This window comes from Candoia aspera, chromosome 7 (genome assembly GCF_035149785.1).
Source record: "Candoia aspera isolate rCanAsp1 chromosome 7, rCanAsp1.hap2, whole genome shotgun sequence".
In the NCBI taxonomy this organism is placed as follows: domain Eukaryota; kingdom Metazoa; phylum Chordata; class Lepidosauria; order Squamata; family Boidae; genus Candoia; species Candoia aspera.
Window position 1 is genome coordinate 81,675,831 of NC_086159.1, and position 486,461 is coordinate 82,162,291.

Below are 486,461 nucleotides of genomic sequence, written 5' to 3' on the forward strand. Positions count from 1 at the left end.
AGGCAGAAGTTTCATGGTTCAGACAGAAGAAAAACTTCACAGGATCCTCTCTATGAGCTGAGTCATGGCGATTTCTGTCTTGCATCAACCTGTTGCACAGCACAATCCTCCCCCTCTGGTGTCCTCCTGGACTACAATTCCCATAGTACCCAGCTAGGATGGATGATGGTTGATTGGAAATTCCCAGAATTGTTGTTGCTGGAAAGCCTGGGGTAATGACAAGTTTTGGAGGACTGGAAATTAGTTTCCTTTGGTGGAGAAAGCTCTGGAGATTTATGGTATATTTTTTTCATGCTAATTGCAGGCACATTATTCATTAAAGGTACAGTAGGAGAAAATGTAGAAGATGCATTCCAGAAAAACAGGAAAAGCTATAAGCAGAGCTGGTAGCATCATATAGACCAGTGTTCATCAACCTTGGCAACTTTAAGACGTGTGGACTTCAACTCCCAGAATTCCCCAGCCGGTATGGCTGGTGGGGGAATTCTGGGAGTTGAACTTTACACGTCTTAAAATTGCCAAGGTTGAGAAACACTGATACACACTCATCCAGAGTAATCAGAATAGCACCAGTTCACTACACATTAACAACTTTCTTGGCCTGGAGAAATAAACTATTTTTGAAAAGGCGCATTTCCCTTTAGCGTCTGATGTGTATCTGATCCGTGTTTTGTGGTTTAAAGTATTTTCAGAATTGTCGTTTAGATGCTGGAGCTCCCGAGTGTGGCATCAGCTCAAAGCAAACCTTAGATCATGATCCAATCATGAGCTTCACCTTCTTCCATCTCACATTTTCCATAGAAAATCTTTTCACTCTTCATAGCCTTTTGAAGCGGAATCAAGTTTCCTTTGATTCAAGCTGGACTCTTGGTAACTTCCAATGCGTGCCCACTTTTCTCTTGGCAACAGTACCTTCATGATTTGTTACATATACCCACTACGAATGGAAAGCCAAGCTAGGAGTCAACACTAAGCAGGCTTGGATCTGGTTAGTACTTGGGTGGGAGACCACCAGGAAAACCAACAGTTCTAGCCAGACAGGGAAATCCTTGTAATCACCAGGAGTTGAGCAAAACTCAGAGGAGACGTAACTCTAATGGCCAGCTAGATCAGATTGTAAATGGAGGTGGATGCATCTGTGGGGGCAGGGTCAAAAAAGTCACGATGGCCGCTTCAATTGTGCAGTTCTGGCTGCCACTTTAGCTTTTTCCGCCTTCCTCCCTGCCAACACCTCTTATTCCAGCCTCAGCCGCTGTGGTTCCTCTCCAATTCGCATAAATGAGACCAGTCTTCAATCCCATTTAAATTAAATGTCTCTGTGAAAGACAGAGCAAGGTCTGAGTTCTCGCAATCAGACAGGGCCCTGCTGGCTTCTGGTTCTTTATAAAGATGGCCCTATTAATTGTTGGAACAATTTTTGTTGAATTATGTCTGATCATAAGGCCTCGCCATAGATGGCAGCATCTGCAGAAACGCTGGAGAGATCCACGAAAGAAAACGGATCTCGGCGTGAACAATGGGATGCCAGTTATCAGCCTTTTTAATCAGCCTCTTGGCTGGGCTCCCCCTACCCCAAAGTGACCATTTAATAGACTGGAAGGGGGGGGGAAATATTATTTTCCTGGCCACAAAGGGGGTTTTAAACCATACAAAAACCCAGACATTCGATTCATTGCCCGCAGACAGGTTCCGTCAATTGCCAGCCTCTTTGGAAAAACGCTGAATGGAAGGTGAAGTCCCAGACGGAGGCCCCGGATGCCAAGGCGGCAACTGGTTGCTTTGGAATTAGCATTTCCGTCTGGTCCCCGGTGCCAAGGGCTGGTTTTCATGAGGCTGATAATCGATGAGCAGAGCAGGCAGAGCCACAAAGGATGTTCCTGGCAGCGGGCGGAGGGAGCAGGGAGGGAGAGGCTGTCTCTGCCCTCCGCTTGGGAAGGGCGAGGGGGCATTGGGAGGGGGCTGTGGGCGAGGCTGGGCGGGGGGCGCGATGGTGCTTCTGGCCCTTCTCTCCTGGAAGAAACCGTGTGCGGCAGGCCTTCCTGCCCATCGCCAAGGAGGGTCCTGTTTCTTGAAGGACCCCAAAAGGCAGTTGGGAAAGCAACCCCCCCCCCGAGTCCTTCCTTTGGGGGGGAGATGGGCGGTGGTAACATTTGATAGATAAATAAATAAATAAATAAAATAACCCCCCCCCCACCAAATAGGAAGGCTGACGCAAAGGGGTTTCCTGCTTCGTTTTCAGCTGGAGGACGTTCGCCTCGCAGACCTATTTCTGCCAGGCTCGACTGCTGTTGTGGTTTGTGACTGCCACAGAAGATCCTGCTCACCTTGACAGGACTTTTTTTTAAAAGTCTGCTTCACGCAGCAATCTTGTGGGGTCGTTCCCATTCTTTTCCTTTGACTCGCCGTCAAAATTTCAGCAGTTGCAAACCTCTGCAATTTGAAGAGGATTGTGCGGGAGTTTGAGGAGGGGAAGGAAGGAATTGGGTTGGGGGGGCTGTTTACTCCCAACAGTCTTAAGTTTAAAGAAACCAGCACTAGAAACCATGTATGTAGACATGTCCAAACCAGCAGCATAAAATCTCTGAAACTCAACGCATCACTTCAGAGTTCTCCCCTGCATTGCCATAAGAGAGGGCTGGCCTCCACTTGATTGGCAGTTTCTTCTTCAATGAAGACCCTGCTCGTGATGAGAGGTCCGACTGAAGACTGAAGGAGGAGGAACAAAGCTGTAGTCTAGCTTTGAACCCCACCCCGCCCCCATTAGAAATTTGAACAGGCTCAGAAAAAGAGTGTAGCTAATTCAACAGAGAGGTGATATGGCACCACCAGCCATGAGCATCTGCAGAAAACAGCGTTTTTCTCAAAATGGCTGGCTGGGGATTTCTGGGAGTTGAAGTCCACGCATCTTCAAGCTGCCAAGGTTGAGAAACCCTGCTTTAGGGACTTGTACGCAAGTGCAAAAGGGGCAGAGTTTACATCACAAAGTCGTGATGCATGTTTTGTCATTCCCCAACTTGGCCTTCTCTGCAGACACTCATGCCACCAGACCATCTTCAATAACGCAATAAGCCATCCTTGACTTACTCAAGGACTTACAAGGACTTACTTACTTACTTACTTGCTTGTTCTTACTCAGCAGCAACTGAATTGGGGGGTGGGATATCAAAACATCAAGATGCCAGCTGCAACAATGTGATCATAGCCCTGCCCTTTTTGTACACGTCCTAAACAGATTTCAAAGAAATAATAAAAAATATTAATCATTACATGGTTCAACCATTAGATTCTGAAATCCTTAATTATACAAGTTAGTGGAAGATACCCAAGTTAACTGATTATGTGCAATTGAGTTGTTTTCAACTCCTAGTGACCATACAGGTGGATTTTCTCCGTAACAGTCTGTCCCTAACATGGTCTCTCTGGTCTTTAAAGTTAATTATGAGAAGGTAATTTATACCTATGGATCAGGGATAGTGATGACTTTTCTGGATGGATGGGGCGGATGGATAGACAGACAGACAGATATAGATAATGTAGTTTGAAAAATTCAGCTAGCTTGAGGCTAATGCTCTGAAAATATATTTTAATTTGATAGAATTGGTGTGAAATCACTAGAAAGGTGGTTTGAATTCACACAAAAAAGGTGGTGGAATATCTTCTATGTTTTAATGTAACCATAAAAGAGATGCAACAATATATAAATTTGACATTCTGAAATTTCTTGTTTGCAACAGATTTGTCTCCGTGTGAGTCAAATGTTATTTATGTGTTAAATATGAATCAGGATAGCCTTCCTTGAGCCTAGAAAATGTAAGCAATTGAAGCAACTTCCCAAAAATTCAGGCATGGAAATTCAGAAGGATCCAGTCTAGAGAACCTGTTGCTTCAAGCTATTGTTTCCATGGAGACAAATGATTTCCAGCAATAGACATGATGCAACCATAATTTGCAAATTAAGAGCGAGCTGCATTTTTTAGCCCCGAGTTTTAAAAAGTGAAAAGGCTGGCACTGCGGAATTTGAACAGCCACTCGATATTTGCAAATGGTACCGATGGTACAAACAGGGTTTACCTTGTTCCTATTCTTTTTCTTGGTGTTTATAGAGAATCTAGAAGTTTATCCAGGATCATGGGGCACCCGGGGAACAGGGGGTGAACAGTTGAGATGGTGGCTGCATCAAAGCCCTAGCCCTGTGGCCCATGTGTCGAGGCTGCCATCTTGACTTTTTGGACCTGCCCACCCACAGATGCCCCTGGCCCTGTCCTTCCTCCAGTCTGCCTGTGTTCTCAGGCACCCACTTCAGAGAGGCCTCCCTCTGACACTGCAACAATTCCAGTTAATGCTCTTTGGGATTAGAAACTGGAAGCAAACTAGGAGGACGTGGACAATTTTCACACCAGAACTCTGCTGGTGATGGGATTTCCCCGCAGATCAGGATCAGAGCAAATATTTTTACTCAGTCTGGAATCCGGGAGAAGCAATCAGGTGGACTTCAACTCCCAGAATTCCCCAGCCAGCACATGCCCCGCTTGCCCCCTCCCAGTTGTGGCCCTGGTGTGGGTATAGAATTGCACACTCGGAATTGTTAGAATGAGAACCAAAATCAAAGCAGCCAAGGTATATTAAGATGCCCTTAATATAAATCTCGGGTGAGCATCGCATGCAGTTTGGGTGAGTATTGCATGCAACCTCAACAAGACTCTTTTATTTATACAGTATATGCATTTATTTTGCCATTTTTGTAGCCCATAGTACAGGGTATGGGCCACAAAAATCAGATAAATTCAATAAAAGGAACCCCAGGATGAACACCACAAAACAATCAGCTCGGTTTAAAAGCTGGGCAGAATAAATTTGACCACTATATGAAATGTTGAGAGGGAGGAGGCTGCCCACTCTTCTAGGGGGAGAAAATAAATGGCAGGGGGCACAACAGAAGAGCTGCTGCCTGATCCAGGTCCCCCCATGGAGGGGTGACTCTCATCTTGAGATGCTCTTGCTGGCCTGGCAGAGCCCTGATGTTACGGGATGCTCCACCATAAAGGATACTGTAGGTCATCACCAGCACTTTGAAGTGGGTCCTACCAGGAACCGTGAAGTTATTTCAGGATTGGGGCTACCTTGCAAGGGTGGGGTTGTCCCACCCACTGTCTCACTACAGCATTCGGGACCACTTCTGGGTTGCCTCCAAAGGCTGCCCAGTGAGGAAGGCCTTACCGTAATCCAACCTAGAAAGGGGGCAAAAATGGACAGTCAACCTTATTAGTGGAAAGATGGGATGTGAGGCTTTTTAGCCCAGAGTGAAAGAACAGGGAGAAGCACAATAAATATGTTCCCATCTCTCAAAATGTTAGAACTTGTGGTCATCCATTAAAACACAGCGCAGAGAGATTCAGGAAGGATTTCCTCATAAAAATACATAGTCAAAGGGTAGCGTTTGCTGTCGTCAAAGGTACAGATGGCCACCAACTAACTGATTTTAAAAGGAGACTAGGCAAGTCCAGGAAGGAGCAGGGAGCATCCCTTAATTACCAGCTGATGGGGAGCAGCAGTGGAAGAGGGCAGTTGGGTTCTGGTCCATGCTGGTGGCCAGGACCATCATCTGCCCTGCTTCTTGGCCACACCCTAACCAGGATCTGCCATGCCACTGGTTTGCTGAACCTGCTCATCCACTCAGCACCTGCATTCAGGGCTAGACACTGAAAATGGCCTGTTGCACAACATCCAGAGAATTATCAGAAAATATTAGCCACCACTGCTAAACAGAATGGCCATGGATCGCTGGCTACCAGACCACTGTCACAAATCACCAGGCAACCGTTAGATGGCAGCAAACAGCCTTCTGATTCCCTTTACCGCCACCTAGAGGTCTTCTGTGTTTTTGAAGCCTAGATATGGTATGAAGGCATGGGCAAATTCCATCCAATTGACCCAGTCTGACATCCAGAAGGGATGGGAATTCCTTAGCCCAAAAGCCAGTTAGCTTCCAGAGTGGCTGTAAGGTTTCCTTTTTATTTTTGTTTTGTGCAAAGGATTTTTTTTTTAAAAAAAGCAAAATGTACATGTAAGCCTTTGTTTAGACCAGTGTTTCTCAACCTCAGCAGCTTTAAGATGTGTGGACTTCAACTTCCAGAATTCTAGGAGCTGAAGTCCACACATCTTAAAGCTGCTGAGGTTGAGAAAGTTTAGACTAAGGATCTCCAAACACAACTGCCCCCAAGTGATCACCGGTGACATCGACAACAGATTCATTTGCCTTTTTTTTTAAGCTCCGCCATTACAAAACGCCCCCCCCCCCGCTAGTATTGTTGGCAATCAGGGGCATCCATTGGAGGGGAGGCAGGTGGTCAAGAAAGTCAAGAGGGCACCCACAGCCAAGCCCCGGACGTTTCTAAAGTGCACCGCGGCTGTAAAAAAGGGTGGGGCTTTGATGGCATCGTTTTGGGCGCCATTTCGACTCTTTTGACCTCCCCCCGCAGATCCCCCCGTTGGAAAAAGAATCTGGGTGGAAACGCGCCCCATCGCAGCCTGCATATTTTAGGGCCGTGCGGGCGAGACCTGCAGACGTCGGTGGCTCGTTGCAAACAGATGGCGAGTGAAAGAGTTTTCGGGAGGGGGGGGTCAGTGGCCTCCTTCTTCCCCCCACCTCCACCGGATTTCAGGGAGGCCCCCGCAATCCTCAGAAGAGCGCGGACCGGCCGGCTCCGTCCTTCTCCCTGCACCGCTCCGGCGCTTGGAGACGGGCGCGGAGAGCCGTCGGGAGCCTCCCGCTGCCCTGCGGCACAGCGCGGGGGTTGCGCCCGAACGCCGGGGCAGACGCCGCAAGCCCGGCCCCCCTTTCCCGCCCCCCCCACCCGTCTGCGGGCCCTTGGGCAGCCCGTGCGCCGTGTGAATGCGCCGCCTCCCCCGCCCGCTCTCCCCTCGCGGGCACGCGGGGCTTCTCCGGCTAGGCCGTCTCCACGGCGTCTGTGTTGCCTCCCCGCGGGGCCGGGAGGGACAGCCGGAGAGCGGGGGGACGGGGAGGGGGGCTTTTGTCCCCGCGCCCGACGTCCCGGGCGCTGCAGCGCGCAGCCGGGCGCACGGACGGGCCGCGCTCCGTCGGGGGTGGGGTAGAGCGGCGCGTTGCCAAGGGGGGAGGCGCCCCGCGCTGCCCCAGGCCGCGTGACCGTCTGCGGGCGGGGGGAAGGGGGCGGCCTCCTCGCCCTGGCCTGACACCGGCCCTGCGGGAGCGGACTTGGCGGCCCGCCCGGCCCCGCCCGCGATAAGAGCCGCGCAGGAGGCGCCCCCGGCGCGAGGGCCGCTGTTTAGTCTGGGCTGCGCAGCCTTCGCTCGGCAGAGCGGGCGCCGCGTCGAGGGCGCCGTGCCAGCCCGCAGCTGCTGCCGCCGCCGCCGCCGCCGCCGCCGCCGCCGTCGAAGGGCCCGGCGAGGGCGCGGGGGGTGCCGAGGAGGCAGCGGCCCGGCCTGGCCAGGCTCCCGCGGCGCCCGGGAAGCGCTGCCCCGGACCCCCCCCTTTCCCCGCCCCCGGCACGGGGGGATTAAGCGAGAAAGCCGCCCCTGCTGCCGGGCCGAAGCGGCTGCGCCCGGACGTCGCGACCCCTCCGGCTGCTACCTCGCAAAGGACGGCGGGGAAGCGCCTTCCTTGACGGGACGGGCCCCGAGCTGGGCGCCTGGCTGGGGGGCCCGGGGGCGGGGAGACAGCGAATGGCGTTTAGGTGGGCAGGCAGGGCCCCTGCAGCCTTTCAGGTTAAAGTTGGAGAAGAGGCCAGGTGGAGACGGGGCCGGACGTTGTCCAGGAAAAGAAGGGAGCGGGGAGGCTTGTGGAGGTCAAAAAAGTCAGGAGGGTGGCTGCAACCGTGCCCCTGAAACCCCGCCTCTTTTTTTGTGTGTGGTGCAGGCGTGATGCACTTAAAAAGGGGTGGGACCTCGGTTGCATGACCGACTGCAGGCACCCCTGGAAGGGAGCAGGCTCAGCGGGCTCAGTTTTTACACAGCCCCCCCCCCCCCCGCTTTTTGGAAGCAGTGTTTCCTCTGTGAGAAATGGCACAAACGTTAACTGCCTGTAGTGCGCCGTCCGTCCCTAGGCTGATCTTTTAAAATCGAGAGCTGGCACTAAGAGCACCGGGAAGGTTCCCCAGGAGGCCAGGAGTTGTGATGGTGCAGCTGAGCCTCGGAGTGGACCCTACCAAACGCTCCTTGTTTCCAAACCGGGCCTCCCTTAGAGGCCCTTCCCCTGCGCCCCCCTCCCGTTGTCATCTGGTTGCAAAATACAGGGATGCGTTAAGCCTGCAAAAAGTTTGGGACTTCTCAGAGAAAAGGGATGGTCTCCAAAAAGTCGTTGGCTCTGAAAAACCTCCCACTGATTTGGGTGGAGCGCACAGCGGGATGTGTAGGTCAAGGATGACTTTCTGTAAAGCCTGGTCTTTTTTGGCCAGGAAATTCGGCTTTTATAAATGAAGAGAAGATTAAATGGATTTTCATCAAATGATGCATTTCCTAGGCCTTGGTGGAGACATACGAAGCATACCTGAAATCCAGCTTTGACCCAGAGACTGTTCCCCCAAAATCCTACATCCTAACACACATTTCAAGAATGCAACTTTGTCTTCTTTCCATTTTAGACTATAAAAAGATGAAAAGGATATACTTTGCATCTGAGTAGGTCCAAAAATGAAAGTGTGTCCCAACCGAGGCAATTCCATTTGCCATTGAATGTCTGTTTGGAAAAATTAGTCTCTTATCTCAGAATGAAAATAGCTGCACTTTTTACTTCTAGAAATGTCTTTTTACAAGCGTATAATAATAGAAGAAAACTACGGTGAATTACACTTGCCTTATGTGTGTGCAAGACAGAATGATGATACTTTTCAGCAGTGACCCCTATTGTAAATGGAGTGAGAATATTTGAATGTAGCCGTTTTATCAGCACATTTCTTTTTTTCCTTTCCTAAACAGTGCAGCCACAGGAATGCCATGTTACAAGTTTCCATTTCATAAAGGAAGAAAAAAAATACTGTAAATTCTTGTTCCAGTTATTTGGAAATGAATTTTATTTATTCTCTTTAATTGATTTGCAAATAATAGCGTCTGAGGTGACTGTTTGGTTTTCACCATCAAGGAGAACAACTCCAATTTCGAATCTCCACAGAAATGCAGTCTAAATAGTTTAATTTTGTTTATTAAATCCCACTCATTTCACGAACATTTGTGTACATGTGAGAAAACTTTAAAACTCATCAGCATGTAGCTTTGCAAACTTTTTCTCACATGTTATTCAGACTGGGGAGCCAAACTATGATTATTCTTTAGGCAAAATAATTTCCAGCTCTTTTGCTAATCTCTGCTTCACAGCCACAACTGAACTTGACATGATGTCTGATTGCTTGTTTTAGAGGTGCAGCCAACTCCACAAATGTGTCACTACCAGAACATATTATACAGGAATATCTGGAATTTTGCAAGGCACTGAAGGATTTTCCCACTTTTTTGACCTTGCATTTCCCTGAAATATTTCTACGACCTCATTTTCTTCCCCTGCTTTCAGTCAAAGAGCACATAATGGATTGGGCAGAATCCTTGTGATCTTCATCAGGATCTTCGTGACCCCTGCGTGTACACATTACTAGATTTTCTGGAGTTACTTCTGGGGAAAAGGCATAATATAAAAACTGTTGACTTTGGAGAAGAGCTAATTATGGTCTAAATGACTGATAAGGCTCCTGTAGTCTTGTAAAAATCACTAAGATTTCTTGGGAGAAATTGATCAAAAAACTAGGTAAACAGCAAACAGTTACCTTTGATCCTGAATTAGCTGGGCTGAATAATGGATGAGGTAACTTTAGCTAAATTCATTGCAAAACTTGGTTAAGCCACTCTGGAGTGGGCAAAACCCTGTAAACGGCAGCATTTTTAACTCTTGCCTTTTGGAATTAAAGAGAATGTAAATAATTATTGGTGGGGAAAGAACCCCCTTTTTTTGCAAGGATCAGACCAAAACAATTGCTTTTGAATTCCCTGTTCACTGATTTTGTACGATGTAGGCCATCCCTTAAAAAAAAATCGTTATGATTCTGAATAAAATATAATGGAATCCTCCTGCTTTTGTCATAGGGAATTGAAGTAACTCCGTTTTCCTATTGATTATTTACGTATTTTCGTCATCAAGAAACTCTGAGGTGGTACAGTGGTTTGGACTGCATCTTAAAACGTATAAAGGACGTTATATCTCCCCACCACCCTGAAATTTCTGTTAAAACTAAAAACCATTTTAAAGAGCAAGGGAAACAGAATTTACAGCATTGGCTGTTATGCAGACTATAATTTCCTATTGTGGATGCTGCAGCACTTTTTGTGCAAAAAGAGCTGAAGTTCATAGAAATCTGTTAAACCTACAGCGTAATTGATCCTTGCACCCTATCAGTTTTAATATGAGCTGGGCCTTGGACTGCAACAAAATTGTGTACCCAATGGAAGAGCTGATCAGACTGTAAGCCTACATTTCCTGAGTTCCTTTTTTATCATGTTATATTTTAGGGCAACCAATTATAACAAGGCGTTTTTAAATGGACAAAGGGAAGCGTGCTACTTTTGACCAGGCAGTTTTTATAAAGTACTGCTTTTTTTTTTTTTACATTCACTAATAATTTTTGCATACAGTCCCTAGGAAGGCTGTGAAGCTGGCGACCTTTTTGGCATCTAAAAGAATACATAAATGGACTGCCTCTGTAATTAATGGACCTATGAAGAAAATCATCACTGTCTGTGCATTTGGCTCTTTTCCAGAATAAAAAATTAAATAATACCCAGAAAAGCCTTATAATTAAAATTGTTTTGAATATCAGTGATAATGAAGTCAACTCATTTAGCATTCAAATGTTCATAATACATTTAAATTTTATTCATATCCTTATTGTTCCATCAGTTGAAGTGCTTTTTTTAGAGACCTCCCCCCCAAACCCATATTACAGTATTTTTCTAAAGATAAACCAACAATTACTTCCATGTATTAATAAAACTGTAATGATCAAGTCATATTTGCATCATTAAATACTCATGTTTTTTTAAGTCTGCTTGTTAAATTCCTGGAAACCTGGATTTGTTTTATTATGCTGTAGGATGCTGAATATGCAATAATGATAGGCACTGAATTATCCTTTTTGTTAAAATTGTAACTGGACACTGAAACTAAATCATGGTTTGATACCAAAATAATATTTGAATTTTAAAAACCTGTAATTGCCACGATTTTCATCAATATTTGCAGTTAATTTTGTGGCATATTTCCTCGAAAAAGCGTGATGGATGGACTAAACTGATTAACTATAATATGAATTCTGCAGTAAAATATTCATCTGATGTTTTTTGTATTAGATGTCTAAATTATCACTGGATCTGGGTTTGCTCAGGTTACCCGAATATCACACATGCAGTTTGTGCATGCAAGTTGGGAAGGGGAGAAACATGCTGAACATGAGACGGTAGTGTGGCAGATTTATTTCCAGTGAATATGGCTAAAATGAAATTTAAATTCAGATACACTGAACGCATCTTGACTGGAACGAGATCGTACTGTAAGCACCCTTTTCCTTGTTAATGGCTGAAAATGGATTTAGTACAGTGTAGGTCATCTTGATCAGTTATTTCCCCCCACTTTTATCTGTTTCTAGTAATTGCACAAGGATCAAAAGGTTGTGGACGAGTGCAGAAGGAAGGTTAATCGGCTGATATTTCCGTACGATGAAACCCACGCTGTTACCTATTTCTGGGTGAGCCATGCCTTGTTATCCAGACCCAATTAATATTTAATTAATAAAGGGCACCCTGGCTGTGAAAGGTGAGCTTTTAATGGTTAGAGCAGTGTTTCTCAACCGTGGCTAGTTTAAGATGGGTGGACGTCAGCTCCCAGAATTCCCCAGCCAACTGGCTAGGGAATTCTGGGAGCTGAAGTCCACCCATCTTAAACTTGCCGCGGTTGAGAAACACTGCCTTGCTCTGATTAAATGCAACCTCTTCCCTCCCACATTTCTCTCCCATTTTTTGGTGGTGGGGTACAAGGTTGGAGAAAGTGCAGCTTCCAAACTTATTTATTCCTTGAATTTAGTAGCATCTGGCTGAACCAGGTTTTCAAGACTTTTTCTAAAATACCAGGTGATCCCTGCTAGTCCTTCGTGGTGAAAGTGGTTGGGATATTGTCATTGTTCTCCAAAATTCTTGTGGCTACTTGCTTGGGAAAAAAGGTCTGGATACCAGGGAAGGATATATTTTCTCCCTGTGGGTTTTTATGGGTGGGTGTTTGGGGTTCTTGAAAAGTTTAACAGGGATTGTAGTGAGAGAAGGTCTTTTTCGGGGGGGCGTTTGAGAGAGTTAATGTTCCAGTCAGAAAGAAACAAGGTAGCCGATCAAAACCAAAGGACAGATGGAAACTGGGCCTCGCCCAAGAAAGGGAAACGAAGGAGGCCCAAAGCTGCTTGAATATTGACTATCTATCAATAGGATTTGCTTTCGAAACACAACTGTGGTTGGAATTTTGCAGTTATGGCTTCCTTGCTGTTTAAAATAAATACCACATTGCAGAAATTCCTGGCTTCTGGGAATTTAGGCTGACCCTGGTTTTGAACAGCCTCCTGGATCAGGCATGGCAGTCCTCCTGGTGAATTTGTCCCTGTATGTCCAGCATTTTAAATAGATAGTTTTCAGCAGAATTGAATGGTTTGTATTTATTTTATTTTGATTTGTTTAAAAGCTGGGGTGAAATATTTCCTGTTGTTTGTTTTAATGCAGCGGGGGCTATCTGTTGTTGATTTTAAATGCACACTGGAATCCACTTTTACACAAAAGTGCCATTCCTAATTTTTAAAAAAAACAAACAGCCAGTTGGGTTTGGCAACAAACCGTTTCTAAAAATTTTTGTTCCTCAGCGATGTAAGAGGACAAGTAACAAAAACGAGAACAGTTTGGTGAATGAAGCTAGTTTTGAATTGTAGAATGTCCTGGCCACTTCCTGGGTCACCACAGGCAGATGTGAGTCGTAAGCAGGGGCATCTGGGGCTGGGGGAGAGAGGAGGGTGTCAAAAGAAGTGAGGATGGTGGTTGTGACCAGGTGACCAAAGCCTCACCTCTTTTTCTCATGCATTGTATGTGCAATGCATGTAAAAAGTGAAATGAAGCTTCAACCATGGTCACAGATGCCATCTTGATTCTTCTGCCCCCCCAACGCTCCAGGTCACAGGATTCAGCAGTATACACATATAATGAATATTGTGAATGTAGTTTTGATACTTGTACAAAAAGAACACATTTCAGTTCTAATTTAGATTGTACATACAACAGTCTATGCTGAGGTTGTGGAGCCATTTGATATGAGGAACTTGTCAATTGAAGTTTGATTTTTGTATGTTTGCAGAAGAAAAAAGTAACGTCCATTATAAAGCTGAACATTATATCTGGATATCCTCTTTCTGGCCATTTCATGGCATGATGTGGGTCAAGTTGACTTTTTCATGCTTGAAAATCTTGGCCAGAACCTGGCTAAATGCCCTCCCTGTGGGCTTTCTAACTGGTCTTCCACATAGGTTGCCCAAGATGGTGGTCATTTCAGTGACCTTCTAGCCTCTGTTCCACAATGACCACAGCTACGGTTCTGACAGCTTTGCTAGTAGCTAATATTGAAGAACAGAACCAAGATCAGGCCTGCTCAGTTGTGCTAGACTTCCATCCAAAAACATCAGCCCAGCAATAGGCAAACACAAGTAATGTTTCTTCAGGAGCCCAGCTGAGAAAAAAACTCTACTGGTGAAACATGTAAACATTTCAGCAGGGTCAACAAACCATCTTTTCCCTTTCCTATAGCCTACTGCCCTAGCAAAATCTGTTTTTTTTTTAAGGATTGTGGTTTGGTGATGAAAGACTAATGAGGTTAACCAAAGAGTGAAGATACCTGTGAAAAATTTCAGATGGGCCCAAACTGAGCCCAGAAATAGCTCCTCCAGATCATTAGCTATCACTGAAGATGGGATATCTTTATGGAGCACTTGTGTTGACACCCAAATTAATCACCCATACTGGGGTGCTCCTTCTCAACTTCTCCTCCTTGAGGACGGTAGCCATTACTTGTGTGAATGTGTACATTGGAAACTGTCCTAGGTTAAAAACAGCAACCAAAAACTTTAAATACATAAATAAATGCAGATAAAATTCTACTCATAATGGATACTCACCACCACCTTTCATAATTTATTCAAAGCAGGGTCAGTACGATAGCAGAGAAGAGAAGGAACTGGGCTTTCCTCTCAGTCAACTACAGTGTATAGCTTTAATTCAGAAAGAATTCAAAACTTCCATTAAAGGGCTGATTCAGAATCCCCCCCCCCTCTTCTACGTCCACTACAGTAAGTGACTTCTCCTTTGAGTTGGTCTCATTTCCTGGGACCCACAGGACTATCTAGGTTTCTTGGTATCAATATGAAAGTTCTTCCAGCTGTCCAGTCTAGCCTACAGTCCCTGGTAGTTCCCCGTTCAAGGATTAACCAGATCCAGCCCTCCCAGCTCAGAGTGTTGGATAGATGCTGCCTTTTGCTTTGATGGTGTAGAGAGTAAGGAGGATGACCTTGGCGGAGATATGCAGGAATTGTTACGTAGGCAAAAGGGGCTGAAATATTTTTTAAATCTAGAGCCACAAGATAACATTCAGAAGCAGTTCAGGCAGATGTTGCCCTGATTCTCTAGAGCAGTGTTTCTCAACCTTGGCAACTTGAACATGTGTGGACTTCAACTCCCTATGCTGGCTGGGGAATTCTGGGAGTTGAAGTCCACACATCTTCAAGTTGCCATGGTTGAGAAACGCTGCTCTAGAGTATAAAAAGGACAAGTCCAGCACAATCAGACTTGCAAGGTTCTGCTATTGTAGACAATGTCAATAAAGTAGGTTTAGCCTTCCCATAGAATGGATTTCCTGGTCTGGTCTACCTTGCAGGGCTGAGAGATGGGCCTTTTTTTCTGGCAGTCCTAGCAAAAATGCACATAGGGGCCCCCTGCCTTTTCAACAGGCTGCGTCCAGAACCAGCCATCCGCACAACCGACACCAGCTCATGGCCGATTGTGAAGGCCACGGCTAGGAAGGGATTCTTGAAAGTGCAGCAACCTTGCTGGGCAGAATAAGGTTTGGGATCGAGATACTTTATCTCCAGCTCAGTCTCAGACGCATGCTAAGAGAGCAGCCCTTCAGCACTGGAAAGATAGATTTATGGCCCCAGTTAGACCTGATGCCACTGGAGATTTATGGACGAGTTGCTTCCAGACATGATCACGGATAGACACTTAGAATGAGATATGGTAAGCTAAGATAAACCTTTATTGTCACTTCACTATACACCAAAGTGCACATTGAAATGAAATTTCGTTGCATTGGTGACCCTGTATTGAAACTGTTGTGTAAAACTTCATATATATAAACCCAGAGACAAACATAGAGGAGAGGCCCTTCTATGCAGCATATCTAATTCTTGTTAAAGTTGTGGTGTGGCTTTCCTCTTTTTCCCTTTACTTTTTTTGTTATTGTTTTCTTCTCTTTTTGTCCTCTTTCATTAAATATAGAAGAAAAGAATAAATGCCTGAGAGCTATCGAGTGAATGGATGTGAGGAAAACTCCTGAGTTTTGAGCTGGCTGACGTGACTGATTTGATTTATAACTGATTTTTCCTTCAGAATCATAAGTATGTAGTTCTCCCCTCCTCTTACTTCCCTGCCGGAAGGAACAACCCTGTGAGGCAGGCTGGACAAGAGTGACTGGCTCCAAGTCACCCAGGGAGATTCCGTGGCCAGAACCACACTCTCCTTGGCATCGGGCATCCTAAAAGGAAACATACAAACAAATACTGTTCGTGTATCAGAGTATTGAATTACTTTTAATTTCAACCTTTTAAAAATTAAACCTGGTTATGCTTTTCATTTAATACTTAAAATCCATTTCAAAATGTAAGTGCAAGCTGAGAATCTTCAGGCAAAAAAAAATCAGCTTAAAAATTTTTGCAAATTGCCCTGTTTGTTTTGAGCCATTAAGAAGAAGATTTAAAGTGTCCTTTTCTTAAGCATGGGAAGTAGTCAGAATTAAATGCAAGTGGGTTCAGTGATGTCTTCCTTCCGATGCCTGAAGTTTAAAAAAAAAAAAAAAAAGGCCAGTGGTTGTTCCTGGCTATGGAGAACAGCTCCTTGTCTGATCTCCCTCCCTGGGGATATGACCCTTTTAATGCTCTTTAGTTAATGTATTGGTGATCTTTACTTAGGCAAAATAAACAGCACTGATCTTTACAAAGAGGGGGTCATGCTCCGTGCATTGCCCTCTGACCCCAAGGCTATGGCCTTTGTTCCCTTCTCAATGGGAATTGGTCTCCAAGGGCCATCACAAAATGGAGAACTAATTTGGGCCACGTGCTGGCATGAAAGGGGAAACGTATCAGGATAACTACAGTGAAGCCTCTTCAGGGCTAACCTGGGCACGCACGGAAATGCAAGGCACGGCGTGGTCCACGTTCCCTGCAAATGTGCGTTTGCTCCGTTTCAAGGTTACGGACGGATTGAGGAGCCTAACATTTATGAACAGCCTATTAAATCAAAGGGGGTTTTATACAAATGTGGTTCATACAGTCCATGGCGTGTTGTCCTTTTTGATGAAATGCAATCTAAAATTTCTGCAGATGATGATGATTATTATTCTAAATAATCGCCTTGAATTTCAATTCTATCACACCCAACCATCCAGTTTAAGCCCTCCCCTAGAAATTCAACCTCTTATTGAAAGAGAATTGGGATGAGGGGTTCCAAAAACGTGCCACGTTATCTTTGCTCCTGCACAGCCAAAAGTGCTTGGTAGAAGCAGTTCTAGAAGGAACAGAAAAACACCTTTCTCTGAAGCTATGAGAATCTCCCTATGCTCTTCTGCTATCATATATCATATCATATATATCCTATCCTATCCTATCCTATCCTATCCTATCCTATCCTATATATCATATATCATTATTATACCCAGATTGACTTACAGTGTATTTAAGAAGATCCACATTTTAACATCAGTAACAATTTGTCTACAAACAGCTTGCTATGTCAGACTTTCATAGGCTTCCAATTTGCAACAACCACACCAATAATAAAAATGAGAACCGTCTTGAATTGCAGGAGTTTTATGCCTAAAATTATAAAAGTTACTGAGCTGTTGCTACTTACATTTTAGTAGTTTTCTCTGAAGAATAACAGGCAGCTCAAAAGTTGGGAATTTATTTATCCCGAAATTGTCTTATGCCCCGTGCCGATACTGTGGCAAAACATATGAAACCTGCACTGTATAACATATAACACACAACCGGTTTCTCTTTTTAACTTTTCTTTGTTTCACAGTATCACAGTTTATAAATAAACGAAAGAGCAATTTTACCATGATAAAGAAAATAAAGATTCCAAGGAAAACTTTTTGGAGGAGGAGGTGCTAGAAGATGTATGCTATAAAATGCAATCTTGTTCAACTATATAGTTTGAAGAAAGTAATAATCAGAAATAAAAACTCAATACGAATGAATGTAATTTAAAAACAGCCAAACTCTATTCCCTATTTTCGCCCAAATTAATACAAATGAATGTTTAAGCAGTTGATTTAAAATTAATAAAAATGCTGAAGCTGTTGATTTAAAAAAGCAAAATGAGTTTTTAAGTGAATATGTTTTATAAGAGAGTTTAGTTTGCTCTCACAAAACGTAAGAAATATTGACATTCATTGCCTTGTAGATATGCTTTTATATATATACACACACACATACATACATACACATTTGTATTTCTGAGGCAACAGATTCTTGTGCAAGCTTTTAAAGTAGCTAAACTGAACTGCTGCTCACTAAATGGATAAGAGAGTAGTACTTTCGTTTTCTACACTGGAGAAGTTCGTTACATAAAAAACAAACAATATTTTACTTTGGGTAATGTGCTAAATGTTTTTGTTGAATGTATTTTTTAAAACCATGAGGGAGTTAATAAGAAATACAATTTTTAAATTCAGAAGTGGCAAAAATTAAAAACCTGTGCTACGGGATGCGTTGTCATCCAATATAAACCTCCTTGATTTAAGCAATATCTATAACGGCATGGCATTATCTGGGAAGCCTGCAAAACTCTTTTACTTTTTTAAAAACATAAATATTAAAAATCTTTTACTTTTATAGGGTGAGGGGGGGGTTTTTTGCAAAAAAGATGAAGAAAGACCATCATTTTTAGTGCATTTTGAGACACCAGACAAACTCTATAAAATTATTCTAAAATTTGGGGAGGTGCATTGCGGCTCTGCAGATTCCCAGCGCAGCACTTCAGTCACTGTGCAATCACTCAAAAGGCTCTCAAGAAATTCCAGCTGGTTGTATGTCAATATAGCCCTAGTTTGGACAATCTTAGTTCTAAAAGGTGAATAAAATAAAAAAAAACAGAAAAACAATTGTGCATAATCTGGCACTGGAAAACCATACATAAATGGTTATAACCTTGGGGTTGTGATCCCAGAATGCAGTGGAATTTTAGGCAGGGGTGTCCGTGTGGGAGGTCAAAAAAATCAAGATGGCAGCCATGATAGCATGATTGAAGCCCTACCTCTTTTTTAAATGGGGGGTCAATTGTGGACACTAAGTGTAACTTAGGAAGGAAACTGGCCAAATCTCAAATGCTACTTGGTGTAGGGCAGTGCTGGCTGGGGAATTCTGGGAGTCGAAGTCCACACAGCTTAAAGTTGCTGAGATTGAGAAACAGTGGCGTAGGGTTTTGAGCTTTCAACCTGTTCACCAAATTGTTCTTGATTTTTACCAGAATAAATAAAAAAATGTTCAAGAATGTACAGCCAGAATTTGCAAGAAACCTAGATCCATTTTAAGGTCTGAAGAGTGCCAAATTTCACAGACGGTGGTGGAGGCACTCTGAAACTATGCACCTTTAAATTCTGATCTTGTAAGAAAAACACCATAAAGCTTTTGTTCAAAGATAGAATATAATGAAAATATTGATTCCATACTTCGGAGAAATGGAGCAGCTCCCGCCTTGAATTAATATTTACATGCAAGTTCAAAGCACAACCCCACTGTTTATTGTTGAGGATAGTTAAATTTCCTACTTGCAGTTGTAAAATCCCCTCCTAAGTCTTTTTTTAATTTTTTGCCAAAGCAAATGAACTTGCTTGCAACTTGCATAGCGATCTTTGGGGCTTGTTTGCACCACCAATTGTATAAACACAATTACTGCAATTGTGTTTGTGAGTGCTCTTAAACAAGTAAGTGGTGCATATTTCTATAAAAATAATTCTGTAATTAAGTCTGATGTTTTGTGTTAGATTCTTGAGATAAACTACTATTAATCAGATTTAAGAAATGGCTATGTAAATGGGTATATCTTGTCAGAGAACATGATCTTGGCTGACCTCAAAGAAATGAATCAGCCAGGCCTGATTAATCCTTGGATGGGAGACCACAAGGAAATGCCAGCGCTGTAGACGAGAGAAGGAACTTGAAAAAGATACATCCTAGAATTCTAATTTTTTCAGGGATGCCTTAAATATAGAGAAAAGATTTTGTTTTAATCAAATGTGGAATAATAAGGGTAATAATAACTACTACTACTAAATAAAAGTTCCTTTTCTCTGGCAAAGATACTTATGCACTTTCATGGCCATTTCATATGGCCTTAAACATTTATGCCATGATACATTTATTACTTTTAACATCACCGTTATAATAGGCACCATCATGTTGTTTTCATTTAAGGAAGTATCATAGTCATGGAGGAAATCTATCTATTGCTCACTGAGGGGTTGACTTAGACTTGATGGCACCTAATTAATCAATCAATTAAAATTAATGTGGACTGATTCCACCTATCTTCTAAATGCTTCCTTAAGAATATGTCTGGAAAATAAATATATTTACTTTGTTTAAGCCCGTTACCTTATATTGAACCAAAATGCTGTGCATTTGAATCCCAATGTTGCAATTTATTAAATAAATTACATCGATTTGCCTACCCAGGAGAATCTGCAAGTGGGGGGCATGGTGATACGTTCAAAGCCCACCCCTCTTGCGAGCACATAAAAAGGGGCAGGGCTTCCACCACAGTGGGGCACCTGCCATCTTGCAGATTTTCACACATACACACACCCTGAGCCCTCTCCCAGTTTTAACAGAAAAGCATCACTAAATCATGTGACTTTTGGAAAAATTAAGGCCACCCTCTTGACTGAATTTAATTGGTCCATGATATCCGTGGGGCTTGACCAAGGTGAGTTATGGGTCCAGATTGCACAGATGCTCTGCTGCCTGTGTCAAAAGAGCAGAAATGAATTTACAGTCTCAGAAAATTCACAACAGACATGAATTCACAGTTTGAAGGAATTCAGTAAGACTTATTGCTGAGCAAACAAGTTTATAATTGCCCTAGAAAAGATTGGCTTAGTCCAAATTGCAGCGAAGATGGCCAACAATGTTAATTTGAGGAGAAAATAATGGATAGTTGTCCTCAACATCTAGGTATCAGGTGTCCCAGAAACAGACTTCAGTGGCAATATTTTCTACAACTTGTGATTTTTTACAATATTTGACCCCCTTCACTGGGTTCTAGCCATTATTGGATAGAGAATATTCAATATTCCAAGAAATCCTGAGAAAGTGTATTTGATCATCCTTTTGACTCCTTGTTTATTAATTTAATGCATTTAAATTTATTTAAAAAAGAGAACACAAACTTGTTAAATTTGTTCAAATTTAAATCTAGGAATTAGTGAGCTAAAATTAACACACACACACACAAAATATTCTTAATGATTCCCTTTATTTCCTTCCATTTCCTTATTACAGGTAGAATATTAATCTAAATTAAGGACAATTTTTTACATGTTGCTTTCCAATATTTTCATATACATCCATTAACAGACCTCAATATTTATCCAGAATTTGAACTACTACAGTAAAGCCCTTTCCTACTATACAGCCCTTAAAAATGGTATAATCAGAGATTATAACTAGAGGGGTGTGGCAGAAAATAAATAAATAAATAAATAAACGTGGCAGAACAGCCCCAGCAACGAAATCGTATTTGTTACAAGCTCTTCCTTTATGCTTTTCCTTAAAAAATAGGGCAAATACTTTCAGAAATCTTTATTTATGAGTAATGCCATTGAAATTAATGGGGCTTACACAAAAAGAAAAACATTCACATTTACTGACACACAATATGGTCTTTTTGATACAATGTACAGTAATATAATACAATACTATTAGACTTTAATCTTTATTAACCCTTCCATTAAAAAAACAAAAAGAGTTTGAAATTTTGTACTTCACATAATTCATATTACTTGATTTCTTTTTAAACATATTATGCTTGACTTTTCAATAAAATATGAGATAGATCCAACTTGGAATTTTCCACTAAAAACAGAAGAGGAAAAATCCTTTAAGAATTTGCAACTCCTGTATGTGTGGTTTTCCTAAACAAAACTGTTTCATGTTTTAGTTTACCAATTATATTACAATGCCTATATATTTTTCTATGTGTACAAGGTAACCACGAACACAAAATATATTAATGCTGCTGCTTTGTACGAAGATGAAATGGAGTTTGGCCAAAAATATGCAGTTCCGGCCCAGTTTCTAATTTTGCCAAAGACAGACACCTGCAGTTAAGAGGTGAAGGTATCAGCCTAACTATAAAAAAAGATTTAATTCAGAAAGACAATTCTTGTATATTTTATATTTTCTTCTCTTCCCAAAATTCTGATTTCTAACTTACTCCTTTCTAGAAATTAAGACATTGACAAAAATTCTTGCCAAATATTTCATTGTCTGCAAGTAATATATAGATAATATAAGCTATATAGAAAAAACATATTTCCTTTTAACAACTGTGAGAAATCAGGGGCCCAAGAATGAAATACATAAAATTTTTCCACTAAAACGTGAATCACTAAAAGCTCCCTTTTTAAAAGGCATCAATGTAAACAAATGTGTATTCAGTATCTGTTGCTTAATTGATTGGAAATACATTTTAAAGCATGGCTATCCTCAGTTAAGGAAATGCCAGGGGCCTTCTTAGCAGACAATCACATCCTTTCAGTTTCAGTTTTGAAACTGTATCCCTGCTTCCTCTTTAAAAAATGTACTAACAGGGCAACTTCGTAATGACAGAAAATCTCACGGCTCAGAATTATAGCAAATATGAGGCACAGATTTTCTATGTAATAGGTACGTGAAAAGTAGAGAGCCAGAGGGCTCTTGAGCATGACAGTGTGTGAAAGTTTATGCAGGCTTGCCTTGATTTTGTGCTGCACCAAACAGATCTTCAGAAGACAATATTAGTTTTAGTGGCAGCCAGCCTTTTGCAAAGGTGAAACTTCACTCCATTAGACCCCTCATTCTGTGTTTTGCTTCTTGGAGTTTGCTATTAATATTAATCATTGACATGGAAGCCATGACAAAATACGGGCACCGTCCATTGCAAGCCCTGTTAACCCATTTGTTAAAAACGAGCCACTGTCTTCTTGCAGGAGGAATTAATAATGGTGCAAGATGTCAACGTGTCCGACATGTGAAGCTTCCTTTACAGCTCACTGCCAAGTTTGTTATGAAACATGAATGTTAAACATATGGGGTCACAGCCTTTCCATGTAGCCACTTCTGTAGTTTACTGGCACCTGCATGGAAAATGGGGATTCTGACCTTACTGTATTTCCTACAAACACTGTATTTCCTATAGGTACTATTTCTGAAAAAATTTACTATTATCTGAGGACCAACTCAAAAAGCAGAGAAAAGTGCAGCCTGGGGGGCAGAGGAGAGAGACAGACTGACTTACACACTAGATATGCATTGACATATATTTTATATTATTCAGAATAACAACTTTGGCCTTTTATGTCATTTAAAACCCAAACTCTGAAATGCTACACTTAATTTTTGCCATTTTAAAGGTTATATTGGAAACAGCATTTAGTCTACACATAGGAGACTAAATTAGGACAATTATGGGATAGAAATATATACATTTAGACAGGAAGACTGAGAAAGTGCCTTGGATTATTTCAAAATAAACTTCATAATGGAAATAGAGAAAATGAACAGTTTTTTAAAAAAGCATAATGCAATTTTTAAAAATTCACTGTAATTTCTAAATGGTCAATTCATTTTTTTAAAAATGCTCATACTATACAACATTTCTTCAAAACTAGTGTGATAATTATTCTGATTTTCCACAATGACCTAATGTTTGGATGCTATAATTCCAAGAGATAAAAATTGGAGAATAGTTTGGAATAGATGCCTATTTTGTAATTATAATTCTTATTGGGAAAAAACGAAGTATTTTTGTAATCCTCCCATCGTAAATCATAGGATTAATTTAAGGTTTTAGAAGAGGTGAAAGAGCGCAATTAATATTTTATTTTGCTGACCTGTTATGAGGTGTTATATTTAATGTTACACTGAATTGATTAAAATTAACTAGAGGGTAAGAGATGTTCATAAATTAACTTTCAAGTATTAGCTATTTAATGGTATTGGGATAGGTAACCTTTGCATGTCTGTAAGGTTTAAAAACAGGTGACATAACAAATTATCAACTTTTCATCATTTGCAAAAATTAAATCAGAATTTCACAACAATTCCACTAAAATTGTGGACTTGAACTTGTCAGTGGAGATTGTCAGTTAAGCTAACACTACACAAATCTACAGCAAAGCAGCCGACATAATAATACAGACCATATACTGGATAATCCAGTGTGTTCATAATTATTTCAGCATTTAGGAAAATGTGATATAACACAGTAGATTTTTCTGTGTTTCAGTGGCCTTCAATGTTCATGCATCACCTAAAGAAAAATACTGAAAATACTTGTGGACGGTGGAGGGGTCTCCATGTTAAAAGAAGGAATTAAAAAGAAAGAAAAAAGCAGAAATAAAAACTAGACAAAGGAAGCTTCGTGGGAAAGCAAATGGCGAAGATAGACTTTTTTGTATATAGCTGGCAAAGTGCCTTTTTTAAAACAGAAGACATTGTCCTCATGCACCGTCAGGCTTGTAGCTTTAAATTTCCTTCTCTGTGCCAGTTGTTAGACGTGTACCTTTTGTGCTTCGACCAGGAGTGACAACTCGAGTTTTCCTGGTTGGAAAGTTGTGCAGGTGGACGTTGGGGCCAGGTAATTTCAGCTGCAAATTTACCGAAATGGAAAAGGTGAAGAAGTAGTAGTTCTACTGGGAAAAAACAGAATTGGTAGGCTTTGGGCTCCTGTGAGTTGTCAAAGAGGCCGTCAAAATGCGCCTTGAATTAAGACTGGCCCAGGCCGTAGTCTCCCACTCCTTACGAAGGCGCATTTTAAGGAGAAGTGGCACAGAGAAACGGAGGGAAAGATTTGTCGTATTATCAAGCCAAGCCAGCAACCCCCGCGGGGAACGGCATCCGCGTGCAAGCACCGTGCGTGGCCCGCGCCGATGCCTTGGGTTGCAAGCCCACACTCACACCTGCGATCCCTGTAAACGCGGGTAGAATTGCACTGGGCATACCTTTCTTTGCACACCCCCCGGCGAAGAGTCTGCCCAAAATGCGTTCCCAGGACCGAACGCTGCAATTATGTTTCAAAAGCGCCGGCGGGTTAATCAGGCTCCGAGCGGGCGAAGCCTCGAGGGTGCGCGCGCGCGTTATGTGCGCGCGGGCAAGGTGCCTGGGCATGCAAGTGCGTGAGAGCCCCTCGCTTCCAAATCCACTAATCGAGAAAAATTGGCTATCTATTTATAAGGAGAAAGTGGGATTTCAATTGGTTGATTGAAATGGCGAGATGTGACGCACGAGGACAGTTCGATGGGTAGAAGCGCGGAGGTCTGCCAAAATAGGCGCACCGAGCAGCGGGGCGTGCGCGGGTGTGCAACAGTGCAAGGGGCGAAGGAAGGAAGGAAGGAAGGAAGTTGCCAGGCCTTCCCCGCGCTTCTCCCTCCAGCGAGCTCAGGCTCGCCGCCGCCCCCTCGGGCCCCCGCCCGGCCAGCCCCGCGCCCGCTTCCCCCGCGTTCTCCGAGGGCGACCCGCGCCCGCCCGGCCGCCAGCGCCAGCGCCAGCTCCCCGCGAGCCCCGCCCGGGAAGCCCGCGCTGGAACCGCCGCGAGGCCGAGCGCGCCCCACCTCGAGAGGCCGCGGCGGGTCTCCGGCGCGCGCTCCCGCTCCCCGGCCGGCGTGCGGGCGCGGGGCGAGGGCCGGGCGCGGGGCGCGGAAGGAAGCGCCTCCGCAGCCGCGGCGGGCGGGAAGTCGCTCGCGGCGCGGGAAGAGCCGAAGTTAGGCGAGTCGCGGGGGGACGAGCGAGAGGGCGCGCGCGTGGCCGGGAGCGCGCCTGCCCGTCCGCCCTGGAGGAGCGGGCGGGAGTCCTCGCTCGGGCGGGGCGGCCGGGCCGGCGGCCTCTCCCCGCGGCGGGCTCGGGCGGGCAGCCCCGCGCGCCTTCGCAGCCGGCGCCGGCGGGCGGGGAGCCGCAACAGCGCCCCCCGCGGGCCGAGTCCCCGCCGGGGACGCCCCTCGCCTGCCCGCCGGGTGCCCGGCGCGGGCCTTTGGGCGCGGGCCGGGCCGGGCGCCCCCTCCCCCGGCGGCACGAGCGGAGAGGGGAGGCCGCGTCGAAAGCGGCGCCCGACTCTCCCGGCCGCGCTCGGCTCCCCCGCTGGTTCCCGCGCGCGGGAGCGCGCACGTGTGAAAGCGCCTGCTTCGACCCCGCGCCGGCCGCACGAGCCCGCACAGTGAAGCGCGGCGACGGAGGCCGGGAGCGCGGCGGCCGAGCGGAGGGCGCGGGGCAGGGCGCCGCCGGCACGGCTGCCGGGGCCGCGCGGGGAGGGCGGGGCGAGCGAGCGTGCGTGCGTCGGGGGGGCGGCCGGCTCGCGGACGGCCCCGGGCAGCAGCGGCGCCGCGCTGCCCCCCGGTCGGCCTGACGTCCGGGCTGCCTTCCGGACAAGACCCCCGCTTTGGCCGGCGCTCCCCGTCCCCGCTCCGTCCGCTGCGACGGGGCGCCGCCGGCCGGCCCGGGGCGAGGTTCACGCGCGGGCCACGCGGCGAAGCGTCCCCACAAGCACCACACGGAGCCGGGCGAGCGCGCGGCGCTGCCCTCCGCCCCCTCCGCAGCCCGTCCTCTGGGGGCGCTGCCGCCGGGGGGGGCGGGCAGGTGCCAGCTGCTAGGCGGGGGCGGGGGGGTGGAAGACGCGGGCAGAGAGGAGCCCCCCCGGAGTGGGTCTGGGGCCGCGGTTCCATTTTGTCCAGCAAAATGGGCGAAGGGAAAAGTTTCTGCGGGCATCGCAAAGGGGGGGGTTCTGTCTGTCTCTTTCCCCCCTCTCTCTCTCTCCCCCCCTTTCCCCTTCCCTCCCTCCCTCCCCTCTCTCTATTTCTCTCTCTCTCTCTCTCTCTCGCCTTCCTCTTGCCTCTCCCCCCTCCCTCCCCCCGCCTCTTGCATTATTCAAACTGTCACTGGTGGCTCGGAGGACATTAGCATGCGCCAGGCACGCCGTTTGTCTGTTTGCTAACATTCTTCATTCAAGACTTGTTAACCGCCAGGCAGGCTTAGCGCGCCTGCCTCGCCTGCCCCTGCTCCGCCGGCGCTCCCTCTCGCCTGCCAGCCCGCTCGGCCTCGCCTATCGCTGCCGGGAGCTGGCAGCCGGGCGGGCGGGCGGGCGGGCGGGGGGCGCGGGGTGGCGGGGCCGAAGAGGCTGCACCGCCCTGCTGGGTCAGCACTGCCTCCCCTCGCGCTCCAGGCCTGCGTACGCTCGCGGAACGGCCGCGCGGCCGCGGCGCCTCTCGCCGGAGGGAACCGCAGAGCGGCGAGGCGGGCGGGCGGGCGTGCGGGCCGCCCTGCGCGGCCGCCCTCCCTTCTTCCTCCTGGGTAAGGCTCGGCTTCTTCCTTTAAGCGCCCGCGGCTGAGCCGGGCGGCGTTCCTCCTGGAGGGCGATGCCCGCGGGAGAGCGGGGGCGCCCGCCGCAGTCCGAGAGGGAAGTTTCGGCAGATCGGAGGAGGGGGCGGCCGCTCTCCGTGGGACCTCGCGGCCGGGAAAGTCTCGTCTCCCGCGCGCGCCCGCCCGCCCCGCGCAGAGGCGACGGAGCCGGCGCTTTCCTCCCGGCGCCGGCTCCATCCCTGCGCCAACCTCCCTGCCAAGCAGCCAGCCGGCTGCCCCGTGCGAGAGCGCCGCGACGGTCGACCCCCGCCTTCGCTCTCGCGAGGGAGCGCGGGCGCCGTTGCGGATTTCGCTGCACCTGAAATTACCGCGGACCCTTTCCTCCACCCCCCCACCCCTTTTATTTTGGTTTTTTGTTTTTGCCACCAGCCTGTCCTCTGATTCTCTTGGGTAAATGCGGTGGAAGAAATGGCTTTTAGCAAATGGATCTCTTGCCCAGGTAGGAAACTGCTTTGAATTGCACGACTTTTGCTCTGACCCTGTTGCGGCTGCGGTAGAGAACTTTTGGCGCTTCCCCTCCGCTATTACTGCGATGAAACGCGAATACAGACTTTGCAACAGAAAGGATAATTTCTTCCAGTCCTGTTCTTCGGGAATATAATTTCATGGCAATCGCCTTTCCTTGGGAAGGACAGCAACGGTACATCTGTGTGGCACCTTGTTAGTGGAGGGAAGAGGGGATGGATGCGGCAATTACTGAAAGCATTTAAGCATTTCTTTTTTTTAAGTGTAAGTGGATGCAGCATGTGCAAAACAAAGCGTAACTAATATATAAATATATAGACGGAAAGGAAAAAAATCAGCACTTAATTGCTGCACACCGGATTTTTTTAGGTTGGCACATGGAACATTTGGGTCTGGTGAAAGAAGGACAGTTTTTTTTATTGTTGGTGCATCTGTTTTTGCATTTTACTAAATTTAATTTTAGAAAGGCAAAAATATTAAACTATAAATGAGTGGAATATAACTAGTGAAGTCCACTTTAGGCACAGATTGCTCTAAACCCTGGATATGGTAGGGATGACAGTTCGTAGTAACTCTGTATTCTTTCAGTGGTATCTAAAATTGAAATCACAGCTGATGTAGGAAGGCTATTTATCGCTGATCATACTATGATTATCTGGGCATCAAGATAACATACCCTCTTGGGATAAAAGGTAACAGAGATTTCTGACACAGCTCATGGCATCTCCGTATAGCTACTAATAAAAGTTTAGGTATTCTTTAATCTCGATGACTTTTTTAGCACTTATAATAGCAGCATATGGTCATCAAATTATACGACGTGATGCATTGCCCATACCTGAATATCTAAAAACATATTGCTGTTCGTTCAGTATTTGGGGCAGGATGGTCCTTGCTGATGGTTGTAGTAAATGTTTTGTTGAGGGTGTGTGTGGAAGCATTTTAAAGGATAATTATATCAGAACTTTAATCTTTAATTTTTGGTAAGACTAGATTCGGCAAGAAATAAAATGCCGCGTACACCATGCATTTCTAAAAGATGAGCAAAAAGAAAACTATGATTATTTATATAAAATTCGAAGCTTTATACCATTCTACAGCAGTGGTGGAGTGTACAGTCTCGCTTCATACAAAACTGTTGAAATGTATAGAAATTAAGCCTGCATAATTTTTTTGGAACTGAATCCTAAGAAATTATTATCAGGAATTAGGGTATTACGTTTGTGTGTGTGTGTGTGCACGTGTGCATGTGTATAAATTTTTTCTTTGTATAATTTTGCAAGATGTGGGCTTTAGAGCTGGGGGTGCAACTCTTTCAGGGGCTCTGCACTCCTTTGCGAATGGCTTTGTCCTTTACAATGGCTTGGCAAGGAAATAGACTGAATGCAAAACCTGTTTCCTTGATGAAAACCTGCCAGTATTGCAGATGTTGTTCTTTCAGGCCATGGAGGGGAAAGAATTCTGTGTGAAAAGGCCCCACGCGCACGGGGCCTACGAAGAGAAAGATTCCCCTGTATTACTTGCCAGCTGAAATAAATCGATGCTCCTACTTGTCTGTCACACTGTAGCCAAATGCCCCTTATATTACAACACATACAGTATGCGATTCAGCCTTTTTTCAAGCTCCACTCTTCTTTATCCATTTACCTTTAATGAGTGGATTTAATTACTCATTTCTCTTCTTCATCAGCTGATCAGAGGGATTTTGGGTTTGAAAAAGGCTTCCCCTTTTTTTAATAACTCCTAGAACCATTATGGGGAATTGCGTGTCCTGTTCCCCAGTTGTACATGGTTGAATGTCTCTCTGGTCTGTGTCTGCATGGAATTGTTGTTTGGCACATGCAATTTGGTTCCTCCTAGCAAAGGACAAGGCATTATACGTTGACGCCCCCCCTGCCCCCGACAGCATCAAACAGTATAAGAAAACAAGGCCTAGACTGACCACGTCACACAAACGGTATGTCTCAGTGATGACCGATGTAAGTCTCTTTCTGCAATTATTAGGAAAATAGTACTTTCATTAAATGAAGTACAAGATGGCTTTGACGGGACTCCCTCGCTCCCTCCCTCCCTCCCTCCCCAAATTAAGAGATGGAGGTTTTTTTTTAAGGTTCCTCTAAATCATCAGCCCATTCCTCTTTTTTTTTTTTTTGCAACACACACACGGACACACAGGCACAGAAAATGCAGCAACGTAAGCAACCAAAACGTTCTGCAGAAGTGGGAAACCCAGGGCAGTCTTCACAATTAGGTTAAAATAAGTGAGTTACTCCACATAATCTGTAAGGTTGAAAGCAAGGGAAGTTCTTAAAACAATGCTCTTTGTTATCCATATTTTTCTCTTGAAGCAACTTGGCATTTTTTAATTATTTGCATAGGTATATGCCACAAAAAATAATTATAACCACCTATACATGCATTTATATTCCCAGCAATATTAAGCTTTGAAATCTGGGTTTTTAGTCCCCTACTAAACTGCAATAAGGTAGAATAATTTTGAAAATTATGGTAAGACATGACTGCTAAGAGGTGACCGGTAATGCTCTGTTAGATGTGAACGTATGTTGGACAACAGATGCAGTATATTGTCCCTTAATTCTCCCTTTAAATATGAGTGTTAGTTCATAGCCGTAGTATTATTTCCTTCCATTTTTTTCTTTCTTGATTGTATAGTTTTAGTAAATAACATTATTACTTCATTATTGTTTATTTTTGATGTTATGAAAATATATTGAGAGCTCTTGCACCGAAGTCAAATTCCTTGTATGTCTAATCATACTTGGCCAATAAAGCTATTCTATTCTATTCTATTCTATTCTATTCTATTCTATTCTATTCTATTCTATTCTATTCTATTCTATTCTATTCTATTCCATTCCATTCCATTCCATTCCATTCCATTCCATTCCATTCCATTCCAAAATGGGTTTTGAACTTTGTCTGTACCATTGGATCACCATGCGTTGTCATGGGTCCATAGGTGTCCAGGGGTGGGGGTGGAATGACATCACATCATGAGAACTACATGTCTTCTGCAATGACATCATAGCATGCGTAATGTCATCGTAGCTTGCAACGGATGCGTATGAATTGATGGGTCAGATGTTGTTATGTGTTTAAGGAACGCGAAATGGAACATGTGCTCCTGCATTGAAAAAGTCGATCTGAACGTTTTCTTGATGTCAGAAAAAAAATTTAGTAGGATCTCCTCTCCCAGTCTTACATGATTGGTGTGAAAGGGGAATTAACCACCATCAGGCCAAATCTGGTTAGGTTGTATTCGTTGCTTGACAGAATGGATTGGCACCATTATCCCAAGCACATCCAGTGTAAATCTGAAGAGAAAATGGGATTTATTTATTTATTTAAGAAATTTATATGGCCGCCCAACTCGCTCAGGTGACTCCAGACAGCTTACTCACACTTCTTAGTTGAGCAGCCGGCTTTCGTTTTGTGCACGGCAACCGTATGGTACGTTTTTGGCAGACAGATGAGAAGAATAAGAGAGCCTTGTCCAATTAGAAAGAGGGTTTGCTGTTGTTAATACCCTTCATGAGTATTAATAAAGCAATAGCTGGTCAACAAATAGTGTAACAGGGAAGGTTGGATAGCTGGATTGCTGGCTGAGCGTGCTCCAGGGCTTGCACAGATTTGCAGCATCTTGAGCACAAATTCATGTCAGTTTGTGATACTGCAAGCAAATCTTAGCTTAATGAATCAGCTTCTGAAAGTAAGCTGGAAAATGCAATAACAAAGAACAAGATATTAATGGTTGGTTGTTACATGTTGATTTAGGAATAAATTACATTAATCTTACTCCGTTTAGGCTTGAGCTGGAGATTATTAAGATTCAGTTTAGTTACCAGAGCGCCTGCTGGTATTGCGAGCATATCACAGGGAAATCCAGCTCTCTGTCTGTCAGTGGCTTTTATAAAATAGCTGGCCACCATAAGGGAGAGCATCTAGCCACCTTGGCTGATTTTTAAATAACGCTAAGCAAGTTGGACCTGATTAGAACTTGGATGGGAGACCACAAAGAAATCCCAGGACTGTGGAGTTGAATTACCACCCTGGAAGACCCTGGCAAATCATTTCAGGGAAACTAGGTGGTGGTCAGCAGGAATCAAATTCAACTCAGAGACGTTACTTTAAAGCAGTGTTTCTCAACCTTGGCAGCTTGGAGGTGTGTGGACCAACTCCCAGAATTCCCCAGCCAGCATGTTGAAGTTGAAGTCCACATGTCTTCAAGCTGCCAAGGTTGAGAAATGCTGCTTTGAAGAGTCAGCATCCCTTTCGCATCTCTGGGATATTCTTCCAAAGGACATATCAAGGATCGGACATTGCTTTGTCCGATCCTCGATAATTTCCCAAAAGACAGTAATAAAGACTCCAGACTGTTCCGTGGACATCTAAAAGAAGGGTAGGAAATACAGTCTCATTATTTCAAAAATTACCTCTGCATCTCTTCACGAAGAAAGGGCCCAAGTGGTTTTACATCCACTTACAAACCGTTTTGGTTTTGTATAAATCATCGTCGTGTTTGGTTCTTATTCATGCGATTGGGATTTGAGGCAGATCATGCAGTCTTGCCTTAGGAAGCCTTAGGGAACATCCGCACAAGAGGTAGAGGTACAGTGGGTAGTTTTGGTGGTTTAATTGTTTAAATAGCGACATGTAGCGAGCTAGGCTGCCAAAAATCATGGCAATTTTATTTGGGAAATTTTCGCGGATTTGATTTCTCTGAGAAGCACAAAAAGGGGCCTGTTGCAGATATGATGCTTCCTTACTGATGTATTTATGTCCTTGTTTATTTTATTACCGCATTTATATAGCCCCCAATCCAAGTGATTTTAGGCAGGTAGTTCTTGCTTAATTTTTGTTAAAACCCCATGCATAAAGCAAAAACCTTGTTTAGCTCAGGTCTGTAGCATGGCAGCTGTAAAACCCGCTTCTTATACTAAACAATAGACAGATCAGAGAAGGGAAATACTTATTTTTATTTTTTATTTATTTATTTATCTAATTTGTCTCCTCCCGTCGGGGGACTCTGGGCGGTTTACAACAGTCGATTAAAAACAACAACCATAAAATACACAGTATAAAAATACAATAATAAATAATATAAATAAAGGTAAAAATAAAGAATCCAGGTGGCGAAAGAAGCTAAAACAGTCTAGATATAGAAATAGAATAACTGTAGTTAATTTCCTGAGGTGTAACACTTAGCCGTAGTTACTGCAAACCATGCCTGCGTGTTCTCTTTTACACACCCTGATTAGCTATTCTGATATATATAATTAACAATGATTAAAGAAAATCAATCTTGGATGAATGCATCTGCCTATGTTGCATTACTGATGTTGCATGAGAAGGGATGAGGCAAAACCCAGGGACATTTTTTTGCAAATGTTTCCAGGCCAAAAGGACAGCCGTGTTTTGTCCCCCCCCTCCCCCCGCCTTCTCCAATGGGCTTGAAAGAGTCTGCAAATGCGGCGTCTGGGGCATTGCCAAGGCAACTCGGCTGATGCTTCTTGTCCTGGCACGCTGCAGCTGTTCCGTTGCCTGCCTTTAGAACCGCCAAACGGGGCATCTCGACAACCCTGGGGTATGATGCCGCTCACTGCATGGGGCAGACCAGCCGCACTGCGGTGCACTAAGACAACCAGGGAGCCCGGAAGCATCAGCCCCGGGAAACTGGATCCACTGGCTGGTGGGGTGACGTCACCCCTTCCCAAGGTGTTCCCTGACTGGCTAGGATCATCCAGGGATTAGGAGGGAAGCCTTAACAAGCCAGCCAGGATCAAAGGCCAGTTGCAGTCAGGCATCCAAACAAGGAGAGGTGGCCCCCCCGGGGGGGAGTTCAAAATGTGGCTAAGGCAGTGGTTTTTTCTTCTGTTCTCCTACAGAAAGGTTGGGGGATGGAATCTGAAGCATCACCTGGCTTATCATCCTAAGGCTGGGATGGACACAGCTCCAAGAAAGGGTGGCTGAAATGCTTTGATAAGTACTGCAGTGTTGAAATTAGCAGCCCAGAAAGAGGCAGCGATGGATGGATGAGTGGGTGAGTGGGTGGGTGGGTGGGTGGATTCATGGTCCCAGTCCAAAAAAACCCAGACAAAATTTAAAGCTACACACTAAGCCCCGGGTGTCCTTAGGGTATGGCAAAAAGAATCAAACTTCAGGGTGCACGTAAAAAAACGGGCAGAACTTAGATGGCACCATCATGGGCACCATCTTGACTTTTTTGACCATAGTACGGATGCCCCTGTGGTAAGCCAAGCCTGCACCAATTAGTAATAAAAAGGGGGCCCCAGTGGATCTGTAGCTCTTCCTGAGAACTTCCAGGATGGTGCAATTGCTGGTTGATCATAGACATTTCAGTGACATCTCGGGGGGTCCTCGCAGGAGGCACTTGGCCTTGGACCCCCTTGGCGGGTTGCCCGTGATAACGGCACTGGTCCCCCAGATGATCACCACCTTTGGGTGCATAGCCAGACCCAGAGTTTGCGTTGGCAGTTCACCAGCTGCATCACTGCCACTTCTGAGTCTGATCGCCCAAAAACTTGGTTGCCTTTCGGACCAAGAGGCTACAGACTTTCTCCCCCCAAGACCAAAAATAGGTAACTGCTGAAGAAGTGGCCCAGTTCCTAAAGATGCAGAGAGTGATTTCTTACTCAGTTCAGAAATAGCTACGAGTTATTTGGATATCACAAAGATCTAACCCCGTGGTTCTCAACCTCGGCCACTTGAAGATGGGTGGACTTCAACTTCAGTGCTGGTTGGGGAATTCTGGGAGTTGAGGCCCACCCATCTTCAAGTGGCCGAGGTTGAGAAATGCTGAGCTAACATCTTACTGGCTTTTTCTTACTGGCTTTTTCTTTTTCCTGACCTGTCTTCTTTCCTCTCTGTCCAGCTCAAAGGGAGTTTCACCCTTTTTTCCCTGTGGCGTTTGGGAATGCTTAGCTTTACTTTCTGAGCTCCGTTTATTCTCATTTGACTTTGCTGTGTGCAATTTTCTTGTCAGCTTTCTGGCAAAATTAGTCGAAGCCTTCCTTTCCTTTCTACTGCCCCAAGGCCTTCTTTCTAAAGGAGGGGGACCCTCTTTCAGACAAGAGGGGCGTTCAGTGTGTAAGTGTGTTTGCAGTAGTGTTGTTCAGGTGTGTGCTGGTGAAAAGGCACATCTGAAACCTGATTTTGACATGAGGGTTTTGCAATGCTGGTAATTTCTTATGAAGGATACGTGGCCTAGGATCCTAGTCCAAAGTAGATTTATTTAAGTCAGATTTAATGACGTTAAGGGGATGACTTCATCCTGGTTTGCGCAGGGCATATGAGATGATCGTGTTCGACTTTTGTTACCTTTCCAAAGCTTGTTGTTCCTTTAAGTTTCGTGCATAATTGTAGGTCACCACTTTTTGCTTTTAGGCTTTTCAATGAATTAAAGAGAAGGAGAAAAACCATATTAAAATTTAAAAACATAGTGGTTCATCTTGACTTGTTGCTGTCTTGACTTTGTTTGACACATCTCTGCCCTGTAGACACCCCCAGAAATGGGTAAACAAATCTGGCAATTGCCTTTTGTTGTATCCCCCTAGATTCCCATAATTCTTTTTTTTTATATAATTCCGTGCTTAATTTAATAAAAAAGGAATATATAACATAACATTCCAAAATTATATAATATTCCAAAAGGCATAATATATGTAAATGTATTAATTGTAGGCTAGGCTGCTGCATTACCATCTCTTCTTCACAGCATTGTTGGTAGATAATATGGCAAATACTGTAAACCCATAAATGCACAATTCAGTGTTTTGTTTAGGCAAGTCTTCTGTTACACCTCAAGTTACAAACAAATGTAAAGCAGCAAATATAACCCTTTATATTCTTGCATTTGATTAAGCTATTATTATCGCAAATATATCAACTTTTTTTCTCCCCTTTCTCCATAGTCCAAACTGAACACTATGTTAGTTGTTTCTTGATTTCTTGATTTTATTTATATTTCAAAGTTCATCACTGCCCATCTCACTCAAAGAGTTATGTTAGTTGTTGCTGTTGTTGTTCTCATTGCTATTATTGTTGTTGTTGTTGTTGTTGTATTTTGGAATCAGCATTATATTCCAAGAACATCTGGAATCGTCCTACAATTATTCAGTTATGTCACAAAGGTCATATTTTTCTGCTCTTCAGAGGTGGTTTTAGAGGCAGCAATCATTGATGGTCTTTTGGCAGGCCAAAGCACATTCTGGTCTCAAACCCTAACCCAGACAGGGTGGTCCTCCTGGTCTTTCATTGACCTATTAACTATTATAAACCAATAACCAAAGCACGGGACCTGAATGTACATATAACTGCAATTTTTCCACCAATGCTTGCCTGATCACGATGGTGGTTTTTAAGGAATGCTTCCTCTGTATTCTTCACATTTTTAGCATTATCTTCGTCGGTTATGCGATACCTAGAAAGAGGACAGAAGTACATTCAAAGAGAAACGGGAGTCTAAGGGGAAAGTATTTTCATTATTAAATCTACAGCGTTGTGTAGTCCCTGAAGACCCATTTCACATATCAAATTGTTGGTTGTTTAAACAGGGTTCTGTATGTATGCATGTGTGTACACACACACACTTTTCACTCAGGAATTTTGGGTGAAAAAAAAACTAAACATAGGTCAAATATAAAATGTGCCCTCAAACTCCAACTTAAAAATCATGCTTAAAGAAACAGAATATCTATTTATGAATAGCTGAATATCTATCTATTCTATCTCTATTCTGTCTCTACAGAATGTCTGTCTGTCTGTCTGTCTATCTATCTATTCAATTTATATTGCCACCCATCTCAGACTAGTGACTCTGGGTGGCTAACAACAGTATTTAAAGAAACAATATCTATTTATAAACAGAATATCTATTTATAAATGTTTTTCAAACATTTATTTTCAAACATTTTAGACCCTTTATATGCAGCAAAGCAAAAGAGCTATAAAACAGTACAGGAGTCAAGTCATGAAAACTTAACTGAAGGCTAAAGGTTGAATGAAATGGACTTGAAGACCCTGGGGGAGCCTTTCCGGCGGTAGAGTTCAGAAGAGGGTCCCGTAGTCAGAAAGGACTACTCAGAAGTATTCAAGGATGGAGATTTTCCTCTATCTGTCCAGATCTCAGCTTGCTTTAAATGAAAACACCAGCACTTTGGACTGGCTCGGGAAACAGAAACAGGCCCCAAACCAGTGGGTCTCCATTACCTGTCCATTTATCAACCTAGGAACCTTGATTTCAGTGACCTTTGACAGAAACCACCGTTATTCCCAACGTCTTTTGAAGACTTTGCCAAGATGGAGCGTTATTTGTGCAATAAAATCAATCAGGTTACCTCAATGCAAGTTTAACTGCTTAGGCTGCATTTGGTTTATTATTAATATTATATTCTTTGTGCTTATCGATGGCCTGTTATATATCCCTAGCATTTGTCAAAATGCTAGGAAACCTTTGAACCTAAAGTTCCAAGCAAGACATCTATGTAGCTTTTTGTTTTGTTTGGCTCAGGGACGGTATTTACCCAAGCATTGTTTGTTTATTGTTCGACAAATTCAGTTAGAAAATATAACAGATGTATCTTAATGGTTCTCCTGGATATCATCAATAGTGTCTAGTGTTGGAGCTCCGTTCCTGGAATAGATCCGTTCTCAGTGGAATGACTCGGTTTATGAGAATTAACTCATTTCGATGAGCAAAAAGTTTTCTTCTCTTCCAACTTTGACAGTCATGGATGTCACTCAGCAGGTTTACCGCTAAGATATTTATAATACGCATTTAAAAATGCATCTGTAGATGGTTATGCCCTCTGTGTGGTCTTAATCTGTAAGTGAGCTGCACACCATGTGTGGAACCCAAGAACTTCCTTTTTTAGAAGCAACGATTATGTACATGAGAGTAGAATGTAGTTGCCAGAATTCTTAATGTTTAGGTTCTGAGATGCCAGGGAGAACCTGGGAAGATACTCCATGGCAGAGAAATCCTTGGATAGAAATCTTCAAAGGCCCAGCGAGGGTCAGAACACAGTGGTTTGGAGGTGTGATAGATTTAGGAAATTGGGCAGCGCAACAAATACAGAAGTGTTCTAACCTGTTGGTTCCACCGCATCACTCTCAGATTTTTATGGCTTCCTACAAAAAGGATACTAAACCTTGAAATGTCAGAACCGACTATGGGAAACACCAACTCATGGGATCTGGAAGCTTTAAGTCTTCATGCAAAAGCAGCACAGATCAACATGGAAGGGGCTCTGCACCTGTTTCAAAGATGGCATCACTACAGTGACAGCCTCAAAGAAAGCTTCAAGGCATGCCTTGGGTATTTTGAAAGATTTAGTATCACTCACCTCCTCTCCCAGAGTTAGACCAAAAGTCACTTTATGTGTGAGGAAAATGGTATTTCCTCTGAAATTTACTACCCAAAGCAAGTAATTCACTTTCCTTGGTGTCAAGAGAAGGTCTCTTGACTACCAAGATGTACTCAGTAATAAAGTGGACCACAAAAGTGGACCACCTCTTGGCATGTGGTTAAGACTGGGGAGTTAATCTGATGTTTGTTAGCTGCTATCAATGACTGGCACTGTAAGTTGGCTTGCAATGTCCACAGACAAGCCTTTCTTTTTAATGCCATCAGTGCGATCTCTCTGCGGATTAAATGAGTTATTGATTTGACAGACATACTCTGTTTGATGGGACTTCGGATTTCTGTGCTCACTGGTCAGGCCTTGCGCAGTGATGCTGGTACTTGTATGTCTGGGAAGTGTTACGGGATCGGAGCTGTTCCTGCTGAAAAGTCCGGAGGTAGCTGGCCCAGAGGCAGGGGCGTCACGTATTTCTCTTTCAGCATTTCAAAAATCCTTGCTTGTCATCATACTTCCAAAGTTTGGTGGTGGTGGTGGTTTTACGTCTTATTCACTGGTATTTTTATGGAAAGGAGACTGCAGTTAGAATCACAGCCCTGGGTAGAAAAAATATAGCGGGAATAAAAGCTTGGAGTTTTAGCCCAATTATTATTGTTTTAGATTTTGCTATGCCCATAACTGCAGTGAAAAATGCTGTCTGTGAGTGTTATCTTTTGGGCTGAATAGACAACATGGCGGGCTTAGAGAAGTCCAGCATTTATTTTTAAAGAATGCTTCTGGCTTCCTCTGAAATATCCAAGTGACTGGTTCTGCTCAGCATAACAACAAAAATTGACTTCAGCTTCCAGGGTAGTCCACGGTGGGAAGAGGAATTTAAAAAGTCCACAATGGAAGCTTTGCTCCTTTTATGCATATGTTGCACATGTGAGGCACATAAAAAAGAGATGGGATTTCAATCATATGATGGCATCCACCATCTTGACTTTTTTGACCCCTTCTCCCACAGAGACTCCTGTTAACTCCATTTTTGTGTACAATTAGATTTTTTAAAAACCCAGACAGGCTGCCCCCTCGCATTCCTTGCATAATTCATAAAAGTGCCATTCTGAAAATCAGTTTGCCTCTGCATTTATGCTCCATTCTGACAGCTTAATCACAACACTAATTCAAAACAAATAGGCCCTGTTTTACATAAGAGCCTAAATCTCTTATAATTGATACCAGATCTTGGAAGAAAGATTTCAACTTCTCCTCACCACGTGCTCCCAGTTGAGAAAGTCTTCCTTAAGTTACGTATCCAGTTATACGTATGTCCTAATCTGATGAATCTTTAATATTAAATGGTCCTTTCTGGAATGCTGTCAGACTTAATTTTAGATCTTAAAGGTATTTAATAGGATTTTTTTTAGAAAATGAAAAATTAGCTTAGTAATAAGTCAGATTTATCTCCCTCTCTTTTTGTAATATATGATAAGCTGTAAGCCTGAAATTGAAAAATAATAGAAGGGCTAGTATGTTAGTAACAATGCAGTTAACTTGGAAGTGAGCTTCACTGAATGGGATTCATTCCTTAGGACTGAAGCCTTAAACTTTTTTTTTTTTTAAAGAAAGCATGAGGTCAGGTTAAAAGAAACTCAGTAAATCTGAAATTTGAAAGATGTTGAAGGAGAGCAGTGTTCGTCTATGGAAGCCAAAAATCAGAAGGAGTTACCAGACTCCTCCTGATATTTCATAGACTGCTTTGATATAAATATCTATTTCAGCTGCTTTTTCATTTATTTTTAAATAATTGGAGTGATAGCATATCCTTTCCCAATGACTCAGGAGAAATGTAAATACACAGATTGTTCCACCTTGTCCTTCTTTACCCTTCACTACTAAAATTCAGCCATATAAATGTGCTCTTTCCTGAAGATTGACATCTCAGAGAAAGGAATGCCAAAGTAATCAGAGAGGCAATTTGTTTGAGAGCTGTTTTGATCCATAGATGCTGTGCTTGGTCATATATTCCCAACTGATCTTTGAGGCTGTGCTGGAATATAGGATTATTTGAGAAAGCCTAGAGGTTTATGAAGGGAGTCCTGGACACCCTGATGAGAATGGGGCCAAGTTGTTGGCCAGGAGTGTTCATAAGATGTGGCACCTTGGCCTATTCCAAGTTGGACCTTCAGCCTGGCTGATGGAAAGCTTGAGATGGTGCCAGAAACTGGCAGAGAAAAAGGAGGGTTTGGGAAGGAAGGCTGCATGAAAGAAGGGACCAACTTGATGAATGCTCATCGTCATTACGTGACTCTGGGTATTAAATGCCTCTTCAGATTCACCCAGTTTGTGGCCATTGCATTGAATTTGGGGTTCAACTCAACCCCAGTTGGGTAGCTTTCCCATGCACGGCATCTGAATGTGTGAAGGGATGTTCCTGTATCTCCTATGCGTCAACAGAATGGAAGCCTGAGATAAATGACTTGTTCTCTTACAGGGGAAAGAGAAAAAAATGTGCCACAGTTCTGGGAGGGCTTGAGAGAGAAAATAGAGAGACTTCCGATAAGATCCATTATTCTTCATTACTCGCAAGGTGGGAAAGGAGTGTTAGAAATATAAATGGAAAAACACGCAGCACTTTGGCATGAAAGGGGCCTTGGCAAAATGACAGCTCTCCCTCAAAGGAGCAGCATGAGCAAGCTGCAAACAATGAGAGTGTCTCAGGCGGTTCGCACTGGAGGATTTATTCTTCAGATTGAAATTTATTATTTTTGCCAGAATAGTTCTTTGCATTTATCTGCCTGCTGTGGCACAACGCCATGGAAAGGGTAACAGATTGATGAGGCCTTCAGATGTGTTTGCTGCAGGTGCACTGGAATTAAAGGAGCACCAGTGGAAGAAGTCCGTACCAGACATGGTCTGGTATGTTGCAACTCTGCCCTTCCTACGTGAGTGCTACTAAGCAAAGTGCAGGACACTGTATGGTGGTCACATTGTGGACACAACAAAATGCATTATTCTTCCTTCCTGGCAAGGGGATTCCAGGGGAGGAGGGTCAAAAAAATCAAGATGGCAGCTGCAGTCAAAGCCCCACCCCCTTTTTGCATCCATGATGGGTGGAGCCAGTTTGGCCTAGTGGTTAAGGTGACGGGCTAGAAACCAGGAGACGGTGAGTTCCAGTCCCGCCTTAGGCACGAAAGCCGGCTGGGTGACCCTGGGCCAGTCCCTCCCTCTCAGCCCAAGAGCCAATCAGGCGTGGTATGAGAATTCTAGTCCCGCCTTAGGCACGATAGCCGGCTGGGTGACCCTGGGCCAGTCCCTCCCTCTCAGCGCAAGAGCCAATCAGGGGTGGTAGGAGAGTTCTAGTCCCGCCTTGGGCATGAAAGCCGGCTGGGTGAACGTGGGCCAGTCCCTCTCTTTCAGCCCAACCCACCTCACAGGGTTGTTGTTGTGGGGAAAAGAGGAGGAGGAAGGAGTATTAGGTATGTTCGCCACCTTGAGTAATTTATAAAAATAATAAAGGCAGGAGAGAAAATAAATAAATAAGAGATGCCCCCCCTGTTGCTTGGGATTCCTAAAAGGAGGTGGGAGTTGTAAAATATCTGGCAGGTTGGTTAAGGGCAAGTGACATGTAACTACAGACATACTTAATACAAACATGGTTGTGACAGGCAGAAGATACAGGCAGAATCTCGTTTTACTATATCTTCCACAAAGGGGAGAGGGGAATAGCACTGCATTTTTTAAAAATGCAAATTTTTACATTTTTACATTTTAATTTTTTTAAAAAAATGCAGTGCTGGACTAAAAATGTGGCTGGCTGGCAGTATATAACCATTTTTTAAAACAATTTATCATGTATGTTGCCTTAATTATTAAGGTGAGATAGATAGAAAGAAAGAAAGAAAATATAACAACTACAGCCTGAAATAACTGGGTTGGTTATAATTACTCAGGCAGTAATCTTTAAAAAATCTAATGATAACTGGGAATTACTGTACACAACTATCTGTACAGGAACTTGTTTTTTATGTATTATATCCCCAAACTACCTTTACATAACATTCACTGAATTCAGTTATGTAAACATTTTACTAGTTTGAAGCATACATCAATTTTCTTACAAAAACTGGATAACTTTGGGCCCATCTTTAAAAAAATAACTGAAGTTGCTTTCTTATTCATATTAAAACCTTGTTGTAAGTGCCATTGTCCAGCTAGGTGGCAGCAGTTACCTGACCTTTGTGGATCTCAAGGAAGTTCAACAGGATTAGAGCTGAGTGGGCTTTGGGTGGGAAACAATTCGGGAATTCCAGGGTTGAAGTTGGGAAGTTCAAAAACATTCTGGAAGAACACAGTGGCAAATCCTTCTGTACTTGTGGCCAAGAAAAAAATATGGATGTGTTGATGAAGTCACCAAGAGTTGAATTTGACCAAAGGAGGCCACATTTTTAAAGATCCATTAGTTGAGGAATACAGATCCTTCCACAGGGTAATCAGCCAGGCTCAATGGTCTTCTCCGAGACAGGCTGCAAAAACAGATTTACACCTCCTTGGAGAACCAGCATGGCTTATGAGCTGCGCCTGGTTGGCTGAGTGGTAGGATTTGCTAAGAGTGAACATAAAGACCAGCGTGATCCTTTGAGGCCTGTTTGACACATGGATGGCGCTTGCGAGCACTTACTGACTCATTGTTGCACCGTGAACAAGCAGCTTTGAAAACCATCCCAGATTTTAAAATGATTTGTGGGATAACCATTCTCTGGTGATTATCTAATTAAAAAACACAAGTTAAATGAGGGATAGTCTCACATCAGCCCATCTTAAGGGTTACTGAAAACTCAAGTTGCATTATATATGAATATGCCCACAGAGAATATGATATTATAATGGCCTGCCGGTAATTGATCTAGAAGCACAGCCTGAGCAAAATAGAAGAACTGTATATTTAATCCTGCCCTGAGATATTAGAATTCCACGTTAAGCAAGATAATTACAGTAACTAACTGGCAGAATGACATCATACTACGTAGAAGTTGAAACTTGCATAAATCTACGGTTTTTTAAAACATGCAACCGATGCCCTTTATTTATTTCACACTTTTACCGAAAGATCCTCATCCGGTGTTAATAAAAGTAATCATTCATTTGAGAGTATGGCAGAGAGGAGTTGATTTGCCCACTTGGTTGGAAATGTCACCCCAGCGTCTTCCAGTCTGGATGTTGAGTATAGAAAATGAGTTCTCAGGAAAAAGAATTAATTTGTTGGTTGGTCTGGGTGGGTTTGGAAGCGTTCTTTATATGAGGCTGAGAGAGGTCTTCTCTTGTTCTCTGAGAATCCTCTTTTTTTATGGACTTTGGCTGTCCATCTGCACCCCATCCTACAAACCCTTTGTATCCAGGCAGTCAGGACAAATTCACATTTACACCATTTGCATCAATTTCCATCATTTGCATAATTGCACAAAGGACATGCTTTTGGATGTAATGACATTTGGCTTTATCAGACACCCCTCCACCCAGAATGACCCATTAAATCAGGGTCCGACAGTATCAAATACCCCGGTTTAAATCCTGTCTTTGTTCCTTAGACCTTATTGATCTTTCAGTCTTCCATGATCCTCGGATAAGTGCGAAACAAGGATGTTGGAAGAAGAGGGTTGATGCCTGGCAAGGTAGAGTCCTGAAGGAGCCAAGGCACCCCTTGAAAGTGTCCCTATAGCAACGAAGCAAAGGGTTTCTTTCTGATGCATTCAGTGGATTAGCCCTTCCTTGCCAACAGATACTTTCGTTACTTCATGTGGGAGCACGTACCTCCCTCCATCAACACTTCCACTCCAGTTAGATTTGATTGTTTCCTTCCCCACGTGTAAACTCTTGATGTTTTCCTTTGAAAACCAAAGGCATGTTAGGGCAGACCTAAGTAAAAAATTAGTCCTGGGCTGACCTGGAACTAGATCCCCTTGAGCTGAAAAATAATTTTTTTCCCCACAGGAACTTCACGGGATTGTGCTGATGGAAACTTCGTTTTTTCTATTTTCACAACAAGTGGAGGTAGATTAGGCTGAGAGCTTGAGCTCATTATCTGAATTCCATATCTGTCATGAGCAAGGATGGCGAGCAGGGGGCTCCCATCCAGACTGTCAAGCGCATGCGTAGCACTGAGGAATTAGGTAGCCATTCAAAGAGACACAGATCGGGACCGCCTTAACCTTTGGGGTTTATATGTCTGGGTTTTTCCCACGCTTCTTCAGTTTGTTAGGATTCCTGTTATGTACAAGCAATAAAACATTAGAGACCAGTTCCTTGTCTCAGCGTGTTTCCTGGCAGTTAGGACAATATCTAAGTGGGGATCTGAACTTCTTCCTTGGCCTTGTCCAACACTCCAACCCCTGTACGATATTGGATCTCTTGTTCGCGTCATCTTTTAATGGGTTTCTGCAATCAGTGCATTGGAAACCAGACTTGGAAATGGTTGAGAAATATTGCTGGGTTTCCTTAAATCCTGGGATTAAGGCTAAACGTATGACCCAGGGAGCAATCCTGACATCAGAGAGTTTATCCACTTTGAAAGATGTTAATCACGTAGTTTATGGACTTAATTACAGATACAAAATTCAGATTTTCTGCTTTGCAGTATTTGATTATAGACAGGGTAGAAGTCTATAAACCTTGCTTTATGTGGATGGGTGTGTTTTGAACTCTCGTTCCTTTGGTCAACCTTGTGCAATACATAATGTTTATTAAAATAGGATATTTGTATACTAACATGTTGTTAGAAGCCAAAATTTAAAAAGCAGGATATTCACTTTCCAAGAATTTCCCCCCCAGACTTTTAAAATGTTGACAAAAATCTAAATACCTAAGGACAAGGATCATCAGCTTGTGGCATGGGTGTCAAACAGAATTATGTGGCTGTCATAGATACTGTCAAAATTGGAACTGAACTGTGCAACCAAGCGCATTTCAAGAATTTTTTTCCGGCTTGCGACATGACATGTCATAATAACAGATTGTTAACAGATATCTAGTAGTCAAGGGCAGCATTTTTCTACTTATTACTGCTGAAATTACGGCCTTCTATTTCTTTATCGGCCCTAAGATGTTCTCCTAGACAGCAGAGCATTTCAGAAATCACTTTGCATTACTGTGCATGAACAAAAAACACGTGGTTTTGCTGATGGTACTGAAGGAATCCCTAATGGGTTCTCTTTATGGGCACAATGGATCTCCACAAACAGGGATTCATCAACCAAAACCAACAGTTTTGTTTTGTCTTTAGCCATTTTAAAAGTGAAAATGTCTTTGTTCAGTTTGGTAAGAAAAGTCTGCTTTTTAGGATTTTTGAACAGAGAATAAACAGTCCTAGCATTTACAGATATATACTTTGTCTAGAGAAGAAAGATCCTGGTTAATTTTTAAATTAGTTCTCTTGACAGGCAGTGATTTGTTCCTCATGAAATACCATTCAGAAATCCAGACTTTTGATGTAGCTCTGATAAGGTAGTCGTGTGGATATTCGGAAAGCTAATGTAGGAACAAAGGCAGAAATCTGCCATGTTTAAGAACTGGTGATTTGTCTAAGCATCTAAACCAGTGTTTCTCAACCTTGGCAACTTTAAGCTGTGTGGACGTCAACTCCCAGAATTCCCCCGCCAGCAAGGGAGTTGACGTCCACACAGCTTAAAATTGCCAAGGTTGAAAAACACTGATCTGAACCTTTAAAAATGCTGTTTTGCTGTAGCTAAAAGCAGGAGAGTGCCTTGGGGACCATCTTAAAGCCATTGCTCAAAAGTGGGGAGGGGGGTGTTGCAATTGAAAGACCCCAGGCTCAAACTTTAAGAACTCCAGAGAGATTTGATCCTGTAGGCCACGTTCAGCTGAGCATACCAAGACTCTTCTTGAAACAAAGCAGCTGCCTAGATTTCTGCAAGCTCATACACAACATCCCAAGATCTTATTTGAAGAAGAACCACTGCTCAGATAACCTCTTTATGCCCTTAATATTGGGAAGATGTTCCCTGGGCTTTTAACCTGTCCCCCCCCCCCCCCCCCCGAGCCTGGCTAACATCTATCTGTCCTCCTGGATCGTTGCCATAAGAAGTATGGGTGTTATTTTTCCCACACCTTTGCTATTGATTTTATTTACTACAGCGATATTATTTTAGAGGCTTATGACTTATTTTATATGATGCTCCTCCATGAACATTTTTTATGAAAGGCAAGCTGCAGAGAACAGTTATATAGGTACAGTTACTGTATATTTAAGAAAACTGGTTCAAGGTGAGATGGCATGAGCCTCAGGAAAATGCAATATGAGAACACTGTTTTATATTCCACCCTGTGTATGTGGTTCACACGCCCATAATTTGCCTTCATCTCCCAGGTCAACACTGGGCCTAGGAGGGATATATTCAGCTAGACTTTCCAACAGGTATGTTTTCCCTGATGGCTTCTTAGAATTTGTACCTAGCTGCATCTGGAGATAAAGCTTCTCAAAATTCTTCCTAGTCACATGGCTTCCGAGCAGACTTTCGTTTCTTCTGCCTCCTTTTTTTTTAAATTTCATGAATTCTTTTTTTACATAATAACTTGTTTAAATTTTTAAACAAGAAGGATAAAAACTAACAAGAACTAATATTTAAGAGGGAGGAAGGAAGGAAGGAAGGAAGGAAGGAAGGAAGGAAGGAAGGAAGGAAGGAAGGAAGGAAGGAAGGAAGGAAGGAAGGAGCAAAAAGAAAAGAAAGAAAAAAGAGGTATAAATTACTTCTGATTTTCTTCTACATGCAGGCAAACCCTTTGGATTCTGAAGGAATGAAAAAAGACTTAACTCTCCATTTTGGTTGGTAAGTTAACCCATCTCCTTAGTCCTCCACCCAGTTGGAGACATACACAGCAGTTTGAATGAAGGGAGGGAGTTAATATGACTTTAAAAACTTGGCAGTTTGAAATCCCTTTAAGGAACCAACATTTTCAAATGTTTTAATCTTCAGAGCCTAAAACAACATTTCTATTGATGGCAAACTCAGATTTCAGAACTAATTTCCGGTTTGTGCATTGACCTTTGCTCACGTCATACGCATTAAAAGGGATTTTCCTGGTTTTATCAGCTGTATATTTATCCATGCTTTAAAAAACAAACTAACTGAGAAATACAAGCCTTGGATCTGTCCAGGATTTTTAAAAACAGTCCCAGCTATCAAAAATAAAATCAAAGGTGTGTTGTCCCTGTCTACAAAGCTAGTGCAAAGCTATTATACATGCCAGTTTTAATTTGCATCAAATTTGGACTGTTGGTTGATACTGCCAACAGTGTCAGTGTGGGAGGGAGAGAGACAAGTGATGTCATGACATCATTGCACAAGTGACATTATATGTGTAATTTGCGCAATAATGTCGTCATTCCCCAGATGTCAGTGTGGCTTCTAATGTGCCTGTAGTTACTGCCTGCTTCTTGTATTATAAACTTCACAATGTTGAAATGCATAGTTTAGATTCATTAGCGACTGAACTTTTAGCACAATAATCTAGCTTTACCCAGAATTGTTAAGAGTCGAAACTCAAGGCCAGGAGGTCACTGGCTGGAACTGACAGATAGATTTGATTTGATTTCCTTTATTTCTTGATTTTATTACTGATTTCCTTTTTTATTAAAGTGAGTATCACTGTGAGTATGAAATTGGAGATGGTCTATACAAATAGGCCACGCAAGAAAGTTCTGCTTTAAAGAAGAACTCTACCGACCTTACCTCCAGATTAGAAAATAAACGAAGAGATGCTACCTCTTAGTAAATATCATGAAGTAGTAAACGTATTTCTTGATACATCTTGCTGGTTTGAGCTTGAACTTACAAATAGGGGAGCGCAGGTTTTTCAGAGTTCAAAAAGGAAAAAAAAAGAATTGGGTAATTTGATATACATCCCAGTATTTACCTGAGTTCAGTTGCATCGTATCCGTGTAAAACAAAGCAGGGTGTTCAGTTGCTTTACTGAAACGGACATCCCAGAATGAGTTTAATTGAGATTAACGCCATGGGAATATATAATGCGCATACCTGTGATGCGTTCCTGTGCCGTTCGAAACTCTGCAACAAACGATATCGCTTAAGTAGTACTGCTCAGGTTTGGGACCGTGTGCTGAAAGCTCGTTCTCCTTTGTACGGCTGAGAATTCGCTGCCCAGCAATACAGATGGAAAACGAGCAGGACCATTTCAGCCAATTCCCTGTTGCAAAGCCTATCGCTTCAATCTAGGCTCGGTTCCAGTACACAGGAAATGACTGAAAATCCTATTTTGTTCGGAGGGAAGGATATAACTGCTGGAACATTAAGTACTCTGTGGAACATAAAGCCTGAAATGCATATGTGATTGGACTAACTGGATGTAAAGAAAGTGCGTGGTTCCATCCAAGCCGCACCTTAATTCATTCGCCTCTGGAAGGAAGTGCCTTTCTGCTTAATGCGCGTACATTTAAAGAGGTGCACCTGTCACGCTGTCAGTGCGTGCCAGTTCGATGCCCCCAAAACAGGGGAAACATGGAAGCTTTTGGATCTTGTAATAATTCTACTACAGTGACTATTGGCTCAGCCTGGAAATGCATTTCTGCTCCCTCTCTGGAAGGTATCTGAGCAGGGAAACCTTCATCCATTCACCTGTGTTTTTGAGAGACTTCAGCCATAAAGGACATGGCGCTGCTGTTAATGCAGCCTTGTAATTGTAGGTGTAGGCAAGCGGTAACTAGACGGACAGTGTTAACTTGTTGGATTTCAGATCAGGATTACGGGCCTTACAGAAGGTGTGGCTAGATTCTTGGCTACTGCATTGACCTTCTTCAGAGGCCTGTGTGTGAGTAGCTAAAAGGGAATAATTAACTGGGGGGGGGACATCTGGACAACCTTGGTTGGTCTTAAAAAGGGGCTAAGCAGGGACAAACAGCTGGAGCTTCACTCCTACCATCTGGGCTCCATCTTGACTTTTTGACCGTGCCCTGCGGACACCCCTGCCCCTGTTCATTTGTTTGTTTGCTTGCTTGTTTGTTTATTTAATTTTTATCCCGCCTTTATTATTTTTATAAATGCTGTACCTTTTCTTGTACATGTTGGTATTTCAATCTTTTGACTTGCTGGTTTGGGACAGTAGCTACAAAGAGGACAGAAGCCCCAAGGACCATACAACAATGTGTGACCTTCAATGCACTATTGATGTAGTCCCCCAACACCTGTCCCTAATGTTTTAGGGGCAGGAGGAGGAGGAGTTGGGATTTCCTACTGTGTGCGACTCTCCCTTGGGTTGATTAGTTCAGATGTTTCATCCCCTTGGTTGTCTCTTTAACACCGCCATGTCTGGGAAGGTGCCAGTCTTGTTACACTCCAGAAGGATTTTGGTGGGGAGGACCCCTGTCCCCTGTGGTGAGAAACCTGCCTTGTTAGCATCTGTCTCTTTTCTCACGTAGTTCCTTGCTGATTTCATCCATCTGGTTGGAACGTCTCACCTCCTGCTCCAGAGGAAATCTTGCTGTTGCAGCTCATGCCTTTCAACATTTTCTTAGCTTCTTTTTGGCCGGCTTAAAATTTCCACTCGTTCCTCATTCATGTATGACCGTGGTTACCCTATAACCTACCAATGATCCCGAATTCCAGCAGTCTCTTTAGCGATGATGAAGAAAGGCCTACTGTTATGAGTCTCCTGATCGTTTTGTTTCCTAAAATGACATCTTTGATTTCAGTCATTGTAAATTGGGTTTCTTGATCTACTTATGTGAAATTTCAGACTGATCTGACAAAATCAAATTAAAAGGCCCTGAACTGTTCACATGGATACTTCTATAATTATTAATGACCCAAGACCAGTCGTAAAAGCCAAGGACAAGAAATGCACTGAATGAAAATAAAATTACACAAAATCCTGAAACAGTTTTTCAGATATATTTCTGTCAAATTTTGCTGAAAGCAATTAATGTGCTTTATTCGACCTTGCTGAGAAATGAAGTTCTGAGCAGCAGTTGGAAACAAATGCCCGAAACTTGTGACTGGGGTTGGTAAAGTAATTAAAGAGTTTTCTGCTCCATTCAAGCCTGTGGTGCCAGTTGCCGACACCATTGTACTGAGCAGGCTCAAACACAGTCTGAAGCTAAAATCATGCCAAGGCCCCCAGGGGTATCCCTACAGGGGGTACTGCATCACCATGTGCATCAAGGCACAGATGAAGCAACTTGCGTGCCTCAAATGCTGTCGTGCAAAATACAAAATACAAAACTGCATCCTTTGGGGCAAGGCATTATCTCAGGGCCCAAGAGTAACCAGATGGGGTGAAGGTTGCATAAATCCCTCACCTCCTTGGGTCTGCCTAGAACCAACTACTTTTTGGCTCTGAGAACAGCTGTTTGAGAGTCCAGCAGTGTCTGCAGGGAGTGGTCAAAAATGCCAAGATGGTGGCCATGATGCCACCATCAAAGCTTTTTTGTTTTTTATGCACATTACACCGTTATGAGCACCATTTTTGCATTATTGAGCACACCCCATGGACACCCCCAGAGAGTCTAAGGAAGTAATTTTTAAAATGGAGCTTGTTGAGGGAAGAGACTGGGAAAAAAGGAAATCATAACATGCACCATAGGGACGTCTGCTGGAACTAAGTGACATCATGCATGTCATGATGTCATGTGGAAATGGTGCAGATTACATTTGTGTGTGGCGTCACAATGCCCATGGTGTTTTTGTGGTCAGACACTTCCCAGCACTAATCACAGAATAATATGGAAGAGAAAGCTGCAGCTTCCATTTGGCACCACGACATTCATTGTGTATTGACTGCTTGTTGGTTGTTCTGATTCAATACAAAAAAGTCTTTATGGACATCTCACAAGTTGGTTTGAAAGATGACTTTTGCTTAGTGCTAATATTTTATTTATCATATGGCACATTCACATTGTAATTCAATAGAATAAAAACACAGGAGATAAAATACAAGATATAAAATACAGAATATAAAATTATAGACCTATGTCTAGATTACAAATACAATTTTTTGCTTCATTTGTCACAGCCAGGAAATCAGCGAAATCTCCGTTATAGGCTCTGTTTTGGCACTCTGTCACTATATGTTGGATAGTTTGTTTATCAGCCCCACGGTCTCAATCTGGTGATGTCATTTTGCCCCACTTATAAAGGACATCAGCACATCTACCACAGCCCGTGCGGATTCTGTTCAATGTTGTCCATATCGCACAGGGCTGATCAAATCCAGATGGTTTCTCTGAGATGCAGGGTAAGCTTTGACATTGTGGAGGACAATTTTCTAGCCAATTCTGTTTCTACATACTGTGGACGTTGAAGTTGTTTTCTGCAAGTGATTTAGCTTGTAGAAGTGCGAATAGAATTTCATTCTTAAAGCAAAACAGTTTTATATGCAGTGGAAAATGAATTATTACCATTACTTAAGCCTATTTATTTTCTGACAGCTTCAGAAACATGGAGAGAAAAGTAAGCAATACAGTAAGGATACCTTTTGCATCTCAGAAATTCAGGGGTAAAAATCTGCCCGTTGGAGGTGCAAATTAAGATTGCCCTGTACTGGCTCATGTTCCACAGAGCCAAGAAGTTCAGCACTTCCCCCACTTTGCTATGCTAGCTAAGTCGGCATCTCACGCACAAGTTCCACAATTAATAATGATGTTGTGTAACAGGAATATCCACCCGAGAGCCCATATGCCCCTCCACCCCCCAACACTGCCAAAATTTGGTGGCAGTGTGGTTGAATGCAGGTGATAGATGTATTTTAAATTAATTCTGGAGATGGGAGTGCAAGATGTGAATGTATTGACTGCTTCTGATCTTCTTAGCCCTCAAAAACTGGGCACAAACCAGTCCCCAAACAGCTGTTCCTGGCCATGGGGAAGCAAAGAATCTTAAGAGTAGTAATGACAGCAATTTAAACCTTAACATTCTTAAAAAAACAAAAAGAAGGGAGAGAAAATTCAGTTGTTTTCTTACACCCCAATAATGTCACCACATCACCAGATGGTTTTCTGGAAGTTTGAGATCCTTGATCCCTCAAACATTCCCTGCTCCCATTGTATAATGTTATCAACCATGTTGCTTGCAATAGGCCTCCACAGTCCCAGACTGTTCCTTGGTCTTTTGAGATCCAGATCTAGATAGGACCAGCAACGTTGCCCATGCTTTTGTGGTCTCCTCGTGCCTTGTGAAGCATCTAGGTCCTTGGTGCTCCCCACCAATGACCTGGTTCTGTGTGGGCAGAAGCCTTAAGTCTGGCCTTCCACTGGGAAGCTGCTATGACTGAATCTGCACATCCAGCTGTATGAGAGTTGAATTAGACTTCTCAACAGTCACAAGTATTTCCTCATCTGCCTCTTCAGAAAAACAATAGCCACATCAAGTTCAAGCTCAGGACGGGGAACAAAAGTGGGTTTTCATTATTAGATTTGGTGGAATCGACTTTCACTTCTGCTTTCAGGTACGATCTTAAATCATGAAAAGGACAGTTTGAAGTGATAGGAAGTACATCAGGAAAATAAGAGTTCGGCCTGGGCATATCTGGATGTTTTCTTGAGTAGAAGCATGAACTAGAAGAAGACACTAGAAGATCAGATTGGTCCCACCAAGGAGCATCTGACTTCATTCAATATTTCCCCTGTAAAGTGGTAAAATAATAGTCATGTAATAATGGAGTGATGAGGATCAACCAAAGAAGGTCACTGATGGGCTCACAAAGCTACTTGTGGCTGCAAGCGTGAACTGTGTAATAATGGGAATATATTAGGTCAGTGGTGTCCATGGAGGGAGGTCAAAAAAGTTGTGACACGCTTGAAAGGTGCAGGGCTTTGTTCATGCCGTTGCAGCCACCATCTTGAATTTTGCAGCCACCCCCACAGATGCCCCTGGATTGGGCTTCATCCTGAGGGAAGGCATCACACGGGATCTTCAAGAGTTTGGCAGGCAGCTTCATCAAAGACTTCCAAGCCACTGCTTGGATCTGTTTTGACATTTTCCTAGGAAAAGGGGGCCATCATGGCTGAACACTGCATAGCCACTTGTACTAAAGAAGTAGAAACCAGAAATAGTGGGATCTCAATGACCGAGTTCACTAATGGTAGGGAAAGGATTAATCTCGTATCTGGGGCAGTGCAGTGATGTTCCTTAAAGCATCCTTTTCTTTGACCCCATATGAATGAGCAGACGCCATTCAGCTGTATGTTGAAAATAAGAATAAAAACAAGGCACTAGACTTCTTACTGAGAGCAAATCTGTTTTCGATTTCTTCACTGGTAAGGGGTCCCACAATAGGGACGTGGTGGTGCTGCGGGTTAAACCGCTGAGCTGCTGAGCTTGCCGATCGGAAGGCCAGTGGTTCCAATCCGCGTGACGGGGTGAGCTCCCGTTGCTAGTCCCAGCTCCTGCCAACCTAGCAGTTCGAAAACATGCAAATGTGAGTAGATTAATAGGCACCGCTTTGGCGGGCAGGTAACGGCGTTCCGTGTAGTCGTGCCGGCCACATGACCACGGAAGTGTCTACGGACAAATGCTGGCTCTTTGGCTTTGAAACGGAGATGAGCACCGCCCCCTAGAGCTGGACACGACTGGACTTAATGTCAAGGGAAACCTTTACCTTTACCTAAGGGGTCCCACATCTGAGGGGCTGCAAAGAAAAGGACATTGCATCTCCAAACATTTTGGCAGTGTAGGCACTCGTGTTTCAGGCCACCCACGCACCAATCGTCATCTATTTGTTCGGGAAAAAAGCCTTCCTACTGATGATCATTTCAGGGTGTTGTTTTTTTTTAATACTGTCAACAGTTTGAAAGAGCTTATGTAGTGGTGCTCAAATGGTCTGAATTTGTGAAAGCACAATTAAATCCTGTTTGCCAGCTTTCAGGAAAATGTAGCTTGAGTGGAAAGCTACAAAGCTGACGTCAGAGAAGACGCCAACTGAAAATCACGTTCATCCCACTCTGCTCCCAAAGTCAGACTGGACTGGGAAATGTCCTTTTATCTAGCTGTGGAAAGAAAGGGTTATGTGGAGTCCCCGGTGCTGTCTGAGCCTTATTGTATTCTTGCAGATGTTTCATTGCCAGGCTAGGCAGCATCTTCAGTGTGAAGAGGGAGTGGGCCTTGCTCTCTGTTTATATACTGTCCAGCTTCCTGGACTACTGTCCTACTGTCCAGCAGAAAGGATTATCTAGACCAGTGTTTCTCAACCTCAGCAACGGCAAGCTGTGTGGACTTCAACTCCCAGAATTCCCCAGCCAGAATTCTGGGAGTTGAAGTCCACACAGCTTGAAGTTGCTGAGGTTGAGAAACATTGATCTAGACACATTTTATTCTCACTCCAGGCCTGGCTGTAGCAGAGAACTAACCTTGGTTCCTTCATTGATGACCATGCCTTAAAGAAAGACCAGGAGAATGCTGTTGTATTGACTTCCCTGGCTATCTCAGCAGGACATGACACCACATGTCGTGGGACATTCCTGGGGTAGTTCAGTGGACCACAGATGGGCGATCCTGGGACTCTTTGGCTCCATTCCCATCAGCACCAGGGAAGCATGGCCAGGGAAGTGCCTGCTGGCCCACAGTGCTTCAGATTAGAGTCCTGCAATTTTTTTGTTCATTCTCCCCTTACAGGGATGTCCTTGGGATATGGCCAGAAAATGGCAGTTGTGGTGGTGCAATTGAAGCTCTGCCTGCTGCTTATGTGTGCTGTGTACATCATATCCCACGGCCACCCCTAGTACTGAGAAACGGCGTCTGAAGATGTGGAGTTCTGGAAAGGTTTCCATGATCACAGCTGGCCTTGAGAATGTATCTGGTTTACATATGAAGGAAATGTGCCAGTCGGTGTTGCAAGGGGATTGCAGAAATGCACTGAATTGTTTCCTCTCTGTTTACTCATGGTGCCACATGGGAATTTATGGAGCTCATCCTGTGTAATTGGGGAATGCAGGGGTATCCGTGGGAGATGCCAAAACCTGCTTGGTGTAAAAGGGTAGGGCTTCGCTCACTGTGCTGTGCCTGCCATCTTGCAGATTTGGACACACATACAACACACACACACACACACACACACACCCTCAGATGCCCCTGGAGGTTAGGGGGGCATTTGTTTTTGCATATCCATATCTAGAATGACTTGGTTGAAACGGAGGTGGGTGTCCTGTGTTTTTAATAGGTGAACAAAAAAGGGGGCTTAATCAGCTGCATCTGGCAAGGCAGATTTTGCTTATTCTACAAATCTATTAAAGAGTCGTTACGAGATGGGCGGTAAAGAAATGCAAAAATACATAAATAAAGGTTCAGGGGCTCCTTCATTTTTCTATCTAAGCAAACACAATTGCATGAATCCCCTGTTAACTGTAGAAAGAAAGGAGTTAACGCTGCATGTGTGGAATTCTCTGGGGGTCATAATACCCAGTTGTAATTCAAAGATATGGGGGGAAGAGTGTATATTTAGTTCACTTGTATGCACTTGTATGTCGGGGACGCGGTGGCGCTGCGGGTTAAACCGCTGAGCTGCTGAGCTTGCCGATCGGAAGGTCGGCGGTTCGAATCCGCGTGACGGGGTGAGCGCCCGTTGCTAGACCCAGCTCCTGCCAACCTAGCAGTTCGAAAACATGCAAATGTGAGTAGATTAATAGGCACCGCTTCGGCGGGCAGGTAATGGCGTTCTGTGTAGTCATGCCAGCCACATGACCACGGAGGAAGTGTCTACGGACAAACGCCGGCTCTTCGGCTTTGAAACGGAGATGAGCACCGCCCCCTAGAGTCGGACACGACTGGACTTAACGTCAAGGGAAACCTTTACCTTTACCTACTTGTATGTCAGATGAGTCTTCTGCATTAGTTAGGGTTTTTTATGAACAATTTTTATTAAAAGAAGATTTTACAAAGATTTAAAAAAAAGATTTAAAAAAGGAAATAGAACAAGATTATAAAAGGGTAACAGAGTGAGGAATAACGAAACAGCAAGAAAAAGCAAGACAACTAAAGACGCAACTTCCAATCTTCTTTGCAGCAGTTACAAATGTAGCCATTACCATCTCCACCCTCCCAAACTGCATATTATAGTTCCCTTCTTCCCATAAACAAACCTTTATAATCAATAAATCCCGAAATCAGCAGTTCATTTTTATCGATTTTCAGCAAAAAGTCTATAAAAGGTTTCCAGTCTTTTATAAAAGTAGTTGTAGTTCCCTCCTTAATCAGACAAGTCAATTTCGCCATTTCTGCAAACTCGGCCATCTTCACAACCCGTTCCTCCATTATGGGTGTTTCTGTGGTCTTCCGTCTTTGTGCATATAATAGCCTTGCTGCAGTTACCATAGACAGTATAAAAACCAGTCGTCCGTGAGCCTTTTCTAGTTGAGGGTCCATAAGTCCTTATGAGAAAAGTTCCAGTTTCATCTGAATGTTAATTTTTAAAACTCTGCATCACCATATGTATTTGTGTCCAGTATCTTTTTGCTTTTTCACAAGCCTGCCGTGCATGATAAAATGTCCCTTCATGTTTTTCACATTTCCAACACTGCTTAGAAGTACCTTTATACACCTTAGACAGTTTTCTTGGTGTCTTATGCAAACAGTACATCATTTTTAAAAAGTTTTCTTTTAAACTGTAAGGCAATGTGAATTTCAAACCTTTTAACCCCATTTTCTCCCACTGACCCAGCTGAATATCATAACCAAAGTTCTTGGCATTAGTTAATAGTTTTAAGTTGACTTTTACTTAACTTTTCCACACAGTGTTAGATTTGTCAAAGTCCATTCATGGTAGCCCATGATCAAAAATTATGTGTGAATCAAAAGAGAAAATAACATATACACAAGTATGGCTCATTCTTCTTTACCTAACTCAGGATATGATGAATCCAAGTGCATGCCTAACACCCACAAAGCAGCTTCCTGAACCCACAGTTTAATATGTCTTTAATTCTTTTTAAAAAGTTGGGTTTCCTAGGAAGAATGCCCCATAGCAGGCCAGTTCTAGAGCTCAGTTCTGCTTGGATCAGAGTTTTTCCTTGGCACCAATTTGGGCAGGTGGCTAAGAAAAGCTTTTTACTGTATTGGCAGTGCCAGGTGCTGTATACCTCAGTAATATTAAGATTAATATTCTATTCTTGGTCTGCTAGGTCCTGACCGTCTCATCCTTTCCGTGTGGGCTTCCAGATCTACCCACAAAGATCCGATTGCTGTCATTGTGCAAACCTGAGGTGGTTGAACTGAAATACTGTGTTATTTTTAACAGCTCTGATGTAGGGAAGTATGTCTTGGAGGTGTTCATTTCTTGAACTTCAGGATATTTGGTGCGGATCCCAGCTTTGGGGTAACTGTGGTCTTCGTTTTTTTAAATCAAATTTCTAACACCTAGGGCTTCAGGAACGTACATGAGAATACAATCCATAGAAAGACCAGTATAAACTATGGTAAATTCACTCGTCTACTATGCCATTGTAGAATTTCAAAGAGTATTTGTAGTTTAATACGAAAAATGCCGGAAAAGGTGAGTATATGAGTTTGGAAAAGCACATTTTCTAAATGGATTATAAATAAGCAGGGTTAATTTGTTCCGTTTTTGGCTTTATTGATCAGGGATAGTTGTGATCTGCTCACTGTAGGCTCTTAGAAAGGCAGTTAAGTCCTGGCCCTTGACCGGGTCAAGAGGAACAGAGTTCACATTTTAGTTTTAATTGCCCTTTAATTGTTTTTGTTGGTTTCAGTGGTGTGTGTTACTTCTTCTTGCATTTTTGTTTGATAATTTTTTGAATGCACTGTTGTCTCAGTAGGGCAGCCATAAAAATGTTCTGATAAACAGACTTGAAACAGTCAGGGGTCTTGCTGAAATCCTCCTGTCCTAGAATGCATTTGTCTAACCATGGTAATAATCCATTTTTGTACTTGCTGGAGCCAATGGGAGGCACAAGCCATCTGAGCATGGATTTAGCCCAGGCTGGAGATGGGAAATCCAGTAACTGGGTTACTTCCCAGTCCAAATGGCACTGTTTCCAGTGTGTCCAGGTAAGAGGAAGGCTGGATGGGAATCCAAAGGCAAAGGCAGACCGCCATTCCTGAGAATGGCTCATACCGGGGCCAGGGGCTCAGCAAATTTCCACATAAAACCCTTCCTAAGGAGGCCTACTCGCTTCATCAATGTCCAAAAAGTCAATATGATGGCCACAACCACTCAATTAAAGCCCTTTCCTTCTTTACATACATTGATTGTGTGGCTGTGGCCACCATATTGACTTTTTGGACACCCCTCTGAGGAGATCCCTGTTGATATGCTTCAGATTGGCCTATCTAGTGCTTTCATAGCTCCAGACTCGAGCTGTGCAACCAAAATGCAAGACAACTTCCTCCTCCTCCTAGCATTTTCCCACTATCACAGGGTTGGCTTTTCGGATCCTGAAACACCACTTTGCCCAATCGTCCGCATCCTCAGAGCACAGGCCCTTGATTTGCATGTCCTCATTGATGGTGTCTTGCCATCTCTGTTTTGGTTGTCCATGCGGCTGCCGGCCATCGATTTTAAGATAGTAAACTATTTTGGCAACAGTGGAAGGTTCCGCTCTAAGGACATGTCCATACCAACGAAGCCAGCTTTCTCTCACCTTCTCTGTAATTAATGACACGCCTAGTTGCTGTTGGATGGCGTCATTTGTGACGTGATCGAGCAGGGAGATGCCTGATATCCAATGGGGCATTTCCATAACATGGGGGCGGCTCTCTATACCCTTTGTTGCTGCCCAACACTCGGTTCCATACAGTGCCAGAGGGCGAACGATCGTCTTATAGATCTTAGATTTGAGACGGGTTGGTATTTGTTTGTCACAAAGCACACCAGTGAGTTCTCGCCAGCGCAACTAGGCCGCATCCACCCTCGCTCGCACATCACCGCTGATGCCACCGTCACCTTGGAGATGGGAGCCAAGGTACCGAAAGATATCCACCTTCTGTAAGTTTTCTCCCAAATGCAAGACTGAAAATGCAAAATGGAACATTGGCCTCAACTGGGCTGGGAAGAAGGTGCTAAGCAGGGCAGAGTCCCAGGATGATGATGAAAAAATGAAGACACCCTGGACTGGAGCAATGCTCTGGGGGTTTTACGGAGGTGCCCAAGTGATTTTCATGGCAACAATACCCAAGTGCCTTGCAACTGCCTCCTTCCCAGTCTATGATAACTCTTTTATTTATTTATATATATATATATCAGTATTTTATATATATATATATCAGTATTATGGGATGCGGTGGCGCTGCAGGTTAAACCGCTGAGCTGAGCTTGCCGATCGGAAGGTCGGCGGTTCGAATCTGCGTGACAGGGTGAGCTCCCGTTGCTAGTCCCAGCTCCTGCCAACCTAGCAGTTCGAAAACATGCAAATGTGAGTAGATTAATAGGTACCGCTTCGGCGGGCAGGTAACGGCGTTCCATGTAGTCATGCTGGCCACATGACCATGGAAGTGTCTACGGACAAACGCCGGCTCTTTGGCTTTGAAACGGAGATGAGCAGCGCCCCCTAGAGTCAGACACGACTGGACTTAATGTCAAGGGAAACCTTTACCTTTACCTACTATCAGTATTTTATTTATTTAGATAGATAGATAGATAGATGGATAGATGGATGGATGGATGGATGGATGGATGGATGGATGGATAGATAGATAGCAGTATTATATATATGGGAGCATCAGGCAGAGCACCTGCTTTATGTATGAGATTAACAGAGATGCCAGCAAATTCTCCAGCGCCGGGCTTGGAAAGAAATTGGGTTGGAGGTAACAGTATGTTCTTGATTCGGCTATAGTCCCATCCCAGAAGATGCAGCAGAAAAGGAAATCAGGAAAAGCATCTGAGAGTGATGCAGTTTTACAGGATACGGACTTTTGTAAAAGTTTAATTCTTAGATGATGGCCATGTGCATGTGATAGATGTTCTTCCCCTTTTTCACATGTGATGCACATTAAAAGAGGGCAGGGCTTCAATCATGCAGTCACAATCACCGTCTTGATTTTTTGACTGCCCAGGGACAAAATTAATTTTCCCTGTGTTCCTCATCCCTTTCCAGATATTTTCATCTGGCAAGTAATTTTTATCTGTCTCCCTACATACAGACCAATGTTTTAGCCTGGTACACTTTGCTATCCATCAAACTGAATGTGATTCACTGCAGTGTTAAGAGGACTTAGCAGATCGGCTAATATTTTTGCTTTCCCTTCCTTGGGAATGACAAATTGGAGACGTCTGCTGCAATACTCATTCTAGTCCTCTGTTGCTCTGCCAGGAAGGAGCCGCTGGTCTAGCAAAAATACATTTCTCCTGAAGGCCCAGGGGAGAGTGCCCCTCCCATGAATTGCAATCCATTCACCACTGTGGGAGACATCAGAATTAAATGCATCTATCCAGAGAAGCCCTGGGCCTGATTACCTCTGCAGCTTAACAGTATTAAAGAGACCCTTTCTGGGTTCCATCTTACCAGTAAAATGTTAGGGTACTGATGTTACAGAATATAATTATATTAAGCTGACTTTAGGTTTGGTTTTTCTGAATTTTTGGCAAAGATGTCGATCTGATTTCAGCCTTGCCTGGCTTCAGCTGCAGGAATATCCTAATATGGATGTTTTAATTAATTGGTTGCATCCTGTTGCTGAACCACCTACTCCCTTAGGCAGGGACACAGAAAACGTGTGTGTTTCATAGGGTGTCCTAAACAGGAAGGTAGGCTTTGTGGCCACCCGTCCAGAAGACAGGAAGCGAAGTTTCTATTTGCGGCTTTATTCCCACTTTCCTCTCTGACCTTTGGCAAGTCACTTGATAGCTCAATCTCTCTGTTAGGGCAGCTAAAAAATTGCGATAATTATACCGTGTGCTGTGTGGGTATTAAAAGTTCCAGCAATTCAAATTTGGGGGGGGGGGGAGGAATGCTTAGGTAAACAATTTTGCAGGGATACAGGAATACCATCTGGTGGCATTCTTTGGGTTTGGACTGCAAAGCTGGTAGAGTCAAACCAGAAAATGCCAGTGCCTTTAGATAAGAGAGTGAGATTCCCCCCCAATGGAAGAAATGGTTTTCTGAAAGATAATGGGTTCAGTGGATAATGGTTGCAAGTTCCATCTTCATCAAGTTCAACCCTGTAAAGTTTCCTAAGGTTATGGAATATATAGTATTTTCTCCACTGAGTTAAAGTCAGCTCCTCCATTTTTGGTTGGCAATAATACAGAAATGGCTGGCCACTATTCTCTTTCAGAATCCACTCTCCACCACCACCCCACCCAGTTTTTTAGTCTGGTCCAGGGTTTCTCAACCATGGCAGCTCGAAGATGTGTGGACTTCAACTCCCAGAATTCCAGAATTCTTGGAGTTGAAGTCCACATATCTTCAAGTTGCCAAGGTTGAGAAACACTGGTTTAGCCTATTTTTCCCTTGACATTAAGCCCAGTCGTGTCCGACTCTAGGGGGCGGTGCTCATCTCTGTTTCAAAGCCGGAGAGCCGGCGTTTGTCCATAGACACTTCCTCTGTGGTCATGTGGCCGGCATGACTACACAGAACGCCGTTACCTGCCCGCCAAAGCGGTACCTTTTAATCTACTCACATTGGCATGTTTTCGAACTGCTAGGTTGGCAGGAGCTGGGACTAGCAACGGGAGCTCACCCTGTCACACGGATTCGAACCGCCGACCTTCCGATCGGCAAGCTCAGCAGCTCAGTGGTTTAACCCACAGCACCACTGCATCATATAGGTTTAACCTATAGTCCCAGGGAATTTGTGGTGGTCCCCCATCTAAGTCTTAACTTGTTGAGCTGCAAGTATATACCTGGAACATTTGCATGACCACATCACTGCATGCATTGTCCTTGTGTCCCTGCGGTTTCCTGCAGATGCCTGGTTTTTTTTTTTCCAAACACAAATCTGCAAGAGGCACAAAAAGCATAGATGTTGAGAAATGTGGTGCAGAAGCAGTGCGGTGATTCAATGACATCACAGAAGGAGATGTGGCCAGCATTTGGGTCCCATTTTTAAAAATTTGGTCACACCGCCCTCTTGACGTTTTTGATGCTCTCTCCTGAGAAGTCCCCCAAGCTGATGCCAGTGATGGGCATGCTATTCTATGTGACATAAGAGTATTCATCCTTTTTGTCTCATCCATACCTCTGTTCCCTTTCAGGTGTATTCCAGGCAAAAATGTTAGGCAAAAATATTTGCCCATCTCTAGAATGGGCAAAGCTTTGCTTGTACTGTTGGGGCTGCCATCCTGACTTCTTTGACTTACTTCATTTGTTCAATTTATATAGCTGTCCATTTCACATACAACTCTGGATGGCTCACACAATTAAATAACAAGAAACAATTACAAATAAACAACTAATAAAAACCATTAAAAACCAGTTAAACAATTGAGTATCCCACACTGATAGATGAGTAGGGGGCTGGATAAAAACAGGAAGACTGGAACAGGGAAGAATAGATAAATAAGTTTGAAAGTTTTCTTACTAAAATTCTCTTTAATGGAAGAACCTTCATATTCAGACATCATCAGGGTGCCTTCCTGATGTGTGACCGTCAACTCCCAGAATTCTCAAGAATGACCATGCTGGCTAGGAATTTTAGACATCTGGAGGGTGCCTGGATGACAGTTGTCAACTCATTAGGGATATTACTAGGGGATATTTCAACTCCTACATTCAAGTTGACTGTAGATGGAATAAGGGATAACATCCCAGAGATAATTCCATTAAGCTTCTCAAAACTTGCTTTCCCTCAAAAGCTCTTTAGATGGTTCAACATCTCCATCCTTATTTGAAGTCTATTTTAGACCAAAATTCAGTGGGAACTCTTCTGGTTGAGCATGCCACCAGCAGATAAGGGTAGTGGATAACTGAACAGGCCAGATGTTCCAGTCGGGCATGTAATATGTCTAGTAGGGGAAAAAGTCCAGATGGCTAACAGCAATGAGGTATTTCATGCACAACAGGGATTCTTCCATCAGTAAATCTGAGTTGCATAAAGCTGTTTTCATTTCCTCGTCATACCTAGCCCATTCATAATGTTTGTTTGCCCATTGTCCTGAGTTTCGTCTTGAACGTTTAGGGGTAGGGGATAATAAACAATAATTCAGTTTTACATCACATTACCTTGTATGCCTCATTGTTAGTGTAGATCTCTTGAAAATGATTCTTCCCTAGCTTTCCTTTTCTTGCTAAGTATGTTAGTATTGAAAACGTATAATTGAAAGAAACTTAGGAAAGTTCTTCACTTTTAAGAACAATGAAAGGAAATCAAACCCATTTGTGAATGTATTATTAATAGTAATAATAGTAGTAATAATAATATCAATTGTTTCTTGGCATGCAAGTAAGTTCTTATAGACTTAATCATCCGATTATGTTTCCCAGTGTCAAGGAGGCATCATTAAATATCCATCAGGACGGACGCAAAAGGCTTTTTCCCCCAATAGAGCTATAAAATGTTGTCTTTCTCAGTGAATACAAAATAGAGTCCACCTGTAATAACAAAGCAGGAAAATTCTATACATCTATTTCTGGATATTTTGATGGCAGTTTTCCAAACCCTTGGAAAACTGAAGTAGATGTCTTAGCATGCGTTATTTCTTCTTAAGATTAAAAACAGATTGTTCTCCTAGTGAGTTTCATTAGGCATCCCAAATAGTTCTATAAGCATTAAATTACTTTTGCCTTTTGCTTCCTGTTTGAGCTGTTGTTACCCTTCCTTTTCCTTCTTTCTCTCCTTCTTAACATTCATGTGCTGCTTGTGCACAGGTTTGCTGGCAGTTGCATTTCATATGAATGTACAAAATCAAGTTGAACATGTAGAAGGAAATCACACTTACCCTGCCATGCAGTTCTCCCACATGTGTATGGGGGTATTTCTGTCTCTGAATCATCCCAGGTAAACAGAAAGGAGTTTGTACGTGGCCAGGAGATCTTCCTTCCACCTAGAAAGGTCACTGCTCCAATCTTCATTATGCCACTTAAATTTGCTGTAACCTACTTTGATAGTGATGGGGATAAGAAATCATTAAGGCTAAGTATAACTGGAAATAGTTATGGGAAGCAGGGCCGTGCAGTGTGGCTCAGATCCTGAGGCTGTCCATTCTCCAAGGTTGCACCTCAGTTTTCAACATCTGTGCAAGGAGGGTGGGGGTTTGCAGAGAGAAAGTCTACCCATGGAAATCTCCATGCCAGTGTTAGAGGTGGCCCTTACGGGCAACAGTTTGAAGCAAGCCAACAACCAAGAGCTTCAAGGAACAAGCCAGGAACAAGGGCTAAAATACCAAACAGGAGGCATGGTCAAGGAGAAAGTGAGATGTTAAGACTGCAGAGCAAGGGCAAAGTAGAACAAGAATGCCAGCCACCCAGAAACTTCAGAAGTTCCTCAAACAAGGAACAAGGAGATCCCCCCTAATATCTGTGTGATTCCCACCCTGTTGGCATTCTGGAAAGCCGGGGCTGTTCTCCAGGCCTTGGAGCAGGGTGGTTGGGGCCCCTGCTGGATTGTGTGGGTATGGTTAGCAGAATCCACCATTGGTTCTTATTTTCATTTCTTTTTTCATTTCTTTCATAATTATTGTATTGAGTTTTTATTCTGTTTGGTTTTATTGTACCTCACCTGGAGTTGGGCAGTGTCTAAATCAAATAAAGTAATAAAGTTAATATGGGACGCGGTGGCGCTGCGGGTTAAACCGCTGAGCTGCTGAGCTTGCCAATCGGAAGGTCGGCGGTTCGAATCCGCGTGACGGGGTGAGCTTCCATTGCTAGTCCCAGCTCCTGCCCACCTAGCAGTTCGAAAACATGCAAATGTGAGTAGATCGATAGGTACTGCTTCGGCAGGCAGGTAACGGCGTTCCGTTTAGTCATGCCGGCCACATGACCACTGAAGTGTCTAGAGACAAACGCCGGCTCTTCGGCTTTGAAACTGAGATGAGCACCGCCCCCTAGAGTTGGACACGATTGGACTTAATGTCAAGGGAAACCTTTACCTTTTACCTAATAAAGTTAATACAGTCTTCTATATCCTTGTTTGTGCTTAGAAGGATCCAATAACCAACCATGGAAACAGGAATTCATCCAGAACAGGAACTTCTTTCATTTTTTTTTCTAAGCAAAATTAATAATTTGAATGGGAATAGGTAACTGCGCCATTCTGATGTTTTGGATTACAACTTCGATCAGGCTTAATTATTATGGCCAGTGGCCTGAGATTCTAAAATTTGTAATTCCAAATACCTGGAGGGTACAAGATAATCTGTATCAGAGTGAATGATTGGATTAATATATCAGTACGTAAGTACAACTCATGCAGTTAAGATTTGGATTGTGACTAATTAGACGTGACCAAATTGAACATAACATGACTGAGGGCTATTAGTTAAGAGACTTTCATTAGAACATTAAATAAGTTGATAAAGTAAAATCAATTCATTATATAGAATTCAAAAACCAAGTTATGTATATAAATGACCATGGGGAACAGCACTGCCAATACACGGAGAATAAATTGGCCACAACACAATTTTCCCTTCCAGACTAGTGGGGAACAAGTATTTAATTTGCATGGAAGGAAATTGTTTGGAATATTTGGAGATACTGCTGATCTTATTGAAGAAAGAAGTGGGTTCCCCTCTTTCAACAGTGTCCAGAAAGTTGTTTTGAACACTTTAAAAAATGCTAACAGTGTTCCAAACATGTTTCTGCTCACTTTGCTTCTTTAGGTACTAAAAGAAGAGTATCCCCCACCCACTCACACCCATACACATTTTGTGTAGTTTAGTACTTGAATTCTTGGAATGGTCTCCTGGCCCCCAGGATTTCTTGCCCTCTTCTCTGAAAAGTTGGATCAACTGACTCTCCCCTGGCTGGATTTACATGTATTTTGTTCTCAGTTGCTATACAGATGAATGCCAAACTGAGTTTTACTTTTCAATATTTACACACACACACACACACACACACACACTATAAAAGAGAGAAAGGGAATTATAAATATTTGTAGGCATCAGCTACTGGCTGTTATGATTCTCCCAATGCCAGATCCCAGAAAATGTTTCAATTTACTGTATATTCTCCTTTCTGTTCACTGACTAGCAATTGGTAATTGCTAGTAATAATCCCTGGAGATTGTAACATACTACCATTAGGATGTAACACGATAAAATACCGGACCAGATAAAAAGAATTATAAATGAAGCAAAAAACTAAAGGAAAGGTGGAAGAATGGAATGGAGTATGTGTAATAATGCTACTTTTCAAGCTCTAAGTTGGGAACCAGTTGATCTCAGTGTTTTCCACCTGCTCAGCAGATGTTCTCCAGGGTTGCAAATCCTCCCACTCCTTAGAGATGCCAAGAATTGAGTCTTGGCACGCAGGCCCACAACCATTTCTTCTCAGAGTTTCAAGGGATACAGTCCAGAAACACAAACTTGCTTATTTATGACTTTTTTGTGGGAGGCTGGATATATGTTGGAGGAGAGGTAAATGGGACTGACTGAGTGGTCCTGGAGTTATGATCAGTTTTGTCTTCTAAGCCCATGCTGATAGGTAGTCTCCTATTGAGAATTTTAGCAGCTGTCTCTAAGACACTTCTTTGGCTTCTGCCAAATTTCTTTTCTGGTCCTCTAAAATAAGAACCTTCGAAATGTACCTCAAATTCAGTAGCCATTTAGGTTGTGTGACTCTTCGACACAACACATAGTGTCTTTGCTTATGTAAGATACCTACATAAGCACCTCTTTTGGTGATATCCCTGGAGTTCTGGTGTTCAGAGCTGTATCACTTTTGCAGCTAACAGCTGTTGGCAAGCAGTTCACTCACAAATATTTCCTGTTTGAAAAGACAACTTCTGTGATCATGTCATATATGTGTTAGATACCAAACTTGCTTTGAAAAGTTGTCAGAAACTACAGTTGCTTACAGAAGCCAGGTTGTTAACTGGAAAATACAAGATTTATCATATTACTCTTTGTAGTTTCCTGATTTGCCTCTGGGCAAAGATTTTGATCTAAGTAGCCTTAACTAGTTTGGGATCCAGCTGTCATAAACAGCTATGTCACCATTGCTTTAAATTAGTTCAGGTTTGAGAGAGAGAGACAGTTAAAGTTCTATCTATCATCTTTCTCTGGAGGATGGGCGGATGCTATCCCGACCTTCAGAATGTATGAGATGGCCGAGGTAGTAGGAGACTGCAAACTCAAAGTTTTACAAAAGATTGGTCAGAATATTAGACGAGATGGTAAAGTAGCTGATTGGTGAGCATCCAGAAAGGAAGTGTTAATTATTAGGAGCCGCTTGGGTGCCCAGGAGGAAGATAAGAAAAGCAAAGTCAAGATGGTGGCCACACAGTTGAAGTCCTGCCCCCTTTTTAACCAGCATTGTCTTAATCCATATCCAAGTTTCAACTTTGGAGTGGAGGAACTCAAACGAGGGCAGAGAAGATTCACAAATTGAACTTACAGGAGACACAAAGTTGCAAGAAGTATGAAGATTGTCCTGGAGACAGAATCAATATAGAAAAGGTTCCTCACAAGCTAAAAGGTGATACAGAAACCAACAGAATTAAAGTCAGCACACACAGATGAAAATTCTTCCTCTGAGGTACAAAGTAAGGGTATAGGATGGGTTAGACCTCTGATTTGAAAAGAAATCTGTGTCTTAGGTAATAAGCTGAATAGGAGCCAAAATCAAGCCATTGTGGCTGTAGAAAAAATGCTGATGCTGACAGGGAAATATTTCTCCTAGCCCAGCTGGACAAGTTGCATCTGTAGTTAGAGCTTGGCTCTGAAAGACTGAGAAGGTTTCTTTATCCTGGAGAAGGGAAGATTAAGGCAGCCAGGAGGCAAAACAGTCAAGAAGGTAGCCACAGCAGGACATTTTTTTATGCACATCACATGACGATGAAACAGATTTTGGCTAAACCAGGAACGGGCCACATTTTTCAGCCACAGGCTCCACTTTTAATTTTTTTTTAAAAATAATGGCCTCCAAGGCACGCAGGAGCCATGAAGGAAGCAGGCTTAATACACTCTTTTTTTCATGATTTAAGGAAGACCAAAAGAATAAGCAACATAAGACCACATTTTGCTGCTGAAGTTCAGTGCTGCGTTCAGAGCCACAGAGGAACTTCCAGAGTAGATTTTACAAAACAGCTGATCACCTTCAGAGCTGGTTAGCTCTTCTTACAAAATGACACAACCAGCCATTACAACGTCGTGGTTCCTGTCTTCAAGAGGGTATGATAAACATTTAAAATGTGGATTTGCAGGAAACGACTATGAATGCACAGGTTTCTATAAGCCTCTGTCATTGGAGGGTAGAATTTTGATGTGGACAGGGGCACGATCAAGAGCATTGGGTGTAGGAACTGAAACCATTTATTTTACATACAATAAACTAGGTTGCGTTATACTTAGGGTGATTACGTCTGTGATCTAGGATTGGCCTGAGATAGAATGGCATTTCCTATGAACACCTTCACCTTCTTCCCAGCAATTTTTCTGCAGAGGCTTGAAAGAGCAAGGAAAATGTTCTCACATTCAGAGTGAAGGCAGTGCAGGACTGGAACGGTTGCCCTCACTCAGAATTGGCTTTGTGTTGGGTTTCTGTGCCATCCCTACACAGCTGACTCTTAGCGGCTATGTGCTTTTACTCCTCCTAAAAAGGAGACTAAATTTAAAGAGAAAATGGCTCTTTAACCTACCAGCCACAGAATGAAGAACCTTCAGCAAAAAAAAAAAGGAAAACAGAAGTGAAAAATGTGCAAGTAAAAAGTTAGTCCAAAGGGGTTCTTTTTGCTGTTTTCTCTGTGGAAGCACCATTTCTGGCCTGACCATGCAAAGTCGGTTGCTGTCAGGAAATACCAATATTGAGCACATTGAATATACTAAAATAATAAATGATTGGCATGCTAGTTTGGACACAAGGAAGAAAAGACAGAGAGAGAATGAGCTCTTGACTTTTGTTTGTAAACTGTACAAAATTTTATTCTGAAGTTGCACGGTTCTGTGATTCCTGATATGCATGGCTTGCTTAGTTACCCTTAGATTCTCAGCGGGGCAGCTGGGTTGAGAAGCTAAGCAGGGTCAGAAAGGGTGATTGCTTGGAAGGGGCACTCCAGGGAAATCCCCAAACTACTACTATTGCTGCGACAAACTCTACATGGTCATATCCATGACGTCACCAGGAGTCGAGGTCTGCTTAAAGGGATGGAGAGAGAGATTGATAAATGGAGCTCAAATTGTCCTGGTATCATCCCAGTGGGGCTATATTTTTGCTAGTCTCAGTTCATAAATGTGCATTAAGCTGAAAAAGAACAGGGAACATCTGGAAAAGCCCAGGAAGAATATTTATGGTGGGTTGACACTTCGGATGTTCTAGCAAATCTAGTTATTAAGTCTTTTGACATAAATCATACCCTTTCTTGGCCTTGCTCAATTTGTAAGTTAGTAGTAGTTTTATGGGAGGGGTTACCGCTCTGGGAGCGCAGAGTTTTACCGGAGGGATTGCATGGTGACTGCCGTGCTGTGATCCTGCCCGGAGACAAAAGAAGCCTAACAAGGTCAGAGGTCAGCGTGATTCGTTGACATGAAATCAGAAATAACAGCACATTGGAGTGAATCTATAACCATTTTGTAAACACGGCAGCTTAGGACTGGGAAGGCAATATTTAGAGACAAGGATTGATATAGAAAGGCACTGTATGTGTGAAATCTCTCCATATTTCCACCTTCCTGCACTCCGTTGTCATATGTTCTGGGTGCCGCGCTGCATGAAGAAGGACACGCAGTGATGCAACCTGTGCGCATTTTGTCTGGTATCTTTCCTTTGTACTGCATTATCTTTCACATCGAGTCACCATTTCTTGCCTTTCTTGATTTGGAAAGTGGGAGTAAAGGACTGATAAACAGGTAATGTTGAAGCTGACTCTTGAGCTTATAAAAGCATTTATATATGCGTATTAAAACGGTCTTCAGCAAAGGATCGTTACCTTGCCGTGGTGCTGGAGCTTGAGCACCTCAATGATGCCATGAGCTAAACCGTGAAGGGCCACCCAAGACGGGAAGGTCATGACAGAGAGGTCAGACTAAATGCGATCCCTGGGGAAGGTAATGGCAACCCACCCCAGTATTCTTGCCGTGGAAACTAAATGGATCAGTACAACCAGAGATATGTCGGTATGCCATCGGAAGATGAGACCCCCAGGTCGGAAGATGGTCAAAATGCTACTGGGAGGAACAGAGGATGAGCTCAACTAGCCCCAGACGTGATGACGCAGCTAGCTCAAAGCCGAAAGGACGGCTAGCGGCCGACGGTGCTGGTGGTGAACGGCGAATCCGATGTTCTAAGGATCAACACACCATTGGAACCTGGAATGTAAGATCTATGAGCCAGGGCAAATTGGATGTGGTTATTGGTGAGATGTCAAGGTTAAAGATAGACATTTTGGGCATCAGTGAACTGAAATGGACTGGAATGGGCCACTTCACATCAAATGACCACCAGATCTACTACTGTGGACAAGAGGACCACAGAAGAAATGGAGTAGCCTTCATAATTAATAGTAAAGTGGCTAAAGCAGTGCTTGGATACAACCCAAAAAACGACAGAATGATCTCAATTCGAATTCTGGGTAAGCCATCTAACATCACAGTGATCCAAATATACGCCCCAACCACAGATGCTGAAGAAGCTGAAGTAGAGCAGTTCTATGAGGATCTGCAGCACCTACTGGACAACACGCCTAAAAGAGATGTTATTTTCATCACAGGAGACTGGAATGCTAAGGTGGGCAGTCAAATGACACCTCGAATTACAGGTAAGCATGGCCTGGGAGAACAAAATGAAGCAGGACATAGGCTGATAGAATTTTGCCAAGACAACTCACTCTGCATAACAAACACTCTCTTCCAACAACCTAAGAGACGGCTTTATACATGGACTTCACCAGATGGACAACACCGAAATCAGATTGACTACATCCTTTGCAGCCAAAGGTGGCGGACATCTGTACAGTCGGTAAAAACAAGGCCTGGAGCTGACTGTAGTTCAGATCACGAACTTCTTCTTGCACAATTTAGGATCAGACTAAAGAGATTAGGGAAGACCCACAGATCAGCTAGATATGAGCTCACTAATATTCCTAAGGAATATGCAGTGGATGTGAAGAATCAATTTAAGGGACTGGACTTAGTAGATAGGGTCCCGGAAGAACTCTGGACAGAAGTTGGCAGCATTGTTCAGGAGGCGGCAACAAAATACATCCCAAAGAAAGAGAAAACCAAGAAGGCAAAATGGCTGTCTGCTGAGACACTAGAAGTAGCCCAAGAAAGAAGGAAAGCAAAAGGCAACAGTGATAGGGGGAGATATGCCCAATTAAATACAAAATTCCAGAGGTTAGCCAGAAGAGATAAGGAATTATTTTTAAACAAGCAATGCGTGGAAGTGGAAGAAGACAATAGAATAGGAAGGACAAGAGACCTCTTCCAGAAAATTAGAAACATTGGAGGTAAATTCCAGGCAAAAATGGGTATGATCAAAAACAAAGATGGCAAGGACCTAACAGAAGAAGAAGAGATCAAGAAAAGGTGGCAAGAATATACAGAAGACCTGTATAGGAAGGATAACCATATCGGGGATAGCTTTGACGGTGTGGTCAGGGAGCTAGAGCCAGACATCCTGAAGAGTGAGGTTGAGTGGGCCTTAAGAAGCATTGCTAATAACAAGGCAACAGGAGACGATGGCATCCCAGCTGAACTGTTCAAAATCTTGTAAGATGATGCTGTCAAGGTAATGCATGCTATATGCCAGCAAATTTGGAAAACACAAGAATGGCCATCAGACTGGAAAAAATCAACTTATATCTCCATACCAAAAAAGGGAAACACTAAAGAATGTTCAAACTATCGAACAGTGGCACTCATTTCACATGCCAGTAAGGTAATGCTCAAGATCCTGCAAGGTAGACTTCAGCAATTCATGGAGCGAGAATTGCCAGATGTACAAGCTGGGTTTAGAAAAGGCAGAGGAACTAGAGACCAAATTGCCAATATCCGCTGGATAATGGAAAAAGCCAGGGAGTTTCAGAAAAACATCTATTTCTGTTTTACTGACTATTCTAAAGCCTTTGACTGTGTGGACCATAACAAATTGTGGCAAGTTCTTAGCGGTATGGGGATATCAAGTCATCTTGTATGCCTCCTGAAGAATCTGTATAAGGACCAAGTAGCAACAGTAAGAACAGACCACGGAACAGCGGACTGGTTTAAGATTGGGAAAGGAGTATGGCAGGGCTGTATACTCTCACCCTACCTATTCAACTTGTATGCAGAACACATCATGCGACGTGCTGGGCTTGAGGAATCCAGGGCTGGAGTTAAAATCGCTGGAAGAAACATGAACAATCTCAGATATGCAGATGATACCACTTTGATGGCTGAAAGTGAAGAGGAACTGAGGAGCCTTATGATGAAGGTGAAAGAAGAAAGTGCAAAAGCTGGTTTGCAGCTAAACCTCAAAAAAACCAAGATTATGGCAACCAGCTTGATTGATAACTGGCAAATAGAGGGAGAAAATGTAGAAGCAGTGAAAGACTTTGTATTCCTAGGTGCGAAGATTACTGCAGATGCTGACTGCAGTCAGGAAATCAGAAGACGCTTAATCCTTGGGAGAAGAGCAATGACAAATCTCGATAAAATAGTCAAGAGCAGAGACATCACACTGACAACAAAGGTCCGCATAGCTAAAGCAATGGTGTTCCCCGTAGTAACATATGGCTGTGAGAGCTGGACCATAAGGAAGGCTGAGCGAAGGAAGATCGATGCTTTTGAACTGTGGTGTTGGAGGAAAATTCTGAGAGTGCCTTGGACTGCCAGAAGATCAAACCAGTCCATCCTCCAGGAGATAAAGCCAGAATGCTCACTTGAGGGAACGATACTAAAGGCAAAACTGAAATACTTTGGCCACATAATGAGAAGACAGGACACCCTGGAGAAGATGCTGATGCTAGGGAGAGTGGAGGGCAAAAGAAAGAGGGGCTGACCAAGGGCAAGGTGGATGGATGATATTCTAGAGGTGACGGACTCGTCCCTGGGGGAGCTGGGGGTGTTGATGACCGACAGGAAGCTCTGGCGTGGGCTGGTCCATGAAGTCACGAAGAGTCGGAAGCGACTAAACGAATAAACAACAAAATTAAAATGGTGTTTGAAGGTACCTTGACTAAAACTTTGGAGCCCAGACACAGCCAGGTGCTGCCACAGCAGAGAATCCAACACTGGCCACACCAACGCTGCAAATAAAGCATCACAAAATATTATGCAGCTTCAGAATAAACCGTCCTACTGTTTACACGCTTATTTAGAATGACTTGTATTATAACGAAAGAGAAGAGAGGGACAAGGAGCAGATTTGCTTTGTATTTCCTGTTCAGAATGTTTTTGATCTCTTATCTAAAAACGGCCTCTGATTTTGTACTGTTGCTACTTTTGCAGAAAAGTGGACAATCAAGGAGGATCACTGCATCTCAATACATTATATTTTACCATATTTGATATTGTACTTGTTATTATCATTGCTTAGAAGGTACAGGAGAAACATTTTTAAAGAAATTTAGCTTCTGTTTATATAGAGATGGATGAAATACAAGGCCAATGCATACCATTCTTGGTTTTTCACTTGTTAATCACTAGCAGTTGAGTGATTAATTCAGGTCCTTGAGTTGCCCTGGGATTGGAAGCTGGCTAATGTTCTTGGTTGTCCAACCCAGGGCCCAGATTTTCTGACAGTGTTTCAAGGATTGCTTTGAAAGTGGGGAAGTTTTTGTTTAAGTTATGGTATTTGTGTCATGGCATGATGATGTCATGAAGGGTGTGATGTCACTGTGGCTTCTACTGGATATCTTTGGAGTGGTGCTGATCTGATAGAAGGCTATCAATGACACACAACTCTCAAATGCACTAAATAAAAAAATAAAACACACAAAAAAGCAATAAGGAAGCAACAGTGTGATGGGAAATATTTCTTGTGCGCAGGAGGATATTATAAGAAGTCCATTTTGATGAACGCTCAACCGTTGTAATAGCAGTTATACAAACTAAGGGGAGATGAAGTTCCAAGCGGATGGGTGGCTGTTTTTCCTGTGATGAAATTTGTCCAGTCTTTCATTTGGTCAGTGAAACCACTGTTTCTGATTAAAACAGCTGATCAATTCCCTGCAACTTTTCAGTGGAAATTTTGCAGAAGTTGACCCGAACCTGCAAATTCCCTTTGAAATTCAGCTCAGTATAGTTCGCTCCTCTGAGAGGAGAGACACCCACATATATTCCTTTAGGGAAGGTCTTCGGAAGATTGGCAGGAATTTCAGATTGGGTTTGAATTTCGCTTTAGAATGATGGTGAATGACGGAATAATCTTGCCCCCACTGATGAGGCAAATGCTCTGAGACCAGCCGGATAGAAGGGGCAAAGGAGCAGAAAACTCTCGTTCTTTGAAATGTGTCTCTGTTTCTTCATCAAGGCTAATATTTGCTGTGCTTTTATTTTACTTATGTTGAGGGAAGAGTAACAGGTGTGATTTTCATCTTCCACTTTTTTCCCCAAAATACACTAATAGATTTAAGGTTTAGTGAAAGATTGCTTCTAATTCATCGGATTATGGGATGGGATTATAGGGAGAGAGGGAGGGAGGAAGATAAATGAGAAGGATAAGGGGAGGGGAGGAGAGGGAAGGGAAGGGAAGGGAAGGGGGAGGAAAAGGAGAAGAGGGAGGGAGGGAAGAAGGAAGGATAAATGAAAAGGGAAGAAAGGGGAGGGAGGAGGGAGGGAGGAAAAGGAAGATTAATGAGAAGGGGAAGGAAGGGAAAGGAAAAAGAAGGAAGGAAGGGAAATAAGTGAGAAAGGGAAGGAAAGGAAGAGCACTGTTTCCATTTGGAGCTGCTGTATGCAGTATTTTCTGCCTGATAGAAAACAAAGACACCCTTAAGTTGAGCTTGACTCCCAGTGACCTTGCAGTTCTCTTAGCAACAATATCAGAGTGGTTGGCTGCTACATCCTTCCTGTCTAGTCTTCAGCTTTTCAAGATTAGCCAAGATTGGCTAATGCTGCCTCCTGCTTAGTTCCCATGTCTTATTCTTTGTAAATATTACAAGAGGAACTGCATTAATTTACTGTCTTTCCAACTGGCTCACTAACACTGCCCTGGACCTTTGTATCAGCCAGGGATGTGTTGTGCAAGGTGGTGCTGCCCTTTTGATTGTGCACTTGTACTGTTTCTTCATTTTAACCCTAGTTGTCTGGCAAAGACCTGGTATTGCTTTCTTCCATTTTAGCTTGCTTTTCCCCCCCCCCCCTTTTCTTTGCTCTGGTTTGTAAATGAAAGTTGGACGTTGCTTTGGTTTTGCGGAACAGAAAGGGCCCGGTGTTTACAAATGCATTTCTTGGGCGTGCTCCATTTTCATCCCACGTAGAGTTTGCAGAGGACTGAATGCAGGAAAGGGTCCTACCAGTTGAATGCTTCCTTCACTAGAAAACACAATACATAAGTCTGTGGATCCTGGGTGGTGCCTGCTGGCATCTAACCAGTATTACCTACTCGGCTGTGAACAGCTCCTTCTACCTTTCTTGAGACAAAAGGCTCAGGGATTCAATGGTCCACCTTCTGCAAGCAGAATACGTTGCTCTGGATCATCCCACCTTACCTTGATACACCCTGGAACTACATTTGAAAATGTGTGCAAGTGCATATGTTTGGCACAGGAAAGTTGTGTCCCAATGTGTTTCAGAGCACTTCCTGCAGATATTCTCTGCACATCCAAGCGCATGGAACTGCGCATTGTGATTTCCCTGGAATTATGTTTCCTTTCGTTGTTTGAAGAGCATTGTGAAAAATGGAGGACAGAAATAAAAGTAAAACCATTTCTGAAAGTGCTTCCCCCTTTCCCCTGAACTTTAAATTGTTCTCCATGATACTCCAGTGAATGGAATTTCAGCTCAGCTTGCTGTTTTGTTTTGTTTTATCATTTTAAAATGGATGCAAAAGGTGCAACCAATAAGCCACATGTGGCCCACCTGTGTCCTTTCTGTGTCCCCTCAAAGGAAGGGATGCAAAATCTTTGGCCTCTTTTCTACATTTTCTAAAGTTCGGTAGAGATTTTGGGGTGTCTGCAGTGTGTGTGTGTCTGTGTGTGTGTGTATCTAAACAGTGAAGATCATGGCCATGGCAATACCAATGCAATCAAAGTCCACCCCTTTTTATGGGCCTGAATCTCACCCACGCAGACTTCCAACCCATCCTGCCTTCCATCCTTTGACATGCTGAGCACTGATTGGTGCAGACCCCAGGCTGATGGAAGTTGGGCTCTTTTGTTTTAAAGTAGTAAAAAAATAGATAGAATGGGAGCTTTTGAATGAATTTTATGGATCTGGTTGTTGACAGTCCTTCTCTTCCTCTCAACCCATGGAGGTCCTCTCTTTGGACCAAGAGTTTCATGGTCCAAATGCTAATCATTACACACCTTCTCAAGAACTTGGAAGCTTGCCTCCAGACTTTTTAATTCAGGCCCAACTATGGAACTGAAAAAGACCTTCATTTTGCCTGCCGGTGCTGCACTTGGAGCGTGCTCCTTTGCATTAAAGTAGCACAAATTGGATGATTTACAAAGCACCTACCTTGGCTCCAAATATACAGAATCTGACCTCTGGACTCTGGAAGAGTATCAAAGACCTTGGCAGGACATCAGACGGTTTCTTAATATAACTTTCCAGCTATTTGTGGAAGCCCATCTCAGTGTTCCTGCGGGTGGGGCTGCTGGCCAGGCTGGGGAGAGGTGGGGGCGGCAGCTGAGATTTTCATCCTCTTTCCGGAAGACATTTCAGCCACGCAGGCCTGTGATGCGTCTTGGTCTGCTTTTATAACTTAAGGAGTCATTTACTCAGAGAACTTGGAGTCGTGGCGGGTGGAGGAGAACATCTGGAAGCGAGAAAGCCCAGGTAGAGTGCTGGTTGTGCCTTGTTGTTGCATGTTCCTTTTGTCGCCACAGAGAGCCAGGCTGAGAAGACGAAGCAACCGGTGTAATTGGTTAAGACTCGGTGTATGACAATAGCAAAGCAGGTGCACAGGGAGGCTCTTCTCGCAAATAAGCCTGACTAATTTACCCCTTTGGAAAGGTTCTTGCGGCACAATCATCTACTTGGAAGAGGACTTAGTCACTAAAATTGTTTAAATGCAATGAAATCTGTTATCCAGAATAGAAACGAGCTATATTAAGTTAAACAGAACATACTGCTAAGTGGGTGGGTAGAGAGCTGGGTTGTGAGTTTAAATTCAGCTGGCTGGGAGTACTAGCATCATAAAATGTTATATTATCAGTCCAATTTTTTTTTTTAAAAAGTTCTCCATTATAATTACATAGATATATACCCATCCTACTATTCTTGCTGGGTGCAAGCAACATTATGCAATGTGCAGAAAAAGATGAAGCTGCAGTTTACAGGGAAATGAAAGGCAGGGAGACAAGAAAGGAATCAGAAATTTAATTAAGAACCAAATCTAGTTTATACCAACATCACTTGCAGTGCCTGTCCCTCCTTTTATCCATGCAAGATAACCATTTTTACTTAAAAGTAAAAAACCCTTTAGACATTTTAAAATACTACTTTCTTTAGTAGGGGAAACGTGAGCACCTTTCTATGACATGGAAACTTAATTGCACTTAACTGTGGCTGAACAATACATTTAATTTTGTAACTTGATCTCCCTTGATTCCTTACTATACCTAATATACCTAGAATAGATATATTTTACTTGTACTTCAGTGTCCTTAGCATTTGGAATTTCTTAAAGAAGAAATCCAGACCCGCTTCTTAGCAGAAAAGGTGTTCTATTTATTTCGGTAAGATATCTGGGAATACATATTTGGGTGACCCAGATAAAGATTTTCACTGCTGTTTACACTTGTCGGGCATTTTAATGGCCAGGCATGCAACGAGTTGCCATTGGCTGGTTTCAGAAAATGCCATCAGGGTCAGATCTGGTTAGTGATTGGGTGGGAGACCACCAGGGACTTCCAGGGCTGGAGAAGTTGACGGAAGAGTTCCAAAATCATCCCAGAGGAAGAGAGAGGCAAACCACTTCTGTAAAGTTGCCAAGCGGTCATGGCTGTGCCCACATAGTCCATTAGTTCAGCTGAATATCAAAGGAGGTAGATTATAAGGGTTGTTTTTTTAACCAACAGTTCAGATACTGTTAGGAGATAAAAACTTCCAGCTGAATTGAAACATCTTAAAGCAAAAAAAGTCCCAGGCAACAAGATCTCTAAGCGCTTTTGGTCCTCCATTGCGCAATTTTTGTTTGCAGCAGTATTGTAAATGCAGTGAAAACGCAGTATCCGCCCAGAGTCCCCTTTTTGGGAGAGATGGGAGGTGATAGAAATCTGGAAAATAAATAAATAAATAAATAAATAAATGTGCCCATTCGTGTTGATGGAACAGGAAAAGGAGGCCGCAACTGAGAAGACCGTGGAGAAGGAAGTAAGCCTTGAGGGTCACTTCTGAGACCTTGGAATTGCTGCGTCCAGGACGTCCCACGGGGTCGAACGGATCTGGGCTGCAGAAAGATCCACTGGAGGGCTGCAGAGCGATACCAGACAAGTGTTGCTCTCTAGTGGTCCTCTGGATTTTTGCAGCCCCGAACTGGGAGCCCAGCTTGTAACTCTTGGGAAAGTTAGGACAGTAAGGTTGGTGATCAGTGAGAACAACCAAATAGCTGAACCAGCGCTGAGTGTTGGGGAACCAATTATGGCACAAGTGCCCACCCCCGAATAAGCGAAGTTTCATTGTTTCTCAGCAAAAAATCTAAACACGCACTCGGGGAAGCCTGGATTTTGGGGGGGCAGGGTCGCCCTCAGTTTATTTGTGTGTGTCAAATTGCAACATTACAATTTCCTCTACTGTTAGAGAAGCTTGACAGCGTTACCGGAGAGCAAATGAGAAGGGAGTCTCTTAGGGTTCTTTGAACGAAAACCAAGAGATATATTATTAAAGACCTACAAAAGTAGTTTCAAAATGTGCCAGAGCAGGTATCTTTGGAGGCCAGATGGTCTCGGAACTCACAATAAATCAGTATCTGAAATAACAAGATTTCACTCATGTGTGAACTTACTTTGAAATCAACCTGTGTAGGACTGCATGATTCTTGTTCTTACTTTGTTCCTGCTTCTTTTTTAAGTTTGTTTTCTTAATTTAAAACAAAGAAGTATTTTCAAAAAAGGCAATGTCTATAAATGGACAGATAGTTACTGAAGTCATACAATTAATGCTCAATAAAACATCAGTAAAAGATAAACCATGCGGAGCAAAGTACAATGAGTTGTTTTCATGATATGAAAAAGTATAGAGTTTTGAACTTAGTGCCAAAATCTCGACTATATTATCATTTTTAGATGTTAAATAAAAGAAGACAAACACCCCTAAATATAATACAGATAAATATTTTATTTGTGACTTTCCTCTTCTTTGTACCCCAACAGATTTGCAACACCTATTGACGTAAACTTTAGAAACTGTACTCAAAGTCTTTTTATGTTTTTTTTTTAATTTAAAATATTTATATAGCTGCCCATCTTGAACCAAACTCTGGGAGGCTCACAACCAAAAGATAAAACAGCAATAAAAATATTAAAACCAATAGACCTGGCACCACGTCTGGAATGTATTTTTTATTGAAAGGTTCTGGAATTATACCTAGTAAAAAAATTGTAGTTTCATTTTGAATGTGATCCTTAAGGTTCTCTGAATAGGGCTGTGTATTACTTTTGTGTCGGAAAAAGCCACCAGCAACAGATCACTCCCCTCAAAAAATAGGTTCCCCAATCATTTCCCTCAAAAAAAATTTTTTTTTCCTTGGAAAAATGTCTATTACATGTAAATAAGTGAACTCATATTGTGGTCCTATGCAATGGATTGTTGGTCAATCAAAAAGTGCCAAAGTTAGCATGCAAAAGGTTTCCTGGCAAATGTTTGCAGCTCTATCAAAAGGGTGGGGGGAGAGGCTTCCTGAAACCTTGGGATGCTAGAAGACTTTGATTTGGAAATGGAAAGCGGTTTCATCACTTTTGATTGAACAGCTTTCAGTCTCCAGATCACATCTTCACACATGTCTGCTGGCATTTGGTATCAGTCCAGACTGTCTTGTCATACTGAATCAGTTAAAGGGATGTGACAATTTGATGGCCTTCAGCACTCCTGCAGAAGGTAGATGTTCCTTCTTCATAGTTGGTCAATGTGAAAGAGTTTGCCAGCCAAGGCAATTAATAGCACTTATATTGCAAATTTTAGGGGTATGTTTATTTGAATTTATGCTCCGTTGTAATTGACTGAGTCTCAGTGGCTTACAAATAAATCCAACTACAATTGTGTATTTTGTAGAAACCATGAATGATAAAATACCTGTATATGGGAAGCTGGAATTGTGCTCTCTCGTATTCTCTGGGCACACCATGACCCTCCCCTTTAGCTCCGTACCTTCTTCAAGTGGAGTCAGGAGGTCTGAGACAGAGTTGCTTTTGTTTTATCTCAAGTCTGGTTCTGAGTCTGGGATGTGTGCTGTCTTCTACAGCTCTCCAGGCAATCAGAGACCCTACAGTAAGTCTCTGGTTGATCAAAGAGTTGGGTTCCCATTTTGTCCAGCTCACTCACTTTATCCAGTGCAGTTGAATTGCTCAGTCATCAAATTGAGGGACTTGTCTTCAAATGAGAACAGTGGGTGGCAATCAGGGCATTGTTGGTTTAATTCTGTATGTCATGCTCTGGGTATCTCGTAGCACTCTTTTGTAAGCTTTCCGAACCATCTTAGTCTATCAGCAGCTTGGTTCCTCTTCTTCCAGATGCTAGTGGGGGGTTCTGGGAGTTTTCACTTTATGCATCCGAAGAGCACCAGGTTAAGCAAGGTGTGGGCTTTGGTGTCTCAGGAGCCAACCAGGGGTGGCTTCTCTGACAGAATATGCCTAACATTGTGATATCCTGACATAATTCATTGATGTTTCAGTAATTCATAAACAGTCTAGCGTTTGTGGGCAAAGCAAAGAGGTGACCAAATTTGTAGATGAAAGCAAATTATTTAGGATTATACCTGTCCTATCTTAGAGCAAAGAACCACGCTGAGACAGTCTCTAGGTCTCTAGTGTTTATTGAACTACTCTAATAGACAGAAAATCCTGCCAAACTGAAAGACTGTGGGAAACCCACACAGATAAACCCAAGGCTGGTCTGCTCTGAGTTTCTTTGAAGGAAGGTTCAAAGCCTCTAAACTATGCGTGTGTTTTTCCCCCTGGATAGGGGCCCCTTCCTGCTCACCATCAGTACTCATGACAGTACCCCCTCAAAAAGGAGTGGGGGAATAACAAGCATATCCAAAAACATCTCTCAGAAGTTTAATGAGCATTAAAATGGCAAATGAAGTTTAGCCTAATCAAACATAAAGTAGTGGCATTGGGCAAAGCATCTTCTTCTGTGTAATGATGGGGAAAGCTGAAGTAGATCAGGAAAAGATTTGGGGGCCATCTGATTGGCCACAGTGGGCACAGAATTTTTTTTTATTTTGATAATACTATCTATCTATCTATCTATCTATCTATCTATCTATCTATCTATCTATCTATCTATCTATTTTGATAATACTATTTTTTAAAGGAGAAAATACTACTTTTCCACTTTAAAAAATAGTATTATCAAAAGATACCCATCCAGAAGCAAGCAAACAAAACCAGAACACACCTGTTTGTATAGGTGTGGGAATAAATGAGACAAGTCATAAAGAAAAGAGTAAGTAATTGAAACATCCAAATGCAGTGTGCTTGCCCTGAAGAAAATTTGCACTGACCCAAACATGCTATCAGGACAAACCTAATATAACTAAGAAACTGTGAGCAATAAAAGTCTTCAAAGTTCTTGTTTTTCAATCAGTGCATTCTGAATTTTGCAGCCTTAAATACCACTGACACAAAGAATAATGTTCTTTAATTTTTCTGTGTTTTGCTATAATAAATCTGGAAACTAGTTACAAGAATTGAGCTAAATTCTTATGTGTCATCAGTTTAATAAGTCTGAGAAATGTAGAGAATAGTGAGTTCTACTTACTACTTACAGCTACATCAATCAATCAATCAGTTGCGTTTTTCTCAGTTTCTATATGTTTGACCAGAATTACTAGCTAATTGAGCTTCACACCAGAAGCATCAAGATGTGCTCATTTGCCTGCATCCCTTCCAACATATTCTAGGAAGATTATAATTCATATAAATTGAAACTTTGATTTAATTAACCATTGGGGAAAAGGTTGTACCTTACTTCCAAATGTCTGCTAAATAGATTGACGTAAGGCATGACGTTTGTGTAAATCACATAATCAATGTTTTTAGATGATTTGTGACAATTTGCATCATTTGTGTAATTACCAAAAGGACCTAGAAATGTCATTTGCATAATTACACAAATGACCTAAAAACGTCAGTTGCATAATTACACTAGTGGCATAAATCAACACATATCACATAAATTACGATAGTTGTCCAGATGGACTTGTCTGTAAATTTGTGGGTGAATTACAAATGAAAATTTGGCCTGTTGCATCTCATATTTGTTAAACTGATTTCACTGTAATATATTTCAAACAAGTGTAGTGCTATCTATGGATTATCGTCAAAGTCATTTTTTGATGTCTTAGTAGAATAGATTTAATCAGGATTCTCTGCCTCAAAGAATTCTAAACAGGTTCACAGAGTTAAAATCCCAAATTATCTTAGAGTTTTTTGAGACAGACCCTTTGGGGTGTAATGTCAGAAAAATTATAATATAATATTGAAGATATTCCATTAACTGAAGTAGGTGAACTTCCTTTTCTATCAAAAAGGTATCTCCTTGCTTGAAATATGTATCTTCTTGCTTTAAAAGTTCACAAATTGGAGAGAGGAGGAAAATCAGAAGTCAGTAGCTGTGTCATGAGTACTGATGGTGAACAGGAGGGGGCACCTATCCAGGGGGAAAAATGCACGCGTAGTTTAGAGGCTTCGAACCTTCCTTCGAAGAAACTCAGAGCAGACCCTCCTTGATTCTTGGTTTATCTGTGAAGGTTTCCCACACTCCTTCAGTTTGGCAGGGTTTTCTGTCTAGTAGAGTAGGAAAATAAATCACTAGAGACTCAAGTGACCGTCTCAGTGTGGTTCTTCACTCTAAGATAGGACAAGCTGGTTTCCAATTATTCTGAATTTCTAGCATGGATTTGAGATAGTGGATATCAGTTTTTCAGAATCAGGGACAAATTATATTGTGTTAACAGACAGAGAATCAAATGTGCTAATTCAGTTTGAATCTATTGGCCTTTATTTAATGTCCTTATAATCTGAATTGACATTTTTAATTGAAGCAGTTAATATAATGTTTCAAGGATAGTATACCTGAACATCCATTTTACTCTTCTTTGGATTGTTTCTATGATCCTAGTTTTTCATATTTAGAATTATGTATAAATAAATAATTTTTCCCATGTGTGAACCTGAGTAGTTTCCAGCAAACATTTTTTAAAGACTCTTGATGTAAAGTCTTTGAGGAATGATGAAGACCGATTGATTCAGATAATTAAGAGTAGATGTTTTACCTCATTTTAAAAAATATGCATATTCATGATAATTTATTAAAGATATACATATTAATAAGAATTTATTAAACTTTGATGCCGCCCAACTATCAACGACTCTGGGTGTCTCACAACAAACAAAGAAATTACAATAAAATCAGTACATGATAAAAATAAAAAATGGCAAGAAGAATTATTCTTTTGCTATTGTTAGAGCATGAAAAACCCATCTTTGTTTTGAAAATGTTTTCCATGCTCTAACAACAGCAAAAGAATAATCTTTAGGAGATGGAAAAATGCTATAATTCCAGATATAAAGGACTGGATTTCAGAGATGTGTGATTTAGCAGTTTTTGAGAAAATTGTATATTGTGTGAAAGCAGTGAAAGGCACCTGATTCTTTTGGAGATTGATGACTTCCTCCATCTTTTAATATAAGGTAAATTTAGATACCCTTGAGCCGAGCTTAACTTCTGGTCACTCCATGGATACGTTTCTGGAATTTTCTGGGCAACAATAGGTTGAAACAGGTCTCCGCCCATTCAGCTTGCCATCTGCAGCCTCGTCTGCTTTCTTGAAACAGTTCCTAGTTGGGTCAGCAGTTCCATTTAGTACGGTATTTTAAAGATGACAGGATCGGAAGCTAAAATCATCTGGCTTGCATATCACTTGACATTTTCAGGGTTAGATGTTGTATTATTAAACATTATAAAATAATGTATTGGTCAAATATTGTCATAAAGATAACTGGACTGTAGTAAGAGGTAGTTTAATTGCTGAGAAGGTGAAGGTGTTAGGACTGTTAGGATTTAATATGTTAAATTAATAGAATAGTCATTTAGCTTTAGTTGATTAATCAGAAGAGACAAATTTGCATTAACCAAGGTCATTTTAATCCCGAGGCTGCAGCGTAATAGCAAACTTTGTTTGTTGCGTGAGGTCATTCTGGTTCTGATGTGTTGGAAATTGAGAAGGAAGTGTTAAATATGAACTTCTTTTCTTGATGTTAACTTTAGTCCATCAAACTATGAGGTAGGTATTCTCTACTTCTGTGATGTCATGATCCCACAAAACAACGCGAGTGTGACTCCTCATCAGTCAATCAAGGTTTAGCACCAGAAACAGCTATACCCCTTCCAAAAAGTTATGGGACTTGCGTCATAATATCTTCAGTGAGGCTTACTTTTATCAGCTCTGTCAACAGGTGGATTATATTTACCTCATCTCTTCCATGCAACCATCGCTTTTCCATTTCAGAAGGCTGAAATGCAGAATAACAGATAAAAACACACACAATCTCTGGATGCTCCAGAGGTGGTAGATACTTTGCTACAGGCCATATCAGAAATCACTGTCCAGCCAAGCTCGTCTGAGAGGCGCCATCACTCAAGACGCCCTCCTGGGTCGGCGTTGCTTTCCTCTTTGCCGGCGTGAGCCTGCTGTGTGCCTGACGAGGCAAAGCAGGGATGAACTGCGACAGGGTTCTCATTTTGCCCCTGCGAGCCTGATCAATTTTTTAAAAAATTAATGGACACCCCCCACCCCCGCTTTAAGCTACACCTGAGCCCCTGAGGGATCGTGGACCACAGCTTGAGGGCCCTGAGCTAAAAAGAGCTTAAAACTTCCTCACGGTTGCAAAATCAGACACGATTAAGCAGAGGCATTGATATTTAGCTGATCCATTAGCCACGGAGCGTTCCTAGCTAACAAGCCGACAAACTTAAAGCGATGGCAGCCCTAACAAAAGCTTTAGATACAGAGCGCCGGAGACTTCTGAGGACGTTCCGTAGAACTGAATGGCCAGTCAAAGCCGGAGAGGCTGGAAACGAAATGGAAAGCGCACTAGGCATAGACCGTTAACATATGGGAAAGGAGGTACTATCGTACTTCGTAAGGGGCCACCCAGTCCAGGCAGCAAAAACCTGAGGGGGAGAGATTTAAAACATCCAAAGAAACCCTAACCCTGATGTACTCACTAATAAAGGAAGACTGGGGGTTCCTATCACAGTCTCCAGGATGGGCCAGAACCTGTGCACCAGCTGTAGCTGGGTGAAGGCCCTCCTGGCCATGGTCTCCACCTGCCCATCTAGCAGCAGTTCTGAACCCACGTGTCTCCAGGTCCTGGACGTGCACCTTTCAGAAGCAGGTTTACTTCAGTCATAGACTACCTGAACCACCCATTAACATCTCCCAGCAGCTTCATATGAATATTATTTAACTATTTCCCTCTAGATTTTGTAAAAGTTTTGTCAAAAACGGGAGAGAGAATACACAGAATTATGGTTCTACAAGATGAAAATATTAAAAGGCCATAAGCTTTTTGAATGCTTCAGATTGTCGCTGGGCCTCATTAGGGATGGAGAGAGAAAAACAGAATCGGTCTATTTTCGTGTCTCCTGCAGAGGTTTGAAGGTCATGGAAGAAAGAATGGTGAAGGAGGCTTGCAGATAGTCTTGGAAAACTCAGGAGACATCCAGATTTTCCACCATGTGAAAGGTGGAATCATGTTCGGGGTAGCCAATACTGGAGTTTCCAGATGTGGAAGAACTGAATTGGGAGCTTCCAGAAGTTTATAACCAGACTTGGAAGCCATTTCTTAAGCAAACGGCTTTTAGCTACAATGATAATGGAAAGTTGTTTGGTTTTAGTTTCAAACGTTAACAATTTTCTTCTTATGGATATTATGTCATTTTATCCACAACTGAGAAAAGCGTTGAAGACATGGGAAATGTCTTCAAGTGTCAGCCCATTTTAAGCTCCCAGTGGGATGAATTAATCTGAAATATGCATAATCTTAATTCTTGCAGGCTTTTATAGCATCTTGTAGATCATTTCCACACCATGTTCTTCTCAATACGTCACCTGAAGATCTTGTTTAAAGGCTACCTCAACCCACATTAAGAAGGGCTGCATCATTGTGATACTGTAGATGCATCAATATACCATTGTGATAGCTTATTTGAGGTCAGACTACATATTTACTCATTTTTTTCTTCCACTGTCATTTTTGAGGGAAGAAATATCCTAGGTATCTTATCACAAATGAGGTCCATCTACATGAGGGGTCAGCGTAGTTCCCTGTTAGAAATCTTACCATTTTTTTCTCCTTCCCCACCCAAACATCTGGTTGCTATTTTTCTTGAAGGGACTGTTTACTGCAAACAGCTGGGGGGAGCATTTTTTGGCAAGAATTTGGGCATGAGGCTCACTTTGGATCAGGTGCTTATTCCAAATAAACCACTTCTTTCCTGAAAAAAGGACAATTTAAATATCTCTCGAAAACAGCACAGGATGTGATTTGCCTCAAAAAATACATTTTATTTGTGCCTAGGTCAGTCACTGCCAAATCCTTGATATCTGATGCACTGAGATTGACTTAATGCATTCAAGAGGCATTTACAGATATTAGTCTGAAACTAACCATTTGAAAGGGACACATCCTTTTCCAACGTTAGTATTATTTTAAAATCATGAGTATTTTTGCACTTGTTTTTACATACATGTATCTTTGAATTTGAGAGATAAGGACTTGCTCAACTTTATGCAAAAAAATATCACAGCTGATCAAGAATTTAGCAGAGTATCTTTGAGGTCTAGCCTGTCACCCGGTTCGCTCCATTTCACTGTTTTGGGAATAATGAGGATGCTGTATTTTGTAAATATTCTACAATGTAAACTGTTCTAAATATTCTATAATGTAAATATTTTGTAAATATTCTAAAAAAGAAAAAAATCACAATAAACGAATCTTTTTCCCATTTCTCAACCCATTCTCTTTTTCTTTTCCTTTAGGGACATCAGAGTTTTTCCGTTTTTTTGATGATAACCCCCAGGAACAAGACCAAGTTGCACCCTTTGTAGGATCTCTTCTGGAGTCAGGTAAGTCAGCTACTATCTGGAGGTTAGGATTCAGAATATTCCTAGTTTATTAAAATTATTTTTAAAGATAATGCATTTTTATTTTATTATATTTGCAAACTGCCCAGTCAACAGGACCCCTGGCAGTTAAAGGAAATAACAAAGAAACTATAATGAAGTGACTATGGGCATTTACAGGAGGGGGGTAAATAAAGTAGAGGTGGTATCCACAACTGATGATCATAGCCCCATCTTTTATTTACAGGACGTATGTAGGTAGATAGATAGGTGAGCCAGTCTGGTGTAGTGGTTAAGGCTTCAGGCTAGAAACCAGGAGACCGTGAGTTCTAGTCCCGCCTTGGGCATGAAGCCAGCTGGGTGACCTTGGGCCAGTCACTCTCTCTCAGCCCTAGGAAGGAGGCAATGGCAAACCACTTCCAAAACCTTGCCAAGAAAATTGCAGGGACTTGTCCAGGCAGTCTCCGAGAACTGGACACAATTAAATGGATTAAAAAAAAGGTAAATAGGTAAACTTTATTACCGTCTTTGACCAGCATATGTATTTTATGCATATATACATAAAATTCTACATTGTTATAGATATGTTGTGTGGGACTTTGGTCATGCAGCCACAGCCGCCATCTTGACTGTTTTTACCCCCACCCCCACAGCCACCCTGGTTGAACACACTAAAAAAAGGCAAAGCATTGATTTTCATTTTGTAAAGCTTGCCACTGTAACTGCATTAACTAAGTCACAGTGAAATGAAAGGGATTTACTTCTAAGTAATGGGTAAAAGAGTAGAAATGCTGTCCTGGGGGTACTGGCTGTAAGAAAAAAAGCTCACCTGTCTTTTCTTGGACTGCAAAGGAAATCGAGGGAGGATGAATTAGACTGTGAGGCTTCCTTCATCTTTTTTCCTAGCCGTTCCTCTTGGCCAACTGCTGTATTCCGCCATCTTGTTCCATAGTCCAATAAGCAGAATGGAGCAGCGAAAAGGTCCGTAATGTTACCTCCATGCAAAGTGGCCTGCTTTTCTGTAGCATCCCATGAAGAAGAATAGCCACAGAAATACAAAGCAATTAAAAACCCTAAAAGGCGTAAGGGGATCTTGATCATTCGTAGATTTATTGGGTCATAAGGTTGCAATGAAGTGTTTGATCCTCAGCAGGTTAAAATACACAGTGAGGTACGAAAGCCATTGATGGTTGTGAACTTAGGAGAGATTTATGATTCCAGGGAAGGAATGTTTTGTTTCGAAAGAGAAAAAAGGAGGTGTGTTCGTTTGTTTGTTAAATTTGCTAGGCGTGGATGAAATAAGCTAAGGATGGCATCAATCTAAGTAAGGCATAGAATGCTTAGCAAATGGTTTGGCTTTGGGCAGGGAACAATATAAGGATGTGTGATATCCTTTTGGTTTTTAATAGACGTGTGGATAAATGTGCTTGTACAGGTGTACTGTTTTGGAACATAAATGTACATGTACCATTGTATGCAGATGGCACTGTGGTGTTGGCTGAGAACCCAAGCAATCTGCAGCAAACGTTAGCTGGGTTGCATATTGTAATAAGGATTCTGGATCTAAAGATCGGCGTATCAAAAACTAAGGAACTTGTGTTTGGGAAAATGAATTGAATGATTGTAAATTATAATGGTAAAATGTTTCTTAAAGAGGGCAGTACCAGTGGGGAAATGAGAAGATAAGTAAATGCTGGTAGAATGCATTGGTACTCTCTGGTGTGTTGCAGGAAGAAGTGTTTCTTGTCGGGAGCAAAAAGAAAGCTTTCTTCTGTCACTGTCTTACATGAAAGTAACATTTGGTACATTAGGAGAAACCTGAAAGTAAATTGAATGCTTTGGGAATTAGGTGCTTAAGAAGTGTGCATGGTAAAAGGAGGAGAGAGAAGGTCAGGAATGAAGGGGTGCTGAATGGAGGAGGTCCGTGTACAAGACTGAGTGACCAGGATGAATAAGAGACATTGTGGTGACTTGGTAGGAGAGGGAGAGTGAACGAAGATCACTTAGCAAAACAAATCTATGGAGGGAGGGTGAACAGGGGGAGAGGAAGGGGAAGACTAAGTGTGTTGTGGCTGGGCAGAGCTGATGAGATCCAGTAAAAGAAAGAAGTGGGACAATCAAGCAGCAAAGGTTTGAAATGGTATGTAGATGTAATAGAAGCTGGGATGGTTTACAACAGTGTTTCTCAACGTTGGCAACTTGAAGATGTGTGGACTTCAACTCCCAGAATTCCCCAACCAGCATTGCATTGCTGGCTGGGGAATTCTGGGAGTTGAAGTCCACACATCTTCAAGCTGCCAACGTTGAGAAACACTGGTTTACAAGGTTCGAAAGAGATGGGAAGGAACAGTTAATGGGGTTGGTGTAAACTATGCTTAGACTTCATTTCCTTCTGTCCTGTCTCCTGCCTTTAATTTCATTGGCTTTCTACTTCTTACCCCATTGTGCATGTTGCATAATGCTTCTTATCCCAGAAGTTAATAACTGTGCAATTGGATTGTGGCAGCCTGGAGGCTCTTCCCACCTCTTAAATCAAGGAGAACCAAGGGGAGGGGGCTGCAACCTTGAATTTCCTTCTCACTTCTTCCTTCCTTTCTGGGCTGAGCTGATGCTCACGTGACGGCGGTTGAATATGTTCTTCAAGGCGGCTTTCGTACTCTGCGGTTTGTTTGTAAATCTCTGTAGACGCAGATTTATGAGGTCTGTCTTGGGGCCCATCATGGCAAAGTCAGGCAGCCACAAATAGTTTGCTAGTTTCTCTCCCACTCTGGTTTCGCACTGGAAAATTTCATAGAATAAAGGTTTTATGGAATCAGGTCAACAAACTTACATGAACAACATGAGCATGCAGAAATGTTGCCTAGAAACCTAGCATTCCTAAGAGCTGATGGCAGGACTTGATGGACTGTGTCTGGGCAGAGAAGTTGTGCCTGATTAAAGCCTGGATGGGAGACCACAAGGAAATCCCAGGCTAGACCAGGAAGGTGAAAGTTATCCCAGAAGAAGGCAATGTCAACCTTCTTAGCGACCAGCCTTTCTGAACCTTCTGACCCTGGAGGAACCCTTGAAATATTTTTCAGGCCTCAGGCAACCCCAGCACAGTCAGGCTCAACTATAGGCCAGAAGTTACAAAATTATTATATTTGTTTCATGTATAGGTGTCAGGAAAGAGGGCAAAGAACCACGGTGGGTCAGGGATAGTACTCTAGTATTTATTGTCCTACCCTAATAGAATCCTGCTAAACTGAGACAGAACTAGCAAACTCTGATGGAAAAACCCCAGAACGCTAAGGTGGTCCCTTTCTGATTTCCTTGGCTGGGAGCCCAGGGATTTCCACACTGTGCATGCGCTTTTCCCCCTGGAGGGGGCCCCCTCCTTCTTCACCAGTGATCCCCATAACAGTAGGCCTGTCTAGATGCATTAACAGTGCTCTTGAACTAAAAATAAAGAATGAAACTTACCTCTTTAATGTGAAGTTGCCCAAATTTGAAATAATTTTTTAAATACATGGTGATCTCCCAGGGAACCCCTCATGACCTCTTGTGGAACCCCAGGGTGCCATAGAACCCTGGCTGAGAAACCCTGTTATAGATTGTTGCTAAAGAAACTGGTGGAGAGGGGGGTCTGAAAAATCTCAAAAAATTAAGCAGGATCAGATCTGGCTAGTAGTTGGATGGGAGACCACTAGGAAATCACAGGATTGTAGAACATACTGGGAAGTAAGAACAGAGTCCCAGAAGAAGGCAAGCACTTTGGTGTTGTTGCCAGGAAATCGACCTGGCCTTGTCCATGATGCCACCTGGAGATGGCCTTACCTTTAATTCGCTTCCCTTTCTGCCTGTTGCAAGAGAGAGTCCAACTCAGACCCTCCCAGTGATATTCTCACCTTTGCTCCTGGCTTCACTCTTCCAAGTAGGATAGTCATCTCTGCAGCAAACAGCGAGAGTCTTGTTGTTCTTGACAAAGGTATAAATTGGTTTCTAAAGCAACTGCACAGAATATGAGCAAGATCAAGTATTTCTGTGATGGTGTCTTAAGTCATACTTTAAAGGGAACATAAAAAATTAACATTTAAAATGTTAGGAAAAGCTGTGAATGAAAACAGATGCATCTTGGAATCCTTTTACGAAAAATCTTTAAAAAAAAAAGCCCTACAGAGCAGAATACTGCATTACTAACACAAAAAGCAAAATGGACTGCAAAGATGTTTTAAATCTGTTGTGCTAAACCATTCATGGGGAATTCATTTGAAATTAGAAGTATCAAAGCCCAATGGATGTACAAAATAAACAGCCCTGGAATATCTTGCATTTGATCTGTTTGTTGCTATGAAAATATTGACAAAAGGCAAACGAATGGGCTTCGTTTAGCTTTTATTATAACTCAGCCAGCTCTGGGGCTTTTCTTCCGAAAGGCAATGCTCTTCCAAATGTGAAGTTAACACATTCACTGCAGGTCTGAAGCCATGGGCCAAATGCCGTCCTGCAAAGGGCATTACAGAAGTCAGACACAGAAATCGCCATTCCGTGAAAAATACTCACCCCCCCTTTGGAATTTCCTAAAGTTTTGTGTATCTTTGCCACTGGACGTTATCTGAGTTTGATGGTGCTCTGTGTGGGAAATAGCACCCTTGATCAACAGGTCTCTTATGTTTTCCCTTCAGCCCGGAGGAATAACCAGCTGTATCCATGGTTCATCGAGGGCACTGTCTCACAGCCCTGTTAACGTGCCCGTCCGTCCTTGCCTTGGCACAAAAATGCATTGTGCCCATGACTAAGTTTTTCTCTGCCTCGGCCATGAAGCCACACAATCCTAGGGCCTTAAGGACACCGGCTGGTGGATTTCGCGGCTCACCGCCCTTGTCACCTGCCAGTGGGAAACACGACTATCATTTTTTTCCTCCATAACCGCAGCTTAGCTGCTTTTTGTGTTTCCCCAATGAAGATAGGTCTGTGAGTCTTCTGGAAGGCTGCTATTTCATGTTCAGTAACAAGGAGCCCAGCTGATGGGCTGGTAAGGGGAAGCAAGGAAGAGCTTAGAGCACATTGGTAGAGCCATCTCCCACATCACCCCGTATCCTTCCTACACCCCACTAAAGAATTACCCCGGGTTTTGTTTTGTAGACATAGGAACTTCAATATTCTGGCAGATTAATAGAACCATGTCAAGATCAATATTCTCAAGTTAAATAATAAACATATTTAAAACAAATTAAAAGGAGGATTGAGGTGATTTGGGACCACAGTAAGCAGGACAGGAAGATGAGCCCAGGGACCTTCCTTTGGTCATTTGGTCAAGAGGCAAGAAGCTTCTAAATGGTATTCCTAGATCTTGGTGTGGGCAGCCTGTGGCCCAAGGGTGGCACACAGCCCTGGAAACCATCTCCCGTCTCTGCCCTGGTGGATCCAAGCAAAGGATTGAAAGTACAATGCTTGCAACACCAGGGAAGGAAGAGTGGGCTTTCACTAGTGCTAGTGGCAGTAGAAACACAGGAATTTGGTCTTCTTTGTGGAGGAAGAGAGAACTGAGTGAGTTTCTCATGGCTACCAATAAAGATGAAGATTACTAGAGGGCAGAAATCTGAAAGGGCACAGAATGTTCCCCCAAATAGTCTATGGATGGGTGGATGGTGTAATGAACTGATGGAGCGATAGAGCGATGGATCAATGGCAATAAACTAAAGTCATTGGCCATGACTAATGGACTATGACACTCCAGCAGGCATGACAAGCTCCAGTCCTTCAAGCTTAATTTCTGCAAAGATAGGTAGGAACATCCCTGTGGTTATGCGGTGAATTCCACCCTCTGTCCAACTCTTAGAAAGCAGCGTTCAGAGCAGGATTATCTGTTGGGCACAAGGGATGCAGAAGGCTCCAAAGGGCTGCTAAGAAAATATTACTGCCCCCCCCCAAAAAACCCTGAGATGTCTTGAAAGTGAAGACTAAAAATAAGACCTGTACTACACATATTTCTCTTGGAGGCCAGTCATTATGGAAGTACCTGGTGGAAACAGAGAATCCAGCCTTGGGTGCATTTCAGGGTGTCCTGAAAATTTTGGAACATTTGCAGGATGTCCTGAAAAATTGGAGCTGGGTGTTATATAAAAGGGAAGGAAGCAAGCCAGCAATCACCAGTCTGTTTTTCTGTTCTTGGGTAGGAGAGTACAGGGATAACACAGATCCAATCGTGAAGGACAGGCTCCTGATGACTGCAGTGGCCAGTTGGGCTACACAGCAGGTGACAGTATCTGGCCAGCAAGGTTGGAAGTTGGCCAGGACTGGGCTGGTTTGATGGGAGACCACCAGGGAACAGGTTACCTTGGGAAGTCAGAAAACATCTGGGAAGGAGGTCACGGCAAACAATGTCTGTGTTGCTGGCAGGAACACCATGTGGGTGTGACCGTGAAGTCTCCAGGAGTCAAGACCTGCTCAAAAGAGATTTTACTGTTACTTAGCCAAGGACAGCTCAGAACTGTAGACCTCTGACCATTGCTTCATAAACTTCACACCAGGCCCCACTGTAAATTTCAGCTCCCCCAGTACCTAAATCTCTTTAGCGGAAATTGGCTGTACTTGGAAGATCGTTCATGGCAGAGCTCTTTAGAACAAGAATGCAGCTATAAACACAAGGTTTGTTCGCAGCAGTGCACAGAAACCAAGGTCTTGTCTACATCTGTGCCAGGGCTTAAATTCTAGGCCTTTTCCTCTGGCCTTTCCGAGTCAAAGGCCTTCAAGGCAGCTTCTTGACATAGCAGTTCTCCTTAGCCTAGGAACCTGCCAGATTCCGCCTTTACCGCCTTCATTCCTGCAACACAAGCACCAGAAGCGAGAGGTTTGGCCGTGCTGTGAAGACCAAGCCAGGCTTTTCTTAACATTTGTCTTCAGCATCTAGACCAGCCATAACCTTGAATTCTGCTCTGGACTGAGGAAGTCTCCTCTCCTGTCTCATAGCAATACAGGAATAATCTCTCCTAGGAATTCTTCTTAGCATGTTGCTAAGGTTGTATCTTGGGTTTCAAGTTCAGAAATCAAGGCAGCTGACTTCAGTTTTCCACCCACAATATTTTTCACTGAGTTCAGAACTCCCTGTTGAGCATATCACAACATGGGAGTAAGTTCACCACCACCACCACCACCAGTGAGTCCTCAGATCTAGAACATTAAGTCCTGGCTGTTAAAGATCCCTGTAGCTATATTTTGCCAAGGTTTGGATTTTTATCTTTCTTCCTTGGAAAGATAAACAATACCTGAAAATGTTTGAGAAAAGGAAGTTGTTTCAAGCATTTATTATTATTTTTTTTCAGTTTAAGATAGACAAGAAAGAGATACTGTGCTTTGAATTAGTTTTGGTTTTCCTGTTGACAAATCAAAGGATTCTTTTGGTTGCTAAAGCAACTTTGCGTACATACTTGATTATGGGAAAAGGTTCATATGAAAAGGCACTTTAACTCATTACAGTAACATCAATACTGTGCTTTTAAAACATCAGATTGTTACTTTGGGTATCTTCTGCTTTTTCAACACTGCCAATTGCCTAATTTGCACATTGCTTAGAAAATAGCAAATGTGAATATCTTTGACCATGATGTGGCTCAAAATTCAATCTTTTGGTGCATTCTTCCCCTCCAAAAACTGCATTCAGTGAGCAGTTTACTCAGTAAAATATGTTGCATCTGAGGACCTGGAGTTTCTGCTTGTCCAGAAGATCTGGTAGATCTTCCTCCTCCATGTTCCTTTACTCAGGGAATGTCATCTCCAGAGATCACAGAAGCAAGTCTTCTGAATCACGGTCCCCTTTCATGGGGCAACGTTGCACCAGCTATCTGAAAGGCCTCACCCCTCCTGGTTTTCAGAAAGGCCACATGGTCCTTTCAGCAGGCCTTCAAGACTGGATCTTGTTTCCTTAACAGTGGACAGTTGTTTTCCTGGGTTTGGTTTATTTCAGTAAATATATCTCAATTATGGCGCGGTGGCGCTGCGGGTTAAACCGCTGAGCTGCCGATCGGAAGGTCGGCGGTTCGAAACCGCGCGGCGGGGTGAGCTCCCGTTGCTAGTCCCAGCTCCTGCTCACCTAGCAGTTCGAAAACATGCAAATGTGAGTAGATCAATAGGTACCGCTTCGGCAGGAAGGTAACGGCGTTCCGTGTCGTCATGCTGGCCACATGACCCGGAAGTGTCTACGGACAACGCCGGCTCTAAGGCTTAGAAACGGAGATGAGCACCGCCCCCTAGAGTTGGACACGACTGGACTTAATGCCAAGGGAAACCTTTACCTTTACCTATGGCTATGCTAGCATGTTTTACTTTTTACTGTATTGTTTTTAACTCAACTTACATAGCTTGGAATGTACATCACTTAGAGTTTTTCACTACATGCCCGACAAAATGAATAAATAAATTTAGTCCAATTCATATCGATGATATTTGTTAGTTGCAAATGAGATTTCAGCTTTCAGCATAATTTAGGTTTCCCAGATTTTTCCTTTACAATGTATGTTGTGGAATTGTTTTTAAAGTAGACCAGTTTTGAAAGCATCTCTCTCTCTTTCAAGATAATGTTCCATGTGTAAATTCCGACTTTATTACATTAGCTTAGACATTTTTGTATGATCGTAGATATGCCTTTCAGGGAGGTCACTTCCTTAAAAGAAATACTGAAAGGAACCTCTATTTTTTGGCACTTGTCTCTGATAAAACATCACTTGGTTCTTATTTTCTCAGGAGATGAGCGAAGCTGGATTTTAAAAGTAAATGAGCAACAGGTAGAGAACATCTCGGTTTGCGTGTGCTGCATTTTTATTTATTTTCATTTATGTATTAATTAGATTTGTAAAAAGATGACTAATACGAGATTTATAAGATAAAATAATGGAGTTCTCAAGGAATGGTAGATGATGTACAAAAATAGGCTTCTTGTGATAACTCATTCTTTTAAGCACAGAATACCAGCACACTGTTACCAAGAAGGCAAGAGCTGCTGAATCTATTGTAGCTGCTGTACAATCAGATTCATTGTGAAATTAAACAACCCTCTCTGTAGAATTTCTCCCCATCCTTCCCAAGGTGAGCTGTTTAGGATCTTGCAGCAGTTGAAAAGTTTTCAGCCATGTCCGAGGAGAAGGATGTTCCTTAGAGGCGCTTAAGCTTCTGTGAAAAGTTGGTACTTCTGTGAGATGTTAGAAGGCAAATGGAAGTAAACCTACAGACGAGTGAAACAAATTAAGAGAGTGCAGAAGAGGCCCCTACCACTGCCCAACTTGTAATCCTCCAAAATCCGGTCTACCAGCTCATGCACTGTGGCAAGGCAATGCACGGATTGTGTTTGGATTGTCCTTTGTTTGAATAACCGTCTTACGCGATACCTGGGGACCTCAGCAATTGTCCTTGAAGCTTCTAAATTCGGTATTTTTAACACATCTGCACTACACGTCTCTTGAACAGCCTTCAGTTTGATGGAGGTTTGAGCAAAGTGCCCCTTCAAAGCTGCTCCGTGAAGGAGTGTTGCAGTGAACCTGGGGTTCTCAGAGTGGAGCAGACGCATTGCTGCACTTGGCCTCACTTCTGAGGCCTTCCCTGACGGTTGCCAGCTTGTGCAGGAGTTTCTTTTAGTCCTCCTGAAGATAAATAGCTAGCTGACAGCACTGTTGGCTACTGGAACTACGACTTTCAGGAGAATTGCTTCCCTTCTGTGGAACAAGTGCCTTGTCAAGGCAGAGCCAACCCTGCATGGAATTTTACAACATATTTGGTGTAACTTTTGTGCAAGTTGTGGTGGGTCACTGGTACCTCAGACCCTGGGATTCAGAGATAATAGCCTGGGAGATAAAGGTGGAGTTAATGAAATAGCCATGGCCTAGCTGTGGGCTGTAGGAGCAGCAGACGGCAGTCAAGGTGTAAACCAGACTGTTCCTTTGGGACATTGGGTGGTTCAAGCAACGGGCGTTCTTATCAAGAAAAGCTGAAATCGGCTTCACTCCTGCAGACCCTGGGATCTGCTCTTAGTGACCCTGGGAAAGAAAACATGAGTTTGCATCCCAAGACCAGCTACTCTGCAGGAAGAGAGAAAGACAGTGTATGTGTTAATCAAGCAATCATTCCTCAAAAGGGTCTTGACCTTCAGTTAATGTTTCCATGTACTTGACTTACATTTCAGAGTTTTATGACTTCACTCCGTTCCAGATGGTATTTCGGGATTTGGGGGTTTCATGGCAAAGAGTAAGTTTTGACAGAACAGCGCACAGCGTTTCCACCTGTTGCAGTAGCATTCCAGCCAGAGGGGGGAACATTTAAAAATATACAGGGACATTTTGTGTGCTCAAAGAGGCCAAACAAGCATTTTGAAGCTGGAATTCTTTAGAGCGCAATTCCTGGGGAATGTGTGGTATACAGACGAACCCATAAGAGACCACAATGGAGCCAAGTCTGCTATAATGGGGCCAGATACTTGCTCTGCTCTGATGGGTGTCCCACACGTCTGATTTTGCACCATTTTAAAATCATTTGTACAATTCATATGTTTCCATAAATGGCTTTTTCCTCATTTTTTTTAGGCGTAAACACTTGGGTTTTTTCCTAAAAGCTTTTGCTGGCTATTCATGACCACAGTCTGGATAGACTTGCTCTGAAATCTTTTTATCAACTTGCGTATAGAAAGGAAAACATCTTCCCACCATACCAAAATGCTTTTTCAACAGTGTCCTGTTTTTTTTCCCCACTGAGAAAATAATGCACAATAGCTGAATGTTAACCCCGAGATTCAATGTGTATGCAAAGCTTAATCAATAACATGTGTTTGCCCTGTTTTTCCAATGCTTGCAACATTGACTCTTCTGGATCCTTGGCTTCTGTATGTTTGTTAACATTAGAAATCTGGCAGAGATGCAGCTTCAGAAAGTAGGATTAGATTTTGTGTTTTAATGGCTTCCTTGGTTTATATATTTGGAGGTCCCATTGCTACATGTAATCTTAACAGCTATTGGACTCTAATTAGACAACATTTAGTTAAGAAAGACTTGATTATGCACAGGAGGAGCACACTAATAAGAAGGAATATGTTTTCTGTTATTCAAGATCTTCCAATTCAATTCCTGACCTCTTCAGAAGATCATGATAAAAAAGAGTTGAAGTCCCTGAAGAGTAGGTGACAGTCTGAATAAACAGTGTCAGGATAAATGGTACAGCTGTACATGTTTCAAAAAGGATTTGGAAGAGATGCTTTCGAATGTACAGCAGCACTACAGCTCATTAAAGCAGCTGCCTCTTTTCCCAGGATTGTGCATGATCTTGGAAAAAAAAGTGGGTGCTTTAAGATATTGCAGAGAGGGGCTACAGGCATGCTTCCAAAGTACCTTTTGTAGATAAAGCTTGAAATGTTGCATAGCCCACATGTTTCCCACAGTGGGAAACCTTGATTTAAAAAAGGTTTCTGGTCACCTCGGTTGTGTAAATGCCTACAATCCTTATTTCAGATCTTCAATTAAATATGCAAAGATCTTTGCAAGGAGCAATGTACCTGAAGATTGCCTTTTTATTAAGAGATATATATTAAGCCACATGCAAGTGAATATTTGGATGAGGCTTGTGAGGCAAACTCAAGTCAGTTTTTTAAAAAGTTTATTTGACCTATAGCCTGGCCTTTAATATTGAGACTGCAGAAATGACTGTTGAAAACAATGGACTGGAATTTATTTATTTATCGAACTTTATCACCGCCCATCTCCCTCCCAAGGAGGGACTTAATCATAGACATCAAGTTCTACCTAGACATTGACCTCATAAGTGGGAGTCGTTTTGTATTCAGTAAGTGTGGTTATTCTTTTCATTTACTTTGCACAAAACACTAGTACCTAGATTCCTGAATGTGTGAAAGACTGTAACAATCAAGGTCTCTCTTACGTGTGGGGAGAAGAATCAGTGAATCAGCTGATCTGTATCTCTGGGTTGAATGCCACCATGACTTTCCTTATATGATGGCAGATGAGAAAGATGCTTACTTATTCCTCCACAATAGAAAGACTGTTGTTAGCTAGTTAAGTCTAGAACTCAATCTGAAGTTCTCTGTATAGACCCAGTCTCCTCTGTCAACCCACAGATAACCTTCTTATCTATTACTTTATAGTAACATTTATATTTATAGGATCAGATGCAACAGGTATGTAGGGTAGCTTCATCATGATCTGGCAAGTTGTCTGGATAGTCAGGAAGCCCACTCCTGTGAGTTGTGAAGCACATCTCTATCTTACTTTGTGCTGGGGTTTTGGAGGCCTGTTCCAAACACCTACAGGAAGAAGGAACCCTCTGGAGCTTACTTACTGATTGAAGGTAGTCATCCTTGTCCATTAATTCTAACAAGAAATTTTGGGGACCCTCCACCAATCTGTTACTAATGTGATTGCACAAATGGCTAGGAGTTTAGATGTGCCACCCACTTTTGGTCCTCCTTTCCATTTGCTTCCATCATCTGATCATCAAATCTCTAACATGTGCAGAGAGAGACACAAGTGAGGGAAGGGCGCTTGGAACCCAGTTCACAGATGAGAAAAGAATGTGGAAGGAAGTCAGCAGTGGAGAAGAAAAAGGATGAGGCCCTGAACTGCAGGACTGTACGTGGATGCTTTGATCTCAGTGAGTGATTGGTCATCTGTTGGTCACAGCTCATAGGCCTTCTGTTTATTGATTGCTTTTCTAAGTACATCTTTTCACAGTCATTTCTTAAACACTTAAGAGTAACATTCAGTCATGAGCATTGTCTCAAGGCTACTGAGGTATGGGAACACTGGACTAACTTAAGAAGGCCCCAGTAAATCCAGAGCTTGGGTAAGATTTGAACTGGGTATGTGCCAGACCAAAGCTTTTTCCTGTTGTGTTATGCTCACTTTCCTGCAAAGTGTTGACTCCCTGCCATGAGGGCAGTTGAAGGATGGGAGACAAGATGACAGTGAGAAAAAGACCAGCAAGATTGTTAAGTGGACAGGAGGCTGCATACAAAAAGCAGGCTAGAAAAAGAGGACTGATTCATTTATTTACGTCGACACCCCACCCTACATTGAATTTCCAAAGGTGCTTGAGTGAGGGAATAATTTTTATATATTTATGTATGCATATGTGTGTGTGTGTGTGTATGTATATATATATATATATATAATCTGAGGAAACACACCATGGTTTCTAGCTTTGGCATGGTTCAGGGCAAAATCAAAGCAGTAGAAAGATGAAGGCAATGCAACATGTGTTAGATGGATTAATTATACTGTACTTTTAATTGTGTGTGTGTGTGTATTACATTTCTATCCCACCTTCCCTGCATTGCACTCAGTTCTCTAATGAGTTCACTCTAGAAGGTCAGGCAGGGGTCTTGGTGTGCTCTGCATCAAAGATAGATCTTCACAGATTAGCCTTTTTTATATGATGATGATGATGGTGGTTGGGTTAGCTTGTGCCAGACTCACAACCAGGCTGAGGGCTCACCTCAGTAGAGACTAAAAATAAGCAAGGGAATTTGGGTCTACGTGCAACTCTTCCAAGGGAGGTGTTCCTTTATCGAAGGCCTGAACTGGATCAGGCTTAACTACGCAACATTTTGCAGGATATTGATGAAAAGGAGGTTCAGGTTGGAACAAATTTTCCTCCTATTGTTGGTCATCCACAGCTTCCTTACTAGTCTGAATCCTCCTTCAGATTATTATTTCCCTCCTTCGGATTATTATTTCCCAACAGAAGACAATTAGGCCCAGGGGCATCCAGAGAGAAGATCAAAATGGTCAAGATGGCAACTGCTCAACTGAAACCCTGCCCTGTTTTTACGTGCATGTCTCTCATTAGGCACGTAAACAACAATTCACGGGGTTGAACCTAGGAAGATTTCGAGCAAAACCTTGCAGTACATCTCTACTGCGTATAAAATCTTTTTTTCCCCCAGTAATCTAGTCTCAGGACTTGATCACTTTGAACTCATTCTCATAGAGTCGGTTGATGCTGGCAGAGCTTTTGTACAAGTGTGCCTCCCCGTTTTCGGTTGCACGCTTCCACTTCTGGTTCGGGTCGTGAATAGGAAACTACCTTGAATCTTATTAATTTTATGGGCCACTTTCACATGGAGATCGGCTTTTATTTAGGGGATCTGCCTTTATTCTTGACTCTGTTGTCAGAAAGGTTTACTGAGCAAAAACAGAGAAGGTATTATGGGAAGAAATCTAATCAATGCTGCAAAGAGAGACCATCCTCAAGTATCATCCTTCATGGCTGGGTGCCAGACTGGAGGTCACTGTGAGGTTATCCTGTCTGATTTTCACAAAAAAGCCCACCCGAGTTCTGGGGGGGAAAGAAAAGGGTCTTGGCAGTGGCATCCATGTTGTAACAAAAGCCTTGTTCAAATACGTTTCTGGTCTACAGACACACCTGTCATACACATGCATACACCTGCTCCAACAGTGAAGCTGTGCGTCCTGTTTTAAAAACACTTTGCACGTCTGTCTGCATTCCCTTCCCTCAGCAGTTGCCCAGCACGCAATGGAGAACTGTGTGTGTATCACACCTATGGGAACTAAATAAAGTGGCAGCCAGCAGGTCCCAAGCAGTGATTTTCATGTTGGCTCATTTGAAAGGTTCATTGATTAATCCAGAGGTTGCTCTGCAAAGATGTATTTCTCTCTAGGACAAGAGTAATCTCATTTTATAATCAACCTGATCCCAAACAAAATTTAATTTTACAATACTGAAACTTCTCACCATCAAGTAAAGCCACAGTGAGGCTGTCTGTAAACATACCTCTACACTATCTTTAGATAAAAGACCCTCAAGTTAATGGGAAATTAGATTTAATCTTGAAAATGCTTGAAAATTTAAGGAATTTTTGATTGGGGGGAAAAAATTCTCCAGGGCAGTGAAGCCTAATGTCTTTTTCTTAGAGAAAAATTTGAGGATTTCTCTCCATTTCTCATTAGACCCTGGCTTAAAGCTTGTCCTTTAAAATACCAGTATAGATAGGGAGAGGGATTTAGATATTGGTATTGATTAGTTCCAGATGAATCAGATATTGGCACTCTCCAGGTGCCTGGATGGGGAACAACAGGCTTCAGCTGAACCCTGGTAAGACAGAGTGGCTGTGGGTTAAGGTCTCTTCTGTATCCAGACTTTGTCATCTTTGGTTCTGGATGGGGTTGCACTGCCCCAGACAGACCCAGTGCGTAACTTGGGGGTCCTCCTGGACTCACGACTCCTGCTCAAAGAGCAGGTGGCAGTTGTGGCCAGGAGGGCCTTTGCGCAACTCCGTGTTGGGGGCCAGTTTTGCCCCTTCCTGAACTAAGAGGCCCTTCGAACAGTCACTCACACCCTTGTTATCTCTCATGTAGACTATTGCAATGCGCTCTACATGGGGCTACCCTTGAAAAGTATCCAGAAGCTCCAGCTGGTCCAGAATGTGGCCGTGCGAGCTGTTTTTGGTGCCCCCAGAAGGGCACATGTAACACCGCTGCTGCGCGAGCTGCATTGGATACCAGTTTGCTTCCGGGTCCAATTCAAGGTGTTGGTTATGACCTTTAAAGCCCTACATGGCATGGGATCAGGTTACCTGAGGGACCGCCCCTTCCCCATTACATCAGCCCGTCCCACCCAATCGTGCAGAGACGGCATGCTGCGGACCCCGTCTCTAGGACAACTTCGTTTGGTGGGGTCCAGGAAGCAGGCCTTCTCTGCAGTAGCTCCCACCCTGTGGAACATGCTGCCCCCGGAGGTGAGTTTGCCCCCATCGCTCCTGGCCTTTCGGCGGAGTCTGAAGACCTGGTTCTGCCACCTCGCTTGGGGCGGAGAGGGGAATGGATCTGCATGGGGATGGCTGCTATAGACCACTCCTCCCACACTTGGACTGTTTTAGATTCTTTCGCCACTTGAACTTTTTTATTTTTTACTCTTATTTATATTACTTATTACTGTAATTTTATGTTGTGTATTTTATTCATTGTATGATTGTTGTTTTAATTGATTACTGTAAATCACCCAGAGTGCCCCGAGGGGAGGAGATGGGCAGGGACAAATTGGATAAATAAACAAACAAACAAACATATTGTCCTCCCAACATTTAGGGTGGCTAATTATAATTACATTGAGAAACTGGAAAAGACCAGAAAGACAAAAAAGAAAAAAAATTTGGAGAAAAAATTTGGAAACAACAGATGCAAAAGATGTGAAACCCCTCCGAAGTCAAGCATCACTTTACTTCTCCAAAGTCCACTTTTTGAATCAGGTTTTGAAAGTTTTATGGTTCATTACAGGTAGTCCTCACTTAATGACCAAAATTGAGACCAGAATTCCAGTTGCTAAGCAAAGCAGTCATTAAGTGAATCTGATCCTATTTTACAACCTTTTTTGCAGTGGTTGTTAAGTGAATCACCACAGGCATTAAACAAACCATATGGTTGTTAAGCTAATCACATGGTTCCCCATTGATTTTGCTTGCCAGAAGCCAGCCAGGAAGTGGCTGATCATGTGACCACGAAAATGGTGATCACATGAACCATCACTAAATGAATGGTTGTTAAGTGATAACTACCTATAATTTGCCCACTGTAGGATCAGATTACAATCCTTGCCTTGACTGTTACAAGGTACATCCTTAAATTAAGCTGTGTGACACACACAAAACAAGTGGTGCTTTAATCACATGGTGATGGTCCCCATCATGACTTTCGTGACAAGACTCTGAGGACGCCCCTGTTAGTGGGTCTTAAACTTGCCATTCCTTTTCCTATGGGGAAAAGCTCCTAATTCCTGGAATCATGGTCTCTTCCCCAACAGTCGCCTCTATTTCTGGGTTCTCTGTCAACGCACAGCTTGGATGGATCAAGGGTTTGATTTGCACAAGGCTGTTTCAGGGACGAGGAAGGAGGCCAGTGGCATAATCTGACAGTTTGGGTTTCTCTTGAAGCTTGTTACACATTCTTCCTGTGTAGAGAGAGAGATATTTAGTATTAGCCAAAATCTGATCATATCTTAAAAATAGGAAATGCACATAGACACAGAGTATTTCTGTTGCTATTATTTTTTGGTTAGAGTTTCTGCTTGCTCCTGGTAGACCACACAGAGTCTTGTTGTTTGGGGCAGTATGCAAATAGTGTAAAATAAATAATAAGAAAATAAAAATGATTTCGACTTCCCTCAGAATTTATCATATGTTTCATCAGAGGAGGACCTTCTGAATTTAGACTGAATAGTCCCTGAAATGTTTGGGGAACAAGCTTGAAAGAAAGGCTCTGCAGAGCTCAGTCTCCAAAGATTTAGCTTGTAAAGCTCTTTCAGTGGAGATTATACAATATTGGAAAAAAATTATCTCCCTGGTGCATCGGACAGTTAAATGCTCATTTAAAACTCTATAGGATATCCTCATTCATTCTCAAATGTTGTTTTAGGGTTAGAACAAACAAACGAACAAAAACTAAATCCATCAGCATCTCACAGCACGAATTGGGGAAAAACTGCCGAATGGTGTCAGGTAATTACAAACAGGGTTTTTCCCATGATCTCCTTATTCGTACTATCAGCCTGTGGGTTTATTTATCCTACAAGCTTAAAAGAGTGGTAGTGATTTCCATTAATCCTAAAGATTATCTTTTGATGTCTTTCTGATGGACAGGATTAATGAAGACTTGGTAGCTGGAGAACGTGGGTTTAAAAATTAATTAGGGATTGTGCTTTACCTATCATACTCGAGAGCTTTTAGCAAAAGAGAATGGTATGTTGCATTCATAAAGTTGGGTGAATATACAGAATTGGTTTCAGTTGGCCGGTTCCAAAGCACTTAGAAATTTCCACCCAGTTCCGGTCCTTATTTGTGAGATAGTGGCAGAGGGCGTGGTCCTCATGGGGGATCAAAAAAAGATGGCATCCACAACCACGCGGTTGAAGTCCTGCCCTTGGCGAAAGAGTATAATGGAGAGACGGTTAGAATTAGGGTTAAACTTGGTTTTTGGATATCAGGGAGGAGATATTGGGGACTGTAGTTTTGCAAAATGGACAGAGCCACAAGTCTTATCACCTACTGAAGACATCACCTATTGAAAGTAAAGCCTCTTGGATCTTGTGTGCATTGCTTATGGAACCCACCCTCTAAGATGGTTGAAGATGTAGGACAAAATTACCCTAATTGTCCATTAAAAAGTGAACAGCAAACTTTCAGGTCTAGGGGAGATCACACGCTGCACGGTTTTCTATCTCTGGTGATGTGACTCGCTCAGGATCAGACTTACTACAACCTACACTATCCTATTCTGCGTTTTTTATCCAGTCTCATTGCAAAACTTTGGCTTTATGTACATGTGTATTACGTACAGATGATAGTGCATGGTTGGAATGTGAAATGAATTGGGGCACACTCTTCAGAGAAGATTGTATGTTGAAGACCCATCCTTGTTGGGCTTCACGTGAAGGAGATCTTACTTGCTTCTTTTTTCTTTTTTTAAATCTGTTCAACTGTGTCTGATTCTCGGAGACTGCCTGGACCAGTCCCTGCCGTTTTCTTGGCAAGGTTTTTCAGAAGTGGTTTGCCATTGCCTCCTTCCTAGGGCTGAGCAGGAGTGACTGGCCCAAGGTCCCCCAGCTAGATTTGTGCCCAAGGCAGGACTAGAACCCACAGTCTCTCGGTTTCTAGCCTGGTGCCTTAACCACTACACCAAACAGGCTCTTCCTGCTTCCATAACTCCATATAAAATGATATCTGTTTGTCAATCAACCAATCAATCAGAGGACAGCCCTGTATAATGAAGATGTATTGTCTCTGAAAGACTGTCCAGTCTGAGGATAATAATAATAATAATAATGCCTTCCCTTAGCATTTGGACAGCTCCCTTCTTGCTCTGGAGGGAATAGTTGTCTACTGAAGTTTTCCTTTAGACCAGCCTTTCTCAACCTTCTGACCCTGGAGGAACCCTTGAAATATTTTTAGGCCTGGGGGACCCCCTGCACATTCAGACTCAAATATAGGCCAGAAGTTAGAAAATTATTATATTAGTTTCATGGGTAAGCCTGTCTACAGGCATTAGCAGGGTCCTTAAATAAAAATAAAGAATGAAACTTACCTCTTTAATGTGAAGTTGCCTGAATTTGAAATAATTTTTTAAGTAAGTCGTGCTCTCCCAGGGAACCCCTCATGACCTCTCATGGAACCCCAGGGTGCCACGGAACCCTGGTTGAGAAACCCTGCTTTAGAAAGAGTTTAACTCTGAGGCACAATATCATAGAATTATTTTAAAAATTATTTTTATTGGGCCTCATACGAATGTTGCTGCCACATAAATCTTATTTACTGTGGTTTCCAAAGAATGTCGTGTCACAGAAGGCAAAAAAAAAGGACATTGTCTCAAACCAAAAGTCATTCACTGGCATGTGAGATTAATTTTTGAACATAATAAATTTTCAAAAGCAGAAGTTCGCTCAATACACTGCTTTACACATCCACCAAAAGGTTGGGCCTTTGTAAGATTTATGAATGCCACAGGGCTATCTCTGGGAGAGGGGGGTCAAAAGAGGGAAGATGGCAGCCACAACAGTGTGATTGTAGGCCCACCCCTTTTTACACACATCAACCCACACAAGAAAAGGGGTGGGGCTTCCCCCACATGGTTGCAGCCCCCATCATTTTGGGCCCCGTCTGCAGACACCCCTGCTTCTACCCGACTATTATTTCCAAACATTGGATTTTTGTGGTATCCGTACAAGCTCATTTGCAGTGATGTTTTCCATTTGAGTTGTCCCTTTTTGTTTGAGAAGCTCTATTGTCATTTGACCAAAAAGCACAAATTCTGTTTGCAGCAGCAGAAACCGTTTTTCCCTAAAACGAACATTCCTGGCGTGGCGGATGCTCTCTCATGTCTACAGCAAAACAAAAATGCCTCATAGTGTTTTCTGGATGAAGATTCTTCAGAGGGGGGGGCGGGTCTTGTACGTCAGCGCTTTCGCCTTTTTTTCTTGGACATCATTTTTTCCTCCTCCAGAGGCAAATAAGATGCAGCTGATAACTGTGGTTGGCTTCAGCAGATAGATGTTAACTAGTGGAAGTACTGTGCTGGCGGGGCACGAGGCTGTGCTTTCATGCATTACCAAGTTACCTGCAAAACATAAAAAGCGGACAAGTATCCACATGCGTGTGGTAATTATTGCACTAGATTGTGCTCTGAGGAATCAGCAACATCCAAGAAGGCAGGTTGGTGCTGGAGCAAGGGTAGGGACAAGCACTGAATCAGAAGCTCGCCCACTCCATCACCGTCGGCTGTCTGGTCCTGCGTAGGGGGTGCAGCGTTTGAGAGCTGGGCTTGGAATCTTTGGAAGGCCATCTGGCAAGGCCAAGAAGTTGCCGGAGGAGTTGTGGCCAATGTCTTTGCCCACTTGGGGAAGACTCCAGGGGAGGATGGAGGCAGGAGGCCTCCCAGAGGCTCACTTCTCCCATGCCTATGTTTAAAACCACCTCAACTGAAAAATTGTAGAATCTAATCCACCCCACCAGGTGAGCTTCTCTCCATCTATGGTGGGATCTCTGTCTGAAGTATCTGCAGGTGCCTTACCTACACTGCCTTCCCCATCACAGAAAACAGGTTAAATTTTGGCTCTGTCTCAGTGCCAGCACCCAGCCCACTAGGCGGATATACGGGAGAAGATCCCTCCCAACATTTTTCTTTGTCAGATCACTCAAACTTTGCACCCAAATTTGGAGACAGTTATGAGGTCATCAGGAGTCAAATTGTGACTGGAAAATTGGTTTAATGATCATTTTACAATTCCTATAGGCAATAAATATAGGAAGACTACTGAGCAGAAGGAGCTAATTTTGTGGTGGAACACTGGCAAGCCTTGGCATCCATGGGGAGCAAGTGATGTCATATGAATCATGACATCATCATACAAATGATGGGAATTGTTGACATCATAACAGAAGGGGCATCATCATGACTTCTTCCAGAAGGCATTTCTCCCTCAAAACTCCCACTCAACTAAGTTAAATAAGGATCATGCTTGAGATGTTAGAGAAGCAATTCTTTCCAAGCCTTTGATGACATGTTGGAGCGCCTCAATACTCGTGACCTACAGAGGGGATGGAGAAGAAGAAAAGAAGTTGCATTTGCACCACATATTCATAATGTTGTATTCAGTCACATAGTTATACCTAGAAAGGAGCCTTTTTGATAGGGCATTATATCCACAACTACTTTGTGTATGCTGGCGTCATGGATGTGTGAGAGAAAGAATAAGTTTAAACCAATCTGGCGTCTCAACAGCTTTTTTGCTGACCAAGCACTAATCTTCCTTCTTTGTTTGGGAGACTAATGTGTGCCACCTCGTGGTCCTTGTAGGTATTGTCCCAACCCACATCTTGTCTTAATTTTATTAGAGAAAGTGTTTCTTGATTGGAAAAATTTCTTTGCAATGCTCTGCAAAAGTTCTGGAGTTGCTTTGGTCAGGAAATCCCAAATCAGAGTCTTACTTTGCTTGTGGAATTACTCCTTAAAAAAAAACAAATTTCCCTGGGTTGTTTGCCTCCTGCTAGTATTGGATTAAAAAAAACCCTTATTGGTTGCTAAGGTAAGTAAGTGGTAGGAAAACTTAACATAAGCAATGTAAGTAATCTGTTTATATTATTATATGCCTTCTCAGGCCAACAAAGAAGTCCAGTAGATCTCAGGGCAAAATTAATGCCAATTCTTTTGGTGAGCTGCAAATAGCAGCATTTAACCAACCTTGGCTCATCTTGGAAGATAAATAGAATTGGCCCTGGTTTGCACTTATGTGGGAGACCTCTAAGAAACCCCAGTGCTGTAGGGCAGACAGAGACTTCAGAAGACATCCCAGAAGGAGGCAGGGCCAGACCACTTCCATAGCTACACGAGGCACACTGGGTGCTCGTCTGCTTCCGGGTCTAATTCAAGGTGTTGGTTATGACCTTTAAAGCCTTACATGGCATGGGGCCAGGCTACCTGAGGGACCGTCTCATCCCCATCACATTGACCCGTCCTACCCGGTCATGCAGAGAGGGCATGTTACGGACCCCGTCTGCAAGAGAATTCCATCTGGCGGGATCCAGGAGGCGGGCCTTCTCTGCCATAGCTCCTGCCCTCTGGAACATTCTTCCCCCGGAGGTGAGACAAGCCCCCTCGCTCCTGGACTTCTGGAAAAAGCTGAAGACCTGGTTCTGCCAGCACGCCTGGAGCGGGAAAGGGAATAGTTGTTCCTGGAGATGGCTAGCGCCCTAGAACGGCCCCTTTTATATTCGCGGACTGGTGTAGAATCTTCAGCCATCTGGATTTTATCACATTTTATATTTTTATTGTCTGTCTATATTTATATTTATTGTATTTATAATTGTGTTGAATTTTGAATTTTGTTTTTATTGTAAACCACTCAGAGTCCCTCCTTTGGGGGGAGATGGGCGGTGATAAAATTTGATGAATAAAATAAATAAATAGCACTGCCAAGAAAACAGCACATAAGCTGCCACCGAGCATGAAGCTGAGTTAGGGAGTTTAAAGGAGGTTGAAGTTGCCAAACCGTGTAAAGAACAAGCGAAAGCAGTTTGTATTTCTGACATGGCTGGATCTCCAGGAATCTTAAGCCTCAGCAATAAATATAGCCCCCCGTTATTAGACCCTTACAGACCCATAAACCCTTGACAGGCAAAGTGATTGAACTTTTATGATGAATTAAGGTGGGTGGGTTGTTATTTATTTATATAACAGCAACTATTTGTGGGTGCATGTATGTCACTTTGGATGGATGATGGACGGACAGACATTACCTATCACAAGAAACCTGCAGTTTGATCACATTTTCTTGAAAATTGGAACCCTAAATCAATACCTATACATTCCTCAAATAGTTTGCATACATGCATCATGATAACCAATTATTTGCTTTATACAACACAATAAGCCTTAAATCATAATTTATCAATCAAGACATATGGGTTCACACAATATATTACAACTGACTGCTGAGTGCAAGGTGTGACTGTTGCATTTCTGGTTTGCTCTCCTTTGTCTTGGAGAAGGAGATTTTGAAGCCTCCCCCAGAGCTTGGGGATATGATAAGAATGGCTTCAGGAATAGCTTTAAATGGTAGTAATTTTTCTTCTAATTATTTTATGGACTTGTTTATTGTTCTCTCTCATTTGAAAAAGATTAAAAATCAGGTGGATTACCAGCTACTAAAAGAATGAATACATATAATGTAAAGTCTCAGTTAGAAACAAACCACCCAGATAGTTTGAATGTAATTTTTTAAGTGTTAAAAAGTTATCTGGGAGGGCTGATTGAAAAGAAGAAAAAATGGTGTGCTAAATCATGAAGTGCTGAACACTGGGGGTATTGTTTTAGAAGGAATCCCACAAGGGAAAGATGGGCTGCTCTAAGACAGCAGGAAGCTGAGATGGAGAAGCAGCAGCCTCTTACTCCAGCTGCTCTTGAGCAAGCTGAGTGTGGCTTCTGCAAGCACATTAGGGCCTAGATGAACTGCTAGGTACAGAGTTCTTGCCCTGATCAAGCACCATAACTATGCAAGTATAACTCTAGCTAGCAAAGTATTGGAGTTCCAAATTGAAGAGTAATGACACACTCCCACCTGCCCCTGATCTTCCTCTACTGGGATCAGGCCTGTCACAACAAACTGGCCAAGGTTTGAGGCTCACAGCCTTAACTGGATCAGGGCAAATGCATTTAAAAAGCAAGCAGGAAATTGAGTGTCTCAGCAGGTGCCAACACCTGGCCAGTGTTGTCTTGGCTCAGAAGTTCATTAGGATTGGATCTTGCTAGAACTTGGACGGGAGACCACCAGCAATTCCTGAGCTATAGAGCCCCCAAGACAAAACAAAAAATCCAAGAGGAAGACTATGACAAGCCATTTCCAAGAAGAATGCATGAATGCATTCATGAAATCACTTGGATTCAAGCCCAGTTTGACTTTTAGGATATTGCGTGGGATCAGCTGAGGAAAAAATGTCAGAAAGAGGCTTTCATTCTCCAGTTTCCTGTCCTTTCTTTTGCCAGTTGTGATAACAGTTTTCTTGTTGCTTTTATTGGTGTAAAATTAGAGTTCTTGCAGCAAAAGCTTCATGAATAATTGACTTGGAGAATAGCGTGCTGTGGAACACCATGGCAGCAGTGTTCTGCTTCTTTCTTGACATCTTGAAGACGTCCCTGTGCTCCATTAATGAAGGTTGCTCTGCCCAAAAGCTTTGTTCCAGGAGTTAAATGCACAGAAACACCCACATTGCAGTAAATCCATTTCCATATCCTGAAAGTCACGAGTCCCCATTCTGAAAGAATGCTCATCTGTGCTTTGGATCAAGGACAGATTTCAAGCATCTGGCGTCACTTGAGATAGGCTTTCTCTACTTGGGGCCCTTCGGGTATGTGAGTGCTAGGACCCCCATGCTGACTGGGAATCCCGGGAATGAGGTCTCAACATGTCTGAAGATGGCCCAGTTGGGGAAGGCTGACCTCAGTAGGTTGCCTTTCCTCCAGGGTTCCCAAATCCCACCTTCCACCTCTTCGTTCATTCAGTTTGTATGGCTGCCCATCTCAACAAGTACCTCTGGGTGGTGAACAATCATTCCATCCTAAATGTGGGTAGGAATATTTCACCTGTTACTAGGTCGCTCTTGCACTATTTAAGAATGGTGCTTTAGTGAAAACTTGATCGTGTTGAGAAAAGTTGTTCATCTGGATGAAATGGGGCTGGAAAGTCAGATATTTTTCTCCACTGCTTAGAAAGTTCCCGGACCAAATTAATTTGGGACCAACAAGCAAAAGTCAAGATGTGGTGGCACAACATTTTCCCAAATTGTCCTCCTAATGCTTGCTGCTCCTCAATCTTTCCTGCCCCACTTCCCAGTTTGTGTTGAAGCCTTCAGATAATTATTTTCCTTCCTCGGCATACTTCCCTTCTCTTCCCCCACCCCTCCAGTGCTCAGTACTAATTTCTGAGCTCAGGCCATCTGCTAGCCATCTTTGCTTCCTGCTGGATCATGGAAACATGCTCTGGTTTGAGTATTTGCTGCCATCACCTGAATCAGCTGCATCTTCTATTTTTCACTACCATTCCAGACACTGCCATAAGGACCAGTAACCCAACATTAAGACATCCTCAGAAGCAAGGCCCCATTCCAGTCCAAAGGAAGCCCACCCCCACCCCCAAGAACCACTGATTTTAGCTCAAGAATTACACCCTTGCTTTAACACCCTGTGACTGGAAAACATGCAAAAGACAGAGAGATTGAAAACTTAAATGCTTGGATTTGGCTGGATTAGCTGCCACTGACTCATGTTTGACTCCTAATATGTACGTATATAGACAAGGGGTTTACCACTTGACCGGTCTCCAAAAACAACCTGTAGTTCTTTGACCTTACCCATCCCTCTTATCCATTTGCTCGCTTATCCAGGTGATCCACTCACATTACACGCCCAAAGTATATGAGTTTCTGCTTGCTAATCATTGCCCGGGGAAGTTCTTTTATGACTGGTTCTTCTTGGAGTCCAGGACACTTTGAGGCATCTTCAAATGCCATCATTCATGAACTGTGTGTCTGTCTGCTTTCATTTTTTTCTCAGTGCATAGCTTTCACGGCTGTACGTTCCCACTGGAAGGGATTGCTGTCTCTATTGGCTGGACTGCAGCCTATTTCATTCCTGTCGCATTTGTAGTGATCACATCAACCACCCTTATTTGATTGGTTGGTGAATATCTTCTGGGAATGGAGCAAGGATAGAGGATCTTCTCTGTGGCTTTTTCAGTGGGAGCCACAGAGCTGATGCCTAGAAGCCCACAAGTACCCCAAGCGTGGGAGGAGTGACCGCAGAGTCCATGGTAGAGGGAGATGGCTGAAGCCCAAATGACCAGGGCACTCTGGAGATAAAAGCCAGTCTGGCTGGGCCCTGCCTGTCATGGGCTGTAGATCCCAGCCAGTATTTCTGATGGATGTTCCAGGCCTTTGAATAATAAGGATAAAGAGTTTCCCCTTTTGGTTTTTGATTTTAATTGTTTACAGGACTCTTACTGGACATTGATAATCAAATTATGGTTTTGTTATTTCTCCATAGAACCTGCATCCCATCTTGAAAATAAAACTTGCCACCTTTTTTTAATTGAAAGATTCAGTCTTCATTACACATTTCTGTGAAGTGGCAAGGGGGAGGATCCCACAGGAAAAAAAAGTACCACCCCTGAGGGAACACCTGTGTGAAGGACCATGATTATCCAAAACAGTACAGTATTTTCCTTCTAAGACTACTTCACAGCTGAAGAAAGCTCCTTTCTTATCTGGAGCAATTTTTGAGTTTCGTGAAGTGGCCTAGTCTTGGGTTTTGCTTCTGAAAATCAGTATTTTATTTTCAAAGTCTTCCTTTTCTTCTGGGGTGAACTTGGTTTATAAAGCTATCCCGGGAAGGAAAAATGGATGCTTTTTGTGAAATGAGTTCCTATAACTTTTCCATTGCAGTATTTATGATGAAAAGGGTCACAGAGATACATTCAAGTGGAGGACGGATGTTTACAGCAATCCCGTCTTGGTAGGGTTTAATCTGCATTTGCTTCTTCCCATCTAGTCTCTAACAATCTCCAGGTGATTGGGAAGGGGCCTCACAGGATCAGTTTCGTCCAGTGTTCTAGCCACTTTCAAGTTCCAAAAATTAATCTGACCATGTTGAAAAGGCAGTTGAAAAACACAGCTCTGACTCAAGCCTCAATAAAGAGACTGGGTGCCTCTCAGTTGTTGGTAACCAGCAAACACAACAGCATTGTGAAGCTTCTGCAGCGGTGTTTCTCAACCTTGGCAACTTTAAGAGGTGTGGCCTTCAACTCCCAGAACTGGAGTAAAAGACAGAAAGAGGAGTAAAAGGGAGTAAAAGGGAGTAAAAGAGGAAGCAAGGCTGGCTGGGGAATTCTGGAAGTCGAAGTCCACACCTCTTAAAGTTGCCAAGGTTGAGAAACACTGTTCTACAGAGATAGTGGGACAGTTGGTTGGAGCTGATTGTACATACCATTTAGCAATTCTAGCAGAACAAGGGGCAAAATCATCTATGATCTGGATGATTTTCTGGTGGATCTTTTTTATTGTTTTGGGAAAAGTGCAAAAGAAAAGTTCTCTAAGAAAGCAGAAAGCTCCTCAGATATGCTTCACCTCGGTGGTTAAATATGTTTTGTACATTTGAAAGGCCCCCACTGTGGGGAATGGCCTTCCACACTGTTTCATATCTCACTATGGTGATGATAACAGGCCTGTTCCACCAAAATGCCACAAAACATACAGAACACGAGAGAGAAGGACAGCCGATACATTCAGGGTTTGAGTTGATAAACTGGTCTGTTCCTGTATGCAGTTATAACTTAGTTTCAGAACCTCAGTATCTTCCTTCATTTGTATGATCCATAGGATGATATCCTGCCATGGTCAAGCTATTTGCTGACATCTTAGTAAAGGTAAAGGTTTCCCTTGACATTAAGTCCAGTCGTGTCCGACTCTAGGGGGCGGTGCTCATCTCCGTTTCAAAGCCGAAGAGCTGGCGTTTGTCCGTAGACACTTCCTCTGTGGTCATGTGGCCGGCATGACTACATGGAACGCCGTTACCTGCCCGCTGAAGCGGTGCCTATTGATCTACTCACATTTGCATGTTTTCGAACTGCTAGGTTGGCAGGAGCTGGGACTAGCAACGGGAGCTCACCCCGTCACGCGGATTCGAACCGCCGACCTTCCGATCGGCAAGCTCAGCGGTTTAATCGCGTCCCCTGCTGACATCTTAGGATGCCTTATTATCATGCTTGTCACCACCTCCTTAAAGAAGCAGCATCTTGTTTTTTTGGCCCACATAGTAGCTGCATGTTCCCAAGAGAATACCCATTTGAGTTAAGGATCTGTCAGTGAAGTAAGACAACATGTTTCTGAGCTCACTCTCCGTCCCTCATTAACTGGGACTGACAGTTCCTGGGATCGTGCAATTACTGGGCAAATCCAAGAAGAGATGATGCTTTTTTAAGGAGGTGCAGCATGCACATGCACCCCTACTCCCACTCCAAAGTGCAACTCATCTCTACTTCATGAAACCATTGGTCATCCCAACAAGATCATGATGATACCAAAGAAGACTTGTTAGAACCCTGTGCTGCATCGTAATTGCGGAAGAAGCTATACCTTGGTGGATAATCTGAACTGGCAAGTTCCATGCTGAAGGGAGACTTCTTTCCCAGAAGACCCTGCTGCATATAAAGAAATCCATTCAGTGATACGTGTAAAGAAAAGTGCAGGGCTTTGATCACACGGGGCTGCCGTTCTGGCTTTTTTGACCCCACGCTGCAGACACTCCTGCCAGCACTGGAAGCAGATGTTGTGATGAATCATCGAAGGAGAGAAAAACTGAGCTATACTCTTTGCAACAATTTCCTGATGTATTACCAGAAAGCAGACAAAGTGAACTTTGCATAGAGTTCATACAATGCCAACAGCTGTCTACTGTTTAACTCAAGGAAGTAAGGATTGGCCAGTTTTGCTATCAGCTATCCGCGTTACAAGATCTTGCTGTGGGGCGACCATCTCTGGGAATACTTTCTCACTTTGTGAAAGTTGTGTTACTTATCCCACTAGTTAATGCTTCCTCTGGAGGTATCTTCAGCATAGCTAGAAGCTTCTCAAGAACATCAGCAGCCTGAGTATATGCTGACTGTATAAATATTAGTCTGTATGCAGAGATGACATCCAGAATCAATCCTGATTGCAAGGACTGCCACATTGAATGGCCACCAGCAACCAGTCTCATGCGCAAAGCAAAATCTCTTCCATAGAGGAACTTGGAAGCAGCAAAAAAAGGCTTCTTAAGAAACTGGGTGAACTGGTCAATACAGCTTCTGCTTCAGCCCCAGTTAATCTCCGCTCATGATTTAGATGTACTTCTAAATGCAGATGCCCTCACCACGCTAAACACCACTTCAGCCCAGCTAAGTCTCACTGGGTATTTGGATCAAGATTGCTGAAGAGTGGAGGGGAGTGGAGTTGAACTCCACACGTCTTAGAAGTTGCCGAGGTTGAGAAACACTGGTTTAGATTATACCTTGATTGGTTTTGGGGAACTCCATTCTCACCCTACTAAATACTGCTTTGGCCCCATTTAATTCCCACTAACTGTTTAGATTATTCCTTAATTGGGATTGGGGAACGCCACTCTCCCTACGCCAGATACTGCTACTGACCCAATTACTAATGTCTGGGTTTGGAGAATCTAGCTCTTTAGGAGTTGAGAAACAGAATGTATGCTGCAGGTGGGAAAAATAATAACCCGACAACAACACTCCACAAATAACACTCCAATTTCAAATCCCAACCCTTTGGTAGGTACAGGTACGTGAAGACAAAATGATGGCAATTGTTAGCTTTTGGGCTGCACGTTTTTCATATAACCCAGGAGAAATAAGTGCAAGTAATAACAAGAAATGCTGCTATGGTATTTATTAACATGCATTCCAGTCTTTCAGAAGGAAATAGCTTCATTTGCTCAGCACTGAAAGGGTCAGAAATGGGGTGGTTGAGGAGATGAGCTAAACTTTTTTACTGGGGAATAGGCCTTACTTTGACTCAGTAGGTGTGGCCGGATTTATTAAGCAAGGTCTTAACAAGTTGAAATAAATTTTCAAGGACTTTTAAAACTGATGAGGTTCTTACCCTTGAGCAAAATGTTTCACACCAGGGGCCTTAAGTGTAAATATAACCAAACATTTTTATTGCTGGCAACCATAGAACAAATAGGATTAAAAATAAGTTTGCAGTTAATACTTATGGTGAAGGTTGGACTTACTGGTGAAGCAATTAGATACTGGCTTCTCTAAGCAGAGAATCTGAGATTTAAAAAATCCTTTTTCCAACAGCTGTGTGAATCTCCTACAACTTCAGTGCACATTTGCACTCAGCAGTGTCCTTTCAGAATAAAACGCATTACTCAAATGCAGTGTTTCTCAGTCTTGGGAACTTTAAGATGTGTGGACTTCAACTCCCAGAATTCTCCAGCCAGCATGGCTGGCTGGAGAATTCTGAGAATTGAAGTCCACACATCTTAAAGTTCCCAAGACTGAGAAATACTGCTGTAATGACTCAGTGTAGGTACAGTTATTATTGTAGCTTAAGTACTTGAGAAACTGTTGAACCCAGAGCAGGGTGTCCTCAGGGAGGGGGTCAAAAAAGTCAACATGGCAGCCATGCCTGTGCAATCAAAGCCTGTACCTTTTTAGTGCATGTCACGCATGCATGCATAAAAGGGAGAGATTTGATTACATGGGGAGGCTGCCATCTTACATTTTTTTAACTTCCCTTGAGGGCACCCTGGCTGAGAAACTGACCTTAAAATAGTCAGATTAATTGAGACCAGTAGATGAAAAAATATGCACGAAGTTGTGAGTGAAGACTTGTATATTGGACACAGTAGCAGTTGTATACAGAATCTCCAAAATTTACCTCCCCAATAATTTGACATCTGATGTTCACCATAACATTTTGCATTGGGTGTTTTGAATTCACAGCTCTGAGATATGAGATGGGCCTGCTTGGGGCAGTAGATCAAGTTCCCTAAAACCATGAACAACCACAGCTTGTTTTTCCACTGGTTTTTGGTGGAACACCACCCAAAATAGGTACATTAAAACTCTGACAAGCTGGATGCATCTCTAATAATTTTCCCTTCCCCCCCAAAAAAAAAAAATCCCAAAAAGGAAGGAAGAAGGAAAAAAATCCTGGAGATAGATTTTGGTCATCACCTGCCATTAGGCTCTTGGCAGCTAAATAAATAATTTCAATCAGCGTGGATCCCACCTGCCAAAAGTTGCCTGCATTAGAATTAAATTAAATTGTTAGAGAGTGGGAGGAGAGAAATTAACACCAAGCTGTACGTTTTCAGCACCAGACCGATGTTTTTGATAATACATAGTCCCGCCTTATGTAATGGCACGTAAACAGTTCCTCCTGTTTCTGGTAATTGTGACAGACATGTGCGTATCGTCTATACATCTGGAACTGGTCTGTTACACCACATATTCCTAATCTGTGCCATATGGAGCCTGAAGAGAGACTGTCTACTCTGAATTTGCCATGAGTTTCAGGGCACCCTACTTCTGAGTAAATACAACCCAAGTAACAGATTGAGGGGGTGGAACTGGACACCACTGTTGATTCGAATGGCCTTTAAGCCCTGTAAATAAATATGTTAAACAAATAATAAATAAAATTACAATGGCTTGTTAAAGTTCTTTACCGGAAAATCAAAATCAGCCTTGCATTTCATATTTTTTTCTCTGCAGTTGAGATTGTGGATTTCAAGACTAAGAAGAAGTACCTCAAGAATCTCTTCCTTTTCTTTCTCCACAAGAGCGTCGCCAAGATACATCAGAACAAGACACAGTACACCAGACTCAGGTTCTTAAAATTATGGGACATTAGAGCAGTGCTTCCCAACCTGGGCAGCTTGAAGGTGGGTGGACTTCAACTCCCATGCTGGCTGGGGAATTCTGGGAGTTGAAGTCCACCCATCTTCAAGCTGCCTAGGTTGGGAAGCACTGTATTAGAGCAATTACTGGTTGGACCAGAGATCAGAAAGTATCCCTTGATAGTCTTTGTTGGAGTAATTCTGCTTGCTTTGCAGCACACTTTGTAATTTCTTAGCAGAAAAGTACATCAAGTGCATGCAAACTTACATTGGGAATCTAAACAGCAGGTGCCATCTTTGGCGTCCAATAGAACCCTGATAACATCAAAATGAAGCTGCATGTGCGTAGCACCATCTTGACATCATTGCGGCTTCTCCCAGACGCCTGTGCTAGCATCTGCTTTTAAAGGGTGGAATCTATCTTCTGTTGGCCCAGAATTCTTCAGGTCCCTTCCTCATGCTAATTATAACATTTAAGCTTTCAAGATTAAAGGTTCTCTGGCAGTGACTAAATTTACAGTAGAAAGCTGAAATGCAAAGTGTCACCGTCCAAACAGTTCTGAACCTCAGGTTGCCGCATCTTGGCTGCGTGTTCTGGAGTTGATGCTCAGCAACATGTGAGGATGAGATATTTTCCAACCAGGCTCCAAGGTTCCATTGGTATCAGTTCTGCAAATACACACCTTTCCGTTCTCCTCAAAGCCTCCCTGACTGCGCCCACCTCCTACTCTGAACAGCCAAGGAGCAGAATTCCTTCCTGAAGTCTTCCCTTGGGATTTAATAGAAGCCTGGGGGTTACAGAGGGGACCGCAACTGCCAGCAATTCTTTGCTGCTGTGGAGTTTGTTTGTGTTTGTGTCTTACAGATGCCCAGGAGGTCACGCTGGGAACGGATGAGTGCCGACGGCCTGGGAATCAGACTGTCCTTTGGTGTGAGGTAGTAGGTTGTATAGTTTTAGGGTTCTACCCTGCCTGTCAGATAACTATACAATCTACTGTCTTTCCTGAAGTGGCTGTGGTAGCAACCCAGGAGACATCTTCCCACCTTTCTGGAAACTGTGCCTTGTTACTTTTTGGGCACGATGTATGAATTGAGTAAAAGCTTAGAAGGTACAGAAGAATATTAGAAATTCAAGCCAACGTTACAGTCTGCTTCTTACAATAAACCCACTGGGCTTAGTGTGATGTTCAGATGGTGGCTGCACCCACCTCCTCAAAGCCCCACCTCTTTTTGACCTGCCTCAGTGCACATAAAAAGGGGAGAGCCTTCAGCCATGTGGCTGTGGCCACCAACTTGGCAATTTTGACACACACACACCCCTTGCAGATGCCCTAGTTCCCAATAATGTCTTTTTGTGTGTGTGTTGTACACAGAATGAACACTCCTTAGGTCCAGATTTATAACTTTGTCTAACAATGGTCCGAATTGGTTTTTCAAAGCGAAAAGAGAACACAGAGCCACTTTCCTTGGTGCAGTAATTTCATAGAAGTGTTAAAAGATCCCAAGTTGACGCAGATGTCAGTCTCAAAATAATTGAATGGCTGTCTGAAATTGACATTGACGAGACTTGACCATGAGCATCAGTGGGGAAGGATGATGGTCCAGGCATTTATTCCTAGTCAATGCTCCTAGGAGGCCACTTAGGCAGGTTGCAGACCATGAGACATTCCCATCACAATTGATTTTCAGGGGTCATGGAGAAGAAGGAAGAGGTCGCTTCAGGATGGCTCCTCACAGTGAGGTGGTGACCCGGAGCTTTAAGATGAGAAGGTCCCTGAAGGTGCTACATTGTTGCCTTCTTCATTTTTTTAAACTTTCCAGCCTATCCAAGTTCTGGTCTTCCCCGTGATCTCCCACCCAAATACTTTTTAAAATATTTTTAAATTTTAATAATAATATATAATAAACAGAAAGAATAGTCCATTAGTGATCATGCAGTAAGAAACTTCAATATATTACAGTGATTCAAATAAACTGAACATAATGGGAGAAAGAAAAAAAAAGAAACTAAGGGAAAAAATAAAATCCACATAATGTCAATATAATATTAATTAAATCCGTATACTTATTATTAAATCTAGACCATATGGAAACATACTGAGCCATCTTTTCCGTTTTAGAATATAAAGACATTTTAAAAACTTATAAAGAACACATCCCTTAAATCCATTCCTTAACATCAGGAGTATACATTTATTTTTACCTGGGTAAAATAATTATCTTTCCTAAGCCCCAGGCTCTGAGAGTTCTTCATAAAAAGTCAGATTTCCTCTTTTAGGTGTATAATTCAACATCATGTTTACATCCACAAATTTTCTTTTTTTCTGAGACTATGCTAACATAAATTGAAACTTGAAATCAGAAGGGAGCCATGACAGGACGTGACCAAATCATGTGAGTCAGAATGTCCTCAAGTATCTCAGGATACCGGTCTGATGATCTCCCCACGGAGGAGGAACCACATCCAGCACTAATTTTCAAGGTCAGCCAAGGTCATCTGAAGCTTCATCCGGCTTTTCAGCAGGGTGAGGTAGTAGGTTGTGTGGTTTCAGGGTAGTAATTTTGCCCCAATCAGGAGATGACTATACAACCTACTGCCTTCCTTGAGGATCAGCTTTGCAACCTCTCTGAACGCCTACAGTACAAGCCTACATCGGTTTTATGCTACACTCACATTCCTGCTTTATGCAAAGTAAACCAAGAGAAGTAATTGTTCAGGAAGCTGAGAATTTCCTAGCAGAAAAGGCCGTTCTCTGGTTTATGGAATTGCACCTTTTCATCCAGTTCAGATTTCCTCTCCAAGTCTTCACTATTGCCAAAATAAATGTATATGTGGGTATTCAATTATTCTCTTTATCAAAGCCTTTATATCAGTAAATCCTGCTGTATTTGCCAGTCAATGCATGTTCCTAGAAAGGCTCTTAACGTCTTAATTATCTCAAAACTGGAATAAAAGGTTTTGTGTTTTCAAGTACTTAAGTGTCATTTGAACTGAATTAAATTGTCATGGTTGTCTTTTTCCCAGGGCTGCTAATTGATTTACAATCCGATCTAGTGATAGTAATTTAATAGAAGGAAAAAAGAGATCCAGGCTGAGAAAGATTTCTGTTTGGTCAGCGGTGAACAGTTGAGACCGAGCAGATGCGGTCCTAAAAAGTCAAGATGGTGGCCATGACTGCATGGTTTTGTCCAACACAGAAAGAGTGAAGCTTCTGGTTGTGATCGCCATCTTGACTTTTTTGACCCACACACGTACAGATACTCCTGCTTGGAAGTGTTCAAACAGCAACACAGAGGCTCTTGTGAACAACAGCAGGCAGGAGGAAGAATTTCGAAGTAGTGAACTACAGCAGAAATCTCTGGCTTTGTGTTGTGACGCATTAAGTGTTGGATGGCACTTTCAATCTTGGTGAGAAAATTGATTGTCGAAGCTCTCTCCCTAAATACAAATCTATCAGTATTTTTCGGTACACAAGGAGAAGGCAATCTAGCCTTAAGCAGCATTGCCCACTGATAACCCACACAAGTATTTTGATCCAATTCACACGTTAATTTTCAAATGTCTATTTAAAAGACACCTACATTTTCTTTGGGGAAAAAGTGTGTGGGAGGGGGGAATACTTGTTCTGAATGATGCCCCACCAACCTCTGCTCAGTAGCAGCAGCTGTCTTAAGTTTTCTGCCTACGGAGAGGTGCCGACGTATCCATCACGCCATGCCAAGCAGATCCAGCTCACATCCAACCATACACTGTGTTTCCTGCTACTGGGAGGTTGCCAGCCTGTCCTCCAGTCATCCAAAGAAGGTGAATCCTGCTCTGCTGAAATCCAATGAAATTTAATTCCTGTATAAAGCCTGCCCAGTAATTCACATGCACAGGTACACCTTGTTGCACATAGCTTACAGGTAAAAATCTCAGCAGAGAGCTGCCCTAAATTCTTCCTTCCTGATTATTATAGACAAAGACTGTCTCATGCAAAAAATAGTTTTTACCAAGCAGGCTGCATGCTTTTGGTTTCAACCCGTACAGTCAAACATGGAATGTTCTTCCGTGTCTCCTACAGGGTAGAATCCTTGTTGGCTGATGCCTTTTTGCCATCCAAGCATGAAAGTAATTGCAAGCAAACCAGACTTCCTCCTCTTACAAGTCTTCTGCGTTGGCTGAAAGAGGACAATGGTTCATTTGTCTTCTACCCATCTGTAATAAACCCTTGTGTGAGAGATTCAGGAACTCACACAGTATTTAAAATCAACACCTTTGAGTGCACCTTGCTTCTGTTGTTTTCAGTGTAAATACTCCTTGGCCAAAACAATTCCCACCTCACCTAACTCTCATCACTTTGAAACTGGTTGAAAATGGGAGCTCACTTTTGGGCTTGCTGTGTATGATCCCACTCAAGCCTCTCAGTAGGGCGAGGGTCTACCCTTGACCACAACATTAAGGTGGTATAAACAGGAACCAGCTCATAGAGTCAGGAATAAATTTTGTGCCCTTCTGTGGTCATGTTCTGGTGGAAAGAAAGCTGACTGGGTATTTTCCTTTTGACCCAGTTTGTAACTATTTGGACTGGGCACCCCTGAATCCCATAAAGGCCACTCAGCCTGCATAGAGCTTTCTTCCTCCCCAGATAGCTTTTTCCCCAAGACAGCCAATTTTTTATTTAACTAACATGAGTGGCAATTTAAATTGGTTTGGCCTTTCAGTTGGTCTTAATCAAGATGTTCTGCTGTTGCACTTATTTTCAGCTTTCTTTTCTTTCACTGAGACCTATTGCATATAAAACCCTTCGAGTATGAAAGTGAAATGTTAAAAAAAACACATTTAAGTTAAATACTTTAGAATTCTTGCAAATCATGTCCATAAAATCTTTTAAAATCTTGGCCATTCATTTTTGTAAAATTCTTCCCAATGGTGCAATCTGGGTAAGAAAGGGCTTCACTGCAGGAAGGGGAAAAATAAAAGCAAAAGTAGGTGGCTGGTGGGGATGGGAAATGATGTCCATTGGGCCTGGCATCCTCCATCTGTATCTCTCCATGCTGGCTGGGGAATTCTGGGAGTTGAAGTCCACCCATCTTAAAGCCGCCAAGGTTGAGAAACACTGCTTTACTTGCTCTTAGAAAGAAAAAACAGGCACTGTAGTATGCTGTTTACTATATTTACATCTATAACAAATGCAGTGAAGCTGGATTCTCAACACAGATTAATAACTTCCTGTGATTGTCTCCTAATAACGACACCTTCCATGTTTGCTGTCAACTGAACAGTCCAGGGCCTCATCAACTGATTGCACTGGATTCAGCCGTAAGCAAATTTTTGGAGTCTGGAGGAGGGAGCAGAAGGAGTATTTTCAAAACATGGTCAACAAAGAGTAGGTGGAGGTTTTGGTCTTACCTGGTAAAAGAGCCATTAGCCCTTCAGCCGAACAACGTGGGGCAAAGAGTTTGAAGTGGTTCACACAGCCATCTGTAGTACGTGAGGGCAAAATCAGTTTTCAGGATTCTATCCCCTACTCCTTTTTTGCCTGGCAGTAAAGTACATTTTTGGAAGTCCGCATGGATCTTGTTTCCCTGGTCATGTGTTGCTGTTTAGGAGCATGATATCAGTGTGTGCAAATCTGGTCTTCTCCCCAAGTTAACACACACACACACACACACCGCAAGGATAAGCTTCTGTGCATGCATGCCAGACTGCTGCTAAAGTCATAGGAGTGACATTTTTGCAAAAAATTATTTTATTTATTCATTCATTCATTCATTCAATTTCTATAGCTGCCCATCTCAACCAGTGACCCTGGGCGGCTCACAACAATAAAAACCATAAAACCATAGAACAATTACAATTAAAACAATTACAATAAAAAATAAATATACATGGCTGCCAAGTAAACAATGTAAGATGTCAATACAACCAAGAAACGGGTGCATGTAAAATGCATATTCCTAAGGCTCTACCAAGCCAACTGCAGAGACAACTTCTTGAAGAAAGCAGCAGTGGATTTGTGTGGCCACCCTCTTCTGCTGCTCTGGCTGATCATTCAATAGTGCAAATGTGTGTGACAATATTACCTCTCCCATTTGTAATCACAGAGCAAACGCCCGAATAGAAAAAAATTGCCAAGGCAGTTTCTATTTAAAAGGCCATCTGAAAGAAGCTTTCGCTTTAACAGGGTCAATGCATTCCTGCAAATTATTTTGAAAACAGCTGAAGAAGGATTATGGCAAATACCAAGCAGGAATCATGACCAGCTAAAGGAAGCTTTTTTGTTTGTTTGTTAGTTTGTTTAGTTTCTTCCTTTTTAAGTCATAGTAAGAAACATTCCGTCACAACCGGCTGATCTAGATTTTTCATGAGCACCCAGAATCCAGTTTTTAGGGACCAAAAGTTTTCATTCAATTGCATGCTAAAACTTCCCTTCCATGGCCAACCGTATAATGGAAAGGACTCCTCTCCAATTAAGGGATTCTCCCTCTTTTATATAAATGTGCTAAATTTCAAGAGTTATTGAAAGAGCATCAAGGAACTGTTTTTAACACATACATCTAAATCAAACCATCTGTTTTGAATCCTTGATATTCACCATGAATCGGCACATCACCAGAGTGCTTTATTCTATACGTGGGTGTCCCCAGAGAGAGAGTCAAAAAAGGCAAGATGGCAGCCACAACCACAAGACTGAAGCCCCACCCTTTTTAAACATGCATTCGTAGCCACCATCTTGACTGTTGTGGACAGTGATTCTCAATGTGTGGACTTCAACTCCCTGAATTCATCGTGGGTGGGGAATTCTGGGAGTTGAATTCCACACATCTTCAAGTGGCCAAGGTTGAGAATCACTGGTTGGGGATGCCCTGGCTTACAGCTCACCTATGCTGAGGACTTCCTTGTCCCCTGAAGTGCAACCCTATCCAACTCCAAACATTTTATGTTGAAAGACTGCTGGGAAAAAAAATAAGGAATTTTGTCAGCTGACTGTGAAGCTATTCCATTGGCCTGGGAAGAGAAAGGGCTTCATCTGTCTGCTTTATTGATGTCTCACTAAGCTTAGTTGGAGTCTTGCTCTCAAGATTTCTATTCTCCACCGAACTTCACCCAGGTTGATTTATAAAGCCTCATGATCTCACCAGGTTACATAATGCTGTCTCAGTTAATGCCCACTGCGCCCCCCAGATTTATGATGGCTTTTAAGCCAGGCTGTACGGGATGAAAAACAACACTTAAAGGAAGAAAAAAATAAAACCCAAAGGATCCAGAGACATTGGAGTGGTGCAATTGCTGGAGATGCACAGCCATTTTCTGTCCCTGTATTTTTGAGCTTTCTTCACTATGTAGACCCAAGACAGAATCTGCCTGTGAGCTGCAAAAGATGTTTTCATGGCCTTCCCACCTGTAACATCAATTAAACACCCTTCCAAGGTGGATGACAAAACAAAGCAGTACAAAATTCAACATAAATTCATATTTAGCAAACAGGAACGGTAAAAAATGAAGTCTCTTTCAAGTCAAGCTTGGCTGCTAGTGACTGGACACATCCGTGTAGCTTTCTTGACAGCAGTCAGGAAATTGGTTTTCATGTGTGCTCTTCAAGAATATTTTCTGGGGCTTCCTGGCATTTCCCATCCAAATATTAACCTGGTCTGTCCCTGCTTAGCTTTTGGGGATCAGCCAAGGTAGAAATAAGAAAAGCCAAATGTCTCAGCATCACATCTGGGTCCAGTGTTTCCTAACCTGGGCAGCTTGAGGATGTGTGGATTTCAACTCCCAGAATTCCCCACACAGCATGCTCATCTGGGAATTCTGGGAATTGAAGTCCACACACCTCCAGTTGCCACAGTTGAGAAACACTGTCTTAGACCAGTAGTGAGAAATAGATATTATTCAATTCTTGAAATATGTAAAGGATGAGTCAAACATTCAAATGTCTGCACAGACCCATAACTAAAAGGAAATTGAAAGATGGTTGCGCCATTTCTCTGTGAACCTGGCTTTCCCAGCTGGTCAATATTTTCTACAGTAGGGCTACCCATTACAGGTTGCCACCATACAGTTGGCCACAAGATGGTGTCAAAGAGTTGAAGGTGGCTCTGGTGTGAGTGTGCTTGTGGCTATCTGGATTTTTGCAGCCCACATCAAGATGCCTTATTCTAGTGGCTTCCAGATTACATACCTAAGACCACATTGTAGGAGGAAAGCCCTGTTACTTCATGGTAGCCAAAAATCAGGAGGATTCTGGTAGACCCTTTTCCAACTAACTCATTTCACTGTAAGTCAGAAGCTTCCAAAAAATCTATACATTGGTCCACCCCAGTGTTTCTCAACCTTGGTATCTTTAAGATGTGTGGACTTCAACTCCCAGAATTCAGCTCAATTCTGGGAGTTGAAGTCCACTCATCTTAAAGTTGCCAGGGTTGAGAAACACTGGGCTAGCCCCTCCATGCATCTGATGAAGGGAGCTGTAGCTCTGATGCTTTCTAATAAAATGTGTTAGAAAAGGCACTTCCAGACTCCTTGTGGTTCCCAAGACTGTAAAGAAATTCAGCTAGTGCTTATCAGTTGCTTCTTTTCCTCAAGCAATCTTTTATCATTGCCTCTAAATTCGTTAGGATGTCTCATTTGGGCTTAAGGTTTCAAATCCACCTCCAATTTTTCTTTAGCTGAAAGATTAGGAGAGTTTAATTAGAAGCGTCGCTGCTGTAAGAAGGGAGGGAGGTGTACATCAGCTCATCGGCCAAATCTAACTGCAGCCAGAGGGGGGCACACGGTCCTTTCTAAAATGGCTGCTTCTTACTGAGTGAGAGACTTTGAAGTTATCATTCTCGTTTCTGGTTCCTCCTTCCCATCATACTGATTTCCAGATTATTCAAGAAGGCCTTGTTATTAATCTTCCTTTTCAATAATTAAAGTATTGATTCTTAAGATGGACGAGCAACCGAAATGGCCTAAGTTAGCAAAACGTATTATTACGTACTGTAGAACCGTATTATATATTGCTGTAATCCAGTTTGCTTTGAATTCCTGGTTCGGCTAGGAGTCGGGCAGCTCCTAAACTGAATAAATAAAAATAAAATATTGTGAAAGCAAGATGCCCTGCAAATATGTATTAAAATTGGAAAAAATACAGCTTATATATTTTATGGATAATCATTACATACTTCTTCTACATAACCATTTTATATATCTATGGTTCGAATCCTGTTGGCCAAACTGTTCTGCACTCTGGAAATCTTTGTTCTCCTAGATCTGATTGATATTGGTGGAATTGATGGGCTTTGCATTCACATTCCAGCAATGGATAGACAAGAAAAAAAAAAGAGGAGGGGGTTAGTTTGTTGAAAGCTGGGGCTGCAAGGGCATCCATGGTGGGCAAAAAAATCAAGATGGCAGCTGAGATCATGCAATGAAACCCCTATAATTTTTTTCTTACATGCATCATGCACACAGTGCATGTAAAAAAGGCACACAGCTTCAATCACACAGTCATGGCTGCCATATTTGACTTTTTTTGACATGAACACACACCTTGCAGCTTTCCTTGGGGCTGCATCACTTAACAGTTCACACCTTTTATCGTAGCTATTTCTGTTCCCCACTTAGTTGAAGTGATAGAGATGTGCATAATAAATTGCACACTCTTCCTGCGAGGCCCAAATGCTTAAGGTATTACAACAGATTTTAATTTAGATGATGAAAAACACAGTCGTCTGCCAGCTGCTATTTAAGGACTTATGTATTTATTTATTTATTACACATAGTTTTATACCATCCCACTCAAAATGAGACCTGGCGGTTTACCATGCTTATATGAACTGTTAGAAGTTTACCTAATGAAAAATTGATTTTAGGTATGTTCCAGAACAAGTATATTAATAAAGAAAAGTATGGGGAAGCGGTACGACTTCCTTAGCATTTAGCTGATTAACTAATGCAATATTGCCCACAGTGTTAGAGAGATGCTTCTAAACCAGTTGAGTTCCATGGAGCTTCACCGGGTGTCTGCAGGGTGTGGTCAAAGTCAAGATGGGAACCATGGCAGTGCAATCAAAGCTCTGTCAATGTTTGATGTGCTTTGCGTACCCTCTCTTCATTGGCTCCCTCACATCTTTTCATTTACAAGATTCAGTTTAAATTATCATTTGCTTTTATATCTATTCATTCTTTGGCCTTCTTCCTCATGCAGTGCGTCTTTCACTAAACGTTTCCCCTATTTTGTCTAGCATGTTTTGTGAATTGATCAATGAAAACCTAGTTGTAACCCCTATAATATCATACTTTAGGCAAGTATGCAAAAACAGACAGTAAATCTTTCTAATATTTTTATATTCAGGCATCTGAAAGGGGATCAAAAAGGTCAAGCTGGTGGCCCTGAGCATTGCCCATTTTCACATGTAAAAAGTGGGTAGGGCTTCATTCACAACCACCGTCTTGATTTTCTTGCTGATCCTTGTAGATGCCCTGTACATGAGTAAAAATTACTTTTTTTACTCCCCTGCCCTCCTCATGATACTCCACATTACATTGTTGAGATGTTGTAGACATTTCTCTACGTAAATTTCAGCCAGAACTTATTCGCTCCAGCAGAGAGCAAATGAATGGTAAAACTATTCACCTGCTTCTCTGGATCTACACAGGGCCTTCTAGCATCATCTGTGGAGACTTTTCCTAGTGGAACCACAGTGAGATGAAGGACAAAGAAAATGACAGAAAGGGTGAAGAGCAGGAGATATGCCCTGAAGGTTCTCCTGTTGTCCTCTGCATATATTAATGCCTGGAAGAAACTTATAACAAACCATGGTTTATGTTATGCCTTACTACGTGGATGTGTCCATGAGACCAACAGGAGTTGAGTTTGGACTTCCAAAAGTGGCTTTAGTGTACAAACACACACACACACACACACTCATGTACCAAGAGGCATCAAGTTACATACATCTGTGCAGAAGTCCAGGTACCAGTGCATAAAACCTCTGCTGCTGGTCTAGGACATGGGTGTACAACCTTGGTATAAACTGTGGCCTCCAATATCACCTCTCCTGCGCTCCTGTCTCTCTTTCTTCCCTTCCTGCTTCCAGAGACCACCTTCCCTCCCTTTATCTGGCTCTCTACAGCCTTTTCAGACCCCTCCCATATCCAGCATCCCCCGTTCCTTCGATGCCCACAGTCTTCCTCACCTGAAGGCAGGTATGGCGCCCTCATCCCCTTCCCTCTGTGCTCTGCTTCCCTAACTCTCTTTTCCTCATCCAGCCACCCATCTGCACTTTCTTGGTAGCCTTTTGCCCCTTCTCCTGTTCCAGTTAAACTGACCACCACAAGGCGCTCCATGACCAGTTTCATCCTTATTAGGAATCATCAGACATACATAGCCAGATGTTATTCCGTGGAGTTCAAACCTTCTACGAGGAACTAAACTCATGAAGCTTCACACTTTAGATTATACCAGCGCTTCTCAACCGTGGTAACCTTAAAACAGGTGGACTTCAAGTCCCAGAATTCCCCAGCCAGCATGGAGAGATACAGATGTTACAGTATGCCAGGCCCCCAAGGACATCTTTTTTCCCCCCACAACCAGCCACCTACTTTTGTTTTTATTTTTCCCCTTCCTGCAGCGAAGCCCTTTCTTACACAGATTGCACCATTGGGAAGAATTTTACAAAAATGAATGGCCAAGATTTTAAAAGATTTTATGGACACGAATTGCAAGAATTCCAAACAGATTTAACTTAAATGTGTTTTTTTTAACATTTCAGTTTCATACTTGAAGGGTGGGGGGGCATTTTATATGCAATAGGTCTCAATGAGGAGAAAATGATTCTATTTCGCTAATGGTTACCCCTATTCTTTTATTCATCTTACTTTAGCAGATGTGTAAGGAGCATTTATAGGTTTAGACTCCGTACCTGGATCTCATTTTTGTTCAACAGCCACGCCTGTGCTCAGGGGCACCTACAATCCGCAGTCCACTGGAGGTTGGGCACCTAGAAGATGGTCTAAGGCAGCCAGCCAGTTAGGAAGTTTCCCTTCCTTTCTTGACCACAGCAGGCAGTCCAGAATCCTGGAGATCAGAAGGACAACTCAAGAGGGATATGGATAAGGATTTTTATCTCAGGAGCAATTACTTTTTGCATAAAAGTACTGGCTCCCAAAGACAGTTTTATCAAGGAAAAGCCACCAGTTTTGTAACTCCTGGAAAACTTTGTACTGAAGATCAGCAGTGGCTTTGTTGTTCGACCTTGGTCTTGTGAATTAAAATAAAACACTTCCTCCATCATCTGCAAATGATTGACTTAGATACTTTCTTCCGTTTTGAAGAAAAAGACAAGGATGAATCAACCTGCACGATAACAGAGTCATCGTTCACCGCAGGTGTCCAACCATTGCCATGTCTTCTTTCTAGTGGCCAGGAATGCAGAGCAGAAGGCCAAGTGAATCACCTCTTAAGCCTTAACTCTGGGGATTAATGTAGGACCCGTGTAGATGGGTTTCCTTTATCTGAAAGGGGAAAAGGCCACACAGCACTGATGTTCAGCAGCAGAATGCTCAACCTGGAAAACCTCTTGCCTGAAATTACTACAACTAAGAAAACCAGGAAGAACCAGGGTAGGCTTCATGAATGGATCTGACTAGCCATCTAAAAAGTGTGGCTTTGAGGAAAGATTGCCTCGAAAGCTATTTTGGAGCCCAACATTTGCTTGTTTTTTGACTTGCAAGGAAGATTCAGTTCTGATTCTTCTTTAATCAACCCAGATTATTAGTTGAAAAATCCCAGTGAACCCTAACCCTATTCTGCCTTTCTCTGCAATATCCTATTTTGGGGTGAGGTACTACCCATTCTGATAGGAAGAACCACTGAGGTACTGTACTGAGTCCAACTTTCTGCTGTGTTCCTGATGATAGAATATGTGCCATACTGCCAGTTAAACAGGTATTTGAGATGTATGCGTTGGTTCCACACTTGATTCTGAAGAGGCAAAAATGTTTCAGTGCTTTCTGATTTGTTCCATGATCCACGTCACGTGCATCTCAGATCTTGGAATGCAAGGACACAATTGTCCGATAGTAATTCTTGCATGCTTGAACCGAAAGACATTTCCCTTTGCAAAGGGAGAATGTTATGAAAAGTATGATATGCATCAAGGATTACCTGCTGACCCAGGATTGCCCACAGGGCGTGGTCAAAAAGGTCAAGATAGCAGCTGCAATGGTGTGATTACAGCTCCGCCCATTTTTTATGTTGAATTCTTTGACCATATCCTGCAGATATCTCCGTGCTGACCTTGGAATAATCACCAATTTATTGGTCTGGGACCGTAAATAGATATAATTTGAAGAATCATCAGCAAAACAATGATTCTAAGCAGATCTAGGTAAGAAGATCCACTGTACTAAGAAATACAATGCAGTACATTTTAATGGGTCTTTCTGCTCTTGAAAAACTCATTGTTTGCTACGTTTTTCATATATTTGCAAAATCTTGTTCTTCTGTTCTACAAGGAATTGACAATGTTTTTGTCAGCAGTCTTGGAGGCAGAAATAACTGAAAACTGGCAAAGGGCTTGAGACTAAAATACAGGTTTATTATACTCCACCAGGAGTATTAACATATTAAGACAAACTGGCAGAGATATAGTTTAAAAAGATAATTTTCTAGAAACCTGGCTTTCATACATATCTGATTTCAACAGAGGCTCTTTGTCTCCCATTAGGATTTGATTTGTTTTTCTGGGAAAATGTCCTCTTACAGTTCATTAGGCAGATGCTAGAACTAAGGAGATAAGATGGAACAGGAAGAAGGTCATGCTGACATTCCAAACACCATTGCACTGAGTTGGTTGATTTGTTATTTTTGTACAAGTGGCCATAAATAACAAAATACCAATTAAAATATTTATTTAAACATTTACGGATTGTCTGTGGCATACACCTGGAAGATACTTCATGACTGCAACAAAAGAGATTATTGAAGAGCAGGTAGGACATACTTCCCTAGCTCATCCCTTAGAGATGAACCACTGGGTAGACCTGGATCCTGGGATAGTGCAGGACCCACACTTGCAGGGTTACCAATGGGGTGCCTGATAGTTAAAGGGAAGGAAGGCAGATCCTTGTTCTACCTCTCTACCTTTCATAATAGTCCTGTTACACTTGCAATAAAATGGTTAAGAAAAGTTGCCCGGTTGTGTGTTCATTGCATCTAATCCTCTTACCTGCTTCCCCCGGGACAAACAGTGGGGTCCTCATCCACATTTCCAAATGCAAAGTCTTACTGTCCACTTGTGCTATCTTGCAGCTCTATATACCTACTGTAGCTAAAGCCATCCATTCATCTTACAGCTTTATAGAAATGTCACTATTATTTTCAGAAATAAAAAGTGTAATTTTTAAGCAACATGTTTACATAAAACTGGCATTTTAACTTCCCCATGATATACAGCATAAGAATTCAGCATGAAGATGTACCCAGTTTCGGTCAGACTGTTATTACTGGCATGGACCTGTTGCTCTCTAATTATTGATGTACTCAGATGTATATTCTGTTGCAATCCATCCAGATTAACCTATGTACAAGGAATTGAACAGACACAGTTGGCAAGTGTTTATTTATCCTGCAAATATTACTACATCATATATTACCTACATCACAAATGCGATTATGCCGATTAATAAATATATTGTGTTTATTCCAGCTCATGTTAATTGGAATTTCTGCCCATTAAATTAAAAACAAGCAAGACAAAACATGTTCCTTTGAATTTGCAAGGATTTAATGCAAGAAATAAAACTGAGTCACAGTGATTAACCAAAGGGGGAAAAAATCCTTCATCAAAGAATTCACATTTGTGACTGTGGTTAAAGCTACATTGGGTTAAAAAAGGATACGAAGCCTTCCAACCTGTTTTGTAAATGCTTTTCAATCTGATGTTTAGTATTAGCATAAATGTTATATGGTAGCCATGAATAAAGTATTAGCAAGTTAAAATTGTAAACACATTCTGGATTTTGTTCATGTTTCAGCAGTAGCATTATTAAGTCAGGCATATTTATTACAAATAAATTACAGCCCATTTTAACATCACAATTGAAACTGACATTAAGAAGCAATTTTTGTCTATAAAGCAATCTTCAGATCCATCTTCCAAGCAATTGTAATTCACTTTTGCACAGATCCATCTAGAGGACAGGCTTTACCTTATACATTCCACGTTTGCGTAGCAATCAGTACTTGATCTAGACAAGCTCAGATTAGAAATAACAAGGTTTAAATCTTGTGTAAGGCTAAAGAGTATGATCCTACTTACTGAGCTGTCTTTCAGTCACACCCATAGGACATTCCTGAAATATACTTGATTATTATACACAGAGATACTAACTAATGCAACTGCTGCAGAAGTTACCAGCATAAGCAGGAGGTATATCCCCAGTTGGCTGGCCAGAACATTAGCTGATCTAAAGGAGACAAGTGAAGAAGCTCATCTTTTTGACCCTCACTCTGAAATTACAAATAATAATCACAAATTACAAACAATAATTCCCTTCTCACCCCTATGGGTGGTATGTGTCTTCCTCAACCTCAGGTCCTCTACCAGAGGCCTGGGAGTTTGAGGGTTCTGGGCAGGATCTTGGCTGTTCCTAGCACTGCACTCTTCTGGACAGAGAGCTCTGATGTGGCTCCTGGGATCCACTGGAGCCACTCTCCCAGCTTGGGGGTCACAGCCCCAAATGCTCCTACCACCACTGGGACCCCTTTAGCCTTCACTTTCCACATCCTCTCTAGTTCCTCCTTTAGGCCCTGGTATTTCTCCAGCTCCTCATACTCCTTCTTCCTGATGTTGCTGTCACTTGGCACTGCTACATCTATCACCATCGCAGTCTTCTGGTCCTTGTCTACCACCACGATGTCCGGTTGATTGGCCAGTACCTGCCTGTCTGTCTGGATCTGGAAGTCCCACAGGATCTTAGCCCTGTTATTCTCCATGACCTTCTGTGGAATCCCCATCTGGACTTGGGAGGGTCTAGCCCATATGCTGTGCAGATGTTCCTGTACACAGTGCCAGATACTTGGTTGTGCCATTCAGTGTATGCTGTTCCTGTTGAGTCCTTGGTGCTCTCTGAGCCTTGTTTTCTTGCAGATGTTTCATTGCCAGACTAGGCAACATCTTCAGTGCGAAGAGGGAGTGGGCCTTGCTCTCTGTTTATATACAGTGGCTTGCCCTGCTTGTGCTGGTGAGGGTGTTGTTCTCTCCTTGGGAGTTCTTTGATTGGGCTGTTGTTTGCTGCTTGGTTGACTGCCTGAGTTAATAGTTCCCTGATTAGGGTGCATTGTGCTGTTTGATGGTTCATCTGGTGTTAATCCTAGTGTTGATTTTTGCGCTCTGCTAGTCTTCTGCCTTCTTCATTCATGAACACCAACTAGCAGTCAGAAGACACGATGAGAACTCCTTAATCTCACAACACATGGACAGACTCAACCATAGTTTCATCTGGGAAACTGTGAGCATCCTAAACCAAGCCAAATCCAAAAACGCCAGAGAATTCCTGGAAGCCTGGCACTCAGGCAAAGCAGCCATCAACAGACACATAGAGGTAGACATTTGCATGCCGTTCAAAAGAGACAATAGAAAAGCCAAAAGATAGTACACCCCCTTGCCAGCAATCAACACCCAGATATGCAAAAATCAACGCTAGGATTAACACCAGATGAACCATCAAACAGCACAATACCCCCTAATCAAGGAACTATTAACTCAGGCAACCAACCAAGCAGCAAACAACAGCCCAATCAAAGAACTCCCAAGGAGAGAACAACACCCCCACCAGCACAAGCAGGGCAAGCCACTGTATATAAACTGAGAGCAAGGCCCACTCCCCCTTTGCGCTGAAGATGTTGCCTAGTCTGGCAATGAAATGTCTGCAAGAAAACAAGGCTCAGAGAGCACCAAGGACTCCACAGTTCAACCCTGAGCTACAAATATTTGCTTCAATTGGTATGCAGTTCCTGCCTGCATCTCTTATCTCCTATCTCGTATCTCTATGTCTTGTCATGGACAAAGATGGATGGATGGATGGCTAGATAGATAGATTCTAACCATTTGTTCTTCTCAAATTCAATGGGTATATCCCATTGTGGTGTCTCACTCTGAAGCACCAATCACTTCCTTGATGATTAAAAAAATAATAACAATCCAGCTCCTTTTCTCATATCAACAAGGTGGTTAATCCTTGGAGACCTAACCTTCATGGGCAGGAATCTGCAGATAAATACCCAATGACCAGCAATCAACCTAGATTATGCCATGTTTCCTACATGGTTAACCACATGGAAAGTTGACCCACCAAAATCAGTTAAGTCTTAAGTTAATCATGTCCCATTCAGCTCAAATACTTTCAGGTCTCAATATTTCAGTAAAGAAAAAACCTTGGGAGTATTCATAACTTTTGTTTAGGTGCTTGAAATCAAATATCTCATGAATTGGACCTTGAAGCTCATATACTCAGGCCATACTGAACAGCCATTGTGAAATAGTTCAATGAATACACGTAACGATGCACATGTTTCTGACTGATTAACAGCATGGTTGGAACTTGGAAACCATTTATATATTCATTAGAACAGCTCCTTTCTCCAGTCTCCTACCTCATTCTGATATAAATAAAATCCTACAATGATTACTGCATGTGCTCCTAAATATTATTAATATACCATTATCATCAAAGTAAGAACGGTCCACCTTTGGTTCAGCTTTTATCATTGCTGTACCTCCAGTGACAATTATTTCTTTCGTATTATGAGCACAGTGTCTGTCTAATTACAGGAAACTCCCGGGACATAAGCATTGCCTTGAGGGTTTTGATTGAAGGAGCATTGTAGCCTGTGCCTTTGGGGAATTTGCAAGCAGGTCATGTACCTTCTGGGGTCTTGAGCATCACAGGAGGTGCTTTGAGGGGCCTCCTGGAACTGCAGAGGTTGGATCTCTTTCTTCTTCCTCATATAGCCAAGGAGTGGCTGCTGCTCAGTCAGATTGCAAAACCCACATATGACATCAGCTGCTTCTCCATCCGTGTTTATGAAGTTATATTACAAAAGGCAATTCCTGGTAATTGATGTTTATTAAAAAAAAAACTCATTTAAGTTTTCCTCATGTCAGTTTACTGAAGCCAAAATACCAATTACATTATTAGATTCGTACCTTATTTGTTCCTGATAAGTTTAAAAATTGTTGCTAAATAAGTACACTGTTATCAGTTATCCTTCACAGTGCATTGAGATCGGTCTCCCAAGATGGAACTGGGAGGCAATCAGAGAGATAAGGCATTTGTTTTTAACCTAATTACATTATCAAATGCAACAGTGGAAAAGAAGACCATAAGAACTCTCATACACAAGCCGGCTTGCACTATTTTCTGTGAGTTACCACTGCAGGCCTTTGAGCTGTCAAAATCTCCTAGAGGATTCAGAGAGATCAGTCCCTCAACCCAGAAACACGAAGCAATGCTTTCAAACCAAGGAGTATTTAAATATAGTACGGAAAGAAGAGTCTTTGGCTGTAATTAATTTAGGAGGGGTGGATCAGAAAGCAATTCTACCTTCCTACCTTGCCAAGAAGGTAATAATCTTCAGGTTTCAATAAACTAATGAAACCCTTAATAACCTCTGGGTAGATTATATAATATTTTCTGTTAAGAAAGTGGTTTTCTTTCTTCTTATTTCATCAAAGTGGTTTTCTTTCTATCTCATTTCAATGTATGTATTGAATAATATGCATGTTATTTTTTAAAATGTCATGGCACCTTTCAAATCAGAGGATTTCTCAAGGCAATTTATATAAAAAGTTTAAAAACCAAACAGTTTTAAGGCTTGTAAATACTCTGAAAAGCACCTATCCCAAGCAGGCTGGGTCAGGGGCAGTCTGCCCTAATGTGTTCCTGGTCCAAAGCATGATTTCAGGAAATATTACTGGTTTTTTGCTAGAGCATTTTCTTTGCATCATTAAAAAGAGCCTTTCCCTCCGACATACCAACTTTTTTCTATTCTTGACCTGAGACGATGCTTTGGCAGCACCCAAGCTTCATTTTATCCTTCCCCATCTGTCCAAAATTTATCTAGGAAAGTTTAGACAGGCCCAGCCCAAGACTTCAACAGCTACCCCATGCATGGTTGTCCAGAGTCTGGTCATTCACATAAAGTGAGGAACCTTCTGCTTCAGAGGACAGTGACCCCAGGCTTTTTCATCTCCAGCTGCAACCTCTGCTCTGAATCTGGAGCGATCCCTCAATGGCATATTTTAGTATCTTTTTTAATCACTATGCTGTGGCAACTACTTGCTCGGATTATTTCCACGACATTTTAAAACTCCCAATACTCCTTTGCGTTCACTAGTGGGTCTCCATCGTATGCTTCCAGGTTCTTCCAGTTGACTTCCTGCATTCTCCCAGCAAGGCCAAAAGGCCCTGTCCTGTTTTGGGTTTGGGTTCCCACTCAAAAGGCTCTAAATGGGGACTAGACTGTGAGGATCACTCTTGGTTGTCCAACCAAGGTCCACACCTGGATCCAATCACTGAACCTAGTACGGTGGGTCTTCCATCTCTCCATGAAAGTATTTTACTGAAGCGTCATGGCACCTGTCCTCCGGAACTACATTCCTTGAAGTTCCTACGGCTCCTGGGCTGACCTTATTAAAACCACTGTTCAGGACCTGGCCTTGGGTCAGAGCAGTTAACAAACCCCTTGAGTAGTGCTTTTATTTCCAGTTGATGGTCTTTCTCCAGACTTGTCTGTTTTTAGCTTATGTATCTTTTTGGTTTTCTATTGTTTTATTCTGTAAGCTGCCCAGAGTCCTGCATATAAATTTTACAAACAAACAAACAGCACCTTTTTTCCCTCTCCAAAAAAATCTGCTTTTAGTATGTTTTTGGCAGAATGGCTGAATACTGGTATGTCAGTATTGGGGCCAGGCTGTCCCTAACTGTTCCAATTCTCCCTGGATTCAGGCTTCTTCTCACCCCAGAACACTGTTCCACTTGGGAGTACCTGGCTGTCATGCGCTGCCTGCCGCCGAGTAAAACACAGACACTGATTTCAGGGAAGAGCAGGTTCCGGTTTATTACAGCGTAGTGCTAGACGTGAAAAAAGCTGAGAGTGAAGGGAGCGCGCCGGTGCGGGGTTTAAATAGCCCGCGCCGGTCAGCGCCCCTCCTACGTCGGTTTGCGTCATCCCCCCTTTGTCCTTCATGCTTCCGTGCCGGTAGGTGAAGGGTTGCGGGGCCCCTGCTGGTGCCCCGGGCTTGCCCATGATCGGTTCCTTTCTCCGGCCGGTGATTGCTGTCAGCTGGGCGATCTCCGTTGGGCTATGCTGACAGCTTCAGGTGTGCCTTGTGACCCGCCCTGTCTTTTGTCTTTCCTTCCTCTTCTTTTGTGACTCGATGGCTGGGTCGTCCGGCCGGGGACCTTCCCTTCTCCTCGGGGTCTGTGTCTTTTGTTGTGCGTGCTTTGCTTATCCTAAATCCCTTCCCCTGCTTGATAGGTATTGTCATGTGTGCCGTTGTGCTGATGCCTTCAGCTCAACGGCACTCATGACACTGGCACACTGAAATACTGGGAGTGCGGAAGGACGTCTTTGATGTTCCTCATGTGGACCTTTCATAACCTTTCATAACGCAGAGCAGTGTTTCTCAACCTTGTAAGATGTGTGGACTTCAACTCCCAGAATTCCCCAGCCAGCATGATGTCTACATCTACTAGGCAGCGCTTCAACAAGTGAGCTTCCTCAAGCAGTATGGCATAGTGTCCAGATATTAAAAAGTGTTATATTTTATGTAAAAAGATATAAAAGGGAAGAAATAAAGGAAAAACCCATTAGATCAACAACTGTGCTTGGTTTGCAGAAAGATGCACTTGAAATCTAAGTCACACATTTTTATGGGCATGAGAAATAGATGATGGCTATCAATAAATTGTAATATTTAGTTATATTGAAGAGTTTGGTGTTATTACTGACCTCACAGAAGATGAGCTATTTAGCTAGATTTAGATAAAGAATACTGTTGTTGTTTTTTCCTGATTTATGCTGTTCTAACCTTGTTAAGCAAAATAACCTTGAAAATGAAGCTGAATTCAATCAGTATTTTTCATTTTGCACTTTCCTTTCGGTTTCATGGGATTTAGAAAATGGAGGATTATCATGACTCCAGAGCTGAGATGTGGTCCAGTCCTAGGACTGACTTGGCTGGCATGCGCTCTGATAAAACCTGGCAAGGATCTCTCCTGAGAGGTTCAGTCACCTGCAAGGACAGAGCAAAGCCCACCGTAAAAATCCTCCAGAAGCTAAAGACAGAGAGCTTTCCCTGAGCCCCTCTGGGGAATAATGTCTGCATGCTATCTCTATGGCTGCAGTTGTATTATGACTGCATTGCTGCCTTGGTTTTAATATTGTTTTATTGCCTGTCAATTCACATGGCCGTGATACGTAAGTGACAGAAGTTAGGAGCTGGGGATCTGGTGGCACGTCCTGGCGTAAGATGTCCAAGAACCTGGAGCCAGATCTCCTGATCTACAAAGCCAGCGTATTGATGCAGGTAGTGTAAGTTGCACGGACTCTTGGAAACCAAAAATATGCTAGGCTGGAGGCCAGATTTCTGCCCCTTTAAAATGTCCAGCTTACCAAGGAAAGATTAAAACAGGTGAGAATTTCTGGTTGTAAAGGGTTCGGTTTAGACCCTGACTTTGTTGGAACAGGTTGCAGATGAAGATCTTAGCTTGCTTTCCTTTAAAAAAAAAATAAAACTTTATTTAGCAATACAATAATACAGTGTATACAGATATACAAATAGAGATCACCGTATGTTCATTTCCCTCTTTTAAAAAGTCAATCAACAGCACTCAGTGCTTGTTTTTTATTATTATAGTTTTTGTTGTTGTTATTTAGTCTTATTATCCTTTTGTTTTATTTAAAGCAAAGGTATTATTTCAAAAAAGGTGTTATCTAAAGATGAACAAGTAATTACTGAAGTTGCACAATTGTTAATCAATATTGCGTAAGTAAAAGATACCAGGGAGACTATATTGTTGTTGTTTATGGTGTATAGAAAGAAGTATAAACTCTTAAGTTTAATGCCAAAATCTCCACTGTATTCTTATTTATAAATGTTAAAAAAGAAGAAAAGGGAAAAAGGAAGGAAGGAAAGACCCTAAAAATTATATAGGTAAGTATTTAATTTCTAACTTCCCCCTTCTTTGCGCTCCAATCTATTTGCAGTAACTGTTAACATAAGGTCTAAAAACCGTACTCTGAATGCGTGTATTTACCTTGCTGTGTAATATGTAACATATATGGAATTAACTTGCTTCCCTGTGAGCTACCCTCTGCGACCTGCAGCAGGTGACATTAAACAAGCATCTCAGATCTTGTACAGACGCATCCCTTGATGCATTCCACACCAAGTTCCCCTTCCTGTCTATATTTTGCATCCTGCATGGCTTGGATGTGCGCCTACTTCCAGGAGGATAACATGCTTAATGTTCTAGTTAAACACAGCAGCAGAGCGGATGGAGCTCACATTAACCTTTGACTCTTGAATCTAAGAGGCCTGCAGAAAGGCTGAACGGGCTGTTCAGTGATAATTATGCAGACGCATACAGTAATGAGCATTTTATTATTGTGTAAAAGCCACACTTTGTCAGGAACAATTTTTTTCCCATTTACCACTCAGTCCTTGGAATCTCCTCAACATTTGGTTTGCCTGAATTACCTTATCTTTATAACAGGAATTTAATAATGGTTTTGTGACCTGTTGTATACAAAAATGTTTTGTGGACTTCAACTCCCAGAATTCCCCAGCCAGCATTCTCCTATCTGCCATCAACAGAGAAATACTTAGCTTCTCTTAGGCGGCACACCAAGAGAACAACCCACACCAGAGGAAGAAACGGTCAATTAAGGTCAGCTTAAAAAAATCACCACCCAAAGATAGGAATCTGAAATGACAGACCGGCAGAGCTGGCATTGGTTTCTGAATGTATTGGTTTCAATTTTTTTTCTGGCTAGGACTGAGTGTCAGGGCCAGCCTCACTTCGCAATAAGACACAGACTCACTTAATGGGTATTAAGGATTTCTGGTTTATTGGAATGATAGCTGACAGAACGAAAAACGGGAACGGGGTAGGTAGTGTGGGGGTGCCCCTTTTATACCCTCCTGTATTTCCCCGGGCTTCCCCACCCCTCAATGCCCCGATCCCTCTTGATGGGACCCTTGATGGCTGCTTGGGCGTTTTCCCCGGTGTCCTCTTTGTCTCCCTGCGACGGTTGTGTCCTCCGGGGCACCATGTGCTCCTTATCTTCACTCCTCTGACGTCTCTCCTTTCAGTTGTTTATGGGTTCATGGGTGTGGGTGTCTTTGGGTGCTTGTGTTAATCCCTGGTTTGATTATCTTCTTCCCCTTTTCCTTAATGATCATGATCCACGTTGTGAGGCTCTTTGTGCCTTGCAACGAGGTCATGACATGCTGCCCCCCCAAAGATGTTCTATGGTGCTGGTTTCTCCGGGTATGCCTCATGGAACTGTCTTGTTAGTTGTCTAGCCCTGACATGTCGTGCCTGGACCCACTCTGGGTGTGAGAAATGTTTCCATCTCACGAGGTATTGTAGTGTTCCTCTTTGCTTTCTTGAGTCCAGTATTTCTTTTACTTCAAAATGTTGTTGGTTGTCTATCATTATGGGTGGGGGTGGAGGTTCTTCCGTATGCCATTTGGATGTGCTCGTTGGCTTCAGTAGTGCACAATGAAACACTGGGTGGACCCGTCTCAAATTGTAAGGCAGTTCCAGTTTGAAAGTAACTGGGTTGATTACCTGTATGATTTTAAAAGGTCCAATGAATTTCGGTGCCAATTTCTTCGAGGGTTGCAAGGTCTTTATGAACTTAGTGGAGAGGTAGACCCTATCTCCCACTTTGTAGTTCGGTGCCTCCGCCCTGTGGTTGTCCGCATATTTTTTGTACGTTGTTTGTGCGTCTGCTAGGGCCGTTTGGATGATTGGCCAGGTTGTTGCCAGCTGTGCCGCCCAATCGTCTGGTGAGCAGGGCAGGGTTTCAGGTTGCGGCAATTCTGGTATCGGTACAAAGTCCCTTCCGTAGACCACCTTAAAAGGGGTGTGGCCAGTGCTCTGGTGTACCGCGTTATTATAGGCCACCTCTGCAAAAGGTAGTAGGTCTACCCAGTTGTCCTGTTGATAATTTATGAATGCCCTCAGGAACTGTTCAAGTGTTGAGTTTAGGATCTCTGTGGATCCGTCCGTGTGTGGATGCCACGCAGTGGACAGTGCTTGCTTGGTTCCGATTAGTTTTAAAAATTCCCGCCAAAACTTTGACATGAATTGTGTGCCTGTGTCGGTCACCAACCTGTAGGGGGCGCCGTGGATCCTGTATATGTGTGTTAGGAATAAACGTGCCAGCTGTTGTGCGGAGGGGATAGTCGCGCACGGGATGAAGTGTGCTTGTTTCGAGAAATAGTCTTTTACCACCCATATCACAGTTTTTCTTTGGCTGGGTGGGAGGTCCACAATGAAATCCATGGAAATTTCTTCCCATGGCCGGGAGGGGCTGGCTACCGCCTGTAGCAGCCCGTGGGGTTTCCCTCCTTTCCGTTTGGTGGTGGCACATATGGGGCAGTTGGCTACGTAGTCTTTTACGTCCTTTCTGAGGTTTGGCCACCAAAATTGCCTCCTCGTTAGGTGGAGGGTTTTTACAAACCCAAAATGCCCTGCAGATTTGTCATCGTGCGCTCTGTGTAAGATTTCCCCCCACAGTGATTCAGGCACGTACAAGGCTTTCTCTTTCCAGGCGATGTTGTCTTTGAAAGATACATGTTGTTGGTTATTCTGCAACCATGTATCTTGCTGTAGTGCTTGTGTGAGTCTTTGTTGCCAGTTCGGTGAAATTGAACGTCGGCTCCGATCGCTCCCCGCCGTTCGTGCTGGCGTGCGCTGATTCCTTGTCTGGCTCCACGTGACAGCTGGGCAGCCGAGCTGTTTCTCGGTCCATACTGTTCCTACGATGTCGGAGGCTTGCGTGTCGTCCTGTGGCCGTCGGGAAAGGGCGTCTGCCAAGAAGTTTTTCTTGCCCGGTATGAATTTCAGCGTGAAATTGAACCGGCTGAAAAACTGAGCCCATCGCACCTGCTTCGGGCTGAGCCGTTTTGGCGTGCTGAGTGCCTCCAGGTTCTTGTGGTCCGTCCAGACCTCGAAGGGGCAGGAGGCCCCCTCCAGCAGGTGTCGCCACATTTCCAAGGCTGTCTTCACTGCAAACGCCTCCTTTTCCCATACGTGCCATCTCCGCTCCGTTTCGGAGAATTTGCGGGAAAGGTAGGCGCAGGGCTTTAGGTGGTTGTCGAAATCCTTTTGGAGCAGGATGGCTCCGATGGAAAAGTCGGAGGCATCTGCCTGCACCACAAAAGGCTTGGTGGGGTCGGGGTGTTGTAACACTGGCTCAGCTGTGAAGAGGGTTTTCAGTCTCTCGAAAGCCGTTTGACAGTCAGCTGTCCAATTCAGTAGCGCCCCCGGGTTCCTCGATTTGCGCGTGTCCCCCAAGCCCTTAGTCTTTAGCAGGTTAGTTAGGGGCAAAATAGTCTCTGCCAGCCTGGGCGTGAACCCCCTGTAGAAATTAGTGAATCCCAGGAGGCTTTGCAGCTGTCTCCTCGTGCGTGGGCGTTCCCACGCCAGGATGGCTTGGACCTTGCTGGGGTCCATTTCTATCCCTTTAGCAGAAATCCTATACCCTAGGTAGTCAATTTGTTTTTTGTGAAACTCTCACTTGGAGAGCTTAACAAACAGCTCTGCCTTGCGAAGTTTCTTGAGCACGTCCTTTACCAAGCGTTCGTGCTCACGTTCTGTTTCTGTGTAGATCAATACATCATCCAGGTAAACCAAAACCCCCTTAAAAAGGTGGTCACGCAGGACCTCATTAATTAACTGCATGAATACCCCCGGTGCTCCTCCGGTCGTCGGTTGGGCTCCTTGGGTCGGGTTCCGCCATCACCGCCGCCCCGCTCACCCTGCCGCCTTTCGTCCGGGGGTGCCTCTGCGCCGCCTCCGTCGCAGAGTCCCTGCGCCGCCGTCAGCTGTTGGAGCATCTGCCGCACCGCCTGCATCCCTTCCTCCAACGCGTCGAGCCTCTCCGCCGTCCCCGGCTTCCCGCCGAGGTGTTCGCCGCTCCGCTCGCCCTCGCCGTTGGCCGTGGTAGAGGACGGATCGTCCCTCGTTCCCCCCGCGGTGCCAGGCGCGCCCTCGCCTTCGAGCGCCCAAGGTGGTGGTTCGTCTCGTGCTTCCTCCGGGGTTGCCTGCGGGCTTGGAGAGGGTCCCCTCGTCTCGCCCCCGGTGCCTCGCGGGCTCCGGGGCGCCGGGGTGGGTCCCTCCCCCGCTGCTTCCCCCCAGCTGGGTCCCATACTTACCGGGGCGTTGCATCGCCCGGACCTCAGCTGCATCCCGCCCTGCGAGAGCGGGGCTTCATCGCCGGGCGCCGAAGGGTTGCGCCTCCTCGGTTGCTGGTTCTCCATGCCTGGCCGGGTCCCTCACAAGCTTGTTGGATAGGTACCAGGTGGAAAAAATTTTTTTGGGGTTCCCGTTTTTATGTCAGGGCCAGCCTCGCTTCGCAATAAGACACAGACTCACTTAATGGGTATTAAGGATTTCTGGTTTATTGGAATGATAGCTGACAGAACGAAAAACGGGAACGGGGTAGGTAGTGTGGGGGTGCCCCTTTTATACCCTCCTGTATTTCCCCGGGCTTCCCCACCCCTCAATGCCCCGATCCCTCTTGATGGGACCCTTGATGGCTGCTTGGGCGTTTTCCCCGGTGTCCTCTTTGTCTCCCTGCGACGGTTGTGTCCTCCGGGGCACCATGTGCTCCTTATCTTCACTCCTCTGACGTCTCTCCTTTCAGTTGTTTATGGGTTCATGGGTGTGGGTGTCTTTGGGTGCTTGTGTTAATCCCTGGTTTGATTATCTTCTTCCCCTTTTCCTTAATGATCATGATCCACGTTGTGAGGCTCTTTGTGCCTTGCAACAAGGTCATGACACTGAGTCTTCCTTTCTGGAAGAATCCCAGTGTTTTCCACTTTATCTCTATTTTATCTTACCGTATCTTACCGTATTTTATCTCAACATAGTATATTCTGGTTAATTTTACTGTTTTTAGCTGTTTTATGGTATCACATTTTATATGTTATACTTTACAGTGGCTGATGCCCAACTTTCTGATATGGTCATTTGACTAATCAATAAAGTTATTCATTCATTCATTCACTTTGGCACACACTTATTCAGGAGATGTAGACTGGCCCTTTGCTTTGGGGTGACTCGTGCATTGGGCAAAATAAACTTGCTTTATAATCCGTCTGTTAAGGCCCACAAGACTCTGCCAGTTCTGTCAACAACAATTTTAACCATTTGCTTATTTCAACAGGCTTTGTTAAAATACATTAGCTACCTTGGGATCTCTGCAATGTTTGCATTGACGGCTTGCTCCCAAACCTGTGGCTTGCAATGAATTTAATGGGGCTTCTTATCAAAGAGCATTGCTTTGTGGAGTTCAAAGGATGCCGGGCAGGACAGGTTTCTGGGATGGCCTGGGTGTGTACTCCTTGAAGATGTTTGCATTTGCAAGTGATCACGTCAGCCAGCCACCAACAGACTGCCTGATAGGAAAGGAATTTGAAAGAGGAACCATCCTTATGGTTTGTTTCTGGTGAAATCATTGCTGGGAGCATTCTGAGGACAGGTAGTCCTTGCTTAACGACAATTGGGATCAGAATTTTGGTTGCTAAGCAAAGTGGTCATTAAGCAAATCTGACCCGATTTTACCACCTTCCTTGCGGCTGTTGTTAAGTGAATCACCAGTCATTACGTGAACCACATGGTCGTTAAGCAAATCATGCGGTTCCCCATTGATTGTGCTTGCTGGAAGTCAACTGGGAAGGTCAAAAATGGTGATTGCGTTACTGTGGAACGCTGTGATGGTCGTAAATGCGAACTGGTTGCCAAGCACCCAACTTGTGATCACATGACCGCAGGGACACTGCAACGGTCATAGGCACGAGGACTGGATATTAGTTGGGTTTTCAGCACCGCCATAAGTCCAAACCATCGCTCCGTGAACAGTTGTTGAGCGAGGACCACCTGTAGTCTACCTGTAGTTTCCTTGAGAAGGGGACTAGGTTGCGAGAAAAGGTGTGCAAGGACAGCTGAAAGTAGAGCAACGGGGGGGGGGGTTAGGAGGGGTACACAGAGGCCCGCCTGGCACAGGGTCCGCGCGAGGAGAGCGCGCAAGGCGGGCTGGAGCATCAGACCCTCCCTTGAGAGATTCGGGACCAACGCAAAGCAACGCCGGGCAGGGCCGGGCCGCACCACGGGGTTTGATGCCGGCAGTCGGGGCCGTGGCGGGGGGCGGTGAGAGGGACAGACCCTCGGCTGCGAGGAGGAGGAGGGAGCCCAGCCCCAGCGCGGAGGGGTCCCCACCGCACCCGGGCGAGAGACCAGCCAGGGAGGGCCGGGCGAGGCCCCCCACTTCCCCCGGCAGCACCTGGATCTGCCGGGCTCGCGCAGCGGCCGCCCCGCTGCTGCCCCCGCCGCCCAGGGAGCTTTCGCCCGCTTCCCCGGGCGCGGCGGAGGAGGCGCCCAGGCCGCCGGGGAGCCCGTCCGCCCCCCGGGCTCGCCCCCTCGGCGACGGGCGCGCGGCTGGGGCCCCTCTCCGGGCGCCTCGGGCCAGGCGGGGGCCGCGCCGGAGCCCGCGGCTGCGCCTCGCGCTCTCGGGTCGCCCGGGCCGGGCGGCGGCCGCCTCGGCCGAAGCCGCCCTGCCCGCCCGCCCTTCCCCGGCGGCCGGAGGGGGACGCGGGCAGGCCCGGGGCGAGCCTCGCGGGGAGCGGGCGCCGCGGAAGGAGCAGCTGGCAGGGAGGGCAAGAGGAGACGAGGGGAAGGGAGAAAGAACGAAGGAAGCCAAATGCTCCGCCTGGAAGTAAATGGGGGAGCCCCTTCCGCACCCCGCACCCTGCTTCAGCCCCGCCCGCGAACCGCTTCGCCCCCCGCCGAAGCACGGAACGCGTGCACACGGCGCGTGCGCACTTGCGCGGAGAGGCCGCCTCTCCGCGCTCCGCCCGGTGTCTTCGCAGACGCCTCGCCTCCCTCCGAGCTCAGTGGGCGGGGCCGGGCGCGCGTGCGTGGTGCGTGCGTGCGTGCGTGGTGCGTGCCGCGGGGAGGGCCGCGGGGGCGCGCGCGCGCGCGCGCGCGGGGCTGCTGCTGCCGGCGGCGGCGGCGGCGGCGACCTCACTTCCGGGCCCGTCGCGCGGCCCAGGCGGCGGGAGCGCGCGAGGGGCCGTGGCACTGCCGGGTCTGCGAGACGGAGCTTCCGCCGGGACGCGGGTACGTGTGAACGCGCGGGTCGGGTTGGGTCGCGAGGGTCGGCGGGGCTGAGGCGGCGCGCCCGCCTCGCCGCGCGGGTCAGGCTGCACCTGTTGCACTGCTGCCTCGCCAGGCGGGCGCGGGTAGAAAGCCCTGAAGAGGAGGAGGAGGGGGAGGAGGAGAGGAAATAAGGGAAGAAGAGGAAAATAAAAAGAGGAGGAGGAAGAGAAAGAGAGAAAGAAGAAGAGGAAGGGGAAGAAGAAGAGAAAGAGAAAAAGGAGGAGGAGAGGAAGACCCCCAGTAGCAATGGAGGCCCTGGGGAGATACAGCTGGGGGAGGGCGAGGGTGCCCCGCAGGTCGAGCCGGGCCCCGTCCCGCCCCTCGACGCCGGGCGTGGGCGAAGGCGCCGGAGGAGCAGCTTCCGAGGGGGTTGGGACGGGGCGCCGGGGACGCCGCCAGGGAGCGTTTGGATGCGCTCGCGGGGCCCCTCTGGCGGGCTCCGACGTGGGCTCCCCCGGGGGGGTAGCAGGAAGAGAGCTGAGTCAGCCCGGGGGGCGGGGGGGCAAGCCAGGAGGCGAAGGCGTTTGCTTGGAATCGGTGTGCCCGGTGCGACCGGACTCCCCTGACTGAGCAGCCAAAATCTTTGTGCCTCCTTCCAAGCCGAAACGCACCTTAAATCCATGCGGCTGTCGGTGATCTTCTCCTGTCCCGCCCTCCAGTTTTCTCCCCCCCCCCGACTAAATACAGAGGGATCTTTTCTTTTTCTTTTGTCCCCCACTTGCAGCTCTAGTACATTTGTGGCACGGCCTCGGGAAGTGGGAGGAAGGAGGACCGAAAAGCATTCCCGTCCAAGGATGCGTGTTGCCCACGTGTCACTGGGTCTGAAAGATGCCCAGTGCTGTCCACAGATTTCAGGGGGCCGCGGGGGCCTCTTAGATGGACTAGGAACCGCTGGGTGAGCGGAGCGAAGCAGGGAATCTCTTCTGCCAGACCTTGTGAATCCAGAGTTTGCTTAATGATTACGCTTATGGGTTAAGCACCTGTTATCACAGGGTTGGACTTTGCACAAGGCGGCACCTTTGTGTTTCCCAGCCAAAGTTCAACCGAAGAAATTGCCTTTAAAGTAGTCAATCAAGGAGGTTCTAGAGCCGTGTGCTCCCAGTTCGCGTGAGCGGAGGAAAAGCAGGATCTTGTAAGAGCCCAAGTGAGATTTCTGCCATTCTGGCAACAACCGAAGGCTAGAATTTCCTTGCCTGCATACGTGGGTCACGTGCACACTGAAGGAGGTGGACTTTTTGGGTGGACAGTGGAGCAAAGGTATTCCCGTTGAGGTAGTTATGGCTCTGGTTTAAACCACTGAAACCAACCCCAACTCCCTGAGCTTTCCTCCTACGAGCCTGGGGGAGTGACTGCTACCTTTTAAAAGAAAAACATGTTTCCGCAAGTCACTTCTATCCTCTGACCCTGGTCACCTGCTCTAGCATTTCTGGGAAAGTCTAAAAGTCACTGGAAGGACAGGAGAGCGCATTGTAGGGACGGGTAAGTTTTGTGTTCTGAAAAGCGGCATGAGAGAAATGGAGTGGTGTTCCTGTAACGCTTGAATTCCTTGACGATTATTTTATTCAGTGGTGTTGGGGATGATTGCCTTGGGGGTCTGCTGTGACACATTGCCTTTGTCAGCAGCTGTCTGCTGAGCCAAGATGCAGGAGCAACGTGTTAATGAAGTTCAGTTCGACCTTAGTGTGTTTGCATGCTAGAGCCCTGCATTTCTGGACTGTAACAAATGCAGTAACCCAAAGATGGATTGCTTGGGAGGTTGCCTTCTTGAGTCCAGGCACACTTGCACCCCCAATTAAATGCGCATAAAGTCATTTTTATAGATGGTGCCAACAGCTTCGTTTTATTCTGGTGTCAGAATTGAGGATTTGTTAGGATCCTTGGCTTGCTGGCTTTGCCTTTAAACATTAACTATTTGTTTCCCTTGTATCCTTATCTTGGCTTTTCAGAATTCTTCTTTGGAAAGATGATGGGTGTGGATGCAAAGCTGTAATTATATTGTACTTTAGATTTCATAATATCTGATTTAATAATCTGCCTTGTTACCTGCTTGGGACCTTAAATAGATTACTGGTTGTTGCTGTTGTTTTGTTATTGTTTTCCCTGCAATCTGTCAGTCGTTGCCAGTCTCTGGCACAAAGTATTTCATTTGTGCCAAAATGATGTAATTCCAGATTACAAACATTGCTTTAAAGCATATCTTATTGATTGGTTCTCTTAATACTTAGTATTTAAATGAGTTATTTAAAAAAAACTGCAGCAAGAAATGGCCCAAAATGTTTATGCTTGTGGCAAGCTAGCATTTCAGATTTTGTTTTCTGTACCTAAAAAGAGCTTGTTTCAGTGTAATCCAACCTTTTTACGAATTTTGGACCTTGTATTTTAACAGCTTTGTTCCTTTGCATTTTATGCTGAAGCTTCACTTTCTTCTGTCTTTTGTGGTGGGTGCTTAGGGAGTGGATCTAATCAGGCCATTGTTCACTTGTCTCTCTAGTGAGTAGGGTGTGTATCAATCATTTTATCAAGTATTGTGATATATGGGAATGAAATGCCTCTTTAAGAGTGTCACTAACAGCGCAACACCCATTGCAGCATTTTTACTGTTGGGGTAGACCAGCAGACATCTGGATTATATGATTTTCTTATTACTTTTGGACTTCATAGGATACTAATACTATTTCTGTAAAAAAGGCTCTATAAAAGAAGTAGAAGATCAGAATGGAGGGGGGGTTTGCACAATTTCTTCCACAGATTAACTCAACTGATATTTTTCTTCTCAGCTTCTAAAAGTATAGGGCAAATCCTGACAAAGGTTTTTTTTTTTTTAAATGGAGGCATTACATGTATGTAACTTAGGGCTTACCCTTATAATGACTAGAAGTTATTCTGACTTGAAGATGTGACTTCGTTAATGTTTATGTCAGTGTTTCTCAACCTTGGCCTCTCTAAGATATGTGGACTTCAACTCCCAGAATTCACCAGCCAGCAGGAATTCTGGGAGTTGAAGTCCACACATCTTCAAGTGGCCAAGGTTGCGAAATGCTGGTTTATATTATTGCTTTCTTGATGTGATGCTGTAGAGCTAGGAAACTGAAAGCAGGACAAATGAATTTGTGGTTCACAAACTGGATACAGAGTAACTAAGGGAACACTTAGTTAAATAGGTAGTCAAGATTATAGTTATGTTTGGTAAGAGCTCCTGCAAAAAGGACAATTCATTTACATACAAAGATGTAGGATCCCCTTGCATGAATTCATCTTTGGAAATGCAGACTGGTTTGTCCATTGTGCTAAATACGTTTTGAGTAAGCCAGCCTTGGTTGGATTCACACATTGTGCTAGGCCACAATTATGGTTTACTACTGATAGTAGTTGGGTTCACATATGTTAAGTCAAGACCAGACAAATTGCTCTATCAGTGCAATTTGCATATGAACCTGGTAGTAGTTACTTTAGTTTCTGATCTGTGGACTAGGTTTCTGCATGGAGCTAAGCTATGATGTAATTTGCTTGTTTTGTCTTAGCATGCTATATGAATCCAGTTGCAGACCATTGTTTATGGTGTGCTAGGTTGCTCAAACTCAGCAGGTTTGGACTAGTTTATTTACTGTTCAGCCTCTGTGGCCACCCACTCACCAAGCCATGCCTCACGGAGAGCATCACAGAAGAAAACACAACCCAGTAGCCATGTCTTCTTTAGTAAGGTAAAGGTTTCCCTTGACATTAAGTCCAGTCGTGTCCAACTCTAGGGGGCGGTGCTCATCTCCGTTTCAAAGCCGAAGAGCCGGCGTTTGTCCGTAGACACTTCCTCCGTGGTCATGTGGCCGGCACGACTACACGGAACGCCGTTACCTGCCCGCCGAAGCGGTGCCTATTAATCGACTCACATTTGCATGTTTTCGAACTGCTAGGTTGGCAGGAGTTCTTTAGCGCTGCATAATTAAGACTTGTTTGGAGATGCCACCTTAAAATCAGTCTAACATCCAGCCAGGTCTTGTTTTCATTCTGTGGCCTCTCCCATTCTTGCTCCCTGGATGATTACTTTGGTCTTGCCCCCTTTGGCTGTGAATGCGTGTTTTGGCTTGGCTCTGTAACTGTCGCAGCAAACTGACATGCCCAAATTCAGGTGATTGAGTTCCTTCATGATTGTTCATGTCAGAAGACGTTTCATTGCCAAGTTGTGTTACGGTGTGCTGCTGTTGCTACTGGCACAGAGGGAGCAGGAATTGGGACCCTTGGCACATCGGAGGACGTATGGGGGGAAGGTTCCAATATTATCAGTTACGGTAGTCCACAGAGAGGTTTTTTCTTGCCGTGGAAATAAAGCTTACCCGCTTAGTTTGCATCTCAGGTGGCATGCGGGACAAGCAGCAACACACACTGTACAAAGATTCCCAAAGCCGCTCCCTTTGAAGGGGGCTCCAGAGAAGAAAGAGCAGGGAGCAGTAACGCTGCAGACAAGCCATTATGCAGTGCACTTCAGGAACTGGAAAGAAAAAGGATAGCTAAGAGGGAGTTCAGTTGAATGGTCTCAGTTTGTGAGGGGAGCAGGCACTGCTGGTGAGAAAGATGCCCCCTGTGCTCCTCAGAGGCGTGCCCAGCCCCAAGGCCACCCTTAGGCACCCCCAGATCCCTAGCTCACTGGGAGACCCTCCGGAGCAGAAAGGAAAATGTGGCTGGAGGGCACTCAGGCGTGGTTTCGCGAAGACGTTTTTAATCCATTTAAAGGTGTGACTGGTATTTATAGTGGTGATTATCTAATTACAACGATAGCACATCCGTACACCTTGATTTGAAAGTCACCCAAAGCTTTGAACTCTCTCCGATCTGATGCAAAAAAGGTATATAAACCTATGTGGAAAATTTGGACAAATGAGCAGCAATGAGTGTGCTCTTGATCTCTACTGTCTGATTCAGCCTTCCTCAACCTTCTGGCCCTGGAGGAGCCCTTGAAATATTTTTCGGGCCTCGGGGAACCCCTGCACATTCAGGCTCCAACAGAGGCCAGAAGTTACAAAATTATTATATTCGTTTCCTGGGTAGGCCTGTCTATGTGCACTAACAGCGTTCTTAAACTCAAAATAAAGAATGAAACTTACCACTTTAATGTGAAGTTGCTTAAATTTGAAATAATTTTGTAAATAAATTGTGATCTCCTAGGGAACCCCTAGGGACCTCTCGCAGAACCCTAGGGTGCCACAGAACCCTGGTTGAGGAACCCTGGTCTAATTGAATACAAGGACAAGCAATTTGAAAATCTGATAAATAAATAAATAAATAAATACATTTACCTACTAATGCATAAATTTTATTTGGGTTGCTACGTGCTAATCAACGTCCTTTCTTGAAATAGCCCAATTCCAGTTGTATTTGTGCAACATAACTACATTTGAACCCTGTTATTTTTATTCTTTTTAAGGTGGAAAGAGTAGCAGTCCAGAATTCATGGTGAATCAGTCAGTAACAAGCAAATGTGCCTATACAATGGAAGAGAAGCAGAAAGTGGACACATTTTCCACTTCTAGCTTTCCAAAAACCTGTCAGAAATGGTAAGTACAATTTGCGATTAGCATATTCTGCCAAGCCAGTTTGTAAAGGTAATTTCCCAGTCCTGAATGTGAATGTCCACAATGGGGATATTCATAAGGTACTATGTTGTTTGTGTCAGGCACCTGGGGCCCATGAGCTGATGCTGATGGCTTTTTTCCCCCTCCGTTGCTTAACCTAGCAAGGGTTAAAATGTAAAGTCTCAGGCTTTCATTATGGGATATTGAAGTTTGAGCCTCAAATTTCATTTTAGAAATGGCTGGCTGCCTGTGAACCTTGAACCTTGCATTATTACATGTTATTTGAAGGGGTTGTTTGGTTTGGTTTTACCAAAAAAAAAAAAAAATCACATTTGCTGAAGCAGGTCTCTGAGCATTTGCAGAGAAACCTCTTCCCAGAGCTGACTCAAACATCATATTTTTAGAATGGGAAGGACAATCTGGGTCAGGAGACATTTCTTGTAGGCATTGCCTCTTCATACTGGAGATGTTAATTACAAGTGTAAAGAAGGAACATGTGTGAGGTTCCCTCCCTGAACCAGACTTTGTGATTGGGGAAGGGGACATTTCTTAGCATTTAGAACGCTGTCCAGGACACACGGACCTGTTTCTAGTTCAGACAATTTATTTCTGGAAGTTGCCTGGTCTGGGGGAAGCCCAGCGTGGCTTGGAGAGGAAGACACCATTCTGGAGTTCTCCGAAACCTTCCTGAATCAGTGAGCTTCTCACACCCCTGCTTAGAATAAATATTCCTCTGATTTCGTTTTCACAGACCTCAGTGATGTCGCATTCCCCAGCTGGACGGTGAATCAATCATGTTGTAGTACTCTTGGTTTAAAATATCCTGTGATCTACTTTTAAGGGTGTTGAATAGGGTGGTCTTGGCATGTAAATTGGGAAATGGGCATGATCTTCTGGTACTCCACCAACTCTGAATTAGACTACTTTGAGGGAAGGGATGACGCTGCAGGGACTGAAAATGTTTAGCTCAAACTCATAAATGACCAGCAGACGGGCTATTCTCATTCACCTCAGTGGCGTCCAAGGCTGTCCATGAAACCTGTCCGTTGCAGAGTGGCCCTTTGGGGTTAGAGATTGGGTCCACCGGTTGCTGTAAGCCATGTGCGGCTTGTTCGTTTTCATCTTACTGTGGTTTCAGATCATGGCTTATGGCTTAGCATGTTGTGCAAACCTAACCAGTTATTCAGGGAACTAAGGCTATCCAAACTATGGCTTAGGGTGATGTCTCAGAGAGCGATAAGGAGAGAATGTGAGAACTCTTTGGGTTGTCTTCTTCACCACTGACAATGGCATCTTTCTGGACCACCAGGAAGGGTTGGGGTTTGGAGACATTGTACTAGTGCTTTCTGAGTGGGCCTTTCTAGTGGGTGTATGTAGAGGAAGTCCTGATGTACCTGTGATTATTCCAGTGTGGGGTACATTTTGGAGATCCTCCTGGACTCACAGTGCCTGCTAGACCAATAGATGTTTACCGTGCCTTGATGCGGGTGGAGGGGTTGCCCAACTCTGGCTGGTGTTGTCAGCCCTCCCAGGTAGACTAGACAGGAAACACGACCAGATGAGCTAATTCTACTTTATTGTTAGGCCACATTAACAGAATCTTGCAAGTCTGAAAGTACAAATCTCCTGCCGTCCCTTTTTTTACTACCTGCCAAGTTAGGGCAGATCCTTTCCAAGAGTCTTCCTCTGCTGTGGGCGCCTCCCCTTTTATCTGATTATTCCTTAGGCAGCATCTCTTCCCCGTCTTCCAAGGTCATTCTGACATTCCATTACAGGTGTGCCAATTGTATATCATTTTAGACTAAGAAGCCGTCACAATAATGACTCATGCCCTCGACAACTTATGGATAGACTAAACACTCTGTGTTGACCTGCCCTTGATGATTTGGAAGCTTTGGGTGGTTCAAAATGCAGGGGTTTGGCTGCTAACTGGGGGTAGTATATTCAGCAGTGTTACAGCTATGAGGCTGTGATTGCATTGGCTATGGTTTGTCTCTGGGTCTGGTTCAAGATGCTGGTTATCATCGTTAAAGCCCTGCCTGGCTTAGCAGCCAGGTAACTGCAGGCCTGTCCCACCCAGATTCATTCTCTCCCATGCAGTCATTGAAGGAATGTATGCTGATGGTCTCTGTCCCATGGGAGGCGGGGGGGCAGCGACCCACTGTCTCAGTAGCAGCTCCCACCCTTTGGAATATGTCGCCACAGAAGATAAGGAGTGCCCCGACCTCCTGGCCTTCAGGAAGACTTTAACAAGTCTATTGTTCCACAAATCACGTGGGTGCTGATGATCCAAGGACTACCTGGGTTAGATAAATGAGATTTTTTTTACTGGTTCTGCTAGGTTGTAAACAGCCTTGGGTCCTTTGTTGAAGTGGGCAGCCTAAGAACAACTGTGTAAATTAAAATTAATAAACAAAGTATTTACTCGTAGAGCATGGCTTAGTTGAGAAAAGGTATGGTAGAACAGGAAAGAATGATGTATTAAAGATTCAAGTGTATGGGCTTAGGGATTCTACTTCCTCAGCTGCATGTGATCTGGAATTTCATCCTGGTTTAATACTGAAAGCGATAAAGAAATTGTGTAAAGGTTATACAACCAGAGCTGGGAATCTCCCAACCTCTTGCAGTCCCCCTGGTACAACAGAGGGAGATTCGAGATCCACAAAGAACAGTGTCCAGAAGTGAAAAACTGAAAAAAATGTCCCTATTTCAGCCTCTGGAGGCTCCTGAAGATCAAGAAATGTGTGACATGAAGCATCTTTTAGGAAGCTGCTCCCAGCTCAGAGAAGAAAGACTTTCACTTTGGTTATATGCGTTTACGTTGTTTTTAAGTTGTGTTGCACAGATGAGAATGATTAAAACCACTGGCCTGCGTTCCTTCCTCCCCCTTGGGTGCTAAAGCACACAACTGCCGTAATGTTGCCGTGTTTTTCTCAGGGCGGAAACAGCACGATGTTACGGCAGCATTTCCAGTTCTGTCTTCAGTAATGGCTGCTAGACTGTTGACTATGGGCTGTAAATATGACTGGTGTGGTTGACCGCTGATCCATAACCCTTATTTTTATTGTACGTGGATGGCTTTAACGTGGTGTTTATGGTACAGCGATATTAGCCCTTATAAACCAGTATGAAGATACCCTCAGATGACTTTGTGTCTTAAATATGTGATTTCTTGCTTCATCGCGTAGCAAACTTAATGCGTGCAGATGTGTTGAAAGAAATAGCGAAAGCCAGTGAAAGGGACACAGTCCCATTTTTTCTCCTCAACCAAGAGGAATTTGTTCTCGTTTCGTTTCTTCCAGAAACAGATGTCAGATCCACTGTGGCTTTTCAGCTTGTAAATAATTGTGGTCTGTTTGTATTTGGTAATGAATCGCACAGGAGACTGCAGCTGTGGGCAGATGCAGGAGAAGCTGGGAAGAGGTTAGCCTGCACCAGTGTTTCTCAACCTGGCTCGCCCATGGCTGGTTGGGGAATTCTGGGAGTTGAAGTCCACACACCTTAAAGTTGCCACGGCTGAGAAACACTGGCATAGATGGAGGGCACTGCGCTGACGTTCCCTTGAAGGAGAGGGGAGAGCAGCTGAGAGACACAGGGGACCCACAGGGGGTGGGGAGTCCCTGGTCCTGAGTGATCCTTGGGCCTAGGAGACATTGGTTGTGCGGGATGCTGAAGAGGGGAGGTGGAAGAACCGAGGATAACAATAACTGAGGAAGGAACTCCACAGAGCATTGTGGGTTCATTCAGACATTACGCAGTCCAAGCTGAGCTCCAGTACTTGATGACTGCATTTCTTGGCCATGTTGCAGAACTGATTTCCCTTGCCTTCTTCCAGGATGTTTTTCCAATTTCCCCATCTGGCCAACACCTTGGCAGTTCTTCGTGGTCTCCCATCCAAGGCCTAACTAGGGCCAGTTCAGATTAGCCTTGGAAATCAGCCCAGGTGGGCTGGGTGCTGCCCCTTGTTGACATGCCAGTCAGGGCATTATACCCTCATGTGTATCCTCTGCAAGACTGAAGCCCCCCTCAACCCCAGCGTGAAATGCAATGAGGGAGAGAATCTGGCCACGTGTAGGATGTCTTTGGTTCTATTGCTGCAGTTTTTACTGTTTAAAAGAGAAAGGTGGTCATGGGGGAAACTCTGACAGCAGTCACTGTACTTGACCATAATGTGTCCACATTTCGTTACACTTCAAACCCTTTGACACAGTTTGGTGGGAAGCAAGTTGTGTCTATTTCCCATTTTTCATTTTAACTTTCCTGAATGAGAATTACACATGGCAAACATCCACTTGAATGGAAGTGATGATGTGCTTCTTGGAATGGAATGACCGCCTCAGCCATTTTGGACTCCACCTGAACATAAAGAAAACTGAGAACCTAGAAACTGTAACCACCCATGGGACGCTCCAAATAAATGGAGAAAACTTACAGAAGGTGGATATCTTTCGGTACCTTGGCTCCCATCTCCAAGGTGACGGTGGCATCAGCGGTGATATGCGAGTAAGGTGGATGTGGCCTGGTTGCGCTGGCGAGAACTCACCGGTGTGCTTTGTGACAAACAAATACCGACCTGTCTCAAATCTAAGATCTATAAGACGATCGTTCGCCCTCTGGCACTGTATGGAACCGAGTGTTGGGCAGCACCAAAGGGTATAGAGAGCCGCCCCCATGTTATGGAAATGCCCCATTGGATATCAGGCATCTCCCTGCTCGATCACGTCACAGATGACGCCATCCGACAGCAACTAGGCGTGTCATTAATTACAGAGAAGGTGAGAGAAAGCCGGCTTCGTTGGTATGGACATGTCCTTAGAGCGGAACCTTCCACTGTTGCCAAAATAGTTTACCATCTTAAAATCGATGGCCGGCAGCCGCGTGGACAACCAAAACAGAGATGGCAAGACACCATCAATGAGGACATGCAAATCAAGGGCCTGTGCTCTGAGGATGCGGACAACTGGGCAAAGTGGCGTTTCAGGATCCGAAAAGCCGACCCCGCGATAGTGGGAAAATGTGAGGAGGAGGAGGAGGAGGAGGAAGAGGAGGAGGAAACAAACATCCACTTGAATGGAAGTGATGATGTGCTTCTTATGGTGGTGAAAATAGGGGTGAGGTCCTAATTGGAAGTACAGCTTTCATAAGCGGAGATAGAGTTTGAACTAGGCCAAGCCAGCATGGACAAAGTCTGGGAATGGTGGAAGCTGAAGTCCCTGGAGAGCACCAGGTTGTGGAAAGCTGGTTCAGATGATCAAGCAAGAAAGATGAAGTGATCTCCAGGAGAAGAGGTGGAAAAGGCTTCATTACATTGTCTCTAGGAAAAGAATTGGCATAATTCTGAGACAAAGGCATAGGCCTTGAAGACCACTTGTGCCGCACATTTCCAGAAATCAGCTGTAGCATGGAAGTGGTGAACCTCTGCCATTTCATACCGAATGCCATCCTTGAAGCTCCGTTGCAGCTGGTGTTTTGGTCTTATGGTCAAAAGTCCTAAATGAAAAGTGAATATTTAACTAATTGTCCAAGGGCAGCTGGCCATCCCTCTTAGTGGAACCTGAGATTAGATGGCTGGAAAACAACAATGCTGAGGTGCCATGGCGCCTTGCCTGCAGTTTGAATGGAACATAGTCAAAATCAGGTGTGCCTTTTCAGTAAATGGTGAGGAAAGCTTGTTAACTCTTCTTGGATGTAGGCTGTTGATACATAATGTGTTTTCTTTGATTTGGGATTATTACATTGTAGGAACCCAATAATTGTGGGCTTTCAAGCTTTATTTCTGATTTAGTGCAATACGTAAACCTAGCCAATTACAGCTTTATCAGCAAACCATGGTTAATCCGGTTTAGCACAGGTGCCTTCCAAAATGTTAGTGTGGGTAGTAATGCTTTTTTTTTTTTTTTGCAGAGAAAAGAAGTATCTTTTCATTCGCTCATGTTAGGAATAAACTGTCATCTCAACCTCACTTGATGTTTAAGACAGCGTTTGGGGACCATGCACGTTCCAGCTTATTTTGCAGTGTTACCTCTATAATCCATGCTTTGGAGTTGGGGAGTGGGTAGGGAATAATTGTTCAGATGCTTGATTAAAAGCGCTGTGCAAAAATTGTGAAGTATCATTCATAAGCTATGTTAAAAGAAGTAGCCCTAATACAAACATTTATGCTAGTCGTGTATAAGTGTTTTTTTGGGGGGGGAACTAACTTTCACTCCTTTTCATCAGATTTGGGGGTGTTAAGGGATCAAGCTCACAGCAAGAAATTTGAAGGAACACCGAATTAAAATGATTTGTGGAAGCATCATAGAAAAGGTGAAAAAGAAATGCCAAGTTTTATGATGGGGTGGAATGAAGGGTATTTTTCCCCCTATTTTTGGAAAAGTAAAGATACTTGAGTCAAGCTTGACTCTTGCTGACTTTGGGGACACATCCCTTAGTGTGCTTGGGAGCAATGCAGAAGAGGTGTACCATTGCCTTCTTTTAGAGCATTTTTTAAAACTTTCAAGTTCAATCTTCAGCCCCAGGAAAGCTCTTTAAACCCAAGACCTCGTTTTTCAACTGCATGTTTTACCGATATATTTCCTCAATTTTACTTGAATCACGAACTAGAACTAAGCATCTCTCACCCTCTCCTTCTGCCAACAGCAGCATTCACAGTATCTATATGTGTGTGTTTATCTTCACTTCAGGAAAAATAGTTTTAAGCTTTTAAAAATAACGAGCTGCATGTGTTGACTCAGAAAACCATATTTTCCTTACTTCTCCGCATTGAAGAAAAACTTAACTGCAAAACTGATGAAAACAAAACTATCATCTCCAGCTGCCCGACAGGAAGGATAAAGCATGTAGAGGGAAATTGCCATAGCACAGCACACAGCTTTTTGCATTTGATAACTTAGCTTAGGTGTCTCAGATTTTGTTTTAATTCCTTCTTTTCAAAGTTTAGTCAATTAAAAGAATTTAATGGCTCTTAGAGAACTTCTGATACAACGGAGAATAAGGGCACGACGGGAACCCATTCCTATACAAGTCTTAGCACGCTTGCCATTCTGAATGCAGTTTGGGGCAAGCAACCCTCTGCTTGGCCTTCAGCTGATAGAGCGAGACCCCAAAATAGGTAAAAGTCTGCCCGAAGAAAGGATGCAACAGTATTGTTTCCACCATACCGTGATACGTAGTTAAAAAAAAACGTTCTCCACATCCCGATGTGAGTCGTCCTGGACTTGACCGAGCTGAGCACTGCTGGTCTACACAGAATCCATAGCAAAGAGGTAAAAGAAGATTCATGAGATTGGTAGTACACAGAAATGCCTGTGTATTTTTCTTGGCAACAGTACAGAAGCGCTTTGCCTGCAGATCTGTCGTGTTTGCTGCAGCACACACGGTCACGGCAGGAGGTCAGGAAGTGAAAATAGTAAGAACCTCCTTGGCCATCGAGATACGGTACATAGATTTTTCAAGCTCAAGACGGGGGATTCTCGAAAGAAAAGGTCTGTCTAGAGATGGGGTAGAGCATCAAGAAGCTTCTGTAGCCTGTGCTACAATTCCTTGATTTTAAGTCTCCTTTCTCTCATTGTCCTGTTCCTTTCTTTCCTGTCCAGTCATATTTTTTAAAACCTTTCTCTGTTCCTCTTGATTCGGAAGGATTTCACTCTGCTTTGTTTCCGTTCCAGCAGTAAATTGGTTTTGATAATTAATAACTAGGGAGGGAGGGAAGGAAGGAAATCTACCTCTTTGTGAATCTAACAGCTATATCAATGTGAAGACTTAAAAACTGCGACATCAAACTCTTTACAGTTCCATCCCATAGTTGTTTGAAGTGGGCCTTATAAGTATGCAAATATACAGTTGTTCTCTTAGGCCTTGCCATTTCTGGATTGGAATTGCTAGCCTATGAAACTGTTTCTCCAAGTCCGGTTTGCAAGGTGTGACTTTCAGAATATATAGATAACTTAACTACATTTTATTAGGACAGCTGCTTTCTCCTCTTTTTTAAGTATTGTTTTGTTCTGATTTTTTTTTTTTTCATTTGAGAGTGCTGGCTTCCGTTGAGTCTCACAGCCTGATATTAATTACACCAAAACTTCTGACTTGCACTTTCTCATTGGCGTTTATTCCCATATTCTCAGTGACCGTGAGCATCATTTCTGGGGAAATAAAAGGAGGCTTTCCCTGGCTGCAGAAGGAACGGCAACCAATCATTTTGCAGTGTCCCTCCCCCTTTGGGCAGATAGACAGCTTTTTCCACCAGACATTAGCACAAAATTACACCAACCCAGTGGGATTAATTGTTGCTCCCTTCCAAAAAAATACTGGCCCTCTTTCTCTTGTCAGAACCCATGACAGTACTTTTTCCAATAGATAACGCTTGTCTTCTCTGCCAGGTGGGTCAGGAACACTGTAATCTGGTCTCATTCAGTACCGAAACTCAGAAAATTTGGAACAATAACCTCCTGTGCCACCTCTTCTTGTGGGTAAAGGTAAAGTCTCCCAGGACTCCTGCTGACTTGGCAAATGAAAATTACTTTCATGGGCGTTTTCACTGATCCGGAGTTCCTGTGCTGATGAATGGGCCCTTAATTTTTTGGGAGAGTCACATCAGGAGTTATCTGTGGTTCATAGAAGCTGGTTCCTTCCCAAAAGTTCAACAGCATTGACAGATATCTGTGGGGCTTGAGTATACTCAGAAACCCCTGGGGGAAAGCTGTGAAATGCAACAGGAGGATAATACAGGTACTCCTTGCTTAACAACCATTCATTTAGTGATGGTTCAGACTTACGATGGTGCTGAAAAAAGCGACTTATGGCTGGTCCTCGCACTTACGACCATTGCAGCATCCCATGGTCACGTCATTGCCATTTTCAGCCTTTCCAGCTGGCTTCCGACGAGCAAAGTCACTGGGGAACCATGATTTGCTTAACTATCATGTGGTTCGCTTAATGCCCACAGTAATTCACTTAACGACCGCTGCAAAAAGTTGTAAAATCAGTTCAGTTTTGCTTAATGACCGCTTCGCTTAGCAACCAAAATGCTTGTCCCAATTATGGTCATTAAGTGAGGAGTACCTATAAGGCCCTTGGAAGCAAGTGCTCAGCAGTGGCACCAAGTGTGTGGCCCTGGCAGTGTGCATGCTGCTCTGACAAGTAATGTTTTTGTAGTAAATACACCACTGGGGTAACAAGTATTAGAACCTTTTGTCAGTACTGCAGTTCCAAACTTGTGTATTGCAGGACTTAAAAGACAAAGCCTACTTTGAGTTGAGCTCTACTCTTAGTGACTTCATGGCCATGCAGCCCATCTAGTTTTCTCAGCAACCAAGTGGAAGTTAGTTGCCACTGTTTTCTGCCAAGGTGTTCTTTTGACTTGCCAGTCTAGCTTGCTCCCTGGAATGTCTCCCATTCAAGCAGTGACAAATTTCGACCTTGCTTAATTTTTCTCAAGGTCAGCTAGGTGGTGCCATCAAGCAGGACTCGGTAGAACTGAGTTGTGGCTAAATGTGTCCGGGGAGCTGCCCTGTGCGTTTAAGCAAAGTTAGCTTCACTAGTTAATCTGGAGCTGTTTTGTGTGGCTCGGTATCATGCTGGTGTTCCAGTATTGTGCGCTCGTTCTGAAATGGGAGAAATAGCTGTCAGACTGTCTGGCCTACGTGAATGCTGCCTGTCACAGGATCTGAGTCTGACATACCTGACTTCCTAAATCTTTCCAGTACTAGAATAGCAGTTTCATATACTCCGGGTCATGCTCTGGCCTCTTTAAATAAGCAAGATGGGCTGACAGGGAGGGATTAGCTAAAGCCCGGCCAGCTCTCACTTCCCTCCCTTCTCACTTTGATTGCCCTTTACTGGGGCAGACTCTGCTCTGAAGGTCTGCCTGTCATCAGTTGCTTTATGACAATCACTCATGATTGTCCCATGACCCACATGAAAAGGGGCAGAACACCCATTCAGAGTCCCTCTTCATCTATTTTTAACTACCGCAAAAGGCTCAATTTGGCGACGGTAAATATTTTTATAGTAATTGATTTGCTTATATTACTGTGCATGGTTACCGCCTTCTTTCACAGTCCTATCTTTACTTTCTTTCCTATAAACTACTCGGATAGAATGTTGGATTCCTAAATTAATGCATCAATCAGTTTGTCTCGTTCTCTTTCTTTCCCCCTCCCTTTTCAAGTTAGGTTTTCCAGTTTAGGTTACCAGGAGAAGGAGACGGTCAGCTACTCTTCAACTAGTAGTGACTGAGTCTAGCTCGCTCTCTCCAGATCTTGAGTAAACAATTGGTAAGGCAGAAGAAAAATTTCCTCCCATTCTGAGCTAACTAGAGTTATCCGTGGCAGAAGGTGGAGGTGGCGTTTCCAGCAGATTCTTTACAGGGCGGGCATTGGAATACAGCAAATTTCTTCCTTAATTTTGTGTGCCAAAGCACACAAAAATGTACTTTGTGGGTGGGTGGGTGTCTTTCAGTAGACTGATACATGAAGGATTCTCTTCGCATATCTTTAGAGCAGCTGACATCTTGATAAGCATCCCTTTTGTCACAGAGGTTCAAGCATTCACTGTCTCCTCTGTTTCTGAATGTTACTGGGGTTCCCTCCGCACAGGGCAACTTCCTTGGCTCCTAACTTAATTTACAGTACAGTACAGTACTTCTGGGGAGTTTGTGCTGCTATGCGACCAGATCCAGTCCTTTTAATCTTATTTTTATATTACCTTAAAGAGAATCAGAATCCCATGCTTTTACCCAACTTTACCTCTCTTACGCTGAAGTCAGTGAAACTTATTCAGACACAAGTAGTCCTCTGTAAGAGCAAGTCTCTGGTTATGCACTCACTTGGGATCCAGGCCTCTTGAGCTTGGTGGGACTGGCTTCAAGATAGATGCTTACCGGTTTGTGTTGCGAGTCTTAAGTCTTGCTGCATGAGAGCATCTGAGCTTCAAACTCTTTGGGTTTCACCTGTATAGAGGTGACTTTGCAAAATGCTATCTAAAGAAGGTCTGCTTATCCAAGAAGCTAGTATGAACAACAGAGACAGTGAATAAGGTGGATTTTCAAATCGTAGGCATCTTCATTGACATCACAGTTGCCAGTGACTAGGTTGGTGGTTTTTCGATATGCTGTTGTTACCACATGGAGTACCAAAAGAGAAGACTAATATGAAATACTTTTTAAAACCAAAGTGTGCATCCCTAGAAGTAAGTCGTGAGAAAGTCCTGTTCTAATGAGCGTTAGCAGGAGTAGCTCTCTGGTGATACCTTCCTTGAGGTTCGGTGATGCGACTTTACTTGATTGCTTTACAGGGAAAGCCAACTTGGATAGCAAAACAAAGGCGTTCTCTCTGCTTCATATGCCCGGGGTGGGGTGGGGGACCTATGAGAAGGAAAGAGCCTTATTAAATCCCTTCAAACCCAACCATTAAAAATTAGAGATGGCAAGTATGGCAGGGAATCCCAGGAAAGAAGAAGGGAAAACTGGCTCTGTCTGGTGCTTTGGCATGAATGTGCTCTGCAGACAGGATTTTTTATGCATGGCTTGGCTTCTGGCTACGTCACAGCTGATCGTCCCTTTTTGTCACCAAGGACTACACCTTTTTCTGTGTTTGGCCAGCAGGGAGGGCAAATCCTGACGTCCCTGAAGAGGGTGGGGTATCATCTTGGGGAGGGTTAAAGGTGGATGACTTAAGCCTTGCAGGGAGTTGAGGCACCTAGTTTGCACTTTGAAAGCCCTCCCCCCCATGAGAAATACCAGCTTGCTTAGAGCTTCCCAAAAGTTTTGTTTACCTTTTGGCCCAGGGAGCCTCAGAACACAAATGTGGGTTACTTCTTCCGGTCTTAATTGATGCTAGTAATCTGTGTGTTGGCATTGCCTTGGCATGGAGCTGCAGAATGATGAAATGAACGGGGCCTTGGGTTCTCCCTCTGAAGCCCCACCCTTACCGTGCAGAGATGGGAATGTCTCAAGTGATGTGCACTAAGGGAAAACTGCGAACATCTTTTCTGTTCTGTTCGTGGGCCTAAATGTTGCTTGGCAGATTTTTGCCAAGGGAAGGGGGGTTCTAGGATCCAAATTGCTCAGAGATGCTCAAAAACTGGCAGGGCAGCTGAGCTTCTCAGGAGCTCTTGGCCACTGGACTGTGGCCGTTCCCCTCTAAATCAGTGTTTTTCAAGCTCAGCAACATTAAGATGGGCGGACTTCAACTCCCAGAATTCCCCAGACAGCCATGCTGTCTGGGGAATTCTGGGAGTTGAAGTCCGCCCATCTTAAAGTTGCTGAGCTTGAAAAACCCTGCTCTAAATGTACAGTGGGGGGGGATGTGCTAAAAATTGTAGAAGTATGGCGATTTCCTGGGTAAGAATTTAAAAAGAGGATGAGTAGGCTGAACCAAAATCTCCGGGAGGCGTCATTTGAAAGTTGTCATGGCCGAGTCCTTTGGCCAACAAATTATATTTTAAAGAGGCATCATTTATTTCTTTAAAAGACTTAGATGCCCATCTTCCCACCTTCTGAAACAACTCAGGATGGCCCACAACGATCAGTTGAGCAGTGCAGTCCCAAGCCCCACCCTGTGCCATCGCCTTTCAATGAGAACTGCTGAGGCGCAGGAAACGATAAACATAATGGCAAGTTTTATTTCGGTTTCTTTCTTGTGTTTGAGCCATCAGAAATATCAGTGAGTGAGATGCCATTTGCACCACCAGGGTTCCCAGCCGTAAGAAGGAGCATTTGTGTGTTGCACGTGAATCTTTGGATGTGACATTTGTCTCATGATAATGGCTCCCCCACAAGCCATTGCAGGGATTTTGTTGCCTCCAAACACACAGAGGGGCTTACAGGTAGTCCTCGACTTATGACCATGCATTTAGTGACTGTTCAAAGTTATGACGGTGCAAAACAAGTGACTTGTGACCGATCCTTGCACTTACAACTGTTGCAGCGTCCCTGTGGTCCTGGGGCCACATGATCATCATTTGCAACCTTCCCAGCCGGCTGCTTACAAGCAACGTCAATGGGGGAAGCGGATTCACTTAATGACCATGTGATTCACTTTAACAACTGCAGTGATTTGCTTAATGACCATGGCAAAAAAGTAAAATCAGGTGTTACTCACTTAATGGTTGCCTCGCTTAGCAATGGAAGTTCTGGACCCAATTGTCATAAGTCGAGGGTTAAAGGTAAAGGTTCCTGTTCAGTCGTATCCAACACTAGGGGGCGGTGCTCATCTCCGTTTCATGGCCGAAGAGCCGGCGTTGTCCGAAGACACTTCCGCGGTCACGTGGCTGGCATGACAGTCACGGAACGCTGTTACCTTCCCGCTGAAGCGGCACCTATTTAGCTACCTGCATTTGCGTGCCTTCAAATTGCTAGGTTGGCAAGAGCTCACTCCATCACACGGTGCTTGGGTCTTGAACCGCCGAACGTGCAACCTTCCGGTCGACAAGCCTGGCGTCTTAACTGAGCCATTTAAGCCACCATGCCCCTTAAGTCGAGGGTTACCTGTGTACAAATAGCCTCTTTACATGAGCCAGCCGTGGCCAAAAGGCTTAAGGGCAGGGAGTAGAGAGGGTTACCCACCAGCAGTGAACGGTTTAGTTTGCCTTGCAAAACCCCTGTTTGCCTTTCAGACGTCTGATCCATGCTAATGGACGCCCTTGACCTCATCAAAATGGTGGATTCAGAAGAAAGCCAGCTCTGCCCCGTTACTCCCTTGAAGGACTATCAAGATCCTCTTCCTTTATCTTAAGAAATTTTTCAAGAGATGGAAAGTGTGAAAGAACTTTTACCGTCTCTAAGTGCGGAAAGCTCTGGAGCGTTAACTGACTTCCAGTTGCTGGGAAATGGATCGGACGGATCTGTCCATGCAGGTAAAAACCTTTCAATTGTTTTCGTGTAATAAAAGATAAAGATAATGAAATCTTTATTCAGCTTGTCTCTAGGCAGTGCATGGCCACACCTTTGATTTTTATCTTACATCATGTAGATAGATTTGCCATAATGGCTTCATCGGCAGCTCTGAAAAGCAAGTGACAGCACAAGGAAGTAAACTGATGGGCATCATTTCATAACGCCTGTATTTCGTATAGATAAGAATTTCTAAATTGCTTAGACAGAAATTAGATTTTTTTGGGTCTGGGATCCTTTCAGAAATAATCGTATATGCTCTTAAGTCAGACAGGAATATTGAACTGTGTGTGTTATGTGCTGTCACTTGTTACAGATCAGATTTTATAAAGCTTGGGAATCCCCTGGAATAATTTTTGGGGTGGTAATTAGCATTTTAAAATGTATATCCCCTGTCGGGGTCCCTCAAGTGGTCTGCACCCCATCCTGTAAAGGATGACATTCTTTTCATTTCTTCTAGAATTCTTTTTGAGAGGAGAGGAGAGCAGATAAAGGCTAGAAAAGAAAGGCCAGGTGCCAAGAAGAACACGATTCATACGGAAAGATAGATCTGGTATAGAATAAGGTTTATTGGGAAGAGACCTGCATTTTTATCCCAGGAGGATAAATTGCAGCAACTTAAATTCATTCTTGCCATTTCAGCCTTTCAAGAAATTGAATTCAGATTAAGCAAAAAGCCCTCCTTTAAGCAAACGTTGCATTCTAAGGTGGTGGGAGTGGTGCATTATGCTCCAAAAGTGATATTTTCTGTTAACCCCTCTAAGTCACTTTTGGAATGCAGGCAGTTGCCATGCGTTCAGAACTCCAAGCTGAACCTCAAACTAACTGCGCAGATGATACAGCAAACTACCTGTTTGCTTCAGGGTGCAGGACAAGAACTGATGGGAAAGGAAAAACATTACGCTTTGGAGTGTCATTAGTATGAGCTACTTAACAGGGAAGACACTGTCTGTGGGAAGGTGGTGGATCTCCTTCGTTTGAGGTCTGGAAGCAGAAGGCTTATGCCATCCTTCAGGGATGCCTCAGTAGTAGCTGCTCTGCTTCGGCAAGGCCTGGACTGGGTGATCTTTGGATCCCATCAAGAATTCTTGTCCCCATGAATATTCCTGCTTTGGCTCCTGATCCACACTGCTCAGATTTTTATTTGGGGCGGAGGGGTGATTTCCAGGACTGAGAAAGAGATAAAGGATACCTAATTTCTTCCAGTAGTTTAGGTGCCCCTTGTGATTTGATGCTATTTGATGCTAAAGCAAGGATGGGCAATCCCATCCTTTGCAGCTCCTGAGGCACCCTGAGATTGTGCTGCAGAAATTTGGTGAAAAAATATCCAAATTATGGGGTGGGGACGTTGTTTGTCTTAAAAACAAATAAAACAAGTGGAAATGCTGGAAGATAATTACTTACCCGTGAATGCCCCAGCTCTCCCAAATGGTGAAACATAGACCACAATTTTTCAGCACCAGCCCTTCCAGGGTTGGCACTCTATCAGCAGAATTCTGCAGCCTGCTCACCGCTTAGGAGGCTGTTTTGGCCCCCAACCTGAGAAATGTTACCCACCCCTCTATTAAAGGTTTCCAGTCCTGAAACAAAATATGTGAAGACCAAGAAAATTCAGTTCAGGCCCACAGTTCTAGAGATGGGAAGCAACATACTTGTCCAACTATTGCTTCCTCCTTCAAACAATTGTGTTGGACAAGTCTTCCCTTCCTTCATTTTCTGTATTCCTTTTCTTGCTTCACAAGCGCAGCCTGCGTCTTAAATTTAAATTTAGGTAGACGTCACTTCCAAAGTCACCTGCCTGAGTTTGCAGTAAGGGTGAATCGATGGGGCAATGTGAGGTGTGCCAGGAAAAGATATTCCCTGCCCTTCTACTCCTTCTTGCCCACTTTTCGGTTCTTCCTACAAGCCCCCAACATTCCCAGGCAACTGAAGAAGCGTTGTCCACATTGGGCTGGGTTTTAAGAGCTTCCCTTCCTCTGGAGACTTTTTCTGGGATTATGTTGGGTGTCTGTAAGCTTTGGAATTCCTCTGTTTCTGATCCCTGCCTCTTGAGCATCTAGATCAGTGTTTCTCAACCTTGGCCACTTGAAGATGCGTGGCCTTCAACTCCCAGAATTCCCCAGCCAGCATGGCTGGCTGGGGAATTCTGGGAGTTGAAGGCCACGCATCTTCAAGTGGCCAAGGTTGAGAAACACAGATCTAGAGTGCCGTTTTGGCTAGAACTACCCAGATAATGGGGTTCAAGGTAGGTGGACAGGGATGACAAAAGCATTTGCCAAGGGTCCTCTTTCTCCCCTTTGCAGATTCTCTCTCACCAGCATCAAGCCCCTCATCCGTGAATCTTGCTGTTCTTCCAAATAGCAAAGATGAGCTCCCCAGTGTGGTCTTAAACATTGAATGTAGGATCTGTGGCGATAAAGCATCAGGCTACCACTACGGGGTCCATGCTTGTGAAGGTTGTAAGGTATGTCACCCATATGCAGTGTTTAACCTGTTTGTTTACAGTGGCACCCACCTTACAGGAAGTTCGAGTGGTAGCACAAAGCAGCAGTTGTCAGCAGGACTATTGAGGAGAACGAAAATGAGAATCTCCCTCACTGCGTGGAATGTACTTTGTGGAGAATCTCAGTTCTGTGGTATCTATCAAGTTGCTCATCTCGGCCCTAGGTTTAAGGGACCCCAGGCCATTTTCCTTCTTAATGACGTTCTGAAACATCTACAATTTCCAGGAATGTAAGAGATGTTGAAAAGGAGGGGTTTAGCTGTTTACTCATGGGAGTCCCCACGTGATTGGATTTGTGACCTTTGAAGCCAGGTCTGGAAAAGTCAGAAACAGATTAAGTTCCTGAAAAACGTTGATCTTTGGATCTATCAATACTCAGAAATGCTCGCTGGAGTAAGACCTGGCCTTTCAAAGAGCCCTGGGATGCTGACGCTTCACGGACCGAAAAGAGGAGCCTGCCATATCCTACTCATACGGTATCCTGAAGGAGTTTACTCTTGTGTAGGCGTGTGGAGTCCAAGATGGCTACAGTCCTTCTGCGTCCCTTGATATCTCTTTTAGTGGCACAGGAGCCACTGGCTCCTGAAAAACTCTACCACTAGCCATATTTACCACCTGTAGTACAGCTGTCTTGCTAGGTGCTGTGCTTAACACGGCAGATTTATCCCCTTGGGAGGTAGATAAGGTCCCCTTTCCGAGTATTAATGTTTTGTTTCCTGCCCCTGTCCTCAGGGCTTTTTCAGGCGAACAATCAGGCTAAAACTTATTTATGACCCGTGTGATCGCAACTGCAAAATCCAGAAAAAGAACCGCAACAAGTGCCAATATTGTCGTTTTCAGAAGTGCCTTTCTGTTGGAATGTCTCATAATGGTAGGTAAGGGTATCCATCAGTTTTGCGTGCACTGGCCGTGTTCCTCTACACGGGGCTAAAGCGGAAGGGGCTAGATCCGTCCAACAAGGCGTCATCCATCCTGTCATAGAAGGCTTTGCCATTTGTGCTGGAAAAGTGAACCTCGGTACAAATGTAATGATGCCCTTGCACAAACATTGGTGCAACCTTTGGTTAATATGTAACCATGCACAAATGTTATACATTAACATATATGTAACGGCATTTTGTGCAGTCCTATTTCCTTCCATTTATGTTCTTCGAATATACTGCATAATCCACTATACTGAATGTCCAAATGGCAGGTAAATGCTTTTTAAAAAAAAAAATTGGGCAATTCCAAAGATTGATATGGAATTAATTCCTTGTGTGTCATGACCTAGCAGCAGCAACCAAATCCTAGCTGGCCTTGAGCCATTCATTTATTGCAGAGAGGAGGGGGAGATCTGATGACATCTCCCATCCGGGTTAATCATCCCATCTGTTTATTCTGTTTTTCCTTCCTCAAGATGTTCCCATGTACCGGCAAATTGGTGCAACCTGTATCTTGTTTTTGGTCTGCTGGTTGCCGTGGTCTTTAAAGACTGGACATATATCCTTAGATCTGTTTTAAGTTCCTTTTCCTCTGCCACCTCACACTGCAGACCCAACAGAGGCTACGGTGTAAATCCCCCGAGGCTTGTAGGATTAGCTTAGCTATTACTCATGGTTTGAAGAGCAGTAAGCCACCTTAATCCTGAATCATAAGCAACACTGTGTTTTGTCTTAGAATTTCTTTGTGTTGGAGGTGTCCGACAGGAATTGCAAATCTTTTCTCAGGAATTCCTGACTCAGTGGAATAGGTGTATCTGTTCCATAATAAAGGTTTCAGACTGAAAGCGCTGTATATCCTACCATCAGCTTTCAAGCATCAGTAATCATATTTTAGTTTAATCTAGGATTTTGAAGCTTTATTTTTTATGCCAGCCTTTTTTTTTTCTGTAAATGCTAAAAATATATGTTTAGATATCTTCTCCTGTCATACCTGCTTCGCTCTCTGTCATAGAGAGAGGGAAGCAGGTAACAAGTTTAGGAATAGGAGGCATGGCATTTAAGTGGTCTAAATATAAAACTGCTGTGAAAGAGAACCTCTTTTCCATCTCTGGTTACTAAATACTTTCCCACGTGGGAAAGAATCTCACCACTTTGGTGAAATTCTCAAGCTTCAGCTTTGCTAAAACTTTGGAGCCATGACGTTCCAAGAACCTAGAGCTCTTCTCTGTGTTCCCGAGTTCCTGGATCTCAGAAATGCATCCAGCAGGCCTGAGGATACGCAACAGAGCTTGGAGATGCAGACGGTATTGGAGGTGTATAGTTTCTGTGCGATTTTGGCTTGTTAGCTCCAGCAGAATTGGCTTTTGCATTCACTGAGAGCTGGTTGCTGTTCTTAGGATTAGAGTAAGGCACAGCACCTGAGCCAGTGGTGGAGTGGTGAGGGCACCAGGCTAGCAACCAGGAGACCGTGAGTTCTAGTTCTGCCTTAGGCACAAAGCCAACTGGGGGACCTTGGGCCAGTCGTGCTCTCTCAGCCCCAGGAAGGAGGCAATGGCAAACCACCTCCGAAAAACCTGGCCAAGAAAACTGCAGGGACCTGTCCAGGCAGTCTCTGAGAATTGGACACGATTGAACGGGTTTAAAAAAAAAAAAAAAGACACAGCACATGTGCTAGACCTACTGTAAGTCTGAAAGGCCCACTGTTCTCATTCTGTAGTGTGGAGAGGGGATCTGTCATCCTTCAGGGGGCAGAAGGGTAAAGTCAGGTCCTCATTTTAGGAGGCTCCTTTGCAGCCTCTCAAACCAGTCTTGGGTTCAGGTGAAGAGGGACCTCGGAGTAATGGTATATCCCTGATTGCTATCTAGATTGAAGTTACTACTTTGAGACCCATTTGCAGATATTTATTAATTCAAGAAGACAGTTTTGCAAGGGTTTACTACATTTGAGTTTAACCCCCTTATATGTGCTGTGTAGACACTCTCTTCTCGTTATACCAGTGTTTCTCAAGCTTAGCAGCTTCAAGATGTGTGGACTTCAACTCCCAGAATTCCCCCAGCCTTATGCTTTTACAGATAGCTCCTTTTTGATTAGATCTTCCTTCTTTCTCTTCTGCTGCATTCCTTCGTACTGGTTCTCTGTATTCTAGAGACAAGCAAAGTCTCTCGATTTTACTTTTTCTTAGTTTCTCATTTTGGTTTATTGAGCTTGTGATTTTGTTTATAAGTTTGCATAAAAATACTGTTCTTCGAAATGTGTGCACTGTTTGGATTTGTTTAATGTACATAGTTTTTATAGAGTTTCCCTAACAAGATGGATCGTTGCCCATTTTTTCATGGATACACGCATTCAGTTTCCCCCAACACACATCTTTCATGGCAATCTGCATTAAAAATTGGGAGGAATAATTTTGAATGATAATTTTTAGTTCATATATCGGTTCAGATTTGCATGTGAATTCAGCAGATTTTTTATTTTTATCTATTTATTTATTTATATTTTTATTACCCCACAAGAATCGCACCCCGCTTGTTTTTTTTCTCCTTTTCTTATGTCTGTTAGACTGTTGTGAAGTTTTCTTTCTTGATTACCTTTCTTTTTTCCCTTCCACATCTTATAATAAAATCAGCAGAACCACTATAGATTTATTTGCATCTCCAGCTTTCAGCAGTACTTTCCACCCTGTCCCAATAGAGCCCTGGACATCTCAATATGATTCTTTCCTTCTCACCTTGATCGCTCTGTAGACTTACTGTTTTCTCACACACACACTTTTTTCTGTCCTGCTGGAGTTTGGTTTGGTTTGTCCTCCTCAAGTTTGGCCACAGTGAGATAGAGCAGATCATGAAGCACGACTGGAAAAGGTTAGGAAATGAGGGTCAATTCCAGCAAGTGCCTTTGAAACGAAAGGAAGGATGACCAGCAGAGGTTGACGCCTGTTGGCTCTCTGATGGCTACAGTCTTGCTATGTTCAGGATTTACCCAGAAGAGGTTGGCGGCATGTAGATAGAAAGGATGCCTCAGAACAATAAATTGCAGGTAACCCTGGTCTGCTCCCTCCTAATGCCGTTGAAGCTGAGTGCGTCTACGCCAGCGTTCTTCAAACTTGGCACCTTTGTTGGCTGGGGAGCTCTGGGACTTGAAGTCCGCCCATCCTAAAGCTGCCAAGTTTGAAAAGCACTGGGGTACCCGGTGCTAACGTCCTTGCACAACCCAACTTACGGTTGAGCCCTGAATGGGAGGATATATCTGTGGGTGAGACGGTGCACGCGTTGCTAAGCTGCCTTCTAAATGCCTGTTTCCCCCCCCCCCCAGCAATCCGATTTGGACGGATGCCCAGGTCCGAGAAGGCAAAGCTGAAAGCTGAAATTCAAACAGGTGAACTTTGTATAGAAAATTCCGAAGCCGCGGATCTCAAATCGCTTGCCAAGAGAATTTATGAAGCCTATTTGAAAAACTTCAATATGACCAAGCTGAAAGCCAGGCTCATACTTGTGGGGAAAGCCAATAACAATCCTGTAAGTATCCGCCATCACAGGGGTGCCTAAAAGCAGACCATGTGAATGACGCACTGATGCGCGTAGAAGGGAAGAAGTAGAAATGTACTTGTAAAGGGACGATAACTACGGACGTTCTCCTTCTCTCTGACAGAAGTTTCTTTTGTGCTGCGCGTAAACCCCGTACGTTTTAGGTTTTGATTAGCGCTGACAACTTACCTGTAGGCAAACATACTACATTGCTTAATTGGTTAGATGGTCAAACCTTCTGCAATTAACAGCTTTATTTTCTGACATTTTAAGAACGTATGCCCCAGTCTTCAGTAAGCAACCAAGTCAGCTTACCAAACAAATGAAAATCACAACACCCCCCCCCCCAAAACACCCTCTTTGCAATCCAGATAATATATAGGAATTATGTTCAAACAGTGCTTAAAGTAAGTGGCAGATTGTGACATTATGGTTCTTGTGGGTAATTTGGAGGGAATTCAACATGCTGAAACCTCACTTGCTGAACCGTGGATGCTTTTCTTAAAACCTCCTGTATTTAGCAGACGCTTAGCCACGGGCGTGATCTTTGATTGCACTCCAAGGGCATGGCGGAAAACTGGACATCAGTTTCTGCAATTATTTCCTATGGAAGAATTATGTATTAAGTTTACATAATCCATCATTTAAATTGAATATATTGAAAGGGAACATGTAACAGGCATTTAAAAACAGTGATGCTGCAGGATTTGGTAAAGATGTTCCTGTGAGAGCAGATCTGACCCAAAGGGCAACATCTAGGGCACATTCTGGGATTAAGCATTTTATTGATAAATGAAACCTGAGGGACTCGGATCCTTGAGCTTGAAAAGGCCATTTTTCTAAGGCCTGATTAGAGTAGAGATCCAGATTAAACCATCCCTAATAAATGGCTCCCTGATCTCCACTTCAGCACATCCAGCGAAGGGATCCACTCTCAAAGTGCTCCTGGGGTTAGGCAGTTTTGTCTGCCACTTGATTGGGATCTGCCCTCCTGTCACGTAATCCGTGATTCCGTGTCCTGTGCTCTGGAAGGAGAGAGGACTTGGCTCCTTCAGGTGTGTTATCAGTCTTCTCCAGACTAAACATTCCCAGTTCCTTCCTTCCTTCCTTCTTTATAAAATTTAATTTCTAGTCCTCTGATCATCAGCTTTCCTTTGTACGGAGTAAGGAAGATGACGTTGAGGGAGGATATGCATTGATTCTGCACCTTAGCGCACAGATTTTACACCGTGTGCCAGGAAGTGTGGGTTGACTTCAGGGAAAAGAGAGATGCAGGCAGGCAAACTCTGTTAGATGGAGGGGAGGCAGGGTGGGGTCCAAGTAAAACAGAAACACTCTCAATCTTTTTAGTGCAGGTAATTGGGCAAATGATTGCAATTGTGCAGTGATTCGAATTTGTATCAGGAGGGGGGCCTCAACATGCACAAATGTAGCACCAGGCACTGCTTTGGATACGAATCTGTTCTTGTTGGATCCTGCCTTCTCGTCTATCTAACAGAGTTTGCCTGCCTGCACCTCGTTTCTCTCTGAAATCAACCCAAACATCCTTGCACCTGGTGTAAAATCTGTGTGCTAAGGTGCAGAGCAGATCTGTCTGGTGCAAATTGCTCACTCTTTTACATGAGCACAGAGGCAACTTAGGAGTGAAATAATAATTTTTAGTCAGATTTTGGAGTGAGTAATTGCAAGCACAGCCACAGAGAATAAAAATGAGAATTTCTGGATATGTGTAATGGCCGATACAGGTAGTCCTCACTTAATGACCACAGTTGGGACCAGAATTTCAGTTGCTAAGCAAAGTGGTCATTAAGTGAATCCAAACAAATTTTATGACATTATTTGTGGTGGCAGTAAGCAAACCACATGGTTGTTGAGCAATCACGCAGTTCCCCACTGATTTTGCTTGCCAGAAGCCAACCAGGAAGGTCAAAAATGGCGATCATGTGACCAAGGAATGCTGTGACGGTCATAAATGTGAACTGGTTGCCAAGTGCCCAAATCATGATCACATGACCACAGGGGATGCAGCGACGGTCATAAATGTGAGCACCGGTTGCCAGTTGTTATTTTTCAGCATGGCCATAAGTCCAAGCCATCGCTAAACAAATGGTTGTTAACCAAGGACTACCTGTATTGCTGTCAAAATATCATACATTCTTGAAATTATGGTGGATTCCACGTTAACCTGTAATAACCGCGCCTGAAGCTCGAAAGATAGCCTTTCCAGCGCGGATCTGTTGCACTGTCTTGTTCCTAATCAAGTTACCGATCGGTCTTCCTTCGCTGCAGCCGTTTGTCATACACGACATGGACACGCTGTGCACGGCCGAGAAGACGCTGGTGGCGAAGCTCGTGGCCAACGGCATCCAGAACAAGGAGGCTGAGGTGAGGATTTTCCACTGCTGCCAGTGCACCTCGGTTGAGGCTGTCACGGAGCTGACGGAGTTTGCCAAATCCATCCCGGGCTTCTGTAGCCTAGACTTGAACGACCAGGTGACTCTACTAAAATATGGGGTCTACGAAGCCATCTTTGCCATGCTGGCCTCCATGATGAACAAAGACGGGATGCTTGTCGCGTATGGAAATGGTTTCATAACGCGGGAGTTCCTCAAGAGTTTGAGGAAGCCTTTCTGTGACATCATGGAGCCCAAGTTCGACTTTGCAATGAAATTCAACGCCTTGGAATTGGACGACAGCGACATCTCTCTCTTTGTGGCTGCCATCATATGTTGTGGAGGTAAGCCTTGATTCCCGGTGTCTTCCCTCTAACAGCGACGCCTGTATCATGGAGCGGGCCTCCCAGTGACAAGGGGTCTGCTCTCAGGCTCAGAACAGGTGTTGTGAATTTGGTATTCGTTGTTCAGGCTGGAATTATCCCGGTATTCCTCCGGCAACTGCGGGCGCATTTCATGTTTCGCACACCGCTGTTTCCAAATGAAAGAGTTCATAATGGAGTCGCTAAACGGGCTTGAAAAATAAGAGGTAAACAGCTCGGGGTAAAGTTATTTAAAATGAATATGGAACAGTTAACCAAGGATCAGAACCCCATAAATAGCAACTGTGGTAATGAAACCAACATTAAAGTTCTGCTGTTTTAAATAAATAATTAAATAATGCCGTTTCCCGACAAGCTGTACAGGTAGTCCTCATTTAGCAACCGCAATCGGGACCGGCAACTCAGTTGTTGAGCAAAGCGGTCGCTAAGTGAAACCGCAACTGATTACGTGCTTCAGCTTTGCTTTATAGACCTGCAAAGGCTGTAAATGCAAGATTGGTCATAAAGTTACTTTTTCATCACTGTTGTAACTGCGGATAGTTGCTAAACAAGGCCGTCGCTAAACAAGGACTACCTTTATAGCATCTGGGCGTTGACGATATAGCCCCTGAGTAATAAAGGGACTTTCACTGGACTAAGTGCAGGTAAGTGCTTGACGCCCATTAGCAGTGATAGGATAACGTAATATAATGCTTTTATTTTTGAGAACAGATCGGCCGGGCCTGGTAAACATAGGACACATTGAAAAGATGCAGGAAAGCATTGTGCACGTACTGAAACTTCACTTAGAAAACAACCATCCAGATGACATCTTCCTGTTCCCCAAACTTCTCCAGAAAATGGCAGATCTCCGGCAGCTCGTCACAGAACACGCTCAGCTTGTCCAGATAATCAAAAAGACTGAATCCGATGCCCACTTGCATCCTTTGCTACAGGAAATTTACAAGGACATGTATTAGGGCGGCTTCCATTTTGTGCCATAGGAAGCGCAGCAGCAACGTGACCAGCCACTTTTCGGACAGCTGGTCTCCGCTGCGCTGCAGCTGGAGCCTTTGCGATCCTGAAGTCTAGGTAACTGGAATGTCCGTTTCCCTTGCAGGGGTTCAGTGATTGAAAGAAACTGCATGACGTGAAGAGAGGTGATAATAAGCTGTGATTGATTTGGAATTTGGGCCGTGGTGGGAATTTCGTCGTGCCACAACTTGACACAACTCAGAAATAGAATGCCTTCTGATGTTTCTGCACTTTTAAGCATTTGTCCCCTCCCTCTCCATTAACGTGCAAAAGCTAGTCGTGCGGGCCAGGATCCAAAGAGCCTCGGGGCGGGCAATGGCCGGAAGGGCTCCGAGGTTGTGTTTCTTTCACCGTTTGCAGGATGAACCATACTTGAAACTCAGGGATGTTTTGAAAGCGGAGAAGGTCAGAGGGTTGGCCATTCAAGGGGGAAAGGGGGTATATACATCTTTTAGATGCATCTAAATTTGTTCTTGAGATCAATTGCATTGGGTACTAGATCAGTGACCATAGAAGAGTTGGTTTTTTTTAAAAGTACTACTTTTTCTGGCTAAGGTTACAATCCTGAATATGATTCCCAGGAAGTACGTTCCATAGCACCGTGTGAAGCCTCTACAAGATTAGCTGTGTAGTATTGAAGACTCCAGGTGAAACACCAGAGGGATGATGGAATAGGAGAGTAAGGATTTCCTCCTTCCTCCCACAGCCCCACCACCCCCTCAAAATGTACTTCTGAGGGCTGGTGGGAGGGCAGAGTCTCGGGGGACAGCCAAACCGAAGGAGAAGTTGGATTCCATCCCCAAGCCAGATCATACGGACTTGGGAATCTTGGTGGAATTTGAGGTTCTTGTATAGCAAGGGCTTCCTTTATTACGATATGAATCAAGCTGCATGACTGATAATCCCGGCCTAAAAATGCCTTAGTTAGGTAGACTAAGATAGAGCTCATAGCTTGGTCTCCATCTTGGCTATTAGCTTGAATTTCTAACATAACAAGATCCAGTTGGAATGGGAATGGATTGTCATCCCGCATTTAAGGATGAAGAGTACCATGTTTTGTGGAAGCAGTGTTGAGTACCAGCAATGTTGAGTATTGGCACACAATTCGCACTGTGATGTGGAACAGAAATTGGGAGTTACTTAACGCTGTGGACATTTATTTCCCAGTTTGGTGGTGGCCGAAATTCTCCTAAGAGGCTAGAAGTCTTTTTGAACCCTTAAGTGGCGGCTTGATTAGTCTCCAGATTTGTCTAAGCCAAATTTTCCACTGATGGTGTCTAGTGTATTTTTAAGACAGTGGATGTCGCAAGTACCAGCACAGACAGTGTTAGACTTTTAAGGCATTTAGGTCCTTCAGATATACATTATATTTAGTAAACAGGTATCTTCTAAAACCATAATATTTGAAATCCTTTGTATTCTTGAGGGTTGTTTACTCACCTTTCTTTGGTCATCTGAACACACATTCTGAAGAGGGGCTTGTGATCTTTCGATGTTGTATACAGCTGTAGCTTTTGTTTGTTCAGATTGTCCTACTGAGGCTTTGATTTTGGAAATATCCCAAATTTATCTCCCTGGGAGCTCCGTCTTTTAAGATCTTCCAATAATTTATGTGTCAGTTTTTCTAGGCGGTACTTTTTTAAAACCCTGATTTAGAAAAATATGAAAAGTATCTGATGTATTCCAAAATCAAATTGGAATTATAATTACCTGTATATTCTTAATCATATTATGGGTGAGGATTTCATCCTATGGAAAATAGGCCTGCTTTCTGCAGAGCTCCAAACAACATTTGACAGGCTAGAAGTTCTTTTATATTCAAAATGTCTTGGACAAACTGTGTGGAAAATCATAAGCAAAAATTGTTGATTCGGGTTATTTAGAAGGTAACTTTCTTGCAGGAAGTGATTTTATTTTATCAGTTTGTCCCTTACTTCACTTAAAAGTGGCATTTACCGGTACTGGCTTCCAGCTAACCAGATCTTTCCCTGCATCAGCCTTGTTTGTAATCTGCCATAATTTAAACTGTTATAAGATGCTGGTTCTGAACCCACCCTGTTCTGACTTCCCCACATGAAACTGACTTGTAAGAACTAGAATGGGGGAGAGAATTCAGATGGAACGTCAGTTTATCTGCCAATATATTTTAATAGAAACACTGTCTAAAAGCATGATATAGAACTGTTTGCACTTATTATTCAGATTACTCAGGATTGGGGCAATAAAATAGAAATTAACGTTGGGAAAGGTTGTTTCCCAAAAATAAAACCAACTACCTCAACAAATTAAAAAGTTGTAAATCAAATTGTTCAAGAAATACTAATTTATCATACAGGCTCAGGAAGGCCCGTGCCTGTGAACCAGAAACAATTTTCATACTTTCATCATGTGAACAATGTTTGGAGATAAAATAAATGTCTTGCTATTCCGCTTTTTATATATATATATTCAATATATATATATATATATATATATATATTCAAAAAAAGTGGAAACTTGCATTCATATTATATTGTTGCTGCTTGTTTGACCTCTGCTGCATTGCTCTGTATTGCATAACCTTTAAATGCCCATTTTTACGTGCATGTAATGGCTGCATCCACAGGGCATCCAGATTGGCGTGCTCTTGGCTGGATGCCTCCTTAATGCACTGGCAGTAGGGCAAGGGGAGGAGAGTCTGGCTAAATATACGTTATAGGTGTTTGTCTTTTAGTACATAAGGTTCAACCAATTTCACACTACAGAAAGATTTTATGCATCAAACCTCTTATGGAGTACTATCCTGGTGATTTCTTTATGCCCCTAAGCAATAGATATTTTTAAGGAGGTTCCGTTGGAATTGGTCAAGATGCCGCATGGCCAAAACATTTCTTGAAATGGTCTGTTTTAATGAACTTCTTTGGGTGAAGAGGATGCTGAAGCCTGGACCTCAAATGCTATTTTTAGCTGAAACCTAACAGGCAGAATTGTTTACTATGCAATGGGGATGATAACAGAGCATTGACCTGATAAGTAGATTTTTTTCAGAAGGGAGTTTACACTGGTTACTCTTCTGCATTGGGTTGAATTCCATCATATCAGAAAGGAAGTTTTGGCTGTGTCAGATGGAGGCTTCACTTGGAGGCCACGGGAACTCCAGTGGGACAACAAGGGCTTTCCAGAACAGACCTGCATCGCTTGCATCTTCAGGTTGCATAAACCCACCCTTATTTTCATTGCTTAATGTTTTTGTGGACATCAGGAAAGAAATTTTACACTCACATGGACCCATGGACCCTCCCTCTTTGCTGCCTTTTGTGAGATAGTTAGGAGATCCTGCTGTTGTGTGATTGAACACCCTAGAGGTTTTCATCCATGTCATATCAAATTGCTATGAACAATCTTACCGAATATTAGTGTCACAGATTTTAAATACAACAGGAGGTTAACCATATAATATAGACTCTAACTGAGATGTCAAGTGTTAGTGGGTGAGTGGGAAATTCATTGTGAGCTGGTGGAAAGCATAATGCTCAGCTTGTTATCAATGTGCTGATGTGCCACTTTGAAAGGACAGCGTAATGTAAATGTTTACAGTTACTATGCATTTGATTTTTTTTCCTTACATTGAGGGGATTTAATCTTGAGGCTTCATAGGAATTGTTTGACCTCCCAGATGACTTTCATGAGTAACAAATTCAAATGTAGGGATAATATGCACTGAGTTTGCACTGTATTTGTAATTAAAGCTTTTAAAAATGCCTAGGCAGCGATGTAAAATTATCCAGACTGCTCTCAAATCCAGTGAGACAGGGTATGTATGAGATTCCAGTACCGTTGAAATTAATGGGAGAGATTTATAGCACCCTCCTTGGTGAATTATGTCAATTAACAATGGCGGTGGTTGGCTGTGCCCCCTCTGATACCTACAGCAGGAAACCAAGCCTTAATGCTTATATTCAGTTCTACTGAATTGCAGGTTATAAAGACAGACAGACCTCATATCTGGAGTGTCTGCAGGGTATGGCCAAAAAAGACGATGGCCATGATGGTGGGATCAGCGCTCCATCTGCTTCTTACATGTGTCATGCGCATACAAAAACGGATCAAGCTTCGATCGCACTGTCGCAGATGCCGTCCTGATTTTTTTGACAACACCTGCAGATACTCCTGCCTCCTTTAAACAGTTCTTGGTAATGGCAGTTTATTTGTAGCTCAAGTTTTATTTGGAAGCATTGTAGTGCAATATATTGGCAATATAAGCAATAAATTAAGCACAGCCCTCTTTAAAGAGGGGTATTTGCAATGCACATTTACATCACGTTTATCATGCCCATTTTAAGCAGACTTGAACTACAATGCTGACTTCACAACGTGATTTTTCTGAACTTTTTTTTTTCCTGGTCTGAGGCAGCAATAAAACAAAACGGATGGAGAATTCAGCCAGCTGTATTGTACTGTAGTGGTCTGCTTTCCAGTGCCTTGTTTCTGAACGGTTTGGAGCTATCCTGCATATCTTAAGCTGTTTCCAAGTTGTAGAGCAAAACACTGAAAGGAGATCAAAAATTAGAGTTCATCTCCATACTTAGATTGTATGGAGGCTGTACTTGTATGATTCTAGCTCAGCTGTTAGGGAGGAATTGTAGATTTAGCCCAAGGATTTAATAGATACTTTCGGTATTCAGCTTCTCTTGTTAAAGTAGCCTCATGGTGAACTGAAAAGTCCACAGTGTTATGAAAATACTTCTTGACTATACATTGGCAAACACTGGCCCTTTGAATTCTGTTCCCATGTCAATTCTTGAGGGATTGGGGTAACAATGAAGCTGAACATGTGGTAGCAATTCCCTGAGGCATGTCCCAAAGATCACTGTTGACAAACGTTGCAGAGCATCCATGGCAATCTGTTTAATGACGTAGAAGGGGAAGCGTTTTCAGTCGGTACTTCATTTCACGTCCCTTTCTCACTCCCCTCACAAAGGGCTGGCACCCAGTGGTTACACGCCTCCGTAGTTTTACGTCAGGGCACTTTTTGAGCACTTTTACTCCTGTAAGTTCCCCTATTATTACTGCTCAGTAATAGGGAAAGAGAAACAATGCAAGTTCACACTTCTTAATATGCACAAAGTCACCTCTTGCCCATCATCTTGGGGATGTATTGGAGGACAGTTGCTAAGACCACTCAGAGTTCTTGTAAACTCTACAAAAGTGTAGCGTGTCCCTCAGCAGCTATTGGTTATGTTTGACATATTCAAGGGAACCAGACACTACGTGGGCCTATTTTAGTCCTGAATTGTAGAAAGTGGTTCTGTGCAGCCTGAGGCGGGACGGAGGGCTGTCTAGGCGGCCAGCTCCCTTTAGATGGGGGCTCCCTCTAAGCGGATTGCAATCCAGATGAGCTGAATTGAGATCCCACGGAGGGGCTGGAAGCATCTGGTGAAGCGGGTTTTGCCTTTCAGTCATTGGCAAGAAAGAAGGGGTGGATGGTACCCCAGGTAATGCCAAATGCTGCTTTCAGGTGCCTTCTTTTCTTCAAGAAGTTTGAGAAACGCTTGGAAGGATGGCTTGTTGAAAAGAATGAATTATCATTTGTCATCTATTCCCAACTATGAAGAGATTGTAGGGCCAAAAATAGAAAAAAATATCTTTCTCAGTAATAATGAGGAGGGAAAGTAGGTTTTATGAAAATGGAAATTTAGCCTTACAAAGCACTTAAATACCAATCACTGAAACCGCTTTAACTGACCTCATAAGCAACTACAGAACGTCAGTTAACTTTTTTCTATTCCACATAGTCTGTGGGAGTTTAAAATGAGGATTGGAGCCCTCCAGATGGGTTGGAGTTCAACTCGTAGAAGCACACAGGCGTCCAGGGCCAGCCAAGTGACATCACAGGAGTCAAGATATCACTGCGCAAATTCCACAAATCTTACCATTTACATCAGTTGTAGTCGTTATGCATGATGTTATGGCTTCTGCCAGATGCCTGCGTGTGAGGGCTGTGTTGGCTGTGCCTGCTGGGAGCTGAAGTATATCCAATCTGAAGTGAAGCGTTGTAAGACCCTAGGGAGACAGACTTGAGAGTCAGGGGGAACCACAAAGAATTATTTCTAGATTCTGATCAATACACAGTAAAAGCTGAGAAATAAGGCAAGGGAAAAAAAGCTTGATTTTGAAAAACTTTCCTAGCTTGCCTTTGACGGTGATTTGCAGGTTTGAGCTTTGTGCAAAGCACATGTTTATCAATATTGTCCTTAATAAGGAAGACATTTGATACCAATGTATAATCACTTCACATGCTTTTTAGATGTCAGACTGGATCTTAAAATACGTTCTACCCATAATGAGAAGCGTGTCACTTTTTTAGCAAAATTCTGGAGTGCTTAAAGTCTGAGTCACCCTGATTCAGACCTCTGGATTCTCAAAATGCTGGGGAGACCTGCACATGGTGCTGAAAGGATATTCAGAGGAGCAAGATCCGTCATCCGCTAAACCCAATGAGTGTAGTAACTCTGGGTAGAAATCAGACCAACAGCACCCGTGTCTCATAGTCAGCAGGTAATGGTGAATTGTTCTAGCAGAGTCTGGGATTTATAGAAAAGCGACATTGGCCTTTCCCTTGCATTTTAGAATATAAAACCCCCATTAGTGTTTCTCAAACCTTGAATTCAACCTTCTGATTTCCCTATTCAAAGAATAGAGGCTGGACTAATAAAATAAGTATTCACTGAGTCTGCTGGGATCTTGGTCAACATCTGTGTGTACAGTACTTCAAATTTTTTTGTAAGACTGATGAATGTATGTAAAGAGCAATTTCACTGTGTGATTTTTTTCCCCCTTGCCTTAATGGTGTCAAATAAAGTATTTCTTTAAAAAAATAACCAAATCAGCAATGTGATCTGAGTTTTAATGGAGGGGGTATCCCGTCACATGGCCCAGTGGAAATCATTAAATGGAATTGGGGGGGGGGGTTAGTAAAACGTCATTTGCTGTCCATGGACCACATTCTAACACAAAAATATAATATGCAGAGTCTGTAAGAGACTCTGCAAGGTGTCTCTGTAAGATAGAAAAGAAACAGTAACTTATCTGCATTTTATGCTGTAGCTTCACCTGTGTGGTGGTGTTAATTAATTGCTAAAAGAGGGTGGGAGCATGGGGGTTTGGGGATAGGTTGTGTCAGAAAAGTCAAGATGGCAGCTGTGACCACATCTCAAAGCTCGACAAAGGTGAAACACTTGGTTTTTCATGGCCTCGTTATTGAAATGTTTTGCCATTATCTACTCTGGGGATATTTCCAACTCCAGCCCTTGGATCTTCTTGTGAATCTCCCTTCCGAGGACTTGTCAGGTCTGACTCTGCTTAGCTTTAAAAGATCAGCAAAGACCAACTACATGCCATGTACCCAGATTTGGGGGGGGGACCCTAGATGCTAATTTAAATTAAGGGTAATTTTTTAAAAAGAAAGCCGTATAAGCATGCTGTCCCAATTCAGAGGCCAGTTTTAAAAATTAATGGGATGCCAGAGATGGCACTCTTCACCCACGCTGAATCCGCCTGCTGTGGCATGGCTCACGAGAGGGTCCTTTGGTCTCCCAAACCTGGCACAAGTCTTGCATTTCCCCAATCAACCTTTCTGCGTTTGGAAAAAGGTGGGAATGGCCCTGGCCCAAACCTGCAAAAATGTGGGTAAACCACACGTGAATTCTGAGTTGGCACCCCACTAATTCCATTCCATATCTATCATCTCCTAGCTGGGCCTGGCCCAGATTTTGCACCACCAGCCCCACTGGTCAAGTAACGACACGGAAAAGTATTTGCTCCAACCCTAACTCCTCCGTTGTGCATTAAACGTTCGCTGGCACAGATTCGGAAGCCAATTCAATTGTCTCCATATTTTAAGTTGGGAGAGAACGGCGTGGTGGACATCATGGCCTTCTCACGCAGATGCCAGTTAGAAAGATGCTGCAGGATCCCTGCCACGTTGCCCAAAGGCCGTAGGTTGGCTGAAACGAAGGGAATGGTTCACAACATCTCTGCAGTGTAGCCCTCATCTTGGGTGCAAAGGGTGGGTGACTGTCATGAGTAAGGATGGCGAGCAGGGGGCTCCCATCCAGACTGTCAAGCGCATGCATAGCACTGATGAATTGTTCAGCCATTCAAAGAGACAGATCGGGACCGCCTTAACCCTTGGGGGTTATATGTCTGGGTTTTCCCACGCTTCTTCAGTTTGTTAGGATTCCTGTTAAGTACTAGCAATAAATATTAGAGACCAGTTCCTTGTCTCAGTGTGTTTCCTGGTTGTTAGGACATCAATCCTAACAAACTCCTACTCCCATCGAAAGAGGGAGGAACAAGCAATTAAGGAGATACGTTTAGAAATGTCTTCAGAAAACCAAGAAATGCTGCTCGCCATCCTTACTCATGACAGTGACTGTGGGTGGGTTTTTTTGGTTTGCAATCTCTCCCCCCCTCCGCCCCCACAATTCCCAAGCTTGGGCAGGGCTTACGGGTCTCCCACTTTCTCATGCCAGCGCCTGGCACCGTTGCCCCCAGCTATCTTGTCAGAAGCTACAGCAGGCCTGCAAAACCTGGAGGTTTGTAAAGGTGGATCTAAAAGTCACGATGAAGAAGAAACATTAAAGGGGAAGGGGATTTAGGATGTATTATTTTGATTGCTACGATTACTTAGTGAAGCCTGAAGGTCCCTTCTGGCCTGAGTGTTGCTGGGCCCAAAAAGAGGGGAGGGAGATGATCGGAAAGGGAAGCATTTAGTGGAGTCCCGCGGCATCCCTGGCTGAAAAGAAGAGAAGGGGACCTCAGGGCTCCTGACTTTGGGCAGCACCGTTCGCATCATCCCATGCACAAGCCTGGTGCAGAACTGCGATCGCGAGTTAAGCGGAGCCTCCTTGAAAGTTAGGAAAAACCCAATTTTCCACCCTTGGGGGGATTCATGTAAAAAAGGGGTGCGGCTTCAACAGCACAGTTTTGTTTGTAAAATCAGGTTGGATTTGCTTAATGACCGGATCGCTTAGTGACCGAAATTCTGCTCCCGGTTGTGGTTGTTAAGCGAGGACTGCCTGTACTCTAGAAAGCTCAGCACCATCAGATTTGGTGAGTACTTGGATCAGAGACCACCAGAAAATCGCCCGGCTGAATGCTAGACTAGGAAGTTGAGAAAACAGCCCCGAAGAAGTCAACAGGGACGCGTCTCATGGCGGCAGGCCCCAAGCTCAGCTGAAGAATGCATTTACCTTTTTTATTTCAGACAACCCAGCGTGGGCTGGATAGCAATGCAACAAGCAGCAGAAGGTGGTCTACCTTGTTAGGGATGACAGTGGGTGTCCGCAGGGGGTGGTCAAAAAAGTCAAAAGAGTGGCGATGCACGTAAAAATCAGGCTGACCTTTGACTGCACTGTTGCAGCTGCCATCTTGACTTTTTTGGCCATATCCTGCAGATAGGGAGCAAATCCAGGCCTACAAGCGAAATGGGAAGTGGAATCTGACCTCTCAGAAGGTGGTGGAGCTGGGGAAGGATTGGAGTGAAGCAGGGCCATACTTAAAACGGAAAAAACAAGGACAAAACTCTTATCTCCTGTCTCTCAGTCCTTCTCTCCAGGGAAATCAGGTTTGGCTAGTTTATTTCAGGCCCGTTCCCTTTTTTTACAACGCAGCCCTGTGTGTTTATTTTCAAAGCCAGCTCTCTTGGTCCGCCATGGTTTTCTGCCCGATAGGTACAAGATAAATTAAAATAACACCATTCTCCTACTAGAGATGAAAAAGACACAGTTTTTATTCTGACTATTCAACAAAAGCACATCTGCAATAAAAACAAGCTAGTTTCTCTTCAAATCCTTGGAATCTCCTTTTTTTGAAGATTTTGAGCGTGCTTTTTTTTTCAAATCATCTTCAATTTCCAAAGGAAATTCACTTATGTGTGAGTTCACGCAGGGGAGGCAAATCCTTTTGGAATAGAAAAGACTACAGTCCTGAAAAGAAGCAGAAAAGGGGAAATCGATCAATGAATCGGACTAACGAACCTTCATTCCAACGGAGGTGTCTTTAGCCTTGACCCAACATCGTTCTTTGATGACACTTCGTGTAGCGCGGTCAGCAGTACAACTTTGGGCAAGTTATAACCCCATGTGGAATTGTTGGTTGGTGCCCACATCTTCTTAACAACCACTATCCGCTCCCAAAGACAGCAGACTGGGGCAGAGAGCTGATCTGGGATCTTCCATCCAACGCAAAACATTCCTTTACCTCTCTCTAGTCAGCAATGGAAGAAATGGCCTAAACTGGTGTTTCAAACTTGACAACTTTTAGGATGGGTGGACTTCAACTCCCAGAATTCCCCAGCCAGCATGCTGGCTGGGGAATTCTGGGAGTTGAAGCCCACCCATCTTAGAAGTTGTCAAGTTTGAAAAACACTGGCCTAAACTGTGGGAAAGACTCCAGTCCTCCAGAATGACTTCAAGCTTATCTGGAATCATGGTCATATCAGGCAATCTTGAAACCTTCAGAACACAGGAGAGCTGATACCAGCCCTGCTTTGGTGAATCAACAGAAAAATTCCAGGAAGGGTACTTCATCAATGCCCCTTCATAGTTTTAGTCCAGGATAAATATGATTTGCAAAAATCTGGATGGGTGCTCCAAGGGGGAGCCGTAAAGCCAGCCAGCCCTATCTGTGGAGGCTCTGAAGGTCTGTGAAATGATGGTGCTATCAAGGCAGCTAGCCCTCTGATTGAGAAAGGGAAAGGCAGGGTGAAGCAAGAGATGGGTACATGGGCCCTTCACAAGACATGGATTGCCAAGGTCACCTCTGGTGGGGTTTCACGTACATCACAGCTGAGCTGGCACTAAATCAGCTTAACTGTTGAACGCAGACAATCAAGCGAGATCACACAGGCCTAGATTCAGGAGCAGCGCAAAGGCCACATGGAGAAATGTCCTGGGACTTTTTTGATAGACAGCCCTTCTCAAAATCTGTATGCACAGCTCAAAAAGTTTGGGTTGGGCATAGCTCTCCCAACTTTAGTTGATTTTACCCAACATTTTAGCCCCCCAAATCCTGGGCTCCTGGGAATCTCAGTATAAATTGGTCGCAAGACAAAATGGACTTGGTGATTTAGGAAGATCCCCACCTTCACTCAGCCCTTTTACACAAAGTCTCTGACTAGTCTTACCATTATTCTGTTGCCATAGGCCTAGAGCATGTGGGGTCTGTTCCAGATGCAAGCCACAACCAGTTGTTGTGACATTTCCCTGAATAAATTTAGTTTCTTTAGCATGCCTCATTTCAGAAAGGGGGGATGAGGAAAGAAGTGGTTCATGAATCATGCTTCTGACCACACCCTGGCACAGAATATGTGGATGAATGGAAGCTAGGATGAAAAATGCTTGCACAACTTGGGAAAAATCACTCCTTTTTACAGCCTCAAAGCAGGACGCAGCTTCCGGCTGTTTCCGATCACATCTGATGCAAGCAGATGGTTCCTAGCCAAACAACTCACAGATCTGCTCGGCAAGAGACTCAAAGGCAGGGTTCAGAATGAAGAGACCACCCCAGGAGGAGCTTGGCATTTTCGGATGTGGCTTGCTATGCTGTGTCCATGGTGAGAATGAAAGTCCTTGGTCGTTCTTATTTCTTTCAGAGGAATCAGCAGGGCAGAAGATCAAAGAGTTCTCCATGCCTCCACAATCTGACACTTTCAGGAACTCAGGACAAGCAAAGTACTTTAAAATGCATCTCTGTCCACCCACCCATCTATCCTTGTTCTACATGGCCTAAACACTCTTCCATCAGGATGGTTTAAAATGAAGGGAGGAAGTGTATAATTCCAACCACTCTGAATTTCTCCCCCAGGCTCCGGTGTGCCTTCCTTTCAGTCAGTATCATCTGAAGAAGCAACTGGATTTTTCGGTGGGACAACTGGATTTTTCGGTGGGGGGAGACACCAAAGGGCCCGGCAACTGAGCCAGACCGTTCAGCCCAGCCAAGGCCGTCTCCTGTGCCTGGCCAGCCCAAGTTGAGGCAAGCCTTGCGTGGTGAGTGGCTGGAATGGAGGGTGTGTGCGCACGTGTGTGTGTGTGTGTGATCATTTAGTTATGCTCCAGAGCCAGACATTACATTCTGTATCTTGGGCTAATTCACAGTGTAATGTTTGCTTCTATAATAAGCTTGGCTGGTCCTCAGTTCTTCACTAAGGCTTCATCAGTAGTTTATTCATTTCAATCAATGTTTTTCAAACTTGGCAACTTTAAGATGTGTGGACTTCGGCTCCCAGAATTCCCCAGCCAGCCACAGCCAGTGGGGAAGGGTTAAAAAAAGCTTCAAATGTCTGCACTGCAAAAAATCTGTTGGAGGATTGACGTACTGTAATCTGGGGACAACAAATAACTCTAGGGAGCAGCACAATTGTCCCTGGTCTGAAAGGTCCCTCTCCAAGTGGTCAGCACACTCTATCTGGGCTGCAACAATCCATGTGGCCACTAGGGGGCACCAAAGCATTTTTTTCTGGATGTCTTTTCCTGCCCTCTACTGGTTGTCTGGAGCTTTGAAGCATTATCTAGTAGCATAAGAACAATTAACGAAGCAGGATAGCTGAAACCTACTTTGACCCTGATGACAAATGTCTGCTCATTTAAAAATACCTGAGCCCCTGAGCCGATACTATGGAATGACATTTTGGAAGACAAGAAAAGCTGGCTGTCTTTCCCAGTCCTGCTGTCAGTAGATCACAGATGAAGACACAGACCTCAGTGATATAAATGCAGCAGGATCGCATGACACTTACCGGGTCAACACACACCCGCTTGTGACACAGACTGCACTGCGCTCCAAGGATAAGGAATCTGCCCTTCTCCGAGGTGAACGGGTCTTTCGTAACATAGCAATCTTCCAGGAGGCTGAGAAAGGAGAGCTGCAGGTTTGAACAACACAAACGCTTCCCAGCTGCATCTCAGGCTCCAAGCACACCCTCCCAGCTCTGAGATCAGCAGCTTCCCATCTTGCACAGAGGCAGCGGCAGCTGATGTGCCCAGAAACTCTGCGTAGGATACAACTGCCCCTTTCGCACGACCATCTCCTCTTTCTGCAATGCACCCACTCTCTGAACAAAAAGCTCTTGATTCCCTGGTGTCTAGAGCAGTGCTTTTCCATCTTGGCAACTCTAAGATGTGTGGATTTCAACCCCCTAGAATTCTAGGGGTTGAAGTCCACAAATGTGGGCTGGGGAATTCTGGGAGTTGAAGTCCATGAATGCTGGCTGGGGAATTCTGGGAGTTGAAGTCCACACATCTTAAAGTTGCCAAGTTTGGAAAACCTGTTTTAGGGGATCTGAACAGGCCAATGGAGCCTCAGGGCACTGCGTTTGCTCCATAAAGCCTTCTACATCCCCTAATATGACTCCGTGCAGACATGACCAAACTAGCATCTCCTAGGAATGTCAGCCTGAAGGACAAAGCACACAATTTTGTTTTGGACCATACCACATAAAAGTTCCTCCCATGAAAAGGAAGTGATTCTTATACTTTATAACAACACCAATCAGGACTGGCCAGCAAGGGTTCACTCGGTGAGCAGACCCCGATGGTCTCAGCCCAGATGCCCATTCTGAAGTGGGCATTTGCCACATCTGTGCTCCACCTTTTGGGCCACTCATGTTCAAAGGTAGGACATTGATAATGGGGAGTCACCATTTTCAGAAGCAGTAAGAGAAGGAAGTTCTTTTTCCCTGTTCAGTCTAGTGAGGTGCCAGCCCGGAGCGTGAAGGAGGAAAGAAATGGGCAAGAACGATCCAGAAACCATGCCTCTTCTCCACCCCCTCGGCCCCACTGCTGCCCCTCTGGGATCTGGCTTTGCTGCCAGGAGGAGACCTGGAGATCATCTGTACATCTCCTTGAAAGTTTGGGTTCCCTGACTGGGTTCTCCACCATGCGGGTCATGAGCGGTGAAAAAGATGAGCTGGGCCTCCTACTTACGTGACGGAGAAGGCATTTGGAGGCTGCTGTCCGTAGTAGCTGTAGGGTGCAGTTAATCCACACAGCTCACATTCAAAGGTGCTTTCCTTCGGTTCCATCTGGACACTATTATGGGGTGGAAAAAGTGGGAGAACAGGAATGTTCATCTCTTCATCTTCTTGTGCCAGGGAGTCTGGCAAAGCATACAGACCCCTTCTCAGAAAAGCATATTTAAAGGCATCAGAATAAATAAATAAATACAGAGCTATAGACTGTATTACAAAGGAAACCAATTATGCTCAAATATAGTTATCAAAATATATTTAAAAACGTAATAGAGTAATATATGTGCTTCTTTATGGATCCATCAAATCAGTAAAAAGACAATATCCTTTTTTTTAGGGAATAACAACAGTGAGATTTGTAGAAGTTAACAGACCTTTTTGGAGTCTAGAGGCCATTGATTACTTTGCTGACTCTGTCCATCATTGGATGAAAAGCTAAATTTCAGATTGAGGTTAGTGAAAGTAAAGTTGAATTTTTCCCCATCCAGGTTCAGAGACCCTCTGAAATCCATCCACCCCACATTAAGAGCCCTTGCTCTAAAGCACTGTTTCTCAACCTTGGGAACTTGAAGAGGTGTGGACTTCAACTCCCAGAATTCCCCAGCCAGCAACTCCCCAATTCTGGGAGTTGAAGTCCACACCTCTTCAAGTTCCCAAGGTTGAGAAATAATGCTCTAAAGCATCGTAAATAGAAGAAGGGGCAGAAGAGTGGCATTCCCAATGACCTTAATTCCCTCTTGGGGTTCAGGCAAGAATATTCTACACATTGTTCAGCCCAGGGATGCGTACAACACTGTCTTTGTACAGTAGAATGCAGCAACCACCAAGCGCTTCTGAATGGCTGCCCGAAAAGCAACAAGGACTGGTCCAGGACAGCGCCAGTTGAGCTGAAGAAGAAGCTTAACTAGTCACCTCGTAGCACCACCTACTGACTTTGGCCGATCTCACAAAGCTAAGCAGGGTTGGGCTGGGTAACATGGATGGGAGACCACTGAGAAATCCCAGGACTATATGCATCCTGGAAGAAGACAGGCAAATCCCTTCTGCATGCTACCCAAAAAACTTCATGGACGTGGCCATGAAGGTACGAGGGGTCTGGCCCCACACCCGAGACCTGCGTCTTCGTAGAAGAGCCTGGACGAAGGAGGAAGGACCCGGATTTGTGGTTCAAAAGCACCCACAATGTTGATTACAGGAGAAAGTGGAGAGAAACGCCTAGGGATCAAGAAGCATCACTTGCCTCGTTTTTTGAGTTATATTCACCTTAGCTCCAGTAGGGCAGAGGCCTTGAGGAATTTATCATACTCATTTATTCATCCTTAAACCTGAAAGGCAGATGAGCTTTAGGTTCTTATTAAGGCTGACATGTAACGGCTTGACTAAGGCTCCGGCTAAATGGGTAACGTATGAGGTTTGAATGATGGGTTTTTTTAGAATTCCTCTGCATTGAAAAACCTGCAATATCACACCTCTCCCACTGACAAAAGTATTTTGTTTGGAGTTTTCGTTCTTTGACACAGTGGAAAGCCCCCCAGCTTGTGTGGTGGAACAAGATGTACGAGGGCGAAGCTATGCAACCTCCTGTGACATCTCAGCTGGCTTTCCATGAGCAGCTGACCATGTTTGGTGTGGAGGTTAATGAGGTTTTGGAGAGAGGGTGAATTCGTACAACCAACTCAAGAGACCTTGAAGATTATCCAGCGATAACAAGACAACCAGCTGGTGGTCCTTCCTGCCCAGTGGTGGACAAGCAGAAATCCTTGTTTTTCTGGGCATGGAATGCTGTTGTTTCACAAATCAGGTTTATAAGCATGATGCTTCACCCTCAGGATATGTGGGGATCACCCGTACACATCTACAGGATAATGGTTTGGTCTAGTGGTTAAGGTACTGGGCTGGAAACCAGGGGACCATGAGTTCTAGTCCTCCCGCAGTCCCGGAAGCCGGCTGGGTGACTGTGGGCCACCAGTCCCAGTCTCTCAGCCAAACCCACCTCTCAAGGCTGCTGACGAGGGGAACATAGGAGAAGGAGCATTAAGTACACCATCTTGTGTTGCGCAAAATAAAGTTAAGAAATAATAATGCGAAAGTTCAATGCAAAATTAAACGGCGTTTAATGGTCCTATGTCTGAGATGTTCATGAGGATCCACAGAGATCTAAACAAGCCATCTTTAGCTTAAAGCAGTGTTACTCAACCTTGGCAGCTTTAAGACGTGGGGACTTCAACTCCCAGAATTCCCCAGCCAGCATGCTGGCTGGGGAATTCTGGGAGTTGAAGTCCACAAATGCTGGTTAGGGAATTCTGGGAGATGAAGTCCACACCCTGCTTTAAAGAACCACAGAACTAATTTATTCAGGGGAGGAACCTTTCCCTCCAAGGTTCTTCTCCTGAGTAAATTAGTTCTGTGGTTCTTTAAGGGCTCTTTCTCAAGTAATTGGGCTGTGATTAAGGGCAGACAAGCCTCAACAGAAGGTTCAGTCTATGTCAAAGAGGATTTCCACTGACACACCTTTTATTTAATCTCACCAAATTACACTCAATACCAGCACTTGTAGGATTTTCCCCCGCAGGGTGTTCTCTCATAATTATTAAGTGCAACCAGTGGGAATATTAACACCAGGATTTTCTGGATCAGGAGGCAGCAATCTGATCATGCCAGGGGCAAATTTGTCTTGCTAGTTCAGACATTCCACTAACCCTGAGTTATGTGGGTTATCAAAGCACGAAACCGGCAACTAAGAGGCTTATGCATCAGCCGTGCATTGTCCTGTCTCCAGAGATAACTTCACCACACAAAGGTCAGTGTTCTGAGAAGATAAACTGATAATCATGGTTTATCCTTTGCATTTGTGCAAGATCAAACCATGGATTTAGGCTTAAATACAAGCCATGGGATGTTATTGTGCCTAAATTAGGCCCAACCTCCAGCGATGCCCAACAGAATGGGGCCACTAATTAAAGGTAAAGGTAAAGTGAGTGAAAGGCGGACTACTTAGACCACTTAGCAGAGCTGGCTGGGGAATTCTGGGAGTCAAAGTCCACACCTCTTCAAGCCGCCACAGTTGGGAAACACCGCTCTAAACACTCCGGCACATGCAACGCACATAAAACTGGTTTAAGTCTTGATCCCACCATTGTGACTGCCATCTTTTTTGACCATACACTGCAGACACCCTGCATCCTAGATTTGGGATGAGCGGAGGCCATCAGTTTGTTTATTTATGTGTTCCTTTTTCAAATTTTGTCACCGCCCATCTCCCCTGAAGAGGGGGACTTTGGGTGATTTACAATAAAACAAAAACATTAAAACAATAACCATAAATAACATCTATAATATAAATACAATTCCCAGATATAAATATAAATATAAATGTAAAATCCATGTAGAAATTCATGTAGGAGCACTGGCAACAAGTCGGTGCTCCCTAATACTACCCTGGAACTAGCCAGAAGTTATCAAACACTCCTATCTCATTACAGGTCATCCTCGTTTAGCAACCATTTGCAGTTACGACAGTGATGAAAAAGTAGCTTTGTGACCTTTCCTCGCATTTATGACCTTCACAGGTCTGTAAAGCAAAGGAAAGCTGAAGTGAGATCAATAGCACAGTTGCTGTTTCATTTAGCAACTACTTGGCTTAATAACCGAGTTGCCAATTCCAATTGTGGTCACTAAATGAGGGCTACCTGTATATTAATGGATGAGTAATATTCTTGCTCATCTGTGGGCACTGCTGCCATCTAGAGGACAAAACCAGAAGTGCTGAGGGTGCATCAGGCCTTGGCAGAGATCACTGGCAGAGGAGAACCAGCCAAGAAATGCTGGGTCTCAAATGCCAAGGTTGGATGTTTCTAGAGACCGTGCAAATGTTTTAGCTAGACTGCCCCCTGAGATCAGGCTGGCCCCCTCCCTGGAAGCTTTGAGAAAGTTATTAAAAAGGGAGCTTTTCCGAAGAGGCCTTCAGGAACATTCCCTGCACCTCTTCTGCTCCTTCCGATCTTTTCCCCCCTCCTTCGTATTTTGGTTTTGCAATTGGGACTTGTCTTAATTCTGCTGCTGCTTTTATTGTTACCCTGTAACAACCTGCAGGTAATTGTCAGATCAATCAATCAATCAAACTAAAATCTTGACGTGGAAGCAACTCGCCGCTTTCCTGTGCACGTGGATCTCTTTTCCTTTGCAGGTGAGAAGCACAGAAAGGCTGCCAACCTAACCGATAGCTTAACAGGAATCTTATTTCTTAGGCCTTTGCTGCTTTGGATGTGGTATCGCCAACCTTTAATCAGTGATACTTGTTACTTTTTCAGATTTGGAAATCAAATTTACATCCTGCCACAGTCACAAAAACTAGCAAACATAGTTACAGGACCTAAGAGCATCTTAGAAATGCAATTAAATATAATTTTAAAAAGCCCAAACCACGCGTGGCATGAGGACCCAGAAGGCCCCATCACTGAAACGCAGGGTTTCGTGGCAGTGGTCCCCCTGGTACCTTGGACACGGCATGACCACAGGCCCTCCATCACCAGCTCAGCCAACTGCGTTAGGGAGTCAGACTGGCACAAGCAATGCGTTTATCCATCCATGCATGACGGCACAAATATCACATGAATGTATCTTCTCACCACCACAGACTAATCGGAGAAGAAGGACAAGTCTATATTCCCTAAATCTGTGCTTCTCAACCTTCACAACTTTTAAGATGTGTGGACTTCAACTCCCAGGATTCCCCAGCCACCCATGAAGTCCACCCATCTCAAAGGTGCTGAGGGTGAGAAACCCTGGTCTAACTACTCCAGAGAGAGGGGCTTCTCTGAGAAGGGTGTGGCCCTCACCAACATAATCTGGGGAACATCCTTAGCTGTGCTGGAGCAGGACAAGGCCTTCCAATGACCCGAGAGAGGCCAGAGCCTGTCCTCTATGCAATGTTGATTTCAATCACAAGGGGGTGATCAAGGAGTCGTGCCACCATCTTGACTTTTCTGACCACCCCCGATGTCCCTGATCCCAAAGACTAAAAGACACAGCCATTCTATGGGGAAAAGGCCAGGTAACAAAAATAAGTGTTTTGCTTCTTAAAACGGAGCCATCAAAGAGGCACATCTAAAGTTCTGCGAAGGGGAAATTCCACATTGGCAGGGCCACCACTGGCAATGCCCTGCTGGGCTGCTGAGCCCACGCAAAAGCCGTTAGTAAGATCACCGACTGAACGCGGGGTGGGAAACCGTTCCTCCAAGAAGCCGGTGTGGAGGAAGGTAGCTCTGGCCCTGAGAAGGAAGAGGGAAAGGGGAAACGGCGGCTCAGCCTGGGAAAGTTGGAAGTCTGGACAGCCCGGCCTTGACCTTGTGGTCCTCAGAAAGGGGCAGGAAAGGCTTTCAGGATTCTGAATAAAACAGCATTTCTGCATTCCCTGCCGGGTCTGTTTACTGCCCTGGCCTACCTTGAAGGGCTGACAGCCATCCTGAAAGCCATCCCAAAGCGAACCCGGCCTCCAATCCAGTTGCATTTCCAGGTGGTTTCCCATTCAGGCCTAACGAGGTCCAACCCTGCTTAGCGTTTGTGAGCTCAGCCCTCTCTGGAAAAGAGAGAGCCCCCGATTTCTCCCCGAAAGGACCCCCTTCAATGCAACTGCTGTTCTTTTTAAAACAACCCCCACTTTGTGGAGTAATTTGAAATTGCGGCCAGCAACCCCCCCCCCCCCCCCCACGTTCATGCCTAGCCCCATTCACTCCAAGGCAGCAATTCTCTCCCCTCCTCCTCGAGGGTAGATCCCACGGACCCCCGGACGCTTCTTCCTCCGGAGCGCGCAGCGGGCTGCATCGAAGACCGCCGGTTTCTAGCCGCCAGGTGCAACGAAGCCCCGCTGCGCTGCAGGGCGGAAATGCCGGAGGATGGCCCCCCCGGACGCCGAGGCCAGGCAGGTCTACTCCCGAGCAAGCAGGCACAGATCCGCGCCGCCCTGCACTCCCTTAAAGGGAGCCCCCTTCGCCGCCTTTCCCGGGAACGTACCTGGCCGCTTAAGCTCACAGGTGAGACTCGCGCGTAACCCCCGGGGTCTGGGGTGGGGATGGGGGGCTCTCGAGCAGCTGCTTCCTGTTTCCTGGCCACGCCCACAGCGATGACGTTACAAGTTCAGCCCCATTGCCCCACCCACCCTTCAAGGAGCGATGCAGCGCTTTGGGAACGGCGCAACGTCGCGCGGCGCTTGGAGATGCGCGGGGGTGGCTCGGTTGCGCGCTGGAGCTCCCCTTCCGAAACGCGGACGCCCAAGGTACATCCGGCTCAGTTGAACGCGCTTACTGGAAGGAAATCCCGAGAAAATCCATTTTGGCTTCTCCATAAATTCAGGGGATAACGCAAGTCTCTTATATTTGGCTACCCGGCCCAGCCAGGAGCCAGCTGTCCATCTGCTGAGAGCCCGCGGGTGGGCAGAGCTGGACCTGCGGAGGATTCCTCGGATGGCAGACCATCAGGAAATCGCAGGACTGGGCGGGGGGGGGGGCATTGGGAAGTTGGAAAATCATAGGGGAAGCGGGCTGTGGCAAGCTACTTCCCCTGTGCAGGCAAGAAGATTGCAGGAATGCAATCTTCTGAAAGCTTCCGCCTTTTCATAAAATTTCTGCATCGGAAAAGGCACCACCAGACTCCTGATTTTTTCACATGCACACACACTTGCACACTGTGATTATTTATTATTGACTTTTTTGACCATACCTTGCGGACACCCCTAATGGACACTAACCCATTTATTGTGCCAATTCCTATGCCTAATGCAGAACATGGGACAGCAGCTTTGAAGACATGTTAAGGATAAAAACAGAACAGTGGAAAGATTTAAAATATTGTTTAATCTTGAAGGTGATCATTCTTCGGCAGCGAGGTGCTCTCATGGTGTTTATGAAACTCCCTCTGAAACATTTAAAAACCAGCAAACCCTCTTGTGTTAATTTCAGCCCTTGTCTTTAAGTTTCGATTCTAACTCTCTGAGAAAAGGATGCTTGAGACTCTTCGGCCACCGGCCATCGTCGAAAACTTTAATTAATGCTGCACCTTGTTCAGGCAAACTCATTCCTTATCCCCAAAATTAAGGGATAAGAATGAGTTTGCCTGAACAAGATCTCTGAAATAAATAAAATAAATACAGAGAGTTTAAAATAGTTGCATAAAAGTCTTGGTCCTGATCGTGTTTGTTCTACCATAACCAAGCTAATGAAGGAAGACAGGCAAGAAAGTGAAAGAAATCAGATAACGTGGATACATTGCTCATCCTGATTAGCTATAGGTATGCTTGCCAGTAATTAAGAATAATTATTCCACAATATTGTGCGGTAAATAAACCGAGTGGATGCTGAGGGTAATGCCTGAAAAGATGCCGTTAGGAATTCGAGTCATGATTTAAACAGCCCGTTTTTCTTCACCTCTTTGTCCTCGTTTTACCGTAGACTCAAATGACCAGATAAACCATCTTCCGCCCATTTATTTTCCTGGCTTTGAGTCCAAGGTGATGCCTGCTTCTGCGTTCAGGAAGCCCAAAGAGGACTCGATTAAAAAGCTCCGTCTCCGTGGTGGATACAGGCCTGCAGGTTACGAAGTACCAGATTCGGCGGATTTTATTTAACAAAAAATTGACCACCTCCGCTTCATCGGAAGGCTCCTCGTAAACGGGCTGCTTCATGTCCTCGTAAGCCGACATAATCACGGCTTGAAATAAATTGATCAAGACGCAGATCATCACCATCATGAAGGAGGCCAGGAAGAGGCCCCCCAGCACTCTGTTGGACCTGAAAGCCGTGTCTTTGAAGGCCGAAACACAGTAGGAGAAGACCGTCTGGGCCGAGTGCGTCATCATGTTGTAATTCCACTCATACTGGCCAAAGACAAGGTAGCCAAATGCCATGTAGACGAAGAAGTACACCGCCACCACTAAGGCCATAGAGCAGATGCCAGGCAGGGCAGCTAAAATGGACCTCTGGGCCAGGCGCACGTCGTAAAAGAAACGGGAATACCGAAGCGTTTTCAGGATGATCAGAAAGGCTAGAAATCCTAGAGTGATCCGCAAGGTTTTGTCGACGTGAGAAACTTTATGGAACGGGACGAATTCATCCGGGTGGCGTAGATAGAGCTCAATGAGGCTGGAAGCCAGTTTGAACTTGAACGCAAGTTGCAGAAGGAAGAAGAAGCACACAGCCTTTATTCCAAAGTTAATCAAATTGGAAACGTTTTTTAGGTAGTCCAGTCTCTGTTGCTCCACTACACAGAACTCATCAATAATATAGAAGACCAGCATGTAGCCCACTGTTATGAAAACAAACTTCTCCCCTTGGTTCAGCTGCTTGAAAATGGGGAGTTTGTAGGAGTGGATCCACAAGGTTGTGTTAATGGGGCCTAAGTGAGAAATTTCAAAGACAACGGAAATGCTGCAGAACAAGTCTACGTCGGGATTAAACGTGGTCATCTCGACTATCAGCGCCCAGGTATTTTCATCCAGCCAGTTGCTTCCTTCCAAAGACTCCATTCTTTTCATTGATTCGGACAGCGTCTCCTCCGGATAAAAGTTGAAAGCGTATCCTCCTGCTTCGTACGCGTTTCGCTCTCCGTAGGAGCTGTATCTCCAGGGATCCGTGACGGCGTGGTAGGTGAATCCTGTGGAATTGCCGAAACGCTTGGCAATTGATTTATTAACTGGGTTTTCCCAAGACCCGAGGTAGTTCCTGTGATCTTCTTCGTCAACACCGTATCTGTGGAGGCAGTGGCTTTTACTAATCACGAATTTATTTATGAAACTGTGTGGATAGAAGCATTCTTTTTTAGTATTCTTGGCTCTTATCTGCCGCATTTTGGGTAAACCCAGGATTTTGGACCAGGTCTCTGGGAGGAAGGTTGGCTGCAGGTCGTTGTGAATCAACGGCAGAAAGACCTCCGTCAGCCAGAGGTAAATCTCGTCTACTTTGCTGACCTCAGAAAGCCCCTCAGACAATTTCGTGTCCATATCTTGATTGTAGTAAAAACTTGTGGTGTTCTCCATTGAGTAGGCAATGTTCAAGATCAGGAGTAAAAAGACAAAGTGGCATACGACATCCTTTAGGAAAACCAAGGCCTGGTGTCGGATCTTCTCTCTTTTCTTAAAAATGGTGATCTCATCCTCTTCCAAAGGCTGGTACTGCTTGGTGCCCCGCATCCTCACCAGATCATAGTGCAGTTCCCGCATGTCATCGGCGTTCATACTTACATCATCCAGCTTAATCTCTAGGAAAGTTTCTTTGCTTGACCACGGAATGCTTTCACAGGAGCTGGGGTGCATCAATTTTAGGGCAGAAAAGAAGAGGATGTTCAGCGTTTGAAGGAAGAACACGCTCACAAGGAGCGAGATGGCAGAGGCTGCTAGCCATTCTAAAGACGTTTCGTAGTCCTGAGAGGGGCTGTACAATATGATGAAAAACGAGGATGCTGTAGAGATGACCAAGACCAGCATCCATGAAGCATACCTATTCCACCAGGATATGATCTGTGGTCTCTTGAAGAAAAGCATGCTGGGAATACTGAGGGGCCTCGTTTGGTGTGCTGCCTCCTTCTCCGTATAATTATTGCTAAAATTGATGTTGGCATGGCCGCCTTGCGAGGCCTCCTCCTCTGCTGAAATCACATTGGCATCCCCCTCCGGAATGGTGCAATTGTGACGGATTTTTGCTCTCTGCCGCCACCTAAACTTTTTCTGTTCTAGTGTTTGGGGACCAGAGGCGCCGGAGAAGCTGCCATCTGGGAAACGGGGCTGTGGGGATTTTGAAGCCGTTTCTAGAAGGTAACATTTCTGCAAACGTTCTTTCCAGTTCCTCATATTTCCGGCCATTGAAGCAGAACATTCTTTTTGCTCAGCTTCAGTGACCTTCTGGACAGGAGGCTCCTTCTGGGAATATTTGAACAAAGCTGTCACGATCATCTGCAAAGGGACCGAAATGAAAGCACTCTGAATACCAATTATTACAAGCCTCAGGTACTGCACTTGCCCCGAAAACATCTGCTGGTCCACATCAGCCTTGAAGAACATCATGTTGATCAGCAGGATGCAGAAGACAATTGCCAAGCAACAAGACAGTCTCTGAAGCCTGTTGAAAGGACCAGCGCACACGCGGGCAAAAATGGAGAACCATAAGTGGTTGTCTGCCAGGTCTTTGGCAAAGCTGATCAGAAAGAAATCCACTTTGTTTAAAGAGGCCATTGGCTGAACCACGACAAACGCCCTCTCGATTAGGCCATCGTCTTTATCCAGAGCAAACCATTTTCGGCATATGAACATCCAAGACTGCTTGGTGTACACGTTCTCCACTCTGACTCTGCTCAGGAACCAGTTAGGGGAAGAACCTGCATTATCGTGCCAAGCTTGAAAGCAATAAATATCTCCCAGGTCATTCTTAGTAGTCAGGAGAAAGGTATTGATGGCCCCACGGAGAAAAAGCACATGTTCAGGGTGGCTCAAGCGATGGACATCGCTGACCGCTTCGTCCCCTGTCAGTTGGATGAAAATGTTGGCTGTTGTTCCTGCCCCGTAGCGGCTGCCGGTATAGATGGTGACCAAGTAGCAAATCTTATCAAAGGGGTCATTATCAGGCAAGACGATAACATGGGCTTTGCTTTCCACATCAGCCTTATCTTTTCTCATTGCCCAAATAGCCAACATGATATAGGTGAGAAAAATGAAAAGTACAGTCAATATTGTCACTGGATTTTTCAGGATTTGGGCAAACTGGATCTTTCTCATCTCTACTGGATCAGGATAGACGGTCACCTTCCCAGCCAAAAATGTGATGTCCCCTGAGGAGGTTCTTCCCGTTGGTGGGTCAGCAGTCCTCGAAGTGCGTGTTTTGCCTGCACAGACACAGTGTAGCTTCCGCCAGGAAGTCTGAGGTCCGAGATGACACTTATCTTCTCTCCAAAGTGTTTGGACGTCATCCAGATACAAGCAGTCAGCTGTAAACAGAGTGAGGCCAAGTTGCTGTGGGTCATGGTCTTCTAGAAAGTGGTCAAATTGGAAAACAATGGAGATGTTTTGTTTTTTGGCTCTGCTGCCTTGGAATATGGATTTGAGTAATGTCTGAGAAAGGCAAAAAACATAAGGAGTCTGAAATACACAATCATCACCTGTGGAATTCTTAGTCTTTGATGTCACTGGCTTAGTATGGGAAACATTAAAAATAGCTATAGGAGGACGACTAAGCTTGAGACCCACGTATATGAACACTTGGAAAGTGAGCTTTAGTTTCGTCACTATCTGGATTAAGATGTCTTTGGAGTTCCTACAGACTTCAAAGCTAAATCCTCCAGATGCTTCAGGGAAGGCTTGGCTGCGTTCCACCATCATCTCAAATACAACTGTCTTCTCCTCATTTCTGGTCAGGATCATTTCAGCCACATCGGGCACAATTCCAATCACGTCACCGTTAGATTTAGTTCCTGCCATCTTGAACCCAGCCACCCTTGTGCTAATGTCGTCTGAAGATGGCAACCAGGAAAAGGGGCTCTTCTCAAAGTCATAAAGCACAGTAGAAATCACTGCATCTCCGGGCAACTGGTCGTATTCCGCCTGGTTCATTTTGGGATGGAAACAGTTCTGGCAGTCTCTTCTCGTGGCAAAAGTGTCAGAAGTATTGTGCTTTTCCTCTTTCCTTAATGAGATGGTCCAGTCGTCAGTTTCTATGGTGGTTTCATTTTCTCCTGGGACTTTGCCTTGTAAGAGGAGGTCTGCTAAAATTTCCATGACGGAGATAGTTTCCTCAGCCACGTTTCGGTGGCTGTGTGGATTTTTTAACAGAGAAGCTTTCAGGACGTTGGACAACCCAGCAAGAATAGCAGTTCCGAGAACATCTATTTCCTTAGATCCCCCATTTTCTTTGGTATGCCTTCTCAACCCATGAACCACTTCCCTGAGCTTTCGGACTGCAAGCAGCTGTGATTTCCTATTGACTTCCCTGATTTCTTGTGTTATCTGCAGAATACTTGAGATCATTTGATTTGCCTCCATTCCGTTTGTTATTGGGATTCCAGCAGAATGGCTCAAAAGAGTTTCACGCAGTTCTGTCTTAGAGGAATGAAGTCTTGGAAGCACTTCTAGATCATTTAAAGCAGAAGCCACCAGGTTGACAAAATAACCTGCCCTTAAGTAATTTCCACTGTGGAGAAAGTGTGTTATTGGCGCTGATCTTCCACTGGTCAAACTATGCAGTTCCTTTAGCACAGCCCCTGGATCCTTGTCTTTCAAAGGGCTGTGCACTGTTGTTGGTAAAGTTATCTGGGAATAAGCACCAAGTGCATCATATACTTCGACATACACGGTCAAAAGATACTGCTTAGAGGGTGTGCCAACAGGTAAAAAGGAGGGTGGACTTTTGGGCTGATCCCCAAAGTAGAAAATGGTGCCCAAGGTACTGTCTTCTCTAACAGGTGTTTTCATTGCATCTAATGCCACCTTGACCTTGTAGGTGAGAGGCAAATTTTTATCTGCAAAACCGCTACAGTGAACAGTGAATTTTGTTAGAAAAGCGATTCCTGTGGGAGGTTTAAGGCTACACGTTCCAGGTGCCGGAGGTAAATTTACAACAAACAAGTAGTCGTAGAGCGATGACTCATATCCTTCCAGGCTTACTTCTAATGTGAGTCTATAGGAGGGCTCTGCCATATGCATCAAACTCAGTGGTTTCATACAGAGGCATGGATTCGTTCTCCCGGTTGACGTTTTCGAAGCCCAGTCGAACCGGAGCTCAGAGGAGCTTCCTGAAAAAAGTGACCAGAGGTACTGAGGCCTATTAAAGCTCCTGCAATTTAGGCATTTGCCAGAGAGGCAAAATCTTTCTGTTGGCATCACTGACCTTCCACAGTTTTCAATACACGTGATGTTCAGCGCCAGCCGAGCACCAGCCTGCACATGTACCCTTTGTTCAACCTGGGCATGTCTCCTTCCTTTACGAACCACCAGAAGAAAATAGTACATGGTGTTTTCTTGAAGGGTTCTGGGTGGAACTGTCTGCACTGGATCTGAAGAAGTTGTCCATTTCAAATCTGCCTGATCGGGACGACACTTCCCTGTCTTGCTCAAGGTCATGGAAATGTAGTCTGCTTTTTGTCGGGAGCAGTACCAAGTGAAGGTGAGGCCTTCGAAGGGTTGGGGGGCATCAGGATCAGAAGAAGCGGAGCCGTCCAGAATCCACTGCTCAGAAAAGCCAACTGTCTGCAAATCACCTCCAGCGATGACCGCTAGAAGTCTGCTGGGCCTAATCCTGACAAACACTGAATCGGAGTCTTCTGCTTTCTCTAAAGTGTCCCTTGTGGTTAATGTTATGGTCAAATTGAATAAATATAAGCCTTCACCCAGGCTAGCAGCAGGAATTTTTAAGATTAAGAGATCTTTTCTCCCAACTCCAGGTGGGTCCAAAGGTTTTGACCAGTCTGGACCAGTCTTCAGATCTGGAACTTTATAGATTTTCCAGGTAATATGTGTTGGCCTCGGTTCCAGACAATTCACCTCGGTATCAGCTGAAAGAGTAAAAGAGGCCTTTTCACTATAATTTAAAACAGGATTAGTATGATTAGATTCCTGGATTTTTACTCTTTTAAGGATACAAAATCTTTGAAGGCAATCAACGGTAGACTTCAGGACCTTTGAGATGTAAGCACTGACCGTGGTTTTTAAAATAATAAGAATTTGGCCAATTCGTGTGCAGTTGACTTCTGCTACAAAGCCTGCATATAAAGCGGGGTCAAAAGGAAGGTCAGAGTGAGGTATAAAATGGGCAGCACTTTCGACACGGTCCCTATAACTGTACGTGTCATTCCACAGAAGGCCTTCCTTCTCTGTGTCAAAACATTGTAGGCTGAAGGTCCACTTATGCTGCAGTAGCGGGTGCTGCAGAGGAATAAACCAAGCAACGTAGACTGCGCTTGGCACAAACGAAGGGCCACTGTTGAAAATGTGAATTTCTATGTCTTTCTCTGGATAAGGCTTCAAAGAGACTCCTTTTCTGTTAAGATACAGATGGATGCTGAACCTGTACCAGCACCCGTGGACAAATTCAAGGGTGATCAGATAAGAGAGACTCTGCTGTTGGTAAAAAAGGTAGTGAATGCTGGAAGGGGTGCGCATGTCATTAAAAGAGCCTTTGAGAACATAGGAGAACCCCTCTGTGGGGCTGAAAAAATAGGCACCTGCCTTGATTTTCTGTGTGTTGAGAGTAACATAAACCAGGGGCTGATTCCTGAACCTTAGACCTAAAATGGGACCTGAGAAATCTAATGCCCCACTCAAATCTCCAGATTCTGCCTCTTCAAGAACCAAAGAGAGACTAGCCACAACTTTGCTCCTAGAAGGCGGTGGGGTAGAAGCAACAGAGTAGTTGTTCCGTAAAGCATATGGATTGTATATGGTAGACCAGATCCGTCTGCTGTGAGCATCCACCAGGCTGTAGGTCTTTCGCTGGGAGTTGGCCGAGGAGATGTTCCAGAAGAGACTGATAGTCCCATGAGGGATTCTGAGTAATTTGGAATGGGCACTGAAAAGATGCAATATGATGGGTTCCACCTGCACATCCAGACCAAGCCTGACCAATGGACCTTGCTTGACATGGAGGGAAGGAATGCATAATCCTTGGTGGGTGTAGTGCACAATCAGACCATACCTGAAATAGGAGGAGCACCTGTGGGGCAGCCGACCCCGATGATAGTGGTTACATGGTGGAGAACTTGGACGATGGCTGATGGGAAGGAAAATGGCTGTAGGGCCACCCCATCTATACCTGGAATGATGGCACCATCTTGTTTTAGCAAAGCATGCACAGCAGCCTAGCTGCACTGGTTTCCAGTCATGACTGGGGAGTGTAGGTGGCCAAAGCAAGAAGGGCTGAACGCCTTGGCAAAACAACTTAATTCTCAGATGTTGGTGAAGACAGGTAGGCCCTCTGCAGGAACAGGAGACACACTGGATTGTGATTTGGGTGGCGTTTGAAGGAGGACGGATGTTACCTTCAGCAAAGACAGGTCCCAGCGCCATCTGTCCTGACCACAGAAGCACGTTATGTACAAAAGTGGATCTCCAGACCCAACAACGCTGTAGAGAAGGCCCATCTCTCAGTTGCTTCCAAGCTCTTGAAAGAAGCCCTACAGCTCTGAAAGAACCATGCTCACTGTTAGCGTCCCATGAAAACGAGGTCTGGGGTTTGTCTTCTTCCTGCCAATAGATGTGGTTTGGTTGGTCAGAGGTCACCAAGGGTGGGGGCAGGCATAAAGAAAGGGGCATGGTTACTGCCCATGGGAAGCAAACCCTGAACAGGAAGAGGAAATGCATCTGGCGAGGTTGGGATCAACAGCCTTAACTGCTGTAGGTGGAATGACGGTGTGAATTCTAGAACTTGACACCTCACTGGGCAACCTCTGTTGGAGTTCTGTTAGGTTGTAATTCTGGCCACCCCTTGATTATGTTGCTCTAAGTCAGTGTTGCTCAACCTTGGCCGCTTTAAGATGTTTGGACTTCAACTCCCAGAATTCAGAATGGCTGGCTGGGGAATTCTGGGAATTGAAGCCCATACATCTTAAAGTGGCCAAGGTTGAGCAACACTGCTAAGTGGCAGGAATTCCCCAGGACCTGGGACAGAGTTTTTTCCCCAGCACATCGAGAAACAGGTGCAGTCTTAAACTAAGGATGTATTATTGCTTAATATCATCACCATCAGCCAACTGTGTTTTCTGTCAGTGAGCTACATATCAATGGTATTTTAAGATTTTTTTTTCAAATTGTATTTTTTAAATATCCCGTCACATTAAACCATGTTTAAATCAGGTAATGCAAGTATTTGTTCCCAAGAAAAATCAATTTAGATCACTTATGAGCTGTTCAAATCCATTTAGATCACTTATGAGCTGTTCAAATCCATTTAGATCACTTATGAGCTGTTCAAATCCATTTAGATCACTTATGAGCTGTTCAAATCAATTTAGATCACTTATGAGCTGTTCAAATCAATTTAGATCACTTATGAGCTGACATTAGTGGTTCAGAAAGATCCACATGAGCAAGTGTTCAGAGAAGTGAAAAAACGGGGGCTTCAAAGGTTTCACTCACCACTCACATGCAGATGGTACAATAATCTTTTCCCACCGTCTGGCTCCATCTCAGTTGCTCTTAACAAGTTCATGACCAACAACTTTTCTACTGTTGGGAACTTGGTACTGAATACATTAAAAATACTATGATGGGCTGCAATTATGCCGTATGATTTCTGAAAGCCCATTCAGAGTACCCAACTGTAGCTGTTGCCCTGTGGATTCATCCATCGCTTATGGAAAAAGGGTGTTCTAGAGGCTTTGACACTTCCAACACATCAGCATTTGGGTGGAACAAATAGGATTCAAAAGTTGTAAAGTAAAAAAAATATATAGCCATTTGTACACATGCTATAATCAATGTATATTATATTTCTTGATTGACGGTTTACTAATACTATTCTTATTGAGCCAAGGAGCTTTGACCTCTCCTAAGTAGAAACTGATCTTTTTCCCATAAATTTTTCCCATAAAACTTGAAAGTTTTAAATACATCTTTAGATATATTTTACTGTAAATTAATTCACAGACCTTTGCGTCTGGATATATTAATCATTCTTCTCTATGGATCAACAAGAAATTATATTTATTTCAAATTCTTCCAGCAGAGACTCTTATCTATGGATGCTAAAACCAAGGATGGTCTTTCTTCTAATTCTGAACCCATTTTTTTGCCTTGTACTTACAAGCTAATTCTCCTCCTCCTCCTCCTCCCATTAATGCCATGTCATTCCTTGCAAGGTCGTTGTCTGCTGGAGTTCCCCTCAGTCTGGGATGTAAGGCTTTCAGTGCTGTTAAGAAAGCTTTTGCAGGATCTCTGGGTTTGTATGCATAATATCACAGGGCTGAGTGGGAAGGATTAGCCCAGTGTTTCTCAACCTTGGCCACTTTAAGATGGGTGGACTTCAAGTTCCAGAATTCTGGGAGTTGAAGTCCACCCCTCTTAAACTTACTATTCCAAACTGAATAGTGACGTTGAAATCAAATCAAATTGGGAACTTTCAAGAAAAGTGTAAAAAGAACAGGCATTGTTAATATCAATCAAAGATTCATTGAATAAAACTATAGAATTTATTCAGATAAACAGGGAAGTTTTAACATAGCAATGCTTGCTGGTGGCTGATTAGAAAAGGGACTTACACATCACTGCGTTTCAAATATCACATAACTATTAAGCTCAAAAAAGTGGCAATACTAGGAAACTCCTAAGATAAAAAGCTAACGATAAAGTAAGGAAAGATATGGAACCAGGAAAGACAGGAGGAAAGAGTTCAGGTCTTCAGTAAGGAAGTATGCCAGCTGCTATAAACAACTATAAACCTAATCCCAGTAAAGATATACACATTTGGGGGTGTCTGTAGGAGAGGGAGTCAAAAACATCAAGAGGGAGGCTGCGTCCACACAACTGAAGCCACACTCCTCTTTTATGCGTGAAGCACGTGAAAAAGGGCCAGGCTTCAATCAGGTAGTCACAGCCACCATCTTGATTTTCTTGACCCCCTGCCCCCCTCCCATGCAGACACCCCTGCGAGCATTTCCATTTCTGGTCTCTGGGCATCAAATGTGTCTGCCCATTCTACCATGCATCATCTTGTAGTGACTTGGTTCTCTGTGGTGGCTGAGATTTATGTGGACAACTTCCCACCGTTGAGCTGACATTCCAACAAGGGTACCAAATGGATTGGCCACTGTGCAGCCTTCAGTGATCAACAGTGGACTTAGGTTTTCTCACTTCTTTGTTTTAAACCTTCTTGTGTTTGTATCTGCTTGGCACAAAGCGACTGGACGAGTTGGTCAGACTACAGCTACTGCGTGATGCTCAGGAGGGCCGCATTCCCGGGCAGATTCTGAGCAAGCTGAACATCTCCCCAGCAAGGACGTCACTCCTATTCTCTGCCATTCAACCCTTTTGCTGATGAAAGTTAGGCTGGTCACTGGCCCAGAACTAGGAACTCAACTGCTGGAGGACTTCCAGAATGACCATTTTAAATCAAAGCAGTAGAGGATTACCTGGGATGGGAGCAGAAAATGGTTGGAAATTCAGTATGATCCAATGGAAGAGCCCAGGGAAATAAACAAATGCATACTTGGATTGCTTTCCTCAAACAACGAGATAAAGCCTTTGTTTCTTTTCCAAGTGTTTTCTTAAGGGTGGCCTTCGACGTTTGATATATTTCCCATACAGTATAGTGTTAAAAAGATCGGTTTCTGTTTTCGTATGGGCACCAGTGTGGGCAAAATAGCACATTCTGTAGATCTTCTGGATTATAAAATACATCACATCCGCTTCATTTGAAGGTTCATGGCAAACAATTTCCTTCATGTCTTTGTAGGCCGACATGATGATGACTTGGCTTAAATTGACAAAAATGCAAATCATCACCAACATAAAGGATCCTAAAAAGAGAGCCCCCAACACTTTGTCAGCCATAAATTCGGTGTTCCTGAATGCTTGGGTACAATACGACAACACGGTTGTGAAGGAAGAAGCCAGGCCACGGAAATTCCATTCGTGTTGGACAAATGCCAGATACCCAAATGAGGTATATCCATAAAAAAATATCCCTCCCATTATGGATATATTGATCATTCCAGGGAGGGATGAGCGCAGGGATTTTTGGGCTTGGCGTAAATCATACAGAAATCTGAGATAGCGGTATGTTTTCAGAACCAGGAAAAAAATCATAGTTCCCAGGATATCTCTGACCTTCTGGTCCAATTGGGAAACCATATGGAATGGGACAAACTTTTGGGGATGAAGTAAGTAAAATTGCACTAAGTCGGAAGAAAGCTTGAATTTGTACACAAACATCACCAAAAACAGTACGCAGACTGTCTTTATCCCTAAGTTGATCAGATTGGTGGCAGTGGCAAAATATCTCAGCTGTTCTTGGTGCACTATGTGGAATTCATCAACAATATAAATTATGAGCATGTGTACTGTTAAACAAAAGAGGAAAATCTGGCTGATGGTTTGATGTGAGAAAAATGGGAGCTGGTAAGACTGCACCATGACACTTGCATTCACAGGGCCGAGTAAAGAAAATTCAAAGACAACAGACACACTAGAGAACATATCAGCATCAACGCTGAAAGTTGTCAGTTCAAAAATCACTGCCCAGGTCTTGTTGTCAATCCAGTTTTTCGATTCCAAAGCTTCCAACCTTTTCGTTGAATTCACACGTGGTTCTTTGGGGAAAAAATAAAAAGTATATCCCCTGGAGGAGTATTCGTTTAATTGTCCGTAGGAGACATATTCCCACTTGGCGGCGCTTGGCTCGTAACTGAAGCCTAAGAACTCGGCACTGTGCCTGGGAATGGGGGCGTTGGTCGGAGCTGCCCAGGAGCCCAGGTAGTTGGCTTGATCTTCTGGGTCAAGCCCATATTTCTTCTGGCAGCGGAAAGTATGCATTATAAATGTATTTTTCAAGGAATGGGGAAGTAAACATTTAACAGCAGAATATTTACTTCTTATCTGCCTCATTCTGGGCAATCCCAGGACTTGGGACCAGGAGTCCAGAAGAAAGCTTGGGTGATCGGCATTGTGTATCAGCGGCAGAAAACTGTCGTTCACCCAGTTGTAAACATCCAGTGTTCCCTTCAACATGGTTAAATTAGGAGAAAACTTTCTATACATGTCTTGATTGTAATGAAAGGATCTGGTAACATCTATTGGGTGTGAAATCGTTAAAATTAAGGTTAGGAAGATAAAATGGCAGATCATGTCCTTTACAAATTTGTAGGCCAGATACTGAATCATCTGCCTCTTTTGAAGAGCTATAACTTCTTCTTCCTTGATTGGTTGGTATTTCTTGGAAGCTCTCAGTTGAACGAGGTCATTGTGCACCTTCCTCATCTCATTGGCTTCCATCATTCTCGTTTTGCACTTCATACCTTCATAGCTTTGCCACGGGATGTTTCTGCAGTATTTTGCCAAACAGATATTCCAGCCTGAGAAAATAACAATTTGTACAGTCTCAAAGAAGCTCACGTGGAGACAGAACGATGTCAGGGAAGCTATTAACCATTCAGAGGATGTTTTGTTACTGTAAGAGAGGCCAATGAATGTGACGAAAAATGACGATACCCCAGATATGAAGAAGACAAAGAGCCACGCACTACAGGCCAAACATCTTTGCCATTGCAATTTCTGGGCTTTACCCAAAGTTGCTTCCTTCTCAGCTACATAATTATTACTGAAATTGTTGTCTGTGGCTGGAAATTGCTCTGACTTCATCTCTGAAGGTTGGGTGCCTTCTTTATGAAGGTTTTCAGCCAAGCAAGGGGAACTTTCCTTTCCCTGACCCTGAGCGATGTTACACGGGGAAGGCTCCTTCGTGGAGTACTTGAACAAGGTCACTGCAACCCATTCCACAGGAATGGAGAGAAGAGCACTGAGAATGCCAGTCCTTATAGACATCAGATACTGCAGTTCTAGGAAATGAGCATCTTCTTTCTTGGCACTGAGGATTATAGTGTTGAGCAGCAGGGAGCTCAAAAGTATTGCTAAGCAGCATGAGAGCCGCTGGAATCTGCTCAAACTGCTGTTGACGATGTGAACAAAGATAGAGAACCAGAGGTGGTCTTTGAACAAGCCATAGCTAAGCATTATAAAAAAATAATCAGTTCTGCTTATGGGGACTTCTGGATCAGTGACCTCAAAAGTCCATTCTATTTGGTAGTTATTCCTGCCAAGAGCCAACCACTTTCTACACAGAAACAGCCATGCTTGGTTAGTGTCTACATTTTTGACTTTGATTCGGCTCAAGTACCAGTTAGGACCAAAGCCACCGTAATTGTGCCAGATGTGGATAGAGAAGAGGTCCCCCAAGTCTTCCTTGGTAGTTAGGATAAAAGTGTCAATGCGTCTGCACTGAAGGACCTCTGGAAATGCCGGATGCCTCAAGTGATGCACATCACTCGACCCATTCTGGCCAGTCAGCTCAATGAACACGTCAGCTTTGGTCCCTGCTCTTGGACGGCTACCGGTATAGATGGTAACAAGGTATCTCATTGTGTGAAAGGGGTCATTATCTGGCAAATCTATAATCTGCTCTTCAATCCTAGTGCTATCTTTTCTTCTCACCCAGACGGCCAAGAGAATGTAGATGAGAAAAACGGCAAACACAGTCAACCCTGGGACAGGATTCTTCCCTGCGGGGGCTAAAAGGTACATGTTCATATCAACTTGGTTGGGAAATAAAAGTACCTTGCCAGCCAAAAATCGGATTCCAGGTCCAGAGATCCCTGCTGAACTGGATCTAGTTGACTTTGGGCTATGTTTTTTTGCTTTGCAGACACAGTGGATTTTGGACCAACTGGTTTGAGGGCCGAGGCTGCATGTGTCTTCTTTCCACTGATCCTGCACACCGTCTAGCTCCAAGCAACCAGCTGCAAAAACAGCCACGCGGACAAACTTTGCAGTTTGGCCTCTCACGATCGGGTGTGACTGTAAGACAACGGAAATGTTAAGTATGTCTGCTCCACTGTTATAGGCTGGAGACCAAAGCAATGACTTTGGGAGGCAGAGGACATAAGGAACCTTGATCGCACATTCAGGGATCACTGTGTCCTTTTTAACGACTGTTGGAGGACGGAGATGGGAAGCATTATATAAAACTAAAGGAGAATGGCTAAAATTGACACCGAGGTAGATAAATACCTGGAAAGTAATTTTCCTTTTGGGCACAAGTTGGATGAAAATGTCACTGGAGCTTCTTTTGATTTCCAAGTTAAAGCCACCCGTTGTTTTAGGACGTTTTTTATCGGGCCCTATAGTCAAGTCAAAGATGGCCTTGTTTTTTCTAGTCAAGATCATTTCCACCACATCAGGAAGAACGCTGGTTATGCCCCCTTTAGAATCGGTCCCCATCATTTTGAATCCCATCACCATTGTTCCAATATTGTCTGTGAAATGCAACCAAGGAAAAGGATTCTGCTCAAATTCATATAGAACAGTGGAAACGACACTATCTACCCCTAATTCCACATGAGAGCCCTGCTTTAGTTTTGGATAGAAGCAGTTCCTGCATTGCTTTCTCTTTGAGAAAGTTTCTGAAATGTCCCATTTTTCATCTTTCCATAGGTGGATGGTCCAGTTTTCGGCCACCATATTCGTTTCATGCCCACCAGGGACTTTGCCGTGTAAAACGAGATTTGCTAATACTTCTGTTACGGAAATGGCTTCTTTAACGGCTTCTGCATTAGGATTTCCGTGATGCAAGAGAGAAGCACTCAAGATATTGGACAACCCTGCGAGAATCCCATTGCTAAGAATCTCAGTTTCCTTTGAGCCTAAGCCTTGATCCCTGTGTCTTTTCAAAGCTTTGCTGACTTTTTTTAATTTCCTTACTGCAAGCAGCTGGGTTGCCCTGTTGACTTCAGCGATTTCATGTGTTGCTTGACAAATACTCAGAACCACCTGATTGATTTCCCCAGTAGTAGTGACAGGAATCCCTGCAGCTATATTCAGCAGACGTTGACGCAGAGCTGCTTTAGGAACCTGGCTGGATGGTGAAGCCTCAATGTTGTTTAAGGCCGAGGCCACCATGTACACAATATAGCCTATACTCAAGTAATCTTTGGTGATGAGCGACGCAGCCACGGGGGCACTTGACCCATTAATCAACTCATGCAGTTCATGATGGAGGAGAGCATTGGTCTTCTGTTTTCTTTGATCCAGCACCGTCGCTTGCAAAGTGACTTGAGAAAATGCACCAAGGGCATCGTAAACTTGAACATATATAGTCAAAGCAGAGTTCTGGGATGGTCTACCGGGGGGGAGAAAAGACCAGGGAGTTTGGGATTCATGTCCAGAGTAGATGATTATCCCCAAAGTATTATTCTGAATGGAGGATATGGAACTAATTTTAATTTGATCTGATGCTGCTATTACTTTATAGGCAAGAGGCTCATTTCTATCTTGAAATCCACTGCACTGGATAATGAATTTTGTTAGAAAAGCTGTACCTATCCTTGGACTGAGGACACATTTTCCTACCTGTGGTGGAGCATTAACATAAAAAGAATATTCACAGAGAGATGACCGTCCATCTTTGGTTATGACTTTTAGGCTCAAAATATAGGACTCTTCTGCCATGGAGACCAAAGCAGATGCCCTGAGATGTAGATAGGAGTTGGTTCTTCCAGTAGTTGTCTTGGAAGACCAGTCAAATTTGATCTCATTGGACTGGGCTGAGCGCAGTGACCAGTAATACGAGGATTTGATTTCCCTGCAGTTCGCGCATTTACCAGACAGACAAAATCTTTCCGTTGGAATCACTGAAGTTCCACAATTTTCAATACATGCAATGTTCAGAAGGAGGGCACTGTGAGCCTGCACATGTACAGCTTGCTGAGCCTGAGCTATCCTGCTACCATTTTGAACCACCAGGAGAAAATTGTGTGTTGTATTTGCTTGAAGGGTTTGGGGAAGCACCATCTGAATCGAATCGGAGGATGCGGTCCACTTCAAATCAACTTGGTCTGGATGACATTTCCCATCTCTGCTGAGCGTCATTGATGCATAGTCTGTTTTTCGTTTGGTGCAATACCAAGTAAAGGACAGTCCTTGAGACAGACTGACCACCTCACCATTAAACAGGACAGATCCCTTCAGAATCCACCGGTCAGAAAATCCAACGGTCCGGAACTGGCCGCCAGCAATGGCCGCCCCCCAACGGTCCAGCCCAATCTCAACATGCACTGCATCAGAGCGCTCTACCTTCTGGGGGAGGGTGAATGAAATCAACTGCATCGTAAAATTAAAAAGATATAAGCCAGTATCCAGGCTTGAGCTGGGGACTTTTAAGGCAATGAAATTCCTTTCCTCAACGCCAGGTGGATTAAGAGGCTTGGACCAGTCTGGTGTATCTGACAGACTGGAGACTTTATAGATGTTCCAGATGACCTTGGTTGCTTTGGGGCCTGGACAATTGACCTGCATGTCTGCTGCTAGAGTAAATTCAGTCCCCTGTGCGTAATACAGGATGCGTTGGGTATCAACAGCCTGGTGGATCCTAATTTCAGGAATGGTGCAAGGTTTTTGCTGGCAGGCAATTTGGGATTCTATGACTTTTGCAACGTAAGTATTAAACATCGCTGTGAATACCATAGGAGTCCTTGCAGTCTCCATGCATTTCACTTTGGCTACAAAGCCTGCATACAAGGCAGGATTGAAAGCTAAGGCAGCATCAGGAACGAAATGAGCTGCATTTCGGATCTGATCGGCATAGGCAAAACTGTAGTTCTTCACCAAGTTCCTGCCTATTGAGTCAAAAACTTGCAAACTGAAGGTCCACTCACACTGCAGAAGCGGATGCTGCACAGGTATGAACCACACAACGTAGACCAAGCTGCTATCAGGAGAAGTGCTGTTGAAGACATAAACTTCCATCTCGTTTCCCCCTAGAGTTTTGAAGAGAGCCTCGTTCCGATTCAGATAGATAGCCAGGCTGAATCTAAATAGCTGGGGCTGCATGAATTGGACTGTAACCAGGTAAGAGAGACCTGCCTGCTGATAGAGAACATAGCAGAGGGTGGAGTTCCCACCGGGGTCATTGTCCACACTGCCTTTTTGGGTCGAATAGTAGAGGCCCTGGGCATGGCTAAAAATGTAAGTGCTAATCGTGTTTTTCTGTGGGTTGAGCCTGATGGAAATTGAGGTTGCCCGGCTGGTCCAGAAAGTTAAGGTCCCATTTGAGAAATCAAGCTTTCCTCTGACTCTCCCCACCACCCTCTGGCTGGTATGGAAGTACATGCTGGCCACGACCGTTTCCTTGGTGTGGTGGGACGTGGGCACAGCACAGAAACGGCTGTGCAGGCTAAAGGGGTTGTAATCGTAGAAGTGGGACTGCCCCAGGGATCCCTGTGGGTCCAGGAGTTGGTAAGCGACTATTTCTCGGCTGAGCTGCCGCAGGTCCCAAGAAAGGGTCAGGCTCCCAGGCAGGTGTTTCTGCAATTTGGACGTCACCCTGAACACGAAGAGCAGAGCAGGCTCCACAAAGAAGTCGAGGCGGAGGCTGATCTGGGGTCCAGGCTCCGCGCTGATGGAAGCGGCGTAGGATCCGCGGTGGGGGTACTGCACGGTCAAGTGGTAGCTGTAGTAAGACCTGCAGACTTGGTGCAACTCCGCGCTGGGGTAGACCGTAAATGGCGGGGGCTCACTGTGCTGGTTGGTGGGAATCAGGAGCTCCTCGGGGTGACCCCCTTGGCTCTTGAAGCGGTAGCGCCAGGCAGAATTCTTGAGGCGCGCACACCAGCCCAAGCGCACAGGCTGCCTTTCCAAAACCGGCAGCGTGTGCGGCCAGAGCAGGAAGAGGTGAACATCTTGCCCCACCACCTCAATGCTCAAGTTGTGGTACAAGCACAGGGGAGCCGAGCACAAAACGGAGGCGCACTGCACTATGATCTGCGTGCTGGCCCAGGGCGGATGGGGACCTTCCCTTGGCAGGCCTGGGCCGAACGTCAGCTGACCCGTCCAGTGAGTGGTGCGGTTGACCAGGATGGAGTCCCGATACCAGTGGCAGAGAGGGGGCACTGGAGACTCTGCCCCTCCATCCTTGGGGTTCCCTCCGGGGGCTTTGGAGTAGCGCAACGCCACGTATCTGTCCCAAAGACACGAGACCTGGAAACGGTGGTCTTGTCGTTGATAGACGTGGTTCTCAGGCTTGGTGCAAGTGACTGACAGTGGTGGCGGCATTAGATGAAGAAGGGCCGCCAGCGTGCTGGGGGAGCAACAGGACCAGCAGAAGATGAAGAGCAGAGGCCGAAGGAATGGCATCGTTCCCACTGGAAAGACAACAGTCTCTGCAGCTCAGCCGTTGCTCAGTAACCTCAGGGATCCCAGTGGGAGGAAGTGAGCGGGTGGATTCTAGAGTCTTTCTCCAGTTGCCCTGGGTGATCCATTTCCACTTCCAATATGGCCACCAAACTTCTTGCCCTTTCTTTCTCCCCCTGAATGCCACAGGACTCTTCCTCCGTCTTCGCTGCAGTTACAATAAATCCTGGCTTTATTGCAGGCTCAGATAGGATGTGGCAATTTCAAAGCACTGTGGTGACTGAAAAGATGGTGGTGGAGTTAGAAGTCCTGTTCCCCCTTAGATAGGCCGACCTTGAAGGTGGATCAATGGACAGTGAGATGGATGATCACGGGGATGAAGCCCTGCTAAGGGTGTCACATGTCTGCATCTGCAGTTGTGGCAAGCACATAATGGGTAAGCTCAGGCGAGGTGACTCGGAGCTTACAAGAGAAGGAAAGAACAGACTCTTTAGCTTGCCAGAAAAGGGGAGACACAATCAAGGTGTATAAAATCCTCCATGGCACGAAGAAAGAGGACAAGGATACGTTCTCCTCTCTTTCTCCAAATCCTAAGTTCAGGGGCCACCCCTTGAAGCTGACTAGAAAGAGAACAGGCCAGAGGGCAGTGATGAACCCGTAGCATTCATTCCCACAAGACATGGGGGCAGCCATCAACTTGGATGGCTTTCCAAGGGGTGGGATAAACTCGTGAAAGGCTTATCAAGGGATGCTGGTCTTGAAGATCCCATGGAACTTCCAGGGTCAGGAGAAGCAAGTCCCTACCACCAGTTGTAGGGGAGCAATGGCAGGACAGGGGTTGGCCTCCGTCTCCCGCTTGCGAGCCCCCCAGAGGGGTCTGTTGGCCCCTGGGAGAAATAAAATGCCAAGATGGGCCCAGGTCTGGTTCAGCAGAGCTGTCTTTGGGCTCTTAACACTTTTACTGCCCCGAAAGCCAGCTGAATAAAGGGCAAAGCCAAAAGGTTTGGCCTTTGGGGAAGGGGGCTGAGGGGGTTCAAAAGAAAATCAATGCCCTAGACCCCAATGCAGCATTTGAGCACTGCTCATAAGTACAAAAACATACTCCTGTCCTGAGGTTTCCTTGTGGTGCACTTTCCAAGTACTAAACCAGGCTCAACCTAGTTTAGCTTTTTGGTATCAACCGAGGTTGGCTGCACATCTCCACGCCTTTCGTTCCTGGCTTGTTTTGTGACTCGTCATGTCTCCATTAAATAGTTGTGATACGTTTTAATAATGCTAAATGTGCTCAGAGATGTCAAAATGTAGCCTCCCTGGCCTCATGGTGTTGTCCACCTGCAAGTTATCTAGCTGGTTCTATTTGTTGTTGTTTATTTGTTCAGTCGCTTCCGACTCTTCGTGACTTCGTGGACCAGCCCACGCCAGAGCTTCCTGTCGGTCGTCAACACCCCCAGCTCCCCCAGGGACGGGTCCGTCACCTCTAGAATATCATCCATCCACCTTGCCCTTGGTTGGCCCCTCTTCCTTTTGCCTTCCACTCTCCCTAGCATCAGCATCTTCTCCAGGGTGTCCTGTCTTCTCATGATGTGGCCAAAGTATTTCAGTTTGGCCTTTAATATCATTCCCTCAAGTGAGCAGTCTGGCTTTATTTCCTGGAGGATGGACTGGTTTGATCTTCTTGCAGTCCAAGGCACTCTCAGAATTTTCCTCCAACACCACAGTTCCAAAGCATCTATCTTCCTTCTCTCAGCCTTCCTTATGGTCCAGCTCTTGCAGCCATATGTTACTATGGGGAACACCATTGCTTTAACTATGTGGACATTTGTTGTCAGTGTGATGTCTCTGCTCTTAATTATTTTATCAAGATTTGTCATTGCTCTTCTCCCAAGGATTAAACATCTTCTGATTTCCTGACTGCAGTCAGCATCTGCAATAATCTTCACACCTAGAAATACAAAGTCTTTCACTGCTTCTACATTTTCTCCCTCTATTTGCCAGTTATCAATCAAGCTGGTTGCCATAATCTTGGTTTTTTTGAGGTTTAGCTGCAAGCCAGCTTTTGCACTTCCTTCTTTCACCTTCATCATAAGGCTCCTCAGTTCCTCTTCACTTTCAGCCATCAAAGTGGTATCATCTGCATATCTGAGATTGTTAATGTTTCTTCCAGCGATTTTAACTCCAGCCTTGGATTCCTCAAGCCCAGCATGTCGCATGATGTGTTCTGCGTACAAGTTGAATAGGTAGGGTGAGAGTATACAGCCCTGCCGTACTCCTTTCCCAATCTTAAACCAGTCCGTTGTTCCGTGGTCTGTTCTTACTGTTGCTACTTGGTCGTTATACAGATTCCTCAGGAGGCATACAAGATGACTTGGTATCCCCATATCGCTAAGGACTTGTCACAAGTTGTTATGGTCCACACAGTCAAAGGCTTTAGAATAGTCAATAAAACAGAAATAGATGTTTTTCTGAAACTCCCTGGCTTTTTCCATTATCCAGCAGATATTGGCAATTTGGTCCCTAGTTCCTCTGCCTTTCCTAAACCCAGCTTGTACATCTGGCAATTCTCGCTCCATGAATTGCTGAAGTCTACCTTGCAGGATCTTGAGCATTACCTTACTGGCATGTGAAATGAGTGCCACTGTTCGATAGTTTGAACATTCTTTAGTGCTTCCCTTTTTGGTATGGGGATGTAAATTGATTTTTTTCCAATCTGATGGCCATTCTTGTGTTTTCCAAATTTGCTGGCATATAGCATGCATTACCTTGACAGCATCATCTCACAGGATTTTGAACAGTTCAGCTGGGATGCCGTCGTCTCCTGCTGCCTTGTTATTAGCAATGCTTCTTCAGGCCCATTCAACCTCACTCTTCAGGATGTCTGGCTCTAGCTCACTGACCACACTGTCAAAGCTATCCCCGATATTGTGATCCTTCCTATACAGGTCTTCTGTATATTCTTGCCACCTTTCCTTGATCTCTTCTTCTGTTAGGTCCTTGCCATCTTTGTTTTTGATCATACCCATTTTTGCCTGGAATTTACCTCCAATGTTTCTAATTTTCTGGAAGAGGTCTCTTGTCCTTCCTATTCTATTGTCTTCTTCCACCTCCGTGCATTGCTTGTTTAAAAATAATTCCTTATCTCTTCTGGTTAACCTCTGGAATTCTGCATTTAATTGGGCATATCTCCCCCTATCACTGTTGCCTTTTGCTTTCCTTCTTTCTTGGGCTACTTCTAGTGTCTCAGCAGACAGCCACTTTGCCTTCTTGGTTTTCTCTTTCTTTGGGATGTATTTTGTTGCCGCCTGCTGAACAATGTTGCGAACTTCTGTCCAGAGTTCTTCCGGGACCCCATCTACTAAGTCCAGTCCCTTCAATCTATTCTTCACCTCCACTGCATATTCCTTAGGAATATTAGTGAGCTCATATCTAGCTGATCTGTGGGTCTTCCCTAATCTCTTTAGTCTGATCCTAAATTGTGCAAGAAGTTCGTGATCTGAACTACAGTCAGCTCCAGGTCTTGTTTTTACCGACTGTATAGATGTCCACCACCTTTGGCTGCAAAGGATGTAGTCAATCTGATTTCGGTGTTGTCCATCTGGTGAAGTCCATGTATAAAGCCATCTCTTAGGTTGTTGGAAGAGAGTGTTTCTTATGCAGAGTGAGTTGTCTTGGCAAAATTCTATCAGCCTATGTCCTGCTTCGTTTTGTTCTCCCAGGCCATGCTTACCTGTAATTCCAGGTGTCATTTGACTGCCCACCTTAGCATTCCAGTCTCCCGTGATGAAAATAACATCTCTTTTAGGCGTGTTGTCCAGTAGGTGCTGCAGATCCTCATAGAACTGCTCTACTTCAGCTTCTTCAGCATCTGTGGTTGGGGTGTATATTTGGATCACTGTGATGTTAGATGGCTTGCCCTGAATTCGAATTGAGATCATTCTATTGTTTTTTGGATTGTATCCAAGCACTGCTTTAGCCACTTGACTATTAATTATGAAGGCTACTCCATTCCTTCTGTGGTCCTCTTGTCCACAGTAGTAGATCTGGTGGTCATTTGATGTGAAGTGGCCCATTCCAGTCCATTTCAGTTCACTGACGCCCAAATGTCTATCTTTAATCTTGACATCTCACCGATAACCACATCCAATTTGCCCTGGCTCATAGATCTTACATTCCAGGTTCCAGTGATGTGTTGATCCTTAGAACATCGGATTCGCCATTCACCACCAGCACCGTCAGCCGCTAGCCGTCCTTTCAGCTTTGAGCTAGCTGCGTCATCACGTCTGGGGCTAGTTGAACTCATCCTCTGTTCCTCCCCAGTAGCATTTTGACCATCTTCCGACCTGGGGGTCTCATCTTCCGATGGTATACCGACATATCTCTGGTTGTACTGATCCATTTAGTTTTCACGGCAAGAATACTGGGGTGGGTTGCCATGACCTTCCCCAGGGATCACATTTAGTCTGACCTCTCTGTCATGACCTTCCCATCTTGGGTGGCCCTTCACGGTTTAGCTCATGGCATCATTGAGGTGCTCAAGCTCCAGCACCATGGCAAGGTAACGATCCTTTGCTGAAAGTGGTTCTATTTGGAGAACGATAATTTGGTTTGCTATATAATACAATCCTATGAATGTCATTATTCTGGATTACTAAGAAAATAGAGGCAGAACCTTGTGGAACCAAACACCAATCTTGCAACAGCTTTATGAGAGTGGACCAGATTAAACAGAAATTGAGTTTGGGGATCTCACTGCCCGTGCCAATTATAAATCATGAGAAGTTTATTTCTTAATAGGCTTCATATTTTCAGTCTTGGAAGAAAAAATAATTACAGGAACATGTTCCCCAAAGAGGTTCTATGTCACAGATAAAAATAATAATCAATACTGGCTGATTAAAGACCTGACTGATTTGTCAATGAAAAATGTAAGTTCAGATAGAATATTCAAAGTTAACAGAACAGTTAATATGTCAGAATTCAAAGAGATTATGATTATATATAATTTAATGGCCAGCTTAAAGGAAAGCAAACCAAGTAACTTGGGGAAAATTGGAGGGCACTAATTATAAAAGAAAAACAGTGAAACCCTACTGCACATTTGATTAATTAAACAGCATCACTAAATATTTGAATATTTCAATTGTTTGCATTAATTTAACTAATTTGAATCTGATCTTCACAATTACAAACTTCAAATATTGGAAATAGTATGCTCCTTCCTCATATTATAATAGCCATATCCACTGGGGGCATTTTATGGGCATTTTCCAAAGACTGTGGGTGTGAATTTGGTGACACTTCCGGAGCTGACTTTTTTTTTGTTTTACTACAACAATGACAGAGGTTTTAAAATCACACAAAATACTGATAATGATCTTACAAATAACAGGCTAAAAACCAGAAAAGTGGTTTGGTTGCCTTGTCTTGGGTTGTCCTGTTACTTTTCATCATTTGATTTTATATTTGCAGCCTGGTTGCAAATGCCGTACCAATAAAATTTACTACAATAGCAGAATTGCCTAACTTCACTAATCCTCTGACAGGTAGCCTAAAAAAAAAAACCTTGAAAAAGCACATGGTTTAAATATATTATTTATTGGAATAGTAACTGGAGGAACAGAACAGAACAGATTTTTTTAAAAAATGACAATGTGTACTAAATATGGGGCTGCTTGTTGTCGTTAGAGAAGAAATAAGATTCAGGCTTGCATCAAAGACAGATGTTTGCAACGGAACCTTCTGAGACTGAAAACTCTGGCGATCCGCTTGGGGCAGAAATAATGCAGAAGGCATTCAAAGTTTACTGATGTCTTCCTCAAGCTGAAAGGTAAACCATTTTCTTACCATTTATTCGACTGCATTTCAACCCTGGCCGTTGACCACCCCTGACTACTGGTTTCCCGAAAATTGTAACGTTGGTGTGATCGCTTGGAGATGCTGACTGGCGAGTTAATGTGCACCATGCGCTTTGCATCTTCAAGTACAAGAAGTTTATTGCTTCTGCTTCATCTGAATGCTGCTCGTAAACTGCCTGTTTCACTGACGTGTAAGTTGATATCAACAGGCTTCTCCACAAGTTGATGAAGACAAACACCATCGTAACTAGGAACGAAGCTCGGAAAAATACCGTGAGCCACCATCCCGATGCCACGCCCATCTGCTTAAACCCCGAAAAGCAGTAGGAAACTACAGTCTGCAGAGAGCGAAACCAAGTACTAAAATGCCACTCGTGTGGGCCAAATAAATGATACCCAAATGACATGTATATGTAGAACAGCAGAGCGGCAAGAACCGTCAGGTGAAGGAACACAGGGAAGGCAACTGACATGGTCTGCTCTGCAAGACGCACATTGAACACGAACCTGAAGTATCGGTAGGGTTTCAGCACCAGGAGAAAAGCTAAAACACCTGCCACCATCCTGTAGAGCTGGTCAATTTGAGAAACAACCTGGAAGGGAACAAATTCTTCTGGATGAAGCAGGTAGAACTCTAACAAGGTAAACGCCAGCTTGAATTTCAGTGCAATGAGCAGTAAGAAAAACATACAGATGTTCTTTATGGCGAAATTATTTAAGTTTGTCGCTGTCTGGAGATAACCTATTCTCTCCTGACGTAACATATGAAATTCATCCGCCAGGTAGAATACAAGAATGTACACAATGATTCCATAAAGAACCTTCTGAGTGGTGGTTTCATACTGGAATTTAGAGAGTTTATATGAATGAACGGACAAAGTTGAGCTAATAATCCCCAAGCTGGTAGATTCAAAAATGACTGTGATGCTGCAGTATAGATCTACATCCGGATTAAAGGTTGTCAGCTCAAAAATCACAGCCCAGGTCCGTTCATCAAGCCATTTATTCCTCTGCAGATCTTCCAGTCTTATTGTTGTATTGGGTTGTTGTTCTCCTGGAAAGAAATAAAATGAGTATCCTCCAGGACCATATGAATGTACCACACCATATGACTTATATTCCCATTGATCAATGTCTGACTGATACGTAAACCCTTGAAAATCACCCGTGTAACTGGAGGTGGACATCTTGATTGGGTTGGCCCATGACCCACGGTAGTGCTTTTGATCCTCTGGATCAGAAGCAAAATCATAGTGACAGGGTCTTTTACCAATCGAATACTTATTTGCAAAGTGGCCTGGAGGAAAACACGGCTTTTCAAAATGCTGTCCTCTGACCTGTCTCATTCTGGGCAAGCCAAGGATTTTGGTCCATGAGTCTGAAAGGTAGGTGGGTCGATAGTCATTATGTATCAATGGTACAAAGGTGTCACTCATCCAGACGTAAATGTCCTCAAGTTTCGTTGCCTTGGACAGACCAACGGCAAATTTATCATGGATAATTTTATTTTGGTAAAAAGAAACTGTGGGTTCAGTGGAGTAAGCCAAGGTTAAAATACAAGAGGCAAAGACAAGGTGACAAACGATGTCCTTTATGAAGACAAATGCCAGGTGCTGCGCTCGTACTTTCTTTCTTAGGATGACAACCTCGTCCTCTTCCAAAGGCTCATATTCCTTGGTCTCCCTAATCCTGATCAGTTCGTGGTGAAACTTCCTGACATCCTTAGCATCTATATTCACTCTGACCAGCTTCATCTTCTGGTATTGCTCTGCAGTGAACCAGGAGATGTTCTTGCAGTACTTGACACTAATGGTACTCACACCGGAGATGGTGACCATCTTTAGGGTCTGAAGCAGAAACACGCTCTCAAAAAACGACGTGATGGATGCTATGAACCACTCTGTCGAGGCACTGTAGCCGTAGGCGAGGCCGTACAAGATGATGAACACAGAAGAAACGAAGGACATTAGAAAAACAAGGACCCAGGCGACGTATCTCCACCACCAGGCAAACTGCGGCTTTCGAGTCAACACCTTGATCAGCATAATAAACCTTTTTTTCATAGTAACCAAAGGGGCCTCCTTTTCCGGTATGTTACCTAAGCTAACTGCTGACTTCGCCTCCTCTTCCTCGTCAGACGTTTCGGACGACGAGGAGCTGTCCTCTTCCTCGCTGGTTTCCGAAGATGAGGGGGTGTATTCAGGCACCGCCTCGTCCTTGTCGTCGGAAGGCTTTTCCTGGGAATATCTGAATAAGACGGTGATAGTCAGCTGCAAAGGGACACAGCACAGAGCGCTGAAGAATCCGATGTACATGGATCTCACAATCCGTAGCTGTAAGGAAATGACATCCCGTTCTTCCTGACCGCTGTAGAACATGATGTTCAGGAGCAGAGTCGAAAGCATGATAGCTAGGCAGCAAGAAACTCTCTGCACCCTGGTGAAGGAACCGGTGACCACCTGAGAAAATATGGAAAGCCAGAGGTGGTTATCCTCCAAGTCTCTAGCCAGGCAGATCAAAAAGTAATCCATTTTCTGTAATTTTGATTTTGTTGTTGAAGCAGAAATGAATCTTTCTATTTTGCCATCCGCCTTGCCGAGGCCTAACCAGTTCCTACATATAAACAGCCACGATTGCTGAGTATCCACATTGAATACTTTGACTCTGCTTAAGTACCAGTTTGGGGAAGAACCAACATTATTGTGCCAGATGTGAAGGCAATCAATATCCCCGATGTCATACCTGGTAGCTAGAAGAAAGGTATCAACGGCTGCACGATACTGGGTTGGGAATTTGGGGTGCTTCATGCAGTGGACATTGCTGTAGCCATCCCTCCCGATCAGTTCAAGAAAAACGTCAGCCGTGGTCCCAGATCCCAAGCGACTTCCCGTATAGATGGTCACCAGGTAATGCATTCTGTGATAAGGGTCATTATCGGGCAAGACAAAGATTTTGTTCTTCCTCCTCATGTCATCTTTGTCTCTCATTATGGCCCAGGAGGTACAGAAGATGTAGGCAGCAAAAATGAAAAACACGGTCAAAAGTGTCACTGGGTTTGTGTCAAAATCCGCTAAGAGGACTTTCTTGAAATCCAAAGGATTGGGGTAAATAACAAATGTTCCAGCCACAAATCTGACTTCAGGCTTAGAAGGCTTTGAGAACGGGCGCTGGGCCATTTTGGGACTTGCTCCACAGACACAATGGAGCTTGGACAACCTGGTCTGAGGGCCGAGGCGGCAGGTCTCTCCGGAAGGTTCAAAGTTTGGAAGGTGACCCAGATCTCGGCAGCTTGCGGTAAAAACCACAATGCGGACCACCTTGGTGGTCTGCCTTCTCACCAGGGGTCGAGATCTTAGGACCACCGAAATATTCTGCTTATTTGCAGCTTTGGCTTGGAGCCCAGACCAGAGCAATGCCCGTGGGAGGCAAAGGATGTATGGAGCCTTAATTGCACATTTGGTGTCCGTCTCCCTTTTCTGCAGAAGGGGAGGTTTATCAGAGAAAGCAGTGTAAGACAGAACCGGGGGGTTGCTAAAATTGAGTCCCAAGTAGATAGAGACATTGAAAGTGATGTCCCTCTTGCACAAAATCTGGATATATATGTCTGGAGAGCTTCTATTTACTTCTATGCTAAACCCTCCTGCAGTTGCAGCGCGCTTTTTATCTAGCCCTATTGTCAGGTTAAATGCAATGGGATCCTCATCCATTCTATCCGCGATCACTTCGGCCACTCTAGGGGTGACCCCAGTGATGCCACCGTTGGCTTTGGCACCGGTCACCTTGAACCCCATCACAACCGTGGGACTATCTGCCGCCTTCACCAGCCAAGGGAAAGGATTCTCCTCAAACACGTAATGGACAATAGAAATCAGGGCATCTGCTGGTAACTCCGCCTGGCTTTCCAACTTCACTTTAGGGTAAAAGCAGTTCTTACAGGATCTTCTCACAGCAAGAGTCCTAGAAACTTCCCAGCTTTCATCTTTCCATAAATGGATGGACCAGCCTTTGGCTTCCATATTAATGTCGTGTTCCCCAGGGACCTTGCCTTGTAAGACTATATCTGCCAATAATTCTGACACAGAAATGATTTCTTTGACTGCTTTCTCATGCACATTCCTAGGGCTTAAGAGGGAAGCCCTCAACACATTGGACAGCCCAGTAAAAATGCCACTGGCGAGGACCTCAGCTTCTTTAGAACCAAGATCGGTGTCCCTGTGCCTTTTCAGAGCTTCACTGACCTTCTTCAGGATTCTGACTGCGATGCTTTGGGATTTCCTACTGATTTCATTTGCGTTCTGTGTTATTTGGCAGATACTGGAGATTATTTGGTTTAGCATCCCTATCTCGGTCGTGGGAATCCGCAAAGACTCATTAAGAAGCATTTCTCGCAGTTCAGTTTTAGAATGATCAAAACCTGGCAATGCCTCAAGGGTATTTAATTCAGAGGCCACCATATACATAATGAAGCCTGCGTGAAAGTAATCTTTGGTTTCAAGGAAGACAGAGCTAGGGCTATTGAGCTGTCTGGTTAGGTGATACAATTCATGGAGAACAACGTCAGCTGGCTTACTGGTCCTTGATTCGTGGACTGTGGCCTGCAACCCAACCTGAGAAAATGCATCATCGGTGTCATATACTTGAACAAATATGTTCAGAGCATATTTTTCAGATGGAATACCACTGGGGAGAAAGGATGGTGGGGGTTTCTGCTGATGACCGAGATAAACTATGGTTCCAAATGTATTGTTTTGCAAAGATGGTATGTTAGCTATTTTGGCAAGATCAGAACGGGCTATCACCTTGTAAGTAAGAGGTCCCTTCTTGTCATCAAATCCAGTGCACTGGAGAGAGAATTTTGTCATTAACGCAATGCCTTCCCTTGGTTCAATAAAACACTTCCCAACCCGAGGGGGGACATGGACATAAAAGGAATAGCTGCACACCGCCAGCTGGATGCCCCCTGTGCTCACCTTCAGTTTAAGGGTATAGAATTGGCCAGCCATGTGTCTAAAGGCCAAAGAATTTATATGCAAATATGGGCTCGCTCTCCCGGTTGTGGTTTTAGAAGCCCAGTCAAAGTTTACTTCCTTGGCATCTGCTGAAAGAAGGGTCCAGAAGTAAGCCAAGTGGGCTTTTTCGCAGTTCCGACACTTTCCGTACAGAACCAATCTTTCCGTGACTTTGATGGCGTTCTCGCAGTTTTCAAAGCAGACGATGCTCAGAACAGGCACAGAACCAGGAAGCACATGAACTGCTTGGAACGTGTGCGCAGATAGGTTGTGCTTGGTAATGACCAGCTTAAAATAATACGTTGCATTTTCCTGAAGCGTCTTCGGTTCTACCACCTGCACTGGCTCTTTGGAGTGGGTCCAGTACATATCAAGTTGTCTTGGGTGGCATTTCTGACCTGGACCCAACGTCATCGCAGAATAGTCTAATTCCCGTCTGCTGCAGAACCAGTGAAACAGAATTCCTTCCAGAGGCTCGACAGAGTCAGGATCCAAGGATGTGGACCCGTCCAAGGACCACCGATCAGAAATGCCAATGGTCCGGAATAGGCCCCCAGCTATAACTGCCATTAACCCACTTTCCAGAATTTGGAGGAAAACTGAGCTGGACTCCGTGAACGTTATATTTTCTGCAGGTAGATGGACGCTCGTGGTCAAATTAACGCGATGGAAGCCGTACGACAGGGCGTTTCCAGGTATGTGCAACACGAGATCACCTGTATTCGTCCCCTCGGGGAGGGCAAGAGGATTTGGCCAGTCTGGAATAGACCACGCAGTGCTAAGCTTGTATATTTTCCAAAGGAGAGCTAGTTCTGGACGTGTCCTGCATTTTGCTCTGGCTGTTGCTTGCAAAGTGATCGCTTTCTCTCTCCTATAACGCAGCACAGGATCCAAAGGATTAGGTTTATGGATCGCAATGGTCAGTTTGTAGCAATAACTTTTTTGGCAGGCCACAGCTGGCTCCATCACCCTTGAGGCATAATTACCAACGGTGGCCTTTAAAACGGCCCGGGCGAGTCCGCTTTGCCTGCAATTCACTTCAGCTACAAAGCCTGCGTGCTGTGTGGGTCTGAAAGACAAGACAGTGTCAGGAAGAAAACGAGTGGCATTTTTAACACGGTCCCTGTACGTATACGTCTTATTCCAAAGGAGGTGTTCCTTGCTGGAATGGAAAAGCTGCAGACTGAAAGCCCAGTCACACTGCAAGTGGGGGTTCGGCACAGGAATGAACCAGATGATATAAACAAAGTTTTTATCCGGAGAATGTCCGCTGAAGACATGAACATCAATCTCTTTCTCACCTAAGGACTTGAACAGAAGCTCCTTTTGGTTCAGATATAAGTGCATGCTGAACCTAAACCATTCTGTCTTCACAAATTCAATAACAATTAGGGAAGAAAGGGCCACTTGTTGGAGAAAGAGGTGGTGGAGACTGGAGGGCCCCCCAGTCATGGAGGGCCCGCTGCTTTCTAGGGTGGAATACAAGAGCTCCTGTTCCTGGCTGAAAATGTACGTCCCTGCTTTGATTTTCTGTGGGTTGAGCCTGATGGACATCGGGGCAGCGCTCCTTGCTTGGAAAATCAAAGTGTCATTAGAGAAATCAAGATGTCCTCTCAGCTCCTCTGAGAACGTTTTATGGGTACGGAAGTAGATTCTGGAGATCACCTTCTTCCCAGACGCTTGTGCGGGGGGGGGAGCGCAGAAATTGCTTTGCCGAGCAAAAGGATTGTAACTGTAGGAGAGAGACCACTCCTCCAGGCCCTGCAGCCCCTCCAACGTGTAGGCTGTGATGCTGGCGCTCAGAGGCTGGAGCGTCCAGGAGAGGGCAAGAGACCTCTGGGTTCGGCTAAGCAGGGCAGAAGAGGCGCTGAAGACGTGGAGCAGAGCAGGTTGCACCTGGAAGCCCAGGCTGAGGCTGAGGGGAGGCCCATTCTCCAGGTGGAGCGAAACGGTATAGAATCCACGCCGGGCATAACGCACGGTTACGTGATAGTTATAATACCCTTCGCAGGCAGGGGGCAACTGTGTGTGGGCAAGCGGTTCGCAGTGTTGGTTGCTGGGAATAAGGAGCTGTGCAGGGCTACCCCCTTCGCTCTTAAAGCGGTAGCTCCAGGGGGAACTTTTAAGGCGTGCGCACCAGCCTAAAGTCACGGGTTGCCATTCCCAGATGGAGAGGTTCTGTGGTGACAGGAGGAAGAGGTGGACATCTTGCCTGGAAATTTCAATGCTAAAGTTGCGGTGAGTGCAGGGAGGCGCATGGCACAGGGCTGACACACAGTGCACCACAATCCGAGTCGAGGCCCCAGGCGGGTGGGGGTGTCCTCCGTCCAGGCCTTCGCTCAACCCAAGCTGGCCCGACCAGCGATGGGTCTGTGTGACCAAGATGGTGTCTTGGTACCACTGACAGCGAGGAGGCGGCTGGGGGCCTGGCTCTCCTCCCTCAATCTCCGAAGCCCGCCCGGGCATCCTGGAATACTCCAGGTCCACGTGCCCATCCCAGAAGCATGAGAGACTAAGTTCAGTGTCGTGCTTCTGGTAGACGCGGTGCCAGGGGTCTGCACAGGTGACCTGCAAAGGGGGAGGCAAAAAATGGCACGGTACGTTTTTTGTACACTGACCGATGTACCCCAACAGAAAAATAAGGAGCTCTCTGCAATGCATTTGGGGGGTGAGCGCTTGGGAAGAGCAGCCTGCCAGCATCCCTCTCCAGCCCGGACCCACAGATTGTTTTGATTCTAGAACCCTGGGCGGTTGCCCCAGGCAACCAGAATTCCCGGTCAATGCAGAATGCCTTTTAGATTCCTTAATCTTCAAAGCGTCCTGCCTCCTTTTCTTCATTAAGAAAGAAAAAATCAGCTAAGATTTTTCAGGGCATGGCTTTAGTTTTGCTTTTATGATTTGTTGCTTTATTACTGCTGTGAGCTACCCAGAGTTGTGTTTTCAGATGGGCGGCTGTAGAAATCAATCAATCAATCAATCAATCAGTCAGTCAGTCAGTCAACTAATCAATTAATTAGCTGCAGACCACCCAAAGAACGTGCCAAACGTTTTGGCCTGGATGTGCTTTGTACCTATTCTGCACCCAAAGCAAATCGTGTTCTGAGGGTTTGTTTCAATCCCGTCCCCTTTCGGCTGCGTGGTTTCGAGGGTTCCGACAGACTCCAAATGTTTTCACTGGCCTGAGCACCGGCACGTGGGTCACCGTTGTTCAAACCTTTTCCAGCCCCACCAGGATTGCAGCAGTCATGTCTCCGTCCTACAGGGCTAGGCCGGAAGGGGGGATGTGGGGCCGGAAAGTTCAGAGGGAAGAACCATTAAGGCAGGCTTTCTCAAACGTGGCCACTTTAAGGTGGGTGGACTTCATCTCCCAGAATTCCCCAGCCAGCATGCATCCACACGTCTCGAAGTGGCCAAGGTTGAGCAACCCTGAATTGGGCATGTGGCCACACCCCACTAAGACTGCTCACAGCTTGTATAAGCTTTGTTATGCTTGGGTTGCACACATGCGTGGCACTATGCTTCATTTTGCTTGCAGGCAGGTAGCGCAAAGGCGGTGCGCGCACTACTCTGTTTCATGCACAAGTGTGGCTAGTGCTACTCAGATGGTAGAAAGGAAAAGGAAAAATACACCGTTGGTTTGCCTGGCTAGCTAGCTGAGCTTTGCCATACAGGTGTGCTAAGTGTGTGCTCTTGTGTCCTGTTGATGTTGAGCTTCAGTAAGGAAGCTAGTAAGTAGCAGTAATATTTACTGGTCAACATCTAAAAATACCAAATCTCAGTGTTGGTTTGGGAGCGTTTGTTGGTGGTTTTAAAAGTAACCATTTAAACGCAACATAATTAATAACAAATATCTATCCAAGAACCATATCAACCACACTCTGTCAACTGCACGATAGCTGTGGTCTAGCTGAATTTCCAAACCGCAGAGGTAACCACCAACGGCTCGCAGTTGTATGCACCTTCTCTTCTATTAATGTTTTTACTGTATGCACAATATATGCGCCTTTAAAAGGATTCAGGGATAGTTTGTTTTCTATGGTGCGCATGAAACAGAAAGATGCTTTGTTTCAAGTTCCGAATAAAACAGCTCCATCAGAAAGTATTAGCCAGGCCTTGTTCCACTGAAGAAACCTGAAATTGGTTTGCGGGTTGAGATCTATGTGCTGAATGCTCCTAGCTCCTCATTTTGCAGAAAAACTGGCCAACATGATCGTCTTTAACACATTACATATTAAGATAAAAATGTATAGAAAAAAATGGGAATGCAATTGTGCTTTTGTGCGCTGAAAAATCATTTAATCTAGATTAGAAGCTTTTTAACACTGTTACATATATATATCTTTTAAAATTAGGGAATAAATACATACACACCCATACACACACACAAGATTAGAATCTATTAGCACGTTTTACACACTCCTCCTTATTCCAACAGAGAAATCTTTTCAGTTCTCTAAACAACCCTTGAGCTGCTCCATTAATCACAGTATGGGATAAAAGATAAATTCTTTTCACTTTTTCCCAGTTCATTCAATTAATTCCTCTCCTGGCTTGGAAATAAATAAGCCAACAGCCAAGTTCAGACTGCACTCTGTGGCCTTTTTTTAATTTTTAAGGTTGTCAACAAAGCTTTTATGTGCTATTATACTTTATATTTTATTTTATTCCAAAATACTATGTACGTACTTAAGCAGGCAACCCTGTGATTTATGTTATGTTATTCCAAAATACCTATGTAGGTAGCAATGAACAAGGAGGACCTTAAACCATCTACAGCTGAGCTCAGCTAAACTCGTCTTATGTGTTTGACATATTTTTCCACCCTCATTTTTCAACCTCAAACCCAAAGATCATGCTATTAACTGAGTTAATGCAGTTGAACTGCCCACTCCACCAGATCTCATTACGCCAGCAGTGCTAACTCAGCACAATGGGTACACATTATTTCCAGGGACAGCGGGAGGGGGCTTCTTGATACTGGTTGTTGGGGGACATAAGGAGCAGGGCACCTGGCTGACCTTGATATTGAAAGACCTACCCCAATTGGACCTGTTAGTATCTGGATGGGAGACCACCAAGAAATCTCAGACCACTGGCTAGACTGGGAAGAGTCCCAAAAAGGGTGTGGAAGAAGGCAAAACCTTCTGTATGGTTGCCAAGAAAATAACCAGGAAAGGTTCCAATTGTCAGCAGAAGTTGAGGTCAACCTGAAGGATTCTTGCCCTTCATCACCTTGCCTGATCTCGAAAAGCTAAGCAGGGCCCATCCTGGTTAGGAGTTGGAAGGGAGACCATAGGAAATTCCTGCCTTAAACTAGACTAAGAAGGTGAGAAAACATCCAGAAGAAGGAATGCTGTTGAAACTCCTGTCATTGCCAGTTCTTCCAAACAATAATCCTGGGGATGGGGGCGGGGGGGGGCGGAGATTGGCCTGAAAGAGGGGAGGGGCCTGGCCACAGACTACTCAGAAAGCTTTGTGACTTGAACCTGGAACCCAGCTCTCCCCAGTTGGAATCCAACATCTCAACCTGTGGGGACTCTGACGTTGGTACATCCACGGGGGGCCAGCGTGTCAAAAAAACAGTCCAGGTAACGGCAATGACCGCATGACTGAAGGCCGGCCCTTTTTTACACTCCTTGCAGTGATTTGATTGCATGGCTGCAGCTGCCAACTTGACTTTTTTGACCCTCCTGGAGACATCCCCGATGATTTCAAGGCCCTTGGCTCTCGGGCGATAGCAGAAAGGGGACTCAGCAGGAGTCTCTTTGGGGCACACGGTCAGCCTCGGAAACCTTCATCCAGCGCTTCTCAACCTGGGCAACTTTAAGATGGGTGGACTTCCACTCCCAGAAGTCCCCAGCCAGCTGTGCTGGCCGGGGAATTCTGGGAGTGGAAGTCCACCCATCTTAAAGTTGCCCAGGTTGAGAAGCGCTGCCTTAATCCTTTAAAGAAGTTGAACGGCCAAGTTTCCTGACCCTCCGGTGAAGACCGGGGCTGCCGGTCCTGCTCAGCCGTCCCCTGAGCCGCCGCGCCGCCGTTCCGCTCCGGCCCTCGGTCGGGCGTCATCTTCCGAGCCGCTCTTTCCGCCCTCGGGCTCGCCGGTAGCGCCCAGCCGGCCCAGACCGCGCCCTTCCCCCGCGCGAGCGCCGCGGGCTCGGCCAGGCTGCGAGGGCGTGCTCTTTCCGAGGGCGGCCCGGCGCCGGCCCCCAGCCCCGTCCCGCCCTCGGAGGCGGCGGCGGCGGCGGCGGCGGCGGCGGGCGGCATGGCGGCGCTGCGGGACTGCAAGGTGCGGCGGGGGCTGCGGCCGGGCGGGGGGCGCGGGGCTGCGGCCGGGCGGGGGCGAGGCTGCCCGCCGTTGCGGCGCCCGGGCCGCCGTGCCCGCTCAAGCCTCGGGGTGCGGGGGCCGGAAAGTCTCCAGCTGCCGCCGCCGCGCCCCCCCCCCCGCGCGCCTTCCGTGGCGGGAGCTGGTGGGGGGGCGAGGGCGCTTCGGGCTGCCCCGCTCGGCGCTTGGCCAGACCAGCGGGGGCTGCGCGGCTCGGAGGGGCTCCGGCCAGGGCCAGCCTGGGGCCCGGCAGAGGCGGGGCGGTCGCGGAGGGGCCGCCGGCAGGAACCGGGAGAGCCGCGTCCGAGTTCGGCCCCAGCCCGCGGCCGTCCGGGCTGACTTTGGGCCGGTCTGCCGCCCAACCCGCTGCGGAGCCCGCGGAGGGGGAAACGAGGGGCGGGAGCGACAGGCGCTGAACCGAAGAGGTGGGGTAACTCTAAGAAATAAAGTAACCGTTTCTGGACCACAGTGTGGAAATGGTTTGCTGGTGCAAATCATCACTTCAGGGATGTTCTTTTCCTGGTGGCCTCCCATCCTGTGCACAGGCTCTGTGCCTGGATAGGGCTGGCAGGGGCTACCCCCTGCCCAGCCAAGTGCAGGAAAGGCCCATGCGGTCAGTCCGAGGACCTTGCTGCTTCGTATCTTTGGCCCCAGGGCAAAGAGCTGCTGGGTTGACCGGGGGGGGGGGGCGGCAGAAGGGCCCCCCTCTGTCTTCCCCAGGTTGCATCCGAACTGAGGTCAGAGCAAGGCATGGAAATGCGGAATGGGGAGAGCCGGCCAGCTTGCCCTTCTTGGCGAGGGAGGCCTGCTGAGAGCCCCTTTTGCCAAGCATTTAACACCCCCCCCCCCCGCAGAACTGCACCAATCCGGTTGGGAGCAACTCCGGAGTGGGAGGTGTGAGATGAAAGAGGGGGGAGGTTGTGGAGCAGGTTGTCCATTACCTGCTTAACCAAAGAGTTTTAAAGTTCAGGACACTGTGTAATGAGTGCCTGAACTTTAAAACTGAAGGTTCAAGGAGTAATTTTGCAATAGTTTCGAAACTGTTTTTAAGACAAGCTGGGTCTTTCCAATTTGCCAGAATTACTTTGGAGTATCTGACTTTAGATTCCTGCTTGGACTGGGTAGCCTAAACAGAAGTTCATTGGGGGAAAGAGGGGCGAAGGACATCACATAGCTGTGGCCTCATTGCCTCCTGAGGTCACAATACCTGGTGGCACAAGATGCGTGTGGTGATGTCACGAGATGTGATGACGTCACAGCACAAAGGACGTTGATAGATGGCTCCTTCTGGCTCTACGATGCTGTATTTGTAGACATTGAAAATAGCATCCTGCCAGTGTCAGTAAGGCCCTTTGTTAGGAATCGGGCATTACTGGGGTGTGCAGAGGTGGAGGGTGATCTGAAAGGGAGTGGTCACCTTGCAGTGATATTCATTCCTGTGCCAGATTGGTGTTGGACAATACTTTGAGGGGGGATAGGGGATGGGGGTGCCTTCAAGCCAGTCTTTACTCCTGGAGACTCCATAGACCAGTGTTTCTCACCCTTGGCGACTTTAAGATGGGTAGACTTTAACTCCCAGAATTCCCACTCTAGGAGTTGAAGTCCACATACCTTAAAGCTGCTAAGGTTGAGAAACACTGCCATAGACATTTCTTGGCAAAGTTTTTGGAAGTGTCCAAAGTCACCCAAATGGTTTTCAGCCTCTGGCAGGACTAGAACTCAGCGTCTCCTGGTTTCTAGTCCAGTGCCTTTAACCAGTTTGGTCTAGTGGTTAAGGCAAAGGACTAGAAACCAGGAGGCTGTGAGTTCTAGTCCCACCTTAGGCATGGAAGCCAGCTGGGTGACCTTGGGCCAGTCATTCTCTCTCAGCCCAACCCACCTCACAGGGTTGTTGTTGTGGGGAAAAGAGGAAGAGGAAGGAGTGTTAGTTATGTTCCCTGCCTTGAGTTATTTGTAAAAATAATAAAGGCCAGATAGGAAATAAATAAATAAACCACTGCACCAAACGGGCTCTCTTTGAGGGGCGGGGGGCTGTTCAATTGATCGTAGCAGCAGCAGCAGGCCATGGGGCCAAAGGGGATGATGGATTGATTTACCAGCCATGTAAAAAATACGGTGACTTTCTCAATGTGAAAAGCTCAGCAAGACTGGGCTTTTTTAGTGCTTCGATGGGAGGCTATCAGGAGATCCCAGGCCTGTACTAATTGGAGAATCAAAAGAACATCCCAGAAGGGGGGAATGGCAAGGCCAAGAAAACAATGTGAAGTGAGCAGGAGTTGAGCTCAAATCAAAGAACACTATCTTTTTTTTACCTGCCATATCTTTTGAAAGGCCCAGCATTCCTGGTGAGAAATAGTAATACTGTGATGGTATGTGGGAAAGATCTTGGGAGACAGCCAAGGGACGCTGCCAAGGGATTAGGCAGATAAGAGAGGGCAGAGCCCGCAGCTGGATAGTGGGCAGGGCAAGAGGCTCAGAAGGGGCCCTCCCTCTTTTCTCAGGCTGGAAAGGAGACGGGGTGGGGTGCGGTGGGGGAATTCTACTTTCAGACTTGCGCGATTGATGTCAGCCTCATGGGGTAAACCAGGTAGGAATTGCAACCAGATGAGCTATTCTACTTTATTGTAAGGCTACGTTAACAGAATCTGGTAAATCTGAAAGTACAATTCCCTCGCTCCCACCGTCTCCCTTCCAGCTTGAGAACTTAGGGAGGGTCCCTCCTGAGCCTCTTGCCCCGCCCACTATCCAGCTGCGGGCTATGCCATCCCTTATCTGGCTGATCCCTTGGCAGCATCCCATGGCCTGTCTCCCAAGATCTTTCCCACGCACCATTACAAGTACTATTATAAAAAGCAATTATGTCTCTCTAGGCCCTCAAGGGAAGCCTCTCAACACCCTAGTTGGATAATAATGATGCATTCTGTCTGAGGACATATTCTCACAAGGCTAAGAGCCAGGGGCATTCGCAGGGGTGTTGAAGAAGAAGCAGAGAGGGTCGCTGTGACCTCGTGATCAAAGCCCTGTCTCTTTTTTACATGCTTTGATGCAGTCGCAGCTGCCATTCTTTGACACATCCAAGAGGACATCCCAAAACATACCATATTTTGTGTGTCAGGATCTTTGATTGCATTTCAGCTGTCTTGTCTACATTCTGTTCCCCCTGTAGAACAATTTTCCAGAAGTAGCAAATAATGAGCCAAATATAAGCCATATCCAAAAGTTAGTATTATATTTTAATCCATTGAAGGTAATGAAGAAATGCAACATTTATCAGAGTTGCATAGATTTTAAGCCCCCTTTTAAAAAAAGACAGCGGCATAAACAACGACTTCGATTTAAAAAGTATCCGTCCCTCTTGTGGCTTCTGAATTTTGCACCTCTGCTCCTGACAGTTTTCCATTTTGCATCTTTTCCAGGCGTGGCAGGATGTGGGACTTTCCCTTTCAACCACAAATAATGAGGCTTGTAAAATGTTTGATGCTGCGTTGACTCAGGTGGGAATGAGGAAAAGAGGCTGATGGGCATAAAAATTCTCATTGCTGACGGTCAGTTGCAGAAATCGTGACGAGGGGAGGAGGAAGAGGAAAAATTGCAGTTTTATGGTACCATAAAGGCAACCAAGTTGATTTTGGTTATAGTTTTTGCAAACTCAGCGCACCTCATAGATGGCAGAGGCAGGTACAAGGGGGGCTGTCAGGATGCCCACTTCTTCTCTCCCCCCCCCAAATTAGATGCACAAACTGGTATCCTGAGTACAATTCTATCTAGAATCTGGGAGGGGGTGAATTGTAAATGGGTAGAAAATGTGAAGTATCCCTATAATAATTCTCTTTATTGGTGGCCGCACACCGAAGGAACACAAACCAGACAGATCTGGGCAATATTCCAAACTGGGGGACTTTTTTCAAGGACATGCTATGGCTGGCCAGAAGGCAGCCATTCTTGAACAAACAAACTTATCACAGTCAGTTTGCACTGCGGTACAAGACGGCTAAAGTACAATTCATTCAGAAGGGCCTGAAGGGGGAGAAAGGTTTCACAGACCCTTCTTTCACGCTTAGATTTCTTGAGCATCATAAAACATCATGCATATTTGTTAATCTCCAAGGCGTCACAAAATACTAAGATCATAGCTATTTCTTGGCAAACTCAAAAAAGCTTGTGACATCTTTAAGACAAATGGATTTCTGTGCTGGGAGCTTTGGCAAATTAGAGTCCCCTCTGAGAAGAGGCCATTTCATGGGTCAGGTGCAAATTCCTGTACATGTTGAACAAAATCAAACTGAATAAATGCACACTGAACTTTAACGTGCATTTTGCAGTGAAATCCTGGAAGCCAGTTCTCAAAAGCAAAGTTTATAATTTATCATAATTCTCGTGGCGTGGTTGGAAGGCCTTAATGTTGCTGGAATAGCTTTGTGAACGCAATTCAGAGACCACACTTCCAGGCTGATGACTGGAGCAACAGAAGCCAAGCGAAGTCCACCAGTAATTTTTTTTTAATATGAATAAGAAATAAGGAAGTGACCTTAAGAATATTTTGTTGGATAGCCAGGTTTGGAAGAAGTTGCTTTTTAGTGAAAGTTAATGTCCTGGGAAACTTCCAGAGGAGGCCCTCTGGATTCTTAACCCACACGGTTCTTTTCATTGTTTCAGTATGTCACTTGGACGAACGATCAGAGTCTTGGGGGCCTCGAAGGAACCTTCTCAAAACTACATGCTGCAGATCCTAACTTTGGTAAGCAGGCCTTCAGACATGGAATTCCCTAGAATTCTGGGGAAAAGGAATAGTGGGGGGGCTCCTCTCTTGAATTCCAGAACTTCAATATAAGATGGAGCAGGACCACAGGAAGAGACCTGGGGAAATGGGTGTGAAGGTCTGGGACAGCTTTTCCAATCTAGCAGCCGAAGTAAACTCAGTGTGGGAAAGGTTGCCCCTCCCCGCTGCTCCTTAACCTTACTTTTTTTCACATACTTATTTGGGAGTAGGTCCTAGCTGACACACCTCGAATTGCACACCAAATGGCCTTAGCATGGCATCCCTCAACCTGGTTCTGCGAAGAGGTTTCAGCTTCTTCCTGACTCTTGGCTAGTCATACTGGGGATAAAGAGGGCCGGAGAACAAAATGTTTTGAAATTTTCAGGTCGGGAAAAACTGCTCTGTCTAAGGTGCCTCCTTGCAAACCAAAGATTTCATTTGGACCCTTGTTTGCTGTCTTTATGCAATTCTAAACTGGGGCAAAACTCACCAGTCGGGGTGTAAATGATAGTTTGGTTGATGATTGCAGTAAGAGTGGCATGTGATGGAAGGAAAGCAGATTTCCTTCCCCAAATAGCATGAACTGCTTGCTTTTATTTTTGAGCTAGCTGAGGGATACAGTAATGATTGAGAAAGCTTGTGGTGTGGCTTCAGGAATCGGTTGAGGGCAACTGTGACTTACTTTAAAAAATTTTGAAGCTATATTTTGCTATGACCGTTTGTTGGGGATCGGACGAATAGGCTCCTGAAAAAAATGCAGCAGCCGCAACCAGTAAAACACGCCCTCTTTTATGCACACTTTTTCCAGACCTGCTCGGTCATTGCAAATTAGTGGTAACTGGAGAGAAGCGACTGGCCTGGGAATGGTCTGAGAGTGGGTTCAAATGAAGTAAACAATGTATTGTATTTATTTCAGCTGGATGGGAAATGAATTGGATGGCTTGTCATAACAAGGAAAACACTCACCCACTGTGGTGTAGCAAGCTGAGGACTTTCCGTCGCTCCGCAGGAATTCTAATTCTAATTCACAGGGTGACAGAGATGCAGGAATTCACCTAACTGACAGAAAAGCCAGTGGAGTAATTTAGGAATATCTGTATTGCTAGAACCTGGGGGGTCAGGCTGATTAAAGGAGTAAGAAGAACGCAGGCCAGCTTAACTAAGTTCACGTTTCAGTTTGACTGTTTATGATACAGAACCTCACCTGCATTATTACACAGCTCACAAGCTTTTGTTAGGAACTGGAGAGCCACAGATCACCTTGAAAAATACTCCTTGAAAAAGTATTTTTGTTACCACATCAACCGTTTCATCTTCACAGTTGCTTTCTTGTCGTCTTCATCATAATGGTGGTGTGGCGATGAAGGTGCTGGACTAGGGGAGACCCAGGGAGGCCCAGCCTCTGGTCCATCCTCATACATGTAACATCCCAGGGGGACCTTGGGTCAGTCCCCGCCTCTCAGCTCAGGGTTACCTCCCAGGGCAGTGGTGGCAGGGAAGAAAATGGGGCAAGGAGCGCTGGGCACACTGTCCGGAGTGTCTCCTCCTTTCTTCCCCCCTCCCTCCCGTTTTATGTCCTATAAAAGTTTACAATATAATACGCAAATGTGTTATGTAGCACAGCAGGGTTTTTTTTCTTAACCCTAGCCTAAAGCTTTTAATTCTGTAAAAATATGGTGGGTTGGTTGGTTGGTTGGTGGGTTGCCTGCTAGCCTGCCCACAGGCTTGAAACAACCTTTGGACTTCACTTGCAGTCATGGGCCATGCGATTGCCAATGGCTTGGTCCTGGTTGGCACTGGCAGTTCGGTGCGGCTGGACAGGAAACTGGATGATGCCATCAAGAAAATGGTGTCGCTCTCACACTCCCAGCCATTGACCAAGCGGGAGAAAATGCACGTCTCTGCCCTGGAGCTCTTCGCTCACGGGTAAGTCAGTGCACGGTTTTGCCTTTGCAGTCTCATCTAGGCCTGTTGACGTCTGTAGAACGAGGAGCTTCTCTCGGAGATCTCTCTTGCAAAATGCAAAAACTGTCTCGTCGCTTCCCCTTCTCTTTGGGGTTTTCGTACTTCACTGATGTTTTCCCCTTGCCAGATAATAGGTCTGACCTGTGGTTTTGAATGTGAACAAAAACATCTCCGGAAGAATGAGCTACCCCATCTTTCTCTTAATTTTACCACTACTTGAAAAGGTCTTGGTTGTCTCCCTTGCAATTCCCCTTCAGGCTTTAAGGTTCCCTTATCTGGAGGCAGGAAGAGTTGACTTGGCCTTATCTGGCTTCTCATTCCGACCAAGCGAACATGGGTCGGGCAGTTGCTCCAGATGGCATGTGAGCTGTGCAAAAATGGGCAAGCTGGCAGTGTTCTGAAGTTCAGCTCCCTCTCCAGCAAAGCCAATTTGGGGAGTTCAGAGTTAACAGGTAGTCCTTGCTTAATGGCTTGCTTATTTAGCGACAGTTTGGACTTATGACAGCGCTGGGAAAACCGACTTAACGACTGGTCCTCACACTTATGACCGTCGCAGCGTCCCTGAGGTTGCGTGATCGTGATTTGGGTGCTTGGCAACTGGTTTGCATTTACAACCATTGCAATATCCCATGGTCACGTGATCACCATTTTTGACCTTCCCAGCTGGCTTCCAGCAAGCAAAATCAATGGGGAATCATGTGGTTTGCTTCACAACCATGTGATTTGCTTAACAACCACCACAAAAATGGTCCTAAAATTGGATCAGATTTGCTTAATGACCACATCACTTAGTGGCTGAAATTCCAGTCCCAATTGTGGTTGTTGAGCCAGGATTACCTGTAATAGCATCTCTCTCCTTCCCAAATGGTAGCAGTGGATCATTATGATAATAAGGCATCCCTATTCACATTATTGACAGCAAAATATGCTCACAAAAGTTGCTGGCCTCCAGAGATGCAGAAAAGATTTTGAATTTGAACCATTTTGGATTCAGAATGTCCTGCTTTAAGCTTGAAGCAGGTTCTTTCAGTCAGTTGAGTTTCCAGGACACTACGGAGTGTTTTGAACTCAAGCTAGGGCTGTTTCAAGATTGGAACACTTTCAAAGTGATAAAACAGCATGTTTCACGCTCAAACCAGCAGATCTGCATGCAAAAGTTGGGCATTTTGAATTTGAAATATTTCAGTTTTGTAATGTTTCATACACTCTTCCTGGCCTGTAAAAGCAAAAGAAGCTTTTTATTGTCCTTTTGTTAAAATTATGTTTTAATTGCATTTGGAGGATAGTTACAGGAAGCGAGAATGACTACTTACGACCTTGCACGAACACTAATTTGTGAAGTTTTCTCCTGTGCAGGCAGATTGTTAGAGCCTGTGACACGTGGGAACAAATCCTACAGAGCAATCCAACTGACATGCTGGCCCTAAAATTTGCCCATGATGGTTATTTTTATTTGGGAAGCCAGACTCAAATGAGAGATTCAATTGCCCGGGTTTATCCTCATTGGACCCCAGATATTCCGCTTAGTAGGTAAGGCAATTTTGCTTCTAATGTGTTCTCAGGTTTAAAAAAATAGTTAATGCTGAAATAAATCCCACTTCTTAATCAACGACTGCAAAAGCGAATCAGTACAATTCAGTTTTAGAGCCAAAAGGCTATTCTTGTTCCATGTTTTCCCAAAGCTATTGTTTTTCTTCAAGTGTAGCACACAAACGAATTATTCCAGTGCAAAAGGGTTTCTATTCACAGTTCAAACCCTGCTGCTCTTCTATTTTCCCTCCTCCCCGTTTTCATGTTTCTCTCCCCCATCCTCGGACATTAGTACAAGCCCCAATGATGCTGCACGCATCATGACATCACAACAACACAACACCACCACTTGCACTGTGTGGTCGTTGCACAAGGGATACAAGTTGTAACATTTACACAATGACTTTATGGCTCCCCAAAAATGCCCTTCAAAATATTCTAGCTTTCCCTCCCTACCGCTTTGTGTGTGTGTGTGTGTGTGTGTGTGTTCACCACCACAATGAAAGATGGAAGAATTGGGGAGAAAAGCTGAGAGTGAATGGAATGAACCAGGATTCCATTAGGAAAGTTGTGATGAGACAGGAAATGTTCAGAAAGGAGCCCGTCTGCACAGCATTCTTGCTTGTTGAATGTACTGACTACGCTGAATTGACCCTGTCCGCACAGGACATGGGCCCACAAGCTAACTAAATGGCCCAGGTTCACACAGTTTGCTGAAGCACAAAGAGAACCAACTGAGTGTTAAAACTAACCAAAGTTAGCATATTGTGCAACTGCCGAACTTGACCTGGTTTGGGAATTCAGGATGTGAGACTAGGCTGAAGCTGCCATTACCTAAAGATGGAGCAGACACCTACGCAGAGAGGACAAAAGCCAGGAATAATCTTGTCTGAAAGATCCCTTCAGGGAGGTAGATAAGAAGGAAGCAAACAAAGGGAAAATGTCACCTGAACCAGACGAAGGAAGTTGGGCCTGAGCACATGGAAACCCCCGCCCCAATCCCATCAACAGCTTCCACACTTGTGAAGCTGGACTTTTGGGGATAAAAGGGGTCCCAACGCCCGCCCACTCCTTGAGTCGCCTTTGGACCCAGACTTGGCGGCTGCCGTCCCTCTGGCTAGCGCCTGGCAGCCTGGCTGAGAAGGACGTGGGTAAGTGTGGATGAGTGTGCGTGTGCGAAAGAGCAAAGGTACACTGCAACCAGTAAAGTTTTGCTGTTCCTTTAGACTCACTGGGTCTCCGTGTATTCCAAAGAGCCTGCTGTGCCTCAGTGTTCGGTTGGAGGTGATCTGTGCGTGTCCCGGATGACTTCCTGGCCGTTGACCAGGGCTGCGGGTCTTGCCTGCTCAAGCCGCACCTCTCTGGAAAACCCAGGCAGGAAGCCAGGGGGCTGACAAGGTCCGCCTGCCTCAGCAGGCTGTGAGCGTGTGAGTGAGTGACCATGAGCCGAACCTGGGAGCTTGTGTGTGTGACAAGGGACTTCCAGACTGAAACCGGATTGGCCTTGCCTGGGAGCTGCAGGTCGGAAGCGTGGCTTAAGGAGGCATGTAGAGGCGTTGCTGATTAACCTCTCGGACTCTGAAAATTTTCCCTTTCTCGTTTAGCTACATTAAAGGCATGTATGCCTTTGGATTGGTCGAAACCAATTTCTTTGACCGCGCTGAGAAGCTGGCCTACGAGGTAATTCAAGCAGCAGCAGCAGCAGACCGGTGCCAGGGAGGAACCTCGCCCTTCATTTTGGAGTGGAAATTTTGAGTGGGGGGGAAATGGTCAGAAGGAACCTGGAAGCACCTCTCTGGGTCACGAATTTTATCTATCTATCTATCTATCTATCTATCTATCTATCTATCTATCTATCTATGTATGTATGTATGTATGTATGTATGTATGTATGTATGTATGTATGTATGTTATTCCCGCCCATCTCCTCCCGTCGGGGGACTCTGGGCAGTTATTCAAAGGCTTCCATGAGCTGCCACTCCCTTCATCCAGTGCAGAGAAAGTTTCTGCCTTTGAATAAAATTTGTTGGGAGAGGCACCACCAGACTCCTCCTGATTTTTAGCTCCTCCCATGCTATGTGAGAGTGGCTCTTTGGGGGCAGATTTGGCCATGTAGGGCAATGTTAATTTCCTAAGAGCTCAAGAGGGGATTCCTTTGCAGTGTCCAAAACGTTGGGGCTCCCCAGATTTTTGCTCCCAGGAAAAAGGGGCCAGCGGAGGAGGAGGAACTGATGCTCTTTATGCGGATCCACGGCCAAAGGGCTGTCTGAGCATTCTGTTTTCTCATTTAATGGAAGCATTTCACCCTCCTCACAAACATCTACTAGAGCATTTACAGCAGTGTTTCTCAACCTTGGCAGCTTGAAGGTGGTGGGCTTCAACTCCCAGAATTCCCCAGCCAGCTGGGGAATTCTGGGCGTTGAAGCCCACCCACCTTCAAGCTGCCAAGGTTGAGAAACACTGATTTACAGTAATATTTTGATCCCAGTGGGATAGACAGAGAGAAACTTCCTAACAACTGACCAAGTGGAAGAAGGATGGGATTAATGCCTTGATGACTCTTCTTTTTTCTCATTTGAGTTTCTGCTGCTGGGTCCAAACTTAATTTCCGTTGTTCTCCCTGGAGGAAGATGGTTCCTCAGATTGCACATGGGACATGGGCATGGTTGGACCTCCGTTGAGCTGACCCAAACTCATCTTGGTCTCTTCATCAGTGACGTTCTTCTGTAGTCTCCAGCTGCATCTTCTCCAGGAACCCTGAAGAAGTCTTTCCTTCTCATCTTGTTGGCAGTATATTAGCTAGCCTTGTGTAAAGGGACGCAGAGAAGATCCTTGTCATAGAGAAGGAATGAGCAAAGCGTTAAGGCAGGACTTGCAAAAAACGTTACTCCGTCATGAGAAAGAGGGAAGTGTGAGGAAGAAACAGAGAAGAACCTCACCTTAATTTTGTTAGGAGATGCGACAGAAGGAAACTCAGATGGCTTTCAAGATTGATGTCAGCCCTTTGAGGTAGTTCAGGTCAAGAAACGTGCACAACAAGGATTCAAGCAATGCCCTTTATTGTAGTAAAGTCAAGTAACAGAACCTTGATACCCTGGCCCAGTTTTACTCTGCCCCATCTTACACTCAATGAAATCTAGACGGGGTTCTTGGGAATTTCTCATGCTTCTGTCTTTCTCAGGACTTGTGATCTTTTCTGCAAGTCTCCCCCTTGACGGTTTGCTCCTTCCTTCCTCATTGCCCCCAAACCCAGGCCTACCATCCTTTACACCTTGCTTTCTTTAACCTGGGTTTGGATTTCCCCACATCACTCAAGGAAGTCTAGCCAAGTGTCATGAAGCTTTCCTCGTAATGCAACAGCAACTTAGCTAAAATGCGCTTTTTCCTTTTCCCTTCGTTCTTCGTTTAGGCTTTAGCCATCAATCAGAGAGACGCGTGGTCCATCCATGCTTTGGCTCATGTGAATGAAATGAAGGCGGATCTGAGGAGCGGGCTGGCATTCATGAAGCAGACGGAAAACAACTGGAAGGTAGCCCCCTGCTCATTTGGCCTTTCTGAAGGGGCCGCCAGCTTCCTCTTACCCTGAAGGGTTGGTGGCACTTTTTGGCACATGTCACATTAGGCAGCACTAGTGGGTCCTTACAGGGAGCCTGCATGGTGGTCAAAAAAGTCAAGATGGCAACTGAAGCTTTGTTCCTTCTCTACATGCACCATCTGTGGTGCCTTTTGGAGAGCTGTTTCAGTGAAGTTGCAGGTTTTGAGTGCTCTCATCAATATCCTAGATTTTTGTTGCCCTTTAGGTATTTCATTTATTATTTGGTGCGTGATCAGTTTTGCTGTCCCTGGATATTTAGCAGGAGAAAGATTAGGAGACCAAAATAAGCGAGGAAATGAAACGGCCGAAGTTGGGTGATCCGGCAGGGTAGCAGCTAGAGGGTGTGTTGTGAGTGAGAGAATTCTCCATTCAGATCTTGTCCCTGTATCAAACGTGGCAGGTCTTGGCCAAATCACTGCTTGCTTAACGCCATCCTTCAGGAATATAGAAGTTTAAATACTGGTCTGTCTTAGCAGACTATTCTAAGAATGAATATTGCAACAGGCACCCACGGCATCAGGAGAGGGATGGGGGGAATGTTTCACATCTGGGACATCAGCATACAAGACCAAGCTCTTCAGTGTTGAGTTGATCATCCTGGCATTTCTCTGAGGATAATTTCCAATAATGTGGTTCTGGAGGATCCTTCCCTTCTGGTTGCACCAGGATAAGTTTATGGTGATCCTTCTCTCTCCATTCCAGGACAGTGATATGCTTGCTTGCCACAATTACTGGCACTGGGCTTTATATTTTATTGAAAAGGTAAGTCGATTTTTCTGCCCCTGTATATCCTTTCAGAAGGGGTCAACTGCATATGGAAAGGGGAGAGCTGGCGTAGTCTCAAAGTGGTAGAAACAGAACAGGGTGCAAAACAACTGGTTTGGTGCTGGTTTGGTGTTTCTAGTGGGACCTGTTGCACACCAGCGGCTCGGTCCTGAAACTGCTGGTGGTGGCAGTGATTTCAGCAGTGACAGTGCAAGGAAGTCTCACACCAGCGGGGGGCTGAGCGGAGGAAACCTTCACGTGGCCAGAAATGTGGGGTTTGGAATTCATTGCTTGTTGGGCTCTTCATACGCTCCAGTTTCTTTTGGATCACAGTGCACAGTAATGACAAATATGACAACAGATTTCCAGGGCTAGAATCTGGGATAGGAGAATTCTGATGACTCCTCCTCCTCCACCATCATTCTCCTTCTCCTTCTCCTCCTCCCCTCCACCATCAGTTCTCCTTCTCCTCCTCCTCCTCCACCATCATTTCTCCTTCTCCTTCTCCACCATCATTTCTCCTCCTCCTCCTTCTCCTTTTCCTTCTCCACCATCATTTCTCCTCCTTCTCCTTGTCCTTCTCCACCATCATTTCTCCTTCTCCTTCTCCTCCACCATCATTCTCCTTCTCCTCCTTCTCTCACCATCATTTCTCTCCTTCTCCTCCTTCTCCACCATCATTTCTCCTTCTCCTTCTCCTTCTCCTCCACCATCATTTCTCCTTCTCCTTCTCCTCCTTCTCCACCATCATTTCTCCTTCTCCTCCTTCTCCTCCTCCTCACCATCATTTCTCCTCCTCCTCCTTCTCCTTTTCCTTCTCCACCATCATTTCTCCTCCTTCTCCTTGTCCTTCTCCACCATCATTTTCTCCTTCTCCTTCTCCTTCACCATCATTTCTCCTTCTCCCCCTTCTCCACCATCATTTCTCCTTCTCCTTCTCCTCCTTCTCCTCCTTCTCCACCATCATTTCTCCTTCGCCTTCTCCTTCTCCACCATCATTTCTCCTTCTCCTTCTCCTCTCCTCCACCATCATTTCTCCTTCTCCTTCTTCTCCACCATCATTTCTCCTTCTCCTTCTCCTCCTTCTCCTCATTCTCCACCATCATTTCTCCTTCTCCTTCTCCTCCTCCTCCTCCTTCTCCACCATCATTTCTCCTTCTCCTCCTCCTCCTTCTCTACCATCATTTCTCCTTCTCCTTCTCCTCCTTCTCCACCATCATTTCTCCTTCTCCCCTTCTCCACCATCATTTCTCCTTCTCCTTCTCCTCCTTCTCCTCCTTCTCCACCATCATTTCTCCTTCGCCTTCTCCTTCTCCACCATCATTTCTCCTTCTCCTTCTCCTCCTCCTCCACCATCATTTCTCCTTCTCCTTCTTCTCCACCGATCATTTCTCCTTCTCCTTCTCCTCCTTCTCCTCATTCTCCACCATCATTTCTCCTTCTCCTTCTCCTCCTCCTCCTCCTTCTCCACCATCATTTCTCCTTCTCCTCCTCCTCCTTCTCTACCATCATTTCTCCTTCTCCTTCTCCTCCTCCTCCACCATCATTTCTCCTTCTCCTTCTTCTCCACCATCATTTCTCCTTCTCCTTCTCCTCCTTCTCCTCATTCTCCACCATCATTTCTCTTCTCCTTCTCCTCCTCCTTCTCCACCATCATTTCTCCTTCTCTCCTCCTCCTTCTCTACATCATTTCTCCTTCTCCTTCTCCTCCTTCTCCACCATCATTTCTCCTTCTCCTCTCTTCTCCTCCTTCTCCACCATCATTTCTCCTTCTCCTCCTCTCCTCCTTCTCAACCATCATTTCTCCTTCTCCTTCTCCTTCTCCTTCTCCTTCTCCTTCTCCACAATCATTTCTCCTTCTCCTCCTTCTCCTTCTCCTCAACCATCATTTCTCCTTTCTCCTTCTCCACATCATTTCTCTTCTCTTCTCCTTCTCCACAATCATTTCTCCTTCTCCTCCTCCTCCACCATCATTTCTCCTTCTCCTCCTCCTCCTCCACCATCATTTCTCCTCTCCTCCTCCTCCTCCACCATCATTTCTCCTTCTCCTCCTCCTCCTCCTCCTTTCCTTCTCCACCATCATTCTCCTCCTTCTCCTTGTCCTTCTCCACCATCATTTCTCCTTCTCCTTCTTCCTTCACCATCATTTCTCCTTCTCCTCCTTCTCCTCCTTCTCACCATCATTTCTCCTTCTCCTTCTCCTTCTCCTTCTCCACAATCATTTCTCCTTCTCCTCCTTCTCCTTCTCCTCAACCATCATTTCTCCTTTTCCTTCTCCACAATCATTTCTCCTTCTTCTCTTCTCCTTCTCCACAATCATTTCTCCTTCTCCTCCTCCTCCTCCTTCATTTCTCCTTCTCCTCCTCCTCCTCCTCCTCCTTTCCTTCTCCACCATCATTTCTCCTCTTCTCCTTGTCCTTCTCCACCATCATTTCTGCCTTCTCCTTCTCCTTCACCATCATTTCTCCTTCTCCTTCTCTCCTTCTCCTCCTTCTCCACCATCATTTCTCCTTCTCCTTCTCCTTCTCCTCCACCATCATTTCTCCTTCTCCTTCTCCTCCTTCTCCACCATCATTTCTCCTTCTCCTTCTCCTCCTTCTCCACCATCATTTCTCCTTCTCCTTCTCCTCCTCATTCTCCACCATCATTTCTCCTTCTCCTTCTCCTCCTTCTCCACCATCATTTCTTCTCTTCTTCTTTTCTCTTTCTGTCTTTTCTTCTTCTTTTCTTCTTTCTTTCTTCTTCTTCCCTTCTCCCCCTTCTCCACCATCATTTCTCCTTCTCCTTCTCCTCCTTCTCCTCCTTCTCCACCATCATTTCTCCTTCGCCTTCTCCTTCTCCACCATCATTTCTCCTTCTCCTTCTCCTCCTCCTCCACCATCATTTCTCCTTCTCCTTCTCCTCCTCCTTCTCCTCCTTCTCCACCATCATTTCTCCTTCTCCTCCTTCTCCTCCTTCTCAACCATCATTTCTCCTTCTCCTTCTCCTTCTCCTTCTCCTTCTCCTTCTCCTTCTCCACAATCATTTCTCCTTCTCCTCCTTCTCCTTCTCCTCAACCATCATTTCTCCTTTTCCTTCTCCACAATCATTTCTCCTTCTTCTCTTCTCCTTCTCCACAATCATTTCTCCTTCTCCTCCTCCTCCACCATCATTTCTCCTTCTCCTCCTCCTCCTCCACCATCATTTCTCCTTCTCCTTCTCCACCATCATTTCTCCTCCTCCTCCTCCTCCTCCTCCTCCTTTCCTTCTCCACCATCATTTCTCCTCCTTCTCCTTGTCCTTCTCCACCATCATTTCTCCTTCTCCTTCTCCTTCACCATCATTTCTCCTTCTCCTCCTTCTCCTCCTTCTCAACCATCGATTTCTCCTTCTCCTTCTCCTTCTCCTTCTCCACAATCATTTCTCCTTCTCCTCCTTCTCCTTCTCCTCAACCATCATTTCTCCTTTTCCTTCTCCACAATCATTTCTCCTTCTTCTCTTCTCCTTCTCCACAATCATTTCTCCTTCTCCTCCTTCTCCACCATCATTTCTCCTTCGCCTTCTCCTTCTCCACCATCATTTCTCCTTCTCCTTCTCCTCCTCCTCCACCATCATTTCTCCTTCTCCTTCTTCTCCACCATCATTTCTCCTTCTCCTTCTCCTCCTTCTCCTCATTCTCCACCATCATTTCTCCTTCTCCTTCTCCTCCTCCTCCTCCTCCTCCACCATCATTTCTCCTTCTCCCCCTTCTCCACCATCATTTCTCCTTCTCCTTCTCCTCCTTCTCCTCCTTCTCCACCATCATTTCTCCTTCGCCTTCTCCTTCTCCACCATCATTTCTCCTTCTCCTTCTCCTCCTCCTCCACCATCATTTCTCCTTCTCCTTCTCCTCCTCCTCCACCATCATTTCTTCCTTCTCCTCCTCCTCCACCATCATTTCTCCTTCTCCTTCTCCTCCTCCTCCTCCTTCTCCACCATCATTTCTCCTTCTCCTCCTCCTCCTTCTCTACCATCATTTCTCCTTCTCCTTCTCCTCCTTCTCCACCATCATTTCTCCTTCTCCTCCTCCTTCTCCTCCTTCTCCACCATCATTTCTCCTTCTCCTCCTTCTCCTCCTTCTCAACCATCATTTCTCCTTCTCCTTCTCCTTCTCCTTCTCCTTCTCCTTCTCCTTCTCCTTCTCCTTCTCCTTCTCCTTCTCCTTCTCCACAATCATTTCTCCTTCTCCTCCTTCTCCTTCTCCTCAACCATCATTTCTCCTTTTCCTTCTCCACAATCATTTCTCCTTCTTCTCTTCTCCTCCTCCACCATCATTTCTCCTTCTCCTCCTCCTCCACCATCATTTCTCCTTCTCCCCCTTCTCCACCATCATTTCTCCTTCTCCTTCTCCACCATCATTTCTCCTCCTCCTCCTCCTCCTCCTCCTCCTTTTCCTTCTCCACCATCATTTCTCCTCCTTCTCCTTGTCCTTCTCCACCATCATTTCTCCTTCTCCTTCTCCTTCACCATCATTTCTCCTTCTCCTCCACCATCATTTCTCCTTTTCCTTCTCCTCCTTCTCCTCCTTCTCCACCATCATTTCTCCTTCTCCTTCTCCTTCTCCTCCACCATCATTTCTCCTTCTCCTTCTCCTCCTCCTCCACCATCATTTCTCCTTCTCCTTCTCCTCCTTCTCCACCATCATTTCTCCTTCTCCTCCTCCTCCTTCTCTACCATCATTTCTCCTTCTCCTTCTCCTCCTCCTCCTCCTTCTCCACCATCATTTCTCCTTCTCCTCCTCCTTCTCCTCCTTCTCCACCATCATTTCTCCTTCTCCTCCTTCTCCTCCTTCTCAACCATCATTTCTCCTTCTCCTTCTCCTTCCTTCTCCTTCTCCTTCTCCTTCTCCTTCTCCTTCTCCTTCTCCTTCTCCTTCTCCTTCTCCACAATCATTTCTCCTTCTCCTCCTTCTCCTTCTCCTCAACCATCATTTCTCCTTTTCCTTCTCCACAATCATTTCTCCTTCTTCTCTTCTCCTCCTCCACCATCATTTCTCCTTCTCCTCCTCCTCCACCATCATTTCTCCTTCTCCCCCTTCTCCACCATCATTTCTCCTTCTCCTTCTCCACCATCATTTCTCCTCCTCCTCCTCCTCCTCCTCCTCCTTTTCCTTCTCCACCATCATTTCTCCTCCTTCTCCTTGTCCTTCTCCACCATCATTTCTCCTTCTCCTTCTCCTTCACCATCATTTCTCCTTCTCCTCCACCATCATTTCTCCTTTTCCTTCTCCTCCTTCTCCTCCTTCTCCACCATCATTTCTCCTTCTCCTTCTCCTTCTCCTCCACCATCATTTCTCCTTCTCCTTCTCCTCCTTCTCCACCATCATTTCTCCTTCTCCTTCTCCTCCTTCTCCTCATTCTCCACCATCATTTCTCCTTCTCCTTCTCCTCCTCCTCCTCCTTCTCCACCATCATTTCTCCTTCTCCTTCTCTTCCTTCTCCACCATCATTTCTCCTTCTCCTTCTCCTCCTTCTCCACCATCATTTCTCCTCCTTCTCCTTGTCCTTCTCCACCATCATTTCTCCTTCTCCTTCTCCTTCACCATCATTTCTCCTTCTCCTCCACCATCATTTCTCCTTTTCCTTCTCCTCCTTCTCCTCCTTCTCCACCATCATTTCTCCTTCTCTCCTTCTCCTTCTCCTCCACCATCATTTCTCCTTCTCCTTCTCCTCCTTCTCCACCATCATTTCTCCTTCTCCTTCTCCTCCTTCTCCTCATTCTCCACCATCATTTCTCCTTCTCCTTCTCCTCCTCCTCCTCCTTCTCCACCATCATTTCTCCTTCTCCTTCTCCTCCTTCTCCACCATCATTTCTCCTTCTCCTTCTCCTCCTTCTCCACCATCATTTCTCCTTCTCCTTCTCCTCCTTCTCTTCTCCTTCTCAACCATCATTTCTCATTTTCTTCTCCTTCTCCACCATCATTTCTCCTTCTCCTCCTCCTTCTCCTCCTTCTCCACCATCATTTCTCCTTCTCCTCCTTCTCCTTCTCCTTCTCCTCAACCATCATTTCTCCTTTTCCTTCTCCACAATCATTTCTCCTTCTTCTCTTCTCCTTCTCCACAATCATTTCTCCTTCTCCTCCTTCTCAACCATCATTTCTCCTTCTCCTTCCCCTTTCCCTTACTATTATTGGTAATCTACAGTTAGATTCACAGTCTAAGACTGATAAAAACTTAATAATTCACGTCCTAACCAAGGACCTAAGAATTATTAAGGTAGCATCTAAGAATATAGGCAGTTTCAAGCAAGCACGGTGGTTTTTGCAAAATTAGGATGTTCGGGTCTGATAAATTCAAAATGGTTATTGTTGTTCTGTGTGCAGGGTGACTACGAGGCTGCTTTGACAATTTATGATACCCATGTAAGTACAAGATTTCTTGCTGGCAAAGTTTAATCTTGTATTCTTACCTGTTGCATCTAAAACAGTAAATTCAGTTGCTGGTAAAATGATTACATTTAGGTATTAAATAAAGCTGGATCCGATGACCTGCATACCCCATGGAACTTGAGCGGGCCAGCATGATTATAGTGCTACTTTCTGTACCTTTCTGTAACTCACAGTGTTTTTGTTTTGGGTTTTTGGTAACACGTTTTGGTTTTGCTGCTCGTGGGAAGGGCATAGAACTGAGGTTGGCAGTTTTTTAGGGGACCCCTGGAGCTGCTGTGCCCTCCAGATGTGGTGCTACAGTTCCTAGAAACCCTCAACAATGATTGTGGAAATTGTGGTTCAGCAACATCTTGTTTGAGCATTGGGGGCCACAGAGAATCCCAAAGCCCAGCTTGGAGATTTCAGAGGTGCTTCAAGTGCGAAACGGAGTTGCCTTGAGCTGGAAGTGGGGAGTTTCACACTCACAGCAGAGCGGATTCAAGTGTAAAATACCCCAAAATGCTCAGAATTGCCCATTTGAATTAGCTGCTTCTGCTCAAAACCAGCTGTTTGGAAATCCAATTGGGATGTTTTCAAACTTGCAATGATATATAGTTAAAATGCTTTGCACGTCCCTGAGATCTATATTCTTTGACTTGGAAGGCAGCCATTTTTCCTTGGAGAAAGTGAGGACGTTGGTCCTCACTTTACCTTTTCCTCCCTTTTCCTCCCTTCCTCCCTTTCCCTTTTGAAAATAGCAGGGCTTCACGGCTTCCGATGGAAGCTCGACCCACTGGCCACGGAAGTGCTGGAGAGGAAGCCCCAGACTCTGCGCAAGTCTCAGCTAAAAACTTTTCCACTGTCTTCTCGCCTGTCGTAGGAGCCTCATGTTGCTCTCCATGTGCAGGGAAATCCAACTGATCTGAAGGGCTGGGATCCCCTGATAAGCCTGCGTAGCAGTGCAGCCACAGGCATGTTTGAAAAGTATTGCCCAGTGGTTATACCATTATTGTTGTTAATCACAAAAACTCTCCTGGGTCAAGCTTCATGTCCGGTAACTGCAAGGACACAGCCATTTTTTTGAAAGGTGGCTTGTTGTGGCTTCGTCCAGTTTGCATTTCTTCAAGTCCCCATTCTAGACTAAGGTTTCTTGGGGGTCTCCTCTCCAAGTATGGGCTAGATCTGGCCCCACTGAGCGTTTTCAAGACCAGCAGGCCACGGTTTCCTTCAGCAATGCAATTTACACAGACTGGGAAGCCCCATTAAACATCAAAATTGCGGTATTTCGGCTAGGTTAGTACAGAATTATTTAAAAATGGTTTTAACCTGATATATACGGGGGTCCTTCGTCTGCATTCAGAGCTCCTGAGTATGCAACAAGGGAGTTTCTCAGAGTTAAGGCACACTTCCCTCCACGCCAGGGCTACCAGCATTGTGTCACAGGTGACCATTATAGGGAGTTAATTGTTTATTTGGTTGTTTACTTATTAAATGGTGGCTCTGGAGTTAGAGATCTCTGTATCTCTTTGCTGCCATTTAGAGATAGTCCAGATTCAGCAGCTCAGCTCTGACTACTCCACCTTCCCGTCAATTGAGCCTGAGAAATGTGCAAGAGAAGAAGAAAAATCTGTAAAATTGAATTTTTATTTATTAAATTTGTGCACTGCCCGACACCCAGAGACTCTTGATTTAAAGGTGTTTTCTCTCTTCACTGAAATCCTCACTTGCGTAAAAGAAAATCCTTTCTTTTAAATAGGAATCATAGCCAGAAAGAAAACACAAGTAGGAATAAGGTTACAGGAAGAGGCAAAACTATCTTTATTCTGATGGTTCTGTTGAAGAACTTGAACAGTCCAAGAAAGTGATCTTTTTTCTCCCCAGGAAAAGAGCTCAGTCTAAACTCTGAATGGTTTTTGGTTCGCAGATTGCTCCCAGGTGCCAGCTGAGCGGGACCATGTTGGATATTGTTGACAATTGTTCCATGCTATTTAGGCTTGAATTAGAAGGTAACAACATTGGTTTTCATGCCTGTGTTATCTAGATGTCTTCCAGAAGAGACCACTTCCATTTCTGTTTTCAAACCCTCGCCTTCATCTTTACAACTTAAGATCATAGTTAGATTCCCTGTCAGACAAAAAGCTTTGTGCTGCTCGAAGGAATGTCTGGAGAACTGTCAGCTGGGTGTCCCATTGATGATTCGTGTTTAATTGGGCAAAAGTGAGCAGCTGATGAAGACTGATTTATTCTTCCCTTCCCTTCCCTTCCCTTCCCTTCCCTTCCCTTCCCTTCCCTTCCCTTCCCTGTCTCTCCTATCCTATCTGTCTAGTCTATTCTGATGCTGCTCAGCTCCATCAATAATTAACCTAGAAGCAACAGAATACAAAAATAACTACAAAATGGCAGTCCAACACCAAAGCAAACATAAACGTTGACATGAGCTTCAGACGTGCAGCTGGGATGGGGGAAAATAGTGGCTGTTGTTCTTTTCTGGGGGGCAAAACCTTGGCAACCCACGTTGGCCCAAAAGGAGGAGATGAAAATCCTCACTGCCACGTTGGCTGGGTGGGGAGATAGAGCAGGGTCTGTCTTTGGGGTAGGGAACATTTTTTCAGCCTGAGACTGCCTGGTTTAGAGCGAGCCCCCAGCTGAAGAAGGACCCAGAGTATATGGAAGCCACATCCCGTAACTGTCTGTCCTGCATTTGCCCCCAGAGAAGACCCCCTCTGCATTTCAGAGAAGGCTCCTCTTGGGCCTCTCACCTCTTTGCTAATGCGACAGACAGACAACAAACTGGCCTGCTACTGAAATTCAGGGGTACATTCTCCTCTTCCTCGGCCCACCTTGCTTTCTTACGAAATCCTCACCTTCGTAAAAGAAAATCCTTTCTTTAATGAAGATCCTAGCTGTAAGGAAAATCCAAATAGCAGTAAGATTACAGGAGGAGACTAAACGATCTTTCTTCTGATAGTTCAAAACCACCGGACTGCCGTGTTACCTTTGAGGAGATTTTGTGAGCAACCTGCAAGTATTGGTGGTGCATCTCTGCTTTGGATGGTGTCAGATGTTCACTGCCATTGCACAAAGCAGGCAAACCTCTGAAAGTCTGTTTATATTTATTTATTAGACAGAAGTGCCTGTTCTATAGAAATACAGGTGTTCAAATGGCTTGGATTTAAGGCCAGGTTCCATAAAAAGGAGGATAAGGGGGGAAAAAGGGCAAACACTATAGAATGTTTTTTCCCTATCCAAGGTTGGCAGGTCCAGCAGAAACTAATCTTAAGATTTCCCCCCATGCTTCCAATAAAGTATAGATGTGACATGCTTGTATATGTGTGTGCATATATGAAGCTGTGTATTTATTTGTTCCAGAGGGGCCACCTGTTAGAAAAGGTCAATCAGAGCAAAAACTTAATACCCGTTGAGCTAATAACTGCTCATTTAATTGCCTGTAAAATAAGGCACCTGATTTGTAAAATTAATCAGTCCTTATACATATTGGACATACCGTTTTCTGTTGCAACCAACTACTTTTACGAAGTCCACACACACTCTTGCAGAGGTCTCTGCTCTCAAAGGGATGTGGCTTTGATCACATATTTGCACACTGAGTTTTTTTGACAGCCCCACCACGGACCGCCCTGTACAAGGGCGTCTGCAGGGGGCAAGGGATGTTGTCATTGTGTCACCGCACAAACAACGTGGATTCATGCCATTTGCACCAGGCTAGTGATGCACATTATGTAATTCCCAGTGCTGTTCGATTTTTAGCAGATTGCTGTGCAGGCTGATGGTGGCTTATGATAAAATTAAAAGATGCAGTGCAGGTATACAAATCAACAGGCATTTATAGATCATGAGACGTGCAGGATCATAAGGCTTAAACAGCAGGATCTGCGCCGCGGAATCAATACATCTGCACAACGGTGTTGTGCGCTGCCCTTTTGCCGGATCTCTCGGTAGACAAGCACCACCCTTTTTACTCTCAGCTGCACTAATGGGTTTAAATAAGCATGCAGAGGGATCACTGCCAGAAAGGCTTGGTTTGTTTCGGAGCTCCAGAGGTTTAAAGCGAGTGCAGATGTTCAAAGCAAATGCTCCTTTGTTCCTAGGGGTTAAGGTGGGCGACAGATGGAAAGAAGTAAACCAGCTGACGAAGAAACACGCACAGGACCACATCCTCATCTTTAACGATGCTCATATTCTGATGGCCTCCTTGGGTGCTCAGGATCAAAACACGTCCAATGAGCTTCTGACCACTTTGCAGGACCTGGCCCGGTGAGTGACCCACAATCCTAACAACGGGCGCCCTTGTCCTACCTGCAAGGTTCTCTAGGGCTTCACGTGGGATGCTTCAGGTGAGCCCTGTTCATCAAGTCAGCAGAGGGGGCGTTTCGACTTTCCAGACTAGCTTGCAAATGTGGGTTGCTGTTCCCGTCCAGGAACCAACCAGGTTTACTGCTGAGCTTTTGGAGATCCACCCAGCTAAGCTGTCTGCTGTGATTCTAGCCAAGGGGTCAGTCCATAACAAAACTCTCAGGAGCAACTTTCCCTCTCAGATGGAAAACAACAAAAATCAGACTTGACCTTCAGAAAAGTTCACTCTTGGTTATTATTCCAGTTGTGCAGGTGATTGGATTGTCAGCTCTTCTCTCCAAATTGATATTTGTACTTTTATGAATGACTTCTCTTCTGGATTATTTTAAGTTTAAATTAAATTGATTACTTAAATACAATTACTTAGATACTCTTTAAATCAGGGTTTCTCAACCTTGGCAACTTGAAGATGTGTGGACTTCAGCTCCCAGAATTCCCCAGCCAGCCATGCTGGCTGGGGAATTCTGGGAGCTGAAGTTCACATGCCTTGAAGGTGTCAAGGCTGAGAAACGCTGGTCAATAACATGACCACTGCCATCCATAATGGTTAATCATTCATGACAATAGCATAAATAGAAAATCCCAGTTTATTCACTTCTGTTAAGGGATGGGTTGGCAAGGCTGAGAAGTTGCTTCTCAGTTTGTGCAGCTGCTTATAAGCTTGGAATGCTGCTGGTATCAAGCATGGTTGCCCATAAAAATATTAGTTCAGTCTTACTTTGCCAAACCAGATGAATGCAAGAGAATTAAGGCGATGAGATGGGGTCACTGAGAGAAGAAAAAGCCATTGGCAGCCTTCCAACAGCAGGGGCATCTGGGCACTTCTCTGCTCTGGGGTTCCTTTGGACTACCTGGCCTTGCAGTGTCAGCAGTAAATGGGTTAATCCAGTGCTATTAACTGCTTAATGTTACGTTGTCCCTTCTGTCCGGTTCTCTTGCCTAGGACTCCTAAGGAAGACCACGAGCTGAGCCTGGTTCCAAAATTGGGGCTGCCCCTTCTGCAAGCCTTTGTGGAGTTTGAGAAAGGACATTATGACAAGGCAGTGGAACTGCTGTATCCCATTCGATACCAGATTGTGGAAATAGGAGGGAGCAATGCCCAGGTGAGAGTAGAGCGGGGTTTTGCAGTTTTTTTTCATAAGTGTTTCGTTTGTTTATCCTGTTAGGGGCAGGGGACCTCGGGAAGGAATCTCTCTCTCTCTCTCTCTCTCTCTCTCTCTCTCTCTCTCTCTCTCTCTCTCTCTCTCTCTCTCTCACACACACACACACACACACACACACACACACACACACACACTATTGTCAAGAGTGGCTGAGGTGCACAATGAATCCATAGCTTAGCTTTGGAAACTCAATTAGGTAAGAACTAAGATGTCATTACAATGAAATGCCAGATGGGTTCCTTGACCTGGGTTCCAGGAGACTGCACCTCAAAGGCTGAGCCACATGCAGGATGGGAGACCTTCAGCTGGCTGGTGGGACTTGAACACCCAGTTTGTGATCTCCTTAAAACTTGTCTGGGGACTTAGGAGGACATTGGCTTGTTGCTCCTCTGTATCGTCAATTCAGAGTTTCCACCTTTGGCTTCAGCTTTCCCAGGAATCTTGCCCCTTCCCTGATTTCTTCCTTCTTTCACATAGGAATTGTGGATGCCAATCAACTCCTGCATGGGAAGGGTGTTCAGCCTTGGGGGCCCTCCTGCTTCCTTGTTTCTCAAATGTTGGTTTTGTGGAGGCTCCTGCCCAGAATTACCTCTGCATATTGATAATTGACCATTATTGATCGTTACATAGGTTTTTAAAGAAGAAAAAGAGGTGCTCATTTAGTATTTAAAGCAGAACTCAGGCTGATTATAAGCCGAAGCAGGGGTATCAGTGGGGGGAATCAAAAAGGTCAAGATGGTGGCCGCGACCATGTGATCATCACCTCTTTTTTGCCAGTACAATGGATATACAAAAAGGGGTGGGGCTTTGAGCACATGATCAGGGCCAACATCTTGACTTTTTCGACCATCCCCTGCAGATGCTCCCAGTCAAAGACTTTCTGTTTTGAGGACTGAGGATTTACCAGCCTGAGTAGCAAGCGTGTATGTAATTCAGCCTGAGCACCACATTCCACCTTGTAGTATTTCCTCAACCCACAGCGGCAGCCACTGATTGAAAACTGAAGGAACAGTATTGCCTATGTTTAATTCTGGAAAAGCCAGCACCCCTTTCCTTTCTAATTCCATGTTGGCTACTCACTCCATGGAAGTGGGCTGCAAACTTCCTTTGCATTTATACTTAATCAGTCCCAGCCTGCATTGTCTTGCCAGAAATGAATAATATCTACTCCTTTTCCCTCTCTTCCAGAGAGATATTTTTGCCCAGTTGCTGATTCATGCTGCTTTAAACAGTAAATCTAAAGCTAACCAAAAACTTGCTAGGTGAGTACAAAATGTACTAGATTCTGGACTTTACTTGGTTGAAAGATAGTGATGAACATAGAGGTGAATCATGGGTATAATCAGGAAGGAGGGAACATGCAGTTTTTGACTGTCTCATGGAGGAATTGCCCAGTTACCACCAGATACCAAGGAAGAAAATAATCTTTGGAGGGAAAGTGAACATCTGTTGTTATTATTTGGAAGAAAGCAGAGACTTTCCCTTTTATTTCAAACACCTACAGTTCATTGCAGACGCCCACGTTTATTGGAAATGTGCAGAGAATGATTATTACCCGTCTTCTGCTATGAACACACTTGCAGATCAGTTGTATCTGCCTGGAAGTGCAATATAAACTTTCAGTGTTTACAAAAAAGGGTGACAGCTGCCTTGAGTCCAGCTTGAGGCCTGGTGACTGCCTGGACACGTCTCGTTTTCTTGGCAGGAAGGCAGAAATATGTTGCCTTTTTCTCTCTATTTCGGGAAGTTTTTCTGATTTCTCAATCTAGTCCACAGATGTGGGATTTTCTGGTGGGACTAACCAGGTCTGATCCTGCTTAGCTTTTTCAGGGTTAACTACTTTGTAGCTCTACTCTAGGTTTTATTTAGTCTGGGTCGCTGACCTGTAATAAGGAATTGGATTTGATTAACCAAGATTAGTAGGTGCTGTCATTTATCAGTTCTTTCTGAAGGTATGAGAAGGTGATGTGGCTGAAAAATTAAAACGCGTTTTGAAAAGCTCTCCAACGATGGATACTTGTGTTGAACTCTGGTCACCATTGATAGGCTGAATTAGCAATATTTATCCCAATTGATTAGTTTCTTCATGGATTCAGAGTTGTAATGCACCTTAGATATCCTTTAGTCCAACCTCTTGCTTATCCAGGATCCACTACAGCATCTCTGACCGATGACTATCCAGTCTCTCCTTGAAGACCTCTCCAGCCAAGGAGAACTGACCACACTGTGCTATGGAACAGTGGAACAGCCTCCCTATGGAGGTGGTGGGTTCTAATGCCAAGGATGCTTTCATTGGTTTTCCTGCAAGGGGTTGGACTAGATCAGTTTCTCCACCTTAGCAACTTGAAGATGTGTGGACTTCAGCTGTGGAATTCTGGGGGTTGAAGTCCACACATCTTCAAATTGCAGAGGTTGAAAAACACTGGACTAGTTGACCTGTGTGATTCCTTCCAAGGGTATGATTCTGCGCCTACCCTCAGATGTCTGCACAGAAAGCTTACTTCCTTTAACATGACCATTCCAAGACTTATTTGAGAGATCTAGACAACGTTTTGGATTTTAAAGAGATCTTCGCTTCTGTTCAAGATAAAATGCTTCAAGAGTATTGTCCCTTTCTTCTTTAGATGCCTCCTTATAGAACGTGATGAACTCAGACCAAATTCGCCATTAACTGAACGACTGATGCGGAAAACAGTAGCTCTTCATGCCCTGGGATAAGCCCAACATTTTGTACAAGTTTCGAGCCAAGGAGATAGTTGGTGTCCAGACTTGCATAAATCCCAAACTAACACAGGTCTTAGGAAAGTAGTATTTTGGAGATTTACCCTTGCTTAATTTTGTCCTGTCTTGATCTTGTCCTACTTAGTTTATTGAATGAGGGCTGTTCCCGTGCTTCTCTACAGAAGCAAAATGCAGCCAGATAAAGAGGGTATCTGCTCATGTTCTGTTGGCAATGCTAATTTACAAATAATACTATTAAAAAGAATCAGTGGGGTACAATTAAATGCTTCTGGCCTGCAGAGCCATAAGCCAAACATTTGTTCAGAAAGCACAGATGTATTGCCTGTTAAATTCTGGATGTCAAATGTATAGATGCGCACAATCATTTTATGTAATAAATATGTCAATGAGAAGTACCATCAAAAGCTCTTCTGCTGTATTTTGAGATATATACAGTAGAGAAAACCTAGTCTGTGGAGCCTGTTGAAAGTTTCCTAAGTTGTACACTATTCCAAAAATAGAAAGGGTACTCTTAAGCCTGCAGCCATAAACATATCTTTCTGGTATGTATTTATGTATGTATTGGACTTATAAGCTCCTCCGGTAGACACGTTGGGCCGTAATCTGTCATCTGGGCGACCACCTTCCTAAGACACACGAGTGCATGCACGCATTTACGGGCCTGTCATGCACATACTGAACATCCATCTTCTTTCCATGAGTCTTCAGCTCACGTACACTATTGATATTTGCCATCAGCAGGGAAACCAACAGGGTGGTTGGGGAAACTCCCTCATGCAGGAACATGGGGAGGGCGGGCCAAAATCTCATGGCGGCTGTGGCCAGATCAAAACCCTGCCCCTTTTCTGCATGCAAACATCATTGTGGTTAAAGGCTTCCTTGAAGGGTGGGTGGAGCACTAAACCCTTTTGCGGCGGATCATACAAAACTCCAGAATCCTCAACTGGAAATCTGATCTGTGACTGGAAATGAAAGCAGGACCTCGCCTCCTTATCAGCACAAAACATGCTAACAGTGAAGATGCGTTCTGATTTTTTTTTAAGTTGGCTAATGCTTGGGGTAGAAGGGAATTACCAAATTGGGCAGAATTTGCAGCTGAGGAGTGTAAAAAAAACAAAACTAGACCACATGCTTAAATCTAACGTCTTTAATCATGAAGCACTTTTAACAGGGAGGAAAAAGAAATGAAGTACAGAAACTACTATAAAATAACAGATTTCCTTTGTAAAACACAACTAGATCGGTCTCAATATTTAGGGATGACCTTTATTGGCAGGTTTAACTCCAAACCTGGTCCTGTGCTGTTACTACCAGAACGATGCTTTTCGACCCAAGCTGCAAAAATAGGTATCGTGCAATTTCCCAAAATTCATTTTGGGTAATTAATACACAAAACGAACTATAATTCTAGTCTTGTTTAAAATAAAAAATGTACAAGGGATCACGTGGTTGCTAAACTGCAAACACAATGTGAAATTGCTGACGTTGGGATGCCAGAAAGCGTTACGTCGAATCACTGAGGGAAAACAGGGTGACCACATATAGTAGCCAGAAACATGACTGTGTTCGTTGAAACAGAAAACGAAAAACTTCAATCATGGATCCAGAATCACTGGAGCACACCGACGGAAGACAAAAGCAATCGGACCTCAAACCTGATGCACTGTACTTGGAGCAAACTGGAGTTTCTTTTGATGATAACTCACAAGTCCCCAGTACAATAACAATTTGCATCTGTAGGAGGACAAAAGGATGCACGTAGTTTGTCCAACCTTACTGATGGATTAAACACCCATCCATAATAAACGTTATAATCTTGAAAGCTAAAGGCGGAACAAAAACTTGCTTACTAAGAAACGAGATTAGTTAAAAAGGGATTAAAAATTCTAATTTTGATAAATTCTGTCCATTAGAATAGATTATTGGGTCATCGGTTTTCCTTCTTACAACATCTGTGTGGCTAGATAAAAATAGAGTAGGGTTTCTATCTGTCAACAGTAACAATTCAACATTTCCTACTCATCTGAAGGTATATTCGGCTTCTATAAAATTGAATCGATTTGAAAAGAAAGGGCATATGCATTTAAACCACTAAGCACATTATGGCAACTAAAAGGTGTTTCAGCTTTTCTTTTTTTAAGATAAAACACACGTCTTTTCTTCGCTGTAAGAGACGATATACGCAGGGTAAACCTGATGCTTCTCAAAAATGACGAAGATAGACGGGTTTAGTAGGTCATCCACACAGCTGTCGTAAAAGTTGACCATGCCAGCTGATTTTGCTGGCGGGCGATTGTATGTCGCATGCCCTACAGTAAATTCACCGACGAGGACTTGAGCCACAAACATCGTCTTCTTACCGCTCTTCGGCGGGCAATACCTGTCTGAGTAACTGGCATCTCTGGCAAAGTAGCTTCCTGGAAGGCAGCAGAGAGAAAAGGTCCAAAATGCTTCACACAGACAGAGCTGTTCCTCACTTCAAGTCTAACCAACCTAACCCCACGGCATGCCTCCGCGCACGGCTGTGCTTTGCTTACAGCCCACAATGTGCTCCTGCTGATGGATGGCTACTATGCCTACTCATTGCTTCAGCTGAGTGCCACGGTGTTGCAGAGCTTAAATAAAAGTTTACTGATTACTCCTTAGGCAGAACTGGGAGTTGAGGGATTTCAGTCAAGCTCACAGCCATAATGCAGCCTATGTGGACATAAGGTTCACTGAGCCTCGTTTCTTAATCCCTTTCGGAAATCGCTTCTTAACTGCTTTTCAGACATTGGGAACCTTTCGATCAACAAGTTTTATAGCACAGATGAGTTTCCTTTAATCCTTAGCGAAAGAAGTTTTAAATACAAGAGTTAGGGCTTAAAAAAAATGGGGGTGGGGGGAATAAATAGCAAAAGGGTGATTAGAACGTTGATTTTGGATAGTTATAAATGGACTAAGGGTCCAGCTGGATTTGAAGTAAGATTTTGAAATTAATTAAAAGAATCTTTCCCCGTGGGAAAATGCTGCTGTTTTGAATTCTTAAAAAAAAAAACATGATAGGATGAGACTTTGAAGGTTGGACACTAGAGGGAACCAGAAGGAACTAAAGATTACCATTAAAGGGGAAGAACAGTCAAACTCAACCTACTAACACAGAATGGAGCAAAATACTTTAACATTGGACATATTGAAGGATATTTGTGAACAACTGACCCAGATGCTAACTTTAAGAGTGTCTGCCATTATCGACAGACTGTGTTTAAAAGTTGCTATGGAAGAGGAACAAGTTTTACCTTACAAGACTGAGACTGATCTGAAAGTGGATGTCCTTGGGAGAAGAGCAATGACAAATCTCGGTCAAATAGTTAAGAGCAGAGACATCACACTGACAACAAAGGTCCACATAGTTAAAGCAATGGTGTTCCCCGTAGTAACATATGGCTGCGAGAGCTGGACCATAAGGAAGGCTGAGAGAAGGAAGGTAGATGCTTTTGAACTGTGGTGTTGGAGGAAAATTCTGAGAGCTCCTTGCAAGAAGATCAGACCAGTCCATCCTCCAGGAAATAAAGCCAGACTGCTCACTTGAGGGAATGATATTAAAGGCAAAACTGAAATACTTTGGCCGCATAATGAGAAGACAGGACACCCTGGAGAAGATGCTGATGCTAGGGAGAGTGGAGGGCAAAAGGAAGAGGGGCCGATCAAGGGCAAGGTGGATGGATGATATTCTAGAGGTGACGGACTCGTCCCTGGGGGAGCTGGGGGTGTTGACGACCGACAGGAAGCTCTGGCGTGGGCTGGTCCATGAAGTCACGAAGAGTCGGAAGCGACTGAACGAATAAACAACAAAACAAGAATGATATGGAAGAAAGATGCTACACTGGATATACAAATGAAACCGGCTGATGTCTTAATAATTAAAAGGAATATACAAATAACTAACCAAAAGAGTGACCGGGATATCTTTCCTATATTGGATTTACAGAAGAAACGTATTAAAGTTTTGAAGATTTTGTGAGAAGGGACAAAGAAAAAATGAAAAGAAATCAAGTTCTAGGACATTATTTGAAGAGATTAAAGATCAATATTGGTAAAAGAAGGAATATAAAGTTGGTTATTTGACCAAGGTTAAAATAGACATGTTGTTGTCTCATAACCCTTATTGGACTTTTGCTGAACAGGACTGAACGACAAGGCTTTAGGGATTTGTTTATAGGTAAGAGATGGGGTATGGGAAGAAGAGATCATTTGTTCTATTTTAGGAGGAGGTGGTAAGTTTCTAAAACTGTTTATACTTCTGATGAAGGGGGAAGTAATTTCTTTATGTATTTTCTTTTTCTTTACTATATTATTTTTTCTTTCTATTTTATTTTTTTTCTTTTCTACACTTTCTATTTTTTCTTTTTATTCTTTTACTTTTTAGTTTGTGTTAGTTTTTATCTTTTTAATTGTAATGTTTAATAAAATATATTATAAAAAAAGGAAAATGAGAACATTTAGCAGGGGCTCCTACTGCGCTAAGGTAGTTGACAAGCAGTTGTGCAGCAGGGCAAAGACAGGGCCGTAGATTTGTAGGATGGGGCAGCTCAATGAAGCAAAATTTTCCTGATAAGGAAATGCTAAGCTCTTTTCATTTGAACCTATACAGCTGCATGTTGTTATAGATGCCAGAAGTGCCTTTAGAATCTCACTTGTGTTCCAGGGAATGGTGGTAGAAACCATATCTCACAGGCAGTGACCATGCAGGTTTAGAACCAGACCCTGGAGTTGTGAGTCCTGAGATGGGCAAGAGCTGGTAATTCTTCCATACAAGGTGTAACGGGGAGAAACAGGGCTGCCTCAGAGTAACTAGAATGGAAGGGGCATGGTTCCTTTTGAAAGGTGTGTGTCCACAGAGGCCAATTTGATAACAAGGGGCTCACCATGGACTGGGAGAGTGTGGGAGCAGTGGTGTGGTTGGCTGGCTGGTGAAGGAGGCTGCCTGGTAAAGGAGGCTGTGAAGCAAGACGATGGTGAGGAAATGCCTCTGGGGAGCACCAAGCAGGAACAGATTATCTGCAACTGCAGCTGTTGCCATGGGATGTAAGAGTTGGTTCTCAAACTGACAAAGACTTGACTGATTGCTACATAGACAACCAGCCACAGACTCACCGTTATGGATGAAGTGAACCACCTCCTCTCCACTGTACCATAAGGCTATGAAAAAAAAAGAAAGTCTTTCCTGTAATGGAACACTCTATGGAAGTGAAAGTTGGAAAGATAGGAAGAGCACTGATGCTTTTGAGCTTTGGTGTTGGAGAAGACTCCTGAGAACAAATCAACCCAGAGCTCTCACTCGAGGCACAAATGACCAGGCTCAAGTTATATTTGGGACACATTATGCAGAGACCCAGCTCTCTGGAGAGGGCTCTAATGATGGGAAAGGTAGAAGGAGAGAAAAGATGGGGACAACCAGCAGCAAGGTGGATGGACTTAGCTACAGTGGTGATCGATGCACTGTTGGAAGACCTGAAGGACCAGGCTAGGGACAGATCATCATGACGAAAATCTCTCTATGTGGACACTAGGAACTGACAATGACTTGATGGTACATAATCAATCTACATCGATATACGTTGGTTCTAAGTTGAAAATCATCCACTTGCTGGAATTCTTGTTGCGCTATTATTTCCATCTTAATAAATCTTGCTAAGTACTCTGTGAGAGCCATGAGCTCTCATGGGAACAGGGGCTGGCAGAAAGGAATTCAGCTGGCACCATGACAGGCAATCCCGGGTCTCATAAAATCCAGTTGACAAGTCTGACTGGCCAGATGCACCCCAACAGTGGACATCTTGCCACTTTGAAGGAAGGAACAAACACTGCAGCAGGAGAAAAACTGTCCGTCTTTTCTCCTTGCAGCTAGAGTAGGAACAATGACTCCAAGGAACAAGAATCTAAGAAGCCAGATTAACAGTATTTATTGGAAGGAAGTTTTAGGTTACAACACAATAATTCTAGCAAGTACCTTATTTTGAAATGAGACACTTATATACGGGTAATTTAGGGCAGCAAAACTACTGGCCATTTGCCTGAAGGAGAGAAAGCCTGCATCTGTTCCCTATTTTGATAACTTTCAGTTATCCCTATGAGAACTCTCACTAATTCGAAATGTATTTTTTTTTAAACAAGGAACTTGGATCCCCCCACAATTAACAAGGAACTCCCAAGAGCCCCCCTCCAGCACAAACCTGAGATGAGGGGACTTGGGGGAAAGACACAGCGTGTCTTCCCAACCAAGAGGACAGTAAGGCATCCCCTGGATATTCAATGGCCATTCCTACTTTGCTGCAAAACACCATGGATCAAGTGTTGATGTGGATGCAAACTAACCAGTTTGTGGTTGGGACTGGGAGTATGAGACTGTCTTATCCGGCTTTCACACACGAGAAAATGAATCACAATGGCTCGGGTCCTCTAACTACTGCAGTGCCCAAACAAATGGAGAGGAAATAAAGTCCTCAGATGCATCAGCAAAGTCTTTCCTCCCAACCTGATTCCATGCTAATCTGTCTACATTTGTGTGGATGGATGGATGGATGGATGGATGGATGGATGGTGTGTGGGTGTAGACAGACAGGCAAGAGAGTGGTACACCATGGTAGCGTTATTAATTGTGATTCATTCCATCTGGCCCCAGTGTGAAATTTCAAAGTCACAAAGCATCTTTACCATAGCTAGGATCTTTGGTGCGCTCATGTAGAGATCATACTTCGTATGTAAGCCCATTCCCTGAACTGCCCAACTCCCACAGCAAGATAACCAAAAAAACCTTTCTTAGATGGAAAGTATCTCATTCACAGATCGTAACATAGACAAAGGTGCGGGGGGGGGGGAACTTGAGTTAAACATGGCTCCTGGTGATTTTAGGGACATCTCACTTAGTTTTCTTGGCAGCTTTTGTTCATTTTTTCCTACTCCCCAAGCTTGCCCATCACCCTAGCATTTCCCATTGTCTCTTATTCAAGTACCAACCAGGTTTTCCCAAGCTTCAGAGGGCCCACCAAGGAGAGCCCACCAAGGTCAGCTAAATGCTGTCCCCTCATGGGGCAAAGGGAAGGGCACCCCAGCATTATTTCTCTTTCCTGGGAACAAAGCTCCCCTCTGTTTCGGTTCCAAGCTTGAAGGTAGCTCCTAAGAACCTACCTTTCCCCAAAATGGTCCCATTTGTGCCACAGCTTCTCCAATCGAAGTTGTCCATGCAGATGACTTTCATGCTAGAAGGGTTTGACCCATGGAACAGGAGTCTCTCGTCAGCGTTCTGTCCTCCTCGCTGCTTCTTCATCTGCTCCATTTGCCTAGAACGAAGGAAAGATTTATCCCTCCTATGAGGCTGAAGGCAATTATTCTCCTCCATAGGGGATGGCCTCTCTGCCCAGCACCACAGAGAAAAAGGGGCACTTAAGATGAGGAGAGAGAAAAAATTTCCAGGACAGAGAGAATGACGAACCAAGAGAAGGGCACATTTCTGATGAGAACCACATTCCATCAGGAAATGAGCTACAAGCAAGATTTTAAAAGGTTCCCCTTTTTTCATATCTTCTCTTTTCTCTATTGGATGAACATGCTCTGTTCTAACACAATTTAAGTTCCGGACCAATTCAGATCACCACACCAAAGAAGTTTTGCGTTGCCATCTGCACAAGCAGGTTCATCAATACCATTTCTGCTATTATCTAGGCCTCATTTTTAATTTACCTGCATTCTTTCATCCATCGCAGTACTAATGGTGACACTGCTGCCAGCCTTTACCCCAACACCTTGTTCAGAAACCATTCCAAATCCTGAAATGTCATCAGGCATGTCTGTCCCCGGTAAGGGCCAGAAGGGTTACTTTTCCAAAAATAGAACAGCCCCATAACCAACTGTCAAATTTATTTTGGCTAGTTTTCTTTCCTATAATTTGTTCTGCTCCTCAGACTTAGAAATTGTAGTTGCAGAAATTGTAGAAGAGAGAGGATTTTTCTTAAACTGTCCATTGAATAGAAAAGTTGTGATTACCTAGCCTTTATATGAGGATGGAGGTGAAATCAAATTGCTTTTACATGATTATCATGTAGTCTGTAGGATCGAGGCAGACCCAGAACTGCCCACTATTCTTTGATCCCTTTAATGACCCTTGTCCCTTTTGGCATATCTAGGCTGTTTATTAAAAGGCAAATGGTTTATACAATCTGTAGAGCAGGGTTTCTCAACCAGGGTTCCGTGGTACCTTGGGGTTCCATGAGAGGTCACTAGAGATTCCATGAGAGATCACTATTTATTTAAAAATTATTTCAAATTTCGGCAACTTCACATTAAACAAGTAAGTTTCATTTTTTATTTTTAGTTTAAAGAACACAGTTGATGCACACATACAGGCCTACCCATGAAACAAATATAATAATTTTGTAACTTCTGGCCTGTATTTGAGCCCGAGGCCCGAAAAAATATTTCAAGGGTTCCTCCAGGGTCAAAAGTTGAGAAAGGCTGCTGTAGAGAAACCAGTAAGGGTTGTTTAGATTTGCAATGAATGTCATCATTTGTGGCACAGGCATCCAATACAAGCCACAATGATGCCATGCGTACTATGAGGTAATTGTGAAAATGATGTGGTGTCACTTGCCCCTGCTGAGCATCCCTGTGATCTGAAGTATCTACTTCTGCTATCAAAATTTATTTCTTTTTTGACATGTAAACCTGAAGAGGGCAGGGCATGGGGATCCTGGCAAAGTTTGTCAGTCAGAAGCAAGATTATCATGTTAGACTTGAGACACATGAGCAGTATTTTGAAACTACAAAAGAATAGCACTTAGAGGAGAGGAAAAAGGTAAGGAATTCCACTTCACCTTTTCCTGCTTCTTCTTTGTTCCAAACTGAATCTCCCAGACCAATGGATGAGGGGATTGACTCAGACCCCTCTCCTAATAAAACCTCCTCTGGCATTCGCTTCTTCCAGTCATAGGACAGACTCTCTCCTGAAGCCAGGCTGGCACCCAGCTTGATGGAATTCCAAAAAGCGTTTAAAATTTAGCTTTTTTGGAGAATGATCAGGTTGGCACCATCTCCAATGGTTTTGTAGCTGATTATGACAATGTTTTTATGGACCGTACATTGTTAAAGGTTCTGACTTTTTATTAAATTAATCAGTGAGAAAACTTAGTAACTATAGAGGTATAAAAACCAAAAATGTACATCTGATCAATTCTGAAGGGCTGACGGATGTGCCTTGGGAAATTCAATGGAGGAAATAAAGCGAGTGCCTTAGGAGGTCTTGATACCCAGCCTTCAAGATCTTCCTGTAACACTGACTGCAGTGACGTAGTAAAATGGATACAAACCACTGGTAGACTTGCCAAAGGGATGGGTTCTGGATTCTTTCTATTCTGTGAATCTTAAAGTTTTTCATCGTCTTTTGAAAGAGATTCTCAATCTTCATGAACTCCGGAGAGGCTGTGGTGAGTTCAATGGCCTAAAACCAAAGAGATCACAAGGTGTTGGAGAAGCTGTTTGCCATGGCTCCAGAACGAAAGGGAGCATCCTGCATTTTCATTCGATTTAATTACCAAATTGGAAAACTTGGAATCCTATACACTTCTTGATTTGGGTTCACGTCGGAGTTGGAAAGGCTAGAGAAATGCTGCTGGCATTGGATTATCCTGTTCAGAACATGGGCCCCCAGGATGAACAAGGGCATTATACCATATTTTTCCCTCCAGATTGCTACTGTCCTCTCTTTTCTCATCATTTCTGTTTTTTATGGAAACCACAAGAGGCCACAGGAGTAATGAAGCTATAAATGACCTCCTCTCCTTCCCCAGATGTTCCACTAACCATCTTTGAAACAGAGGGAAACAGACTTTTTTTACAATTCAAACTTACACGTTCTAATGTACTTCTGGATATTTTAATGCAAGCCTAAAGATGACAAGTGCTTTTCAGACACTTATGTACTATTATTCTCCACTTCCCCTAGAATATTCGATTTTTTTTCCAGGCGAAAACTTTTCTGCAGCACTGGAATTATACTGTAGACCCCCAGTTTCTATAAAGTATGGAACAGAGCAGTAAAAGAGATACGTGAAAAAGGAAAAACAAGTGTCCCATCAAGAACTCTGGATATTTTAACCAAGTTTGTGCCTCACACTGTAGGCAACACAGAACGTATCAATGCCAGCTCAAACTGGTGGCCTTCAAAGGAGAAAAACATCTCCCAATTTCCAGGGAGTAAACCCATGTTTGCCTCTATGATCTCTAATGCCCCACTGTGTGACAGAGAAGACAACTGTGGTGCACCAGGAGATGAGGCTGAAGAAAAGGTGGGCCGCACCAATCAACTGTCAAGGTGTTTACGGTTTGTTTTTTGTTTTTTTGCAAATAGAGGGAAAAAGGCAGGAACAAAGGAGAAAGACAAACAGGAATGAAGTGGCGAGACAGCAGAAAGAAGGTGGTCTCTGAGATTGAGGCTAAAATAAAAGAAGGATCTGGAACCCGAACAGGCGACAAAGGTGCCAGTAGAGAATTTCTGCACAGACTTTGTCCAGATTCAACGTGACGGCCCAAACAGAGGATGAGAGCAAGCAGCCCTCCATTACACAGGAAAAAAGATGGGAATTCAAGGCTCTGCAGAGGGTTTAGTGAAGTAGCCAGTGGTGGGGGCAGGTAAGGATTTCCCGGTGTTTTCTACCTCCATCTCCTTCCCCCCTAGAGGATGCTGACCACACTCAGTGTTGTTTCGTTTTCTAGGCAGTTTGACACTAACACACCCGTGGGCTGCTGCTGTTCCTCGCTTCCATTTTCTAAGAAATCTTAAGGCTTTGGATTTGGGCTCCAAAAGTATTGTTGGCAATGCAGTCATGCTGGAGGGCTGGGAACCCGCTTTGCAACATGACCCTTTCCTTCTCTAATTAAAAGCCTAAGAATCAGCTCAGTCCCATTCTGGAAGGGCCAACATCATTCCTAATACCATTCCTTTTCTTCAAAACCTCCTCAGCTTGTGTCTGAAATTCAGCACAGGCTGCCCTAGAGAAAGGGTTACGATCACTACACTACACTACATTCAATTATATTTGCCCCCAAAAACCTAAGTTAGAGGCACTTAGCCATCTTCCTTTTGCTTATAACGTTTCTATTTTTCCAAGGTAATGGAAGTTCAGAGAGACATTGAGGTTGCAAAAGAGGAGGGAAGCTTTTGAAAACAGTGCAGTTTCAGGACATCTGGAGACCCCTTGTTCCTTGGGAAAATGAGGAACTTCTCCTGCTCATCAAAAGTAATTACCAAGAGAAGGGAAAAAAAGCTCCACCCCAGTAAATTTAGAGATCAGTGGGGTCCCACAAGACCCAGTTTTGGAGGGAGATAACCAACTCAAAACAAATGTCACTTTCCCCCTTTTGCTAAACTGATTACAGGTAGTCCTTGCTTAATTACCACAATTGGGACCAGAATTTTGGTTGCTAAGCAAAGCGGTCATTAAGTAAATCTGACCAGATTTTATGACCTTTTTTTGCAGCAGTCATTAAGTGAATCATTGATTGGCAAACCAATCACATGACCACGGGACACTGTGATGGTCATAAATGTGAACCGGCTGCCAAGCGCCCAAATCATGATCATGTGACTGCAGGGACACTGCAATGGTCTCAAGTGTGAGGACTGGTCGTAAGTCATTTTTCCCAGCACCGTTGTAGGTTCGAACCATCACTAAACAAATGGTTGTTAAGTGAGGACTACTTGTAAAGAAATCTCTGTAGAAATCTTGCCTTGGGCATTACTGGTTGTCAATCAAAGGAGATTTGGATTAAGAGGCATCTATTGGGCAAAGGAGGATATTCCATCCTTCTTGCAAACAATGTCAAGAAATCAATTACCGCATATCCAATAAGAGGTAGGGCTGAATTATCCCAGTTTGGAGGATAAGTTGATGTTGCCACAGGAGTCGACACTGGAGCTGCCGTTGCTGTGTGTCTGGGAACAAGCAAGAGGGAAAGGGTGAGGAAGAACAGCCAATCTGCCCCATCGGGTTCCAACTAGAAGACGTCTCCCATTGTCTCCCATGGGAGACAATTTGCTCTGGGAAAAAGTAGGTGAAACAATAAAAAAAATCAGGCTCCGGGCAGGTTTTTTATCGTCAGCCCTGAGACTTTGGCTTCCATTAGTGTCAGGAGGAATCTGGGAAGAGCAACGGAGGCAGGGAAGCGTTTGGAGAAAGAGGGTGATGTGATGTAGGGTGATGGGGATGTGACCCACGAATTGGGAAGCCTGCTGCAAAGAGGTTTCACTTCCTCCCCTGAGAAGTGCCAGGCCCACCCCGGGGCACCGAAGTCCTAGCCAAGGGCCAGCCTCATCTCTGACCACAGTACGGAGGGGCTCCTTTCTCTGCACTCAGGTTCAGATCCCTTCTGGGCTATTTTCAGCAAGGCTCCCCCGCCCCACTTCCTTTGTCTCTTTCCGTTCTCCTGCTTGGCAAAGAGCTTCAGAGGGCTCTCTCCCAACCGGAAGAACAGGCTTAAAAAGGGGTGTTTGTCCTTAAGTGCAAGCGAGCGTGAAATAACAAAACTTGGGAGGGGGGAATCAAATTTCAATACCCAAAGACAGCAATCTTACCAAATGATCAACAGATCCAATTACGTTATTGTTTGTCAAGACAAAGTTCGGGTTTTGATTTAACTGTATGTCCTGTGCACACTGCATAGCAGTTCAGCTGTTTTTACAGTAACCAACAATCAAAATGACATTGGATGATTCCACACCCTGGGAGTAGCAGAAAAATAATCCACTGCCACAATTTTCTTTTAGCCTTCTCTCTTTCCCCCACAACTGTTTTTTAGGGTATCTGGGTTTTTTTCCAACTACAAGCAGTTTCTGGCCCCCTTCATTTTAGCTGTTCATTTTAGAGATGCCTCAAGCTATTCAAACACTTTGGCACAGGCTGTGATTGCCTATTTTTTCTGAACAGGTCTTTTTGCAACTAGCAACAGGGGATTTTAAGCCCTCTGCCACTGCTTCCAGTACAGAAGCTAGCATAGCAAGAACGAACAGCCCAGAACGTTTGCCAGAAACAGTAAAACCTAACTGTAATGTTAACTTATGAAGCAGGTGTCCAATGCAAGCCATGACGACCTCAAAGTGACAATGTGTGATGGTTGCCTATTCTAAAACACTCTCAGACTCACAAGCAGGAGCTTAATAATATCTGGTTTATTTAAGAATAGTATGCAAGTACAAAGAAAGCTGAGAATGATGAAAGCGCGCCAAAATCAAACTAAAAAACCCCAATACAAGTGAAGTCCCCCCCCCCGTACAATCGTCTCAAATTCACAATCCCAGGTGCTCCTAACGAGTTCTGCTGACCAGCGGGAAAAGGCCTTGCGCAGAGCACATAACCCAAACACATTCCATCGAAATGAACACAGAGAGAGCTCAGTACAAGGTCCCACAGCAGCTCCCTCCCAACCAGAAACGCGCGTCAGCGCCTTGGCATGTGAAACGTTACGATGTACAATGCACATAGAAATGGTGAACATGACATACCGCCCCCCTAAAAGAAAAAAAAATCATAAGCAGATGGCTTCAAAGGGTAAGCTAAGTGGAAACGGTTAACTAAATCAGGAGCAATAACGTGGTGAGCAGGCACCCACTCAGGGTGAGGAAAGTGTTTCAAGCGGATCAGGTACTGGAGGGTGCCTCGACGCTTGCGGGAATCAACGACCTCCTTGACCTCAAAGTGCTGTTGGCCGCCAATCATGATCGGAGCAGGAGGAGGAGGTTGGGGATGCCAGTGGGAAGAGCGGTGGACAGGCTTGAGCAAGCTGCAATGGAAAACAGGGTGCAAGCGTTTCAAATTGTGAGGCAGATCCAACTTAACAGTAACTGGATTGACAAGACCAACAATAGGGGAAGGACCAATGAACTTGGGAGCAAGTTTTTTCGAGGGTTGTGGGGACTTTATGAATTTGGTAGAAAGGTAAACCTGATCCCCAATTTTGAAATCGTGCTGCACAGAACGGTGTTTATCGGCTTGGAACTTGTAAGCAGCCTGGGCATCAGCCAAAGCCTGCTTAATCACTGGCCAGGAATCATCCAGCTGAACCGCCCAGTCAGAGGTAGAACAAGATTGGGGAGGGGTTTGTGGCAGCTCAGGGATGGGAACAAAGTCGTGCCCAGAAACCACACAAAAAATGGTTTGCCAGGTGCTCTGATGGACAGCATTGTTGTACGCCACTTCAGCAAAGGGCAACAAGTCAACCCAGTTGTCCTGAAGGTAGTTTATGTATGCTCTAAGGAATTGTTCAAGGGTAGAGTTCAAAACCTCTGTAGATCTGTCAGTCTGGGGATGCAACGATGTGGACAACGCCTGTTTGGTGCCCACCAATTTTAAAAATGATTTCCAGAACTGGGAAGTGAACTGTGTCCCGCGGTCGTTACCAAATGGGAGGGGCAACCGTGGAGACGGTAGATGTGGACGAGAAACAGGCGGGCCAATTGTGGGGCCGACGGGATGGACGCACATGGAATGAAATGGGCTTGTTCGGAAAAAAAAATCCTTTATAACCCAAATGACAGTTTTCTTCTGACTGGGTGGTAGGTCTACGATAAAATCCATAGAAATCTCCTCCCAGGGATGGGATGGGCTGGCCACAGGCTGCAGAAGCCCCTGTGGTTTACCCCCTTTTGGCTTTGACATGGCAGAAACAGGACAGGAGGCAACATAGTCTTTAACGTCCCGCCTTAAAGTTGGCCACCAAAATTGACGGCTAACCAAATGCAAGGTTTTGACAAAACCAAAGTGTCCAGCAAGGTTGTCATCATGGGAACGCTGCAAAACATCAGCCCTCAAAGTTTCAGGCACATAAAGGCGGTGTTCCACCCACACCAGACCGTCTTCAAAAGAAACATTGTCTCTATTAGCTAGCAACCAAGTGTCAGATTTCAGTGCCTGGAGAAAGTCCTTCTGTAACTGACAAGGAACTTGCACTTTCCGCTTCCCGGGCGGGGCTGGGGGTGGAGTTGCCTGCGCACGGGTCTGGCTCCGAGGGACGGCAACCAAGCCCAGTTGTGGTTCAGTGAGAACAGTCCCAACTATATCTGCCACCTGGTCAAGGTCCTGAGGTAAACATGACAAAGCATTGGCCAGAAAGTTTTTCTTTCCCGGAATAAATTTTAACTGGAAGTTAAAGCGACTGAAAAACTGAGCCCAGCAAATCTGTTTAGGGCTGAGACGTCGTGGGGTGCGGAGGGCTTCTAAATTCCTGTGATTGGTCCAAACCTCAAAAGGCATTTAGCACTTTCAAGGAGATGGTGCCAGGTTTCTAAAGCTGCTTTTACAGCAAACGCCTCCTTTTCCCAAACATGCCAACGGCGTTCTGTTTCAGAAAATTTCCTGGATAGATAAGTGCAGGGGTTTAAGCGATTTTCTGAATCCCTTTGTAACAAAATGGCCCCAATAGAGGAGTCAGAAGCATCAACTTGGACCACAAAGGGGCGTTCAGGATCAGGGTGCTGTAAAATAGGCTCAGCAGTGAAGAGGGTTTTCAACTTCTCAAATGCTGCCTGGCATTCAGGTGTCCAATTCAGCACTGCCCCAGGATTTTTCACTTTGCATCTCTCTCCCAAACCCTTGGTGCGTAGTAAGTCAGTAAGGGGCAAAGCAATCTCAGCAAACCCCTGGATAAACTGGCGATAATAGTTGCTGAACCCTAGAAAACTTTGTAATTGCCGCCGGGTGCGGGGGCATTCCCAACTTAAAATCGCCTGAATTTTTTCAGGGTCCATCTCAATGCCTTTGTCAGATACTCTATAGTCTAGATAGTCAAGTTGGATTTTGTGAAATTCACATTTGGAAAGCTTTGCATAGAGTTTGGCATCTCTGAGCTTGCTTAACACCTGTTTGAGGAGGCGTTCGTGTTCCTCCTCGGTTTCAGTGTAAATGAGAACGTCATCCAAATAAACCAGGACCCCTTTAAACAAATGATCATGTAACACTTCATTAATTAATTGCATGAAGACTCCGGGCGCCCCTGCTAACCCAAAAGGGAGGACTTTGTACTGAAATGACCCCAATGGGCAATTAAAAGCAGTTTTCCACTTGTCTCCAGCTCGTATGCGGATGCGAAAATAGGCTTCACAAAGGTCGAGCTTGGAGAAAATTTTACCCTTTGACAAATGGGCTAACGTATCTTTCATTAGAGGCAGAGGATATTTGTTGCAGATCAAGATGGAATTTAACCCCCGATAGTCCATACAAAGTCTAAGCATGCCATCTTTCTTTTCCCGGAAAAGCACAGGGGCCCCAACTGGGGAATTTGCAGGTTCAATAAACCCCCTTGACAGCTTTTTGTCAATAAAGTCCCGCAATGCCTCAAGCTCTGAGTCATTGGATAAATTTTCGGCTTGGGCAATTGAGCGATGGGAACCAACTCTATTGCACAGTTAGTCTTTTGATGGGGGGGGCAGCTGGTCCGCTTCCACTTCCCCAAAGACATCTGCAAAGTCTTGGTATCGCTCGGGCACGCCTTCTAAGTGTGGCAAGCTAGGGCGCAGCATGGCGATCGCAGCTCTTCCCACCCCCACACGTGAAGGTCTCTCCGCTGTAGGAGCTTGGTAAAACCCATCCTTAAAAGTAACAGTCCGGTGCTCCCAATTTATATATGGGCTGCGCAAAGTCAACCAAGGAATTCCCAGAATTACCATGGGATTGCCAACAGGTGCCATGATAAATTTTAAAGTCTCCCTGTGGCTGCCCATTTGCATCACTACATTTCCAGTGAAATGGGTTGCCGGACCCCCACCCGCCGTTGACCCGTCTAACTGGATGAAGATCAAAGGCTGCTGGAGGGAAAAGCTAGGCAGGTCCAAAGCAGCAACCAGATCAGGGTGGATGAGACACCTTGAACACCCAGAGTCAACTAGAGCCCAGACTTCTGTAGTCTTAGGGAGCCCAACTTCACTTTCACTGCTAGAGTGGGGCAATCAGCAGTCACCATAGCGTCCTCGTGCCCATCTTCCTCCACCTGCCCGCGGGCGCTTTTCAGGGCAGGTGGCTGGTGTTTCCTGCCGGCTCCTTAGAGGCAGCATCAGCCTCTCCTGAGAAGTAAATCTCTTCTTCCGCGTCAGTAGCCCCCTTGGCCGCTGTCATCCGTCGCGATGGGGGGGGGGCGATTTGGCCGGCACTTTTGTCGCTCGATCTCCAGCCTTGGCTTTTGGGCAATCTGCGGCTCGATGCCCGACCTTTCCGCATTGGAGACACTGGCCCCGCGTGTAGCGCCGATCCCTCTCCTTGTCCCACGCTCTGTAGCCTGATGGGGCAGCAGTTGCCCCGCTTCAGGGTCCCCGCATTGTGGTTGGTGGTCTCTCGGGCCATCTGGTTTGCGTGCAGGTGCGCTGGGCATGCTCAGCCTTCCCGGCCAGACAGATCCAGTCGTGCAACGACTCTGGGTCGTCTCTGCATAGCGCCCATTTTAGGACGTCCTGATTGAGCCCGTCTTTAAACCTTTCTATGAAGGTTGACTGAGACCAACCGGGGACCTTGCCTGCCAAAGCTTTAAATTCCAGGGCATAGTCGGCTACCGACCTGTGGCCCTGGATGAGATCCTTTAGCGCCTCCTTAGCTCTTGCCTTGGCCAGAGGATCCTCAAAATGTAGCTTTAACGCGAACACAAAGTCCTCAAAGGACTCGAGCTCAGGGGCATCAGCCTCCATTAATTGGACATACCAGTCCGCTGCTCTGCCTTTTAGCTTAGTGGCAACTGCCGTTATCTTAGTCTCTTCGGAAGGGCAGCATGGCCTGAATTGCTTCATGTAGCTCTTTGCATTAGTTAGAAAAAAAGATAGCTTGGTGGGATCCCCATCAAATTTGACAGAAAAGTCCTTCACCACCCCTCCTGCTGGAGCGGAACCGGCGGCAGCTTGAGTGGTGGGCCCCCAGGTCACGGTAGTGGTCCCTCTTCAGGGCAGAGATCCATCCCGGAGCCGTCTCCGGCCCTGCTCCGCCAGCGGTTTGGGGGGGAGGATGGGGGATGGTTGCGTGAAGCTGGGACTTCCATACCTCGCCTGGCCGCCCACCGCTAAAGACAGGTTTCTTAACAGACACTCCATCGCTTCCATTTTTGCCTCCAGTACTCTGAGCCTCTCAGAGGTTTGAGATTCCTCCCCCCGTCGCACGTCAGGCTGTCTCTCCATTGCTACCGTGGTAGATTCCACCTCTGGGGTCAGCAGGAACCGGTGCTTCCAGGATGCCTGGGACGTCCCTGGCTGGGGCTCTCCCATCGTATCCCGGTGATCAACTCTGCGGGCGGTCCGCTCGGTGCCGGTTGCTCTGGCTCTCCCCCCTCGCTAGATCCCCCCAGCTCAGGGCTGGAACTCAATTCCTTCTGGTAATATGAAAGTTCGGGGGGGGGGGGCTCGGCTCTCTACTCCGGATCGACTCGGGTAATGGGTTAGTCGGCTCCTCAAGTTCCCCGGACGCTAGTTTCGACTCTGCCATCGCTAACTGCTTCCCTCACAAGAATTGATCTTGGTAGGAGCTAACGGTGTACTTTGGTCATTCTCAGCTTTATGTGATGGTTGCCTATTCTAAAACACTCTCAGACTCACAAGCAGGAGCTTAATAATATCTGGTTTATTTAAGAATAGTATGCAAGTACAAAGACAGCTGAGAATGATGAAAGCGCGCCAAAATCAAACTAAAAAACCCCAATACAAGTGAAGTCCCACCCCCCGTACCATCGTCTCAAATTCACAATCCCAGGTGCTCCTAACGAGTTCTGCTGACCAGCGGGAAAAGGCCTTGCGCAGAGAACATAACCCAAACACATTCCATCGAAATGAACAGAGAGAGAGCTCAGTACAAGGTCCCACAGCAGCTCCCTCCCAACCAGAAACGCGCGTCAGCGCCTTGGCATGTGAAACGTTACGATGTACAATGCACATAGAAATGGTGAACATGACACGATGCATATCAGAAAACCATTTTGCATCGCTGATACAGCTACATTATTTGCATCATTTGCATGATGAAATCATCTTGTGTATGTCATCTCAGTTGCCTAGGATTATATCCTCTTTTTTGGAATATCGTATCCCCATTCCTACAGGTCTCAGACCAGCATTGCCTTAGCTATTCCTCTGAGAAGGCAACAGTGGTCGTAAGCCAGATTGCAACAGGCTGGCAAGAAGACTTGGCTTGCTCAGGGCTCTGTCCCATGTGAAAATTTGGAAGTTAAGTTGCCCAATAGTTTGAGAACTTGAGCAAACCATCGCCTGATGTTGGAGTCAATAATTATTCATACCACACCCACTCTGTAGGAAGAAGATCCAGGTTGGTCAGTCCCAAGGCAGTCAAGACAAGCCACTCTACATGGCAGAATCTCAAGGGAAGGGTGAGGTGACTCAACGGCCTTTGATTTCTCCAAAATGGAGAGATCAGAATTTGCAACAGGACTCCACCTGTCCTCAAACTCAGCACTTTCTCAAGAAATTGGAAAAAGAAGGAACAAAGCAAACTGAAGTATGGGGCCTTAGATACATTAGGACACCCCTACTCCCGCACTTTACCCTTGTTTTGTCTTGACATCTTCAGAGGAAACAAATTTGGGACGCCTTCGGACCTCTTGCCAGGTAGGATAGCTCAAATTTTTCTGGGTCATATCTTGAAAAAGAAGATAGAATGCTTGCAGATTAAAAAAAATAATCCAAAAGTCAGTGATTATGCCTAGAGAAAAGATGCAGAAAGAACGGGGTGATTGTCATCCCCAAATCTGATTTGAATTACATGCACTTCCTCTCCAAGGACCAAGAGTACCACCTTGGGCCCTGCACAACTTTGCAAACTCCAAATCCCATTTTTGGCGTCCAAAACTTTCTTGGAGGGAACAGCACTAACAGTTTCATTCATTCTTCTGTGTTGGAGGGGTAGATGATGGGAGAAATGGGTACCTAGCAGAGGATTAAGGCACTCATTTCATCCCCCGCAAAGTGGAGCAGCGTTAGTCTTCATCTCCCTCTTCCCTATGCAAAAAAAAAAAAGCCAATAATTCTAGCTTTTCCCACTTGGCCAAGAGAATCATCAGAAAACAGTTGTGCCTCAGGAGGCACTAAGCAAATTATAGCTCCCAGGCCAAAATTTGATTGCTCACCTTGTTCAAAGGGAATTTAAGAGCAGAGCAGCAATCATAAAAATCCTCTGGGCGTAGCCAACTTACAAAAACAACTTCCAATTAACGTCAAGATCATGTTGGGGGGAACCAGACTTAACACACAGCACCGCACCTGCTTGAAGTGGGATTCCTTACCTTTAAAGCTCAGCAAATATTTCTGAGAGCCAGCTTCAAAGGAGATATTTCCATTTGGATCTGCTAGGAAAACGTTCTCCAGATCATCCGAGGTCAGATTGGCATGCTGGAGTCGCCTATCCTATAGAGAAATATGTCATTTCTTGTTGGAGAACAAGCTGTTCCCCTCTCCATGCGCCTTCTTGAATGAAATATTATACAAGACTACAGACAGACTTTGATATATTCGGGGTTCACAACACATTTAGAACAGATATTCTTAGATAACAGAGAAATCTACTGACGTGGTAATAATGCCTAATTTAAATTCTGTTCCACCATGAGCTTAATTTTCCTGTTACGTTTATGCTCATTCTTTCTGCAAGGCAAACAAGTTTTAGCCCTACAGCTACCATCTACAGTCGATTACTCTACACCAGTGTTTCTCAACCTTGGCTGGGGAATTCTGGGAGTTGAAGTCCACGCGTCTTAAAGTTGCCAAGGTTGAGAAACATTGATCTAGACAGATGAATACAAATACAGAAGTGGGCACAGTTAAAGTCCACCCATCTTAAAGTTGCCAAGTTTGAAAGACACTGCTTTACACCGATGATCCACATACCATGTAAGAGAATGCCATGTTGTTAAAACCCTTTCTCACACATTCTTTGTTCCTCCTGCCAACGCACAAGGAACATGGAAACCAGTAGCTTCTGAAGCGGGGGAGATCCATCAGCCTCGCAAACCCTCTAACCATAACCCTAATAACGTGGCTTAACCTTTCCTAACACTGTGTCCAGCGCCTAACAACTAAGGAGGCAAGACTGACGCAGAATCACCGTAGTTAGTTCTAAGGTTGGGAAAAAGAGGTTAGTTATGGCGTCTTGAAAACTAGAGAGGTACGTGTGTTTATTTGGGAGTACATTAAGGCGAGGGCTCTGTGGGTTGTCTGAACTTCTTTCTCACAGAATCAGTCACAGGTGGACCAATGCCTTGCCTAAGAGCCAACACTGAAATGTCCACCTGCTCTTAGTCTGATATCCTTTCAAAACTTCCTTTTTACCTCCCAAGATGCTGAGAATTCTCTTTGGACTGGAAGCAGCTAACAGAATACAGGTAGTTCTCACTTAGCAACCATTCATTTAGTGATGGTTTGGACTTAAGACAGTGCTGAAAAAACAACTTATGACCAGTCCTCACACTTACGACTGTTGCAGCATCCGCACGGTCACATGATCACGATTTGGGCACTTGGCAGCCAATTCGCATTTATGACTGTCACAGCGTCCCATGGTCATGTGATTGCCATTTTCTACCTTCTCGGCCGGCTTCTGGCAAGCAAAATCAATGGGGAACCGCGTGATTTGCTTAATGTATGTATAGCGTATGATGAGTACATGACAAGAGAAAGGCAAATATATACACGTAGTCCACTTAATGGACTTAATGGACCATTTGCTTAATGACTACGTGGTTCACTTACCACCCACAGTGATTTGCTTAACAACGGCAACAAAAAAGGCTGTAAAATTGAGTTGGATTTGCTTAATGACCACTTCACTTAGCAACTGAAATGCCGGGCCCAACTGTGGCTGTTAAGCAAGGACCACCTCTACTTTCACACTCTTGAGATGCCCCAATTCTCTACTGACCTGTTTCCCATATTCGATCCACTGGCCCAGGTCATTCTTCCAGTACCAAAGCCACTTGGTTGTCATGACGAACTTGGCGTTTCTGGTGACAGAAGACACAGTGGACAAGCGCCGGATTGGAGCAGCGGCAGAAGTCATGGTCCTGAAATTTAGGTCTAGATCTGGAAAACTGCGGAGGACAAAGAGTTTGGCTGAGTTCACCCACTCTGCCTAATCAGTCTGGTTTTAATTTTTTTAAACAAGCCATAGTTGGCTGGGTCCACCCAGAAGGCTGCACCCCAAACCACGTCTGACCAACTGCAATACTGGGCTGGCGCAGCGTTGGCAGAACCCTGCTTCTCTTCTCAGCTGGTTCTCCGTGACACATGTCAGGTCTGTGCTTCCATCCAGGATGGCAAACGTGCACGTTAAGATGTTTTATCAGCCGGCAACCTGGCACCTGGGTTAAACCGTGACTGAACGGCGCCCTGCACAAGCCACGGTCAAAACAGAACCTCCCACCCTCTCTTCTTGCACGTAACACTGCCTGTATTTTAATATTTCTGCAAAATGTCATAAGCATCCCTTTTAGACATACAGAACATCTCGGCTTTTTAGGCCTGTGCTAATAGAAAATAGTTGCTTCAGTGCCTGTTGCCGATTGCTGGGGACTAGGCTGTGCATGGTGCTGAAGAGGAGCCGCGGATTCAGACAGTCACACGGTGTCAGCACCTGCTCATTCAAGCATTCTGTCATGCGCTGCCTACCTCTGAATAATGCTCAGACACTGGTTCTGTGGAACAGGCTCTGATTTATTCACGGTGTAGGTACAGTATAGAAAAAAAGCTGAGAGTGACAGGAGCGCGCCGGTGCGGGGTTTAAATACCCCGCGCCGGTCAGCGCCCCCTCACTCGCGGTTACGTCACCCCCCTTTGTCCAACACGTTGTCCTGCCGGTAGGTGAGGGGTTGCGAGGCCCCGCTGGCGTTCCGGGATCGCCCATCATCGGTTTCTCTATTCCTCCGGTGATTGCTGTCAGCTGGGCGATCTCCGTTGCGTTAGCGCTAACAGCTTGGGTGTGCCTCGCGATCCGTTTAGCCATTGTTTCTTGTCCTTCAGTCTTTGTGAGTTGATGGCTACTTATCTTGAGCCCCTTCCCCTGTTTCCTTGCTATTGTCATGTGTGCCTTGCGCTGATGTCTTCAGCTCAACGGCACTCATGACACATTCACACACACAGTCAAGAAACCGGAGTTCTTTGAACTGGTTTAGTGATGCGTAATGAACGGTACAGAAGGCAAGCTGCAAATAAAGACTTCCCGCCAAAACCTACTTTAAACTACATTCCCTTAGCTAGTCCCCTTTCCCATGAAACGTGTCACTCCCCCTCCCAACCAGATGGCGTTTCTGTCGTATCTCAACCTCCCATACTTGATGTGCTCATAGCCAAAACAACCCCTTACATTCCAACTCCACATACCCCCTTCCATCTCCTTCCCATCCTGCAGCTTGTGACAATGACACGATGGGAGATGCCCTGATAAGGGTTTCTGTGAAACCTCTGATCAGGGAATCTGACACATGGCTGTGTTGCAAAGCATGCTTCTGACTGTGGCCCATCCCCAGGGGCTCTTGAACGATGCTCATGTGCATAGGGACTGGAGAGAAAAGTGAGCTTTTGTAGTAACCCTCCAAATGGTGAAACCAACATCTGTGTCACACGGCTGACTGAAAAGGGCCAGTTTTATTCTGCCCAGTTTTGTTCTTTGCCTGCTGACTTCCACTGTGTTTCCATATATGCAAGAAGTCCAGAAACACCACAAGGGTTTATGGATGAGGCTGTGACCAGGGTCTTCTAATGCTGGTCTAGCCCGCCCACCCTCCAGATCCATCCTTACAGGGAATCCAAGCGTATCAATGTTTCCTTTTGCTCACTCTGCACTCGATTTTAGTGAATTCCAGCCTATCAAAAGGGAAACCTCATTCTTCCATTTTTACACCCATTCCCGTAATGTCTTTTGTTCGGATCTGGAGCCCTTTTCTAAGCCCAGATCTAAATCCTGCCTGCCTCCGTGAAGCAGATTTCCCCCAGACCCAACCTAGCTCCTCTTGTTTGGAAAAGGAGCCCTCCTTACATGCTCAGAGGGCTAGCTGTTATTATCAGCCCATAAAGAGCTTTTGTTACCAGGAAAAAGAGAATAGTATGCAGCTATTGACGCATTCAAAGATTCCTATTTGGGATGGAGAATCCCTGAAAACTTTCTTTTGGGATGAAAGAAACTCTTAACCCAATGAAGGGCCGTTCAGAAGACAACTGAGGTTGACCGGGTGGGGGACACACACCTCTCTACAGACTAAATGCATTCAGTTTACCTTGTTACTTGATAATGATGAGATACAAACTTCTCCCAACAATGGGCAAGGGCAGCCAACTCATGAAGTGAAAAGTAAAACAGATCTGCTTGTCAAAATCTGCAGGGGAAATACTGTGTATCTCAATTGGAGGGGTTGCCATAATGGAGATATTAATATCCAAGGGTTGGAGAGCTTAAGAATCTCAGGATTATTTAAGAGATTCCAAAAAGGATGGGAAACAGTCTACAGTCCGAGATTTCTTTTAGACCAAGGTTTTTCCTACCATTCTTAGCTTTCATGCCACCGGACCAGGGAATAACTGGATGAAATTTCTACCTGAATGTCCAACTCTGCAATAGGTAACCTTCAAACATATACGCCATTTTCCTAACAGCCCTTCTTAAATGCTTTTGTAACAGATGCACCCAGAGATCCGCTTGTTCCCGTGACATTTTTAAAATTACGAAACCCGTAGTTCTTGTAATAAACAGCAATTTGAGTAAGGTTGAGACAGAGAACCATAGAATCAGAGGAGCCCTTGGGGTGCCTGTCAAAATCTGCAGGATGGCAGGTGTGGCATTATCGTTGAAGCCCGCCCCCTTTTCATGCATGCACAAAGGGGCGGGCCTCAAACTATCTTGCAGGTTTTGACACCCCCTCCTGGCAGATGCCCTTGGCTACTGGCCATCTTCTAGAGGAAAGGGCCCAGGGCTTCACTCCCATCACAGAAAAGCAGATACCCACCAAGGTTTTTTACACAGAGAGTAAGTCCAGCTTCTACCTGGTAATACGTGGGTCACAGTAAGCCTTTTCGATTTCCTCTCTTCTGGGCAGATCCTTCCAGCCGTTATCGGTAAATATCTGCCACCGATAAGGCAGATCATAATGGATATTACTGCAATTGTCTAGGCAGAGAACAAGTGGAGAGAAAGCTTTCATTTCTGCTCTTCGTACAATTTAGAAAGCCAGCTTGCTGACATGCTCACATAGATAAGTACCTATGATGGGCTGACCATCTCTGGGAAGAGAAACACACTTTGGGTAAGGTTTCCAAGCGGATGGATGCAGGCCAGAATCTAATTTGTCATTTTCTGGCCGAGAAGGAGTTTTGACTGCTCTGAGTTAGGCAGATCCAACGCTGAACTTCACGTCCCGTTTTATTATGCGTAAAAAGCGTCCCATTTTCAGCTCCCTCTAATAAAACAACGAATCTCTGGCTATCAGGCAGTGTTTGTGGCACAAGCTGGATTAGATTCCCGGGAGCAAACAGTGGGAACCCTCACCCATGTCACCCCCCAAAAAAGTTCCCCGTGCCGTCTCGGGAGCCCCCGGGGGTCACGCTGGGCCTGAGGGACCTCCCCGTCCTTCCGGGCCGCCTCCTTCCCACGCACCAGAAAGAGCTTGTTACAGGCCGAACAGCGGACCAGCCTCGCTCTGAGTCGATGAAACAACCGAGCACGCACTTCGCAGGCTCAGCCACGAGGGACCGAAAGAGCTAGGCCGGAATGGCAAAACCTGCGGCCTGGCTTTGATGGGGAGAAGGGTGTCTCCTGCGTGTCTCCCCCCCACCATTTGATTTCCCCCTTCTAAGGCTGCTCTGTCCATCCTGGTCATAATGGGCCACTCTCACCCAGCAGCTGTTTTTTTGTCACCTCAAAAGGGAAGGAAAAGGTTGGGGATCTAGGACTCTATCAGTAGAGCTGGGCCACGTTTGGGCAGCCCATTCCCCCACTCCAGGGTCATCCGGTACAACCTGCAATGGTTTGAAAGGATTTATAAGCCCTCCCGTGTTGTGAAGGGCAGCAGATCCAGGTCAATACAGGTAGTCCTCAACTTACAACCATCTACTTAGCAAGTGTTCAAAGTTATGGCACTGAAAAAAGTGACTTACGACAGGTCCTCACACTTACGACCATCGCAGCAACCCTGCAGTCACATGATCAAAATTCAGGTGCTTGGCAACCAGCATGCATTAACAATGGCTGCAGTGTCCCGGGGTCATGTGATCACCATTTGTGAACTTCCCAGCTGACTTCTGACAAGCAGTCAATGGGGGAAGCTGGATTCACTTAATGACCACATGGTTCACTTAATAATCGCAGTGATTCACTTAATGACTGTGGCAAAAAAGGTCACAAAATCAGGTGTGACTCACTTAACAACCACCTCACTTAGCAACAGAATTTCTGGTCCCAATTGTGGTTGTAAGTCAAGGACTACCTGTATAGAAATGCCCCCCCCACACACATGCTTCTGGCTGCATGATTTTATGGCAGCAAAGCCAAATGGGTTTTACAGAGAGAGTTCAGGAGCTGAAAGGGGTGTGGCCAGAGCTTCCTTGACTGTTATTTTCCCACAGCGGCTCCATGAGGGAGGCTGGGCGGAGAGTGACAGTAACTGGTCTCAAGCCATCCTCAGGAGCATCCATGGCTGAGGGTGGACTACACCAGCTGATACATCTTAGGGATAGATCAGGTCTCTGCACTGACCATTACGCTATCCATACATTGCGATAGGTCAGTCTTCACTGATGCAAACAGCAGTTGTTGCTGGATACGGGCATCCATGGGGGCGTGTGCACGCATGCATATCCAAGTGTGATGCCATGCCTTCAATGTGCAAACAACATAATCTGCATCAGCTGCAAGAATGGCATCATGAACGTTCACCACCTGTGCAATGACATCATGACACACGTCCTGCCTCGTCCACCCCAGGGGACATGTTTCTGGCCCATGTGGAGTGTAACGCGACTTCAGCAGGAGCCAGATGCCAGTCGTAGACTCCTAAAGTTGGAAGGGACCCTGGAAGTCTTCTAGCCCAGGGCAGGAATCCTCAGACCACCCTGACAAAGGGCTGTTCAATTTGCTTGAAAACCTCCAGCGATGGAGCCCCCACAGCCGTTCCCCTCCTTCATAGCTCTCGTGGTCAGGAAATTCCTCCCTGCTTTGACTTTCCTTGGATTGAAGCGCCCAATCGTGATTCATTTCTCCGAAAGACTGAATCAGGCATGGTAACAATGAATCACAGGCTGCTCTCTGGAGGCACTGAATCCCAACGCAAGCACTGAATCTGCGGGTCAGTCTTAACCATTTGCTTCTTTACAGATTATTAAAGAGAGTCTGCATTTCTTTCCTGAAATGTCAATTAGGCCACCACTGACCTCAAAGGATTCCGCTCTCCACCTGAACATCCCAGGGACCTCGGCAACCCTTATTATGGCCCACATCTATTGGCGGCATGCATCTCAAGCTGGCAGGAGCATTAAATGGGCAGATGCATCGTGACTACGGTTGGTGGAGCACACAAGGTGTTATGACTGGCAAGGATGAATTAACCCTCATCTGCTCCACTGTGACTTACTTTTATTTTTACAGAACTGCCAGACATAGTACAGGCAGATTTCATCGCTTTTTTTCTTCTCTGCATTCAAAGGTTTAGGAGGAGGAGCTGTCTTCACACCTGTAAATAAAAAAAAGAGAAATTAAGGGACATGATATCCTCTCTTAGTAAAAGCCACAGAACGATGCTCTTTTCCACCAGGACGCAAACGCAGAAGGGCCTCTCAGTGCTTTGCTCAGGACCAGTTTCACATGAACTGGGGCTGCCTGGGAAAGACTCCCAAGTTCTATCACTCAAGAACCACTGACTGGAATTACTTGTTTTCCCCTTTTTTCAGGAAAGGTCCAATTTCAAGGATCCATCTTGACAGGTGAAACGTGGGGGAACTCCTTTAGCATGTGGTGCACTGTATGATCTGGGGGTGACCTTCCTAGAATGTGAGGTATCTTGGAAGATCATCTTGGGAGATCATCTACTATCATTTACTAATTTAAATTCCCTTTTGTTAAAATTTAATACTAATCTAATGAAGCAGAAGTTATGTGACGAAGAATGTACTACCCTCTGCCTCATAAAATTTCTCCTTTCCCAACCTATAAATCTAAACCAGCGTTTCTCAACCTTGGCAACTTTTAAGATGGGTGGACTTCAACTCCCAGAATTCCCCAGCCAGCATGCGCTGGCTGGGGAATTCTGGGAGTTGAAGTCCACCCATCTTAAAGTTGCCAAGGTTGAGAAACACTGATCCAGACAGATGAATACAAATACAGATGTGGGCACCTCATTGTAGATTGACCCAAGCTGAAGCCCAGGGCTTGTCTCCAACAGCCAGAGACACTGAAGTCGTCACAGTTAGGCCAACTAAAAAAGACTTTGGCTCACCTTGGTCAGGATGGCCTAGATTCACAAAATCTTTAGCGTTAGGTGTTGGCCGGTGTCTGTCGTCTTTTGGACGCGCAGCGTTTGAGCGTTCTCCACTTGCTCCAGGGGTGGGATTTGTGGAGGATCCTACAAGAACAGAGAGGAGTTTCAAGAAGGGCTTGAGAAAAGGGGGGTTCTGCTACAGGAAATGGCCCGCGAAGCTTGCAAATGTGTAAGCGCTCACTTCTGTAGGAAGTGAGGTCTTCCCTCAAGGCAGCGGTTCTGGCGTCGCAGATCATCTGGATGTTCCAAATCACGTTGCTGTCCAGGCCTTCAGGGAGCAGCAGCCTCACAGAATTGGGGTCCAGGAGGTTGTGCGACCTCTTGCAATGGGGGAACCTGCACTCTCCTTTGAGAAAGTAGCGGCAGATGTGAAGCTGGGTGCAGTTATCTTGCTGAGGGCAGCTCCCTTCCCCTTTGTTATAGGCACCGCAAACCTGGAAAGATGGAGCAACAGAGAGACCCCGATATTCTTCTGTTGGGGGCTGCACAGAAAGTAGGAAAAAGTCCTAGCGGTTAACATTCTGGGCACCAGTTTTGAGACCCTAACTTAGCCTCCTCTATTTAAAAATCACGGAACAATGGCCTACATTTAAAAACAGGTAGTCCTCACTTAACGACAATTGGGACCTGAATTTTGGTTGCTAGAAGCAGTCATTAAGCAAATCTGACCCAATTTTGCAACTTTTCTGTGGCAGTCATTAAGCGAATCACGCAGTTCTGTACTGATTTTGCTTGCCAAAAGCTGGCTGGGAAGATTGAAAATGGTGATCACATGACTGTGGGACACTGCACTGGCTGTAAATTTATTTATTTACTTACTTACTTACTATCCCTTTATTTTTTTTTATAAATAACTCAAGGCAGCGAACATACCTCATACTCCTTCCTCCTCCTCTTTTCCCCAACAACAACACTGTGAGGTGGGTTGGGCTGAGAGAGAGTGACTGGCCCGAGGTCACCCAGCCGGCTTTTGTGCCTCAGGCGGGACTAGAACTCACAGCCTCCTGGTTTCTAGCCTGTTGCCTTGCCAAGTGCCCAAATTGCAATCGCGTGGTTGTGGGGATGCTATGATGGCCGTAAGTGTGAGGACTACCTGTAATTTGTAAGTCGGTTTTCTCAGCACCATCATAAATCCAAACAAATGGTCGTTAAATGAATGGTCATTAAATGAGGACCACCTGTAATATGATTTGCTCTTTTCACCTGTTTAGGAATGAAAGGCCCTACATTTCTGGTCATTTGTGCTTATATATATATATATATATATACATACAGAGCAGCAACATTCCACCCTTATTCCAGAACTACTGTAAAGTGACCGTTGTTCAGATCTGTTCAGATGGCAAGACTGGAGAAGTTTGATGGCCTTTAAAAGGGTTACAAACTATTTTCATAGAATCAGAGAATTGATGTCAGCTCTGTTAGGCAGACCAGACTATGAAATCAACTCCCCAGGAAGGCAAAAACGTTTATTGAGATTGGCTACAATAGCAGAAACTTTCAAGTCTGATTGTGCTGGACTTCCTCATCCGGTTCAGACTATGAGGCAGCCAGGCAGGTTTATTGTCAAAACCACTCTTTATTAGTACAACTGTTTACAATAATAAGTCCTTGTGATCAATGAGGTGGGCTGGTTCTGATCAAGACCACCCGGGTAACAATGGGGGAGCTGGCAAGGTTGCAGGAGGAGACTGGCAAAACAGCTAGGCAGGATTCGCTGACTGGAGCTGGGAAACTGGAAGAGGCTAGGGCACGTGGCAAAACTGGAGCTGGAGATGAGTGTCCGCGATCTGGAACACCACCCGAACTAGGCTGGCACTGGAGAACTGGGGAGAACCGAACTGGAACCACTGGACGAGGTTTGGTTCCAGAGGCAGGACTGCACTGGGCTCGGTGACTCAGGCTGGACTGGAGACTCTGGGCTGAAGACTCAGGACAGGGCTGATAACTTGAAACAAGACTGGACTTGGCTGAAGACTCCGGGCTAGGCTGAAAGCTTGGCACACAACTAGGGTGGACTGGAGGTTCTTGACTAGGCAGAGAGCTTGAAACACGACCGGACTGGACCACAGGTTCTAGACGAGGTGGGAAACCCGATTCACGACAAGATAGATCTGAAGTTCCTGAACAACGTTGGGCAACCAGGACGCGGCGAGACTGGGCTGAAGTTCCAAGGCAAGACTGGAGATCAAAGGCACGACGAAGCTGTACTGGAGACTCTGGACAAGGCTGGGAGCTGGAAGCGCAACAAGGCTGAACTGGCGATTCAAGTCAAGGCTGAGGACTTGAAGCACAACGAAGCTGGGCTGAAGATTCTGCATACGACTGGAAGCTCGAAGCCAGGCTGGAGGTGCCCCTGGAATGCGCAGAATGGCAACAAAGAGGTCCGAAGCTGGAAGCGAGGCTGAGGTTGACAGGGAGAAGATTCTTGGTGGCAGCAGTTGCAGGATCCAAGTCCTCTCCGATAGGAAACACTGGCGCCGATTCCCCTCCGGCCACAGATGAGGTTTCCGACAAGGGTAAGGACTCTTCTGCTGGAACTGCAAGCTCGAAGGGTCGGTTGTCTCCGGCAGCTTGCTCTTCGCACGTCTGCCTTTTATGCCGATCCTTTGCGCACTCATTCCCTTCTGCAGCCAATTGGGCTGACTTCTCCTTCGTGCACTTTTCTGCACGTCATTTGTGAACGCTGATTGGAGGATTCAAATCTTCCTCCAAAGACTGGCCAATCAGCGTCAGCGACTTTTCCTGCACTGCTGAGTCATTTCTTGGTTTTGCTTTCCCAGTTTCTGCCTGGTAAGTTTCTGTTTCCCCTTCTGACTCAGAAAGAGTTTTGTTTTCTGATTCAGAGGGTGGCTGGAACCTCACAGTCCTCCCACATACTTATATTTCAGTGAATTAGGGAGGTGTCTGCCTGAGCAGCTTCCAAATGTTATCTGGACATTCTAGACTTTAAAAATGCTTTAGCCCCTTTTGCTTAGGCAATGTCAAAGTCTCATCAAGGCCATCTTCCTTACTCTCTACAATTATAGAGCTGAAAGGGACCACAAGATCATCTGGTCCAACCCTCTACAATGTGTAAGAAAACCAATTCGTTGAGGAGGCTGTCCAGCCTCTTCTTAAAAGCTCCAGAGATGGAGAAACCACAACTTCTATAGGTAGACCAGCCTTTCTCAACATTTTGACCCTGGAGGAACCCTTTCCTGTGTAGGCCTGCATAGTTGCATTAATAGTGTTCTTAAACTAAAAATAAAGAATGAAACTTACCTCTTTAGTGTGAAGCGGCACAAATTTGAAATAATTTTTAAATAAATCGTGATCTCCCAGGGAACCCCCAGTGACCTCTTGTGGAACCCTGGGGTGCCATGGAATCCTGGTGTGAAGCCCTGAGGTTGACTGTTCCAATGTACCTTTTTTAAATGATCAGGTTAGCAGCAATCCAGTAAACAAATACTAACCCTAAAACAGCCAACTGCAATAATGATGCTAAACCACATGTGTATACATCCATAATAATTCGAAACATGCGTTAACCTAGATCTGTCTGCTAAATAAGAGTCGGGTGGAACAGCTTAAATGATAAGAAAAAAAAAAATCTGAAGCAGAAGGAACAGAATACTGCACATTGATCTAACTGATAACAGCCAGAGGAAACCCAGATTCAAACAAAACTTACCTCAAAAATGTCCACTAGACCATATCAAAGGCCTTTTCTACAACTAACAGAACCACTAGAGATTATTAGGCTTCTCTGAATTTTTAGGGAAAATATCAATTACTACTCTAATATTATTGGACACTTGAAGATCTTTTATAAAACTTTACAGAATGGATAATCAAACAAAGTATTGTTTGCAACTGAAATGCTAGTGTGGCAGTCAATATTATTGTGCCAACATTCCGCAAAGAAGCCATGAACAAAGAAGAAGTCTTCATCAGTCTTCAAAATCACAGTTTTGCAAACACCGTCAAAAGAAGCCTTTATAGTATTAAATCATGGTTTAATATGGCATGCAAACTGGACCTCCAAGGAGAAAGTAAACCTGAACAATCTAATGTAAGACAAGGTTGTCTTGATCCACTTGTATATTTATTAAGTGGCCATTCAAATATAAAGCAGTGAAAGGAATGTTTGTGTACTAACCCTTGTTAGCCACCTAGAGTGACTCTGCAGCTGGCAGCCATAAAAATGGAATAAGTAAATCCTACAAATAACAATCCTGAGCAAAGGATCGTTACCTTGTCATGGTGCGGGAGCTTGAGCACCTCAGTGACACCATGAGCTAAACCGTGAAGGGCCACCCAAGACGGGAAGGTCATGACAGAGAGGTCAGACTAAATGCGATCCCTGGGAAAGGTAATGGCAACCCACCCCAGTATTCTTGCCGTGAAAACTAAATGGATCAGTACAACCAGAGATATGTCGGTATACCATCGGAAGATGAGACCCCCAGGTCGGAAGATGGTCAAAACGCTACTGGGGAGGAACAGAGGATGAGTTCAACTAGCCCCAGACATGATGACGCAGCTAGCTCAAAGCCGAAAGGACGGCTAGCGGCCAACGGTGCTGGTGGTGAACGGCGAATCCGATGTTCTAAGGATCAACACACCACTGGAACCTGGAATGTAAGATCTATGAGCCAGGGCAAATTGGATGTGGTTATTGGTGAGATGTCAAGATTAAAGATAGACATTTGGGCGTCAGTGAACTGAAATGGACTGGAATGGGCCACTTCACATCAAATGACCACCAGATCTACTACTGTGGACAAGAGGACCACAGAAGGAATGGAGTAGCCTTCATAATTAATAGTCAAGTGGCTAAAGCAGTGCTTGGATACAACCCAAAAAATGACAGAATGATCTCAATTCGAATTCAGGGCAAGCCATCTAACATCACAGTGATCCAAATATACACCCCAACCACAGATGCTGAAGAAGCTGAAGTAGAGCAGTTCTATGAGGATCTGCAGCACCTACTGGACAACACGCCTAAAAGAGATGTTATTTTCATCACGGGAGACTGGAATGCTAAGGTGGGCAGTCAAATGACACCTGGAATTACAGGTAAGCATGGCCTGGGAGAACAAAACGAAGCAGGACATAGGCTGATAGAATTTTGCCAAGACAATTCACTCTGCATAACAAACACTCTCTTCCAACAACCTAAGAGACGGCTTTATACATGGACTTCCCCAGATGGACAACACTGAAATCAGATTGACTACATCCTTTGCAGCCAAAGGTGGTGGACATCTATACAGTCGGTAAAAACAAGACCTGGAGCTGACTGTAGTTCAGATCACGAACTTCTTCTTGCACAATTTAGGATCAGACTAAAGAGATTAGGGAAGACCCACAGATCAGCTAGATATGAGCTCACTAATATTCCTAAGGAATATGCAGTGGAGGTGAAGAATAGATTTAAGGGACTGGACTTAGTAGATAGGGTCCCGGAAGAACTATGGAAAGAAGTTTGCAACATTGTTCAGGAGGCGGCAACAAAATACATCCCAAAGAAAGAGAAAACCAAGAAGGCAAAATGGCTGTCTGCGGAGACACTAGAAGTAGCCCAAGAAAGAAGGAAAGCAAAAGGCAACAGCGATAGGGGGAGATATGCCCAATTAAATGCAAAATTCCAGAGGCTAGCCAGAAGAGATAAGGAATTATTTTTAAACAAGCAATGCGCGGAAGTGGAAGAAGACAATAGAATAGGAAGGACAAGAGACCTCTTCCAGAAAATTAGAAACATTGGAGGTAAATTCCAGGCAAAAATGGGTATGATCAAAAACAAAGATGGCAAGGACCTAACAGAAGAAGAAGAGATCAAGGAAATGTGGCAAGAATATACAGAAGACCCGTATAGGAAGGATAACAATATCGGGGATAGCGTTGACGGTGTGGTCAGGGAGCTAGAGCCAGACATCCTGAAGAGTGAGGTTGAATGGGCCTTAAGAAGCATTGCTAATAACAAGGCAGCAGGAGACGACGGCATCCCAGCTGAACTGTTCAAAATCCTGTGAGATGATGCTGTCAAGGTAATGCATGCTATATGCCAGCAAATTTGGAAAAGACAAGAATGGCCATCAGATTGGAAAAAATCAACTTATATCCCCCTACTAAAAAAGGGAAACACTAAAGAATGTTCAAACCATCGAACAATGGCACTCATTTCACATGCCAGTAAGGTAATGCTCAAGATCCTGCAAGGTAGACTTCAGCAATTCATGGAGTGAGAATTGCCAGATGTATAAGCTGGGTTTAGAAAAGGCAGAGGAACTAGGGACCAAATTGCCAATATCCGCTGGATAATGGAGAAAGCCAGGGAGTTTCAGAAAAACATCTATTTCTGGTTTATTGACTATTCTAAAGCCTTTGACTGTGTGGGCCATAACAAATTGTGGCAAGTTCTTAGTGATATGGGGATACCAAGTCATCTTGTATGCCTCCTGAGGAATCTGTGTAACGAAAGCTGGCTTGCAGCTAAACCTGAAGCAAACCAAGATTATGGCAACCAGCTTGATTGATAACTGGCAAATAGAGGGAGAAAATGTAGAAGCAGTGAAAGACTTTGTATTTCTAGGTGCAAAGATTACTGCAGATGCTGACTGCAGTCAGGAAATCAGAAGACGCTTAATCCTTGGGAGAAGAGCAATGACAAATCTCAATCAAATAGTTAACAGCAGAGACATCACACTGAGAACAAAGGTCCGCATAGTTAAAGCAATGGTGTTCCCCGTAGTAACATGTGGCTGCGAGAGCTGGACCATAAGGAAGGGTGAGAGAAGGAAGATTGATGCTTTTGAACTGTGGTGTTGGAGGAAAATTCTGAGAGTGCCTTGGACTGCAAGATCAGACCAGTCCATCCTCCAGGAAATAAAGCCAGCCTGCTCACTTGAGGGAACGATATTAAAGGCAAAACTGAAATACTTTGGCCACATAATGAGGAGACAGGACAGCCCGGAGAAGATGCTGATGCTAGGGAGAGTGGAGGGCAAAAGGAAGAGGGGCCGACCAAGGGCAAGGGGGATGGATGATATTCCAGAGGTGACGGACTCGTCCCTGGGGGAGCTGGGGGTGTTGACGACCGACAGGAAGCTCTGGCGTGGGCTGGTCCATGAAGTCACGAAGTGTCGGAAGCTACTGAATGAATAAACAACAAAACAAATAACAATACAGGTGGTCCTCGCTTAATGACCACAATTGGGACCGGAATTTTGGTTGCTAAGCCAAGTGGTTAGTAAGTGAAATCTGACCAGATTTTATGACCTTTTTTGCTGTTAACCGAATCACCATGGGTATTAAGCAAACCATGTGGTGGTTAAGTGAAGCATGCAGCTCCCCATTGATTTTGCTTGCCAGAAGCCAGCTGGGAAGGTCAAATATGGTGACCACGGGATGCTGAGACAGTCATAAATGTGAACCGGTCGCCAAGTGCCCAAATCGTGATCATGTGACTGCAAGAACACTGTGACAGTTTTAAGTGTGAGAACTGGTTGTAAGTAGTTTTTTCCAACACCGTTGTAAGTCTGAGCTGTCACTAAATGAATGGTTGTTAAGTGGGGACTACCTGTATAACTTTCAACATGTTGTGGCTGTACAACATCCCTACCCTTATATATTGAGCAAGGATTTTATATATTTTATCTTTCATATCATAAGCAGAAACAGTCAGGAAGTATAGATTATCCAGAGTTGGACCTAAGCCAACAAATTCTATTCTTGCCAGACCAATTCTACAACCAGGGTCTCTCAGATTGGTGGCCCCGTAACAAATAACCGATCGGTAAGTTTGCACAACTTACATCAGGTAAAAGAAAAGGGTCGTTTTGGAGAAGCAACACACACAGTTCCTCTTCATTGAGGCCAGAGAGGTCATGATTCTTCAAAACTTTCCGGTTACCTTCTGATAAAATGTCATGAGAGTACTTGCAATTGCTAGAAGAGAATAAAAGAAACAGAGGTAAGTAAACTATGCAAAGTTCCTAAAATTATAATTGCATATATGGAAACATACTGTATATGGAAACCTTTCTTGTCTGCAGTGCTGAAATGCTGCCCTGCCCGGAAAAAACACCAAGGAATAAGTCCCACCAAAACTTGGAAGGAGCACTCCAGAGTGACAGTCAAACCCCAAAAACACCAAAACTTTCTGGGCTTTGAAAACTGATGATTATTATCTAAGAGCAACTCTCAGTCAGTGTTTCTCAACCTTGGCTGCTTTAAGCTGTGTGGACTTCAACTCCCAGAATTCCCCAGCCAGCATGGGTTAGGGTTAGGGGAGGCTGGGGAATTCTGGGAGTTGAAGTCCACAGACCTTAAAGCGGCCAAGGTTGAGTAACACTGCTGTAAGTTAATTGTTGCAGTGGAACAGATTAAAGTGTGCGAAAACTGTGTCTCAATCCCTAAGCACGCAGAGTCACTATCAGAAAACAAGTTTTAGCATTTTCAGAGCTTTATCTGAAAGGTCAAATCACTTGATTCAAAGCATCCTTCTCTTCCTTTGCTAAAATCGCATGATTAAACTGCAGTTCAAGCACAGTTGAGGTTTCTAATACACTGTCCAGTTGGGGAGACCTGGAGGGAAGTTTTAAAAGAATAACCCAGGCACATATCCTTATTTTACAAGTTTTATAGAAGAAGGTTTTAAGCTTAATATGAATTGATTCATTAGCTCAGTGTTTCTCAACCTTGGCAACTTGAAGATGTGTGGACCTCAACTCCCAGAACTCCCCAGCCAGCCATGAAAAATCAGGTGCTTAATTTCCACATACACACTGTAATCACATCTAAACACACACGTTACATTTTTAGCACTATGGAACAAGAGCAGACTGGAAAAAAACCCCTCCCTTAAAATCTCACCTCCTTCCAGTTCCAGATGCCAAATCTTTAGGCTCACCCCTCATGCTCTGCTGGGGTTTGATTTAGCCATACAGGTAGTCCTCGCTTAACAACCACAATTGGGAGTGGAATTTCAGTTGCTAAGTGAAGCGGTCATTAAACGAATCCAACCCAATTTTACAACTTTTTGTGGTTATTAAGAAAATCACCATGGTCATTAAGTGAACCACATGGTTGTTAAGTGAGTTGTGTGGTTCCCCATTAATTTTGCTTGCCAGAAGCCAGTGTCATGTTCCCTGTTTCAATGTTGCTGAACATCGTAACGGTTCGCATGCCAGAGTGTTGACGTGCGTTCCTGGCTGGGAGGCTGCTGATAAACCTTGTATAGAAAGTTCTGTTTGCCTCAGCCATGGAGGAATGTGCTTGGGTTATCTCTTTAATGTCAAGGTCTTTCTGCCTGTTGATCAGCAGAGCTCGTTAGGAGCACCTGGGAATGTAGGATTGTAATGAAATAAGGGGGGGGGGGGGGACGTTGTTGGAAGTGGGGCTGTTTAGTTTGACTTTGGGCACGCTTTTCTCATTCTCAGCTTTCTTTCTGTTTGCACGCTATTCTAAATAAAATCAGAACCTAAACTTTGATTTGGAGTTTGAGCATTTTATTTGGGTTCAGGCAATCATCACAGCCAGCTGGGAAGGTTGAAAATGGTGACCATGTGACCATGGGATGCTGCGATGGTCATAAATGCAAACCACTTGCCAAGCGCCCAAACTGTGATCATGTGACTGTGGAGATACTGCAACGGTCATAGGTGTGAGGACTGGTCATAAGTCGGGTTTTTTCAGCACTGTTATAGGTCTGAGCTGTCACTAATGAATGGTTGTTAACTGAGGACTACCTGTAGTTGACTGCATTCGGATACAACACAGTAAGCCATAATCTCTAACTCAGAAACCCCAATGCCTAGATTTAATTCCACCTTCTCAAACCAAGTGTCATGTTCACCATTGCGATGTTTCTGCATCGTAACGGTTCGCTTGCCAAAGTGTTGATACGTGTTCCTGGCTGGGAGGGTGCTGCCGATAAACCTTGTACGGGAGACGTGCCGGACTGTGCCAGGGAGGAATGTGTTTGGGCTATCTCTTAAATGTCAAGGTCTTTTTACCCGTTGATCAGCAGAGCTCATTAGGAGCACCTGGGAATGTGGGGTTGTACTGGATGCGAGGGGTGTGTGTGCTGATGTTTGAAACGACGCTATTTAAAGTTTAGGCGCACTTTTCTCATTCTCAGCTTTTTATTTGTGTGCACCCTATTCTAAATAAACCCAGAACCTAAACTGTGATTTTGAGTCTGAGCGTTTTAGTCGGATTAAGGCAATCATTACATAAAGCTGAGAATCTTTGTTCAAACCAACCTCGCTACTCTTTACCAAGAAATTTTCTTGCGAAAGGGGAACTAGCGAGGGCAGAAGGGGGGAAGGATCCTACGGAGTTCGAGGAGGAGACGGGACAACTTCCAGAGTCAACATTCCCAAGCGGAGACCCGAGCCCCGTCCCACCCCACCCCACACCCCAGTCGGGGGACTCCAGCTCTAGCCCGGGATCAAAGAAACCAGCGGCGGAGGACATGACGGGGCAGGAACAATTTTTATGGGATACCCTGACAGACCCCCGGCTGGGGACGTCCCACTCCACGTGGAAGCTGCGATGGCCCGACACTCCGAGGGAGGTGCACCCAGACGTGTCAGGGAGCCCACAACCTGAGGAACCGGGGCTAGAGGACTCTGCCACACCTGACAGGATCAAGGACCTGGAATCCAAGATCGAGTCCATGGAACACGTGCTGCGCTCTATGTCGGCTGCGTTTGGGGACCTCGTGAAAATCGTCCAAGGTCCCGGAGCAATGGGACCGCCCAGCCTCCCGACTTCCCCCTCACAGGCTGAACAAAGAAGAAGCCAACCACGGGACTTTCCACCAGGTCCGCGGGGCTCCACTCCGGTAGTGGGGGCCCCAATTCGTCCATTGGGGGAGTCCCACATGTTGGAGGAACTCCCCGGGACTTCCAGGTGAAGTTTGATGGAGACCCCGCTAACTTGTCTTTCTTCCTCACCAACGCCGCCAGTTATATGCACCAGCATGGCCACCTCTTTTCTTCAGAGGAAGAGAAGATCTCGGCAGTGGCCACGAAGTTGAAGGGCAGGGCTGCGGACTGTTATGTCCAGTTGTCGGAGATTGGAGCACCAGCCCTGGGCACTTTCAATACTTTCTTGGCCGCGCTGAAGCGCTATTTTAAGGATCCCTTGGCTAAAGAAAGGGCTAAGGACACTCTTAAGGAACTGGTGCAAGGGCAGAAGGCTGTTGCTGATTATGCTCTGGAATTCAAGGTTTTGGCAGGCAAAGTTCCTGAATGGTCCGAGGCCACCTTGATTGATAGATTTAAGGATGGCCTCAATCGCTAGGTCTTGCGCTGGGCACTTGGGCGAGACGATCCGAACTCATTACATGATTGGATTTGCCTCGCTGGTAAAGCTGAACATGCCCAGCGCACCTTTATGATGGCCACCAAGGAGGACAAGCCTGCCACCCCTACAAAGGGACCTTTGCTACAATCAAGCTCTAGATGAGATGCTGAGAGGCAACGCCGCTTTGCCCGTGGACAGTGCATCACCTGTGGGAAACCAGGTCACCGCGCAGCAGACTGCCCCAAGGCTAAGGCGATGGATCGCCCATCTAAATTGCCACAGAAGACAACAAAGAAACCACTCAACCCTCCTCGCTGGCTGGCGGGGGCACTGGCGACTGCGCACGAGGATGATGTCTACACACCGGGAGACGCTTTGACTGCTCTGGAACAGCCGGCGGAAAACGATTTCCACCTGCCTTAAACGGCGCCGCGGGGCAGGTGGTGGAAACCGGGCGCAATTCCAACATGGTGAGTGCTGATTGCCCTATCCTCGCTGTCAAAATTGAATTGGGATATCGATCCAAGTCCATGGAGGTCTGGGCTTTGCTGGACTCGGGCTGTTCCAGATGTTTGATCCATCCTGACTTAGTCAAGGCATTGGATTTGCCCTGCTTCCCTCTTCCGAAGCCGCTGATTTTTCAGCAACTTGATGGCTCCACGGCGGGGGGGGGGGGGTCGGCCACCCAGTTTACTGGGGAAGTCACTTTACGTATGGGGTCGCACATGGAACTCATTCAATTCATCGTTACCCCGGTGGGCAATCCTTTAATTGTGTTAGGGATTCCCTGGTTCACCTCTCATAATCCCTACATCAATTGGAAGTCCCGCTCTATTACCTTTGAGGATGGCTTCTATCAAGCTCCTCTTCTGGGACATTCCCTGGCTTTGACAGCGGGGAGAGCGGAGCTTGTAGATCCTATAGCTCCCCCTTCCCCCTTAGAGGGTTTACCAGCTACGTACTTGGACTTTGCTGACATTTTTGGGGAGGAAGAAGCCGACCAATTGCCCCCCCACCGCAAGACGGACTGCTCCATTGAACTTCTTCCTGACGTCCCCTTGCCGAAGCCGAAGATTTACCCCATGACTAAGAAAGAGCTCACCGCATTGTGGGAGTTCATTGATAAAAATCTGGCTCGCGGGTTCATTGAACCGGCAAACTCGCCAGTTGGGGCTCCTGTGTTGTTCTGTGAAAAGAAGGATGGCAGCCTCAGACTTTGCACGGACTATCACGGGTTAAATTCCGCCTCACTCTCCAACAAGTACCCTCTGCCTCTCGTCAAGGACATGCTTGCACATCTGTCCACTGGCAGAGTTTTCTCAAAGTTGGACCTCCACGAAGCCTACTACCGGATTTGCATTCGGGAGGGGATGAATGGAAAATGGCTTTTAATTGCCCATTGGGTTCTTTTCAGTATAAGGTTCTCCCTTTTGGACTGGCGGGGGCTTTGGGAGTTTTCATGCAACTAATCAATGAGGTGTTACATGACCACTTATTTAAAGGGGTTTTGGTGTATTTGGATGATGTCCTCATTTATACTAAGTCCTTGGAAGAGCACGAGTGGCTTCTTAAACAGGTTCTCACCAAGCTCAGAAATGCCAAGCTTTATGCTAAGCTTTCTAAATGTGAGTTCCATAAGTCTCGCTTGGATTACCTTGGTTACAGGATTTCGGATAAGGGCGTTGAAATGGATCCTGTTGAGGTTCAGGCAGTGCTTAATTGGGAGCAGCCCCGCACCCGGCGCCAACTTCAAAGTTTCCTGGGGTTCGCCAATTTTTACAGGTCCTTTGTCTGGGGGTTCGCTGAGATTGCCCTACCCCTGATTTGTTGCGCTCTAAAGGGGTGGGGGAAACCCGCAAGGTTAAGAACCCGGGGGCCGTGCTCAATTGGACTCCTGCATGTCAGGCTGCTTTTGATCGGCTGAAGGCTCTTTTCACTGAAGAGCCCATCCTCTCCCACCCTGACCCGGACCTTCCGTTCGTGGTTCAGGTTGATGCCTCTGATTTTTCTATTGGAGCTATTTTGTTGCAAAAAGATTCTGCTGGGCTTTTGAAGCCTTGTGCCTATCTCTCCCAAAAGTTTTCTGAAACGGAGAGGCGCTGGCATGTTTGGGAGAAGGAGGCTTTTGCTGTTAAGGCTGCCTTAGAGGCTTGGAGGCACCTTTTGGAGGAAAATTCTGAGAGTGCCTTGGACTGCAAGAAGATCCAACCAGTCCATCCTCCAGGAAATAAAGCCAGACTGCTCACTTGAGGGAATGATATTAAAGGCCAAACTGAAATACTTTGGCCACATCATGAGAAGACAGGACACCCTGGAGAAGATGCTGATGCTAGGGAGAGTGGAAGGCAAAAGGAAGAGGGGCCAACCAAGGGCAAGATGGATGGATGATATTCTAGAGGTGACGGACTTGTCCCTGGGGGAGCTGGGGGTGTTGACGACCGACAGGAAGCTCTGGCGTGGGCTGGTCCATGAAGTCACGAAGAGTCGGAAGCGACTAAACGAATAAACAACAAACTTGCCCTTTTGAGGTTTGGACGGATCACCGCAACCTCGAAGCGCTCCGTACACCCAGACGCCTCAGCCCAAAGCAAATTCGCTGGGCTCAGTTTTTCAGCCGTTTTAATTTCCAACTTAAATTTATCCCAGGGAAAAAGAATGTTTTGGCTGATGCCCTTTCCAGATTGCCGCAAGACGCGGGCCCGGTCTCCGATGTCATTGGCACTGTCATGTCGGGACCGCAATTGGGTCTGGTCGCTGTCACGCGCAGCAGCACTTGGGGCAGCCTTCGTCTCCTTCGTCTATGGTTCCAGCGCACCGTCCTCTGGTCTGCAAGATGCCTCGGTTGTTGGGCGGATTGCGCTCCAATTTTGTTTCTGCGCTGAAGTCTGACCCCTGGCTTCTTGCTAATCCTGACAAGGTGTCCCTTGAGCATGACCTCGCCTGGGTGGCGGGGCGTTTGTACGTGCCTGACTCTCAACCACCATACTGGCCCATTCTCATGACAGTAAGCAGGCTGGTCACTTTGGTTTTCTCAAGTCCCTCCATTTGGTCCAAAGACAATTTTGGTGGCCCACCTTGCGAAATGATGTCAAGGCTTATGTTGCTTCCTGCCCTGTCTGCGCTACGTCCAAGCGTTCCGCTGGTAAACCGCAGGGACTCTTACAGCCTGTGGCTGACCCTTCTCACCCTTGGGATGTGATCTCCAAGGATTTTATTGTTGACTTACCCCCTGTCAAAAGAAGACTGTCATTTGGGTGGTCAAGGACTATTTTTCTAAGCAAGCTCATTTTATTCCCTGTGCCTCCATTCCCTCGGCGCAGCAGCTGGCTAAGCTTTTCTTGGTACACGTGTACCGCCCGCACGGCTGCCCCTCTCGTTTGGTGACCGATAGGGGCACACAATTTACCTCAAGGTTTTGGTGGGCTTTTTTGAAACTGATTGGCACTGAGCAGGCGTTGTCGACCTCTTGGCATCCCCAGACGGACGGATCTACTGAGGTCCTTAATGCCACCCTAGAGCAATTTCTTCCATCTTACATAAACTACCATCAGGATGATTGGGTTGACTTGCTCCCTTTCGCTGAGGTCGTTTACAATAATGCAGTTCACCAAAGCACTGGGCAAACCCCTTTTTGCATTGTTTCTGGTCGGAATTTTGTCCCCATCCCGGAATTTCCCCAACCTCCTACCCCGGCTGTTACAGCCTGCGATTGGGGCTCTAAGCTGGCTGATTCCTGGCCCATTATTCAGACCGCTCTACGAGAGGCTCAGGCTTCCTATAAACTGCACGCTGATAAGCACCACCGCCAGCAGCCCGTTTTTCGGGTGGGGGATTTGGTCTATCTTTCTACAAAATTTATCAAGTCTCCTCAGCCCTCTAAGAAGCTGGCTCCTAAGTTTTTTGGACCCTTCCCTGTTACTGCGGTGCTCAATCCTGTCACTATTGGTTTGGATTTGCCTCATAATTTGAAGTGCTTGCATCCTGTTTTTCACTGCAGTTTGCTCAAGCTTGCTCAAGAATCATCCCGGTGGCACCCACGCCCACCTCCCCCTCCACCGGTCATGACTGATGGGCAGCAACACTTTGAGGTCAAGGAGGTGCTCGACTCTCACAGGCTTCGAGGCTCTCTTCAGTACCTGGTCCGCTGGAAGCATTTTCCCCATCCTGAGCGGGTTGCTGCACGCCATGTTCTAGCCCCTGATTTGATCCGTGCTTTCCATGTTGCTTATCCTTCAAAGCCCTCTGCTTAAAGTTCTTTTTGGGGGGGGGGCGGTATGTCATGTTCACCGTTGCGATGTTTCTGCATCGTAACGGTTCGCTTGCCAAAGTGTTGATACGTGTTCCTGGCTGGGAGGGTGCTGCCGATAAACCTTGTACGGGAGACGTGCCGGACTGTGCCAGGGAGGAATGTGTTTGGGCTATCTCTTAAATGTCAAGGTCTTTTTACCCGTTGATCAGCAGAGCTCGTTAGGAGCACCTGGGAATGTGGGGTTGTACTGGATGCGAGGGGGGGGGGCTGATGTTTGAAACAATGCTATTTAGTTTGAGTTTAGGCGCGCTTTTCTCATTCTCAGCTTTTTACTTGTGTGCACCCTATTCTAAATAAACCCAGAACCTAAACTGTGATTTTGAGTCTGAGCGTTTTAGTCGGATTAAGGCAATCATTACACCAGGCCAAGTGAAGCAGTCTATGGCTCAGCGTGAGATGCAGGTTCACCAAACTTTGGGATTCTCCACTAACCCCTTCAGGCTCCTTTCCAACTCTCCTGGTTGACGCTAGTTCTGAAGGCACAACGGAAAAATTAGGATTTGACATTTGCTTGCAGACAAACAAAAATTAAATGCTTGTAGTTAAGTTTCAAGAGGATGTGGGTTGAGCAGGTGGCAGAGAGCAGACAAACCGGCCTGCTGAACTGAAACCCCACTGCTGAACCCAGAAAAAGGGGAAGCACGAGAGCCTCGTGTGGCACAGAGTGGCAGGCGGCAGCATTGCGACCGAAACTCTCCCCACGACCAGAGTTCGATCGCAGCGGAAGCCGGATTCTCTCTCGGGTAGCTGGCCGCCATCCTTCCGAGGTCGGTAAAAGGAGCGCCCGGCTTGCTGGGGAAGGTGGCGACCAGGAAGGCAACAGCAAACCACCCCGCTCTATAGTCTGCCAAGAAAGCATCGCGAAAGCGGCATCCCCCCAAAGGGTCAGACGTGACTCGGTGCTTGCGCAGGGGACCTTTCACCTTTCACACATAGGATTGGTTACTAGAAGTGACATTAAGCAACATTTGGGAAGTTCAGGGCAGATTTATGGCAGGCAGAGGTGTGAGGATCATGTTTTAGCTCTTCCCCACATCATTGAGAAACGAAGTGTGCTGCACCTTTGTTGATTTAGAAGAAGTGTGAGATAGTGGGCTTCAGTTACGGAAGGCTTTTTGCAAATATGGTTGAAGGTGGTTGCTGAGTGGTATATGATGCAAGTAAAGCGTGCATAAGAATAAACTGAATGCTTAGCAAATGTTTCAGCAGGGAGCAAGATGGTTCAAGCCCTTTGTACATTTAAAGGTACGTTGGGTTGTGAATGTATGCGTACTTCTTTATGCAAATGACTGGGGAAGGCAACGGCAACCCCCCCCCCGCTACAGTCTGCCAAGAAAATGTCACGAAAGCAGCGTCCCCCCAAACATGACTCGGTGCTGGCACAGGGGACCTCCACATGAGACCACTAGCTGACCTAAGGGCTAGTGACCTAAGGGCTAATTAACATAGTAAAATGCACACCCCTAAGGTGGGGGTCTTAGAAAACACAGAACATGCTAAGGGATACTATGGGATCACATGTAGAGTTACTGCTCAAGTGCTAAAAGAATCAGCCAATAAAGAGATTTATTGCCTTTATTTCCTTGCTAGAAAATGTATAAAAGGGAAGCCAGGTGTGGTCTTTGCGGCTCTTGCACGCGGGCAGGAGGCCTCTCTTGTTGCTGGGCACAGGAATAAAAGAGAACAAAGGCCCTTCCCGCCTCGGTGTAGTTTACTGGGTGACAACTCGTGCCAAGTCATGGGCCTTCTTGGCCAACAGTCCCAGCCTTGATGACCCCCTCTGCCGTTTCTTGACACTCAGCATCCGCCACCGGCAGGCCCGAAGCACCAGCTCTGGATATCGCAATTACAGCTATGATGCTGGCACATTCTCTGCACTCACCCTCTTGCACACCTGGATGAGGGACAGGCAGACAAACCAGAAACCCTCCCTTCCTGCAGCCCTAGCATGTTTTAACTGGCAGTCTGCCAGCCCAAGGCTTGGGGGTGGGTGCTGCGACCCACGTGGCCCTCTTGAGAACAAAGGGTCTCTGGGGGAGGCTGCGAAGCGACGTGTCGGCCACAGTCAGGCTGGGCCAGCCGGCAGTTATCTGGCTCCAAACCAGATGAGGTTAAGCCCCACCTTTCCTCCTGCAGCTGAAGAGGAAATCGAAACTGAAAACCCCAGATTATATCATGCATGCAAGAGAGATCAGTGACTAATGCAGCCTCATGATGCCAGAGTGAGAAGGGAGAAGGCGCTCAGCCTATTGGATCAATCTGCACAGGACGCGGTGATCGCTTTTGACTGACTGAAGCAGCTACAGCTGTCCTTCAGCCCTGCCTCTGTCACAACTGGGAATTGTGGCACTACAATGGGCCAGGGATAGCAATGAGTTCCTCCCTGTGGGCAGCGAAGTCAGGCCTGACCCCTGCAGGGTCAGACACTCCTGATTCACCTCCCGCCACAATCAGTGTTAGCTTTTCCAAAGCCCTTTCAGCGATTCCTTTGATCCTGCCCGCCCGCCTGATCCGCTGCGTTTTCTTTCTATTCCCTCAATCCCTAATTGTGGCAAAAGGCTGTGAGTTTCTGCTTGCTAATGGCCACCCCAAGAAATCAGCCAGCCTTTACATGGTCCAGTCCTGTCGCCTTGCAAATGGAGGGATTCAACCAACATAAAGGTGTGCATGAACAGGAGGGAAAGACCCATTTTGTTTCAAACACACCACTGCATCCTAGACATCCCCTCCTGTCTCAGGTCAGCCTCAGCTTGGCAGACTGAAACCTTGAAGGTTGCACGCCATGGTCGTGTATCTACCCCCAAATAGAACGCAGAAGAGAAAGCTGGAAGTACAAAGCAGGCAGTTTGCTTAGAGCAGCCTTCCTCAACCTTTTCACCCTGGAGGAACCCTTGAAGTATTTCTCAGGCCTCAGGGACCCCCTGCACATTCAGGTTCCAATAGAGGCCAGAAGTTACAAAATTTTTATATCCGTTTCATGGGTAGGCCTATATAGATGCATTAACAGTGCTCTTAGACTAAAAATTAAGAGAATGAAACTTAGCTCTGTAATGTGAAGTTGCCCAAATTTGAGATAATTTTTTAAAATAAACCGTGATCTCCCAGGGAACCCCTAGGGAACTCTCATGGAACCCGAGGGTGCCACGGAGCCCTGGTTGAGGAGCCTGGCTTGGATCCATGGACAGTCTGCTGCTGCAGAGCACATTCCTCTTCTACATTAAATACCTGACTTAAACCAGTGTGAGGCATGGATTTTAAACATTAGTTTTTTTCTCATCTTGATTGTGGAAACGGTCAGTGGAAAGGTCACCTTGCCTGAAAGAGAGGATGAACCTTGATGACTCTGGGTGGGACCCCCAGGGAGACCCTGGTCCTGAGTGGGACTCATTCTTGTTGATTACATGGGCACATCCATGATGTTTTCTGACAACATCAGGATGGCATTTCCTGGTGGTCTCCCATCCAAGGTCTAATCAGGCCTGCCCCTGCTTAGCCGCCTGAAAGATGCCCTTCACTCACAGTTACAAGTGTACCAAGTGAGAAGAGTGGGTTTTCCAGTAAAGAGGTCTTCCAGTCCACGACAATTCACCTCTTTCTCCCACTTCTGCCACCCTAACCCCCCTTCCAAGATTGTTCTGGTGAGGGAAGCACCAGGAATCCAGGCCTCTGAAGGCCTGAGCATCTGATACTATACAGATGGGGCTGGAAAGGTTAAGGCAACCCACCTGAATGACTGAAGTAGCCCAGACTTCGTTTGCTAAGCAGAACAGAGACAGTCCTACAAGATGCCCAGGCTACAGACTTGGCGCATGGAAGCACGGATGGACAGGTAAGAGGGATGGACAGACAGATGCATGCCATGCTGCCTTAACACTTGACTCAGCCATGCCCAGAAACCACAATCCCTTGGTATGCCCACCAAGGTGCGCACAGGAAGCCTTTGCTTAAAGCAGTGTTTTTCAAACTTGGCCACTTTAGATGGGTGGACTTCGACTCCCAGAATTCCCCAGCCAGCATGGGAGTTGAAGTCCACCCATCTTAAAATGGCTGATTGAAAAACACTGGCTTAAATCTTAAGTTAAAGCTTAGGAACTTAAGTTCTCTTTGACGATTACCCTGTCTGCATTTGCCTCAGGCCTTTATTCAACGCTCTGCAAACTGTTTTTCCCCCTTGAAAAGACCCCTTCCTGCACATTCAAGGGCAGGGTCTTCAGAAATCAGCCCAGTGCGTACCCCAGCGATCTGCTTCTCAGGGCTTGAAGTTGTGCACCATTAACCTCTGGCGAAAATTATTTTGCCAGCTCCCCACTGGCCTCCGTATCTTTCGCTGCTAGTTCTGTATTTACAATCTCCCAAGGGCAGCCACTTGGCAGTCCCCCACCAATCCTGCGTGGGCAGTGCCATTTTCCGGGTAAGGTAGAAGCTAATGTTTTACAGCCCCAAAGGGCTGCAGAAGGAGGTTGACTCTGGAAGGAAAGGTGGACTAGTTGGTCTCGGAGACCCCTCCCAGCCCTTATATTCTGTGAGGTTGATGCAGGAGGGGTTTCTCACCCTGGGGGGGAGGCTGGACTCCAAAATGCCGCCCAACCCTTAGAACCTGTGAAACCTCCCCCTCCTTTTGACCAATTAAAAATCTAGAAGAAGCATCCAGAATTCTGCTTTTGCAGAAACCCTGCCTAGTTTTCTACAAAGAAGGATATGCCTGTTGCCTGGGGCCAGGGGAAAACAATTGTGTTTCTCAAGGGAGGCCTGACCAAAGGAGAAGGAACCCAGAGCTTTGCTTGGAGAGTTGGGTGGCATACAAGTTTAATAAATTATTATTATTATTATTATTATTATTTTGGGCTTCTGTGGTCCTACATGGCTCAGGGCCAGGTTATCTGTGGGACTTCCTCTCCCTAAGGCAGTGTTTCTCAACCTTGGCAACTTTAAGATGAGTGGACTTCAACTCCCAGAATTCCCTAGTCAGCATGCCCTGGCTAGGGAATTCTGGGAGTTAAAGTCCACCCATCTAAAAGAGAAACACTCTTCTAGAATATAATTCTAAGCCTGGCAGAAAAAGCTACAGTACTCTTACCCGGAAGGTAAATTTTTTTATATATTTGGGAAGCTTTTGATGGCTGTTTTGAAAATGCTGGTTCTAATGGGGCCATTTAAGAACTACAAACCTCTATAGTACTTTATACATCACGGGAGCTCCATGTAGATCTTCAAAATAAATCACTAGCCACTTCCCCGAACTGCTTCACAACATTTTCATCTAGCAGATAATCAGACCATTAGATTCTGTACCACTTTCTGCCTGAAGATTAAGTGGCATTCAGCTAATTTTTACTTTGTTCTTCCTTTGTTTTAATGGTTAGCTGCCCAAAGTCATGTATGAGATGGGCAGCTGCATAAACTTATTCAATAAATAAATTACATTCACCCTTCCACCTTCAGCAACTTTTAGAACAGCTGACAATGGAGCGCTACACAAATTCTTGCTTCTTTGAAAACAAGGCCAAATACAGGCTGCAAAAATTGCTTCATCTGGCCAGCACCATTTTACTTCACAGCTTGTTCTCAGAAAGCCATTTCTGTCCCAAAGGCCTGGATTTGGAAATGGTTTCAGGTCAGATACAGGCAGAAACCAGTAGGATCAAATGAGGAATTAATGCCAATTTTCAGGAGTTCTGGAGACCCTTTTCTCAGTGAATTTCAACAGGACCTGAAAAGCAATTGTCAGACTTTCGCCAGACTAGGCTTGTAATGCAAGCTAAGTGTAAACTGTGGATTAAATAAAGCCACGACTGTGCAAGTACTAACAACAACGAAAGGACATTTCAAAATTAAGGCTCGGCATGTGGTGTGAATCTTCTGTTTTCTTATGAGAGGATTTTTAAAAGAAAAAAAAAGTTTTTTTAGAAAGGGACTCCAGCGAAAAGAGCCGGACAACAATTGCCATTTTATTTTAAGCGAAGTTCTCTTCAGTTTCCCCTTCTTTCGGTACGCCCCTCATTTTTTCCCTCTTTCCAGACCCGGGAGCTCCCGCCGATCCAAAACGGACTTACGAAGCCACGGCGCTCCCCCACCATTCTCTGGCCAACGCCCTCGACTTGCCCAAGATAGGCCGGCGTCAAGAGGACTAGCGCCCCGCTTCGCCGGGCGCCAACCAGTCTTCCGGCCGAAGCGGGGCCGAGCGGGCGAGGACGGAGCCGCCGCCCCCCGCCCCTCTCACCTGAACCGGCACCTCCCGCGCAGGTTGAGCTTGCAGAGGTGCAGGCGCTCGCAGTCCCCGCAGGCCTGGCGCACGCAGAGGCGGACGGCCGAGGCGGCCAGCACCCAGGCCACGCCGCCCTGCCTGCGCACCAGAAAGCGCGCCGGCCCCGCGTCCTCCAGGACCTGCCGCAGCTGGGTCGGCGACAGCCCCACCTCCTGGGGCAGCTCGTCCAGCCGCGCGCGGCCGCCCCGCGAGCACAGCACCTTGGCCACGTAGCTGCACACCGCCGGGTCCGCCATCCTCGCCCGCAACGCCGCCGCCGCCGCCGCCGCCCGGCCAGCGGGAATCGAAACCGAAGGCGCCCGGCGGGGCGGTCGCGGGGGCGGGGGCGGGGGCGGGCGTCCGGCGCCCCACCCCCTGGGTTGGGGCCGCCCGGGAGAGGGCGGGGAGGGTCCGCTGTGCGCCCCCGGGGGGGGGTGGCGGGCCGGGCCAAGCCCCGGGAGGCGGCGTGCGCGGGGACGGGGGCGCCGGCGGCTGGACGGCGAGGAGGGGGCGCGGCCGGCGATCCGGGGCTCGGGACCCGGGGGCGCCGCCGATCTCGCCCGCGGGAAGCGCCGCCCCGCCCGCGCGCCTCCGATGCAGCTGGATTCCCAGCCCCGGGCCAGGGGGAAACGGGAAGAAGAAGAAGAAGAAGAAGAAGAAATGGGGGGGGGTTGCAGGGCGGGAGCCAAACTCAGCTCCCCCAGAGGAGAGCGCCGCTTACGAGTCGCCGCGGGGAATGTCGCCGCGGGTCTCTCGGTTGCAACGCCGCGACCCCACGGCCTTCAGCCAGCAAAGGGGCCGGCGGAGGAAGAAGGGAAAATAGACCCATACAGTAAGCGTGTCGTCTTGATGCTATGTGACAAAACTTCGCAAGATTGTATCTTGTTTTAACAAAACGTGTCCGCAAGCAAGAAATCAACATACAAGGGAGCTGCGTTTTTCTTAATTGGAATGTTTCCTTACGATAAAAATATACAAAACTAAAGGAACATTAAGAAAAAAAGTAGCTAGAAAATAAGAAAAAAGAAAATTGAAAGAAGGAAGAAAACAGAATTAGGACTTCGGCCCTTCTTCCTCTGGAGTAATTGCCACCTTATTCTTTCCTCTTCCATTTTGATCCTTTCTAATCCACAGATCTATAAATCATCAATTCAGTGTTCTCTTTCAACAAAAACTCCATATAAGACTTGCATTTTTAAAGAAGAGCCTTTCTCCCTTTTCCCCTAACCAAACTGGTCAGCTTTGCCCTTTCTGCAAGCTCCATCAGTTTTATAAATTACTGTGGGATATAGAAGGGATCTGATTGATTGGGGTCTTTATCTAATAAGAGATATTGGATCTAAAGTTGGTCACAGTGCCCGAAGAATGTCTTAAGAAGGGTTTCTAGGAGAGAGTTTTCGATCTCTGAAAAGGTAGTCCTCAACCACAATTGGGATTGGAACTTCCGTCGCTTAGCAAGGTGGTTGTTAAGTGAGTCACACCTGATTTTACAACTTTTTTGCTGCAGTTAAATAAATCACCGTGGTCATTAAGTGAATCTGGCTTCCCCCATTGACTTTGCTTGTCAGAAGCCAGCTGGGAAATGATCATGAGACCCTGGGACACTGCAACCATTGCAAATGCATGCCACTTGCCAAGCACCTGAATTTTGATCACATGACCACAGGGACACTGCAGCAGTCGTAAGTGCGAGGACCGGCCATAAGTAACTTTTTCCAGCACCGTCATAACTTTGAATGGTCGCTAAACGAATGGTTATAAGTTGAGGACTACTTGTAATCAGAGTTACTGCACAGCGGGAAGGGGCCAAGAATTCAACAGCACTGAATGCCCTAGAGCATTTTCATGGATAGGAAACACTCGGAATCACCCCATTTGTATTTTGGAGCATCACCTTGTAGCTTGAGAATCATCAACAGCATTGGCGCTAATCCGGTAAGAGGAGATGGGAGTCAGGGGTACCACCATTTTCCAGACCACACTGAAGCCCCTTTGGGACACTAGGTCGAGCCTTTCTCATTCCTAAACCACCCAAGTTATATTTTTTAAAGATTTGTACCTCAAGAGAAAATCTCCAGAGCAAGAAGAAACGAAGCTCTTGCTGTTAAACGTCGATGTTGCTACATTAATCTTAAAATCTTCCTTTCACTGCTGGCTTACTTCCCATGTAAAATTTACAGTGAACTAGCAGTATTGCAACCGAAACTCTCCCCACGACCCGAGTTCGATCCCAGCGGAAGCCGGATTCTCTCTCGGGCAGCCGGCTCAGGTCGACTCAGCCCCCCATCCTTCCGAGGTCGGGAAAATGAGCACCCGGCTTGCTGGGGAAGGGGACGGCCGGGGAAGGCAATGGCAAACCACCCCACTATAGTCTGCCGAGAAAATGTCGCAAAAGCGGCGTCCCCCCAAAGGGTCAGACGTGACTCGGTGCTGGCACAGGGGACCTTTCACATCATGGGGGAAAATAAGCATCTCTCCATTCCTATTTTTGTATCTAACTTGAAGGATGTAACTTTCTCCTACACACTTAATTTGGTGTTTTGAGTTTTCAGCTTTCTGCTCACTTTCCTCCGATGCTGTATCTGCTGGTTTGCATACTTTTTGTTTTGTCAGTCTCATTCAATAGCTTCTAGAAGTCTTCCATAGGCAGCTAGATTTTACTTACTGGATTATGGAAGACTTTAAGGGGACCGTTTCAGGACTCTGTGCCGAGCTGCAGGCTGATTTTGAAGAAATCAGCCATGAAACTACTCAAGCTATTTTGCAACACGTTAGGGATATTATTTTTAAAAGGTATCAATTGGCTGAGGGCTTTCTGAAAGGAGTGGAAGAGATACATCAAGAAGGAGGCATTTTTCCTGATCGCAAGAATCCAGAATGTGGAGGCATGCTAACTGATGGATATGTGCTGCTCAGGAAGGAGCTGCAATTCGACTTGCAAGATAGTGACTGGTCTGTTTGTCTCAGGGTTTGTTCTGAGAATGGGGTAGCTCTGGGATGGGGAAAGTTTCTTGCAGACTTTCTAAGGGGGGCACTTGGGCTCCTTGATTCATTTATTAAAAATATCCTGTGTATAATATGGAGACAAATAAATGTTCTGGTTTACTATGAGGTGGGATAAGAAATTAAGAATATGTGGATTGATTTCAAGGCTGTATGATTCTATTTTTCCATAATGATTCAAAGCTGGTTTGATGTTTTTAAGGTATAATAGAGGTGAAGAAGATGAATATGATAAAGACTGTATGACTAAATGGGCTAAGAATTTTGGGTACAATATTATGATAGAACCATGGGAAGACATGTGGAACAAAGGTCTGAAATTCACTTGGAACTATAAATTGAAGAGAATTTTTATAAAATGCTGTACCATTGGTATTTAACTCCTGATAAACTGTCTAAAATGTATAATGGGGTATCAAATGTCTGTTGGAAATGCTCACAGGGGGAAGGAACTTTCTATCATTTATGGTGGACTTGTGGAAAAGCTAAGAAATTCTGGAACCAAATATGTAGTACTATGCAAAAGATTCTTAAAGTGGACTTACAATTGAAACCGGAGCTGTTTCTCTTGGGTTTGACGGACCAACAGCTTGAGAAGCAGCATGGAACTCTGTTCTTATACATGGTAACAGCAGCAAGACTCCGATATGCTCAAAGATGGAAGGATGCACAAATCCCCTCAATGGAGGACCGGATGATTAAGTTGATGGAGCTGGCGCAAATGGCTAAACTGACAGCGTGGGTAAGAGAAAACACGGTAACTGGATTTGTTTCTATTTGGAAGCCACTTTTGGACTATTTGCTTGTAACAGGAAAAAATGAAGTTCTGATTTTGGGTTTTGATGATTAAATTGTTGATTTTAGAGATACAATGTTACTAAATGTTTAATTAATAGTAAGAGATTAACTTTTATGTACTTTTATACCTGTGCTAGAAAAGGTCAGGAGCCACCAGTCTGATATACTTTTTTGCTTATTCCTGCACTGTTTTAGCTTTTCCTGTTTCTTTTTTAGACTTGTATTCTATTGGTCTTATATTCTGCATTATGTGCCTTAATTATATCTTGAACAATTAATAATAAAAAAAATTAAAATTAAAAAAAAAATGTTGAAGAACACTATTCATGCATATATGCAGGCCTACTGTCCTAACAAGCAGGAACCACGCTGAGACAAGGAATAAGTCTCTAGTGTTTTATTACTGCTACATTAGATAGAAAATCCTACCCAACTGAAGAAGCGTGAGAAAACCCATACAGATAAACCCCAAAAGTCAAGGCGGGTCTGTTCTGAGTTTCTTTGAAGGACAGCTCAATTTCTCTAAACTACTCATGCGTTTTCCCCCCTGGATAGGGGCCCCCTCCTGCTCACCATCAGTGCTCCTTACACCTACCCATGAAACGAATATAATAATTTTGTAACTTCTGGCCTATATTTGGGCCTGACTGTGCCAGGGTTCCCCAAGGCCTGAAAAATATTTCAAGGGTTCCTCCATGGTCAAAAAGTTAAAGAAGGCTGCATTAGACCAACCTTGCTTGCCCAGAAAAAAACGCAAGCACCTCCTACAGCTTTCCCAACCTTGCTGAGAACTGGGACAGTTTTGCAGGAAAGGCCCCACGTTCCATGGAAACCTGCTTAATTTATAGTCAGTTCCAAGTCTGGCCCAACTAATGTCCAATTCCTCCTGGGGCACTTTTTCCAGATGAAATGAGAGACAGAGCAGGAAGAAAGAAGAAACATTCCTTAATCCCTCAGCCTGGTGAAAAGTGGGCATTTTTATGTAGATCCAAGCTCTAGGGCCAATGATGCTCCAAAAAATGATCCTCCTTTCAGCCTTGAGAGGTAGTCCAGACAAGAAGCATACCCAGACATTCTAGCTCTAACTTTAGTGTAAGGTTCCATTAACAGAATCTTGCAAGTCTGAAAGTATATCTCCCCCCACCCACCCCCTTTGCCTTTACAGTCCAAGAAACTAGGGAGGGTCCCTCCTGAGATGTTTGCCCTGCCCACATTCCTTCTGCGGGCTCAGCTGCCTCTTACCTGACTGTTGCCTAGCCTGCAGCTCTTCTTCCTGTCTCCTGCATGCCATTATACCTCCCCAAATATAGAAGCTGAACTCTCCTGGATGGAGGGTCCTTTTCACAGGACCTTCCCTGGAGTTGCGTTCTTGGGAAGCTGATGGGCACCATGCTACCTAGCTTTTCTCCTGGGAAGCTCAAATACCACTTGCTGAGGAGTCCCAAAACGAGAGCCCTTATGCTAAGGTCAACATGTAGTATGTATTCTTAACAGTTTTACATCAGATAACCTCCTAATTATTAGGTGGGAGCAGAAAATGAATGGGTAGTCCATTGATTCCATGCATCAACTGAGCCTTGCAATATCTCCCAACCTTGTGGACTTCCCCTGAGGAAATCTGGTTGGTTCAAACAATAGACAAGTATTTATAACCTAGTTTTTAGAAATAGCTCGTCTCTAGACTTTGCTTGCCCCCCACCCCAATTCTAAGATTAGCTTATTAGAAGGCTGGGCAGTTTTAGATCAGCTTAGTACTTGTCCTAACAACCAGGAAACACACTGAGACAACTGGTCTCTAATATTTATTGCTAGTACTTAACAGGAATCCTAACAAACTGAAGAAGCGTGGGAAAAACCCAGACATATAACCCCCAAGGGTTAAGGCGGTCCCGATCTGTGTCTCTTTGAATGGCTGAACAATTCATCAGTGCTACGCATGCGCTTGACAGTCTGGATGGGAGCCTCCTGCTCGCCATCCTTACTCATGACAGTACTAGGAAGTAAACTTAACTTATTCTGTGTGTCATGTTCACTGTTTCAATGTGCACTGTACATCATAACATTTCACATGCCGTGGCACTGACGCACATTTCTGTTTGGGAGGGAGCTGCTGTGAAACCTTGTACCAAGTTCTGTATGTGAAATCAGTACAATGGAATGTGTTTGGGTTATGTTCTCTGTTCAAGGGCTTTTCCGCAGACCATCAGAAACTGTTAGGAGCACCTGGGATTGTGAACTTGGGAAGATTCTACGGGGGGAGGGATTTCCTTTGCACCAAGGGTTTTTAGTTTGCATTTGGCACACTTTTATAATTCTCAGCTTTCTTTGTGATCCTGCATACTATTCTTTAATAAATCAGATATCTTTGAATTCCTGCTCATGAGTCTGAGAGTGTTTTAGAATAGGCATTCATTACATAAAGCTGAGAATCACCAAAGTTGTACCATTAGCTCCTACCAAGATCAGTTTCTTGTGAGGGAAAATAGTTAACGATGGCTGAGTCCAAGCTCACGACTGGGGGACTTGAGGAGCCGGCTAGCTTGATGCCTGAGTTGACGGTCAAGAGCGGAGAACTGAGCCTCACCCCAGAACCTTCAGATTTCTGGCAGGATTCGAGTTCCAGCCCTGAGGTGGAGGAATCTGACGATGGGGGAGAACCAGAGCAACTGCCACCCAGCAAATCGCTCGCAGAGTTGATCACCTGGGATGAAATGAGAGAACCCCAACCAGGGACGTCCCAGGCGTCCTGGAAGCATCGGTTCCGGCTGACCCCAGATGTAGAATCTACCACGGTATCAACAGAGAGACAGCCTAACATGCGAGGGAGGGAGGAATCTCAAACCCCTGAAAGGCTAAGAGTGATGGAGGCCAAAATAGAATCGATGGAGTACATGTTAAGAAACCTGTCTCTATCATTGGGGGGGGCAGGGGAGGCATGAAGGAGATCCCAGCTTCACGCAACCATCCCCCATCCTCCCACCTGGACCGCCGGCGGAGCGGGGCCGGAGCTGGAGCCAGGATGAATCTCCACCCCGCAGAGCTCGTCCATCAGTGTCTTCACCCCAAGACAGGAGAACTACTGTAACCAGGGGCCCAACCACTCAAGCAGCTGCTAATTCAGCTCCAACAGGAGTGGGGGTGAAAGACTTTTCTGTCATGTTTGACGGGGATCCAACTAAGTTGTCTTTCTTCTTCACTAATGCTAAAAGTTATATGAAACAGTTTGGACCCTGCTTCCCTTCCGAAGAGGCTAAAATAACTGCCATTGCCACCAAGCTGAAGGGACAGCGGCTGACTGGTATGTTCAGTTAAGTGAGGCTGATTCCCCTGAGCTTGAGGATTTCGAGGAATTCATACGGGCGTTAAAGCTGCAGTTTGAGGATCCTCTAGCCAAGGCAAGGGCTAAAAAGGCACTGAAGAATCTTATCCAGGGCCAACTGTGTGTAGCTGATTATGCCCCGGAGTTTAGGGCTTTAGCTGGGAAAATCCCCGACTGGTCTCAGTCAACCTTAATAGAACGGTTTAAAGAGGGACTCAACTGGGATGTCCTACAGTGGGCGTTGTGTAGAGACGACCCAGAGACATTGTATGAATGGATCTGTCTGGCCGGCAAGGCTGAGCACGCTCAGCATACCTTCATGCAACCAGAAGACCTGAAAAACCACCAGCCACCATGAGGGGACCCCGAAGTGCTGCAACTGCTGCCCGGCCAGGCTATAGAGCCTGGGAAGAGGAGAGAGAGCGGTGCTATGCGAGGGGTGTCTCCGATGTGGAAAGGAAGGGCATCAAGCAGCTGATTGCCCAAAAGCCAAGGCTGGAGATCGAGCGGGCAAGTTGCCGGCCAAATCACCCCCCCCCCCGTGGCGGATGACAGTAGCCAAGGGCGCAGCTGACGCTGAGGAAGTATTCTACTTCCTGGGAGAGGCTGAAGATGACTCTAAGGAGCCGGCGGGAAATGCCAGCCACCTGCCATGAAGAGCGCCTGCGGGCAGATGGAGGAGGATGGGCGCGAGGATGCTATGGTGAGTGCTGACTGTCCCACTTTAGCAGTAAAAGTGAAATTGGGCTCCCGCGCAAAGACTACAGAAGTCTGGGCTTTAGTTGACTCTGGGTGTTCAAGGTGTCTCATCCACCCTGATCTGGTTGCTGCTTTGGACCTGCCTAGCTTTTCCTTCCAGCAGCCTTTGATCTTCACCCAGTTAGACGGGTCAACGGCGGGTGGGGGTCCGGCAACCCATTTCACTGGAAATGTAGCGATGCAAATGGGCAGCCACAGGGAGACTTTAAAATTCGTAGTAGCACCTGTTGGCAATCACTTGGTAATTCTGGGGATCCCCTGGTTGACCTATCGAAGCCCATATATAAACTGGGAACACAGAACTGTGACTTTTAAGGGTGGGTTTTACCAAGCTCCTACAGCGGAGAGAGTTTCACATGCGGGGGTTGGAAGGGCTGCAATCGCCATGCCGCGCCCTAGCTTGGCACATTTAGAAGGCTTGCCCGATCGATACCAAGACTTTGCAGACGTCTTTGGGGAAATGGAAGCAGATCAGCTACCCCCTCATCGGAAAACTGACTGTGCAATAGAGTTGGTTCCCAACACTCAATTGCCCAAGCCAAAAATTTATCCAATGACTCAGAAGGAGCTGGAGGCATTACGGGACTTTATTGACAAAAATCTGTCAAGGGGGTTTATTGAACCTGCAAATTCCCCAGTTGGGGCCCCTGTGCTATTCCGGGAAAAGAAAGATGGCACACTTCGACTCTGTACGGACTATCGGGGGTTAAATTCCATCTCAATTTGCAACAAGTACTCTCTTCCACTCATGAAGGACATGTTAGCTCACTTGTCTAAGGGCAAGATTTTCTCCAAGCTCGATCTTCGTGAAGCCTATTTCCGCATCTGCATATGAGCTGGAGATGAGTGGAAAACCGCTTTTAATTGTCCACTGGGTTCATTTCAGTACAAAGTCCTCCCTTTTGGGTTGGCAGGGGCACCTGGAGTCTTCATGCAATTGATTAATGAAGTATTACATGATCATTTGTTTAAAGGGGTCCTGGTTTATTTAGGCGATGTTCTCATTTACACTGAAACTGAGGAGGAACACAAACGCCTCCTCAAACAGGTGTTAAGCAAGCTTAGAGATGCCAAACTCTATGCCAAACTTTCCAAATGTGAATTCCACAAGACCCAACTTGACTATCTGGGCTATAGGGTGTCTGACAAGGGCATTGAAATGGACCCTGCAAAAGTTCAGGCGATTTTAAGTTGGGAATGTCCCCGTACCCAGAGGCAATTGCAAAGTTTCCTCGGGTTCAGTAATTACTATCGCCAATTTATCCAGGGGTTCGCTGAGATTGCTTTGCCCCTTACTGATTTACTCCATACCAAGGGCTTGGGGGAGATACGCAAAGTAAAAAACCCTGGGGCAGTGCTGAATTGGACACCTGAATGCCAGGCAGCATTTGAGAAGTTGAAAACCCTCTTCACTGCTGAGCCTATTCTACAGCACCCCGATCCTTAACGCCCCTTTGTAGTCCAAGTTGATGCTTCTGACTCCTCAGCTCGGGCTATATTGTTACAGAGAGATTCTGAAAATCACTTAAGACCCTGCGCTTATCTGTCCAGAAAATTTTCTGAAACTGAACACTGGTGGCATGTTTGGGAAAAGGAGGCTTTTGCTGTAAAAGCCACTTTGGAGGCCTGGCGTCACCTCCTTGAAGGCGCTAAATGCCCTTTTGAGGTTTGGACCGATCACAGGAATTTGGAAGCCCTCCGCACCCCCCAGGGTCTCAGTCCTAAACAAATTCGCTGGGCTCAATTTTTCAGTCGCTTTAACTTCCAGTTAAAATTTATTCCGGGAAAGAAAAACTTTCTGGCTGATGCTTTGTCACGTTTACCTCAGGACCTTGACCACGTGGCAGATGTGGTTGGGACTGTTCTCACTGAACCACAACTGGGCTTAGTTGCTGTCACCGGGAGCCAGACCCGTGCGCAGGCATCCCCGCCCCCAGCCCAGTCTGGGAAGCGGAAAGTGCAAGTTCCTTGCCAGTTACAGAAAGATTTTCTCCAGGCACCGAAATCTGACACTTGATTGCTAGCTAATAAAGACACTGTTTCTTTTGAAAACAGTCTGGCATGGGTGCAACACCGCCTTTATGTACCCGAAACTTTAAGACCTGACATTTTACAGCGTTCCCATGATGATAAACTTGCTGGGCATTTTGGTTTTGTTAAAACATTGCATTTGGTTCGTCGTCAATTCTGGTGGCCTACATTGAGTTGCGATGTAAAAGACTACGTGGCTTCCTGTCCTCTTTGTGCAATGTCAAAACGTAAAGGGGGGAAACCACAGGGGCTTCTGCAGCCTGTGGCCAGCCCATCCCATCCCTGGGATGGAATTTCTATGGATTTTATTGTGGATCTTCCTCCCAATCAGAAGAAAACTGTCATTTGGGTTGTAAGAGATTTTTTTTCCAAACAGGCCCATTTCATTCCATGTGCATCCATCTTGTCGGCCCCGCAATTGGCCCGCCTGTTTGTCATCCACATCTACCGTCTCCACGGTAGCCCTTCCTTTGGTCAGTGACCGCGGGACACAGTTTACTTCCCAGTTTTGGAAATCATTTTTAAAATTGATTGGCACCAAGCAGGCGCTGTCCACCTTGTCCCATCCTGAGACTGACGGATCTACTGAGATTTTAAACTTCACCCTTGAACAATTTCTTAGAGCATACATTAACTACCATCAGGATGATTGGGTGGAGTTACTGCCTTTTGCTGAAGTGGCTTACAACAATGCTGTCCATCAGAGTACCGGGCAAACCCCTTTTTGTGTGGTTTCTGGCCACAACTTTGTTCTCATCCCTGAACTGCCACAACCCCCTTCCCAAACATGTTCTGCCTCTGACTGGGCTGTTAAGCTGGCTGATTCCTGGCCAGTGATTCAACAGGCTTTGGCTGATGCCCAGGGTGCTTACAAGTTTCAAGCCGATAAGCATCGTTCTTTGCAACACAACTTCAAGATTGGGGATCAGGTGTATCTATCTACCAAATTCATCAAGTCACCACAACCCTCGAAAAAACTTGCTCCCAAATTCATTGGTCCTTTCCCTATTGTTGGTCTTATCAATCCAGTTACTGTTAAGTTGGACCTGCCTCACAATTTGAAATGCTTGCACCCTGTTTGCAGCTTGCTCAAGCCTGTCCACCACTCCTCCTGCTGGCATCCCCAACCTCCTCCTCCTGCTCCGATCATGATTGACGGGCAACAGCACTTTGAGGTCAAGGAGGTCGTTGATTCTCACAAGCTTCGCGGCACCCTCCAGTATCTGGTCCAATGGAAACACTTTCCTCATCCTGAATGGGTGTCTGCTCGCCACGTTAATGCTCCTGATTTAATTCACCGTTTCCACTTGGCTTACCCTTTGAAGCCTGCTGCTTAGTGTTTTCTTTCTTTTGGGGGGCAGTATGTCATGTTCACTGTTTCAATGTGCACTGTACATCGTAACATTTCACATGCCATGGCGCTGACGTGCGTTTCTGTTTGGGAGGGAGCTGCTGTGAAACCTTGTACCAAGCTCTGTATCTATGTTCATTACAATGGGATGTGTTTGGGTTATGTGCTGTAATGATTGCCCTAGCCCAAATACTCAGACTCACAAGAGGCTGCTGAATGAAATCTGATTTATTAGGGAACTAAGGACAAATACAGAGAAAGCTGAGAATGAGCAAAAGCGCGCCAAATACAAACTTAAACCCTTGGTGCAAACGTATCCCGCCTCCCTCGTAACAGCCCCGCCCGGCACAGGTGCTAGCAATCGTCAGAGTTGCTAGCCTGGGAAAGTAACCTTGAGCGCAGTAGATAATACAAATACATTCCAAAGCAAAGCCAAAAGATAACTGTTCCCATCCTCCCCAGAGAGATGAAAACACGCATCCAATTAATGACATGCGAAACGTTACGATGCATCAAAGACATTGAAACGGCGAACATGACATACCGCCTCCCTAAAAATACACCTAGGGACCCGGCTTAGTGGGATAAGCAGAGTGGAAATGGGCCACCAAGACAGGGGAAGCCACATCTGGTGCAGCGACCCACTCTGGATGAGGGAAATGTTTCCACCGAACTAAATATTGTAAAGTATTGCGAAGGCGTCTAGAGTCCAAAATTTCTTTAACTTCAAAGTGTTGTTGACCGTCAATCATGATGGGGGTTGGTGGTGGAGGTTGGCGATGCCAGCGGTCAGAAGGAATAGTCGGTTTGAGCAAACTGCAATGAAAAACAGGGTGTAAGCGTTTGAGGTTATGAGGCAAGTCAAGTTTAAAAGTCACAGGGTTAATCTGAGCGGTAATCGGGAAAGGACCCACAAATTTAGGCGCAAGTTTCTTTGAAGGTTGTGAGGACTTGAGGAACTTGGTGGAAAGGTAAACCGAGTCCCCGACTTGGAATGCAGGCTGGGGGGCTCGCTTCCGATCAGCATACAGTTTATAATCCGATTGTGCATCAGCTAATGCCTGTTGAATCATTGGCCAGGAGTCTGCCAGTTGTGTTGTCCAATCATCTGGAGTGGCTGATCCTGCAGGAGGTTGCGGTAGATCAGGGATAGGTACAAAGTCTTTACCCTGGGCTACCCGAAATGGGGTCTGGCCAGTGCTTTGATGCACTGCATTGTTGTAAGCCACTTCAGCAAATGGTAGGAGGTCTACCCAATTGTCCTGCTGATAATTGACAAAAGCTCGGAGGTACTGCTCCAGAGTAGAATTTACAGCCTCAGTGGCCCCGTCCGTCTGAGGATGCCAAGCCGTGGACAGGGCTTGTTTCGTGCCTAACAGTTTGAGGAACGCCCGCCAAAATTGTGAGGTAAATTGTGTACCTCTGTCCGAAATCAAGCGGGAGGGACATCCGTGTAGCCTGTACACGTGTACAAGAAATAGGCGAGCCAATTGACGTGCCGACGGAATGGAGGCGCAAGGGATGAAGTGAGCTTGTTTGGAGAAATAGTCCTTGACCACCCAAATGACCGTTTTGCGTTGGCTGGGAGGTAGCTCTACAATAAAGTCCATGGAGATTTCCTCCCAAGGGGAAGAAGGGGCGGCCACCGGCTGCAGAAGGCCCTGGGGCTTGCCCACCTTGCGTTTAGACATTGCACAAACAGTGCAGGAGGCAATGTAGTCTTTGACATCTTTACGTAATGTGGGCCACCAGAACTGCCTCCGAACCAGGTGCAAGGTTTTTACAAACCCGAAGTGACCTGCGAGTTTGTCATCGTGTGAACGTAGTAACACATCTTTTCTGAGGCTTTCAGGAACATAGAGGCGGTTAGATTTCCAAGCGAAGCCTCTGTCAAAAGTAACACTGTCTTTATTCGCAAGCAACCAAATATCCGTTTTCAGTTCTTTTAGAAACTTTTGTTGCAACTGGGAGGGAATTGACAAAGCGCTTGGCTGAGCAGCATCCGTGGTGGGCGGCTGCTGCGCGCACGTTTGGCTTCGCGTCACAGCCTGCATGCCCAATTGGGGCGCCGTCCATAGGGTGCTAACCACTTCTGGCGCTGCCCCAGAGTCCTGAGGTTGCCTTGACAAGGCATCAGCCAAGAAGTTCTTTTTCCCCGGAATAAATTTCAACTGAAAATTGAATCAATTGAAAAATTGAGCCCAACGGACCTGTTTGGGGCTCAGTTTTATGTAATGATTGCCCTAGCCCAAATACTCAGACTCACAAGAGGCTGCTGAATGAAATCTGATTTATTAGGGAACTAAGGACAAATACAGAGAAAGCTGAGAATGAGCAAAAGCGCGCCAAATACAAACTTAAACCCTTGGTGCAAACGTATCCCGCCTCCCTCGTAACAGCCCCGCCCGGCACAGGTGCTAGCAATCGTCAGAGTTGCTAGCCTGGGAAAGTAACCTTGAGCGCAGTAGATAATACAAATACATTCCAAAGCAAAGCCAAAAGATAACTGTTCCCATCCTCCCCAGAGAGATGAAAACACGCATCCAATTAATGACATGCGAAACGTTACGATGCATCAAAGACATTGAAACGGCGAACATGACATGTGCTCTGTTCAAGGACTTTTCCCGCAGACCATCAGAAGCCGTTAGGAGCACCTGGGATTGTGAACTTGGGAAGATTCTACGGGGGGAGGGATCTCATTTGCACCAAGGGTTTTTAGTTTGCATTTGGCATGCTTTTATCATTCGCAGCTTTCTTTGTGATCCTGCATACTATTCTTTAATAAATCAGATATCTTTGAATTCCTGCTCATGAGTCTGAGAGTGTTTTAGAATAGGCATTCATTACACTGTGGTTTTCTTGGTACTGCTGTTGTCAGATACGTTTCTCCTGTTTTGTTGGTCTCCCATCCAAGTATTTATTTATTCATGATCTTTCTATACTATTATCCAGTGTTTCTCAACCTTGGGAACTTTAAGATGTGTGGACTTCAACTCCCAGAATAATTCAGCCAGCTGTGCCAACAGGTGTATTTTGCACCAACTGGAGCTTCTGGGTAGTCTTCAGGTGTAGCCCCATGTAGAGTACATTGCTGTAGCCAATCCTTGAGATGTTGAAGGTGTGATTTATTGTTTCCAGGACCTCTTTCTTCAGTCACAGCCTCTACCTGCCTTTCTAGCAGTTGCCATGATTCTAGATCAGCATTTCTCAACCTTATGACCCTGGAGGAACCCTTGAAATATTTTCTAGGCCTCAGGGAACCCCTGCACATTCAGGCTCAAATAGAGGACAGAAGTTACAAAATGATTCTATTTGTTTCATGGGTAGGTAGGCCTGTACAAATGCACTAATGCTAACCTAAAAACAAAGAATTAAACTTACCACTTTAATGTGAAGTTGCCTGAATTTGAAATATTTTTTAAAATAAATTGTGATCACTGAAGGAGCCCCTAGTGACCTCTCGCAGAACCCTTGGGTACCACGGAACCCTGGTTGAGAAACCCTGTTCTAGAAGGACTCTCAAGTCAGAGATCCAGATGGATTTTGGATGAAGAGCAGCTCTGCCTTGCAGGGATTCCCCTTCAGCTGGTTCCTTCTGATTCAATCGCTCCCAAAGACTCTTCCCGAAACTGGAAGCAATTTTATTTTCCCAAAATTTTCTCACTGGGTCTCTTTAGCAAGACTTAATAAAGGAGAAAAAGGTTAGGTTGCAAGAATTCTGGCAATTGAAATGTTTCCCGACATACAGCCAATATATCCCCAGCATATATTTGGGTGGATTTTTTTCTTTTCTTTTCTTTTTTCTTTTCTCCTGCCTTTCTGTGAAATGACAAATTGGCCCGTTTTTTAGCTCAGAGTTTTTCAAACTGTTCTCTGAGGACTTGATGGGGTTTCATAGGATGATTTATGTTTATACTGTTAAATTGCTTTCTTATAAGATGAATGTTTACTTCCCGTTTTAAGTTCCATACAACATTTACCCAAGAATCTTAGTTCTTATAGTGGGAGACTAGGCTGGAGCTGCCATAACTAAAGATGAAGCAGGCAGTGAGGACCAAAAGCCAGAAATAATCTTGTCTAAAAGATCCCTTTGGGGAGGTAGATGAGAAAGAAACAAGTTGTTAAGGAAAGGAAGGAAAAATGTCACCTGAACCAGACAAAGCAAGTTGGGCCTGAGCACATGGAAACCCCCGCCCCAATCCCATCAACAGCTTCCACACTTGTGAAGCTGGACTTTTGGGGATAAAAGGGGTCCCAACGCCCGCCCACTCCTTGAGTCGCCTTTGGATCCAGACTTGGCGGCTGCCGTCCCTCTGGCTAGTGCCTGGCAGCCTGGCTGAGAAGGACGTGGGTAAGTGTGGATGAGTGTGCATGTGCGAAAGAGCAAAGGTACACTGCAACCAGTAAAGTTTTGCTGTTCCTTTAGACTCACTGGGTCTCCGTGTATTCCAAAGAGCCTGCTGTGCCTCAGTGTTCGGTTGGAGGTGATCTGTGCGTGTCCCGGATGACTTCCTGGCCGTTGACCAGGGCTGCGGGTCTTGCCTGCTCAAGCCGCACCTCTCTGGAAAACCCAGGCAGGAAGCCAGGGGGCTGACAAGATCCGCCTGCCTCAGCAGGCTGTGAGTGTTGAGTGACTGACCATAAGCCGAACCTGGGAGTGCGTGAAACAATAGTGTGCATCACTGCGTCACTTATTTTATTCTGCTTATTCCCTTCATATTTGTACACTTGATTTTATTGTCCTCCCTCCCTCTCCCTCCCTCCCTCCCTGGTCACGGACCAAAATTAATAAAATCTAATCTCTAATCTGACTAGGAGTTCTATGAAACCCTAAAGGGAAAAAAAAATCATTTGAATGCAGCCAATTTTCTATCAGGGGTTCCAGAAATTCATTTTTGTTTTTGTTTTAATTTTTTTTTAAAAACTAGCAGGTTCCACGGCCAGAAAAAGTCTGAAAAGCCCTGTTTCACTGATCATGAAGGAGCTGAGGAGGTTCTGAGGACTGGCCATCTCTGCAACCTCCCCACTCAGCTGTCCGTCCAGGGAACTGGCCACCACTTCACCACCAGATCTTGGTGTCTGCCTTTCTGATGCTTCCCTTCCCTATCCACCTTCTCAGCTCTTTCTGCACAAGCCTCTTCCCATCAGTCAGCCCCAGCTCCTTCTTCTGCCCATGATCCAACTCAGCAGGATCCAACCCTTTGCCACTCTCCCCTCAGCCCACCCAGTCCATTCCCAACCACTTCCTTATTTGTCCCTTTTTATCCTCTTCCTCCTCCTCCTGATACCCAACCTTCTGATACCCAAACACTTCAAGGATTCACTACACCCTGCTGAGATCCCAACTGGTCATCACCGTTCTTCAGAGAGGGTCATCCCAAGGACATCCTCTACCCAAATCACCAACTTCCCCACTGCTTACAGACCTTGGGACCAGACATGTCAATCAGGGGCCATCAAGGTCCACCCCTGCTCAGCTGCTTGAATCTGCCAAAATTGCCTATGTGGTGAACACCACTGAGTGCAGCACGCTGGCTGGGGAATCCTGGGAGTTAAAGTCCACTCATCTTAAAGTTGCTGAGTTTGGGAAACCCTGTTGTAGAGATGGGAGAGTCAATTGGTCCTGACTCTGCCAGCCTTTTGGAAAACATTGACGGATGAGTTCCTGAGCTTGGGGGTCAGATAGTCAGTGGACACCCATGTGGTTGTGGGTTTGAATTTTGTAGATTAGTTTTTACCCAAGATGTCTTTATAGGGCTTTTATGCTGTTTTGATATTACTGTGGGTTCTGTTTTTATATGTCATTGGCTGCTTAGGGTCACAAGGCAAGATGGGCAGCCATTCAGATCAAATCCAATCCAATCCAATCCAATCCAATCCAATCCAATCCAATCCAATCCAATCCAATCAATCAAACAATCAATCAATCAATCAATATAAATGAATAAATGTGTAACTCTACCACAAAACAAATGCCACCAACTTCTGCAGTGAGCACTGTTGGAAAATGCTGGGGCTTGGAGATCACCTCCCACCCCCACCACAGCAAGGACCCATAAGCTAACCTGTGTTATGAGATTAAAATCTTACAGGTAGTCCTTGACTTCGGACCATTCATTTAGTGACCATTCAAAGTTACGACGGCACTGAAAAAAATGACTTACAACCTGTCCTCACACTTACAACTGTTGTAGCACCTCTGCACTCATGTGATCAAAATTCAGGCACTTGGCAACCAGCATGCATTTATGACCATTGCAACGTCCCAGGGTCACATGATTGCCATTTGCAACCTTCCCAGCCAACTTCTGACAAGCAAAGTCAATGGGGGGGAGCCAGATTTGCTTAACAACCACAAGATTCACTTAACAACCATGGTGATTCACTCAATGACCATGGCAAAAAAGGTCATAAAATCAGGCATGGCTCACTTAACAACTGCCTTGCTTAGCAACAGAAGTTCTGGTCCCAGTTGTGGTCATAAGTCAATGACTACCTATAATCTGCTTTCTAATAACACCCATAAGTTGTTTTACTTGCAAGAATGATAGAAGGAAGGCAAAAGATGCAGGAAACAACAAAGTGTTTCTTGAAAAAGCAAAATTAAAATGCTATGAGCAGATCCTCGCAGGAATTAGAAAAATAATCCACTGAAACATCTGTTAATTTAATCTGTGTCCACTAGAGGGCAGGAAGACACCATCCACCAGTGGGTTTTTGTTTTGTTTTTTTTAATCGTATGGCATAGCAGTTTGGTGTTCGTGCTGATTTTTCTTGCCGGGAAATCCCTGTGAGGTCCAGCAGCCAGATGTGTAGACTATTCAGCCATGACCAGTCATGTTGCCCAGGTGCACCATGAGGAGGCGAGTTGGGCTGAGAGGGAGGGACTGGCCCAAGGCCACCCAGCCGGCTTTCAAGCCTAAGGAGGGACTAGAACTCACAGCCTTCTGGTTTCCAGCCCAGCACCTTAACCACCAGACCAAACTGGCTCCACCACTGGTGAAATGGTTGCACAAATCAACCAGAGCATTCTCCATACCTGGCTGCGGGCATCAGTCAACTATGTTCCGGCAGTTACTGAAATAATATTCAAAAACTATGTTCACATGACAGAAGACACGATGCACAGGGTGTCTGGTGGTCATCCAAACCCTGAAAAGTAGTTAAAAGTCGTTGACCTGCCATGACTGCCATTAACCATCCAGTAACTACTTTTCAGGGTTTGGATGACCACCAGACACCCTGTGCCTCGTGTCTTCCTGATTCCCAATACCTGAAATTCATCAACACATGAAGAATTATGATTTTTTCATGCACAGGTAACGTTCATTTGAGATGGCCAAATCTGCCTTTTTCTTGTATTTTTGGTGAGCTTTTGGACATATTCCAGAGCTCCCAGACCAAACCTTCCAACTCTCATGGGCTCAGACTTGCAAGACCGGTGATTTCATTATATGCATTTTATGCTGGAATAACAAGATCTACCTGTATGTTGTTGTTTATTCGTTTAGTCGCTTCCGACTCTTTGTGACTTCATGGATCAGCCCACGCCAGAGCTTCCTGTCGGTCGTCAACACCCCCAGCTCCCCCAGGGACGAGTCCGTCACCTCTAGAATATCATCCATCCACCTTGCCCTTGGTCGGCCCCTCTTCCTTTTGCCTTCCACTCTCCCTAGCATCAGCACCTTCTTCAGGGTGTCCTGTCTTCTCATTATGTGGCCAAAGTATTTCAGTTTTGCCTTTAATATCATTCCCTCAAGTGAGCAGTCTGGCTTTATTTCCTGAAGTATGGACTGGTCTGATCTTCTTGCAAGGAGCTCTCAGAATTTTCCTCCAACACCACAGTTCAAAAGCATCGATCTTCCTTCTCTCAGCCTTCCCCATGGTCCAGCTCTCGCAGCCACATGTTACTACGGGGAACACCATTGCTTTAGCTATGCGGGCCTTTGTTGTCAGTGTGATGTCTCTGCTCTTAACTATTTTATCGAGATTTGTCATTGCTCTTCTCCCAAGGATTAAGCGTCTTCTGATTTCCTGAATATATCAACCTGTATATCAACAACAATAAAAATAAGGAGGAGGATATATTGAATAAATTTGACTCAGTTTCCATAATATCAAATCTTCTTCAGTTTTTCTCTGTTATTGGTGCAACACCCGCCTGCTGCTGGACCGTATCATAATATTAAATGCCAAGCCAAAATTACCTTGTGGTATTAATAGCATTTTATCTCCTTCCCCCACCCCCCAAATGACCAAACCTTTTCACTAAAGCCTCTGTTTCTATTATGTTTTCTTTTTATACAGCACTTCTTTTAGGGACCTGTGATGCAGTTGAAAGCTTTGACCTTGGCGACCTCTAGATACCCTCCTGGCAACAATATGGAAGTGACAGCGTAAAATCTGATGATCTTAACAAACTTGATCTAGTTCTGGTTCTTTTCTTAATTATCTCCTGTTGCACTTGGTAGGGTTCCAACTTTTTGGCTGAAACAACTGTGGAAAGATTTTTATCAATTCCTTTCCATCAACTCATATTGAGAATATGCTCTGTGTTTTGCAATAAAGTCAGTCCCTTAATCTTATACCATGAGCCTTTTCCAGATTCAGTTGCTAGTTTTCTTCAGGATAAAGATGATCCTTAGGTGGTTCCATAGTTTTAAGGGGTGTCACACCTGAAGTTGCATCATCTCAGATCTGATAGAAGATCTTTCCTGTGACTTTGCCTCAGGAAGACATTATTCATTATCAAATTAGAGACATTACCTGACAGTCTCATTTATGTACTAACAGTCTGCCCTGCCTTTAAAAAGGAAAATGCTTCAGACTTAAGAAAGTTAGTCATTTATCTCTAATATTCTTAGCAAGTTTTATTGTGAGTTTTGAATTCGTTCTCATTTGTAGCATAACAACAACCCCCCACTGATATTAGCCTAATTCTTATGATTAAATATATAGGCAGATTTTGAACTAGGAAACAAAAAAAAATTGGCAGGAATTTTACCTAACTCTGAGATCTCATGCATGCCCCTTCACGTGCACAAACACATTTTTAACCTCCATTTGCACATCCCTACACACACACACACTTTTTTCAAAAAGGTTTTCTTCTATATAAATCTCTAAGCTCTAATGTCACCCCAAAGATCCAAGGGTTTTTAGAGGGTTTTTTTTTTAAAAAAGAAAGAAAAAAAGGTCTCCCTGGAATCAGATTTGACATTGGTGACCTCCAGATACCTTCCTGGCAGCAATATAGAAGTGATTTCCAGATTCTTTTTCCAACATCTTGGTCTAACCTTTGGATTTTCTGATGGACTCATATCCAAGTCCTGATTCTGTTTAGCTTTTGGGGATAAAAAGCTAAATGCGTTACCGTTTATACAGTCACTGAATATAGCTAGATGTGGTAAGTCAGTGTTGGCTGGGGAATTCTGGGAGTTGAAGTCCACACATCTTCATGTTGCCAAGTTTGAGAAATACTGATCTAAAGCAAAATATATTTTTCCTTCAGAATGTTTACTATATAAATCTGAAAGGGCACCCAGATTTCTGATACTAATCTCCTCAGCAAGACTACAGTACATAATTTTCGTGATAAGCATCTTCAATTGCTTGGCAGAACTTTATCATACTATACACAGAGCAAGCTCATTTCTAAGTTGTGGTCATTCCAGCCTCTGATTAATGCTCCGGTGAAATGAATACAGATTTAAAATGCTTTGCTGGGACTGAATCAAGCGTTTGTGTGTGTGTGGTGTGTGTGCATTGAAATGGAACAGTTGCATTTGATTTCAGTCACAAGCTGATTAGAGAATAGATCACACCATTGCAGGTGCAACATTTCAACACCACAGAATCAATTAATCGTATTTAAGAGGACTAAATAACATATTACATAGTTATGTAAGTTCTGGATCCTTGTGTGGGAGGGAAATCTGTGCAGGAGGACAGTAGACACAAATTATAAATTATATCTGCTCTGAAAAAGAGTTGCTTTTTTAGTCGTCTGTCTTGAAAGATATACATTTAACCAGGAGGGCTAATTTCTGTTTTGATGATCTCCTGGGGAAAGTGTACTGATGATCACCAGCAATTCATTTTAGCTCAAAAGGGACAACTGTGAGATCATCTGGTGTACAAAGATGTATCCCTCAAAATATCTGTTGCTTTTGCTTCTGTTGCTGCTACAAGCCTCTCAAGACCCTTTCCTAGTAGAGGGAACAGTATCTCCCATAGGGCTGAAGCTAGTAGAGGTCCATGAGTTCAACCCTCAGGTATAAGATGATATTACACATGAAAAATTGTTTCTCATTCTTCTAGGAAGACTCCAGATCCTGAAACAAACCAGTAAGGAATTACCAGTTGAGATGTGTTTGGAAAACGAATGAAATCAAGGGAAGGTGGCCATTTATGCTTGGTCCAAAAAAGATAAAATACATTGAGAAAGAAGACTGTCAAGAGCAGTGTTTCTCAGCCTTGGCAACTTGAAGATGTGTGGACTTCAACTCCCAGAATTCCCCAGCCAGCATGGCTGGCTGGGGAATTCTGGGAGTTGAAGTCCACCCATCTGAAAGCTGCCAAGGTTGAGAAACACTGCTCTAGCGGTCTATGGAAGTTATGGATATAAATGCAGAATTAGAAATAATTATTATGGTTTATATAAAAATAATTTCATCAGATTGGGAATACCTGAAAAAATGTTGATTGATTTTCTAAGTGCCTGCTAAGACTGCCAGTATAAACTGGCAGAGAGCTCCGAGGAGCTAGCTTCATTTTCTTATAATGGTTCTTTGGGACTTGAACTGAATGGACCTTCAAGAAGAATAAAGGTGAGAGATTTTTGTCTCTCCAGGTATTTCTGGATGGAATCCTGTTCCTGTCAACTGCAACCAAGAGGTCTCCAAGCCTGAAACAGAGCTCTTTGCTCTTTAAAGTAGGAGGCATGGTCACCCTAAGTTTTGCTAGGTAAAAGCTCTCTAACCTATTAGAGTGATTAAAGTTACAGTGGCATTAATTGGAGAATATTGACCAAGGATGAAGTTACATTGTGAAGCACTGGATTATAATGGCTGTTACAGTTCTCTCACTCTTGTGTTGTGCAAGCTGCGAAGGAAAATAGATTTATTCATAGACTTCATCACAGCAAGAAGGCAATCTGCATGTGCAGATATTGTGTCGCTCTAATTGCCAGATGCTGGAAATATGTGAGGGTCCTCCCCTTGAGATTAGCTGACACTGTTTCCTGAAACTAATCTAACACCATTTATTGGCATTTTATCCAATCAGGCTTCATCCATCTAGGCAGGGGTGTCAAGACTGGTCACTCAAGCTTTCACTCAATCACGATCCATAAGCGAGTGCTTATAAATCTATTTAATGAAGCGAAGCGTCCAGTACAAAATGAAAGTTGCGAATGGCGTTTCCCACGCCATTTCTACAATTTAAAATCACAGAAGCCTCTAATTCCCCCCACTACCCCCATAGGTGTACGCCCCTCCTCCTCATGCCAGCAGATGGCCTGAACGGTTTTCTGCCCTTTGACCTTGGGGCAAGGAGCCTCTAGGCCAAACAAAATGATTCACGCTCCAGTCCAGCTCCCCCTCCCTGCTGGCGACTCATGGTCTGACACGGGTTGCTTGAAGATGGATGCCAGTTCCATAAGATGTTCTGGGAACATTTGATCGGGGAGTCTGACAAGGGGTTTCCAAAATTCCTTCAGACCAACTCTTCTGAAGAATACTAAGCTGGGGGAAGCTGGACTATTGTTATCCAATTTATGAGATTTTGTAACTGAAATGAGATCTTATCGCTGACGCTCAGCGCAAATTTGATCTGAGGAACAGTTGGGACATCACTGGAGATTCATAGATGTTGCTAAAAGCTGGCTGATAACATCATGATTTTCTGCACGTGCATAATTTATCAGGAGCTCTATCAAAGTTTGCATAATTTGGGACCAAGTGGAAAGTGTTGACATCAGGCTCTAGTTAAACTTCTTATCTTATTTTCTTTTTTTGAATAGTTTTTATTAAAATATTTTACGTAGATAATAAGAAATACATTCAAAGAAAGAAAAAATATAGTAAATATGAAAGAAGAAAGAAGAAAAGAAAAAACAGAGAAAAGAAGATGGAAAAAACAGGAAAATAAAATAAAGGAACAGAAAACATGAAATATATATATATATAAATAAAAGCAGTGGCGTCTGATCTTCCTCTAATCATTTATTGAAATAATTTCTAATTGTGTATGCATCAGTACTAAAAGGAAAAGTTCAGGTTTCAACTGAATATTAATCTTTAAAACCCTCTGTATCGATGAATGTATTTGAATCCAAACTTGTTACCTTATTTTAAGATATTATGCTTTTTATCCTGGGAGAAAACTAGTAAAGATTTCAGTTGTACCTGGATAGAGGCGCGAGGGTGGGGTGGGGGAATCCACTGTCTCAGTATTTTTGACCTTGGCTGACCTCAAAAAACTAAGCAGGATTGGGTCTGGCTAGTGCTTGGATAGGGATAATTTTCTCAATATTTTTTGAGCAAAGTATAATATGACCTTGGCAACTTTAAGATATGAGGACTTCAATGTTGGCTGGGGAATTCTGGGAGTTGAAGGCTACGCATTTAAAGTTGCCAAGACTCTGAATCACTGCTCTAGAAGAAGCTGATGTCAGGTCACTTACATGCTAAAGCAGAAGGAGATCATGGGAAACAGCCTTTGCCCCAAACTCTTCATTTATTCTTTCAATTTCTATGACTGCCCACTTGTGCAAAATTACAATCAGCTACACAAACAGTTTAAAACAACAATAAGAGAGCCATGCTGGTGGATTAGAGCATAACAATTCATCACAAAGTGTCCAAGGCTCAAGAGTGAGCTTGCATAGCATCCTGATCTAAAGCCTGGGGAAAGAGATAGGTCTTCAGAGCTCTGTTGAAGGACAACAGGGTGTAGGTTGTGCAGACTCAGGAAGGATGTTGCTCCATAGGGCAGGTGCAGCAACAGAGAAGGAACACCACTTGGGTCCCATAATATGACGCTATTTGATTGATGGGACCCAGAGCCTGCCAATCCTGTTGAATCTTACCAGGTAGGCAGACACAATTGGAGACAGGCAAATAATGCATTGTGGGGCTTCATAGATGACAATCAGTAGCCCTTTGAAAGACACCCAGCTGGGAATCAGTGCAACTAGCAAAGCAGAGGTGTTACATGGGCATACCAAGGCATGTCCATCACTGCTTGTGCCACTGCATTCTGCAGCTATGGCTTCCACATAATCTTCAAGAGCTGTCCCATATTGAGGTGTCTAAGATGTGAGCGACCGTGAGTAAGCCCCCGATCCAGGAAAGGGTGCAGTTGGTGCACCAGACAGATCCGAGCAAAGGTTTCCTGGCCACAGCTGCTCCTTGTTCCTTGAGCTGTGAGTCCAGAAAAAAACTAAGTTGCGCATCACTTCTGTATGGGGAAGGGCAACCCTATTGAGAAGTGACATTGTAAATCTTTGGAATCAGATGGTCCATGGATCTATAACAACTTGGTCTTGCTAGGATTAGGCTTGAATCCTCCTCCATAGCTCAACTACCTCCAGGCTCTGAGGCAACTTTGACCACATTGATTAGTTGGCCATGGTCAAGATATACAACTGGTGGTACCTGATTTCATATCCTTGGATGATGTCACCCAACGGCTTCATGTAGATCCTAAATGGAAGAGGCTGGAACATTGAGCCTTGAGGGATCCTGAAAACCAGGAGCCTTGGATCCAACCTCTTCCCCCCAACATCAGCTGAAACTGATCATTGAGAAAGAAGAATCATTGTAAGACCATGCCCCACTTTCATTGCCTGTGGACAGTCTTGAAGGATACCATGATTAATGCTACTGAACACGAGATCAAAGAAGGCCAGGATGGTTACACCATCCCCATCTCTGCTCCACCAGAGATCATCCACAACTGTGATCGATGCCCTCTCCATACTATGCCCAGGCCTGAACTCCAACTGAAAAGGGTCAAGAAAATCTATTTCCTCCAAGGCCTCTAGAGCTACAACCTGACCACCTTCTTAACAACTTTTAGAACTTAAAAACTAGGAAACTGGTCAGAAATTATCCAACAGCATTTGGTCCAGCAATGATTTCTTGAGGAGGAGGCAGATCTCCCTGTGGGTCCGACCAAGTTTTGATTATATAAGCCTGGTCGGCACTTCATCCACGATCAATTTGTGGATGAGGGAGCCTTTATTACAGACTGACCTGGCATTAAGCCATAACAGCTGGAGCCCAGAACCACCAAGGATATGATAATCTGGCACGGAGTATAAACACAGGGTGCTGGAAGAACTGATTGGTTCTCTGTTCCCTCAGCCCATCACCACTGGAATCCTGGCATCTGTTCTTCCTCCCCACTCCATCCCGCCTCCCTCTCGGCCTTGCCTGCCACGCCAGGCTCACAGGCCCTTCCAAATCAGCCATCCTAATGTTGAATATTAAATTTGAGCTTTGGAATTGGCATGTTGAGGACTAGCTGGGATTGTGCCAGCTGTTTTGGCAGACATCAAATATTAAATTCCATACATTATCAAATGTATTTAAAACATACAAAAGCTATTACAAACGGGTTAAACCGCTGAGCTGTCGATCGGAAGGTCGGCGGTTCGAAACCGCGCGGCGGGGTGAGCTCCCGTTGCTCGTCCCAGCTTCTGCACACCAAGCAGTTCGAAAACATGCAAATGTGAGTAGATTAATTGGTACCGCTTCGGCGGGAAGGTAACGGCGTTCCGTGAGTCATGCTGGCCACATGACCCGAAGTGTCCTATGGACAACGCCGGCTCCAAGGCTTTGAAACGGAGATGAGCACCGCCCCCTAGAGTCGGACACGACTGGACTTTACGTCAAGGGAAACCTTTACCTTTACTATATGATATCAAACAGGCAAATATTTAAGGACTGCTTGGGAGCCCTTAAAGTCATCAGTTTAATGGGGCACAAAGGAATATTGCCAACTTTTCTCTTATTCCCAGGTTTCTTGGCCTCAGTAAGGTAGATGGCAAGGATATTCCTTCTCCCCTGCACCCTCCTGAACTTGTTTATTTATATATTTCTCACATTTCTTCACTGCCCATCTCACCAAGTGACTCTATCAACGTCACCACTACATTATACAGGCTCTGCGTTTTGGGGTGGAAACTGCTTGGTCCCCATCTGTACCACCTGATGGAGAGAAAGAGTGGAACTCCTGACATTTCGTATTAAACAAATCCTGCATTCTTCTGAACTACTTGCTGAGGAGAGACAAGGAGAGACACGAAGCATCGCGTCCTTGGCTCCCACTTAAGTAGGCCAAGCAATATGAAGACCTGACTTTCCAGTTATTGCCTGACAGAAGGGAATTTATTGACTGCAATATTTATCTGCCAAGCTAAAAGAAACTAAGTTGGTAAGAGGCTGAAGCAACTGAGGAGACATGAGTTTCTGGGGCCAGCGGACCTGAATCAGCTGCAAGGGAGTGTGGCTGGTTTTAGAAAGCTCCCTGAACCTTCCCAGACAAGTCAGCCTGTGCCTTGGCAAAGAGACTTTTTTTAAACAAATGCAATCTAGGCCCATCCCTGGAAATTCCCACTGCCAAGAAACCAGGACACCTGAAACAATACATGTGCAACTGGGATTACATTTCAGCTGAATATCCTCTGGCTTCTTGCTGCGTTTCTTGCATTTCCTACTTTCTAACTATATTTTTCCCTGTCATCTTGTTTGCCTCTTAGCTGCGGCTTGTTCCCATCTCCCTTCATCCATCTCCGTTTGTCTTTCCAAACCCTGATCCTTTCCCCTCCCTTAATTGTCACAACGCTGCCCGAGGCCAATTAACTCCCTCCTTGCGCATCAGGGTTGCTAGCTGACAAATGAGGGAGGCAGCTCAGATTGGGCCGCAGCCAGCCGAGAGCTGCTTGGTTCCCTGGCGGCTTCTGCTGACTCACAATGTGGCCTTGGGCGGCCCATCACGCTTGGCTTTCCCATAGAGAAGATGGAAGCTATGCGCATGCCGTTCAGTGCTTAATTACGGCTTTGCAAGGGTTGTATGTCACTCTTCTCTTCCCAGTAATCGTTGAATTTGAAGCAGATGGGCATCTTAGAATGTCCCACGGTCTGCAGGCTGTACAAAGCTGAACACTGACTGGTTTTGCCCCAGCCCATTACTACGGAAGATTACTTAACCCATGTTTCCTGGTGGAGAGGCATCCAGAGTGTCTCTCCCTGCTTTGATCATTAACAGAGCAGTTTCCAGATTTTATTTACCTTCAGGAAACTACTTCCATTCGGATTTCTCTGATGAAAAGCTTCCGCATATTGTACAAGGTCCTGCGCCATGCTTATGGGGACATTAGCTAGACCATAGCAACTTCAAGCTGTGTGGACTTCAACTCCCAGAATTCCCAGCCAGCCATGGTGCAGGACCTTTTGCAGTATACAATGTGCTGGTTTACAGTGCTGATTTTAATTATGTTTACTATGGATATTTAATGGGCTGAATGTTTTATGTGCTGCTGTAAACAGCCGCAGGTCTTTCTGAAATTCAGCTTCCTAAACAGCCTTAAAAATTCCCAGTTCACTGGACTTTGAGCACCCATTCTGATCATGAAAGGGGTCTATATGTTGTCAAGTTTTGACTGATCCAGGATCACTGCTAACCTAATCAAGGGTCATTTTGAAAAACAACAACTCATTTATCAAGAGGTGCTTGTAGCCTTTTAGAAGGAACTTTCCCTCCCACATTAAATAAAGTATAAATGGCGGCGAGGTCCGTTCCTCCTTGTTGGTACTGCTGGAAACTGTCCTCAGGGTGGTGCTCTGCTGAACACAAACCAACCAACATCAGGCTTGAGTGACGAGCCGGTCAGTCAATTCCTGTCGCAACCAATGGATCAACAGCCATATACAATGTCATGGCAGGACCCTGAAATGGTGTTCGTTGATCTGAAAAGCTTGCCCTGCACCCGCGGGAAAACACTAGGAAGAAGAAGAAGATTAAATAACTTATAAATACTTTAAACCCTCTGCAACCTATCTGATTGTTATTCTGCCACATTCCAGAATGCAGGACAAGGAATAATGGATTGAAGTTTCAGAAAGGCAGGAGCCAACCGACTGTGAGAAAACCTTCCTAAGAGTAAGAAACCGATGACTCAGAGCGGTAATACTCTCTTCTGTTCTGGAATATATATGTGGAGCCCAGATAGCCATTTGATTTGAATTCCTGTCCTGAGCAGAGGCTGGCGTCAAGGGTCTCCTGTGTCTAGAAATCCTATTCTGTCTGCAAGTTGTTATACTTGCTACTGACCACTAGGGTGTGCTCTATGACCGGTTTCATCCTTGTACTGGGACTTGTCAGGCGTAGGTAGCCTCCATAATTATGGTGCATGTATGTTCAATTCTCGTTTATTAGGAGTATAACAACTTATAAGAAAAAGGTATAAATCCCCTCAGAGGGTAGGTCTTGAAGCTTCTACTATGAGACCCAGGCAAGATTAACAGCCAGCCTGAGAGTGTATTAAGAAAAAAGGAAGGCGTATCTCTATCGCATCTACCAACAGACAAACCTAATTGGACCATATTAGTCACACCACACCACCAGGGATTCCTTTACCAGTTTATCAGGGATGGGAACTAGATTCAGCGCTGGGCTAGATCCACCCTTGGTGTTGGTTGATGCTCAGAGCGGCCCTGTCGAAAGCTCTTCCTGTCAAAAGCATTTATTTGGGCACAGGGAGATGGGAAGCCTCCTTCACCATGGGAAACCCTGGCATTGTCTGCATGGCCGCTCCCTTCTCGTCCTACAGTTGGCACCCCTAGAAAAGGACACAGCAGACTAAAGTGTGAATCATGTTCCAAGCGCGAGATCTGCAAGGGCTGCCCTGACCGGGCTCAGCCAGATGGGCTCTGCAGGGTAGGCTGTGGCAATCGTGGGAGAAGATGTCCTGAAGGCAGGGCCCTGGTGGACAAGATTCGTCTGTGGGTCAAGGCTTCCTCATCCCAGCTGAGCACCTTCTGTTACCACAAAAAGCCTTTTTTCCCCCAAAAAAGCCTGGAGATAAGCTGGACCCTGGAGGACCACGCAGACCCTGCCCATGCAGTGGTCTTGCACAGACATGCGCAGAAGTGCTTTGCCACCACTGGCTTGTTCTGGGTTGTTTTAGTAACCTAAAACCCTGGGACCTCCTGGCGCCCCCCCTCCAAGGGCCAGGCAGGATTAAGTCAGCCAAGCGCTGCCACCCAGTGAGGCTGTCTGCACCCAAAGATACAACTAGGCACAAAGGACCCCTAGAAGCAATTAGGGACGGTAACCCTCAGGAGCTGGCATTTCTCCAAAGACACTTGGTGGCAGGCTTGAAAGTTGTCCAAACGTTTCCAAGAGATTGCAACATGAGGCCACTGCATTGGAATAAATTAGCAAATTGAGCCCTGTGGAAATTGGTCTCAACACATCCTGGGTGTGGGAGCTCGCTAAAGAAAGTAATTGTCTCTCTCGTAGTGTTTGTTTACGTGATTGATCTCACTCTGCCTATTTGCTGAGCGCTACCACTTGGGAGTGGATGCCACCTACACCGATTGAATCTTGCACAATATCTACTACTGTAGGTGCTTGTAGTGATCCATTGCTTGACCTTTTCACCTCAGAAGGAATCTCCTCCCCTCCTCCTCCTCCTCCACCATAATTTCTCCTTCTCCTTCTCTTCTCCTTCTCCTTCTCTTTTCCTTCTCTTTTCCTTCTCCACCATCATTTCTCCTTCTCCTTCTCCTTCTCCTCCTTCTCCTTTTCCTTCTTCTCCACCATAATTTCTCCTTCTCCTTCTCCTTCTCCTCCTTCTCCACTATCATTTCTCCTTCTCCTTCTCCTTCTCTTTTCCTTCTCCACCATCATTTCTCCTTCTCCTTCTCCACCATAATTTCTCCTTCTCCTTCTCCTTCTCCTCCTTCTCCACCATCATTTCTCCTTCTCCTTCCCTTTTCCTTCTCCACCATAATTTCTCCTTCTCCACTATAATTTCTCCTTCTCCTTCTCCTTCTCCTTCTCCTTCTCCTTCTCAAAACTGTGAGCATCAAGCTGAACTGTAACAAAACAGACAAGCTTTCCCATTTCACTAGGATTCACCCCCAAATTCTGATCCCGGGACAAGGATCAGAAATGAGTTTGCGGCCTTAAAATCGGTCCTCCGATCCCTTCGGTAACAACGTTTTTGTGGTGAGAGGCTAATCCTACTTTCTGCAGAATTTGGAAGTCCCACCCTGCAAATCAGGGGCATCTGCAGGGGAGAGGGCTCAAAAAAAAAATCAAGATGGCAACCCCAACTGTACAATCAAAGCCCCATTCCTTTTCTCACGTGGCCCTCCTTCAAACTTCACAGCTTGTTTAGCAGTGCAGTTCATTGGCGTGCAACGTGGCTTCTGTGGTCCTCAAAGGGCACAACTTCCCTTGCCTTCAGGTGGTCATGGCATGTTAGAGAAACAACCTGGGGATCTGCCCTTGGGTATTTTCCCCTTAAAACCCCTCTAATCCCTCTAAATGAAAAAAAGGGGGGGAGTTGTGAAAAAGTGATAATTTTTACAAATCTGATCTACTTGCTCGACAAGCAGAATGGTGCGCCAACTCTGGACCTAAGTGGAAGAGCCACTCTCCTGCACGTAGCCCGTGTATTTTAGGCTCAGGAAGTGCCGCTTTTAATTGTCCGAATTAGAAGTACGTCAGGTTGCAGCACGATAAGGAAGAGCTCTACCCGCTGATTTTCCAGGGAGCCAAGTCCCTGTTCTTTATTCTAGAACCACGGCAAGTTCGTGAGGTAAATTGATTGATTAATCGCGAGATGATGATTACGATGACGATGGTAATCGCTGCAAGAGAAAAATAGTAATTCAGTGGAGCCATATTGATTGCATATCCAGTAGCGTAAGTAGGTCACTTGAAGATTCACCCTGAGAACGCCTTTCCTCGGCTCTTCTTCCCCTTCCTTCCCTCCGGCAGTTCTGTCATTTCGAACCTTCCAGTGTCATCTAGAAATACTTGGGCTTCTTTTCTGTCCTGCGCTCTGTTTTCCGTTCCTAATACGTCAATCCAGATCAGCAGGCTTACCGGCTGTCACTTCCCTCCCAGGCATCTACGGCATCCCTAAAACCCCTTGACTTGTTGCAGAAATATCCAGCGTCTTCTCCACCAAGCCAGTCTTGTTTGCTTCGGAAATCTCCTTTGCTGAGCTGGTGCTTCTCTCCAGCTTCTGCTCAGATTGCCCCAAGCGAGTTGGTCTTTTTCATAATTGCCAGGGCTAAAAAGTGGGACATCTGATAAGACCTTGTTTTGATCGTATCCAGGATTAATCATCCACAAGGTTGCCCTCCCACTTTTCCCATTGTAACATGCCTCTCTGGCACAGATAACGAGAGGCACCCGGAACTCTGGCGCGAGTTCAGATGGAAACGAAGAACAGCTCAAGATCCGCAGTGAAATCCGAGTTGGCGATGGGAGTTTAAACCATGAGTGTTCGGAGAACTTCAGGGGGCCCAAGGGCTTGCTTCCTCTTCAAAGGACCTGGGCAAGGTCCTTACATGAACCTCACTGAGGACACACATCCAACATGCAATGAGTGGCGAAGGAAGTATGACTGGTGAGAAATTTTTCTTTCTCCCTTTCTCCTCTTTTCTCTCTCCGGTCATGATAAAACCTGGGGCTCTGTCCAGCCAAGCAGATTGGCAGCTGATTCAGTCCAGGCTGAGAGAGCTCGGGGGCACCGGATTCTTAGCTATGGCATTTTCCCCTGCAACTTCTCTGAAAATAGGCATTGCACCTTCGGGACTGTGTTTATGTGGGTTTCATTTTTCTCACTGAGACGATCCTTGCTGTTTTGGTGGCAGCTTTAAGGGTGACCAGCAAGGCTGGTTGTTTTATTACCCCATTCTTAAATCAATTTGTTGTGCATTCAGTGAGGTTGAAAAGCAACTTCCATTCAATTTCCTCACCTGGGGATCCTTCTAATTTGGGGAGGGGCACTTGATGTTGTGAATCAGTGCTGGGGGGAGGACAATGAAATGAATGAAGGCGAATAAACCAGGGTTGGTGCAATGAGGAAGGGATTCTGCTTGCCAATGATTAGGCTGCAATTAACTTAGCTCCGGAAGAGATGGCATTCTTTTTAAAGGAGGGTTAAGCCGAGGTTGAATTAATCTTTTGGGGAGAGGCAGGGGGTGCCTTACACAATGGGGATGCTGTGTGAACAGGGCAGTGTCCTACACAGTGGTGAAGTTGGGCTTTTCTGCTTTTGCTGTGGAGTTTTTCTGTCTGGAAAGTTGGCTGTGTTTGTTCTTTTGAATTAAGTTGGAGACTTTAATGTGTGTTCCATCATCAAACGGTAAGGAACCAAGCTGCTGATTTTTAGTAACTGTGGATGGAGGGGACTCCAGAGGTCACCAGAGAGGGCAGAGGTCTGGGGGTGCTTGTGGATCCAGTCATGGCACTGGAGACCAAGGGGGGATCTGGGACTCCAGTCTCGCTTCCTCAACGTAGGCAGATATGGTGATCTTGATCCTAGCAGGGAGAGAGTAGGCCTTGCAATATTTATTTGCACCTGCTCATTTGAGTTTTGGACAACGCAATACCTCCCTGAATGCAGGAGCCATTAAGGGAGGGGAAACCAGACCTCAGTCCTGGGGAAGGGGAAAGAGTGAGAAAAACACTCAAAATAACCCTGCCTTGATTCGGTTTGGTATAAGGGGGCGAGGCAAACCCTAGCAGGCTTTCAAGACTCTGTTATTATACCCTACAACAATAAAGTAGCACTCCTGGAATCCTGGTGGGATCTGTCCCCTGTCCTGGCTTACCTCCAAGGGCTGAAGCCCTGCAGGGGTTTGGCCATCTGCATCAGTAACTATTTTCTTTTTGGCCCCAATTTAAAGGGCTGATATCTATTTATAAGAGCCCGTTTGGTCTAGCGGTGAAGGCACCAGGCTAGAAACCGGGAGACCGTGAGTTTGGGTCCCACCTTAGGCACAAAGCCAGCTGGGTCACCCTGGGCCAGTCACTCTTTCTCAGCCCTAGGAAGGAGGCAATGGCAAACCACTTCTGAAAAACCTTGCCAAGAAAACTGCAGGGGCTTGTCCAGGCAGTCTCCGAGAACTGGACATGATTGAACGGATTAAAAAAACAAAAACAAAATCTACCTATGAGCCTGAAATGGTTTGTGGTTAGGGAATATCTCCTCCACATTTACTTGCTAGGATCCTAAGATCTTTCCCTCAAGTTCGGCTCCTAATGAGGCAAGATGGGAAGCTAAAAGGGAAAATACTTTTCCAATCATGGCTTTCTATTTGTTTAATGTGGCCCCAGAGAGCTTGTCAGGGCCAGTCTTATGATCTACTTGGCACCAGGAGAAGACCTCTTTCATTTTCCTAGACTTCTTAAGAACAGCTCTCGTAGTCTGGAATACCAAAAGCTTGTGCTTTTTTATTACTCTGATTTCATGCTATTTTTATTGTTACTCAGATTTTTACCTTGTCTTGCCCATTCTCTGTGCTGGTTTTGATACCAGGTTCAGGCACATCCCTTCTGTCAGGGATGTTCTGATTTGGATGGGAGACCACAAGACCTGGAAGTGGAAAAACATCCTGGAGACAATGACAAACCACTTTTGCACACACTAGTTGGTTCACAGACATTTATGTGTCCATGAAGTCACCAAGAATGAAGTTTTTTAAAAAAATTCTTATTTTTATTGTCTTAATACAATGAAAGAACAAAACATACACAAAAAGAGCTAAAATGACGACCACAAAAAATACAACAAATGATTGTAAACAAGTTAGGTCTTTAGCCAACAGGACCATATTGTCCTGTCCTTCTACTGCATCAGGAGAGAGCACAGATTTGATCCACCAATTTTGGTATCTGCTGTAGAAGTTCCTTTCCAAGAACCCCCCCTCTTTTTTTTGCAAGAATCCAAAGATGATAAATCCAAAGTTCTCCAAAAACTGATGAACTTCAATGATAGGAATATAGTTTAACATCTTCAAATCTTAAGTCCCTTGCTAAAATATTAACAGGACTTTTATAATTAACCCCACCTATGATCCCCAGAAAGCATGATCAGATTGTGTGTGTTAGCACACTTTTGAACTGAGTCTGCAACATAAAAAGGTCATTAACCAAACTGTTTTTAAACATTTGCTGGAGGGTCCAATAGAATTTTCTGAATTACTCCCCTGTCACGATTGTAAGAAACAGACACTTTTTGAAACCCGAGATAAATGACTTGTTTGAATTGGATACTCCAATTCTTTCTTCCAGGCTTTTGTAAATTGTCTATATTTATCTTTGTAAGATTCTTCAATTGTCCGTAAAACAGAATAGTTGGTTTTAGCCTTTAAAAGAAACTTTGGCTAATATTCTTAGAATTATAGAAGTTGTTCAGGCCACTAAGAACATCAGGAATATGTATTTTCGGCAGTTTCAGGCAAGCTGCATTCTTTTTGCAATGTGCCAAACATCGTAAAGGTAGAATTAGCAATAAGCTGCTCTAAGGTGTTAATCTCATTTTCAGCCCCTTCTTTTTTCTCTAAGAAAACAAAAATTTTCCAACCATTTTGAAATAAGAACTGTTCCACACAGATATTTTGCTTGACAGCAAGAAATTAGATTTATATCTCTTTCCAGGTAACATTCAAATGCTGCCTTTAATACTGGAAGTTCAGCTAAATTCTGACTGTAATTTGAACCAAACACTTGCCAGGATTTTAAAGATCCGAACAATAATGATCCAATTTTATCCGTAATGGTATATTTTCAACATCATTTTTGTTTAAAAAAAAACAAAACAAAAGTGCTTGTGTATCAGGCTATATAGCAACCACACCCAGTAATACAATTAAGTCTTGACAATTTTCACTGGAGGGGGAGGGTTACAATTTAGAAAGACAGGAATCTGACAATCCATAAAAACTGTAACTTTTAAAATTTGTCTAATGTATTTAAGTGGAATTAATATAGACATCTGTTTTAAAGTGCATAATAAAAATTCATGGATATTCTCCACCATCTGTTGGCATAGTTATTAATCTCTGTTATACAGTTGAAAACGTTTATGTCTTAAATCTGTTACCTGCCACAATAAAGTGACTCTGATGCCTTCGGGGGTAGTGCTGCCCCATCAAGAGACAGCCCTGGGGATGTTAGGAACCTACGACGGGCAAACAGTAACTCCATCTTGCTGGGTCCCGCTGTGGACTGGCTGATCCACCAAGCCTCCAGCCTCTGGGGTGGTCAACAATCAGCCATCTGGGAGAAAACCAATAGGAGTGGGTAGGGGAGGAGTCCAGGAACAGGAGCCCAGTCTGGACAGAGCATAGCACCTAGTCCCAGGATGTAGCATTTGCCAAGAAGCAAGAAAGGCAATGCCCTCAACTGAGCGATGATCATCTGGCCAATGAAAGAACAGCCACCTGCGGCCAACTCTTTGTTGACAACAGTTTGGATCTGTGCTTCCCTGCCCTTGCTTCCTACTCTGCCTCCAGACTCTCAGTTCTTCAGCGCAAATGGCTGACTCACCTCCTCCTGTCATGGACCACGTTTGCTTCATCTGACTCTGGACTGAACTTTCAGGCAAGACCAAGCTCCTCTCTATTTTTCCCAAGATGTCCATACACTTGTGCTACTGCCTTTGCATTGCTTTCTACTCACCAGTTAACCCCTTGTAAATCAGCCCGGGTGTGCTCTGTCTGAAACGGGACAGGGTCAAGTTCAGGCTGTTTTGTCCAATCCAGAACTTCAAAGCTCCAGGCACTGGATCAAGGCACAGCTAGACATCTCCTGAACAGCCTAGGGCAGAGAAGGACAGCCAGGAGTCATCAGCATATTGATGAAATGATACCCCAGTGGCTTCAGGTATATATTTAAAAGTAGAGGAGAAAGGAGAGGCAACCTGTCTGAGTTCTCTTCTCCCCCAAGGGCCAACTGGAACCACTGTAAACCACTGTAAGCCACTGTAAAACAGGGCCTCCAATCCCCAGCCCCTGGAAGTGGTCCAGAAGGATACCATGGTCAATGGTACTGAAGGCTGCTGAAGGGTCCAAAAGAACCAGGAGGTCCTACTTCCCCATCCAGGTTATGAAAAAGGTGACCAATGTTGTTTTGGTCCCACGGCCAGGCCAGAATCCTAACTGAAAAGGGTCAAGTTAATCAGCTTCCTGTAGGGTTCTCCTACAGTTTCAATAATTTTTCCTAGGGAAGGAAAAGTTAGTGGCTGGACAATCATTATCAAATACAGACAGATCCAATGAGAGCTTCTTATGGATGGGGAAACATCACAGTGATTTTCAGGACTGCTGGTTTCATCCTCTTTTTTCACAATGAAGTATTGACTAAATCTCAGATCCAGTCTCTTGCAATTCCTCCACACCCACTAAGGAGCTATGAAGGGCAAGGATCAAGGAGCTGAAGACAACCAAAGGAAAACCATACCCATTCATCAGAGTTCACAGGCAAGAAATGATCTCAGATAACATAGCTGGACCTGGTCCTCATCACTACAATGGACTCAATCCATAAAGAATTGACTTGGGTGAATCTAAGTGACTTTATTGGCCAAAGCACTCTGCCAAGTGTTTACAGCTGCCAGTTGGGAGATCTGTGGGTGTCCCTTCCATAAAGAGAGTTGGCCACCTTAAACAAGCCCACCAATGCAGTAAAGAGGAAAAGCAATGACACTCAATCTCCCTTATCATCATAATGTACTCATACTTGAGCTTAAACCTGTGTGTGGTCAGATTCATTTTTCATCTTCCTCTGCGCGCATTCCACGTTGTTCTTCTGCTGCTTCTTCTCCCAGAGGATCTTGGTAATCTTCGAACAGTCGGGATCAACTTGCCAGAAGCCATCAGGATCCATGAGACCTCTGTGGAACACCATCTAAATTGGCCTGTTTGTCCTATTAGAGGCCCTTGGGTAGCAGCCAATCTGGACCAGCAAGTGATAAATATTCACATCTACAGTATTAACAAAGGTATTTTTCTTGGAATTATTATCCACAAATATTTAAGAGATTCCAGATAATACACAAATAAAGTCCAATTTTTTTACAGTTTCCATAGAAACCTTATTATCAACAGACCACATAATAGTTTGGTTTCAATTAATTGGAATGAGCCATATTGTGGAAAAAGCTCCACAAAATTCAACAAAGAGCTTTGATAATTATTAATAGGGCCTAAAATATATCTTCATATAATAACAACTTGTATTCACAAGTCACCTGTATGAATTGAACATCTCTGGATTGTCTGATAGAGCGAGTGAAAAGTTCAAGAACCAAATGAAATGTAAGAGAAGGCAGACATCCTTGACAAGTTCCATGGTGCATCTTAATTAGTGGGGAAATAATTGCACTTTTTTTTTTGCATCTACATCTACCCATACACATACCCTTCAGGTTTCATTGTGGTCAATTTGTTAAAAATCTTTCTCATTTCAGATCACTAGCATCTCATGAAAGAGTGATATTGTTGAAGATATAAATTATTTTTTCATAATGGAAAGACTGAGGAACTCCACCCCCACTAGATTCAGTTAACTACATACCTTACCCCCGCTCCTGAGATTAGATTGGCCCCAACCCTGCCAGCTTTTGGAAAAGCCTTGAAGACCTGGATATGTCCCCAGGGATGGGGGTCAAATGGTTAGCGTGGGCCCATGAAGTTGTGCTTTAATTTGTTGTAGATTGGCTTCTTAACTTGGTAGCCATAATATTTATGGCCGTTTTTCTGTTGTTATTGTCACCCATAGTTACTATGGTGAGATGGGTAGCCATATAACTCAAATAAATAAATATGAGTTTGAGAAAACCCAATAAGCTGATTCAATTTTGACTGAGTAATCATTCAAGGAAAACAGCTCACCAAAATCTTTTTCCTTAATAGCCACCCAGAAGCTGCCCAAGTTGCCCAACCTTGTAGGGAAGATTCAAAATTCTGAGTGTTGTCCTGCATAAATGGCCTTGGACTTGAGTGAGTTCATCCTGACCCATTGCCATGTCCTCTGATTGTTTTGATGAGATTCAAGTATAATTAAGCTCTTGATCTAGTCTACCTGCTTAAAACATATCCTTTAGAACCCTAGCTTGCGGTATGGCAAATATCTCAACATTTGATATTTCTCTTGGCTAAGTTCCAGATGGACACTCAGGAGTCAATGGAGCTGCTCATGAAGCACCCAAATCAGGATCAATCAGTAGAGCAAAGCTAATTGACTCTTCAAGAATCACAGATAAAGATTTTTCTTTCTTAGATATGGTAGCTCTCCTAAAAGATTCTAGCAATAACCAGGCACCTCATTGCAGGGTTTTTTTTTCACTGCACATACCGAGCAGTAAAACTCCAGATGGCTGCAAAACGGCAGCAAAGAGATGTAGAAAATGCTAACTCTTTCTTTTCACCTGGTGGACTTTTGCAATCCAAAATTGGTAGTCCTGGGGCAATGCAAGGAGAAAGGAACAGTAACTGATTCTTTATTAGCAAACACTCTTTGGATTTGACATGAAAACATAATAGGTTCTGTTAATGCAGCAAAGCAGGAGATAAGCAAGTGTCAAAATTAAGGTGTGCAAGATAGACACACAAGGCTGGAGGAAAATAGGCTAGGCAGGTATAAAATATGATGGCGTTATGATAAAGAATTTAGTGAGAGTTTGGAAAGATACCAATGTAAAGGAATACTTGGCAGTGCAATAATAAGTCATATTCTACATGAAACATCTGCATCGCTGTGGGCCACAATGTCTATCCAACTTACCTGCGTAGTGTTAGGAGGTTCCGGGGCAACCTTTTATGGGATCAGTTTCCTTGTGAAGAAAGAGCCCAGGAATTTTGTAGGGCTTTGTTTAGGACAGTCTTTCTCAACCTTGGCAACGTGAAGATGGGTGGACTTCAACCCCCAGAATTCCCTAGCTAGCATGGCTGGCTGGGGAATTCTGGGAGTTGAAGTCCACCCATCTTCACGTCGCCAAGGTTGAGATTCCAGGAACTGAAGTTAAAGTTATCAAGGTTGAGAAACATTGGTTTAGAATATACTAAGAGGCAACACTTGAGGCCAAGAAGTGTTAGCATTAGAACTTAGGACATTTAATTTGTAATTATATGCCAAACGAATAATAGAAATCTTTCCATAAATATTCATCATGCACGAACTGTTCAGGGTCTGACATACTGTGATAGGAACAATATAAGTAAAATGGCTTAACTTAGAAGAAAAAAAATGGGGACACCCTTTTTATATTTTTAATGTACAATAGAGCTGTATTCTGCTTCACATTAGAATAAATTTTCCTCCAGTGATTCCAGGAAAAGACATGGCTGCTTCCAAAGTTTGAAGACAAAGGCATGTTTGTGCCCCCTTGATCTCCAAAGCGCCTCTCAGGAGTTAAATCTAAAAGGTTGCATTGCTCCATTAGCCTTTGTTATTTTACTGGATTTCCTGTATTTTGATTTATAGAGGAAATGGATTCCACATTTGCCATTACAGACTAAAATATATCAAGATTATTTTAATAGGAACAAAGTTCACAATTGCGAATGCATTAAAAAATCTTGCTAAAGCATTTTATCTACTTTTTTAAAAAAAAACTGGTCGTTGTTATGGCCATACTCAGACACGCAGCACAGTTTGACAAGGAATTAATTGCATTGTGTGCTTAAATATCAGAGCTTTAAGAATCAGAGATTCTTCTTACAGCAACATAAGGAGCCATGCATAACGAAAACTGGTTGGTTATGTGCCATCGAGTCCTTTTCGACTCCGAGCGACCACATAGATTTTCTCTATGACAATCTATCCCTAACCTGCTCTTTCAAGTCTCCCAGTCACCACTGTAACTGAGTCCCTCCACCTCTTCTCTTTATTTATTTATTTATTTATTTTATTAAACTTATATCACCGCCCATCTCCCCCCTCTTTCCTTCCAAGTTTCCCAGCATTAGAGCTTTAATGTGTCCGAAGTGGGATAATTTGAGCCTGGTCATTTGTGAGAACTCTGGGTTGATTTGTTCAGTGATCCATCGGTTTGTTTTCTCGGCTGTCTGTGGTATTCTCAGGAGTCTTCTCCAACATCAAAGTTCACAAGCTTCAATGCTCTTCCTATCCTGCTTTTTCAAAGTCCAACTTTTGCTTCCATAGAGTGTCACAGGGAACACCACGGCTTGCACAATTCTGATCCTTGTTAGGTAGACACACATCATGGCATTTGAATATCAATTCCAAGGCCTTCAAGCCTGCTCTACCAAGTGCCAGTCTGAAGCGTATTTCCTGACTGCTGGTTCCTTTACTGTTGATGATTGATCCTAAAAGGCAGAAGCTCTCCACCACTTTGGTATATCTTCATTGCCAATTCTAAGGCTGGTTGTTCTACCTGTTGTCATTAGTTTGGTCTTCTTTATATTTTAGTCCCATTTTTTCACTTTGCAGGTATTGTAGCTTCAGTTGGTATGTTTTTGACTAACTGAATCATCATCATCAATCTGCCCTGGGTTGGAAAGATGATTTCTAATTGAAATACTGTAAAAAATAAAACAAGAATACCACCCCCCAAACAAAGCTGTTACGATAATAGGAAAATACCTGCTGTATTTATATACAGTGATATGTGATGGGTAAGAATGAAAAATCACAAAATAGAAAAGTGTATCTAACGGTTGTATATATGCAGTACAATCCTATCTGGTGTTAAACTCCAGGAATTTCCTAGTTCCTAGTTTGAAGAAGGAAGGGTCCTGGTTACTAAAGTGAACTTGTTTTAGGAAGTGGAGAAGGGGTGCTGCTTCTCCAGGCTTTATGGCTCTTGACCCTGGTCAAAACTCTTCACAGCCAGATGGAGCTGTGTCGGAGGCAGAGTCTGTGCTAAGATGAGGCAACTGAGATAGCTCCCATCCTCGCTGGACCACAGGCCCCACAAGGTGGTGCTCAAGAGTTAGCCTGTTCTTGTGCCAGACCCAGAGCTTCCCTGCGACTGGATCTAGCCCCTCCCTTACGGTTGTAAAAACCCACATGGAACTATTTTCGTCAGGGGCTGCTTAGTTGCTGGACCTAGTTTAAAGTCCTGCTCTTACCTCTGAAGTTCTGCATGTTTCTGGACTTGGATATTTTCAATATGGTCTTCTCTTCTGAAAGTCCAACTAAGCGTTCCCCACCTATTTGTGATATTCTGGGTGACCCCAAGGACCTCGTAAATCATGGCATTAACACTTGAGCCTACCCCCCACCCAACACACACCCTTAGCAAATTCTGACCGCTCTGTTAAATCATGGCCTTCTTGGCCCAAGAATCTCCCTAAACCCAACAGAGTGGTGCTGCATGAGCAGATCCTCTAAAAAGGAACCTGTCCCAAGTGTGTCAGGCACCTAAGCCAAGTTTTTGCCCTTCTGGACACGGGACCCATGATATCTCTTGCAGATTCAGCAGTAATTTGCTGGTGGGGGTCAAGTCTGAAGAAAGCCGGTTGTGATAATCAGCTGGAGATCTATTTATTCCAAATAGATGGTGCAACCTGATTGGCTAGAGTTTATTTTTGCAGACACACTTTTTCTGTGTGTGTCTGCATCCTGGGTAACACACAGGCCTGACTTTCCGATGTGTTGGGGGTGGGATTTCGTATCTGTTCGGATAAACCAGAAACTTAGTCAACTGGGCTCTCCTATGACTTTGTGACCCAGGGACGTTCTCTCCCGGGGTCGGTATTGTTCCAGTTCGCCCTGAATTCCCAGCCAATCTGAGCCTTGGAATTAGAGGAGAAACGTAGCAGGGTTCCTGGAGCTGTGCGGGCGGAGGGGCTCTCGCCTGAAAACCGGTCCAGCCTCCTCTGGGGCGCCCGTGCTGGGGCTCAAGAGCCGACGGCGGCCGACGCCTCGCGCGCCCCTTTCCAGATGAGGAGCCCTTTCCTGCGCACCGCTGGTGGAAGGCGGAAAACGAAAGGCCGGAAGGGCGCTGGGGAAACGCGGGGCGGAATGCCCGCTTTGGAGGGGCAGGGGCGAGACGCCGCCCCGACTCTCACCCGGCGGGGCGCGCAGACGAGCCGCCCCCCCCCCCGCCGGCGGTCTTTTGTCTCCGCGGCGAGCGCGCTCCGCCCGCCTTCCCCGGGCCCCGCCGGCGTAACCGAAGCCCCCGTCCGCCGCCGAGCCGCGTCGGGCGGGAGGCGGGGCGGAGCAGCGCCCAGACAAAGCGCCTTGCGGTCCTCCTCGGGTGGGGCCGGGGAGCGGGAAAGGCGTCCCGGAGAGCCGAGCCTGGCTGAGATGCCGCGCTTTCCCGTCTGCAAATGTCCCCCCTTTACCTTTCCGTTCGGGGCGCGGGGACCCCCACGGGCCGCGCGCCCGGATGCGCCCGCGGATGCGCGGGCGACGCTACGCGGCGGGTGCCCCCGCTGCGCGCTCGTGCGGAGCGCCTCCCCGGTGTCGGGGTCCTTCCCAGGCTGAGCCCCCCGCCCGCCCGCCCGCCCGCCCGCCGGCCGGCCGGCCGGCCGCACGGGACGCCCTTGCCGGCCGGGGGGCGGGGGAGCGCGCCTCCCCCTCGCGGCCCCTTCCCGCTTCCTTCCGTCCGTTCGTCCCCCCCCCCCCCGCGGGCTCCCCCTCCCTCCCTTCCTCCCTTCCTTCCTTTCCGGCAACCGGAGCCCGCCGCTTTCCCATTTCCTGGCGGGCCGGCTCCTTTAAGAGGGCAGAGCCGATGCCGGGAACTCGCGTCACTTCTCAGCCCTGAAACTCTCCAGGTCCATGAGCGGAGCCGCCGCCGCCGCCGCCTCCGCGCGCTCCGCCTGGCGCGCTCTCCTCCTGGGCAGCGGCGCGGCGGGCCCGGGCCGGGCGGGGTGGGCTGGCCGGCCGAGGCGCCCCCGCGCCCCCTCCGAGCCCTGCGAGGGCCCCTCCGGGCTGCCTGGCGCGGGCGCGGGCGGCGCGGCGATGAGCCGAGGCGCCGCGCCGTGAGAGCCAGCCAGCCAGCCAGCCAGCGAGCGAGCGAGCGAGCGAGCGCCTTCGCCCGGCCGGCCGAGGAGCTGCCGCGGGGAAGCCAGCCAGCCGCCAGCAGCCAGGCGGGCGGGCGGGCGTCTGGGCGGAAAGGCGCAGCCCCGCACCGGGAAGGGGAAGCCGGGCGCGCGGCGGGCCAGCCGGCCAACTTCCTGCGCGGCTCCTGCCCTCCCTGCCGAGACATGTCGGAAGGTCCCGACCTGGTTTGCATCAAGGTAAACGCGGCGCCGGCGCCATCGGGCCTTCGGGCCGGCGGGGGCCGGGCGGAAGCCAGCCGGGCGGGGGGCCCCGCGCCTTGCAAGCGGCGAAGGGGGCGCGCGGGCGGGCAGGGCGCGCGCGCTGGGCTGCTCCGGCGGAAGCGCGCGCGCGCCCTCCCCGGGCGGGCGGGCGCCGGATCGGCGGACCCCCCCCTCCCGGAGCTGGGTGTGCAATTGCTGGGGGGCGCGACCGGACCTTGCGGGGAAGCGCCCGCGGCACAGCGACCCCCCGCCCCGCGGATCCGGGCTGGGCGAAGCGCCTCTTTGGAGAAGTTTCCGAACTTGCCCGAGCTGGGGGGGGGGGTGGCGGGATCCCCCCGCGGCCCCGGAGGCCGGCCTGCGGGCTTCGGGCGGCCCCGGGGCGGAAAGGCGGCGCGGCCACGGGCGGGCGGCTGGGAGCGGGAGTCCCGCGCCCGGGGCGCCTTGCGCGCAGCGGCGCCCCGCCTGCCGGCTCCGCGACGGGCTCTCCGGAGGGGCGCGGGGCGCTCGAGGCGCCCCCGGGCACGAGACTCTCGAGCGGGCGCGACCTGGAGAGGCTGCGCCCCCTTGGAGGCCGCGGGGGACGCGCGGGGTCCGACCGCCCTGCCGCTGGAAAGCAGGAAACAGGTTGCTGCTGCGTTTCGGGCGCCGGGAAGCGCGAACCCCCGGCGGGGTTTCGGGAAGCCTCGGAGGTGCCTTTCCTTAAAGCCCGGAAGGCGGTTCGGGGGGCGCGTCTTGGGGGCCCCCAGTGGTCCTCCCGAGCCCGCTGCGGAGCCTCCCCCGGCCCAGGCTGCCTTTTTGCCTGCCGCCTCTTCCGCAGCCGGAGGGCTGGCTCAGTTCGCCCGTTTTCAGGAAAACGGAAATGCGACGTGCGGTGGTTGCGGAGGCCTCCCGGCTGCGTTGCTCCCCCGGCACGGACGGACGTGTGGGAGAAGTGGGCCCTCCCGCCGTTCCCCACTGTTTTTATTGAGCGGTGGTTACCAAACGTTACCAAGTAGCTACATTGACATAAGTCCAAGATGCATAGAGGGAAGAAGGTGGTACAGGAAATAACAAAAAAAATCTGCTAAAAAGTAAGTAAAGAGGCAGGGACTGTACGGGCACAGATTTACCGTATGTGTAAAGTTTTACCATATTATAATCTATCGCTGTTGGAGGTAAGCCGGAAAATCCATCCAAATTTGATCCCTGCCTCTGATCTTCTTTCTGGGTGACCAGGAGGACACGAATGTGATTCAGTCACACTCCTAATCTGGCCTGGTGGGGAGGTTGGTTCAGAAATACCGTCAACTAAAATCTCGACTTGTGTCCAAGTTAAGCTGGTTTAGGATCGAAGTGGGAAGCCAATGAGGAAATCTCCTTTTTTGTTTGCATTTTGCCCTTTAGACTTCTCTAATCACAAAGGCCCATCTACAAGCCCTGAACACACTTTATTTATTTTTTTAAAAATCCCACAATGTATGTTTTAATTTACGTTTCTCTTGAGGACAGGTTGTGTTCTTTCACACCCAAGGACTTGATTTCGACATGGCCATAATTTGTTTCACTGAGATACGCTAACGTGTACTGCGAGAGTCCCACCCTTAAAAGGGTGTCAATTTAAGGGGCAGGTGGTTATCAGCAGTGTTAGCCCTTGTCGTTTGTGCAAGCAAAGGCCCTGTTAATGGGATTGCCAAACTTTTTTCAGTGTTAAGTGCAGTCTGAAGGCTTCACTTTCAAACTGTTTCCAACTGCCTTCTTTTCCTGTGTGGTTCTGGGCCATGCGCGCAGGGTTTACCAGAAATGCTCCATACTGTGAACTCTGCCATAATACATTCTTTATATGGTGATGATGACATAACCTCTGTAGTTGTAGGCCTTTTTTCCCCCCCTCTTAATAAATTGTGTGCTCCCCGTGTGTAGTCACAAGAGTGAGAAGTGAACTGGCTCAGTTCAATTTCAGAGGCTGAAACCATTATTTTGCTGAGCATGAGTTGTTTTAAGGGGACCTGCTTGCTGTGTGCTGGCCCTGTGGAAGGAAGGGAAATCCTTATCAAAGCACGGTTTTCTTGAGTTCAAGGACTGGAGCTCTTTTCTGAATAGTGCACTGTCTGTTGTTTTGTTTCTACTGTTTTGTGTTGTTTCTGTGGTTCTCCTGTGTGGAAGGGCCTTTTGCTCTGTACCTGAAAGGCTGCATGCCCTCATTAGCTTGCAAAACAATAGGATGCCCTCTCTAATCCAGTTCAGCCTAATGACAGGCATGCTTCTGCTCAGTCACATTCACAGGATAAGGGTGTTTCATCTGAGCCATACCCAAATTCTTTTTCTTTTGGAAATGATGTCATCGCTCATATTTAGCGGGCTGAGTTCCAAGGCAAAAATAAACACATTTTAAAAATCAATATTACATGCTCCTCTTTCCCAAGGGATGAAAAGTGACTATAAGCGGCGTATTGTATCCTGGCCTCATTTAATCAGACGAGATTCCCTGCATGATTCACTTTGGGATTTGCTTTTCACGAAGTTTCCACAAAAGGGGTCAACCTTTGTTTTAGCAATTTCTTGCTGTAAAGAAGCAAACAAACCGTCTTTTTACTCTCCTTCATTTTTGTTTATAATTCGTCCTGGGCCTTCCATGTGCACCTATGCAAAGTCTTTTAATATTTTAATATTTAAAACGATACCAAAATCTTTTCTCAAGAAGTTTGGGGAAAAAAAAGAAAGGGTGGGGGAGCTTATTTTAAAAGCAAGGTGGGCTTTTAAATGGAATTTGGTGACTGGAAAATGGGGTGTCCAGTTATATTTGGTTCATATACTTGGTCCTGCTCTCCCCCGCTCCCAGCCAGAACACACTCCTTATATTAAATAGAAATCGCTCGGGAAGGAGGAGTAAATGAAACCAACTGTTCCTCAAAGGGGTTTATCAAACGAACCAAGGAGGAAATGAGCATAGTTTGTTTTCCGCTGGAATCCCGCCTTGTATTCCACCCCCAATGTTAGGGTGGTCTCTTTTAGGGTGTTTGAAACATGTGTTCCAGGGATGATGGGTTCCCAAGCATAGCCCTGAAGGTGGGGCAAAGGCAGGCCAGGGTGGCAAGTGAGATGCTTTTAAATTTCCTGACGTTTCTGGTCTGAGTTCTGGTTGATTCACCCTGTTGAAAGCCAGATGGGAGTTGGCCTGCCTGGACCAGACTCTGGGATTATCCTGAACTGGTGAAGATCATCTGCTCCCTCAGTTCCTGGGATTATGCTGGAGGACCTTAATCCATGCTTTTCACTAGCAGGGGCAGCAAGGTTGTCATGTTTGTGCTGGCACATTCCCAGTTCCCTCTGCCCAGGAAAAGAAGCAGATGTGAAGGTGAAGTCTCCAGTTTCCTGTCTTGCCTATATCTGAGGGGTTTCCAGAGTCTCTCGCCCAGGTTATATCTTGACCTGACCGACTTAACCTTTTTGAGATGGTCGCCAGGGTGCTGTCACTTACTCTAAAAAGATGGAGTTGCCTTTGAGTTGAGCTCAGCTTTCTTGGCAGCTGTTTTGAAGTGGTTTGCTCTTCACTTCATACAGATTTTTATTTTTTTAACTTTCCAGTCCCAGCTTACAGCTGAGTTTCCCTGGTGGTCTCCCATCCAAGTATCTGAATAGCTTTTCAGGATCAGCAAAAGCCAGCTAGGTGCTGCTGCCCGGCTGGAGAAGATCTTAACTCCTGCTGGTCCTGCTTCACCCAAACAGTATGTGGATGGGAGCAGGGTGTCCACGGGGGTATGGTCAAAAGTCAAGATGGGGGCCATAACTGTGTGATCGAAGCTGCACCTGGCTTCTGTGGCCACCATCGTGACGTTTCTGACCATACCTTGGGACACTTGTAGGAGTCTGTCTTGGCTTTGCATGGCCATTGTGGTCATCATCATCACAGTTATTACAGCCCTAAGGCCAGACACAATAAAACTATACAATAGCAACAATGTTACATTAATACATATATATAAAAACAGAAGCAATTAATATACTACTATCCAAAGTTAATTAAGAATGAAAATACTAAAATGAATTGAAATAAAATAGTATGTTAAGAAATACAAAATCTAAGTGATGGTGTAGCTTATTGTGCAGATGGTAGCACAAAACTGGGCAACCTGGGAGGATATTTTTGAGTCCTTGTCTGAAAGAAGTAGCGTGAGATAGAAGTCACTCTCCCTGCCGGGAAATTTCAAAATTGGCTATATAAGGGTCTGTCTAGAATCCTTACATAGGGAACAATATAACAGCATGTGGCTTAGGGTTTCTACTCAGCCGTTACCACATGGACATAGTCGAAGGTGCATAGGAGCACCCTTGAAACGTCCAAAAAGGACCGCTGAGGGCAGTGCATCCAGCCTGGCTAAAGTGAAAGCTTTACAAAATTTCAAAATTGTGATAGATGATAGATAAGAAGCTGGAACAAACCCTTCCGGAAGAAAATGACAGATATTGGGGTATAGCACCTTACTTAAATTTTTCTGGAGATCTGTATCCCAGATTCGTTGTTTCAGGGTGGTTCTAGCATTATCAAATCCTAATGAGCACAGACTTTCCATAGAGAAGCCCAGCAATTTATTTATTTATTATTCAAATTTTATTACCGCCCATCTCCCCCAAAAGAGGGATTCTGGGCGGCTTACAATAAAATCAATGCTACGACAATAAAGGTTAAAATCCCATAAAAATGAAGCACATTACAAATATAAAATGCAATAAATATGGAATCCAAGTGGCTGTAAAATTCCAATCCAGTGGGAGGGGCTCTAAGGCATGAGCCAGCCCCAAGAATTTAATTTTGTCTAAGGCTTTTTTTAGCCAAGATGACTTAAAATGATCTCTAAATATTAGCAGGGCTAAACCTACAGGCAACATAATTAACTTTAGCCAGAAGGTAAGAAGGAGAAACCATGCTCTGGCGTCCAACGAAACTATACCTCTTTGTACCCGTAGGATGGCATTTTTGATACTTTTTGGTACCATCAACATGGGCCATTGTGGTCTGATTCTAGACACGGTACCGGTGCTGGAAGACAGTTGTCCCTGCCTGAAACACACCGTCTGATCCAGTGATTTAGGATGGAAATGAGCGGATCCAAACCAGCTAACCTGGGGAGTTTCAAAAGAGTACGTTCTTTTTTGTAGCCAGCTGTTTAGAACAATGCCTCCTCCAGGAATATCTGCATACTCTTCCATTACGTTATTCCAGTAATATGATTTCCTAGTTAAACTTTGAATTTTGCATTGACTCCATTAACATTGTATTCCTGAATGCTTCTCAGAAAGATGGCTTCTGAATAGACATAAAAGATTTTTACTTTTGGACATTTGCTTCTGGATTATAAATTTTATGATACTTACCCATATGCTGTTTCTTCTTTCCTCTAATTAAAGATTTTTTTTAATCTGAGTAATTCCAGTTATTGACTTGCAGTGATCAAAATGAATATGCCATAGTCCTTATTTACTAAATGAGATCGGATTCTTAAAGGTGGCTGCTACATTATTGTAAGCCATGGTCTGCTTAAAGGTAAAGGTAAAGGTTTCCCTTGACGTAAAGTCCAGTCGTGTCCGACTCTAGGGGGCGGTGCTCATCTCCGTTTCAAAGCCTTGGAGCCGGCGTTGTCCATAGGACACTTCCGGGTCATGTGGCCAGCATGACTCACGGAACGCCGTTACCTTCCCGCCGAAGCGGTACCAATTAATCTACTCACATTTGCATGTTTTCGAACTGCTTGGTGTGCAGAAGCTGGGACGAGCAACGGGAGCTCACCCCGCCGCGCGGTTTCGAACCACCGACCTTCCGATCGACAGCTCAGCGGTTTAACCCGCAGCGCCACCGCATCCCTGCTTAAGCATGTTCTGCTTAAGCATGTTTTATTGAATAAACCACAATGAGCTACATTCATACCAACTTAGCCAAAACCAAACCAAGTTAAGGCTTACTCAGTAGAGTGTGTGAACTCAGCCAGCTCTATATTTAGTCTTGAGATCTTATGAGTTGCATTTGTAGTTACTGACATCTGGTAGAAACCATGATGACATCTCATGCAGCATAACGTCATCTCGGAGTGAGACCATTTGCACAACTTGTGTCATTTGTGCAATGACATCACGATGCGCGTGACATCATCCCCTGCCCCACCTGTGTGTTCGCATTTTTTCACAAATCAAATCAAGCCAATTTTTCATCCAGCCATCACCCAGTTCAAACCAAATATAAAACAGTGGGCCTAAGGATAACACTAAAGGATTAGAATAAATGACAGGGTGAGTAAAACAGTAATTTTAACTAAAAGTGTTTTAAAGGTAGAAAGTGTCACTTAAAATCCAAGAAGCTTCCTCAAGATACGAGAAGTAAATAAAAAGGTAAGTCCGTCTAACGGTCTAGGAATAAGCCGTATCCTGCATTTCTTCATATAACAGGCGAACTGTTCCTCCTTGGCTGAAGTGAAATCTGTTTATTGGATTTCTTTTTTTTTTTACTTAATAGCTTTCTGGGAAACAATTTAATCTAGTGGCAGTACCAATCCAGTATATTCCTCTTAAATGGAAACTTTCAGTCCCATATTAGAATATTTTTCTATTGTAGCAGTTTTGCTAGTGAAATGTGTTTTGCTTCAGTATAATAAATGCCATTTATCCATTTAAGTGTTTCCTCCCTAAAGGACTCCAGGGAGGAACCCTACTATGTGATTCATGGTTTGAAGCTCTTCACCCCCTCCCCTTTAAAAAAAAATGTTCTTAATGTTAAAAACCCAGGAGGTAGACCCAAACTGGTTTCATACATGCTAAACCAGAACTACTGAACCATCATGCTGCAGCTTACAGGTAGACCTCACTTAACAATCATTCATTTAGTGATGGTTTGGACTTCTGACAGTGCTGAAAAAACTGACTTGCGGCCAGTCCTCACACTTGTGACTGTCACAGCATTCCCCCCCGGTCACATGATCACGATTTGGGTGGTTGGCAACCAGTTCACATTTATGACCGGTGCAGCATTGTGTGGTCACGTGATTGCCATTTTTGACCTTCCCAGCCGGCTTCCAGCAAGCAAAATCAGTGGGGAACCACGTGATTCGCTTAACGACCACCGCAAAAGCCATAAAATGGGTTGGATTTGCTTGACGACAGCTTCGCTTAGCGACCAAAAATCTGGTCCCAGTTGTGGTCATTAAGCGAGGACTACCTGTAATGCTCCCCGTCCCACCCCAAACCTCGGTCTGCCTCTGCCATTAATCTGAGAGCAAAGCCTCAACCTTCGAAATTGTCCCTGAAAAGTGGGTGGACGTTCTGTGAACATTTGTTATCGAGGGATTTTTAAAATTACTATTACTTTGTGTTAAAATAGCTTCTCCACATCCGTCTCCCAGCTTTAAAGGAAGAATGGTGGGTTTTGGTCTAGCTCAGAGCTTCTCAGCCTTGGCAACTTTAAGATGCGTGGACTTCAACTCCCAGGACTCCCCAGCCGCTGGCTGGGGAATCTTGGGAGTTGAAGTCCACGCATCTTAAAGTTGCCAAGGTTGGGAAACTCTGGTCTAGCTTACCCCCAAGATTTCTGACCATTGGTTACCTACACAGGGTACAGACCCTTCCTCTTGAATGGCCATAAACCAATGCTGGTGTCCCTGTGGTGGTCCTGGAAGTATGGAAACAATCTCTCTTTCAAGTCATGGTTTCTGGTTTACTGACCTCTTATCTCTGAAGATACAAGGATTTACAGCTTCTCTGAGTTTTCCCCAGGAAAACCCTTCCAGGAAGAAGTCAGATCTAGAGGTGGCTGAATCAGCTGAATTGTTTTTTGCATGGCCCGAAGGCCTTTGACCGGAAGAGGAACATTGAGAGCACTCTTCAGACTTGGGCGTATTTTGGTGGTTGGCCAGCTACCTTCCTTGCATTCCCACCAAACATCAACCGTTAGTCCTTTCCATCTCCAGAGGAACAGCGATAATAAGTCTATTTTAATTTTAATGGAGCGGCTGGTTGGTCTGTGTGTCTCTTTTGGCTGTTGTAAGCCATCCAAGTGTTTGAGGTGGGTAGCTGTACTGGACTGTGACCGTAATAAAGAGTTGAGTTGGGCAGGTATATTAACTAAATAATTAATGTAAAATTTCTATAGGCACATGGCTCCCTCCATGCTTACACATCTGTTATCAACAAACATCCCATAACCCCATTGTGGAACCATCATAACTCTTATTTTGGCCTTTGAATAAAATGGGTGAGGGTTTGGGACTATTTTAGCAGCTGCGTCGTGGTCTCAAAATCATAATATTGGCGCACGCATGTGTGTGTGTGTGTGTGTGTGTGTGTGTGTGTGTATGTGTGTATACACATACAGTATATATATAAGAATGAGGTGGAATGCATTGCTGTCTGTCCTGTGATGGTGTAGAAGCAAACACCGAAGAGAATTTCATTGCTTCTCTTCCAACTCCTACCCCGTTAAAAAGAACAGCTCCTATTTTATTTGTTTATTTGTTTATTTATTTATCACATTTCTTTACCGCCCATCTCGACAAATGACTCTGGGCGGTTTACAAGCGCATTAAAACAACAAAAGAATTAAATATCATTAAAAGAGATACATTATAAAAATATAGATCGATGAAAACACACATCAGTCCGTGGGATGACAAATGGTTAATTGTTTATTAGAACTTAACTTCAGAAACCCTGGCTTTGAAGAATGGGCTCTAAGGAATAAGCAGAATTGTAAGCTACCTTGCTTCTTGGAGTGGGGAAGAACATTTCAAAACAAGCCTGTTTGCACCATACGACTGACCCAGGCGCCCTCTCCCCTGGTCAGTTGATTAGTGGGTTGGTTAGTTGTGCATTAACTAGTTTCCCAGTCCTCCACGCCTCCCTGCAAAGGAGTCCAGGAAGCAGTGTTGTAGTTCTCTGCCCTTTTTTAAATAAATGGAATAGAAAATATGCAGCAGCAAAATCAGGTTTTCTTGCCCCTTATCAGGGGCATAAAACAAGAAACACCTTCAGGTGGCAGGGACTTGGGTAGGGAGGGTATGAAAAAGATAGGAATAATGGCCGTGAGTGTGCAATTGAAGCCCCACCCCCTTTTTCACGTGGCTCCCTAAAGTGACTCCATTTTCACGGAGTCTCTCTAGGACTTTGCCTCTGTTTTAAAACTGGGAAGGGACAGTTAACTTTCCAGTAAACAGTTTGCATAGACAATTGATTGCGGGAGTTACTTTAGCCTTAAAAAAAATCCCTGGGGCTTTCTGAGTCAAAATTAACTCTTTCTGGGTGTGAATTGTGGGGATTAGCTAACTGCTGGGCTCAACTAGTTCTAGCAGATGCGGGCTTCGCAGTGCAGTGTTGGCTCATATGGTGTGGCTGTGATGTGGAGGAAGCTATTTCATGCATCGGTTTTCGGCTGGTAGAACAAAATGCTACCTCAGTCGATGTTGGCCGTAGAGAAATTAGAACAGATGGTGTCCGTGAAGTTCTTTTAGGACTGATGGTCCTTTGAGTCCCAGCTGGTGTACAACCCTTATTTTTCTTTTAGGGTCTTTTCTGCTTGCTCTCCAGAATAAATCCTCACTGAAGAGGTCTCAATACCGAGAAGAAAAGCTTATGAAGGTTTTCAGAGCAACTTCAAAAAGTTCCTTGATGGGCTCATTTCATGCAAAAAATATCTCCTGGGCTTGGGGGGGAGAGAAGAATCTTGTTTTTCCTTACTGTTTTTGGAGATCCTGGTTTCATTTGCAAGCATATCCTTTCTGATCCAGGGAAAGTTGGGAAGTTCTCAGGAAACTTTCTACAGAGGAAGCCCTTTCAAAGGCCGTGAAACTTCGGGATGGGGGCCTGTGGTACTGAGGAAGAAGGAAAAGGAGAGGGAAAAAAATCCGTGTTATAATGACAGTTCTCAAAATCACATACAGGTAGTCCTCGCTTAACAACTATTCGTTTAGTGATGGTTTGGACTTACAACAGCGCTGGGAAAACCGACTCATGACTGGTCCTCGCATTTAGGACCGCCGCCCCGTGATCACATGATCACAATTTGGGTGCTTGGCAACCAGTTCACATTTATGACTGTCACAGCATCCTGTTGTCACCTGATCACCATTTTCAACCTTCCCAGCCAACTTCCAGCAAGCAGAATCAATGGAGAACTATGTGCTTTGCTTAATGACCACATGGTTTGCTTAACAACCGCCACAAAAAGGTTGAAAGATTGGGTCGGATTTGCTTAATGACCGCTTAGCTTAGCAACTGAAATTCCAGTCCCAATTGTGGTCGTTAAGCGAGGACTACCTGTAATTAAATGAGTTGTAGGAGGCTCCAGGTAGACCAAAGGGATGTATATCACACAGGCTTTTGCTCCTTTATGTAATTTACTGCCACTTAGTTCTATGGTGGTTGTCCGTGACTGTTAGTGCGATTGTTAAATGGAGTATCAGGATCCAGAGGATCTTAGACTGGCGTACTGGTGATGAGTAATTGTTTCTACACTGCTCGTAAGCTCTCCAGGAGCTCCAGCCGGCACCACGAAGAGGGAAGGGACGTTCTGGAAAACCACAGTGGATCCCCAGAGGCTCCCGGGCTGGCCGTGGTGCGTTTTGCAAGTTCCTGGAGCCGTTCGTGGAAACCTTTTGCCCTTGAGTCATCTTCCTGCATGTTCTGTCAGTGGGAAGACGGCTGTTCACATTGGCAAAGGTGGATTTAGGTCAGACTGGATGCTTTTGTTGCTTCTCTTGAATTCCACAAGTGAGGGGCAGTGGCATCCTCTGAAAGTTTTTATTCTCCAACCCTCTGCTGGGTTTTGGCTTCTTGGCTCAGCGGTGTAGCCTTCCTCTTCTCTCCTTCAAGGACATGGAGGCCCATGGCCTCGCTCTTGCCCTGCGGAGGAGCAGTACTGCACACCTGGCTTGCCTTTGGAGAGCCAGCAGTGGGAATGTCTTGCTCGGGACACGTTTTTCCTCTGGGCTTTCCTCTGCATCTGAACGCATTTCTGCTTCAGCTTCTGCTTAAGATGGAGATCATGGCTAGTGTTAAGTTAAACCATATTTGGCTCATTCTGTTGCAAACCTGGGCCTGCTTAAGGCTGAAAAGAAGGGGGATAGTGACAAGGAGGAAAGCCAAGTTTCTCAATCCAGTTTCCAGCCCAAATGTGAAATTCAGGTTTTAGCATTCCCACCACTGTGGATGCTGGTGTGCAAAGAGTAAGACCCACTGCTGTCAGTTATGGTCATGCTGGTTGTGTTACGCCTGGAAATGAGGACCAAAAAAATCCATGTTTCAAGGAATGGGGTTCTCTGAATTCCTCGGGGAGAAGGTGCTCCGTGAATGTATGCAAAGATCTTGCTGAGAGGGATATAAATGCCGTTTGAGAAAAGTGTCTGCATCTTGCTTTCTGTCTATACATCAACATTTATATTGATAGTTAAAGCCCAGCATAAATATTAAATGCATAAATCACTTAGCATTTTCTAAATTTAAAAACAAGCCTTTCCTTCCCCCCCCCCCCCCACAAGATCATCTTAAACATTGCCTTTCCTTTCTTGCATATAAGTTGGGGCTGTTGATGATCATTACCTTTTAATTGATAAGTGTGCCCCCAACCTTCCGTGTAACAGTGTAATCCTCTCCAGGTTTACCCTGCTGCCAGATTCGGCTTTTCCCAAGTTGGCGCTGCTCACAATGAAAGTGGTAATTCAGCCCATCTGGATGGGATCAGATTGGAGGATACTGTACATTGAGGATGTCAGCCTGAACTGTGCTGTTGAATATTTTCTTTTTCCACTTCCTATTATGGTTGCATGCTGGAACCAATGTTTACTTGTTCGGAAAGGAAACAAGATTTCTCTGAATTTGCGGCTCCTCTGAAAAAAAATTGGCTTGAGCTCGTCAGTCAACGGAGACTTGATTGATCTGATCTGCAGAGTTAAGATTGCAGAAGTCCAAATGGAAATTGTTTAAAGCGGTTTCTTTCATGTAATTCTGGGGCAGGACGGGTGGGGGGAACAGTTCAAGTTTTCATTATTTTCCACTAGAAATTCAAAGAAATTCACATTGTGGTCAAAATTCATATCCTTGGGAGATGTAGAGGTGACACATTATGTTCACCCAGAATTAATCAGAGGGGTTAAGCAAGCCATAAAGGATGATTTATGAATTATATTAAGCTATACATTAAAGCTTGGAGTTCATAATATTTGGGTTCAGTCACTGGACTAAAACCAGGCAAACCACATTGTGGCTCAAGATTATTGTATGAATCAAATATTGATTGAAAATTGATTCCGTCTTAGAGGTGGGAGAAAACTCTTCATTTTTCACCACCTGGTGTTCTCTGTATATGCTGGAATGGCAAATCCCAGAATTCTCTGCCAACGTAACAAAGGGGAATTCTGGGAGTTGTAGTCCTGACATATTGGGGAGGCTTGCAACTTACAGAAAGGTGCTTTAATTGCTTGGTCCCATTCCAGAAGTGTTGAGAGAAAAGAAGTAAGCAAAACCATGTTTAACTCCAATTGGCATGTTCACTTAAGGATGATTCCACACAGGATTTCGGTGGAATAATTTTCTTGTTTAAATACAAATTAAAATGGGGCTGAAACCATCCATAATTGTCCATGAAAAGTTGGATAACTTCTTTCTTTGGGACTCAATTTCTTTACATCTTCCTATACTTGGGAAGCTTCAGCAAAGGATCGTTACCTTGTCGTGGTGCTGGAGCTTGAGCACCTCAGTGATGCCATGAGCTGAACCGTGAAGGGCCACCCAAGACGGGAAGGTCATGACAGAGAGGTCAGACTAAATGCGCTCCCCGGGGAAGGTCATGGCAACCCACCCCAGTATTCTTGCCGTGAAAACTAAATGGATCAGTACAACCAGAGAGATGTCGGTATACCATCGGAAGATGAGACCCCCAGGTCGGAAGATGGTCAAATTCTACTGGGGAGGAACAGAGGATGAGTTCAACTAGCCCCAGACGTGATGACGCAGCTAGCTCAAAGCCGAAAGGACGGCTAGCGGCCGACGGTGCTGGTGGTGAACGGCGAATCCGATGTTCTAAGGATCAACACACCACTGGAACCTGGAATGTAAGATCTATGAGCCAGGGAAAATTGGATGTGGTTATTGGGGAGAACTCAAGATTAAAGATAGACATTTTGGGCGTCAGTGAACTGAAATGGACTGGAATGGGCCACTTCACATCAAATGACCACCAGATCTACTACTGCGGACAAGAGGACCACAGAAGGAATGGAGTAGCCTTCATAATTAATAGTCAAGTGGCTAAAGCAGTGCTTGGATACAATCCAAAAAAAGGTAGAATGATCTCAATTCGAATTCAGGGCAAGCCATCTAACATCACAGTGATCCAAATATACGCCCCAACCACAGATGCTGAAGAAGCTGAAGTAGAGCAGTTCTATGAGGATCTGCAGCACCTACTGGACAACACGCCTAAAAGAGATGTTATTTTCATCACGGGAGACTGGAATGCTAAGGTGGGCAGTCAAATGACACCTGGAATTACAGGTAAGCATGGCCTGGGAGAACAAAACGAAGCAGGACATAGGCTGATAGAATTTTGCCAAGACAACTCACTGTGCGTAACAAACACTCTCTTCCAACAACCTAAGAGACGGCTTTATACATGGACTTCACCAGATGGACAACACCGAAACCAGATTGACTACATCCTTTGCAGCCAAAGGTGGCGGACATCTATACAGTCGGTAAAAACAAGACCTGGAGCTGACTGTAGTTCTGATCATGAACTTCTTCTTGCACAATTTAGGATCAGACTAACCCTAACCCACAGATCAGCTAGATATGAGCTCACTAATATTCCTAAGGAATATGCAGTGGAGGTGAAGAATAGATTGAAGGGACTGGACTTAGTAGATAGAGTCCTGGAAGAACTCTGGACAGAAGTTCACAACATTGTTCAGGAGGCGGCAACAAAATACATCCCAAAGAAAGAGAAAACCAAGAAGGCAAAATGGCTGTCTGCTGAGACACTGGAAGTAGCCCAAGAAAGAAGGAAAGCAAAAAGCAACAGTGATAGGGGAAGATATGCCCAATTAAATGCAAAATTCCAGAGGTTAGCCAGAAGAGATAAGGAATTATTTTTAAACAAGCAATGCGTGGAAGTGGAAGAAGACAATAAAATAGGAAGGACAAGAGACCTTTTCCAGAAAATTAGAAACATCGGAGGTAAATTCCAGGCAAAAATGGGTATCATCAAAAACAAAGATGGCAAGGACCTAACAGAAGAAGAAGAGATCAAGAAAAGGTGGCAAGAATATACAGAAGACCTGTATAGGAAGGATAACAATATCAGGGATAGCTTTGACGGTGTGGTCAGTGAGCGAGAGCCAGACATCCTGAAGAGTGAGGTTGAGTGGGCCTTAAGAAGCATTGCTAATAACAAGGCAGCAGGAGACGACAGCATCCCAGCTGAACTGTTCAAAATCTTGCAAGATGATGCTGTCAAGGTAATGCATGCTGTATGCCAGCAAATTTGGAAAACACAAGAATGGCCATCAGATTGGAAAAAATCAACTTACATCCCCCTACTAAAAAAGGGAAACACTAAAGAATGTTCAAACCATCGAACAGTGGCACTCATTTCACATGCCAGTAAGGTAATGCTCAAGATCCTGCAAGGTAGACTTCAGCAATTCATGGAGCGAGAATTGCCAGATGTACAAGCTGGGTTTAGAAAAGGCAGAGGAACTAGAGACCAAATTGCCAATATCCGCTGGATAATGAAGAAAGCCAGGGAGTTTCAGAAAAACATCTATTTCTGTTTTACTGACTATTCTAAAGCCTTTGACTGTGTGGACCATAACAAATTGTGGCAAGTTCTTAGCGATATGGGGATACCAAGTCATCTTGTATGCCTCCTGAAGAATCTGTATAACGACCAAGTAGCAATGGTAAGAACAGACCACGGAACAACGGACTGGTTTAAGATTGGGAAAGGAGTATGGCAGGGTTGTATCCTCTCACCCTACCTATTCAACGTGTACGCAGAACACATCATGCGACGTGCTGGGCTTGAGGAATCCAAGGCTGGAGTTAAAATCGCTGGAAGAAACATTAACAATCTCAGATATGCAGATGATACCACTTTGATGGCTGAAAGCAAAGAGGAACTGAGGAGCCTTATGATGAAGGTGAAAGAAGAAAGTGCAAAAGCTGGCTTGCAGCTAAACCTCAAAAAAACCAAGATTATGGCAACCAGCTTGATTGGTAACTGGCAAATAGAGGGAGAAAATGTAGAAGCAGTGAAAGACTTTGTATTTCTAGGTGCGAAGATTACTGCAGATGCTGACTGCAGTCAGGAAATCAGAAGACGCTTAATCCTTGGGAGAAGAGCAATGACCAATCTCGATAAAATAGTCAAGAGCAGAGACATCACACTGACAACAAAGGTCCACATAGTTAAAGCAATGGTGTTCCCTGTAGTAACATGTGGCTGCGAGAGCTGGACCATAAGGAAGGCTGAGAGAAGGAAGATAGATGCTTTTGAACTGTGGTGTTGGAGGAAAATTCTGAGAGTGCCTTGGACTGCAAGAAGATCAAACCAGTCCATCCTCCAGGAAATGACGCCAGACTGCTCACTTGAGGGAATGATATTAAAAGCAAAACTGAAATACTCTAGCCACATAATGAGAAGACAGGACACCCTGGAGAAGGTGCTGATGCTAGGGAGAGTGGAGGGCAAACGGAAGAGGGGCCAACCAAGGGCAAGGTGGATGGATGATATTCCAGAGGTGACGGATTCGTCCCTGGGGGAGCTGGGGGTGTTGACGACCGACAGGAAGCTCTGGCGTGGGCTGGTCCATGAAGTCACGAAGAGTCGGAAGCGACTGAACGAATAAACAACAACAACATACTTGGGAAGACTCTCAAACTGAGATCTACTTTGGATTTTTGAAACTTTTTTTATTTTTTACTATATCTAGCTCATGGTTGAACTGTTGGTAGTTCTAAGGCTGCATCAGGCTGTCCTGGTAACACTGGAATGTGGATAATAGCAAAACATTTCAATCACAAGGGTTTTTGTTTGTTTTAATCAGATGTTTTTATTCCTGCAAGAGCTTTATGAGATCAAACATGCTGGTCCCTGGAAGCCACATTTTTCCAGGCATACCCGCTGTAGTTCATCAGGGCCACAAGTGGGAGATTATACCAACAGATGCTTAGTTTAAACTCAAAATGGGTAATACTCAAAATATGGTAATTTGTTCTCAAGAGAAAGGAGTAGCTTAGGCTGTTTTCCTCCTTTTTGCAGTGCATATTACTTGTAACAGAGATGAATGTTTACTGGTTGATATTTTAAAAAACGGTTTTCATCTTCAGTATATTTCTTTTATAATCTAACAACTTAATCCGAGAAGTTTCAATGTGTAACCCACAAGTGCTTTCCGTTGTATAAGAGACAGGCTTCAATTTGCCTTTTCTGTATGCCTCGAAAGATGCTCAGCAGTGGAAGATGGAAACTGCAACTTGCAGTTGGAGTTAATCTCAAGAAAGGTCCATTCTCAAAGATTGCGCACCAGTCCTTGAAATATGCTTTGTCCAGTAGATAGAAGAGAAGATGCGTCTAGGTGAGCCTCGGAAACATTATTTGGAGGATATGCCCACTTCCCCCATCCTCTCTTAGATGGGTTTAATTTTTAAAGAATGACTAAAACTACTGGAGAACTTAAACTAAGAATTTGCAATCAAAATGTCATGGATGTGTCTGTGAAGTCACCCACAGTCAGGACCAGCTCCAAGAAGACTTGTTTTTGCCTTGTCGGGGTGGGATGGGTCATTTTGATGCAGTCCAAGGTGGTGCCTCCTGAATTCTTGCTTGTCCCTAGATCTAGGCAGAAGACAAAGAGTTGAGCGCACAACTCTGTTTCTTTGCAGTCCCTTCCTTTCTGAGAGCAAACCAGTGGCTGAAATCAAGTTTAGAAACACTCAAGCTTTAACGCTCCTTGTTCTTCTGTTCTGGCATGGTTATGAGGAGGTCTGGAGCCTTTGCTTCTGTTTCCCAATGACTGTGGTACCTCACCATCCAAGTTCATGCATAATCCCTAAATCCACGATTGGTTGAACATGGCAGGGACCCAGTGGTGTACATCATGCCAAGCCAAAAATAAACCATCCATATTATGATTTATGGCCAGGCCATTGTATCCAAACTAGGGACTACGATTAGTACTAATTGGGACTTACTGTAAGAAGTCAGGGTACTTCATCACGGTTTGCCTGTTCCAGTAAATCAAAGCTGCTAACCAGAATTTGTGTAGGATTGTACAAAATGAGAAATTAGAATTAATTAAAACAGAAGCTTTTGGTCACTTCCTTATGAGCCTATGAGTCAAAAAGACAGGAAAGCAGATATACAGAAGCCATAGCCTAGCCAGCCTTTCTCAACTTTTTGAGCCTGGAGGAACCCTTGAAATATTTCTCAGGCCTCGGGGACCCGCTGCACGTTCAGGCTCAAATAGAGGCCAGAAGTTGCAAAATTATTACATTCGTTTCCCGTGTAAGCCTGTATATAAGCATGAACAGTGTTCCTAAGCTAGAAATAAAAAATGAAACCTACCTCTTTAATAAGAAGTTGCCCGAATTTGAAATAAATTTTTAAATAAATCATGGTCTCCCAGGGAACCCCTCGGGACCTCTTGCGGAACCCTTGAGTGCCACGGAACCCTGGTTGAGGAACCCTGGTCTAGCCTGACCTATGAACTGAGTTTCTGAGGGGTGGTCACAATACTGTTTTAGACTCCCATGTAGTTACGGTGTCAAATTATAGTTTCATTTTAAACCGACAGGATTAGTTTGTTTTTTATTATATTTCACCTTCCATTGATAATCTTGATCATCTTTTGCAACAAGTGAATAATATGGCTGTATAGGGAACTGGATTCGATGGGAACCACCTGTGTTGGGCAGATGCGTAGCTCATGTCAGCAGTCCCTTCAACCAAGCATGGGACTTTCCTGGGATCAAGGTCATTAGCCCCACAGTGACTTGCTTTATAGAAGAATGGCTTCCTGAGTCTTTGGTCAGTTCTGGGATGGAGAATCATGGAGGAATGAGAGCCTTGTGGGCTTCTGGAAGACCACCAGAGCTAGATGGTGATGTTGCAGTAAGTCTGTTTTTGCCATTTTCTGAGGTTTCTGGCGGGTTGGGGTGGGAAGAGGACCTCCCTCCCAATGGCCTGAAATTGTGCCCCCAAAGTTTGGCCATTTGGCTGCCGCATTTCAGCAGCGTGTTCTTGGACTTCCCAGGGCAGGTGTCTGGGGATTTTGGCCAAGTGGTCCTTGTCTGAGTTAATGCAGTTCCATCTCTTTGGATGGCTGGTAGACAGTGTGGAGCTGTAACCGTGTTTGGGTTGGGGACAGCTGTGAGTGTGTGAAACAGATTTCTCCTCTAATCTTGCACTCTTCCTGCTTCATGCTCTTCAGATGCAGATGGCACATAGCTGAAAGAAATGGGGAGCTGCCAGTTAACATATATAGTGGTACAAATATCTGCAGATGGCCCTTGCCAAACACCTAGTGTTTAAATAAATTTCATGTGGTTTGATTGCTGTTTAAGTCAACTGGAAATGCAAGTTTTATCATGGTAGAACTTACTGGGGTAATAGTAAAAGCCAGCAAAACAGAGATGGCATATGAATCAACTGTTGATAAGAGGCCTAGAGAGAGTCTAACAGCCCCTCAAAAATGCACAGGCTGGATACTGGCAAATCAGGGGCTGGAAATTAGAAGCTGAATCAAGTTATAGAGCACTAGTCTGTAAATAAGCTGGTTGCAGATCAGTTTGGTTCTGAACAGTGGGGTTGATTGACCTCCCAGAGTCAAAAACTCTTGACCTGGAACCGAGCTGGTGGTATACCTAAGTTCCTTTCCCTGCGGAATGGTGCCATAATGGCACTTGCTAAATAAGAGCAGAGCTGGAAATTGCATGATGTTTTGCTCTGTGGAATTTGATATTTCATGGCAGTTGTGTGGATGCTGTAATATTCTGGGCTTGATGCCATTTATGGAACCAGCTAGATCAGTGTTCGTCAACCTTGGCAACTTTAAGATAAGTGGACTTCAACTCCTGGAATTCCCCAGCCAACTGTGCGGACCGTGTGGTTTGCTTAATGATGGTGATTTGCTTAATGACCGCCACAAAAAGGTCGTAAAATCAGGTCAGATTCGCTTAATGACCACTTTGCTTAGCAACTGAAATTCTGGTCCCAATTGTGGTCATTAAGCAGGGACTACCCATACAAGGATTAGTAGCTAGAAGTTGAATGTGACTCAAAATAGACCTACTTTTAACTATTAAATTCAAGCACTGGTTTGACTTTGAAAGACCCAAAACAAAAAAAGAACAAACAAAAGCAAGGAAGTGAATCAGATCTATGTTTCCTTATTTGTATCTTTGCATAGCAAATCACGGTCTGATTTATCTGAACAATGATTGTCAAACAAAGGGAGTTGATAAGATGTTGAATTGCCTGCCAAAGGTCAAGGATCGCCCCTTAGAATTACAAATAGCAGCAGAAGATGGCAGCTAAGATTGGTTTTATGGAAGTGTCAACCCCACTGGGTAGACCAGACCCAGAAATCAACTCCACCAGAGGCTAATCCTTTTATTGAGATTGGCTATAATAACAATAAATCTGATTGTGCTGTACCTCCTTCACTTACTTATACTTAAATTAGAGAAGCATCTTTCTGAACCGCTTCCAAATATTATCTATCTGTTGTAGACTTGAGATGTCTTTCACCCCTCATGTCCTTAGCAATGGACCTTGCATATTTCGCTCAAGGTCATCTTCCTTACTGTCTACAGCAGTGTTTCTCAACCTCAACAACTTTAAGATGTGTGGACTTCAACTCCCAGAATTCCCCAGCCAGCCTACAGGAAGAGACTACCTTTTTACTGAGTAATTCCATACAAATCTCAGAGAGGGAAGGGAAGGCATTTCCCCACCTCTCCTTACTATATCTTTTCTTTGTTGGTTGTTGTTGTTTATTCGTTTAGTCGCTTCCGACTCTTCGTGACTTCATGGACCAGCCCACGCCAGAGCTTCCTGTCGGTTGGGCTGTCCAGAAATCACACTGTACCTTAGAAAAGATCTTATAGGCAATACAGCTGAAGTGCCTGGGGATCAATTCCAAATAGGTGCTTTGGGTTCCATGAGGCTGTTACTGTAGTCCATCCACAACCCTTTAAAGCAGCCATGTGATCCCAGAAAAAGATGCGGCTGCTGTAAAGATGTGCAGAGAGGTGCCACATATGCCTGTGCTTGGAATTTAATTTCTTTTTGTTAGAACTCATAAATACCCTTGCTGTCAAGGAGGCCACCAGTTTCAAAGTAGGAAGAAAGCAGGGAGTTGACCTTTTTCTTAAATGAAGCCACACTCAAGGTCCAGAAGTATTTTCATTCCTTTGCTTATAAAGGCCAGTTGAAAATGGAGAAATGCATCCAAGACTATTAGCAATAACCAGTCACATCTTCTGGGTGGGATGTTTTTAATTTGGCATGAACAGAAGATGGTCAGATGAGCAGCCCTGTTTCTGGAGGATAGGGATGGGGTTGCCCATTCCTCTAACCTTACCTGAAAAGAAGATTTCACAGGGTTGGTAGTGATTAATAAACCTTACGGTACACATCTGAGGACATCTCAATACTTTATCTTGTTTGCAAGGAGCATTGTCTTTCATTGACTAGGAATAAGAATGATTGTTGTCTAACTCTAAGCATACCTGTTTTTAAAAGTAATCAGTGTAATTGTTTCATTATGGGAGGATCTCTCCTTACTTGAAAGGAAACTCTGACTTTGGGCAAGATGATCACAGTTGATGTTGGTGGCATCATATCAGGGAGCACGTTCGCATTATCTAGTTCGGGGCACACGTCTTTTCTCTTTTGGAATCATGCAGGTTGCCTGACGGTGCAACACAAGATTATTTGCCTGCATAGGGGTGGGTGTTTAAATGTAGGTGGTGTATGAAATTTGAAAGCTCGATCTTACCAGTTCACCTTTGTTTGGTAGGTTTTTATGGTAGCTCCCTGAGGGAGAAAAAAGCATGTAAAATGTAAACACAATAAGGCAGTGACAGCTCGCATGGCAAGATTGTTCACTTCCTCCCCTCCTCTTGTTCATCTTGAATGCTGATCGTTCATTCTTTAAATTACCCAGCCGATGGCTGATTGGAGATTTCTGCAAAACTAAGTTTGTAATCTGATGGAAACCCTCTTCGTGATTTTGCTTCGGATATCCAAAACAAGTTTGGAAATGACCCATTTTCTTTTATTGCAGGTCTCCGAGACTTCTAGGGGTCTACAAGAAGTTTCTTTTCTGAGTTAGAACTGAAATCACAACTGTGGCCTTTAGAGTGTGGGGAAATTGTCCATCAAGCCCATGCCCCGTATTCTGTTTAGGTGACTAATCTGGGTGCACTCGGTGGTGAATCAGCAATCCGAGAACAGTGAAACTCATTAGAGAGGCAATGGGCAACCTCCCTCTTTCAGAACAGTTAAGTCTCTTTGAAGTTTTTACAAAAATTAATATTGTTGAATTCAGTATTTCCTTAAAAGGCCATTGTAAGTTTTGGGTGTCATGTCAATTACCATATCCTAAAAGTGGGTGGGAAGAATAGCCTTTTTTGGGGAAGGGACAAAATGTGTATTCTAAACTTCTGCAAGGTTTAAGGTGAGGATGTGCGAACCTCAGCATTAACATTTCCTCCCCAGGAAGATTTATTTCCAGAAAACTACCCAGCCATTGTCAGAACAGCCAGATTGGCAGATTGTAAAGAAAAACAGTGCAGTGAGTTTTGCAGCTGAATGAAGGTACCTATTTTACTCTTTAACATGCCTCAATACTCCAAACATTTTCTTTAAAAGGCTGAAATGAGTGGCCTCACCCTTAAACAAAACCCTAATATTATTTTTTAATAGAATGATTGGTATCCTTTATTCTTTCCACGTGTAATACTGTAGTAATTTTAATATAATATAACAGTTGCTTTTAGTACAAAAACTGTATTTCTTGTACCCAAGGACTAACATGTAAAAGAGTAGAGAAGTTTGTCTAAGTTGAGCAAAGCTTTAATTTTCAAAATCAGAAATCTCAAGGATTAAATCTCATTCTTGGGAAAAGGCAGAAACTCTCGATAGTAATGATAGTTTAAGAAATGAGACCAAACAATGTTGGAAAACAAAAAAATTATGCAGTGAATCTCCTTGTTTTTTTTTCCTCTTTCCCCTGCTTTTTTTTCTAAAAATGTGAACACATGGAAGTGTCTATAGTCATAAGACATCACTCTGATTTTTATTATGTTGATGGTGTTTTCTGCCATCCACTTCTTCCACAAATTCTCCAGCCTGCAGTACCATCTGTAGTAACAGTTAAAAGCTCTTTTAAAGTAAATTCAATTAGCAAATTTAATTACTGTTTAAGTAGATTGCCTTTTAACATTGAAATAAATATACCAAACCTGATGATTTTGTAGGTGAACTAAAGCATACAAGATAGAGTCCATTTTCTTAAAGTTGCAGGTGGAATTCAGATCCATGATGGGTGCCATAAAAATGAACATGGCATATATTTCAGTTTTCCAAAGAACTTCTATTTTTTCCCAGGAAAAATATCCAGTGATTTGGAAATTTTGGAAGTTTCCAAAATACTGCTTCTCTGAATTTGAGTCTGGAGCTTTACCAAAGCACCTTCTGATGGCTTGCTTCATCCTAGCAGCTCCATAAAAGAAGCTGGGAAACATTTATAAAATCTACACTGCATGTATGTGGAAAGGGGTGCCCCAAATCCTAGTTCATTTTTTCTAGTTATAATTCATTGTTCCCAGAGTCTGGAGGTCACGGAAGCTGTGGTTTATTGTAAAAGGAAATTAAATATGCCACTTTCCAATGGCCTGCCCCGTTGGAGAAAGATGGGGAAGCCCATGTTTCCATGGATGGTGTCACATATCACACTAAGCCCTTATCTGGCTTAGCAGAGAGCTACTTATTGTATCTACTTATTGTAATTATTGTAGGAATAATGTAATTAATTCTATTTTAATAATAAGAATACATTAATAAGAATACAATAATTACAAATCATTGTGATTTCTTTGATTCTTGTAAACTGCCCATAGTCGTTGAGAGTTGAGCAACATTTAAGTTTAGATTTTGGCGTAGTGCGGTGAGAGAACCCTACAGATGGTGTATAAATAATAATTTAACATTTGAACTAGATTTGGATGCCTTTTGGCTAAATCTTGCAGGAAGCAGCTGTAATTATGTAAGAATGGAAGCTAACCTTGCTTGCATATCTGATCTGAATGAATGAATGAATGGATTAATTCTTTATTTGGGCAAAAGGCCAACCACTGTAAAGCACTAAAAAGTCCACCCAAAAAACAATAATACTAAAACAGTTATTAACTTAATGAAATTGTAGGAGGAGAGCAGTGTTAGTCTAAGATAGCAAGAAATCAGGAGGAGCCTGGTTGCATCTTTTCTGACTAACTCATTTTATTAAAGGGCATAGACTTTCATGAGTTGCCACTCACAAAAGTTTCTGCTTTTTAATAAAATTTGTTGGTCGGAAAAGGTGCGGCCAGACTCCTCCTGATTTTTAAGTTAATGAAGTAGGTAATAAGAATGGGAAATGATTGAGAGAGCGGGTGATGAGCCTGGATGATAACTCCTAATTTCCAGCCTTGTCCTGTGGGCTGTTCTGCAGAATTTTGCCTAGTGTTAGGTTGTGCTATGCAAATAACAGCAAGAATTCATTTGGGGGCAGGGAAGAAGCAGGAAGATTTGGTAAAATCTGTTAACCTCATGTTAACAGATCTCCAGTTACTGGTCTTGGGATGCGAAAGACCACATTTCTGTCCAGACATCCCGCTGAAATAGCGGACGAGGCCGTTGTGTCTGAAGGACTTCGGATAAGGCAGTTACAGTTTTAGTAATTTTATGTCATTTGTGGCAATTTACAAGATTTGCATCATGAAGTTATTGGACCAATGATGCATATCACGATATTTATATTGTCTTACATCATGGTGTGGATGATGGGGATGGCCACCAATGTTGTAATTTGAGATTCAGCAGATGCCGCCCCCCAATAGTTCTGTTAAATCAAGGTTTTACTGAAGTGAGTTTATAGCAGATTCCTATAAAATTCACGATATATTAGAATATGTCCAACTGTTTTGACCTCATACAGATGAAGCATGTGGAAGTGGAAATGGTAATTTGTTTTCTTTGCTTAGATTCTTATTGTACCTAATTTTTGTAGTTATTGTAGGAATAATGTAATTAATTCTATTTTAATAATAATAATACATTAATAAAAATACAATAATTACAAATTATTGTAATTTCTTTGATTCTTGTGAACTGCCCAGAGCCGTTGAGAGTTGGGGAGCATTTAAGTTTAATGAATTATTATTATTATTCAGACAAGAATGTTTGAACAAAATATGAAGACAGAATATGGAATAGTGTTGTGGGGGGGAGTTGTGTGTGTGCGTTGACTAAAGAGTAAACTTTTACCTGGACCAATTTCATTAATTATTCTGCTATTATGTATATTAAGGCGACTTTCGGTTTTGTTAAAGTTCATCTAGAGTCCAGCACAGCAGCTTGCTTTCACGGTAATAGGTCTCTCTCATGGAATTTGGCACTACCATTCTCTCTTCATACTGAAGACATAAGTGCTAATTTTCAGAGAGAAATGGAAAAGCTCATTATGGGAACGACCCTGTGCTACCGAAAGTGGCATGCTCTCATCTTTCATCTTCTCCAAGTAACAATTTGGACCCAGCAGGATTGATTTAACTAAAGATTTTGGCAAGCTTTCTTTTTGCCAGTTTCATTGAGTCCAAGCAATTAGAGATAAATTGGCTTTAAACAGATTTTTCATCGCTGAGGGCTTAAATCTTGACTCTAATTCTGATTTTTATATCACTGGGTTGAGTGCTGGTTTTCCATTTTCATTTTAAGCTCTTAATATTGCAGGTGGAATAAATAAATGAATAAACATTTGTCTAAGGTGTAAATCGCCTGTTTTTAGCTTGGAATACCCCATTTCAAGCTCAAAATGGACACTTCAAACTCAGAAATGGAAAGTTCAGTCCTCCCCAGAAGTGTTCCAATGTTGCCTTATTGTTTTGAAGTCAGTCGGGGTGATCCTGGGGCCACAATACTTCTGATAGTCCTCACTTAACAACCATTCATTTAATGATGGTCCGAAGTTACGACAGCCTCGGAAAAAGTGCTTTATGATCCGGACTTGGACTTCCAACTGTTGCAAACTGTTGCACCACCCCCATGGTCGCATGGTTGCAATTTGGGCACTTGGGCACTTTGCAGCCAGCTCGCATTTAGAACCAGGTGCAACGTCCTGTGGTCATGTGATCGCAGTTTGCAACCTCTTTTGCTGGTTTCCAACAAAAAAGTCCATTGGGGAAGCTGGATTCGCTTAAAGACTCGTGTTTGGCTTAATGACCACTGTGAGTCGTTTAATGATTGTTGTAAAATGGTCGTAAAATTGGGTCCAATCACAAGGTGGACTACCACACGCTTAACAACCAATTTTCCAGTCTCTATTGTGGCTATTAAGTGAGGACTACCTGTAAAGGTCAAAAAACATCCAGATGGTTGCAGTGACCTTAGAACCGCCTGGAAATGTTTTTACACCTGTAAGCAATGTTCTATCCTACCTGTGAGGCTGCAACCAGCCGAAAATGGTGAAAATGCCCAGTTGGTGCTCAGAGTATGATGTTGATGTGAGAACTGAAGGCTACTTCATTTCCTTCCGCCTGTGAGAGGCTTCCCAAGGGACAAGCGGAACTGACTCAGTGAATTTGGTACTCAGCAAGCGAAACAGAGCTTTGCCTTTCAAAATCAGAACGGTTAATGGACACCCAACGAGTGCGGGTAGGGATGTGCAGAAAATGGAAGCTACATTTTGCTTTGAACCCCAGACCCAAACTGTTGTGTCCTAGGGAAGTTTTGCCCATTTCGGATCTGGGATGGTTCAGCAGAAAGAAAGCCGGGAACGTTTTGGTTGTTACAGGTTTGGGCTGAAACTAAATCCTTGGGGATCCTGGAGTGATTTTACAAGGCAGGTTGTGCCAAGGGGTGGGCGTGATCCTCTCTCGGCCCCAGTCTTCTGCTCAGCTTCTACTCTGCCCTGCTTGCTGAGGCACCTTTCCCACGTTTTCCTTTCCTTCCCTCCGTTGCCTCCCCAGGCCACCTTCCTCCGGGATGTTCCAGCAATGCTCCAGCCCCACGCATTCCATTGGCCCGCTGTCCCCAGCCGTCCCCCTGCCTTCCCTTCCCCCTCGCAGCCTGCTCCACATCGTTGCACACGTCGTTACCCAAGGAACTCCTCAATGTTGGCTTTTTCCTGTTCTCCTCTCTTCTTTTACTGTGGAAACACCCATCTTTTCATCTGTAGCTGGAGTCAAGCAAACAGGACTCAAGCATCCGAAACGCTTGTGGTTCAAACCACCCATATCCTGCTCTTCTCTGCGTGGAAGGTGGTGCATTTCCCAAGCCATGGCTAGATCAGATTGACCAGATTTTCCAGGCCGTGGAACCTGTTAGTTTTTTTTTTTAATTATTATTTTTTAAACCCAAACTTCCAGAAGCCCTGAGTGGGAAAATGGCAGCCATGGCAGGGATTTTGCAGAGGAGCAAATCCTACCTTTCCACTGACTGTTAGAAAAATCGCCATGGACTCCCCTGGTTGCTTTCAAGGTTTTTTGTTTTGTTTTGCCCTAGGTCCCCCACAGAACCCCATGGGGTTCTTGAGGAACCCCTCGGGTTCCATGGGACACAGTTTGAAAAGCTCTGTCCTACACTACTGCAAGATCAGGATTCTCCTGAGATGGCCCAACCATCAGACTATTCATCTCTGGATAAAACCTGGCCTTGCGGTACTGTGGGGCAGGGTTCTTCAACCTTGGCCACTCTAAGCTGTGCGGACTTCAACTCCCAGAATTCCCCAGCCAGCAAAGTGCAATTTGGGCACTTGGCAGCGGGCTCGCATTTACGACCAGTTGCAGCGTCCTGCAGTCACGTGATTGCAATTTGCAACCTTTTTTGCCAGTTTCCAGCAAAAAATGTCCATTGGGGAAGCTGGATTCGCTTAAACACTCGTGTTTCGCTTAATGACCACTGTGAGTCGTTTAATGACTGTTGTAAAGTGGTCGTAAAATTGGGTCCGGTCACAAGGTGACTCACTTAACGACCACAGTGCTTAACAACCAATTTTCCGGTCCCTATTTGGTTGTTAGGTGAGGACTACCTGTAATTAGTGAATCCACTTTACATATGGACACAGGACTTAATTATGATCCCTCTCTTATAGTAGTCATGTCTAGATGAAGATGCAAAAAGACCTAAGCCATAAGTAATTCTGATACATGAATAGCAGAAGGGAAAGGAACGAGGTTTGTCCGTACCACCTCTCCTCCTGCTGCTTTCCGTGACTGGGGTAGGAGGTACCGTCCTTCAGGCAAAGCAGCCACCATTTTTAAAGCCTCTGAATGCTGGTGGTCTCTCTGGTGCCCAAAAACACAACCGGAAATAAATGGGATGCTGATAAATAGCAAAAGAGAAGTCTAATTCTCTTTTACCATTGTTCTCAGAGGAACCTGGAAAGAAATCAAGTGGATATGGAGCCTAACAGAAAGAGAGAGAGTAACCAATAGGAAAACAGTGGTTTTATTACATGTCTAATATTCCTAATAAGTTTCAGTTAATCCCTTTAACAAGGGGAACTATAAATGAACAAGAACTACAAGAATCCTGCTATTGAATGCCCCTACAATGTTCATAATCTTTGCTTGGATGATATAGCTGTAACTGACACTGATGTCGCCTAAGCAAATGATTAAACATTTTTAATCATTACAATAACAGATATTCGAAGTCTTGCCCAAAAGTTCTTTTGCTTTGAATGAAGCGATGTTGCTGAATGCTCGCACCCGCGTTCGGTGCTTCAGATGCTCCTTTTCCTATTCCACATGTTCCTATTCCCAGTAGTAGTTCAGGTGTCTTAAGAGTCCTGCAAGCATTACGGGGTTTATGAAAACGTGGCTAATGGCCAAAGAATTGTGAATCCCTCAAACTTAACTTGGCAGGTGCCAAGAGAATTGAGATGGACGCTTAGTGGGGCAAGGGCGTATTTCATTGTGTGAAATTGAACTGTGGTTTGACTGTTTTAAATTAATGGAACATTATCCTGCATTTAATGCCACATGTCTTTTCAATTTTAGCGGTTCAGATAATGGCATCAGGCCAGAGAGCTGCGATAGAGATCTTTCTTAAAGGCAGGGGAAATAGGCATGTCTGTGGAACAAGAGGGCTGCATTGTGTTGGTACTTGGCCATCGACCCTTTCTGAGATGTGCTGGGATCAGTGGTGTCTCCACCTTCTTTGGTTACCTGTTTTTGAAAGCCTCTCTTTTTCAAAACCTTTTAAATGACCTCTCTTTATGGTTCAGTTCTTCACTTACCCAATAGGCAAGGAGATTATTAGTATAATCATAGTGGGAGGAGAGCCATGTTACCCTAAAAAAAAAATCAAGAGTCTGCTAGCACCTTTTCTGAAAATTATTAAAAGTCAGAAGCTTTCATGAGCCGTTGCCAATATCCACGCCTACGTGCAAACAAAGGCATAACTTGCATTTTCTGGGCTTTCAGCTGGCAGGCAGCTTGCAAAAAAAAAAAAGGTACAAAAAATGCAAAGGACATTATAAAAATATGAGATAACCATCAGAAATGGTGTATGGCTGTGGTGACAGCAAGGATGGTTTGTAAAGATCGAAAGATACAGAGATAGAAACTAGATTTAATTAGATTTTCTTCCTTTTTTCTTATTTCTTCCTTTTAATTTCCTTTGCTTGCTCGGCTTCTCACTCTTCTTCCGCCCTTCGTTAAAAAATAAATGTTGCTTACCACCCCCACCCCACCCCACCCCAAATAAAATAGCATGATGCGTATGTATGCATCCAAGAAAACCTCTGTAGAAAATGTGCTAACTGAAGTTTAGATGCTCTCTTTATCTTATAATCTGTTGCCTGGGTAACCCAAGGGATTTCTTTAAAGAAACGGTAGAAATCTCTGAAGGAGCCAGGTAGCACCTTTTCAGAGGAACCCATCTGGTGAAAGAACATAAGGTTTTGGGGATCTGTATTCATCAGATGTGTGAAAGACATTCAATTACAAGATAGATCTTTTGGAAGAACAAAACCACACCACCACTCTAGAGCTGTGTTTCTCAACCTTGGCAACTCTAAGATGGGTGGACTTCAACACCCAGAATTCCCCAGCCAGCCATACATTAGGATAACAAACATAAAGCCATGTTCAAGCCCAAATGTAGAATGATAAGGGGAAAACAAAATTGAAATGTGGCTACTCATTAAGGAAACTAACCCTGTATTTTTAACCAGTTGTGTTTAGGGTGTTATTGACTGGATAAATGAGACATTTCTGCATATCACCATTGGCAAAGGATTTGACTTCAAGCTTCTTTCCTCTCTATGCAGAGATTTAGGTCAACCAACATCCAGAGAAATGCATTACTTTCCAATTCTTAATTTAAGACGATAAGCGTAAAAGTTCCTCTCTTGAGTTCCTAGACTTAAATGGCAAAGTTTAGTTAAAGGAAAGAAAACACTTGGATTATAGTGAACTGTTTTTCAAAATACTATATTTTGAGGCTAAAATTTTAAGAGAGCTAAAAGATTTGGAAAAATTACTGTACACAATCCAAACTTTATTGATGGTTTCCAAAATATAATAATGAGGCATGAGAGACGGAATAAAATGTGTGTGAATTAAATATAGACATAAATATTAAGAAAATATTTGAAAGAAATGGGACGCTACTTTTTAAATATAAACTTGTGGCATTCAGTAGCAGCTTTTACCTACTTGTATGAATAACAAATACTCAGAATCATAATTAAAAATTCTTTTGGAAATGGAAAACCAAATTAAGACATTTTTTTATTGATGTTGGGGAGAATTGGAAAAGAACGAATCTAATTTAAGAAAGATTTTAGGATAGTAAATTTATTTGGCTCTGTTTTGTTTCTGAAAAGGGTTTCCAGGCAATTTCTGTTCACTTCTTTATATACAGCATCATCTTCAAGTCTTGGAGAACAGGTGATCACAAATCCAGCATGTAAATCTACAGAGTCCGACTTGCTAATAGCTAATAAGCTGAGATTGCTTTAAGCTGCAGAATCAAGATGGTGCATGATTCCTTGACTTTCTGTTGTAGATAGTTTTTAAAAACAGTACTGTAGACCTTTCTGAACTCAGAGCTTGGTAGAAATAGGTTAAGTTCTTCTTGCTCTGATAGGAGGCGTGGGGTCACAGTCCAAAGTGACCTCCTGTGGAACAGTTTCAAGGTAAAATTTGGCCCATGGCTTTATCTGACCATTCTGTAACAATGCCTCAATGAAAAGCTTGTTTACTTATTCAGTCTCAGCATCACCTGATGGATGTCGGTGAATTATTGGAAATGCTGCAGTCCCTAAATGGAAGTATTTACGTCCTGAATCAAAACATAGTATTTTAGAAGTGCTGTATCTTCACATGAGTGTGGACCCCACAACGTTGCCTGCACCCATTAAGGAACAGCTGTTGCAAGAGCAGAATGCTGGAGTAAAGGTGTTTTCATCTCTTCCTCCACACAGTGGCCAGGAACCAGTGATTTCCCAGGACCTCACCTTCTTCCCCATTTCAGCTCCACAGTCCCATGTGTAACCTAAGCCCCCCCAGAAAATTGAGTGTCCCCCTGGGCTTATTTCTCTTGGTGGAATACTTTTAGAGAGACCACCTGTTATCCATCCCTGGCAACTTCTGCTTAAGATCTCTTGGTAAATTGAGGTAGAGCCATCATTGTTGGGTCAGAGAAGGTTTTCCATCAGTTTCTTTTGCTTCCTGGGATGCAGTGCGGTGTTTCATGTGTTTTAACTTGTTTAGAAGTGTGATGTCAAGGCTCAATATCAAATCAAGTCAAACCTTTATTGCATAAGGAGGGTGGGGTATAGTCAATTAAAAAGCATAAAAGATATAAAAATATTATGCAAAGCTTAAAGATATAAAACAGTACATATAAAAAACAGGAGTCTGAAAGAATCTAAAAGTAGGGGTAGGTAGGAGCATTGAATGGGTGTGGGAGGCTAAATATCCATTTGCAAAGCTGTGGTCAATTTGCTGTTGGTGAGGTGCTTTATTTCCATCAGAGATTGAACATGTGGTATCTGTGTGTCTTTCTGTTGGACAGTGGATTTTTTCCTAGCTGATTATGGATGGTAGTGTTGTGTATTCAGTAGTTCCAGAGAAGGCTTTTATACTATCTGATTTCATGGACTTTCACCTTGGTTCTCTTAGACTTTGCAATAGTTTATGATATCTTTTAGAGTACAATTCCAATATGTAGCACTTCATAGGCATCTTCTTTATATTAAATAAGAGTGCTGATTAGAATATGACAGGACGGTAAGTTGTAGAAGTTAGCTTGATGGCCATGGTGATGAAGTTATGAAATAAAAGAACGTCAAGCAAGCAGCTTGCAGACTTGAAATTTTAAATCCATGAAATAATTTTTTAAAAAATGACGTTCTCATTTCCTCATCTTACAAAATGCATGGCTGGGCTCCCCAAAAGGGTATGAGATTGTCAACAGTTAAATAAGTATTTAATAATTGACAACCATTTTATATTTGTTCTTTGAGGAATGTTTAAGAAGCACCACAAGTCTAAATCACTCACACATTGAAGTGAAAGTCTCATTTGCCAGTCAGACCTCAGCTATTTGTTGAAGTTCTAATGGGTGTAGGTTACTTGCTTACAATCTGTGTTCTCCTTTTTTAAGATAGAGAGCAAGTATCAGCTCTTTTCCATCTGAAAAGATGGAAACTTCGAACTTCCTTTGAACAGTGAAGTTGGTCACTGTTGAGTTTAGCAGACAGGAGGCAGAATGGACAGGAATCCAGGTTTACCTCAAGCAACTGATCCCTTGTCTGGCTGACACTGGATTGGATTTTAGGGTTAGTGTTTTGCTTCAGACAGTAATTTCCCACTGGCATTAAGAAACACTGAGACTTACTTGCTTTCTGCTGTCCTGGCGGTAGATGAGAGTCTAGGTATTGAGAGAGTTGCCAGAAAGCAATTGAACAGGTTCTGTTGGTATTATACAAACCAAGCGAATGCCACAAGGATTTACAGGTTGAGTGGATTTTTGCTGGCAAAGACCTGTGAATTCTTGCGGCTTTAATTCTTAATAATATATATACAGTCCTTGGGATGCTGTATGAGCTTGCTGTGTTTTTCTAGAACGGTTTGTGCTGGTGGGACAATGCAACAGCGAGTTGTTGCAAGAGATTGCCCAGATCCAGTTATTCTGGTCCCTAGTTTATAGTATAGTTGTATTCATTTATTATGGTTATATTCTGCTTTTCGTTCAGGGACTCAAAGTGGTGTACTGGGTGTTCCCATCTCCAGTAGGCTTGAGCTGAAAGAGAGTGCCTGGCCCGAAGTCACCCAGGGAAGGGACAGAATCCAGGAGAAATTTTGTTGGGTGCTGATTCTGTAGGCAAAGTCAGTTGCAGGCTAAAGTCTAGAACAAGAAGCTGGTGAATCAGCGCCTCCAGATCTTCTAGGAAGCTCATCTCTGGGCGAGTACTACAGCTCAGGTGGACAACAAAGACCCACTAAACATTTCCTCACTTTTTTGTTTTGCCTCGAAAGAAACAAAGGCCAGTTTTTAGTTCTTCCTGCCCTTGGGGAATTTAAAATTGAGCTTCTCCCTAGAACAGGGGTAGTGCAACACGTTCAGAGAACATCCACATTGCTAACTCTCCATTTTCAATTGATGCCACTTCTCCCTCTCCCTCTTCCTCTCCCAGGACTTGGGGAGGGCTCTTGACCTGTCCATTGGGATGTCTGGATGCTTCTCCATGCCTTCTCCTGAAGGAGAGCATTAGCTGGCCTGTGCCTTTCCCTCCCCAGGAAGATGGGGCCATTGCACATGGAATTGTGGTATCTCAGGATGAGCCTAGTTGGTGCCTGTGATTGGGTTGATCTCTCCTAGGTTTCTTCCTATGCTTCTTTCCATGCCTTCAGCAGCTAACCCCACAGTTCTTTTAGCCCATAGATGCCTGTCCGGCAGCTTTCTGGCCTCCTTCTTACCAGAAAGAGGACTTCCCAGCATCTACCCCCATAGGAGCAAGGAAGTGAACTCCACATGCCATCACTTGCTTTTTCCTTTAGGAACATTGAGTCTTCTAAGATTGCTACCTGAAGGCCATTTGCTTTGGGGGCAACTTAACCGATTAAAAAAGGTCAGCCATGATTAACTGTTTGCATTTCTTTACAAAGCCAAAGATTACACATCTGGCCAGGTTCTCCTGTTTAAAATAGGGGAATGATGAAAAGGTGTTCAGGTAGTTTTCCTGGCAACTACAATATGTGGCAATGGTTTGACATTGTCTTATTTTTCCTTGTTCCCAAGTTAGCCAGCAGACTTGGGAAGCTTAGCTATTTCCCTATCCAGATGCTAAGCAGGATTGAGTCTGCTTACCTTCCAATACCAGCTAAAGATTGGGGAGGTGTTGTTACCTGCTGAGACTGCCCTTCCATACTGAAATATTAAAATCAGATCTTTAGAAAATGCATAGAGAGCCAGCTTGGCCTAGTGGTTAAGGCAGCAGGCTAGAAAGCAGGCAACTGAAAGTTCTAGTCCCGCCTTGGGCATGAAAGCCGGCTGGGTGACCTTGGGCCAGTCCCTCTCTCTCAGCCCAACCCACCTCACAGGGTTGCTGTTGTGGGGAAAATAGGAGGAGAGAGGAGTATTAGGTATGTTCGCCACCTTGAGCAATTTATAGAAATAATAAAGGCGGGATAGAAAATAAATTAAATAAACAAATAAATAAATGTCTCAAGGGCTGCCCTGTGATCTGTGAATTGTCTCCTAGGGAGATCTGATGAAATGAACAAGGTTGTTATTTAATGTCTCTTAATCTGTATCAAAGTCATCACTCTCCCCCAGATGAATTAAAATATAAAGAAAACACATTTTCAGTGAGGTCTGGCTGCAGGCAGACTAAGAATGAATGGAGTGGTCAGGCATCCTTGACCTATTCACAAAGCTATAATCACCTTCCAAGTTGGGTGTTTCTCACTGATCCCAACCATCATCAGTCAAAAGAAGATTGATGGTTATCACCAGACTTTTTCTGAGGACGGCTCCATTTCTGGCAAGGTTACAGAACTTCTTGTAAATTACAAGAAGTGGAATTTAAATGTCATAGTCCAGCCAGTTACACAGAGAACAGCTGTCTTGAATTTAATCTGTTTTCTTAGTGAAGAAATATTCTACTATCAGGGAAGGAGAAGGTACAAATAGGATCCATTTTGCATGGAACTGGGACTTTTCCTTATGCAAATACTTACAAATCTGGGTAATACTACGATTAACCAAGGGAAGGGAAAGATGGAGTTCTAGTAAGTTTGGATTCTGTTAAATTCAGGGTGTTGAGGAGGACAGTTCCCTAATCCTAGAATAAACATTATTACCTTTTGATGCTTCTGGATATTGTGGTTTCATGGTGTGAAGCTCTTCTGTGCGGAGCTGTTGAAGAGGAGAAAAGAGGGGACAAATAGTGATAGCATTGTAGCATTTGGGCAGAGATCAAAGTTGACCTCTGCAGAGAAACAGGACCCTTTGCAGGATAAAAGTTGGAAATAAGCCACTGCATGAATTCCTCATTTTCTGATTTGTTCCTCTGGTTCTTAACCCTCCTTGGCTTTGCTCTGAAGGAATCACCAGGGCCTGGCAGAATATTCTGCATAAGGTGTATAGGTACATTGATTGTCTGCAGACCCATTGAGCTACTGAGTTCACTCCATGGAGCTAGAGCAGCGTTTCTCAACCGTGGCAGCTTGAAGACGTGTGGACTTCAGCTCCCAGAATTCCCCAGACAGCCTGGGCTAGAGAATAAGCCCTAGAATCCTTACCTCCATGCATTTGCGGTGAGAGATCAGTCATGCACAGGCAAGGGGACCTTGGTCTGGTCTTAATCTCTTTTATTATCTCATGAAGGACACCCTGTCTTTGGTAAACACCCAAGGAGTCCATGTGGTTCCCTAGAAGACATGCTGGAAATGGTTATCTTAGGACGGTACCTGACTTCCTTGACAATTTACACTGAGCTGTTTTCATTTTGGCACTTTTTTTTTTCCTACCACGGAGATGCTTTCTGGAAAAGATACGAGTCTGCCATAGGCCTCACTAAATACTTGGACTGCTGAACTCTTGATGTCCTTTTCTTCTGACTTTTTTGTATGTAGTCACAGGTCCAAATTAACCACAAAATGAAACAGGCCGCAGAACGCAGGGTATGCAATCGGGGGTCAGGCCAGGAATCGGTAGTAAAAAGCTGAAAGAGTAATATTTAACTTCCTGTTAGTAATAACAGAAGGAGCCACCAATTTAAGACCCAGTGGCATCTTTCTCACCCTGGCATGGATGATTCCATAAGAAGGGGTACCCCTTAAGTAGCCAACAAGCAAGAATTACATTGAGCCCTCAAAGAAGGTGGCAATTTGGAAGTAACCAAGTGATCTAAATTCCTAGCATAGCTTTTCCTATTAAGAAGAATCACCAAGAGGAGGCAGAGGACAGCGACTTTGTGGAATTTGGGGCAAAAACCCTTCCCGGTTCTGCTACTGGAGATTCTTTTAACTGGAGTCATCGTGGTTTGCATGGGGATCTGCTGTCTGGGGCATGTGCCTTTTTCCTAAATTATGGACTGGCTTTTAAGCAGAGAGATTGCATTTTAAATATTGGACTACAAGTTCCTTCCCACTGAACCTCCTGTATGGAGCAGTCTTGTGGTGGCATATGCAGAAAACCTTATGGGAAGTGATGATAATACTTCTCGCACATGATGTAGGCAACTTGCCATGTAGTTAGCTTTTAGACCAGCATCTTACAATTCCAGTTTCACAGCTTCTAGGAGTTCTCCTCAGTGAATAAACTTTATAACGTCAATGTATTAAAATATCCAGTGTTGCAATTTTGCATAATGGTCAACCATAAATCATGAATGATTATCTAATCTGTATTTATATTCATACCATGGAATGCCTTCTAGATTCTAAGTATTATGGAGGTATGGCTGCCTTTTCCTTGTTATGCCTTCCATGCATGGGAGTGTTCACGCACTTCTTGAGTGCTAAGATGTGTTTGTGTTGCATAGTTTTAAGATGCAACTTGGGTTGACTAATAGATGTTGATGTGACAATGATATGGATGCCTTCATAAAGCAGGAAAGGTCCCCTTGTAGTCCTCAGAGAAGAGGCAGTTGGATGACCCTCCAGAAGTAACATTTCAGGTATCTGAATACAGTCTACTTCCTTCCTCTCCTTCCCAACTTTCTAATATTTTAGAAGAAAGTAGTAGAAGATTGCAACGGGCTGGTGACCCATCATCATAGGAGAGCCTGTCCTATCCTGTTTCCAGTGGAAGTCTAAAAGGCCAAGAATTGGATTTCAGTCCTTCGTCGTCCCTATCTTCAGTTCGATGCTGCAGAAAAGTTGAGGACACTTTAGTCTTTTTCTATGAAAATTCTACCAACTGCTGTATTAAGGTGCTCAAGGCTTTTTGCCCCCCTCTCTCTCAAGGATGCAGAACTCTTTCAGGGGTGATGGCTGCCCTTGGATTTTGAGTGACATGATAGGAGCTGCATTTCAAAAAGGAAGTGGGGCTGGTCAAATAGAGATTTAATTAAAATTTAATTAATTGAAGTAAACGTGTATGTGTGAAAACACACATTAATTATTTTCTCCTTTCTGCCACATAATAGGAAGCCAATATGTTGCTGTAGTTTCAGTGACAGACAAGGACTAGTGGTGATCCAAATTCAAGCTTTCTTCAAATTTAAATTTTGTTTAATTTATTTATTAGTCAAATTTATAAAGCTGTCTACCTCAGGGAAGTGACTCTGGGCGGCACACAATAATCAATTAAAAACAGTACATATATAAAAACAAGCATTAAAATATAAAAATCCACATTAAAAATTAATTAAAACAGAAATATATACAAACCACAGGCAGAGAGAATTACATCTACCTCAGTAGAGGAGCCATCTCAACAGATCTCTGGTTCCCTGGGACCCCCAGGTGTGGTGGGATAGTCAGGTCTTGAGGGACTACTGAAACCAAATATCAGGGGAGAATGTTCCATAATTAATCATTTATTGATGAACCAAGTGTTTCAACCCTTTCTAATTAATACAGCAGTTGGTAGAATTTTAATAGAATTTTAAAAGAGTGGATGGGGGGTAATACACTTACCCCTCACAGTGAGCTGGTGAACCTCCATGGATCTCTGTTGCCTGCAGAAATTTTTCTTGGTAGGAACTGCGGTGTGAGAAATTAGCAGGAGTGGTTGGACCTTCAGATTTGGTCTGAAGAGTGGTGGGGGAGCAAATGAGCTTCAAGAATTCACTGAGGTCAATAAAGAATCTTGGCTCCTTGTGTTCAGGAAATGAGATGTTACTCTTTTCCAAAGGCTGCTTTGCATAGGTCTGTTCCAAAGTACTTGGGTATTGGCTTTGTTGTTTACAATGCTTTATTTACTCTGAATATGTTCATTGGACACATAATAGATCTGTGACATGAAGAGCATCAAGGAAAATTGCAAGAAAAACTCAGCCTGTTTCTGTACCACACTTCCTTTTAGAAACCTTGCCTTGCAGGATCTACAAGTAGGTTGATCTAAACCAGTGTTTCTCAACCTTGGCAACTTTAAGACGGGTGGACTTCAACTCCCAGGATTTGAAGGAATTCTGGGAGTTGAAGTCCACGCGTCTTAAAGTTGCCAAGGTTGAGAAACACTGGTCTAAACAAACTTTGTTTCAGCATCCAGGAGGTGCTGTGTATACCAGACTCCTCTTCCTCCTAACCCAGTTACAGAGTCAGCTCTTCTGTCTCTTGATGGATTGTTTGTTTAATCGAAGATGAGATTTAGCTGTTTCAGATGAAGTGATCAGTGCTCAAATTCTTAATCTGTAAGAAAGGTTTTGCAGAGCTCTCTTAAAGATCCATGCCTGTGGCAAAGGAGGAACTGAATTCTGGGAAAGGTTCAGTGGTGTTCTTACTCCATGCAGATTGCCTGCTTCAGCAGTCTTGATCTTTAACACTTAGGGATCTGGGAGGGCCTTGCAACAAAACCTAAACGGGGCTATGTTGGCCCTGATGGGATTTCCTTGAAACTGAGCTTGGAGACCCACATCAAATTAGTGTGCTTTTAAAAGAGATAAAGGCCAAAGTGTTGGTTGGATGGACAGAGGAAGACGACACTTGTCCTTCATTTTCTGGTACTTTGTTCAGCCAGGCGGCTCTCATGCTTCTGCTCAGTTGAGAACCGTGGACAGCGTGCTGTGGATGATACCTATCCACCCTTAGCTAGATGGTGCAGAGCAGCAGTGGTGAGGGCAGATTGCCTGACAACATAGCTTGTCCCATCTTTTGTTCTTCTCATTGAAGAAACCTGAGATTCTCTCAAACATGTGTTATCTCATGTCACTAATCAAACTGGTCTCCTGTGGACTTAGTGGACTTAGTCTTCTGCACCTGACAAGCTCTTCTTTTTGGCAAACTTCCTAAGCCACATAATGACCCATCACTTATTGCTTGGGTCTTTCCCAGATTTATTTGTGTGTGTGTGTGTGTGTGAAGGGAGGGGACCTAGACTTTTTAAAGCAGCAGCATGCCAGCTTCAGGGAGACTGTGCTGTGGGGTAGGCCATTTAATGAAGGAACTGGCACTATCCCCTTGTTCATATACTTGCCTGCTCTTGAATAACGTTTTCTTCTGGGATCGGTGTAACTGAAGGTTCAAGATCTCTTTCTACCCAGCTTTCCTGCATCTGCCGTACACATGTTTTCTGTTTGACAAGTTTTGGCCTGAGATATCTCCATTCTAGTGTCAAGAGGTATCTTGTTTGTGCGGGACTTGGTTTGTCACAGGTAAACAGGACAAGAAACAAGAGAAAAGGTGGAAATGATGACCTCATAATTTATTACACAAAAACCAGTGGTAATTCTCTAAATTCCTAGAGTTGCCTAGAGTCATATGAATAGGAGGTGGCCAGATGTGGGCAAAGAATTAAACGTAAATCCATCTGTAATCGTTTGGTCATATTATGACTTGTTTGGGGGGTTCAGGCCAAAGTCTTAACACTGACCTTTAAAAGCCCTAAATGATTCAGGGGGTCCTGTGTAACTGAAAGGGCTGCTTCCCATATTTCTCTGTCTGATTGATGAAACCACCTTTGAAGGATCTTCTCCAGGTGCCAGAATCTCACTGGTGCAAGAGAAACATACAGGCTCAGTCCTGAGTGGGTCAGAATGACTTTTGGGATGCTCTTGTGATTCTGCTGTGATGACCTGAGAGTGTCCTTAAGAGCAGATCCCCAATCAAGAGGAAAGGAAATTATGGAGGATTTGCCCCTTGCTGTATGCATTTGTTTATTTCCAGCCAGGGGGTCAACTGCTAACCTCCAAAGAAAAGTTCATATGGAAAGCTTATGACCACAGCTTAGTGGCTGGTGAGGCAGATCTTGGTCTGCCTGTCCAAATACAGCGCATGAAGAGCTGCCCCATCCAGCCACTTGGACGCTTCGGTGGTCTTCTTGGAGACGTTTTCATCAGAAACAGAAGACATTTTATTTTCACACTGATTGAGGTAGCTGCACCTCAACAATTTAGCTCAGTTTCATAATTCAAGAGACCCTCAGGCCTTGTTCATTCCTGCATGATGCACTCCAGCCAAATGTCAGCTATGCAGAGCTTTCCATTTTGCCCAAACTAGGAAGGAACAATCATCACTTTCAATACAAGCTAGAGTCTTAAACCACAATTTAAACATGCTTTAATATCCAGAGTTGCTCCCAAGTTAGAAAATCAATAAGCTGGCAACTTCCTCATTTCTTCAGCTTTTATTGTGTTAGTATGTTTGTGCTGGGTTGCTGATTTTAATAAGGTGTTTATTTACTGTATCTTAAATATGCTCTCAAGGGCTCCGAGCATGTCGGAAAAAGTGGGATTAAAATGTTGATTATTGTACTGCTGTGATTAGTTTCAGATAGTGCTGATGCAGCATGGACAGTTTTAATGGAAGGGTTTGTACATGATTTATACATATGTACATACATACATATGTACATGATTTATACCATTGCATAGATTCAAAAATGGCATTGCATGTGAAGGCCCTGTATAGAGATGCAGGGATAGGGTATCTGGGGTGGCAAGGGGCACAATCTGCAAGATGGCATGCATGCATTTTGATTACATGTATGCAGAGGATCAGAGGTTGGCAATGCAGGGTCTTTGTGATCAGGGCATTTTCGACACCCAGATGGTGCCCAAAGAACGCCCCAATTAATTAAAAAAAAATTTTTTTAATGGCAGCAATCTCACAAAATAGCTTACAAGGTTTCAGGCATAAATACCAAATTTTTACAAGATAGTGAAATGATTCTGGTTTTTTTATTGTACTCCAATTATCTCTGAAATTAGCTTTTGCTGGCAGGTAACCTCCTGAATTTGGGTGGCTGAATTTTTCTCCAAGGATTTTTCATTGGACCTGCCAGCTTTCCACTTGAAAGTTTACACAGTGTAGAAACTGGGTTACCATGTTGTGTTAGCTGCAATGTCTGTTTAGTTTGTTCCTAGTGTAATGTGTGAGCCTTAATTGTGGTTAAAGAAACAAGCATTTAATGTGGTCTACAAGCCAGATCAGTTTCTTAGCCAAATGGATTACTTAAACTGTGTCACTGAAACCAGGCTTTTTCCAAATTTGGGGGCTGCATTTGGTTTTTGACCAGCATTTTGGGGGGAGGAGGAGGGTGCTCTCTAAAATATTGGGTGGAGCCAGTAGAAACCTCAGTCTAATTCCATGTCATTTGTATACAAAGTGAATTAAAAGTAAATGTAGTGAATAATATGATGCTCCAGTAATTTATTTAATATTTTTCTTCTGTCGCTTTAAGTAGTACAGTTGGATAGTCATTTCTTGAAATCTCTGAGGGCTACAAGCGATGTAGTTTATCCCGATGAGAAGGATCTGCAAATAATGAGTTAAGTTGTTTCAGTTATAGTTAATGTTTGACCATAGATTGATTACGGAATCTGTATCAATTTAGACTGCCAGCTGAGGAAGGAAAATTCTGTTCCATAAACATGTAATTCAACCAACCTCCCTCCCTCCCTCCCTTCCTGGCAATTGGTAATAATTTATTTGTCTCTCCTATATGCATCTTTCTGTCAGAACTGAACAGCAGGCTTGTAAATTGCCATATCTGATCGCCGGTGGTGAGCAGAACTTACTGGCAGGTGAATGGAAGGCTATGCAAGAATTCTCCTTTGTAGCTCGCATCTCAGGCCACAAGTGGCTTCCAGTATGTTTGGCTTCTGTGAGGAGCCCTTCAGGGACCAGGAAGCACTTGAAGTCAGGAGACCTCGCAGAGAGAGAGAAAGGGAAGGTTTTGAAGGCTGACTCTGCCACGCCTAGGAATACAATTTTGTCTTTGTTGGGAAGACTGGTTGGGAATGCAGATGTCAACTTTCCCAGATAGGATTTGTTTTATTTCTCCCGGCTGCTGCCCAATGTTCACATCGTCTTCTCTTCCCTTTCACAGCAGGAAAGGATTTCGTATACACCGCCTGTGAGCCCCGTAGATGACTACCCTTCCTCGTCACCGCTCCATGTCCCAGTGCCTCGAGCCACCAGGATGGAGGAGGAGAGCCACAGACTCCCAGCCCACTTGCGTGAGTGTTTCAGACGTGGCCCTTTGAGACCGTGGAGGAGGGACAGGGCTGGCCTTGGCCCTGCTTTTTCAGCTGCAGGTCCTGGCCCATGCCACTGAAACCTGTGGTGGTGGCGGTGTGTTGCAGATCTCCAGCAGATGCATGGTTGGGATTGTGTCAGGGTGTGCAAAAAATTCCATCCCAGAAGGTACAGCCCCAACGTTCTTCCCTGGGCACAATGGTGATGATGATTAGATTTTCTCTGTTTTTCTTAAGGATGTCCCTCTGAATGGTTTGTCTATATTCATAACACTGGATTGTTGAATTCTCCTTAAAAATATTGAGACGTTGTACTTTTATTATTGGATTGTCTTTCAGTTCTAGTGCCTATCAATTTAATTCAGGGGTATGGGCTACCCATACATAATTGAGAGCCAGTCTGGTGTGGTGGTTAAGGCATCAGGCTAGAAACCGAGAGACTGTGAGTTCTAGTCCCGCCTTGGGCACAAAGCCAGCTGGGTGACCTTGGGCCAGTCACTTCCTCTCAGCCCTAGGGAGGAGGCAATGGCAAACCACTTTTGAAAAACCTGGCCAAGAAAACTGCAGGGACTTGTCCAGGAAGTCTCCGAGAATCGGATACAATTGAGCGGATTAAAAAGTGGGGGGTGGCTAGCTACATAGCCCACCTCTTGGCCTTTTGTGTCCTGCAAATAGTCAAGGTTGTTTATATCTGATAATACATAACAGAATATTATGTGTTACAGCATATTTTTTTTCTTGAGGAACAAACATACTTGCTTTGCACATTTTAGAATCGATATAAAGGAAGCAATTTTCGAGTAAGGAGAAAAGCGTGTGGATTTAGAGGTTTCGGCGGGGCTAAGCATTGATTCTTCTTTCATACAGTGCTTTTGATTTCTCGACTTCTTCTTGTTTCTCTTTTACATCACCTCAAGATTATTTTTTTAATCGAAGTTCAGTTTCTCTAATGAAATTCAGAAGCTTTTTCTCTCTGCCCCAGTCCTTTCCCGTAATCAGCCCAAAGGCCAAGTTTCAATTTCTTGATGACACTGCATAAGATACAGGCCTCCCCGTATTAAGGGTGTACGTTTCTTGGAAATGCCCCAAAAGTATATCGGTGCTAGGAAAAACTGTCCCTTAGAAGAGCAGCGCTCAGGACCAAATTGCCAAGGAGGGGGTTTGCGTTGCTGGCATTTAAGGGGTAAATGCAGGAGAAGACAGGAGAGAATCCAGTTTTCTCCACTGATCCCAGATCAGGAAGTAGTTAATGCTGTTGCTCACCACTCTCTTGCACTTCTGTAATGTGACAATGTATGGAAGATCTACCTTCCTGAGACTTGTATTAATATCTTTGTGAGTTGTGGTTTAACAGGGTTGATGATGTTGCCTAATCATTTCTTGAAAAAAAAAAACATCTTAGGAAATTGGGGCATCTTTGTTACTCAGGGGAAGAGTTAGAAGAGTCAAGGGGGTCTGTGACTACGTGCTTTGGAGCCCTGCCCTTTTTAAAAAGTCTGTTGCATTCCAGAAAATGGCCACCATCTTTTTTTAACACGCACAGACACAACCGTGGATGCTCCGTAGAGATGTTCACAGGGGCAAGAGGGACCCTGGAGGTTTTGGTTCCGAGTGCAATAAGGAAATGTTTCCAGGGATGAACAGAAGAGAATCCACCATCACAGAGCATATTTCTTAGGAGGCAAGAAATAGATCAGAGCCCTGCGTTTTCTGTTGACTTTCTAATTGCAAACCGGTGCTTAGTTTGACCCTGAGGATTGGGCTTTCTTTTTAGAACAGTGTTTCTCAACCTTGGCATCTTGAAGATGTGTGGACTTCAACTCCCAGAAAGCCATGGCTGGCTGGGGAATTCTGGGAGTTGAAGTCCACACATCTTCAAGTTGCCAAGGTTGAGAAACACTGGTTTAGAAGAATTCCTGCCTATTGATGTGCATTTAGAAAGCCATTCTGCAGACCAGAAGATGCCCATTCCAGTGCAAGTGTGTGTTGGATTTGCTAACTGATCTCTTCAATCAGATCTCTGTGTGACCGTTGATATCAACTTCTACTAACAACTTAACTTTTGGAAGCAGGAAACGTGTCAGATGATTTCTGGTGATTCGCAGCTATTCAGCAGCCTGATTCAAGGTGGCAAAACCAGCAGATGTTTGTTTGCTTGTATGATTTATGTGGCTGCCCACCTCAGACAGGTGAATCTGGTTGGTATACAAGGATTACAAGCACAATCTCTGACTCTCCAGATGTTGGTTTGTGTAGGCTGGCAGCAGGCTATTAATATTGTGCAATATTTGGTTGAAGGTGAAAGGTCCCCTGTGCAAGCACTGAGTCACGTCTGACCCTTTGGGGGGACGCCGCTTTTGCGACGTTTTCTCGGCAGACTATAGAGCGGGGTGGTTTGCCGTTGCCTTCCCCGGCCGTCCCCTTCCCCAGCAAGCCGGGTGCTCCTTTTCCCGACCTCGGAAGGGTGGGGGTCTGAGTCGCCCTGAGCATTGCTTTATTTGTGTTAATTTGCAAGGCTGAAATTGTTTAGCTTTCAGTGCAGCTTTGCATGATGCTACAGTGTGGGTCTGCTCTCAAATGTGATAATACCAAAATGTCAGAACTCCCTTCCCTCTGTCCGTCTGTTGCCTGTTCCTGTAGGCACTGGATGTGCACACAATCTCAGTGTATGTTTAGGTGTGATTTGTGTTGGAGAAACCAGGCCAAATAAACTTTGAACAATCCCCAAATTTCAACTACAGAGTATGGATATTGGGCCTGGAGATGTTTTGGACTTCTGCTCCCATATCCTTGACTGTCAAGGAGCAAATGCCAGGAAGAAAATGGCAGGTTGTGGTGGAGACTGGCTAGCAGCCAAAAAGGAAGGGTGGTCTCCAGACTCCTGACCCTCCCAGATTATAGCTCCAGTCCCACCCAGTACCGTTCCCCTGACTTGACTTCCTTCCAAGGGCATGGGTGGTGAAGCCTAACAGATTTTGACGTCTTGAGGCTATCCTGGTGTTGGAGTAAGGAGGTACAGACTAGATAACACCAAAACACTTTATGAAAATAAAAGTTGGTCTCCCTCACGGGCTGGAGATGAAGCTGTAAAGTCAAGGAGGAGAATTGGGATGCCGAGGTGTGATGGTCAGGGGCAGATGGGACTTTATTGGCAAATGTGATGGTAACCGCTAGCCCTTTTGCTGCTCCAATTACCCTTGCCAGACCCTTGGGAATAGAGGAATCATGTGGAGTCATCTGGGAAGGAACTAGGAGCATTGCCTTGTTGATCCCACCCAGTCTGATCCATAGCGTAGGCCAGTGTTTCTTGACCTGGGCAACTTTACATCGTGTGGACTTCAATTCCCAGAATTCCCCAGCCAGCATGGCTGGCTGGGGAATTCTGGGAGTTGAAGTGCACACAGCTTAAGGTTGCCAAGGCTGAGAAACACTGGCATAGATTCAAGGAGCTACTTGCAATAACCACTATTCTGGCATCTGGGTTTATGTGTAAGAAGGAATGATTGCTGGCCTACAGGCCATTAGCTTTAACCTGCAAAGCTAGGGAACATGTCAATGGTGCGATGTCTTCCAGGTGAGAAGAATATGGAAGTTGTATAAGATCCGTATTTTGCACCCATGATGTATTTTGAATTAGTTAGCCCCTTTCGCACATTATTCAGTTATACCATCCCATAAACGACAGAGGGAATTGAATTTAACCCGAATATCTGCAACGCAGCACTTGCATAGGGACAGCTAAACACACACGGGTGCCTCACAGAGTTGGCCTGCTCCACATTTCTGGGTTGAATCTAATGTCGCTGACTTTTCGAAGCAGCTGCATTTCCTTTATTCATCCCTTCATGCCTAAAATGGAACAATGCCAGAGGAATTCAGGCAAAGTGGGTAGAGCTGGGCTCTGTGGCTTCTGATGCAATTTTTCCTTGCCCGGCTCACTTCTGATGTTGATCCCTTGTCTGGGCATAAGCAGTGCAAAATGGGGAGATTATATGATCTGTGCAACCATGAATGTGTTTGTTTAAGTAATGTCAGAGGTCATTAAGAGGTTTCCTGTTTCCCCAAAATCCAAGAACACAAAAAAGGGGCAGCCCTGAGTCCATTAGAGAAGTGTAGAACCTTTTCCTGGCCAAGGGTCACTCCTGAGGTTTGAAGAACCCCCTGGGAGTTCCAAATCCAGGCCAGGTATGACTACAAATCTCTACTTTTCCAGAAACACAGTTCCATATTTAGTAACCTTTAGCTCTGCTAAATGACAGGAGACTTCTTTTTTCACAGGCTACGGGACCATGTCCATAGTGTGCATCAAGTGGTCCTGGGTTCCAAAAGTTATGTAGCGCTGTGGTATATGTCTGGTCAGTTTCCCTTCTGACCCTTTTTTCAGCTCTGCAGTTCTTTTCCAACGGTAGGGTGTGCTAACCCTGATGAAGAGTGGTGTAAGCGGGAAGGAAGATCCTAAGAACATCCTTTCCCCTTCGGAAATAATAATAAGAAGAAGAAAAGAAATTTGAATTAACCATAAAAAAACTTTTGGAAGATCTCCACAAGGTCTTGTTTTTATTTCCACCCTACCAGGCTGCAACTATCTATAGGAAACTAGCTACTGATCACAGTCAACCTTAGCTCAGGATTATTCTGTAGACAGGTGGGCTTTTTGTTCCTGGAAGTATCCATTCTAAAGATGTGGCTGATTTACTTTTTTCAAATGTTTTCTTAAACTCCAAGAATCTGTTTTTCAGTGAATGTAGAAGGGTCTTGGGAACCCTCCACTGGATATTGTTTTACAGGTTTCATTGGACCTTAAAATGGCATTCCAGCTCAGCCTTTTGCAAAAAGAGAGAGTTGGATGTTGAGGTTTCTCTCTTGCGCACAATGCACACTCTCTTCCATCCCTCTTTGAAAGTCAGTGCCACAATCTTGTTCAAGCAAAATGTTCCTTTTTGGGTTTCTGGGTCTCTGGGAAAAATATCCGGGGAAGGCAGAGCCTGGTTCGTAGCTACACACTTCCTGATAAGGAAATAGGTCTGGTGAAGACAACCATAAATAGCTTCTTTTAAAAAACGAGAGACGTATTTACTTATTTGCCCAAAGAAAGGATGACTTTAGGTCAGTTATTCAGGATTGCTGTCTACCCTAATCTCATTCTACGGGCCTTTAATGTGTTCATTCTGTGCAAAAATTTATCCTACACATTTTTAATGAAAAAAAAAACCTTAGACAACCCAAAACAGCCTTTCTGTTTTGCATTGTAACCTTAACGTAGAAGCTGGGAGGCATTAGCAAGTAGGCTGAATATAATTTCCCATCTGAACACACTCCCTTAAAGAGGAAAGCCTTCTGGATCTGCAACTTAGGAATTTCCGGGACTTCCTGAACTGTCGAGATCTTAGGAAAACATTTGAGGTTCTTGCTTCTCCGGGCAGTTTTCTCTGTTTTGTGCATACCTTAACTACTCTGAGACCAGAGAAGATTCTGCCTTAACCCTCCACCCCTAAATTCAGGATACAGAATTATATAAAATATATTTAGTCAAAGTGATAAAGCCCAGCTGATAAAACCTGAAGAATTTCTGAGAAAAACATGCTTCAGAAGAAGTTATATCCATTTATCTTTATTTCCCATAAGCAATTAATGTACCTTTGTGCAGGTCAGCAGCACTTCCTGGGCTGTCCATGTGACCAGCCAGCAACAGAGGAATGTATGGGCATTCCAGGAAGTGCTGCTGAAATACGGGTCTGTATGAAGAGTGTCATGTCTGTTGTGACCCAGATACAACGCACCTCTTGGCTACCTTGTACAAGTTCAGCCACAAGGGCAGGTAACATTACATCATCATGCCATCATCAGACACCTAACATGAACCCTGCCATTTGCACGAAGAAGTCATGGCGTGCGTGATGCCATTGTGGCTTCTACTGAGTCCTTGAGATACTGTATACGTGATAAGATGTTGTAGACCAGCAAAATCCTTTAAGACGTTCCCCCTGTCTGTCGAAGAGGCAGTAAAACGCATTTTGCACAGAAAGTCTCAAGAATGGAAACCTTAACTGGGGGAAAACTAGATGACATGGAAACCTCTTGGTCAGAAGAAGCCTGTGAGAGGAAAATGCACATCTGTGATACAGAATGTGTGAACAACTCATCCCTGTAGTCTGTTGCTTTCTAGGTACCCCATTTTGCCATTCCCGATAACTAGCAAAAGTGGAGGGGGGGAGAGGTTTTCACTTCTGAAGTGAGCAAGTTCATACATGGCTGTAAGGGAGTTGGAACTGCCAAGATAATATACTGTGAAGGAAATCAGAAATAAGTCTGCATCTGTAAACATAAAGCGGTAGTATTATTAGCCTGGGCTACTTTTGGTTTCATTTCCTGTTGCTGAAGATACTAAGGTTCCATGGGGTGGTTCCTTTAGTCTATGCAAGGCTGGAATCCGATGCATGTCAGTTGCTAAAAAAGAAGAGTTATTCTGCTCTCTTGGATTCACACCTTGGTAGCTAGACAGAGACCTGACCGGAGGCACCGGCTGTAACTGAGCTATGCATATTTATTATGTTGTAAGTTCTCATGGGCATTAATGCACTTCTTTGGGTGTCAGGAATATTCTGAAATAGAAGGGTTGTTGTTTGTGTTTGTGCATATATACACAGACACACACACATACACACCCCTGCCTGTATAGATGGTTGTGCAGAAAGGGAAATAATAAATCATGAAGTTAGAGGGAAATGAAACAGCAGTTACCTTCTTGACAATGTCCAGTGATGAAATAATGGTTAGGTATGACACAGATATTCTTCAGGTGGCAAACCAATTAATGCATGTTCGGCGAATTCAGTGCTTTACCTGTTTAATCCCTAGGAAATTGAATTTGCCAGGGGTTTCGGCATTATTCTGGTTGTTCTGCAGCAAAATAGGACTTCGTAATTCGTAGATCTTTTGTTCAAAGGTGCTCACCCTAAGTTCCCTGAGGAGCAAAGCATTCCTTCAGTCCTTTGGGGATATTGCCATTTCTGGGATAAAACTTGGGTTTGCAGTCTTTCACAGAAGGAGTGACCAGTTTGCCCTGCATTGGGGGCACAGGGCGTGGCTAGCCAATGAATAGCAATGTCTGGGAGATAGAAGTTGAAGGCACCCCGGTGATGGGATTGTGAGAAGGCAGATGGAGACAGTCTCCTTTGTCACCGTGGTCTGCCTTTATTTCTGAATGAGCTTCGATTGGCCGTGTCTAAGGAGTACAGATGTACCATACAGTGCCTGTCAAGGAAAGAGATTGCTACGGAGTTCTGGGTGTTTCCTTATCAGGCTGATGGGGTTACCTAGCCTGGTAATGAAACATCTACAGGAGGACAAGCAATCTCAGATAACCCAACTATTTAACCCTGAGTGACATCTGTTCTCCACTATAGGAGAGATTATTGTTGGCAGTGGGTTGTAAATCACCAACGATAAATTTTGAACAGTTTTTGCTGGGGCCTCTAATCTAGTTGTCTTTTTCTGAGGGTCTGTTTTGTAGATGATTCTTGTACCTGTTGAGCTGCTGATGGATTTATTTTTTTCATTTTGTTAGGTGACTATTCTACTTAGAGAAAGGTCTGGTTGGGTGGGTGTGGGTGTGGGTGTGGGTGTGAATAGACATGGTCATATTGTGTTCAGTTTCTGATACACATTGTTAGGTCTCTGTTGTGTCAGTCCACAGTAGTTTTGGTGTTGTGTGATGTTCTAGGTGGTAGAAGTGTGTCATACGTCATTTCACTAGCTAGGTGGATGGCCATTTAAATTTGATTAATTAAGAAATAAAATTAAAGGGTTAGTATAATCATTTGCTGGTATAAGAATTAAGTTCACACAGTGCACAATTTCTGGATGCTGCTCTGGATGTACACAGCAGACCTTGGGGCGCCCCTTCTTGTGGAGACACAGTTGGATGTTCAGACCTACCAGAGACACACAACTGAAGATCTTCAGACTTTGCAGACCTTCTGCAGAGGGCTGATTTTTTCCCCCTGCAAGTTGCAACCAACGCTGATGAGCAGACCAGTTGTCTTTCAAAAAAGTTGTCCCTAAGATGCCTGTTTCTGAAAACCACCATGGGATAGTATGTGATTTTATATAATCCAAAGAGTAGCAGTTTCTTCAAAAACCATGCTGGGCGGGAAAAACCATTACTCTGAGGAGGTTACTGAAGCTATTTCAGCCCTTGCCGGAGAGACACAAGGTCAAATTGTTGCTCTTTCCCTCCCATAACCAACTTCACAAGATCTAGTCATACTCTTCCCAAGAAGGTATTCTATTACAGGTAGTTCTCCACTTACGATCACAACTGGGACTGGAACTTCTGTTGCTAAGTGGGGTGGTTGTTAAGTGAGTCATGCCCAATTTTACAACCTTTCTGCCATGGTCGTTAAGTGAATCATGCCATTAAGCAAATTCGGCTTCCCCCATTGACTTTGCTTGTCAGAAGCCAACTGGGAAGGTCGCAAATGGCGACCATGTGACCCCTGGATGCTGCAACTGTCGTAAATACATGCCGGTCGCCAAGTGCAAGGACTAGTCATAAGTCACTTTTTCCAGCTCCGTCATAACTTCGAACAGTGACTAAACGAGTGGTCATAAGTTGAGGACTACCTGTACTGTAACAGTCCAGTCTTGGCCTCTGGGACATGTTCATTGCTGGCCTCAGACCCCAAACACCTTTCCAGTTGCTTCTGTTGTTTGCTAAAATGCCATCTGAGGGCTCAGCACCTCATCTTTTTGGACACAAGTACTTTTTTTGGCTTGGTTTTTTTACTTCTGCTCTCTGCTTTGATTAGTGCCATGGATTAGCTCCAATCGGTGCCATGGAAAACATGGTAGTAGTAGGAGAAGTCATGCTGGTCTGTAGTAGCCAAAAAATCAGGAGGAGTCTGGTGGGATCTTTCCAGACTAACCAGTGTTATTGAAAGGCAGAAGCTTTGGTGAGCTCACGACGCCTCTTGCCTTTTAATAACGTCGGTTAGTCTGAAAAGATTCTACCAGACTCCTGATTTTTTAAACTATGGTTGGTATTTATAGCTTGAAAGGTGGTCAGGCATTGGTTCACTGTCTTGGGTCTTGCTCATTTATTTAATTTGTGCACCACCTGACTCCCAGCAACTTCTTTAGCACTGGGCATAGGCGTTATGATCGGGGTCTGCAAGAAGCTTCCTTCATTCCTTCTTAAGAACTTGAGATGGCACTTTGGTCAAGCCTACGGCTTGTCTTCCGGCCTCTTGTTGACCCGCGTCCGAACAGCCTCACAGCCATATTTGGGGCTTGAGCGGAGCAGCTCTGCTGAGGGCGCTGCCTGATTCTTGCAAGAACCTCCCAGGGTTGTAGCTTTCTTAGCCTGGAGCTCCAGACTGGACAGGATGGTTGATGGGATGGAAGCCGGGGCATAATTTGCTGGCCCGGAAGCTAAGCTGAGCTCAGGAGGCCTGCAGCTGCGGCACAGGGTTGGTCTCCCACGTAAGGTCCAGGGAAGAGGGGTCTGTGGGCGGCAGTGCTGCTCCTGAGAGGAACCTTCGCTTCATCTGGTGCGTGTCGTTCATGTGGCCATTGCAGGCTAGAGTGTTAAGGCAAGAAAATACAAATTGAGAGACACAGGAGACAAGTGTTCAGATTTGTAGTGCTTTGTTCTGGTAATTGTAAATACCTTTCTGGATTCATGAAGATGCCCCGCTCTCCTCTTCCCCTTCCCTTCCCTTCCCTTCCGCTGGAAGCTAACTACCCCTTTTGCCATTTATTTATTTATTTGTTTGTCTGTCTTTTTTTTTTTTTTTGGACTTTCACTTCCTTCCTCATGATTCAGCAGATACATCTTTTAAAAATCCCCCCTCATGCCATTGCTGTTTGTTCCCTCTCCCCCCCCCCCCGTTTAGAACAACAGACTTCATATCCTGCTTCTTTGCAAATGCCTCTCCCCGACCCGGATTTTATTTCTCCATTACTGCAATAAAGGAAATGGTGCTTCCACTGAACGAGGGAGACATCTTCAGGGCCTTGATTCTACCCAAGCATAGATTATACCAGGGGAAGCAGAATTCTGTGACCTGAAGACCTTTTAAGGAAAAAAATTTTTTCTAGCCCTTAGGGTTACAAAAATACCTTTCAGAGAAAACAATTTGTCAATTGGCAGACTGATTTCAAGCAATCATTAATTGTATGTTGTGCTGAGAATCAGCTGTGGTGGTGGTGTGTTTGGAAAAAGACCCCCCCCCCCAAAAAACCCTGCTAGGTGAATGATCCTAGACTCATTGGGTTGGAAGGGACTTTGGAGGTCTTGTAGTCCAACCCCCTGCCCAGTGCGGGGATCCCATCCAGCCTTTCTTTGAACCCCCTTTGTTCCGCTGCATAATAGCTCTCATGGCCAGGTAACGCCTCCTTATTTCGAGTCTGGTGCTCCCTCTGTAAAACTTCCACTTGACTTTCCTTAATTGGTAGGATGAGAAGAAGGAGAACGATAAGGAGAATGTGCGGGTCTGTGTGTCTTTATGTGTCTGTAAAATAGGTTCTTTGCAAAAGGACAATGAGAAAATGTGTAAGCCTAGGAGTGGTGGTAGAATTTGATGTATTGGATAAAGGAAACCACGTTTCAGACAGAGCAAAGAGGCATTAAGGTGGTTGTGAAATTAGAGGAATTTGTGAATAACAGCATGAAGAGTCCCCCTCTCTGGGGGGAGATGGGCGGTAATAGACATTTGAATAATAAATAAATAAAATTGGAATCCCCAGAAATGGAACAGGGTGCATCACCCCAAATCAGTTGGAAAACCAGTGAATGTTCCACGCTGCCACCGCACTTCAGTCATGGAGCGAAGGAGTAGCGAGAGTCCAGTTGTTGGAGGCTTCTGTGTTTATTTTTAAAAAAGAGCCTGCTATATTTATACAAATATCATGTTCTGTCCGATTGACTTCCTTTAGGGCTCCAACGGTCCAAGAGCTAACTTTATGTAATGAGGGGGATTTGTAATCAGGACGTGCCAGCTAGTTTGGGAAACAAAGAACATCTGTACAGCATCACAGATAATTTCCTTATTTTTGTATCCTTTGCATGCATACACACAGACACACATGCACACACGGAGAGGACTCGTGACCTGAGATGAGATGAGATTGCCAATCCAAGGGCGAATCTGATCATCTTTTCCTTGCTTAAGAAAATACTGCTTTTCACTCAAATGCTCTCTCTCTCTCTAGTCCTTCATGAGATGTCTGTGGGATCAAATTTTGTAGCTTTGCCCCTCTCCCCTGGGTCCTCTTAGACTGACTTCTCTTTTTGGAAGGAAAAAAAAGAGAGGTTCCTCTGTGTGAAAGTTTATTTAAAATAAAAACTGCAGTAGGCAGTGCTTGGGAGACACGGGGAAGAAAAATGTGAAAGCCGGTCCCAGCGAGATGTCATGGAAAAAGCTGCCCTTAATCCTCAACACATCTGCCCAGATGTAAGTGGTGGGACGGTCCGTTTCTAAGGACTGGCTTATTCTTGGTTCCCAAGCAGATTGTTTTCCCCAGCCTCCCAGCTGCACTTCTTTCCCTCGGCGTTCCCAAAACTTCTGCAAATTGACAGAGGCAGAGAGGGTTGGGCTTCAGACCTGTCCCAGGTTGTGGAAGAAGTTCTGTGGATGTCTGTCCTGCCTGCAACCCTCTGGGCCCCAAGTCCTGGTTGTAGAGGCGAAGGGAGAGGTTGCCAGAAAGGGAGAAAGCAAAACACACACACACACACACAATCCTGTCTTCAAACAGCCTCCGCTCCGAGGCCACACATTGGAGGGAAATTTCCTTTTTGGGGAAGCTGCTGCGAAAGAATTTCCTGTGTGGGCAGATGCAGCTTCCTGAGATGAAGCCTTCTTGGATGGGAAGAGGGCTCGTAATGGAATGACAAATTAAAGACATACCAGCCCGGTTCTCTTCCAAACGGCTCTCAGATGAGCTCAGCCCGTGTACAGCCCAGTTCACCGGGTGGTGAAAACAAACTCCTTCCCGAGCAGATTCAGGCTGGGGACAGAAGACGTCCTCCCCACGTGCGCTTCTCATCCAGGTCTCGGTTCCTCCCTTTGGAGCCATCGCTGGCTTGTTGTTCTCCTTAAATAGGGTGGTGCAAAGGGCAAAGTTGCTCTGCCTTCTCTGGAGCTCCTTCTCTGTGCAGCGAAAGAAGGCCCGTCTCTCCCAAGCGTGCGTTCTCTCTTCCGCAGGACGGTCCAGTTTCCCTTTGTCCAAGCTCTTCGCTGGGTGGGATAGTCCCAACAGAAGCAGAAGATCTAGGCCAGTGTTTCTCAACCTTGGCCGCTTTCAGGTGGGTGGACTTCAACTCCCAGAATTCCCCAGCCAGCCATGCTGGCTGGGGAATTCTGAGAGTTGAAGTCCACCCACCTGAAAGCGGCCAAGATTGAGAAACACTGGCCTAGTACAGTGGTTAGCCTGCAAAGTCATAAAACAGGAAACCACCTTCATGTTCTTCTTGAACATGCCGCTCACCTATCAGTCCCGATTGTGCAACTCAAAGAGCCCCATCATCCCCATTAACCATTTCCTGTGCTCGGGCTGGGGGAAGGGGCACTTGCAGCCCCACTGCTGTTTTATTTCCCACCCACCCTCCCACCCAGCAGATGAAAAAGGTTCATGGTGGCACAGCTGGTGTCAGTGGCACTGCAGATCCCCAGGAGGTTCTGCCATGTCCCCTTCCCCCGGGTGGCTCTAGGGAATGAAGCCCAAGGGGCCTTGGAGATCAAGGGCTTGGAGAAGTCCTATGTTTTGTAGGAATGCAGATAGGGTGGAAGGGAGTATTGCAAGACTAGTCCTTTCAGAGTTAAATCTAGCCCCCTCAGGATTAAACCCTTCTGCCCTCTCCCTTACCCCTTTACCCATCTAAAAACGCCATAGGAACAGGCTTAATTCAGGGTTGTGGGTCTCTCTTCCTCTTCCTCTTTGTTCTCCTTGTCATGCATACCAGTACAGGTAGTCCTCGACTTATGACCATTTGTTTAGTGACCGTTCGAAGTTACAATGGCACCGTAAAAAGTGATTTGCGACCAGTCCTCACACTTACGACTGTCGCGGCATCCCTGCAGTCACATGATCAGAATTCAGGCGCTTGGCCACCAGCTCGCAGTTACGACAGTTGCAGCGTTCCGGGGTCACGTGATCATCATTTGCAACCTTCCCAGCCGGCTTCTGGCAAGCAAAATCAATGGGGAAAGCCAGATTCGCTTAACGACCACAGTGATTTGCTTAATGACCGTGGCAAAAAAAGGTTGTAAAATTGAGCGTGATTCACTTAACAACTGCCTTGCTTAGCAATGGAAGTTCCAGGCCCAGTTCTGGTCAAAAGTTGAGGACTACCTGTAGTTCCAAATAAGAACACATAGAAGTAATATTATAACGAGCGAAGCAATGTAAGAATGATAACCTCATGGGAAGCTCACGGTATGATGAATGTCTTGGCTACGCCAACAGCACCTTTGGCTAGGATGGACCTATTTGTGCAGGTGGTTCTCTTCATTCTCAATTTTCCAGCCCACCCAAACTCAGGACAGACGGGACCGTGCTGTGCGTATGCGTTCAGCTCTTTGCTGTGAAAATGATTGATAGAACCACAAAGTTCTGATGACTGATAGCTCCTTGTTTTGGTTGTCTTTACCCTTTCAAGCAGCCCTCCCTCCCAAGGTGGCATCCTCAGATATTTTGGGGCTAGAACCCCCCGGATTGGGAATGTCACCTATCTTGAAGGGAGGGAACAGAGGTCCCAGTTTGGTGAACTCTGCTTTGAGTGTGTGACTGAGATCATGTTACAGAACTTAGAAGAGGACTTCCGATGGGAATCCCAGCAACATTTGCTTCCTTGTCCCTCCACGTCTACCCCAGAAAGGCTTAGCCCTTCTAGTGCAAGAGCAAAAGCTGAAGGCTGTTTATGTTCTTTTCTGGAGCAATGCGACTTTTGCACAACTTCCATTTATTTATTTCCATGGAGTTTGGACAGGGAACATCTCCAGGGGAAGAGGACCTTTAAAAAAAATCCAGTGGAAATGCCCTGTTCCCCTGCCTTCCTCGTGGTGCAGGTCAAGTACCTGTGTGCACAAGTTCCTTTGCCTTTAAATCTCATCAGTATTAATGTTTAGCTCAGGGTTAGGAAACTGTGTGTCTACCGCTGAGAGAGAGGCAAAAGCCCTCCTAAGTCCTTCATCCAGAAGTCCATCCTGGCCCATGATTGTTTACTGAGGCCACTTCCTTTGCCTCCTTTGCAAACTAGCTGGTGCCCTGGTAGTCCTGACTTTGAATGTGAAGTGAGTGTTCCTGGCACTGCCTAGTTGCAGCAGAAACCTAGGTGCCCGTGGCTAAGTAGCTTCCATGCATCCCTACCTGTGGGCTCAGATTTGCAAAACCATGGGTTGAACCTGGTTTCAGTGACAGCCGAAGAGAAGCTGATACCACTGTGTAGAGCTGCATCAGCTCCTTCTGTTCATTGAGGGTCCATTGCAGTGCCTAGTGTGCCCAGAGGTGCCTAAATCTTTGCCTGCAACTGTAATCCCTGGTTCAAGACTCACAAATGTCAGGTTGCTGTAGACATTTGACTATCCTGACTCCATACAATGAAGATGTATTTATGTATGTAGCACGTAACAGAAACGTTGTGCAAGGAAATCTTTCAGAGTGGGAGTTTGGAATGGGAGAATTGGGTTTACACAGACGCCTGGTTCAGCGGCACACAGATGTTTGCCACAAAGAGCCCTACTTATCAGGAAGGTGTTGGAAACCACAGCTTAACCACTTTGTGTGTTCCATGCAGATGGGATGTTTTAAGGTATCCTGTACCTCATGGCTGGCTGGGGAATTCTGGGAGTTGAAGTCCACCCATCTTAAAGTTGCCTAGGTTGAGAAACACTGGTCTGTAGCTTGAATGGAGTATAATAAATCAACAACGAGGTTGTGTCGGCTTGATCCTTAAGATCTCCCACCTCTTTGCTTTATCCTAAATACATAAGCAGTTGGACTATTGCAATGCACTCTACATGGGGCTGCCCTTGAAGACCACTTGGAAGCTACAGCTGGTCCAGAATGCAGCGGCACAGGCAGTGTTGCGCAGGCCTTGGTATACCCATGGGACCCCACTGCTCCATGCACTCCAGTGGATGCCAGGAAGCTTCCGGGTTCAATTCAGGGTGCTGGCTGGGGAATTCTGGGAGTTGAAGTCCACCCATCTTAAACTTGCCAAGTTTGAAAAACACTGAGGTACAGTGTCTCAAGTGAACACTCAAAAGTGTGATCTATAAAGAATCTATACACCGTCTGATGTCTAGAAACTGGGTACTTGTTCTGGCTGTTGCTAAGCCAGCTGTAAATACCCATATGCTTGTGGAGCTTCAGTGACTGAGTCACGTTCGCTGCAGGCATTCCTGCAGAAGCCAGGTTTGCAATGGGATCTGTGGACATTTCTTGTCCTGCTAAGAGCAACGGGTGTTTTGCTTCAGGGAAATTTCCTTTCTGAGGAAATTAGTCATGCAACAATGTGAAAGAAGACTTGAATGTGGGTAGAGGGAGTGTCCTGGTTGCACATTTCCTGGAAAAAACAGCTGTTGACATACTATTGACTAATGCAGAGTTTGGCTCTTTGAAGGCAGTCCGTCTCTGTCATCCAGATCCAAAGAGGGAGGTGGACATGTTGACTGCATAGAAGAGGCTGCGTGCTTCCCGTGTAGAAAGTCCAAGGTTCAATTCTCATCTCCCGCTGAAAATGCCTTAGGTCTTGAACCATCTCCTTCTGTCACCTGTGCTTAAGCTTATTCCACGAATGGTAGATACCCTTGTTCAGTTGACCCTCCTGATGGCTTTTGAAACGACAGTGATTGGACCATCCCGTAACCGGGCTATAGCACCTTGGAAAGACATCCTTGGGTTCTAACTACCACACAAGGGAAAATGTTTGCAAGGTGAATTTCCAGCTCCCTTCCCCTCCTCCCTCTTGTGGAGAGTTGTTGGGAGTGGAGAAGAAGATTGCTCAAAGCCGGGTGGAGCCACCTCTGTGAACAGAGCAGAGTTTATATAAGATGGCTGTGCCCAGCTGGGGTATTCCTGTCAGGAAGCCCCACACCCCCATTTTAAAAATGCATTTCTCTGTGCACCAGGGGTTCTACCAACACTCTGTTTGGACCTGTTCGCTTTTGATCCTGGTCTTCCAGTTGTGATTTTAGGATCACGAGCGTTTGGGGATGGAAGCAGGAGGGATAAGTGATATCCTGAAGAAACTCAGGTGGCGTTTGTCAAGGAATATAAGGCAGAAAGGACTTGGTCAGGTAGCCCGTCTGTTGGACATGCGGGTTTTGAATTTCAAAACCAGCCCTTTGAACTGAATTACTTCTTCAACGTCATTTATAACCTGCTGCAGTCTGTCTGCAAAGAATTGCACCTGGAAACTAGCAAAAGGCAATTCTTTGTGGTTCTCCCCAGCCACAAACCTAGTTAAGGGCTTAGCCACTTTCAGAATTCTTACCTGCCCTGAAGGAAAGGGTGAGCCAGGCCATGAAAAACCTTGAGAATGTAGACTTGAAAAACCCTAGCAATGAAAGAGAGAATTTTCTTCCTTTTATTTTGTTTCTGAAACTTGGTCTTGACCCATTTTCTGCCACAGTGAGGATTAGAAACTCTCTCCCCCGCCTCTTTTTTTTTTTTTTTTAGGAAGGGAGAAAATTGGCATCTCTCAACATTTTCTGGTCAAATATCAAAGATTGGATTTTGAACCTTTTCCTTCACCACCAAAACACACTAGAAACACTAGAAATCCTAAGTCCTAATCCTTTAAGAGAGCAAGTTTTATCCCTAAGGCTATGGCATTTTCGTAACATTTGCCCTGAGAATGTCTGTCTTTGCAATATTATGTACTTTTACTGAGAAAGAAGTCAGTTCAAGCTCAGTATGATTTGGTTCCGAATAAATACGCAGAAACACTGAGTGCAGGCTGTTTTAGCTAGTTTGCAAAGTCAGTTTCATGGATAACGTTCCTGACCATGGAAAACCGAAGAGGCACGTCTCACCTTTCCATGACATTTCCCTGTAAACACTTGTCGTGGCAAGTCGTCCTTATTTAGTCACAGAAACACAAGCTCAGATTCAAGCAACTTGCTGCCCTGGAGTCTGTGCTAACTTCAGTTGAGAGCATGAGCCGTGCTATGGTTTCCTGCGTGAGCCATGTTCAGTCTCCAGGACCACCCCAACCAGTTCCCAGAGTTGGTGAGCGCAGGATGAAAAGTTCCATTAATAAACTTAACCGGTTTGCTCATCATGCATTTAATAACGACCTCGTTCTGGCTTGTTCCAAATTACAGTTTAGCAGCAATGTTTAGAGAAGTCTCCTTCTAAGGTTTGGGGTGGTGATGCTAGACTCCAAGGCCGGCTTCATGTATTATGCAAAGCTTTGGTTTGTTTTAACCGTAGCTTGTTGGTTAAGCCGTGCAGGTTAGAATCCCAGGCTGGGCATGCAGCATGACTTATCGACCCATTGTGGTTATGTTCAGTCCAAGAAACCCAACCAAACCTCAGTAATTAAGGCAATTATTAATGAATTGGACTGTGAATCCGGTTTAAGAAACAGAGAAGAAAGGTGTGTAAACCAGTATTCAAGGGTTAACTGTTTAGTTGGAAATTTTATTGTTCCAAATCTGAGAACTAGAAGTCTCTCGGAACGAATGAAGCCATGTCATGTGTCTTTGATACGGAAATCTGTCCTCCTGTGGGTTTGTCAGAGCTACCACTGAGGCCTCCAGATGGCAACGGCTGTTATATCTGGACCCTTGCTGTTCAGGATCGAAATAAATTTTCTGTCTGGAAAGAATTTGCATTTTATAATTAGCACCTACTCAAATGTTTATCCTAGTGAATCCAAATTATTAGGGAGATTAAGGAAAGCATTTTCTCAGAGAGCTTTGAAACGCCACGTGCAATTTTTCCCTGCAGTGGGAAAAACACAAATGTTGCCTTTCTGCAGGGATGCGGATGGAACAGCAGATCCACAGAACGAGGGAAAAGAATCCCCCGTTTGTGGACCTTGAAGGGACTTCCAGAGACAGATGTTTTCAAACTCCTAACTAGGGTTTCGAGGTGGAAAGAGGGCTCCAAGCTTGTGTACTTGATTCCCTTTTTACTGTACCTGCATCTACACCAACCAAAACTAATGACTTGTCACAGCTGTGCACCCTTTGGAGAAGCAAATGAGTGTTTTTCTGCTTATTCTCTTCCCTCAGGTCCCGAGAATATGGGGTGGCTAAGTGCAATTTTACTGTACTAAATTTGGAAGAGATAAAAAGAAGAACTTCCTTGTTCGTTGGCTAGGTTTAGGCGAACAGGCTGCGTTATGAATAAACTCTTTCATAGAAGCAGCTATGAAATCAAGAAGTCCCCAGTGATAGTGAGGGCTACCAGATTGAGAAGAGGCCAGCACGTGGCTGACAATTTGTAGTTTGCTTCGTTGTCATGGTTGCCGTCTTTGGACTGTATGGTTAATTATAACATTATGGGTTTGGTCATTATATGTATAGGCAGGTGCTTGGGTCTTGTCTATCAAACAAAATGAGGATAATTTGTATAGAATTGATCTATGGAATCCCACCAGAATATTGGCCAAAGAATTCATTTAAAAAAAAATTATACTTAAAGTTATGAACACAGTCCTAAGGACACCCTGATTCTTTGTACATCAAAAATCCCTTTTAATTAAAAACAGAAAGTTGGCATGCTGCAAAACAGATTACCAGCCACCGCCTGATCTTTATTTCCAGGATGATTGCTGGGTCCCATAGCTTTCTGAGACAGCACAGATGACGGGTGGATATAACTCAGTGTTTTCTTTGGGACCATGCCTTACGAACTAAGCAGGGGTTATCTGGACCATCCTAGAGGAGTGGAACTAAGTGTGTCAGGGGCATTTGATGTGCTCCTCGTGGGCATGTTGCAGTCATATCGTGATGCATATAAAAAACAGGCAGTGTTTTTCAGTGGCACCATCTCAGCCACCATCTTGACTTTTTGGACCATGCAGTGCGGACACCCCTGTATTGCATCATAGTTAGAGAAAAAAGTCTCAGCTTATTTTTGAAGACTGGCTGCAATCTTCCTAAAAGAGAGAAAACATTTCACCAGGTGGTGTTCAAAGAGGTCAGGCAGACAGCTGCGCCAGAATCGACATGTTTAGGAAAGGAATTTACAGGTGCAAGACAAATGGTTGGACCATATTTACAAATAACAAGCAACCACAGAGACCAGAGGATATAATGGAATAATTCGTAAATCAAGAGAGAAGGGGCTGATCTTGAAACAGACATATTAAACAGGGCCTTACGATCAGTTCCTGTTCCAAAGACTGGAAACAGCTGATGTCATGATCATTTTGAAAAAAATGAACCAGGAAACTTCCAACCAGCATAACTTGATGGATGTTCTGCAGAAAGCCAGTTTACCTAGAAAATTATATATCTGGACAAATCTTACTGAAAAAGAGCCAGCATGACTTCTTCATCAGTAAATTTTATCTCACTAACCCTTTAGAGTCCTTTGGAGAGTCAACAATATATGGGTAGAGATAACCCAGAAAATGTTGTGTATTTTAAAAAAAAGGCTTGACAAAGATTCCTCAGAGAATGTAGCAATCAGGAACTGGTTAAAGGAATTGAAAGTAAATTGTTCTGGCAATAGTTGAGTCTCAACAATGGGATTTGTCAAAACTCAGCTGAAAAATGAGTACTTTTTGACTTGCTCATTAGTTTAGAAGTCCTCAGTGAAGCGACTCAGTTTAATGAGGGCATCAAAGAGACCAAAAGGAAATAGTGAAGAACCTCAGAAAGATGTCTCCAAACTAGGAAAAGGGCCTTCAAAAGTGAGTCCCAATAGATTTGTTCATAATGGCCCGCCAGCATTTCCCCTTTGCAGCTCTCCAAAATACCCATGATTGCACTCTCAAAACTTGGTAGTGAAGTTGCCAAATGCCAGTGTCTTCCAGAAAATGGAAATAAGATACTCCAGATCTTTGCCTAGGTTGAGCACACCTGGAACAGCAAAACTCACCCCAAAGGAGAAAAATTAGTCCACCTGCTTGGACATCATTGGATAAGCACGCAAAGTCTTTGCAGCCCCTGGGTGCTAAAAATAATTCCCAGAGCAGCGTGGTATCCAGGTGGAGAAGATGGTTGAGTTCAAAGGCAGGCACATTCTTTCACGCGCTGTAGAAGCCCACTTTGTGGGGTTGTTGTGGGGAAAAACAGGAGGGGGGACAGTATGTATACTTGGAGGTCCTGAAAGGCAGGATATAGATCTGCTACATTCATAAACATTTGGTTGGGAAGAGAAGATCCTTGGCTGGAGCAGTGGATGAGATGATTTTATCAGTTACTCTGAGGACTTGTGTTTAAGATCTCATGGGAAAGCAGTGGAAAATGCCGTGTTTTCAGCCTTCAAATATAAGACAGAGAGGAGTTGTGCAAAAGGGGAATTTTTCCACAGAGCTGGTTGCACAATTCTGAGTAGACGAACAGACGGAGGGAAGGAGTATTCTGATGCTGTTTGTTGAATTGCTGCATATTTCTGCAGGTGTTGAGAAAGTCAAGCAGACATTCCTCTTCCTCCTCAGATAATGAAAGGGGCTTTAAACAAGGAAAGAGTGGATTTCCTTTTCTGGAATTGTGAAGGTTTCAAAATCCACACAGTAATTATTCTGATGGATGCAAGCCATGACACACTGGAAGAGTCGAATTGCCACCTCTTGTTCACGAACCCTGCAATCTCCAGGCCACATCAGAGAAAGCAGGCGGTCTCTGCTCTGTCCTGCCTTCCCCCATGTCTGTGTGGCACACCAGAGATCTACTTGCTTAGGCCAGCAAGAGAGTGGGGTAGATGACCCAGCACACATGGCTCGGTACATCCCCATGACCATCCTTCCTGTTGTATTGGGAGGTTAGAAGGTATATATCCAGAACAACTGTTTGGAAAACAGACACACCCTTGATCTGATCCAACCGTTGTGATCACTTCCTGCATGTTGCAGTTTGTTGACTACCTTGAATCAGAAGGTCAAGATGGGTTCAACTACAAAACCTTGACAGATATTGACATTTCATATTGTGGGGATGGTTAGCAATAGCCGAACAAGGAACCACAGACTCCTTTCTGCAGCTGTTCTCATCTTCCCTTGCTCCAAGAACAAAGTCACCTCCTTGGCAAGAGTGATTTTGAAGGGCCCCAGAGAAGCTCTTTTGAAAGAACTGTTTAAAGACCCTTGATTACGTAAATGCCAGTCTTTGCAGGAGGAGAACTATGTTAGTCTATGGCAGGGAAAAAACCAGAAGCCTTCCGTTAAGGCACATGCCTTGTAATTACATTTGTTAGTCAGAAAAGGTGATTTATGGATGTCCAGGTGCTTCCCAATCTGTGGCACCTTTGTGAGACTCGCTCAGCCATTGAGTCACACAGAGGCTCGGCATCTCGCTACCTTGCCTTCCTGTGAGTGTTTGAATTGTATCCATAGGTGTGAATGGCAATTATTCGCTTCCACGGGCAAAGGTTTAAGAAGCCACATCGATCGACAGCACGGTAGAAGTTGGGACTACACCTAGTTCCCGCGTAAAGGAGTTCAGGTTTTTGAAAGGCAGGACTCTTTTTGCATAGCTTTGTCCTGAGCAGTTCAACCCCTAAGTCCCAGTCCAGTATCTTAACCGCTACATCACACTGGGTCTCAGTTATAATGCATTTTTGGTGCAAAAAAGAAGGTTCTGTGCGCTGGGCGCCCAATGCTCTGCTGCTCTTCCTTTCCCCCGTGCAAGCATGATTTGTTAAGACTCCTTAAGGGTCTTCTGCTCTTTCTGCATCAAGCAGGAAGCAATACAGCTCTTAGAAATGGACAGGACAACACAACTCTTACCTCTGATATCAGCGGTGCTGGGTTTCTGAATAACAGCTCTCGGGGCATATGCCCAGAAAGGAGCTTGGGGTAGTTTCCCATTCACCTAGCACCCAGGGAACCAGGTAGCGTAATTGCAACTGCAGCCTGCGGACTTGCGTCCTTCAAACCAAGGGTGGCCCCTGAGCTTCTCCTTCAACTGGTCCAGAGCTATCAGCTTGGGCGCATGAAGGTGCATGTATTTGCCCATCTTTAAACTGAGACAAAACCACTCAGGTATGAGGCTGTGTTCGTTAAAGTGCTCTGAAATCCATTTATGGGAAGGTGTTGTACAGCTGAGCTGTCATGAGCACTGATGGCGAGCAGGAGGGGGCCCCTATCCAGGGGGGAAAGCGCATGCGTAGTACTGAGGAGTTAAGCAGCCATTCAGAGAGACACAGATCGGACCCGCCTTGACTTTGGGGTTTATCTGTCTGGGTTTTTCCCACGCTTCTTCAGTTTGTTAGGATTTTCTGTCCTATGTAGCAGCAATAAACACTAGAGACCTACTCCTCGTCTCAGCGTGATTCCTGACTGTTAGGACATGAGCCCAGAACACCAGCAGTAATGGAGGCCAAGGGAAAGAGAAGCAAAGAGGGCGTTGAGTCAAGTGGGGTCGGTGGTTTACAAATTTAACGTGTGAAGAGTGTCATCAGGAAGCAGCGAAAAAGGTTAACTGTCTAAATCAGTGTTTCTCAACCTTGCCAACTTCCAAGTTGTGCGGACTTCAACTCCTGGAATTCCTCAGCCAGCATAGCTGTCTGGGGAATTCTGGGAGTTGAAGTTCACACAGCTTGAAGTTGCCGAGGTTGAGAAACATTGGTCTAAATTCTGTCTTAGGTCTGTTTTACCTAGTTAATGGTGTATTTACTCTGGGCTTTTTTGCAGAAACTTACCTGTTTGCATGTTACTTTGCACGCACACACACACACACACACACACACACACACAGAGTTCAAGGATAAAGAGAAATTGATCGGGACCTCACTCTTTTCTGGATACTGGGTACGTTTGAAATAACGAGACCATGTGGTAGTTGCTTGCCCATTGACAAAATGGAGGCATAACCGGTTGCCAAGCGTTGATGAATTTACCTGAATACTGCCTGACACCCCCTCTCTACCTGCCCGCTGAACACTTTGTGCTACAGCTGCTTAGCTAGCCTGGCAAATGCCAAGGTAAGTATCTGCAGCTACATGGGGGTCCCCAGAGGTAGGCACAGAGGCAGCGTCAGATGTCCCAATTGCAGTTTCCTTTGCAAGTTAGGCACCCACTCCTGGCACGTGCACGCACCGTCTTGCACACATGGGACATCGCAGACCAGATTCCAAATCAGGTGATCCAAAAATAGCTGATCTGATGCACAGCCAGATTCTATGAAGTCCTGAAATGCACTAAAAGCATTTGAGCGACTCTGTCCTCTTCTCATACACCCTCAGCTCCAAATACTTGCTCACCCTTACTTACTTACTCCTCTTGGGCTGTAATGGTCTTCCTGTCTCTGTATTATTGTTTGCTGTGTTCTTTTCAATACTCTTTCTGTGCAAAAGTAATTCAAAGCTTGTTCGGTTGATTGGATGACCCAAAGCTTTATTCCTGCTGAAAGTGTGCGAAGTCCAAAACCTTAGAAATGGTTGTTCTAACATAGCATTTCCTGGTTGAGAATAATAACTCAGGACATCTTCTGCCTGACTTTCCAGCATACACTGGTAGGCATCTCCCACCCACCCCCCAAAAAAATCTCCACTTAAGTACATTCAGATTTTATTGAATCTTCAGAAAATATTTGTGAAAGTGAATTCTTCCTCTGTCTTCTCCTTCTAGAGGACATGATAATTTTATTGAGTACTTAGAAGCATGTTAAGGGCTACTTGAAGAATCTGGTGGTATCTGAATCAGGAGGGGTTGAGCTGGTTTTAGGTGAGTGCCTGCATGCAGGGAAGAATTGCATGGGAACCAGGAAACTGAGCTGAATCTTGGTATGGCAGAGATCTCTTGTTCCCAGTTCTGAGAAACATGTAACGTAAGCTGACGTGAATGGCGCTGGGTTTCCCCAGGAGGTACAATCCCATGATCTGAGGCACTCTAGGAACCCTCCTCCAACAAGTTGCAGTAGCGAAAGAGAGTGCTCGTGAAAGTGTGTGATAAGTGTGCTGGTAAACTAACTTCTCACTTACCGCAGCGCCTTCTGCAAGGCTGCCTTTATGCCAAGTCTGGAAGCTAAAGCTGTTGCAAATTGCAGGAACGCAACTGTTGAAAGAATTGTACTCCCTTCCAGTGTGTTACTGAGGCAGAGTCAAAGTGTTGCTCCAGAAAGCCCAATGTAGCTTGGGATCAGTTGGGCTATAGATCTGCTCGCCCAATGTGGTTATAATCCACATCCAGTAGATTTTCAGTTGACATAATCAGGGGTAGGATATTTTCAGTCATGATCTTCCATTCTCCAGAACATTTGCCTTGAAGGCAACATCTCTGTGCCTGAAGAAAATGCTTTTGATATACATGGTGGTGGAAACCAAACAAATGGTCAGTGTGGTTCTGTGTTTTATTGGATTTACGTCCTTGTATATTGCTGTATTTAAATGTATGCTCAATTTGGACCCCTCCTGGAAATGCATTTCCTGTAGGCATCATCCAAATATTTTAAGTAAGATAGGTGGACTTGTGGCTCTTCTGCAATTCTCCAGGAAGAGAAGCTCTTGTGATAGGACATCTGGCACAGAATTTGGCTTCCCAAGAATTTCATCCTTCTTAAAAGAGCAGATGTCAGGGATGCAAAAGAGCGCTAAGAACTATACAGACAACGCCAGCTGAAAACTTAGAAGATGGAAGGACGATACAAGTCAGGTTTTTAATGGTTAGGTCTTATATCTATAACTAATATCAAGATATTAATTATATCTTGAAAAATTAATTTTTAAAAAAAGGTATCAGGTTTCTGTGTTTTTCATCTTCCTTGTTGCTCCCTAGGAGTGAAAACCCTTAGAAGAAATGTTCCAGATAGTAAACTTGTTTATTACCAATTTGCATGCGACCTGGTAGAATTTAACTTTTCCATTTCAGTGCTAATGCAACAGCCTCAAATGCTGTACTGTAACTGGACTTTCTGGAGCTACTTGCTAAGTTACTTTGCCAGCTATGTTTATTCATTATTTTATTCTTTGTTTTTATTATTGTTCTGGGTGGCTTTATTGCTTTTATTCCGCTGTTTCTAACCGCTGTGAACCTCCCATACTGGAATGATTAGGGCAGCAGAGACATCTTGTTAAAATAAGTAAAACCATGGAGTCCCCGGTGCTCTCTGAGCCTTGTTGTTTTCTTGCAGACGTTTCATTGCCAGGCTAGGCAGCATCTTCAGTGCAAATAAGTAAAAGAAATAAATATTTCTCCCTCTGTGATTGCTAGCTGCAAACTGTAACATAACCAGTATTTATTTCTAGTTCAAGAAATGTGCCATGAACTTATCCGATCCTGTCGGCTTACTTAAAATAATTGAATGGTAGATGTGTGTAGCTCATGCCTTCTTTAGAAATGTGCCCATCTACCAGAAAAATATTAGATTAAACTGGGGTGGTTGTTGACACACCGATTATAGACCTCATCTGCCTGATCTTCCCACTGGCCAAAAAGGTCGCCCACTCCTGATTTAGGGGGCCTGGACCTTGTAGAGGGCTGGTCTGTGAATCCCTGCTGAGCAATCTGGGTTCATGTACAAGTAGCTCATAGACATTGGTAACCTCCCCTCCCCTCAGTTAATTGTGAATGCATCGTTAGAGGGCCAATGATAGCTCAACTCCAGAAGGAATTTCTGGTCACTGCTGACTGTCTCTGTGTATTCTACGATCATGATAGAACATCTGATGGATGAGAATTCTTACATCACAGAAAGAGGTCGCAAGTCCACATGGATCTCTTCAGTGTTCACTCTTTTCTTCTTCTGGGATTTTTTTTAAGAACTCCTCACTGTAGTTCTGAGATTTTCCGATGGACTCTCAGCTTAAGTAGTAACCTGTTCAACACTGCATAGTTTTGCAAGATCAGTTATGCCGATAACTCTTGCGAATTCTGATACCTTGGACCTAATCTTTAAGCAGAAGTACAACAAGTGTGTAATACATCACCCATAGCTACTATATTCTATACTAACTGTAGCTTCTGGGCAAAAGTCCCAAGAACCTTTCTGCTTGTTTATTTATTTGCATCCAGAAATAGGCAATATGTGGATCTCCAGATAGTGCTGAATTCCGGTTTCCATCAGGCAGAACCCATACAGCTAATAGTGAAGAACAATAAAAGACATCTGGAGGGCCGCAGGTCGTCCACTTTTGGCTTAGCTAAGAAAAACCATGCAAGAATGAATATTTATCTATCTATCTATCTATCAAATTTGTCACCACCCATCTCCCACCAGAGGGACTCTGGGCGGTTTACAACAGTAGTCAATAAAACAATAAATATATAATAAAATACAATATCTAAAATACAATATCTAAAAATACAGTTACAAATACAATAATTATAGATTAAAATAGGATCCAATACGCTGCCTCCATCTGACTGTAACTCATTCTCAGTAACTCAGGATGGCCCCGGGTGTTGCTGCTGCTTCTGTGCGTTTATGGCTGTTGTCTCATCATCTTTACTTTGGAAAAAAAAAGAACCCAAGTCTTTTTCACTGATCGAGTTTGGTTGGACAGTTGTTTATGTTAATCATTTGTCTGGCTTAGGAACGTAAGCAGTTTCCTTCTAGTAGCTTTCTAAGTTACAGGAAGTACAGCAAGGGTCCAGGTCTGACAGGAAACGCAGAGTTGATCCCTTCTGCTCCCTGCTTCAGACTGGGTCTCCCTTGGAAGGAGTCTTGTGGAAATCTGGATTCCTGGACCTCGGATTAAGCTTGCTCTGAGTTTATGGTGTTTGTCCAACTTTATGCAAAGTCCAGTGCGGACAATTTTGCCCAGGTCAGGAGCATACTGAGTGGGGTGCTGGGGGTTGGCCCCCCAAAGCAGTGGGTGGAGCCAGACCCCCCTCCCCCAATTCTGCTTCCCTTTAAATATAATTAATAGGATTAGAGTTGTGCACTCCACCATTCGCCCCTCCGGTTATGCATTGGTTACAACTTTGGGGGGTCTCTAGCCGAGTGCTGTTTATGTTCCCAGGGCCTCTGAGATGGTCTGGCCCTCATGGCTCCTCACAGAATATTCTCTTCGTAGTTATGGGAACTGTAATCCAATCCATTTTAAAGGGACCAGACTGAGGAACATTGGTCCCACCACCACCCCTCTGAAGCCTTGATCCACTCAGATCAATAGCCTCCTCCTGTTTCTGATGGTGGATGCCGCTTGGGGGGTCACTTTTGCGTTGATTTTATTCCCAGCTCTGAAAGATTACAGCAAATACCAGTGAAAGAGGCAAGGAGTAACTTGCAAAATTCTCTTACTGCCCAGAAGGTAAGAGAAGTGTGGGTAACTTCAACGTGTTTTCCCCCTTTGTACTTCCCGCTTCTCTTCGCTGAAGAGCTGCGGTCGTCAATAAAGAATGTAATACAAAACCATTTCCAGGGAGACCAGCCGGCCAAGCATGTATCTTGCGAGTTAATAACCGCTCAGCAATTAAGTGCAGGAACGGCAGAGGGAATTAGTTCGATAGGGAGCCTAATTCTTCTGGACCTGCAAGCTTTCTGTGTTACGGAGGGATTTATTTTCCTGGGGGAAGGCAGGCTGCGAAGTTAGCCATCAGAGTAGGCTTGAAGGAATCCAGTCTGGAGTGAGATGGCTCGCACAGGGAGAACCAGACATTTACATCCCAAAGTAAACACCTTCAGTTATTGAAGATTGATTCCTCCCTCCTCACCCCCACCTCCACACACACACACACACACACACACACACACGCATGCTGATTGAGCAGAGCAGAATTTTTTTGGCACTCTTGGTGCCTTTGTCTCTGCCTAGTAGTACTTTTGCAGAAGTGATTGGCATAGGAAGTTGAAGACTTCCACTGGAGGCAGTGCAAAAAAGTGAAGATGGGGATTAGAAGGGGCTTTGATTGTGCAGTCACCCTACAGGTAGTCCTCACTTAACAACCATTCTTTTAGTGATGGTTCGGATTTACAATGGTGCTGAAAAAAATGGCTTATGACCGGTCCTCACACTTGACAACTATCGTAGCATCCCCCCCAGTCATGTGATTACAATTTGGGTGCTTGGCAACTGGTTCGCATTTATGACTGTCACAGTGTCCCGTGGTCATGTCATCTCCATTTTCAACCTTCCTGGCCAGTTTCTGGCAAGCAAAATCAATGGGGAACTATGTGATTCACTTAACAACCACTTGGTTCGCTTAATGCCAGCAGTGATTCACTTAACAGCCCCCGCAAAGAAGGTCATAAAATCGGGTCAGATTCTCTTAATGGCTGCTTTGCTTAGCAACCGAAATTCCAGTCCCAGTTGTGGTTGTTAAGCGCGGACTACCTGTATTGACCCCGCTCCCTCAGAAATCCCTGCCAAAGTGTGTTCTTTGTGTGTTGAAATGGGAATTACTTCATGGTGCTTGCCTGAGAATAAGAGAGGAAGACGGAGAGGGTTGACAACAAGGATATAATTGCCAGCAAAAAGTCCTAAGGAATGGGAAGTGGGAGAGTCAGAGTCCTGTTGGAAAATTAAATAGCTGTACAGATTTTAGAAGCAAAGGCTGAAGTAGGTCCTTTGCTAGTGTGTTGCCTTCTTCCTGCTGATGTTCTGCATTGAATACGCAAGGTAATAATTATTGCTGGGAGAAGAGCTTTAGAGCTAACAAGGAAGTCTGATAAAGAGCCTGGAAAAATAGCCAGGGGATATTTAAAGAGGCTAATTGAAGGTGGCACAGAGAGAGACGCTTTGTGGCGAGCAAATATCGAGCCTCAGTGATGCAGAGGCAAGGCAGGTGGAAACCGGCAGCAGCTACCATATGCCACCGTCACCTCCTGGAAGGAGACCTCGTAGTAATGACTTCTCTGAGTGGAGCCCAGCTTCCTGGGATCTCATCGCACATCCTTGGCTCCCCTAGAAAATTAGTTAGCCCTTGTTTTCTTCTGTAATGGTTTCTTGACTTCTAAGTCTTGCCAACAGCTCTGGCATTTCCATAAAGAGAGCTTTGGACTATTTTGATGTATAATTTTATGATACTTTGGAGGCAGGCTCAGTAAGTGATCCAGGATGGCTGTCTCAGGGGAGGGCAGATCTCCGGGTCTCCTCTGAACTTGGAAATCAGCTGGAACCGAAGAAAGATTAACATACGCTCCAGTCAGGAAGTTCTGACTCACGTTGTGCTCTTCAAAGAGGTTCCCTGAGCAGCACCTTGCAATAATTCGGCTTGGCAGGAGACCTAGAAGACTACCCAGCAGAGTCCATAACTGGTGCATTGATCTAAGTTGGGGAGAGGGCATCCATGCCGTCTTGGCCCCCAAAGCTAGTGCTGGACTCCCAAATATTTTGGGGCTGCAAACCTAGTGCAAGCAGGGATATTCATTCAGGAACTCGACACCAGCTCCTGGTTCAACAGAATCACGGTGCCTCTGACCGATCAGTTTATTAGCCTCCTTCAGCCATTTCTGATGCTCACTCCCCATTTTCGCATGCAAGCACACACTTGCTCAGGCAGACCTCACCTTCCACCCTGCCAGCTAAAAATACTGAAAGGGAGTGACCCCTGTGTCAGAAACTCTCTATGGGGAGAAGAAAGGCCAGCAAAACCGCTCCATTCCCAGTTTTGGGTGTTTTCGTTCTTGGCTTCTTTCATACTGAAGAACTGCCATGTGCCAAAACAAATGCATGGTGGTGATAAAAGCAAACAGGAATGTCTGTTGGACCACAGGAAATTTCCTGTACAGGAAGAGATCTTTGGAACTTCCTGTGGAGGAGGGCATGGTGGGGTTTTTGGCAGGAGGCTCTTGACCACAGCTGCAGTTGGTTGGGCGGAGGGAAGTCGGGGCACGCCAGGGACGCAAGAAGGGCAGAAGTCTGTCCGGGGACGGTTCAGAAATAGAGCTTGAAATGCATCCTTTTCCTCCCCCCCGCCCCAAAAAAAAATTCTGCAGGGACAAGCTTTCATACAGAGTTGTGGGTCTGTGGTAGAAGTTGCTGATGGCCAGGAAGCTAGAAAAATTGTGGCTGGATTCTTCCCCCATGAAAGAGAAACCTTTTCCTGGCAGCCAAAGGAAGACAGAAGATTGTTTGCTGCAGTCCAGATATTTGCTGCATTAAAGTTACTGGCCACTCAGGATCACTCCAGCTCATGCACCTGGCCAGGTTGCTGTGAAATGTTCAGTCTGGATCCAGGTGGAAGGAAGGAGGCTGAAGGCTGAATAAATAAAGCTCCAGGGCTTCAGGTCTCAGTTGCTCCTTCACCAGCAGAACAGAAGAGCTCAAGGAAGTCAGGACTGGAAAATGGGTTTGTTTTTACGTGGGATGGTTTGTTCATTATAAACAGGACTTCAGACAGCTATGGTCATTTTGCAAAAACTTTTAAAAAATCCCAAACCCTTAGAGAATGTATTTGCCAGGCTTCTTCAAGTCAGCCTGCAGTTTTCCTGGGAAACTTTTCTAGAATGACAGTTCACCAAGTTGTGGCGATCAGTACGATAGAAGTTCTTGCCCCGTGCACGTTTTTCGGTTATTTCGGTGTTATGGATGCAAATAAACTGGGCAGATTTTTGAAGCCCAGTAAAACCAGCTCAATCTCTTTACGTAATTTGGATAAAAATGCCCCCTAGGTTCTAGGGCGTCCATGAGAGAATGGGTCAAGAAAGTCAAAGTGGCTGCTGCAACCGTATGATTGAAGCCCCACCTCCACATTCACGTTTGACACACACACAGACCCCACAGGCAGCCCTTCCTTGTTCTGTCTTCCACATACATAAAGTGTATAGGGAATTAACTCATCCACTTATCAAGTGTGTAGGGAATTAACTCATCCACTAATTGTAGCTTAAAATCCAGAAGCTATGTTGCTCCAGTCTTGATCCAAAAGGACCCTTTTGAGCCATTATTTCATTCCTGTCTGTTCTTATTGAACATGTTTCCTCTGCTTTTTTGGCATTTTACTGTATGTGAGCAGACCTATAGGATGGGCTGCAACAGGGGAGTAATCCTGCTTCACCCTTTTACTGTGACTAGTTCTCAAGCCATATCAACCCCTTGATATTCTGAGGAACTGAGAACAATGAGCTGGCAGTGATGATAAGTTGGATGAGGTGTCAGAAAGATGATGAAATGCTGCTAAGACTCCATCTTGCCTTCTGGCCTTTCACAACAAGGACTATAAAGAAAGACACAGTAGCGTCACCATTGCAGATCCTTGGTGTTGTCCAGCTAAGCTCTTCAGGAAGGTGCAGGAGGCTCCAAGTTGCAACAATTTGGGCCTCAGACCCATCATGGCTAGTTGTTGCTAGTTGCCAGGTCAAAGACGTGGAGAGCCTGCCTAGGGTGCAGGCTGAGGGTGGTGCGTTTGCTTTACAGGTCTGTCCCATCCCGGTTGTAGCCTGGTTTTGGAGCAGAAACAATCATGGTCAGTCTAGTGGATATTTTACATCATAAAGTGGAGGAACAACGCTATTCTTAATAGTTCAGTTGCTTGGAATTGGGTTGGAGTTGGGCCAATTCCAAATTGAATTAATTAAATAAACGAACTTCCCAGACCAGCTGCAACCCTGAAATTAGTTGGTACTGTCTCATCCAATGATTAATTAATTCTGTTTAATGTTTTAAGTCTCTGTCAAGGTTGTTTGATGTATAAAGCCCAACCTTTTTAGGAGATCTCCTCGGAAAGTGTCTTCTGGTGCTTTTTCTTACAGAGGTTTTCACTGGGTTGCTTAATCAACAGAGGAAATCAGTTATTAGTTTTCTAAATATGTAGTGAGCTAGATTTTTATAGTGTTATTGCTGTTGTTAATGTTTAACTTGATTATATTTTCTTTTTTCCTTGATGTTACATGTGATCTTTGGAAGCTAAGATCTTGGGAGCGTTTTAATGTAAAAAGGAGCTAATAAATATTTTCAATCAGTCAATCAATCAATGACCCATAAGGCTGACATGTTTTTTCATAATAGAAGCTGAGATTCTGAAGAAACTGCCTCCTCTGTGTCTAACATTCTGAATTTTTGCTGACTTTTAACTCTAGAATAGGACTTATTTTAGCTGGGAGCAGATTCATAATACAACTTTATCCCTAAATTCTTGCAGGTGAGCCTTGTGGAATTTCACTCTCAGTGAAACCCTGAAGAGGAAGTCAGTTGAAGTCATTCATTCTTTCTTTGGGATAGACTTGCGTAGGGTCCTGCTTGAAGTGTGTCCCAGCAGTTAAGAGGGGGCAGGGTTTGTATATATTGGTCTATTTTGGAAATAGTTCTTCCCACCGTCTGGAGCAATCTCTGCTACTTCTGCTTTCCTGGAGAATTAAAAATTAACTAGTAGCTGTCGGATTGCCTGAATAATGTTGATGCAGATTCAGCCAGGAATTTGCTCGCCTGCTTCCTATCCGACCAAGGCAGGTCACCTCCAGCTTGACTTCCTTGTTCTGTTCCTGGAACTGAATAATAAATTCAGCCGCCTCACCAGAATGACCTAAATGCTATTTCAGCTTGTCTCTGCCTGTTTTCGTTATACCCCAAAGCCCTTTGTTTGCCTGATAAGTGTTTCCCCACAGGAAATTTCCTGTGACGGAAAAGGCAGGGGAAGCTTCCTGTCAAGGCCAGATGCTGGGGAGGCCAGATAATAGCAGGGGTTCAAATCTCAGGTTGCAGCAGCTGACTTCAGGGTGGGCTGACTTCCTTGCACAGCAGCAGCCTGTCAGCCCCAAAACCTGAAGGGTCTGTTAGGAAGAGCATGGAACAGCCTACCAAGTTCTTCCTGAAGATCTGACATTTCTCTTTTGAATGATGCTTCCATGGTAGCAATCAAGGACAACTGCAGGGGGAGGCCAAAAAAGTGAAGATGGTGGCTGTCTGCATGCAATGAATGCCCCACCCTCTAAGGCCTAACCCTAATCTCTAGGGCAGTGTTTCTCCACCTTGGCAGCTTGAAGATGTGTGGACTTCAACTCCCAGAATTCCGTGAGTTGAAGTCTACACATCTTCAAGCTGCCAAGGTGGAGAAACACTGCTCTAAGGAAATCTTGGATTTTGGCAGATGTTGTTCTCAAAGTATCCCTCCTTCTCCAACCAATTTTCTTCTTGCTCATTGCTGCCGTAGGAAACTGTGCAGCGTGGGCATCGACGAGGGTGGGGGAAACATGCAATGGCCTCATCACACATATCCTGGCCTCATCACACACATTGTGTGATTGGTGTCCTGCACGGTTAGGTTGCAATGCACATTATATTGTTGGGGCTTCTTCTGGATGCCTGTGCTGGGCCAGGGGAATGAGTTGGAGATGTTGAGAGACCTCTGGAAGCAGGCCAGGGGGCCTCTTGTGGGCAGTTATGGGACTGGGCATGTGGTTGACCAAAGTCACATACTTTGCACTGTTCATGAGTCAGAAACCGCCCAGAGTAGCTCTTTAGTTAAATTTTATTTATTTATTTATAACTAATTAGGATGCTTGGCTCTTGTTCTGTGACAGCAAGATTGGCAAAACAAGTTGCAGGAGTAGTTATTATTTACATGTTGGGCTTTGGGAAAAAATAATTAGTATTAAATGTCTGTCATGTACCTTAGCAGATGGAAACGAGATGGTGTGGCTGTTGGTAGACAGCTTGCAAAACTGAATTGTCTCTTCTGTTTTTACCTCCTTCCTTCTCTTCAATTTCCTTCCTTCAAACTCTGCTAAATACTCTGCTCTTTGATCATCTGTTTCCTTTCTTTCCTTCTTTTTTCCCTTTCTGTTGCTTTTCTCCCCATGCAACTCACAGGCACCTGTGAGTTTGGCGGTGATGATACATCGTGCCTGTCAAGGCTTCTATGCACAAATGACTCCAGTTGCCTGATTTACATGGTGACAGCATGATACAAATGACAAAAAGCTGCAAGCTAGAAGAAGTACCAGTGGTTTTGAGGAACTATGGTCTACCTCACCCCATTCAAGGTGTCCACAGCGAAGTGGGACAATCCCCACTTGCCGTGCATCACTGGACAAGCCCCTCCTTAACAATACTGCGGTGTGTAGCATCATCACTGTGCATGCTCCGATGCTGTTAAAGTACATCTCATTCTTTGCTTGCCAACAAAAAACAGGCTGGCCTGCTCCTGTTGGCTTGTTTTTTGCCAGCAAGAGGAAAAAAACACATCACCGGAAAGTTATGTACAGTATTCATGTCTTGCTGCCCTCTGCTTGGTTTTAAAAATCTGGGAATCAGCTGAGTTCACTGGTTATAGTGTGGACACCTATCAAATATTTTACATATTGGTGGTAGTTAATACTATTACTTTAGTTCTTTGTGGCTCTTTTAATAGATTTATATTTTTCATGAGAGATCATCCAATCTGTTTTACTGTACGGCTGATAACAAATGAAGTCTTGAGCTGGTGTGTTTAGAAGCAAATTTATTTTCCCAGGGCTTGGGGTAAGTATTTAAAAAAAAGATGAACAAAGGCACAGTTTAGAAAATCAATGTTTTGTGTAACTAAACCCACTTTTCACCCTACATTTAGCAAGAAAAGACATGCAGAAATCCCAGTGAAAGAGATGCAATCCACTAGGCTAAAGAGGAATGGAAGTGACAGATGCCCCATTTTTTTTTAATACGTTTGTCTGCAAATTGCAAAAAGGAGTCGGTGATATATTTCTCCTCCTCCTTTGCTCAGTGTCTCTGTAATCTTGTTCGGTGGTGTTTAAAGGCTTGAAGTTTAAAGGTCTGAAGGCTTTGTTGGCAGTGATTATGGTTAGTGACATTTCCCCCCACTTCCAAAAATAATTGCAGAGGGTGCTGTATGGATCCCTTGCAGAAGCTTCTGATATGCTCTACACCGCTTTAATTTGATTTTCAATAGCCCAGAGAGCAGCTCAGTTATCAACCCTGGGGTAGTTCTTCCAGGGCCTTTAGTGGGGTTCCCCACTTGCGTGTGCAAGAAGTTGCAGGGAAGGAATTGTAAGCACAGTTGTGCAGACAGGACCGATGGGAGTGAAGCAATGCTACTCTTCAAAACCATTGCATCAGTGCATATCCTACTGAGGTGGATTCTGGCCAGCTGGGCCTGCAAACTCATTCTTTGCCCTTTCTTCTACTCAGTTCGCACAGTTTTCAGTTCTCCTTCCTAGAGTGGTTTCAACTCTCACTCCGAAATTGATAGTTCTGTCTGTGTCCCAGGGAACACGTGATGAAATGTGCGTTGGGACATTGCAGAGGCAAAGGGGTGGAATTGGGGTTGCAGGTTTCCCAGGGAGCCACGTCGTTTTGGAGTTATCGTGGCTGGGAACGGACGCCTCCGTGGCCTGGTGTCAGCCCCACCAGGTAGGCCAGGCCAGGAAGTCCACTCCACAGGACAGCTAAAACTGCTTTTATTGGGATTGACTATAACGAGAGACTCTCCCAGTTCTGGTGGTGCTCCTTCTCCTTATACACCGGTGAACTAGGGACGTGTCTGTCTGGGCCGCTTGCAAATCCTATTCTTGACTTACAAATGCTTCATCCCTCTTTGCCTAGGCAGTGGCTCCTGCGAGTCTCTGTCAAGGTCACCTTCCTGCCTCTCTACCCCTAGGGTGTGGATGGATTGCGAAAAGCGAATTCCTGGGAACCTACCTTGATATTCTGCACAGCAGAATTGTCACATATATTATGCTTTGCTTTCAGTCTCGCTCTTCTCTGCATATCGGAGCACTCTGCCTGTGAATCAGCGTTAGGTAAATTCGCTCAGAAAGTTGCCAAGATTTCGTTTTCCGGTGCCAAAGTACCAACACCAGCTGGTTGCCCTGCATTTTCGCGGCACAGATGCTGACTCGCCATTGCTCATAAGCAATTCCCACAGAAGGGGGCCGTGAGATCGAGACATTCTGAGAAATTATTCCAAAGTCAGTAGGTGCGGGGAGCCCCGGACGCTCGTTCACAGAGGAGCCTGCCCCGTCGTCTGTCAGATTCCTGTCCTGGAGGTGTGTCATTAAGAGTGGCTGGTCCAAGGCCTGGACGGTGGAACGACACGCTTGAAAGAGAGCAAAGGGCTTTTTAGCAGTTGCCAGGGTATTCCCTGCACATAACGATAGGGAACTTTTATTTCGGCGCTGTGATTTGCATTGCTCTCCCGGTTGCAGAGAATTAGAGGTAATGGATGCGCTCCTTAGCAGGCGAAGGTGTCTTTTACCCTAGCGTGTTTTGTGCAAGAAACAGCCGGTTCTTCCCACACATGTAATAAGGCATGTTTTCTGCTCAGACCGGCCATGAATTCCTTTTGGAGTAACCCAGCCCAGATAGATGGTGCTCTGTGAGACTGAGAGGAAAAACTCAGCAGCATTTGCTGGACGTGGGCTTGAAAAAGCTAGGCCAGGTCAGAACTGGATACTAATGGGATGGGAGACCGCCAGAGAACTCCGAAGGTCAGAATAACATCCCAAAAAGAGGTGATGGCAAAGCATTGTCATTGTGTGGCCAGGAAAACAACATCAAGAGTTGCTCTCCAGTTGAAGGAGACTTTCCTACAGGTAGTCCTCACTTAACGACCACAATTGGGACCGAAATTTCGGTTGCTTGGCCAAACGGTCATTAAGTGAATCACCACAGTCATTAAGGGAAACATGTGGTCATTAAGCAAATCACATGGTCCCCCATTGATTTTGCTTGCCAGAAGCCAGCCGGGAAGATCAAAAATGGCAATCATGTGACCCCGGGACACTGCGATGGTCATAAATGTGAACCAGTTGCCAAGTGCCCAAATCATGACTGCGGGGACACTGTGAGGGTTGTAAGTGTGAGCACCAGTTGTAAGTCAGTTTTTTCAGCACTGTCGTAAGTCTGAACCGGCACTAAATGAATGGTCGTTAAGTGAGGACTACCTGTATTAGTTTTTCCTTTCCCTTTCCAATGGACTGGCTGAAAGATACTTCTGCATTGCCGTTGTGTATTGGAGAGGCCGCACCTAACAACTTTCTTCCTGACCCCTAACTTCGCCTTGATGTTGCTAACCAAGGTTTTTTCCACCCTCTCTTGTGCAGCAAATGCCTTTTATCATTTCCTCCTTCCTCATTTTTGTTATCTTTTTCATTTCCCCATTCCACCGCATGATTTCTTTTTTCTGGCTAAGTGTAAGAGTGGGAAGTTCCTGGTCTAAATGTCACCTTTTAAAAAGCGACTGCAGGGAAGCAACTGTTTTCTCAGCTTTAGTGGGGCCGGCCCACCTTGTGGGGCAAGATTAGTAATGCAGTTACACAAAGCGGGTCATGGTGAGCCCCCGCCGATCAGTCCTTTGGACTTCGGTTTAGCACATCTCGCTCAGAATTACGTCGTCGAATCTCTTCTCCGCCTCATTTACTGAAAATGGGAAGTTGGAAAAGAGGTTTTTTGCTGCCCCCTTTTTCCATCCTTGGGTCTTGCATCAGTGCCAAGGAGCATTTCCAGCTGCAAGACCAATTTGTGCCAAGTCCCGATCTTGAATGGAGCAGAAATTCAGATGAGTGCCTCCCTCCAACTCCTGCTGTGTTTCATTGATTATAGGAAAGATTATTGGAAAAATGGATTGTATCAGTTGTGTCAAGCTATGGAATGTGCTGAGAAAAATGGGAGTCCAGAACCTCTCCTTGTCCTCATGAGAAACGTGTCAGGAAGCCACAGTCCAGATGGAACACGACGAAACAGGTTGGCTCCTGGTTGGCAAAGGAATGGCTGTGTACTCTCCCCTTACTCATTATTCAGGCTATATGTGGAATACACCTTGAGGGAGGATGGATTGGAACAAGGTAACTGTGGTTTTAAAACTGGAGGAAGACATACCAATAATTCGTGCTGTGCTGGTGATACTACCCTGATAGCTGAAAGTGCAGATGATCTGCTGGCTCTAGTAATGGAAGTCAAGGAGTGCAGTGAAAAAATGGGATTAAGGTTAGATATAAAGACCAGCAAACTAACAAAAACAGGTACAGCAACCGGACATAGAACTTGCAGTGAAGATATTGAAGCGGTAGATCCGCATCAAGAAATATGCCGCAGACTAGCACTTGCTAGAGTAATCATGAAGACCTTGGAAAAGGTCTGCAGCGTTGGAAGACCTGAAGGACCAGGTTGCGGACAGGTCCTCTTGGAGAAAATCTATGCGGCCACTAACAGTCCATACTGACGTGATGTCACATAATCAGTCAATCAATTGGTCAATCACTAAGTGGCAGCCAAGATTTAGGAATTTCTGTATCCTTTTGCTATCATGGACTAGGCCATCTGGAGTTTTCCAGCCTAGGTAGAATAACCCTAACCCTAGCAAATAGGCAGCTAGTACTAATTGCATCAAACGAGAAGTGCAGAAGAGCCCAGTGGCATGTTGTTGTGGTGGTTGCATCTCTCTATGCATGCATGCATGCATGCATGCCTTTGAGTTAGTCTTGACTCCTGATGACTGCCCCAACTAGTCCCTGCAGTTTTCTTCAAACATTTCAGTCTCTCAGTTGCTAGCCTGGTGCCTTAACCATAACACCAAACTGGCTCTCTGGTTATTGTGGGTTTTTAGGTCACGCCACGGGCTACTGTAGGTGTTTCTTCAGAATCACAGGGCATTTGTTTCAAGCCCCCAGTGAGGCAGACCCACATCTTCTGTGCCAATGAAACATCTGTGGCCAAGACTTACAGGTGGCAAAAGCATTTCTAGGAAACCACCTAAAGTTAACATTCTGGGATACCTGAACTAGGGCCAGGGGAATTTTGTGAATCTGCTCCTTGAGTCTAACTCCTTCCTGATTTATGGCTTTATTGCGGAGCTGTTTTGTTCTGTTCCCTATTCTGCTCTATTCTACCCTGTAGAATTGGTTTTTATGACAGATACAAGGGGAGAGAACTATTGTTCAGAGAACTCAAGTCCAAAGCCTTCTCAGGTACATGAAATTTTAAATCTTTTGGAGCTTGAGGAAGAAAAGCCAGAAAGGGCCTCCATCCTAGTGGCCAACTTCCCAGTTGATTTTAAAGTAAAATCTCCTACTGGAGTTCAACTCCTGAAGACTTTGTGGGCTTTGCCAGGGAGTTTTCTTAGCAATAACATGGAAGTGCTTTGCAATTTAACTTCCTCCAGAGTGTTTTTTTGACTTCTCGGTCTAGCCTAAAACTCCAGTATTTCCTGCTGGTTCCCAATTCAGATCCTTGCCACATCCAACCCTGCTTACCTTTTCAAGAATAGCCAAGTCTGGATTGGCTCCCACCTATCTGGGCATGGTCAATGTGTAATAAATGAAATATTGCTGCCCCCTAGAACGAGTAACACATTAGGTCCTCCTTCCCGTCTACTCTGGACAGTTCTGAACATCAGATTTCCAGAATGATACTGACAGATTAGAGCAGGTCCAGAGGAAGGTGACAGAGATGATGCAGGGACTTGGGATGTTCAGCCCAGAGAAAATAAGATGGAGGAGAGAAACTGCATCACTGTTCAAGTACATAAAAGGATTCCATGGGAAGATGGCCATGAACTGTCTTCATGGCCACAGACACTGGGACCAGAAGTGACAGATTAAGTTGTCGCTACCTCGGTTTCTTTCTTAAATATAAGGAAAACACTTCCTAATGACCTGAGCAAGCCTACCGATGGAGGTAGTGGGTTTTTCGTCTCTGGAGGTTTTTAAGTAAAGGCTGGACAGGATGGTGTAATTGTTTTTCCTGCAGAGGGTTGGACTGGATGATCTTTGAGGACCCTTCCAACTCCACAATTCTGGGATTCTGTGCATCCGCTCCAGGCTTGTAACTGGAGTTGTGCAGGAGTCCACTCAGCTCCGTCGTCATATAAAATGAATCCGAGGCAGGAATGTTTCTGCCACAGACCTGGGGCTGCATGTATTGTGTTCATTTTGGAAATCTGGACCCTTTTAAGGGATGCTTAATTATTGTACAGAGTGTGTTGTTTCCCTTTAGTGGAGGAGGAAATGAAGCCCAAAAACAGTCCAGTTCATTTTCTTTGGTTTCAGGAAGAAAGTTGGAAGATGTTCAGCAAGTGCCCTGGGTTATGTCAGCAGCTGGGAGGGTTGATGGAACAGGATTTTCAGTCTCGTTCCAGAACGGGGCCAAATGCTTCCAGGAAGCTCTGCCCAGGAGTTGGGAAGATTTATTTCTTCATCTCAAAGGCTCCAGGGCTTTTTTTTTTTAAATCAATAGGCTTTTCTTAGGTCTTTTAAATGAGGTCCTTTCTGAAAACAGAGAGAGAGAGAAAACGTTACTCGCTTCTTGTTGATTTCATTTAGCGTGACATCATCTTATGCATCTCTACAGGAAGAACATAACTCACATTTTAAGGTATCTAAATTAAGAGAAATGTCCAGCAGAGAAAAGAAAAAAACAAGTCCCAGGAGTGTCTGTGGGAGGGGTCAAAAACAGTCAAGATGGCATCCAGCACCTGGATTGAAGACCCACCCCCTTTTTTGCACATGCACATAAAAAAGGGGTGGGTCTTCAGTTGCAGGTCAGAGGTGCCATCTTGACTTTTTTGACACACATATATCACCCACGGATACCTGTCTCTGGGTACACACACCAGAAACTGAAAAAGTAAAACTGAAATTGAAAATGTGAAAAAGAAAATTGAAAGTGTACATATCAAAAGCAAATAAAGGGGGTCAGGTGCAGAATTAGCTGTGGGATCAGTAGGTTCAAACAGAAGTGATGATATGATCGATATGGCCCGAAGAAATCTGATGGCAGTCCAGGGTAGATATGGAGCCTGGAGAATAATGAGAAGAACCTGGGACTCACCATGAGTAGAATCTGGCAGGGTTGCTCATCAGAAAGACAAGTTAGCCAATCAAACAGCTTCAGCTTCATCGGGCAAACAGCTTCACTGGATATTTGCTTCCTTGAGAAAGGAAGTCTTCTCCTCAGCCTTAAGGAAGGGGTGGTGTGTCCCCTCTTCAAGAAGCTGTCTCTGGACCCAACAATCCTGGACAATTTAAGGGAAGGTAGTTGAGAAGCTGGTTGGGCTTCAGCTCCAGAGGACGCTGAAGGAGACAGATGATTTGGACTTCTGTCAGTTGGGTTTAGGCCAAGTGAGGGAGCATTGTTGAACTTCTTGATCTCTTGATGTGAATGGTCCTTGATGTCTCAGGGGCTTTCAGTGTCTTTCTGTGTCCTTCTGGGCCAGCTGCGAGCTTTGGGAATGGGAGGCATCATTTTGCGGTGGGTCTCCTTTCTCTGCAGCCAGTTTCAATCAGTGTGTTGGGGCAGAAGTTGTGCCTGCAGCCTCTTATTTGTGGGGTGCTACAGGGCTCGATACTGTCTTGCCTCTTGTTTGTCATGAAACCTCTGGGGGAGGTCATCCGCCAGATCCCGGGCCAGCCAAGTGACGCTGTTGAGGTCCTGCCCCAGTGTCTGGAGGCCGTGTGGGTCTGGATGGGGAGGAACAGTCTCAGGCCCAATCCTGACAGGACTGAGTTTCTGTGGATATTTGGCCCCCCTGGGTCAGAAGTGTTTTTGCCATTGGTCTTGGATGGGGTTGCACTTCAGTGCTAGTGCACAACTTGGGGGTCAGCTTGGACTCATAGCTCTGCTCAAGGAGCAGGTGATAGTTATGGCCAAGTGGCCTTGCACAACTGCATCTTTCCTGAACCATCTCTCATGCCTTGGTCACCTCATGCTTGGACTATTGCAATGCACTCTACATGGGGCTGCCCTTGAAGACCACTCGGAAGCTACAGCTGGTCCAGAATGCAGCAGTGCGGGCAGCAATGGGCAGGCCTTCTTATGCCCATGTGACACCACTTGTCTGTGTGCTGCATTGGCTGCCAGTGGGCATCCAGGGGCAATTCAGGGGCCTGGTTATCATCGTTGAACCCCTTCCCCACATGGTGTTTCTGCCCATCCAGTGAGATCAGGCAGAGTAGGCACTCTTGTCAAAATATGAGAGTGATTTTTGGTTTTTCCTTTAAGAAGTGACATAACCCTTTGTACGCCACAGAGTTGCTTTGTGTGAGGTGGGCGGCTATATCAATGTGATTAATAAACAAACTTTGTAAGTGACTTAATGATGTATTGAAAAACTGTCATCTTCACAACATTTGAGACCGCATGTTTTGTTTATTTGTATCTTACTAATTGTACTTTATTCCCTTATTCTTTTTTTATATCTTTTATCCCTCATGGTTTATATTATTTTTTAAAAAAATCTTTAGTTAAAAAAAGGAAATTGAAGTATTGGGAGGAAAAAACTTAACTAAAACATTGGAATGCATGCATTTTTAAAAATACTCTTCTAGCCCTCATGGTGTTGAATAAAATAAAACACAGACCTGGCATCATAGATCTGAATGTTTGGAAGGAACGAGGCACCAGTAAACACAGCTCTATTTCTGTGGCTCTCCAAGCCTTGAGTTGATTCATAGTTTTGAATTACCAGGCTGGCAAAATAGCCCACTTTCCTTTATTCCAATCTTCTGTTCTGAAATGCCCCCGTGGCTGCCCTTTCTAGCTTTGATTTCAAAGCTGGCGTGTTTTTGCCAAGGTTGCGTGGCTCGGCAGAGTCCGGAGGCTGTAATTAGCATCCAGATGATGTGCAGGATTTGCCGTGTGTGTGTGTGTGTGTGTGTGTGTGTGTGTGTGTCTAGTTTCCCACCCAACTCTCCATTCTGCCACCCACTTGTTGAATCGTTCTGTGGGTCAGTCACCACCTCCGTGCCCTGAAGCATCTCAGCTTGTTTTTGCTTTCTTCCTTTTCCTCTTCTTTCTGCCTTCTGTGTTGGTTTTGTGAAATGTCCTGATGGAGGAGGAGGATTTGGGGAAGAATAAGTACTGTTGCAACCCAGCCTTTCCCCTTTTAATTGTGCCCCAGTGAACTGTAACTCTTGTCCTGTTGAAATAAAATGGAATAGGAAGAACACAACGCAGCAGGCATTTGAGCAAGCACATAAAAAAAGTCAAGACAGCAGTGGTGATGCACATGAAAAGGGGGGAGGGCTTTGATGGCCCAGTTGTGGCTGCCATCTTGACTTTTTTGACCCCCTGTGGATGCCTTCTCCTTACACTTTAACTCTTGGCCTGAAGTAGTAGTTAGAAGGAGGTGTGCAACCTCAGTCTGGTGTACAACCCCAATCTCTCCATATCTGAGCTGTCAGCGCAACGCAAAATGATTTTATTTTTTGCCTGAGACATTGATGGATTGGATGGGAAGGGAAGGGAAGAAATAAAGAATTGAGGGACATTAACAGTAAAATCAGCGGGGAAAATAGCTCACTGCAAACTTTTTAGAATTTAACGGCTCCTGTTAAGCTGTTCAGTTCATGAAAGGACCCAAAGAGGGGTTATGACGATACTGTAATTCAGTTGCTTTGGCCTGGAGAAATTGTGTCCTTCCGAAAAGAATAACCTTAGGAGAACTGAATCTCTTTTTCAGTCTGTAGCTTTCCTGCAATGTGTTTTATACAGTCCTTTCACCAGGCTTGCAGCCAAACAGAAGAATTTGCCACTTTGGCATAAGTATTACGCTGGTTGGCTGAAAAAGTGTTGAAAGCGCCTTGCGAACTGCATGCTGATGATATTACTGAGGCTTACTAGTGTCAAGACGTAAAGCATTACTCATTTGTAGCAGATTCGTGAGCGGGAAAATGTAGAAGCAGTGAAAGACTTTGTATTTCTAGGTGCGAAGATTACTGCAGATGCTGACTGCAGTCAGGAAATCAGAAGACGCTTAATCCTTGGGAGAAGAGCAATGACAAATCTCGATAAAATAGTTGAGAGCAGAGACATCACACTGACAACAAAGGTCCGCATAGCTAAAGCAATGGTGTTCCCCGTAGTAACATATGGCTGCGAGAGCTGGACCATAAGGAAGGCTGAGCGAAGGAAGATGGATGCTTTGGAACTGTGGTGTTGGAGGAAAATTCTGAGAGTGCCTTGGACTGCAAGAAGATCCAACCAGTCCATCCTCCAGGAAATAAAGCCAGACTGCTCACTTGAGGGAATGATATTAAAGGCAAAACTGAAATACTCTGGCCACATAATGAGAAGACCGGACACCCTGGAGAAGATGCTGATGCTAGGGAGAGTGGAGGGCAAAAGGAAGAGGGGCCGACCAAGGGCAGGATGGATGGATGATATTCTAGAGGTGACGGACTCGTCCCTGGGGGAGCTGGGGGTGTTGACGACCGACAGGAAGCTCTGGCGTGGGCTGGTCCACGAAGTCACGAAGAGTCGGAAGCGACTGAACGAATAAACAGCAACAACAGCAAATTCGTAAGGGAGCATGAGAAAAGACAAAAAGTGGCAATAATTGCAGGGAACAAATGCAAATATCTTGATTATCCCAAATAGGGCACACATCCGTTTATCTTGTGTATGTTAGAAGATGCTAGAGAAAGAAAAAGGTCAAGATGGTCTTGAGTTGATCCCAACTCCTTGTTCCTACACCCATGTCACTTTCTTGCTAAGGAAGTGGCCACCTTCTGCCACCTCCCAGTCTAGTCTAACCTTTGGGAATTTCCTTGTGGTCTCCTGTTCAAGGACGGATCGGACATGACCCTCCTTAGTTCCAAGATCGCCAGGATTCCAGAGATGGTGTCTCCACAGTCTGACTAGATCCTTCATTAACTGGGGTGTCTCATCCCAGCAGATCACTTCACTATTCGAGACACGTCAGGGAGGTGCTTTCCTGGTTCAGGTGCTCAGGGCCCGGGTCTTTCGAAACCACACTCTTCCTGACCGACCACTGCTCTGGTTTGGCTGAGGTGTCACTGTGTGTCTCCCTATCTTGAAACGCGCCCTAATTTTAAATCAATTTGTAATGAGCAAGGTTCAACCTTTTGGCTTATTTTGCTCCAAAGAGGAAAAAGGAAATGCAGTTTTTTCCCTGTCTCCTAACAGAGAGGTTTTACAGAAAAAGAGTAAAGTGCAGTCTTCTGTATGTCTAGCAGTCCATCTTCCAGCAGATGGTGTCATTTCAAGTATGTCAAGCGTTGCCCCTTGTCGTGCTGATTTTTTAAAATACATTCTCAGTGATTTTAGAGGATTCGTCTAAATACCTAACTTAAATTTATGGAGGTCCCTCCCTGTTGGCTGTATTTGTGGACCCCTGGTGTTGAAGTTGTGTACAGATGATTGAGGAAACAGAACTAACTTTACTGAAACATATCTCCATCTAATTATTACTTGATTTAGGTAACGATCTCTGTTGTACACAATCCTGTTCAAAATTCAGCCCAACTGCAAACTCCTCAAATGCTCTTCCTCTGCTTGCCCATCTTCCAGACCGAATGCTGCAATTTGTGTAAATTCTCCAAATGGAGCGGTTTTGTGCACGTTCTTTATTCGGACATTTATTCTTCCTGCCTGACCCTAAAAATGTAATATACATGGACATGAATACAAGTGTCTTTGCTTCTCGTTAATGCCAGAATCAGGGAACTGCAGACCCGTCCATTTGCTTGTAGGTGAAAACTCTAAAATCACACCACAGATAGCTGAGTTTGGTATAGAGAGGAACAGAAAGTGTAGGAAACAGTGGCTTTTCTTTTATTCTTGTGCATTATCATGTTTTCCATTGCTCTTAGGGTACAGGACACCTTCCCTGCCCCGGCTCATTGCCTAATTAGGTGGAAAGCAGCATTTCCAGGAACAGGGAGTTGTGCTCCATGAAAAAAAGAGGTTTTTCAGGAAGTAGCAAAGGGAAGGCACTTAACAGTGTCTGTGTTGTGGTCAGTATCAGAAGACCTGTATCTGCCTCCTAACAAAACCATGAGTCCTAGCTTCTCTCACTTAATGCAAAGATAGGCATAGTTGTGCTTTTGGGATGCTAATTTCATTCATTAACCGCACTTTTCTGCTCCTGTCTCCGCCAAGAGGCTGTCTTCCTGATGGCATCCTTCTGCTGACTTCTCTACAGGTTTGCAACCCGTTTACTGGAGCAGGGACGACGTGGCTCAGTGGCTGAAGTGGGCGGAGAAGGAATTCTCCCTCAGACCCATCGACAGCAATACCTTTGAGATGAATGGCAAAGCTCTCTTGCTACTGACCAAAGAGGACTTCCGATACAGGTCTCCACATTCTGGTGAGTCATTGAAGACCTGAAGGAAATAGGGAATCTCTTACTCCGTTAGAGGGCAAAAATGCAACATCTGTTAGAGATTAGATGTGGAAGAGAATCAACTCCTTCAGTATTCTTTAAAAATCTTTATTGCGTTAATATTATTGCTATGAATATTTATTTACTGCAGAAACGTTGTACACCGCCTGATTCAGTTTAGATGGGGAAAAGAATTAAACCATAACATCAAACAAATTCCAGTTAACATCAACCCCATTTGGGTCATTATACAAGACACGGTGAAGGGAGAAATAAAAGAACCCCAAGCTCTTCCTTTGTAAGCGGAATGGGGAAAGGGAAATTGGTGGAAATCTGATTCATTCTCACCCCACAGCCTGCGCTTGGAGGGATAGTTGAGGACAGTCGTTGTCCTAATAGATATTAGTTGTTGATGCAAGTAGATGTCATAAATATATTTTAATAGAATAGGTCGCAGTCTTTCCCATTAAAAATAAAAACTAATAGGAAGCCAGTAGATATGCAAATGGGAGAATTCTGCTCTGCCTGTAATGTTACTAAATGTTATTCCTAAGTTTGAGTCTGTATTCCAAGCTGCTTTGGGTTGGGTGGCATCCTTGGCCTCTTCAAGTGGGTTCAGCATCCATGCAAGCAACACTTGGTGGATTCAGAGGTAGCAACCATAGGGTTTGGGTTTAGCATAGGAGGTGGTTGGGCTGATTTTGGAGGGATTCCTGTGTCATATAATGCCAGAGGTGAAGGTGGTTGGGCTGATTTTGGAGGGATTCCTGTGTCATATAATGCCAGAGGTGAAGGTGGTTGGGCTGATTTTGGAGGGATTCCTGTGTCATATAATGACAGAGGTGAAGGGGCCCTTTAGGCTGCCAACTCCAGTGCCTTGTTCAGTGCAGGAATCCAAATGGGAGCATCCCAGAAAGATGGCCGCCTGTCCCCCTCTTGAACACAGCCCACCAAGGGAAACCCGCCACATCTCTGAGAACTGTTTCTCTTAGGGAATTGTGCTTTCTTGACCTTCAACCCAAACCTTCCTTCACCTAACCTAAGTCCATTATTCTGGGTCCTGGATTCTGGAATGAGAGGAGGCAGGTCTCGGCCTCCCTCTGTGTGTGACGTCCTTTCAGGCATTTGAAAACTCCTTTCATACGGGTCTCCCCCCACCCCCTCCACCTGTCTCCTTTCAAGATGAAACGTTCCCAGCTCCTTCAGTCTCTTTGAGCAGCTTAATTTCTAGTCCCTGTTCATCTCTGTCGACTGTCTTTAGCCTGACCCAGCTTCCCTGAACTCTTCTTGACGGGTGCTGCTCAGAACAAGATAGAGCACTCCAAGGTGGGGTCTGATCAGTGGAGAATAGAGTGGCATGACTACTTTTTGTGATTTGGAAATCAGGCTTTGGTTGATACAGCCCAAAATTTCATTGGCCCTTTTTGCAGCCGTAACACCCTGCTGGTTCATATTAGATTTGTGATCAACTACTATTCCAAGATCTTTTTTCTATTATTTAGCCAACTATCCCCCATCCTTCATCTGTGCATTTGATTTTAGTTTGCTTAAATAAAGAACTTTACATTTGTCTTTGTTAAATTTCATTCCATTCCTTTCAGCCTGTTTCTTTAACCTGTCAAGATTGTTTCGAATTTTATTTCCATTTTCTAGAGCATTAACTATCCCACTCATTTTTGTTTGTGTCATCTGCCGATCTGATAAGCATTTCCTTCCCCCGACTCATCCAAGTCAGTAATAAAAAAATGTTGTGGGAGAGAGGATACAAAAATGAATATTGTGGCATGCCACTAGACTTGAAAAGGAGCCATTGATGATTAGTTTTTGAGTACAATTTTCCAGCCAACCATGTATCCATTTTATTGTTCAGTTAACTAGATAGCATATTAGAATGCCATGGGCGTACTTCGTCAATGTTTTGTTGAAATCAAGATATATTATGACTATAGCATTCCCACAATCTATTAGGAAATTGGCTAATTAAAAATTGAGGTAAGGTTAGTCTGGAAGATTAATTCTTGACAAATTCCTGTGGACTTCTGTTAATTGCCATATTGTTGCAAGGAGAATTGCCTTTTTATATTCAGTGACCCCAAAGACAGCAAACAGTCTTTAAAAATTAATTTTCCTGAGTTGGCTTTTTTTTCTTTCAGGTGATGTGTTATATGAGCTTCTTCAGCACATCTTGAAGCAAAGAAATTCCCATGTGCTGTTTTCTCCCTTCTTCCACCCTGGGAATTCTGTTCATGCTCCACCAGATGTCATGCTACATCAGAACCACGATGAAGGTAACGGCAATAATCTCTCTGTTCATGAAAAGCAAAATTACATAAAGAGTTCAGGTGGTGCTGTAAAAAGAAAGAGGACAGTTGGGGGGGAAAAAACAACCCTTCATATTATGGCAAATAGAATTGTGTGTGGTTTCCTGTAACAGTGATTTAAAAATTCTGAGTAAGTCTGTAAAATTAGAGCAGTGTTTTTCAAACTTGGCAGCTTGAAGATGTGTGGACTTCAACTCCCAGAATTCCCCAGCCAGCATGCTGGCTGGGGAATTCTGGGAGTTTGAAAAACACTGAGTTAGAATATTAATAATTCCCAGCTGCTGGGGCTAGGGAGAGGGACAGGTAGAGGGCTGTTAATTCCTGACTTTTTTGTTAACTTTTTGGGGAAAAAAAATAATAAAAATCCATGGGCGTTCAATTAAGGTTCATGCCCAGGGGCATCTGCATGTGCAACTCAAATAAAAAATGGCAGAGCTTCAATTGTGTTGTTTACACCTTGATTTTTTTATATATATACCCACACACCATAGACAGAATACCAAAATCAGTCCCTTTCCTGTGTCACCCTTCCCCCAGGCCTATGGAGGATGAAAAACACATGGAGACATGGAGTTTTTAGAGTACAGGTAGTCCTCACTTAATGACCATCCATTTAGTGACCATCCGGAGTTACGACAGTGCAGAGAAATAAAACCTGACTTATGACCATTCCTTGCACTTATGACTGTTGCAGCATCCCACGGTTGCATGATCACCATTTTTGACCTTCCCAGGAGGCTTCTGATAAGCAAAATCAATAGGGAACTGTGTGGTTCACCTAACAACCATGTGGTTTGCTTAATGACCGCCGCAAAAATGGTCATAAAATCAGATCCAGGTTCACTTAACAACCGCATCATTTAGCAACTTAAATTCCGGTCCCAACTATGGTGGTTAAGTGAGGACTACCTGTATCATGGCTTGGTATGGAGGCAATGGCTTTGACTCAGTTGGCAGCGGGCTAGATCGCTCTTACTGCTCTCGTCCCTTTTCTGGCAACATTGCTGGTGGGGAGTTTAGCCTGAGATAACCCTGGGCTCACCCTTGCAGGCAGCTCGAAATGGAACAGGACTTCAGTTGCACAGGTGCAGCCATGATCTTGACTTAGTTGACCTCCCGCCATGGACGCCCTTGTTTGCTAACCGCCTGTCCTAGATTAGCAGACTCTAGGTCCGTGTCCCGGAAAGCTGTTTTGTTGTAAACCAGGACTGTTTCTCACCCCCATCACCCGAGGACCTCACACCCCGTGCGTGGCCGGACATCGCCGCCGCCTGCCTTCTCCAATGCTCCAAAACCTCTTTGGTCCTTTGCTTTCACTCCCGGCTCCTGCAATTAAGCAGGAGGCTTGCATTTCTGATGGCCTCCGCCATAGGAACGAAAAGCTGGGGAAGGGCGTTTCGTTTGAATTACGGATTTACGTGCAGCCACAGATCCCTCTGGGCCGGTAGGACGTTGCAGGAGGAGAGCCAGGGTAGTCTAAGGTGGCCAAAATCGGGGGGGTCGGGGGGCTGCTGCACTTTCTCCAACTCACACCTGTTATTAAAAGGCAGAAGCTCTGGGGAGCGGCGTCTCCCTCCCTCCCGCTTCAGTTTATCACTCTGTGCTTCTGCCTTTTGAAAACAGGTGTGAGTTGGAGAAAGTGCAAGCAGGCTGGATGTAATCTTGGGCTGAGAGAAAAAGCCTTTCTGCCAGGGGTTCCCAGGCAGATCGCCGTCCCTCTCTTGAACACTTTTGACTCAACCTTCCTGTTCTCTGGTGTTTGGCAGAGGAACTGGGACAGCTAAATATAGTACGCTGTCCCCTTTGGGGGAAGTGGTTCCTTTGGGCTTGCTTTTATTATCCTGTGGGATTCTGTGGCACACACTTGCTCCGTCCAGCTCGCAGTGGCCAGGCAGGCAAGAGAAGCGCTCGGGGCATGCAAGGGTTTGCCACGAGTCTTAAGGTTAGCTTTGCAAAGTTCTCTGAAATGCGACACCTGCTTGCCACCAGCTTTGAGCATCCCTTCCAAGCTGCGTGCTGGGGCACAGTCTGTGCTGCAAGGAAGCTGCTAATATCCTCCAGAAACAGGGCCTGGAATTTGAAATTTAAGAATGCAAATCAGCCAACCACGGAAGAGGCTGCCGGTTGCATATCTGTACGATCTCCTGATCTGGACTCATCTGCTTCCAGTTTGTTTCAGAAAGAGGGGAGATTTCTGGGATCCAGAGTTGGTTTACCAATGTGTTCTTCCAGGATAGGTTTTTGCTTTTGCTTTTTAACTGTCCCAGCCTCATTTAAAGCCCTGGGTTTCCTGGTGTCTCTCATCCAAGTCCACTGAGGTCCACCATGCTTAGCTTTTTGAGAGCAGCCAAGGTTGTGCAGATGCTTGAAGGACGTCAGAAAGGAAGGGGTTCATTTTGCCCATCGAACCCAACCCAGCAACTCTGCAAAATGGCTTGTCCTTCAAGAAACATCTCACTATGCCTCTTCTACTAATGATGGAAGTGTTTCAGTCTTTTTCATTTGGGAATTCTTGCATTCAGCAAGGAGTTGGATGACTCAAAGGCCTCATTCAAAATTTATGGGCTGTGAATTTTTCCTGTGACTTGGAGCCAGAGTATCTTAGTGGGCAGACATACCTGAGCAGCAGTGTCATGAAAAGATGGCATATATTTTCATTTATAAGGAAAAGAACGTCTCACAACAAGTGCATGAAAGCTTGCAGCTAGGTCTGCCCTTTAAATCAGTCCTCAAATGACAAAGTTGGCTTCTTTGTGGTATTCTCTGCAGTCCTCTGTATGCTCCCTGTATATACACCAAGAGGAATAAACTATTTTGAAATGGGAGTCTCTGCATTAGCATAAAGATATAGAGATGGTCCACATGAAAGGTGTCTACAGTGAGGGTCAAAAAAATCGAGATGGCAGTTGCAGCCATGCAGTAGAAACCCAGCACATTTTTACTTGTGGTTCTTCGGTTGCAACTGCCATCTCGACTTTTTTGACCCTTGCTGTGATCACCCTGTCTGTAGAGTTGCATGTTGGAGAGAAGGTCCCCAAGCCCATCCTGTGAACCTCATGGAGGTTGCGGTCTCTGATTCAGGTCCACCCCCCTCCCCATCCATACTCCCCAAGGGAGGTCAGCCTCTACAGAAGATCCGTCCAGGCAGCAAGATGTGTGAGAACAAGAAGTCCCATGTCCACGTTAGAGAGACCTGGTTGCCCTAATGAGGGTTCCATCATTTGACCAACATGGATGGCGTGGAGCTTATCTGGAATATCTGCGTGGTTTTTACAGGATTAATGATTTCTGTACCCTCTCTATCATTTCAGTAATGGCAGTGACACTTACTCAATCCCCACATTGCACAGAGAACTTACACTGCGTACGAGCTAACCAAGTGTGTGCACAAAAGCAGCCCAACCCATTTTGGTTCCTGGAACGTAAAGTCGAAATGCCAGTCATCTCCGTAAAGAGCCGGTCAACAAAAATATAACCATAAGTAATTAAGTCTAGAGCTGAACTGGGCTGCACCTGGACATTAAGTAGGATTAGACCTGGTTGTATTTAGACAGGAGACCACCAGGAGTTGTAGGCCAGACTGGGAAGTGAAAAGAATGTTCTGAAGAAGGGAATGACAAACCACTTCTTCACTGTTGCCAAGAAAACCGCATGGCGGGGGGGGGGTGTCTGTGCGGTCAGCAGGAGTCAAGCTGGAGGCATCCGCATGGGGGGTGGGGGTCAGAAAAGTCAACGGGGGCGTTGCGACTGCACACTTGAAGCCCTGGCCCTTTTTTATGTGCATCACAAGCACAACTCACGTAAAGAAGGGGCAGGGATTTGTGTGGTCTTGGCCATCATCTCAACTTCTTCGACAGTTCCTACCCCCTACCCTCCTGTACCCCCGATTCAAGCCCAGCTTTATCTTCGACTGAGATCGCTTGGAATTGAGGCCTTTCCCCATCTACGTCTTAATCTTTCCGTGGAACACTTTTTGGGCGAGGAAATCTGAGTTTGGGGCATCCCCTTCCGAGCCTTATAGCTTCTCTCCCCGGCGTCTGGGGGACAGACGTACCCTGCATGTCTTCGCTTTAAACGCCAGTGAAATGTCAGGATCTGCTCCCCTGCCCACAGACAGCCTCGACTGGGTGCCCCACACGGCCCTGGAATTAGGCTCCCATCGTCTCCTGTGCCGTTGGCTCTGCCCAGCTCTAAAACGTTCTTCGGCCGCCACAGACAGGGGCATGGCTTGGCACTCGGGTTTCACTTCCTTGTGCCCGTTTGGGTAAGGTTGACCTAAATAGTGGAACAGAGAGACCTTTCTTGTTTATGACTCTGGCTCTGTGAATCATAAAATCCACACCAGGGCCGTTTCCTCTCCAACTTCAGCCAGGAAACGGGTGGGCGCTGTCTTTGGACGGGAGGAGCGTCTGAGGGGGCTGGAGTCAGACGAAGGTCATTGCGCGGCACCAGAGGAATCTGAGCAGGATGTGACCCCCGGGGTCCTCGGCAAAGGATCTCTTGGGATTGCAGGGGGTGGGGTGGGGTCTGAAACGCTGCTTGGGGCTTTGCAGATCCTTCCAAGAGCCCCCGTGCAAATGCACCAGCGCAGAAAGAGAAACAAACACGCTCCCTGCTGAAGAGGGAGCCTCAAATGGGCTGGAACTAATTATGGTTCCACTAAATTTGAAGATTTACATGGATGTATAAAGCCCTGGCCTGGCTTTGCAAAAGAGTGCAATTTTTTTTTCCCCCTGCAGTAGCAACACATTTGTGCCTTTTCCCAGTTTTGCCACATCTCACTCTGGGAGATGCTGTGGCGTCCCTGGGCAAGCCTTGGAACTGGAAGGGCAGGAGATCAATGTGCCCCACAGTTACGGATATAAAGAGCCCCGGTGTTTGATGTGGTAATAAAGCACAGTGCAATGGTGTGTGTTTTTTTTTTCAATTAATTTTTCTTAAAGAAATTTTTACAGAATAAAAACATTTAAAGGAAGAAGAAAATAAAGGGAAGTCAAAGGAAAGTGGTGAGAAAAGAATAAAGAAATGAAAAAGACAAAAAGACAAAATGTAAAGAAGTGACTTCCAATCTTCTTTTCAGCAGTTTTAAATGCATTTGAATTTTATCCTAAAATTACACCATACTCCCTTCTTTCCATAATCTACCCTTTCCAGTTGTCAAGCCCATAAATCACAAGTATATTTTATTCCGTTTTCAGCAAAAAGTCCACGAAGGGTTTCCAGTCCCTAACAAATGTAGTTACTGTCTTTTCTCTAATTAAGCAAGCCAATTTTGCAATCTTTGCAAATTCTGTCATCTTCGCCAGGCATTCCTCCGTTGTAGGTATTTCAGAGTCTTTCCATCTTTGTGCATAAGTGCAATAATATTAATGACTTTTCATTCCCATTATATCATTGGGAATGGCCTAGACCATAAGAAGCATGTAGGCAAGGATTTGCTGGAAAGCAGTGGATGAAAATGGGATCAACTTTCATATGCTAATATAGTTTATAGTATATTAGCATACGTTATATGCTAATAAATAAGTTATATTAGCATATGAAAGTTTATATGTATAACACACCTTCCTCAACCTGCTTCCCTCCGTATATTTTGGATAATAGTTCCCACGACCCCTCCCATGAACCTTGCTGACTGGGATTACAGTCAGGACATTTGAAGGATTCCAAGGTGGGAAGAACAGAATCTCTGGAGCTCAGGGTTGAACCATGGAGTCCCTGGTGCTCTCTGAGCTTGGTTGTGGCTGGCAGATGTTTCAGTACCCAACTGGGGAACATCATCAGTGCGAGGGAGGTTGGGGTTGGCTCCCTGTTTACATGCAGAAGCTCGCCCTGCCCATGTTGGTGGGGGTGCGGTGTTCTCCTTGGTGGTTCCTTGATTGGGGCATTGTTCGCTGCTTGGTTGTTTGTCTGGTGTTAATCCCTGCTTATCTGGGTGTTGGCTGCTGGAGAGGACGTGTTCTGGTCTCTCTGTTTCCTTCCTAGCTTTTTTCTTTTCTCTTTTGAATGGTCTGTAAATGTGGTTTATCTCTAGGTGTCTGTTGATGGCTGACTTGTCTGAATGCCCAGCTTCCAGGAATTACCTAAGTTTTTTGGACTTGGCTTGGTCTAAGATGCTAATAGTTTCCCAGCTGAAACTGTGGTTGAGTCTGTCCATGTATTGGGAGATGAGGGAGTTTTCGTCATGTCTTCTGATAGCTAGTTGGTGTTTGTGGATGCGTGAACCCTATACTCTAATCGTTTTTACAGAATAAATTGAACAACAGAAGAACCATTTTTGCCTAATTTTGACAGGCCACAGTGTTTTCTGGTGTGTGTGTGTGTGTGTGTGTGTTTCTGTATGTATGTATTGACCAGAAGTCAGTGGTGGTGATAGATGTAGCGGTGCCAAGTGACAGCAACATCAGGAAGAAGGAGTATGAGGAGCTGGAGAAATACCAGGGCCTGAAGGAGGAACTGGAGAGGATGTGGAAAGTGAAGGCCAAAGGGGTCCCAGTGGTGGTAGGGGCACTTGGGGCTGTGACCCCCAAGCTGGGAGAGTGGCTCCAACGGATCCCAGGAGCCACATCAGAGCTCTCTGTCCAGAAGAGTGCAGTGCTAGGAACAGCCAAGATCCTGCGCAGAACCCTCAAAATCCCGGATCTCTGGTAGAGGACCCGAGGTTGAGAAAGACACACACCACCCATTGGGGTGAGAAGGGATTTTTTTTTTAGGCTTCAGACTTGCATGTGCAAGCTGGCAGCAAGTGTGATGACATCTCTCAGTTTTCCAAACATTTTCCCTCTCCAGAAAACAAACAGGGTAGCTCTTAATAAGTTAAAATTTGCTTTGTTTAATTGTCTCATGACTCATCGCAGATCTACAGGCTACGCATTGGCTGCAAGGATGGATATAGTTTTATTGGTCCTATTTGATAGCATCTGATTTTTTTCTTACCTTTTTTCTTTGTTTACAGACACCTTTATCCCAAGACCTTCAAGACAGTCAACAGACTCGATCCATCACAATCCACCTACCATTGAACTCTTGCATCGCTCCAGATCACCCCTCAGTGCCAATCACAGGCCTTCACCAGAATCTGAGCAGCGGTCCTTGAAATCCCCCTTGGAGAACACTATTCGTCGCCTCTCACCAGCCGACAGGCTCTTGGGCACACGGCACCAACAGGAGAACAATCACCAAGAGTCTTACCCTCTCTCAGTGTCTCCAGTTGAGAGTAATCATTGTCCAACCCCTTCAGAAGCGCTTCAGAAGCCTTCGAGTCCCCGCCAGGAAAATACTAGGGTCATTCAGTTGATGCCCAGCCCAATAATGCACCCTTTGATACTGAATCCCCGGCACTCTGTTGACTTCAAAGCCTCGAGGTTGTCTGAAGATGGGCTGCACAGAGAGGTGAAGCCGATCAACTTGTCCCACCGTGAAGAGTTAGCATTCATGAACCACATCATGGTGTCCGTCTCGCCCCCTGAAGAGCATGCAATGCCAATTGGGAGAATCGCAGGTTAGTACCATGTGTTCCAAGTTGTGGTTCTCTCTTTAGAATCCACCAGACAGGTTTCACCTACCTGCATGGCAGGGCTGCATTTGCATGCTTTTTTGTGTGCCTTGCACAGATACTCATGCTTCCCTGACTTCTCCTAAAAAAGCAGAATGAGCCACAAGCTGGAGGTGAGCCAGGATCATTCAAGGGAATAGCTAAGCCAGGGACACACTATAGTAGATTTCAGAGTGACCCTTTTATGCGGACAGAGCCATTTTTGGTGAGCAGGTCTTGTCAGTGGACCCTATTTCCTAAGATTCTCTCCTTCAGAAGCCCAATTTTATGTTGTAATCACAAGACAACTTCAGTGTGCATGATGCCCCATTTGCATTTTCTACTATCCATGTTTTGGACATAGTTCATAGGGTTACAGCTTTATGCTGTAAACAAAGGGGGAATTTTAAAAAGCTGCACTTTTTTAACCAGGCAAAGTATGAAGCCATGTGGCCATTGGGATAACTCTTTCAAGGAGTGGCAACAGTTGCCACAACAAGGTGGGGTGGACGCAACCCTCTCGCTGGGTCGCTCCAAAAGTCTTCCAGGGTCTGCTCCGGCAAACTTGTCTTCTTGCTGTGAATTTGCAGGTGCATCTAGGAAACACTTGGTTAGGATCCAGCATCATGTATGCTGGTTATTATTCTGACTCAGGATTGGCCAACATCTCTTGCTGTCCAAGCTATGTTGTCCTCCAAACGGTGGTCATGGGCTTGGATTGATCAGCTCTTGGGGACCATCTTGCAGGAAGAGTTCTACAGTTACGGAGCAGAGGAACTGTGGCACAAAGAAACAACAAGGACTGCAGCAGAACACTGTGGGGGGCTCACATCCTCTGTGAGGAAGCCATCTGCTCAGACCCCCGCTTTCCCAAACTTTCTCCCCATTTTCTGAACCTCCCGCCTAACACGGACACCCAAGATTCAGTGACTCCTGGTAGATCATCCCATTCTTTCGAAGGAGTAGAAGTTTCCCATGCTGGTTATTCTGTTCTGCTTCCAATTTGGGCTCCACTCCACCGTGTGGGTTCGCTGCTAGATAGAGGAAGGAGAATCTAATGTTCAATGAGAAGCTCAAAGAGAAGTGAAAAAATAGAAGGCAGAATGTCTATTTCCAGACCACCAGAGGTGTAATTAAATTGCCCTGGGGCTTCTTTGGATTATGGGTCGGGCAGGGCTGTCCAAGTGCATGATTATGACTGCCATCTTGACTTTTTTGACTTCCCCCTACAACCCTCGGGGTCTGCCCCGGATCTTTCCAGTCCTCATCCCCCTCAGAATAAAAATACACTTTACGCTTCTTTTTTTGGGGGAAAATAGTTTATTTACCTTGTGGTGAACAGCCAGCTGTAGTTTTAGGAAACCATATTAATAAAATTGGGGACAAATTTTCTGAGAGAATAAACAGCCTTTGCCTTCTTGTTAATCTTTCTTGATTTTTTCCAGTCATAATGTTCCTCAAAAAACATTTATTTTATGACTGATAAAAATGCTGTGGCTTTGGGGAAAACAGATCTCCTGTTGTGGCTAGGGAAAGGAGGACGAGAAATAGGCGGACCCAGAAGAATTAAGTGCTGACATTCTTAGTAGGGTTGAATAGGGGAGTTGTAAGCTGGGCTTAAATATCTTCCATCCAATTTCATGCAGATTCTGTTTTTTGTGGGTTCTAAATTGCACTGTTCTGCTAAAACAAGGAAGGCCCTTAATTTACCTGCAACATCTAAATTAGCACTTTGGTTACTGCTTTTTCTAAAGCAATTACAATTTCCAAAGTTCTCTACACAGGTTAGAAGTAATGTGGGCCATGCACATCTTTAATAGATGTGATGCGCCTGGAATGGAAGAGAAAAACAGGCCGACAACCTCAGACACCCATTCTTATGGTTTCACAATTGTCTGTATTGCAGCCATCTGGAATGTAAACAGTTCGGGCACCGGAGAAGTCAGGGGAGGGGTGGCCCGCAGTCCAGATGGTGAAGGGAGCTGTTTCTGCCCAGAACAATGGAAGGTTGGATAGAGGTAGACGTTAGGGAGTGGCGGATTTAACCCATCCAGGGTGGTCTGAAGCCGCTGTGCCTGCCTGGTTGCAAACTCCCTGCCACAAGGAAGAACCAAGAACATGGATCAGCCTGTCGGTTTCAAGACCTGGGCAGGGTCCCCCTTCCACAGACCACAGATCAGCAGCCCATCTGTTGGCATGACCAACAGCTGTGCTCATCTGGGTCCCAAAGCCGTCAGAACCAGAGTTCAAGTTGATGGTTGCTGAGCTTCTGTGGAAAAGCTGGGAATCTGACGCTGTGAGAAGCATCCCAGGCCTCCCCAGGGCCGCATGAAAAAGTCAAGATGGCTCAGGGCATCCATCATGCGGCTGCGACCCCCATCTTGACTTTTGTGACTTGCCCCCACAGACAACCCAGCATCTAAGCCTTCCAAACCAGTTTTGGTAATGACCTCTTGCTATCACTCCTAAGACCCTTCTCTGGTCAAAAGAAAGAGGGCAGATTTCAGAGAAATGCAGGAGCAAATCAACTGGTAGAGTATAAAAATCCAGAGCCCCTGAGAAGCTCTTCGCTCTAGCAGCCACTGTAAAAATCTGTTTCCCTCAACTGAATTTTTTTAGGTGAACCCAGCCCAGAAAATTAACCTGTGAGCCATTTGGGGACTAGTGCAGTCAACGTTAGAAGACCTCTCAGCCCCTAGACATCAATCAGTTTTGGGACAGCTTCCCTGCACTGTTGGCTTCCTGATGAGAAGAAGCCAGAGTTGCCCCTCAGCACCAAAGCAGGATGGGAGCCTTTTCAAAAAGAGACCGGCCTGTGGCTTCTGGAGATGTGCTTATTCCTCTAGTTGGGCCAGTTTTATGTTAAATGTCACCCCTATTCTTACATCCCCTCTATGTAGCAACTGTGAAGAGCAGTTGGGGCCCCGTTGCATGGCCTCCCAGCGTTCAGCAGAAACAGAGAATAATTTTTCTGCCTGTAGAATGGATATGCGCCGGAAATGTACACAGCATGATGCTCGCTCCATAGCTGCACGTTCCCCTTGACGCCTTTGTAGAGACCATTCTCAGATCCGTGACAGCAGAGAACAGGGGTGGCCCACTGGGGGGTCAAAAACGTCAAGCAGGGGGCCGCACCTCTACAGTGGAAACCAAACCAGACGAAATAAAACACCAACATGGTGAGAAACCTCTGAATGAGGCCAATTCAGGGGGGGGGGGAAAAAGCAAGGAAAGATGGAAGCCTGGCTAGCTGGGGAATTCTGGGAGTTGAAGTCCACCCATCTTAAAGTTGCCAAGGTTGAGAAACACTGCTCTAAATGAATTAGAGGGTTTCTTTATTTGAATTATTGAAGCAATATGTGACATATTTTTCAGTTGAATGAAGAAAACTTGCTACTCCTTGCAAGAAGGAGAGAACCCCTTTTAATTTAATTTCACCTCCCAATTGCCTAACGAATGAATTAAGTTAGCCTCCCAAAAATAAATAAGTCAACCCTTAACTTTCATTCACCATTGATTAAAATTAGACCTTGCTATTTAGAACTTCCTTCAGCATTAATGAAATGGCTCCAGGGAGCCCTTCCCTGTCCCGATGAACCTGGTAGGCGGGAATGTCGCTGTATGCATAGGATGCATTCCCTGGTAAATACTGTACATCTCTAGAGCCAGGAGAGGCAAGTTTAGAAGTTGGTTTGATGGTCACACTCATATCGGAAGTTGCACGACCTTGTCAGGTGTTGGCCCATCATCCTCACCCATGATCCAGAAGGCACTGCTGAAGATCAGAAGGCCCAGATCTGATGCACGTGGGGCTACAGAGTTTGGGGAAAGGCAGCTGGGGAAATCTGGGAGCAACTCAGTGTGGGGACCTGCCTTCCATTCATACACGTTGTCTTTGGTTTCAGCCCCAGTCCTCAAGAGAGTTTCAGACAAGTTCACTATGGCTGATAGTGCTGTGTGAGCACGGTGGAAATCTTGACAAGCGTGGAGTCCCCGGTGCTCCCTGAGCCTTGTTGTTTTCTTGCAGACGTTTCATTGCCAGGCTAGGCAACATCTTCAGTGCGAAGAGGGAGTGGGCCTTGCTCTCTGTTTATATAGTATGGTTTGTCCAGCTTGTGTTGGTGCGGGTGTTGTTCTCTCCTTGGGTGTTCCTTGATTGGGCTGTTTTTTGCTGCTAGGTTGATTGACTGAGTTAATAGTTCCTTGATTAAGGTGTAATGTACTGTTTGATGAACAGCCAGATGAACAATCAAACACCAGATGAACAATCGAACAGTACATTACACTTTAATCCAGGCTGCAAAAAAATAAGCAACCACTGGATGGAGATAGAGAAAACTCCTACTCTTTGCTGCCATCTAGTGGTCACCTGAATTTTTGAACTGATGCAGAAAGAACCAGGTCAAAAGGCTGCATTTGAATAAGTTTTGATTTTTCCGAATCAGAATGTTAACTCTTGTTTCCAGGGTTGATTTAGCCAAAACGATTTGGGCATTGTTGAGCCTGCAGCATTTGTGGTGTGCACAGTGAAGCCGTCATGTCATCACAAACCCTGGTCCCTGGGGAACTTGTATTATTCTGAGTGACCTTTGCGTTCAGAATGACAAATTGTCTCTTTTATTTGCAGCTGATAAGGGCAAAGCAGGTGGTAGAATTAGCTGCTGGCAAAGTGCCCTGATATCCAGAATAGCTCATCTCCATTTTCCTGCTAATAAAGCAGTGTCTTTTTTGTGTTCAGTTCAGAGTTTGAAACCAGGAAGTAAAACAGTGCATATGAGGGATGCAAGTGGACATTCAGTAATTCAGCGGTGGAATAGTGACCCCAAGCTACATTTTGCCTGGTATTTTTTAGTTTCCTAAAGTCTAAGGTCCTTGGCCGAAGCAGAGCTCTGCTGCCCACTTGTTAACAAGGGGCTCTCCAGTTGCGGAGAGGAGGTGGGAGAAGATGAGAAGGGTCTTCGCTTGCCGGTATAGAAAAAGAAAGTCATCCCGTTTCTGTCGCTGTCCCCCTCCTGCTGTTGGTCTGGAACCAAGTTCGTTCCAAGAGATGAGAATGCCCGCTCTCTCCTGGGTCTTCTCAAGGACTCTTCCTGGTGGAACTTAGTAGTTTCAGCAGCACCAGCGGCTACCGAGGAAAGGCCCAGATGATTCAAAACCAAGCAGACTTGCTGTCCGTTGCAGGCTCTGGACCAGGGCTGCTCAACTCGAAGGTCCGGGATGCCCGTGGCTTTCTAGAGGCTTGCGGGCAGTGGTGGCCCCGTTTAGTGTATCAGAAGGGGGAAATGGTGGAGAATATTTAACAACTGCCTTAAATATTAATTTTACTTTTCATCCCCACCCACCCAGTACTTTTTCCTGACCGCATTCACTTGTTGGACTGAGGCCCTGCCGTGGATGTCAGTGTCAGGTGCCACCCTTGGCCCCCAGAAATATGGGCCCTTTGATAGACAGTGTGGGAGCCAGGGTGATACGATGGTGAAGGTGTTGGGCGAGGATGGGTGCCCTTCAATCAGTCACTGTCTCCCAGCCCAGCCTACCTCACAAGATCGTTGTTATGGGGGGAAATGGACGAGGAAGCACTCTGTAGCCTAATTTGGACCCCTGAATGGAAGGTGGGAGATAAATCTAGCACATAAATTTAAAGTGGGCGCAAGGAAAATAAAAGTAAAATCTCCAGGTGGGAACCATCCTCTGATGTTCTGCTTATTTGTTTCCTTAAGCTTGTTAAATGTGTGGCCAATGAACACAGTTCTCTAAAGGACACTTCTTACTCCTTTTTCAATTTAAAAGTATTCCCTGGGATTCCAGTATTTCCTGCAAACTGGGGTGATTTCTTTGATCAGCTAAGAAGGAAACTCGAAGCTTGCTTCAGCTCCTACCACAGCAGAAGTCTATTGTTTGCCCTGATAGGACAACAAAGCCAAAATTATTTTTCATCATTTATTCTCTTCGTAATACCCCTTCGGTGTACAAACCCCCTTTGTAAAGCGATTAGTGATGAGATGTCGTTTTCCGTTGTTCCTAACTGCAAGTGGGGAAGGGCAGCATTGGACCGGAATTGGCGACAGGGACAGGGAAGGAAATTCAATTTCTTGCCTTTCTGCCTGCTTTTTGTTTTTTTAATATATAGCCACACACGCAAACTGCCGGTTTTTAACAGGGAAGGAAACATATAAATATAGCTTGGGAAAGTAGATTTAGGAAAAGAGCAGGGAGGCAAAAAGAAACTACTCTTCCAGAGTCCCTGTTTTTTTTTACAGCTTAACGGTGTTGTTTTAGGACAGTGTTTCTCAAACTTGGCAATGTTAAGATGGGTGGACTTCAACTCCCAGAATTCCCCCGCCAGCATGCTCATCTGATCTAAATAGTTCTTTGGCCCTTGATTGGAGAACTGGAATATATATTAGGAGAAAAATTCAATCCGATTATTGAAAGAGAGAGAGAGATGTGACTGCGTAATACCTCCAGGATAACTGCTGTGCTTTTAATGTTTTTATGGAAATGCTGAACTGCATGTGTTAGGTAACAGGCAAGTGGAATATTGCTAAATTCGTATTAGGTTTATTGTGTATGATTCTGCTAATATTCTTCCGTTTTGATGCCACATCTTAGGACAGTGTTTCTCCAGCTTGGCAACTTTAAGACGCGTGGACTTCAACTCCCAGAATTCTGGGAGTTGAAGTCCACGCGTCTTAAAGTTGCCAAGCTGGAGAAACACCGTCTTAGACAGAAGAGTTCATTGAATCCTGGAATATTACGGTATTCCAAAGGATCACTGTGTCATCGTTATCTAGAACATCAACCACAAAGTTGAGGTTCAGAAATTATGTACATGGATATGCATATAAGCAGACTGTGGGATGCTCTGCCTGAGGTTATAGCTAGATATAAAAGTAGGTGTTACACCATGCCCCAGTAGGAGCCCCATTCCAGATTGTCTTCTTTGTTCACCACACACCCACAAAATCACCTGGATGAGAACTGTGCATGCTGCGTTAGACTCAGAAGGCTGGCTGCTGGTGAGAATGGAAGTGCTGAAAACCATGCACATTGGGGATGATGGGTGTTGAAGTCCAACACATTTGGAGATTATCAGGTTGAGGAAGACGAGCCTGGATGGAAGACCTGGAGGTGTTGAACATCTTCAATTAGTTGTGCCTCTAACACACTGAAGATATTCACAAAAGGTCCTCCTATCTTTGCCAGTTCTTGCAGATTGCCACTCTGTGGCAACATGAAAGGGGGCCTTCTCTGGGGGAACTCCTGTTCTTTGGAAGGACCTGCCATCTGCAGTTGACCTTGCCCAGCATTGCCAGGTTTCCTTTTAAAAAGCTTCTTTGTCTCTTGGCCCATCTCAGCTATTAGCACCTCCTGGCACCTGCCTTTTCAATGGATTGACTTTATTCTAAAATACTGCTTTTATAATTATTGTCAAGTTGGTTTGGGATCCTTTGCCAGGAGAAACAGTATCTTGATACTTAAAACAAAGAAATAGTAATGTATGATAATTGCTGGCATCTTTCCTGGAGGTGAGTCAGTTGTGGCCAATTAACTAATTCATTTCAAGCATGAAGACAGTTCGGAAGACATTTCTCTTCTTCTCTTCCCAGACTGCAGACTCCTTTGGGATTATGTCTACCAGTTGCTCTCCGACAGCCGGTACGAAAATTTCATCCGATGGGAGGACAGAGAATCCAAAATATTTCGGATAGTGGACCCCAATGGGCTGGCCCGGCTATGGGGAAACCATAAGGTATGAAGGATCCACGGAGGGTTGCTCTCTTGCAGAGATTGTGAATTAAATGGGGAGGGGTGAACAAAAATTCTGCTTAAAAAAAAAGGTGTTAATGTAGAGTACAAGAGAAATTTTGTAGTCTTCTTTCCACGTGTTCTTAATCTAATTCATTATGATAAAAATATTATTTTGTCAGGGTCTTAGGGAAGGAGAACTTTGTAAATCTCTCCCGCATTTCATTTGTTCTGTGTTGCTAACTGAGCATGTGGGAATTCCCGCCCCCCCAGACAAGAGAAATTATTCAGGGGGGCTCTCTAGTGCCATGCCAAACCCACCCTCCGTTCCAGGGTTCCCCATGAACCACATCCACACCAGGAACTCCGGGACCCATTTATCATTCTGGAAGATTTGCTTCCAGAAAACTCCTAAACCACTTTTGCTGTGGTTTCCCCATCCCTAGTGCATTCTGGGAATCTTGCGAGAGGGTTAATAATCTCACCTGTCCTTGTTTTGGGCTTGCATAGGGCAAATATCCTAGAGGGGGGAAGTCAGTAGGGTTCATTCGCTACCTTGGACCATTGCTAGTGCCGGGACTTTCCTTCTCAAAGTCCTAGCAGGAACGTCCTGATGCTAGCAGTGGTCCAGAGCTCAAGGCTCTGATTAGCAGAAGGTTAAGAGTTCCAGCAAGGACTTTCTTCCCTCTCAGTAAGACTTACGTTGTCTCTTCCAGAAGCAAAGTCCTTTTATTGGTCCCTGGTCCTCTGTTGATGTAGAAGGCTAAGAAGAAACAGGCAAATTGCATCTGCTTCTAATTTTGATAGCGGCCATTCAGCCAAATAGCAGAATTCCTCCATCCTGGTGTCAATTCCCAGGCTGTCCCCTTGATCACAGCTGTCTGGAAGTTGGTGAAAACCAAACTCTTCCAGAGGGCCTTCAGGGAAGGATCATTTGTGATCAGAACTCGTTTCATTTTTTACTGGGTGTTGACATTGCCATTTATTGATGTAAAAAAAAATCTATTAACTTTATGTTGTTTGCAGGTGAGAATTGCTTTATTATGTTGCTTTTCTGCTGGAAGGATTTGGCAGCCTACAAATTAGCAGTAGTAGTAGCAGTAATAATGATGCTTGGATGGGAGGCAGTTTTGGAGGGAGGTTTTGCTCTCACAGCGGAAACATCTTCAATCACATGTGTAATACATGTTAAAAGGGGTGGGGCTTCAATCATGCAGGCACAGCCTCCATCTTATTTATTTATTTTATATTTATATTTCAAATTTCCGTCACGGCCCATCTCCCCCAAAGGGGGACTTTGGATCTTAACTTTTGGATCTAACGTTTTTGGGCCTCCCCACCTCCCCCAGGGATGCCCTACCCAACTTTTAACTTCTGCACAAGAGCAACTTGTTTGTTTGTTTGCTTGTTTGTTTGTGAGATTTAGAGACTGTCTGAGTCCAGAGTGACTCTGGACAGCTTACAGTAAAAATAGGAAACAATTAAAAAAAACACCTGAAAGGAAATCCCATCTATCCCGACAAACACACTCCCTCAAATAGAAAGCACAACCAGCAGAGCTCCACAAGCACCCTACCCCAAGGCCTGGTTGAAAAGCCAAGCCTTTGAAGACTTCCAGAACATCATCAGGGTGGGAGCAACACACATCTCCCAGGGGGCATGCTCATCCAGAGGGCAGGCTCTGCAACGGAGAAGGCATGCTTTGGGGGTCCCAATTGATGTCTTGTTTGGCTGAAGGGTCTCAAAGCACACCAACTCTGCTTGAACTTCCTGGATGGGCAGAAGCCATGAAGAACTTTATAGGTGATAACCAGCATCCTGAATTGCACTCGGAAGCTTCCTGGCATCCAGTGGAGTGTGTGGAGCAGTGGGGTCCCATGGGTATACCAAGGCCTGCCCAACACTGCCTGTGCCACCGCATTCTGGACCAGCTGTAGCTTCCAAGTGGTCTTCAAGGGCAGCCCCATGTAGAGTGCATTAGAATAGTCCAACTGCTTACGTATTTAGGATAAAGCAAAGAGGTGGGAGATCTTAAGGATCAAGCCGACACAATCTCATTGTTGATTTATTATACTCCATTCAAGCTACAGACCAGTGTCTCTCAACCTAGGCACCTTTAAGATGGGTGGACTTCATGGCTGGCTGGGGAATACTGGGAGTTGAAGTCCACCCATCTTAAAGTTGCCAAGGTTGAGAAACACTGCTATAGACTGCGGTTTCTGAACCCAATATTATCTAGGATGACATAAGATAAAACAACTAAGATAAGGGGCTCAAAGTGTGAATGGGGGTCCATCCAATCCTTCTCTCTTTATCTTTTCAGTGTCTTGTTTTAATTCTTGCTTTCTTTGTCTTAAATGGAACAGAACAGAACAAATATGACCTACGAGAAAATGTCTCGTGCCCTGCGCCACTACTACAAACTAAATATTATCAGAAAGGAGCCAGGACAAAGACTTTTGTTCAGGTAATTGTGGCTTCTTGTGCTTGGGGAAACATCTCTTTCCAAATTTTGTGGAAGCGGCTCGGTTCTGTTGATCGCAGAATTTTGTTCCTTGTCTTTAATTAAGTATGTTTTTCAAGGCAGTCAATTTGCAAACAAATACATATAAAATAAAAATGAGCAAGTCAGCGAGAAAAAAAACCCAGCAACCACAAACAAATAAAAACTTAGAAAAAGACAAAAATGTCCAAGTTCACCTGATTGTAACCAATGTTTGGAAAAGGAAACTAAGCTTTCAGTATTCACCAGGCCTGTCTAAGATTTTTTTCCAGAGGGAAAGATAATGTAAATATTTTCTGATCAACAGAATTTTCTCAAAAATTGCTAGATCACTCATCTCTAAAATCCAATCCTTTATATCTAGAGTTAAAGTATTTTTCCATCTCCTAAGGATTATCCTTTTTGCTCTTCTTAGCAAAATTCCTAACCCAGCTTTGTTCAGAACAAGTTAAATCCCAAATAGTAGGTATATAATTTAATGTTATGCATGTCCTTAAAAATCAAAGTTTTCCCAATAATTCTAACAAATTGTATAATGTTACTCCAAAAGGACATGACCATAACATGAGTTGAAGTGGTCTCATACTTCTTGCAGCACAACACAAGCATTCGTCCATCCCTTGCAAAACATTCTAGATCAGTGTTTCTCAGCCTTGGCAGCTTGAAGCCATGTGGACTTCAGCTCCCGGAGTTGAAATCTACGCGGCTTCAAGATGCCAAGGTTGAGAAACACAGTTCTGGATGGTGTCCAATAAATACTCACCAAACGTTGTTACTGTTGTGAAAAAGAAAACAGAACCACATACATGAATGACCAAGGTTCACAGATACTGGGTTAGTCATTCATATATCACCATTCTGTACTGTGCATTTATCTCAGCTGGCATAATTTTAAAAGAAGAGACCAGAGGAAGCTTAAACCTAGAAAGTAGTAGAAGTGGAATTATACAACCCCCGAGATAAAAAGGGTGTTCTTCTGTCTTGGCTGGCTGGGGAATTCTGGGAGTTGGAGTCCATGCATCTTAAAGTTGCCAAGGTTGAGAAACACCGGTCTAGAGTATAAAGCACAGACATGTCCAAGGAACCAGGATTGTATTTTGAGCAATGCATTGCCAACTATGAACAATTCTTCAGCTTCTTCTGGAAAGGCACTTCTGTAAGGGCGTGGTATAGTGTGCTTTTGTTGAAGGCATCATTTTAAATCTGTAGCAAGATGACTTAGGGCGGCCGAAATAGTTTTCCATTGGTGTGGATTTATTGGACAGTCAGTTTGTATTCCACGCCTCCTTTTCTCTTTCATAGGGCTGTGTAAAACCTACAGATGACACCTTCTAAAGCAATTGGGTGTGAACAAAGGCCTTCAACATAGTCCTGCCAAGCCTCCATGCTAAGCCATCCTCTTCAGATGCTTTGCATTGCTTTGCTATTAATACAGAATTTAACTGCAGATTACAAATTAACCATACTGCAACTCTTATTCGTAGAAAGCCAAATAAATCCATTAAGGATTTAATAGACTGATAGCTTAAATTGAAGTGAACCATCTATTTTGATGAGCAACTAGTTATGTGTAATTTATATACAAACGTTTAACTCAGAACATTAGTTTTGGAAATACACAATCTGATTTAGACCACTGATTTCTCAGCTGTATATACTCAGAAGAACTTGTTTTAGAGGTCCCTCAATAAGATTAGTCATGGCTGGCCAATAAATCTTTTATATGTGTTCTAACATCCTTGTCATTAGCAATGCCATCCCAAAATTCTTCTCACCGTTACAGGTCTGGTAGCCGCTGATAGTATGAAGAATCTTGAGTTCCCCATTTTGATTAGTAAAATAATTAACAATTTACAACATAATAGACATTGTAGAGGAGAGCCAAGTTAATCTGTGGTACCCAGAAATCAGCTGCAGGTCACAAAAACTGGTGGCTTTGAATAAAATTTGTTAGTTAGAACAGGTGCTACCAGACTTTTTTTTTTTAATAATGAAATAGTAATAAGGTCCAAGAAGCGGTGAAAAAAACGCCAGTGTCAGTTTAATAAGAATAAAAGGCTACTCCCTGTCCTGACTAAGCAAAAACCACGCCGAGACGAGGAATGAGCCTCTAGTGTTTTATTACTGCTACATTAGACAGAAAATCCTACCAAACTGAAGGAGCGTGGGAAACCCAGACAGATAAACCCCCAAAGTCAAGGCGGGTCTGTTCTGAGTTTCTTTGAAGGACAGCTCAAAGCCTCTAAACTACGCGTGCGTTTTCCCCCCTGGATAGGGGCCCCCTCCTGCTCGCCACCCGTGCTCATGACCCTCCCTCCCTTATGCACTATTCCTGTCTGCAGGTTCATGAAGACGCCAGATGAGATTATGAGTGGCCGCACAGACCGCTTAGAGCATCTGGAATCTCAGGAACTGGATGAGCAGATCTACCAGGAAGATGAGTGCTGAGGATCCAGTCCACTTACTTCACTCTGGTCTGTGGAGAAACGGTTTCTGGAGACCCATGGGGACGGGAAATAGGGCTCCAGGACTTGGCTTTTACCTTGGACTGTGCAGGGCCTCCAAGCACCTTAGCAAACAAATCTATTGGCAAGGGTGGTGTTGGCAACAGCATTTGGGTGAGAGGGGAAAATGCAGCACTCTCACGTGGCTTTTAGGGCCTGTCTCGCCTTGGTATGATTTTCATTTTGTTTTCGGTTGGTCAGTTTGGGATATATATATATATATATATATAATTTTTTTTCCTAATTAACCCGTCCAATTAATAATATTTGGGCTTTTTTATTCCTTTTGTAGAGCAGGATGTCAGGGGGCTGCGTATTCTGAATGCTTTCCTATGGAAATATAGCACAACTGTGGTCAGTGCAGATTCTCACAAGAGCCCTCTGTAGGAAAACAAAGGGTTGGGCAAGAGGCATCAGAGAGAACCTCCAGGTGCCTAAATTGCTTGTACCCGCCGTCGTGACAGAGATCAAAGAACGTGGACTGCAATCCAGGGTTTAAGGAATGCAGAGAAGCCTTTCTGGTGGCCCAGGGGGAGGAGGGTGCCATCGTTGTTTGCGGAGCGCTGATGAGCCTTGGAAGTGTCAGCTACTTCTCAAAGCACATGGACTTTATCCAAGCAACTGAGCGTTGTGGACATGAGAAATGAATAGGAGAAACTCCGGTAGAACGCAGGAGGTTTCTCCAGGATTTGCCAGCTCAAGAAAGGGTTAAATGGAAGCCACATTGATGGGGTGGAATTCTTGCTCCATTGTTACCAAGGCATTTCAACCACAAGGCGGAGGAGTGTGTAGGGAGTGAGTTTGTTTTCAGTGCTGGCTTCTCCTCTCGTATGTGGGGAAAATAGTTGGTCCTCAAAAGAGAAGGAAGGATTTAGGATTCCCAAAATGGCGGCTATAATTGCCCCAGGAATGGCCTTCACGGCTCTGAGAGGTTGAATTGAATCTCTGGGCTGATCTTTGCCTCGTTCCCTTTGCTTCTGCTTTGAAGATTTCTAGTCATCTTCCTCAGGTGGATATGAATACCGAGGACTAGTTTTATTATGTTTCAGTGTTCTAGATTCTTGCAGTGACAGATGAGCTTCGTAGCCTTAAGAGGAGATTTGTATGTGCCTTTTGTTGGTAGGAAGGCTTTGTTCTGTCAAACTCAGACACTTTGTTCTAGGTTGAAGTCATCCCTGTTTCTGTACCACAAATGATGTTATTCCTTGTTGGGTTCAGAGGTTCATTTGTCATGGCAAAAGGCTGGCTATATAAGAGCGTCTGTTCTTTATAAAAGCCACGGACAGATTATACAAATCTTACATTAAAGAAGTCAAAATTCTGTTTCACGGTAACCTGAAAGGCATCAGAAAAAATAATGAAATTGTATCGCTAGGATCTTCTGGGCAAATGAAGTATATTTGCATCTGTTTTCTTTGTGTAATACAGCCTGCTTCTCCAAGTTGCGGCACACAAAGACTTGTCTTGAATTTCATTTTCAGTTCCCATCACCGGAAATCCTGCTTATGGTTCTTGATATTTCATTGCAGCCTTTGAAGTCTATCTTCTGAATTTGCTAAGGGCTAGAAACTTACTTTTTGAAAAGGAGAGTTATGTTTGAGGTTCTCAGGATGGTTCTACATTTGCATGGCAAGGTTGGCGAGTACCCACGATCCAAGGCATTGGTTAGGTGACTTCTTATCACTTTTCACAGGAGTATTCCTTAGACAGAACTAGCAATAGAGGCCTTCGGGAGGGGGTTTTACAATAGTCAAGATGGTGGTGAAATCATGTTGTCAAAGCCTGCACATAAAAAGAGGATGGGGCTTCAGTTTCATGTTTACCAGTGTTCATCTTGACACAGGCACCCCGATGTGCAAAATCCTTTGCTTTCATTTCGTTCCAAACTGAAATGAAACTTGCTATTGATAGAGATGTATATCTTCTATTTAAAATAGAAATAGAATAAACACACACACGCACACAGAAGACTGGTGTTGTCCCTTTCCTGCAGCTTCTTCATTTTCTTTCCCACCGAAGCTACTTCGGTTCCTTCTGGGTTAGCCACTTAAGGTGCCACCATACATTAGCCAAGAGGTGCGAAGCAGTCGGATCAAGGGTAACCCAGTCCCAGCAGATCCATCCTGGCAACTGAAAGAAAGGCTGCAATTCTGAGAAGGCGGAAGTCTGAGAATGGGATCGTGTCCAGTGTTCTGGGTTGCATGATGATGGTGGGGTGGGGTGGGGTTTCGTTTGTCCTTAACGCACGCAGGCCGTCCAAACTACAGGCATTTGGCCAAAGCAATTTATCAGAATTTGGGATCTGGAAAAAGAGTCTGGCTTGTGATAGATGTTGAAGAGTGAAATAAAACTGGAACTGGAACAGTGTGTTTTCCATATTCAGGAACTGAATCGCAGCGTCCATTTCTTTGAAGCCAAAGGACACATTGCAATTCATGCCCGGCTGCCCTTCGAAAGAGCAGTGGTGGGTCTAACTTGTAAGAAACCCTTCCTGCCATAATGTCCTGCATCTCTCTGCTGCACCAGCAGCCCTCAGCCCTCTTTTAGCCAGTGGTGAAAGGAATAGAAGATCCGCTAAGTATATGTAAAAACTTTGGAAAAGAGCCGCTCGTAAGAATTCACTTGGAAATTCCCCCTCTATGCTGAGAATCGCTGGCAGCTCAAAAGTTTGGACAAGAACTCAGAATGAAACTCTTTACCGTTTCTGTTCAATCAGCTGCAGCCATATGCAAAGTCAAAAGGAAATTGTGCTGTCGTGTTGTTTTCTTTTTCAAAAGGAAAAAAAATCTCTTTTTTTATTATTTTCTTAAGTAAATTATAATCTGTTGAAGATGGCGCTTCCTGTTTTCTTCAAGGTGTGGGGTTAAGGGAGTGAACTGAATGAATGTAACAGAGCAGACAAGAATGCCTTTTCTCAGGGCCAGTGAGTTGCAAATAATTTTTAAATGCTTGTAATTACATCATCTCAATAAATTTTTTAATATAAAAAAAGCAGAGACGGCATTCTTCTTCAGTAAGTATATGCCTCATGCAGAAATCCAAGGGTTTTATTTTCGTTCTCTTCTCCCTCTTCCTTCTAATAGACCTCTTTAACCCAAGGCATTGCTTGGATCAGCCAACGATGAAGATTTTATGCAAGGCGGGCTTCCTTGAGAGAAAGCACAGTGTGCAAATACAGAATAAGATATTATTTTAAAAAAAAAACAATATACCGGGCTGTGTTAAGAGTATCCTCGGTGACAGAGAACCGATAGCACTGCTTTTATATCCTTCTGGAGAGGGGTGTCAAAAAGTCAAGGTGGCAAGGCCAGCTTTTCTTTCTTACCTGTGTCACATCTGCAACAGGTGTAAATCAAAGCAGAACTCCAATTGCACACTCATAGCCACCACCTTGATGTCTTGGGCCCTTCCCTGAAGTCAGTGAATTTTGTTGCAGAATTGACATATGCATGTGTTGATTTCATGCACTGTGGACTTCAACTCCCAACTCTTGACAACTTTAACATCTTAAAGTTGTCAAGATTGGGAAACACTGGTTCAGTGTTTAATTGGTCACCCTAACATAGGGTTATTTGCAAGACACCCTTTGGAGAAGCAAATTCAAAGCATTTGCAGATTGAACACTATACTGCAACCATAATCTGTTATTAGTTAGTTTAATTACACTAATTAATTAATTTACTTTAATTGGTTAAATCACTTTAAGTCTCTCAAACTGACTTGATCTTACTCTTATAATTTTAATCTCTACGGCTTTAATATGTGACTAATCGTCTAAAAAAAATCTTGGCAAGAGAAGAAACAGTCTAGGAATGCTACATTGGGAAATACCCTGTTTTTGAAAGTTTTCTGGAAGAATCTGGAACATTGACTTGAACAGCAACATTTGTTTTCATTTAATTGCATTTGTGTGACATTGTTAGTCCAAGGAGAGAAAAGCATGGGCTCATTTGTTCATTGTCATGTTCATTTGTTTATTGTCTCATTTGTTCATTGTCAGTTTTATTGTCACAGTCCCAGAAGAACTGTTGGTATGAGTGGTGTTAACTGTTGAGTGGCAGGACAGAGAAACACGGCCTCCCATTTGCAGACCTTCATTACCTGCCTAGATCATCTCCAGTGTTAAGGTCCAAGCTCAGAGATCACCAACTCAACACCCAACCCTGCGCTATCTTCGTTGTTTTCCGTTGTAATACGTCAGTTGACTCAAAGTCAACCCATCAGCTTTCCCTGGGTATCCCCAGGCCAGGTTAATCATTGAAACGTTTAGTATTTGGTACTTGATATATTTTAATATTAACACTGACGTGAGGAAAATGTCAGTACACCCTAAAAGAAATCATTCTCATACTCTGCAAAAAAGGGTCCTTTAAATTGTCCAATGGCATAGCTTCTATTACAGCTTCTGTTTTCTTCCCATGGCGGTGCAAATATTGATAGATATTGATGTGGGAGTCACTGGAGCTAGGTTGATAAAGCAGTATGGACTGCAGACCTCAAGCTTCTAAAGATTATCAGGTGTAGGGAATTTTATTTCCAAAGCATTAGTGTGTTTTAAACACTGCTTTCTAGAGCACTATTTCTCAACCTTGGCAACTTGAAGAGGGGTGGACTTCAACTCCCATCCTGCTGGCTGGGGAATTCTGGGAGTTGAAGTCCAGCCCTCTTCAAGTTGCCATGGTTGAGAAACACTGTTCTAGAGCAACCTTCCCAAATGTGCCAACCTCACAAGACAAAATGTTCTGGGACTCCTTAGAAGTATAAAAAATTGGGAGATTATCACAACGCCCACTGCCATCTCAGGATTCAGAAACGTGACCATTTCAGAGGTGGGGGGTGGCAGTTCAGGTTACTAAGAAAGCTAAAATACATATGGCAAGATGATGATCCTTGAGTTGGAAGGGGTCCTGGTGTCCACCTACAGCTCTTGCAGGAATCCAAATTAAAATCTCCCAGACAGATGGTGGCATATAATCAGCCACATTTCTTTCTGTGGGTCTGTCCTTCTCATATATAAAGTTGGGTGTTCTGATTTTACCACCAAAAGGAATTTCTGGATTAGTGAACTCTCCCAGGTAGGAAAACTCTGCATTTCTTCCAGAGTTTTCATTCAGTTTCACAAAGGAGCATTCATTTTTTAATGTTCTTTCAAAGATGAGTCTGCTCTGCAGAGTGTGGTTGTGTTCTTGCACTTTTCTGGGGATGGCATAAGCCAAGATTGGGTGGCCTATGACCAACTTTGAGAATGGTGAAGAGCCATTTGCATATTTTAGGGGTCTCTTCTACTCTTAAAGGCTGCTTTGCAGTAACTTGTGCAAAATACTATCAGAAAGGAATAAGCCGTTCAGAGGTCTTGGAATTGCTGTAAAAATGGTCAAGGAAACTTAGGCACAGAATACAAATAATTGCTAAATATTATTTTACTACAAAGAAGATTGAAGCACAATTCTTTCACACACACTACTAAAGCACAGTGCAACCTGTTTATTCCTGACCACATCATCACTTGGAAACCATGCAGGAAAAATCTAAGTGCCATCAGTGCTTAGGAAGGGCGCTGTATTTCACAAAGTTGGAGGAACGTGCTTTCCATGAACCACAGGAAGACAGGCGTTAAGGTGACTCTGAAAGCAGCTTATAAGGGTAGGTTGTTCACCTGAAGTCATTGATCAGTGGCCAAATCTGTTCAGAACATGAAGTTCCCTAATTGTTCGGCTCCATCGTTGGATAGTGGAAGGGAAGAAGCTGACAGACCGGTATTTCTAACAAAGGAAGTATTGTGTGAAATCCTGACTTCCCCCAGGGGTAGGATGTTCCAGGACAACCCTTTAGAGCAGTGTTTCTCAGCCTTGGCAGCTTGAAGATGTGTGGACTTCAACTCCCAGAATCCCCCAGCAGCAAGGCTGGCTGGGGAATTCTGGGAGTTGAAGTCCACACACCTTCAAGTTGTCAAGGTTGAGAAACACTGCTTTAGAGCTTCAGTATAGTTTTGAACGGAGAGAGAAATTTAAGCGGATTTTGTAATAGGTGTCTATTTACAAATATAAAGACTGTGCTATCAGGGAGCAAGTGTGCAGTGATGTTCAACCCACCCCTGAAAGATTCTAGCCAAGGTCCCTCTTCAGGTAGAATTAGGGAAGGCTCTTGACTGCAAGCTCTCTTTTTGCTTACCTTGGTCTTAATCTTACATACCTTGATATTTTTATCCTGATGGGGTTCTTTTTTCTTTCCATTTGTTCTAACAGCGCTGTTAGTTAAATAAATATACGCATGCATGCATGCGTTCCCATAAATTCCTGCCGTTTTCTGCATTTTTCTTTCTTGTATGTGCCTGATCTGCCTAGAATGTTTTTATGAACTTAATTGTAACTCATCTCTCTAGGCCAGTGTTTCTCAACTTCAGCAACTTTAAAATGGGTGGACTTCAACTCCCAGAATTCCCCAGCCAGCTCTGGGAATTGAAGTCCACCCATCTTAAAGTTGCTGAGGTTGAGAAACGCTGATCTAAACAGAGGAAGAGGAGGGGGTTTCCTCACCTCTTTTCCTTCCTGTTGTTAGGGTACTCCAAGTTGCTCGCTTCCTTCCTGTGAGAGGAAGGATGCTCAGACCCATTATTCCACCCCACCCCACCCCGGAGCTGGGAAAGCAGCTTGGGAAAAGATACAGATCTGAGCAGAATGAGCCAAACTGCAGGAAATGGAGGGGTTACAGCCCCACGGCCTGTTTTCTTCCATTGTTATGTTCTTGATTTTCATTTTAAAGACTGCTCTGCATGTTAAAAACTAGGAGAAGAATTATGTAGTGGAATTGATGGCACAACTTTTTTTTTTTTTTTTTCATCATATAGCATAGCAGTTTGGTGTTCATGCTGCTTTTTCTTGCTGGGAAATCTTTGTGAGGTCCAGCAGCCAGATGTGTGGACTATTTAGCCCTGACAAGTCACATTGCCCAGGGTGCACCACGAGGAGGCTAATCTACACTGCACTGAGCTGGGCTGAGAGAGAGGGACTGGCCCAAGGTCACCCAGCCGGCTTTTGTGCCTAAGGCAGGACTAGAACTCTCCTACCATGCCTGATTGGCTCTTGGGCTGAGAGAGAGGGACTGGCCCAAGGTCACCCAGCCAGCTTTCAGGCCTCAGGCGGGACTAGAACTCACAGACTCCTGGTTTCTAGCCTGTTGCCTTAACCACTAGACCAAACTGGCTCTCAGTTGGCACAACTGACTGGTTGAAATGGGAATGCTGCCCTAATTGCAAACTTCAGGTGGCTCATAATTACATTACAACAAAACCCAAGAGTCAGTCAAAATAATTAACATCATTCGTAAAGCACAGTAGCAAAACCCAAACCAAACACGTTGCATCTCCTACACCCAAAAAGCTCAGGATCAATGTTCCTCTAGAAAATTAAATGAGAGGTAGCCCACCTGGCCATGGAGAGCAAGATGCAGAAGACTGGGCCAACCACCAAGAAGGTCCGCCTTCAGAGCCCCACCCTCCTAGCTTTGTGTGTGTGTGCGCGCACGCTTTTTTTGTGTGTGTGTATAGAAATCTTCAGTATCCCTTCCTGCAGGTTGGGCAGATTCCACATGGAGAAGACAATCCTGTCTTAAAAGACATAGACAGCACTACTTACTGATAACCAGTGTAATGTCCCAATAGAGGTGGCTCTTACCCACCAGCAAGCATTCTACTTCAACTGAATGTCCAAGCAGTCTTCAAAAGTAGCCCCACGTGAAGTGCGATATAGTAATCCAATTGCAACAAGGGGGTGGGTGACAATTGGGACCAGGGTACCTGAGGGACCATCTCGTCCCCATAACATCGACCCGCCCCACCCGGTCAGGCAGCGGGGGCATGCTACGGGCCCCATCAGCAAAGGAATTTCATCTGGCGGGGTCCAGGAGGCGAGCCTTCTCTGCAGTGGCACCCGCCCTCTGGAACATCTTGCCCCCGGAGGTGAGACAGGTTTCCTCACTCTTGGACTTCCGGAAGAAACTTAAGGCCTGGTTCTGCCGCCTTGCTTGGGAGGGGGAGAGCAACAGCTCCACCTGGGGGTGGCTGGCGCCATAGTACCCCTTAGTGATCCATCTCCACTTCATGATTTCATGTTTGCTTTTATGTATATTTTAATGTAATTTTTATCTGGCTATGTTTTAATGCTATTTATTGTAAACCGCCCAGAGTCCCCCATTGGGGGAGATGGCGGTGATATAAATTTAATAAATAATAATAATTAAGGCATCCTGCTCCAAGTAAGGTTGCAACTGGTGTACCAGAAGCTTGCACCTACTGTACAAGCAGTGCACAGGTCCAGAAGAACCTCCAGCTATTAGACCTGCTGCCGCTGCTTCTTCAGAGGAACAGCATCCCAATCCAGAGGTAATGCAGAACCAGATGACTTGGGATGAACAATCATTCCACTTTACTAGGATTCAGTCTGAGGCTGTCTTGTTCCATCCAGCCCCTCCACCCCCCAAAAGCACCATGTTAAGACCTTCAGCGCAATGCCTTCCTTGCTTGGAGTAGCGATAAATACTTCTGATATCTCTCCTCAAACCAGTGGGTGTTCTCTCTTAGTAGTTTCACACAGATATTGAATAGGATAGGACAAAGTCATGCCATGAAGCACCCCACAAAAGAGTAGCCAGGAATTCAGCTCTCATCTCCCCCCACCTCTACAACTAAGCCCCCGCCCAGGAAAGAACAGAAGCTCTGGAACACAGTGACAATTCATGGACCTTAGAAGCTGATCCTAAGAGACAGGGGGCCTGACCAGCTCTCACTCCGTGTCAACCCAAGCTTGCTTTTGCTTATTGGCAGGGAATGGCACTGGAGACCAGGCACCGCTTCAGGGCAAGGGGCAGCCAGGCCAGGTGGCTGTCCCCAAATTCACTCTCGAAGGTGACCCAGACCCTTTGTTGAATTTTATACTGACAAGCTTTGGGTGGAAGAAAAAGAAAGGGAGAGTGTCAAGTCCTGGCTGGTCCTGGGCTGACTACTTGGAACTTATATTTTGAGTGGTGGCTCCTCGTTTTCCTTGAAAAGGGAGGGAGAAGAAGAAAAAATAGTGTTTTGACAGAGAATTCAAATTTACTTTGAAGTGAGAAACAAAAACGCAGATGCAAAAGTGACTTCAAGGAAGAAGCTGTAGGAGAACCAAGCGAGTCTTTGGTAGGCAAAATCAAAAGGCACCTGGTTGGGTCTTTTCCAACTAACACGTTTTATTGAAAGGCAGACATTTTTGTGAGCTGCGGCTCCCTTTATCAGACGGATGGAATGACCTCAAGAAGTGCGCTGCAGCTCATGAAAGTTTCTGACTTTTCATAAAATGTGTTAGTCGGGAACAGTGCTACAGACTGCTCCTGATTTCAAGGAAGAAGGAAGTTGAAGGCTGAAGGCTATTAGGTTAGCCTGAAATCACGCACCAAGGGCTGAGTGTAAGAAAAGCGGAGGAAGTCGTACGAAATAGTCCAAAAATATTTCACTGAAGTACAGCTTTCGATCAAGTCCACCATGAGGAGGAAATGAAAAGACACAGCTCTTGTGCCTTCGGGTTTCCCCAAAGGAGCTCGATCCAAAAGGTTTCCATCTTCACTATTGAGAAGTGGAAAGGTTAATCAGCCCAATTTTGAAGAGAACCTTTTTGCAACAGAGAGGAAAACAAGAAAACTAAAAAGAGGAAAAGAAGACATCCACGCAGATCATTCTCCCTTCCCAAACAGATAACATTGGAGTTGCTGGGAGTTGGGTGGCATATAAATTTAATAAGTTAGTGTTAGTGTTAGGATTAGTATCCTGCAGTCAACAGGGATGTCTGCAGATGAGACGGAGGGTGTCAGTAAAAGTCAAGATGCTGGTCATGACCATGTGATTAAGCTCCATCCCTGTTTAATGCGAAACAATAAAAAGGGGCAGAGATTCACTTGTGTGGTCACCACCACCATCGTGGCTATTTTTGACCCCCCTGCGGATGCCCCTGGCAGTCCCAAGTGCCCCTGCAATTCTGAGCTTTTGAATGGATGCATGTTACGAGACAGGATTCCAAGCTCATCAGAAAATACAGACTATTCAGGAAGCTTTAGAGATGTCATCTCAACACGTAAGATTACTACAGTGAGCACTGCCATCTGATATTCAAGACTCCACTAAACTGAACTGCCCTTGCTCCCAGAAAGAGAGTTAAAGCCAAATTAATATTAAATAAAATATACATAAAACAACATATGAAAAAAGAATTAAAGCCAAAATAAAACAGTCAGCCTGAATACTCAGGTGCTGAATGTTCTTCTGCCAAAAACATTGCTCCCTTCCAGAACTCAATTGTTTCTGCCTCATCCTCCTCCATCTTTTGGGACGCTTGCAAAGTCAGTATCCCCAATGACTTATGTGCCTCATCTTCGTTGCCAACTTGCCCCCGGGACAGTGCTAGATTTAGGAATAAGCGACAGCTACGGTTTAGGGCCTCACAGTCTGAAGGGGCCTCTCAACATTTCAGAATGTTTTCATTTGTTACTGTTCTATTACAATTTCCTATACGAAAGTCTTCATCCATGAAGCCTGCCTGTATGGCTCACTTGACCCTCATTCATTGTTTGAAATATGCTTTAGTTTGTGTGCATTCACACCACCCGTTCAAAGAGGGTCCTTCCCCACCCCATTACAGATTTGTCAGGCATTTTGCCAGCATTCTTGCAAGTTGTTATTGTTGCGCAGCCTTATTCACCGTTCACCCTTGCCAAATATGGCCTGTACAGATTTCCATACTTAGGACCTCACCACGTCTAAAACGAGCCCTGCTTGTTGATGTCTTGAGGAATATGTAGCCGATGGGCACACCACAGCTTTCCTTGAGATGCTGGAATCATCTGTCCACTGCTTCTGTGTTTCTCCTGTTTGCCTCCATGAAGATTTCAAGAGTTGAGAGGTAATCTCAAATCAACAGTACATTTGATTGCAACCAACTTCCATTTCCTACACATCAGGAAGATTTAAAAACAAATAGCTTTGCTAATAGTGGCTAGTTTCTCAGACAAAATTGCTGGCATCATGAAAGAATTTCCATCGTTTTAGACAAACATTTATTACAGACATTGCTTCATTTCATTCTGATGACGCTAAATCATTGAGGATTTGCCCTTGAAGCAGTTGCTCAGCTCTTAATCAAGCAAACTGGCAAAGATATCCCTAAATGTAGAATGAATCTACAACTCTTAGTAAGTCCATAACAGAGAACCTACGAACAGAGATGGATAAATATCTATTTGTTCCCTCTAAATATATAAAGACCCTTTTTTGAGTATCAAGTAACTCCTGATTTTGGCCATCGTACATGTGATTGAGATTGGAATAGAGCCACATTAATTCCCTTTATGTTCCAGGTCTTAGAATGAGACATCGCTTTCCCCACAAACTGATTCATCAGCTCAATTGGCTGAAAACCAAGATTTTTCAGAGGCCGAAGTAAACAGAACTACCTTCATTTTGCCCCATGTGCAAAGGAGTATAACTTTCTTGCAGAGTAAACTGTACTGTTGTGGTCGATGAGATCTTTGCAAGTTCTCAGAATGGCCAACAGCTTCCAAATCAGAATTCCTTCAGAGTTTTCTCTTATTAACTGACTAGGAGCACTTAGGATTGGAACAATGTTGTTTATTCGTTTAGTCGCTTCTGACTCTTCATGACTTCATGGACCAGCCCACGCCAGAGCTCCCTGTCGGTCGTCAACACCCCCAGCTCCCCCAGGGACGAGTCCATCACCTCTGGAATATCATCCATCCACCTTGCCCTTGGTCGGCCCCTCTTCCTTTTGCCCTCCACTCTCCCTAGCATCAGCATCTCCTCCAGGGTGTCCTGTCATCTCATTATGCGGCCAAAGTATTTCAGTTTTGCCTTTAATATCATTCCCTCAAGTGAGCAGTCTGGCTTTATTTCCTGGAGTATGGACTGGTTTGATCTTCTTGCAGTCCAAGGCGCTCTCAGAATTTTCCTCTGAACCACAGTTCAAAAGCATCGATCTTCCTTCGCTCAGCCTTCCTTATGGTCCAGCTCTCACAGCCATATGTTACTACAGGGAACACCATTGCTTTAACTATGCGGACCTTTGTTGTCAGTGTGATGTCTCTGCTCTTAACTATTTTATCGAGATTTGTCATTGCTCTTCTCCCAAGGATTAAACGTATTCTGATTTCCTGACTGCAGTCAGCATCTGCAGTAATCTTCGCACCTAGAAATACAAAGTCTTTCACTGCTTCTACATTTTCTCCCTCTATTTGCCAGTTATCAATCAAGCTGGTTGCCATAATCTTGGTTTTTTTGAGGTTTAGCTGCAAGCCAGCTTTTGCACTTCCTTCTTTCACCTTCATCATAAGGCTCCTCAGTTCCTCTTCGCTTTCAGCCATCAAAGTGGTATCATCTGCATATCTGAGATCGTTAATGTTTCCTGCAGCGATTTTAACTCCAGCCTTGGATTCCTCAAGCCCAGCATGTCGCATGATGTGTTCGGTGTACAAGTTGAATAGGTAGGGTGAGAGTATACAGCCCTGCCGTACTCCTTTCCCAATCTTAAACCAGTCCGTTGTTCCGTGGTCTGTTCTTACTGTTGCTACTTGGTCGTTATACAGATTCTTCAAGAGGCATACAAGATGACTTGGTATCTCCATACCACTAAGAACTTGCCACAATTTGTTATGGTCCACACAGTCAAAGGCTTTAGAATAGTCAATAAAACAGAAATAGATGTTTTTCTGAAACTCCCTGGCTTTTTCCATTATCCAGCGGATATTGGCAATTTGGTCCCTAGTTCCTCTGCCTTTTCTAAACCCAGCTTGTACATCTGGCAATTCTCGCTCCATGAACTGCTGAAGTCTCCCTTGCAGGATCTTGAGCATTACCTTACTGGCATGTGAAATGAGTGCCACTGTTTGATAGTGTGAACATTCTTTAGTGTTCCCCTTTTTTGGTATGGGGATATAAGTTGATTTTTTCCAATCTGATGGCCATTCTTGTGTTTTCCAAATTTGCTGGCATACAGCATGCATTACCTTGACAGCATCATCTTGCAAGATTTTGAACAGTTCAGCTGGGATGCTGTCATCTCCTGCTGCCTTGTTATTAGCAATGCTTCTTAAGGCCCATTCAACCTCACTCTTCAGGATGTCTGGCTCTAGCTCACTGACCACACCGTCAAAGCTATCCCCGACATTGTTATCCTTCTTATACAGATCTTCCATATATTCCTGCCACCTTTTCTTGATCTCTTCGTCTTCTGTTAGGTCCTTGCCATCTTTGTTTTTGATCATACCCATTTTTGCCTGGAAGAGGTCTCTTGTCCTTCCTATACTATTGTCTTCTTCCACTTCCACGCATTGCTTGTTTAAAAATAATTCCTTATCTCTTCTGGCTAACCTCTGGAATTTTGCATTTAATTGGGCATATCTCCCCCTATCACTGTTGCCTTTTGCTTTCCTTCTTTCTTGGGCTACTTCTAGTGTCTCAGCAGACAGCCATTTTGCCTTCTTGGTTTTCTCTTTCTTTGGGATGTATTTTGTTGCAACCTCCTGAACAATGTTGCGAACTTCTGTCCATAGTTCTTCCGGGACCCCATCTACTAAGTCCAGTCCCTTAAATCTATTCTTTACCTCCACTGCATATTCCTTAGGAATATTAGTGAGCTCATATCTAGCTGATCTGTGGGTCTTCCCTAATCTCTTTAGTCTGATCCTAAATTGTGCAATAAGAAGTTCATGATCTGAACTACAGTCAGCTCCAGGTCTTGTTTTTACCAACTGTATAGATGTCTGCCACCTTTGGCTGCAAAGGATGTAGTCAATCTGGTTTCGGTGTTGTCCATCTGGGGAAGTCCATGTATAAAGCCGTCTCTTAGGTTGCTGGAAGAGAGTGTTTGTTATGCAGAGTGAGTTGTCTTGGCAAAATTCTATCAGCCTATGTCCTGCTTCGTTTTGTTCTCCCAGGCCATGCTTACCTGTAATTCCAGGTGTCATTTGACTGCCCACCTTAGCATTCCAGTCTCCCGTGATGAAAATAACATCTCTTTTAGGCGTGTTGTCCAGTAGGTGCTGCAGATCCTCATAGAACTGCTCTACTTCAGCTTCTTCAGCATCTGTGGTTGGGGTGTATATTTGGATCGCTGTGATGTTAGATGGATTGGAACAATATCCAGTCCAATTTCATGATGAGTATTTGGGAGAATAAATTAGTCCATCTCACACAAAATCTTGTTCTCTAGTTTTTCCTAAGTGTCAATGGTCTTTCCTACCCAAGAGACTTCATCATGGTGTACTATGATGTACAATGATATTTTAAAAGTTTGCTGCCCTGCACATGACAGTAAGGTACCCAGTGCATTTCCATGTTCTTGTAATTTTCTATTTCTTTCAAAGGGCTGCAACAACTGAGAGACACCAATATGTTCCTGGCAAGCCGTAAGTAACAGTCATATTAAGTGACCTCCAAATTAAAAATATCAAGGGATAGGCCTTCAGCATGGGGGTGGAGAGCTCTAATGGGCTCCTGAGCCTGTTGGTCCATCTTGCCTGTTGCTTCAATAGTCAGAGCAAAGGTTCTCTCATCCCATACCTCTCTGCCAACTTCTTGCCAAAGCCAACAATATCTCCAGGCTGGGTGCCAGCAACTGTTGGCAAGGTGAAGGGCAGTTCGTTTGTTCCTGCTTACCTTGGAGAGAATGACCAGTTTTGATTTAATTGAAGTCCCAAATTAATTAATGTGGAAAGATCATTGTGGAAGGATTAACTCATACACAATCAGCTCCGTGTGACTGTTTAACGAATTTCTTAAAACGGATTCTCCAACTTGCTAGTCCCATGACCCCCTAAAGTGATACAGAAATGTGTGTAACCTATACCCCTGAAGAAAATAAAGGATTACTTTGCGGGCACATTGAGAAAATGATTGGATGAGAACTAAATAAACCGCTTGCTTCTCATAATTACATTTTGATCTATATATTATAGGGTCTTCAGGCTTTGCATTATCACAACAACCCACTGCAGGCTCGAGAAGGCAAAGGTGGAAGCAAAATGGGGTGAAAAGCCCAGAGTGAGTTTTGATAGGATTCCCACTTTGGATGCCAGATCAGTTTAAAAATAATTGTGATCCACCCCTAAATTCCTCATGATCTTCCAACACAATGTTTCTCAACCTCATCAACTTTAAGCTGTGTGGACTTCAACTCCCATCACTGGCTGGGAATTCTGGGAGTTGAAGTCCATGCAGCTTAAAGTTGATGAGGTTGAGAAACGCTGTTCCAACAGGCTAGAACCCACAGTTTAAGAAATCCTGTTTTGGAATAAGATGTCTGTTCAGGTTGTGAATGCCATGTGAGATCACCTGCTGCCTCTCTGAGTCTGTGCTCCAAGATACCCATGCTTTTTAATCAGGAAGTGATATGGGAAAAAGGAAACATTGCCATTATGGCAGCGTGTTTCAACCAAGCATGGCCTCCCTGGTAGGTAACTCTACAACTTAAGAATATGTCAACAAAGTCCTCCTGTAGTGCTCCATTCAGTCTTTCCAGATGTCTTCTACGGAGTAAAAAACAGGACCCTTTAGGGACAGAGGACTCTCTTCTAGAATAAGTTATGGGATGCAAAGAGTTTCCAGAGGCAAATGGGTGCTATCTACACCCAAGTTCTTTTAAGACAGCACTTCTTTTAAGTGGGAGAACTAAAAGTATGACTTTATCAACCACATAATCAAAGTTCCAACCCCTTTTTACATGTGTCCCTGCCATTTTGACTTCTTTGACTCCTCTTGTGGACACCCCTGCGTGGGCCAAACCAGGCAGCAACTAATACGCAGAACTCGTTTTTTCAATAAAGCCTGGGAAAACCATTCTGTTCTGCTTCCTGATTACTTTTTCATATGGGCCAATGTTAAATGTACCTAACCAGGAAGCTGGAAATAACCCAAATTCATGACTGATAAGGTTATTAACAGACACAGTGTTCTCTTTCCACTATCATCTGGGGCAGTGTTTGAAGGTGATATTAAGGAGAAAAAAATAATTTGTTAGTATGGAGAGAAAATAGACTAGGAACAAGTCAATCTGTCAACTATGGGCCGATAGGTCCATGGAAGCCATCCAAACAAACATCTGGCTCCTGAGGTCATAAAATAAGACATGAAGAACATACAGTTTGGTAGATCACTTCTTCCCTTCCTTCTTTTAGTTGCCAACATAATTTAAATGTTATCCTGAATCCCATGATCATCATTTATCAGGCTTAGGAGAACGACTGCAATTATGGGAAGTCATCAAACTAGAAACAGACTTGTACATGAGTGGGAATGACTGGATATGCATGCTCCTCTCTTATAATCTATGCAGAAGACTGGTTTCTTAAACAGGAAATCATCTCAACTTGCCCCCTCAGCAGGCTGTTATATACTTCTCCATCGACCAGCACCTCACACCTATAATCCCAGTTCAGTGGAATATTTTCAGAGGGTTTCCACAGGAGATTTTTAATGTGCAAAAATCCCCAGCCTCATCCACAAAAGGTTGCTGGAGTTCCAGATGTCACAGTCATCTCCTTCCAATGTATGCTACCCTCATTCTATTTTTCTACCACTTTCTTTTTCCTCCATTGATGGGACAAACATGAAATAGCTTTCAGTTGTCTTTTGTTTGGAAGTGCTCTGGAAGCACCCAAAAGCTCATAATGATGGTGACTCCTGTACAAGTATCTCAGGATCATACAGAACTATCCAAAGACTCGTAGTCCATCTTCAGTTCCAGGGCTATACAACTGCTAGGAATGGATTTATGCCATTTTAGTGACTCTAAAAGGCCTATTATTTCATGCAAAGCAGGAGAGCCATCTAAATGCCTTCTAGATAGAACTCCTTGTTCTTCAAATGGGTCCTCCAATGGGTCCTAAAATGCTCATGGTCATTGGAAGATGCTCAAGTTCTACAGTAATGAAAACATTTTACCACTCACTATAACTGGCCCATATGGAGTGAAAGTTTTATCCATTCTTTGTCCTACATTCCTTTTCAGGATCTGAGGACTAAGGGACATCTTAACCATGAGCTGCATTATTTGAAGGCCTCAAATGAGTGTGCTGAACAATTTTTTTTCCTTCATCTTGATCTGGCCCAGAATCCCTGAAACTGTAAAACAAAGGCAATGAAATGGAAGAGGAGGTGGAACTGGTTGACCAGTAAACTGTAAATAGCATGCCTGTAGCAAGTATAAATATCCTCCTCAAATATTTCTGTCTTCTAAATTTGGGGTAGAGTGCAATTAGAATGCCAGTCCTGTGCCTCCTACTGACAAATGCCAAAGTATCGGGCTGTTGACACTGGACCTAATTGTGTAAAACCTCTCATGGCAACCATGTATGAAGATGTGAAAACACTACAAGTGCAACATGCTGGAGCTATCTATGACAAGAGGTCAGATGCTTGCCATGGGGTCCCCCTGAGAGTAATTCCTGACCAAGGACTTCTTATAGCAGTCCTTGACAACACACATAAAAATCAAGTGGAATTTTGATTGCATAATTCCAGCCATCATCTTGGCTTTTTTGACAATACCCTGCAGACACCCCTGAAATCAGATGAGGGTACAATGATTTCCATCACCCTCTTGACCATTGGGTGACTTTGGGCTAGTTGTTTTCTCTCATTTTCTCTATAACGTAAGTTGTTTTAAGGATACAGCTAGGAGAGATGGAATGAATGAATGAATGAATGAATGAATGAATGGCCAGTACTCAATATGGCAAATTCTAAGTCACAGTGCAATACAAAAATGAATAGAATCACCTGAGAAAAAGCTGAAAGACCAATCAAAGGAAAATGGTGATATTCAAGCAGATTTGTCAAAGAAATATGAATGGCCACACCTATGTTTTGTTCACATTTTTCCTAGAAACAGAGTAAAACAAAACAAAGAATAAATCAAAAGCATTTACCCCTTCTAAAAAAAAAAGGCGGTAGAGGTGATGGCAGAGGTGGAGGAAAGCTAGGGTTCTGAGCATTCATGCAACTCTTCAGCCAAGTAGTAGATAAATTAGTTAGAAAATGGAGTAGATGTCCCTCAAATGTTTCTCTTTGATCTATCTTTTGCAGATCGCAACTCAGCTGTTTCTGATTTTGAAAGGGGTTGACAGCATTCTCTTAGAGATGACATGCCAGTGCTCGATGAGCAATAAGTGTAAACAAGAACTGTGATTATCTCATGTGATGATCTCTGGTGTCAGAACCTGCTCAGAACACCCGGGATGGAAGATGGAGATGACATAAAGGGATGGCATTTGGAATAGCTTTGCAGTAAGGATGTGACTGTCCCTTGGAGCCAGTCTTTGAGAAGTTAACTAAAGGACAAGGTAATGAGGAATAATTTGGGCTCAAGCAGGGGATCAAGGATAATAGATGGTTATGCAACACAATACAGAGTGTGCAACCAAGTGCCTTCCAACTGGTTATATTAATCTGGCATTAATTTAGCATTCATTAAAGTAATGAACAATCACTTCTATTTCATGAATTCCCAAAGATTAGCAAACTGCCCCAGCATCTACCTGAAAGAAGAGGAAATAATAAAAATTTCCACATCCCTGTTTGCACTAGGCCTAATTGATCTGACATCACCAAGCCCAAAAGCTGGCATTGCCTTGGAATCACTGCTTCCTGGCAGACCTTGTCGTTGGTCCATTTTACCATTGCCTTACACCTCCTCCTGGTTCAGGGGTGTCCACACAGGGAGAGGATCAAAAAAGTCCAGATGGTGGTCACAACCATGCAATTGAAAGCCCCCCCCCCCACTCTTTTTTATGTGTGTCACAACACATGGCATGGCTCTGGCTGCCATATTGACTTTTTTAAATCCCCCAGCAGACCCCTCTGACCTGGTTCGTAAGTCACATATTACTCCTCCTTGTCCACCCACACCTCTCATTCAGGTTTCATACCCAACTGGAGTTGGTCCCTTCCTAGAAGCCCAATCCAGTTGCCACCACGCATGCCACTGTGGTCAGAGCGATGGGGAAAAATGCTTTCTTGCAAAGTTGCCAGCCTACTGGCATTTCACAAGAGCTTCAAAATGCAGCTTCAAAATGGCTGCATGAGGATCTGGGAAAACTCTGGAGGTTGTCCATCATATTATTTAATTTTCCCCCCCAATTTTCCTCACATCATTCCCTATTCAAACAATCTCTCAGAAACACATACCCACATGACCCATGAGAAAAAGCACATACTGAAAACCATGAGGGTCACAGGG

The 486,461-nt window shown here is 44.7% G+C and overlaps 8 protein-coding genes and 2 long non-coding RNA genes across 13 annotated transcripts; 5 read left to right on the top strand and 5 right to left on the bottom strand.

Moving 5' to 3' along the window:
• Nucleotides 1-26,819: 26,819 nt before the first annotated feature.
• Nucleotides 26,820-49,712, top strand: LOC134501411 (uncharacterized). The gene is made up of 4 exons (XR_010068353.1): nucleotides 26,820-26,909; nucleotides 27,348-27,417; nucleotides 46,613-46,668; nucleotides 49,275-49,712. It is a non-coding gene; the product is annotated as an uncharacterized LOC134501411 (long non-coding RNA).
• Nucleotides 49,713-118,673: 68,961 nt separating this feature from the next.
• Nucleotides 118,674-121,739, top strand: LOC134501413 (uncharacterized). Its single transcript, XR_010068354.1, has 3 exons — nucleotides 118,674-118,761; nucleotides 119,637-119,880; nucleotides 121,134-121,739. It is a non-coding gene; the product is annotated as an uncharacterized LOC134501413 (long non-coding RNA).
• A 27,761-nt stretch (nucleotides 121,740-149,500) lies between these two features.
• On the top strand, nucleotides 149,501-185,258 carry PPARA (peroxisome proliferator activated receptor alpha). Its single transcript, XM_063308312.1, has 8 exons — nucleotides 149,501-149,681; nucleotides 153,619-153,748; nucleotides 167,381-167,620; nucleotides 169,961-170,121; nucleotides 170,893-171,031; nucleotides 174,397-174,599; nucleotides 176,898-177,345; nucleotides 178,096-185,258. Exons 3-8 carry the CDS (start codon nucleotides 167,515-167,517, stop codon nucleotides 178,341-178,343), a joined length of 1,305 nt encoding a protein of 434 aa, XP_063164382.1. The 5' UTR covers nucleotides 149,501-149,681; nucleotides 153,619-153,748; nucleotides 167,381-167,514; the 3' UTR covers nucleotides 178,344-185,258.
• A 2,888-nt stretch (nucleotides 185,259-188,146) lies between these two features.
• Nucleotides 188,147-459,349, bottom strand: CDPF1 (cysteine rich DPF motif domain containing 1). The gene is made up of 4 exons (XM_063308354.1): nucleotides 459,343-459,349; nucleotides 192,363-192,516; nucleotides 191,177-191,288; nucleotides 188,147-188,366 (listed from the first exon to the last, which is right to left on the bottom strand). Exons 2-4 carry the CDS (start codon nucleotides 192,506-192,508, stop codon nucleotides 188,214-188,216), a joined length of 411 nt encoding a protein of 136 aa, XP_063164424.1. The 5' UTR covers nucleotides 192,509-192,516; nucleotides 459,343-459,349; the 3' UTR covers nucleotides 188,147-188,213.
• Nucleotides 199,854-207,443, bottom strand: PKDREJ (polycystin family receptor for egg jelly). The gene is made up of 3 exons (XM_063308703.1): nucleotides 207,416-207,443; nucleotides 205,261-205,933; nucleotides 199,854-204,786 (listed from the first exon to the last, which is right to left on the bottom strand). Exons 1-3 carry the CDS (start codon nucleotides 207,441-207,443, stop codon nucleotides 199,854-199,856), a joined length of 5,634 nt encoding a protein of 1,877 aa, XP_063164773.1.
• LOC134501115 (polycystin family receptor for egg jelly-like) lies at nucleotides 210,594-218,273 on the bottom strand. Its single transcript, XM_063308704.1, has one exon. It carries the CDS (start codon nucleotides 218,271-218,273, stop codon nucleotides 210,594-210,596), a length of 7,680 nt encoding a protein of 2,559 aa, XP_063164774.1.
• On the bottom strand, nucleotides 224,083-235,197 carry LOC134501116 (polycystin family receptor for egg jelly-like). The gene is made up of 3 exons (XM_063308705.1): nucleotides 235,107-235,197; nucleotides 234,659-234,894; nucleotides 224,083-231,744 (listed from the first exon to the last, which is right to left on the bottom strand). The coding sequence occupies exons 1-3, from the start codon at nucleotides 235,195-235,197 to the stop codon at nucleotides 224,083-224,085; spliced, it is 7,989 nt and encodes a 2,662-aa protein (XP_063164775.1).
• Nucleotides 235,309-263,135, top strand: TTC38 (tetratricopeptide repeat domain 38). The gene is made up of 14 exons (XM_063308342.1): nucleotides 235,309-235,417; nucleotides 238,870-238,947; nucleotides 240,110-240,191; nucleotides 241,967-242,138; nucleotides 243,534-243,707; nucleotides 245,312-245,387; nucleotides 247,117-247,236; nucleotides 248,005-248,064; nucleotides 254,408-254,446; nucleotides 256,377-256,458; nucleotides 258,562-258,727; nucleotides 259,770-259,929; nucleotides 261,178-261,251; nucleotides 262,614-263,135. The coding sequence occupies exons 1-14, from the start codon at nucleotides 235,394-235,396 to the stop codon at nucleotides 262,705-262,707; spliced, it is 1,401 nt and encodes a 466-aa protein (XP_063164412.1). The 5' UTR covers nucleotides 235,309-235,393; the 3' UTR covers nucleotides 262,708-263,135.
• On the bottom strand, nucleotides 263,864-316,781 carry LOC134500873 (zinc finger CCCH-type antiviral protein 1-like). 4 transcript variants are annotated; one of them, XM_063308332.1, is made up of 13 exons: nucleotides 316,655-316,781; nucleotides 299,055-299,187; nucleotides 291,434-291,734; nucleotides 291,211-291,336; nucleotides 290,350-290,448; nucleotides 287,768-287,891; nucleotides 284,655-284,823; nucleotides 283,024-283,144; nucleotides 282,287-282,380; nucleotides 274,603-274,699; nucleotides 272,076-272,206; nucleotides 269,902-270,053; nucleotides 263,864-265,148 (listed from the first exon to the last, which is right to left on the bottom strand). In XM_063308332.1, exons 1-13 carry the CDS (start codon nucleotides 316,711-316,713, stop codon nucleotides 264,868-264,870), a joined length of 1,887 nt encoding a protein of 628 aa, XP_063164402.1. In that variant the 5' UTR covers nucleotides 316,714-316,781; the 3' UTR covers nucleotides 263,864-264,867. The 4 variants fall into 4 exon arrangements, with proteins under 4 accessions (XP_063164402.1, XP_063164400.1, XP_063164401.1 ...); XM_063308330.1 differs by lacking the exon at nucleotides 316,655-316,781 and adding an exon at nucleotides 313,083-313,391; XM_063308331.1 differs by lacking the exon at nucleotides 316,655-316,781 and adding an exon at nucleotides 313,083-313,390 and having other exon boundaries at nucleotides 291,434-291,686.
• Nucleotides 356,449-468,511, top strand: ETV6 (ETS variant transcription factor 6). The gene is made up of 8 exons (XM_063308343.1): nucleotides 356,449-356,616; nucleotides 398,372-398,501; nucleotides 444,400-444,564; nucleotides 446,733-446,867; nucleotides 453,856-454,401; nucleotides 462,045-462,187; nucleotides 464,550-464,650; nucleotides 467,029-468,511. Exons 1-8 carry the CDS (start codon nucleotides 356,584-356,586, stop codon nucleotides 467,132-467,134), a joined length of 1,359 nt encoding a protein of 452 aa, XP_063164413.1. The 5' UTR covers nucleotides 356,449-356,583; the 3' UTR covers nucleotides 467,135-468,511.
• The last annotated feature ends 17,950 nt before the right edge of the window (nucleotides 468,512-486,461 follow it).

Excerpts from the sequence above, each read along its gene's own strand:
- PPARA (XM_063308312.1), top strand. The coding sequence starts at position 167,515 with ATGGAAAGTGTGAAAGAACTTTTACCGTCTCTAAGTGCGGAAAGCTCT. Across the intron at positions 170,122-170,892 it reads ATGCTTGTGAAGGTTGTAAG|GGCTTTTTCAGGCGAACAAT; the intron begins GTATGTCACCCA and ends CCCTGTCCTCAG. Across the intron at positions 174,600-176,897 it reads GGAAAGCCAATAACAATCCT|CCGTTTGTCATACACGACAT; the intron begins GTAAGTATCCGC and ends CCTTCGCTGCAG.
- LOC134501116 (XM_063308705.1), bottom strand. The coding sequence starts at position 235,197 with ATGACGCCCGACCGAGGGCCGGAGCGGAACGGCGGCGCGGCGGCTCAG. Across the intron at positions 234,895-235,106 it reads GCCCCGGTCTTCACCGGAGG|AGACTCCTGCTGAGTCCCCT; the intron begins GTCAGGAAACTT and ends TGTGCCCCAAAG. Across the intron at positions 231,745-234,658 it reads CAACGTCAGAGTCCCCACAG|TGTACAAAAAACGTACCGTG; the intron begins GTTGAGATGTTG and ends TACATCGGTCAG.
- CDPF1 (XM_063308354.1), bottom strand. The coding sequence starts at position 192,508 with ATGAACATTCCTGTTCTCCCACTTTTTCCACCCCATAATAGTGTCCAG. Across the intron at positions 191,289-192,362 it reads CCAAATGCCTTCTCCGTCAC|CCTCCTGGAAGATTGCTATG; the intron begins GTAAGTAGGAGG and ends CTCCTTTCTCAG. Across the intron at positions 188,367-191,176 it reads AGCGGGTGTGTGTTGACCCG|GACTGTAGTCTTTTCTATTC; the intron begins GTAAGTGTCATG and ends GCTTCTTTTCAG.
- TTC38 (XM_063308342.1), top strand. The coding sequence starts at position 235,394 with ATGGCGGCGCTGCGGGACTGCAAG. Across the intron at positions 243,708-245,311 it reads CCAGATATTCCGCTTAGTAG|CTACATTAAAGGCATGTATG; the intron begins GTAAGGCAATTT and ends TTTCTCGTTTAG. Across the intron at positions 245,388-247,116 it reads CTGAGAAGCTGGCCTACGAG|GCTTTAGCCATCAATCAGAG; the intron begins GTAATTCAAGCA and ends TTCTTCGTTTAG.
- LOC134500873 (XM_063308330.1), bottom strand. The coding sequence starts at position 313,363 with ATGGCGGACCCGGCGGTGTGCAGCTACGTGGCCAAGGTGCTGTGCTCG. Across the intron at positions 284,824-287,767 it reads TGTGACCCACGTATTACCAG|TTTTCCAGATCTAGACCTAA; the intron begins GTAGAAGCTGGA and ends TGTCCTCCGCAG. Across the intron at positions 265,149-269,901 it reads TGGGACCATTTTGGGGAAAG|GAAGCTACTTTGCCAGAGAT; the intron begins GTAGGTTCTTAG and ends GCTGCCTTCCAG.
- ETV6 (XM_063308343.1), top strand. The coding sequence starts at position 356,584 with ATGTCGGAAGGTCCCGACCTGGTTTGCATCAAG. Across the intron at positions 454,402-462,044 it reads GCCAATTGGGAGAATCGCAG|ACTGCAGACTCCTTTGGGAT; the intron begins GTTAGTACCATG and ends TTCTCTTCCCAG. Across the intron at positions 464,651-467,028 it reads GGACAAAGACTTTTGTTCAG|GTTCATGAAGACGCCAGATG; the intron begins GTAATTGTGGCT and ends TCCTGTCTGCAG.
- PKDREJ (XM_063308703.1), bottom strand. The coding sequence starts at position 207,443 with ATGGCGCTGGGACCTGTCTTTGCTGAAG. Across the intron at positions 205,934-207,415 it reads GGGACCTGTCTTTGCTGAAG|CTGATACCGAGGTGAATTGT; the intron begins GTAACATCCGTC and ends TTACTCTTTCAG. Across the intron at positions 204,787-205,260 it reads AACTGTGGAAGGTCAGTGAT|TCCACCCTCCTTTTTACCTG; the intron begins GCCAACAGAAAG and ends TCAGCCCAAAAG.
- LOC134501115 (XM_063308704.1), bottom strand. The coding sequence starts at position 218,273 with ATGCCATTCCTTCGGCCTCTGCTCTTCATCTTCTGCTGGTCCTGTTGC.